The sequence below is a fragment of the Castor canadensis genome, chromosome 12 (assembly GCF_047511655.1).
Source record: "Castor canadensis chromosome 12, mCasCan1.hap1v2, whole genome shotgun sequence".
Classification (NCBI taxonomy): Eukaryota; Metazoa; Chordata; class Mammalia; order Rodentia; family Castoridae; genus Castor; species Castor canadensis.
The window spans coordinates 37083508-37660223 of NC_133397.1; the positions used below are offsets into that span (position 1 = coordinate 37083508).

The 576716-nt window shown below is 39.4% G+C and overlaps 6 protein-coding genes across 24 annotated transcripts in view; 2 read left to right on the forward strand and 4 right to left on the reverse strand.

Annotated features, from left to right (window-relative positions):
* Positions 1-43550: 43550 nt before the first annotated feature.
* Positions 43551-45768, reverse strand: Zfp36l2 (ZFP36 ring finger protein like 2). Its single transcript, XM_074049589.1, has 2 exons — positions 45584-45768; positions 43551-45107 (listed from the first exon to the last, which is right to left on the reverse strand). The coding sequence occupies exons 1-2, from the start codon at positions 45632-45634 to the stop codon at positions 43689-43691; spliced, it is 1470 nt and encodes a 489-aa protein (XP_073905690.1). The 5' UTR covers positions 45635-45768; the 3' UTR covers positions 43551-43688.
* A 2585-nt stretch (positions 45769-48353) lies between these two features.
* Positions 48354-369384, reverse strand: Thada (THADA armadillo repeat containing). 9 transcript variants are annotated; one of them, XR_012439673.1, is made up of 40 exons: positions 369245-369384; positions 366771-366838; positions 366248-366347; positions 365863-365957; positions 364899-365029; positions 362492-362640; positions 362346-362378; positions 361838-361886; positions 358464-358651; positions 354774-354868; positions 353141-353379; positions 350408-351099; positions 348796-348947; positions 347779-347934; positions 346927-347049; positions 342561-342684; positions 337044-337195; positions 334564-334774; positions 330707-330842; positions 330292-330428; positions 327244-327402; positions 325424-325581; positions 308236-308345; positions 291444-291576; positions 287437-287550; positions 278125-278247; positions 271290-271381; positions 228562-228651; positions 227107-227238; positions 196797-196965; positions 148128-148243; positions 124231-124325; positions 101050-101393; positions 100233-100351; positions 99845-99917; positions 96438-96591; positions 92743-92874; positions 51378-51547; positions 50577-50988; positions 50204-50341 (listed from the first exon to the last, which is right to left on the reverse strand). XR_012439673.1 is itself a non-coding variant. In XM_074049587.1 (39 exons), the coding sequence occupies exons 3-39, from the start codon at positions 366321-366323 to the stop codon at positions 49946-49948; spliced, it is 5796 nt and encodes a 1931-aa protein (XP_073905688.1). In that variant the 5' UTR covers positions 366324-366347; positions 366771-366838; positions 369245-369384; the 3' UTR covers positions 48354-49945. The 9 variants fall into 9 exon arrangements, 8 of the variants coding, with proteins under 8 accessions (XP_073905688.1, XP_073905683.1, XP_073905682.1 ...); XM_074049587.1 differs by lacking the exon at positions 50577-50988 and having other exon boundaries at positions 48354-50341; positions 330292-330425; positions 353141-353361; XM_074049582.1 differs by lacking the exon at positions 50577-50988 and having other exon boundaries at positions 48354-50341; positions 353141-353361.
* A 27784-nt stretch (positions 369385-397168) lies between these two features.
* Plekhh2 (pleckstrin homology, MyTH4 and FERM domain containing H2) lies at positions 397169-522630 on the forward strand. Of its 7 annotated transcripts, XM_020157403.2 has the most exons (30): positions 397169-397292; positions 411220-411349; positions 432470-432532; positions 450282-450431; positions 452237-452320; positions 452921-453002; positions 457893-458066; positions 460277-461226; positions 464601-464679; positions 465991-466085; positions 466666-466810; positions 469886-470022; positions 470110-470220; positions 470383-470469; positions 471772-471930; positions 478223-478303; positions 482809-482988; positions 486010-486118; positions 487198-487310; positions 491014-491193; positions 493345-493442; positions 495179-495356; positions 496248-496403; positions 497621-497718; positions 504689-504830; positions 510201-510346; positions 511486-511615; positions 515479-515565; positions 517841-517975; positions 520089-522629. In XM_020157403.2, exons 2-30 carry the CDS (start codon positions 411227-411229, stop codon positions 520272-520274), a joined length of 4458 nt encoding a protein of 1485 aa, XP_020012992.2. In that variant the 5' UTR covers positions 397169-397292; positions 411220-411226; the 3' UTR covers positions 520275-522629. The 7 variants fall into 7 exon arrangements, with proteins under 7 accessions (XP_020012992.2, XP_073905692.1, XP_073905694.1 ...); XM_074049591.1 differs by lacking the exon at positions 517841-517975; XM_074049590.1 differs by lacking the exon at positions 411220-411349 and having other exon boundaries at positions 397189-397292; positions 520089-522630.
* Positions 429875-431089, reverse strand: C1galt1c1l (C1GALT1 specific chaperone 1 like). Its single transcript, XM_020157391.2, has one exon. It carries the CDS (start codon positions 431021-431023, stop codon positions 430103-430105), a length of 921 nt encoding a protein of 306 aa, XP_020012980.1. The 5' UTR covers positions 431024-431089; the 3' UTR covers positions 429875-430102.
* A 5671-nt stretch (positions 522631-528301) lies between the features above and the next one.
* On the forward strand, positions 528302-567165 carry Dync2li1 (dynein cytoplasmic 2 light intermediate chain 1). 5 transcript variants are annotated; one of them, XM_074049600.1, is made up of 15 exons: positions 530280-530397; positions 536616-536925; positions 537019-537161; positions 544063-544097; positions 546313-546382; positions 548213-548301; positions 552552-552738; positions 553617-553685; positions 554267-554344; positions 557431-557507; positions 558027-558097; positions 561136-561233; positions 561713-561805; positions 564158-564189; positions 566891-567165. In XM_074049600.1, exons 3-15 carry the CDS (start codon positions 537093-537095, stop codon positions 566991-566993), a joined length of 1071 nt encoding a protein of 356 aa, XP_073905701.1. In that variant the 5' UTR covers positions 530280-530397; positions 536616-536925; positions 537019-537092; the 3' UTR covers positions 566994-567165. The 5 variants fall into 5 exon arrangements, with proteins under 5 accessions (XP_073905704.1, XP_073905700.1, XP_073905703.1 ...); XM_074049601.1 differs by having other exon boundaries at positions 536616-536841; XM_074049603.1 differs by lacking the exons at positions 536616-536925; positions 537019-537161 and adding an exon at positions 528302-528565.
* A 2296-nt stretch (positions 567166-569461) lies between these two features.
* Positions 569462-576716, reverse strand: part of Abcg5 (ATP binding cassette subfamily G member 5) — a 25222-nt gene continuing 17967 nt past the window's right edge. Inside the window, exons 11-13 of the mRNA XM_020185693.2 lie at positions 575334-575519; positions 570738-570850; positions 569462-569933 (exon numbers count right to left, since the gene is read on the reverse strand). Of these exons, the coding sequence (XP_020041282.1) occupies positions 569740-569933; positions 570738-570850; positions 575334-575519 (493 nt within the window). The 3' untranslated portion in view covers positions 569462-569739. The remainder of the gene's footprint in view (positions 569934-570737; positions 570851-575333; positions 575520-576716) is intronic.

The window sequence follows — 576716 nt, forward strand, 5'->3', positions numbered from 1 at the left end:
GAGGGCACTGGAGCATGAAGTCTGGAGAGGGCTAACTGGGGAGGAGCACAGGAGTACTGCAGGCAGGGGAACAGCTGGAAGAAAGGCCTGGAAGGGTAACTGGGGAGCATTTGGGTGAACAGGCAGGATCCCAGAGACAGGAGCAGTGGGCCAAGCTGTGAGCAGCAGGGACACCTGGCCTCAAGACTTACAGTAAGGATAAACAGAAAGGCTCTAGGGTTTTGTTTGGTCAACACTAGAAACTATAGTCAAAGCACCCAGGTAGGTGACTCTACCCCTGGGTGGGGGGCAGTGGAGAAGAGGAGGTGGAACAAGCCTTGGGGATTTTGGATGCTGAATTCTTATCCCTCCATCCCCCAAGAGGAAGACAACAAACAGCTACTGTCTCTGGATAGGGTCCTCTCTATCCCTATCCAATACGCCAGGGAGAGGACCTCACTTGACTGTCCCACAGCCAGGCCCCGACTGTGTTGACAATTGGGCCTTTCCTCCTGGCCCAGGAGCTGAGATGTGGCATTGTTAAGCTGGAAGTGAGTCACAGAGCTTTTCCTTCCTTCTCTTCCTCTCTGCTTTGCTTGCTGACACCCTGTGCATTCTCTCTCTCTCTCTCTCTCTCACACACACACACAGAGTCATCTCTTCCTCTCTGCTTTGCTTGCCAACACCCTGTGCATATTCTCTCTCTTTCTCTCAATCTCTCTCTCTCTCTTTCCCTCTGACACACACACACACACACACACACACACACACACACACAGTCTTTCACAATTCCATGAGTTATATATAAGTTGTCAGCAATATAAACACCACAATCCAGGCTGTGGTGGTGAGGGGCTCAGTGAACACTCTGGGCATTCGTGTGTGCGTGTGCGCGTGTGTGCGTGCATGTATGCGTGTGCATGTGTGTGTGTGTGTAGGTGTGCAGTCTGGCACATGGTGGGTGTCTGAGTCTGTGAACTTGCTGAAAGCAGAGGGGTATCTGTGAAGGGATCTGAGGCATTTGGGGCCTGGGAGGTGAGCCAGGAGACAAGATTCCAGGGTTTGTGGAGGCCAGCACAGGTGTGTGTGCTTGTTGCCTACTGTGCACTGAGGGGTGGGCCATGAGTGGTGAGTGTACTTGTGTTCCAGGTGAGTCTTGGGTCCCTGAGCAGTGAGTGTGGGAGGAGGTGGGCACTGGGCATGGAGGAAGTATCTCTGTACGTGGGGAGAGGGGTTTTCTGTACCTGAACCACCAGCCTTGGCCTCTGGCTCTGCAGGATGTGACGGGCCTGGGTTGGGACTGGGACCAGTGTCACACCCTCCAACCCATTTCCCTCCGCAAGGCCTGAGTGTCAAGTGCACCAGCAAGCATTGGTGGCTGTGGTTGGGGCCGTGTCACATTCCCAGTGGACTCTGGAGTACAGAAAAGCCAATCTAGCTTCCTGAGGGTCTACTAACCTCCCACCCCTCCCAGGTGGTCCACCTCCTACAACAGCCCAACTGGAGAAAAGGAGCACTAGGCGCACAGGACCCCGACCACCACCAGTCAGGGTCTCACTCCTTTTTCTCCTCCCAGTCTCAGTCTGCCCAGGTGGAAAAGGAGGATGATGACCTATTCTACATAGAGGGGCTACCTGCACCCCAATGAGCCTGGAGTAGTGACTGGGCAAGAAGCTGAGCTCTGCACATGTGCTTTCTCTTTGTCTCCCTTGCCCCCAAAAAGAGTTTAGTGGGGCCTCCCTGGGCTGGGAGTGCAGGTCTTTTTGGGCATCTCCAGGGGGCGCTGATAGGCAGGCAGCATGTGTCTGGACCTGTCAGATGAAATGGAGGAAACATAGCTTAAATACCCAGGGTAGGCCTAGGGGAGGAGGAAAGGGGCTTGAGATTAGGTGTCAATGGTGGACAGAAGTTCAGTGGGGACTGTCAGGGTCCATCTGTGGGATGTGTAACTTCGGTCAACCACTGGCCTTAGAAGGAACAACAGAGGTCCCTCTAAGAATAAAATCCCAGTCTCTTAGGGGCTGGACGCCATGGAAGGGAGGGTCAGGATGTTCAATGTAGGCCTCACTCCTGAGATCATGGAGGGAGCGTGATAAGGAAGAACTGGATCTGCCCTCTTTCCCTCTTCTCTGTGGGCTTCACCAAGGCATGCCTGCCTCTTAGGACCCCTCAAAATGACAATCTTCCATCTCAGCTCCAGAGCAATGAGACTTTCCCCAGCTTGGGTCTACAAAGAGCACTCACTGGGGGACTCTAGCCTTCCAAATATGGCTGCCTTCTCCTGGAATTACATTCATGATGGGGGGAGGGATCCCTGAGACAAACCCAGTTGTGACCAGGCTCCCTGGGTGCCTGCATTGCCAGTAGGGTAGCAGCTCCAGGGTCAGTCTGAATTCTGAATTCTGGGGGTGGTCCTGGCCCAGGAGGGGCTGCCTTCCCCAGCACTGCCCATCCATAAAGGACATTTGTGCCCAGGCAACACTCACCCACCTGGGGCTGCTGCAAACACAGTGCCACAGTGAGAGGGGGACAAACGCGCCTGTGTGCGCCTGGCTGAGGTGCCAGAGGAAGCCCGGCTGGGGCAGAAGTGTTAATGGGCCTCCTTCCTGCCCTGCCCGAGCCAGCTTCTCAGTGCTCATCCCTTATCCCCTGAAATGCTCGCTTCCGCTCGTCCCAGCACAGTCCCTCCACATCTCTGGCTGCAGATCTGTCCTGCTTTGACAAACATCCCGCTCAGCCCTTGGTTTATGGCTTTTCCGTGTGCTGTCCTTCATGTGGTTGGAACCAGTGCTCTGGTTCTAGACAGAGGCTGAGCCTGGAATGGAGGAGGCTGGACTGGGGATGGGGGCTGGGCGTGGCCAAGCAGCAGCCAGGAGAGCTTGGAATCCTGCTGCCAGGGAACAAGGCCCAGCCAGGAGACAACACATGAAGCCCAGGGAAGTAAAGTGGTATGCCCACATTGCAGAGCTGGTTCGTGCCCTGAAGCCCAGACACCCAGCACAGGCAGTGGACAAGTGCTGAAGAAAACTGCTATACTGCTTGCATTCTTGTCCATCACTGTAGGGCTTTGTACCTGGGCCTCTGACTAGTTCAGTGTCCCTGGGTCCCTGGGTCAGCCCCAGGAGGGCTGAGGAGGGACCGTCCTATTTCAGCATTCTCTGTGTCCTTAGAAACTCCAGGGTCCCTGGAAGCCTCAAACCCTTTTGATAGCATCTTCTATAAGCTGATGTCTCCCACATGGGACAAATTTTCTATGTACCTAGAGGTCATTGAATAAAATGCACACTCTCAAAGTGTTACTGAATCCATGTTTGCTTGTAGTCACTTGCTTTTTATTCTTAGTCACAGGATTTTACAACTACAATCACAAAGAACAGATCTGTAAAATGTTTTGACACTGTTAAAAGGATTTTATTTTAAAAGTTCAGGAACCACTTCACAAACTAAGACACCAAGACCCTGAGAGGTAGCACATCTTGGCTAAGTTTCAGAGCAAGTCAGAGACCAGGGAGTGTAACAAGGGACCCTGCTGCAAGAGAGGCAGGGCAGACCCTGGGGAGTGTGGGAGGGGAGGGGGTAATAACTTAGAGAGGCATGGAGCTTGAGGGACCAAGGGGGCAGGAGAAATTCTGGAGCAAGTCTCCCAGGAGGACAGAGACAATTCCAGGAACCAAAAGAGCCCAGAGTCCTACCTGCCATCTGTTTCTGAGAGCTTTCCCCAAGCCTAGCATGGTCAAAATTTGCTGTGATGTATGGAAGGAGACTGCTATGTACAAACAAGAAGACAGGAGGCTGTCCCCATCTTACAACTTAGCTAAAGGAAGGAGGCAAAGGAAACAACTTTCTAGGCCATCATCTATTGTATGTCTAGTACTGTGTTTTTATAACTTTGTATTTTTGTTTTGATTTTAACCTCAACACCTTATAAAGTAAATCTGATGACTCCCATTTTTATAGAAAGGTCAAAAGCAATTCAAAGGCAGAGCCAGCACCTAAACCTGACCCTAGACCTGCAGATCCCTGTTCTGGGGGCCTCCCCAGCCACAGAGGTGCTAGAAGGAAGACTAATGGAGGGGGAAAGGAGGAGGTGTGGGCCCAGCCCAACAAACAGCCTCTCAGGCCTGCCTTTATTGTTCACAGAACCGAAAAAGTGGTGAGGGCTTTCCTTCCTGTCTTTAAGAAAACAACAGAATCAAAACAAACAGAGAAGGGGACTCCCCTCCTGCAGCCTTTGCCAGAAATAAACGGAAGAAATAGTCCCAGTCTGACCTGCTTGCTGCTGGCACAGAGCTGCTGGGGAGAAGAGAGCACCTCACTAAATCCCAGCTTTTCAAAATCCCCCCACCCCCCAGCCCAGTCCTGAGACATCCTGATCCCACCTCACACCCATGATGGCTGCTCACACACAGCTGAGGCAGTTGAGACATCCCAAAGAGCTTCCATAAATCCTAGGGCAAGGAGGAAATGAAAACATGCAAGTCCAAGAAATAAAACCAGCCCCAAAAATGCACACCAGCAATTTTGACCTCACATGGCCAGTTCTCATTCGGGGTGCCCAGGTCCCACCCCATTTCTCACATTGAAGTCCCCAAAAGGCAAGAATAGCCTTTCTCCCTGTCCTGGATTTGGCCTTGCCCTACCTTGGCTGTCCCAGCTGACTAACTGTAGAGCAGCAACGAGCTCATGGTAATGCAGAGCGCTCCCCTCCCTCCCCAGCCCTCTCACTCATGCCTTGGCTCAGCTTTTAGTCCTAACTAGCTTGGGCTGATTGGCTCACCTGGGTTGACTGGCAGCTTGCAGAGATCGATCTCTGCTGCCTGTACACAGGGCTGTGGCCTTAAAGGCTCAGCAGCGTCATTATTAAGTTACACTACTACTACAGTACTTATACTGTAGACTCATGGTATGAGCCCATTAGGTCAATAGGGGACTCCAGGGCCATCTGCACTTTTTTCTGTTGTTTGTTTGTTTTGCAGTACAAACATTCAATGCAGGCAAACATTCAATCACTTCAGACCTTTTGTTTTCATTTTGTTTTTGAGAGAGGCTTTCACTGTACCTTTTCCCAGAACTAGTCACTAAATCTCCATCCTCTGCCTTCTGAGTAGCTGGGATTATAGACACACGCTACCATACCTGGCCTGGCCCATCTGCACCCTTTGAAAAATGCCTAGATAGGTTACAGAACTTGTCTGTGATTTAGGCTTAAGGTTGCATTGTAGCTGGAGAATAGGTTTGCTCCACAGAGACTAATTAATCTTAGCAAATACCAAGTAAATACTTAGTTATGTACCCAGTTCTGTGCCTGGTCCTGGGGAAAATGTAAGGAGACAGTAAGACTTAGGATCTCCCCGGGGCCTTAGAGAGATGAGGGTGGGGAGAGGATTGTGCCTGTGCAATTAGAACAGACTTCAAAGGAAGACTGCTCCTGGAGCTGTGGGAGGCTGGAGGGGAGGCATCCTGTGTGATCTTGCTAACTGTTGGAAGACTGCTGATCCCAAGACCCTGAGCTTGCTGAGACAGGGCCTGTCTGCCCCCATCCCCCTGCTGTTAGTAGTTGCTCAGTGGCATCCGTTGCATGAATGGCCAAATGGCTTCACGGGCAGCAGACAGCCTGAGGTCCAGCAGAGACTACTCTCCTAAAATGAGGCCAGGGCAGAGCCTCGGCCTCCGTTTGCCGCAGCACCCACAATGTCCCATTCAGCTATCATCCTTTCTCTTCTGAACTTTTAGGCAGTCATCCTCCTTTTTAATGCACCTTTAATACAACCTGCAAATAACCTCTGGAGTTACTGTTCCAGAACACAGGTTGGATTGTGCCATGCCCTCCCTCAAACGCCTTTGCTGGCTCCCCATTGACACTGAATAAAATCCTGGCTCCCTGGCCCAGGAATTAAGACTGTAACTGCTACACACCCAGATCCTGTTCCCTCCCCTCCAACTAGAGGGAGCACAGTGGTTAAGGGCTCAGTCTCCAAGGTCAAGTCCTGGATTTAGATTCAGGTCCCGCCCCTCATGGGGCATTGACCTAGGACAAGGTATTGATACTTTCTGAATTCCTGTTTCCTCTCCATGCCCACCTCATAGAGCCTGTTATGAGGATGAAGTGAAACGCATTCTGAATGAAGACACACAGAGGCGCTCCCAATGCTTGTCGGCTTTCCTCCACGCTTCAAGGACCATAGTTCTGTCTTACCCACTGGCCCAGAAGCCTTCTTGTGGGCAAGTGCCAGGAGAGGTTGTCCTTGCCCCCCCTACCCCCCGCCCCACCTCCTCCAGCCCAGCTCTGTTTTGCTGTCAGAGTCCCATAATGCTGAGCAAGTGGTTCTATAGCCCAGGGTGAGAGCCCACCTGGGGCCCAGGAACCATGGAGATGGTCGCTCCCTAGTGCCTAACACCTCCTGCCACCTCCTGGCCCTGTTGCATCCTCCTTGGACTGTTAGACCCAGCTCTCTCTGACTCCTCTAGAAAGCCTTCGTACCCCTCAGGTTGGGTCAGGACCCTCAAGTCCCCAGTGCACTTGTGGCAGATAAGTCTTGGGCAACGCACTATTGTAGAGTGGTTATCTGTTTGTGCAGCTGTCTCTCCAAGAGCCTGGGCCCTCCCTCCCTCTTCAGAGTCTGGCTTAGCAGCAGCTCAGCAAGGTTTTTGCTGTTGTTCTTATTAGCATATACTGTTGTATGGGGGAACACTGTGACATTTATGTAAGTGCTTATAATATATCTTAATCAGACTCACCTCTCCCTCTTTCTCCTTTATCCCCCCTCCTCCTCTCCAGCAAGGTTTTGATGAAAAATGAACGACCTTGAGCAAACTTCCTGTGTCCTGTTCTCAACTGGGGAAGGCATGCTCTTTCTTGGATAACTTGGGAGAAAGAGGTAGAGGGGACAGGGCCTGGAGAGGAACAGAGGCTTGTGATGCCCACTGTGGCTCTGTGGGATTCATCAGAAGCAGACACATTGGCTCATCAGTGAGCCTAGGCTAGAGAATTGTCCCATATACTGAGGCGTGGCCACATAAGAATGCAAGTACATGGTGCTTAGACAAGGCCATGTCTTGTCTAAGCACAAGTGCTTGCCTAACAAGGGTGAGGTCCTGGGTCCCAGAACCAATAATAATAATAATTTTAAAAGGAAGTCAGTGTATCCAGTCTCTTCTCCTTTAGAGCCCTTCCCACAGGATCTGCCCCAATCTCTGTCATACCAGCTATGTGACCTTGAGCTGCTCACAACTGAGCCCTGGACCTCCAAGTTCTCATCTCCACTGACCAGGCAGGCTAAGCTGCCATCCCAGCCAGTGCAAGGAAGGACTCCCAGCAGGCCTCTAGGTTGGCCGGCCACCTCCTGGCGGTGTTGGCTCAGGCGGAGGGTTTCAGGTTTCAGCTTGCAGAGTGTTTTCCTGTCTAGGGCACTTTCTATTTTTCAATACTTTTCCTAATACAGCCAAACAACAGAAAAAGGAAATTGGTTGAGCCTCCTGAAGACCCAGGGCCTGGCGAGCAGGGTGGAGGATGGAGAATCCAGGGGATGGGCAGAACCTAGCTTGGGAAAAGTCGAATGCAGAGCTGCAGGGGAGATGCTTCTGTACCCCGTCCTGACCACCACCCCCTCCTCCCAGGCTGACTCATTGTTTTGCAACAAACAACCGGCGGCCAGGCTGTACTTCTCCAAGTCCAGCCCCAGAGCTGGCTGGGCTCAATCCTGCCCTCCCAACGGCCTGGCCAGGCCCAGAACGATTGGGTTCTCTCCGCCCGCCCGCTTCCCCTTTCTGGGGGCGGCCACTTGCTCCCTTGAGGGAACCAAGTGTGAGAAAAAGAACTGGGCAGGGAGCGGGACTCTCTGAGCTACCTGTCTACAAAGAGGCTCCCTACTGGGGGAGAGGGGTCCTCCCTGCAGACCCCAGCTCTGGCCCTGACTGCCGGTGACTTTGTGCAAGTTCCCACTCTTCCTGAGTTTCAGCCTCCCCATAGTAAAGTGTACGAGTAACAGTCCCCGAGTCATCAAATTGTTCTGAACAGCAACAGGGGTGCTTGCTGCTGAGCGCTCTACCACCGAGTTACATCTCAGCCCTGCGGATATGCTAATTTTTAAAAGAGCATGCAGTTTAACCTGCTGTCAATGAGAAAGGGGGGGGACGGCTGTTATAATGTTAAATCAAATAGACCCAACACCCCAGGCCAGGCTGGGAGGGGATTTCCCAACTCCCTGCTCCTCCCCCATGCCCCAGCAGGCCAGGTTCCTTCCCTCTGCACCCCTGAGCGAGGGCATTGAGGATACTGATGGCCCCAGCAGGATCTGCACTGAGACCTTAAGCTCCTTTTCTAATGGAAGCTATGTCGGGCAGTTCTCCAGGGAGGCAGGCGCCAGCCCGGAGGATCTGCCTACCTGGGCGTTTCCTGTAAGTGCTTTTGGAATTTCAAAAGGAATGCCCCCACTGATGGGCCCAAGGGTAATGGGGGGGGGGGAGGGTGGCAGGGTTGCCACCAACAGGGGGACCTGTCTACCACCCTCTCTGAACTTATTTTTTTCCAAATAGCTGGTGTATTAGGCTCAAGCTGCAAATTCAAATCCTGCTTCTGACACTCACAAGCTCGGTGACTTCTGGCAAGTTACCTCTTTCTCTGAAGTTTCCTGGTGTGTAACAATCTCTTGCCTTGCATGGCAGCAGGGGTTAAATGAAGCAAACCAACAGCTGTGAGCTCAGAGCCAGGGCACCCTTAGTGGGCCTGCGCCTTCCCTTTATCCCCTACTCTTGCTCAACTCCAGCTCCACCCCTCAGCCACTTTCTGGCCTTGAACAGCTCTTGTTTCAGTGTTTGTGCCCAGGTACCTGAGACTCTCCACCCCTCATGCCTGACTCCATTCTTAATGGCTTGGTCTCCCTCCCCACCCACTTTCTTGTCCTTGCTAAGGAGACTCAGGCCTGAGGCCTGGCTTCTCAGAGTGCCAGTATTGCACTGAACAGAACCTACTTCAGAGCCTGAGAGCCTACTCTATTCACTGTTCGTGTGACCCTGTACAAGTCCTCAGTCTTCACCAATCCTCTGTAACTCACATTCATTCAGCAAATACTTCTGAGCAGCTGCTCCTTGCCTGACACTGTGCTGGGTTCCACAGGCACAAAGGTAAATAGAACAGAGCTGATCCCTGCTCTAAAAGAATCGTAGTCTAGAAGGGAGACACATACTAAATACCTACCAAACACATAATGACTGCATGCTGCAGAGGGAAGGGTACTTTGGGGCTCATACTTCCTGGAGGGCTCAAGATCAAGTACCCTTGAAGGGGAAGCCAGAACCTGAAAGATGTCTAGGGATGATAGAAACTGAGGAAGAAGGAACACAGTAGAGACAGCAGAAATAGCACATTCAAAGGCCCTGAGGTCAGCAGAGTTGGGTACTCCTCCTACTGAAAGGACGCTGTAAGGTAAAAGCAAAAGAGAGACCAAAGTTGAGGTTGGAGAATCAAAAGTCTGAAGCCAGTTAGACCCCCAGGTCTCAGCAAGGACTGGACGCATTGAACGGCTTTAAGTAGGGTAAGGTAGGGATACAGCTCTCAAAAGCACCCCCGGTAAGTGAATGGATAATGTCTTGGGGTAGATTTGGGGAGACCAGGGAGGAGGCTGCCTTCTAGAGGAGAGGATATGGTTGGATAAGAAAGGAGTAGCAGAGCTACAGAGATGGGAGCAGAGCCAACACTCGATTAGGGAGGGAGGGCAATAGGAACTGGTGACAGGGCAATGTAGGAGGTTGGAGGAGGTGGTGGCAAATATAACACTCAAGTTTTACCATGGGGAGCTGGGTGGACCGGAGGGCCAGTTACTGACAGACTGGGTAGGGGAGAACAGGAGTTTAGCTTCAGAGATCTATTTGGGATGTCTGTATCTCGGCTGGATGCATCAGCTAGATATATCAGTCTTGAATTTAAAAGAAAGGTCTAGATTGAAAGTTGGAAATTTTCAGGGATGGAATGAAAAACACAGAAATGGGAAGATTGGGAGCGAGTGAGCAACACTAATACAATAATCCAAGAGCACTCAGACCCCCGGCCTAAGGAGCCCTCCACTGAAGAGTCGGGCCAAGTCTGAGCCTCAGTCTGTCTGTAAAATGGAGATAATGGTTCCCATAGCTCACAGCATATGAGGGTTGGAGCACTTGAGGATATAACACCCTTCCCCAGAGGCCGCACAGTGGTTACGTGCGATGGTCGGAAGCCCACGAGGATGCATTTGGTCAACATTCTCTTCCTTTGCAAGTGATGGAAACTCAAACTGGTTTTAGAAAAGTTTATTCAAAGCATTTGAATAGCTCCCTCCATTACAGGAGCTCAGGCACTAACCCCACTCCATGGAAGGGCAGGAACGCAGTCCTTCCAGGCACTCACTAAATGTCACCTCTCTATTGGGGTCAACTTAATTCTCTCCTGGATTCTCTGACTTCCCCGTGTGACCGCGCACAGCTGCTGGCCAGGTCTGCTTTTCGCAGTGAGATGTCCCCTTTAGCAGAGGGACTTACTCGTATTCTCTCTGATCTCTAGCACACTGTCTTCAGGGAAGGGTTCTGATTGGCTCGGCTTTGTTCAGGCTCCTCCCCCTACAACAGCCAGTGTGGAGAAGCCAAGGGACTGGTGTCTACGATGACATGGGGGGGAGGGGACAACCAACCACTAGGTCAGCAAAACAATAGACCACGCTCTCAAATTAGTAACATGAAGACAAAGGTGCTTGTAAATTAAAATGTATGTGGGGGTGGGGGTGGGGAGCAGCTTAACTTAGTATCTGCTGGTGACAAAAATTAAACACTACAGCCGCTCTGTTTTCATCTTTTGATTCTGACACTCCCTTGGGAACCCCTCCATCCCAGCCCCCACTCACCTGGCCTCTCCAGTAGACTCCCAAAGTCTCCAGCCTATGAAGTCCTTCCCATCCCACCTCCCCTCAGCCCGGCTATGAAGGGGCCCATCTTTGGGGCCTTCAGTGGGCAGACCCCAGGACTGAGACCAGTGTCCTCAGCCCGATCTCTCCAAACTGTCTCCCTTCTTCTATCTTGGCAGGTCTCACATCAGCTCACCCAGACCTCCTCCAGGAAAGGACCCCTGATCTCTCCAGGATCACATCCTCTCCACTGACCTCTGAACAGCAGTGGTCATTGCTCCCATTTGGGGCGTGTCTGCTTTTACACATTTCATCTCGCATGACCCCTGAGCAATAGAGGACGCCACCATCCCCACGTGACAGAGGGAAGACAGAGGTTCAGAGAGTCTCACCAACATACTGCAGCCACAACCTTGGTTAATGAAATAACCAGCACTTGAATCCAAGACTGACAATTGACTTCTAAACCTTTGCTCCACAACAAGGCCTGCAAACTATGGCCAAACTCCTGCCCCTGTCTGTTTTTGTGCAGCCTAAGAACCATGTGGTTTTTACATGATGGTGTGTGGGGAGGGGTAAATGAAGCATAAAACTTTGGCATATACAAAAATTATACGAAATTAAAAGTTCAGTGTCCATAAGACAGTGTTACTGGACAGTGCTATTGTTACACTCTTCAATAGGCATGTCAAGGGTGGGTAGTTGTGACAGACCAAAGACCGTAAGTCTCCCTAGTCTAGAATTTTGAAGCTAGTTCTTTTTTTTTTTTTCAGTACTGGGATTTGAACTCGGAGCCTACACCTTGAGCCACTCCACCAGCCCTATTTTTGTGATGGGTTTCTCGAGATAGGGTCTCGTGACCTATTTGCCCAGGCTGGCTTCAAACCACGATCCTCCTGATCGCTGCCTCCTGAGTAGCTAGAATCACACGCAAGAGCCTCCGCGCCTGGCTGACTCTTTGGTTCTTTACAGAAGTTATTTGCTGTACTCTAACGAGTTCAACCACAAAGTCTCCTGGAGTCCTAAACATCCACCTGTCTGTAGGGCTGCAGGAAGGGCCAGGTGGGTTCCAGTGCTCTGGACACCAAGACTTGCCCACCATGGGATCACAGAATGTGTTTCTAAGTCATCCCTTACTGGTGTCCTCTGGCTGAGTCAGGCTGACCACCCCCAGGCTGCCACTGGAGACCTTTGTTCTGACAGGCCCTGAGGCAACTGCACTGCGCTCTGGGCCTTGTTTGGTTTTCAAGGAACCAGCTTTAAGGAAGCTGCAGAAGGCAGAGATCTTAGCTGGAAATGTGAGTCTGGGTTCTAAGTGGTTGGAGGAGAGAGCAGGAAGGCCACAACTAGTGGGTGACTGACAACCAGAGCTCTGGAAGGAGGAGAAGGTGGGCACGGGGGTTGTGCTTGATGTGGCCCTCACAAAAGAATCCCCCCTCCCCACCACACACATCTTGGTGAACACAGTGGGAGTTTCCCTCCTCACCCTGCGACTGACTCAGCCCAGTCCAACAAACCTTCAGTTTCTTGTGCCTCAGGTCATCCTGGGGATGAAATGAGGGAGCAGATATGGACACTGAAAGTAGAGGGTTTTGATGTTAACCAAATGACCGAATGGAAGCCTGCCATTTGGAACTGTCCACGAGTTCCAAAGTTTACAGAGTTCTCTGTTAGTGTCTTTTTAAATATATATATTTAAAATGTGGAAAGCAAAAGGGTCTGCCGTCCACACTCTACCCTGGTTAATATCATGCCTACACTTAATCAATCTTGTCTTGAGGGACACAGCAGCCCAGGGAAAGGAAGACACCAGAGCAGTATCCCACCGCCTAACTCTGGGAGTGTGTTAGAGAGTGAATTCTGGTTCTGAGGTTTGGGGCCAGCATCTCTAACGAATCCCAGAGGACACCCATCTGAGGACTATATCAGGGCCTCAAGACCCTAAAGCAGACTGGAGGGGAGACCAGGGCCTCCTGAGGGCAATGGAAGTTCATGCCACCATGCAGGCTGCTTCCTGAAGTAGGGGGCAGGGGCTACATCCCAAAGCCCAGGGATCACACTGGAAACACTGCGCATGCACAAGGCCCAAGCCCTTGAAAGGGGGCTGGAGCGGGGGAGGCAGGGAAGGACTGAGCTGCCTCAGATCAAAGCAGGTCTGTAGTCTTTGATTCCCAAAGGAGCAGCCTCTAAGGTTGGAGTTGGAGGCCACTGGCCTTGGGGCCTGGGGAAAGTGGTGAGAGGCCCTGGCCTCTCTTTTTGCATAACGGCTTGGCTGCCTAACAAAAGGGCGGGCCTTAAAAGGCCTGTGAGGCTGTTAAAGGCTTCCGGCAATGGCTTAATTGGGGGCATTAAAGTGTACTCCTCAGGAAGACCTGCCCTTCAAAGGCCAGGCAGGCCGGGGTGCCCTGGCCTCAGCACCTCTGCCCTTAGCCTCTCCCTCCCTGGACTCTGCTGCCCATTCCCCCACGGCTCCCTGCAGACCTAGGAAGTCCCTGGCCAGCCTGTCTGGGGGGATTCCGTCCTGGCCCCTGGCCCATCAGCACCATTTGTTCACACAGTTTGTCTTGCGGTTGAGTCTGGTGTAGGAGGGAGGGAGGATGGGAAGGAAGACTGAGCCAGACACACACTGGAGTTGGGGCCACTCACAGCCTCTGGCTGTCTCTCTTGCAGGACATCCAGACTGGCCCCTGGGTCCCTCCCTGAGCTCTGGTAACTAGTCCTTCTCCCTAGGGTCCCTGCCAGTCTGGAACTTCACGGTCACTCCGAGGGGTCCCATCTCCTACCGCACAGTAATCTGCCAGGCACACTACCTGGAAGGTGCTGGTTATTCAGAGGTGACTAGACAGGAATCAGGACTGTGGGGAAGAGGGAGATAATGGGTGAGTGAATGGGCAAAAGCAATAGGGTGTGATTCCAGGCAGGAGGAGATGAAGCAATGCCTGGAGAACCAAGGGGCAGGGGAGATTTTCTGGAAGCAGAAGAGGCCTGGTGTTAGAATGTGACCAGCTCAGCTTGGTCCATCTGCCAAGCCTGATGTCAACAGCAAGACCACAGCCAAATTAACTGACAGACTGTTCAGCTAACCCGCTGGGAGATTTTGGGGAGGGAAGTGGGGAAGACTTTCCATCCCAGTCTAGAAAAGGTCACTCTGTGGGCATGGAAGCCAGACGCTTCTCCAGAGCTCCCAGACCTCTCAAGTACGTCCTTGGTTGAATCTCCATGTGGGGAACTGGCTGAGGGGCTGCCTTGCCCCCAGCACTTCTCCCTTTAGCTCCATTTCCCCTGCAGATCCTTACTGCCCATTGGGTTTTGGCCCCACGGGAACTGGCCAATGCCCATCTGAGATGGGGGCACCAGGGCCAAGGGTCTCTGAGATTGCCATGTGCCCCGGTGGGCCATCCTGCTTAGTGCCCTGGTTTTGATTTTGAGCAATTTCCGGTCTCAGAACTGAGCTGCTCGTCACATCTGTGACATGTGGCTGTCTGTGCACAAGGAAGAACAGAAGAGCAGCCAAGGAGGAGTGGGGGCAGAACCCCAGCTGGAGGCCCCGCTCCCTCAGAAGGCACCTGGTGACAGATGAGCCCACCAAACTCACGTGCCTTCAACCCTCCACCCATCCCACCTCTACCCATCCCAGCCTGGTTGGGCACAGAGGCCCCCTACAGAAGGTGCTCAGGACCCCATACTAAATAGGAGCAGATCCCTCCCTTGCCCAGGCGGGGTGTGCACTGAAGACAGGTAGAAGAGAGAAGAATTAGAAAAAGGAGCTGTCTGCTCCCCCTTCCTATTCACTGCTCCCCAGTTGCTGTCTGCCTCCTTCACTCCTAAAGTGACCAACTCTCCCAGCTTGCCCAGGGTGCAGGGGGTTCCCTAGACAAGGGACTTTCAGTTTCAAACTGGACAGTCCCTGGCAAACCATCCTGATTTGCTTGGGACTACAGGGCGAGCTTCCTAGGATCGGCTTTCAGTGCTAAAACTGAGAAAGCCTCGGGCAAATCGGGTGAGGTGGTCTCCCTACTATTACCCCATAGACTGGCCTCTGTCCCCATTGGTCCCCTGAAACAGTGTCCAAAGGCCATAACCATAAATGCCTCTTTTCTCTCCTCCTACCCTACAGGGGTGGTTGTAGGGTGATGGGAACCTGGGGCTGCACCCAACTGGCCTGGAGGGGTGCAATGGGGGGTGGGGAGGCGACAGAGAAGTGACAGTGTTGGCAACCCCACCTCCAGCTGGTCTTGCTTGTCCCACCTCTCCAGTTGCTGGGCCTGCACCTTTATCGTGCTTTGTGCTATCTGTCCGCTCTCATCCCATCCCAGCTCTGCCAGGACTCAGATAAGCAAAGGGGCCCCCAGGGGAAGAAACAGGCAAACCTGTGGCCTGGCTCCTCCCCAGCCTCCCGGCCTGACCCTTGGCTAGACATTGTCGGGAAAAGCAGCAAGACATCCCGAACCACTTCCCCAGCCCCTATGAGGCAAGTATGGTAGGGAGGAAAGTGAGGGCCAGGAGATGACCTGCCCAAGGTCATGGGGCCGGTAGCTGGGGTCTGAGAGAGCAGGTCCAAAGACTCCAACATGGAGCCTCATGCAGGATATGTTTTGGGTGCACCTGGGGAGACCAGATCCAAAGATGGAGACTCAGTACTGCACTCCTACTGCTGGTCCCAGGCCAGGGCCCAGCCCCATCTGAGCTCAGAGCCTGCAGCCCCCTTTCCTGCCGGCTCCTGTCTGTCTGGCCCTCTGCCTGGGTTTCTCCCTCCAAGCCCTGCTGCCTGCTGCCTTGGTGAGACTGGAACCACATTCACCAGCCTCCACAGCTACCCTGCCCAAGGGCAGCTTGACCCCTCCTCACTTTGCACACCAACCCACCTCGGTCGGTCAGACAGCGGCTGTGGCCACACACAACTGCTCATAGTCCCCAGCCATGCTTTGGCCTTTCCTGCCTCTGCCCATTCTCAGGGTTTCCTTTCCCCCAGGACTGCGGGGACCCTGCTGGTCCTTCAAGGGCAAACTCACATGTCTCATCCTCCAGGTGGCCTCCCTGCACACACCATTCAGGAACTTGTTTCCTGTACACGGCCTAGGCCCTTACTATGTGCCAGGCACTGAGCTGTGCCTGGGATTCGCCGAGCCTCACAACCACCGCAAGCAGCTAATACTTTACTATCATCCTCTTCCTAGTCTTCATAGATAAGAAACCAAGGCACAGAGAGGTCAGGTAACGGCCCAAGATCACACAGCAGGATGGACAGAGAGGATTTAAGTTCTGGACTCAGGATTCAGAATCTGAACTCAGAAGCATCAATGGCCTGCCCTGGTGGTGTCTGTACCATTTTTGGGCCCCTCACACTGGTTGATACGCCAGTCTTTTATTCTCTGCCCTGGCTATTGGACTAGGGGATTCTCAGGACAGAGACCCCACTTCCACTCTGGCCTGCAGAACCCCCTCTGGGAGGGAACACAGTGAATGACAGAATTCTATTAACCCTCAGCCTGATTCAGGAGTCACTGCCTGGCTTCTTTTTTGGCTCTAGGGCCCAGCCTGAGCTTGGGATGTGGGATGTGGGTGTGTACCCAGAGGAGAGCTAGGAACTTGGATCCTGGGGACTCCAATAGCTGCCAAGGACCTCTCTGCCCCAAGTCCCTCCTTCCTCAGGGCCAGCTCTATGCCACCTCCTCAAGAAGCCCCACTGCTGCCACCAGTCCTACAGTGCCTTTGGGATGTGTCTAGATCACCATGCCTATGTGCTGCTCCCGCACACCCACACTGGGTCCCGCACACCTCAACTACTGTTGAGTGGACACCATGGCATTGTGACACCATGTGGGAGCTTCAAAACTCCACAAGCCTTTAGTCCTCTGTGTGTATCAGCTCAGCCCAGAAGTATACAGCCAGGGTGGCCCGGACAGGTGTGCCAAGTTACCCAGCCTCAGGGCTTGGCAGGCAGAGGAGGTGCACACACTTCTCAGTGCACACACCCATGGGGTGTTAGTGTGCACGGGGGTGGGGGCCACTTGGACTGTGTGACCCTGGCAACAGGCTGTGCTGGGATGGTCTTCAAGTGTACTGGACTCGTGCACACCAGTGGCCCAGGTACATGTGAGCTTGCATGGCGTCCCAGCCCTCTCTCCCCTCCACACCCAGCTCCCACTCATCTCTCAGGACCCTCTCCTTCCAGAATCCTGCTCAGGGCCTCTGACTCACATGTTTTCCCCATCCTTCCCACTGACCTGAGGCCCTGACTTGCCTCACAAACACTGCTGTCTTGCTCTGGTTCAGCCCTGGAGCCTGGTCACCCTTGCTCCCCGAGGGCAAGGTCGACTCCTTTTCACATTAGCCCTGCAGCCCAGTTTGGGATCTGAGCTAACACAGCCCTGTTAATAAACTCATACTTAACTAAAGCAAACTCCATTGAAAAGATTTGGAAAGAGCGGCTAGCTTTCTTCTCTCAGCTCCGCACCCTTTACAATGACTGTCACTTCTTGCTATCTCAGTCTTCAATGAGAAAGGACTTCCTTGTCCACCTACATCTCATTCAAATCTCATGACAGTCCTTCGAACTCTGAATAATTATCCTCATTGCACAGATGAGGAAACTGAGGCTCAGGGAGGCTATGCGACTTGTCCAAGGTCACATAGCCTGAAAGGCGGGAACAGCAACTGGAAGCCTTCTGATGGCCACCAGTCTGCACCTCTGGGTTTGAAGGTGCTCCAAGCTGGAGGGGATTTTATCTCCTCTTATATTTCCCATGTCCTGAGGTTGCCAGGGGAAAGAGCCACATCAGGGCCCCCAGGAAAGGGTGACCCCACCCACTCAGCACCCCCAGCCCAGAGAGGCAATGAGATCTGTGGACATTGTTCCCCTAACCTGTGGTTACTGATTTGACAACAGCCCTGTTCTTCAGCCAGCTGGAGAGTTAATGATTAAGGAGGGGATTAAATATTAACCACCTGTCGAGCTGAGGGTAATGTCTGAGTCTGCACCTGAGCCTACCTAAAAATACCTGCCCCCTGCTGTGGGGCCAGCCTCATACTGGGCCTCTAAGCCCCTAGCTACTGGCCACCTCCTCCCTTAGGGCCCAAGCCCTGGTCCTGGCTGCCTGGTCCATGCCTGCTCCATCACCCTTCCCCACAGGCCCAGGGACTTTTCCTGGAGCTTGGCAGCTGCAGCCACACCATTGGAGACACTCCTGGTGGGCTTTCAGGAGGAAGAGGCAGCAGCTGAGTTTTCCTGAGACTGGCAGGGTCAGTAGGTTACGTTTCTGTGTCTCCTCCCTGATCAGTCATCCCCCGCCTGAACTCCTTTCTGAACGTGGTAGTCCCAGCTCCAACACTCTGGACTTCAGCGCCTGGGAATTAATTTTACTGAAAAATCACAGAGGAGGCTCCTGTACAATGAGCCATTCTTTACTTTCTTCTGGCAGTTAGGACCTGGGAGCCGCCTCCAGGAAGCCCTTCGGGTCAGCCTGGCCCCAAGGACTCTGCTCCCAACTTCTCCCCGGCCTGTGACTTGGGGCACACAGCTGCAGGAAACATTCTTTGTTGGGTCGGTGCTTTGAAGTTCAACCGCGCAGCCCTGTGGCCCTCCCTAGGCTGGGGGCAGGGACACCTAAGCCTGAGGCCTGCCCATGGGTGCGCAAGCGGTGCCTGTGTGGTCAGCCGCCCCACGGCATGAGCCACGCAGCCTCTGTGACACAGGGGGCTCACCCAGTCTTTTTCTAGAAAAACTGAGTTCTTATGAAGGCAAAACTGTTGATGGGCTCTTGTTTCTGTGCACTGGGAAACCCCAAATGAGCTCAGAGTGAGCTCAGCGCGGACCAGCCCCCATCCCTGCCACCATACCGAATGCATTGCGGCTACAAGCCTAGGACAAATGGGGAAACTGAGGCTGGGAGTGGTTACAGGGCTTAGTCAGTTGGAAACAGCCAGGAAGTGGTGGAGAATGGCTTGGCTGACCCAAGAACCACACAAAGTTTAAAAGAATGGGAACACTGTCCTTCCCAAAGCTGCCTCAACCCCAGACTCAGCTTTACATTTATTTATTGATTTTTTTTTTTGTTTTGGTGGGACTGGGGTTTGAACTCAGGGCTTCATGCTTGTAAGGGAGGCACTCTACCACTTGAGCCACTCCTCCAGTCCATTTTGTTATGGTTATTTTGAAGATGGGGTCTCGTGAGCAATGCCCAGGCTGACCTGGAACTGTGATCCTCCTGATCGCAGCCTCCTAAGTAGCTAGGATTACAGGTGTGAGCCGCCAGTGCTAGGCTAGCTTTCCACTCTTGACTTTCTGTCACCTCTATTAATGCCTCTAAACCGAGCCCCTGCAGCCTCTCCTGAGTTGGGGAGATGACCTCCACTCCCCAGCAGAGATGGGCCTGGCCTGAGCAGTGCGCATGTGGCCTGAGATGCCTCGAGGAGACCAAGTGCTCCAGATGGGGGTTCTAGCTTCTTCACGAGGGAGGTTCATTGCTTTCAGGCATTTTGCTAGCTTCTTACAGAGACTTCTAGAAGGATTCGCTTCCTTTTCCCTGCCGGTTGTAAATCATCTTAGCAGAATAGGACAGCCCAGAACCAACACTGCTTGTGTTTCCAGATGAGGAAAGAGGCCTCTGGAGGTCATGTGCCTTGCAGGCCGGGTGGCGTCCTCATGAGTTCCTTGGGATAGTGGTGACACTGAGGAAGCCGATGGCCTCCAACTAGCACTGAGGAGGTGACCCCAGATCAATACCTGGGAGCTTGTCTCAGACTCAGAGCTGATTCCTTCAGCTCATTCTTTCACCTTCTCCCTGCCATCCTGACGCCCCTCCCTGAACCACTGCTGCCAGAGTCCAACCCCCTCATCCTTCGCAGTGACCCCAGGTTTCCCAGGAAACTTGTGTTTCTTAGCCATAAACAACGTTCCCATCTCCCACCCTAACCCCAGGGGAAGGACGGGCGTTCCCGTTGCCCCATCCCACACACTCACTCAAACTCACGAATTTCTGTGACGCATGCAGGCAGAGCAGAGCAGAGGCAAGCAACTCAAAACCCACATAGGTTGTAATGGTGAATGCCCTGTTTTATATTTGCATCTCTTTTGCACACATTTGCATGGGCTGCTTTGGAAGTTCTCTGTTTGCCAAAGAGCTCTGAGAAGTAACGGATTGGTGGGCCCCAGGGGACACTGAGGCAAGGTCTCAGGATCTAGGCCTGGAGTGGGGGTGGCTAAGAAAGAGCACTGAGCATCACATTGATGGGGGGAGGACAAGGCGGGGACAGGAGGTGCAGCACCTGGACTAGGGTTGGAAAGAAACTCGTGGGTCTTGGCTGCCCACTCTGGGCACCCCCCACTACCCTGACAGGCTCAGGGTAGGGGGCAGGAATTTTCCAACAACCTAGGTTGTGGAGGTGTCCATTGAGATGACAGAGGATGGACCCCAAGAGAAGGGGACAAAAGAGACACTGAAGCTGGACCAGAGGAAAAGGGAACCCCTGAGAGGAAGGTCCCAGGACCCAGGGTGCCAGTGTCCTGCTCTTTAGGTCAACTCAGACAATGGTAGACCAATACTCGCCACCCTTCCATCCTAGCACCGTCCCCACAGAGCCTGAGACAAGATGCCGGCAGCCAGGCTGGGTGACTTAGGCAGGTGTCTGGGGCTCATCCTTCTCTTCAGTGAATGATGAGCAGGTCTGACATTTGTGTGCCAATTGGCCCAGTCTCTCCTGCTTCTCTTGTAGCTCAGGAATGTTCAGTGTCTGCCTCGAAGGTCAAGTTCAAATTCAAATTCAAATGTTGAGGATCCTTTGTATCTGGGATCACCTAACCTAATCGGACTTTTTTTGAGCCAGAGTCTTGTTATGTAGCACCGGCCTCAACCTCGCAATTCTCCTGCTGCTTCAACCTCCCAAGTAACATCCCTGTTTTGTTGTTTTTTGGGTTTTTGGTTTTTTTTGGTAGTACTGAAGCTTGAACTCAGGGCCTTATGTTTGCTAGCAGGCACTCTACCACTTGTGCCACTCCACCAGCCCTTTTTTGTGTTGGGTATTTTCGAGATGGGGGTCTCTCGAACTTTTTGTCTGGGCTGGCCTCGTCCTGATCTCTACCTCTGGGGTAGCTTGGATTACAGGTGTGAACCACGATACCTGGCTGTCCCTGGCTTTGATAATCCAGCAGAATCCAGCCAGGTCTTCCCTGTCCCTTGACTCTTTGTTCCAGTCACCTTTCGTTTTCCCACCAAATGCCCCTTCTGAAACACTGGCCCTACTTGCTGGGCCAACTCCATAGACACTTGCAGGCTCACAGGGTCCCAAGCTTATATGGCCCAGTGGTTGGTTTAATGCTCTATTGAAGCCAGGTGCCAGTTGCTCATGCCTTTAATCCTAGCTGCTTGGGAGGCTGAGTAGCCTCCCAAGGAGGCTCCCAAGGAGGATTGCAGTTTGAGGCCAGCAAGGCAAATAGTAAGACCCCCATCTCCAAAAAAAAAAAAAATCAAAACACCAGAGCAAAATGCACTGGAGGAGTGGCTCAAGTGGTAGAATACCTGCTTTGCAAGCATGAAGCCCTGAGTTCAAACTCCAGCCCCACCAAAAAAAAAATTAAATAAATGAAAATAAATACAGGAGAAATGGTCCAAACAATGTGTGCACATATGAATAAATAAATTTAAAAAATAAAATAAATACATATGTTCTGTTGATGCCAGCCTGGAATATTTATGTATATATACATTTATTTATTATTGTGGTACTGGCGGTTGAACTGAGGGCTTTGCCCGTGCTAGGCAAGTGCTCTACTCCTGAGCTACATCCACAGCCCCCTTCTTCAAATTAAGGAATTTTGAGCAGTGCCCCTGACTTTGCATTTTGCACAGGGCTCCCTGCTCCCTCTTCTCCCAGGAGCCCCTCCTCAGCCCCTCCTCCTATGAAGAGAAGGTCTGGCCTGGGATGGCCAGTTCTACAGACCCACCGGGGAGAAACAGAGAACCTCTGCATGTGACAGGCTTTATGACAGCTGGGACAAGAGCTCAGGAGCTGCCAGGGGGTATGGAGAACAGAAAGTGGCTGTCTCAGAAGGAGACCTTGCTTCTGTCCCCAGTCTAACAGGAGAGGCCATTGCTAACCGAGGAAAGCCCTAATCTCCCAAGGGAGACAGGTCTACTCCAGGACTCAATGTGGGTGGAGAGGTAAGCCCACGCTTTGGGTCACTATTTTCCCCTCCCTGGGCCCCTTGTTAGGGACAATGGCAGGAGGAGCTGTGGCTGTTCTGGGACTGGAAAAGCAGAAGCTTGGTCCCCCTACTTTGTCACAGCCCTTACCTGCAAGTGTCCCTTTGTGCACTCCCCTCCACACTCACTGATGGGACTGAGGAATGACATTTCTTGTCTGTAAAGTCCGCTGGCTGAACTCCTTCAGTCCCCTTCTTGGCCTGCCCTCCCTGGCTCCAGGGTCTGTGAACTGGCCTTTGGCCTGCCCTTCTTTGCCCAGGTCCAGGGCTATGTCCCTGTGTTTCTGGATCTTGAGAATCTGCTCCTCCCTCCCCACCCTGACCCCACAGCCTCCAGGTAGCTCTCACCTGGGGAGCAGACTGTAGGCTAGGGGCAGGGACTGCGATCAGCTCATCCCACGAATCAGAAGCCTTGGTCCAGTCCTGGACCCAGGAAACGCCAAGGACTGGAGTAGGGGAGTTGAGACAGTAGGTTGGACTGTACTAACCAGCCTTCTGACTTCTCTTTCCAGCACCTTCTTTACAGCCCTGGCCACATCAGGTTCCCATCTGCCCCTAGGCCTTGGAACACCCTTCCTACTTTTTTTTCCCCCCCACCAGGCTTAAACATCTGACTCTAGAATGTCTTTTCTCAGGAATCCCTTCCCTGATGGCCTTCCCAGGACCCTGGCAGGTCTGGTTGGGTGGGGCAAGGACAGCCAGGCTGACACAGAGGGTGAGGGGCTGTGGAATTGAGGGGGTGTGATCCTTCCATAGAGCCAGTGCTGCCATTGTCGGCCTGTTCGACTATGAAGCTGGGGCTCAGCTAGACAGGTGGCCTGCTCATGTCACATAGGCAAATAGGAAGGTCTGCCTTTATGGGCTGAAGTGGCCAGGGGATGTCCCAGGCCTCCACCGCCTGGCCCTCACACACTCATGCATGGAGGCTGGGACTGAACTGATCTACCCCTCAAAGGCCCCGGGTCTGAGGATTTCCGCATCCTGGTGATTCAGTGATTAACTGGAACTGAGGCTCTCTGACTCCCTCCCAGGCAAGTGTTCCCCCTCCCACCAGGCCAGCCTGCTCCCACTTCAGCTGCATAAACGGCCAAACGTCTCTCTGGACCCAAACAGGAAGCCAGGGAGAAGGGGGCCAACGGCTGGGGATCTTTGAGCCTCCTCCAGGAAACTGTGGGGAATGGGAGGGGGCAAAGCCAGCTGCTCGAATGCAGCCCTGGGGCTGGGAGCCCACCAAAGCCTCTCACTTCCCCCTTCTCCGAAGGAAATGAACAGCCCCAACCCACCTCCCTGGTGGCAGGGACCAGAAAGGACCCCGAAAGAGAGTCTAGAATAGGACTCTTGGGACCCTTGCCCCTGGGTCATTGTTTGTTTATTTATTTTCACAGTCCTGGGGACTGAACCCAGGGCCTCAGGCATGCCTGGCAAGCAGTCTACCACGCGAGCCACACCAGCAGCCCTTTTTTTTAAAGATAGGGTCTCCCTAACTTTCTTGTCTGGGCTGGCCTTGAACTCAAGATCCTCCTCTGTCCCCCTTCCACGTGGCTGTGATCACAGGCATGAACCACCATGCCGTGCTCCCATGATTATTTTTTTTAAAAGATTAGTTTTTAGAGTTTTAGGTTCCCAGCAAAATTAAGCAAAAAGAACAGAATTCTTCCTCCGTGATGATCACAGGCCCTCACCAGAGTGGTTCATTTGTGACAATAAATGACCCTACACTGTCTCATTACCACCCAGTGTTCACGAGGTACATCAGGGGTCACTCTCAGTGTTCTATAAGTTTGTTTGTTTGTGGGTGGCACTGGGGTTTGAACTCAGGGCCTCACACTTCTAGGCAGGTGCTCTGCCACTTGAGCCACTTTGCCAGTCCTGTTCTATGAGTTTGGGTGAATATATCATGACATGTCTCCACCATAGTAACATCATGCAGACTAGTTTCGCTACCCTAAAATTTCTCTGGGCCCCACCTGTTCATCCTTCCCCACTGACCTCTGACAACCACTGATTTTTAACTGTCTCCTTGCTTCTGCCTTTTCCAGAATGTCAGAGTTGCTATCACACAGGACATAGTGTTTTCAGAATGACATCTTTTACTAATATGCATGGAAGCTTCCTTCATATCCTGTCATAGCTTGATAGCTCATTCTTTTTAGCACTGCATAATATTCCACTGCATGGACGTACCACAGTTTATACTGTTGACAGGCATCTTGGTTGCTTCCAAGTTTTGGCAATTATGAATAGAGCTGTTATAGACATTTGTGTACGAGTTTTGTATGGAGATGTTTTCAACTTATTTAGAGTAAATGTCAATGAGCAGGATTTCTGGATCTTGTGATAAGAATGTATTTTGTTGCTGGGCGCTGGTCACTCACCCTGTAAACCTAGCTACTCCAGGAAGCAAAGATCAGGAGAATCGCAGTTCAAAACCAGCCTGGGCAAATAGTTTGAGAGACCCTATCTCAAAAAAACCCTTCACAAAAATAGAGCTGGTGAAGTGGCTCAAGGTGAAGGCCCTGAGTTTGGAGTTGCTCCAATACCGCAAAAAATATATATTTTATATATTTTGTTTTATAAGAAACTGTCAGAGCGACTCAAGTAGTAGAGTACCTGCCTCGAAAGTGTGAGGCTCTGAGTTCAACCCCCAGTACCAAAAAAAAAAAAAAAAAAAAAAAAACAACCTGCCAAAGTCTCTTCTGAAGTAGCTGTACCACTTTGCATTCCTATTGGCAGTGAGTTTCCTGCTCTTTTATATCCTCACCAGCGTTTGGTGTGGTCAGGGCTCTGGATTTGGGTGGTTCTAATTGGTGGGCAGTGGAAGCTTACTCTTTACTTATTGATGTTTCTATGTTGTGATGCTGCGGGTGGAACCTAGGTCCCTGTGATGCTAACAAGCCCTCTACGAATTTCTTAATTACCTACGATATTAAGCTGGGTCACTTTGTTTCTTTGTTTGCCTATTGTCTTTTTGTGGATCCCCCCCCCCCATACAGGGTCTATGTAGCCTCGAACTTATGATCTGCCTGCCTCAGCCTCCCAAGTGCTGACATTGTAGGCACGTACCACCATGCCCAGCTGAGCTTGGTCACTTTTAAGGCAGGTGTTTCCTCAACTAATCCTGAAATCATATGAACTTAATTTCCTCTCAGCGCACTTTGGAGATTAAGACCCGGATGGAGAGGTACTTGGGCCTTAGCTCTGATCTGTCACCAAGTCACAACTGGCCTTGGCAGATCACTTTCTGAACCGGGATCTCAGTTTCTCAGCCTTGGAGTGGAGCTCCTAACCTTCTTCCCACCTGAGGGAGTGTGGGGTGTCTGTCTACTAGGGATGACAGTCGTGGCTCAGATTCATTGGCACCAGAGACCACAGTCCTCCTCACCAGGCTGGGCCAGCAGACACCACAAACCAGAGCATGCAGGTGACCAGAACTGACGGGAGTTGGACATCACCACCCCAGGCCCTCCACGACTGGCTCGGGGGCGGGGCCCCTGTCTACACATCATCCACAGGGACCAAGTGGGGTTCAGGAGGGCAGGACTTGGCAGAGGGGATCTGGCTACCACCTTTGGGCAAGTCTGGGCCCGGAGGCTCAGAAGACAGGACAGGCAGTGGTCGGACACACAAGCTGCAGGCAGACAGAAAGAGGGCCTGGCTCTGGGCCTCCAAGTGAGGGAGCCAGTGTTCTGGGAGACTCAGCTCACAACAGGAGAAAGGCATCAAAGCCTGAGGCTTGACCTGGGTCCCTCTGAGGCCGCCTCAGCAAGTGGAAAAGGAAACACAGCAAGGTAGACCTCCGTCCCCTGTGTGGTGGCTCCCCAACCCCCTTGTGGGGGTACTCCAACCTCTTGGCAGTCAGGCCCTCCCTGCCCTCAACAAGAAGACCCGACAAAGCTTTCATTACCTCTTTCCTTTCTGCTGCTACAGAAAAAAACTCGAATGGCTCATGAACCCAAGCATTCTGTAACACCTGTTGACATTTAAAAACCAGTAATAAATGCACACATGGTGAGACAGTCAAATGAAAGAGAAAGAGGCAAAGCAAAAGGAAGACTTCCCAGCCGATGTTTCCCTGACCTCTCTTTGAAGGTGGCCAGTGAAGTCAGGTGTAGCCTTCTGGAAAAACACGCATGTCCACACCAGCACATGTGTGTCTGCTAAAGAGAACACACCAAGAGCAGTCGAGCACGTGGTTCTGTTCTCACTCTTTCAACTCCATTTCAAGGCCCAGACACCCTCAGCACACCTCAGCACACCTCAGCACACGCAGCCCCTGCACTCCTCTGGCCACAAGGAATTCTCCATTTTACAGGCCTGCTGTGATAGCTGTGCCCCTTCCAGCAGGCCTCTGCGTGGTGGCCAGGCTCTGGGAGAGTATTTTCTTTTCTTTCCAGTGCTGGGGTTTGAACTCAGGGCTACACCTTGAGCCACTCCACCAGCCATTTTTTGTAATGGTTTTTTTTTGAGATAGGGTCTCGAGAGCTATTTGCCTGGGCTAGCTTCGAACAGCAATCCTCCTAATTTCTGCCTCCTGAGTAGCTAGGATTACAGGCATGAGCCACTGGCGCCTGCTTGAGAGAACATTTTAAATGTTTACTTTTTCTAATCACCCCTGGCCACGATCTCCTTAAACAACCTCAGGGCCCAGAAACAGGAGTGCAATTATGGCCAGGCCTGCAGAGAGGCCCCGAGGCAGAAAGGCCCTTGGACAAGGCTGTAGCTTTCTTGTAAGCTCATGTCCACCCCTGTAGCATGGAATAAGACTGCTTTCTCAGGGTGGAGGTAGAGATTGTAAATAGACGGGGAGGTTGAATAAGTGGGCTTCCTAGACCCTTCTGGAACTTGACGGCTATTTGATGAGCCAAAACTTCCCCACCTGGGCCTCCAGGGAACAGTACAGGTCAGATGACAAAGCAGAGGCACAGAAAGATTGAGGAACTTGCCCAAGGTCACACATCTGATAAGTGGACAACTCAGGATGGAAAGGAGTCAGTCAGTCAGGCTCCAAAGGCTGCATTCTGGAATGCTTCCAGTCACCTTCCACATGGGACAAGGCATGTGAGCTGACCCTCTGCCCCCAGCCCTGAAGGCAGGGCAAGGGGTCTCACGCTCTAACGCAACCCTCCTTTGTGTGGAGCCCGTGGACTCCACCTGTGCTAGAAGTGACCACAGGAAGGTTTGGAGCCTGATGGGAGGTTCAGGGAAGGACCGGACCTTGCACCAGGCAAGCCATGTTTACATATTTTGTGTCATTTACTCCTTGCACAACAGACTACTGCTAAGGGGACATGAGGTTTATGAGGCTGGGTGACAAGGGCCCAGAGAGACAAGAGAACAGAGAGAAAAGACTACAAGCCTGGGCTCCTGGAACCTTCCAGGCCAGAGCTGCACCATGCTCCAACAGCATACATCCTTCATCCATGGACTCAAGGCCATAAGACCAGCCTTGGTCCCCTCTGCCCTGGGCTCCCTCTTCCTGCTGTCCTGTGCCACTGCCAGGACCACAGCTGTCACCTGTGTCACTTTCTATCTTTCTGGTTTTTACTCACCTGCCTCCCTAGTTGGGGTTTCTATGTTGGTGAAGAGTTTTTTCTTAGCTTGGGCGTCAGTGTCTCACGCCTGTAATCCTAGCTACTCAGGAGGCGGAGATCAGAAGGATTGTGGTTCAAAGCCAGCCTGGACAAAATAGCTCTTGAGACCCTATCTTGAAAACACCCATCACACACACACACAATAAAGGGCTGGTGGAGTGGCTCAAGGTGTAGGCCCTGAGTTCAAGCCCCAGTATCACACACACACATGCACACACACACACACACACAAAAGTCTTTCTCCTTTCCTTTGTACACAGGAAACACAGCTGGCTTGGTGACAGCTCTCAGGGAAAGGACTCCAGGTCTTGGGGACCCTGAACTCCCAGCCCACTTAAGGCCCCAGGGTGAGGCCTTGCTGCAGGTTGTCCAGGTCAGAGCCTGGCCTTCCTGGATCTGAGAAGCCCTCCAGGGTTACAAGACGCTCCTACTTTACCCTTTACTCCCTGATAAGGGCCTGGCTGGAGTAAACTTGGAGTAGAGAACCCTGTGGTCAAAAGAGGAAAGGACAGGCCTCATCTCCTGCCCATGGGTAGAGCTAGTAGGTAGCAGGAGTCCTGATCCATCCATACCAGGTCCCTGTGACCCCTGGCAGTGGGCCCGTGGGGGCTTACCTTGTCTCAAGCCTTGAGAACGGGAGAACGATGGGACCAGGCATTGTCTGCAATGTGATAAGGTCAGAGAAGGGATATTGGGCTGTTGCAGGCACAATCCCAGAAGCATTTCTGTAAGAGGTGGTGTGATTCAGCCAAAGGTATCGGGGAGGGTACGGGTCTTGGGACAGAACGGGGCAGGAGTGAAGACACCGGGCATGAAGGTGCACTGGGCAGGAGGGTGGGGATAGCTCAGCCATTCCTTCAAGTATCTGATAAGCACCTAGCACAAGCCTGGCTCTGTTCGCAGCACTTAGAGAGCTGGGGTGAGACTCAGTGGTAGATTGCTTTCCCAGCATGTGCAAGGTCCTGGGTTCTAACCCCAGCACCTTTATACAAAATAAAACAAAAAAGCACTTGAGACACAGTAAAACAGATCTGACCTACCCACCCATAATAAAACTCCCGGGGCTGACATTTTAGTGGGAGACATACAATAAAGACAAATATGTAAAGCTGGCTGTAGTGGCACATACCTGTAATGTTAGCACTTGGGAGGCTGAAGTAGGAAGATTTGGAGTTCGAGGCCAGCCTGGGCTACACAGTGAGCCCTTGTCTAAAAAAAAAAAAAAAGACAAACATTAAACTGTGTTGCATTTTAGATGGTGACGTACTGATGGCACTGGGGGCACAGAAGAGTCAGAGAAGGAGGGAGGAGCAGTGGGAGACATGCAGCAATGTTACCTGGGTCCAGGGAAGGGGTGCAGGGAAGGGGTGCAGGGAAGGGGTGCAGAAGGGCCACATGTAGGGGCCTTGCTGTGGACATCAGCTGCAGAGTGAGGCCCTGACCATGGGCAATGTAGGTGAGACTACACACCTGGGGTTCAGGGTGAATCTTGTGCAGCCCATGCAGGAAAGAATGAGGTAAGTAGGTGGGATGGGGTGGGAAGCCAGGAACAGCCCACAGCCTCCGGTGCAGGCTGAAGGGGCTTCTCAGGGTGAGCTGATAAGCAGGTCACCACAGCCAGGTAGGTGGGAGCAAGGGCCCAGCCAGTGTCCCTGTCTCTGCCGCCAGGCAGGAATCCAGCCTGGAGGGTTTCCTACAGAGGCCCTAGCTACAACAGGTGTCCGGATGCCGTCTCTTCCTGGAAGCCCTCCCGATTGACCACTCCCCTCACCTGGGTGGGAAGACAAGAGGACACTGTCCTGGTAAGCTTTTTTTTCTTTAAGACAGAGTCTTACTATGTACCCCAGGCTGGCCTCCAACTCACAACCCTCCTGCTTCAGCCTCCTGAGTATTGGGATTACAGGCATGCATCACCACGCCCAATTCAGAAAGCTTTTAAAGTCTAGAAAGAGATTCTCCTGGCATTAACTCCACTGCATGCCCCACACTGGCCTGTGAAAAACGCTGGTCTGTTGGGTTAATGGCTGTGGGCTGAGAATCAGCAGTTTGCAGCAGCATTCCAGACCCTGCAGGATCTTGGGGGGAGCCATTTTTGTGGGCCTCAGTTTCCTCACCTGTGTGTGTGTGTGGTTTAGGGGAGTACGTGTCCTAACCAGACCCTGAACGGGGCGCAGCAGCATCAGCTGGTATTTGTTGATGACTAAATGAGCGCCCAGCACCCAGGCAAACCCATCACACATACAGTAGTGAGCAGGATCCTCTCGGTAATTTTGTGAGGAAGTTGTAGTGAGTTTTCGTGTTTGTTGCAGTGCTGGGGATCAAATCCAGGGCCCTACCTTGTGCGTGGCCTCTACCCCCAGCTACATTCCCATCACTGTTCTGCATAAACGATTCCAATCAATTCTCTTCAACCAGTTATTCAATCAACAACAGTTAAAAGCCACCAACTACCAGCTAGTGACTGAGTCAGTCCCAGCCTTTGAGTATCTAGTGGCTGTCCAGGGACTCTATGCTGAGGAAATGGAGCTGGGGCAGGAAAGGTTTCTGCGCCCGTGAGCCAGGAGGGGTGGGGAAACGGGGGGGGGGGAGACAGGGCTTAGCCGTGGGAGCGTGGCTGTGTGGCGGATGGCTGTGTGGCGGTGGGTAGCCCTTACCCTCTCTCCGCAGGGCTCTTGTCCATGCAGCACCAGTGAGCGCATTATGGAGGCAGGCCAGGCTGGCGGAGAATGAGCTCCATAAATTATGGGCACTGTTGTTAAAATGCACAGCTAGAGCAAGGGCCGATTGTGCATGCTGGATGTCCAGCTGTGCACCCGAAAGTGCCTCAGGAGTTCAGAGCAGGGAGCCAGCCAGGCCTGGAGGGACAGAGAGGATTCCTGGGAGAGGGCCTCAGGTGCAGGCTAAAGGGCTGAGAGACTGGAAGGTGGCTGGAGGGAAGGCGCCAGGCTGGGGACAGCTGGGGCAGGGAGGAGGTGCACCTTTGAATGTACCTGTGGGAGAGATAGCAAGAGCTGGCCCTGAGGCCACTACACAGGGGCAAGCAGGTGAGCTGTGAGGTCCGCACTGGTTCAGTGCAGGGTGATGGGTTCCAGTGCTGGGCAAAGGCCTCTGGGACATGGGAGCCCTGGAGGTTTAAAGAGAGGAGTGCTGTCAGGTGAGGAAGGTGGTATGCACCCTTGGTGGAGGACACAGGGCACACAGCAGAACAGAAGCCCAGGAGGACGCTGGCTGGGTCCTCCTCTTGGCCCTGGCTGGGATCAAGAGAGGCTGTTGCTCACTGTCTGTAGAGTTCCTGTGACCCTTGGCCTAGGCCTGAGAGCCCCAGCCCAGCTCCCAGGGCCTCGGGCAGTGGGATCGGAGGACCGGAAGAGCCTGGCTGTCCAGGGTTTCCCTCCTCTCCCTTCTGGTAACCTGGCCACCTGACGGGTCACACCACTACAGCTTGCTGGCCCCAGGGAGAGCCTGCATTACATAACACCTGACACAGCCGCCCCGAGACACACGCACAGTCTCTTACCATCAAATACATTCAGGCACACCAGGCTCACACCACGTGTGACCACACACACTCACACAGACACACTAACACAGCCTGGCACTCACAGACACTCTCACTGGGTCACATGGGTGGAACCCCCAGTGGATCGGGGGGAGGGGAGGAGTATTCCCATCCATTTGCCCCTGGGAGTCCCAGGAGCCCTGAGCCCAGTGGGACTGAGCCAGGCCTGGTCCTGAGACTCCCAGGTGACAGCCTCAGACTCTGTGCCAGCCTTGGTTGTGGACAACTATGGGAGGATCTGAGAATAAGGTGAGGAGGCAGAGACAGACCCCACCCAGGGTGGAGTCCCTGTTAAGTAGACACCAGAGTCAGGTCAGGCCTTCAAGGATCCAAGCAGGTGGCCATGGCTTCTGAGGCACAGTGGGAGGGTGCAACTTTTTTAAAGGAGTTACTATGATGGCAGATTTCAAGCCTCATCTTCTTTCTTTTTTTTTTTCTTTCAGTACTTGGGCTTGAACTCAGAGCCTCGTGCTCGCTGGGCAGGTGCTCTACCAATTGATTCACACACCCAGCCCTTTTTGTGTTGATTATTTTTGAGATAGGGTCTCACATTTTTGTGCTTGGGCCAGCCTGGACTGTGCTCCTCCGATTTGTGTCCTCCACATTGTAGACAGGATGAGAGGTGTGGACCACTGCACCCAGCCATTGGTTGAGATAGGGTCTCATGAACTTTTTGCTCCAGTTGGTCTCAAACTGCAATCCTGCTGATCTCCATCTCCTGATGAGCTGGGATTATAGGCTTGAGCCACAGCACCTAGCCTAGGTTCACACTTTGAAATGCACGTTACCCTACATAGATACATGTAAGCCGCAGCAATGCGACTGCTCCAGTTCCATTGCCTGTAAAAGCAAAACAGTGCAGGGCCTTCCTGCCCGTCACTAGAGCCTCACACCCGAATATGGTACAGCTGGCAGAAGAGGCCAACCCTGAAAGTGAAGAGAGCTGGTCTGAGCTCCCCGTGAGAGTGACACTGTCCATGAATCTACCCGGTTACATGCAAAGATAGCTGCATAGTCACACGCTGGAATGCGGCTATCGAATGGTGGTGGCCTTTGCAAGTGGATCTGAGGAGAGAAGACCTTTCGATTTACATCCAGGATTCTGCTGTGTGGTTATTCAGAATGAGCAGGTATGAGTTTGGAAAAAGAGTTAAAAATCACAGTGCATTCTCCCTGGCCGGGGCCTCTGCTCCACTCTCTCGGTGGGGCACTGGGGTAGCATTGTGACTCTACCATCCACGAGCCATGAGACCTTGGGCAAATGCCTTCCCCTCTTTGACACTTATAGCAGAGGGTGGGAGCTGCTTTTCATCTGTGATGTTACTGAGGCCTGGTAGGAGCCAGGCTCCAGGGTGCAAGGAGGCGCGCCATGTCTTGTGGGGAGAAACTTGTAGGCTGGTGAGAGGCAGAACCAGCCAAGGTAGGACGGTGTGTGACAGGGGCCCCGTGGGCCAGGGTGGGTGCATGGGCTAGGTGAGGTTGAGACCCAGCGGGGTCTGAACACTGAGGGAACAGGCAAGGAAGGAGGGGGCCCCCAGAGGTGCATCCCAGGCAAAGGCGTAGGACAGAGGTGGGGGAGGCAGAGGTAGAAAGCAGTCTTTAGGTTTGGGTAACTGGGAGGAAAGGGGAGTGAGGGAAAGAATGGAGGAGGGGCCCGGTATTGGTGTGGGTGGCAGGACGGATGTGGTATCATACCTTTGGAGACTGGGACTACTGGAGGGCTTGGTGTGAGGGGTCGCTAGAGGAAGAGGGTCCCAGGCTGAGGGACTGGTCACATGGCACCAGCTCAGTCCCTCCTTTTCTCCTCCACTGGCACCCCCGGCCTGCAGCAGGCTGAAGCAGTGACTGGAATATTTTGGCTGCTCTTGGCTCCTGGAAGGAGGGACAGTCACCTAGGTCAGAGCAGTGTGGCTGCACCCTGGGACTTGCTGCAGGAAAGGACACCCTTCCAGGGTGACATGATGGAGGATTCCGTCCTTGCAGTTGTTTGCATTTTCCTTTTGAGGTGCTGGGAATGGAACCCAGAGCCTTGGACACGCTAGGCAAGCTGTCTGCCACGGAGGTACACTCCCAGCTTCTGTGCCCATTGCGTTTTAAAGGAACATTCTAGACTAGAGATTCTCCTCCCCCGCCCTCCCTCTCTCTCGGCTTTCCTTTCTTTTTTGGAGACAGGATCTCATGAAGCAGCCCAGGCTGGCCCCAAAGTTTTGATCCTCCTGCCCCAGCCTCCCAAGTACTCACCTTACAGGCAGCACTATCACACCAGGCCCAACAGCACTTTCTGCGGTGACAGAAGTGTTCTGTGTTGCTCCGTTCAGTCGTCTCTAGTCACATATAGCAGGCACTCTGCCACTTGAGCCACAAACCCAGCCCTTTGTGCTTTAGTTATTTTTTGGATAGGGTCTCACATTTTTGCCAGGGCTGCCATGGACCCTGGTCTTCCTATTTATGCCTCCCAAGTAGCTAGATTCACAGGCGTGCACCACCACACCTTTTTTTTTTTTTTTCTGTTGAGATGGGGTCTCATTAACTTTTTGTCCGGGCTGGCCTGGAACCACAATCCTCAGAATCTCTGCCTCCAGAGTGTCTGGGATTACAGGAGTGAGTCAACCTGCCCAGCTGTACTTAGTGTCTTTATCAACAGTCCTATGGGCACAGCTGCTTTCTGGGAGGATGCTGGTGTCCTGAGTTGTTTCTTTTCCCAGGACCCATGGAAAAGTCAGAAACTGGGACATCTCCAGAGGGGGTCTCCCACCTTCCCTGAGCCCATTTTCTTACCTATGGAAGGAGAGGGCTACACTCTTTTCTAGAGGACTAGGTCATCAATCTTTATAATAGTCTTTTTTTTTTTTAATAAGGAATCATTTTTTCCCATCTACTTTGCACCACAAAGAAATCATTTTAAAAAATGAATGTGGCTGTCTTACTCCTGGCTTCACACCCTCCAGGGGCTCCCCCTGCTCAGGAAGTGCCAATTTGTACCGAAACAAAGCATTTGAGATATGAGGGTGACACGTGCTGGGGGAAAAATAAAGGAGGATGAGAAGGAACACCCGATGGGGCAGTTGGCCTGAGGGGCCCTGAGGGGCCCTGAGCGGCAGCAGTCAGCAAAAAGTTGAAGGAAATGAGAGAGGAGTGAGTGCAAAGGCCCTGAGGCAGGTAGCAAGTCTGGCATGATTAAAGAGCAATGAGTAAGTGAATAGCAGATTGCGGCTGAGGGCAGGGAAGCCAGCTCAGAAAAGCAGGGGCTGGGGACCTCGCAGGGCCTGCTGTGATTGTAGGTTGGATTCTGAGTGAGGATTTTTTGCAGAGTTGTGATTTGAACTAATTGTGTTGTAGACACACACAGTGTGCCCTGGACTGACATCCCTGGAGGCCTCTCAGTCCCTAGGCTTAACGGACAGCATGGAGTAAAGTCAGGAAAGGCAGAATCCTTTAGATTCTGGTGGTTTTGCCTAGTCGCATGGCCGCGGGCCCCGAACAGCTTCTCAGCTCTGTTTCCTCATCTTTCAACAGGAATGGCAGCAGTGTCCTGGTCCCGGGTGGTAGGAGGACTGTCTTAACATCGGTAAAGCTTTAGTGAATAACAGGAGCCCTAGAAATAGTAACTATCAGAATTTTTAAGGCATGAGGAGACGTGAGGGCCTGAGGCAGGGAGGGCTAGAGTACACAGTAATAATAGCAGCTACTCAGGAAGCGGGGATTGGGAGGATCGTGGGTCTAGGCCAGCTGGGATAGTCAGTAAGACCTCATCTCAACAAACAAGCCAAGAATAGTGGTGCACATCTGTAATCTTAGCTTCGGGGGAGGCCATAGGTAGGAGGATCTTTGTCTAAGATCCTATCTGAAAAATAACTAAAGCAAAAAAGGGTTGGGGGGGGTTGTGCTTAAGTGGCAGAGCACCTGCCTAGCTTGCTCCAGGCCCTGAGTTCAAAGGCCAGTACCGCCAATAACAGCAACAACAATAATTGCAGCTGGCTCATTCTGCTGAACACTGACCACCTGTGGGCACCTGCGCCATATCATCTTCCCTCATTTTTGTAATACCAGTGGGTCAGCCATTTTTCAAATGGAGAAATTGAGGCTCAAGGTTGCTCAAGGAGTAACTGACAACACCTGGGGACCCATCCCCACCTGACTCCAGAGTCCCCGCTCTTTCCACCTGCGAAGACTTTCTGCGCTCTGGGGTGAAAAGCCTAAAGGAGCCACCTCCAAGGGCATTTGTGTCTTGGGGGAGGGGCCTGAGGGCAAATTATTTATTTCTGACACAAGATCTCGCTCTGTTGCCCTGGCTGGCTTTGAACTCCTGGGCTCCAGAGCTCTTTGGGCCTCTGCTTCCCTAGCAGCTGAGACTAGAGGCATGTGTCACCACATCAACTTGAGGGCAATATTTTAAATCGAAAAAGTTAATATAGCTGGGTGCCAGTGGCTCACACATAATCCTTGCAACTCAGGAGGCAGAGATCAGGAGGACTGTGTTCGAAGCCAGCCTGGGCAAATAGTTCACGAGACCCTATCTCGAAAAATCCAACACAAAAAGAGGGCTGGTGGAGTGGCTCAAGTGGTAGAGAGCCTACCTAGCAAGCCTAGGTGAGTCCTGAGTTCAAACTCCTGTGCTGACAAAAAAATTAAAAAAAAAAAGGACAGGAAAAGTTAATTGCATTTAACTAGAAGGTATAGAAAAGTTAAAAGGTTAATATAAGAAGTCCACAGTGTAGAAATCGTTTCCCCAAATATTTGATAACCGGGATCTGGGTGGAGGTGAGAGGGTGCAGGCCAGAGATCTCTTGGGACTGAGTTCACACCTCTGAGGTCATCCTGAGCCACTGTGCTCCGCTCTCCACCCTGGGATCCCTGGCCCTTTTTCCTTCTCCTCTGGAACCATGCAGCCATCACTGCCATGGGGCCTTTGCACCAGCTGCTCTTTTCATCTAGAAAGCTCTCTCACTGGCCTTTGCCCTCCTTAAGTCCCCTTGGCTTCCTTGTCCTTTTCATTTACAGCCTGCATCTGAGTACAGTTTTTGAAAAAATGGAGACGGAATTCACGTGCCATCAAATTCATCAAATTAAAGTGCCATGTACAAATTTTAGTATTAGTCATAAAGAGACTATCACTACCATGTAAGACCAGAGCATTTTCAACCAAAAAGAAACCCTCTGCCTGTCAGCAGTCACCTCCCGGCCGGTGTCCCCGTCTTTTGGCCCCTGGCAGGTACCGTGTGGACTTGTCTATTTGGACACTTCACACAAATGGAGTTATAGGATATGTGCTCTTTCGGGGCTGGCTTCTTTCACACAGCATAATGTTTTCAAGAGTCATCATATCGTCGCATGGGTTGTGGCTCTCGATGACTGAACATTGCATTATATGGACATACCACAGACATTTGGGCTGTCTCCACTTTTTGGCCATTGTGAACAAGTGTACAAAGTTTTTATGCATCACCATGAATCAGGTGGGGTAGGGGAGACAGACATTAACAAAATAATTATAAGAACCCAGCCATCAGCTGGGGCTGTAGCTCAGTGGTACAGTATTTGCCTTGCAAACGCAAGGTCCTGGGTTCAATCCCTAGCATCGTTAAAAAAAAAAAAAAAGAAATGAAAGAAGAGGGAAAAAGTGTTCAAACTCCAGTACTGCCAAAAATTTTGTTTTTTGTTTTAAACTTGGGGCTGGGGCTGTGACTCAGTGGTAGAATACTTGCCTAGCCTGTGCGGGCCCTTGCTTTGATACAGCCCCACAAAACCAAACCCTTTGAAGGCAGCACGTGGGGTACCCTGGAGCGGTTGCACGGGAGATCGAGTGCAGGTGGGGTGCAGTGGAGTGCGGGCTGCCGGAAGGAGTGAAGTGCTGGTTCAGGCTTCAACACCCCAACTTTTCTTTTTTGGAATTTGGACTCAGGGCCTCACGTTGCTAGGCAGGCGTTCTTCCACTTGAGCCACTCCACCCGCCCAACGCCGACTCAACTTGAAAGCCCCCTCCTGCCCACTCCATGAAGACCGGGCGACAGCCCCACTGCACCCGTGACCCGTGACCGGCATTGACCGGCCTGCGGAGCCGCCTGTGGCGGGAAGGAAAGGCCCTGCCCCTCGTTGGTGGACTGGGGTCGGGGGATCTGCCAGCAAGTGTGAATCACGTCTCTGAGCCCCAGCAAAGCGTGTCTCCGCCCTGTGTCCCTGACGTCATCTGCATAAGGTGTGGCTGTGGCTGTCAAGTCGAACCCACCTCCGGGTCTGGGCACCGTGTTGGGGGCTCAATAAAGTCCTCACTGGCCTCACTGGGCCCCAGGCTTCAAGGGTAGCCAGCCAGGGAGAGACCCCAGGTAGCAGAGCTTTCTGGGGTTACTCGCCTGAGTCTAGCTCCTCTCCCCAGAGGCTCCACCCTCTGCCCAGGTTAGTGGCGGGGGTGGGGTGGGGTGGGGTGCGGGTGGGGTGGGAAAAGCAGCTTTCCACACACCCTGAGTCTTCTGCGCTGCGGATGCAGGTCGGTGGCAGTGTTTACCTAGCACGTCCAAGGCCCTGGGTGAATCCCCAGCTCCAGAAAGGCAATTACCCTGAGCCCATCTCAGGGGTGCCCACCCTGTGACCCCTCTGCGGGTGGTGGCAGTTAGTCAGATAGGGCCTGGGCCTGCACAGATCCCCCTCCCCATAAGACTGGCACCGAGCCCCTTGGAGGGGACACAAGCCACCCCACAGCCGGTCTGGCCTCCTGCAGAAGGGTCACTGGGAATTCTGTGTCTCATTTACTGCTAGGCCACAGAGTTTTATTTGAAAGTAATTTTAATTAGCCGGAAACTAGGAGTTTAATAAATGGAAAACAGAGAACTTTCCAAGGCCATAGCTGGGAAACACTCACTTTTTAAAAAAATTCCGACTGGCTTCCCAGACCAGCTAAGCACCCTGACATGAGGGCCCGATTGCCAGAGGAATCCACAAGGAAAACAAAGCTTATTTTTAGAGAAATATTTTAAACTTGGTTTCGGTGAGCTCAGGAGTTTTCTTGTCTGTCTCGAGTCCTTAATATCTTTCCTTCTATTTCAGAGCTGCCGCTCCTGGCACAAGAACTCCTATCTGACAAGAGCTATTTCTGCCTAGATGAAAATAAAAGTCCCCTCCCCTGCCGGAGAATGAGTTGTTTCTAAAAATGTCCCTGCAGACAGCAAGCTGCCCATGAGGCCTGCCCTTGGCAGGTGTGCCCAGCAATGAGGGTGGGTCTGGGGTCCCTGCAGGCCTGGTGACTAAGGGCCATCCTCCCACTTAGCCCCATCCTGCTGTCGCCCAGCCGCCCAGCAGGAAGCGGAGGGCAGCCTGGCAGTCATTTCCGGGTTTTGAAAGCAGTTTTTAAACTTGAAAGAGGCCTGCTAAGAAGGCTGCTTTTCCTCTGTCGGTGTTGGCAGTACCCTCCGCCAAGCGGTCACACCCCCAAATGCTACTCCCGACCCAGCCAGACCCCAACACACAGCTGTATGTCCATGCGTCATCCCACAGACCCATGCACCGATCCCCAACTCCCACAGCTACACACAGGCACACCCAAACCCAAGCCACTCACAAACAGCAACACATGGACACACCTACGCACAGCCACACTCACACACCTAAGCCCACACACATGCACCTGCAGACACACTCACACCCAAACGCACAGCACACCCACAGGCCCCCCCCGTCAATATCTATGTACAGGAAGAGCACAGGCCTGCCACCAAGCAATACGTCTCTTCATGCAGTACACACAACATGACACACACAGCCACAACCACAAACATTTGTACAGCACTCCCCACAGACCTCCCTCCAGAGACATGCTCCCCTCCCCCCGCCCCCCACAGCCTGACATGCTTCAGTGCATTTTCAGGGACAAGGACAAGAGGTGCAGTGGCTTTACTGCTCCTGCCTCCTTTTTGCAGGGCTTGGCCTGGGAAGGCCTCTTCAGTCACCAGGCTCTGGCCCCGCCCCACCCTTCCCCTGTCCCTTCTCTCCTTGGCCAGCAGCACAGAGCTTGGGCTGCCCTGGATACCTACAGCTCTGTACATCCCCTGGGAGAGTGGACAAAAAAGAAAAATAAGAAATATAATGAGATGACAGCCAGGCATGGTGGGGCACACTTATAATCCTAGCACTCAGGAGGCTGAGGCAGGAGGGTTGTGAGTTGAGGCCGAGCCTGGGCTACATAGCGAGACTCTGACTCAAAATCAAACAAAGCAATGAGGTGACAGCAATGGAGTGTTGCTATGGCCCTACTGGGAAGTAAGCCTGAGCAGCATTGGCCCAGCTGGTCAGCTTCTGAGGGCTATGCAGAGACCAGACTTCCCTTTTAGGAAAACTGGATGAGAGTCACTTCCGCCCTCACTTGTTACTACAAGCAGAGCTGGAGGGCAGGGGCTGTCTGGGGATTGTTTCCTCCCAGGGTTCAGTGCTCTCTGGCGGGCTTCCTCCCTGCACATGTCCACCTGGGTTTCCCTGAGACCCCCAGACAGGTTTCAATTGGGCACCCTAGTGCTGGGCAGCCAGACCTGGCAGTCCAGAGCTATGCCTGCTGGCTTTCCTGTGTCTGGGCTCAAAACTCTCCATCTATTCCCGCAGGCCAGTGTGGAGCTTTGCTCTTCCTTCTCAGTAGTTTCCTGTGCTTTTCTCTTACACACCCAGTCGTGGAGTCAGATGGTGAGGGGTGGATATGCACACGCACACATCGTTTCTCTGAAATAATTTAGAAGGTGCTGCACACAAACTGGACAGCTTTAAAAACACCTTCCTTTCCACACAGCCAGTGGAGACTGAACACCAGCCCATTCTGGGCTCATTGTCACAGCTGACCATGGACGAATGCTATCTTCACTCACCCTGGAGTTACCCATCAGGTTTAGTTCCACTCTGCAGCCTGTGATGGCAACCGTGCTTTGTCCTTACTTGTGAGTTTTGCTTCTATTTCCTGAACTGACAAGAAAACTGGCTGGAGGATGATCAAGCACTAGCTGTTTGCTGTTAATTCCAGCCGCTGCAGAAGGACAATGACCTGGTACCTTCATTGACGTGTGGCAAGAGGAAATTTCTGAATGATCCCCCTGGCTTTCTATGCTCTGCTGGTCCTAAAACACAAAACTTCAAATCCTAGCTATTGGGCTTTCAAATAGAGCAATTTTAAAAAATGATTGTGGCTTACCCCATGAAGTCAAACATTCCAGCCGATCAAAAGTACTTGTTTAGAGAAATAAGTTTGGGAATGAAATGGAAACAAGACCTTTGAAATGCAGCTTGGCGTAAATAGTAGCACATTTTAGACGTTTTCTCCCCACTGCACATTCTTTATGGGGTAGAGGCCAGGGAGCAGCAGGGGTCTTCACCCAGCCCAAGCCCTCCTTGGCCCCAGGATTCCCCTCCCCTCCCCCGCACTGCTGAGGTCTAACATCTGGGAGAATTTTGAAACTACTCCCCATCTCCTTTGGCGGTGTATGCCAAACACCAAAAAACGCTCCAGTGCACACCAGCACCATCATTCTTAACTCAAAACAGCTGCCTAAGCCTGGTGCAGCCACCATAGGCCCCCACCCCTCCCAGCTCAGCTGAGTCACAGGAGACCCAGGCGAATGCAGGGCCAGGGAGAGGGGATGCAAGGATTGGTTGATAGAGTCCAGCTGTGGTTGATAAGAAAGCAAGCAAACGATCGCTAAATCTCTTACCTACTTTGAAAAGTGTGTGAATTCTGCGTGTGTGTGCTGGGGCAGGGGGAATGGAGAAAAACACGAATTGATTTATGAACCTGATTTTGTTTTTAAAGTGAGTAGGAAGAAACTCCAGTCATTGTAGTAAGTTTGCTCAACTGTTTGAGAACCAGCAGGCAAATCAATGCAGTCTTTAAATTCCTTTTTCTAGAGGCCTGGATTGAATTTGCTTTCTGCCCTTTCAGAGTCCTCTAAAACCCAGACTCTAATTCCTTTTGCATAAATAACTTGTATGCGCTCATTCCCAGAGGAAGTTGTCTGCATAAACATCACCCAGATAGAAGTTTAACCTGCCTAATCTTCCTTCCCTCCCTCTTCGAACAAGGACGCAACCACTTTCCAAAGTCCATGCAAAACCTCAACCCCCCAACCCAGGCACAGCCTGGCCCAGACCTCCACCTCCAGCTCAGCACTCCCAGGCCCTGCAGGCCTCCGACGGGCAGCAGGCTGGAGAAAAATTGGACCTTCAGCTGCCACAGCAACCACGTGACCCACTGGGTGACTCACAGGCAGGGCCACACCCCTTGAGGTCTCCCGCCAGGCCCTGCCACCAGCCAGCCAGCCAACCCTGGGGATGCATCTTATTACCGAAGGGAACAGTTAACTAATGCCCTTGACAGTCCGAATAGTTTCAGCTAAAAGGGCTTGCTATAAAATAAACACAGGTACAAGTAGATGCAGGCTTTTCTGAACTCTGCCAGCTCCCCACATCCTTTTCCCCACCCTCCCAGCTACAGAGGGTGCCTGTGAGGCCACAGGAAGCGAGACATGCTTGTTTAAAAAAAAAAAAAAAAAAAAAGCTACTTTACACATTAATACCTTTTTTTTCCCAAAAATTTTATTGGGGGGAAAACTACAAAACATTTACAGTACAATGTTTACAGTCACAATTTGTAGTGAACTGATTCCCCAAAATATATTACAACTCAAGTTGACTTATCTTGTTACATTCAAAAACCTACTTCTGTCAAAGTAGTCCATAGAGTACATCATAGTGCTCCAGCTGTACCTACCTACAAGGCTACTGCTCATTCATCCGCTGTCCAGGAAAGCTCAGACATTCCTGCCTTTCTACACAGAAAAAAAAAAAAATAGTACAAGTTTTGGAGTTTTCTGTAATTAAACAAGGCATATTCACGGACTACCTACCATTTCAGCACTAAGAGGTGGTCTCTTTATAGCTATAGAAAAAAGTGGTAAAAAATCTCTTCCTTTTGTGCAGTTGAACCCATCCTACATTCAGATTCTCTCAAGCAAAATACTATACACAAAATACTTATTTGGTTGAGGAAGATTTAAGGCAAGTTCGGGCCCTTCTGAAGGCACTGTGAGACAACCCCCCCCATTATTGCTACATGTCCTTTTACTCCAGAGTATGTCACAGTCAAACTGGTGGAATCAGCAAATGTTTTTTGCTAGTTTATCAGCTGGAATTAGAAAAGTACGCCACACATGAAAGTCTGATTGCAAAGTATGTGCTCAGTCTCTTTCTTTTTAAAAGATGGATGGGCTACAACCATGATACATTCTAAGAAAACTCATAAGATATTCCTCAAACTACTTCCACAGCATCAAGATAGATTTCTGCAAAGAAATCATGCAATCTTTCAAAATTTACGTAAACAAGGAAAGAAATTAATGAAATAAATATTACATACAATCTCTTAAATTAAGATTTTTTACTCATTTACAATAAAATAACCAAGTGAAGTTACAAAAGGCATATATTACTGTGAAAAGAACATACACTCCACATTTTGCCGATTAATAATGGCAATCATAATTTAACATAATAAAAGAATATATATCTATTGCTTCTCATCATACTCGATAAATACAGTATGAACAAAATTTTCAATGTATACTTTTCACAAGATAATAAATAAGTTAAATAGTTTTTTTCATATTGAGTTGTGGTGCAGTGGTGCGAATCAACTCAAAACAGCTAAAAATTCAGCAGTTATCCCCAACAATTACAAAGTAAGCTCTGCCCAAGGCTTCCAGAAAGAGCAGACAAAATGGTTCTAAACTAAACACTGCCTAAGTGATGGCAATTAAACCAGTAACCAGTATCAAACTTTGGAATGCGAGGGTTTCTTCCCCCCTCCCCAGACATATATAACTTTAAAAAACAAAACAAAACAAAAAAACAAAACCCCCAAAATACCTACAAGGCTGAGAGCTACTATCAAGGCATATTCTTGGCAGAATACTAAAAGCTTATAGTTTAGCAAGGTGGTGACCGGCTGGTTTGTTTACACTGGTGAGAACAGTTGGGAACTTCTTTGGAGATGGGAGTTCCCACATCTGGACTGTAACTAATGCTTTTCAAGTGGAGAGATGGAATGGTGGTTGGTAGCTGCTGGTTGCTAGAGTCTCAAACTCATCGGAGACCTAAAACAGTTTAAGTGTTTGGTTTTTCTTTTTTGTTCTATTCGCATCACAACTGCCCTGTTGTGAATATTTTGTTCATCAATACAAAAAGTTCGTTGGCTGTTTTTGCTCAACAAGAAACTTTGTAATAATAATAATAATAATAAAAATAATAATAGACAAAAAACCGAGAAAACCGAAGGGGGAGGGGCAGGCCCCCTCCCAGCACAGAGTTCGAGTCCAAGTGCTCGGCGGGGGAGCGGCAAGTCTTTGCCTGTGGCTTGGTCACCCCCGGCGTGGGACAGGTGTGTGTGTGGTGGGGGGAGCTGGCGAGCACCCCGGCTCGGCCTCTCCCTTCCTCCTCCTCCTCCTCCTCACTGGCGCCCCCTTGCCTCAGTCGTCGGAGATGGAGAGGCGGCTGAAGATGGGCAGGCGGCGGCCGGGATCCAGGCTGGGGGACTCGGAGCCGCTGAGGCTGCCCGAGCTCAGGGAGCCGCTCAGGTAGCTGTCGCGGTCCGACAGCGAGTCCGGGGGGCTGGGGGGCGCGTCGAACACGGGCGACTCGGACAGGCGGCGCGGCAGCTGGAAGCTGAAGGGCGGCGAGGGCGGCGCGGCGCCGGCCGGGAGGGGCGCGCTGGGCGGCGCAGGGGGCTGCACGGGGGGCGCCAGGCCCTGCTGCTGGCTGCGGTAGTAGGCGGCGGCCGCGGCCGCGAAGCTGTGGGTCTGGATGGCCAGCGGCGTGATCAGGCTGCTCAGCTCCGGCCCGAAGGCGAAGGCGTTGTTGGCGCACGAGGCGGCGGAGCAGGCGGCGCACGGGGCTCCGGGCGCGAGCAGGTCCTCGGCGCCCCCGGTGCCCGCGCCGTAGAGCAGCGCGGCCGCCGCCGCCGCCGCCGCCGAGGCGCAGCACGTCGGGGCGCCCGAGGGCGTGGAGGCCGCCGAGGCCGAGGAGCAGGAGGAGGCGGACGAGGAGCAAGACGAGGCCGACGAGCAGGAGGGCGGCGGTGGCGTGCGCGACGTGGGGCTGTCGAGCAGCAGCGGCGACTCGAGGCCCCCCGGGGGCTGGTGGTGGCCCGACGGGAAGCCCGAGAAGCTGAGGCTGTGATGCAGCTTGGGCCGCGGCTCCCGAGGGAAGCCCAGGTGCAGCGCGTCGCGCGCGCCGAAGGCACGCAGGTCCCCGGACGCGCCCCCGGATGGCGCGGGCCGCCGCTCGTCCGCGTTGTGGATGAAGTGGCAGCGGGGTCCGTAGGGACAGAAGCCGATAGTGTGGAAGGTGCGGCACAGCTCCGTCTTGTACTTGGGGTGGCGCGTGAGGCTGCGCAGCTCGTGGAAGCCGTGCGCGAACTGGCACTTCTCGCCGTACTTGCACGTGCCACTCTCCTCGAAGGGCCGGCACAGCTCGGTCTTGTAGCGCGTGGAGTTGATCTGGGAGCCGCCGCCCCCCTTCTGCTGCTGCAGGTGCAGGAGGTGCTGGCTGCGCTCGCCGTTCTCGCTGAACGAGCGGTCTCGGAATTTGTTCTCCTTGTTGAGCAGCGCTGTGCCGCCGCCCCCCGACGGCTCCTTGAGGGGCCCGTAGGAGGCCGGGCCGCCCGCCGCCGAGTTGCCGCAGCTGCTGCCGTTAGCAGCGCCCGGGAACTTGGGCGAGCAGCTGCCGGGGCTGGGAGCAGGGTGGGCGAGCGCGTGCAGGTTGCTGGCCGAGTGCCGTCGGAGAAAGCCCGGCGCGAAGCTCGAGCTGGGGGCAGCGGCCACGGGCGTCCCCACCGCCTTCTTGTCCAGCATGTTGTTCAGATTGAGGTTGGCCAGGGATTTCTCCGTCTGCCGAAGGGAAGGCAGCGGGGAAGGGATGAAAATCGGAGGGGAGCGGAGAGTTGGGGCTAGCTTTCCGATGACCCCCCCCCTTTTTTTTTTTGGTCTTGTTGATTTCAACTCAGCCTCCACCCGTACACGCACAAAAGCGAGAACGGAGGGCACCCACCCGGACCGCTCCGGGTTTCGGCACGTGATCCTCAGCCCGTGGGCAGCGGGGGTAGGCGGCGCAAACACTATCCGGGAAGTCCCGGGCAGCGTGGCCGCGGTCAGTGCCCGAGAAACTAAACAGCTACAGCCGTTCCCTCCCCTTCCCTTCCGCCCAGCCTGCTCCTCTCCGCCCACAAGGCGCTAGCAAAAAGTACTGCAAACTCCAGGATTTCTTCGGACCCGCAAAGTCAAGCAAGGCCTAGGGCAGAAGGCAAAGTCTGGAAAGTCAAGGGCTTCGTTCTGCCCGCCGTCCTCCCTTCCTGCTCCCCGCCTACCTTGCACAAGAAGTCGATATCGTAGAAGGCCGACAGAAGTGTGGTCGACATGTTTCTGGGTCCTGTAATGGTCGGAGCCGCAAGCTGGAAGGTTGGGAGGAGCCCTTGGGGCGGCGCGGCCGAGCTCGAGCCACGACGAATAACGGGCGAGGGGCGGGGAGGGACCGAAAGTTTGCTGGAGCGGGGGGGGGGGCGGGGGGGGCGAGAAATGAGGGAGAGGGAAGCAGCGTGGACTGGGCAGAGTGTGCCCTGGAGTGCGGAGTGGGGGAAAAAAAAAGAAGCAAAGAGCGCACCTCGGCGCCCCGGGGTGCCCGGCCCGCCCCCCCGCGCGGAGCCGACGGCAGCTCGCGGACTGCTGGAACTCGGCAGCCCGCGAGCGCGCGCCCTATATAGAGCCCGGGAGCGCTGTCGCGGCGGGGCGGGCGCGCCGGGGGAGGGGATAGAACGCTGACCCCGCCGGGGTCTCCAGGCAACGCCGCCCGCCGGCTCGCGGACGTCAGGCTCCTTCCTGGCCTCCCATTGGCCGCCGCCAATTTTTTTCTCTGGGGGAGGAGGCTGGAGGACTCGGGGCGGGGCAGGCTGCGGGGGCGCTGGGGCAGCGTGGAGAGCTCGGCCCAGTTGGGTGCTGGTGGGTGGCGGCGGGAAGTTACCGCTGTTCGCCTATGGGGCTGTAGTGTTGGGAAGCCCCAGCACGTTCAACGTGGACTGAGTTCTGCAACCCTGGACGTGTCTTTCTCCGCCCGATCCTGCTAGGCGGACTTACGCAGCTTTTATCTCCCACCCTCGGTTTTGTACTGGGCGCGGGAATTGCAAAATGCAAGAATATTGCAACCGTCTGCGCGGCCCTGTTGGTTGGCAAAAGGTGCTCCGAACTGGGGGCTGGGGCTCCGGGCCTGAGTCCCGTAGGTGGCAGCTCTGGCCCGGCGGCACGTGGAGACGCGGTGGGGGTAGGGGCGGCCACGCGGGCTGCTGCCGCGGCAGTAATAACCCTTAGGAGCTTGGGTCTGGTTTCTCCTCCTCTCTCCCCGCCCAGACTCAGTAAACAGGGCCTGAGCGGCCGGCCCTGCCGGGCAGGGCTTGAGTGTCTGAGGACAAGGCGCTGGCTTTGCTAATCACATCACAAGACCTTGAGCCTGGGCCAAAGGCGCTGAGTGGCGGGGCGGGGGAGCCGACTGGAGGACGGGAGGAAAGCCGAGAGAGCCGAACAAGCATGGAGGCGACTTTCTCCATTCCTTCCGAGTGCCGGCCGGCTTGGCCTTCCCTAACCCTCCAGGGAGTTGGAGTGCTGTTTCCAACCAAAGCTCGCCCAGCGTCCTCCAAGCCCTTTACCTCCTCGGCCGGAGGTGAGGGGCACCCCACCCGCCTTAGCGCGGTGCGGACTGCAAGGATCAGGCTTAAGCAGAGCCGCAGCCCAGGTGGGGGCTGTCTTTCTGTTGTCTCCTGGCAGCGCACACCCATCTGCTAGCGCTGGGAAATGTGCGCTCCCTACGGGTGCCCCACTCCTGTACTGGGACGGGGCACATACTCCCACCTAGCGCCCAGTGAGGCTAAAGCCGCTGACAGCCCTACTCCGCCGACCTGGAGTTTGGTCTGGGACCCTTCTCGCTATACTGAGTATGCTGGCTGCCAAAGAGCTGGAATCGGGCCCATGATTTCACCCAGCTGGCAGCCAGACCGCCTAAGGTGGAAGGAAACTTGACCCATACCCCTTCCCACGTTGATCTACTTGTACTCAGTCCATCCGGTACTCATCTGCCTGTCAGCTAACCAGGAACGGAAGGGAGGCAAGCCTTTCTCTCCTAAGGAACAGATTTCCTTAGAAGCCGGTGTGCATTTCCCACTGCTGCAGTCCCCTACTGCCAGGGAGCTAGAGTCCAGGGCAGGGATGGGAGGACTTTAGGATCAGAAATGTAGTGCTGGAGTTGAGGTCCTGCCCCTGATAAAGTCATGTGGCTGGGGCAAATCACATTATCTGGTGCTTGGGTTTCCTTGCTTGTAAAACAAAAATAGAGAGAAAATTCTACTTTACTCATCCCTCACCTTTGTCAAGGCGCAAATGAGATATTCATAAAGGCGTTTAAAAGATAAACAGGTACATGGCTGGTGGTATGGCTCAAGTGATAGAGTGCCTGCCTAGCAAACACAAGGCCCTGAGTTCAAACTCCAGTACTACCAAAGAAGCAAAAACAACAAACAAGAAAAAAGGGTACAAATCATTTTACACATAAAAAAAAAAAACAAAAACAGGCAAAGGGTACTGATGGAGAAAGCCAGGCCTCTGTACTGTGGCCAGATGGATGTGGAGGACCACAGAATTTATAAGTACAGAGCCAGGGGCCACCCAAATCTTGGACCCAAGAGTAACTAGTGACCTCAGGAGAGATGACTGCTTCCTTCTTCCCACCTACCTGCACTGGCCTCCTCACAGGGCTGGGCAACTGTGGTTGACAATGTTTTATGCCTTGTTGAAATTACTTGAACATGAGGTAAGTCCCTGAGAGTAAGGTCTCTGAGGTTTCTCCTGGGATCCATTAGTGTGTGGCAACCATTTTCCAAGCCCATTGCTATTAGGTTAGTAACAAGACTTCAGATACAAACCGGTAGAAACATCCATCCTTCCTGCCCTCCCAGGCTGGCTAGAGCCAGCCAAGATCAAAATCGGGTAATTCCCAGGCAACAGTGGTGAGAACACCTACTTTGTAGAGTTGGTAGGATTCTGGAGATAACATGTAAACGTGTTCTAGAACATACTTTGGCACAGAGTACCTGCTAGTGTGAAGTATTTTTTATTATGTAACTGTTTTTATTTCATTTTAAATGGGGGAAAAAGGAATGCTGGCCTTTTCAACAAGCTGGGTTTTGTCAGGCCCCGTGCAGAATTCTCTTGTGGTTATCACCACACTGCACCATCAATCTCTTCTCACCAGCTAGGTCTTAGAACAAAAAAGTGTTAGGTTAGCAACTTTACATCAGGTGCGGGCTACACAGATGCCTAACTAGGTAATTAACTCAGGATCACAAAACCCACATTTGGGTCTGAATGGTTGCAAACTCACCCGGTGAATTCCCTGTTCTGTAGATGACACTTTGGACACTGAGTTAACCTCTCCTCCTCTTCCTCCAGAGTCCTTTCACTATATTTCTAGGATGGCCTCATTTTTAGTGTTAGTTAGCTTTCTCTCAGAGATCAGTTATGTGAGAAACTCAGCTTTTCTGCAGTAGGAAATGGTCCAACTCCTTTCAAACTTGTAACTTCATACCCTCAAACATAAAGTAATTCTGTGACTACTCACCTGAGAAGTATTTAAAAATATTTACAGGACATACATGTTTATATATTATGACTTAAATGGCATGAAAAATGAATATGAACAAGGCTACAAGCCATTTAAGCTATGAATCTCAAGGTAACTGTGGGTGATACTCTGAAAGTCAACATTAAAAATGGTAAACCAATGAAATACAAAACCAGCAGCAAAATGAGTGCAAGAGCGCCATCTGCTGGATATTTTAGGAAGAGGGCTGGGCTGGGCTTGGAGAAAAATCCCTTAAATTTTATAGATTAAATCACTGAAGGATAAATGTGCTTATTGGTAACATACATGAGAATCTTCTTGCTACTTCCACTAAACACAGGATGGTTTACAATGTGGGCATCACATTAATAAGCTATTTTTTCTGGCTCTCCTTTGCCCAGGTTCCTTCTCATAGCTAAGAGTGTATGCTGGGTGGCACAATCAGATGTCCTAGTGTGGGAGATAAGAGGTACTCTCAATGGCTTGTCTAACAGTTGATATGAATGTGTGGGCCACCGCAGGACTTGCACATGCAGACAATAAAACAAAATTATTCACATGAGATTGATTCTTTCTTAATTCTCCCAGGATCCAACATGTGGAACATATTTCTGCCTTGCTAAAATAGAACAAAATTTAGAAATCTGACCAAATGGGTTGTGTGCTAACTAATCCAGCCTTTACATATAGCCAAAAAAAGGAGGAGGTGTTAAAACCCATTTTATCTTTTGTGTTAAAACCTAATTCTGTGTAGTCCATTCACAGAAATGTGGGGTAGCTATGGCCGGACATTAGCAGTACTGGGGGATGGATGGAAAGGCCTGCAGGTGGCCTGCACCTGGGTACAGAGTAAATATTCAACATGGTAGCCTCACTTCCTACAGTAGCTTCAATAAACTAGGCTCCCTTGAATGAGTGAACTGAAGAAAAATCCCTATGTAGGAAGTGACACAAGTCCAGATTCCCAGAAGTGGGAGGAATACAGGGAAAAGTCTGAATATATGCTGGACATGTTTCTTGCCGATTTAGTGGAGGAATAACCCAGCTCTCTCCCCTCCGCCCCCCTTCAACATGCTGCTTTTGTCCTTGGGACAGTCAACTGACTTGCTTCTACAGGAGAGTCTTCGGCTCTGAGAACAAGGGGGCTTCCCTCTTCTTTTCCTTCCAGAAAGGCCAGCAGCCTCAGGCCAGCTAAAGTCCTTTCCTCCTGAATGCGCAATTTCGTGTACTCCACTGTCTTCAAAAACTCTGCGGTGGGTGGAAGTTCTCTAAAGAGCAGGGAGAGGAGATGGTACTGCTCTGATACCATCTTCTGCAGATGACAGAGCCTCTCAGAGCTAGGGGTATGCCAGCCAGACTTGCAGAAGAGTTGGAAGAGGTGCCTCCAGAGGTATTTCACGAAGGTTAGGGTCTCTGCCCAAAAGTTGACTTCTGCTTTTTCAAACAGGTAGTCTTCTTCCCCCTACATCAAGTGAAAATGCCCAAAGTGAAACTCACAGGCAATTCTGACAAGCCTCAGGCACACCAGGCAGGGGTTTGCAGATTCCAGAGGTGTATCCCCTTCCCCATCTGACAGAGGGCCCACTCCCACCTGTCAACACCTGTGCGCACACACTATTGGCAGTCTTGAAGGTCACCTTCTATTTTCACTCCTTGTACTTCTCTACCAGAGAGGAATTATTTTTCCTCAGACTTACCATGACTGTTGATAAAGATGCGTTTGTAGTTCAAAGCCAAGATATTCTGGAGGTCTGATGCTGAGAAGGTGACCTTGACAAGGCAGTGGGACTAGATCTTAAGGTGTATCCAGAAGTCAGAGAGGAGGGAGGAAGGGAAATCTCAGCAGCAGACCAAAGAGTAAAGAGTTACCAACTTCTGTATAAGCATGAGACCCAACTTCTGTAATGCTGTGGATTTTCAAGATCATTTTATGAAATACTTTATCATGTCTCCACATTTTCTGTAAACAGACTGCTTTTCGAACTCTTGGCCTGCTGGAGATGCCAAGACAGCAGAGCCAGATACAGGTGGCCCTGAATTTCTGTTCTTAGGATGCTTTTGCTGCTTGTCTTGGTCCTCAGGTTCCCTATCGATGACTGGTCCCCTGCCCTAGAGGAAGTGAATAGTTTTCAAGCAGCAAGTTCTCTAGAAGGACTCTCATTTTCTGGAAGTACTTAATTTTGAGACCTAACTGTGGGGAGTTCCACACTAACTCCAAGGCCAACTATTTGCCATAATTACACTCTAAACATCCAAGGTGCCTCTTTCAACGTTTCTCCCCAGCTGTCTGAAGACTTGCCATTGGAACCCCAAAAGTGAGCCTGAGTGTGCCCCTGGAGGGCCCCAGCAGGCCCTCTCCTGATTGATCCCTGCTCCATATTTAAGTACCTAGAAGTCAGCTTCTAGCCACCCATCAAGTCCCTCAGCCTGTAAGTACCACAGCCAGAGGGGTTAGGACATTTGAAATACCTCCCTGTGCCCTAAGTCCCTAGAATCACCTGATGTGGGCTCTCCACACGGCCCATGAGGTCATCGCCCTCTCCCAGCAGCCATCCTAGCAGGACAGGCAGTCCAGATGCCAGCTGGTCCCACTGCTGGAGCAGGTCACATAAGACAGCTAGGGCCAGGGCCAGAGCGATAGAGGCATCCACCTGGCAGAAGGCAAACTCTGCAGAGACAGACAGAGGTGAGCAATGAGTGTGCTGCTCAGGGCCAGCTGGGGAAGCGTGAAGGACTCTGGAAACTTGAAGCCACTAGTTGGGCAGTAAGCAGGTGGGAAGTACTCACTGAGGGCTTTTAATCCCCTCTTGGGTCCTGCTGTCTACACTGCTAGAGTGAGGCTGGGGCCTGAATGCCACCATCCCCATGCTCCTATCCCAGTGTCAGAGCATGGGGACAGAGCAGCTTCACCTGCACGAGTAGACATTTCTCTCCCCTCAGCCCCTAGGAAGTAGCTGGAAGGATGAGGAAGGTCCCCATACAGTGTCTCCTGCAGCCTGGATCCACTGGTAGCAGGCACCTCTGCGCAGGACAACAGCAGCATGCTTCTCAATGGGCAAAGAGTACAGGCTTTAAGGTCTCCGCCACACTTCTCAACTCTGCCAATGGTAAACATGGTGTTGTGTGTTCCAGTAAAACCGTATCTACGGATGCTGAAATGAGTTTCATGTGTCAAAATAATTACTCTTTTGATTGTTTCAACCATTTAAAAATGTAAAAGCCACTTGTAGCATCAGGGCTGTCCAAAGCAGGTAGTGAGTTAGATTTTACACACACCACACCCCATTTTTTTGTTTTTTTTTTTTGGGGTGGGACTGGTGTTTGAACTCAGGGCTTCACATTGCAAAGCAGGTGCTTTACTGCTTGAGTCACACTTCCAGTTCATTTTTGCTCTGGTTATTTTGGAGATAGGGCCTCACAAGCTATTTATTTACTCAAGCTGGCCTTGAACCATGATCCTCCAGGTCTCAACCTCCCAAGTAGCTAGGATTACAGATGTGAGCCACCGGTGCATATTAGGCAGTGCTCTCCCACTCAGCTACATTCCCAACCCAGGATTTTGCTTCCTCTGTCTTGGAATAAATTGTGTCTTTCAGACCCTTGCCTGTCTGAGGGTGAGGTGCTGAAAGAGTAGAAAGGAGTGTAAGAAGAGGAAGTAGGGTGTGTTGGTGAAGCCGTCGTTTATTTCATTGTTTGGCCTTAGTCTAAATATGGGGTTGGAGGGAGGTTCAGGATGTTGACACTTCTGTCAGTAACTGCCCTTCCCACTGCAACCAGCAGGAGGCCTGATACGGGAACTGCAATCCCCCACTCAGACAATGGGCTTCTGAGGATCCTTCCTGCAACAGCACCTGTGGAGCTGAAGCTCTCAGCTTCAGCCCAGAACCGCCCTGACTATGTTTGCTTAACACACAGGGAGAGCTTCTTAGGGTGTTGAACCAGGGCCTATGATGTGTCAGGTCCTGATCAAGGCTTGATCTCTAATCCTGCCTCTCCCATATGCCTTGGTGCTGGGGACGTAATCCAGGGCTTTGTGCAGGCAGGCAAGCACTCTACCACTCAACTACCTTCCAAGCCCCCAGCATCTTTGGACTGGGTATATATATATATTTTTTCCAGCACTGGGGCTTGAACTCAGGACCTACATCTTGAGCCACTCCACCAGTCCTTTGTTTTGAGAGGTCATTTTGAGATAGGGTCTTGCGAACTATTTGCCCAGGCTGGCTTCAAATTGTGATCCTCATGATCTCTGCTTCCTGAGTAGCTAGGGATTACAGGTGTGAAGAACCAATGCCTGGCTTGGACTGGGTACTACCACCTCTATTCACAGATAAGGCACCTGGGGTGCAGCCAGATAAACCCACTTGTGCACAATCACAGAATTCCACGTCTGTAAGGAAATCAGAATTGACAAGTTTCATCGTGCATGCAAAGCACACACCTGGGGAGTAAGTAGCAACATTTCAGAGATGCAGATTTATACAGTGTGGTAAGCAGGGCTGGGGACCATCCAGCAGGATCAGGATTACTTAGAGGCCACAGAGCAGAGCCTAGACTCATGTAAGCAGCCAAAGTTTTGAATGATCTCATCACCCTCAGAGTCCTTTAGTGTCCTGTTCTCCATGTTGCTTGGTCTAGCAAGGAACCAGGGAAAAGACCCAGAAAAAAGGAAGATGAGGGGGGTAGGGTGGAGGAGTGGGGTGGGGAGGAGGAGGATCCCAGGTGCAATTCAGCCGCAGATCTGAGCCATGTGTTGGTCAGGGCTTTATTATAATACAACCTCTGACTCGCCTATGTGGCTCTTAGCTGGTTGAAAATCTGTATGGGGAGGGAGTACAATTAAGTGGACTCTTTCAAATCCCTAAGGATTGAAAACAGGATTCAGTACAGACCAGATACTCAGAACATATCTGTTCATGCTCTGGAGATTGTGGAATCTTTTCCTTTATCACACTTGACTTAACTCATGTTCTTTTTTGGTTGTTGTTTGTTCTTTGAGACACGGTGTCCCTATGCGGTCCAGGCTGGTCTGGAACTTGTGATCCTCTTGCTTCTACCTCCCAAGTTCTGTGATTGCAGGTATGCCTGGATCACTTGACTTAATTTGAACACTAACATTGAGAATGGCACAAAAAACGCCTTGAATAAACAGTTACTAGTACTGTTATGAGCAGTATGAATGCTTTAAATACTTTATTCCTATTGAGTCTTTAGTTGCTCCCACTGCCCTGTAAGGGAGGCATCCCTACTAGCCAGTGAGGAGCTTTGCTCCTGGAGGTGGAGAGCAGCTATGAGTTTGCACAGTTGCTAAAATCCGTCTCGGTGCACAGGCTGCCCCTTTTCTGCAGGGCAACAACAGAGAAACCTGCCCAGAAGCCCAGGCAGATGAACAAGGCACATTTGCTTTCACTTTTCCTTATTAATAAAAGAGCTCCCAGCTGGGGACCACAGCTGAAAAAAAGCCACAGCTATAAGTCCTTCACACTGTGGAACTTGTTTTGGGGTAGTGGTGGTGGTGGTATTGGGTTTCAACTCAGGACCACTTGAGCCATGTCCCTAGCCTTTTTGTTTTTAGTTATTTTTCAGATAGGATCTTGTGATTTTTGCCCAGGCAGAGAGGTCCTCCTACTTATACCTTCCACATAGTTGGGATTACAGTTGTAAGCCACCACATACAGCTTTTTTGTTGAGATGGGATCTTTTGCTAATTTTTTGCCTTTGCTGCCTTCAAACCTCCATCCTCCTGATTTTTGCCTTCCAAGTAGCTGGGATTATAGGTATGAACCACTGTACCCAGCTGGTCAGCTGATCTTGAAATCTTCTAGAAAAGTCTCCTCTCTAGCTCACTCTTTCCCCCTCTTCCTTTTTTGTTTTTGGTCTTAAGGCAAAAACTGAGGCACTTCAGGGAAGAAAAGTTTCACCTACCAGCAAAATGAGTGCCTGCAGCTCAGGTGACACTCATGTTGTGTCCATAAAGAACACATAGAGGTGACCAGAGATGCCACCAGGAATGCCAGGCTGCCACACCAGTGTCACCTGAGAGGACAAATAGCTTCCCTCTGTATCATTTGCTACGAATCATGCTCAGGAAGGGGCAGAAGGGAGCCAGGATGACAGAGGCATGAGGAGAGCTGATGTGATGTGGCTGGAAGTGGATTCTGAGAGGATCACAGCTAGCCCAACACTGACCCTGCAGGATAAGGAGAGGGAGAGGGAAGGTGGGATAGGGATTAACCAGAGGTAGGTCCCCTACTTCAACAGCCAGGTGCATTTCATAGTCCCCTCATTTACTACCTGGTGCTGGACGAAGACAACTTAGCCAGAGCAGCCTGGATGTCAGCCTGCAAAGTGCCTCTTGAGGGGAGGCTGAAGAGGAGGGGAAGAGAGTTTCTACCTAACTTGCAGACCGGTGACTCCATCAAGGAAACAAGAAAGCAAGCAACCAAGCAACAGTGTGTTAGGATGTGCTGCGTATCAGAATACCCAAAACAATCTTTTTTTTTTTTGGCAGTACTGGGGCTTGAACTCAGGGCCTCATGCTTGCTAGACATGCACTCTATCACTTGAACAATTCTGCCAGCCCTAGCCAAAACAATCTTGGAAAAAAAAAAATCAGAGGACTCACATTTACTGATTTCAAAACTTACCACAAAGCTGTTTTTTTTTTTTTCTCATTTTATTTTTTGTGGTGCTGGGGATTGAACCCAGGGCTTCATGTATTCTAAGTACATGTTGTACCACTGAGCTACATCCCCAGCTTGACAGTGGTGTTAGCATGAGGACAGGCATACAGATCAATGGAACAGAGTCCAGAAACAAATTCCATCATTTATGGTGAGCCAATTTTTTGACAAAGGTGCCAAAACAATTAATTTGGGAGAAAGAAGAGTCTTTTCAACCAATCACACTGGGATAATAGAATACATACATGCAAAAGAATGAGGCTGGACTCCAACCTAACACCATACACAAAAATGAACTCAAATGTTTCAAATGTCTAAATGTAAGAGTTAAAACTCTCTTAAGTTTATCTTAACTCATAGAGAAAACAGAAGTAAATCTGAATAAACTTGGATTAGGCAAGAATTCTTAGATATGACACCAAAAGCACAAGCAACAAAAGAAAAGCTGGATCATTCCCAACACTGCAAAAAATTTTTTAAAAAGGGGAAAGATATAAAGAATTAGTGCAAGGACAACTTAAAGAATAGGAGAAAACATTTGCAAATCTTGTAGCTGGTAAGAGCTATATCTACAGTATACGAAGAACTCTAAGATGCAACAATTAAAAAAAAAAAACCAGCACAATTAAAAATATTCTGGGCTGGTGCAGCAGCTGCCTAGTAAGCATGAGGCTGTGTGTTCAAACCCCAGTATACCCCCAAAAAATAATCAAAGAGGGCTGGGGACAGGCCTTGAGTGGTAGAGTACCTGCCAGAAAAGTGCAAGGTTCTGAGTTCAAGTTCTAGAACCATCCCACACCTCCAAAAAGTACAAAGGATCTGAGAAGACATTTCTCCAGAGAAGGTGTATTAATGACCAATAAGCACAAGAAACAATGCTTAGCATTACTAACCATCAGAAAATGCAAATAAAACCACAGAAACACCATCTCACACTGGCTTGGATGACTAAAAATGATAGGTACATTTTGGTAAAGCTGTGGAGAAAATGGAATCTTCAGTTTGTTGGTAGGAATGATGAATGGTGCAGCCACTTTGGAAAAGTCTTGCAGTTTTGCAGAAGATTAAACCATGTGACTCAATAATTCTACATCTAGATATACCAAGAGAAAGAAAAACATGTCCACACAAAACTTGTATATGAACATTCATAGTGGCCTTGTTCATAATAGCCAAAAAATGGGAACAATCGAACTGTCCATCAACTGAATGGTTAAATAAAATGTGGCATGTCTACATAGGTGGAACAGCATTCATCCATAAAAAGGAATGAAGAGGCTGGTAGCTCAGGTGAGGCAGTAATACTATAACTGAGGGAACAGAGAGCAGGGATGACAGGTGCTTAATGGAGTTGTCCAGATCTTAGGAGTAGCAGTAGTTGAGAAGTGAAGAGGTCAGCGTGGGGAAGAAATCATCTTTTAAGGTAAGGAGAAACAAACCCTGAACTCTCCTGGAGTGCTCCACAGACCACTGGGTGAGGCTGGCTGGTCTGTTCCTGTCTATGGTAGATCAGGCACAGAGTGATTAATACATTCAAATTAATACATTAATACATTCACTGACTAGTGAATGGATAACTCACTTGGAGGCAGACGAGAGACATATGGCTGCTACAATGGACACTTCTTCTTGATACTGGCCCAGTCCCATCAGGGCTCTCCCGCCAAGGCAATGCCTAGCTATTAGGAACGGTTCCTTGCTAATATTTTTATAATGCTTCTTTCCACCTCCCAGGAAGTAATTGTTAATTTTGAGGCAGGTAGATGGGTGCATCACAGGCTTTAAAGTAATTTTCAACTGTACTAATTAAAATGAAAATGTCAATGTGGATTTCTTCCACATTGTCTACCAACTGATGATAATAAAGTAAGTTCACATTTTTTCATGTCTGAAAAGTATTTCTGAGAATCATGGAGAACATACTGTCCAGACTGATACTACTGGTCAATTCTCTTTCCTAAGAGGTCAAGTTAACACAATAAATGCTGAATGAGTGGTGATGGGTCGAGTTTTCCCTCTCTCTAGCTCTGCAGAGCCCCATTTTAGGCATCTGGAAAATCTCTCAGCTTTAGGGCATTCTCCAGGTGCTGGGTGGCTCTGATAGTCAATGAACTCTCCATTCATCAGTCACAGTCTTTCTCTACCCACAGTGTTTACTGAGCACCTGCTGTGTGAGGCACTGTGGGAAACCTGAGGAAAACCCCAGTCCTTTCTCCCATAGTGAATAGTTTAGTCAGAGGCAAGGTGACACAAAGTGTTAGGAAGCAGTCCAAGATGGTTTATGACAGAAGCTAATTATTACATTAGTACTGGCAATGAAAGGATAGGAATAGAGAAAAGAGAGCAGGAGAAGGGAGAGCTTCATTGAGGGCAGGGGATAAGAAACCCTGCACAGCTGGGACCAACGTGGGGCGCTCAGAGCTTGAGCAGAAAGGAGACTGGATCTTCCTGAAGGGCAGGCCCCGAGGGGCAAAGGGAGTATTTAATTGAATTTGAGTATTATTGTGCTTTCTCTTTTCTGAGCAAAGTATTTTCAGGTTTCAGTAGGCTGTTTCCAAACAACCTCATTATTTCTAGTCTACTCTACAGTCCTTACTTCCTCTCAGCAGGGAAAACCCCTGTGTTTTAGTCACGAGAAACAAATAAGCGACCTAATTATTGGTTCATCTGCTAAGTCTACCATTCAGCTCTTCCAAGGGCTGCTGGGAGACTCTGGCCCTTGTCCCCTTTTGCTCTCCACCCTGGGGCCCAGGATCCCAGATGCTGAGGGCCATCAGCACCAGGGCTCAGGAGGCATTCCTAGTGAATGCACTTCATGACTATACCACCAAATGCCATCATTCAATCTTGATCACCAAACAGAGTTTCCAGATGACCTTTACGGACACAAATGGTCCAGAGGAAGGTCTGTATCTTAGGAATGGGTTGGTTCTTCTGCTTCCACGGACCTAGCAGGAAGTGTAGGTATTAGTCTCTGTTCTTTGTCTGTATATAAAACAAACAAAAAAAAAAACCCAACTAATCAAAGAAGAACCAAATGTGCTTATTGGAGCTCTCAAGGGCAGCCTCAGTCACAGCATACACTGGGCAAGGGGCAAATGCTGCACTGGGACAACTGCCTACCTACTAACTGCCCTAAGCTGTGTACCTGACTACAACCTGCTGGTGGAAGTAAATCTGGAGGGAAATTCATCTACCACAGGTGGACCCTTCTTTTTCCTCTCCCCCTTTGTTTTTTAATCCCTACAACCCACTGTTTAAAAGAAGGAACACATGAAGGCAGAACCCAACTAAAACATACTCAGGGTCTCCAAGATACTGAGGCACCTATAAGAAACATCTGGACAGGGATGTAGTGGGATTATTTGGTCTTTACACAGGTTTGGTACAGCTCACATGTTTTTTTTTCAAAATTAGGAAATTTCTACCTGGAGCAGGGTAGTGGCCACTCCCCACAGAAGGCAGATGCATATCCTGTCAGGGATACTCTTTCTGCTTGCCATCTTGGTATATGTCTCTTGCCCTGCCCCTGTGGACACATGAGCATGTGACCTCTACACAAGGATACTAAAGAAGGCAGTTGGCACTGCACCAGCTCCAGACCTTTTGCATATGAGAACACTGATGTCCTCAACTAAAGTCCTTCTCTGGTCAGCCTCTTTCCCTGCACTCCAACTCTGGACTCTGACTTACTCACCATTCCCCCTGCCTGGTATACATTCTTCCTTTTCTTAACTTAGTCAGGCCCTCAGGACCCACTGTGGGGCCTGTAGTCTGGATTTCTCCAGTCCATTATGGTCTCTTTCTTGATCTCTGCACATCATTCTAGGTGGTCACAGATGGTAAAGGAGGTCATTTCAAGGTCAAATTCCATGGCTTTCCTTTTCCAGGATTGTCCATAGAAATAGCACTGGGCCTCCAATGGATACCAGTCACTCACTACTGGTTTGAGTCTTGCACTAAGTAGTTTACTTGTTACTTGTGGTTCCCTATGGGAAAATCAGATTGCAAGAATAAAGTCACAGAGGTAGATAGAACTGTTACTATTTTACATTCAGGGCTGTTGAGATTAGAGAAATAGTTCATTCAAGATCACACAGGTAAGCAGCAGAGCTCCTGCCTAGCAAATGTGCAGCCCTGAATTCAAACCCTAGTAACTCCCTCTTCCCCCCACCAAAAAAAAAGATCACATAGGCCATGACTGGTAGGGCCAGAGACAAACCCAGGCTTGTCTGACTCCAGAGCCTATGCCTCTAAGTACTAGATGAATGGGTGACTAGATTATTTTGTTTGCCATCCTGTTTGCTTACTCCCTAAGGATGCTAACATCTATGACTGCATTATCCAGGTTTCCTTGCCAATGGACTTCCAGTTGGATTTATCCATTCGAGGGGATACTGGTATACTGAAGGGAAGGAAAAGAGAAGTTGGGGTACTTCTTTCCTGCACATTCTTCTGTTCAAGTTGCCAAAGTTCCCCCATAGCATCCCCCACAGCAAGAGCACTGTTGGCCAGTCTTTTATCCCTGCACCAGCTTTTTCTGGACCCCTGCCCCTCTCCTTCCAGCTGTGGGGATTGTCACAGCTTCTATCATTGCTTGCCTCTAGGTGCCTTACTACTTCCCTTCACCAGAGATGATGCTGCTCCTCAGGGGACCCATGTCAATGGAGCTGTTTTAGCTGTTGCAATTAGGAGGAGGTGGTGTTACTGCATGCAGCAGGTAGAGGCTAGAGAGGCTACTATAAATGTGCTATAATACACATGCCAGCGCCCTCCACCCGCCCCAATATCGGTAGTACGTAGGGTAAGAAAGCCTGCCTTAACCCCACCCCCAACCTTACACAACCCTCCACAATCCCTTCACTAAAGTCTCTGAGTGACTAGTGCAGTAGATAGATGGATGAAAGTCTTCAGGGCGTCCCAGGAACGAAAGGCTGGGTATCCCCTTGGGGCAGACATGGAGATGCCCATCTCTTCATCTCCTCTTTTCATGGAAGGTGTCCCCTACTTCACCCCTCCTTATCAGCCCTCTGGACAGAGAGGGGCAACAGGTGAAAAGTAGCTACTTCTGCTAAAAGATGGGCTACAAAGCCCTTTCTGCCCCAAAGTGGAAACATGTTTCCAGGTTTGAAGGGAAACTAAAACAACATTAATTGAAATTTTAAAAATACTGGAAGAATACCTTGCAATACTAAAATTTTGCCTTTCTTCATTTTCAAATGGAACAAAGTTCCTGCAGGGCCTAGCTCCCACACAATGCCATGTGCACAGATGTGGTTCCATGATGTAACACCTAGGACTGCCTGATATAAACGTGCTTCCTGGTGACCTATGAAACCAGACATACCTTAGCAAATCCCTTGTTTTCATTTTAAAGAAAATACTATTTTTTAAAAAAAATTTATTCTTCAAGATAAAATAATTATGACTTAAAAAACATGGGCCCACCTTAAATTACGGGATAAATACATTTTTCCCTAATTTTTAAAAAATGGATACAGCCATTATGAATGAAAACAAGAATGTACTTTGTAAGAGTTAAAAGTGTGTACTTCTTACTCAGCAGGGCTATATTTCACTGAAAAGGGATTGATAAATTAAATTATGGTTGGCTAACAGTACACTCAGCTAAAAGCTTATGAAAACACTTGCATTTTTTTCACTTTCAACCACACTAATGAGTGAGGAATGAACTCAAACATCCTTCTCAAATGACACCACCTGTGAACAGCCCTGGTTCTCCAAGGGCCTTTCCCACCTGGGAGTTGGGAAGGTCAGTCCTCTAGTCTTCAAACCCTTCAGGGAACTTCCATCAGACTGGGTTTTGAGTACTACTCACTTTTCATTTCTTGAGGCAATCTCCCAAGCTACACAGGGAAGGCTAGGGACATGTGAGCTTCATCTATAGCTTTTCTAGTGCCTGATGAACAGCAGGCTCATCCTGCCATGTGGCCCTCGTGTGTCTAGCACAGGCTAGAACATTTTGTCCTGTGCTTGGCATTCCACATTCATCAGATTCCTTTGGCTTGAACTGGGTCAGGCCCTTCCTAGGCAAGGTGCAAAGGCAGGCCCCCGGAGCCACCCCCGCTAGGCCTGCAGGGCTACACTGTTGAGTCTCCTGAAGAGTTTCACACCTGCAGCTCTTGAGATGGTAGGTGTCTGTGCTTGCTCCTCTGCATGGCCATTCTCCCCAAAGCAGTCCTCCTAGGAGCAGCACTTGGACTTCCGCCCAGTGAACCAATGAGGGGAGGCTAATGCCACAGACTGAGAAATCCTCCTGGGGTATCAGGGCAACGTGGGATCCCTTTTCTGTCAGCCTCCTTTTCCTCAGTCCAGGCAGAGTTTAGTAGCTCAGATACATTCTATTTTCCTCACCGATAAGAGCCCTTGAAACGTCTCTTTTTCCTTTCCTTGAAGTCACTTCAGTTTTCCTTAGAATATTTCACAACTAGAACTTCTTTCTCTTACAATGAATTTTTCCTGAGCTCTTGAGACTGATTGGCTCTTGTAAATTATTTGTGAAGCTTCTCTGGCCTTTAGTGTCTTCTGCCTACTCTCAACCATTGAGTTTATTTAGGGTTCAAGGGTTCACTGCAACAAAGCTGTTGAGAGCACAGGTGCTGTGCTAGGACCACAGAGGTCAAGGTGGGGAGCTCAGCTCTCCCAGCACACTGGTGGTTTACAGAGGGTAGTGGGTACAAATGGCTAAAGCCTAATTAAAGACTAGAAAATTTAAATAGAAAAAATTCATGATAGCAATGATCTCTCCTGAGGACTTATACAGCCTTCTACAGAATCTAGAAAGTTCCCTTATAGTACCCCACTCCACGCTTTTACAGCTCTAAACAGGGTAAACACAGACAGTACAAATCAAGGTACAGTCATGTGTCACTTAACAATATGGATGCCTTTTGAGAAATGTGTCTTTACACAAAGTGAGATGGCCATGACATTACTAAGTGATATGATCTATACATCACTATGGCATATGTGCTCTACCACTAATTGAAACTTTGTTACATATTTTAAATACACAAAGTGATTTTATGACTTAAAAATTGTGTTCAAAATGTTAGGTGCTTATGATTTCAAAGTATCTGAAAATTTCTTTTACTTTTTTTTCTGGTGCTGAGGATACAATACAGAGCTTTATGCATACTAGGCAAGTGCTCTATACTGAACATTTGAAAGTGAATTTGCACCCAGGCTTCCTGAGGCTCTTCTTATCTGTCTGCTGTGATCCAATTCCTCAGTAGACACTCTGCAGTTACTGTACACTTCTCATGCCTCAGAACCACCCTATGGGATGGCTTTAGGCAGCTGGAAGTAGGGGGCTGAGCTTAGAGATGGTTGGGCTGAGGGAAAGGAAGAGTGAAACCTGCAGAAACCTCTCTTTCAAGAAGCCACAGAAGAGGCAGGCTCACATCTGTAATCCTAGCTACTCAGTAGGCAAAGATCAGAGGGATCATGGTTCGAAGCCAATTCAGGCAAATAGTTTGCAAGACTCTATCTCAAAAATATCCAACACTAAAACAAGGCTGGTGGAGTGGCTCAAGTGGTAGAATGCTTGTCTAGCAAGACTAGCAAGCATGAGGCCCTGAGTTAAACCCCAGTACCATAACCGAAAGCAAAACAGAAACAAAAACAAAAACAAAGAAGCCTCAGAAGAGATATTGATTCAGAGTGGGGCAGTTAGGCTCTGGGTTTTCAGTCAACTCAACAGGAGGAAAACTATTGCTTGCAGGACAGATTTAAGTCAGGGCTACACTGGAGCACCATGCAGGATGGTACCTCTGGGAAGAAGCAGGTTGTTTTTGACCTTGCAGTGAGTGAATGTTACTAGTAAAAGTAACCAGTATGAAACTAAACTGACACTGGCAATGTAAAATTCACAGTAACCAAAGAAGTAATTTTGTTAGTAACAATAAAAATGGTAAGTAATACCAACAATACCTGGGCAACCTGAGACTTGGTGAAAATAAGCACACAAAAATAAAACCAACAAATTCTAAAATCGAGCATGGTAAAACTTTTACTTTTTTAGTGGTATTGTGATTTGAACTCAGGGCCTTACCCTTGCTAGGCGGATGCTCTACTACTTGAACCACTCTGCCAGCCCTTCTTTGTGTTGGGTGTGAGATATGGTTTTGAGAACTATTTATCTGGGCTGGCTTTGAACCGAGATCTTCCTGATCACTGCCTCCCGAGTAGCTAGGATTATAGGTGTGAGCCACCAGTGCCTGGCCATGGAAAAACTCTTATAGAATAAAAATTTTGACCACATATAAAAATTTCCCCTTATTAAATTTATATATAAAAGAGCTGCTACTTAAGAAAATAAGGGAGAACATGAGAAATGTTTTAACTGTTCTACATAAAACTAATAGAGGAATGACACACCTGATGAAGTTCTACTGGAAAATAATCTCTTGAAATTACTTTAAAAGTAACTGATGTATAATTCAGATTAAAGATTTGTATTTACATAGTTGCAATGTCCTCCAGATCAATGATGAGGTCAAAAGTACTGACTTCATCTCAAAATGTCTGTAGGCCCAAAGAAAGAAAGGAGACAAGCCCATGAGTGTCTAGTCCTCACTCCCAGAGGACCCTGGCCTGCCCATTGCCCTCCTGTCCCTGACCCTGCACTCAGGGCTGCTTGGTCCTCATGACTCACATCTCTTGGCAGTGCGCCCAGAGTTTTGGAGCTCTCCGAAGCTCTTGTCTCTGCTGCTTCCTGGGTTGCCCTTCTTCTCAGTGGCATCTCAGCCTTTGCCCTCACCTCTGTAACCACAGCTCCCTGTTCTGACAGCAGTACGCCGAAACACCTTTCAGACTTGGTCCTGCTCCATCCCACTGCTGTAGCCTTGGTTCATCCTCACCATTCTTCCTCTAAGAACAATGGTGGCCTTTTCCCCAGCTTCCTGGCTTCCAAGTTTGACTTCTTTAACTCCAAGCTATCCTTCACTGTGGTCAGGGTGAACTGTGAAAAAACTGACCTGATTGTGCCTTGGCAAAAAGCCCTCCACAAAACCCAAATGTCCTATATCTCCTTAGTACCAAAGGCTCATTCTGCCTGCCGTTGTAGGAATAAGTTTGTCATTCTCTGGTATCACTCTCCCATTACTAGTAGACTGGCTGTACTAGCCATGGGTGTTTGGGGTTTACAACTTCCATCATTCTGGGCTGTGGAGTCCTATCTCACTAAGTTCTTCCTCTGCCTCAGTCTTCTTTAGAGGCCCTGAATCTTCTTGGCACCCCAGCACCTCTCCACTCTCATCCAAACTGTCTTACCTCTGATTACCAACTTCTCTTTGATGACCTTACTCATTTCCAGAGAAACTCCTATATCTCAGCCTTATGCTTTCAGGTTCTTTTCAGATCTAGCAGAGGAATGAGGGTAACAGGCTGACTCTTAGTGTCTTGGGTGGGAGGAGGTGAGAATGGAGCGATACATGCCTCTTATTCCTTGCCAAGATTAGACATAGGGACAATACCCATCAATAAAGGGCCTCTAGTTCCTCAAAAAAGTTAAAGATACAATTACCATATATCTGCAACTCCACTCCTGGGTACAGACCCAAAAGAATTGGTACTTAGAAACTTGTACACAAATAAATAGCAGCACTCATAGCCAAAAGGTGGAAGCAACCCATGTCCATCCACAAATGGATGAATGGACAAAATATGGCATATATGTACAATGGGATATTACTCAACCAAAAAAGAAAGTGCTGTAATTCCAGCTACTTGGGAGGCACAGACAGGAGGATTGAGGTCCAAGGCCAGCCTAGGAAGAAGTTAGTGAGACCCTATCTCAAAAACAAGCCAGGTGTGGTGGTACATACTTGTAATCCAGGGCCAGCCCAGGCAAAAACATGAGATCCTGTCTAAAAAACAAACTAAAAGCAAAAGAACTGGGGTACTTGGGACTGCACCAAACTAAACAGCTTCTGCACAGGAAAGGAAACAGTCATCAGACTCAAGAGACAGAACACAGAATGGGAGAAAATCTTTTCTGGCTACTCATCCGATAAAGGACTAATATCAAGAATCTACAGGGAACTCGGGGTTGGGAATTTAGCTCAGTGGAAGAGCTCTTGTCTGGCAAGTGTAAGGCCCTGAGTTCGGTCCCCAGCACCGAAAAAAAAAAAAAAAAAAAAAAAAAAAAGAATCTACAGGGAACTCACACTCAGCCCTCAACGAATCAACACCCCAATGAAGAAATGGACACATGAATTAAACAGGGAATTCTTGAAGGAAGAGCTACAAATGGCCAGTAAATACATGAAGAAGTATCCAACTTCCCTGATTATAAAAGAGATGCAAATCAAAACAACACTCAGATTTCATCTCACCCCAGTTAGAATGGCCACAATCAAGGGTAACAACAACAAATGTTGGCAAGGATGTGGCAAAACAGGGACCTTTACACACCACTGGTGGGAATGCAAATTAGTACAACCATCATGGAAACCAGTATGGAGATTCCTCAAAAAACTAGAGATAGGACTGCCATATAATCCAGTGATACCACTCCTGGGCATCTGCCCAAAAGAACATAAGACAGGATACAATACAGACATCTGTACACAGATGTTCACTGCAGCACTATTCACCATAGCCAAGCTCTGGAAACAACCCAGATGCCCTACAACTGATGAATGGATCATGAAATTGTGGTATATAAACACATGGAGTATTACTTGCCTCAAAGAATAATGACATGAGGTTTGAAGGTAAATGGATGCAGTTGGAGGACATCATGTTAAGTGAAGTTAGCCAGGATCAGAAACACAAAAGACACATGTTTTCTCTCATATGTGGAAGAGATCCAAAGATAAACATATAAATAAAACAAGCATTATCATATACAAACTCAGAAGTCGAACATGTTTGTAACAGTGGAACTACTCTGTGGAACTCAGGGAAAGAGGAAAAGGAAAAGAGAAGGATAGAGCATTGTGAAGGTAGAGGATATAAGGATGTGTATTGAAAGCTGTTGAAAAACAGGGTGGGAGGTAAAGAGATGAGGGAGAGTATTTGAAGGGACTGAACAGATCAAAGTAAAGCACACCCACGGTGGGCATACATTAAGACACCCCTCTGAAAGTCAACTTAAGTATTAATAATGAAAACCAGGACTGTAAAATAGGCACAGTGTGTTCAGGGGAGAGGGAGGGTGAAGGAAGGAGATTAAGGTGGTAGTATATGGTAGATGGACTTCAGATACCTATATAAAACAGAAGTAAAAAACCTGTTATAATTGCTTTAAGTGGGGTGGGGAGGGGGCTGAGGTGGAGAGACAATGGGGGCAATGTAAATAACGTACAATATAAGTCTAATCGGAGTTGTCACTACAAATCCCCACCCATATAATGAATATATCCTAATAAAACTTATAAGTAAAAAGAAAGAACTGGGATACAGCTCAAATGGCAGAGTACTTGCCTAGCAAATGCAAGGCCCTAAGCTCAATTGTCAGTACCTAAAAATAAACAAAAACAAAAAACCCCACAAAACCCACAAAGTGCTGTTTCATTCTACAATGTGGATGAACCCTTATAAACATTATGCCCAGTGACAAAAGTCAAGCACAAGGACATATATAATATGATATCATTTACATGAAATATCTACAGAAGGCAAATTCATGGTAACAGGAAAGCAGACTGGTAGTTGTCGGGGGCTGAGAGAACGGGGAATGATTGCTTAATGCCTATAGAGTTTTTGGGGGAGTGGTGAAGTATTCTGGAATTAGATAGTGGTGATGGTTGCACAATATTGTGAATGTATTAAATGCCATTGACCTGTATACTTTAGAATACTTAATTTTATGTTTTGTGAGCTTCATCTCAACCAAAAAAAGAAAAAAAAAGAAAGGACATGCAAGGGGATGGATCAGAGGAACGTGTCCAGAATAGGACAATGAATAATTCCACTCTGTGCCCCTGAGGGACTAAAGAAAAGGGGGAGGGTAAGAAGTACTTCTTTAATGAGTACTGCTCCCCAAGACTAACCCTGAGAGGGAGCATACATGAAGAAGTACAAAGGGGTTAAAAAGAAGTGAGGGCAGGGGTGTAGCTCAGTGACAGAGCATGTGCATAGCATGCATAAGGTTCTGGATTCCATTATTAGCACCACAACAAACAAACAAATGAACAAACAAAAAAAGCATGAAGAGGGGCTGGTCCTCTTCCCTATTTGCCAGGGCCTGTGCTTACATAAGGACAAGGGTTAGGACAGGAGGACTAGAGTAGCTGTATGTCTAGGAGGGTGGTCTGCATAGCCACCAAGGGGAAATCCACTGCTTCCCTGAACCACATCACATTCAGAAACAAAAGTAAAACATTTTACATTTGCAATTAGCTGCATGGTAAGATTCAGATGTAATTGGAGCTGGTGAAATAGAGTTGTATGGAGAGTGGAGATTGGATCACAAAGCTGCAGAGAGAAATCTCTTTCCCTGAATTACACAGGCCCACTTATCTGGTTTCCATTTCATTGCCCGAGTCTGTTTTATAGTTGTGCTTTTTCAGGAAAGCTTTTAAGGGACACTATTCTCTGACATCATGTGAAAAAAATGTCAGAATACAATTACGTTACAGAGCAGTGCTCTTGGAAAAGAAGGCAGCCACAAAGCTGGCTGGTGTCCTGTTTCTTCTCCTTTAAAGCCATTCGTTGCTTTCAGCTCTGTAGAAGAGAAGCCAGGATCCCAGTTCTCCAGGCCCCTCTCTGTCAGCTGCTTGAGTGGCACTGAACTGGGAAATACTGCAGAAAGAGCAGAGCTACTCCCCAGAGAGGGTGATGGGGTGCGGCCTCTGTGGAGCTGCATCCAGCTGGGGCATGTTCAACACCCGCCACAGTCGTGAGCCAGCTTGTCTGTTCATCTTACACTCCAGGTGAGGGAACAGCGTCCTCTGGAATCTACTCTAAAGTCCCTTTTTTGCTTCCTCCCTCACCCTCTGGCCTTATTCAGATTTGTGCCCAAGCTTAGGGAACAGTTTTCTTAAGAGCTATTTATGAGGGGGGGTGAGAGTGCAGCTCAGTGGTAGAGTGCTTACTTACCATGTTGAGGCCCTAGGTTCAATCTCAGGGGTTCGGCGGGGCAGAGAGGGAAGCTATTATGAAAAATAGTTCTCAGTGAAAACCTGTTCTGTTGTGCATATCCTTCATGTTTTTCATTCTTTTTGTGTTTTTCCTCCTCCTGGCAGAAGCTGCCATGCTCCTAATTTTCCAGTTGAGGAAAATTAGTCTGTCTTTGACTTAGACAGACTAGCATATTCCTCCTGTCACTTCCGGACCATCTCTCCCCCTCCCTCAGCATTCTGTCTTCCTTTCAAGTCCATCCTAAGCACCTCCATTGTTGTTACTGACCTGCAGATCTGGCCTTTTTGTGGCTGGTCTTCCCCATTCTATCAATGACTGCAGCATCTATAAAGATGTCCCTGCCAGCATTCATTTTCATCATCCTTCAATCTCAGTTTCAACACTCTCCATCTCCAATTTCACTTGACTCCCCAAAACCACTTACAGTATCTAAGAACTTGCCATGATTTAGAATTGTTTCAACCCAAGATCTCAAATTCTAAGTTTTATCATTACTTTGAAATGAACATATTCAGCATCACTACTAATGTTTATTGAGCACTTATGTGTGAGGCACTATCATAAGTGCTACAATGACCTTTTAAAAGTTTTATGAGTCTTGTTTCCTTAATGAGGTACAATAGACACAGGTAGGAATTGAAATTTAGACCACATAGTCTATACACATGGCTCCCATACCATATGGACTCTCCACTATTCCTAACACAACTGTTTAACCTTCTACCTCTTCCACTGAGCATCTGCTCACCCTAATCCTGACCACATCCTAGATCCTGACCCTTTTCCACTTGCCTCTTTCTACATGTCCAGGGCACCCATAACCTGTGATACTCTTCCAGGCAACCTGACTCGCTACCAGGTTCAACACTGTTCTATCACTGCCTCTCCCCAGTCCAATCCACTTTGAGCCACCATTTCCAGCTAAACAGAGGAAGTGTACTGATCAGGTTCTCCATCAGTTTACACCAGTCTCAGCTGGACTCTCACTGGTAATCCTTTCATTCATTTTTTTGGTGACTCCTCACAGAACCTCTATAGCCACTGTTCCAGCCTTTCCCTGTCCACTCATTCCCTACAGATCATCTTGTCTTCTTCAGAGGCGGTCCAACTTAAGCTCAAACTTTGCCTTCCCTGACTTCAGTATTTCTCTAATGATTCTTTTGAAACACTAGCATGAAGGCTGCAAAGGCTCCAGGACATTTATGGGAGAGGGAACCACTGGAGCAGGAGATGAAGAGTCTGAAGAAATGGGGAGAAAAGGGACTCATGATTGGACAAAAGCCATGCAGGAGGCCCAAGGTGCTGCATGAAGGATGTGTGGAGAAAAGGAGCACCTCTTCTGCTAAGTGTCAAGTGGGGAGGATGAGCGGATAGATGTGACAGGGTAGCCCACACTTGGGCCCTTTATTTGTCCACTTCTTACTTCTAAACTCCTGGAGGTTGGCTTCTAACCTGCTACTACTGAACCTTTTCTCTCAATTCTCCTCTTGACCTTTTCCCAATCCCCATCCTCCAATACCTGGCCTTCCAACAGTATTTGGCATGGTTGATCAACCCTGCTCTCCTAATAGTTTTTCCTTATGAGGGTTTTATGAATGGAACGTCTCAGTTTTCTTGATGGGTCTTTGTTACTTCTTTTGCTAGTTCCCCTCCCACACTATTCCAATGGTCTCTCAACTATATTCTCACCGATCTCTACCCTCCGCAATCCACCCATTTATTTTGTTTTTCACTCGCTCATTCAATATGTATTTATGAAGCTCCTATAATGCACCAAGCACATGCAAGTGATTAAACTGTAGTAGAATTAATATTAATACATAGCTCTGATCATGCTACTTATTTGTTCGAAATCGTTATGGGTTCTATAATGCAAATGATATTCAGATTCTTTGACTTGGCATTCCAGGTTTTAGTGGACATCTGTTGTTTTTGCTGTCCAGGTTCTATTCACTTTCCTTTGGACAGCTGAACCCCAATTACCCTGGAGAGGCAGTCCCTCCTCACCTTTCAGTACCTGTGTTTTGGAATACCTTCCACTCTGGGCATGGGTGCCTGCCCTAGGACTAAGTCAATGAAGGCATAGGCAATCCTTGACTCCAGAACTAGTTCAAGGGATGGCCTAGAACCCAATTAGAGCCAGAAAAATGCAGAAAATGCACTGGGATTTTTTTGACACAGGACTTAAATAAATGAAGATGTACAGGCTAGAGATGCTATCACCATCCCGAGCTCCTAAGTGTAAGTTCGTCTGAAAACAATCTAGAAGCAGAGAAGAGAAATGGAAGAAACCATGTCCTTGGGATACTGTCTGACCCTTGAATTATGCCATATCTGAAGCTAGCCCCTAGCCCTGGAATTGTTATATGACTCAATATGCCCTTCTGTCCAGCAGATTAGGCTAGACTTCAGCATCTGAAAGAATCCTATTTGATCCTAAGATCCCCATTTCTTTCTTTTCTTTCCCTCCCTTCTTCCTTCATCCCTGCTTCCTTGCTTCCTTTTTTTACACTGAGCTATCCCCAGTCCCCATTTTTTAAGTTTGTTTTTTGAGATTGGGTCTCACTTATATAATCCTTGAACTTGCAATCCTCCTGTCTCTGCCTCCTGATTCCTGGGATTACAGCTGTGCACCACCATGCCTGGCTTGGGTCCTCCATTTCATCCAACTTCATCTCATCCTCCCAAACTCATGTACTTAAGGCTTACACTACTCTAACTTATTCCGTTTCTGAACAGGCCTCAAACTTTGCCACCCCAGTCTTTCTGGAATGCTCTCCCCATCTTTCCCATCACTGCCCTCTAAAATTTTGCCCATCTTTTAAAGTTTAGCTCTAATGAACCGTCCCCCAGGCAGCCATTTTTCTCTAATTTTCCCCAACGGCAAGGGCTTGTAAGACAACTCTGACTAAACAAACACTGACACAGAAAACCAGGATCCCAGGTTCCTCACATCCACTGCAGAGACCTGGGCCTCCCCTACACACAGATGTTTTGTCCATCCTCCCACTGGTCTAAATCCTTGCTTCCAGCCCCGTTGGTATCATTTCCCAAAACATTCTCCTTGGAATGCTGGCTTTTCAGAATGTTGGCAGATATTTAAAACAAACCAAAAAACCCAAACTCCAAAATTAACCAAAGGACAAATTTGGCTACTAAGTTTGGGCAACTTTGGGTTAAATAAGATTTTTTTTTTTTAAAGCCCAAGGAGAGGAGAGAAATACAGGCCTTCTCCAACTCATTCGTAAGACAGGACTTACACAGAGGGAATACCACATTCCTTTCTGAAGACATGCTTAGGGTTAAGATAGGTGCAAGTTATTTTATACACACACATAAATATCCTACCTTTTGTTCAAGGTGCTTATTTGCTCTGCACAGGGACCATTATGAACACAGAAAACTGTGCATTGTTAAATACAGCATGCTAAGTGGTTTTGTTTCCTGGCAAATCTCCAAACCATAATTATTAAGGAACTAGAGCTGCTGAGGAATTCTTGGGTTACAGGAGGCTTTGATCACAGTCTGCCTTCTTCCCTACATGAATTTACATGGGTGTGGCTTCTTTTCATTGTTTGTACTGCTGTGGTGTTGTAAAGGACTGAACAGAACTGCAAGGTGAAGTGGGGCTCGGGGTCCCCCAGCCACTACTGACAGAAGCTGTGGCTAAACCTCTCTGATTTCTGAGCCCCAAATGGCTGTAACCAAGGGAATGTACAAGCTTTGCCAAGTATTGGAGTCAGAATGCTATGGCCTCTCATATTCGGTTTCCTACACACTCAGGAAAGCTCAGATTCTTAGGTCTCACTCATTATCAATTTTCTAGCCCCATTACTAAATGCCTGATGGGACTTTGCTCAGCAAAAAGAATGGGCTGTGTGTGGGTGAGGTGGTGTTATTTCATTCTCATCAAAGATGAGAGACCTGATTTGAAAATCTCTGGGCAACTATTGCCATTTGGCAAGTACAGCCCTCAAACTCACATCACGGCCTCCTTTACAGGGTCATAAACCATTAGGTCAAACTTGTGAAAGAATCAAGCCCCTTTCTACCAAAACATATGGAGAAATGTCAAGGAACAGTACATATGCCTTCTGTTTCTTTTAAATTCTCCTCTACCTGAAAAAAGAGAGGAAAGATAATACAGAAGTTCATGAACCCATGAGAGGAGGAATAAAAAGATGTCTCCAAAATAAACTGGTAAGGTTTCCTAGTTTGGAGAATGAAAAGGATTCTACAACAAACAGTAAGTTTCTTGTCTTCCAGCATTAAAAAAAAAAAAAAAAAAAAGCCATTTAGTTAGCCAGATGTGCATTACACCCATAATCCCAGCACTTGGGAGACTGAGGGAGGAGGATGGTGAGTTTGAGGCCGGTCTGGGCTACAGAGCAAGTAACAGGCCAGCCTGGGATACGTGGCCAGGCCTGTCCTCAAGACAAAACAAAGGACAACAACAAAATGCTATAATGTCATTTAGCATTTGGACTGAAGATGGCACCTTGTTCTGTTTAATTTTTTTGTGATACTGGGGGTTCAATTCAGGGCCCTGTACTTACTCTATAACTTGAGCCATACCACCAGCCCATTTTGTTCATTGTTTGACATTTGTTTTCATTTCATATTCTAATATTCTGTGAGATATGTGACCACCCCCCATTTTTTTAGATGATAAAACCAAGACTAAAAGAGTGGAACCAACTAGTTCATGATAGAGGTGACTCCTGATTTTAGATCAGTAGCCTCTAAGATGGCAGTACTCTGCCCAGGTCTCCTTCCCAGATGGGAAAATACCTCATAGCTTATGGGTAGAGGTCCCTTGTTAGTGGGTGAGAGTGGGGATGGATAAACAAAGGCAGAGAAACAATGAGAGAAGGCAGACATCAGAGTCCCTCAAGGCAGCCAGTAGAAACTGGAAGGTTCTAATACAGGGGAGGTCAAAGAATTTCCCAGACCCTACGAAGGGAGCCAAAATGGAGTGTCAGCTCCTACTAGGAGATGCAGAAGGCCACCAGGGCCCAGTCTTTGCACCCAAACCATGCTCTGTTAGAGATGCTTCTGGCTGTTGAGGAGTCAGGCGGCCAGTCTAAGGTGAAGGGCAGACTTTTTCCTTGTCAGCTGGGCTCTGATCTAAAAGGCTAGGTTTTGGGCAGCATAGGAAGCTCTGAGCCTCCTTCTCTGATTGGTCAACTTCGTGGGATCCTCCTCTACTCCCACTTCAATCCATCCTACTCCCTATCTTGCCAGTTGGCATCTGTTCTAGGAAGATGAGCATGAGCTTATTCCATATATGGGAGACCTTTCTTCCTGCTCAAGGTGAAGGTCAATGATTCACATGGCTAAAAATTAACTTAAGGCCACCTATCAAAAATAAGCAATACACACACAAAAAGTTAAATTTCCCTGCTATTTAAATTACAGGAAGGAACCTAAAACCTTATTTAGTAATTATAACCAACACCCAAATATATAAACTTTAATTACATGTTATGACCAGTGAGAGCAAAATGAGGAAAAAGAAAGAGAGGTAAGAGTGGGAGAAAATGACAGATCAACATATAGAAGCCCAGAGGCAGAAGCTCAGAAGCAGGGAAGCAAGTAAGAGGAGCCCAAAACAGCAGGACTGGGGACTGAGAGGGCTCTGGAGCTCAGGGATCTCATTGTGCAAGGACAATGATTGTCAGTATACTGACTATTACTTACAACTGCTATTTACCTTTATCCTTAGACTTTCAGATGCCCCTTGGAATGGGAGAGTCATGACAGTCCCTGGAAAAAGGGTGCTAGGTTAAACACAAGCACTGAGTTTTGTTTGAATTTTAGATAACTTAACCGTACACTGGAGACCAAACCATTTTGACCAGGCCAATATTGACACTATGGGTCAGGGGAAATCAAGTTAAAACCACTTTTAAAAGTGAGTGAGCTGCACAGAGATTTTGCTATGTGGGGTAGAAATCAACATCTGGGGACTGCAATCCTTACATGCTTTCCTCCATCAGTTATTCATCTCCATTGATTCTCCTTTTCAGCAGAGACTCTTCTGGATCCCTTTCCCTGTCAAGGTTACAGAGACTAGAGCATGTGATCTGCTCTTGGCCAGTCCCTACTCCTCACTATTGAACACCCAGCCCAGGTCCCTGTACACAGCAGAGACTGGAATGCACAGCAAAGCTTTCTAAACATACAAAAAGTATATATTTATATGTATTAATAATAACTATCATTATAGCTTAAAGAAGAATCATTCCAGATATTCTGTTTTACTTTTTTAGGTAATAATATATCATGAATACCTTAGCATGTTAGTTCACATAGATCTACTCCATTATTTTTAATTGCTGCATGGTATGTGGAGGTATAAATATTTATTTAGCTAATCCTTTGGTGGACATTTAGGTTGCTCCTTTTCTTATTCTAAACAACACTGAAAGGAATAACCTCATACATATATCTTTGCCTATGTGCGTAAATATTTCTACAGGCTAAATTCCTAGAAGTGGAATTACTGGTTCAGTTGGTATATACACTTAAAATTTCCATAGATACTATTAAACTCCCTCTAACAATGTACCAATCTACAGTTATACCTGGGTCTAATCATGACTGCTCCTTAGCAACTGTGGCAGTCCGGGTGAGCATGGTCTTTTAATTGAGCCAGGAAGATACCGGGAATGACAGGGCACTGCTGTTCCAGTTGGGATTTCTTTATTATTAGTGAGGACAGACCTTTTTTTTCCATGTGTGCTGTTCATTTCTACTTTTTCTTCTATAAAATGCTTGTTTTTCTAAATCATTTACCTCTTTTTCTACCATCTTCACTTACTGATTTTAGAAGACTTGCTTGTATATTATGTATAACAATTTCATTGTCTAATATATCACAGTATTTCCTCTGAGAGCTTCATCTACTTAAGTCTTTCTTTTTTGAGACAGGATCTCACTATGTTGCCCAGGCTGGCCTCAAACTCCTAGGCTCAAGTGATATTTCTGCTTCAGCCTCCCTAGAGTGGGGGCTACAGACCCATGCCATGGAGCCTGCCTTGTCTACTTAGATATTGATAATGTTTTCTTATCTTTGGGCATCAAATGAGTTTTTAATTTTTGTTTTGTTCACACTCTCAGCCATTATTTTTACTTTAAATTTCTACTATGCTTGTAATTTGGTTAGAACATGGCCTAGAAAGATTGCTATTTTATGGAATTGAAAGTATCTTGGTAGCCTAAAATACGATCAATTTTTGTAAATGTTATGTAGCTATTTGAAATAGATGCTTACTTTGTTTGTAGAGTAAAGGTTTATAGTTACCCAAGCTTTTAAATATGGTATTAAAATCCTTTATAACCCTATTTATGTTTGGTTTACCTGACCCTTTAAAATTTGAGGTTAGTTAAATTGTCCTGTTATGACAACTTTTTATCCCAAATATGTCTTTAGTATATATTTTTTCTGTATATTTTGTATATTTTTTCTGTATATTTTGATGCTATTTTGCCTGATATATGGAAGTTCATGCCTGTCATTTTTTTTCCCTTTCTTTTCTGAGAGACTTTCACTCTGTAGTCCAGGTTGGCCTAGAACTCATGATCTCCTGCCCTAGTCTCACACATTAACATGGTTTGCTATGTGATGTTTTGATTTTGGAGTGTCCTCCCCACTCCTTTTTTGGAGTTAACACAACTTTTTTTTTTTTTGGTGCTGGGATCCAACCCAGGGCCTCACGCATGCTCGGCAAGTGCTGTACCACCGAGCTACATTCCAGCCCAGTGTGACACATCTTATGAAATCTCATGTGAGAACCTGGAGTGAACTTCCCTTCCCCTGGGGAACGTGACATCAAATCTTCTCAGACTCCCTATGCGAGTTATTGACCTCAAATAATGGACTTCCAAACACCAGCCTCTAGCATGGATGACTTCATGTGCCATCATGATTTCTACTGTGGTGGTCAAGTCAGCCTTTCCAGAGAACTGCACATATAAAGGGGTGCTCAAACTTTAATTAAGCTTTACTTTCCACAGAGGCCTGCTTCTATATGAATTGAGCAACCAGATCTTAACAACTTGAGATTCATTATATGGTTAATATATCTTGTCTACCAATTGTATTCGTCATGAGGTTTGTTCATGCTACATTTATTTATTTATTTATTTATTTATTTATTTATTTATTTATTTATTTATTTATTTATTTATTTTTGTGATGCTGGAGATCGAACCCAGTGCCTCACATGTACAGGGCAAGCACTCTAGCTCTCAGCTACACCCCAGCCTACGTTCTCCCTCTTTTAAGTGTTGTGAACCTATGAAAAATTCTCTTTGGCAATAAACCATGTGATTTGTGAAGCCATACTTTTATCACCTCCTTATTTCAACCATATGTAACACAACTCCTTTTTGTTGCCATCTGCCTGTAACAGTTTCATACACCTTTTTATTTCCAATGACTATATGTTACTTAAAGTGTATGCGTATTCTTCTATCACAGTGACAGATAGCTGGGTGTGTTCCCTTCTTGCACAGTAAAAGAACTCTAGGTAATGTGCCTAGCATAAAAGACCACATTTCTTTGCACATCTTGCAGTTAAATATGACCATGTTATTAAGTGGTAGCCAACAAGAGATAAATGAAGTGTTTCATGGAACTTTAAGAGGGCTAGTTAAAAAAAGAAGGGTGTAAGCTTATTTTTGCTCTACTTTCTTCTCATCTGCAATAAGGATGGCATGGCTAATGCTTCTAGCAGCTATCTTGGACTAAGACATGATCCTGAGGACAGAAGCTACATGTGAAGTCAGTGAGGCAGACAGACAGAGGAAGCCTGGTGTCCTCATGGCGGAGAGCAGCCAATCAGCCTGGGCTCCTGTAGTGTGTTTGAACTGCTGTTTGGCTTTTCTGCTACATACAAACATCAGGATTCCCAAAAAATACATCAGATCTTATTTTTATTTTTTAACTCCATCTAAAACTTGACTTTTTTTCTCTTTACTTCCTGAAAAGTTTAAATTCCTACTTCAGGTATACTACTAGTTAGTTTTAAAAGGCTTCCCAACCCTATTTGAACATTTATTTCTCAAGAGCATTTTTTAGAGTTTTGCCACTCCAAGCATGGTCCCTCGACAAGCTGCACCCAGCATTACCTGGGAGTTTGAAGAGACAAAAATCTTATGTCCTCCTAGACCTAGGAAGTCAGCTCCCATTTTGACAAGATGCTTGGGTGATCTGTGTACACAATCAAGTGTGGAAGTCCCTGCTGTGGAGGGCACTGGGGCTCTTCCTCACCTTTGTGTGCTGTGTGATTACCTTTGCAGGGTTCTGTTCAGAGCATCAGAAGCCCCCACAGGTGGCCAAGTCACTTGTAGCACAGCCTTGGCCTCCAAAGACCTGGTCCTTAGTTGTCTCTAGTTTTAGCTTTTGTGTTTCTCCTACTTTCCCCCATTCTCCAGGTCTCGCCCTGGACTACTTCCCTAAATTTGTCATGGCAATTCCTGGGTACAAAATCAGTTCTCTCCCAGTAGCCAGCCCCCTTCTTCCTTGATAACAAAGTCCAGTTTTGTTCTAGGATGCAATAATTACAGCTCTTGGTGATGTGTCTGTCTCCATCTCATTCTCCACTGTACCATATTCTCTCCCTCAGTCCATTGTCGTAGGTCAGATGGCCATTCACTCAAACCTGTCCATGGAAGGACATAGAAGTACATGCTGAGGGGGCTGGGAACATATTTTTCCTTCCTGGATAAAAAGAACCTTGAGATAAAAGAAATCTAGGGGACTATGTAGCTCAATTGGTAGAGTACTTGCCTAGCAATTTTGAGGCCATGGGTTCAATCTCCAGTATTACAAAAAAAAAAATAAATCTTGTCCCCTTCCTACCTAGAATGTTGGGGTCATATCTGAGGCTCAACAGTTACCTTGTAACTATGAGAATAAGCATGAAGTCAAAAAGCTAACATGTAGAAGAGAGAAACAGAAAGACAGAATCAGCTCAAGTAAGGTGAGCCACGGGCTGCAAGTCTATTTCCATCGTCCCTACTTTCTCTTCCCAACTGCTCCAAACTCTCTCCAGCTCTCTTTTAGCTGGCACAACATGAAATTCATCTATGTGAGTCTATATGATCTAGCCCATTAGCTATATTAGATTATATTCTTTATTTTTAATTTATAATAACAGCTAAGTTAAGACTTTCATTATAAATATCTTTCTTGGTTCCCCAAGTCTCTCCACTCACACCAAATCTACACACTCTAAAATAAGAACAGTGGGTTTTTAGTTCTTTGAGACTCTGAAATGATTTTTCCCCATGGGTAAGAGCCAGCCCATCCCACTTCAGTCCTCCCTCTCCCCCATGTGGCTGGCCCTGGGTTTAGAAAGCTGTGTCACTGGGCGCTCTGCCTACTGGAGACTAATATTTTTTAAAAACAATTTCTGAAGTTTCTGGGGCATAGACATTGTGAAATGGAGTGAAAAGAACTTGAAGTCTGAAGTTTGGTGAACTTTTCCTTACCCCTTACATGTGAATAATGACTTGCTGATAGAAGCGGCTTTTTCAAAGATGAAAACAATCTAAGATTTATGGACAAGCCTGTTCAAAAAGACCCAGTGCTGCTTATAGCCAAGGTAGAAACATCAAGAGATTCCTAGATCTATTCTGGGTTGGAGGAAGGAGAAGCCTGGGGAAAAGAGAAGGCAAGAGGCCAGAGGGCGGGGCTGCAGGAGCTGAAGAGGAACACAGGCAGGTTCCCTTTGGGAAGATTTCCCATGGCGGTTGTTAGCTGTGTGCTAACTGTGTCCCCTCAGGACCACGCTGCACACACTTGCATAGGTGCTGAGGGAAGAGTGGGGCTGGGAACATTGGTATGTATGGAGATGAAGAACATCTTATCTGAAACTTTGCTCCTGAGGGTCTCCTGACTCTTTCATTGTGCACTTCGGAAGCAACCAGAAAAATATTCCTGTCAGTTTCTCAGAGTCAAACCTAAAACACTTGGCCAGGAGTCTGCTCATATTTGGACCAGTCTCTTACTTATAACAACCCTGAAGGATGGGGGTGAGGAAAGGGCACTGACCAAGGCTGCAGGGCTCAGTGAAGACACTATGCACATGACCACCTCCTGGGCCCTACAGAGCCATTTTTCAGTGTGGATTTTAAAACCACAGCTTCAAAGTATAAAAATAGAGTGTGAAAAATAAAACAGGCTTCACCATCACTCTGCTGGTTGGAGAGGTCAGAGGAATAATAAAATTAGAGTAGTCCAAGTGCAAACCTGAAACACGCTCTTTGCCTTGGCAGGCGGAAGCCTGGGGTCAGCCTGGAGCCCACAGCAGACTGGCTCCCACTTAAACATTTGTTATCACTCTTGTCTCCCCTGGGGGTTATTTATGAAGGAAGGTCTGCTGGCCAAAGCCAAGCAAGGCATCTTTAACAGTACAGTCCAGGCAGGAGGGGCTGAGAGAAGCCCACAGAGGCTGCAGCTAGAGGTGCCACTCAACTCCAACTTTTCCAAACATGCCCAAGCTGTAATTCAAAACCTGAAAACAACCCACGTACTTTTTCAAACACACACTGAATCTTCTATATCAGGTTCCATATTTTTTCCTAACTGCATTCTCCACCCTGACCCACACTCCTTAGTAGAACCCAATTTTCTCAACAGAGTAGGTTCTTGGAGGTTTTTCTTTTGAAAGTTCTTGTATTTGGCACAGATTCAGGGAGGTGAATCTGTGAGGTGAAGCAGATCTTTTTTTTTCACTTTAAAAAAAAAAAGAACATTCTTGAAACTCTGAAGCAGAACCACTACGTGTACCACGACTGGCTGTTAAAACAGGGGACTTTCACTCTGATCTGAGGGGAATGGAGTGCCTGGAGAGCCTGGCCACATGTCCCAACCTAACCTGACCTTGAGGCTCATCCAGGGCCCATGAGCTTGCTAAGTGGCCAGGCAGAAGACCCTGACATAAGGGGAGCTTCCCACCTCACCATGTTCATTTCCCGAATCAAACTGTGCTACAGATGTGAGGTGTCACCCCAATATGAACCACTCCAGAATCTCACAGCAGCTTGGCAGTGCTAGAGCCTCTGACCTGATAAGGCTTCTACTGTGGGTGGGAGGATGAGACTTCTGACCAAGCAACAACACAAGAGTCAAATGGGGTGGGCCTTACGACAGGAAAGAGAAAAGGACAGCCAGGGGCTGGGCCCTGAGAAATGGCGACACTTACTCAGCTGACCAGACAGGGAAGACACAAAGACCCAGAATGATATACACACATTATGGGAGGTGACTTGGGGGAAAATGACACAGGGACTGACATGGGCAGGGTGTATGTACAGAGGTGAACTTGAAAAAATAATTTAAAAAAGACGTGAACTTGGATTCTTTCTCCATGCCCTATTTTTGGGTCCCTCAGAAGTATGATTCTGCCATATGTCTGCCCCTTTATCTCCATTCTTCAGTCTCTACTGAGTGTCACCTTCATCCATTAGTTATCTTCCTAGTAAATTCTAGCTATGGGTAATGCAGTTGCAAGGCTTGTGGGTCATTTCCTAATGAAATTTTTTGTATTGAGATGGTGTGTGCGGTCTTGAGAAATGGAACATGATCAGCAATCAAACTCATTAGTTAGTGAAAACTTTTAAGTCAAAATTCTTATACTGATTAATAACTTTCATATAAGTGATTATGTGAATTGCTAAAGTAAAAAAAAACCATTTGGATTCAAGTGAAGTAGCCTGTTGACTTTCTGTGGCACATACCCAAGAGGGTGGACTTCCAACAGCTTAAGGCCAGAGTCTCTATCTCATTCATCTCCAAGTCCCCAGCTGCCCTGTGTGTGCAGCCAGTGGTTTTCAGTAAATAGGACCTGCATAAAAACAAGAGGATGGCATGCAAGAAGTGAATGTGAATGTCCTGTCTCCAAAATCCATGCTTCCCCCTTACATAGACTTTTTAACCAAGCATGTGGCTGCTTAGCTCAAACTGACAGTTGTGAACCTCTGTCTTACAGCACATGAGCAGGTCCTGGCTGCTGATGAACATAGTATATGTGACTCCCATAGTGGCCTTTCCTTTCCTCCTTGCTCACTGGTTTATGTACATGGCAATGGAAGCTGGGACTGCCATCTTGGACCACAAGAGGGACAGACAGTCCATATTGAAGATGGCAGACACCAGGAAAGAAGGTGTGGATTCCTGGTGACGGGGACCATCATATGGGTCTACTGGGTCTTCTGTGTGAGGGAGAAAGAAGTTACTGATTTGTTTAAGCCACTATGAACTTGGGTCTCTCTGTTATAGATGCCCCAAACATCAGCTGTTTCATGCTTGAAATGCCAGAAAATACTTCAGAAAGGCCATTTCAAGATATGCCCTAACTAAACTCCTTGGTTCTACTCTAATAATGCCAGTACTTTAGCTGGAGGTATGGGAATGCAGGTGATAGGGGAAAGGGAAGAAAGGAACAGAGAGGAAAGATAAGCTGCTGTCAAGGTAAGTTCTTTGATTTCCATCTGTTGTCCTCCACCTTTGCTCTTGAAGATCCTCACAAGAAATCCACTTTTGACAAGCTCCATTACAGCATGTCAAGAGGGAGGCTTTCCTGCTCTTGCAGGCATGTAAGACACTTTCTTGTTTTTGATTGTCAAGGTCCATCAATGTCCATCAATGAGCTGGCCATAGCGTATCTCCTAGGATCCCATTCTTCTTCATTCTTGCCATGATGCTCACATGTACATTCACATCCAAACTGGTGCTGTGTATTCTTTACACAGAGACACTCTGAGAGGTGTGCTTATGTACAACATAGCTTTCTGCTTAAATGTGTGTGCATGTACTCCCCTCCCCCATGGGCACAGGTAAAAGTCCTCCCTGTACCAATAGAGACATTTTTCATTCTGTTGTTCTGCCTAGAAAAACTTCTGCCATGTGAATTCTTAGTTAAAAAAAAAAAAAGAGCAGTTGGAACAAGGAAGCCCAGGCTATCCCACTCAAGTCAAATATCTTCTGATATTTGAGAACAGAAATTTGGAGGATTTTGTGGGTAGAATGAGGCTTTCCAGGCCTTTGACAGTACCCTTTACTAAACCTCTTTGGAAAACAGAAGGATGCTAGAGAATGAGGAGCTTCACATTGAACTAGTTCTTGGGCCCAGCTCTGCCTTGCAGAACCTCTTGGCAGTATCATGTGACAATATGGCTCTGATAATTGTGGTTTTAATAACTGGAGGAAGAAATCTGGGGGTGAATGAATTCAGGTGGTACAAGGACAGATGCCAGCACAGAATGGAATGCTTAGGAAGAATTTCCCCAAGTTGGGGTCTGGGGGAGGGCTTCTTGCCAGACGCTTCCTCAGTTATCTTAACCAACCTGTGGTGAACAAGAACAGACTCCATCTCCATCTGGTTGTATCTTATAGCACAGTGACTTTTAACTCCCTAAATCAGCTTTGGTTCAAAGAGGAAGTCTGCTTACAGTAGTAAACACACAAACCCTGTATGCTGATGTGGTCTTGCTAAGGTGAGTGAAGGTTCTCAAGTAAAAGGAAAGAACAGGAGAAGAGGGTTGAGGCCATGAGCAGGAGAGTGAAGATCATCAGGCACAGGCTCACCCTAAGGGACGAGACTCTCCAGACACATCAGCACCAGATGGCCTAAGTCCCACTCTGCAGGTTGATCGCCACTCACAGAGGTCAGTCACTTGGGGCCAGAGAGCTTGGCTTTCAAGAGCAGCAAGAGTGGAGACAAAATGATGCAAAATGACTCCCATTTCCTCGAAAGGAGCCTGTTGTCGTCTCTCTGGGGCTTAGTCACTGAGAGACCGTGGAAAACAATCCCATCACCCCAGCAACAAGGCCCAGCCAGGGTCCTCATTGGCACCTGCCACCTGCCCCAGATTGGAGAAGGGAGCATTAGTTTGCCTCTGCTTTTGGACATCATGGGAGCCAGCTGCCAGTGACGCACTTACTGAGCATGGGTGAACGTCAGAGGCCCAGGCTCCCTCGGAACAGTGACAGATGGGAAATGCAATGTAGTATGCAGCCACTAGAACTCCACTGTGGCAGTTCACTGCAGTGGCAGTAACAGGGAGGGGGTGGATGCTTGATCAAGCATCTCTGACTTGAAGAAATGGGTGAGAAGGCAGAGAACATTTCTGCACAGCTCTCCTCCCTCCACAGCCAGTCTCTCTCATCCTCACTCAACAGAGCAGAGGCTCTTGGGGAGGTGGGGACTGCAATTCCTAACTTTCTGTGCTCCTCCACTGAAGCCCCAACCAGCTATAGAGAAAGGCCCAGGGCTGGCCCCAGGGTGTGGTTAGGGCAGATTTCATAGAACACTCTGTTCTTCCAGCTCCTGTGCTGCTGGAGTTCCTCCAAGCCCTCTTCTCTCAGCATTCCGTCCCCTCTGCTCTTACCCGGCATCTGAGCTCATACTTCCTGGGAGAGTGGACCAGTCTGGGTTATCACCCCTGCCTTTCTGGCCCTTCCGTTGTGAATCAAGGCCTGGGACAGTAAGGTGAAGTGTTGGATTGGGTCTCATAGGATCTGGATTTCAGACCTCACTTTCTACTAATGATATGACACACAGTGAACAGAGATGGGTTCATTTACATGGTCCCATGGTCACAGATCAGAGGCTCTGATTTCTTGAGCCTCATGTGACGTTCCCTCTAGGAAGGGCTCTGGAGGAGTGCAGTTTTATCTTCCCTTTATCTCAGCTCTAGGTCCCCAATCCACTTTCAAACATGACAGTGGGTTTAGAAACTTTCAAAGACCCCTGTACTCTTTCTCAGCTTCTATTTCCAGACTTGGAGGCTGGTTTAGATGCTTTTCCCTGTCTTTAGAAGAGGGGCCCACAGGGACCTGGCTCCAACTCTGGCTCTGACAATTATCTTCTACAGGACTTTGGACCTATTACTTCAACTCTCTGAACTTTGGCTTATTCATCCTTAAAAAGAAAAGTGTAGTTTCTCATTGATTGTTATGAGGATCACATGAGGTTCAGTGATGCAGGAATGTCTAGGGGTGGCGGTGAAGTGTTCTGTCCCCTGCCTGGCTACTGGCCTGCTCAGAGAGGTTGAAGAGACTGCAAGACAGACCCTGAGGAGGAAGGGGCTGCCATTCACAGAGCTGCTGCCCCTCCCCAAGCCTCCAAGTTGATTTGTTTGTATTAGCCCCTGTCTCCCCTGCTAGACCTTCCCAGGACATCCCTGTGCTAGGCTCATTGGCTGGCATGGATGAAACTTTTGCTTAATAAATTCCATCCTGCATGAGTTGTGGGGTGGAGAGGTAGGAGATGAGGAAAAGATGTAGTTAGTCCAGAATCTGCCACAGTGTCCAGTCTTAGTAGATTAGCAGATGTTCAATCAGCTCCTTGAATAAATGTTTATAGGAAGAGATGGGGGTCTCGGTAGTTGATATAATCTGCCTTGATTAGGACCTACCACCAAGGTCAATTTCATAACAACTCACTTTCTGGATGCACCCCTTAGGAAGTGCCCTCTAATCATTACACATGTACAATGTGCAGGCAGAGGTGGAACTCAGGTTGGAGGTTCCTGCAGAAGTTCAAGGAAGAGGTGATGGAAGCTTGGATGCTAGCACACAAAACCAGCTTGACAGATAGGCATTTCATAAATATTTGTTGAATGAATGGATATGGTTAATCTAATCACTTCTTGCTATATATTTACATTTTAAGAAGAAAAAATTTATAGGGTCTGTAGGTAGGAGTGAAAGAAGGAGTCAGAAAGTAATTTAGAATTTAAAAATAGGCATGAAGAATTTATGGAGACAAATCAGTTTAAATTGTCTGAAGAGGAATTTAGGTCTGACTAGAAAACAGGCAAAAGGGTACCTTCTACTGGAATGGTTCTTAACTTGTTTTTGGTTCTTCTTCTTTAATAAAAGGTTCATGGAACATACATAGAACTGAGTCTGGGGCTTCCACCCTGTGAACTGGCAGCAACTGCATACAGCACAGGGCCTCCTGCCAGGTTTGAGGCTGGTGGGCAGGCTCCGAGATTCTGGGGTGGAATCATCCATGACTCAGTGCAAATCCCCACAGGCTTGAGGCTCTGCTGACTGCGCTGTCTCACTGTGGGGCCACTGTGAAATGTCACAGTGACCCAGGACTCCCTATCTCTCCTCTCAGGCCTCCCTTCCTGATTACGCAAGGGCTGGAGCATGTGAGAGGTATTCATACCTTCCCACTGGCTCATAGGCTCTGTGTGGGTGACAACGGTGCACACGTTTGTGTGCATGGGGCTGGGGGTGGGAGAAATATATTTGTAGGGAAGTTGAGCAAGTATGGATTTTTCTGTCCTTCATATTGCACTGTGCTATAGTATGGTTTGGACTTGTCTGACAATACCACCTGCCTACTGCTCCAGTCTCTAACTTCTGACTCTCCTATCTTCTACATCTTACTCATGTTTCCACTCACTCTTCTGCCTCTCTGCCAAGCTTCACCATTATTCCAGAGTCTCTATGGGTCATTATGCCAAGTCCTGGAAGTTTCTTTTGTGTCTGCCAGTTAACCCTGGCTGTGGCCCTTATAGCCTCAAGCTGGCTCCCTGGTCTTCTTGTCTGAGATCCAGGCCTGAGAGGTAAGAATGAAGAAAAGCCCAAAACACAGGGCTGCAAACTCTCAACCAGCGAGCCCCAGACAATGAAGGAGTCAGAAAGATGCCACTCCAACTTGTGTAAACTGATTCAAAATGCAGCCCTTTGAGCTGGTTTGAGTAGGGAGGGCCCCTCTACTGGTTTCAGAGCTTTCTTGTTTTAAAAGGGCACTCTCAGTCTCCTTAGCAACTAGAGACCAACTGGGTGATATCAAGGAATCAGTGCAAATTGAGCACCCACTAACAGAAAACAGTCTCTAATCTCTAACCTCATGGACTAGTTGGAAAGAGAAAAAACACAGGTTATGAAAGAAGAAATGGTAAAAGAGTAGGAAAGCAAGTGCTACTTTGGATGACACAACAACCAGACGTTTCCTGGTTCAGAGAAAGGGAATCTTGGAGAGCAGAGATGTTGTAAAGGTGGTGGGATTTAATGCATCACCACCAGGCATGTCTGTGTGGCAAGATGAGTAGAAGTTTTACACTTTTTATGGGTTAGGGGCTTAGAGGAGGGTGGATAAGCCAGAACTCTAAGGAAACCCTTCTCAGATTGGCATCTGTCTGTATCTCTCTGTTCCTTCTCTCCCCCTCTCCTTCCTTAAAGTCTTTTATACTTTTTTCTTAAAGTTTCTACTGCTGAACATGGTGGCTCAAGCCTGTAACCATAGTTACTTGGAGGCAGAGATTGGGAGGGACATTCGAAGCCAGCCCAGGCAAGTCTGTGAGACCCCCATCTCAACCAATGCCTGGACATGTGTCATCCCTATTACGCCAGGAAGCACAAATAAGGATTGCAGTCCAGGCCAGCCTGGGTATACAGCAAGATTCTATCTCAAAATTAACCAATGCAAAAAGGGCCAACAGAGTGCTCAAGTGGTAGAACACCTTGCCTAACAAGCATGAGGCTGAATTCAACCCCCAGTGCCACAAAAAAAAAAAAAGTTTCTAATGAGAAGTCAGCCTTCTTGATCCTAAACAGACACGGGGTGAAGTCTGGAGCCCCTTGGAATTTCTGGTGAAATGTCTTTTCTTTCTTCTCCTCAGTCTAGGAAAGTAGACTGCTGGTCATTAGAAACTTTAAAATCTCACAAATAGCAACAGGATGGAGGACGCCACCTGGATCATACGTCAAAGACTGGGTGAAACTGAGAGAAGAGCCAGTGCTGGAGAGGATGGGTTCAGGAAGCCAATCCCTGTCTGTCTTGTCACCCACAGCCTCTGCAGCTCCCAGTCCATGTTCTCACCCAGAGCTCTAACTTCTAACCAGAGAATCACATAAATTTAGTGATTTAAAACTGTCCAGTTTTGTGTTCCCTACATGGAAGCCCTTGATCCTGTAAACTCAATATAGCACATACAGGAGAGTGAGATGCTCAGAAGGGAAGGGTAAGAAACTGGAGAAATGGCTGTGAGCATTTCCTGTCCTTGAACTGGAGCCCTTTCCTGTGCATTTCAAGACTTGAAGTCAAGTCAGAGCTGGGAAAGGAGAAAGGTGGGGCCTCACCCGAGGTCCTGACATACAAGATCTTCTCAGCTGTAAATTTCATTCCCCAACTCTTTAGTCCTGGGCAGGCCATTTCTTATGTCCCCCCCCTTGCAGGCTCTATGACTGACATAGAGGAGAGAATGTTGGAGCAGGAGGGCCTGCTATGGGGACCTCCTTAAGTTCATACGCGCAAAGGTTGAGGGAGCTTCAGGCATTGCAGAGAGTTGTTTGCAGGCTATGAATTTCATGCTTCCCAGTGACTCAGGTAGGGTGAAACATGTGTAGGATAGCAGGAGAACCCAGTAGGCAAAAAAGGCAAACAACATCTGGGCACTGAATTATTTTTTCTAGGCCTTCTAGAATCATTAACCAAGCTATACTATAAATCTCTACCTAAGACAACTGTGCGCACATGATATACTAGGGTGATGTGGTATGAACAAGTGGTAATGCTTGCTCCTTCTATAGGTTCCAGCCAATGTCTAGCCATGTTAGGGAGCAATGGGGCTCTGGATAGCTAGGCTGTGTTCTGGAGAGGGCAGGACACTTCATTCTGTTCACACAGCAACTAAAGGTCCCCTTTGCCCTCTCAATTTCTACTGCCAATCTCTCCATGGCCTAAAGAATACTTTGTCCCAGATCACAATGTCTTGCGGCCTCTGAGTGCCTTCCCCATTTCCCAGAAGTTTCACTTCCTCGAAAGTCACAGCTCAACTCTACATCAGTGCCAGAGGCATTGCCAGGTATTTCCTCTGGATGCCTCCCAGGTTTGAAACCTTGAAGTCATCTCACATCTTTCTCCTCTAAGCAGCAGTCCTTAAGAACTGCTGAGATCCCCCCATCCTCTCACATATCCATTCTCTCCTCTGTACTGCATTGCCACTGATGGCAGTTCATGAGAACTGTTGCTACTAGCTCTCAGTTGGTCTTCCTGCCCCATGATTCCCCTTACTCATGCCCAATTCCGATCCATCTCACACATGACTGCTGCGGGGAACTCTTCCAATGCATGTCTGATAACATTACTCTCCTATTTAAAGCCTTCTGTAGCCTCCCCTTACTGCAGATGAGGTTGTTGGCCTGGGGTCAAAATTACAACCTTTCTAGGTTGATTTCCTGCTCCTCTCTCTCCCTGGCCCCAGCCTGGGTTCTGACCATACATGTCCACTTGCTGCTGCTCTACCCACTCCCAAGTTCCCCTTCAACTCCAGGTTTTGGCTCTGGTTTTTCCTTCAGTGTTGAATGTTCTGTTCTCATTTATGTTCCATTTATCCCTTCCTTTGAACAGCTGCACTCTCCAGACCCTCCCTAGACCACAGAGTGAGAATGTATCGCATACCTTCTATTATCCCCAGGCAGGCCACGAGTAGATGGTATGAGAGTAAAGCTCTTTCTGTCTATACCCAGCATGCATTTATGCACGAGAGGCATGGACAGCTCCTGATTTCTTTCTTTGGAGGCAAAGTAAGGGTTTTTTATTTTAATTTTTTTCATTATAATATTGACTTCTCAGAGAGGACATTAAAAATATTCGTGTCATTTAACCATTTACTGTGATGTTTATTAAGCCATTGGTTTGAGGATAAAATAAACACGTATTTTTATGCTACTCAAGAGAACACCGAAGAGAAAGACCATCAGTACCATCTTTTACAAAATCCTTGTATGCTGGAGGAATGGAGAAAGTTACTGTCAATTGCTTCATGTCCTTAAGAGAGGTTAAAACAAGACAATCTTAGCCAGGCACCAGTGCCTATAATCCTAGCTACTCAGGAAGCAGAGATCAGGAGGATCACAGTTTGAAGTCAGCCTGGGCAAATAGTTCCATGAAATCCTACCTCAAAAAAACTCTTCACAAAAAAGGGCTGGTGGAGTGGTTCAAGGTGAAGGTTCTGAGTTCAAGACCCAGTACCTCAAACAAACAAAAAAAACCCAAGACAATCTTGTTCTGGGGACTCAGTTGCCTAAATCACTAAACCAACTAAAGCTAAAAAGCAAAGGGTGATTCTCAGCCTTTAGCTACCTTTCAGTCTAAACCTGAAAGATCTGCATTCTATGCTTAATAAAATCAAGCTGTATTATGGGAGTTCTAAGCATGATCAATCAAGCAGAGCAGACAGCAGATGGGAAGTGCCACTTGGTCGGAATGAGGGCTACCATGCAGTAATTTTTGTTGAAATTTCTGAATTACAGGAATTTGGCTTAAATTTGATTTTTTTGGATGCAAATATTCATTCAAAATGAGTTTAAAAATGGGGGAGAGGTGGCAAGACATTTTAGTATAATTTAAGAGAACAAAGTCACCCTGGGGGTGAATTATGATCCTTTCTAGTTGTAAACTAGAGTTGCTAAAAACATTTTGGACTAATTTCAAGCATACAGAAAAGAAGGAAGCACAACAACTCTATGCCTATGTTTAACAACAGTTTTTTTCTTTCTTTTTTGCTGAACCATTTGGGAATAAGTTTGCAAGTGTTGTATCTCTTTTTTCCTTAATATTTCAGTATGCATTTCCAAAGAACAAAAACATGCTCTCACAAAACCACATGAGTTATCAAATTTAGGAAATCTAATATAAATTATAATCTACAGACAATATTCTGATGTGGTCAGTTGTTCTAATAATTTCCTGTAGGGCACTTCTCCCCTTCCAGTGTGGAATCTGGTCCATTTAAACTGCACTTAGTTGTCACAGAATTCTTGATTTTTTTTTCACACCTCAAATCCTGTTTTTAGACAAGGATGAGCAATATAAAACAAGATAGGTAAGCTTCCTGCAGCAGTCTCACATATGGAGTTTTACACATAAAAGGCATTCAATATAGAAGTATTGATTTCTACTTCTTGAGAAAAAATTCAAAGTAGAACATAGTAATATACTTTTACTGTAAATGAACTTAGAAAAAACTTTTCTAAGTATCATTTTAAGGAAAAGCTGCATTTGGTAAAAGGAATGGATCTGTAAGAGCAGAATTTTCGATATGGAGGAGGTCTGGTTAGGGGCTGGGGTGGATAGGGCACAGCTTATAGATCTCTTGCAGCACCATTTAAATGCTTTCCATTGAGAGGCAAGGCTGGTCCTGGCTAAACTGCCCTGGAGTAGCACCGCAAGAGATTACATAAAAACGAGTTTCTTCCTTATATGCTGAGAAGAGTACACAAGACCATTACAACCGAGGCTTCAGATTCCAGCAAGTTCATACATTCCAGCAGCACAGGCTGTGCCTGACTCAGTGAGCAGCCCTTGCCTTGAGCATGTAGGGCCCTGCATCAGTTACAGACACCGCATGCCTGCTTCCCCTCTTAACAGTTGTTCATTAAGGTGAACTTCTTTGCTCAGCTTGTGACCCCTGTCTCAGAAAGGCATTCTTGCTTCTCATTGCAATGACTGGTGCAGAGACCTTTCTGGATACCTATGTCTAAGCACAAAGAACCTAAGTCCACCACAGTAGTCACTCTCCCAGATGGCTGCCTGTCCAGAGGTGGACAACTGCACCTGCTTCCTGTCCCTTTCAGCCATGAGCTCATTTTCTACCCTCAAGCCAAATTCCCTTTTGCTTCCTTTGGCTACAGATATACCCAGGATCCAGGGTTGTAATAGCTCATATTTGTAGATGTGAGCTTAGCACTACCCATTTAGGCCACTCTTCTTTCTCTCCCACTCCTGCCTCTTAGGTTAATGTTGTCACCAAATGAAAGAATCAAAGCACAGGGAGGAGAAATTTAACTTACACATAGTTATCCTTCTGTCACATATAAAAACTGATATGTCTGTGGATCTGTGATTCCTGGTTTACATAAACAGATAACTAAGCCTTGGTCTTATTTAAAATAGATGATATAGTAATTAACAAAAGACCACATACCAAATTTAATAAAAATTAAATTTCTATTTTTGAAAAACATTTTTTGTAGGTGCCAGCAGACTATGGCTAGCAGATCAAATCTGGGAAGCTGCCTGCTTTTGTAAATAAAGTTTTATTGGAGCACAGTTATGTCCATTTATTTATCTATTGTTTCTAGCTGTTTTCCCACTAAAATGATAAGAGCTGAGAAAGACAGTGAGTGGAGAATAAAACCTAAATATTCACTATCTGGCTTCTTTCAGAAAAGTCTGCCAACCCCTATGTTACAGTAAAAAGTCAATGCAAGGATATACCCAAAAGACTGTGACACAGGTTACTCCAGAGACACCTGCACACCCATGTTTATTGCGGCACTATTCACAATAGCCAAGTTATGGAAACAGCCAAGATGCCCCACCACTGACGAATGGATTAAGAAAATGTGGTATGTATACACAATGGAATTTTATGCAGCCATGAAGAAGAACGAAATGTTATCATTCGCTGGTAAATGGATGGAATTGGAGAACATCATTCTGAGTGAGGTTAGCCTGGCCCAAAAGACCAAAACTCGTATGTTCTCCCTCATATGTGGACATTAGATCAAAGGCAAACACAACAAGGGGACTGGACTATGAGCACATGATAAAAGCGAGAGCACACAAGGAAGGGGTGAGGATAGGTAAGACACCTAAAAAACTAGCTAGCATTTGTTGCCCTTAAAGCAGAGAAACTAAAGCAGATACCTTAAAGCAACTGAGGCCAATAGGAAAAGGGGACCAGGAACTAGAGAAAAGGTTAGATCAAAAAGAATTAACCTAGAAGGTAACACCCACGCACAGGAAATCAATGTGAGTCAATGCCCTGTATAGCTCTCCTTATCTCAACCAGCAAAAACCCTTGTTCCTTCCTATTATTGCTTATACTCTCTCTACAACAAAATTAGAAATAAGGGCAAAATAGTTTCTGCTGGGTATTGAGGGGAGAGGGAGAGGGAGGGGGCGGAGTGGGTGGTAAGGGAGGGGGTGGGGGCAGGGGGGAGAAATGAACCAAGCCTGGTATGCACATATGAATAATAAAAGAAAAATGAAAAAAAAAAAGTCAATGCAAAAGGAAAAGAATGAGGTACCTGTTGACTGGCAGGTGTTTTCTTGTGACATAGCTGTTGTCACAGTTTCTGTGGCTGCATCTCTCACGGCTTGCTCTTCACTCTGCAGGAGGATAAGGACACACCTCCAGAGAGCAAGTGTATCCTCCAACTCTGAAAAGACCAAAAGGAATTCAAATCATCTAGGATGCAATCACCAAACAGGTACAAATACTGCTCCAACTCCATGGTGGAGGAGAGCAGCACTGAATGAGCAATGACTATTCCTTTTTTTTCCTGGGTACTGTAAGACAGTAAGTCCCGAGTGGCAGACCAACACTGGAATAGAGAGGGCTCTAAGGAGGAGATTTGGAAATGGCTTGTTTTGGGAAGGGGACAGGTTTTCTGGAGGCAATCAGCCACAGATAAGACCCTCAGAAGATGTTGCCTGGCTGACAAAGGCCTTAGGCTTAGCTCTTTGCAGTGCCATGATTCTTAAGAATAAAACTTTAGCTGGGCACCATGGCTCGTGCCATAATTCCAGCTACTAGGGAGACAGAGATTGGGAGGATCACAGTATGAGGCTAGCCAGGCAAAAAGTTAGTGAGACCACAACTCAACAATAAAAGCTGGGTGTGGTAGTACGTGCCTGTCATCCCAGCTATACAGGAAGTTTAAGGAGGAAGATTGTGATCTAGGCCAGTCCAGGCAAAAATGTGAGACCCTATCTCAAAAATAACCAAAGCAAAAAGGGTGTGGGGGTGTGGCTAAAATGGTTTTGTGCCTGACTAGTAAGTGAGAGGTCCTCAATTCAAAACCCAGTACCCCCTACACACACACACACACACACACACACACACACACACAGAAGAAATGTTATGCATGAAGAAAGCTTTGTAGGCCTGGGCACCAGTGACTTATGGCTGTAATCCTAGGTACCTGGGAGGGTGGGATTGAGAGAATTGTGGATCTAGGCCAACCTGGGCAAATAGTTCATGAGACCCCCATCTCTGAAATACCACAGCAAGATGGACTGCAGGTATGGCTCACACAACAGAGCCCCTGCTTTGCAACTGTGAAGCCCTGAGTTCAAACCCCAGTCCTACCAAAAAGAAAAAAAGAGTACTTTGCAGGAACTAATCCAGTGTTATCTTGAGTGATTGTGAGCTTATTAATTTTGAAAGCAACATATCAATCAAAATTATGCTTTCAGGGCAAGAATCAAAAAAGGGAAGGCTCAGAAAAAGGTACCAGCCCACTGTCACACATTTGTGGGTCTCACTATTGCTGCCATTACTTCCAGATCCAGACTCTCCTACTCAGCCTGTGCTAGGTGCTGTTGTGGATGAAAGACACAGAAGCACACCATCCACCCCTGAGGAAAAAAGTGTAAAGTCTAGAACATAGGCAATGTGTGGTCAAGTATGAAACTGGGCAGTCATAACTTACAAATGGGAGTATCATAACGGGTTGTTGGAACTGGGATAACTTCAGGAAGGCAGGTAGGGGTAGCAGGCCCCACAGACAGGATTACTTTTGTACAGGTGGGATGTGCTAGGCCTATGGAGGGTCTCAATGGAAGGCAATAGCAAACCACTACCAGCATTCCTGTCCTTTCGACAGGGAAGGAATCCTGTCTTAGGAACTCCACTTTTCCCACTCTTTCCCTCATCTGTCCACAGAGATCCTGCTATCAGAGTCACTGTCACTTCTGTCAAACTAAGAATAGCAATGGCTTCACTCTGTAGTTCTGTTCTCTTCTTTCTGTTCCAGATGGCTTTAAAATCTGTTCATTCAGAATCCATCCTTTTTAACTGTTTTCTCTAGGGTTTCATACTTTCCTTTCTTAAATCTCTCTAGTCCTCTTTAGTCAATTTCAATTTGTCCCCATGCACTTCTCTGTCTCGGTTTCTCAGATCAGCAGCTGTTTTTCATGTTTACATAGGCTAATAGCCAGCACTGATCTCCTTTGTCATTTCTATAATACTACAATTAGCACCAACAATATATTGTGAACCAATGGCTTTGACCAGCCTTCAGTTCCACACAGGAATTCCAGGTTGTTCCACACACATCTTTATCAATTATGAGCCAGGGTTAGTGTGGCCCAAATAACTCAGAAAATGTGCTGCAAAACTCTACTGGAGAAGCTTATCCAAAGCGGTCTTGCTATATTACCCAGGATGGTCTTGAACTTGTGGACTCAGAGATCTTTCTGCTTCAGCCTCCTAACTAGCTGGGACTACAGGTGTGTACCACCATACCTGGCTTGACCAAAGTTTATACACCTTTGCTCTTGTTTCTCTGGGCCCAATGATTAAATCAAAATCATAGGTGGCTCTCTCTCAATCCCACTTTGGGTATAAGAAAAATGTCTGGATGTCACTAAGAAGAAAGAAGTAAAAGGATATCAAAGAAGACCTTGTTTCCCAGAGTTAAAGCAATAAAAGACAGTTCATTGGTCTGAACTCCTATAACACTTAAAAATTTGGATCTCACTATTTAAAAACAATTATAAAGGAAATCCTTTATTCTGGAAATTGGCCTCCACAACTATATTGAAAACTCCTTAGGGACAAGGAATAATTCTTATTCTTGAGGACTCTGCTTGGAATTGATAAATAAAAGCAGAATTCCACTAATAGATGGGAAGAGAATCAGAGCACTGTAAGACAGGATTAAACATGGCAGGAAAGGCTGGGGCCAGTTCTGAAGCATGGTTTCAAATCCTTGGCTTTCCTTTATAAAGCTCTGTACTCAAAATCAAAACAAAACCCAAGACAACACAGATTTTGAAAACTAAATACAACAAGACCCCATATGCTTTTCAATTTCTGAGGATTTCTTTAAGCTTAGCTTTCCTCAGCATTGTTAGCACAAGGCCCTTTCCTAATTATTATTCTTGAGACACAGGGAGTGGCAGTGAGGAAAGAGACATGGAGGTGGAGAACATGGCTAAGATCTGTACAACCACTTGACTGCAAAACATCTCTTTCATGTTCCAAGGACACTGCACTTAAACTAAGTTCAGTGAAAGGAACCAGCAGCCACCTAGTGACTTTGGCTGAAAGCTTGGAAGCCATCCTCAAATCTTCCTTAACCTCAGCAACACTGAGTCTTGGGAGGATGACTCACTTAGTGTCTTTTGAGCCTGTCTTCTCTTTTCCTTCTGCCACAACTTCACACTTAGCCATTCATTTCTTACCTATATTAGTGAAATAGGCTTCCTGGAAGAGGCGACAGTTGGGCTGAGTCTTGAAAGACAAATAAGTCAGTCAAGCAGAGGTTTGTTTATAAAGAACTATTCCCTCCTGCTGACACACAGGGCCTGAGGTAAGGAGTGGTGGGTGATGAAGTAGGAGGAGTAGGCCAGGGATGGAACACTAAGGCCCTAACAGCCATATTAAAGGGCCTTTAGATTTTATTCTGAAGGCACTAGGAACCCACTCCAAAGGTTTTTGCAGTAGACTGAAATGATCAGATTTATATTTCAGAAAAACCACAGAGGCTTTCTGGAAACTACACAGAAAACTGGATGATAAGGTTGAAAGAAAAAAGCTTAAAAGGCTGTTAGTGAGAAACCATCACAGAATGAACTAAAGAGGGTGGAATATACTGAAAAGATTTAAAGGTATGGTACAGGCTGCCATTTGTCACCCTCTCTTCTCTTTTGGCTAGAGTATCCATTCATGCTTTTAATGAGTGTGGTACAACAGGCACCCTCTCAGCTCACTTACCCAGAATCGGACATGGGTTGGTGAGGAACAATGGTGTGGTGCTGGTGAGGACTTCAGCAGCAGCCAGCCTTGAGTTCATGGGAAGACTATCTCCACAGGACAAGACAATCAGCTGCACCCACTGCTTCAGCTCAGGAGTTATAGAGTCCCTTTTCTGAAAGAACAAAACATGCCTATCGGTAGTCTTGAAGGGATAACTGTGGACTGACATGGAAGTAGGGAAGAGCTATCCTAAACTGTGTCTGCAAGTCAGGTCTTACCTCAGCAGGAACTAAGTTTTACTTGCTTTTCTATCCTAATGAGGGAGAAATAAATAAGCCCAACGAAGACAATCTGACTTGTCTTTTGGAAACTAATCTTAGAGGGTAAGTTCCTTCAGCTTTGCCTGATGCATACCAGGTTATCACAACACTGGTGTATTTGATAGCTTCAGTAAAAACCAAGCTTGTGGAGAAGACAGTGGCAACAAATAACTTGTCTCCAAAAGCCAGATGCTTTTCCTATATTTACTAATAGAACCCCAGATATTTAGCTAGGCCTGTGGGTACACAAGTAAAGACTACACTTCCCAGCCTCTCTGGTATTTGAGAGCAACCCATGATTATGGTCTGACTAATGTACTACCACTGGAAGTGGCATCTGTGCCCTTGCAGGTCATGCCTTAGGAAATTCTCTTGATCTTTACTTCCTGTGTCTCCCTCTCCTGCTAGCTGAATAGGACAAGATGGTGGGAGTTGGAACAACTACTTGGAAGCCACATGTTGAGGACACCAGATCCACAAAGTGGAAGGGCCAGGGCCCAACACGGTCAAGCCACCGTATTTTCTTTGGACTGCTTTCTATCTGGTGTAAGCCACAGTATTCCTGAGTTTCTGCTACAAAATTTAAAAGCAGCATCCTAACCAATACTCTGTTTTAAAAGTGCCCTGTTGCTAAAAATAGTAATAGCTTTATTGAGATATAATTCACATACCACACAATTTACTCATTTAAAGTAGACAAGTCAATGGGTTTTAGTATATTCACAGATATGTGTAACCACTACCATAGTCAATTTTATTATTTTTTGGTATTTTGCTTTAAATTTTAAAAAGAAATTTTAACTGATACACAAAATTGTACTTACTTATGGCATACCAGGTGACATTTCAATACATGTGTACATTGTAAAATAGTCAAATCAGCAAACATATCTCCCCAGTCAATTTTAGAACATTTTCATCAACACAGAGAGAAACTCTATACCCTATAGCTATTGCTCCTTCATCTTCCTATTCCTTTAGCCCTAAACAACTACTAGTCTACTTTCCATTTCTATGGATTTACCTTATTCTGGACATTTCATATAAATTGAATCATACAATATGTGGTCTTTTGTGACTGGCTTCTTTCAATTGTAGTGTTTTTTTTTTTTTCAAGGTTCATCCATGCTGTAGAATGTATCATCATTCTGATTCTTTTTTAAGCCAAAATATTATTCCATTCTGAGCTGAATGACATTTGGATTGTCCTATTGTTTATAGTGCATAGTTTATTTTCAGTTTTCTTAGAAAGGAAATTGTCATTTCAGATGTACTTTACTTCCTGCTCTGGTTTGAATGTTTCTTCTATAAATCATGTTGAAATTTAATTGCTGCTGTGACAGTATTATAAGGGAGTATTATCTGAGAGGTGATGCGGTCATGACGATGGAGCCCTCACGACATGAATGGATAAATGCTTGTTATCTCTAGAGTGCTATAAAGGTGAGTTCATCTCGTTCTCCCTGCCCCCACCCCCCACTCTGTGATGCCCTCTCTTAAAAGCTGCATTACTAGGGTTATGCTCTTAGACTTTCCAAGCTTCCTGAACTATGACTATGAGAAATAATTTTTGTTTTGGCAGTACTGTCGTTTGAACTCAGGGCCTTGTGCTTGCTAGGCAGATGCTCTACTATTTGAGCCACTCTCCAACCCTTTATTGTTTTAGTTATTTTTCAGGTAGGGTCTTCCTTTTTTGTTCCAGGCTGCCCTCAGACCTTGATCCTCCTACTTTTGCCTCCTGAGTAGCTGGGACCAGAGGTGTGTGCCACTATGCTCAACTTATTTTATTGAGATGGAGTCTCTGCCTGAGCTGGCCTTGAATAGAGCAGACAGATGTAAGCTGCTGCTCCCAGCTTTTTTGAGACAGGTCTTTCTAAGCAGTCAAGGCTGCCCTAGAACTCACTATGTAGCCAGGTTGGTTTTTAAATGTACTATCCACCTGTTTCAGCCTCCCAATTGTAGGGGGTGTTCCTACAGTCCTCCTCCTACCTCTCATGATTTCCTTTTTCCTTCCTTTCCTTTTCCTTTTCCTTTCCTTTTCTCCTTTACCCTCCCTTCCCTTCCCTTGTTAATCCTCACCCTCTGGTTTTATCTTGACTCAGCCTCAGGCTCTCTGAACTTAACAATGTCCCCTACCAAGTCTTCTTCAGCTCCTAGGCATGCTTTCTTCCTCTGGGTTCCTGAGCCCTACCATTTAAAGTACTTATCCAAAGCTATCTTTCCCTCATTTGATTGTACCTCTAATCTGTTTATCTTTGTCTTTTCACCATCATCTCAGTGCCGGGTTTATTATAAGGACTCAGAATCTACAACCTATGTCACCACTATTACTGTGTAGAAAGGTATGATTATATTGCAGTATTGGTCTTTGTCTACTACTCCGTGATGATGGTATCATTCTTTTTTTATTTTTATTGTTTTGGGTGGACTGGGGTTTGAATTTGGCTTTGTGCTTGCAAAGCAGGCACTCTACCACTTGAGCCACATTGCCAGTCCATTTTGCTCTGGTTATTTTGGAGACAGGGCCTCATAAACTATTTGTCAGGTGTGAGTCACCAATGGCCAGCTCATGGTATCTTTCTTCTTTGCACCTAAGCATGTATATCTTGGTCTTAGAGCATCTTCCCAGAAAGTTGTTTTGCTTACTTTAGCTCTACTTCACCCTCAAAGGTCAGGTGAAACAGATGTGTACATCTGGATCCCTATCCAGAGACAGCTGACACATGTTCGGAGCAAATATTTGAGTCTGCATGATATATTTTCATATTTAGTTCACTAGTTTGTAATCTTAAACATTCTTAGAATTAACATGCTCATTCCTCTTCTACTAGAGTCTAGCTACAAAAATGGAAGAAAACAACAGGAATATGTGTGTCAGGGGGATATTGTGTTACATTCATGGACTCCAAGCAAAAATGCCCAAAACAAAAGAAAGGAAAGTTGATGCTCAAAATGAAAAATCAACATGAGCAATGTTTTTGTAGAGGCCATCCACACAAGTCACAGTGATTCTGCCTGCTGGGACAGTTAACTTTTACTAACATCTTCTCAGTAAATAAGAGCACAAAAACTCAGGCCCCAGGACAGGAATAGATTCAGCCTTACCTCCTCACATGTCTGCAGGTAGTAGGCAATCACTCTGGAGGTAAGTCTCAGAGACACACTCTGGATTTCAGATCTGGGAAAAGATAACACACACACACACACACACACACGCAAATCAAACACAGTTTATTCATAGATGGTTTTTGTGGATACCTTGTAACCAATGTGGACTTAAAACCTTTACCTCCTGGCTATACAAAGATTTCCCAAAGCAATTACATTTTGGTTATTAATGTGAAACTGACATCATTCCTTTGCTGGAACTCAGAATACAGCTCCTAGGCTGAGGCTGAGAGCCCATAGTCCAGGACTGTGAGCAGGTTCACTGCACAACAAACTAATGGGTTCCCACATGCCACCTAGGTTGCACAGGGGCACTGGGGCAAACCTGTCATTGGAAGCAATATCCATCATCCAGATCAAGAATTCCTTTGGTGTTAGATGGACACAGAGCTCTGTCTGGGGAAGCCACTCCCTGGGGTCCATTCGATAGAGAATCTTCAGTATCTGTGTGAGCCAAATCCATGAAAAAGAGAGAAAGAAATACTCAGGAAAAGTCTCCAGGTAGTAAGTAATTACCCCTGTGTTGAAGAGGAGGATCTGTTTTCCAAAAGGCTTCCAACTGACTTATTACCCCCATGTATCTGTGAGAATCTGAGACAGGGTGGAGCAATGATAAACTGAGGGCCCTTAGTGACCTGTGATGGGAGCTAGATGCCCAGATTCTTAGTGCTCTTTCATTTGATTATGCTCCTCAAATGAGCATCTGACCTCAAATAGGCATGTCAGCAAAGATGACCTCTGATGCATTCCAAAGTTAATTTTCAATGTTCTTCACTGGTGGTATGGCTCCAGTGGCAAAGCACTTGCCTAAGAAGTGTAAAGCCCTGTGTTCAAACCTCAGTACCACCAAAAAATTTTATTCAATATTCTATTTCCTAAACATCCCAGAGTGGCCCATTCTGCTTTTGGTTAATCTCTGCTATTAATGCCACTAACATCACCTGCTTTTCTTAGTGTCCTTCTACGCACAAAGCCATGCCAAGTACCATACAAAGGGTCCTTATCTTCTGGATGCCAAATCTACTTCCTGTTGCTGCCCAGAGACCTCACACCTGATCCTGCCTTCCTCATTCTACTTTCCTGATGGCTCACCAAAGAATGTGATAATGAGAGGGGACCTTCAGTCTGTCAGAGATATTTACCTTGCAGAAGCATTCTGGATGGGCTTCCTTCATTGCCAGCAGCAGGAGCTCCTCTCCTAATCCAGATGCTGCTGATGAGAATCCTTTCAATAGGGTGCCCAGTGTCAGCAAGCGTACTTCAGGAAAGGGAGACTGTAGCAACTGAGAGAAGGTGATGGGAACATCTCTTGTTTGCCCTCCAGTCTCAGCCAGCACTGTCTGCACTGCAGTGATGGTTAGTTTGGTGAGGCTCTCCAGGTACTGGGGAAGGCCTGGCACCCTGACGGTCCAGAGGAACCCTGTTACCAGCTCTGACCCAGAGATGATCCCTCTCACTTCCTCCCAGAAGCCAAGACTCTCCAGAACTAGAAGGCAAAAAAGCAGAGGAAAAGATGTTTATTTAACTCTGCAAAAAGAACATGGAAGAATGGAAGGCTCTGAATACACTGGGTAGGACCACCAGATATATTTCCTAGGTGGATTTCAAACAAACAATGTTGTAAGTACTAGCCCACAAAAGTTTGCTTTATGCTCAAAAGCAATTTATATTTAGGTAATTCACAATTCATCCCAAATGGAAAAAAGACACTACTATCAGAAAATGTACTCCTGGAACCCCTCCTGAACATTCAATAAATCTTAACTTAGTGAACTCCTGAATCACCAAGCCTCAAAGCTGACCAGAAGAAAAGTTCAAACTTCCTTAGGGGCTCAGATTCCTCTAAAAGGCCTTCTCTGGGAGCTCTAGGTTGGACTCAAGTCATTGAGATAGTTTATTTCACTGTTAGTAGATCTAATTGTCACAAAGTTCTTTTGGGGGTTTCCATTCACTGGACTAATTCTGCACTGAAGCTTCAATAACAGCTTTGTAAGCGTCTATCCGACTGTAGTCACTGTGCCCAATTTGTCTTCTCCAGATGAAACACCTCTACTTTCTGCCCCTATGACGCGGCTCACCTTTCACTATTCCAGCTGCACTGTTTGCGACATGCCCCATCCTCTCTCAAAAGCATGGCCCACAGGTTGGGCTCCAGCATGGTCCGTCCAGCAGGACTATTCACTTTCTCTGTTCTGGACATTAGGTGACAGGTCACACTGGTGACTCATGTGGCACATGAGGTCAGCTGGAACCACAGCCCTTCTTCTTTACATGGCCTGCTGAGGGGGATGAGTCATCTTTCCCTCACCTTGTTCTCAGTGAGGTCCAGACTTGGTTTCTTTGTTGGTTTTAACCCCAAGTTTATCCCTGTTAAATTTTATACCAGTTGAGTTTTATGGTCTGCCTTTTCATTGTTGAGGTTTGTTTGTTTATTTATTTGTATTCTTAGTTCTGATCTGAAAATATTTTGCCTGATTCTTAGGTGCTAAGTAAAGTAAGATCACTGCCTGTAAGGAGTTGGCAGTCTAGTAGGAGAAAGAGAAATGCATGAACAGAACCACTTGAGCTAAGGTTAAAGGATATGGAATGGAATGGACCATGGAGGAACTAAAGGCTGTCTGATTTACAGGAACACAAAATGTGAGGAGGGGAAGGGCAGAGATGAGGTTACAGAAGGAATATGGCCAGGATGCAAAAATCTTCCTGGGCCACGTGAACAAGCTTGGATATTTTTCTGTAAGCAAAGGAATGTCACTGAGGAGTTATTTTAATTTTTTGTTCTTGTAAGACAGGGTCTCCCTACATGGCCCAGGCTGACCTCAAGTTTTCTATGTAGCCCAGGATGCCCTCAAATTCTTTATTCTCCTGCCTCAGACTCCTGAGTCCTGGGATTACAGACATGTACCACCATACCTAGCCTTAGGGTTATTTTAAGCAACAAAGCAATGAGGGTATTTTTTACTGAAATGTTCTTAATACTGAGAAGACAGTATTAGAGCAGAGAAACTAGCTAGACTATTGAAGTTGGGCACAGTGCCTCATACCTTTAAACCCAATTATTTGGAAGGCAGAGATAGGAGAATCACAGTCTGGGTAAAAAGCTAGTGAGACCCTCAGCTCAAGCAGGAGACAAGTCATCTTTATAAAGCAGCAAGGAATGCCAGGGAATCAGAATTTTCAACTTTTGTGCCATCTTTATTTTCAATGCCTAAAGCCCAAATCCCAGTACATGGCAGTAATGAGAAGACTACTGTGCTCTCTAGGTACTATGTTCTATCTTTACCACCCACTGCTTCCCCAGGATAATAATACTACATTAAAAAGAACTTCATTTGCTTGGCAAAAAGTCAGAAACAAGGCTCAGAGATCTGCTCTTAAGAAAATAATCAAGAGCCAGGCATGGAGGTGCACACCTGTAATGCTAACAATAGAGAAACTAAGGCAGGAGGATGAGGCCAGCCTAGGCTACATAGTGAGACCCTATCTCAAAAAACAAAACAAAACCAAAGTAAACAAAGCCCAAACTGTAATCAGTGACAGGAAGAGCTGTCTAGGCCATCCTGGGCAATTTTCAGAGGAGGCTGTTATCTGAAGGATAACAGGCAGAGTTCTAGGCAGAGTGTATAGTCTCTGAACTTGAGAGATAGACACCCAGACCTAGAAGTTTCCTGTAGAAGAGGACCAGGGACTGAAGGCACCACTCCAAAGAAGAGGGAAACAGGAAATAGACTCAGCGAGGGTCCTTTGGGGACACCTTGACTGCACTGCTGGTGGACTCAGGAATAATTTCATACATATTAATTGAGTACTTCGGGGGATACAGAGATTAAGAACTGACAGAGAATGATCTGCTGTTAAACAGCTTTAAAACTAAGAGAAGGATAAAGGCCAAGTACAAAATAATACTGAAAAGAAAAGTATAAAAACTGCAAAATGAGGTGGCATGGTAGTGCACACCTGTAGCCATAGCGCTCAGGAGACTCAGGAGAATCCTCATGGTGAGGCCAGCCTGGGTTACATAGCAAGACCCTGTCTCCAAAAAAAAAAAAAAAAGCAAAATGCCTACTGCCCTAAAATTGTCAGTGATTATAAAGTTGACATTTGTTGAGAGTTTATGTTCCACACACTGTTCTAAAATATTGCATACCATTACTCAATGCTGTGAATAAAAGTTACTTTTAGAATTAACATTTGTTGAGTGTTACTCTAAGCATTTAACAAGTATTAATGCATTAATAAGGTAGGCTTTATTATTCTTATTATTCCCATTTTATAGGTGAGGCTATAAGAGAGGTTAAATTACTTGCAAGTTCATAAGTGAAATGGTAGGTAAAGAGAATACAAAAGCTTTAAGAAAAACCAAAATAATGCAATGGGCACTTTCTGTTCTACTGGAAGAAGTTAAAAAACTCCCTCTCAAGAAAGAATACAATTTTGGATGGTCCCTGATGGCTGCCTGGCTGAGAGAGGAAAGGACAAATGCTCCCAAGAGAGCTAGGAGAGAAGAGACTCAGTGAGTTTGTCCAAGGGTTCCATGGAATTTCTGTGGTAACAGAGGAGCAACAAAAGAGGTTGGGTCTGTGCAGAGAAGTACAAAAGTATCAAATGGTTGCTTGGAAAAAATATTCTGCTGTGTAGCATAGCATAGAGCAGAGCTTCTCAAATTACAATGTGAGAATCCCCAGAGGGCTTCCTAAACTACAGGGCACCTAGCCTCTCCCATAGCTATCACTCAGAAGGTCAGTAGCAGGGTAGGAATGAGCATCCAAAGGGCTTACAGGCTGTTGCCGAACCACTGGCCTCAAGCACATATGCCCAAATCCTCAGCTTGTATACTCTGATTCCATTGGTTTCAAGTTGGGTGCAGACAGCTGTCATCTTAAGCTAACAGGTGATTCTGCTTTGCACCCCAGATGAGAGCCACACTGCCAAGGGACATCTTTCACAGAGGTTTGTAGGGTTCATAGGTGGGTAGATAGGAGCTGCCGTCCCAAGCTGAGAGTAGGTGATGACAGCTCAGTACTTCACAGTTGAGAAGAATTAGAAAATCCACTGTGTTTACTTTCCCTTGCTAATGAAAACAGCAAAGAAGGAAAAGTCACCAAGAATTCAGAAGAATGAATAAGCACCAGAAAGCACTGCTGGCAGGCAGGCAGTCAGGCCTTCTGCAGTGCAAAGGTGGCTCACTAGGTACAGTCCTGTTCTAGGTCTCAGATGTAGCAGTGGACTGGAAAGATAGGCTCTGCTCTTGTACAGCTGTTATTTGAGTGAGAATTCCAGAAATTACCTCTATGGCACCCTAATACTGAGTTGAGGAGGTCTCTAATTGAACAGGAGGTTCGAGGTTGCAGTGCCCAATACTTTAATCACGTCTCTGAGGTGAGTCCTGGAAGGAAGTCTGGTTTAAAGTGGCTGAGGTCTGTCAGGATCGACAGCTACAGCAACTGCCTGGTGGCTCAACACTCACTGCAGGGAGACTCATCAAGTGGTTTCACAACCGGGACTTCTTCCTGCAACGTCTGTGTCCTGCCATATGAACTGCAGTTCAAAGTCTAGATCAGCAAGTGGTACTTAGTTTTGCTTCTGTGAGAACCTTTCGTCTGCAGGCCACTCACTCCTCACTCTGAAGTTTAGCGGACTTCTTCTAAAGCAGGTAGCAATTTTCAAAACTTAACTTTCCTACTTATAATCTCAATTTTGATTGATTTGGGTGGGTTTCTTCTTTCTTGGAAGCCAAGACTGACAAAAAGAATCAAGTCCCTGCTTTAAGATCCTCCTGCAGCTTTCATAAGTCCAGATAACTTTTGCAAACCCATCCTGCATGGAGTATTCCGAGCCCTCTTTTTCAGAAAAGTCTTTGTATGTTTCTACCAGTGCAATCATCTCAGTCACCCAAGTATGTATGACTGATTCTAAACATCCGATCTGATTGCATTTTTGGATTTCCTCCCTACTTCAGAGTACGCATATTTCTGGCCTTCAAGGGAATGGTTTAATGGCTGGATTCACAGGGAAGGACAATACCCCTTACTCTGCTACATACTGGCTCACTGGAGAAATAAAATGTCACAAATAATGTGGCAGAGAGGTGTAAGTTGCCAACTTTTTATTTTGCAAAGTGAGAACGTTAAAAACTTACTATTATTTCAGGACAGAGGAAATGGAAATGTAGTGGCACTGGGAAGGACAATTCCTTAAAGGAATTTGGCATGAAGAAAAATGTGCTCTAGTTTCATTTTGTGATTGTTTCACTGGGCCATGGGCTGGTGGCAACATCAACAGAGAGCAGCATCGGGAATGGCAATTTTGGAAAAGCTGACCAAATCTTCCTGTGGTCGGTCTGTTTGGACAGCTGGACTCTCAGGAATAGAGATTTCCTAGGAAGGAATAGGAGTTTCACCCAGTGAGCTGTGTCTGTGTTATGTTCGCACAGGAATGGTGGGGGCTAGTTAAACTTTGGACCTCAGGGCTGCCACTCCCTAACTAACCAAGGTGGGGCGCTAACATCCACCAGGTTGCTGCTGAGGACTTAGCCGCAGTATCTTAAGCAGGAATGGTGTCATATCCTGCAGTTTCTGGAAAAAAGAGCAAACTCTCAAGGATTTTTAAAAATAAAAACACAACCTACCAGAATCTGTGGGACACAGCAAAACCATGCTAAAGGGAAAGTTTATAGTTATGAGTGGCTACATTAAAAAAACAAAACAAAACACAGACATCTCAAATAAACAACTTTATGACGCACCTTAAGCTGCTAGAAAAACAAGAACAAACCAAACCCAAAACCAGCAGACAGAGAGAAATAATAAAGATAAGGGCTGATATTAATGGGATCAAGACTAAAAAAAACCTATACTAAGAATTAATGAAACAAGAAGTTGGCTCTTCAAAAAGATTAACAAGATAGATAAACCGTTAGGCAGCCTGACTAGACAGAGGAAGGAAAAGACCCAAATTAATAAAAGCAAAGATGAAGAAGGAGACATAACCAAAAATACTAGTGAAATCCAGATGATCATTAGGGAATAATTTGAAAACTTATATTAAAGTAAACTGGAAAATCTAAAAGAAACAGATAAATTTCTAGATGCTTTTAACCAACCAAAATTGAACAAAGAAGACATAACCAACCAAAATGGATCCATAACAAGCAATGAAAGTGAAGCAGTAATAAAGAGTATTCCAGCAAAGAACAGCCCAGAGCCTGATGAATTTATGGCTGCACTGTACCAGACCTTTAAAAAAGAACTAGTATCAATATTCCTCAACCTTTTCCAGGAAAAGGTTTATGAAGCCAGTATTACACTCATTCCAAAACCCGACAAAGATGTAATAATATCGTAAATGAATATAGACTCAAAAATTCTCAACAAAATACTGGCAAACCAAATTCAACAACACATCAAAAAGATCATACACCTAACTGAGTCAGTTTCATTCCAGGGGGATGGTTCAACATATGCAAATCTAAAATGTAATACAGCACATAAACAGAAGAAAAATCACATGATCTTCTCAATAGATACAGAAAAAGCCTTTGACAAAATTCAGCACCCTTTCATGATAAAAGCACTGAAGAAAACTAGGAATAGAAGAAATGTTCCTAAGCATAATAAAGGCTACATATGACAAACCTATAGTGAACATTATACTAAATGGAAAACAACTGAAACCATTCCCGCTAAAGTCAGCAATCAGACAAGGATGTCTACTTCCCTCACTCTTATTCAATATAGTCTTGGAATTCCTAGCCAGAGCAATAAGGCAAAAGCAAGAAATAAAAGGGATTCAAATAGGAAAGAAAGAAGTCAAACAATTCCTCTTTGCAGATGATATGCTCCTATACCTAAAAGACCCTAAAAACTCCACCAAAAAACTCTTAGAAATCATAAACACTTTTGGCAAAGTAGCAGTATACAAAATCAACATACAGAAATCAGTAATTTTTCTGTACACCAACAATGAATAGACTGAGAAAGAAATCAAGAAAAAAATCCCATTTACAATAGCTTCAAAAAACACCTAGGAATAAAATTTAATAAAGGAAACCAAAGACCTTTTTAATGAAAAGTATAAACCATTGATGAGAGAAATCAAAGACATCAGAAGATGGAAAGATCTCCCATTCTTGTGGATCAGCAGAATCAACATTGTGAAAATGGCTATATTACCAAAAACAACCTACATGTTTAATGCAATCCCTATTAAAATTCCTATGACATTCTTCACAGAGATAGAAAAACCAATCCTCAAATTTATATGGAAACAAAAAAGACCTAGAATAATCAAAGCAATTCTGAGCAAAAAAGTCCGATGCTGGAGGTATTACAATACCTGACTTCAAACTATACTATAGAGTCATAACAACAAAAACAGCATGGTATTGGCACAAAAAAAAGACATGAAGACCAATCGAACAGAAGAGAATACCCAGACATAAATCTATGCAGCTACAGCCAACTGATTTTTGACAAAGGAGATGGAGAAATGAGAGTCTCTTCAACAAATGTTGCTAGGAAAACTGGATATCCACATACAGAAGACTGAAACTAGACCCGTCTTTCATCCTGTACCAATATCAACTCAAAGTTGGATCAAGACCTTAATATAAATCCTGAAACTTTGAAACAACAACAGAAAGTAGTTGGAAATACACTGAAACATATAGGCATAGGCAAGGACTTCTTAAATAAAACTCCAATGGCTCACCAAATAAGAGAAAGAAAAATAAATGGGACTGCATCAAATTAAAAAGCTTCTGTACAGCAAAAGAAATAGTCACTATACTTAAAAGACTACACACAGAATGCGAGAAAATCTTTGCCAGCTACTCATCCCATAAGGGACTAATATCCAGAATCTACAGGGAACTCAAAAAACTCAGCCCCAAAGAATCAACACCCCAATGAAGAAATGGACACATGAATAAAACAGGGAATTCTCAAAGGAAGAGCTACAAATGTTCAGTAAATACAAGAAGAAGTATCCAACTTCCCTGGTTATAAGAGATGCAAATCAAAACAACACTTAGATTTCATCTCACTCCCAGTTAGAATGGCCATTTTCAAGAGCAAGCACAACAAAAATGCTATGGTGGGAATGCAAATTAGTATAACCATTATAGAAAGCAGTATGGCGATTCCTTAAAAAGCTAAAAATGGAACTGCCATATGATCCAGTGATACCATTCCTGGGCATATATCCAAAGGAATGTAAGGCAGGATACAAGAGAGACACTGCCACACCAATGTTTATGGCAACACTGTTCACAATAGCCAGATGTAACATTTTACAAACACACACACACACAATGGAGCTTTATTCAGCTATAAGGAAGAATGAAACCATGTGGTTTGAAGTAAATGAATGCCATTGGAGGATATCATCTTAAGTGAAGTAAGCCAGGTTCAGAAGACAAAAACGGTGTATTTTCTCTCATGTGTGAAAGATAGATCCAAAAAATAAACATACACAAAAACAAACATGATCATATACAAACTTATATAAAGAACATGTTTGTAATAGAGGAACTACTCTATGGAACTCAAGAAAGGAGGGAAAGGAAAAAAGAATGACAGAGTCAGTAATACAGAAATATATTACACCTGTGCAGGTAGAGGATATAATGATATGTACTGAAAGCTACTAAATAATGAGAGGGAAGGGGTAAGGAAAAGTAAAGGAAGGGGTTGAATTGACCAAAGTAAAGTGGGGATACATGGAAAAAATCCTTTGAACACCTGACTTTGGAATTAATAACAAGATACAGTACTGTAAAATAGGTGTGTGTGGGGGGTAGTTTATGGGAGGGGGAAGGTGAATGGAGGAGATGAAGGTGAGGGAATATGGTTGATGGGCTTCATATATACACATGAAATAGAACGATGAAACCTCTTGCAACTGCTTTAAGTAGGAGAGAGGGGTTGGCGGGAGGAGGGAGATGGTGGAAGGAATCTAACTGTGTACAATGTAAGTGTATTTGAAATTGTCACAATGAATCCGGCCTATACAACAAATATATCCTAATAAAAATGAAAAATATTCCCTTTTTTGTTGTTCGGTTTTTTGTTTTATTTTGAGATGAGGTCTCACTATGTTGTCCATGTTGGCCTTGAACTGACAATTCTCCTGCCTTAGCCTACCAAGTAGTAGGGATTACAGTTGTGCCCTACTATACCTGGTTCAAAGTTTTTTTTTTTAATCTATATAATTTTAAAAAGATGCATGTTGATCAAATAGCTTTAACAAAGGCATTATGAAAAAAAAAGTGGGTGATTTAATTCCTACAATGATAATTATGGATACAGTGAAGTTATAACATAAGAGCGGGGCGGGGGGAGAGATAAGGGGGAGAGGGCAGTCTCCTCTGGCATTCCAAACCCTGAGTAATATCCTGGATGGTGGTTGTCCTGTCACCTGAGAAGAGGGGTTCATAAACATTAGCTGCTCACCCCCAGAGTTCAGTAAGTCTGGGGCAGAACTACCCCCAAACCACATTTTAAAACTAATTCCCAGATGTTGCTGGTACAAGGACCACACACACTCTACCTCAGACCATCTGAGATCATCTGTGCTTCTCAGGGTAAATACCTTGCCATGTTGAATGTGTATAATTCTAGTGTCTAATGGTGTTTGTTTTTGTACACCATGGCCCCTAATCATAAATCAACCCCTTCATCTAGTGCTCAACCACAGAGATCCTGAACATTATATAATTCCTGGTCTTTGCTGTGATGTCACTCATCAAGAGAGCCCAACAGTCTTGTGTTGAACTCTCCAAAATGAAAAGGAAAGAAGGAAAAAGTGAACAGGCCCAGAATGGCAACATTTTCTTGGTCCCAGCAGAGTTGGGTACGTGGAAGGCAAAAGTCCTAGGAATCGCAGCAAACAGGCTACTCAGAAGCACCAATTCACATTCACACAGGGGAAAGGATATTCTTCAGAACTGAAAAGGCCAACAAAACAAAAACACAGTTTCACTGCCAAAAAAACAAGTCACTTATGGGGACACTGTGCAAGTGGCAATGACACTGGTTGTGCCACTCTGGATTCTCATCTGCCACTGAGACTCCGAAGGCTCTTGATTCTGTCTGACCTTGCAAATGCTATTCCCTTTGCCTACATGAATAAACAAGTGAATGAATGAATTTGTCTTTCATATTTTGTAAAGGCCCTGACTTCTCTGATGCCACTAGGTCAAGAAAAGTTTGCAGACATAATTGTTCTGAAGTTTCCTCTATCCTCCTTCTCTTTCCTGGTACCTCCACCCTCCTTCAAAAAGGAGCAGGTGAGAAAAATCCAAAGCAGAGTGGGATACCTGCATTTCCTATCTCAAAGAACTGTAGTTCTGGTCAGAGAGCTTGGTAATCAGATCCAACAAAAGTTCTTATCTGAAATGGTTGATAAAATGGTTCTAAAAATAATCAGAGTTCATAATTTATATTCTGTGAACGTCAATATCTTGTTATGCAATTTCTCAGTAAAAAATTATATTTGTACAAACAGGAAACCATAGGAATGACAACAAAAAATCAGCTGATTTAATAAATCTTGGCTTCTTCTTATCAAAGGGAAATTCCATTCTTCTATTTAAGCTTCTGCCCCTCCCAGTAAACTGCAATCTTGACCCAGGGCCTTCCAGTTACAAACATGCAGAATGACCTGGTAGAGGATCTGCAGGCTGCGGCTCCCATCCACTGGGCCTGGCTGTTTATTTCTTGCCTACTTTTGTTTCAAGTTCTTTGAACCTCTTCATGGCCGGCGTACACAGGTGTGGCTCCCACCACAAGCACCCTCAGAAAACATTCCCTCTTCCCCTTGCCTCCAGCATGTTCTTAGGAGTGTGTACTTTCAAGCAGAGGATTCCTTATCTGCTGCATAGGAGAACGTGTTTCTGAGAATACTATTTGAAGACTATGCTGTCAACCAATAAATAAGAGCACAGCCTCTCTGGCTTAGGAGAGAGTGAGGCAGAAGAGGCCTGAAGGACTTGGATAGGCTAAAGATGAACTCCCAGGCACTGGGAGGTATTAGCATTTTTCACATTTTGCCTCCACCCACCATCTAACCCAGGCCTCTGGCCAATACAGTGAGGAAGTCACTGTTGTGTGGATGGCAACACAAACACACAAACAGTTATTTCCCAGTAATGCTGCTGTTTCTTTGAAGGAATTGCTCTGAAAGTCAGGACCAGAAGTCAGAAACTGTCCCCACCATGACACCATAACCACAGCCCAACATCCATTTAATTTAATCCCTTACTCACAGAGGATCTCGGGTTTCTCTGACCCCCTTACTCTTTAGGCTATAGGATACAATATGAAACCAACCTGAGGGTAGCAGCTTGCTGGGGAGATTCCTTTAAATACCTGGGCAAACATCTGTTGCCTCACCTGTAACAAGACAGGCCAGGACTACCCATCTCAGGCTCTGTAGTCTGCACCTTAGGAAACAGAATCTAAGAATGGAGAGGTTCTGTCACCACTGTATTGCAGATCAACCCCAACATATGTGATGCTGTAAGGTGCAGTTCAGAGGTAGCAAAAAAAAGAACAGAATCTGTTTGGGCTGTGAAGTCAAGTTCCAACATGAAGGACAGTATTAGGCAAATTCTGCCAGGTGAGTAGTGGAGGTGACACTGGGAGTTAAGTGTACACATGCTCAGTTTGAATGTTCCCACCAAAATTCATGTTGAATTTTAATCCATATTGTGAGTTATTAAGAGGGTGGGAAGTTTATCTGACCATAGTATTTAGAGGTGGGACCTTTGGGAGGAAACTAAGGTTAAATGAGGCCAGAAGAATGGGGCCCTAATCCAATGGGATAGTGGCTTTGTACGAAGAAGAGACACCTGAGCCAGGAAGTTCTGTCTCGACATGTGATGTCCTTTGCCATGTAATGGTATCAGCAGATACCAGTGCCGGTGAGCTATAGAAACATCTTTTCTTTATAAATTACTTACTCTGTGATATTCAGGGATAGCAACAAAAAATGGACATCAACCCAGAAGCTTTGTCCCCTCTCTATGGTGTCATTTCTTCTTCTTCTTTTTTTTTTTTTTTTGCCATCAATTTAGCACCTTGATAGTTGTTTTTCCTCAATGTTAGATTCTTCCTTTCTTGTAATGTGCATCTTTTTTTTTTTTTTCTTTCTTTCTTTTTGGTGGTACTGGGGTTTGAACTCAGGGCCTCTTGCTTGCTAGGCACTCCACTGGCCCGTAGTGTGGCTTTTCAACGAGTTTTTACATGTGACTTTTGAGTTTTATCTTCATTTTACAGTGAAAGAAACAACAGGTCTAAAAACATGGTGGTGGAAGTGATTTCACTTCTGCTCTTGAAGGATTAATCAATGCAAGAACTACCCTTACAAACAAACATCTAAAAATGTATCAAATTATTATTTTTAAACACTGGATGAGGGTAGTGCAGAACTGAAGATGTTTGAGAGAAAAAACAAACAAGGTTAATCTTATACTTGTCCCAGCCTACTGTAGAGAGGCAATTTCTAAGAGCTAGCACAGAGAGACAGAACCCAACCAAAGCCCAGAGGTCTGGCTCAGTGAAAATGATGAAATGATGAGACCAGAGTTTGCAAAGGCCGTGGCAGTTGGAATTGGTGGGACACAATCACCACAACATTCCAGTGACTGCTTTCACCCATATGTGGGTGAAGGGAATTCTTGAAAACAACAAGAAAGAGGCCAAACAACCCCAACCTCACAAAGGCTCAAATACCTTATACTCTCCACCCAGAGTAGAGACCTTGCAGAATAGGGGCATGGTGTAGAGACCTCAAAAGAGTATTGCCATGTGAGTGGGGCTAAATTTGCCTTAAACTAAAGGCTCCTCTTTAGATTGAGCACACCAGGACAAAATTTAAAAACAAGTCTTGGAAGAATCCAACCAATATAAAGTAACTTAAACAAAACAAAGTCCAGCATTCTAAGGAAATAAAACAAAATCCAACATCTAACAACCTAAAGTTAACATTTTTAGGCATCTAATAAAAGGTTACCAGCATGTAAAGAAGTAGGAAAATATGAGTCAGAACTTGCTGAAAAGTTAATAAAAAGAAACAGACCCAGAAACAACAACAATAATGTAATTAAAAACAGGGACATGAAAATATCTATAATAAATATGTTATACATGGTCAAGAATCTACAGGAAAACTGAACATGGAAGATATAAAAAGGACACAAGTGAAATTTCTAGAGGTGACCAATGTGATATCTGAAATAAAAAATACACTGGATGGAATTAATAGATTAGACAACGCAAAAGAAAAGAGCAGTACATTTGGAGACAGAAATAGAAGCCATCAAAAATGAAACAGATTAGTATGACAGAACAAAAAGAAAGAAACCCAGTAAAAGAAATTATCAGTGATCTGTGGGACCATTCTGAGTGGCCTAGTTTATGTAAACTTCAACCTATCTTAGGACATACCTGGAAATTAAATAGAAGCAGACTGGAAAATTCAAATGTAAAACCTGAAACTGTAACACTTTAGAAGAAAACACAAAAGAACATTTTTGTGGTCTTTGAGACAGGCAAAGACTTCTTAACAAGGGCACAAAAAAGCATAAAACACAAAAGAAAAAACTGATCATCTGGTAAAAATGCTCTTCAAAAGACACTTATAAAAATGAAAATGTATACCAAAGACAGGTAAAAGCTATTTGCAAAATATTATCTGTACAAAGAACTTGTACATAGAATAAAAACTTTTTTGTGTGTGTGGTACTGGGAATGGAATTCAGAGTCCTGTACATGCTAAGCAAGGGCTGTACCACTGAGCTGCCCCAGGACAGCAACTCATAACTCAATGACAAGACACGCATCACAATTTAAAGAGGAACTGTGCGAAAAAATCTGAATAGACACTTTACTAAAAAAGGTGGCAACTATGGCACATGAAAAAATGCCCAATATCCTAAGTCATTAGGGAAATGCAACTTAAAAACATGAGACACCACTATACACCAGTGGAATGGATAAAGTCAACAAGAGTGGTAATTCCAAGTATAGGTGAGAATGTCAATGTCTCCCGCCTTGCTGGTGGGAATGCAAAGCAGAAAGCCACTTTGGAAAACATTCTGGCAGTTTCTTATACCCAAGAGAAATTAAAGTACCTGATCAAACACTTCTTTGTGTGAGCACTGAAAATCTGCGCAAAGTGGAAACAATTCATCAACTGGTGAGTTAGTATAAATAACTATGCATATAATGGAATACAACTCAGCAATTAAAGTTATGATTCACACTGTATTCAAAGAATAAAGGACAAAAATCACATAATCATCAACAGACACAGAAAAAGCACTTATCAAAATTTAACACCCTCTATGATAAAAAACATTCAACCAATTAGAAATAGAAGGGAACTTCTTCAACCTGACAAAGAGCCTCTATGAAAAATACAAGCTAATATCATACTCAATGGTGAAACACTGAAAGCCTTCCCCTTAAGATCAGGAAAAGACAAGGATGCCTGCTCCTGCTGCTTCTATTTAACATTGGACTGAAGATTTTAGCCAGAGCAATTAAGTCAGAAAAATAAATGAAAGACATTCAGATTGGAAAGAAAGAAGTAAAAGCTACCTTTAATTTCTAATGACATGATCTTGTATATAGAAAACTCTAAAGAGAACACAAAAAACCCATTGTAGCTAATAAGTGAGCTCAGTAAGGTTGCAAGATAAAATATCAGTATCTGAAAAACATGCATGAGGTGTATACTGAAAACAACACTGTAAGAAATTAGAGATTTTTAAATAAATGGAAAGACATACTACATTCATGGACCTGAAAGCATAATATTGTTATGGTAATACTCCTCAAATTCATCTACAAATTGAATGTAATCCATATCAAATCCAGCTGGCTTCCCCCCAACTTCCCACCTCCAGAAGCTGATAAACTGATCTAAATTCTAATGAAAATGCAAGGAACTCAGAGTAGCCAAAATAATCTTGAAAAGGAACAAAGTGGGAAGACTCACCCATCCTAATTTCAAAAGTTAGTACAAAGCAGTGGTAATCAAGACAGTGCGCTCCTGGCATAAGGACAGATATATAGATCAATGGGATAGAATTAAGAATCCAGAAATAAACTCACAATTTATGGTCAGCTGATTTTTTTGACAAGGGTGCCAAAGCAATTTCATGGGGAGAGGATAGGCTTTTGAACATGGAGAGGTAGAAAAAAATGAAAAGTTATATACAAAAGGATATGATTAGAGCTGGAGGTGTGACTCAGTGGTAGAGCACTTCCTTAGCAAGTGCGGGGCCCTGAGTTCAAACCTCATACTGCCACAACAAAAAACGAAAAACAAAGAAACAAAAAGGAGGATGTACCTCATACCAAATATAAAAATGAACCCAAAATGGATCATAGATTTAGGAGCTAAAAATGATAAAACTTTCAGAAGAAAATATGGGTGTAAATCTTTGTGACTTTGAATTAGGTGATAGGTTCTGAAATATGACATCAAACACAGAGCAACAAGTGAGAAAATAGATACACTGGACTTCATCAAAAACAAAAACTTTTGTCTATCAAAGGACATTATCAAGAGAATAAGAAGGAATAAGAGAAGGAATAAGACAGAAAAGGAGAAAAGATCTGCAAATTGTGTAGAATGCAAGGGATTAAAATCTAGAGCATATAAAGAATGTTAACAGCTCAAGAATAAAAAGTCAAAAATTAAAAATGAGCAATTAAAAAATGAGCAAGGAATCTGAACAGACATTTCTCTAAAGATATATAAGTGACCAGTAAGCACTAGAAAAGATGTTCAACATCCTTAGTGTTCAGGAAAACACAAACCGGAAGCACAACTTTACATGCACTATCATGGCTAAAATAAAACAGATGGACAAAACAAGTGTTGGCAAGGACAGAGAGAAATTGGAAACTTTATGCATTGCTGGTAGGAATGCAAGATGGTGTAGTCTCTTTAGAGACAGTTTAGCAATTTCTCAAAAAGTTAAACTTAGTATAGGCATATGACCCAAAAATCATACCCCAGGTATATATCCAGGAGAAAAACATAGGTCCCCACAAAAATTTGCTCATGAATACTCATAGCAGCAATATTCACAGCAGCTCAAATATTGAAGCAAATCAAGTGTTTATCAACTAACCAATGTATAAACAAAATTCGATATTTATGCAATGGAATATTATTTGGCTATAAAAAAGGATAAAGTGTTGATTCATGTTACAACATGAACTTTGAAAACATGTTAAAGTGAAAGAACCCTGACATGGAAGGCCACACAGGTATGACTATATATATGAGATGTCTGAAAAGACTTTTAAAATCTATGTGCATAACAATTTAATTGACATGGAGAACTAGTTTCAGATTATCTGTGATGAGGGGCTGGAGTGGGGAGAGGAAGGAATGAGCAGAAACCTGAAATCACAGATGCTCTGAAACTCTTCTTGCTCATTTAAACAGTGTTTTCCTCTTGGGGTGGAAATGTGGGCCAGAAGGTTTCAGGACATGGTTTTGTCACATACTAAGTCCAACTCTCACACTATTATAAGTTCTTTAATTAGGTCACTAAATGGCAGTTGGACCAGGAGCCAGAAAAGCTTGACTTTTCACTAGCCAGCTGTGTGACCTTGGACAAGTCTTTTAATTACTATAGTTTCCATTCCACTTACTGATTAAATGATGTTCAAACTCTGAAATTCTAAGAATCAGTTGCCTATGTACTTACTCAGCACCAGGCTTGGAATCAACACATTAACCTCACAGCCTAATAACCTCTGAGTAATCTGCTCATTTTAGACCTCACTGTTCCCTGGGAAAGACACCTTTGGCAAAAGTAACAGTTCAGATGACAGTTTCAGTGTTTTGGAGAAAATCAATTTATTGACAAAAGTCCTGTTTGTTTTTGTGCCCTTGAAATTTCATAGCTGTGGGCCCAGAAATATAAAGTTCCCAGAAGACTCTAAAAATATATTCTCAATTCTTTTATCTTCCACCCAGAGCTGAATACACCAAATGCGTCATATTAAACACACCTGCATCCAACACCGATAAAGTACATGATCGAGGAACGGATAAGAATTGTTTTCAATTTGTTCAGATGGAATTGGTTAAATTTAACCCAATTAGACCAAATATCCAAAGCAGGTGTCTGTAAATTGCCAATGTTTTCATTCTCTGTAACTGTTGGACTCTATTTCCTAAGAACTTAAGAAGTTAGTATGCCATAAAAACCACTGACCTTATATTTAATCATGTCACACCTATATTATTCATGTCCTAGGCAGTACAGATACAATGTATTGATGAATATTTCTCACAGACTTTTACCATTTAACCATAATCAACATCTAAGCTGACCCGGGAGGGTTTACATACCTAACTTCCATTATATAAATATAAGAAGTAATAAATGAGAACCTGTCTGCTAATCTTATACGGCTCTACAAGGCACATTGACTTGGCACTGAGACTATTCTGACTTCACTCTCACAAGCTGGTCACTTTTAAGGCATTAGAAGGAAAATAATAACAATAATAAAATAACATTCCAGTTAAAACAAAATGTTTATTGCACTTGGCAGAGTGATAAGATCTGAACTATAATTCCCATCTAACAGAAACCACAAAATGCAGTCCCCAGCAGCATGGTACTGGGAAGTGTTTGGTGTAGTGGTCATAGCTCCACTTTCTGAGGGAGAAAGGACAGGTGGCTGCCCAGGAGTGTCAAGTGTTCCTTCTAGGAACACGCTGCAGTCCCAGTTCTGCTCTGGGATTATTCCATATATCCATGGGATGGGAAACAGAAACACAAGTCAGGAAAGGCCCCATAAAAGCCCATCACATAGAAGTTCCTATTAAGGGGATCCCTCTCTGACGCCTGGGCGGTCTGCAATACAGGCAGAAGCCTGGACACTTGGATCCACAAAGGTTCTAGGCTCCCCAACTTCAAGAAGTGACTGGTCTTCCTGACTTGGCCCTGGCTGTGGTGCAGGAAACAGTATGGTAGTTGGAGACTTTAGGCTCTACCACACTGGTACACACATGATTTTGGCCAATTCTCTCTGACTCAGTTTCCTCATGTCTGAAATGAAGGAATGCTAGTACCTCCTTCATTAATGTACAAAAAAAAATGCTTGACAGTGCTTGGTATAGAGTTAAGTGCCCAATAAATGTTGGCCATTACTACTATTATTATTATTATTCCTTCCTCCTAAGAGGAAGATGATTTTGAAAATAATGCTTCCTAAAAATGCAAGTATAAATGAGAGGGCATCCTGTATCTCCGGTAGGGAACTAGCCTTCTGAAATCACTTACACAAAGGGGCATGTGATGGAAAATCCTTTTTCAGATAAAATGGTTCCATGAAATTGTTATGTTATTTATTTTTTACAGATTAACAAATTCTCTTCAAGATTCATATTTCAATATATTATATATATATAAGCATAAAAGAACCAGGTTGCATAAAATTAGCAAATGGGACCTAGGAAGGAAAAACCCACTCATAAACCCACCAAGGAAGCTTAAAATGAAAGTAGGTATATTTTGTTTATTTGTTTATATACTTGGTAGAAGAAAATTTTTAATTCAACAGCTGTGAAAAACTCATATTTAAGGTGGTGGGGGCACAGAGAAAGTTCATCTGTTACAATAAGAGAGGCAAATATTTAGTCAAGTCTCAGCAGGTATTTTAACAAATAGACATTTCAATGGAAAGTTTCTAATCTGAACACAAATACTTAAAATGGGTCTAAAATTAGAATTAAAGCTCTCTGTTTTCATGTCTCTGCCCAGGCCTAGAAATCAGCCCCTGTGTCCCTGTGGCAGTTAAGACTCTTTCTTCCTTGCTTCCTCCAGCTCCAAATGGAGACTATAATTTTCCTTCCTACAGGAAACTGATATCTACTAATGATGACAGCTGGATTCAGGAGAGGAAAAAGAATGCAAGGGACAGAGAGTCCTTGTGAGTTTAAATCTCTTTAAAACACCAAACAAAACCCCAGATTTGGACTTTTTAAAAACTTGTTAATGGCTGACAAAACCTCAAATGATTGGAAAGTACTAAGATAAAAGCATGAATTATGCAAACACATTATTATCTTAAGCTTTTCTAATTATCCTCTCTGCCTTTCTCCTTCACTGTTTTTCTCATTGTTTATGCCCCCAGCCCTTCAATTTGGTTCTAAGACATTTTAGAGGTAGGAACAGCCTTCCAAGGTTATTTACAGAATAGGGTTTCAAAGGGGATGGGCAGATCTTCTACCAAAAAACAAAAAACAAAAAACAAACCCCTAAAATAATTGCTTTTTTTTTTTGAGAGGGGGTGAACGTCAGTCCCTTTCAAGATTTATATTTAAATACTTTTGATGTATGTATATACACTTAAATGAAACAGAATTATGTTTTACGAAATTAGTAAAATGAAAATTAACAGGAACTCCCCTATAATTTCATCATTCTGAATTTTTTTTTTTTTTTTGTGGTACTGGGGTTTGAACTCAAGGGCCTCTCTCACCTTGCTAGGCAGGTGTTCTACTTCTTGAGCTGTGCTGCCTTTCATTGTGATCTGGTCCTCCATTCTCCACCTCTGACTTCCCAAGCTCCCAGTGTTGGTTATACAATGACCAGAAAAATCTGACAGTCAATGAATGAATTTTCAGTCACATTCTTTTTGAAAGACAATAGGAACTTGATTCCATAAGGGTCTGAAGAAAAAATGAGGCCAGAGAAATTCCATCTTGTCTCCAAAAACTACATGATCCCACTCTCTGTTTTCATCCTGCAAAATCTCCTTTGTCCACAAAGTCAAGTTAAGCACTTTAGATTTTGACATGATTGAGTTTCTGCCTTCCCATCCTCACCTCTAACCATACCTGCCTGGCCCCGACCCTGTAATAGTACTTTGAAAGCTATGCTGATTTGTGTCCCTTTAGCTTTGCCCAAGCTCCCCTTTCTATTGGTAATCCTCATCCCTTCCTTGTCCATCTGGTGAATCTCTGTCCCCCAAAGTACAAATGACCTTTTCCTCAAATGCACCTCACACATGCTTCTTGTATGGCATCTCTTACTGTACTTACTTCTAAGACCAAGACAAATTTATCTCTAACTCCAGATATAGGTGCTCAACATGTGTCCGATGTTAGCATGTGTCACAAATGAAAAAATAAATAAGAAAAAGAGATATTTTTCTGGATCAGTCAGGGGACAGAGTCATGCCTAATCAAGTGGATTCCTAACAACCTACGCCAGGTATGCAAACATTTCTTCTTTCCTGAAAAAATTTAAAAATATAAGGGAAACTGTCAATGTGAGGATTGAACACAATTCTCCCAAGCTGTAGGGGACTGGATGGGACACATGGATTGAACACAATTCTCCCAAGCTGTAGGGGACATGGATGGGACAGAGCACTTAACTCTGTCATGCAAAGCACATTCTTTACATAAGGCTTTACACATATAAGTTGGCAGCCACTGTAAGATACAGGTTATTTCATTATTCCCATTTACTATTGAGGAAAATGTCTCAAAGAAGTTAAATGACTTGTCCAAATCACAAAATAAATGGCAGGTCTGGGATTCAAAGTCAGGGATCTGACTTCAGAGTCAATGCAGTCTACTTCTCACTCTGAGGTTTATAAGATAATAATGGAGGCAGATATATGCATACTTATAAACAAACATGCATGATATAAACATCTTATTTGAATTCGGAAAATAAATTCACATCAGATTGATGTATGAGTTTAAAAAAGACTTGTCTCATGATAATAACTGAATTAGTTATAACTAAGGAAAACTGCATTTCAATCAGTCAATAATAAACCTATTTAATGAGGGTCTATTGTGTGCTTGGCTGGGTGACTAAGAACCTAAAATATAGCCCATTTTTTCAAGGAACTTACAAGGGAAAACTATAAAATCATGACAGTAATTTGAAAACATGTTGAAATCTATACATCCAAACAAGTTATCACCTTATGTGGTGGAAATAATTTATGAAACACACCAAGAGTAGATTTCACTACTTTAAGGTCACAGTTTATTTTTATCCCAAAAAGTGCCATTGTTGTTATTTCCCACTTTATTTGAAATTTAGTTAGTTCTAAAAATCTATCCCATCTTCAAAGGAGGAAAAATTACCACTACTGGATATATTATATGAATACACATTCATATAGATATATAGCCATACACATATACATGTATTCTGTGGTTTATGACAGCAGTTTCCAAAGGTCTGAGGAAAAAAAAAACTGCTGCCCAATAGGAATATAATATGACTCATATATAGAATTTGAAATTTCTAGTGGCCGCTTTTTTTTCTCCTTATGAATAATGTTACTTTAATGTACCATTTTGGTTTCTGTGACGTCATTAATGATTTTTTACATCTCTCCATTTGACAGTTAAGTTTATGTATTTCAATGATAGTGCTATTTTCTTATATTTTCTATTCTAAGTCATATTGTAAATAAAAAATAAAAGACACAGTTAAAATTGTAGAACATCTCAATTTGGATCATTCATCTCTCAAGTACTCCACACGGCTAGTACCCACCTTATTGGGCAGTGTGGAACAATACCTAGTATTCCTCTCACATCTTACTCTGCAAAGTAAATATGTGAAGAGGAGTAGTACACGCATGCAAAGTGAAATACTACAGCATTCTAACAAATGACAGCTTTACAATCACACTGAGTTGAGGTATAAACTAAACAATGTTAAGAGTTTGGAGGAAAGAATGATTCAAAAGAGCTGAGGTCATCTTCATGGAGTTTTAGCTCATCAGTAAGGTATTGTATAACACTCAAGGGTTAACACGTCAAGACCAGGAATAATGATACTGAGTCAAGAAAAACACAATTCCAATAAACTAATGACTACAGTTAACCACACAACTCTTGTCAGGATTCCAGTGAACGGATTTGTAAGCAAGCCCTTAAAGATCCATAAGCAGATAAGTATATGGAATTTGGAACTGATATACAGAGATGGTGGAAATCTAAAACAACTTATTTGGTAACATCAGATTTATAATCCTTTTTATAGCCTCCAGGCTCCAGTTAAAATATGGATGCAATACTAAGGTCCCTTGTAGCTAGGGCAATTTATATAAACCTAGACAGTCTCAAGAATAAAATGGGGGAGCTATTCATAATGATGCTGGGCAAGAGGCACACACTGGAACTTTATAGTTATAAAATGATGTGGTCCTGTACTACTGAATGGATACAATAGCTGCCCCTATGTAGGGATGTGGAGCAGAGAAAAGTCTACTGCATTCTGATTACCTATGCATGACCATGGGGGCTTTGTAGGCTAATACACATCAATTGGGGGGGTGGCTTCACACACCCAACCCCCACCCCCCTGCAAAGCATTTTAAATTGATTTGAATTTGAGAACATGGTTCCATATGGAAATAGCTGGACTTTGACAGCCTGAACATATTTACTTAAGACAACAAATCACTGGCAGACTAAATGTAACCAAGGAAAAAGCCTTGCCTGCTTGTACTCAGAATCTGACTTTGTAATCATAGCTTCCTTTAGATGGGCCTAATCAATTAGAAGACACTGATTTTAACCAGTTGCAGGCTCATTACCCTGCATTCCAGTTTGTGTTGATGAAAATCAGTTTTAATCTGTGGCCTGGAACTCATGTACAGCACTTCCCATGGCCTGCTACATAAACACATCAATAAAATTTTATTTGGGTTGTCCTTCTCCCTTAAAAAAACAAAAACAAAACAGTAACAAACTTGTGAATCAAGATTAAAACAGAACAATTTTATGTGGACCTGGGGCACATACCCAGAAACATACATGACCTAGACACATGTATGAAGTCAGAACCCAAGGAAGCAACTCCTACATGTGCTTTCATAGGGGTGGATTGGAGAACAGGGGCTCAAATGTCCCTGTGTTCCAGCACCAAATGAGCCAGCATGCTCAGGTATCTCCACAAGATGGAACAGAGCAAACAGTCAGTTCTTGAAAATGATGAGCTTTCAACAACAACAAAAAGAAAAAAAGAGAGAGAAAAAAGGCAAGATCTCCAAAACACAAAAGAGTGTCTGAGTAGAGTTCACACTCCTCTCTGAATGACCAAATAGAAAGTATTTAAAGGCAAACTTCCAAGCAAACAAGCACAAGTTTCCTTGAGAAGTTTCTAGGAGGAAGCAACAGACACTGCTGAATTCTGATGTGTGGTTAGCTCACAGTAGTGGATGGTATGTAGAGCTGCTCAAAAACTCATTTATATTTCAAAGACTTGCAGCCATTCCAAAGTAGGTTACAGCTAGGAAGCATACCTGGCTGGTTGCCCTTTGTGGGTTTTTCAAGGCAGTAAGTCAAAAGGAAGAGAATATCCATATATACAGCTCTGGTCACCAAACATGGATTTTGCCTAGAAAGGTAAAGAACAGAAAATAAATTATTTTCTCTCCCTCAGGTCCAGGATACAAGAAGGAGAAAATGGGTGTGTTCTACTAGGCAAGTCACAAGGCTTGGGCAATTAAGGCAAATGCTAGAAAAAAGATGCACAACCATATCTGGAAAGTAACTCAAGTGAGAAAATAAGTCCAAGAGCTTATGGTGGAGACTGGGGTTTCACCAGATAAAACTCTATGCTCTGGCTCCAAATAAAATAAATTGAAGCAAGCAAAACCTGAGATCCTATCCTAGTTATGTGAAAATGAGGTACATATCTGTTATTCTCTTAAGGGGAGAGAAGCTTTGGGAAAAAATTACTGGTCATGACAAAGATCTAACACTTTGAAGAAAGAGAATTGCACTCACATATGAAAAACGTATCTATAGATTCCAAATAGCCAACTGAACAATAAACATGCAAGATTAACAAACAATGGAGCTGATATACTATTTTTTTAATGAATGGAATTTCTCCTTTCAATAAGTGGCTTTACTTTTTGAACCACATGGTAGAAACAGTAAGTGACTTGGATTTGGAGGTTTACAAACAAAAGGAAGAACAGGACTTTCATTCGAGAACAGTGCTTGAAGGGCCCTGGCTCTGAGTCTAGTTTCACACTGACCACAGATGGGACCAGACTCTCTTTGGTGTGCTAATGATATGGCACGAATGGTGTGATCAGTAAGACACAACTGTGTCTAAGTCCTGGCTTTGCTTAGTATCTCTTTAACCTGACCAGACTCCTGCCCTATACCATGGGAATGACATACCCGTGTCACCATGATCAGGTGGTACACTGAACTAGAAAGGCCCACCTTTGGGCCTGGCTTGGGCAGAGGCTCCAGGAGGACTTATCTCTTCCCTTCTCCACTTCCCACATAAGATTAGCATTAGGGATGGCACTAAAACTGGTACCATTGTTCTGGCTGGTACATTTCCTAAACCTGACTCTCTCATTTCCTGTTCATTAACAGCTTAACCATTCCTCTAATCCTGAACTTCCCACATCCTGAAGCTAGCATATACTCTAACACTGCAAGCATACCATCACTGGGCATAGATGGTAGCACATGACAGTAATCCCAGCTCTCAGGAATCTGAGGGAGAAGGATCACCAGTTTGAGGCCTTAGCTACATAGGAAGACCCTGTCTCAAAAAATAAAAACAAAAAAACTCAACCACGTATCAGATACCTTTGATTTGAAACAAAACTGTTTTGTATCATGGTCTCTTTGTTTTTTGACCTGCCCCACCTCAGCCCCACCACCTGGCTTCTCTTACTGATTGACTGCTCTCTGATGTCTACCTACCAAAACCATTAGTTTATATAATTCCACAGGTCTGGCCTAATTTCATACCTATGCTGAGCTATTTTTAAAAACTTAGTTTTAAACAATAGGTAACACATGTGCATGGTATAAAAACAATTCAAGCAGTACAATAGGGCTTTCAGTGAAAATGAAGTCCCTTTTCCATGACCCCAACATCTGCTCAGTCTGCTCCCTGAGGAAACCACTATTACTACTTAGAGGCATATCCTTCTATTCATTTATAACCCATCTGTTTATCTTCACATAAGTGGTGGTCTGCTATACATGAAATTCTGAACTTTACTGTTTTCCATTAACATGTTTTATTTTTTAAAACATTTTTATTAGTATGTGATAGTTATACAGGGGGTTTTGTTATGGTATTTCCATATATACATATGTTGTACCCAGTTTGGTTCATCCCCTCCATTATTCTCCTCTTCCCCCACTCCCCTTCTTAAAATGGCTTTGACAGGTTTCCACGTTTCATCCCCCTTACCCTCTTCATTCCCCCTCCTCCTCCTGCTAGTGCCCTTTCCTTAATGTGACTTGTTTTACACTCCTGTCCTTCATTGTTTAAGTGTCTGCTCACTGTTCAGTGGGGCTTTGTCTTGGCATTTTACCTGTAAATAAATTGCACTTCAACCAGTTTAGCCCCCTCTATTACTCTTCCTTACCATTTTCCCGCATCCCATATTGTTCAACAGTTTTCACTGTGTTTTATCTTTTTCCTACACAAATATGATGTATTTCAATATTATTCACTCTATTTTTTTTCCTTCTTTTTCTCCTCCCTTAGTCTCTTCTAACCACCCCACTTTTTGAAACATGTTATATATGTGTGTGTATACACATATATATGTTGTACGTATATATGACAATGCTTTTTATTTGTATCTATCTTCCACATATAAGAGAAAATATGCAACCTTTGTCTTTCTGAACCTGGCAAACAAAACTTAACATATGATCTAGTTCCATCCGTTTACAAAGTTTCATTCTTCTTTATGGTCAAATAATATTCTACCATATATACCACATTTTCTTAATCCATTCATTAGTTGTAGGGCATCTGGGCTGTTTCCATAGTTTGGCTCTTGTGAATAATGTCCCATTAATATGTTTTAGATACCATTCTATTAGGTACATGGAGACTTGCATCTTTTTTTTTTTTTTTTTCCGGTGCTAGGGTATGAACTTAGGGCCTACACCTTGAGCTACTCCACCAGCCCTTTTCTGTGATGGGTTTTTTTGAGATAGGGTCTCCGAACCTACTTCCCCAAGCTGGCTCTGAACCATGATCCTTCTGATCTCTGCCTCCTGAGTAGCTAAGATTACAGGCATGAGCCACCAGCAATCTGGCTTGCCTCATTTTCTTAATGGCAGTAAACTGCTCCATTCCATGGATCTGTCTGTTCCCTTTTGACAGAATTGAGATTAACATAACTAACTTCCTACTAAAAACGATGCTGGCCAGGCATGGTGGTGCACACTTGTAATCCCAGCACTCAGGAAGCTGAGGCAGGAGGAAATAGAGTTTGAGGCCTGCCTTGCTCAATAAGACAAATCAAATAATGCTGTAATAAGTATTTTTATAACAGTTTTGTGCATATGGATGTTTATCCAGAGACAGAATTCCCAGAAGCTGAATTGCTGGATGAAGGTACTTGCACATTTAGAGTTTTCAGTGATTTTGACAAGATGCTCTCCAAAGAAGCTGTACCAATTTACATGGTCACCAACTGTGTCTAAGAATTCCACTTTTCCCACAACCTGGCCACCAAAGTCCACTATTAAATCTACTGGCCTCTGCCAAGATGACAAGTAAAAAATAGTATCTCACTGCTTTAAATTACAATTACATTAAGAGTGGCGTTGGCTGTTCCTTTATATGCTTTTTAAAAAAAGATATACCAATATCCTTTTCTGTGACCTATGTTCAAATCCTCTGTGGTTTGCTCTTTGCTGTAATGATTTGTAGTTTTCTGTATATGAATAAAATCTGCCCTTTGTGCCGTATGTTGCAAATACTTTTTACAATTTGTTATTTTTCCTTAACTTTATAATTTTTTTATAATTCAGATGTCTACTTTTATGCAAATCATTAATATTTTTATATCTCCTGGATTTTATGTTAGCTTACAAAGTCCAACTCTTCTCTAAGATTTCATACATGTGTATTTTTTAATTTCTTGTATTTTCTTCCAGTATTTTACAGTTTCCTTTTTTTCTTTTCTTTTTAGTGGTACTGGGGTTTGGCCACTTGAGCCACACTTCCAGCCTTTTTTGCTTTAGGTTATTTTTCAGATAAGGTCTCACTTTTTGTCTAAGGTTGGCCTCAGACCTTGATCCTCCTACCTATGGCCTCCTATGTAACTGAGATGACAGGTGTATGCTACCATGCCCAGCCTGTTCTGTTCTGTTTCTAGTTTTTTGCCTGGGCTGGCCTTAAACCTCGTTTCTCCTGATCTCTGCCTCCTAACTAGTTGGGATTGCAGGCATGAGTCACTGGGTCTGGCTACTCTGCCTCTCCCCTATCCCAAAATGTTATCTACTTGGATTTTGTTTTGCTTTTTGATTTTTTCTAATCCTGCCCCTTCTTTAATTCTTCAGATTTTTCAATTATAACTTCCTGTTGTTACCTTTCCATCTACTGTGGGAACCTCAGTCTATGAAAACTTCCTCAAAGATATCATTCCCACTTCTGAGACTTCTACTGTTGAACAGCTGGGGCCTCTTGCCAAAGAAAGGGACACTCAGGGGATATAACCAGAAAACTCAACATAGGGGGCTGATCTTGGGGACAGAGAAATCAATGAACCATCAAATGTCTAGCATGAGTTGAGTAAATGGCCCCAGACAGCAGGTAGAACACTTCCAGTGCATCCAGCTTTGAACTAGAGATGCATATGAGATATTTTCTGGCCTCTGAGAATTTTGCCTAATTATACAGAAAAACAAAGACAAACTCTGAGAGAAGATACAAGGAGTTAAGAGAAAGAAAGGCATACTAGGGTGTATTGGAGAAATGGTGAGATTTTATGAAGATGTAATTCTGATGGGCACCATAAATTGGGAAGAAGTTAGGATGACAAAATTGACAAAGAAGGGCATTTTGAAGAAAGGGGTATGGGGAATGATTCATTTGGCTTATCCATGTACATGTGGATATGTTGAGAAGGCAAGAATAAGAGCAAGGCCTATCAGGCTTTCAAGAGATGGGCTACTTGGGGTGTTCCTTAGTTTTATAATTTGCTGCCTGTTACCATGTGACCCAGAGTCAGCTTCTCATCTCGGATGGTTTTCTGTGCAGCTATAAAGAACAATAAAGGAAAGTTTTTGGGAAACTGGTATGCCTTTCAAGTCTGATGGGGAGTAGGGCTTCTATGAGATTTTTAGCGAAGGTAACATCTTTTTTAAGTGAATAGAGGAAAGGTCAATAATCTTTAGAGTCCCCTGCCAGGCTACAGTGTACTGCATCTTTCCTAGGCCTGGCATAGATGGATGACCTCACTGGCCTCCTGGGACACATCAGGGACCACTCTCGTTGCTCCATGACTGTAAGGCTCAGAACCAAGATGCAGCATTCAACAAAATCATGGAGGCACCTTCAAATGCTGCCACTTTAGATTCTAGGAACAGAGAATTTGGGCCACAGTGGAATCCATTTCTGGCTTCAAGTTAACTCAGAGCATTCTGGCCTAGAGCCTACCATTCATGGCTCCACTCTCCAGGATGGTCACATAACAGCCCTGTCTGGAGTCACAGAGTTGGGCTTTCTCTGAATTGGCTTCTAAGCAGGAAAATAATTTTTTTCTCTTGCTATCACTTGGTGTTTGTTCTGACTTGGAAAAGGTACACTGTGAGTTCAGGGTAAGCCAGAGGTTTGTTCTTGGTCTGTCACACCACTTTGATGATGGGAATAAAATCCCAAGGAACAGCTAGCCAGCTGGAAAGGAAACTGAGCCACAGGGTTTTGGTGGGCTTGTGGATTTTTTTCTAGAAAAAACCCTGACACGAGGCATGGTCTAATGAAGATTTATAGTGCTTGAAAAAACCCAGAAGTGACCAGGGTCTAACAGATGGGCTGAAAGACAGCATAATAGTGCCTTTAGAAGAAGTAGAAGGAATCGGGTATGAGGACTAAGTTTATGTATGTAAAAAGAAGTCTTCTTTTTAAGAACCTTGGCTTTCTTCCTTTTTTTAAAAATCATTCGTCCCTTGACGAATATCTACCCTAGAGCCTGATTAATACATTTCTGCCTTGAGAAATCTCTGAACTTCATTAACCCTCTTGCCCTCTCTCCTGAAGGTGGGGGATGCAGAAGGCGGGGAGAGAGAACAGGGCTTCCCAGACACATCCACAATGGCCCTAGTGTCTAGAGGACAGCAGGAGCTCTTGGGAAGTCTGTGATAAATTATTCACTTCTCCTGGCCCTTCCGGAATCCCAGTGCCTGCAGATCTTTTTAACTGAGGCCTATTCATTCAGAAAACATTTATTCAGAAGCTACTGAGAGCCAGGAAAAGCACCAGGGTTTGGAAATATAAGATGAAATGATTCAGTGACATAGTCACTGCCCTCAAGGAACTTAGACTCCTGAATAGTGTTTTTCAAAGTACAGGTTACGGTCCATTTCATTGGTTATGAAATCAACTAGTGAGTGGTGACCAGCATAAGAGAAAGGAAGGGAGAAAGGAAAAAAGGAAAGAAGGCACGGAGAGGAAAGAAGAAGGAAAAGATAATCAGAATGTATTACCCAAGGGGCTGGGGCCCTTAATCAAGTGGTAGGGTGCCTGCTTAGCAAGTGTGAGGACCTAAGTTCAAATCCCAGTACCACAAAAACCAGAGTGTATCACTAGTAAGAAGAAGCATTATTTCATTAACTTGTTTGCTACATACAAAGCTTCTATAGTCTTGCCCAGAATGAATTTTTAATAAATTATGCATCTTTAAATAAGATGTATACAATTAACGAACTGCAACAGTTGTAAGTAAAACTACTGATTGATTTGTTCTAATGAATCATTTTTCTTTTTCTTTTCCACCCTACATTACACTGAATGGTATTAACTGGTTTATGCTCACTATCCAAAATGATGGTAGATATGTTGAAAGCTAACATTTCTGAAATTAAATATGTTAAATCTTAAGTAAATTCCCTCTCTGTTGCATTTTTTGTAAACTGTTCATATTACATGGCTATTATTGAAATCTCAAACCATGCAAGATTTCATGGATCAATTAGTGTCTAGTGTGTCTCTGTGTATGTATACACACACACACACACACACACACACACACACACACACACACAATTAGGACATATATAAAAGGTATTTTTTTTCTTTTATTATTCATATGTGCATACAAGACTTGGGTTGTTTCTCCCCCCTGCCCCCACCCCCTCCCTTACCACCCACTCTGCCCCCTCCCTCTCCCCCCCACCCCCTCAATACCCAGCAGAAACTATTTTGCCCTTATTTCTAATTTTGTTGTAGAGAGAGTATAAGCAATAATAGGAAGGAACAAGGGTTTTTGCTGGTTGAGATAAGGATAGCTATACAGGGCATTGACTCACATTGATTTCCTGTGCATGTGTGTTACCTTCTAGGTTAATTCTTTTTGATCTAACTAAAAGGTATTTCTTGTTGTAAACAGCTGTCACAAAAACTAGAACACCACTACTTTAGTGAGAGAAACACATACTAGAGTATGGTGAGTGCCTTAAAGGAGAGGGTCAACAAACCAAAACTGGAGAATCTTGGGAGAGGAACCACTTTATCTGCTCAGTGAGTCAGGAGGGGATTTGTCAGAGTTGGAGGCTGGGGAGAAGCCCATGAGGCAGGCTATGGGCAGTGACCCCAGCAGAAGAAAGAGCAAGTCCAAAGAAGGGCAGGTTTAGAGATAACAAGAAGTGTTATAGGGATATGGAGGAGGGAGGGACAGCAGGAAATGATACAGCACAGGTGAAGAGGGGGTCCCAGACGGGATAGCCTACGAGTGACATTTAAGAGTTCCAAAAGCTCCAAAGGGTTAAAGATTCCCTAGTAGGATCCTACCAGCTCAAATCACACTGGAGGGCTTGGGTTCCTACTTAGTACTGTGAAGTCAGGTAGGCCCCCTTAGAAGAGACAATTCACTGTGAACATAGAAAACTCTTACAGAAGAATTCACTGCCATCTTCAGATGTCTGGAACAACTATTCTGGCTTTAGCAGCTGGTGTCTGTTAAAATCTCTAAGGCAAGACACCTGATCTGGAAGTCAACAGAGTCAGGGTCTAAGTCACTCCAGTCTCCAAGGCACTATTCCCCATAACCCCAATGAGACACACATCTAAACTTTCCTGAGCACTGCCGCAGTATCCTGACTGGGTGTAAAGGGGAAGGAGAGAACAAAGTTCTGGTTTGACAGAGCTTATGGTTTTGAGGGTGTGGAAAAAACCAAATACTCATAAAGCAATCAGAGGGAATGTCATGGAGGAGGGGGTCTAGAGATGCGGAAGGATCTGGGCTGGTGAAAGGCAAGAGGAGGAATCCCAGACATCAAACAGGTACAGCTGAAAGGCTGATACTTTGGAATGACTATGTCTTAGTCCCAGCAGGGGCTCATCACAAGCTCTTCATCACGCCATCTAGGCTCCCATTCAGGCCCCAAGGAGAAGCAGAGTGGCTTCTTGACTGGAGCCAGCACTGAGCCAGGAAGCGGCCTCCTGGGCAACCAGGAGGCCCACACAGGTAGGGAGAGGGGAAGTCAAGGATGAAGAGTAAGGGATATGAAGTCAGGGGAGAAAGCATGGATAGGCGGGATGGTATAGAAGAAAGAAGGGGAGGCTAGAGAATGGGAGAGAGGGGACACTTGTAAACATACTCCACATGTTCCCACATGCTGTTACGACACTCCCTCCACTTGATGCGATGCCCTTTATTCAAAACCTGTCCTCTAGGAAACCTTCTCTGACTAACCATTAAAAAAAGCCTCTGAAGACAATCTGAGCAGCTGATTTGACCCGAGATATTTTGTTCACCTTCCTGTGGTTTCCCAGAGGCCCCACTGCCTATCCTTGTAATCCTGGAAGTTCCAGTTGCTGCAATGGTGGCCTCCAGTGAACAGATGTCACCTCTCCTCATAGTTGGTTATAAAAGGAAGAGCTGCTGTGGTTAGAGTTAGGAGGGCCTTCTTTGATGCAGGCCACATTAAGCCACGTAAATGTGGAAGTTAAATGAAATAAAAAGAAGCCCCCTCTCCCTTTCTGATTTCCATTTTTACCCCAGCCCCCAGCCAAGTAAGCATTATATAGCATTCCTGGAGAAACAACAGGGGATTTGTTTAAACCAAGATGCCAAATGGTCATGAACTGCAGCGTATATATTTTTAAACAAGCTATTTCCCTCCACTGTAACCACGAGGATTCAGATCTTCAAGCAGGCCAGCTGGTAGCAGCATGTAGGGCCTGGCGGGCTCCCCAGGCTTGCACATTTACCTTACCCTCACCAGGGAAGGTGTGATGGTAAGGCTGCATTTTTACGCTATGCTCCAACATCCATCCACCCATTCTTGGTCCCCATATGTAAGTTGCCCCACTCCTTCCTACTTAGTCTTTCCTGTGCAATTGTCCTCCATCTCTGCTCTGATGTGACTAGTGTCCAGGGAATTCTCATAGGATCACCATGCATAAAGATAGACCATGAGCAGTGAGTCTGTCCAGTAAGGGAGCAAAGGTCATTTGCCATGCACCACAGAGCACAATGGGATTCTCTGGGGGAAGCAGCTTTTGCTCCTGGTGGATGGGATCCATGAGAGCAGAGGGCCTTTACCCCTTCATGAAGATCCTGGGGAGGCATTCCACAAGGCCTGAAATCTGCAGAGAAGACATCTTTCTCAGAGAAGGGCCAAAGCTCTAGCCCCCTCTGTTTTCCCTGGGAAGTGCTGCCATTCAAAGGGAAACCCACAACCAAGCCATAGCTTCACCTTTTCCCCCTATAAAGGCTCACCTGCTTTTCAATGAACCCCCAGGGAGCCTCCCAGAACCCCCAGAGGCCCTCATATGTTTCCATCTTTCTGTTAGGCATCTTTTTCTCATTAATGCACTAACACTCATGTTATGTGCCAAGAATGATGAAAAAGAGACCTTGTATGGGGCTTGGGATTTGTTCAAAGCCTGGGGAAACTGTTTTAGAGGGTGTATGTTTTTTATTCCTTTTATGAGAGATGCATGTTTCCCTCCCTCTGTGACTTGTTTAAAAGTAAAATTTAATATGCTTCCAAAGAAATTGCTGGTTAATAACTTAATAAGCTATGTGCTAGGAATTATGGGAGAAAAGTAGCATACAAGAAAAGTTTTATTGCACAGTTTGGGGCCTGGAGGATATATACTGTCAATTATTATACAGAATGTGAACAGAAGTCACTTTTCTTTTCCAATTTACTTTCTCTCTAGGAGCATAAAAAAGATAAATAAGTGAGGGGAGTGGGAAATTCTGGATGTTGCATGAGAAGTCTGGACATAGTAAGGTAGAAATTTCTTATAGCATGCTTAAAAAACTGGTATTGTGAACTTGGCAAGGTGTACATTTGGACTTCAGTCCCAGTAATAATAATGATAATAATAATAATAATAATAATAATAAAAAACTGCATTTTACTAAAGTTTTATGTTCAAAAATATTCCAATCTCATCTTATCTTTATAAAATTCTGAAGAGGGAAGAAAAATAGGCACTATTACTTTATTTTTCCCAATCAACAAAGGTGCCTGCTCATTCAGCTCAAGTGACCTACCCAAGATTAGATAAAAAGCCAAGAAGAGGGTGAAGGTTTTCTAGACAAACTAATTATATCTATGTGTCCCTAACACAATCAAATGAAAAGTGAGACACTGTGCCAAGTAATTAAAGCATGTCAGCGTGCACCCACAACCTCTGGTGTTGGGTCTGGTACAGAGTCCAGGAAAAGTAAGGCTCTAAGCACAGCTGCTTCCATGAGGATCAACATAAAGGTGAATTTCTAGCATGGCTGATAATGTTCATAAAGACTTGGTTGTTTGATGATAGGTATTTTCCTATTTGCTTAGCTCTTTTGTACTTTCATAACCATGACTCATCATGTCTTTTTCATCCTCATCATTACACCTTCATTTTAGAACTCTCTACTTTGTAGATAAAAATGGAGGTCAAAAGACCCTGGTGAACAGTCTAGTAGGGACCAGAACCAGACCTCTGACCTCACAGGACAGCAGGCACTCTCCCAACTCCAGCATAGCCTGCTTGTTTTTAGATTAGAGGCTTCTCATTTACCAAGTTGCTCTACAAGTGACCCCTCCCTGTTTGCCCTGTAACACAGAGCCCACATGCTAGTGAAGGTCCTTTTGGTTCAGGGAGCTTGGGAGTAAGACCCTAAACTTGCATGGGAAGGTGTCACCCCACATGCCTGCAGGCATCATAGGCAGATGAGGGAAAGGAAAGAACAGTGAAGCTGTGAAGGGTATCTTGCCATGCTGCTCCCTCAGCCTATTCATGTAGAATAGTCCATGTTCCCTACAAGCCCTCCTGGAAGCTGCCCAAAGGTTGGCCATGCAAGACAAATGTAGTAGGGCCAAGTCAGCTTCATACACAGACACAGAAGTACTCCCACCAGGTCTGTGCATCAGCAAGAAGCCTGTGGTCAATTATTGGTTGCAATTAAAGGTCTATCTCCAAAAAACTACTATGGCAAAATAGCTGTGTGACCTAGGAAATTTATGCATTAGAACTCAGAACTTTGTCAGATTAAGTGGCAGCCAGCCAGCTCTGAGGAAGCAGGATGGAGGACAGCCGTGTGTGTGTGTGTGTGTGTGTGTGTGCGTGTGCGTGTGCGTGTGTGTGCGTGTTCGTGTGCATGTGTGTTATGTAGGGAGGGTAGTTTCTGAGAGAGAGTCCAAGAACTTCTGAGGGAAGCCCTGGGGTATACGCTTACAGGATTTTCTACAAGGATGATCAGGCAGCAAGAGAAGAAGAAAGCAGGTTAAAAGGCAAGAGCAAAATGTGCTACTTACATCCTTTGACCCATCTCTGGGCCAGCCACATGTGTCAAATAAGAAGGTTGCCTGCCCTCCTTGTCTGTTACCTTTTCTGCAAATATGAGTCTGGATTAGATCACTGTTTTGAAATAGGGAGTCAAAGAGTGTTTCTGTTAACCCTTTCTGGGGTCTCCAATGAAAGGGAAGCCATGCAGGTGAATCTCCCTGTATGGCTGGATCATGGATCATTCCTGGAATGCCTCCATTCCAGCCTAAACCTTACTTATCATCTCTACTATCTTCAACATCTTTAATTTCTACATGAGCTTCTGTTTGAAGAATTCCATTGGATTAGACAATCTCTAAATTCCCTTTCCTACTATAAATTCTGTGGTTCTACGGTCCTTCTAGCTATGTTGCAAAGATAAAAGCCATGTGGTCTCAAGAGCACACAAGTATTTTTAGTCCCATTACTATAGCAGCCAGAGAAGGCAACAGGGACTTTCAGATGACAGGGACGGACAACTGGTAGGCTGCTGGTAGGGAGCTTTTGGTTAACTACTAAGAGAGAATGGAAATTTTGTTGACCAACGTGAGAGGCTGGAAAGCCTTAAACATCCCTCAGCACATCTCATGTGCATAGAGACAGTAGCCTTCCTAGGCTGTCAATCTGAGCTCACCAAAGTCTCAGATGAAGTCCACATTCCTCTGGCTGACATTTAAGGCTGCCAGTCTTGCATTGTTCTCCCAAACATAGCATCTCTTCTTTGGTTCTATCTCCCTACTACCCACAATAGGTCACATGTATTGCCTGCAGTATACCATTGGACATGCCACCCACCATCTTAACATGTTCTTTCTCCATCACTTCCCCTGTTTTCTAATCAATGCTCTAAAGCCCACCTTAAATGCTCATCTCTTCTAGAAAGTTTTCCCTGACTAGTTTGCATTCTTTCCTGAACTCTTATACTTATATATGTACTTCTATTTGTGCTCCATTGTTAATCAATTATTTCACATGGATAATTAACCTCTCTTGTATTAGACTAGACCATAATGTTTAAGACCTTAAACATTCCTAAGAAGTCTGAAGAAAGGGAAGAGTGTCAACAAGCTTGGATCTAAAGTACACTACCTCCACTTCTCTATCTCTCAACTCTTCACAAGGCTCAAGTTGACTTCAAATATGCTGATCTGGAGGATTAAAGAGGGGTCCTAATAAGCGCTTTCTCCCCCTCCCCATAAAATATAAGGGTTAGAAAAAAAAGCAGTGATCATCTCTCTCCTTTTTTTCCTCTAAAATTAAAAAAAAAAAGGATATTGGGGACATTTAGTTGAAAGAATGGAGAAAGAGGGAAAGAAGAGGAGGAGAGGGGAGGGGAACAGCAAACAAGTAACAATGAAACAAACCAAAGAGCAAAACAGTGCCACTAATGTCTGGAAACTTGCTATGTGACTAACCATCCTGTTAAGACTTGTATTCATTAAAGTTTTGGTAAGGACCACAAATGATAGCCTTAAAATGCCACATGATCATCTGAATATTTTAACAATCCTTCTAGACTGGATTAATTTCAGTGGCATGGAGGTAAAACGCAACCTGCAGCTTGGCAAAGAGCTGAGGCCTTTCTTTAATTCAAGTCATTGGGAAAGAAAGACCTCTTTCCTGGGGAGGAGAGCAGTCCAGGAGCCAGGAGGGATTTGGGGAGGAACTGGAGGACAGTGGGTAAGTGGAATAAGACCTAAGCCCTAGTCTTTCTGCCTGGGAAGTATAGTCTCTTGTGTGAATAAATCTGGTGATTAGAAAATAAATGCTGCCTTCAGTGGCAAAAAGCTGAAAAAAAGCAAAACAGAATCCTAAACTAGAACTTCTGTAGCTGGCCACAGATCCCTTAGGAAAGAACTGGGATTGCCACACAAAAGCAAACCTGAGGGGGACTAGTAAAGTAAGAGAAGAGGCAGAAGAGTTGGGAGTATGGATAAGGGGTTGGACAGGAGAAGAGACAGGGAAGCAGTTCCTAGGGAGATGGGAGGAAGAGATGAAGAACACACAGGAGTATAAGAAGCATGGATGGAACAAATAGAAGGAGAGAAATAATAAAAATAAGAGCTGAAATAAACGAAATAGAAACCAAAAAAACCATACAAAGAATTAATGAAACAAAAAATTGGTTCTTTGAAAAAATAAACGAGATTGATAGACCCCTGGCAAAACTGACTAAAATGAGGAGAGAAAAAAACCCAAATTAGTAGAATCAGGAATGCAAAAGGGGACATAACAACAAACACCATGGAAGTCCAGGAAATCATCAGAGACTACTTCGAGAACCTATATTCAAATAAATTTGAAACTCTTAAAGAAATGGACAGATTTCTAGATACATATGACCATCCAAAACTGAACCAAGAGGAAATTAATCACCTGAATAGATCTATAACACAAAATGAAATTGAAGCAGCAATCAAGAGTCTCCCCAAAAAGAAAAGTCCAGGACCTGATGGCTTCTCTGCTGAATTCTGTAAGACCTTTAAAGAACAACTGATACCAACCTTCCTTAAACTGTTCCACGAAATAGAAAGGGAAGGAAAACTGCCTAACACATTTTATGAAGCCAGTATTACACTTATCCCCAAACCAGGCAAAGACACCTCCAAAAAGGAGAACTATAGGCCAATTTCCTTAATGAATATTGACGCAAAAATCCTCAACAAAATAATGGCAAACCAAATTCAACAACACATCAAAAAGATTATTCACTACGACCAAGTAGGCTTCATCCCAGGGATGCAGGGGTGGTTCAACATACGAAAATCAATAAACGTAATAAACCACATTAACAGAAGCAAAGACAAAAACCACTTGATCATCTCAACAGATGGCAGAAAAAGCCTTTGATAAGATCCAACACCATTTCATGATAAAAGCTCTAAGAAAACTAGGAATAGAAGGAAAGTACCTCAACATTATAAAAGCTATATATGACAAACCTACAGCCAGCATTATACTTAACAGAGAAAAACTGAAACCATTCCCTCTAAAATTAGGAACCAGACAAGGATGCCCGCTATCTCCACTCCTATTCAACATAGTACTGGAATTCCTAGCCAGAGCAATTAGGCAAGAAGAAGGAATAAAAGGAATACAAATAGGTAAAGAAACTGTCAAAATATCCCTATTTGCATATGACATGATCCTATACCTTAAAGACCCAAAAAACTCTACTCAAAAGCTCCTAGACACCATCAATAGCTATAGCAAGGTAGCAGAATATAAAATCAACATAGAAAATCATTAGCATTTCTATACACTAACAATGAGCAAACTGAAAAAGAATGTATGAAAACAATTCCATTTACAATAGCCTCAAAAAAAAATCAAATACCTAGGTGTAAACTTAACAAAAGATGTGAATGACCTCTACAAGGAAAACTATAAACTTCTGAAGAAAGAGACTGAGGAAGACTATAGAAAGTGGAGAGATCTCCCATGCTCATGGATTGGTAGAATCAACATAGTAAAAATGTCGATACTCCCAAAAGTAATCTACATGTTTAATGCAATTCCAATCAAAATTCCAATAACATTCATTAAAGACATTGAAAAATCTACTGTGAAATTTATATGGAAACGCAAGAGGCCACGAATAGCCAAGGCAATACTCAGTCAAAAGAACAAGGCTAGAGGTATCACGATACCTGACTTCAAACTATATTACAAAGCAATAACAATAAAAACAGCATGGTACTGGCACAAAAACAGACATGAAGACCAGTGGAACAGAACAGAGGACCCAGATATGAAGCCACACAACTATAACCAACTTGTCTTTGACAAAGGAGCTAAAAATATACAATGGAGAAATAGCAGCCTCTTCAACAAAAACTGCTGGGAAAACTGGTTAGCAGTCTGCAAAAAACTGAAACTAGATCCATGTATATCACCCTATACCAAGATTAACTCAAAATGGATCAAGGATCTAAATATCAGACCACAAACTCTAAAGTTGATACAGGAAAGAGTAGGAAATACTCTGGAGTTAGTAGGTATAGGTAAAAACTTTCTCAATGGAACCCCAGCAGCACAGCAACTAAGAGATAGCATAGATAAATGGGACCTCATAAAACTAAAAAGCTTCTGTTCATCAAAAGAAATGGCCTCTAAACTGAAGAGAACACCCACAGAGTGGGAGAAAATATTTGCCAGCTACACATCAGACAAAGGACTGATAACCAGAATATATAGGGAACTTAAAAAACTAAATTCTCCCAAAACTAATGAACCAATAAAGAAATGGGCAAGTGAATTAAACAGAACTTTCTCAAAACAAGAAATTCAAATGGCCAAAAACACATGAAAAAATGCTCACCATCTCTAGCAATAAAGGAAATGCAAATTAAAACCACACTAAGATTCCACCTCATCCCTGTTAGAATAGCCATCATTAGCAACACCACCAACAACAGGTGTTGGCGAGGATGCAGGGGAAAAGGAACCCTCTTACACTGTTGGTGGGAATGTAAACTAGTACAACCACTCTGGAAAAAAAATTGGAGGCTACTTAAAAAGCTTAACATTGATCTACCATTTGATCCAGCAATACCACTCTTGGGGATATACCCAAAAGACTGTAACACAGGTTACTCGAGAGGCACCTGCACACCCATATTTATTGCGGCACTATTCACAATAGCCAAGTTATGGAAACAGCCAAGATGCCCCACCACTGACAAATGGATTAAGAAAATGTGGTATGTATACACAATGGAATTTTATGCAGCCATGAAGAAGAACGAAATGTTATCATTCGCTGGTAAATGTATGGAATTGGAGAACATCATTCTGAGTGAGGTTAGCCTGGACCAAAAGACCAAAAATCGTATGTTCTCCCTCATATGTGGACATTATATCAAGGGCAAACACAACAATGGGATTGCGAGAGCACACAAGGGAGGGATGAGGATAGGTAAGACACCTAAAAAAATTAGCTAGCATTTGTTGCCCTTAACACAGAGAAACTAAAGCAGATACCTTTTAAAAGTAACTGAGGCCAATAGGAAAAGGGGACCAGGAACTAGAGAAAAGGGTAGATCAAAAAGAACTAACCTAGAAGGTGACACACATGCACAGGAAATTAATGTGAGTCAACTTCCTGTATAGCTATCCTTATCTCAACCAGCAAAAACCCTTGTTCCTTTCTGTTATTGCTTATACTCTCTCTACAACAAAATTAGAAATAAGGGCAAAATAGTTTCTGCTGGGTATTGAGGGGGTAGGGGGGGAGAGGGAGGGGCAGAGTGGGTGGTAAGGGAGGGAGTGGGGGCAGGGGGGAGAAATGACCCAAGCCTTGTATGCACATATGAATAAAAAAATAAAATAAAAAACAAAAAACATTACGTTTACAGGAAAAAAAAAAAAGAAGCATGGATGGGGAAGCGATATAGGAAGTGGATAGATCAGACAGTTCATAGACCACCGATTCTTGTATTCTTGAGAGCCTGTTTTTCCCACCAGAGTATCAGACTGTTATTTTTTAAAATGATAAATATTCACTGCAGGCTAACAAAGCATTGGTCCTACCCAAGTACTGAGGCCACAAGGATGGTACTCAGACCAGGGAATGTGGACTTCTATGGGAAACTTGGTGCTATGCAGTCCCTCAGAGCAGGTCACCCTAGGTGAGTGGGGAGAGAATGCTGGGCTAAAGCCTTCAGTAGCTTCAGGTCCTCCCCTGACGTTCCAGGCCCCAGCCACAAGCCTTTGAGCGTAAGGGCAGGAAGGTGGGAGTATTTCTAATTGGGGTTTGGCTGATCAGAGTGCCTGGCTCTCTGGACCTTGCACCTTAAAGTATGTACTGTGTCCCAGGACCAGCAGCAATGGAACTGGGAGCTGGTTTAAAAAAAAAAAAATGCAGGATCTCAAGACCTACCTCAGACTTTGTGAGAAAGTCATCATTTTTAATCAGATCCATACATGATTCACATGCATATCTCTGAGAAGCAATGTTCGAGACAACACTTAAATTGCCATTCAAAACCCTGACACAGAAACAGTGTGTGGGCAGATGGAGGCAGTGTGGTCCAGGAGAAAGAGCCTGATAAAGAGATGGGGCTTGAGCCTCCTTCACAAATGTCAGCAGTTGTAAATAGGGTCTTATCTTGGTCAGCTGAGTAAAAATGGACAACCTGTGGGCTGCAGTTTTCCTTATGCATAAGGCCGTGAACTATATAATAAGCTTCATGGTTCTTTCTTGATCTAAAATTCCAGGCCTACAAGTCTACTAGAGAAGACTGTTTTGTTGCCCTCTTTACACTGAAGTAGTGGTTTTTAAATAAACAGTTGCAGTGTTTGATATAGTTTGGCATATGTCAGGGCTCAAAAAACAGTTATTGAATGAAGTGACCCAGGTACAGTCTATTCTATGTAAGTCTTGCCTCAAAAAAAAAAAAAAAAAAAGTGCTATGAGCTTCCAAAACAACCAACCATACCAGAGTTATCAGGGTTAAACTGTACTTTTGAGGGCAAAGGACATAACTTAAAATATCTAAATCAGATATTCTCGGCATGGAGCATGGCATTGGTAGGCTTAAAAATGTCTCCAGGTGATTCTACCTTGCAGCCTTGAGCATCAGGAACCACTGCCTGGAGTAAACACTTACTATCAGCCAACATGGTACTTTACAAATAAATGTCACCCAGAGTCACTTGTAAGTGGCAAGGCAGGGATATGGTGAAGTGCGGAGAACAGGCACCTTCAAGAGAGATGACCACTACTTAGCTCTGGCCCATTGTGGCCAGGTGGGAATATGGGCCTGGTATCGCCAGATGTTCTAGTTTTTTCTTTTTTTTTTTAAAGATAGAAATCTTGATATACTGTGAAATTTCCAGATCTTTAAATGCTAGAAAGTAATTAAAAACAACAACAATCCAACCCCCCCCCCAAAACACAAAACATGTCATTGACCAATATGATCTGAACATACTGTCAGTTTGCCCCCTCAGGCTGAGAGGCACAGTATGCCCAGGCCTGGGAAACACCCCATGGAAAGCTCAAAGGAAGTTACCTTATTAAGCAGATATAATAAAAGGCTAATGCACAACAGTTACTGTGGTACAGTGTAGGAAGTAAAAGTTGAAAACATATCTATACTTGTTTGACTTATCTATGAACTCAGGCCAAAATAAACTGGGTGTCTTATACATAGGGTTTTTGTCTCTAAGGAAAAGTTGACTTTCATATTACACTAAGAGGGCTCTGAGAAGAGATCATGAATAATATATATCAATCCCCTCATACAGAGCTTGGCACAAAACAGGCATTCAAAAAGCAACAGTTCCCTTACTCTAATTAAAAAAAAAAACTTAGTTAATCTCCCATGTACCATTGGTAGAAAGATGAAATGAAATTTCCCTTCTGGAAGACAATCTGGCAGTGATTATCAAGACCTTTAAGCATTTTCTCCCAATAAACTGATCTCCTAATTTATTCCACCTCTGGAAATCAAACCTAAGAGCCATATCCAAAATCCCCCTGCCCATACACACACACACATACACACACACGTACATATGCACAAAGACTTTCAATGGAATATTATTTATGACACTAAAAAATGGGAAACAAATTGGTGGCCAGCAATGGAGTAATGGTTAGGTAAACTTAATGACTGAGTATACAAGTGACAAAAAGTTTGCTGTCTTTAACAAATAATGTTTTTAAAGATTTTTTTTCTTAATTTGGAAACAGGCAAAATATTTTATTTTTTAGACATACACAGATGGCAAAGCTATCACAAACAGTCAAAACATTGATAACCTTGAAGGAATGACAGGGTATAGAAAGTTCTTTGTTTTAAATATTTGTCATTAAAACTTAATTTAATTGTAAAATTCACCATCTTAATGCCAGGACCCCTTTCATCTTGTAAAGCTAAAACTCCAGGCCCATTAAACAGCAGCTCCTATTCTCTCCAGCAACTACCATTCTATTTCGTGTCTCTAGAAATGTGACTACTTTAGGTACTTCTATAAGTGGAGCGAGACAGTATTTTCTTTTTGTGACTGGCTTATATCATTTAGCATAATGTTCTCAAAGCTGATCCATGTTGTAGCACATGTGAGACTACCCTTCCTGGCTGGAGATGTAGCTCAGTGAGGGAACACTTACCTAGCATGCACAATGTGACAGGGGAAAAGAATTTCCTTCCTTTTTACAGTCTGAATAATGTGTCATTACAAGTATATACCTTATTTTTCTTATTTACTCATTATTCATCAATGAACACTTGAGTAGTTTCTATGTTTCAACTACTGTGAATAACGCTGCTATGAGCATGGTTATACAAATATTCTTGAAGTCTCTGCTTTCATTTTTTGTCTTTTTGATGGGTATGTGCCCAGAAGTGGAATTGCAAGATTATATGGTAATTCTTTTCAATTTTTTTTTAGAAACTACCATACTATTTTCCATAGCACCTGTACCATGAAGTTTTTAATGACAGTAATTTTCTATGATTAGCACACCCTACACTGGCAATCAAGAAAAAAATGAAAAAGGTTTAGTAGGAAACATGTTTCTTTCTAGTCATCACATTATCTGTTGCAGTTTAGTCTGAATAGTACATTTAGTTCACTAAACTTACTAAAAGGAATGCACAATACACATGTACTCTTTTTTATTTTTTATAACTGAATGAAGACACTAGATAACCAAATTCATTTCTGAAAAACATTAAGCCCAAACATAATAATAATTCCAACTTTCAACCAAAGATTAACCAAACTAAGTTAATCTTTTTCTCTTGTTAGGCCTACTCAACAAGGCTTTTAAAAGCCATTCCTATTCAGGCAGGGCTTCTGATTGGTTTGGGTCAGCCGAGGTGGAATCGGCAAATGCCAAGGGCATAGACGGGGCTACTCTCAGGAACTTAGCTGGATCCTCTTTTCATGGTGCTTCCCGCCAGCCTTCATAGGTTAGTGGCTCACACCTATTCTCCTGTGATTCCTGGCCTGGGCCAGCTTAGTTTTCTTTTGGTAATTGATAAACTGCCATAGCATCATGACGAGAGTGACACTGAACTGAACTGAGGGAGGGAGGGATGAAGGAAAAAGGGGAAAGGAAGGAACTTGAAGGAGTAATGAGCTGATTTCCATAAAGGCTTTGACATCTTGGAATGAAAAGCAGCCTCTAAGATGAAGGCCAGTCCTTTACATGTTGCCAGCTGGCTATTCATCACCAAAAATTCCCCAACAAATCCATGGCTATTGCTCAACTACCTCATATAAATCCTTATTAATCTTGTAAAGATAAATCACAAATATATGACAAAAGTCTTTATGAGTCCCCAATTTCAGAGTCAAAATTTAAAAACTGAATTAGTTATCCTATGGCTCCAATGAATTTTTTAAAAAACCTTCTTTGGGAACCAAAAGACAAGTAAATGATACATCCACTAAAATTTTTGTCAACTGGATGAACTAAAATTTTTTAGTCAACTGGATGAACTTAGCCTAATGAACAAATAAATTATAGAAGGAAAAAGGTGTTGGCGCTAAAATTTAAACCATTTTATTTTTGCTATAACATTAACTTTTCATAGTTTATTACCAGGGACATAAAGAAGTTTCTTCAGCAGTCAAATCCGGAATACTCTGCACTGTAACATCTTCACTGGAAAAGCGGAAGAGAAAGTGAAGACAGGTCTGTTTTGAGAGGGGACCACTAGTACCCTGAGTAGGTTCATCTGAGCATAGAGTTAATTGCTATACAAACACCTCCCAGAGCAAAAAACCCTCAGGGACAAGGCAGGCATGGGGCAGGCTGAGACTTCCTCATTTATACCCAGTTTTATAACTTCCTATTCAGGATCTTCAGGGTTATGCTGTCAATGATGTGGAGAATACAGAAAGAGTGATACAAAGCTTTGGAATGCACTGTGCTTTGGCAGCATGTTTTCCTTCCAAACTCTTCTAGACTCTGGACACATCCTGATTTAATACTTGCAAAAGTATTCTGGGGAGCAAGAGGAAGCCTGGTTTAGGAACCATCCACAGACCACCTACCAAGTGGAAAGTTCACATGTAGATAATAGAGAAATGACTGTACTAGAAACAGAAAAGTGGCTTTCAGGACTCAGGGCAAGGAAAAATAGAAACCCAGTGAATTATGCCTGTATTTTCTAGGGCTGGAAATCAGGGAGAAAAATCAGAGAAAGGGGCAGGGATGATGATGATGATGATGAAATGTCTGATTATAGAATAATAGGGAGCACAGGCCAGGAGGGCTTCTCCAGTTGAAGAGGAGGCTGAGGCAGCTTTGCCAGCCATCTTCAGGGACTATACAACAGGAAGAGCCATCAATGGTTGGTGTGTCATTCCATCTTCTCCATTCCACCCAATAAGAAGGACGCATAAAGCAGTTGGGTAATGACTTTCTACCAACCCGCAAAGGAGCAGCAAGCTTAGGGGCAGAAACTCCTTCCTTCAGCACTTTAAGAACTGGAGTTAGGATTCTTAGGAAGTCTTGTATGGAAGCAGATTTTCAAAGGATGATTTCTGGACAGCCCTGACATCCTGATGCCCAGAAATAGCTGGAGGACCTGACCTGTTCATTGGTAAAAAGCTTGAAGTACTAAGTTCCTGTTCTCCCAGGAAATGTGTCTTGGAAAGGCTAAGTGCCTTTCCAAGGTGAATGGTACTAGGTTTAGGGAAAGAGTTTATGGTTAAGCAACAACTCCTACCTTCTAAATAAAATGGAAGAAAGAAAAATTAGATTATAAATGAGAGGCTAACCATAACTTTATTGGCATTTCTGCTTTATTGGCATTTCAGACATTATATTTCCTCCTCGATATCCCTGTCCAAAATTAAAAACACTGAAACAGCCATGGGAACACTGTCCCTACCCGCCTCCCCATGTGGCAGGCTGTTGGCCCTTGGCTCCCCTTCATCAAAAGGTTTCCTTAAGAGCTTTCACTGTGGCCTCTGCATATTTCCTCATTCTCCTGTGCCACATGGGGAGCTACCTTTATTATAGTTCTCCAAATTTACCATGCCTTTTATACTGCCATGTATTCTATTACCTAAGTCTGAGATTCTCTCTGCCTTGGTCATTTGGCAAAACTCTACTCCTCTCTCTCTCTCTCTCTCTCTTTGGTGGCACTAGAACTCAGGGCTTTGCACTTGCAAAGCAGGTGCTCATAAAGTAGGCACTCTACCACTTGACCCACACCTCCAGTCCTTTTTGCTCTGGTTATTTTGGAGATAGGGTCTTAAGAACTATTTGCCTGGGCTGGCCTGGAATGACAGTCCTTCTAATCCCAGTCTCCTAAGTCGCTAGAATTACAGGTGTGAGCCATGGTGCCCAGCTCTAATCATCTCGATGGCTGGTTCAGTGTCAGCCCTCCCTATCGCCTCCTCTGGGCTCCTCCTGAATCACATACACTTGTTATTATACTTAGCATAAGGAATGAAAATTTTCTGCTTATACATCTTTCTCAGCTCCTGGAAGCCAAGACTAGTTCTTGTCTATCTGTGCACTCCCACCTCTCTCAACATAAAAGCTGGTATGTAGCCTTTGCTCAACAATTAATTTTTGAATTAAACTCATTTGTGGGCCTCACACTGCCCATGACTTGACTTGCCATGTAAGATAGGAAGCATAACAAAAGCACATGTTTTACAAATTAAAGAGAGGCACTACATTAGACAACCAACTAATCACCAACTAATAATCAGATGCAGCATACTATGGCATGGGATGTGGTAAGATAGCAAAGGGGCCTCTTCTGGACCTTCTCTGCTGAAACATATAGAATACATGCAGTGGGTCCTTGCAGTGGCATTGTCCTATCAGCACTAGCGACTTCAACACAGATTTTTTAATACAATGTTACAGAGGATACTCTATGAATCATTAAATGGAAAATTCTTTTTATTCTATCAACTTTCATATTCTAAGTTCCAGAATGAACAATCAAAAGGATGAAAAAAACAAGTATTCACTCTTGTTTGCTGTCTTTATTCAAGCTACCCTAATACCCACCTAAAAAAGGGCAACTTCTAGCTCCTCTTTCTATTCACGCCCTATCTGTCCCTCAGTGCCTGCTCAAGCTGGACGCCAATCTCTAATCTCTGAGCTGTCATGGCACCTAAGAGTTTGTACCACAGAGTTAATTACTGTAATTGTTATAATATCTGACATGGAGCACAAAGCCAGTATTAATAAAAGCTCATTGAGTGGTGTGCAGATAAAAAGTCTTATTACATGCCCCCGTTACTCAGCAGTTTTAGAAAAATTGTCAAGAGAGTATTTTTTCTTTACCACAACCCAAAGTTCTAAAAGGATAAATACTCCAGTAAGTTTAGAACACTCATGCCAATGACTTTTAAAAACCCACAACTGGAAACAGTAATTCTTCAATGTATTGCTAACCCCTGATACCTCCTTGCTCACGTGGGGTTTTAACATACCTCTTGGCCAGCCATAGTTTGGCTTTGGTACAAACAGTGATGTCAGTCAGCTCCTGTTGAAAGTCTGAATTCGTTCTGTGTTTGTAGTCTGTGAAGGCTTGTAACAAATGAAAAACCTAAACCCAAAAGAAAAAGTAACATCCTGTTGTGAAAGTGTATTTAAGTGCTCAGATTCTCTCTTTTAGTTTTCCTCAAAATATTTCAAAGAAAACAGACACCTGTACAATATGGCTCTGGTCTCTGCAGAAAAACATGTAGGTTCTGGAGGATATAACAGTGGTGAGAAACCTTTGGCTTCCGTCTATATCTGTGCTCTGGGTCCCTCCCATAATTCTCAAAATTGGAGACTACTCTGTAACCACTCATTTGCTACAAGAGCTTATTAGTTAGAAACAATCTATAAATTGATTTCAGCAAAGAAATGCAAACACCTTTATGTTAGCAGTCTCACATGAAAGTAAAAATGTGCCTTTTAAAGTCAAAGTCTTTGTATAGGGAAAAATAGTCTGAGAGTCTACAATGGATTGCACACCTGGATTCATCAGAACAGTGTTGGTTAAAGGTGCAGACACATCAATGCTTGCCTTTGCAAACAGTGGGTAGTGATGTTTGTAGCTTAGATTTTTCAGCAGACCTTCTGTTAGAGGTCAAGGGTGGAGGCAGCATTACGTACCACCAGCACTAAACAGACCACAGCAGATTCTGTTGTTTCTCTAGCACCTGTGTTTAGGATGGCCACTGTTTAGCAGGCCAAGTTTGAATGTGTGTGCTGGATCCACACTCAGCATTGACATGTGCAATCCCTCTGTGAGGAGAATGAAGGAGAATGAGGGACAAATGAGACCCTTTGACTGTAACTCATGCCAGGAAGAAAAACATGTCACAGGAATCCTAAAGTCTTGAAGGATTCTTCTCTCATCTAAATCAGGGAAAGATGTGGGTAGAGGAAGGAAAATACAGCTCATCATAAAAGAACTTTTAAGTCTATTTTAACAATATTTGCTTGCTTTCCCTACTATCACCTTCACTTGAGCTGCATGATTCTTTCCATGTAACCAGATTCAACCTTTTCTTTTTTTTTTTTTCCAGCCTTCTCTTCTCTTTCTCACCTGTCAACAAGGGACCGGGCTCACAGTAGTGAAATAACTGAGTTGCGTATAGAAGGGTGTAATTAGAAGAAGTAAGAGGCCAAGATAAAATAGATTCAGTCATCAGACCTTAAATAGGTAAGCCAGCAGGTTTTCCTGGGACAGAAATCTGTAATTACCACTCACAAATACATGCCAAACACCTTCTGTTTAAATCAAGATAAATTTCCATTACTTTGATATGTGTTTGTACTTCTTTTTTCTAAACAGAAATAACTGTACAGGAGAATGTGCACAGTCCTGATGTGGACACGGGAAAAGCTTCCTCTAAAAGAGAATTTGTTATTTCAGAAGCAACAGATCAAATGTTGCTCCTTCACCACACCCCTGCAGAGACCCAAACTGCCTGGCATGGAGTCTGCAGAACTGGGTCTGGCTGGGGCTTCTGTTCCTATGTGGTGACTACCAGAGGGAAAAATATCTCCCTCGGCTCAATTCCACTGTCCTGAAAGAGCTGGCAAAATCACTAGGCCTTGCTTTCTTTTCTCCACAGCTGCACAAAACTAACCACCAGGGCTTTCATGGTGTCACAGGATCATAATTAATCAGCAGACACCAGAAAAATACATGATTTTGTAATTTACTTGTAAAGAAAACTGTGAGATTTTCAAATGCTTCTTATTTCAATCACTTCAAAAATAACTCTTGATGGATGTTTAAACTTAGTCCTGTATTTGCTCACCTTGCTTGGCAAAAACAAGACTGTTTTTGAAACGCTTGGTAGCTCTGGTTTATGAAAATCAGCCTACAGGTCCATCAATTCTGTCACCTGGGGCACAAACCAGACAATTGTGATCCTGGTTATTCACCAGGAACGGAGAATGATCTGTTTACATGGGACAAATGGAGAGAGAGGTGCACTTAGAACAGCCTGATGGAAAAAAGCAAATTCAAGACACAGAACACTATAAATGAAGCACGGAGTCAGAGAATTAGAAGAAAAATGAAGCAGAGAAGGAAAGGGTGGAGAGAAGACAGAGGAAAGAGGGAGGAGAGTAAGTTTGTACACAAATTTATGAAATAGATTAGTTCTTTGAGATATTTTTCTGTAAGAAAATTAATGAAACTATTTGAATACACAACCACCCTCACATGACATTTAGAGTGTTGAAAAGAAAAAAAAGAGATAATCCTTTGGTGTGAGGTCCAGGCATAAGGCCAGGCCTCTGGATCTATGATCCACGCTTAGGGTCAGGTGCTCCAGGCAGCTCACGGGAAGGGTCATTAGTCTATTAGCTGTTAATGTTGGCAGAGGCAAGGTGACTCCTCTCCTTTCCCCCTGCCTAAAGTTCTGATCCAGAAGAACTTGTGGGCTAAGAACATGGTTGGACCCAGGTCTAATATAATTTGCAAACAGCCTGAACCAAGCACAGATAGTTCAAAGGCCCCAGACTCCAGGAGGAGGAGAATTAACTGAATACACATAGAACTCTGAGAAGTTTAGTGTCACTTTAGATATCTCAAATGTATAACAGTATTCAAACATTCAGTCAACAAATATTTATGAAGCAGCTATTATTACCAGGCACAGTCCTAGGGGCTGCTGCAAGGACCAAACAGTCCCTATTCTCCTGCAGCTTAAACAACAGTCCCAGAAAAGTGGAAAATCCACAGCTTCCTTGGCATTGTGGTACAGGATGGATCACCTGTACCACTGCATTGCCATAACTGACCTTGCTGTGCCTGACCTCACCCTCACAAGTCTGGAACACAGTAGGAACTCAACGAGCATTTATAAGGAACTGACACTGGTATTTGGTGTCTCTTCCTATATCAACTACTTCAGGACGCATTCCTGTGGGTTGAGTTCAGTTACCAATTTCTATGTTCACAGTGAAGAGACAGTGCTGAAAAACACTGTGCTCCTCACTCCAGCAGACTCCTAATCTGATGGGGGCGGCAGGCGGCAAGGCTAGATTAGTTGTGAGAATTCAGCCACATGGTAAAGTGTGAAAGGACACTGTCTTTAGAGCCAGACAGATATGAATGTAAACCAATGACTAGCTGTGGGCTTTGGCAATTTATTTAATCTCTGTTTCCCCACGGTAATGGAGCAAATAGTAGTCCCTGCTTATCTATGGGACATATGTTTCAAGACCCCCCAGTGGCTGCCTGAAATGGCACATAGTATCAAGCCTTATATATACTATGTTTTCCCTATGATAAAGTGTAAGTTATAAATTAGTCACAATAAGAGATATAACTAATAGTAGAATATAACATAATTATATACTGTAATAAAAGTTATTAAAAACCTAGGAATTATTTATTTCTGAAATTTTCCATTTAATAGTTTAAGACTGCAGTTGATTGTAGACAAATGAAATTGTGGAAATAGAAATCATGAATGGGGGTGCTACTGAATAATAATGTTTATCTTTTGTGATTGTAGAGAGATTTACAAGAATATATATGCCATTGTCACACTCTAGACCCCTGCTAAAAATGTAGGTTCTCTTCCGTGTTGCTATTCCCTTCCTTCCAGCCCCATTCCAAAAATAAGCAGTCAGAGAAGGCTTTGCAGAAAGATTGATACTTACTTTTGGCCTTAAGAAGAATCTTGCCAGAATCAAGCAAAAGTAGAAAAGCAGGGGAAACTGAATTTAAAAAAGATCTTAAAGGGTATTAAAATATTGGTATTTGAACATTAGTATAAACTATGGGCTTTAGTTAATAATTATGGGTTAATATTGGTTCCTTACTATAACAAATGAACCACAGTGAAGATATTAATAGTAGAAGAAAAGTGTGCATATAGAGGAGGAATATAAGGGAACTCTCTGTACTACCAATTCAGTATTTCTATAAATCTAAAATTATTCTTAAAAATAGCCTGCTAGTTAAAAAATATAGGTACTACTCAGGGAACAGCAAAATCCCCTGACAAAAGCACAGCCAGAGTGAGCACAGGGTGATGGGGTTAGACTTAAAACGATCGTAAAGGCACACTGATGGAATGGGCCCTGTCCTGTGGTAGTAGAGACATCTTTAGAGAGAGAAATTCATGGATGGGAGCTGTCACTTGGAGAAAGAAGCCACAAGAGATGAGGTTGGAGGTGTAGGACCACAGGAGAAGTCTAGACATAAGGTAGAGAGTATTGAAATCAGAGCCTGTAGGTCAAGAGAGTCTACCCAGGCTTTACTTGGCCCATGCAGTACTTTTAAAACAACATTTATGAATTGTTTTAAAATTATCACCCTAAATCATCAACATTTCCAAATCCTTTTGAAAAGTCAGAAGATCCAGTCATATCTGGCCCTGAGATCAGAGGTGTACTCTCTGGTCCCCCACTGTTGCCTGGTACTTTGGTTGCAAAGATGGAGAATCAATGCCATTCATCACTGCTCATATGCTTTTTTCTTTTAACTTTTGGAAACCCAATAAGAAAATGAAATATTTACTAAGCCCAATCTCTATCAAAAGTTTGAATGCAAAGGATGGACAGAGAGGGTCATGAGTTTACACTCTTCGCCTCAGTTCACTTATCTTCCTGGCTAAGGCAGGACTCTGACTTTGTGACTCCTCCTACCCCACTCCATCTAAACACCATAGCAGTAGGATGAAGAGGAAAGGATACATTTAAGACACCTTGTGGAGCTGCAGACATAGGGCTTGGTAACTGCTGTAGACATGGAGTTGAGCATCAATAAAGAAATGCATAATTTGGGCCCCCGGTGAATGAGGGGCATCTTTCATGACCAAGATCATAAGAGAATCCCACAACAGCTCTGACAATGAGGGAGGGGGATTTAATGAATCTGGAGTTAAATGAAATGTGAGTTGGGAACATCTATGTGTTTACTTTAGTTGGATAATAATGGTGAAAAATAGGAATTCTTTTGAGATGAAAGAAAACTTTATTAATAATCACACAGGGACAGACAGAGGACAGATGGTTACCCCGAGCTATAGCAGGTTCCTTAGAGAAGGGTTAGAGGTAGTCTAAGGGCTTGGGGAGGGGGAAGAAAGCTTTGTTGCCTTAAGACAGTTATTCTCCAGTCACATGCACACAAGCCAACCAAGGGCAATCAACAGCATCACCCACGACTATCACAGGATGGGATGGTCAGCCCTGCCCTGGATAGGGCTGTGGAGAACAGCGACTGCCCTGCAAGAGGGGCATGAGACTGTGCTGGATTTCTTGTCCCTAAGATGCAAGCCTTACTGAAACTCCCCTTGAAAAACCTGGAAGCAGTTATCATGTGCCCCACCTCAGCCTACTCTGAACAGAGAGACTGGTGGTGGGGTGGGGGTGGGGTGTCAGGAATCTGTGCAAAGCATGGGGTCCATTTGGGTAGCTCAGAATCATAAAAGTGACTTCACAGAGCAAATGTAAGGCTCTTTGAATAAATGCCATGGGGCCTAAAAAGAGTCATAAGCAGCTCCCTGAAAAAACTCACAGTGCACTAGTAAAATATGTTTGGTTTATGCTGCTGGACTAAAATAGGGACTTGTGTTAGACAAAATCAAGATGATATATGATTGTTTGGGAATGCAATGCTGAGATGGGTTTTCCTCTTCACTAAACATGGCTTCCAGGCAAGTTTTTCCCATATAAAACCAACAGCAGTTGACTCCAGAAATCAGCAGTATCCAGCAATAACAGGACAGGGTTAGACAGTGCATGAAAAAGGCCATTTGCAGTAAGAAAAAGAGATGCTCATTTCAAAGGTCAGATAAAAATGGGGTGAATGTATCAAAATCATGAACAATCTCAAAATCTGAAGATCAACAAATCTACTCACATTTGCAACTGGATTTTCTTAAAAACAAATTAGATCTTTTTCCTTAGCAGCATGCAGTCAGTGGGTGAACACTTCTGACCCTATCATGTTGAGCCTGGTATAAAATTTCTGTATCTGCCATTCTGCTTCTTCTCCCCACATTGCTGCAAGTCCCCTGCTAAATCAGTGCTGCATTTTTCCAAGCTCAGTGTTTACCCAGGATTTTATTTCGGTTGGTAAAACATCTGTATTTTTTCAGGGCCTTAAATAAATGATCTATGCCGGGAATGTACAGTATAGGGTGATGTCAGGTCTTTTTTTTTTTTTTTTTTTTTTTCTCAACTCACTGAGCAGAACAGGCAAACATTGTTTCAGCCTGTAGCTGGGAATGTGAATATTTATCCTGTCGACTTAATTTATACAAACAGAAATAAAGGCAGACAAGGCAAGCAGGCAGGCAGAAGTATTTTATGGCTTTATGTCAGACTAGAAAGAGTGAGGACAAAGGCGGATGGCTGAGGGAGGAATCTAAACTGTGTAATTCACAGAAACATGCCTCATCACATAATTGCTAGGAAGTAGATACAGCAAAAATTATTTATAAGGGAGACTGTGTTTGTATGTATATGGGGGATGGAATGGGAATGCAAGGAAGAAAACATCTCTACCTTCTGTTATTTCTAAACATTACACTGAGAGTTGGGACTTGTTTTCTGCTTTAGGGTTATTTAACTGGAACCCCAAGTAGACTACAGTTTCTCAAGTGTACCCCTCTTGCGGCTGACTCCCAAAGCAGGGCATTGGGCTTACTGGGCACGTGTACTTTACTGTCATCTGAACAGAAAACTCAACGAACTTTTTTATTGACAGCCCACTTGTTACCAGCCATGGAGGTTAATATGGAGTAGAGACAGGACCTTAAAATGTCTGAGCTCCTCAGCCGTCAATCCCTAGGAGGGCTTAGTGGGCATGTGCCACCCATATGGGACCCTATGATAGAGGGCAGGACAGAAAGCATTTCAAGTGGTTGCACCCCCAAACCTCAATTTGTTTACCAGATGAAAACATGCCCTTAAAAAGCTCTTACTAAGTTCCCTAAAGGCGGCACTACTGTGCTGTCATTGCTTCCAGGAAGAGGACACTAATTACAGGTGTTAATTACTTGACTCTAACTTGGAGAAGAAAATCACAAGAAATAGGTCATGAATATCTTTAATAACTAAAGCATAGAAAAACATCAAGTTAGTGGGTGCTGGAAATTCAGTTTTGTGTCTCAAACCAATCCCCCCCCTTTTCTAGAACATTCTCACTATTGTATTCAGGAGCCAAAAGTTCTTACACCTAGATAATGAATGCAACAACTGGCTGATCTTTCCTTCTAAAACTTATTTATACATGATTGTCAGAAGTTCTCTTAAAGCCAAGCTCTGGGGGTATCATTTCCAAGACTTTCAACCTCTTCAAGAGTCTACTGGGCACTAAAAGCTCAGCCTACTGTTCTAACTGTACTTCCTACTTCCTCCACTTCATAAACCTATTCTGTGGCCATAAGGAATGATTTCCCATTCCTGACAACTTAAACACTTTTCTGCCCAGGATGTTCTCCCATTTCTCCTTCTACTCTCACCAACTGAGCCTACTGAAATCACATACTGTAAAGCCAACTTAAACAGCATCTCCCCCATAAAACTTTTCTTGGCTTGAATCCATTGTCCTCATCTCACAATAAGACTCTTTTCCTCCTCAGTGTCCCAATAGCTCATTTAATTGGATTTTTTAAAATGTTTTTTCTTTTTGGGCACTGCTAGGGATTATACCCAAAGTCTCACACATACTAAACAAGTGCTTTGCCACTGAGCCATATCATCAGTCCTTAAAACATTTTTAACCCTATGATCATGGTTATCAATCTACAATCTTTCCTAAAATAAGGAAAAGAAAGCTCTTTGAAGCAAAGGACTGTGCCATGTTCTTCTCCATAACCCTCTGAGGCCCCAAGGACAAGGTCTTTGTCTGGAGGAGAGGACTCAATAAATAGAGGGACTTACTGATTTGGAATTCTAGCACACTCCCTTACTAGGGGTGGCAAGAGTAGGATTTGCATTTGCTAAAGCAGTTGGGATACTAAATGCCATCTCCCTAAACACTCTCCACACAAAGAGCTTGGGGGAAAATAGACAGTGTTACCAAGAGAGTAAATGTACATTTGTCTTGGGTCATCTTGGGCTTGGCATTCTAAGTTTTATAATGTAATTAGGAGTCTGGCCCCAGAAGTATCAAGGGCCCTGGGAAAGGGCAAGGTTTAAAAAGAGATGTCAAAAGTAGTCAATCTTAGGGTCAGGTGTGGCGGCCATGTCTGTAATCCTAGGGTAGCAGAGATGGAAGGATTGAAGTCTGAGTCCAGCACCTGGGCAAAAAGCACTCTATCTGAAAAATAAGCTAAAAGCAAAAAAGGGCTGAGGCTCAAGTGGTAGAGCACTTGCCTACAAAGTACAAGAGTCTGAGTTCAATCTCCAAGTGCTGCTAAAAAAAAAAAAATAGTAGTCAATCTCTACCCCCCACCAAAAAAAAAAAAAAAACCCCAGAAAGGGAGTGGGGTATGGTGGTACATGCCTGTAATCCTAGCACCTGGGAGGCCAAGACAAGAGAATTGTGAATTCTAGGTCAGCCTGGCTACCTAGTGAGACCCTGTCTCACACCTTCCACTCCCAAACAAAACAAAACAAAACAAAACAGAGGCTTTCATGTAAAGAATTTAAAATTTGCTAAATACTGACAAGGTATGTTTTCTAGCTAAAGAGTTCATAACTTTCATTTTGGAGAAGCTGTGTATAAATTTCTTTAAATTACAAATAATTTATTTGCTAAATAAGTCTGTTTAAATTCCTTAGGAGAACCTTTATCTTTTCTGTGTAACTGGATTTTTAACTGCTGAGTTTCTTTAAAGACAGTACAGAGATCAGTAAGGAACTCTTTGATGTAGCAAAACTCATTAATGAAAAATACAAATAATTTTTTCTGTCAAGGTACAGTTAATTTTAAAGCAATACAGGAGGGAGGAAGCTGGTAGTGGCATAAATGAAACAAAATCAGTCAAGAATTGATCACTGTTGAAGTTGAGTGATGGAAACACAGGGATTATACAGCTTGTGTATATTTAAATTCTTCTATGAAGAAGAACGAAATGCTATCATTCGCTGGTAAATGGATGGAATTGGAGAACATCATTCTGAGTGAGGTTAGCCCGGCTCAAAAAACCAAAAATCGTATGTTCTTCCTCATATGTGGACATTAGATCAAGGGCAAACACAACAAGGGGATTGGACTATGAGCACATGATAAAAGCGAGAGCACACAAGGGAGGGGTGAGGATAGGTAAGACACCTAAAAAACTAGCTAGCATTTGTTGCCCTTAACGCAGAGAAACTAAAGCAGATACCTTAAAGCAACTGAGGCCAATAGGAAAAGGGGAACAGGTACTAGAGAAAAGGTTAGATCAAAAAGAATTAACCTAGAAGGTAACACCCATGCACAGGAAATCAATGTGAGTCAATGCCCTGTATAGCTCTCCTTATCTCAACCAGCAAAAACCCTTGTTCCTTCCTATTATTGCTTATACTCTCTCTACAACAAAATTAGAAATAAGGGCAAAATAGTTTCTGCTGGGTATTGAGGGGGGGAGAGGGAGGGGGCGGAGTGGGTGGTAAGGGAGGGGGTGGGGGCAGGGGGGAGAAATGAACCAAGCCTTGTATACACATATGAATAATAAAAGAAAAATGAAAAAAAAATTCTTCTATGATACAAAGTTTAAAATACTTAGAGGAAAACAGGAAAGAGAAAACAGCCAGATGTATAGGCTACACTGATGAAATAAACAGAAGATCTTATGATATAGTGCAAGAAATAAGATATGAACACAAGTGATTGAAGCTCAAGGTAAAAACACTAAATGCTATAAAAAAGAGAATGGAACGACCAGGAATAAACTTGTTGGAAATTTTGTATGCGGAAATTGAGCAGAGGATAAAAATGACATTTAAACAGTAGAGAAATGACTGATTTATTCTATGGATAGTATTAAAACAACCTACCAGTCCTTTGGGAAAAATATAGTTAGATTCCTACCTAACACCTTCCACTGAGATGAAGTCCAGACAGAGAAAAGAATCCAATTAAAAAAGAAATTAGAAAAAAATTGGAAAGTCTTTTACAATCTTTAGGTAAAAAAATTTTTTTGAAGAATGAAGAAGCCATGAATGGACAAAAAAAAAAAAAAAGGAAGAAGAAGAAAGAAAGAAAGGAGGAGGAGGAGGAGGAGGACGAGGACTTTTAGAACTTTTAGAACTTTTGTATAGCAAAAAGTATCAATAGTATTCAAAAGTAAAGACAAAGCTGGGGTAAAATATTTGCTCATCCCTCTCTCAATAACAGAAATAAAAGTAGCTGAATTAAATATGGCAGGAATTCCCAAACTTTCTCAATTCACAGCACTTTCAGTACTTCAGTAATGTTTTCATGGTGCCCGCTAAGCCAAAGGAAATAACTGATAGTTCCAAATTATTAAGTAGGTAGGTTCAAACAACCCATTAAGTATGTGTGCCCTAACAACTTAGTGGCTGTCTGAAAAAATAACACATAAGTTGAAAGAATGTCTGTGTATTACTTCATTCTTAAATAGCCACAACACACTACTGGCATGCATGTGCCTATTAGATACTTCATAACTTCTCAAGCCTTAGAATTACTGGATGCCACCACTCTCATTCCTATTCCATGTTAATTTCTTATGATACTTGATTTTGAGCACAGCAACTACCAGATACTCAATTTTGCAGAGACAATATTATCAAAAAGAATGTAGTATGTTGACAACAATAAGTTACTTTGAGCCAGTAGTTCACATAATGTCTGACAGATGGCAAGTGTCACTGTGTTTCTCCACAAAATTTAAAATATCCCATGCCTTGGCAGATACTTTGGAAACTGCAAACATTTAACAAAGAATATAAACAAACAATTCACAAATGAAATACAAATAACCAGTAAACATGAGAGAATGTTTGATTTCATTATCGTTTAAAGAAGTACAATATTTTTAAACATAAGAATTTGGCACAGAATTTTTTTGAAAAGGTAAGATTGAATTGATAACTGGGTAAGAAAATGAACTCTAATTCATCACTGATGGGAATAAAAATTGAAAATTGTCCTAACTGTTTTGGAGTACAGCGAGCAGAGCCATGTTGTTACAGATGTAACATAGGATTCTATACAACAATGCCACAAGGAACTGAGCAAAGCAGCTCCATGCACAGTCTAGTAGGTGCTATCAAAATGGAAAACACAGAACTGGGGGCATGGCTCAAGCGGTAGAGCACCCACCTATGCCCTGAGTTGAAACACCAGTACCAAAAAAAAAAAAAGTACTTTCTTCAACCATATGGTTAAGTGAAAAGGGAAGTTTCAGAGCTACTATAATTCCATTTTTATTGATGTCAAATTATTAACAATGAGGGTGGGGTTTTTACATTCAATGTTGCATATTTCTATAATTTAGAAAGTTTTATAGTTGTGGCTCAAATGATAGAGCTGCTGCCTGCAAAGTTTTATAGTAAGGCTGGGCATGGTGGCTCAAGTCTATAATCCTAGCTATTTGTGAGGTAGAGATCAGGAGGGCTGCAATTCAAGGCTAGCCCAGGCAAAACATTTGTGAGACTCCATCTTAACCAATTAATTATGTGTGGTGGTAGGAAGCTTAAGTAGGAGGATCATACTACAGACTGACCCTGGGCATAAAGTGAGATCCTATCTCAAAAATAACCAAAGCAAAAAGGGCTGAGAGTATGGCTCAAGTGGTAGAACACCTGCCTAGCATGTGTGAAGCCCTAAGTTCAAACCCCCAAAGCACTAAAATTACAGTAAGAATGTACTACTTTTTAAAAAAGCTCTTCTTTTGAACTAATTATAGAATCATTTTATTTGCAAAAATAGTAGTCAATGTACCTTTAACTCAGTTTCCCCCAATAGCAGCAATTTATGTAACTATAGTCCTATATTAAAACTAAAAAACTGACATAGGAACATTACTATTAAACTACATGCTTTATTCCGTTTTTACCACTTTTTTTACATGCATTGTGTGTGTCAGGGGCAATATTATTCCATGTATGGATTTGCACAATCAGCACAATCAAGATACAGTATGGTCTTACCATCTCAAAGGACGAGTGCATTACTGTTGGAATCAGAAACAATAAAAGCCTAAATATACTCTTTTTTAATCATGCATTTCCTAGTTCTACACTCAAATTCACATATGAATTATTGAGACAGGTGGATTTTTTTTTAACCAAGAAACAGAAATCAAGGAAAAGGAAATTTTCAAAGCATCTTTTTTTAAAGACAGCTTAAACTCACTATGTAGCCGAGGCTGGTCTTGAATTTGCAATTCTCCTGCCTCAGCTTCCTGAATGCTGAACTTATAGGCATGTGGCACTGTGCCTAGCTTCTGATCTCCTCCTCTGACTTTTTAGGTCCATGCCCAGTGGGACTGGAAGATCAGATCAGAGGAGAAGCCCACTGACAGAAAATATGGTTAACAGCATTCTCGAGCTGCATGGCATCTCCAACATTGTCTCTTCAGCAAATCAGCATAAGGAACTGTAAAGTTATTATCACTAATTTACACTTCCCAGATTTTAAAGCAGCTTTAAAATTTGCCTTGCAAAGAAGAGTTTGACTCTCAGAAAAGTTCAGTATTCGGCATCTGGTCTTCGGGCTGGTAAGAAGCATTGTTCAAGCTACCCAGTGAAGGGATATGGGTCAAATGGACTAAGAACCTCCCTAACAGATCTGCAAACCTGGGCCTGGGCCAGAGCCAATCTCAGAAGTATGCTGCCTTCCCGTGTACTGTGGCAACAGACAGACCTTTTTTTTTTTTTTTTTTGAAAAATGAAAATGGAATTTTTTCTTTCCCGCCCTCCCTTCTTTTCTTTTTACTATTTTAGGGTCATCAAAGTAAACAAAAGGAAAAAGACTGTGAATCTTTAAAAGTCAAAGAGTGCCAACTGTTTATAAAGTGACTGTTTATATTTTCACATGAAGGAAGGAAAAAGATGATTCCTCTAAGCCTCTAGGAATAAAGATTTGGGTGGTTTCCCCCTCCCCAATCCCCAGTTTGTTTGTTCATTTGCTACTCAACACCTCCAGCAATGAGGACCAGGAACATCTGTTGCATTCATGTTATGAAAAAGTATAAAATTCTACTAGATGGATGGGGCTTGTGGAATAAACCAGGCAGTGACTCACGTGAAGGTTGTGTAGCCCTTCTACTGATAACTGTGCCTCTCACACATAGTCTCATAGTTTTTGTGATATCCAAAGTCATACAGACAGGCCGCGGTAAGGTCTTTCCAAATTCTGAGCTCAGCTTCCTAAGAGGACACTGTTGTTCGGAGAATGGTGATTTTGCAAGATCTAACTGAAGTGAAGGGCCAAGTGGAATCAATCTTTGTGAGCCTCCTCTGATCTCTAAGAGTGATAAAAAAAAAAAACCCTTGATTCAGGAGTTTTTTGGCTGAGCTAATAATGAACTCTGATGATCATCATGCACAAGCTTCAAATTGGACTTGATTATCGATTACTAGGCATGTTCCATGATGATGAGAGATGATGTTAAATAATCACCTAAAAGGGACCTTTTACATGGTATGCTGTGAGAATTCATCAAAGTGCCATTCTCAGTCTATGACAAAGACTTCATACCATTTCTACTCATCCATTAAGGCTTGGCCCACCAACTTGCTCTGTGAAGTTCGGATAATTCCAGGTCATGGCAATCTCTCCATTCTTTCATCCCATAGCATTGACTGAGTCACTTACTTGGCACCTAAGAAATGTTGCCCTCACTGCTATTTATCTTTTGATGTAAACCATGTTGTTTTATCTCATACAGAGCCTGCTGAAGTGCAAACATTTGTAGATTTGATTTTAAATCTAAAGCAATGACCATGTGGCTAAGGTAAACAGTACCTGCAAGGCAATAGTTAACTCAACAGTGAAAGTAAACAGCAAGACTGCTTGCAAATGGGTGAGAGATAACCAATGAATGCAAGTCCTCAAGAATAAAATATGCTTGTGTGATGAGTTACTAATGGGCTTACTATTCCTGGCCTACTGACAGCTCAAATACATAAGGTGAATTCATCACCCTTGGAACCCATTTTGAGAAAATTCATATTCTTCACTCTAAATCTACTTCAGCTCAAACACTAATACCTCTGAAGCTATTCTCCCAGGAGCTAGGTTATTTGTTTAAGGAACAGCTGACTGAAATAATAACTCTCTAAGTCACTACCAGCATCTAGCAGGTGCTGCTAAATATCCTACCAGGCACAGTACAACCCTACACAACAAAGAATTACTCAGCTCCAAATGGCAGGAGTGCTGACTAAGAACTTGGACAACCAACAGATCACAGGCTTTGTAGTCAGGATTAGACTGGTAACCTTAGAAAATTAACCTTTCCAAGCCTTACTTTCCTTATCTGTAAAATGGAGCTCATAAGACAACTCATGTCATAGGGTACTGTGAAGTCTCAAATGTAATTGATATGAAAAATGCTCTGTAATTATCCTTTAACAAATTAGTCTTCCTTATTAACAGATGTGTGGTTTTAATTTTGCTGGGCAATTGGTGCATCTCTCAGTGTTGTGTGGAGAGGAGACTCACCTCATTTCTGCTCAATCTTTGTGAGCCTCCTCTGATCTCTTGGCTCTGCATTAGCATTAAGAAGCTCTCTTACTCCTCTGTGCTACCTGCTCAAGTCTGTCCCCTGCTATCCGGGAGGGTTTTTCAGCTGGTCACTGGACTTCTGCCCCTTACAGTATAGTTCCTTAGCAGTACTTTCTTTAGTGGTCTCTGATGATTTTCCCAGAAACCATGATTTTTGTCTCATCATCTTATATTACAGCTCCTAGCAATAACAAGTATGTGAAGAGGATAAATAATGCTTATCCCTAGGTGCTTTAAAAAGGGCAGTCTCTGTTAGCAACTTTGCCCTTTTTTGCCATAAGCTAAATGTCCTGCATTTGTGATTTACATCAAAGAGTAAGTCATGCCATCTGGTGTCTCAGAATAATTTGGTGACCTTTGAGGGTAGTAGCCTATTAGTTATGACCCTCAAGAGGTTTATCTTTGATACTCTTTCCAACTGAACACACTCCATAAATTCACATATTCTGATAGACAGTCTCAAGCTCCTTTGTACTTACTCAGAGAGGCAAACTTTAAAATAGGATAACTAAGTACATTCTTATTATCCTAAGTATTTCCTGAATGACCCAAACCAGATAATACTTTAACAAATACTTTAGGTATTTATTTGTTTACTTATTTATTTATCCTGGATAAATCTGGCCAGTTTGCTTTTATTTTATTCAAAGGAAATAAAGTGTCTTCCCTATGTATATTAGCCTCACAAAGTAGCTATATGGATATTTATGTAATGAAGGTTTGTGATCTGACATTATAGTCTTATTTTTAGATGTACAAATATGTGTGCATGTATCATGTCTCTGTAAAAGGAAGAATTCTAGACATGAAAAGATTATTCACTCAGAAACATCTGAAGGGTCAAAAGAGCAAATAGAGATTTGTAACCTGATCCAGAGAGATGCCTTAAACGCTACTGATCAGTGAGTCACTTCATCATTGGAAAAACTGAGTTCAGCTGAGCACTACACAAAAGTGAGTGAGATTACCTGTGGAATCTTGGTCCAAAGTCTGGACTAGGGCCCTTTGCCCTATGGAGATAACATACAGTCTCTGAGGATAGGTAGAGGTCTTCAGTAGGAAGATTCATTTTCCTAGTAGGTAAGTGAGCGTTTCATGTAATGTTGCAGACTTGAAGGCCCAGCAGCAGAATTATTAAAACCAACTTCCTCTAACTCAACTGTATTAGTCTACAACAGGTTTTTCAACCTCAGCACTACTGAATTTGGCACCAGGTAATTCTTTGCTGTGGCGGCTGTCCTGTATATATACAGGACATTTGCCAGCCTCTGGCTTCTACCTAGTATATGTTGATGTACAATACCAGCTGTGACAACTATCTCCAGACACTGCCAGTGTCCCCTATGGGGGAAAATGACCCCCAGTTGACAACCACTGCACTAGGCATTCCAGTTTATATACTGATACCATGTATTATACCTGTTTTTGGGAGATGGGACTTAGCGTAGATTATGTCCTCATGAAACTCCTAACACATTCATCACTCTGCAAATATCTGTTGACATTTGCTTATGTGCCTTCCAAGCAGAATGAACAGCAAGTTTCAAGGCCCTGAGGGCAGGAAAATACCTGGGTATTAGAGGAAGGTCCACAGGGTTAGGGTTAAATAAAAGGAAAGTACCATGAGATGAAGTTGGAGACACCGGGTCAGGTCCTTTTGAGGCTTACAAACTACTTTAAGAAAGATTAAGTGTGATAATTAATGGTTTTCAATAGGGAACTAAATTAATCTCATCTATTTTCAAAAGATCCTTGTGCCCTATATAGAAAAAAGAGTGAAAAGGCAAAAGAATAAGCAGAGGTCAAATATGCAAATGCAGTCATTCAAACAAAAGATGATGATGGCTTGGACGAGAATAGCAGTGTAGAGACTGAGTAGAGAAACAGATGACACTGGTAGATTAGAAGCCAAGCTAAAGAAAAGGCAGAGATCAAAATGTGACCTTCTTGAGAAACTGGGTGAATGGTAGTGCTTTCTACTGAAAATGGGAAGATCAATGAAGGGCCAGATTTGAGGCAAGGTCAGGGGCAGAATTAAATGGAAATAGTTCATATTTGCTCAGATGGAAAGACATTGTTTTCTGACCTATGGGGGTATAAGAAAGATAATGACTACGTCTATAAGTTTATGACTTGTTTAAGGACAATCACAGCCTACACAGGAGTAGGGTCTAAAGCTAGTGACTAGGGTGAATATTGTACACAGTAAAAACCGCCACTGAATCAGATTCTGTATAGCCAGAGACACAAAAGAGATAACACATTCCTAACTCCTGCCTCCCTCTTCACTTCAGGGCACATGTTTACTAAGACAGAAGGCAATAAATAAAGTGCTAATAGTTTTTCCTCTCCTTTATTTCTTAACTTGGCACAGATTGAGCAAGTTAAATGGGTTCTATGCAATCCCACTAAATATAAAATGAAATAATTTCACTTGAAAAGTAAAATACCAACAAATAAAAGTTTACTGTCTAGTAAACAGTATACAGATGCTTGGGGATTCAGTTAGTGAAAGTGCTAAGTAAGGTGAGTGAAGAAAGCAAGCTTCACTGCCTGAAGAACATGGGACAGTAAAAGTTCACATATAAACATACAGTGTGCAGCTAGGCATCATCAGTACACACCTATAATCCTAGCTATTTGGGAGGATCACAGCTTAACACCAACCCAGACAAAAAGTTCACAAGACTTCATCTCAACAAATAGCTGAGCACAGTGGTACATGCCTGTCACTCCAGCTACACAGGAGGCTGGGATTGGGAGGACTGAAGTCCCAGGCCACCCAGGGGAAAAAGTTTGTGAAACCCCATCTCAATGGAAAAAGCATAGTGTGGTGGCATGTGCATGTCATCCCAGCTATGGCAGGAAGTGTAAAATAGAAGGACTGCAGTTTAGGTTGTCCTGGGCAAAAAGTGAGACCCTATCTCTAAAATAAACAGAGCAAAAAGGCTGGAGGTCTGTCTCAAGCAGTAGAGTGCTTAGCTAGCAAGTGTGAAACCCTGACTTCAAACCCCACTACCACCATTAAAAAAAAAAAAAGATATCAGGGCACATCTAGAATTCTATAGGTATAATCACGTAATCAGTAATTACCTTCTATGACTACTTGGGTCTCCAATGTCCAAACACTTTCCTAGATCTTCAAGCAATTTCAGTAAAAAGTACAGGAGATTTAACTGTGTCAATAGAATTGAGATATGAAAGTCAAGTAGAGAAGTGGTAGTATCTACAACACAGTGGAAGAATATAAATAGAAAGCAAAAGTTTATATATAACATCTAATGTTGGCAGAAACTGAGGCCGAGCAGCATAACACCAAAGTCCCCAATAAAGTTACCATATGAATAAAACAAGAAACTAAGATTCTTCCTTGGAAACCAGTATGATGGATACTCAAAAATTAAAAATACAATTACCATACTACCCAGCAATACCATTTTCATAATATATCCAAATTGACTGAAAACAGGGTCTTGAAAAGACACCTGTACACCCATGTTTGCAGTAGCATCATTTACAATAGCCACATGGTAGAAGCAACCCAAATGTCCACTGACAGTCGAATAGATAATAAATGTTATGCAGCCTTTAAAAGGAAATTCTGACATAGGCTACAACATAGATGAACTTGCAGAACATTATACAAGATGAAATAAGCTAGTCACAAAGAGAGAACACTGCATAATTTTCATTCATGTTAGGTATACAAGGGTAGTTAAACTCACAGACACAGAAGATAGGATGGTGAGTGCCAGAGGCTAAGACGAAGGAGAAATAGGGAATTGTTGCTTCATGGATATAGAGTTTCAATATGCAAGATGAAAAAGTTCTGGAAACTAGCTGTACAACAATATGAACATACTTAACAGTACGGAACTATGCACTTAAGTTAATAAATGTTATGTTACATATATTTTATTACAATTTAGTTTTTTAAATTAAAAATATTCCCTACATTCAACTGAAAATTCAATATTATAATACCATATTCAATATTATTTCTGGAACATGTTTTGAATTCTCTGATTACAGAATTCTAGATCTATCAAAAAGCCTGTGGATGCATGTTTACTTTAGATGAGCAACTGGTACTCTGAGCCTACAATAATTAAACCCATTTAATTATTAGAACCCCGTTTCAGCTTCTTTTAATCCCTTACCAAAAAGAAATAGAAAAAAAAAAAAGAATAAAAAGACACTTAGCATTAGTTGCCAGTTTTAAAGAGCAAAGTCTACCATAAGAAAGAAGCAAGCTATAAGGCTACAGTAACTTCAGGGAGGAGTAATTCTCGAGTGATACTGAGACATGGAATGCCTGCAAGGCTGGCAAAGACCAGCTCTATTGCTTTTCTTAAGTTCTCTACCACTATCTAGAGGGGAGAAAACCCATAAACCAAAATCTTAGGAAAAGATTAATGTTTTTTTAAAGTTCTCCATTGCACACTTTAAAAAATTATTATTCTAGGCTGAGGGCATGGCTCAAGCGGTAGAATGGCTGTCTAACAAGTGGAAGGCCCTGAGTTCAAACCCCAGTACTGCCCCCCCCCAAAGTTATATGGTTGAGAGACTATTATAATAAATATGTCAGCTATAAGTCATCTTAAGGAGGTACAAATGTACCTTTTTATGTCATACACTGTGCTGAGCCACTGATTTTACTTGCCATACCGTATCTGCCTTCTCTTTGGTCACATCTAAAAGCACTTTCAATAATTTCAGCCCTTACCTTCATTATTTACTTTTTACAGAGGTTGATAACTTATTTATGCTGAAATCTGCTCAAAATTTTGTAACTAAACTTACCAGCTTAACCTCAAGGCAGTCTTTTTCTGCTCTTCTCCATCCTCCCAACACTCATTCAACACAACACTGTATGTCAGAAAACATATTGGTTTCAGTCCTCTTTCTTTCCTCTCTAGTTCTCTATCTAAAACGCTAGGTCTCCAGCTGCAAAACTGAGAGAATATAAAACTTCCTCTAGCTCTGAGGATGAGGATGTCATAGGACCAAGAGTTTAGGTGCAGCCAGGTACTGGTGGCTCACACCTACAATACTAGGTACTTGGGAGGCAGAGATCAGGAGGATCACGATTTGACACCAGTGCAGGCAAACAGTTTGCAATACACTATCTTGAAAATACCCAACACAAAACAGGGCTAGAATGTGGCTCAAGTGGTACAGTGCCTGCCTAGCGAGCATGAGGCCCCGAGTTCAAAGCCCAAGTACTGCAAAAAAGTTTATGTGCATCACTGATCCTTAGAAGATGTATCATGCACAGTTATAATTATTACTGTTATATCTGCCCTTGTTTCACACAACTCTTAATTCTTGCCCCTTGATCTTGATGACAAAACTCTGTGTTAACAAATTGCTCAGTCAGCCTCCTGTTCCTCCACTCCTGCTTTTGGGCACTCTTGCCAGCTGCCCTTTAAACTTGGAAGAGTCTCCCCTTGCATCTGCCAAGCTAATACCAGGAGCTATTTCAAAAGTTTCCTCCTTACTTCTGTCTCCCTGTCTGCTTTCCACATGAATGACTAGGAGCAGCCTCCCTAGACTTGACCAGGTTTGGGTAGAAAATAAGTGATGACATGAAATCCAGAAAACTTTTTGACCATTAAATTGTTTGAGGTTAGAATTTTAAATTGCTCTTTGTGGAACTTTAACTCCAAAAGCAAATTACCTACTGAGATGCAATATCCATCACTTGGGAGAAAATAGGCTGTTCCTTGGACTCAACACAAGAATCGCTTGTCTCTTACTGATGCAGTTTTATACACTGAGACCCTTCTTTTCCACCTAAACTTAATCCAGTGTTTTCCAAACTTGCCTGATCACAATAATCATATAGACTGCTCATTAAAAAGGCAGATTCTGGGGACTTACATTGACTGGCAATCAAAATCTCTAGGAGAGGGTCTTGGGAATCTGTACCTTAGACAGTGTCTCACAAAACTCTTGTGTCAGGGAAGTTTGAGAAACATTGACAGCCTATCAAATCTTCTGGTTTTTTTAGTGTCCTAATATGTAACACGAAAATATGTAGCCACATGGTCTCAATTGTTTAGGCCAAGAAGATTCTACCTACTCCAACCATGTTGAGTACAGGCTTATAGTATTTGGACTTAAAATTAATACTATGTGATGGTGTAATCTAATTTTGGTATTTCAGGTTGGTTGGATATATCTCCCCAGTCATGCTGTAAGAGTCCAGCAATGAATTTATGCTGCTTTACAACCAGTTAGTGCTTAATTAGCACAGTACTGAGCATATACTTGAACTCAATTAAAACCTTACTGATTGGTCAGTAAGGCATCATTCAACTAAACACCCTACCACAATTAAGCCACACCCAGCACTTCTTTTAAAGCCCACCTCAGTGGTACAAAAACCTTCCTTCAATATCAGTTAAGGAGAAGAATGAGAATAAAAACCTAGGGTTTGTGTGTTGGCCTGAAAGAGGAAGAAGGCAATTATTTAGCAACCTGGCCAGATTTCTAGAAGCTTATTATACCTGGTTTGACTGCCTAGATTTCTTATTATAAAGTCAACTTCCTTTCATCCCTCATGGATTGCTGCTTTGACCCTGTGCTTTTTCCACTATCATGCTACAAAGAGCTCAGAATTAATGATTTGCAGGGCTGGCAGAGAGGCTCAAGTGGCAGAGCGTCTGCCTAGTAAGCACGAGGCCAGAATTACCAATTTGCATCTGGCAGTGCAATAATAATGTAATCATAATATAAAAATTCAAGCAGCAAGCCTTCTTTCAGGCAAGGACACAGAGGAACACCTTTCTTAGAAACCAACAGAAGTTTCATGTTGAACAGTGCAAATGTTCAAGGATACTTATTTGAAGATATACTTTCATGAAAACCATTATAGATTACACAATAAATGAATTAAATTAAATAGAAAGGAACATGGGCCCTTATTAAAAAAAAAAGATTGCTCTTATATAATAGCCAAAAAGTTAAAAATAAAGTTTAATATTATTTTTTAAGAATACTGAAAACACAAGTGTTAATGGGGGTATATCATAGCTATGTTCAATATTACATTGTTTATGCTTTGCAAAATCAATGCACAGACAAGGCTATTTATAAACTCTACTTCCCATCAACTTCAGCCCAATGTCAACTAACAATCAGAAGTTAATGTTTTCCAGTAATCTTCACTGTGCCATTTAATTGCCAGCACTCAGGCCAAGGTAAACTCCACAGCAACAAAAGAGCTAACCATCAAAGAACAAGATTAATGAACACTGCACTTCTGCTCTGAAGTGAGTGCTGAAAAACATGCCCACTACATATTTTTTCTCAGCAGTTGGACTTTTAATTGTGCCACATGTCCTCTTTAGTGATTTGAAGGCAGGTTTAAGATATTCTCTTTGCTTTTATTTCACCATAAACTTCAATCCTTGAGATAACTTTTAAAATAAAGAACTTCCACTTAATAGTGTTAAAAGTATATTTCTTCCAATTATCAAACATAATTCTTAAGCCCTGACCACCATTCCTAAAGCTTTTTTAAAACTGAAGTACAACTTGAAGTTCCAAATTTGAAGTGCTTAGCTTGATGAGTTTTACATATGCCTACTTAACACTTACATTAACAGAACTCAACAAATTCCATTACAAAAGATTTTTTTAATGACTTTTTGGTTTTGTTTTTGGTGGCACTGAGGCTTCACACTTGCTTAGGCAGGCGCTCTATCACATGAGCCACTCCACCAGCCCTTTTTTGTTTTGGGTATTTTCAAAATAGGGTCTTGTGAACTATTTGCCTGGGCTGGTTTCAAACTGCCAACCTCCTGATCTCTGTCTCCTTGAATAGCTAGGATTATAGGCACGAACCACTTGCATCTGGCTTCATATTATAATCTTCTTTTGAATTGGTGGTTAAATAGAATGTTAACAGTAGGTCCTGATTGTTCAAAACATACGTAACAACAGTACCACTTTTTCTTGTAAAGAGTGAATGAATCTTCTCTTTATATTAAAAAATTTCAGGAAGAAATAATAAAGTACTATTATAAAAATGAAGAAGAAAGAATAAGAAAACAAAATGTGAATTTTCTACCACAAAGGGCAGAGATCACTGACTCTGATCTTCAAACTCTGATTTTTTGGTGACTCACCCTTGAATACGGCAAACAAAATAAATTAAACCTTTGCAGTTTCTCCAACTAAACTGTTTTACTGTCCATGAACTGAATTACTTCTGTATGTTTGCCAAACCTGTACATACAACTTGGACACTTAATTGTTAACCCCACCGGAAGGGTTGGGCTTTTGTCACTATTCATCCAAACATTTCTGCCATCTTTTGGCTGTCTGTTGTCATCTCTTCACAACATAAAACTTCCTTGGTAGGCTATAAGGACTATGTGCTCAGCTAAACAAATGTGTACTTATCAGTGGCAAATATCTAAGAAACAACAGCAGTTCCCAGATACAACAAAATAACAGTATAAGAAATAAATAATAGCATAAGAAATAAATGTATAAGAAATTTATTTAAATAAAAGTAAGTTTTAAAGAGCTGCCAGTTTATTTCTTAAATAAACTGTAACAGTAACAAACTAAAATAAACTGGGGGCTGGGGTATAGCTCACTGGTGTGTGCTTGAGGCTGTCACCAGCACCAAAATAAATAAAACAAAGAAAAACACCCCCAAATTGAAACAAACAAACAAAGAACCAAATGACTGTCAAGTAGTGTTTCTGTTTTGAACCTGAAGACATTAAAAAAAATTTTTTTAAGCAAATCAAGACAAAGCCAAAGATTCATATGTAATGAATACTGTGGACCATACAGTCCCAGTATAAGAATTATAAAAATAAAAAATTCCTCAAGTAGTAAAATTCACATTAATGAGACTTCTTCAATCTAGTAAAAATCTTACTCTTTTTAGTGAATAATGCAAGAGCTAAAAAGGCCATTAAACCTGGAGTTCTAGGTCAGGAGTTTCTATCACACAAAACTTTGGTGTCAGGGTGTGAAGGTCCCTGAATTTTCAGCAAGTCAACAGCAGAGGTAAGTTTTTACACTTGAGCTTTCTTGTCTCTTCTTCAGCATTCCTGCTGCAAGTCTCCAAAAAGGAAATCAGCCATCTAAATTGTATTTCAAAGTAGCAGAGAGATCAACTACTAATAGACAAAAGTAGAACATTAGTCTATTAAGTAATTTAAACTCTCCATCAGATCACACTAGAAACTTATTTCTCACATTACCAAGAGGAAAACACAGAGGAAAAGAAAACACTATCACACCCTTGAACTACTCAAAAATAGCATTAATTTAATTAATTCATTCAACAGACTGGTGTATCAAGAGTTTAAGGTTATATGGTATAGACTGTACAAAATAATCATGACAAGTTTACATTATTTAAAATATAATATACAACATATAGTTTAAATTATAAATAATGATTCAAGAATTAAAACAAAAAGCCCAACAATTTCACTATCCCTCTCAAACGGTGAACTTTGAAAAGATTAATGTGGGCTGGTAGTGTAGCTCAGTGGTAGAGTGCCTGCCTAGCATACAAAGTCCCTGGGTTACATCCTTAGCACTAAAAATTTTTCTTTTTCAAAATTATTTTTTCTAGACAACAAAAGCCTTTCATAAAACACCAGCAAATTAATTTGGTAATTAATAAAGAGGATAATGCATTGTGTTGAATCTATTGAGTAATTTGTCTGTTTTTTAAAGTGAAGTCTAATTTTTATAAAGGCAAAATCATCTCTTAGACAAACATAAAGTGAGAAGTGAAAAAGATTTTATCTAACTCATTAGTTAACAAGAGAACCAGTAAAAATGCAATGTAAGGTGGAAAATCAATATAATTCACATCATCACATCAAAATAAGACAAACATGGGGCTAGGAATGTAGTTTAGTGGTAGAACAACTGCATAGCATGTGCAAGGCCTTGGGTTTGATTTCTAGCACCACAGAAAGAAAGAAAAGAACAAAAAGAAAGGAAGACAGAAAGTAAAATATGATTAACTCGATGTAGAAAAAGCATTTGATAAGAGTTCAACATCTGTTCATGATAAAAATGCTCAACCAACTGTAAACATAAAGAAAATTCTTTAATAAAATACATCTAGGAAAAACATAGCTAATATCATGTACCTTGATAAAAGACTAAATGCTCTCCTCCTATGTTTAGGAATAATATTCTTGCTACTCCTATTTAATGTTATACTGGAGTTAATAAACAATGTAACAATAAAAAGAAATCAAAGGCATACTAACTGGGAAAAAACAAAACTTTTCATTCATTGGTGAAATGATTATGTAGTAAAACCTAGAAAATCTATTTTAGAAAGATACTTGAACTAGTAAGTTTAACAAGGTCACAGTATGAGGTCAGCATATGAACAATAATTATATACCTATTACATAAGCAATGAATACATGGAATTTAAAATTTTAGATATCAAAAAATCATGAACTATTATGGAATAAATCTAACAAAATATGTGTAAGATTCACTATCCATGGATTATCACAGCCAGTAGTCAACAAAATTCTATAAAGGGCCAAAGAGTAAATATAATAGGTATTCTGGGTAACATGGTCTCTCTTGCAAATATGCAACACGGCTAACACAGAGTAAAAGCATCCACAGAAAATATGTAAACAAATAGACATAACAGTGTTTCAATAAGAGTTTATTTACAAATAGGAGGCAGGCTGGGATTGATTTGTAGACCATAGTTTGCCAACCCCTGTTATACAGAGATGCACTGTTTACTATTGATTAAAGGTCTCAGATCTAGTGAAGTTACTTGCAAACTTGTAGGCTTTTATGAGGTAAAAATGTATATAATTTCTATCTAGTAGAACAGATAACTCCAGAGAGTCACAATCTGTTTAACATTAAACTGTTTTATATCTAACACAGCAATCCTCCAAACATTCCTCTTAAATTGCCTATAAGAGATTCTGGTTTTTCAAATGTTCTTTGAACTGGTCATAATCTTTCTGGTTCCCTTATTAATTAATACACAAACCTATATATAAAGCATAGAATATCTCCAATATTTTTCCTCTATAAGGTACCACAGCAGCATATGCACGGGAAAACAACTAGTTAGCTAACTAGTTAGCTAGGCATTAACATTCAAAGACCAGGTAAACATCAATTTAGTAAGAAAAGGAGTGCTGAAAGAGTTCCTCTGAAGCTGGGATTTACATACTTCATTCTGCATTCCTGGTCATTTCATCCATAGCCTGACTTTTCAATCATGGCTCTTTGCCTCTGGAATGGTTAAAAGGTACTTCCAATACTAAATTTTTGCCGTGAAATCTTGATAGAAATACAAAGCTTTAAAAAAATGCTGGATTTCAAAAGTATTTACTTAATAATTTTTAAGAAAATTTACCATAAATACTTCTAAAAAAATTATACTTTAACAATGTCAATTTCCTCCCAAATTGCTGCATATTCAACACAATTCCCAACAAAAAACATTTTGTCTATTCTTTGTTATTTCATGTGAGTTTTGCAAGTGTACTCTGAAATTATTTTTTGAATGAAAATATTTTTAAAAATTAAAAATTTTATTAGAAATACATTAAATTCTTATTTTAATTTGGAGAAAACTGACATCTCTATAATATTTAGTTCTACCAAAAATACGCAATAGCAAGGAATGGTAGCATGTGCCTGTAATCCAAGCATTTGGGAGGCTGAGGGCAGAAGGAGTCTGAGTTCGAAGCCAGACTGGGCAACACAGCAAGACCATGCCTCAAACAAACAAAAGTATGCACTAAGGCCACGTGTGAGAGTGCACACCTGTAATCCAAAGACTTGGGAAGCTGAGATAGGAGGGTCATTCTGAGCTCAAGGTTAGCCTGGGTTATACAATAAGACCCTGTCTTATTGCAAGCATGCAATATTCTTGGAAAATAAAGGAGAATCAATGGAAAACATATTACAAAGGATCTCTACAAATAACATTACTGCAAATAAGAGCTAAGGGATTAGGTACAGCCTACCTTAGAAGTTTAGGCTCTGAAACCCTGAAACAGCCACTTTTTTTTGAGTCTTTCTCATTGTAAAATAGTAGTATTCACTCTTTAAAACTGTTATGAAGATTCAGTGAGCAAATACATGTGAGAGCATATAATAATCTTTGACTTAGAATAAGTGTGATGTAAGTGATGGCTAATAGCATTATTACAAAGTGAATGTACAGAAATCAATCATCTTCAAAAGAAAAAATGGCACAAATCAGAAGATAAAAGTACCTACTGATAACAGCAATAAGAAATGTAAAACTTAGAGGAATATGCACTCTACATGAAAAAAAAACTTTAAAATGTAATGCTGTTGAGTAACATAAAAAGAGACAAATGGAAAGGCATAGCATGTTCCTAAATATGACAATAGCATATTTGTGTAGTTAATAAGTTAATGTATTCATGCCATTAAAATGTTAATAGTATGTTATGTACAGTTAATAAGTTTACATATTGTCATGTATGAATTTAATCACAATAAATAAAGAAAAATGACAACAGAATTGAGAATGGAGGCCCTAACAATTTGATTTAAAGTCTATAGTGTATTGGAAAAGAAAAATAATAAGGGGGCAGGAAAGAGTTTTTGCCAAATAATAAAACATAAAGTACTGTGAATAGTCAAACTTCGATGAAAGAAGTTAGTTCTAAAAATGCAGAAAATAAGAGCATTTTTTCTTATTTCACTATGTAGTTGAACATACTGAAAGTCAGTACATGACTAAGACAGCCTTTCAGTTAGGGAATAAGATTTATTTCCAATAAATGAGTGTGGAACGAAAACAAACTCATGTTAGAGCCATTCATGCATTTATTTTTTTATTCCTCTATGTATTAAGTAATTTTCATAATGGTATTTTTAACCATTATCAATATTATCTTTATCATAATTATAAATGACTGTTACTGGGAATTTGTACATATAGCATCTCCTCTCCTTATATCAACCTTACAAATTATGTACTATTTTCATTTTGCAGCTAGGTATGCTACACTTCACAGTTTGAGTGGCTACTCCTAGGTCAAACTTTGAGAAAATAGGGGAAGAGAACATAAGCCCAGTTCTGCTTGAGCCCCAAACCTTTTCCACCATACAATCCTCTATTTTCAAAATAATCCAGCTTATTGATGAAGCACTACAAATGGAGCATTAAAAGCAGTGCCAGATTTCAATCTGCATGCCAAGTAGGAATGCAGTAACTACTAAAAAAGCCACAGTACTTTCTATGAAGTGCTAAGTATTCAGGGTCCTTGTCTGATTTATCATTTTCATGGTAGATTTCTGGCAATTTTAACTATTAGAAGACATTCCATAAGAATCTACCTTATATGAAACTTCTTCCAAAAGAGGAGCATTCATGTAAAGCTAGCATAAGCTTCAAAAGAATTTTATATCAAGGAAAAATTTGTAACTATTTTATTTTGTTACTCTTTTTATTTTCTATATTTTTATTTTATTTCATGAAGTCCCATTATGGGAAACTAAAAAAAATCTGTATGCCAAAAGAATATAATGCTGGTTATTCTGATTTCCCTGTGCTGTGTAGTAAACCTCCTGAACTTCCTATTTTTGGAAACTGAGGTATCCCTTTAATCTTGTTCCAGAACTGCTAACAGTGGAAAGACACTAAAGGGCAATAGGCCCAGAGCCTGGAGCAGTCAGGTCTCCAAATCAAGGAATAAAACAAAGCATAAACAAGCAAAAGCATTTTGCAGAAAAATTTTGTAAAATCAGTGTCAGTGTTCACAATCCACACAAGAAACGCCGCTGAAGTGCAAGTCACCTCAGACTAAAAGGGGCCCTGAAGCCAGGTCAACATTGTAAAGCTCTCAGAGCTGATATTTACAGCCTTGCTAATGCTGTACCTGTAGAAAACAAAACAGTCCTTCTTTCCTGTCCTTCCCAATGTTCTATACATAAACTGGAAAACCCTCTCTTTATTTGGTATGTGAAATTACAGTTCAGAAAGCACACATTTAAACTGTCCAAGGATAGATTCTCTTTTGCATATACCCCTGAAATAAGGCCCTTAACCAAGCAGCTGAGACAACTGAGCTAACATTTAAAAAAAACTGCATAAAAACCAACTGCTTTTAAAAATGGTCTCCAATTAGGTTGTCACTTTTCAAAGTTCTCTTTGATTTTATGGCTGAAAAACATACAGAACTTATGTCCCTTTCCAAAACTACATTTGGTGTTAAGAGATTTAGTAGACTGCCCTCAGTCAATGCTAAAGATCCATATTCTAAATACTCAGCCTCACGCACTGAAGGCCACACGTTAAATAAATACAGCCTGATTCTGTTCCACTTAGAAGCAAAACAACTTAACACTTGTAGTCAACAGTGAGGACTCTGCTGGTACTTTTCTGACTGAAGCCCAAATACTACACTAGAATGAAATCATATGTCAGTAATCACTGACAATCAGAAAGCCCTGTGCACAGGCTTTGACAATCTGGATACACGCAGCATGCTTACCTTTACTCATCCCTGTTCTGAGAAAGAAAATCTGTTCCTCTAAGCATGAAGACTAGAAAGTAGGGTAGACTACAAAGAGCTTGTCCTGGGGATTAAGATTTATGGGTTCTGGTTGTTAAATGCCTATGTGACTTCACATTTAGCAAACACTGCAGGAGCCCCTACTATTATGACAGAGCCCATGTTGACAGTGGGAATTGAAATGATAAATAAAGGCAGGCTCTGTAGACTAAAGGATGCTAGGTCTCCTCCACAGGCCTGTTCTCTCATTTGTGGACTCCATAGCTGAAAGGCCACCTACAGATTTAATAATCTGTGATTAAACACCATCTTTTCTCAGGCAGAACATAGCTCTTTGAGTGGTACAATGTAGGGGGACAAAGAAGTTGACAGTGCTGAGTCAGCATAAATACAGCAACTTGATGGAGGAGTTTAAAGAACCTCTGGCAAAACGGTGAATTGTTTAGAACTAGTTTAGGGTTTGTGAATTGACCCTCTCCTACTTGAGACATTTAATATCCATTCATAATGTGGCACTACCACAGACCTGGAAGTGATGGAAACCTGATAACCTCATTCACAAGAAGGGATTTGGAAATTCAGTCAGTAATGCTTGACTAGGTAATATATGGAGTTTCCCACTCCTGCTTTAAGTATAAATTTTATTTTTTTTTAAAAGAAAAGAATGACTTAACCATATGCAACTCAAAGATAAGAAAGAAAATGTCGAAGTTCCAGGAATAAGGAAGGAACTGGGAGCCAGGGCAGTGAGTGAGAGATGAGGTAGAATGACTCATGGGGGCATTAGATACTGAGCTGAGAACGCTATACAAAGCTTGCAGCCACAAAAACTTCTCTATTCATTAAAATAAAGCCAACAACTAGCCACAAGCTAGTTCACTTACCCTTGGGGCCAAAGGTGGAAAAAATTAGTTAACAACCAGAATTCCAGTTTGAGACAGAAATAGGTAGTATGAGAACAAAAAATTAAAATAACAATAATGTCCACCATAGAGTTCACAAAGGGCTGCCAGGAAAAACAGTTGCTGGAGATGAACTAAAAAACAGCTAGAAACCTTGGGAAAGACAGCAGGCAGAATTCATGTTCTAACTGCAGGAAACCAATAACTGGTAAAGACTATGAGAAATGTGTTTGAAACAGTAAAAGAGATTATAGAAGGAATAAAAGCCATAGGTAAAAATTTTTATGAGGAAATAAGAGGTAGATTTTTTGGGGGAAAGTCTACCTAGGTCTGAAAAAAGGTAGAAAAGGTCTTCATTCATTTTACTGTGTCACTACACAGAAAAATGAAAGCAGAGTAAGCAAACTGGATTACATCTGAAGAAACAATGAAGAATAATGCCTAGAGTGATGAAGAAATGAGATGTATGAAAAAACACCTCAAAGGTATGGACAGATCCAATAAAACTAAAGAGCAGTGCAAAGAAGAGATAGGAAGAAGGATCATGAATCAAGAGAGGAGAAATTAGTTCTGTTTTTTCTATAGCACATTGGGTAACTATTGACTAAAACAATCTATGACACCTTTCAAAACAAATAGAAAAGAGCACAAAATCCCCAACTCAATAATGTTTGAAGAGAGAGAAGTGCTTATTATCCTGATTTGATTATTACATGTATCAAATTGTACATGCATCAAATTACCATAATGTACTCCATAAAGATGCACAAATATTATGTCCCAATAAAAAATAAACTAAAACTTTTTAAAAAGTCAATTTTATGAATTGAAAAAAGAAAACAAGTAGCCCCAGTCTCAGAAAGCAGACAGAACCGTGAGGCCATATTCAATACAGAGAGGTAAGAAATTTTCTTGAGCTGAATAAAGGTGTAAATTCAGATTAAAGAAGCCCGTCAGATTCTGAGTATAACAAAATTAATGGACACCTGGGACCATCACAATAACACTGCACACCAAGCCACCAAAATGCATTAATCCAAAAAGGAGTGACAAAATCATGACAGCTGTCTCACTGTAACAATAGATTGACAATGTAATACTCAAAATGCTGAGGGAAAATAAGTGTCAACCTAGAAGTCTGCACCATGAACTTATCATTCAAAACTGAGGGTAAAATATTTGCAGACCTACAAAGACTCAAACAGTATACTACACAAAGATGTTTACTGAAAATTTAATAGAGAATGTAGTTGAATAAGATAGAAATTAAAATCAAAAGGAAGGAGTGAAATGCAAGAAGAATGAACTAGCAAACTGGTTAAATATACTAGCAAACATATATTGAGTGTAAAATAATAAAAGTAATGCCTAGTTGCTTATAAAAACAAGATGGGCCCAGTAGAGAACAATAATGTGGAAGACAAGGAAAGGAAAGTCAGAGCTACAGAAAATATCCTTAAAATTTTCAGGAAAATCTCTTAAAAAGATGAATATAGAATATATAGCTTCCAAAAGATTAAGGAAATAATAGGAGACAGGTTTTTAAAAAGACAACAAAGGGAACATGTGGTAAATAAAAACCATGAAATAATATGACCTAAAAAGGTCACCAATATCAGGAATAATTAATGTAAATAGATTTATATCATCTAATAAAAGGCATTATCTAGAAAATAATGGGACTATCACTACACAACTCCAGAACAGCTAAAATCCCAAAGATTGATAGTATTAAGTGCTGAAGTGTCAGAGCAATAGAACTGTCATTCATTGCTGGTGGAATGGTGCAGCCATTTTGGAAGACAATTTGGCAGTTTCTTACAAAGCTAAAAGTAGATTTACCATTTGACCCAGAAATCTGCTAGGCATTTATTCAACTGACTTGAAAACTTAGGTCCACACAGAAACCTACACACACAAATATTTATATCACCTTTATTCAAAAATTGCCCAAAAGTGGAAGCAATCAAGATACCTTCCAGTAAGTGAACTGGGTAAACAAACTGTGGTACATCTATCCATGAAATAGTATTCAGCAATAAAAAGAAACAAGCTATGAATTCAATATGGATGAATATTAAACACATTTTTCTTTGTGAAAGAGGCCAAACTGAAAAGGCAACAAATAATACATGATTCTGTTAATATAACATTCTGTAGGAGGCAGAAACAGATCAGTGGTTGCCAGAGGTTTGGGGAGAGGGAAGTGTTTGACTAGGGAAAGCACAGGGAATTTTTTAAGGTGTAGATCTAGTCTATATGATATCGTAGTAGTGGACAGTTGATGCTATGCATTTTTCAAAATGCATGAATCTTTCATTTTCAGCACAGAGAATAAACTTTAATGAATACATAGTAAAAAAAAAAAAACCAAATAGGAGGTCAGGGAACAAAAGAATGCAACTGTAGCAAAAAAATGTAATTGTATAGCAAATAACTGGAAAACAGTGTTTTGACTAGATTAAAGGATTAAAAACAAGAATTGTGTTGGGTTCTTTTTGTAAATCTTCCACTAGTACTAGTTTTGTACAACTGGGATTAAAGGAATAAATAAAATGGGTAACATAATGATTTTTCACTTTTGGAATGAGAGATTACAGGTAAGCAAGGGAATAAACTAGAATGAACCATGTAGTACTAGACTAGAGTCAAAGACATCAGTGTGAACTCATGTCAAGTTTAATACAGATACAGAAAGATACAGAAGTAATTATACTTATGTGTGTATAAATGGGTAAGTAATGTACATTTATTTCCTAGCCTGGTCCACTGAGAAGACCTTGAAACAAGGTCCATACAGTGTCTTGATCTTGGTTTCCAAAAAAAGGAAACAGGGTTCCTTGGAGAAATGACTAATTCTAGATATGAGTGAGCCTAAAACAACTTATAATGCAAGAAAGGAAGAAAAATCAACCAACCAACCAAAACTAAAGGCTGATGGAATGTCAAAGGGACATGGGAGCCAACCTGAAAGAGCTCCCAAAACTAAACTCAGAACTAGGTGAACAAAAAAGTAAATGATGTAACATTGGATTATAGCCCAAATTATAAAATATCCTTGAGTCCACACTGATGTAGAAATGTTTGAAAATATAAGTAAGTTGTGGGCTGGCAAAGTGGCTGAGGTGGTAGAGTGCCTACCTAGAAAGCTTGAAGCCCTGAGTTTAAACCCCAGTACAATCAATCAATCAATCAATCAATCAATGCAGAAGAGACAGATATCTAACCTAGAAGAATTCCAAATTCATGTTGCCACTCTACCCTTTTGGAATATGGAAGGAGGGGGTGCAAGCGGAGAGAAGAGTTGACTGCACAGTGTGTAAACCTGGTACACACTATCTATAAGCTATATGATCAACACTAACATCAACAGAGATATGTCATGGTGAGAGCATGTTAGACTGTACACTACACAATGAAAATGGCACCATCACCTCTGTGGTCTTCTTTCCCAAACCTTCTAATCCTAACTTAAAAAAAAAAAAAAGACAAACCCAAATTAAGGAACTTTCTACAAAATATCTGGCTAGCAGTCCTTAGTTAACACTATTAAGGTTATTAAAAACAAGGAAAATGTATGAGAAGGTATCATAGACTGGAGGAGTATAAGGGGATTATTAAATGTAATGGATCCTGGAACAGAAAAAGGACATTAGATGACAAACTAATTAAAATCTGAATAAAAAGTGTGCAATTTAGTTACTGTACTAATTACTTCCTTAGTTGTAACAAATATACCACAGTAATACAGGATGCTAACAGTAGGGAATATTGGGTGAGGGGTATACAGAAACCTTCTATAGTATCTTCACAACTTCCTGTAAATCTGAAACTATTCCAAGTAAAAAGCTTATTTAAAAAGAGACAATGACAGATATATGCTGTTTATAAGAAACAACTTAATGAGACAAAAGGATTAAAAAAATGTACTAAGAAACAATCAACAAATTGTTGGTTTTACCAATATCAACCTTAGACAAAAATAGAATTGATGCTAAAAGGTTTACTATGGCTAAAGAGGGAAATTACTTAATGATAAAAGGAATAATTCTCAAAACAAACAAAAAACCCATAGCATTCATGAAGATTTTAGGCACTTTAAGAACACTGCTTTGCCACAAGCAATAGAGGACCTGCTAAGCAAATGTGAAGCCCACAGTTCAAACCTAGTACCACTTAAAAAAAAAAAAAAAAAAGCAAATCCACATCCATAAGATGTTGCCACATAGCTTATAAAATGATAGATTAAGGAGGTAAAATAATCAGTAAGAATATATAATATTTAAGACTAGGATGTGGCTCAGTGGTAGAGCACCTGACTAGCATTTCAAGGTCCTGAGTTTAATTCCCCACCACCTCCACAAAGAACAAACAAACAAACAAACAACAAATCCCACAATCAAGAATATATAGGATTTTAGTAAAAGCGAGAGCACACAAGGGAGGGGTGAGGATAGATAAGACACCTAAAAAACTAGCTAGCATTTGTTGCCCTTAACGCAGAGAAACTAAAGCAAATACCTTAAAAGCAACTGAGGCCAATAGGAAAAGGGGACCAGGTACTAGAGAAAAGGTTAGATCAAAAAGAATTAACCTAGAAGGTAACACACACTCACAGGAAATCAATGTGAGTCAATGCCCTGTATAGCTATCCTTATCTCAACCAGCAAAACCCCTTGTTCCTTCCTATTATTGCTTATACTCTCTCTACAACAAAATTAGAGATAAGGGCAAAATAGTTTCTGCTGGGTATTGAGGGGGGGGAGTGGGAGGGGGTGGAGTGGGTGGTAAGGGAGGGGGTGGGGGCAGGGGAGAGAAATGAACCAAGCCTTGTATGCACATATGAATAATAAAAGAGAAATGAAAAAAAAAAAAGAATATATAGGATTTTAGTAATACAACATAGTCTTTGAAACACACACTTCACAAATAATCATATTACCATACCATAAAAGTGGCTGCAACAAATCTTTAAAAAGGACTATCATCATGGATTACATTCTCTGATCACAAAGTTATTACTTTTAAAAAAATTAACAATAAAATAAGTTAAAGAATGAATCATAATGAAAATTTCCAAGTATTTAGAAGTGGACAAAAAGGAAAGTATCTCTGGGCATAGTTACACCATGCTGTATCCCCAGCATTCAGGACATAGAGGAAAGAGGATGGTAAGCTTTAGGGCAGCCTTGGCTACATAGTGAGACCTGTCTTAAAAAAAACAAAAACAACAACACAACAAAAGAATGAAAGTACCACATATCAACCCATGTGGGAGCAAGCTAAAATGTTATTAAAGAAACATTTATAGCCATAAATGTACATATCCAAAAGAATAAAACATTAATAAACATCTAATCCAAGATGACAATAAATATTAATGAAATTAAAAGTACCACATAGAGATGATCAATTGTATTAAAATTGGTTCCTAAAAAAGCTGATCAAACAAACAATGTAGGCTTACTACATGCTTAGTACTAGGTGTTCTAGATATAAAATTTAAGGGTGGCACAACTCCGGCCCTCCACGAATTCAGTATCTTCTTAGTGAAATGAAGAAGTTAGGTGATAACTAGAACATAAAGCAACATATGATTTATGGTATCAGCTATAAGGGTTACCATAAGCATTTTAAGCTAACATACAAGACAAACTGCAACACACCAAGCTCTCTGTTGGTCATGTGAAAAATGGCATAATCGATCAGTAAAGGTTTAATTAGTCAACCACCTACCTGCTTGCTTGGTCCCACTACAGTATCCTGAAAAGGGCTCATTTGAACCAACACTTCCTAAACTGTAACAAGCAGATGAGTGTATCTGGGAATCTTGTGAAAATGCAGGCTTTGATTCAAGAGGTTGGGGGCTTGCACTTTCTACTAGTTCCAGGAGGTGCCCAGCGCTGTGGCCCAGCATTTACCCTGAGAGGCAAGGCTCTCTGGACTATGTCTGGCCTCAGGAAATGCATGCCCAGTAGGAGCACACTACAGAAGCCTACTGCAATCAGAAAGATCAATGAGGAAAGCAAACATAAAGTGAAAAATGTTGTCAATCCTCAAATCTATACCAAAATACTGAACAAATACTTAAACAAATAGGCAGGCATTTAGATTTTTGATTTTGTTTTTTTAAGTTTACCTTGTAGCTTCAGTGTTTAGGCCTCTGCTACTTCTCCCACTAACATATACACAAGCCACCCTCATCTTCTCCGTATGAATTTAAAAATAACCAAATTCATGGTGACCAATGCAGTGATACCTAAGATTCTACTTCTGAAACAGAAACAGCTGGGAATTGTGCATCTCTACTCATTCTGTGCTCTCCTTCAGGAGGAAGAGTAATTGTAAAGAAACAACAAAGAGAAAAATTGAGGTCAAAGAAGACACACTTGTGGAACACTATGGTCCTCCTTTAATGAGGCTGTGGAAGTCCTGGGGAGGGGTGGTCTGCAGGAGCAAGAGCCCACTGCCACATAGGGACTAGGAAGAAAGGGCACCGACAGATTTTTTTTTCAGAAATCTACCACCTTGTACTCTTTAAATTGGTGGGAGTGGACTGTATTGCATCTCTAATTCACTCTCAGAGTTTTCTTTAAAGAACATGGTCTCAAATTTTAGCACCTTAATTTTTTTAACACAAAGTTTGTAAACTCAATCATGAATATTAACATAAATGACTGCCTATGTTTTTGTTCTCTAAATACACATCTGATGGCTATTTTAAATTTCCTCTCAAGCAAACTGATCAATGAAGATTGCTTTTTAGTATAAGCACAGTTTTGGTAACTGGACAATTATATGTCTCACATATTTGAAAAATGTAATTCCAAAAGAGGAAATTGACACTGCATTTCAGAAACATGTTAGATATAACCTATAATCTGAGAAGAAAGGAAAGGTATAACACCTACCTGCTATAAATCAACATAAACTTATATGTAAAACCTGTCTAACTCTCTGCAAGAAATAAAGACTTTTTAAAGGCTAGAGTAGTGAATAAGGAAAAAGAGTTAAACAGCACATGTAAGATGTTAATTATACAGATCTCTTTGAAGATTAACAAAGGTGATGGAATTTTCTGGCACTTGTAAACTCTTCAAAGTCACAATAAAAAAAACTTTTAAATCTATTCAACATAAAAAATAACTCCAAACAACTTTGGATTCCTTTTTAGAAATATGATTCTCAGGAAGTTAATGAAAAAAAGTTCCTCCTCACTAGAAATTTTACTTTACAGAGCTTAATAAAGCATTCAAAATAGGAACATGACCATTTTCTCTACTGAAAACAGAGGTTTACATATTCAGCATGAATGTGGTCTGGTAATAAAACATCTGATACCTGTACACATCTAACAGCTACTTCATAGTGTTACCAATGCAAGCAGGCAACAACCATCCTATTCAAGGAAAAAAAAAAGTGGAGAAAGAAACAAGAAGGCAATAGTCTACTATCATTTGGCAAAAAAAAAAGTGAATATTTGCAAATGCAAGTTCTTATCTCAATTATCAACTCCATTCACATGAAGTAACATTTCATTTGCTTGCTTTTCTCAACAAATATACTTATCCAAAGCAAAAAAACCAACCAAACAAACAAAAAAACCCAAACAATGTAATATGTACAGTTCTCCCTCTCCCTTCTCCAGTGCTTGGGATAGAACCAGGGCTCCACATAGTCTAGGCAAGTGCTCTACCACTGAGCTACATGCTCAGTCCTATCCCTCTCTTTGAAACACACAAAAAAACACGCATAAGAAACATTTGACAATTTCTTTAAAAAGTCTTATATATCATAATATTTTTGAGAATCAATCTCAAGTTTACTACTGGCTTTCTAGATACTTATATATCGGGCCATATAATATTTAAGAACCCCCTTTTAAATAAAGCTAAGTAACATAATTACTATTTCCACCATTTTTTTTTAGCACCCTTATCTAGACTTATCTACTAGCTTCCTTTTTGAGGTCTAAATCTGGCAATACGGGGAAGACTTTATATTTAACTTCAAGTTAAAACTTTGATTCCCTGGGCTAAGTTTGCAGCAGAAATTCTGTTCTTAGAGAAGATTTAGCCACATGGCCTCCTGCCCCCCCCCCAATGCAAGAGAGGCTCAATGAAATAGACAGCAATTATATTCAGCAGTGCATCAGTCTTTGAAGCACTAGAAGCAAGAAAATTCTAATTATGTGTTATTTTCCAAAGCTCCCTGAATCTGGGGAGGGCAGAATTAAGTTTCAACTATACATTGTGCAAGCGGATCAGAGGCAAGTTGAGGCAGGAAGCAAACTCTAAGCAGCTAGGATTTTAAAAGTGAGCCGGCTTGTATGTTCACAGCACTTTTCCAGAGGGGGAGGGAGTAAAGGAGACAAGGAGAGAGGAAACAAGGGAGAGAGGGAGCTTCCTTTGTAATTTCCAGTATGAGTTTTGTAAACCTCCTATTCAATGATTTCTCCTAGCCAAGTAATAACTTGGCCCAACTCTGTTTAGCTTTTGAGATCAGACAATATAGAGCACATTCAAGGTGGTACAGCTGTAGACTTATCCATTGATTTCTATGCATAGCTGATTGTAGCCTGTTGAGCTACAACTTATTCCTGGGTCAGAAATGAATCATGGGCATTTAAAAGAGTCGTTTCACACCTTATCCCATAGGAATGATGGAGAAAATCCATATGTACTATGGAAGAAAGGTTCAACAGGAAGCAATCCCCACCCCCACCCCACAAGAGACATGTGAAAATGTCTGGAGACATTTTTCATTATCATAAAATGGAGGGTAACAGGGGGTAGTTCTGGCATCTAGTAGGGAGATATTACCAAACACATTACAATGCCGAAGCAGACCACCCACAACAGAGAGTATCAACAATGCTGAGATGGAGGCCCTACCACAGGATGGGATAGAGGAGATAAAGATACACAGAGAAATATAAGAATGTCATTGCCATCACATGATTTAAAATAGGAAACAAGTTTTATTACTTATTTAAGCTTTTCTTTAGGCCCATGAGCTCCTTTTACTTTAGGCCTCTAGGGTGGCTGACAAATTGTCTGACTATCTTCAAACACAGTGCCAACCAATTCTTTAGTAACTGAAATACATCGTGTGCTCTAAATAAATCCAGGGGCTATGGAACAAGCATATATACTTTGCAATCTCAAAAATGTTATACTAACAAAAACGATGAGGTAGTACTTTTGCCTATTAAATGGGCATATGGTTAAAGAAAACAATACATAATACTACATTCACTGCATGAGGAAACACCAAACAAATTCCATCACATAACAGGACTACATCCCATCAGATGTTTCATAGGATTCTAGGAAATGACAGAAGCCTAACAGTATATATATACACGGTGTGATGCTTTGCTTTATTGTGTTTTTAAAGTTCTCTTAGAACTATCTTGAGTCATAAAAAGTCCCAAACAATAAAAATGAGATGCCTAGGAATACTTGGAAAGCATGTTTTCTGAAGATGAAAAATGAACTTGGAAAAGTGCTAGATTAATCTATCTCAGAGGATCCTATATCTCCTTTCACTTTATGAACTTCAGATTTCCCCTTTGGAATGGTGAAAGAGTTCTTTGTCTCAGACAGTGTGAACAGTGTTCTTTCCTAATTCATCAGGTTTCTGATGGGGTCGAAGGGAAAGGATGTAATTCAAAACAAAACAGGTGAAAAACCTGATAGGCAGGAACTCTACTTTTAAAAATCTGAGCTAATCTTTACTCTTATTATCTTTAATGTGACCTACATGAAGGTAGAGAACCCAGTAATTGGCTAAAGGAACTTCTTTGTAAAGGATGTTAACACATAAAGTAAAACCTGCTTAAAACTGACTTACTTCTTCTATGTACATACAACATATGAACAGAAATTCTCATACTTTGCAGTATTATTTCAATATACAACATTAGGGTTGGTGGAGTGGCTCAGGTGGTAGAGCGCCTGCCTAGCAAGCATGAAGCCCTGAGTTCAAACCCCAGTACTGCCAAAAAGAAAAAAAAAAAAAAAGGAAAAGTTAATATACAACATTAATTTTCATAAAACAGAGGTTTCTTTAGCTCAAAATCCCTTAGTAACCATCTACATCAGGGAGCTTCACATTGTTGGATCATGTACTCCTTCCTATAAGAAGTGAAGGTGATGGTGGTGATGGCAGTGGCTACAGTAACAAGCAATAATAATAGCAGCCAACATTTACTGAGCACTTACTATATACCTGAGAATTTGCTAAGCAGTTCCCAAGTACCAACTAATTTAATCCTCTCAACTACCCTGAGTATCACTGTGCAATTTACAAAGGAAGAAATGGAGGCAATGAAATTCAGTAACCCACCCAAAATACAACTAGCAAGAATAGAGTTGGGATCTATACAAGTTGGCTGCAGAATATGCTTGTGACCTTTAAGTACACGCTCCCATCTCTTATGTATTGTTTAGAAAATTATATGCTCCGCCAATAGGTACATTACATGTTTTATGTAAAATATCAAGTAACAGTATGAGACAAAAGGAATAACATGCTACAAGTCTTCCATACACATGATCATCTTATACACACCACTGTGAAGACCACAGACCTACAGAATCAATGTTGGGTAGCCTGGCATTTCTGATCTTTCACATGTTACACCTGCCCTCTAATCCCATCTCTCCCTGACACAACCCTTAACCTGACATGCTGGCTTGCACATGACCACTCACAAAAACTTTCTGATGCCTTCTTTGGTGTCTTGTCTCGATGACAGAAAATTAGGGTAAAGGTTTATCCCAAGACCCAATGCTCATTCCAGTCCATCTTGGCCTTGCCTTTTAGATAAGTAATTGTGGCCATATGCTTGGCATATATCACATGCTGCCACATATTTCTGTGTAACTGTTTGTAGGATTGATGGTTCATAAGCTTCTTGAGGGCAGAGAACATGTTATAAACTTCCCTTTGTGTCCTCTATGGTACCTGGCATAGTATTATGCATTTAATTACTATCCAGTAAAGATTTGCCAAACAATAGCATAAACATTCTCCACATTTACTCTACCATCTCTTAGGTACAGATATGGAGATGAGGTAAGGTTCATCTTGGAAAGCAGAGGAAGTGACATGATGGTTACTTTTCTCTGCCTAAGCTCATCAGAACCACAGTAGATGGACTTGATTCACTGTGATCCTAAAAGGAAAGCACTTTCAAGGTCCCATGAACCCTGGCCCCCAGAGCATGAGGACTTCACTTTACAGAGCTCTTGAGTTTCTAAAGCAATGGTGTCCTTCCTGGCCTCACTTATCCACTACTGTCCACTATTTACACTTCTCTTCAGGTAAAGATAATCTCAAATATACACTAAGCATACCTACTTACAGAAATCTGTAATCATTACAATTACAGGAGAAAAGATGTCTATTTTTTAGCTCCTCACCTCCAAAGTCTTCCCTGTCCCTTAGTGGAATTTGCTGAAATGTTACCTTTCCTTTTTTTTTTTTTTGTCTTTTTAGATGTGGGGGTGGGGTGGAGTGGGGTGGGTGTGTCTCACTATATAATCTAGCCTACTCTAGAAGTTATTATATAGCCCAGGCTGGCCTTGAAATCACAATCTTAGTGCCTCAGCTTCCTGAGTGGAATTACAGGTGTGGACCACATACTCGGTAAATGTTAATTTTTCAACAATGACTACTCTGATTCTTCTTACCCTATTCTACTTGTTCTTTTTATCCACAGCAATTATTACCTTCTAGCAAACTATATAATTTACTTATTACATTTACTACAATAAGTTCTAGTAAGTTTTATTATACTATAACTTATTACAGTCTGTCTCCCTGCTGCTAGAATGTCAGATCCGTAAGAGAATGGATCTTTAAAAGCAAGGATCTGTCTCTTTTATCTGATGTATTCCACATACACAGAACAGTGCTTGGCACATAGCTGGTGTCAATCAACAACTGTTGAACAACAAATAAACTGACAATGTGAATTTTCATTGCACTCCATATCTAGAAGGCCCCCAAAAGGGTCATTCTTCCCTGAGAATTTTCTTTTCTTTTTCCAGAGAAGCAGAATCATACAGTGGTTAAATGTACAAACTCAAAAGCTCTTCTTGCTGCCATTTATCCTTGGATAACTTTGATGACATCTCATAAGCCCTTTCACTCTCATTTTTTTCATCAGCAGGATGGGAATAAAACCTACATTCTAGAATTACCTCTGTAGGTAGTCAATAATTGGTACTGTGCCCAATATAAATATATATACATATATATATATATATACACATACATATACACACACATAATACTCAATAACTGGGGGGGAGAATGGATAGACAGATAAATATAGTCTCTTCACCACTTCTTCTATTCTAATCCTAAAAAGTAACAAACACCGGGGGACACGTCAACTGACCATCCTCTAAGGTCCACATACCCTTGACTGATACCCTGCATTTGGAGCACTACAAAACCACAGTAGGGCATTGCCTGGTGAAAAATGACTACGCCAATGCTCTTGAATCTGGTAGCTAAAAGCTGTCTCCAACACCCAAAGACTATGCCCTAAGTAACATACACATACACACACACACACACACACACACACCCCATGAGGGTTTATAAGGAAGAGATTAATTCACCTTCAAAAGTAGCAAGCATTTTAATTAAAAATTACTTTTCTGGGCTTATATCCAGAAAGGAAAATATTGCCAAAAGGTAAGATTTAAACAGGTTTAGTTCTTCCTTTTTTTATACAAAAGAGCCCAGTGCTTCCCAATCCTTTCAGATAAAGTCACACAGAAGATAATCTTTCTTTGGCACTCTGGGATAAAAAGGATGCCGCTATTCCCAGCTGCAGGTGACTACCAGCCACCTAGGCCATACTCAGGCTCTTTGAGCGCTAAAGGGATCAGTAAGTACCTTCACACATCTACAATCACACTTTTGGAGAAGCTCTGCTTTTGCCTTTCTTGGGCTAGGGACCTTCCTGGAAACTGAAGATGTTCCTCTTTTCATACTAACACAATCCTCAAAAAGGAAGGGTGAATTTGACCACTAGTGACAAGAGTGGGCATTTTCATTAAAGTATGACTCATTTCATAAAAAAAAGCATGCTGAAAAATAATCCACTTATAACTTACAACATCACAATTTCATGCTTTTATTTCTGATTTTCTATTCTGAAATGATATTTTCTGGGCATAAAATAAACAATGATGGACATAGATCAACATCTTATGTCACTAAATGAAACCCATCAAGTTATGTTCCATTTCTGGACAACTTGAACACTTAATTTTATGTTTCACAATTTTATATTGTTAAGAAATATGGAAAAGATTAAAATTCTTAAACCATAAGGTCTTGTCTACAGTTACCCTTTTCAAAAGATGGAAATAATTCTTTAATTATATTTAATCACAAGTATTAATACAACAATAATAACTAAATATCTGTTTCAGTAAACATGCATTTGGTTATAAAAACTCCAGTAGCATATACACTGAAGGCTGCCTCTTTCACTGCCTTTCTGTTTGCTTTGACCAATTGTGTCTGTAGCAGACGTGGGGGTTGGCGGTCCAATCCCTACTTCTGGAACAGTAATTGCTTCGCATCACCAGCTAGCCAACTTGGCCTACCATTAATTCTTTCCAGGTTTCTGCTTTTTTTCCCTACAAAGGGGAAGAATGTTGTACCTGTCAGCCCAGCTCTACTATTCCCATCTACATGGAGATCCTGACTAATCTTCACACAGAGCACATCAAGGTGCTCCAGACATGCGGAAATGGCCTTAGTTGCTCTGTATCGCTTTTATGACCAAAATGCTGCCTGGCTGCTTCATCTTTCGCCTCCTCTTCATTTGTTACTATACTCTGGTCACAGAGGGGTCATTTGGCTTAACCCAAGCTCCCCACACTGACAGGTAAAAAAGCCTTAAAGGAAAACTCCCTGTATTTCAATAGCACCTAGAACAGGGTAAGCATGGGATATTTGCAAGTTCAGTCTTGACCACTTTCCCATGGTCCCATTAGCTCTCAGACCCAGAATCCGTAATTCCTTGGCTGCCCAAGTTTGAGAGGGTTTTTTTTCCAAGACTTTAGGGATGACAGAACATATAGCTACTGTGGACATAGTTATAGCCTGGGTTCAAGGGAGGATTCTGTATTTCCAGGCCAGGAGTCTTAAATGGAAGACCAAAGAGAAAGATGAGAGAAACCAGTAGAGGGAGAATACAATGTATCTTTTTCTAGCTACAGCTTCTCTGGGTTTCAGCAATTCCCTTTGTCCATTTTTATAACACTGATGGACTGACTTTACTTTCAATGTTGAGGTATCGAATCACACTGGACTTAAGGAGACCAATCAAGTGATAAGGGATAAAACCAGAGCAGAGATAGATTCTTGGCTTAATTTCCCTGCCCATAAAAAGTTTCCATATACTCTAAAGACAAAAAGAACACAGGCTTAGAGTTTATTATCTTAACTCTATCACTGACTACCTCTGTAACTTTATGCAAGTTGCCCTCTCAGACTTACCTCAAATTTTTCATTACCGAGAGGCCAAGAGACACACAGAGAACATGACACCCATTTTACTACCTTGCAGAGCTGCTTAAAGTATGAATGAACTCACATATGGAACTCACATGGCATGCAGGAGGTACCCAAAATGTTCGTTTTAGTTCTCTTATGGTAAACTTTCCAAACGTATGGGCCTAGGCTATCTTAAGTTCATCACTGGCTGATATTTCATATCACCCAAGTAGGCGGCACTGCTGTTCAGCTCCACAGCCAGAAAAGTGGAATCTTTGTAACTCAAAAGTCCACCCCCGCGGCCTCCAAAATTGGGGTTTGGGCTTACGCTTGCTAGGCAAGTGCTCTTACCATTTGAGCCACTCCACCAGCCTATCAAAATTCTTAAAGTGCAGAAATCAAGGCTCCAAATTGGTTGGGGGCAGGGCAGGGAATAAAAGAATTAAAATGTTTGGCATGCTCTGCTGGTAAAAACTGAAAAAATGTAAAACCAGCACTAGGAGAAAAGTGTAGATTATATTCAGACCAGGAAAGGGATGTGTGACACTGAGGTAATTATTTAGATTAACTGAAGAAAAAAGAATACTCTTGCCTAGAATATTCAGATAAATGCAAAGTGGTATTTCTACTTTTCAACAGCCTAAAGCATCTCACTGTCTACTCTGCTTTTTTGGTATAAAAGAGCTTCATTACAGGAAAAGCAGGGATCAATTTTTATATGTTTACACCATCTGAAAAAATAACCAAGAGAGACAAGAAATAAACCAACTCCAAATTCAAATTCTTCTTCAAGTGATACACGTCTTTTTTTAAAACACTAAAGTGTTAGTTAAATACACAACAATCAGAATAAATCTTTCCTCAGGATTGTTGGCCAAATTCTTCCTCAATACAAGAGAACTTTATAAACTGCAATATAATTTCTTGGGAGTGATAAGCAACCCAGTAATAATGTTAAGCCCCCAACATGAAGAATTTCGGCAATAAAAACAGACAGTTAATTCTGCTTAAAAGACAGGGAGGGTAGCCTTGTCAGTGTTGCTCCCAAATGAGGTAATGTCCATGGCTCTTATCTGGCCTTTATTGAGATTAATGTCATTTACCCCTGGCTCTTAAGAACCTGCTGCATAATTTCACCTTTTCTAATGTGCACTATTTCCATCCATTTCAGCATGCAATTATGATCCTCTGGTTTTGAACATGATTAAGAAATGAAACCCACATGTTCTTTTTATGCATATCTTATAATTTGAGTCTTTTTTCCATAGTTCCCAAAAATTCAGATATCAGCACATTTCTTGTTTTTAAGGTATACTATAGCTGTATTCTGAGATTTGATATATTTGTGTAAACATTTTCAAAGAAATCAAAATGTATAATTCAAGGAAATGTTCTGTGAAAGAATTTGTTTTCTGATTACAAAATGATTTCCTGCTCTTGAAAAAAATAACAATTTTATATTTACTTAGCTGGCTCTGAAGGTCCCATAGAGATTATCATTCCTTTCAGTCCCTAGTATCTCTTTTCCAGGTGCAAGTTCTTGCTGGTTTCAAAGGTAGCTTTATGTAGAGAAGGAAGCTATAATCTATAGATTTCTCCTTAACTTAACCCTTTAAACTTTCCCCATAAAGAGCCATGGGATGAAACAGAGCTATTTATTACAACACAGATGTGACATATGAATGGACAAACACAAATACTTATTACTTCCTTTTTTTAATCAGGGTGAAACCACCTTGATAAAGACGAGTTTGTTTGACAAACATGAATACAATACCCAGCACCCACATTACTGGCTTTTTTTCTAACAAGTCCTTCATCTCACCAATACTTAGGAACAAAAGCAACAGCCACACAACCTAAGTTAAAAGGCTTTTAGCATTCCCAGAGATAGAGTAAAAGATCATATTTGGCTGCTGGGCAGACTGATGAAGCACAGCCAGACTACCAGTCGTGGGGGGAACATTAGGTGGAGAGGACCACTCATACAATTGGTTGAAAGAGTGCAGAAGCAACTTCAACCTTACTTCTTCCAAAGTTCAGCTAAGAATGGCTCTTCAAGACAGTCTGGCAGCTGATCCCCTTGACAACTGGGCATGCCTTCTAACTTAGCTACAGTTTCCACTTTGAAAAACCTGTTATGCTTTCCCCGTTGTCACTAGCCCTTTTCTTTCAAAGTAGCAGCAGAGTGACAGACCCAAGAAATCTAACTTGTTTGAGCAAATGATGATCTTTGGGCCTATGCAGCCCATCTCTACAACCAAGATAGTAACTCCTGCTCTGCGTCATCACAGATGTAGTGAAACTCAAGGTAGGTAAGTGGTTAAGAGTTTATAGTAAGAAACCACAAAAGGCCTATAATGTACATAACACAAAGCAGATGATCCCAAAGTGCAGTCTAGGGCATTTGGGAGCCCTTCACTTTCATTTTCTCATGATGTGCAGCAGAGTATGCAGAGGTTTCAAGGGATGTCTTTACTGACGATAAATGTAGTATGTGCTTATGGGTTTCTCTGTCTTAATATTTCCTCAGTTTCATTTTTGATTTAAATATTGAGAGGTAAAAGCTGTTTGGGAACCTCAGTAAGTATGCAAAGAAATCCTGAGACCAACTGAAAACTACCAACCTAGAACTTCAGTTTGACCCAAACTTGCAGTTCCCACATGGGCTGACTTCTTGCCTACCTGAAGAATTGTTCTAGGATTCCTATGATACTCTGCATGGGAAACTCTTTCCCTCCCTTCACTTGACTACTTTCTTTCAGTCTCTGCTTAGATGTCACCTTCTCTATGATGTTTTCCCTGATTTCCCCAAGACAGGTGAGGTGGCCCTGACATGTGCTTACCCAGCACTTAGCACACTGCATTGTGATTGCCTATTTTCTGGTGGTTTATTGCCCCTAGTCTCCTTCAGAAGAAGTTGGTCACCAAGGACTGACTTAGTCATTGTTCTAGCACAGCCACACATTATAGGCATTCAATAAATACTTGTTGAATATATAAAGCAACCAAAGAAGACAAGGTAGGTATTACATTCTTACCTATGGGAAATTAGTTACTAAAAATATTAGTTTTCACTATAGGACAGGCTCATTAAAAATTATGATGTAATAACTTTCTATCATATTATGTAATACTCTAAAAACATTATATATACCAATTAATTTAGACTTCACATATTCCTCATGAGGTATATGCAACTATTGCAATAGCTTCAGAAATGAAGACACAGAGGTGTGAGTAGTTCGGGGTGTATACTTGATTGAAACCAGGGCAATCTGCTCAGACTGTCATGCTATAAACCACTCTACACCCTGCCTCCTGTGTTAGCAGTGTAGACCTCAGGCTTATAACATGTACAGGGATCTTAAGGCCAACTCTCAACTCTGTTCCTACACCAGGAACATGAACTGACATTTAAATTCCACAGCAGCCCCACACCCATGTGAATGAACACAGTGGCCAGGTGAACAGAAGATTTTACCAACACTACCTGTCCTCAAGACAGGACTTAAATAGGTCAGTTTCATTAAGAAGCTTATATCTCACTCATTGTTCTTTCCTGTTGTTAGTAACAACAACAAACTTGAATATTTATTCAAAATAAATAAATAAATATTAAAAAGGTTTAATATTTCCATGTACTATTAATCTGTGCTACAGAGCAATTGTTTCTAATGTGTATAACTCTCCCTGGACCTCTTGAGCTAGTTTTTCTCTCAAGGAATGCTCACAGCTTCAGCCTGAACGGGGGTGGCCCAGAATGTTCCTTAGGCATCCTTGATGGAAAATAATGCAGAAAACAGAGGGTTTAATGCAGAGGATAATCTGACAGAATCAAAATGCAACACTGCATTCATGTTTGGGATGAAAAGAAAAGCATACCTGTGAGATTTGTGATCTCTCAGGAGTAAATTCTACAGACAAAAGTTAAAAGCCTGTGTATCAAATCTTTATCTGCTAACAGTACATGAGAAACCAAAGTTTATCTTATGGTGTTTGACAGAAATTACACAAAGTAACTTTACTTACCTGGAGAAGTGTTCCATGAATATGGTTTTGCCGGAAACACTGGTCAGTGCTATTAGGAAGGGTGGCCAGCAGAGCTCGGATAGTATTAGGAACTTGGTCTATCATAACAAATGGAACCAAGGCACGAGCTGCCATCTCACGAGAGCGGTAAATAGGCGAGTGACCACACCTGGAAATAAACAGAAACACAAGACCAACTCAGTATTCACTGATACATCTGTGCCTTTATATATGTGGACATTCTACTGAGCTTGGCTAGAACAGTCAAGGGAGAAGAGGGCAGGAGCTGCCCCTAATTCCAAATGATGTTTTATTTTGCATTTAAATTAGTTCTACAGGTGACCTTGCTCTTTCTAAAAACATCATTAGCATCCATAATTTTGTTATTAGTTTTTTGAGACAGAATCTCACTTGTAGCCTGAATTTGCCTCACATTCATAATCTTCCTGCCTCCTGAGTACTAGAATTACATGTGCCCACTACCACACTTGAAAGCATCTGTTTCAAGGGTTAAAAATAGATAGGCCTTGGGGGAAAGACAGTAATAAGTAGGCAGCAGCAAAAATGGCTTACTCTTCAACTCTAATGAAATAAATGTTGGAGAGTGCAGACGATGAGCAAAAAGCACTGTGCTAAGTACCATGACAAATGTCACCACTGTTGTCTCTGAGGTGCCACATTGTTGATGCAAGATGAGAACAACATCTGAGAAGACCAAAAGTACGAAACAGTATGAGAAAAATGGTAAGACCATGATCTTGGCATTATGGCTACAGGAAGTCAAAGGAGGAAGGATGGGAATCAGGAAAGTGTGATTCTAGTGGGCCAAAAGAAAACAAGAAGTTTTTTAACTAGAGACAGTAGCATAAAGCAAAGGTAGATATGCTCAAGATACAGGTGGATGTGTCTGGCTAAAATGGAGGCTGATGAAAAACAGCAGACATTAAGGCTGAGAAGTGTGTTAGACCACACTGGGGAATACCACAAATGGCAATTACTCTTAAGAGGACAAGAAATGTGCTTCAAGCCACCAAATCCTTATCTTGGGGGCTGATGCACACCCAAAGAGCTGGGATAAAAGCTGGTTCTTAAATAAGGGAAAGTCAAGGACAAGCGGTATTTTGGGATTCTACAAAGATCACTGGAAAGGCAGGGCATCTAGGGCTTCTTGACTTTGTAAACATCTAGTATCTGAGAGGTGACAACCATTTTGTTGAAACTGGGCAATTGAGAGCCTTCACAGATCTAGGGCTGATTGGGAGGAAAGTCAACATGGTAAGTCCTAGCTTAAATAAGTTCTTGACTAGAACTCTCTAGACTTGATAATCTTTGTCCACTTAAAAAAGCAACTCAACTTACGGAAATGTCTTAGATGCCAAGACAAGGGAAAAGAAGATCAGAAGATGGTATATTCTATGGGAGAACAAGATGGCCTCTCAACTTTTTTCAAAATAAATTAGTGTTTCAAGAGAAATTATTGGTAAGATCAGGTCTATTAGGGCCATGGCCCATGTAGGCTTAGCAGATAGAGAAGACCAGTCATATGACTGAAACTTTCCTAAAACACCAGAGGTTATCACCAACATTTACCTTAACATGACAATAACAACACAGAAATAATTTCTGCACAACAGAATGAACTCATGGGGATGGTGGAGATGAGGAGGAAGGCAGAAAGGAGGAAGAGGTAAGGAAAGTGCAAACACTGTCACCAGGTTACTCCATCAACACATAGTTTCAGGATGGAGAGGTGTTCATCACACTGTGGAGAAGGCACTAGAGCTAAGGGTACCCCACTGGTCCTTGTCTACATTCTGCCGACTCATCTATTTTCTCACTTATTTTTCTTTTAAAATGACTAAATGTGTAATCTGTAATTGACAAACACAGTAAAATGCTTGGCTTGGCCTATGGGTGGGGGGAGAAAACTTTAGTAGATGACAAAGAAAAGAAAATACTCTGAAAATACTTTGAGATTTAATTAGTAAATGAATACTCTGGTTTCTCTTCAGATCATATAAATCTTTTGCCTTTTAATTAGTAAATGATTTCACTCAGTACAGCAAAGCACAGTCATTTGTTGGAAGCTTGAGGCTGACCCCCACCTCCTCAAACACACACACACACACACACACACACACACACACACACACACACTCTTTGTGTTATTGAGGCTGACCCCCAACTCCTCAAACACATACTCTCTCTCTCTCTCTCTCTCTCTCTGTTCTCTCTCTGTGTTATAGTGTGCTTTATGTTACCAAAAGGGTTCTTGTATATAAATGTTTCTTTTCCACTACAAATAACTTACATGGTTACAGATGTCTAGCTTCCAATTAGCAATAACCCTACACTAAAGAATGCCTCTCCTTTTGCTCCTGACCTTTTGCAAATGATGATTTCTCAAAGGAAACTGGCTTCCACACAAGAAAAAGAATGGAAAGTGGGAAAAGTGCCCAAATTTTCTGCTTCTGATGCTATACAACCAGGTTAAAAAGCAAAATCAAACCTCTCCTTAAAAAGAAATGCAATTGCCAAGGAAGAGAGAATCAATCTGTAAAGTAATATTTAATTAAATAACATTCATTATAAAGCAATGATTAAGTGTAATTTCAAACTCCTTTCTAGTACAAATTGTTTAAATGGAAGGCTAGACTACAGTTGAATTTATATATGCATACACATACATGTATCTATATAGAGAGAGACATACTAAGCAAAAACACATTTCCAGGTTATTATTTGGACAGCTATTGGGAGCAGAGAGGTGGTGTCTTAAGAAAACTTAGAACCTAGTGGCTATCAGGATAGAAAAGTAAAACACCTGGATTTTCATTCTGCTTTACACATTGAGTTTTATGACTTGGACAAGTCACAGCAACCTCTCTGAGTCACAGTCCAGTTGAGATGGTGACCATAACCCACACCCATTGGTCTGATGTGCTCCCTATGAGAACATTACAAGCAGAAGGTGTTTTGGAAACGCAAAACTGTTATACTGTACTGTGCCTGTGTCTACCCTTGTACCATCATAATTCTACAATTAGGCCTGTAAGTGGCCATAATGAAAGAAATAAAACGATTAGGTAAATTCTGCACTGTTTTAAAGTGATAAGACAATAAATTGATAATAAACACAAGCTCTCATATAGAAGTACTTAGAAAATCTCTAAATGAGCTGGGGGAGTTGTTTTTATTAACATTCTTAGGATCATGAAAACATATCACAACCTATAATAAACTATGGACCTTCTCACAAGAGATTTATGAACATATACACACAATTTCCCATACAATTTCAAGAGGTTTATGACATACATCCAAACTACTGGGGATGCTTCCCAGATCCAGGTAAAAAAAGCTCCCTGTAATTCCTTATATACACTGGATGACCATGCAGTATGACAGTCAAGTGTGTGCTCTCTTCATGTGACACACTGATGAAGAATTAGCAAAGAAAACCATCAACTTAGAGTGACATATGCAGATCACAGATCAGTGGTACCTGTGGGGACTTACACAGCTGTGGGGAGGGACTGAAAAGGAAAGTGGGAAGGAGAGGTGGAATGGCTTTCTAGAGGAGATAAAAGACCTTCCAACAAAGACAACAGACACCTTTGGACCTAACTCTTCAGGAACCAGGAGAGGTTAAAATGCAGAATGCTGAGCAAGGAAAGACCATTCTGCTTTTCCCCCAACACAAAATAGTGGCTGAGTATTTTCCAGGTGTTTTCCTCATATATCCTCAGAATCTGTTTTCCTGAAAGGTTTCAAAGGTTTAGTAGATGGATATCACCAAAACCATCTCTGCCCCCCCCCCCCAAACACCAGTGTGTACAAGTAAGGTACAAGAGTATCAGAGAGAAAAGTTACTGCCTAGGCCACAGGGAACCAATAATCTATGGGGAAAAAACAGGAAAATCAGCCAATGATTCTCAGGTCCATTGGAGTCTACAGATTATACATGGATAAGAAGTGGGGTCAGGCAGAGAATGCTTGGATTTGACAAGACAGAGAGTGGTATTTCCTCAGTCCTGTACCTGTCCTATATGAATCCAACTGTCCTTCAATGTACTAGACAAAAAGAAGTGAGGCTGATTAAATGGCTACTTTGTGCCAGGACTGGCCATGGCTTTACATGTATGATTTCATTTACCTCACTAATCTTCAAGTCAGTGTCATTATCCTCATCTCAAGGTAAGGAAAAAGGCTTTGGTCATAGAACTAGCTAGAAGATCCTGCATTCTAATTAGGGTCTGTCCACCTGCAAAATTCAATCTGAGATTTTCAGTGCAGATGCCTCAAAATTTCCAGAGTTTTGGAAAAGCTAAATGTTTCCAAAGCAACCTGCTCAACCTAATCACATTGGGATATGAATGACTTATGGAACCAGTCTCTAGTTAGTAGACTGTGAAGCAAAGCATGATAAAAAACTGTTCAAAGGCTTTGTATGTGCTAAAACATCTCCAAACCAGCATGGTTCAGAGAAAACTTTTAGGCAATATGGGGGAGTTTTTTTTTTTAAGGCCCAAATTTGAGTGAATGCTCCTATTTCATAGGCATGTCAATCTCAAAAAGTCTTGGACTGGCCTCAGGATCCAGTCAGGATCCCCTCCTACTTGTTTCTCATACAGCCTGAATGTCAGCTTTTGGGAAATGGTCATTCACTGATAATCCAATGTTGAGACAATTCTACCTTACAAGGGTATCTTTGAAGGATGGGTGAGAAGCGGTAAGCTCCCATACCATTTTTTGAAAAAAGGCTTTCTTCTTCAGTATGTTTTGTCAAGTTAACTACTATTTCTTCTGTAATGTCTTTGTACTTTGCAATTCACTCTCACTGGAAAAAATGTGCTTTTCCCCTTATATCCTTGGGGAATTCCTCTTCATTTGAGTTCTTCTGAGGTATAAGTTCTTTTGTGAAATCTTACTTTATCTCCTCTGGTCAGAACCAACCATTCCTTCTTCATGCAGTTACTGTAATTACATAGTCAGCTCTGTCAGCTCACTTATATTTCCCATAGCAGCCCTTGGTCACCATCATGTCTACTGGACTGAAATGACCTTGAGGGCAGATGTAGGGTTTTCCTAGTTCTTTACAATAGAACATAGGACAAGAACTAAGAACATGCACAATGAATTCCCCTGTACAACAAATAAATCCTAATAAAATAGAAACAAACAAACAAAAAGAACTAAGAACATGATCTGGAATCTAGCTGACCCAAGTTTAAATTCAAGTATTACCACTTACTGGTATGTGACCTTGGACATGTTGGTAAACTTCCTAAGTTTTTACTTACTTAGTAGGGTTGCTGTGATACTTAACACAGTGCCTGAAAGGTAATAATCAGAAAGTTAGTAGCTACTGAATCTAGTAAGTAGGATAATTTGAAAAGTTAAAGCCCCTATGAACATGTTCATATGTACACTGTTTTTTTCTCTTGTTCTGTGTCTCAACACCCGGCCTGAAAAACAGAACCTTGTTTGTCTATACCAAACATGCTTCAAGCATTTGTAAAGGCCTACTGACTCATTGATGCCAAAATGCCTTTATTCTCCAGGTCCAGGGCCCAAGTCTATTTTCTGTTGACTAGTGCTAATACACCAAAGATTTTTTTTGTTGTTGTTGAAGGTGGTTTCAAATTTTGCCTTCAGAAAAACATGTATATGTGTGGGTATGGGTGTGTGTACGAGAGAACCTGTAGTAAGTTTGTACCTAGTTAATTTGAAAAAGGAGAAATTTATGTGTATTTCATGACCAGTAACCATGTTTTTGTTACAAACATGGTATTCCCAAACCCTACTTCCATATTCTCAGTGAGTCTAGAGAAGTCAAGGCTGCCAGATTCTCTACTTGTCCTTCCTACACCTATTTTCAGTTCATCAAAGGATCTACCAACACCTCAAGTACTTGCTCCTTTTCTTGCAACTCAAACCACTAAAAGTTGCATTTACTGTAATTATGCCCTCTGCACAGCTTATGAATTTCTTTATTTAAATGTATTTCTTGAAAGTATAATGAGTTCAAGACTTTTTTTTTTTTTTTTTGCGGTACTGGGATTTGAATTCAGTGCCTACACCTTGAGCCACTCCACCAGCCAATTTTTTGTGATAGGGTTTTTCGAGATAGGGTCTCACGAACTATTTACCCAGGCTGGCTTCAAACCACGATCCTCCTGATCTTTGCCTCCTGAGTAGCTAGGATTACAGACGTGAGCCACCAGTGCCTGGCGAAGTTTGATTTTTAAATATCCTTTGTTTGGGATAAGTGGAGGAAATAAGAGTAGGAGACAGTAGATAAACTAAAATGTTCACATTTCCAGAAATGATGGGCAAAACAATAGGAAGAATATTTAGTTTAAATGGCTGCATCTCTTGGGCAGCTCAAAGTAGTAATCACTTTGCAAATTAACTCTAACCAACATGTTAAAACCTTTAAAATATTTTTGTGAAGAAATGCTAATAATAAGCTACAACAGAATATCTGAAAACTGCAGCATATGACTACTTGGGACAGGTGCAACCACACAGTCTAGGGCTTTAAAGATGCATGCTTTTGAAGTCACCTCCACTCTACCTCCCAGCCACCAAAGCTTTGCCCAGGCTGTTAATTCTAAGTTAACATGGCAGCTACTGGGAGCCGGAAATCACCTCTCATTACCAAGCATCCCTTCACTTGCCCCACAAAAACTGGGAAAAACACTCAGCCACACCATGTGGCAAGGACATGGCTCACAGAGGTAAAAGAAATGGCAATGGCCACTTGCATTTATACTATTCCTTTTAGTGCTAGGAAATAAAATGAAGGAATTTCCCACAGGAGAGGTGAAGGTATGTAGTGTGGCAGTTATTTTTAAAAAGTTTTTGGAACAATATACTTTATTCAGAATTATAAATATTTCTTAAATAAGTGAGAGGATGCATGATTTCTGGATGCTAATCTCTGGTTCTTTGTGCTTATCAAAATAGAGACGAAGTATGAAAATTACAGTTCATCTGAAATTTCATTTAAATCTTTCCTCATTTTTACCTAGACAACAAGTACAATTTGAAACTAAATTTCTGAGAGTTCAACCAAATGCTGTAGACAGGTACAGAAGAGATTTTTCTCTAGAGCACTGAAATGTGCTCTTCCTTAATAATTCTTTCCTGACTCTGGGGAAAATGTGGAAAAGACTTATAGCATACAAAGTCACCATAAACTCCAGAGATTAAAGGATAATTATTAGCTTCAGTCTTTATTCAAAATAAAATGGACTGCTGTGTGTGTGTGTGTGTGTGTGTGTGTGTGTAAACATCTAACATAAACAAAATAAGACATTCCTAAGCAAATGAATGTAGTCATTAGCTTCCGTTTGAAATCTTGGCATCACCTTCTCCACCAGTCCATATGGGAGCTTCTCTCTGGCTCTGGAGCAAGACTCCACCTGTGGCAGCTGGAAAAGCATTTCCGGACCTACCCTGGGGGGTAGCAGTCTGGGGTGAGCTCTGCAGAGCAGGAGTTGAAGGCACAGCTTATGCAGACTCAATCAGAGAGATAAACTTTCCTCTTCGTGGCAAAATTCCCCACCAAGGTTCTGTTCCATTTCCATAAAAGACCAACAGATTAGCACCCAGAGGAAGTCGCTATTCTTTCAGGGGCTGAACATGACACCTGGTTTCAGCAAGTCTTCCTTGCAGGTAGTGGGCTGGTATACAAAACAGCTAAATAGAAGACTAGGTCTCCTTTTGGTGTGGTCACTGCCCAAAGTCCAAGTTCACAAACAGCCTTAATACACTTGAAACTCACCCCACCAATCTTTAGAGTGAGTGGTTCTGAATTTACAGTGACAGGTTTTTTTTCAGTTTACAAACACTGGACTGGGTGGTCAATTAAAGAAAATACACAAAGGTATAGAGAGAATTTATCCTCTTCTTTTTAACCCTACCACATGTCTGAAGGAGAAGGTTTAGAAAGGAATGTTTTTGTTCCTACTAAAGTTTTAAAAAGATTTCAATATTCTAGAACCTATGATAGCTCTTTAGTGCCACAGTAAAACAAAGTTCTCATTTTGATATCAAACCGAGTCCAACACTGGCTAGAGAAATCATAGGTACCAACTTTGTTGTTGTTTTTCCAGTATTGAGGATCAAACCCACAGTCTTGAGCATGCTAGGCAAGCACTCTACCACTGAGATACATTCCCATCCTTTCCAAGTGAACTTTTCTTTGGTCAATTTAACTTTAACTTTTTGGGTGACTATTTATCTCTGAAAGGATATTAAAATCAAAGCATTCTGTGAGTCAAGTGAGTATTTAACATTCACTGACAATTTAAAAATAAAGAATTGGAAATGTGAACAATTTCATTAACTTCCCTTTTGACAAGAATTTGTTACATTTATGAGAGATTCCCATGCCCATGCTAAAACCCAAGGGAAGGGAAAGTAGAAACATTTACTGAGTGTCTATTGGATGTCAAAGTGCTAGGTAATTTCAAATGTTTTATCTCATTTTTAGTACTCAGATAACCCCTTTAAAATAAGTATACAATATTATATAAATACATGTAGGCTTTCATTCTAGATGGCCTAGTGGGAACATGTACCAAATGATGAGTTACCACATAAAGTGTAATCATAACCAAACAGTCTTTTGTTTAGATCATAGATGTGGAATTCTTGAAGCAATTCGCCCCACTGATTTCAATGGTCAGATCTCAGATGAATGTGCGTTTCAGATGAACTGGCAACCTAAGTGTGTTTCCTACCTATGTTTCTAGCTAGTGTTTAACAAAACAAAGCTTAAAGCTTATAATATATTACTTTTAAAGAAGGCAAATTAGTCATAGGACTTTGACTCAAAGTCATCCACCAAATTGTAGACTTTGTAGCACAGATCGATCAACCAACAGTTTGTGAAGAACCCCTATCTGATTGGGACCAGACTACAGAGGATGTGGCTATGTCCTCTATCATTACTGATCATCTCAGGTCACATCACCTAGTCATCCAAAGTATTATATCTATTTAGAGCTAAGTTCAAAATGTTTAAGAATAAAAATCTTCATCATTTTTAATGACAACCAAAGATATAGACAATAAGCATATTGGTAAAATCTTCATGGGTTTAGGAAAAAAGTAATATACATAATCATCCACTTTAAGTGACTATTTTGGTGAAGTGAAACCTACTAGTGAATCAAAAACACATGGCTTCCTCTGTGTCTCTTTTTAGTGAGACTACTTTTAAAACATGCACAAATTGAAGTTAGTATCTAACAATGTGGCCACCGGCAAGTTACATAATGTCCTTTCACATGCTCATCTATAAAAGGATAATAGAAGAAGTAATCTCTGAAGTCCTCTTCAATCACAATAGCCTATAAATCAATGGACATTTAAACATTCCAGGCAGATTGCTATCTTTTTAAACATATCTTTATGATCTCTCTTGACTAGTTCCATTGCTTAATCTCACAACAATATTGATGCTGATAATAAAAGTTTTATGTCTAACATTAACCATACTCGATCTTCCTTCAGTTGGAGCCAATTTTCTCTAGTTTGAGCCTCTGTGGAGTTGGAGGACAATTGACCAGTGTATTCTACACACAGGAAAACCCTTCATTAATTCTTTTGGAATCCTGTCATTAAGGCATCCCTGACTTTTCCCTTCTAAGGGCCACAACAACCCCCATATCCTTTAATCATGGAGACCCTCCCTTCTAGAATCTAGTTAATTATTTTGCCTTTACAGAGAGCTAAATGAATCTGCCCAACATCATTAGTTAAAACAATGATTGGTGTGACTGCTGGATGAGAGAAAGGGAGCATTCCTTTTAATACGATTGCCCTGCGGAGACTGCAATTTGTTTTTGCTGGCTAATTAATGCCCCTGAATGACCTTCCTCTTATTCCACAGCAACACTCAAACTAAAATCAGAAAGAATGAATTTTTTAAAAACCATGAAGTACATGAAGTCTTTAAAAATTCCAAGAAATTGCACTTTTTTGGCTTGGAAAAATAACACAAATCATCAACGATATTGAAATGTTAACAAGTGATCCACACCAGAAAAGATGTCTTTTCTACAACTAGGTAAATTGAGTCATACTTCAGACTACCCAGAGCACCCCAAACAGATGAATGCCAGCCCTATTTTAAATAAGTCTTCCTTTGGTTGTCTCAATGCCCATGTTTAGACTGCCACAGTAAAAAAGTACTTCCTTCAGCATAATTAGATTTTTTCTTGCTGCAATATATTTTTTTGGTTTTCTGTTTCTTTTTCTTTCTTGCTTTTTTTTTTTTTGGTTTTCTGTTTCTAAATGCCAGGGAAATAAATGAATTTATGCCTAAAAGACTTGTGTCCAGAATATATTCAGAATAATAAGAAAATAAACAACCCAATAAAAAATTGAATCAAAGCTTTGAACAGACTTCAGCAAAGAAGATACATGGATAGCAATTAAACACATGTAAAGATGCTCAACATCTTCAGTCAACTGGGAAATTTAAAATAAAACACCAATAAGATACCACTATACACTCACTAGAAAGGCTAAAATGAAAAAGAGTGAGCACAATAAATGTTGGCAAGGATATGGAACAACTGGAGCTCCCACACTCGATTGGTGGGAATATAACATGGTACAATCACTTCAGAAAACATAAAAGTTGAACACACCCTACCATGTAACTCACCCATTCCACTCCTGTGTGATTATCTTAGAGAAATTCAAGTATATGTCCATACGAAGACTTCTACATGAATGTTCCTAGCAACTTAATTTTAATAGCCCAAACTGTATACAACATAAATGTTAATCAACAGTTAAGTATATGAACAAACTGTGGTAGATCACTACAGTGGAATACTATTTGATGATAAAAAGGAACAAACATATAATAACATGGTTGAATGTCAAAATAATTATGCTGAGTGAAAAAGCCAAAGTAGAATGTGTACTATATGGTTCCATTAATATACAATTCTAGGAAATGCAAATTAATCTATAGAAACAGGGCACAGGACAGTCAATAACAGGTGATGAGTAGGGGGAATGCTGATTAAGGACTACAAAGTGTGATGGATATGCTCACTATTTTCACAGTGGTGGTGGTTTTATGATTACATAAACATCAAATTGTATACTTAAAAAAATTTTGATAATACTGGATTTGGCCTTGGGTTCACTTGAATTATGTTTTTTGGCTTTACTTATTTTTCAGAGTGTTTCGGGTTTTTTTCACCCTTCACTGACGTCAGACTGATCCTTCTCTACCTCCTCTGTGCATGTACCACAGCACACAGTTTGTTTTTTTGAGATAGTCTCACTTTTTTGCCTGGGCTGGCCTCAAACCACAATTTTCCTACTTCAGCCTCCCGTGTAACTAAATTATAACTTTAAACATGTACAATTTATTTTATGTTAGACTTCAAGTTGTTTATAAACAGTAACCAATCATATATATTAGAAAATTTGCCATAATCCTGTTTTGCTGTCTCTTCCCAGCCTTTAGTCCCATTTCCAGAACATTCTAAGCCTTCTCTCCCTCAGAATGAACCCAGCTACTTCTTTCACACTTTTATGATCAGAATTAACTTTTCTGTGTGCTCTACTAAAAAAAAAAAATCAATGAATCATATAAGAACTAAAACCCAAACAATATTCGGAATCTTCTACATGTTCAAGATAAGCTCACGCTCACAAAGAAAGTAATGGGCAAGCTAGGATTCAAAGCATCTCACTCCATGGCTTGGCCTCATTGCCAAAACCAGTGTGTGTCAATTCTAAGGTTTTGGGGATTTTTGTTTTTTTGTTTGAGATAAGGTCTTGCTATGTAGCCGTGGCTGGCCTTGAACATTTGATCCTCCTGCCTCAGCCTTCTGAATTCTGGGGCTATAGACCTGTACCAATGTGCCTAGCTCCAAGGTATCTTTTATAACCACTGACTTAAACAGTAATGGACTATATTAAAAGACATTGAATTTTTACTTACAAGCATACATAACAACTCAAAACTATTCAACCAAGTGATGCCAGCTTTAATAAACCCATCTGTATTTCTCAGTAAATTTTTTATGTAATTATTTTAAAATTTACCCATATCCAGAGTAGATTAAACCTGCTTTCTAATATCGTATTTCAAAAATTTGCTTATACCATAGTGAAAAGGTAATTTTCAAGTCATACCAGTTTGAATCATTCCAAATTCTGAACAAAGCAGAAGATGATCAATCCCTATGATTTAATATAATCCAAATGAATGCATAATACAGACTGCTGTGCCAGTTTTAAGATGAAACAAAACTCATCTTACACACACATACACACACACCCTGCCACTAATTAAAATATACTAGTGTTACAAGTATATAATTTCAATGGTAGTGGTATCTTTGTTCAGAAACATGGTAATTCCTATATAACTAAAGCCCTCTACCATTTAATTAGGTCGCTAATTATGAGAAGAATCATATTACCTTTAAGCCCTTTCCTGGATTGTGACTATGGCTTAATATATTAATTTCATGGTAATTATTTTTTAAGATGGGGAACATGTCAAAAAAGAACCATGGTCATAATCCCCAAAGTGTCCATGTAAGTGAAGACTGTAGCTTCAACATAGTTTAAGACATTTACAAAAAAAAAAAAAAAAAAAAAAACCTCACTGCAATTCCCAATGCTAATTTTAACAGTTAGGAGACATTTTCCATTGCATTTTAAGTGGCATTCTTTAGTTCCATTTGAGCTCAATAAACAAATGAATTTAGCCTCAATTCAGTATCATCTTACTCACTAGCTTCCCTGTTTGCCTATCAAAAAAATAAAATAGAGTCAGTACAGAATGTATGAGTCACTCTTCAAACATGCCAAGGACATAACCTTCAACCTAAGATTAAAAATAAAGTACTATGTGTGAAATTCAATACTACTTAACTTTTGGGTGCTGAGGTCTAATAAATATAACATTTCAAAAGAAAATTAGACAATCTGGATCACTTGTGTTCATTTTCCTGGTTTCATTAGTAGATTTCTATGGCTTTGGCTATATTTACTCATCTGGATCCTGGGCAAACTGGTGGAATTTGGAAGCATTTAGTTTATATTCTGTATCACCAGTTTGTACAAGGCACAGAAATGTTCTCCACTCCCCTATACACTTCAAAGCACTTCATTCATTATCCAAATGGTTATTCTGACAAAACCATTAGTCAAGAAGACAGTGAAGAAATACTATTTTTTAAAAGAAGCACCTTTTCACAGCAGACTGTTTTAACCACCCATGTTGTTTCTGGTAAGGTCTTTGTTACCTAAAGAATACATTTTTTGAGCAGGATGTGGTAACCCACACCTGTAATCCCAGTATTGTGTAGGAAGAGGCAGGAGGATCATGAGTTTGAGACCAGCCTGAACTACATAAAAAGTCTGAAGCCAGCCTGGGATAATAGTAAGACTATCTCAAAACAAAACAAAAAAATTTTCTCTCCCAATTCCAATTTTTCTTACTTATGAGAAGGTCAGGACTTGTTTCTACTGGCTTTCATTCAAAGTGAACTTTTACTTATTTTAAATTTACCTTAACTCTTTCTTAAGTCCCTATGCCTTCCAGCCTTAAAGAAAACACTAAATACAAGACCGGTATTGCTGAAATCATGGTGAATGTCTCACAACTATCTTCAAATGATGAAAAGGATGAGTGCAGGACACACACACACACACACACACACACACACACACACACACACACGGTGGGGAAGTGGGGGAAGAGACATGAAACAAGTTTCATGATTTGGAATGAGTTCCCCCCTCTCCTCCCCTCCCTTTCCTCCTCTTTTTTTTCTATACTAAAATTCATTTGGTGTCACCACTCATGTTTGCAGAGTCTGAGAAACTTCATGTTTCAAGAAAAATATGACAGCCTGGTCCTCAGAAGCCCTTATCACCAGTGATGCTCAGGAGACTGGTTGAATCATATGTCAGTAATCTTATTAGCAAGGAAGGGTTGGGTTGCAGACAGAATTTAACAAGACAACATAAGGTCACATTCAAATTTTGTTTAGTCAAGAAACATGTGCTTGACTACTTAATGACTGCCAGATACCACAGATGAGGTTAAATACGTAATACTATTTCTAGTCATAGAGCATTTCACTGCCACCATTTAATAATCACAGCAATAGAAAAGTACTATTCAGCCACTAAGAGCACCTATTCAGGGCTGGGGGTATGGCACAGCACCTATCAAGTGAGGCCCTAAATTCAAAACCCTAGTATAACAGAGTATAATGGGGGGCAGGGAGAGCAGAGAAAGAACATACTTATTGCTTGGGAGGTTGACACAGGACAATTGCAAGTCTGAAGACCAACTTGGGCTATCCAGCAAGATGCTGTCTCAGAGAGAGAGAGAGAGAGAGACTGAGAAAAAGAGAGAAACTAGTCCTCTCTCTTCTAGTTCATTTGTGGCTATCATGCTTTAGAGTCAATCATTTTCAAAGCAGAAAAGACTCTTTCCCAATCTCACTTAGCACCATGTCTGTATGAGGATAGCAAAATAGTCTCTTCATCTTCTTAAAGTGTTCCATATCCGCAGTCCTATAGCTCTTAAAAGGATGGACGATGCCTCATAGGCAACAGCGATCCCATTCAAAATAATAAGGCAGACCATGTAGTTCAACCACATAGTATTTCACATTGTGACAAAGGTACTGGGATTCTCAGGAAGAATTTTTTTTAATTTATGTATGTATTTATGTACGTTTGTCATGGTGAAATATGCATGACATAAAATTTACCAGTTTAGCCATTTTTAATTATATGGTTCAGTGGCATCAAGTATATTTACCAAGACATTTTGTTTTTAGATTCAACTGAACTTTGCCCTCAATGTTTAGATATCCAGCCAATCATGGGTTGACAGTGATGGCTTCACAGAGATTAAATGTCATTCTATTTCGAGGTAACCTTCTGGCTAAGTATTCAAGACCAGAGTTCGCTCAACACAGTAGGGTTTGTTTGCTTCAGGTAAGGAATGAGTCACTCAAACCAAGCAGCTGTTCATTTCCTTCCAGATGGAAGATAGAAACTTTGATCTTCTTTTCCTTGCCATTAAACCTTTCAGAAAAGAAGGAACCCACTATTCCCCGACCTGTGGGAGTTTTACAAACTTCAGACTGCAGTTCAGAACACAGACAAGAAACTGTCCAAGAAAAACATGCCCCAAATGAACAGGATATAAACAAAGCAATAACAAGGTAATTAATGGTAGGGACTTGACTCCCCTCACTTGCTTCTCTGATAACAATCTGGCACTTTATCAGCAGGGTCTTTTATCTGGAAGGATTCACTGTGTTCTACTGCCTGGAACTATTTCAGGAGGGGACAAAGATAATCTTTCATCTTGAAAAGGAAATGGAACCACATCTAGAAGGGGTAAGGAGGAGTCAAAGCTATAAAAAGACCTCCAGTCTGTTCCTGCCAGGAGGGCAAGGTAAATGGAAATTAGGATGCCCTGCTTCACAGGAAGCACGGGTGGGAAAGAAGTCACTACAGTCCTTGGCCAGGCCACGAGGGTGATGATGACAACATGCTTTCTGCCTTTGTTCCCATTCTGCATCTTCTCTCCAATGCCTTGTAATTATCTTCCTATCAAAATCAAAGAAATTTAAACTAATTCATACTGTGGCATAAATGCCTAATAATAACTTAAAAGTTATTGACTTTCCACTGAAATACCTGTTTTAGAAGGGATTAAAACCCTATACTAAAAGAATAAAGTCTATCTGAGAATCAAGGCTCAGTTCAAGATGGAGGTGGTATCTGAGAACACTGTCTTTGGTAGAGGCACTGTTTAAGGCCTCTCAAGTAATTTCACATAGGTTTCCATCATCTAAAGGAAAAGCTTTAGTTATAGGCTTTCGTGGCTTCATTTCTAAGGAAAAAGGGACTGTTATGAGAGTATTAATTAGTAGTAGAGAATGTTCCCTTATTCCCCATTGGATCGTGGCCACTCCACTTGGACTTCATAACAACATGCCATGGATTGGTTGTGGAGGGACTCAGGAAAAACAGGGCTTTGAACTCCCTATCCTACTTAGAACTTAGGAATATTTATCCAAGTTAAGCCAGGGTAGCTGGCCAATTCCCAAACCCACGGTCTGGGGCTTCTAAAGCAGAGCATGGATTGCCCAGTGACACTAGTTCCCTTCTGTCAGCCTGTGTAGCAGTCCTGTGGAGCTCAGGGTTCATATCCAGGGCCCTTGTGACAATTCATAGTGCTTCAGCCAAAGAGGAAGAGTACAAGGAAGCCGCTCTCCTGGCTGGCTTTCAATGGGGAATTCCAACAGGACATCGCATTCTAAGGCTACCATTTTGGGGGCATGTCCAACCATGCAGCAGACTACAAATACCACTCTGTTCTTTCCAAGTTTCTCTGACAGTTCAGTTTTCATTCTAGCTACAAATTAAATTCTGATGTCTTAAATCATACAGAAAAAAGGGTAAATGATTAAATTATATTAATTATATGACATTGAAGCTCAGCTAGAAAACAAGAATTCCATTTCTTATGCAGGTTATAATTAGTATTAAAAGAAACTTTATTTTTAAATTTAGCTATATAAAATGAGGCTGCACCTCAAACTCTGGTTTTCCCCCAGAAAACATGAATAAACCAGCTAGAACTACTCACCCATCACCCACAAAGACAGCTCAAAAAACTCACTTGATTAGTGTTTGAAAGTATTTTCTGCCCACTCTTTATAAATTATTTTCTTGTTTGTGTGATACATCCTTCAATAACAATTCAGCTTCTCCTTGGCTACCTAGATACACTTCCATGGTTTGTACTAAAGCAGATGGCCTTTTCCTAACTGGCTGTAATAATCAAAAGAGCAGGTTTTCATACAGCAGTACCTTTCATACAAATAATAGGTTCTGTTAATGTTCTGGGGGTTGTACAGAGTGAACAGAGAACTCCCACTAATGTGGGCATACCTAATTCTAGTTTTGTAGTTATTCAGACTGAAGCTGAACTAAAGTTTACCTCTGGGATTAGAAGTTTTCATCTACAGTTGGGAAAAATGTGGCATTTCTTGGGGGCTGATGGCCAGGGCACAAATGTTCCAGCCTTCTAAGCAGGTCCCAGCCTTCCAGCAGGTTCCTTTGGCTGGTGAAGGATAGAAGTAGAACTGAGCACATGAAATCCACAAAACTGAGGAATAAAAGGGGGATTTTAATCCCCTTTACAGGCTTTGTGTTAACCAGATGCTACGGTTATTTGCCCATTAAAGCAGTTCTCTAAAGTTGCTAGATGCAATTTGAAACTTTCACTTCTAATATTTATTAATGTAAACACTTCACTGATTCAGACTTGCCTTTTTCTAAATCAGTTTAGGATTGCCACATTAAAAAAATACTAGAAGCTGGTTATGGTGGTGCACAGTTGTAAATCTCAGCACCTGGTAGGCTGAGGCAGGAGGATTTAGTGATTCTGAAGCCAACCTGAGCTACACAGCAAGAACTGTCTCAAAAAGCGAAAACAAAGAACAACAAAGCACACACACACACAAAAAAAAGAAACCAAAAAAAAGGTAATTAAAGAAGATCCAACATGCACTGATATCCTGTGATGCTGTTCTTTCTGAGGGCAAAAACAGATGATCATGTAAATTATTGTATGTGAAAGTACTTTGTAATCTTCAAATACTTACATAAATATTACTGCTTTTTCTTCTTTAAGCAACCCTGAATATTTTCAAAATTATGTAAACTTTTAACAGTGGAAATTTAAGATGACACACTAATGACACTAGGAAACATTTTCTAATAGTGTACAAAGTATGCATAAACAGCAACCCACAAATAATCTCATTGAGAATTTATTCTTCTTGGCCTCAAGACACATTTTCTCTTTACTAAGACAACTGTGCAATGACCCATGATTTGCTTTAATAAGGAAAAATTCTTTTGTAAAAAATTCTCCATATTTCTCAAGACTCTCAGAACTTCAGGTTGAGCCAGTTTTATTTAGCAAGCCGTCACAACCATGTGGGTTTAACCACAAGTTTTTCTTCCTTTACTGCTGATTTCAGATTAGACATAAAACCACAGCCAATGCAATGCCCAAGGGGGCAAAAACATCTCAAGAAAGCAAGGTAGTTCCAAATGTTTGTTACTTAAAACTAGCTTGCCATATTTCACAGAGAGAGAACATCATAAATAGGTAGGTGGAAGAGTGTATCGTGGGTGAGAAGCTAGGATGCCTAAGGCAGAGGTAATAGGATTCTGCAGCCAGTCACCTGGGTTCAAATCCAGACCTTATAACTTACTAGCACTATGACTTAGGGCACATTTTAAAATTTCTCTCTGCCCAACTTTCTCCCCATTTAGACAGTAATAATAGTAATGGTAACAAGCTCATAGTGTTGCCATGATGATTAAATGAGGCAATATGTGAAAGGTCCTAAAATAGAACCTGGCCCACAGTAAACATTCACTAGTTGTTATCATTAACCACTAATTAGGAAGGAGAAAAATCTGAGAAAAAAAGAGGGCCAAGCATCAGAGCAGAAGAATACCTCATGAGAGCCTTGTCTGTCTGATTCACTACTGTGTTTCCAGTGCCTGACAAATCTGATGTTCTCAATAAACATCTACTGAGTGAATGAATAAATGAACCAATCCCTGACTCTTTAAACAGTCACTTTTTGATGGCGGACACATTAAATTTACTTGTACTGGGCCTTGGCTGTTCCATTGCCAAAGAAAGTCACCAATCCTTGCTACTTGATACCTCAAACTGATGATAAATGATGTAAGAAAGGAAAAAAAGCCAATCATTTCAAACTTACTGGTCTGAAATAAACCAGTGATTTATTTCAGACCAATACTCCTTTGTTACTGAGCACACATGAACACAGTCAATGACAGTGGGAGGAGAGTCTGCCATCCCTAAGTCTTGATTCTGTTATGCTCCTCAGGAGAAGGAAACATAACCAGGTGGAGTATGATAGCAGACACTGTACTAGACGCTAAGAGAGAGCTTCTCAGCCTTCAGTGTGCAGAACTTCAGACTTTCCGGTGCCTATACTACAGACTAAAGAACTATCCTATAGAAAGCTCAGCTTTTGACTCTGTATGAGTCCCAGATGTAGCACTGACTCATCAGTGTAAGTATGTAGCAACCTCAGAGTTCAGAGAGTGTGAAAAAGAAGGCTGAGGACAGGACAAAAAGGCACACTAGTGTTTGAACGCAGCGGGGGGAAGGCAGAGGGAATAAGAGGAAAAAGAAATAATGGCCAAGTTGGGTACAGTGGCTCAAGCCTGCAATCCCAGCTTCTTGGAAAGTAGAGATCAAAAGGATCTCAGTTCAAAATGAGACCAAGTAAGTTAGTAAAAACTCCATTTGATCAAACAAGCAGGGCATGGTGGTGCATGTCTATAATCCCACCTACACAGGAGGCAGAGGTAGGAGGATTTTTCTCCAAGGATAGCCTGAGCCAAAGCCAAAGCCAAAAAAAACATGAGAGAGAGAGAAAGAGAAAAGGATCGGGGCATGGCTCAAGTGGTAGAGCACCTGCCTAGCAAGCACAAGGCCCTGAGTTCAAACCTTAGTGCCACCAGAAAGAAAAAAAGGAGACATAAATAACAGCTAGAGAGGGCACCGAGGACAAGGTCATGAAGAAGGGAGTCTGCAATAGTAGCAATTCAAAACAACAACAACAACAAAAAAAAAAACCCAAAAAGATGACTGCAAAGCATCCAATGGCTTTGGTAATGAGGTCACTCCTATTTCACCTTTGTATGCAGTTTCAGTAAAGCAATGGGAAAATGTAGTAAGAAAGGAGCTAGGTTTAAACCAATGAATGGAAGGCGAGGGAGTGGGAGAGTGTAAACACAGAACCTCTCTCAAGAATCAGGCCACAGAACAAAGGAGAGTGCATAGGTAGGAGAGTAATGTGTCCATGGAGAGAGCTCAGGCCTGATGGTCTCTATTTTCTCTTGCAAAGAAGAGGTGGTGAGAACAGGGGTGCTACCTTAGATAAGAGCACAAAGTAGGCCCTCAGTAAATATAGTCAATGAATGGACAGAGTGCTGATGAAGGGTGCTCAACAAGTCAAATGACGACAAAAGTACAATGTAACTTTTGGGGCAAATACTGTTTATTATTAAAGTTACCAAAGATTTACCACCAAGGAAATAAAATTTCAGCTCCTTATTAAAAAATATTACCAAAGTATTTTTCAAGATGAAATATTACTAAATTCAAAAATTTCCCCACTACTATTCATTATTTCCACAAGACTTAAATGCAAGTTTTGGGGCAAATATTGTTCATTATTAAAGTTACCAAAGATTCACCACCAATGGTTTCTTCTGCTAAACTGCAAACCATTTATTTTATGAATTTCCTGGGTCATCCTTGGTTCAAGTGGAAACAATGCTTTTATGATGATTTCCAAGTTATAAGTCATAATCTTGTTGGGTCCCACCATCTCCAGGGTAGATCATCTGATTCTACCGTTGCATTAAATCACCATGATGATATCTAAAAGTCCTTAAGATGGCAGACTGAATTCCCCTATATTTTTTCCTGCCTTGCTACTTGGGGAAGCCACCTGAGCTTTTCAAACCAACAAAGCCTCAGTCCTTAGGGTATATATCATATAATGAAGTAGTTAATATACATGATGTAAGGTTCACAAGCATGTATTTTATCTCACAAGTTACAATGATGAAAACCCATTCCTTCACTTTGCATCTTAACCCAAAACCTAACACTAACTAGGCACACAACAAATGTTTAGTAAATATTTGGTTAATCAATTAACTGGTTGGACTCTAACTTTTAGAGTAAATGGCAGCAACAGACCAGGGATTATTATTGTCAGAAATTTCCCCTAAGCATGGGGCTGTTTGCAGATGCAATCACTTGTTCTAACTTGATCTGAACGGGCCTGTTAAAGTGACAGATAACACTGAAGAAAAGCTCGTCCTTACAAGTTTTGTTTTTCTAGCTTGCTTTGTCAATGCATTCCATAAGAGGTGAACTCCTCATTCCTGTTATTCAAAAACACATTTAGAAAAGTCTTAAATAGATCTGGCACCAGAGATGAAGTTGGCCAGGCCCCTCTCTAGGAGCTAACAGAGAAAAATCAATGATAGTTTCTTTTTATGCAAGAACTCTTGGCAAAAAAAAGCCACACACTACAGAAAACATGGTTTCATTCCACATGCTGAACCTCAACTATCCCTGGGTATAATTAGGAAATTCCAAGTCCACAAGCACAGCTCTCCAAATAAAAAACTAGGCGGAAAGGCTGGGTCTAGAGCTTAAGTAGTAGAGCCCCAGAGTCCTGAGTTCAAACTCCAGACCACCAAAAAGAAGGATGCAGAGCAGGTAGGTAGCTTCTAGTGTGATTCCACCAGCATCAGGAAACAACCTTCCAATATCTGCTTCTAGGTCCTTCCTATGTAAGGCCTAAAATGCCATCATCAGTCTCTTGGGGCTTTATTTCAAATGTACCCCTCTCTAAACACAACAAGGAAGCTACCACTGGGGTCTCTGTGCAAGAATGGAGTGGCACCACTTTGGGAGATAACCGAAGAGGAAAACAAGGCTGCTGAAACCCCCTGAGGACATCTGAGTTTTGACATTTTGTCCAAAGCCTAACTTGGTATCATAGTTAGTTGTGCCGGTGAAACCAAAGGGCCAGGGTTTCCAGTCTGATAAGGTAACAAGTTGTTCTTTCTCCCAACAACTGTCAGCAGATTAAGATGATGGAGGAAGCTAGTTTTCTGTCTGCCCCTTCCCTAAACCCTGTGGAACTCAGTGGTAACCACAGGAGGGCTGGAGTTTTGGGTCTCTAAGCTGGTCAGGGAGGGAAAATCCTACATTAATGGCACCAGCAAAGCCCTATTCTCAGGAATTTCTTCACGAAATGGGCAAAACTTGGGGACTCTGGTACTCTCCCTCCAGGTATCTCTGTTCAAAGAGTCTTTGGAAAGTTTGTAAAACAGAGGATTATCTATTTCAGTTACTTCAGAAAAGAATCTCTGATTTCTCAAAGACTCAGATGTTCCTTATGCTTGTCAGAAAGCAAATGTGGCTTAAGCTAACATCTGGAATGGAGAAAAATACAGAAACTACAAAAAAGATAATTAAATTAATAAGGAATGCTTTTCAGACATAACATCACAAAGGACAAAAAAAAAAAATGCTTACAGAACTATCCAGAACAAAGTTGGAGAAGTAACTTAGAAGCTAAATTTAAGTGGATTAATTCCTGGGGGGGCACCATTTAAGAGTAGACCACAATCTTGTGGCCATGACAAGAGCAGCACTCCAATTCTTTTCTTTGGGAGACTGAGGAATGCATTTAAAGGGTGCAAATATGTATCATAGGCTTAGTGCAATGTTTATCATTTAATTCACTGCCCATTTAGAAGCTGCAGGTAAGTTGTTCAGGGTTTTGAAATGAGACAGCTCAAACAGATCATCTAGCTCAGAAGTCCCTCAGAAAACATGCCCAACATATGATCAATTTTCCTCAAACACGTTCACTGACAGGCAGCTCCGTGTAAGGGAAGTCTGTTCACTTCTGTGGAGAACACTGATTTGCACAAAAATCTTCTTTGTACTAAATGCTGAAATCTACTTTCCCACTGGGAGCAAAACAGACAAATTATGAGCCTGCTATTGTATAGCAGCCGCTCAAGTACATAAAGACAGTTTCCACATTGCCTCTAAGTCTTCTCCTGTCTTACTGTTTCCAGATGTTTTGCTTCTTCCACATCTTGGTCATCTTCTCTGGATAAATATTAGTTTATCAATGACCCTCCTAAAATGGGGAACCCAGAGCAGAATAATAAACAGAAGAATGAGGGTTTAGTCTAACCAGCAGAGTTCAGATGACTACAGTATCCACTATTTGGAGGCAGCAGTGGTATTACACTGCTTTCCCATAATTTCCCAGGAAATCCCATTCCCGAAGATTTTTTTTTTTTTCACAAAAACTGCTATGCAGCCAGAGAGCCTTCATTTTGCATGTATACATTTTTTACTTAAAAAAAATCAGGATATGATACATATCTCTATTAAATGATATCTTGATAGTCTTAGTCCATTAATCTAGTCTTCCATGACTGCCATGAGTCTTACTTTTCAATTATGGACTATATCATACATACAAAAAAAAGTTTAGAGAATAATATGACATTAAACCATTTTCCCAGCATCTAGCTTAATAATATATCACAAATAAAACTAAAGCTCCTAGTATGTGACTTCTCAATTTCATACCCTTGTCTCCAGCCACACAGAGGTAATGGCCACATGCCTGAATTTGTATTTGTCACTATCGTGCTTGAAGAACTGTTTTGAATTTTGATTCACTTGTCTACAATATTTGTATCATACACAAATTTGATAAGCATGCAATCTAGTCTATTTGTACTACTGAGTAATTCAAATGTTGCATAAGGCTGCACTATTTACACCCACTAGCCTAGGAATCCCTTCACAACAATGAGGTGACTCAGGCATGATTTATTCTTAGAGAATCCTCACTAGTTCTTAGCAAATAAAGTACAGAGCACTTGCAAGTAACACATTTAATGATACAGTCTAAAATAACTGGTATCAACAGAACTTTATCATTAATAAAACATGCATTTTCCCTGCAGTTATGAAAATACTTCTGCAAGCTTCTGGCATAACATTCCCATCCCATATTTTCCAAAAATTACTGACATGGTTCCAGGTTTACTGGCACCTGAGGTTGTCAATGATCTGGGTCTAGGGATGTACCCTCAACTCACAGCACGCAATACTCTTTTTCTAGAGCCTTACTTACATCTGGCTTCAGGGTCTTCCTTCCAGTTTATTGGCAGAGACATGCCAAAACAGGTGCTGGAAAAGTCTGCTCTCTTAGATTCTAAATGTTTCCAACACAAAGAAATGATAAATGTCACTTACCCTGAACTGACCATTACACAGTATATATACAGTATATAACATACGTTACCCCATAAAAACATACAATTAAATTTTAAAAATGCTTTTTAAAAGTGTCCTCACAAAAAAAAAAAAAAAAAAAAAAAGCAAAAAAAAAAAGTGTCCTCATTCTTCCACTCCCCCTTTTCCCACCATTATACCTTCCTCTTGCTACATTTTTTTTTTTCTTTGTTTTTGGCTGTACTGAAGTTTGAACTCAGGGTCTTATGCCTGCTCGGCAGGCACTCACCATTTGAGTCATTCCTTTTTTGTGTTGGGTATTTGATATAGGGTTTCTTGAACTATTTGCCTAGGCTGGCTTTGAACAGCAATCCTCCTGATCTTTGCCTCCTTAGTAGCTAAAATTTCATACATGAGTCACCAGCACCCAGCCTCTAGAAATTTTCTTACTAATCAAACCTAGAAGTGCTATTTTGTAAGCAGGATAATTTATCACCACTATAGAGATCTACAGCCTGAAGCACACACAGCCTCTCCTCCATTGGTCCTCTATTTGTACTACATTATCTGGGAGGCTTTCCCTCATGTGTTTTGGCTTTAAACAGAAAAACAGGCTCCTTTCATGTGGCTATAAAGCCTGAAACAGGGTACTGCAAGATGGGCCTGCACATGGTCTCCCTGGCAGGCTGTCACAGAGGAGTTCACAGGCCAGAGAGGATCTAGCTAACACCCAAATCAATACCTTAATGTGACAGAAAAGGAAAGAGACACTCAGAAAGGGGAAGTCATAATATAAGGCAATGTCAGAACTCTAATTAGAACATAAGATTCCTCAAGGTCAAGTAAAATATGAAACCCAGACAAGCCTCTTTTCTATATAACCAGCAGAGTGGAATGCAAAATGTGGCAGCAATATTGTAGGACTACAAGTCCCCTAGTATTTCCAAGATATACAGATCTGCTTATACACAATTTCAAATTAGTTTCATTTTTGCTACTCAATCTAACTCTGTGCCCAAACCTGGACTAAGTAGAGAAAGGCACCATAAAACCCACAGCTGCTTCTGTGTGGAAGGAGAGTAAGATTTATTTGGAGAGACCAAACACTGAGCATTACAATAATGGTATAGTAGTGATGAATGGCAAGAAAAAAGACTCAATGGCAAACGTACTTGGCAGTACTGGAACCACTCACAGCCTCTTTTTATCTTTTTGTAAAGCAAATCTTGACCTCTACTTATCTAGAAGGATTCTGGGGAGACACCGGGTGGAAATGTGATGTGCAGCCTTAAGTGAGAGTTCCTGGTGTTTAAATAATCTCAAATGAAAGTAGAAGTCAAATACTGTCCCCTGCAAAAACCACAACTCTCCACCATGAAAAACAAGCTGTTTCACTTCATAGCCTGGGCAGGGAGTAAAATGATAATCCCTAATTATGCAACTTTCAAGGAAAACAAAACAAGAATCAATATTGTTTCTCAATGTCACAGATTTAAAAGAACAAATCTCAATTTCTGCATTCCCTTGCATTCTGTTGTTGTTGTTGTTTTATTTTTATTTTTCTTGTTTCTTTTATTTTCTCACCCTCCTCTTTTGTAAGACTGGGAAAACCCAAGGGTTCCATGATTTGGGTGGGGGGAGGGGACCTGGGTTTGATCTGGTCTTGCACTTGCTAGGCAAGTACTCTGTCACTTAAGCCATGCCTCCAGCCCATGAAATATCTTTAAGAGGTATAAAACATATACTTTTGCATTCTTTGTGAATCAGATTTTCACATTTCAACTAAAAAAGTTTCTACTGCATAGGTCCTTATATGTGATTTCTGTCACCCCATGTTTAATTAACGTGTATTGCTATTTGTACTTGAGTATAAGGAAATAAAGGGCAGATTTCACTGAAACAATGAGAACAATGACTAAAATGAAGTGGGGAAAAGAAATACTGCAAGTCATTTACAACAAAAACAGGAATAGGTCAGGGGTGGGTAGGGAGAGGATCTTTTAAGGGACCCCCCCCCCCAAAAAAAAAAAAAAACCAAATGAAAGGCAGTGAAAGGATTTTTCCCACAGATATTAATGAGCTGCTGAGGTCTCCATCTCTGTTTTCAGCAGGAAGAGGTACTTTCTCAGCTGATCCCACATATACACAGAGCACTGCACTCCCCAGAGAAGTGGAAGAAGCTTTATCCAAGTGTCAGAACCTGCAAGTGGCACAGCCTGAACAGAACCAAGTCTCTTGAGTCCTGGGCCTTTGCTCTGTTCAGGACTCTGTGGTCCTTGGTTTGGGATCTATGTGGTTTCGTACAATTCTTCAGCTGAAGCTTGAAAAGCTCGCCTGTGAAAAGAATTCAAAGATGCACATGCAGACACTTAAAGTCTCTGAGAAGACTTCTAGTATCTAGAAAGCTCCCAGACAAGCAGGCATTGGTGAACTGTACCCAAAGAGCCATTTGGAATTCTGTTTAAGACAGGAATCACTCTGCTTTGTTATTTCAGCATAAGAGTAAACAGTCTTAAGCTGGAGGCACCACACTAATGGTAAAGGGTTATGTGTATCTGTAACCAGCACAGCATCAGGCACATAAAATACACTGGATTTAAAAAAATTGTAAGTTAGGTATAGTGGTACACACACCTATAATCCCAGCTCTAGAAAGAATGAGGCCAAAGGATCACAAGTTTGAGACCAGCTTGGGCTACATAGCAAGACCTTGCTTCAAAAACTAGACAACAAAAAATTGTAAACAAGATGTTGGGATTAATATTATCATTTCTGTTCCAAGATGATGCAACAATCCTAACTGTTCACACACACAAATAACTTTGGAAAATCCAGATCAGTAATTTCTAAGATTTAAGTCAATCAAGAAATTAACAGGAAAAATAAGCTAGGATAGAGTCTTAAATGTGCAATAAAGGACCAAAAAACATGAATAATGCGTACTAATACAGACAGGAAGGAAATAGCAGGTAAGTATACCTAAATCAAAGGAAATAGAAGGCTGTCGTTGGGGCTTTTCTTTGCACTGTACTATTCACTTTTAGTGCAGTCAGAGCAATCTTTGCATTTTCCCACTAGCTGGAAATTTTTTCTTTAGCTAAACTCACAGTATCTTTGAGCTTGGCTTTCCAAGTACTGTGTGTTACCATTAATAATGCTACAAAGATAAAACACCATCCATTTACTATGCACACACATCCATCTTTTTACCCGTTATCCCAAATCAAACAGGACAATCTTCACCATGACTGGAAGCACTAATACTGCTTGGAATAACAGGTTTTAGGACCAATTTTTCACTTTATTCATGACTAATGTTTGCAGAAGTCATTACACCAAATGTGTACACTTTCATCATATTTACTATTTTTAAAAAGAATTTTTTTTTCTAGTGATACTGGGGTTTGAACTCAAGGCCTTGCACTTGCTAGGCAGGCCCTCTACCACTATAGCCACACCCTTAGCTGCATTTACTGATTTTATTTGTTTTTAAACATTACTTTTATGTATTTATTTATTCATTCATTCATTTATTCATTCATTTTGGTGGTACCAAAATGGTATCTGGGTTTGAACCCAGGCCCTTGTGCTTGTGAGGGAGATGCTCTACCACTCAAGCCATACCTCCAACCCTCATTTTCTTAATTTTTAAAATTTGTTTATAGTCCATTTCTCCAGTGAACATTGTCGGATAGTGTAGGTTGTCTCTGTAGCAAACTGAGGAAACCCAAACTGACTTTTCTAAGTCTAATCTCCTTCCACTTTATTGCAGAAGATGGTCAAGAAAGAGCCAGCCTTCCTTTTATCAACTGTCCAGAGATTAAACCCCATTATCCTAGGAAACTGCCCCATAGATGTGTGTCTGACCACATATGGCTGAATAATCCAATCGCCAAAATATACTACTAGAAAACTAAATGAGGAGCCCTGGTGGGGACATTATTTCCACATCTAAAAACAGCCTATACTGGGATGTAGCAACTGTGGATACAGGCTCCTCATCTGCTAGCTGCATAAATTTCAGGCCTCATAGGCACATCCAAGGAGTCTGAAGTGCTTGGCAACATAAAAGGAAGCTATTTATTTTGGAGCAACAGAAAAAGAACATCTTGCTGGGCACGGTGGTATATGTCTGCAATCCCGCCACTAGGGAAGCAGATAGAGGAAGGCTGTGAGTCTGAGAACAGTGTGTGCTACACAGCAAGACCCTATTTCAAAAAAAAAAAGATAGCGTATATCTAACACTCTTAACAAAGTCCTGCACTCTTATGTTCAAATCTTAGCCCTGTAACTGGAGTATTCTCTGAACCTCAATTTCCTCAATGGGAAAACGGGGGTGAAATCACCTTCTCTCAGAGTCATGGTAAGTAAAATGTTCAGTATCTGGCAAAAAAAAAAAAAAAAAAAGCAAGGCTCAATAAACTTTCTACTGACCAATCTGCTCAAAACACTTCTTTGCACATTCTCTGCAACCCTGAATTAAAAGCTATTTTTATAAACCCCTTAAATAGTTTAACCAAGCATAATCTGAGTATGACCTTACTACTGTCCAATTTATTGTTTTTATGTGTATGGCTCTGATGGTGTTCAAGCTTAAAATCTCAAATTTAATCTTGCTACTCAAAATGTTGTTCACAGACCAGCAGCATCACATTACCTAGAAGTTTGTTTGAAAGGCAGATTCTTAGATTCAACCCAAATCTGGAGTAAGAATTTACAAAATTCCCCAGTAGTATGTCTACATCTTAAAGTTTAAGAAACATTATTCTATGCCACACATGGACACTCAATGAATCAGAGTTTACTGACTTCTGCTGCTGGTGATACTCTATAAATCTATATTTAGGCAGACGGCAACAAAACGACCAAGCATTTCACCAGAAGTACAGAATGAATGACTGCAAGCTTTGTGTCTTTTAAGTTTAAAAAGCGGTTTCAAAGTACTACTGAAGCCCTCTGTATTAATATAATCTTCTATACTAATGCACCTATGTAATAGGTGCTTTAGATAGAAATAACATGTACCTTCTGGTTACATATAAACAAGTTAGGTTGAGAAGAATACTTGCAAATGTAGTAATTCCTGGCTTCTAGGATACAACAGAAAATAGATTGATTAGTAAAAGGCTTCTGAAAATGAGATGCTTTTTAATGTATATTGTGATTCTCTGGAAGTGTTTTTCCTCCCCACTGGCATTAACTGCTGAGACCATTTCTTTGGGGGTTTTTCCCCCCATATGTTCATGAAAGAGAACACTTCTTAAAGCCCTTAAAAGTAAATTTGCCACTCAAATTCCTAAAATGAATCACCAAATGCTGGATGAGGGAGACTGGTAACTTTGTGTATCAGGAAACAAAAACCAGCCTGAGTGAGTCATTTCTATGATCAAAGATAACACAGCCACAGCTAGGGGTTGGCACAAACAAATGTCCACAGTAATCACATGTCAGAATCTCATGTTTAATGGTTTCTCACATTAAAATGCATAAGTCAGCTCTGTGAAACAGGAAGTAGAACCCAGAGTACCACATAAATAATAAACACACTCCTTGAGTTTGGTATTCTTATATTTCTGCTCCAACTTCATTTCAATTTTTGGTAGATACTCTAAAATGGAGGTGCTATTTTGTCAAGTGGTAAATGGAAAAGGATAAAAGCTAACTAGTATGATAGACTTAACAAATACTTAGTAAGACAATGTGTATACTTTTTGGAAGTCTACTGATTAAGTTGCTTATTCCAAAAGAAAAAAGTGAGCAGAAGGTGGCAGATGCCTCAAAAAATGTAACAGAGCCCATGATAATAGACTCCAGACACAGGAAAGCCCGTTACCATTGTATTCCATGCATAAGGTTCATTTTCAGGTACTCTATGCTTAAAAGAGAAGATTAGTTGGAATTCATGCCACATGGCATTGCCATCAACATTGTACCTCTGCATAGTCTAGCAGACTCCTCCAAAGAGAAGGGCTAGATGTTCTGATATCCTCTTAAACTGCTTGACAGGGAATATACACCAAGACCAATCCTTCTCCATACTGGCCAGGCCCAAAATAAGAGTAACACAAACACCCAAGCTACGTTATTCAAAAGTGAAGTACCGTTTCAATACCACACACTCATTAGCAGTCAGGTCTCCAAGGAAAACATTACGTACACAGTAGCGTATAATAAGCTCCTTCCTCTGAAACAGGGAAGACCAGTGAGGAGCAATGGCAGTAAGTCTCAAGTACTCCCTGCCTTCACATAATCTCTCCCAAAGTAAAAAATAAAAAAGAAAAGAAAAGATCACAATTTCTAAAATAAGATTAAGATAAAATACTCCCATAAAGTCCCCACTTCGTTCCTGATATAGCACGACACTACCTTATAATGAAGGGAACAAAAGATGCCAGGTTGAGAGCAGAAGATGTGCCATCCATTGGAGAAGGGTACAGTCTCTCCAACACCAAAAGTAAGAGGAACATGCTTGGGTGACGGTCTGGCTCTCCCATATCACTGAAAAACATTATTGTACATAAAAGATTTAAAATTTAAGAAGCAAGACACTATCTACAAACATTTTTTCTCATTAAATAATTATGTGTATGAAATGAGACTCTTGATCATCAAAGAGATAGTTTTCCTTTTGTCATTATTTTTCTCTATTCACTTCATACTTTTTTAATGTGCATCATAAGGAAAACCTGGTGAAACCAGGACTGCACTTTTGCACATGATCCTTTTCTCAAAGCTAATCATTTGCTTCAATGGATGTGCTGTTCCAAGTATGAAATACGAAACTTTCAACGTCCAAATGTATTTAAGAAAGTATGAACAGACTGTCACTTACTAGGGCTAGAAAAGTCTGTCAGTGCTAGACTACTAATATGAGGAAATGTATCATAAACAACAGAAAAATTCATTTTTCTTTCCAATTACAGACAATTCATATCATTCACACCAAATACAAAGCTGCTGGAATACAAGAACAGATGTTCTAAGATGTACATACTAAAAATTCCACTACCAGCTATAGAGTGTGATTGAAAGGGCAATGACAAACTTTCCTATCTGCTCTGGTGAGAGTAAAAGTCCTCTTAACAACTCTGCTTTGTGTTTCCAAGACCATTACTCATTTTTGCTCACACAGACCACCCTACCATTTCTATCATGGGGACCAGATCAGTCAGCTAACGGCTATAGTTTTATAAAGGTAAGGTTCACCAGGCTAGTAATAAAAAATGTACGGTATCCATTAAGTAAACTCTGTATGTAAACACACAGATTTTAAAAAATAAGTAACTAACTCTAACAAAAGAAATCACCATGTGTTTCTAAGATGATTCCTATGTAACTCTGAAAACTGTATTAAATTTGATAAAATTTAATATAAAATGAAATGTAAAAGTGTAGAATATAGCTGGGCGCTGGTGGCTCACACCTGTAATCCTAGCTACTCAGGAGGCAGAGATCAGGAGGACTGCAATTCGAAGCCAGCCCAGGCAAATAGTTTGCAAGACCCTATCTCGAAAATCCCTCCCCAAAAATAAGGCTGGTGGAATGGCTCAAGGTGAAGGCCCTGAGTTCAAGCCCCAGTACTGCAAAAAAAAAAAAGGTGTGTAATATAATATAAAAACAGGAATTTATACAACGCTTCAGGTTTGTATCTATTATATAAACACAATGTAATTGTAAAAAAAAAAAAACAGGTCCCCCCCAAAAAAAATCAAATTTATAAGGAAGAACTTCATCAAAAACTGTTGACTAGAAGAAAAAACTTGATTAATAAAGTGCTTCACAACCTTGACTTCACTTTGTTCCACCCTATTCTCTTCTTACCAGTCCACTGAATTGGCTACAGCTTCCAACCGTTGGAGAAGAAAAGGATAGAGTTCCGGGAAGCGAGAGAAAAACTCTCTGCCTGTCATTCTATAGAGGAAGAGGGAAAAGATAAATTACTATTACTTATTTCTTCTGATCTAATAACAAAGCTCCCCCACCCCCACCCAAGAAGATGGCTAAAGTCATCTATTTGGATATTTAATGAATAAAAGTTAAAAACAAAACCTACAGTGTCTTAAATTTAACAGAAATGATAACATATAATTTTGATTTTGGAAGGTTTGATGCATGGACTTTTACCTCTGTATGAAAGACTGTATATGTTTATAAATATTTGATTTTAAATTCTGTCGGGGAAGAGATACGCAACATGTGAAAATGCCAAGTTTGCATTATTGTTATCATGTATTCACATTAATATCTGTGTCTGGCTTTTTTCACTCAGCATAGAGTTTCTGAGATCCATATTATCCAATGTATCAATAGCTGATTCTTTTTCTGTTGACTAGTATCCCACTGTATGAGTATTTAAGTCTGGTTAATCATTCTCCTGTTGATTTTTTTTGGATTTGTGAATACAACTGCTATGAACATTCTTGCACAGGTTTTTTAAGCACTTATTTTTCATTTCTCTTGGATTAATATCTGAGAATAAAACTGTAGTATTTCTTTTGTGAAAGCAGGTATCAGCCTGCTTCCCCAAAACTTGAGACTTGAATCTCATCTTCCTGCTTGGAATCCTGTAGAGAGTAACCTAAATTAAACGCTGTGTGAGACAAATTGAAGGAAATGAAGCCCAAACTGTCAGCCAGATTAATCAAAGGGGCTGACAGTATAGAATACTCATGGGAAAAATTTCCAGAAGTCAAGATTATATACAAGCAAGGGGTGGACACGGATGAGAGACAATTCTCCACAAGTTTTTCATATTACTGCTCATCTTGCAAAGTGAGGCACTGACTGCCCCGTATTCTGGACTCTATTCAAGGGTGTTTACATAATGATACAATGTGAAGATACAGTGTCTCCCTCTAAGCAAAGGGGCATACATGGTCACTGCCCATGAAAAAAAGACTGGGGTTTTCTAACTCTGAGTTCCTCTCCTGTGAAGCAACCTACAGCATACACAGGAATCTTCTGTCCCTCTTTACACTGTCCTGTGGTCACGGTCAGAACACTGGTACTTTGGCTATGGGAGGTTGCAAGGACAGCAACTTAATACTGAGAAAAATTAATAATGAATGCATCCTATATTGTCTGAAAAAAAAACTGTTTTACACAAGTAACTGATAAGATAGTAGTTCCTTATAGAAGAATTACAGATAAATGGAGAAAAAAAATAGAATTATGAAATCATCACTTTATAAAACTCCTGATAAAAAATAATGACTTCAGGCAGAGATGACTGATGGAAACTAACACTATAGGGGAAAGGTGGGTAATGAAGTTTATAGTGGAAGGATCAAGATGATACAACCTGACAAGAATCCACTGGTTTACCTTATTTATCAGTACTAAAAGTGAGACCACCTTAAAGGCCTTGTTCATTAGGAAACACACATACTATCTAGAAAATATTTTTGCCTAAAGAAAACTCAATCTGAATGTATTTAAGTCTTTAATTCTAAATACCATTTTACCAGAAATATAAAGGATCAACTGAGCAAGATAAATAACACTACAAGAAAGCACTTAGTCATATCAAGAATTTGGGACATTCCACAGGAAAACTGCAAAGTTTCACTAATAAACGAATGGCAGGAAAGGAGTATAATATGTTACAAAACAAAAGAGACTTATGAGATTAACAAACTTCAAAGACTCATAAGCTAAAAAAAACAAATTACAAGGCATGGAAGTTGGTTCCTGATCCTAATAAATCAACTACAAAAAATAATTTGAAGGACACTAAGGAAATCTTGAATATTAAGGAATTATTAACTTTGTTAGATGTGATAACATGGTGGTATTTTTTTAAAACTCCTTTACCACTCAATATTGCATAAGATGGATTTAAAGGAAAAATGACATGATATCTGCAATCTCCTTTATAGAAAAGTCATAAATGGAAGAAATAAAATTGGTAAAATGTCAGTAATTGCTAAAGCTGAGGGATGGATGGACAGGGATCAATTATACTATTTTTTACATTTTAACCTATGTTGAAAATTCTAATAATAAAAATGTTTTTAATTAAAAATAAAAAGACAAGTTATAAATGGGGAGAAATCTGTAATAAATGTATCTAAGAATGACATAAACAGTATCCAGAGTATATGAAGAACTTCAGTGAATCAGTAAGTAGAAGATAAGTCAATATAAAGTTAGACAAGTCCACCAAAACACACTTTGTAGAATGATCTCTAAGGATAGTTTCTCATACAGAATTTCTCCATATACAGACAAGAGGCAGGTGGAGATGTCCTTTTGAGGAGACAGTGATTAACTGCCAAGGGAATAATTCATTCCTTAGCAGCCTGGTATCTCTTTACTGAGTTAGAAAGATAAGCAGTCTCACTCATGAAGACCATATGATTCTATCAATATGGTCTAGAAACTGCCCTGATAGATAACTGGCTCTGCTGTCTACAATACTGCCAGAAAAAAGGCTGTGGAACTACTATGCTATGATTAAAGTCACTATTTGAATTGAATTAAAGCTGATTGTGTCAAACAGCAAATTACCTCATTTGGTCACATTAGTAAACGCTTACCACACACCCTTAGAAGGTATATGAAGAAGGTGTATTATATCAAAGCTAAACATCTGGCAATCTTACTGTTTTGTTTTTAGAAGCTAAGTAAGTTTATTTACAAATAAATAAATAAATCCTTTTAAAATTACATAGTTGCCTCTCAGTATCCATTTGGGGAGGGGCGGAGTATCCAGGACCCCATGAATATCAAAAATATATAGATGCTCAAGTCCCTTGTATAAAGTATTTGCATATAACCTATTCATATCCTGCTGTATTCTCTAAACTATCCCTAAACTACTTATAATACCTATACAATATAAATGCTATGTAAATACTTGTTTTGCTGTATTGTTTCAGGAATAATGACAAGAATAAAAATCTTGTACATGTTGAGGATGGATGCAATTTTTCTTCCCAATATTTTCATTCCATGGTTGGTTGAATATATGATTGTCTATCTCACAAATACAGAAGGCCTACTGTTTGTTAAAATTATCATTGCCATGCTAGATGCTATAGGACCCAGAAGGATCAACTATGTATTCATCAGGATTTTAGGCAAACCAGAACTATTTTCTAAAGGGAATTTTAACTTTGCTCAAGTACTCTGAGCATACAGGTGTCCTAGTCTAACGTTCCTAAAGTCCTCAATTCTTTAAGAAAAGAATTTCTCATTTAGTTCATCTAAAGGGCCAGGGCTCCAATTTATAACAAACACAAGAGCTGAACTCTATCCACTTGCCAGGAAGCATCCACCAAAAGCTCTTAAAGACTTGGCAAATATTTATGTAGTGTGTTTAAAGGATACACAATATTAATAATTCTTGTATATTATAAAACAAAGCTTCAAGAGATAGAGGTAGGGGAACATGGTAATTATTTGAGGGGCTTAATTCAAACTTTATTCACTTCTGACTCTCAAGTATACCAAAAAATATAAAACACCTGAATCCATAACTTAGACTGATAATATACTGATATTAGACTTCAATGTTAGTTTTTATGGGCATATTGAGCACACTTGTAATAGTACCTCTTTGTGAAGGCAGTTCATAGGTTTTGGATTGCCTGCACAAGTCTATAATATAAAGACCAATACTGTAAAAGAACGAGATCACAGGACCATTTTAGATCATACCTGAATCTTCCTCTTCTGAATCCTGGAACATGTAAGTCTTATCTCTCATTGCTACTTATCAAAACTACAATGTGATTGTTTTTTCTGATGAAAGTAGCAAATATTTTAATAAGTACCTATATGAGATTAATTGTTGCTTACTGCTTTTTTTTGATAAAGTCTAAACTCCTTAACCTGATGACTCACTTATCCAGACACTTCTTGCCTCTCTATCTTTATAAACTAGCCATATAGAAATGTTACCGGATAGGTGTTCTCTGCAGTCTCTGGTCAGAAGACTCCTAGGTTCTTACATTCTGCGAGAGACAAATTCAGGCAAGGCACAAAAATGCAGTGAAAGAGATACTAAAATTTACTGAAAGTAAGGAAAAGGCACCTCAAGAGAAAGCAGTGGTGGGCTCTGGCAAGGTGGGATAGAAGAGCTGGTCTTTGCTTTAAAGGGCCTTTATAAATTTAAAGGACCAACACTGTGAAAAATCTGGGCAGTCTTTGTAGGATGGGCTAGGGTGACTGACAGGTTTGATTGACAAGGTCATCATACAACATGGGGGACTCAGTACATGTACTTAATGCTAACTCTCAGGTATTTTAATTGCATGCATGAGGTATGATCCACATTCATGTTTTAAGCAGACAGCTTTTACCTGAGAGGTAATCAAGGGCAGAATGCCCCAAAGGTTTCCTGTCTTCAGACTGCAAAGAATTTACAATTGAAGAAGACTGCTAAGATTTTACAATTGAAAAGAAAGGATGGCACTGGGCTGAGATAAGGAGTTTAGTATGAAATGCACTGGGAAAAGTCTCACTTGCCTTGGTGCCTTTCCCTATTTACTAACCTGCCTCAGGATGTCTTTTACCACCATCAACATTCCATGCTTTCTAGCCTTCAGATTGTGACAAATGTTGTACCTTCTGCTGGGACTACTTCTCCTCTCCCTATACCCCCAACTCCCTTGCCAGTCTAACTCCAAACAATCCTTCCATTTTTGGCCAAGGCAGACTTCTTTCAGGGTATCTTCCTTGATGTCTCAAGTCTAATGTATTAGTTTTCCAATGCTATAACAAAATACTTGAGGCTGGGTAACTATATAAAGAAAACAAGTTTATTTAGTTTATATTTCCAGAGGTTCACAGGCATGGAGCTGGTGAGGACTTCAAGGCAAATGGCATCATAACTATGGGAGTGTGTATGGAAGGAAGAGATCGTATCACTGATAGGAAGCCAGACAGCAATTCAGGGGTCACGCTCACTCTTCTAACAACTCACTCCTCAGGATTCCATGAGAACTACCTTAATCCTTCCAAGGACACCACCCCCAATGACCTCCCATTAGGCTCCACTCTTGAAAGTCCCCCACATCTCAATATAACACATGAATCCTTGGAGGACACACTCAAAGCATATCCAAACAATAGAACTTGGATTAGATGCTTGTCCTTGGTTCTATACTAAAACCTGTGCTTTCCCTATCATAACACAGAATGTCCTATTCGGAACTTCCTGTTCACTTGCTTATTTCTCTACCAACATATACACTCTGCCTAAGCAGAGACCACAGGTAATTTTTTTCCACAGTATCTCAGATACTATGATGATCAGTTCACAGCTAGTGCCCAATAAACAGTTACAGGCACTAGAGCTGTAGCTCAGTGATAGACCACTTGCCTAGCATGTGTTAGGCCCTAGGCTCTAACCATAGCACCAAAAAAAAAAGCAGACTTTCTCAAAACAAAGGAACAAAGAAGCAATTGCCATGAACAGTTGCTGAATGAATGAAGAAAGATGAGAAAGACAAGAAAAAAAGGAATGATGGCTAAGATAACAAAATAATAATTTCACAAAGTCCATCAATAGTTATACACAATGGCATTCAGAATCATCACATGAGTTCATAGACTAAGTATCCTGCTAGGGCTTGCCATTTTCTTAAACACAAATAGATAAGGCTTATCTCACTTGGTTTACAAACAGTTCAATTCTAGTTCACCCAAACAAGCAATACATTGTTAACCTCCACAGATATAAGAAGCCCTGGGGGTAAATTCTTCAGTGACAGTCATTTTAAACCTTTTCATCAATGTGGTCAAAACCACCCTGGCAACTTTATGAAAACAACAGAAGCACTAACCAAAAAGGAAAAACTGAACCTCTGTAATTTAAGCTCCTAGGAAGAAAACAGACAACCAAAAGTTGTGAATGGGATAAAACAGGCAGACATAGGTAAAAAACAAACAAGACAGGATAAAGGATGAGAACAAAGCAGCTTTAAACTCAGAGGTGTGTTAATAGTTGTCCTACCAGGTATGGATATGCAGGTCTGATCAAGCCTGTTTTAGCTCAGGTACACCACCCCAAAATATGACAACAGGAGACCACATATGTCACCCCAAAATATACATCACTGGCATATTTTGGCCTGGTTATGCTGAGAAACTGAAGTTGAGAGAGTAGATCTTAAAAGCTTTTATTTAAAAGTTCCATCTGTGTATTAGTGAGTCTGTCAGAGGGAACTATAGGAGGCAGGAGAGGGAAAGAAAATCTTACAGAATGAACAATATTGAAATAACCCATCTATAAATGAATATAATATAATGTACTACATTGTAAGCTATTAAACATTAGAGGACCATGGCAAAACCCCCTTGGACTATCCAATATACCACTTAAAAAAAAAAAAGGGGTAGTAGGGTAAAATAGGCCTTTTCCAAGGATGAGTACCAGTAGGAGGAAGGTGGGCATAAGGAAAGGGGGTATGAGAGTGAATACGGAGGATGTATTTTGTATTCATATATGAAAATAGAGGAAAGAAACCTGATGTAATTATTCTAAAGAAGGGGCAAAGGGGGATGAGGGAGAATGATGGAGGGGGTTAATAGAACTAAGATATATTGTAAGCACATATGTAAATATCACACTGTATCTACCTGTACAATTACATGATATGCCAATAAAATAATTTTTTTAAAAAATTCCTCCTATAAAGGAAACCTGCATTAGTGAAAGTATCATATCTTATCAGGAACAAGGATGCTCAGAAACAAGTTTTATTACCTGACAGACTATTTACCAAACAAAGCAATCTTTTAGGTTCTTTGGCTGGACTATGAATTAAATCGACAAAAACCATATTAACAGGAGAAAAGCCATTTTAATTATGTGCACACAAAGTGTTCCACCAAATATGAGACTCAAAGAAGGGTCAGATGATTGAAGGTTATTTGGTTTCCTAAGCTACAGACATGAATAGGGGCTTGGGAGTCTACAGAAAGATGAGTCAAGTTATGGGAGGTAAGAAGAGGAATTGTATGGTGAATAAAGAAAAAGAGTAAGATGTCTATTCATTTTTCTCCTCCCTAGGCCCTTGGGCTAACACAGAAGCTACATGCAGAACCTATTTGTCTAGCACCATGTGTAAATTGCAGGAAGGAAGAGTGGCTGTGAGGTCCAGAAAACACCCTCTGCCTTACCTTTGTGATGCTGATACCAGAGCCCAGTGAGGGCCTGGAACAAAGCAGAAAGGCAACAGAGGTTTACTGAATCATGAAAATACTTACCCAGCAACATTTCATTTTAATTTAAAGGCTTTATAAAATATTTAGCACTATTTGTTTACGGAGGGAAAATTAGACAATAAAACAATCTAAAAATCACCACAAACTTAGCCCCCAAATTTAGTCACCAGCATGTTTGTTATTTGTCCATCTATATCACTCTCTGCTTTATATATTACTCTATAATCTGCTCTTTGCACTTAAGAATATGTCAAGAGTAGGCAGAGTGGCTCAAGTGGTAGAGAGCCTGCCCCTAATTCCAGCACTTGAGAGGCAGAGGCAGGAGGATGTTGAGTTTGAGGCCAGCCTGGGCTGCATAGCAAGTTCAAGGCCAGTCTTCAAGGCAATACCTTGTCTCAAACAACAACAACAAAAATGTGTCCATGTTCATTTGAACATGTGTCCATGTTCATTTGATAGTAAAGTCTATGTGGTAGACAGGGTTTCTCTCAGTTTGATGATAGCTTCCTCTAGGACACTAACCCAGAGAGTAAACTTGAAGAACTTGTCCCATCTTGGCTAGGTCATGTAGGGAAGGCAGTCCTTACTCCAGCTTTATCTGTCTTTTTGTGTGCACATCTCCCATCAGTCTTGGTAATGCTGAGGGTCTAATTCTTGAGTTTTGTGAGAGCATCTAAACTTTGACCATTTGGCAGACTTTGAATCCAGCTTGCCATCTAACAGCCTAATTTTTTTTTTTTACTTGAATCAAGCTTTAATCTCAATTACAAACCTGTCCTGAAGATCTGCCATGCATAAGAAAAGTTAAAATGTGAGAAACACAAGCTTCGGAGCATAACAAAAGTATCCTGATAAAAACAATTATGTAAAGAAAAAAAGCAATTCAGAAAACTGTCAGATTCCCAGTTTCCATGCAAAATCACAGGAACTTGCAATCCACATGTCAGAAGTATATCAAAGTGTCTCACAACTAGGAGTCTTACAAAGTGTAAGTTTTAACAAAGATTTGGGTATAACAGGATAAGCAGGTTGAAATGGGGGAAGAAAAAGGGGAGGGGGTATATTTCCTGCTCCGAACGCAAGAAATGAGAGTAAAGACTCAAAATGGTGGTTCCTATCTGTAGTTTTTATACTTTCTAAGCTGGGGAGAAGAAACTGGTCATGTTGTTTACCAACCCCTATTCATGAGATGGTCTACCAGCCACAGACCTCCTAAACTGGAAGCACCATAACCCCTACTTTATGGAAAAGCCTCAGGCTGATTGATCTAATGCAGCCCATCATCCAAACTCACAAGCCCACCTGGACAGACTGCCGACAGCTTCTTCTGACTCTATTTAATACTGAGGAGTGACACTGAATAACCTTGGTGGCTCTAAAGTAGCTGGAAGATCACTCCCCCGCAGACACTCTAAATGCCCAAGCCTATGCTCAGGGCCAGTTACCCAAGGAGGACCCCTGTTCGGACCCCAATGATGACCCAGATTACCAGCAGCTTGAACGGTATCAGGAGCACTATTGGGAGGCGTGAAGGACAGAGAGGAAAAGTCATGAACATGAGTCAGACAACAGAAGTCCTCCGAGGGCCAGATGAGAGCCCCAGCCAGTTTTATGAGCGGCTATGTGAGTCCTTCCTCCTGTACACCCCTTTCGACCCAGAGGCAGCCAAAAACCAGAGGATGATTAATGCAGCATTTGTCAGCCAGGCCCAGGGGTACATAAGGTGAAAAGTACAAAAGCTTGAGGGGTTTGCTGGTATGAATGCCAGCCAGCTTCTGGAGGTGGCCACAAAGTCTTCATCAATTGAGATCAGGAGGCCAAATGGGAGGCCTCATTACCTTCCTCATGAGGAAGGTAAATGTCCTCATTTACCTTCTCATCCTCTGGAGACAGATGTGAGGTTCTTAGACTTGTTGAATGTTTTTCTAGCCCTACACTTTCAGGAGCTGCTCTCAGGATGAAGACTTCCCAAACAGTTAAACTGGTATCACAATACTATAGCCAGGAAGAGAAGCGCAAAAAGAGTCTTGGCTCTGGAAGTGCCCTACTATTCCCCCTGGGAAGCCACTATCCCAGGAACAGGCCTGTAAACACAGGCCTGTTTTTTACTCATTTTTTACTCATTTCACAGCCAACTGGTATATAAATATGCATCTCTTAAACTCATCCTGTGTGCAAGTTTCCATTTGGGCAAGCTTATATGGATTTTTTTTCTCATCAGAAATTATTTCTTAGAAAACATGTCCTGTTGAAGCCCATCATCTAAAGTCTCAGAATCAAGAATCAATTAATCTCCAACAGTAATCATTTTCTAAACAGTCTGTGCTAGACTGTTTCTAAAGACAATCAATAAATTCCTACCTTCCCCTATACATACATTCCTCTTTTCTTTCCCTTCTCCTTGACTCAGGATGTCTTATGACCTGCACTGATCAACAAAAGGCAATGGAAGTGACACTGTGCTGGTTTTGGCTTAGGCATTTAAGAGGCATGGCAGCTTCTGTACTAATCCTCTTAAATCCTTAACTACCCTGCTGGAGAATCCTCACTGATCCTCAGTCATTTAGACCTTCAATTCCAGTTCCAGGTAAGTGATAGGAAGCTATCGTGGCCTTTCTAGCCCCAACTAAGGTCTCAGATCAATGGAGCCATCCGAGCGATCCCAGACGACAGTACATGGTGAGAAGAAACATCCAGCTGAACTCAGCCACCCAAAGAATTATGAGAAATAATAAATCACTGTTACTTTAAGTCACTGTATTTTAGGATGGTTTGTTATGCAACAATACATACTTGAAACATGGTTATAATATTGAAAGCATTGAGTTAGGCTCTGTGGAAAACACCCTTTATTTTTCATTTTTTTCCAAATATTTTAAAAATCAAGCACATATACAAGGAAATTTAGACATTCACCACACGGGTCCAGTGAAAAGTGAGGGCTTAAAAAGACCTGAAAAGAACGCAGATTTATATCTTAGACTGATCCCCCTTGGCACAAGCATAACCTACAACACTCAAAACATAAAACCAAAATCAGCACCCCCTGAGGAAGAGGGAGAATCTGATTGCTAGTGTTACATTATTAGATTCAAAAGTCCAATTTTCAACAAAAAGAAAAATCACAAGGTACACAAAGAAGCAATACAGTATGACTCAAAAGAAAAAACAAAAACAAACAAACAAAACAACAGAAACTGTCCCTGGTGTAGACTTGCGAAACAAAGACTTTAAAACAACAACCACGAAGATGCTCAAAGTATTAAAGGAAGACAGGGAAAAAGTCAAGAAAATGATGTAATAACAAAGTGGATATATTAATAAAGAAAGAGAAACCTAAAATGAAAACATAAAGAAACTCCAGAGCTGAATGGTCTGCTGAGGCAGGAGGACTGAAGATTTTGAGGACTATATCATGAGATCCTTTCTCAAAAGAAAAAAAGGAAGGGAGAAAGAAATTAAGACATTCCTAGATGAACACACAGACCTGCTACTCTGCAAGAATTGTTAAAAAGGAGTCCTGCAGGTTGAAATGAAAGGACTCTAGACAGGACCCTGAAGTCCAAAGATGAAATAAAGAGGGCTGGAGGCATAGCTCATATGGTAGAGTGCCTCCCCTAAATTCAAACCCCAGTACCACAAAAAAAGGAAGGAAGGAAGGAAGGAAGGAAGGAAGGGTAAGGGAAGGAAGAATGGAAGGGAGGGGAAGGGAGGGATGGAGGGGGAAAGGGAGGGAGGGAAGGAATGAAGAAGGAAGGGAGGGAGGGAGGGAGGGAGGTGAAGGGAAGGAAGGGGAGGGAGGGAGAAAGGGAGGGAGGGAAGAAAGGAGGAAGGGAAGGAGGGAGGGAAGGAGGGAGGGAGGGAGGAAGGAAGGGGAAGGAAGGGAGGAAGGGGGAAGGAGGGAGGATGGAGGGAGGGGAAGAAATAAAGATATTAGTAGAGGTAAATATGTAAGCAATTACAAAAGCTAGTATTATTGTAAATTTGGTTTGTAACTTCACTTTGTATTCGACCTGATTTAAGAGAATCATTTAAAAAAACTATTATTAGCTTAAATTGCCGGCATCATTAAACATTGGTTTATAACCAAAACTTTGTTTTCTTTATAATTTGAGATTAATAAATAAAAAACAAGTATTACTTTATGGCTTTAACACATGGGTAAAAAGATATAAATATATGACACTGGTAAGTAAAAGGGGATAGAGGTGAGCTACATAGGAGCAGAATTTCTATATGTTGTTGAAGTTAAGATGGCATTGGTTCAAGTTAAAATATTAAATATAATCTGAGTGGTAATTACAAAGAAAATAATATAGAAACATAGAAAATATAGCATATACACAAAGGAAATGAGAAAAAATCAACTAAACACAAAAGATGGTAATGTAAGAAATGAGGAACAATAAAGCTAGAAGGCAGATAGGAAACAAACAGCTAAATGATATAAATTCCTCCATATGAGCACTACTTTAAATGTAAACAGATTAAACTCCTCAATTAAAAGAAAAGAGACCAACAGAATGGATTTTTAAAAATGTCACTATATGCTGTCTATAAGAGATTTGTTTTAGATCTACAGACACAAACAGGTTCAAAGTGAAATGATGGAAAAAGATATTCCAAGCAAATAGCAACTAGATGAGAGCAGAATGGCTATAAGTAAGCCAGCCATAAAAAGAAAAATACTGTATGATTCTTCTTACATGAGGTTCCTAGAGTAATCAAACTCATAGGGCCACAAGATAGAATAGTGGTTACTGGAAGTGGCTGGGGGTAGAGAGTGAGAATGGGAAGTTATACCATTAAACAATGAATATACACTGAAACTATTCCAGGAATGGGAGGAAGGCAGGGTGTCAAGGAGAATGATGGATATTATAAGAAGTTTTATAAATGTCACAATGTATCCACAGTACAAAAATAATAAATGAACAAACAAAACAAATGGACATAGAGTTTCATTTTCGAATATGCAAAGGGTTCTGAAGAAGGGTGACATTAATGATTGCCTAACAATATGAAAGTACTTAATACCACTGAACTGTACAGCTAAAACTGGTTGAGATTGTAGACTATGTCATATGCATTTTGTCACAATAAACATGTGTTATTAAAACAAATTAAGAAACCAAAGCTGTTCTGTTTGAAGCAGGTTGAGGTGGATCATCATTAGTTTGATCTCTCTTACTCTTAGCAAGAATACCATGGACTCTAAGGGCACAGTTTAGTGTCAGAAGGATTTGGAAAATCTCTTGTTAAAGAAGCAGACTCCACCATCACTTCCCACTTTATAATACAGATGCTTGCGTAATAGTTACTATTGTTTTATTCAATCATGTTTAAAGCTTACTTCTTCTCACTAGGATACTGACTTCTTGAGGCCCCAAATTTTGGTTTGTTAGTGTTCTAACCCAGCACCCAGAATGGTACCTAGCACATAGGAGACATTTAGTAAATACTTGCTGACTCCTTAGTGTTTTGTTAGACATCCATTCTAAAATCCTGCCCCAATTAAGTATGAGCTGTATTCTCAATCATTATGATCTTATCCTGATCATCCCAACTCTGGAGATAAATACAATGATTAAACAAACGTTCACTTGGTAATTCTAAAGACCACACTAGCATTTAGACCTTAGTCAAGAAAAGGTACTAAATATACAAAACAATTCCAACTGCTGCATCTGCTTCCTCTAACATACTATTAAGAAATCACCTAGCAATTTCTCTTTTATTCATTAAAAATTAATATAATATAGCATAAGGTCCAGGATTCCAAAATAAAATTTTTTGTTTCTATTCCTCTAGAATTTCATCAGTTATCTCTTTCAAGATCCTACTGTAAACCATCTAGACATTTTCACTAACACTAATATTAATTTACCAGTTTAAACAATTCAAGTGCAATGGAGATACCACTACAGTCCCAGACCTCAAGGAACTTACTATAACTAAGAGAACTCCATAATTATTAGTCATTAGGAATTAAGTGAGCCTTCTAAGATCAAAATACAAGTTGGAGACAAGTACAGGACTAGTACCGAACCTTCTTTGCTTCCCCATCTAGTCACTGAACCCTTCAAGGCTTCTGTTACATAGGTAATCTAACTATTCCCATGCCAGGCTAAGCAGAGGACACAATGTGACCCAGGCAGGCTAGTTTTCAAAGGAGGTCATGCTTCCACGGTTGCATCAAATAGCAATCGCTCCACTGCTGTCAGTAAGTGTGGTCGAATATGAAGGACCCACACCTGAGCTTCCACTTCATACACTGAGCCAGGACCACTCACTGAATTTAAAGGGGATAGATGAGCAGGCAAACTGCCAACCAAACTAATCTGTAAAAACCTACTCATCTGCTCTTACAAAGCATTTTCAGAGCTCACTGGACCACAGATGATTCCATTTGGTCCAATAAGTCTCCTGTCTCTCCTGTATTCAAATTAAGAGACTCTTACTAACACACTAAACTACTTCTAATCTGTCTCCCCAAAACCTCTAACTCCCATGGAAATCAAACCAGAAAAGAGGGCATATATTTGTTCTTACATGGGCTCAATGCTTCTTTTTTCCCCAGTGAACATGATTTTTTTTTAAGTCTGGGGATACTCAGGCCAAAACTTATTTAGGAGGAAAGAACAAAACAAACAAAACCAAGCAGGCAAATATTACATTCCAAATTAATACACAGTGTTGTCCATAATTCGGTATGGGCACACTGGATGTGATAGCCAGTGTACACACATTTTCCCAACAACTAAAAGAAATCAGACTCAGAATAAAAGTATGATTTTTCTGTGTTGCTGAAAAAAGTTCCTGATGAGTGAATATCTACCTCAGACTGTAGGGTTTAGTTTTTCCTCTGAACAACTGCCTAGAAGTACTCAAAATGTGGGATAATTTTCAGTAGATTAGCTGGATCACCAGACAATGAGGAAAAGCCAGTATTTGGCAGAGTTGTGAAAGGAACCTTTTGGACATGTTAGCTAGCCATTTGTTTTTTTGGAGAGTCAGAAAGCTAATCTAGAATAAGTATAACTCATTGTTGTTACTATTATTAAAAACTCTAACCCCTGGCTCCTGGGGCTGGCAGCAGAAAGCATGTTAGTTTTTGTTTAAATATAAGTAAAATTTATTAAATTAGACATTCCAATAGCAGGGTCTTGTATTTGGTGTTCTCAGGAACAGATTTTTTGTTTGTTTTTGTCTTTTTAGTACTCTGAAGTTAGTAGGCTGCTACCTCTTTGCAGACCCTGGAAAGTCATCTCCTTGGCCCCAAAAGCAACCTATACATTGAGAACACACACAGGCAGACTTTGAACATGACTGGGAGTCATTCCCTTCCATGCGTGTTTCCCCTGAACAAGCAGACCCGAAATCCTTCAGAGGCTTGAGGTTGTGTTTGCTACTTCAACTGTATCTCCTATAACACCCAGCACAGGAGACAGTCGTAGTATACCCTTCCTGTATTTTTTTTTTTAAATAAATGAAGGAATAAATGAGGTCACATTTCTCTCCCCTTTTACAATTAATATATGCTCACTTAAAAAAGCAAGCAATATACAAATGAATAGTAAAACATATCCCACCCTGTCCACTCTAAACCTTTTCTATGCATATGTAAAAATGTCAAATTGTATTATAATATATACTGTTGTTTTGGAGAGTGGCAAAAATAGGCTAGTTGAACAATATTATTTGGTAACTTGCCTTCCATATACTTAGTTGTGCACTCATTTATGTCTTGAAGTTGAAAGAGAAAGCTATCATTTTCCTTGTCCTCAATTGAAATCTTTTTGAATAAAAATACTTTCCTTTTTATTTTAATTACTTTCATTTTATCTTCAAGCTTGGTTAACAGTTTTAGTTGAATACAGAAAAACAGGAAGGAAATCATATACTCTCAGAGTTTTGAGGGCAGTGCTCCATTAATTTCTAAGTCTACTGCCATTTGATCCTTAATTCTGTGTACGTGAGCTGTTTTGGGTTCCCCATCCAACTGCAAAACTTTAGCCATTTCATGATGACATGTCTTGATGCAAATTGTTTTCATTCATTGCAATGGGACTCATGTTCTCTAGTTCTAGGAAATTTTCTTGTGCTATTTCTTTGACAATTTCTTGTCCCCTCTACTCTCCTTTCTGGATGCCTATAAATTGGATGTTGAATCTCCTGAAATAATCATCTTATTTTTTTCTCTCCAATGAGTGTTTTCTTTTTATCTCTCTTGCCTTCAACCTCTCAAAGAGTTCTGCTCTAACTTCCTTCAATGTAAGGAAATTTTTATTTGAAGTATCATGGCTTTAAAAAAACAAATCTCCTAGAACTCTTTACTCATCTCAGATTGCTCTTAAAAAAGAAAAAAAAAAAGAAATATATTCTGGGCTGGGTGTGGTGGCTCATTCTATAAATTTAGCAATCAGGTGGCTGAAGCAAGAGGATTGTGAGTTTAAGGCCAGCCTAGGCTACATAGCAAGACCCTGCCTCAAGAAAACAAAAATAAAACAAAAACTCCATCCTGTTCTTATTTCATTTGATTAACTTCATCTAACCTAAGAATGTTAATTTTTTTTTTTTTTTTAGTTTTTTTTCTGGTCCATATATCATATCTGCTTTTATTGAATTCCTTCTTTTTTTAATCTCTATTTTTCTTCTACTACTGATTATAAATTTTAGTTAACAGTTATTTTTTGGTATAATTATAGTATTTCATACCCCCCACCCCATACAATGCAAAGATACTTCTGTCAGTAAAAACGAAAACATTAAGTGCTAGAATGTGTCAAACAAAGGTTAGAAAATAGACTGTGTAGAGAAGGACCCAAATGAAGACCATCTGAATAAGCAATGTAGCATAAATTTATTCAAAGACTGAGTTCTGGTTTATACTCGTCCACAAGCTTTGCACTATGTGAATCTAATGAACACCAATTCTAAATATAAAATTTAAAGATTTTGCTCTTCTTTCCAATTCATCCACAACTCCAAAGAAATGGAGACACAATAGTTACAAGGGAGACAGGAAATCCTTCCAGCTAACCAACTTTTACATACTGTTCCTTATGGTCAAAATGCTGACCACACTGTGGTAACTCTTTTTGACTTTATGACCTTATTACTTAGACCAGCAATTATATTCCCTGTTATTTGAGCAGAGGAGCTTCTTGAATGCCAAAAAGACAGCTCTACAGTGTTATTTAACCTTTCTCAACAGAGACTCATTGAAACTAGGAGTTTGGTAAAATGTTTTAACTAACCTTGCAAAGATACTTCCCAGCAAATATTTGAAGTATATAAATACCTCCAAGTCGTCTTAAAAATATGTAAAACTCACAAATGTTAATTGAAGCCAAATACCCACCTTAATTATATATTCATATTTAAAGTAAAATAATACTATGGTTCAAAGATAATAATATGCCACATAATCTAAGGCAGTTTAAATACTATGTTCTGCCTGTATTAAGTCTGTTTCCAATGGCAATTTTTATAAATAATATGCATAGCATTTTATTTTAGAAAAGTCTGCTGCTATTCCATGGAATCAAATGTGCCCATGTTCCATCAATTGTTTCTTCTGTGGTGGGGCAAGAATGAGAAAATATGATGTGGAAAATGAGCTTGGAATCAGCCTGCCCAGAAGAGGACTACCTGCTGGCAGTGTGACCTCCGGTGATTTGCTCAACCCTACTGAGCACCTTTCCATTTTGTTTTCTATAAAACAGAAATAATTATGCCTATTTTATAGAACTACTATAAGAAGTGAGATAATGTTCCCACAATCTACACACATTGTTCTGTGGCCTTGGCTCCTGTCACCTAGTCCTCTTCCCTCCTTCCCCACTTTAAAGAAGGGAGATTACCATTAATTACCATTAAGGACAATACACTCTGAGATTTTAAGATCTAACAGTATCAGAGAATATAACTCACTTTTGTCCTTGCAATAAAGATAGCTTTTAAAAATACATGAAATGAAGGTATTAAAAATACAATTAAAATTCAAGCTTGGCATAAAAAATTTTTATATAACATTATGAATAAGTTAATACCTATAGTTTACAGGAATCAAACACTAAATTGTGTGTGTGTGTGTGTGTGTGTGTGTGTGTCTATATATGTGTGGTATATGAACCAAAGGCCAGGAAGAAAGCCACAAAATGGGACAGATGGATCTACACGGGTAGAAAAAAACATGGTTAGGGTGTCTAAGTGGACACACACACACACACACACACACTGCATTAGGTAGTTAAAGGAGATGAAAATGGAAATATGTACGCAATGCTGCTTTCATATTCTTCTATTCACATATTATAAGAAAACAGTATTTGCATTTGATGTGCCTACTAGTAAAAAAAAAAATAGATATTCCCATAACTGAACATACAAACAAATCAGTACAGATACCTCAATAACGAGTATATTTCATCCTTAGGCAAAAAAATTCTCATAATTATTTGTAATTACAATGGGCTTGCTAGTAGTTTGAGTCTGGACTGAAATAATTTAAAGTTACTCTTAATATTTTTCTAAAAAATGTCTTCAAATCTGACAGAAAATAAGCCTACAAAAATAATTGATATAAATAACTAATTGAAGGAAAAGGATTGATAGTTTTCATAAGCAAATGTTGCATCCATCTTATTTTAAATTAATTCCATTAAATTGGTGTTTCATAGGTCAGATTTTATGACTACACAGCAAAAATGTTGTTTATAAAGCCATTTACAGGGAATTACCCATAAATATTTTCTAACCATTTGTTTTCTTTTGTCCAATTCAAATTGTTATTGCTTCATTTTTTTCCTTTTTGTTCTTTTTATTCACTTCCTTTTTTTGCCCTTCTACAAGAGGTAGACCATATAAAGTCTATTCTACTCTTTCTGGAATTTATATAGTACCAAATTACCTTAATCTACAAATACACTAAGGAAGAGAATGAAAGAAAAAAGAAAGAAAGTGGTAATAGGAGATAAATATTCTTACATACACACAAAGCCTCACTGCCCTCTACTCTCCTTCTAACTGAACCCAGAAATATGACGGCCAGAGCTTATTTATAGAAAGGACAAGGGTAGTATAGGATAAAAATGGAAATATAGCTGAAGAACCTTCTTAGCATCTTCTGACCTATTAAAATAAGGTTACTTGAGTTCATGGATTGGTAATGGATGATGGCGGAAGATAAGGATGAATCAGAGTCATCATGAAAATGCTGCTTTAGTCTAAGGACAGACAATATCATATGTTTTGACCTAGAAGGCATGACTCACAGGACCCCGGATTCCTTTTCCTTTCTTCTCAAAAACGTGAAGAAAAAAGAAGAAGATGAGAATGCCAGTATCTAAAGACCAACATCACTTGGATGGTGATTTCAATTCGCTGGTTTACAAATATCCCACCACACACTAGTGCCCATTTATGGACAAAATGAGAAAATCCAGGGCAAAGTAGTAAGTTTTGCATAAAGCTAAAGTTATGTGAATACCTATCATTTATTTGAGATTCTTGGGCGGGGGGTGTATGTAATATTCTTCATTTTATGAAAAGACTCTTACAGGTAGTATGATTTTTAGTGTCCTTATTTAACAAAATGGAAAGGTTGACAATTCTATTATCTTGATACTCAATTAAAAAAATTTATTTGCTGGTTCATGAAATATGAAAGTCTGAGTACCAGTAGACTCTACTGCTCTAAGTGTAAAACCACTCAAATAAAAAAACTGATCTTCCACTCTTCAGCTTTTATTTTCAATCCAGCTTTCACTTCAAATCCACTCAGCAGACAAAATGATCATACTAAAACAAATCTAATCCTGTTATACCTGTGCTAAACAGAAGCAAAATACCTGGTGATTGCTCATTATTGTTTCCCATGAGCCTACTACAATGCTGGGCTCCTAGCCAGTGCTCAGAAAATACTTTGTGAATGAATGAATAAATATAGCAATGTCAAAAGGTGTTACGTGAATTTGGAGGATTGTCCACTGTGTACATATGTCCATACTGGCTTATTAAAATCCTTCTTGGAGTCTGACCTAAGCTTTCAGAAGCCTAAAGCATGCTGTGTCAGTCATACCAGGCCATTCACCATTTAGACTTGGTTTTGCAGTTGGCAAAAGTAGTAATTTTACCAGTAATTTTCAGATCAGACGAGTTAAGCACTAAAGTCTCAAAAGTCACAACTTGGCACAATATGCATCTTCCTCAAACTCAAAACACAAAATTAAAAGAAAGCCAGTTCATTATAAGGTTTAGATACCAGGTTGGTGGTTTCATGCTATATATGAAAGGTTAATACTGGAAAAGTCAGTAACTACCATGAACAAGGATCTTGTAAGATCACTGTCAAGGCATAATCTCACCTAAGTTATCACCTGCTGAAATAAACTAAAGTCAAGAAAGTAAACATTTAATGAATACTCACTTGCCTTTGGTCCAAGAGAGATCTTAGAAATAAGCTTTCCTTTAATTAAAATTAAAAATAACTCAGATAGCTGAAATGAGATCTGAGGAACACTCACTATGGTTCAGTCAATCAGCATGAGAAAGAGTTGGCAGTATCCAGCTGTAAGTGCTCCAAGATGTGACTATAATACCATCCTGTTCATGTAAAGATTTAGAAAATAGATTTTCTGGGCAGAAGTAGACCTAACATCTCCACTACTGAGCTGACAAGACAAAAAATAAACATGGTACAAAGGTACCCAGTGGTTCTGAAAATAGTTGTCTTTACAGACTATAAATACATCAAGCCCTAGGCCTGAGACACACACCAATCAATCAACCAACTGACAAATAAGTATTAAGCATTATGCTAAGTGCTCTCAGGGCATTCACAAAAATATAAGACAATTTTAGGCCCCATGGAATTTTAAATTGAGCTTACAAAATAAGACAGAAATGAATGGGAAAACAAAACCAAAAATGTAATCCTTCACTGAAAGGCTGGCATACAAAGAGCCAGAGCAGGAGCGTACTGTCGGAAACCAAAGCAGGAGAGGACAGTCCTTGGAAAGTGAGTTTCAAAGGCATGGGATGAACCAGCATGCTGAGATTTAGAAGAGGTCCTACACAGTTCTAAGTGAAGTTTGGCTCTGAAGGACAGCAAGGAATCACTTCTCCCATGGTCGGCCACGGGGAGGCTGAAGGAAAAGGAAGATAGTGTGATGCAAAGTGATGTAAGACCTACCTGGGAACAATGGAGAAAGTTAGAGCAAATAGCTTTAGTAGAGAACAAACTGGATGTGGGAGGCCTCAAATGCCAAGTCAATGAATTTGAACTCTCAAACTCTAGAAAGCTACCTCAAGTTTTGACACAGGAGTAACATGATAAACTGTGTTTGGGTCTGTATTAAAATGTTTCCTGACATTTTGCCTACACAAAACAAGACAGAATTTTTTTTAAACAATATGCTAAAAGTTTAAAAATCAATGTATTTTCCTAGGTATTTAAATAAAATCTCATCATTGTGATTAAGTTTCAGATAATACAGTAAATCACATATACTTGAATAGTGCTATAATTATTGAAAGAACAATTTTAAGCAGCATTGAAAAATGATTCCTGAAAGGCAAATCCAATCCTACTACACTACTCCCTCACTTCACCCTCCCCTAAACCTGACTAGGGTCTTTATTTTGTTTTAAGCACTACAAATTTCCTAATGTACCTTGAAGGAATAGCTGTTAGTCATCAATTTGGATGATGTGGGTTAATAAGATCTTCGTTCAGAAAATTTAATTACAGACTTGAGCCTTGGATGAAGCAAAATGAAAACATTGGAGGGGACTCTGCTAATCTACCAACTAAGCAGACCCATGGGTCTCCAAGACTGTCCCTGGGCACACCATCTGCTCAGGCTGTTTCTTCCCTGATGTCTGCAACATAGCCAACCCTACTTTATTCCTGCCTGCTTCTCTGGCGTGATCTCCAGCTGCCCTGCATCACCACTTCCAACAAAGGTTCTGTAATCAAAAGCCCAAAGACAGTCAAAGGTGATTTTGGTCCTGCTGTTCCCCCACAGGCTTCTACTTTAACATAAGCCACAAGGCTAGAACTGAGCTAGTTTGCACTGGCTCCAGGCAACCTCAGAGCTTTCCCACCTTTGATCACCCCTAAAGGTCCTGCAGAGGGAACACAGAGTTTAAAGTCAAGCTTTAATCGACCTTAACATTTACCAATTTTATTTTAGCAAGTGATTGTCTGAGGAAAGCAGCTGAAACCAAGGGTATTTGGGACTGCATTTTATACTTTGTTGATTATCACAGAGATGTCAGTTTTTAAAAACTATAAACAAAGAACCAAATACTACAATGATTACAGTTAGAGACACTAGATTTTGAAAGTTTTCTGAGCAACAAAGCAAACAGAAAACTCTAATTAGTAAAAAACCTGTTTTTTAAACCTTGGGTCACCTCAGGCACCCTTCCACAGAAAACCTAGATTTATGCCACTGTCACAAAAGGGAAAGGTGCTAATCAAAAAATTTCAGTGAAATCAACATGAAAGGTATAATAAATAAAACTTCCCAAAGTAGTAGACTAAACTACTCCAAGTGTCTGAAATCTCTTAATTGTTTCCTTCCAAAATACTGTTAAGTAATAATATTTCTAGTTTAAAAAAGGTAGGGGAAGTTTTTACTTTCAAACTAAAATAGAAGTTAAAGTCAGTAAGTAATATGTTCAAACACTCCGATTTCTAGAGAAAAGTAATACGTAAGTATATGGGAATTCGCTAGGACATTTAATTGAAAGAGAAAAAAAACTAAACAGACTAAGTTATTTTGGAAGTAAGAACTGTGGCTTCTCTTCATTTCTGTCATTCTTTCATTCACTGAGCACTATTTTTGGCATTCTGATGGGTACGAAGACGACTTTGGCATTCAGTTTCCCTCCTTATTGGGGGAAACCCCAAATCAAAGTCATAAAATGAATAACCAAAAGCCATCCTGTTTTGAAACCTGTTTTAAACATTAAAAAACATTTCCAGTTCAAAATGCAAAGGTAACTATTCCCACAGAGAGATGATTATTTGGACAGACATGTGGTAAACATTTCCTTGGGAAGAAGCAAATGAAAAAAAGTTAAAAGCAAAAGTCAGAGAAGAGCTGCAACATCTCAACAAGTTAAAAATTTAAGGAGAGCCACAGTTTGAGAGGTGGGAACACACGCCCCACCTCCATCCATTATAAACTAAGGTTTAGGAGAAAAGGTCTGGCTGCTCTTGGGTGAATACCATGACATCTGTTCTTTTGTCATAACAGCAACCAAATTGATTTAAGAAAAAATTCTCTCTTTTCTAGAGCTGTTGGTTCATAGTTACACAATTTCTCTTGAGCGTTAGTTTCCTTAAGATGTGTTTATTTTGCACATCTGCTCTCCCCATACCTGATTACACAAAGGTATCATAAAGAGCAAACCCAGGTATAAAAAGACCAGCCCTCAAAACAGATCAAAGCAAACAGCCTGTGGAGTCCTTTGGAAATCTTGGCTGGCAGCTCTTGTAAATAAAAGTGCTTCTAAAGCAGAAAGCATTCAACTACCGTATTTATATAGGGCGTGATTGACAGGTCAGTTATTAACTTCATGAAAACACAGGCAATGTTAACTAGGAAGAATGTTTGTTCTAGCTGTTCTATCTGAAGGAAAATGAAATCCAAGATAGAATGGCTTTCTCTCTGTTTCTTTTAAGTATTTATTTTAGAGCCATGCAGTATAAAAGAATGTTTTTTCAAGTCAGTGAACTTAAGCTATTTTGCTTACTATTCTGGAATTTAAGTATGTTGTTATAATTCTTTAGAAAACAAATGTTACATTTACTAAAGGCAAATTCCAATGGTGTACCATGATCTTTTCAAGCCTTCAATAAAATTTTATCCCTTTGAATTAATACAACTAAAAGATTTTATATTAATTAATCTTTCTCTTAGTAACTAAAATGTTTCAAATCAGGGAAATCAAAAAGCAGGAAGGCTTCCCCCAAGTGCCTTGGATGCAGGCAGGTGCTCTGTGAATTGCTTAAAGCAGCAAGTCTACAATTTGCCAAAAGTAGATAAGAATAAACTGGTCTGTATTTTATTTACATTATTTTGAGAGCTTTTCTTTATTACTAATACAGTCTATCATGTAAGATCATCTATTGCAACATTATAAGATAGTATATTTTATTTGAAAAATTCTCCAGAAAACATCAGCTGTATACATAGATATGTTAGGACTAAAATCCACTTTTACATGCAACAGTTTTTAACTTTGTTTTGGTTTTTTGAGACAGGGTTTCCCTATGTAGCTCAGGCTGGCCTCAAACTTGAGATCTTCCTGCTTCAGCCTGGGATAACTGGCATGCACTACACACCCAGCTAACAATTTTTATCTTGAAGGTTAATATGGTTAATGCCCATACCCATCCCAGGGGCTACTAACAAAAATATCAGCTTAGTAACAAAGATGCTTCTCCAACATAAACAGCGACTTTATAATAGTAGCTCTGAGCAACTACATAGTAAGGAAATCTAAAAAACTTGCATCGGTTCTCTTATTCATTTATAAAATGAATTTTTTAAGAATAAGGAAAAAAGTAGAAGAACAAGTTAGAGTGAAAAACAAGTTTTGGTTTTTAAAATCAATCACAAATATTTTTAAGGTTGTTGTTATATAAAGCTGGCATTTCCTAATCAAATAAACGTTTATGAAGTGGACTGGTGTTTATGTGACTGTTTGTTTATATGTGCTTAATATCCTCAGGCTTCAGTGTTTTTCCATGTAAACATAAGTTTTGTTAAATGTTCCTTGAATTAAATTTAAAAGGCTATTTGTTATCAAAATGTTTTGCTCTTAACCAAGGCTGTCATGATATAAGATACATACCAAATACAAGAGCAAACCCCAAATCCCCAGAAAAACCCATCCTTGCTCATCAGTACATTTAATGTACCACAGTCCTGCTTCCTCTAGCATTTACAAACAACAGTCTTTCAGAACACAGAATTCTTATGAAATACTCAGCCTCAGAACATGCCCCGGCCTCCTTCACTAATTACCCCTCCCCTTTCTCCCACAGGACTGCATTTTCAAACTAGAATATTTGTTTTGATAGACTTCTGTTGCTTAATTCTCTGGCAAAGGATTTCTGTATACTCCTAGCCAGTAATGAACAATTTGCCAGTAGTATGCAACTCTTGGCACAACAAAAATAGGGAGAAAAAAACTTGCCAATACAGACTTCCAGAACTGAATATAAAAGCAGGTATACTGGGTGAAGAGAATCCTTTCCCCCGACATATTAAAATTTCCTCATTTCCCCTGCTTCTCACTATCATGAGGAAAAGCTTCATTTTTCAGTTTCATATACCTTCTCTACACTACATAAAGCAATGGGAACCCATTACTCCAATCTTGCTTTCTAATTAAAGAACTACTTATCCAAATGAAAAATGTAAGTTGACTAATCCTATTCAGAGAGTAAATCTCCAAAGCAACTTCTTAATAATAGTTCATCAGGAAAATTAAAATCCATTGAACTTGTTTAATCCAGTGGAATCCTTCTCTTTCATTATTTCTCCAGTTACATTTAAGGACCTACCACTCAAAAACTTTAACAACACAAGATGGCTCCACCTTCCCCAATTAAGTTCCAAAGGACTGGGAAGAGAATAGCACAAACTTCTTTGAGCGCTGAGGGTGAATGCAAAGTGAAGTGCCTCTCAGATTCTAGGGAGTAACAGCCCACTGAGTAGCTTTCCTGCATGGGTGGACGCAGGTATTTTCCAGAAAAACAAACCAAGCAGAAAATACTCGTGGGTCTTGAAATGGACAAGCATGACACAAAGAACATCAAATTATTGAAACAGTCAAACTCTGCTGAGAGATCCTTTTTCTGCACACATGACCTAATTACTGATACTTCCTGGAGTCTCTCCTCAGCATTCTGGGCGGTCTGTTTCTCTGGAGGCATAAAATGCAATCCACACATGGAGGACTGCATCTAGACCTAGCCTCACTCCTAGGCTCCAGATCCCATGTATACAAATGCCCATTGGGTGTCCCTCAAGTATTTCAAAAGGCCAATCAAAACTGAACTTGGTATCTTCCCCCACCAATCTGTTCCTTCTCCTCACTCCTCGCATCTATAAATGACACCATTAGACCCAGAAATGTGCAAGCCAAAATTGTGTCACCTCCCCACTATCTTTCCTCTTCCCTGGTCCCCTCATTTCGAGTCCTGTCAAATCTGTCTTAATATTTCTAATCAATATCTTCCTCTCTATCCTTCTTGTCTGCTTTGTTTTTGTCCTGAACTCACATGTCTATTCTCATCATCAATTAGTCCATCCAGTCTCCCAAACTGTCCTCTTTAAAAAGAAGTCCTTCACAAGATATTCCATAAAAAGGATTCAATAACTCAGTATTTCAAATGAGCACTCAACACTATAACTGGAGTGTCACAGTGCATCAGAGCACATTAAAGTCTTCCAGAAATTCTCAGTTGAAGAAATATGTTCACACCAACCCTTCATCTCCATCACCTGTCCTCATGGCTCCCTTCTCCCCAGTTTTTCATCACTTGCCTAATTTCTACTCATCCTTCAAGTTTAGATCCTCACTCTTATAGGAAGGCTTCCCTGGCAGACCCCACTCTTTGATTCCAGAATACATTCCTCCCTATACATCCCTGTAAAAGAACATTCCTGCTATGGGCATGTAGTCTAGAGTGTGTCTACTTACTTGACACTGAAGATCCTTGACAGGATCTAAGGATTTTGACTTATTTATCTTCCCATACCCAGTACATTACCTAGCACATGGCAGCAGATCAATAAACCCCACTGAATAAATGAATGCTAACAACTGCTAAATGTGTTACGCATTTACTCTGTGCCAGAGACTCTTCTAGTCTCCTTTGCGTATAGTACTAACTCAATCACAAAAATTCCTATTAAGTATTTCCCCCATTTAATACATGAAGCATCTGAAGCAGAAAGAATGCATGTATTTCATTATTCCTCTAATATGGTCTAATTTTCTTATCTCCAGGAGGGTAGACATGAATAATTATAACTCTACTTCTTAGGAAAGAGGATTTGATTATACCACCAGAAACCTGATTGGAAAAACTTTGTTACTTTTAGAAATACTACATATTAATGAACAAAAAAAGCACTGTATTTAATGGGAAAAGAATTTGGTTAGGAGTCATATTTGAATTTAACAACCAGCTCTCTTTACTCTTGATATGATACAAGTAGCAAATTAATCATCTAACCTCCAGTATGTCATCTAGAACAGGACATTAATTCTTCTCTTATTGAGCATTCCTACCAGTACTGCATGAGATAAATGTTGAAAAATTCTTTGCAGGCTTTGTATAAAGTTGGGGATACTGCTACTTTTCCCCCCATGAACCATACAATGATGGAATGATGTTTATCTACCCACATGGCAGGTACTTGTGATCAATTACTGTATGTTTCTATTTTTATTTTCCGTTGGTAAACTGATCCAAGTAATTGCAAAAGTTTTCAAATTTGCATAGAGTTAAGAAAATATCTATTGAACCAATCAAACCACATCTGTTTTGCGGCTCATAGGATAAACTGGGAAATAAGAAAAATCACTGAGTATTAATAAAAGTTTGACAAAAGTTTCAAAAATTTCAGCAAAACAAGCCCAACACAACTTATTGAACTATCTACACTGTACAGACTGTCTACACTATTCTGTTACTAATGGAATCTTATATAATATAGTCAGTGCTCCCAGCCCTACAAACTATGAACAGCTCAGTAGATAAATCTCAATAAGCCTCCACATCAAACAGACTGGAAGAAATCAAAAGACTGCTGAGCTAAGCCAGACCAGGCTGATATTTTGGTTTATTGGTTAACTGTTATGCTTGGAGAGGCACAAAGCTTAATTGCCAGGCTTGAGGTATATGTAAAAAATGCCTGACTTAAGTAGAAATACTGATCGTAGCATATGTCACCAGTTAAAATATGTGGAGATCTTTATCCAGGGTATTTTTTGTTGTCTACATTTTAAATAAATGAAATAGCCAGTCACATGGTGACTAAACATAAGTCACTGTTCCAGCTTTTTGAGAATGCTTGGAAATCCCAGGTGAAAACAAGGGAGTAACACTCTCGTTAATCCAAGTCATGTGAAAGTTAAAAGGGAAAGAATCTGGTTTAGTTTATGGCTTCTTGTGGTATTAGCCATAGGTTTCTCACAAATATTAATGAATACAACACTCTGAAACACAATATGGAAAAGTGGAGTCCGGTGGTGCAATTTGGATCTTTTTACCATTTTCTAGTGAAAAACTAACTCCATTTGGCTGAATGAGCAACAAAATGAAACATTCTTAAAGGCCCTGGGAGAAAGGTCTTCTATTCAAGTGCAGTGAAGGTTTTATGAAAAGCTGAAAATTAATTCCGCATCACTGAAGTGCTCTCATTTTCACTGCTACCGAAGCTACTCAACTACACTCAGGCAGCAGCATCTACATAGTGCTTTAGGATGTGCAAAAGACTCAGTGCAATACCTCTCCTTATAAACTTGGTATTTGAGAGAACAAAACTAATTGACAAGAGTCAGTATACTAAGTCTAGGGTACACCAGGAAGAGTCCTACAGAAAGAACAACAAATGCTGACACGATAGGTTTATTCATTCAATTAATTTAAAGTAATCGATACTAAAACAAGAGCTTCCCATACACCAAGCACCACCATATTGGGCCCTATATAGGCACTGTCATATTTATTCCTCTCAACAACTCCAGAAGAAAATTCTAGTATCATCCTTATTTTTTGGGGATGCTGAAAAGAAAGAAACCAAGGCTTAAGAAACTAAGTAACTTGCAACCAAAGTTAAACCCAGAGATGCCTACCTCAACATGCCTGCTACCTACGGCAGATTCAGAGTAAGACACTGGAGTATAAAGGGAGCATCAGCTCAGACCCTTCTCTGAAGCAAACCACACACTTAGGTTTCAAGAAAGACTTTCCAGAAGAAAAATAATTTGAGTTGAACCTAAAGGATGGAAAAACAGCACAATTTAAGAAAAAAAGAAGGGACAGGCATTTTAGGAGTAGAAAAAGCATGAACAAAAGCACCCAAAGAAAAAGCATAATGTATTCCAAGGAACAATAGGAGATTAGCTTGATTACAGTATGTCTATTTGTTGGGTGGGAAAAGGTAGTTCACAGAAGTTTAATAAACATTTGTGGGTTTGAATAGTAGGAGATAAGATGAAAGGGGCAGTTCCAAATTATAGAAGGTTTGAAAACAAAACTAAAGAAAATACAATTAACCAAATAATAATGTGGGCAACCTCACTAGTAATAAAAGCAAGGTAAATTGAAACAACATGGCCATTTTTCCCTCACATTCCCTTACACTTGCATTTAAAAAATAATTATAGCCACTACTAGGAAAATTATACAGGCTGGTAAATTTTAAATTGATATAATCTTATTTAAAAGAAGCTTGGCTATCAGTTTCACAGAATGTGAAATTTACCCACTATCCCTGTTTTGGATCACTTTTTCCAAAGAAATATTCCAAAAAACATGGGCAAAGATAAAACACATGAGACTATTCACTGCACTATTTGTTATAATGTAGAAAAATTAGGGGGAATGTAAATGCTCAAAGATAGGGAGCTGGTTAAAACAAGAAAATAGTTTTTAAAAAGAGAAAAGACAACTTAGCAGGATATAGACCTTAAACTGAGGGCAACAGAGAGCTAATGAAATGAAAATTCCTGTAGGAAGGTCATATTGGAAACCGTTTTTAAAGAAGATGAATTTATTAAGAAATTGATAATACATACATAGAATCCAAAGACAAGTAGTATCCAGTGTCCTACAAATAAACACCAGAGAATCTATCTGCAGGAAAGAACTATACATATTAAAACTTTACAAATACCACACTGTTATTAATATTTTTAAAAACTGGGGGAGAGGAATAAAATGTTTAGTAATAACAGAATTATTAAGCAAACTATAATTTGTTCATTATAAGAATATTAAGTACTTTGAAAAGATAAATATATATGCTATAACTTTATGAAAAATGCTTCCTATAAGTGGAAAAAGGACGATGCAAAATTCCTTACAATAATTACAACTTATTTTATGAAAACTAAATACTCATGGATATAAAAATGTCAGGAAAACACACCAAAATGACAACCAGTATTGCTTTATTTTGGAGATGTCTTTGCTGTGTAGCCCAGGCTGGCCTTGAAGTTCTAATCCTCCTGCCTCAGCCTTCCAATTGCTGGGATAACAGGTGTGCACTACCACACCCGCGTCGATTATTTTTGAATGAAGAACAAAAGACTCTAACTTGTCCATATTATCTGTATTTTTCTTAATATTTTAACATAAAAAAATGAGAACAAGAGTGAAATAGAGAGTGGAAAGAGGAAGAGTCCTGGAGACCACTGCCATGATCCTCTTACTCACTTGGCTCTGTCTACAGCTCTAACCAGACTATAAACCCAGTACACCAGTGGTAAAGAGGAGAGAATTAAAGCAGGAAAGCAATTGTTTTAAATATAGGGAGACAGCTCATCTATGGGTAGTGATATAGGGGAGTTTCCAAGGGTCAAAAAGGCTGAATGTGGTTTGAAAGAATGGGTAAAAGGAAAACACCTGGCCTACACAAGCATAGTGAACATGTATGGATGTTTCTTTTCAATTCAAAACTGTGCTCTTGTCTCTAAAAGATCCAAGGTTCTCCTAAGGAAACAGATCAAAACTATAGACTTGAGGGAAACAAAGAATACTGACAATATCATAGAGTGTCTCTGAATATAAAAAAATATACATCAGGGCTGGGATGTGGCTCAGTGGTAGAGTAACTAGCATGCACCATCACTACATCCTGGATTCAAATCCCAGCACTGCAGGTATGTGTGTTGGGTGGTGGAGGGGAATACACATCAAACATCAGGTAGTGTGCAGTAGTAGAAAAACCTCTTGTAAAGAGTTGGCCAAGCACCAAGCACATAGCCTATATCATAAATATCATATCATAAATATCAGAAAGACACTATACAAAAATCATCAGATGATTACCCTTGGATTACCCTAGAATAATAGCATAAAACTTGATTCCCAATTAGTGATCATTCCTTCTTCTTTCTTATCACTACTGCTAATTAACAAGATTTCTCTGCTCCTTGATTATTCTGTGCCTGCTGGATTTTGTTTTGGTTTGCTTCACTATATTAAATATGTTCTAATAGGTTGATCTTTTATCCTCCTGCAGCCTAGCACTAAGTCAGACATACACTTGATGTCTTATTTATTGATAAATAAATATTGATAGATATCAGACTATGCTTACAAAGTCAGTCCAGACTAAGATAAATAAACCAAGAAACATGATTCATTCTGCTATTGTGATTTTTTAAAAGTCTACAAAGAGTGATATTAAACACAATGCCCTAAAAAAATCAATAAATTTCAGTGAGGAGGAGGGAGAGGTTTCTAGAGAAGAAACATCCACAAAAAAATGCCATGGATTCAAATGAATTCAATTTTCATAGGCAAGCCAACCAGTATAAGGGCAGTTTGAAGATAGCGAGGGCTGAAAACAGGAAAGAAAAAAGTAAGTATTTAAGAATGGTCTGTTCATCTGTAGAAAGGTCACAACTTATAAAAGTCATATAGCAAATGAAATACATTTTTTTCCAAAGATATAATATTATAAATGGTGGCACTACAGGTAGCCCACAGAAATTACTTATTTCACCACTGAAACATTATGCTTTTACAATGATAAAAAACTGAAACTCAGGCTATACTAATACTGGTGAGTAATCAAAACAAGAGGATACCACTGAAAGAGCTTCTTTTATTTTCCCCAAATCTTGAAGCTTAAGGTGAAGTTAGTTTAATTAAAGCATGAAGGAGATGGGGATAGTAAGTTCCGTTTGGTTTCTGGGAATAACTGGGCATCTGTCACCCTTAGAAGCCAGCAACCCTGTATTTTTAATACTTAAACATTTCATTTCAAAGTTCAGACAAGGAAGCATATTACCAACACTATTCTGTGTTTATCATTTCTTATAGCAGCAGGATAAGGAAATGATCAGAACGAAAGATATGGAAGAAGGAAGGGGTTTAAAGAGGATGTGAGTTTAAAGAGTGTGGAAGAGAATACCAGAGGACAGGAAGAGAGGAAGCATGAGGAAAGGGCTTGCAGGCTCTTCCTAGTAGGAAGAGCTAAGTTTACAGAGTGCTTACAGCTTCCCACGTGTTCTACAGTTAACTTCGCAATTGAGTCCAAATTTTATCTCTCTTCCTCCACTGTTCTTCAAAGATTCAGATCACATGTTATAAATGTTTGTATCCCCTCAGTACTGACAGCACTGAACCCAGTTAGTAAGTATATGTGCTGAATGAATGATGAAGGAAAAAAAAAAGTTGGATCATTGAACACCAATCCACAGAAATGGAACCAGAGACATAGGAAGGAGTTGATTATGGAGGATGATAGAGGGGATCAAGTGAATTGAGGGGCAGAAGTATGTAACTGATCATTATCAGTATCTAAATCAGTTGTTCAGAACTTAAGTGATCACAAAAATAATACAACAAAGATAAAAATGTCTAAGAGAGAGAGAAAGATGAAAATGTCAGAATTATACTGCTAAAGTAGAAAATTCTAGCCCTTCAAGATTTAACAACTACATCAGACTTACTGATCCTCATCAAATAAAGCTAATCTGGCCTCAACTCTGTCAAGCCCAGCTGGTTTGCCCTGACACAGACAGCCTCATGCTCCACTCTTAAAGAGGTACTTTGTGCAGGGGGGAAAAAAAGTAGTTTAGAGGTGAGAAAAGAAACAAACGTGGCAGACAAGAGAAAAAGAGATTCTCAGGACAATCAGCCTAATTGGAGTTCATCGGCCAAAAAAAAAAAACACACTGAAATACCACATTCAATTTAAATAGAACAAAGATTAGGAGCTCAATTAAGTACCTATATTAGTCATTTTATTATCTCTATGACCAAATATCTAACAGGATTATTTTCCTTAAGGAAGGAAAGATTTATTTTGCTCATGGTTTGAGAGATTTCAGTCCAAAGTATTTGGTTCCATTGATTCTGGGCCCATGGTAAGGGAGAATACCATGGCAATGTGTATTAGAGTGAGGAAGAGATTGGGGACCAGGTATAACCTTCAAAGACACACCTCCAGTGACCTACTTCTTCAATGAGGCCCTGCCTTCTAAAGTTTCCAGAATCTTCCAAAATAGTGCCACTAGCTGGAGACCAAGCATTCAACACAAGAGTTTGTAGGGGACGTTTTACATTCAAAGCTTAACAGTACCAATTCCAACAAATTTAGGAAGATTACTTGATTTCACACTTTTTGGCTATCCAATAAGAAAATCAATATTGCAAAATATGGGTCAAATTCCAAAATTAATCAGAGTTTTTAATAAAAAAGCAATGTTTCACATTCTGTTGGCTTCTAAGCGATTAGCTATAAACTTCAGAGAAATTTCATATTACAGAATAGCATTTTGAGGTTTAGAAAGCAATTATATTCAACATCTCTGTTTTAATGGTCTAGAAAACTCTGTACCTCTGAATACATACATTTTGCTCCTGGGTGCTATGGTCTGTACATGATTTTTCACCCAAAGATACATATGCTTGAAGCCTGTCTCGCCCTAAGTGTAACTGTGTTCAGGTGGTGGAAGCTTTAACAGGTGGGGCCTAATAAAAGTAATTAGGTTATGATGAGCAGGGGGTGTTTCCACAATCTAGAATGGATTATTAATGCTGTCTTGAAGAACGAGTCAGTCTTATGGTACTGGGTTAGTTTTTAACACAGTGAGTTATTAGAAAACAAGGTTGCCCCATGAGCTTGGCCCTTCTGAATGCAACTGATTCCCTTTCTACTTCTCTGCCATGTTATGTAGCCAAGAAGCCCTCTCTAGGACATGAGCGCCATGCTGTCTGAACCAACTTCTAGTCACCAGAATCATGAGCCAAATAATCCTCTTTTCTTTATACGTTATCTAGCATTAAACATTCTGTTATAACAAAACAAAATGGACTTAAGACATTAGGTAAAATTTTTTAAATGTAAGCTACTTCTAAGAATGAATTGCATGAAACCATACACTGGACACTTGCCTGTCATATCTTTATACAATTATAGGTAGTAAATATGTAAAGGAGAAAACATAATGTCCTACTATACTAAAATACAAATATATTATCTTCTAAAGTTGTCATTGTTCTTAATGAGAACATCTTCAAAGATTTTGAGGTGGCCTAGGAGAATGTACCAGCTGACATCATTAGTTACCTAATCAACATTCATTCCTTCATCCCATCCTTCATTTTAACAGAAATTGACTTTGGAAATTCACCTTTCAGAGTATTCATATGCTTCAGGGAGGGCGAGTACCAACCCAGATCCAACTAGAGAACCCTGATTAGTCTAAGCTAATTCTGGTGCATTTATTTCCCTTGCCAGAATTAACCTGGGGCATGCTAAGATACTAACATTGGTTGACAGGATGCACAGACCATGGGATGGTGTGCATAGCTTCTGTAGCACCTAGATGCAATAGCTATAGAACCTTTATGATTGCAGCCATCCTTCAACCATCAAGAAAACGTCTCTGTGTCCATGCAATCATACCTGGGCTGCTATAGTAGAAACATGGAACAAAACATGGGTCTTTGATGGTGTTATCAATCTAAAATTAGTCCATTCCCTCTCCTGGCTATATATGAGATAACTTTTCCTTGTTTAAATTTTAATCGGGTCTTCTATTACTGGCACCTAAAAGCAATCTAACTCAAGTGATGTGGCTCAAGTGGTAGAGCACCTGCCCAGTAAGCACAGGCCCTGAATTCAAACCCTTGTTATCACCAAAGGGGGAAAAAAAAGCCAAAGGTCAGAAACTTGTAAACAATTCCTAATGTCACGTAAAATTCAAACTAGTCTCCTTAACATTAGTCACTGATATAATAAGCCCCAGAATGTAGTTCAGCGCACATAGCAAGTAGGTCGTCAATGAATCCTTGCTTTAGGAAAGAACAATGAACACTTCTATCATACCCTCTCTGTCCTAGTCTGGTTTATCATCTAACTTTCTCAGACATGTACAATGTTCATTTCAACTCCCCATCTTTATTTATACCAAATAATCCCAAATGCAACATCCTATCCTCCCCTCTACCTATTCAAATCCTGCCCATTCTTTCAAGCCCAGGTTAAATCTAGGCCACTGTCTAGGGCCTGACTTCATCCTCCTCTGACCCTAACTCCCCAGACGGTCAGTACCACACAGCTTGATAATTATATTTCCTAAACTAGTTCACAAGTTGGTCTCATCTCTCAATCAACAATAAACTCCTTGAAATCCAAGACCATGTCATAAACTGCTTTTGTACATACTAGAGTACCAAAGTATATAGTAAGTCTTCAATGAAAATTTTTATAGATTGTATTTTATTTTTAAAAACATTCAATGTAAACAACAATAGTTGGAAATTCCTGGAATTTCAAGATGCTACATTGCTAAAATCAGTAGTTATAAGAACTAAATTCTGAATAAAAAAGAAGTATTATCCAAGTTCTAAAGAAACTGTTCCCTCTAGCTTTAACCTTTTTGACTCCATCTTCTCATTTGGAAAATAGCTCTGTGGTATTTGTATACACGTAGTGAGTGGGCAACAAATGCTGCTTATAAAGCCCCTGTTGGATGAAAACTTTATCTCATAGTCCTGGAAGCAAACCTGACATCTTAAATTATGTAATCCTAGTATTACATTATATTAGTCTGGCTCATATAAAATGTAAACTACAAAAATACCAAAGCTTATAAAAAATATTTACTCATGCTTTTACTAAGATGCAGAAAGAGGATGCATGCATTGCCAAAATTCCACAGAACATGCTCAAACGCAAGCAACAATGCCATAGTTATAAGAAGGCAATGGCCTGAAGCAGTACTTAAGAACAGAGATCACTTGGTTCATGCAAAAGTCAATATTTAAGAACGTAATGACTAATTCCCACTTCAAGTCCATGAACAAATTTCTTTTTAAGAAATTCTTTTTGGTTAAAATTCTTATTTGTGGTTTTCCTACCTATAATCCATGAACCTAAGAATAAATAAAAACTTGAAATATGAAACTCTCCAGTAGGCCAAAGTGTCAGTATAGACTTAATTCTGATGTAAGAACTTCTCAACAAGGATTATATAAAACTTGTACTTTATTTCCCAGTCTCCAAAAATTACCTACTATGGCTTAAGAACCAGATTGAATGTTCTACAAATACCTGTGGAAAATGGATGAATGACACCTCCAGACCATATCCAAACCCTGGGGCTCTACACTTGTTTTCAAATCATTAATATTTAAAATTCCAAGATAAGTATCTCTTTGAGAAAATCAATCTCATATTCTACATTAAGATCATTTGAATCTTAACTAATATTATTGCTGCTAAAAGAAACTTTATTTCTAAATAATCAATTAGTTGAGCTTACTGTGAGCTAAAAATTACCATTAAGTTATATTACCAGCACTAGTTTGTGATCTTGAGCAAATCACTTAGCTTTTGTACACTTCAGTTTTCACATCTGCAAAATGATAACAGGATTGGATGACTTCTTAAGTTCTCCTAAGGATAAAAGCTAATGATAATTGTTACTGCCATATTTTAAAGATCTGAATGAAAAATATAAGCACATACTCTGAAAAACATTAGGTTCAGTCTAAAAGAAATGAATTTTTATAACCCCCAAATCCTCTCCTAAGCACCAAACTATTACCAATACAAGAGCTTTACAAAGGTTATCGTGAAAATAGCAAATTTCTAACTAGCAATATTGGGACAATTTAATTCATTCCCTACTTCCAACCAGAAAACTAAGTTTTTTCTGTACTTGTTCTATTGCATGACATCAGAAACCTTAAGGTATGCTCTTCCTTCACCTCTATCTACACAAAAACTATGGGCAGCTCACTAAGGAAAACACATTCCAGGGCCAAAAAAATGCATAATCCCTATCTCTTCCACCTTCCACAAAAAGATCTTAAAGTAACCTCAAAGCAAACTTCTCCTCAGAGCCCCCTGTTAAAATCAACCAATCATGTGGAAGATGTGAGATTACTGGTTCACAATCAGACAGTGAAGTAGCTCCTTTCCTACAATCTGACACCATAAAAATCTAAAGCCTGACTCCAAAAACAGTGACTTAAGGCTTGTGACGAACAATGTGTGTTGATGGATAAATCAGCACTGCTCTGCAGACAGAATGCAGTTTGTATTCTAGTCATGCCACTTTCTGGCTGTATGTAACAGTCAAATAACAAAATTTTGCTAACCTTGGTTAGCCTCTCTGTGAGAAGTGACATCACCTGCCTCACAAGGCTGTCATTAAGGCTAACTCAAACACATAAAAATGGTCTGGCAGGTGCTGAGCACAGAATAGGCCACAGGCACCAGCAACATATTACCTCCGTTCAGAACCTCTTACTTTCTTCAATTCAGTTGAACAGAGTCCAGCACAACAGGTAATAGTCAAACTCTTTTTGTTTTTTTCATGTGTAGTAGCTTATATTCATTGCACTCTTCATCTGACTGTCCGTTCCCCTAGGACACAGAATAGTTCTCATTCTTCTCTACATCCCAATACCTAGCAGAGTCTGGTTCAGAGTGAAAAGATAAAAAACAAAAACCAAAACTGCTTGTTTGAGAAAACTGAGAATTCTTAGGTCTGAAGATGTTACTATTATCCAAGCCACAATTTGGCTAATCAGATGCTATTATGGTTCAAACAAACGAGCTACTCTGAATTCTAATAATTAAATTCTCTAAAATATAAAGGCTCAATTGACCTACAGCTCTCAATTTTAGTTTTGAGAACCCAATTCTGTCCTAAACAATGGAGTGGGTAACCACAGAAACTTGTGGAATCTCTTTTCCTAGAAAACATGATTAGGAGAAAAGCCAATAAATCTGGAAATTGCTTCAAAATCTTCCTATAAGCAGGATGCTGGACTAGATTAGATGCTCCTCAAAAGATCTGCCAGACCTATTACACTAAGATGTTAGGAAAAATAATTAAAATAATTCTGTTATTTATATCCAGGGAAATAAAATAATTTTTAACATCTCTAAATATAGTCACTGGAAATAATTTTGCTTGGATCTAGTAACACTTTTACAAATACATTTTCTTCTTAAATTGCAATAAACCAAGTACATAATTGAACTAGAACTCTCTTTAATAAGACAGAATAAAGATTACATATAACACAATAAATAAGATTATTCTTTTGTTTCCCTTTTAAAATCTGTGTTTCCATATTACCCCAAATCTATTCATACTCCAAGCCAGTCAGCCTTCCTTCCTTCCTTCCCTCCTTCTTTTTCCTTCCTTCCTTTCAGTTTTCTCAAGGATAAAAGCAAATGATAACTGTTATTCTTTCTGTCTCACTCTCTTTCTTTTTTGTGGCACACAAGTAAAATGTCCTTTTTCATTCTTCATAAGCTAAAGAACATATCACACAGGACCAGTGGGCTCAAAAGTTCAAACACTGCAAGTGTACTCCACATACTTATTTTTTAATGTTTTTATTAGGATAAATTAACTGTGCAAGGACTTGCACTGTGATATCTACATACATGCATACAGTACACTTTGATCAAATTCATCCCCTTTAATTGCTTTCTCGCCCCACACCTTTTTAAGTTTTTAGTGGGGTTCAATATAATAAACTTTGATCATATTTACTCCCCATCACCCACTGCTTTCACCCTCCCTTCCCTCCGGCTTCCCACTCAACAGTCCTCCTTTTACAATTGTCATACTATTAATTTTTGGTCTAGATTCTGCATATGAGCGAAAACGTGTTATTTGTCTTTCTGAGCTTGGTTTATTTTGCATGAAATAATCATGGTCACCATAAACACGATGATCTCCAGTTCCATGCATTTTGTGCAAATGACATAATTTCATTCTGTGTATCTACTACCTTTTCTTTAACCCTTCATTGGTTATTGGGCACCTAAGCTGATTCCATAGCTTGGTTATTATGAATAGTGTTACAAAAAACATGGGTGTACAGGTGTCTTTATTGTATATTGATTTACATTCCTTTAATAGATGCCCAAGAGTGGGATAGCAGGATCATATGACAGTTTTTTTTTTACTTAGCTTCAATACTTCATATTTTACAAACTTTTAAAAGTTTGTTGTTGTTATTGTGCTAGGGTTATATTTGACATTTACAAAAGTTTTACAATATATCATAGCTGAATTCACCCCTCCATCATTCTCCTTTATCCCCCTCCTCCCATATGGTAGTTTTATTTTAGATTTTTTAGGTACCGCCATACTGACTGTACAAGTTTACATTCCCACCAATGGTGTATAAGTGTCCCCCGCATCCTCACCAGCATTTGTTGTTTGTTTTCTAGATGACAGCCATTCTGACTGGGGTGAGATGGACACTCAGTGTCATTTTGATCTGCATTTCCTTTATGGCTAAGAACACTGAACATTTTGTATGTATTTACTTTACTTGCCACTTGTAATTGAGAACTGTTTCATTTGCCCATTTATTAATTGGCTTATTTGTTCTTTTAGTGTTTAATTTTTTGAAATCTTTATATAGCCTGGATATTAATCTTTTGCCCAATGAATAATTTGCAAATATTTTCTCCCATTTTGTGGATTGTCTCTTCATTCTGGTAACTGTTTTCTTTCATGTGCAGAAGCCTTTTAATTAGACGCAATCCCATTTGTCAATTCTTGCTCGTATTTCCTGAGCAACTGGAGTCCTATTCAGAAAGTCATTGTCTATGCCTATTTCTTCAAGTATTTTACCTATGTTTTCCTCTAGTAGTTTCAAAGTTTCAGGTCTTACACTGAGATCTTTAATCTATTTTGAATTGATTTTTTTTACAGGGGCACTCCACATACTTATAAGGAAGAAGACAAGCCCCTGCTCCTTTCTATTTATGTGAAACAGAAACTCCTTACCCCTATATGGTAGCTACTGTTGTAGGCACTGGGAATACAGCACTCTACCAAACTTGCAATTCTAGTAACATGAGGTAAAACCTGAGCTTAGTATTTTAGAAGGGAGAGACCACTTGTTTTACAGAGGAAAAACATAAAGGCACTGAGAAGTTAGCTAACTTGTCTCAGATGGTTATCATGACTAGACAGGAACAAAGGCAAGAGTAAAAATCAGATTTCTTATTTCTTCTCTATTATCAAAATTTGCATATTCATTCAGCAATTATGTCTGTATGCTTTCTATATGCCACACACTATGCAAGGGACCACACTATATGCATATAGACCAGGTACACAAAAAATAGTAAGACACTAACTCTGATGCTGTCACAAAAAACACAGTCTAACAACAAGACAGTGAGAGGAGTACAACAGTAGAAGCAGTAGCAGAGAGGAATAGCACTCTGTGTCTCTAATTGCTTAGGTCTTTGAATACTGTCAAAGAAAACGAACAAGTCGTCTCTTTTATGTTTATAATAACCCAATGAGAACAGAGCCTAGACCTTATTGTTCCTGACATGTAGAGGAGAAACTAAAGTGCAGGGCAGATAAAGGAGTCTATTAAGGTCATCTCCAGTGGCAGCAAGATGCCTGGAAACCAAGTTTGTTTACTTCAAGATAGCCATTTCTTCCCCACTAGATGGAAAAGACAGATGTTCTTTTTACATTCAGTTTCGTTCTGACTAAGAGTACACGTTTGCAAGATTGTGTGCTGGACAATCTGTGGTTGTGAAAGCAAACTTAACTGTCCTGTGAGGTGTCATCAGCTGAAGTTAGTTATTACATTGCTAAGTAACAACCTACAAGCCATCATTTCTAGCATTCTTAAAGTGTCCATTATGTATACAAGAAATACATGAAAAAGTTTCTACCCTTGGAGAATTAATGTTGTAGGGAACAAGCACATAAACATTTCAACAAAAATGACATGATTAAATAAACTACAAAAGCAGAAGAACCATCACAAACAATTGCAAATGTGTAACAGTAAAGGCTTTACACAGCAAATCTAATGGTAGCTGACAAGAAATACTCTCTTCTAGAATTAAAAAGAAAACAAAATCGTATAGGTGATGATATATACCAATCTTCGGGTTACTGAAATAAAGACTCTTACCAGAAATGTTCATCACATTTAAACAAAATATTAATATTTTAACTCCCTCATTTTTCACCTTTAATTACACAAAACAATTATACAAATATTGCATATCCCTCTTTCTAAGAAAGTTGTAATTTTGTATTCTCTCCTATCCAAAAGGAATAAATTTATAATGGAGGTTTCTACCAGCGTGACTTTGGCAAAAAGACTAAAACTGTGTGGCATCATCGCTCTATTCCTCTATTCTCTTTCAGATGCAACCTAAATGAAATAAATCTGATAATTTTCTCCTGTACATAGTAGACACATCCAAGAATCACTTCAAAAAAACTAAAAGGGAAGCCAAGTGTGTTAGCACACACCTGTAATGCCAACACAAGGGAGGCTAAGGCAGAAAGATCACAAGTTCCAGGCCACCCTGGGCTACAGAGAGAGACCCTGCCTCAAAAAACAAGCAAGCAATAATAACAAAACACAAAAAACTAAAAGAGAAAACCACATCTTCATTTTCAAGTCAGTTTTAAACAAAAACTTTACTTGTTGATAATCTTAATATATTTGATTTACGTAACAATTTATCATGACTTTATAATACGGTCCAACTATTTTAAACTTTAGCATATCATAAAATTATTTTAAAAGTGGACAAAAGAGAAACATTAGTAATTTTAAGTTAATGACAGGAAGAATTACTTTAAGAATAGGCAAAAAAATAAGGTTATAATCATCCTTCCAAAGGGGAAATGTTATTTATTTTAAAAAATGACTCAGTTTAAAAAAAAAAAAAGCAACTCTATATTTCCTGCATATATTAAGGGGATTTGTACTTATAGCCAGTTACCTTCTTTTAACTATTTGGGCAGTGTTATTCATAGGGTGATAAGTAGCTATTTAAGTAACAATTCAGGACTACTACAGTAGGTTTCACTAAAATTACTGCCAGCTTATGGATTACTTCAGGTTGCTTATTAAAAACAAGTTAGTACTAAGTCCTAAGACTTAGTTCCATCATTTAAAAAAAAAATGTTATGTAACAACAGCCTAAACCCCAATTTGAAACATGGTAACTTTTTAAGTAGGAGAGAACCTGCACTCACAGCTAGGTCTTCAGAAGAAAGGCCACCAGGCCAAAGTGGATCCCAAGTTAAGGACATAACTGGACATGTAGCGACAGTGACATCTAGTGCTAACAACTGTAAGCCCAGTGGAGTGCCATTAAATCCTGTCAAGTGCTCAAGAACAGTCAAAGCTGCTCTTCTTTTAAACCAAACAGCCACGGGCAGTGGCTCATAACTGTAATCCTAGGTACTCAGGAAGGTACAGACTGGGAAGATCATGGTTCCAGGCCAACCAGAGCAAAAAAGTTTGCAAAACCCCATCACAAGCTGGGCACAGTGGCGCATGCCTGTCATCCCAATAATAGTGGGAAGCGTAAAATAGGATCACAGTCCACAGTCCAGGCCAGCCAAGGCAAAAAAGTGAGACCCTATTTCCAAAATAACCAAAATATAAGTGGCTGAAAGTGTGACTTGAGCAGTAGAGTATCTGCCTAACAAGTGTAAAGCCCTGAGTTTAAACCCCAGTATTGCCAAAAAGAAAAAAAGTATATACTATATCAAAAAATTACCTACAATCAAAATGGCCATAGGCTTCTTTCCAGAGCTTTAAAAAAAAAAAACATCTTAGAGAATAAACTGAAGACCAAAAAGTAAAAAGAACTGTTCATTCCATAAAGCCAAAATCTCCTAACTCCTCCCAAAGACTTTACTGAAAAGGTAATCTGGGTCCCATCTAAATTTCCACTGTACAACTAAACATACAAAACCAGTAGTTAATAATGCATCAATAAAAAGTAATTTAAAACATTTCAAGAATAACTGAAGAAAAGATACAAAAAAAAAAGAAAAAACTTTAGTTACTGCACTGAGAAACAAGTCTAAAACAAGTCTACACTTCAACCCTTGCTATTATACTGTATTTTTGTGGTTTTGAAAGGTTAACTTTTTAAAGAGTTGATATTCTTGCCCAAAGGCTTAGAATTTGATAGCACAGATTAGTTTATTATAGAACTTTTATAGTTTTATGCTGTAGCTGCATCTGTTAAAAAAAGCAGAACTTTGACAATTATTTTCAACCAGGACAGTATTGCTTAAAAAGTAAAGTTAGCATTAGGTGAGCTTACCTATTTGTTTTGGAAAGTTCATCCCTTCCCCTTTTAACTCCAAAAATTCTTGTGATCAAAGAACTAAACAGAAGTGTGGATGAATTTCTCACCTAATGTAAAAATAGATACACAATAAGAGTTAAGAAATATTCGTGGCATGAAATCAACATTTATAACATTCAAACTAGATATTCAAAATCATCACCCAACTGGTTAGTGTGAGGCTAAAGAAAATATGGTTTGTGTTCATAAAATAAGACAACTTTCAAAAAACTTTATAATAATTCATTCAATGACTTTCTCTTAAGTTGACCTGTACAGTCTAACCACATGTATAATAACAGATTTTTCCTATATTTCTAATATTATCAGCTGTACTCATTATGTCTCTAACTTCTATCACTGAATAACACTTCTTTAAAAAAACACAATTTCTCTATATCCTTCTTGACAATGAATAATCCAAAATTGACCTCAATTATTTCCATTTATTTTCTGTACTCATTTACTTATGAGAAAATACTTTTAAGATTTAACTTTGAAGACTCCATATAATATAATAACACAGACAAGAAAATAGTTAATATTTAAGATGATGTTTATTAACTTCACAAGGGCTGTAACCTAGTCAAGCAATCTTAACACTAAAATTATTTTAAATAACTGATTAATAAAAATAAGGCAAGAGAGACAAGCATGATAGGGCATGCCTATAATCCCAGCACTATCAGGGCTGAGGAATCACAAGTTTGAGGCCAGCCTGGGCTGTATAGTGAGATCTTGTCACACACACACACACACACACACACACACACACACACACACGCACACACGCACAAGAGAAATTATCATTAATAAACTGGAATTATTCCTCAAGATATTAATAGAGCATATCTCTTCTAAACCAATATGTTTAGAAGAGGTATGAATACCTTAGAATTTCATTAAAAAATCTTCAATGTCCTACCATTGTCAGGCTTCCTCAATTACCTTGCAAAATCAGAGTAGAAGTATGTATGCACTGACTCCCCTATAGTGTGCAAAGCATTACACCTGCACCATGGAGAACATAAGAGGTATAGAAGATACACACTTACTACTACCATAGAACTAATATTCTAGTTAGTTGGTATAATTATCATATGGTATGTTAACTAGCAATGTAAGCTGAAAGGTCGTAAAAAGTAATAATGCAAGGTTTATAAATCAGTCTGATATGGTGACTCATACCTATAATCCCAGCTACTCAGGAGGTAGAGATGGGTAGGATCAAGGTTCAAAACAAGCCAGGGAGAAAAGTTAGTGAGACCCCATGTCAACCATTAGGTCAGGTGTGGTAGTGTGTATCTGTCGCCCCAGTTACATAGGAGAAATAAATAGAAGGATTAGGGTCCAGGCCAACCAAAACAAAAAAAATAAAAATAAAAAAATCACATGAGACCCCATTAAAAAAATAACTACAGCAAAAAGTGATTGAAGTAGTAGAGCACCTGCCTAGCAACTGCAAGGCCCTGAGTTCAAACTCCAGCATAAATAAACAAACAAACAAACAAACCACAGTAAGGGTCACAAACTTAAATGTCCAGAAGGATCAGTGAGCAACAGAGGTAGCAGTGGACTTTATCTAATGCAGTTACTATTCAACTTCTGTCTACTGTGTCATGAGGGAACATAAACCCAGTATTGCCAGATCTTCTGCTTTTTAAGAGAAGCCAGAAACCCTGACTTTTATGTGAAATCTCACTATTTTGAAATGCTGGCAACAAATTAAAGAGGAAAAAACCAGTGGAGGCCAAACAAAACAGTGTAAACTGCATTTGTCATACTGGCCAGCAGTTTGCAATCTCTCCTCAAGAAGCCCAGAACTGACTCAATTCATCCACAGCAACCCTGGAAGTAGACTTTATAGATATACCAACACAATTCACAGAAAAATTGCAAAGAAATCCTAAAATTGGACAGATATAATTATGTTCATTCTACAATCAGGAAACAGTATAGTCCCTATTCTGTGGACCGTCAAATATCCCAAAATAACACATCAATCCATCCTGCTATCTGACCAGCTCAGGTCTTGTATCTCCTACTCAATCTACTTATATAGTTCCTAGACTCTTAGGTCTAAGATGACTTGAGAAATACATCTGTCTCCTCCCAAAATCAATAACAAAACAACATAAAAAGGGAATGTGGGAGTATGGCTCAGTGGTAGAATAAGTTGCCTTGCACAAACAACAATGCAATGCAAACAAACAAATCATATATACACACACACGAAACTGAAATGCAAACACCATCTTTTCCTAAACCAAACTTTCTGACAAAGGAATGCTTGGAGATGTTGAGTTTGCACCCTTTAAGCAAAACTGTAGAGGACTGTTTTACAAAGTGAATAAGCAGCCCCAGAAACAAAGCTCTTTTGTTTGAGTCAATAGGCAGGAGATACATGATGGATCAGTGGGTTACAGTACTACCAGCCTGATCCATCCCGCTACTGACTGAATATTTGTGACTCTCCATGCTCCCCAATTTATCAATTGAAATCTTAACCCCCAGGGTAATGATATTAGGAGAGAGAGCATTTAGGATGTGAGTAGATCATAAAAGCTCTACTCTCATGAATGGGATATTCATGAGACCCAAATAAAAGAGGCCAGAGAGAGATCCACTGCCCCTTTTACTATGTGAGGATAAGAAGACACCCTCTATGATCCAGAAAGCAGTAGTCTCCTGAACTGTGAGAAAAAAAAATTCTGTTGCTTATAAGTAAGTCACCCAGTTTATAGTATTTCATTATAACAACATGAACACACTAAGACATGTGTAGACAATGATGATCATTATCTATTCAAATGATGGTATTCTAACAGGCCTCTGCATTAATTATTTATATTCACAGAAAAACTCCTTCATTAGCTCTTTGGTCACCCTGTTAACTCAGTTAGTATACAATCATTTCCAAATATTTACCAACTTGAACTACAGGCACCCCAAAAGATTATAAAATGATACTTTTCTTAGTATCATTCTAAAAATTACTTTTCCTTTTATTGATATGTCGTATGTCATAAAATTCACCATTTTAAAGTATATTAGTCAGTGGTTTTTACTGTATTCCCAAAGTAGGAAAGTATCACCACTATTGCAACAATATTTTCATTATCCACAAAGAAACCCTGTATACGTTAGTCATCATTCCCCATCATCTCACAGTAGGAAAGTAATAATCTACTTTTTGCCTCTATAAATTTCTCTATTCCAGACAGCTCATGTACATGGTATTATGACATAGGTACCCCTTTTATAACAGGTTTCTTTCACTTGCCATAATGTCCTCAAGGTTCAGTCATGTTACAACATGTAACAGTTATGTTATTCCTTTTTATGGCTGCATGATATCCATTTGTGTTCCCACCTCCACTGGGAAGGCTGAGAATTACAAGGAAAGATGATCAGATATCCTGCCCAGAAATGTCTCAGATTCCATATATTTGTCCTTAGACAAAGTTATTTTGCTTCTCTGAGACTTGTTTTCCTTATTTATAAAATCTGGACCATAAGAGAACTGAGATTAATTAATGTAAGGTAAATGATGCAACATATGTGAAAATACTCAGAGAGAGCCACTCTGATTATGTCTATTATGTCCGTATATTCCTAGAGCTTAATATATCATCTACAGCAGAGTAGGTAGCCTAATGCCTACCATGCTTTTACAATAAAGCATTTTCTTTGTATTTTAAAAATGCCTACTAGGTGGTAAAGACTGAGAAATCTATATGGTCTCAATACAAAAGATCAAGAGTCTATAAAAAACAAATATATATATGAATGCTTTCTGAAAATGTTCCCTTACTGCAAATTAAAATTAAATTCATTTTACTTGTGCTTTTTTTCCCTCTATTATCAGGAAAAACATTAAGTCAAAAGTCCACATGAAGCCAGCTTTAGGCAGATACATTCCTGAGAGGATATGTACAAATCAAATTTCAGTTAATCAAACCATATTTTACAGGCACCAAGGAAAAATTACCCTTTAAACAAGTTCAAAAAACATGCTACAGTAAATTGTTTTTGTAAAATGAAGACTTCTTCACAGTCACTGATAATATTGATTTATAATTTCATCCTATCTCAGATGAGATTTTTATAAGAAAGGAATCATAACTATACATTGCAATGAAAATATGGCTCATTATAACTATAATTTTTTTTTTTGTCTAGTAAAGCAAACACAAAACAGAAACAAAAGATTACTTCACAACCGGAGTTAAAAAGGAAGAGTCCAAGAAATAAACTTATACTTAAGCATCTATATGTATTTATGCAGCCTTTTGTGGAGGTATGCAAGCACATGCATAATGTTCCCATATAAAACTCATGTAGGAAAAAAGAGGAAGAAAATGTACCAGAATAATGATGTCTGTATGATAGTTTAACAGGTGACTTTTATAGTTCTTATTATGTTTTCTTTCATGTTCAAAATTTCTGAAGGCACATGTATTACTACTTACAGAGTCTCAAAAATTACTCTTTCCAAAAAAAGGAATCACTCATTTCTAACACTTTCAATTTTGCCAAAAAAGTAGGAAAAATCACCAGGTTTCACTCTGGCAGAACCCTTTCACAGGAAACATTTCTTGTAAGATCAGGAATTAGGCTTTTAGAAAACAATATAATATTGCAGCAGTCAATTTTAAGATCTTTAATTTCCTAATGAATGAGCCACATCCCCACCTCTCTGAATGCACTGGCAGTATACAGGTATTGCTTTGCTTCCTGTAAAGGCAAAAGGTAAAAACTGTGCCCTCAAGAGTCATTATGCAACGCTCCTAGACAGAATTGCAGGAGTCTGTATCTCTTACAGAAAGATGCACAGTTTTCCAGGCAAGAGCTGGCAGCCTTGAGGATTTCTCCTCACACAGGGAGTCCGCGCCTTTGGCTGCAACTGCAATAGACTGACCCTTGATTAGAGGCTTACCATACAGACCTGAAATGGCTTGTGTGGCTCACTCATTGGAAAGACTGTCTTTCTAGGAAATACTCCACTTACTGTGGGCTTGAAATCTTGCTTGTCTCCTCTCCTTTTGCCAGAGTTTTTAAAAAGTCACCTTTTAAGCACCTATAAATCACAGGTTATTCTCCTTTATTCTAAAACACACAACGACACAGGAAAGCAAACCAAAGAAAGAAAACAAAACAACAACAACAACAAAAAAACACATGGTGTTTCTCCCAGTATTCAAGGAAAAAAATCTACATTAACTTTTTCTTTTTTTAGAGGTACTAGAGTTTGAACTCAGTGCCTCACACTTATGAGGCAGGCACTTTATCACTTTAGCCAGTCTACCAGTCCTGTTTTGTGTTGAGTATTTTCGAGATAGGGTCTCCCAAAACTATTTGCCGGGGCTGGCCTCAAACCATGATCCTCCTGATATCTGCCTCCAAAGTAGCTAGATTACAGGCATAAGTCAACGGTGCCTAGCTCACATTTACTTTCTTAAGTCCAACAGTAGGTACTAGGTACTGAATCAAAAGGCTTCTGGTCAGCACTCATATTGCAAAGGAAACTGACTCAGTACTTAAGCTGTTCCAGTTTAATGTTTTATGTTTGTTTTTTGAACTTTTGATGAATACTTTTATAATACTCACTCAACATATGGATATAAAGAATCCACAGCATCCAAAAAAAATTACATTAAGATACACAAAGAGTTATTTTGCTTCCAGATCAATATTACTAATTATTTGGGAAATACGTATCAAAACGAGAATAGCATATCACTTCACATCCATTAGGGTAGGTCATCATTTTAAAAAAATGGAAAATAGTAAGTACTGGTGAAGACATAAAGAAATTACAACTCTTGTGCATTGCCACTGTGAGTGTAAAACAGTGCTGCTGCTGTGAAAAACAGTTTGGCAATCCTCAAAAAGTTAAACCAAATTCACACAATAATACCTAAATAAACTGAAAACAGGGACTCAACTTGTATGCCAACAGTCACTGCTGCATTATTCATAATTACCAAAAGTGGAAACAATCTAAAGGTCTACCAATAGATAAATAAAGAAAATATGACAAACACGTATAACAGAACATTATTCAGACTTAAAAAGGAATGAAATTCTAAAACATGCTACAATATAAATGAACCTTAAAAACACAGTAGCAAGCAAAATAAGCTAAACACAAAGGGACAAATACTGTATGACTCCACACATATGAGACAAATGACCAGGCAAATCAGAACTGAGGTTACAGGGGATGAGGGGAAGAAGATGGGGAGTTAGTCTGAACAGGTACAGATCTACTGCTTCAGGTGATGAGAGAGTTCTAAAAATGCATAATGGTGATGAGTCTTGTGAGTGTACTTAATGCCACTGAACTGTATGGTAAATTAAATAAAAGATAATCAACTCTGTAAAGTATTAACAATCTAGTATGGGTTTACAATATATATAAATGCAAAAAGGATATACAAAATGTATAGCCATAAAAGTACAAAGACTGGAAAGAAAATATATAAGTACACTATTATTAAGTTCTTACATTTGAAGTGGAGTGGTATAATATCACTTAAGGGTAAACTGTGACAAGGTAAAGATATATACTATAAACCCTATTCAGCAATCACAAAAATAGTTAAAGCCAATAAATCAACAAATAAGATAAAATGGAAACATAAAATATCAAGAATCAAAATATAGCTTGATCCAAGGATTTATCCCCTACAGAAACTTCTTGATAAAATGCAGTATATAATTTTTATCATCCAGTGAAAGGTGAGTTTATTAAAACCTACTCAGAAGCCTAACTAAGGCAATGAAAATAAATGGCAAAAGCACTCACTGCCCAGACTGGTGATGTAAAGCCCAGAATTGCCGCCTTAGCTCCATCAGCAACGTAAGGAATGATATTTTCTCCCAGACGTGTATCTCTGAACAAGGCTCTAAGGATATTTAAGGCATGAACCTACAACAAGAAGTTCAAAATTAGTGGTGGGTTGAAAACTGTGGTAATTCTAAATCTATACACAAAATTGTCAGAAATGGACAATTCACAAATGAAATAGCAGACTTATTACAACTCAATAATAATAAAATAAAAAATTTGAAGTTAATAAGATTTGAATAATGCAATAAAAAAAAACCAACTTGATCCAATGACCCTATGTAAAATCCTGAACCTAGCAAATAAAACCAACACGTTCTTTTCAAGGATACATGGAGCATTTGCTTTTTTGAAATGACTTCACAACTAGTCACAAATAAAGTCTCAATAAACACCAAATAATTACAATCTTATAGACACTCTGATCATAGTTGAATTAGGCTAGAATTCATTTTTTAAAATTCACACATGTTAAAACACTGATTAAAGAAAGATGTTTTTAATACTTAAAGTTAAACAACAGTGAAACTGCTATATTGTGACACTTGTATGATGCACTTTAACTGGGTATTTAAAAAGAAATATTCACTTTTTTTATTATTTATTTTTGGTGGTACTGAGATTTGAACTCAGTGAATTGCACTTGTTAGTCAGGCACTCTACTGCTTCAGCCAAAAATTGTCCATGTTTTAGTTAGAAGGCTTTTTTTTTTTTTGGCAGTACTAGGGCCTTGTGCTTGTTAGGCAGACACTCTTACTGCTTGTGTCACTCTGCCAATCTGTCCACTTTTTAAATGTACACATTTATCTTTAAAAAATGACTAAAAATGAATATGCTAAGGTGTCCACTTAAGATGACACGAAAAGAATGAACTTAAAATACAAACAGAAAATAAAGACCAGAATTTTTAATAGCAAAGAAACAACTAAGAGCACTGACAAAACCAAAAATGGATCCCTTCACTCCCCTCCCCTTCCCTCCTCTTCCCTTCCTCTCTCCTTCCTTCCTTTCTTTCTTTTGCAGTACTAAGGATCAGACCCAAGCCTTGTTCATGCTAGTCAAAGTACTCCACCACTGAACTACCTACATCCCCAGCCTAAAAGCTGGTTGTATGAGACAAACCAACCTATGATAAGACTAACCAAGAAGAGAGAGAAAGCCTAAGCAAACAATATTATCAATACCAAAAAGGACATAATTACAGATACAAGAGAATAAAGCAAAAAATACTATGACTAAACGTATACTAATTAATTTGAAAAGATAAAATAACCTCAGAAAATAGAATTTATCAATACCAATCAAGAAAAATTGGATACCTCAATAGGTATTACCATTAAATAAAGGAAATCAATAGTAAAAAATCCCCTCAAACATAAAAAAAAAACCCACAAATTAACTATGACAATAAAAAAGCCCACATGATTTTCCAAATAAAATCTATAGACATTTAAGTAGATAACCCCCATTATATACAAGTTGTTAAGCAATTTCCAGGTTTATTTTATGAGTCTGGATATCAAAACAAGATACAGACAACTGCTTTGGGAAAATTAAAGCTGAATATAAACATACTTAATAACTACTCCAAACTGTATACTCATCAGAAACATACATATACGCTCACCATTAAGCATGTACAAGAGTACTCTCTAAAGTACTACTTTTTTTTTTCTTTTTTTGCAGAACTGGGGTTTGAACTCAGGACTCTGTGCTTGAGAGGCAGGTGCTCTACTACCTGAGTCAAGTCTCCAGCCCATCAAAAGTAATATTCTTAATAAACCAAAATTTTCATATGTCAAAATGTTCACCAAAAGTAGAATGGAGAGCCACGAATCAGTGCACACACCTGTAATCATAGCACTCAGGAAGCTGAGGCAGGAGGGTCATAAGTTTGAGGTCAACCTGCCTACATCATGAGACACTGTCACAAAAAAAACTTCATCAACACAAAAATTGTATGCTATTATACAGCAATGAGAATGAGTAAATTATAATATGGGTGGTATATAAACATGATATTGACCAAAATAAGCCATCATCAAAAGTATAGTTTATAATACATTTTTATAAAATTCAAAAAACAGGTCAAACTAAAACTGAGGTGTTAGAAGTTACACTGTTAATTATACTTCAAGAAAGGGTGCTGAACAGAAAAAGCTAATGAGAAGGCAGGGTACAAAAAAACCATTAAACTAAAGTTGGGTTCATTCTCCATAAGCAAATAGTATTACCCTTAAAAGTTGGGAGTATCATTCATAATGCTTGCAAGTTGTAGAAAATATTTGTTTCAAAAGTTTCAGGAAAACATTCAATAAAATCCACCAAGCTCCCTAATAAGATGAAAGACAGCCTAAATATTAAAAATATGAAGATGCCTGCTCTCATGTTTCTATGAAAAACTGTACTAAAGGTTCTAGCATCAGAGAAAGCCAATTAAATTTTTAAGCAAAAGTCAGTATTAGAAAGAAAAAGCAAGCTTAGCATTACCATCTGAGGATATAATTATCTATAAAGAAAATCCAAAGGATTCCAACATGGTGACTAGAAGGAGGAAACAGAAAGCCGGCCTCCTATAGTGAAATCCTGGAGAGACGCTGGAGAAACATATCGCAGGCAAGGCCACCGAGAAGAGGCAAAACTTTGACCCCTCCACACCTCCAGCCTACGCAGAGAATCTCCACTTCACGTTAAACGTCGAAACCAGGAGGGTTCCCAGGCCACCGCCAGACGCCCGCGCCCAGACCGCTTGGGAAGACGCGGACAAGGTGAGCTAAGTGGTTCGCAGTACTTCCACAGACAACCCTGGGCAAGACCCCCACCCCCTGGACAGACCGACCCCCACCAGGGAAAAAAGAGAAACTGAGTAATAAGCAATAAAACAATAAAGACACGTTGCAACGAGAGTGGGGAGCCCTGAGCGCCGAAGAGGGGGAGGGGAATCTCTCCCGGAACTGTAAATAAACAAGCCAGGCCTGGCCAGAGAGGGCGGGAGCGGCAGGGCGCGCCCAGCAACCAGGAGCAGGAAAGCTTGTGAGAGTGGCAGAGGGAGGAAAACCCCACAGGAGAGGGGGGAAGACCCACCTCCCACATGAGCTGTAAACAAACAGGCCGGCTGGCAGGAGAGCAGCACATGCCCAGCAAGCACAAGCAGGAAAGCTTGTAAAAGCTGTGGTGGGAGGAAAACTCCACAGGAGAAGGAGGAAGACCCACTTCCCAGGTGAACTGTAAATAAACACGCAGGCCTGAGAAAGCAGGTGCAGTGTCACCTCCCCCAGTGTGCATGGAAAGGGGAAAGCTTGTAGCAGTGGCATCACACACAGGAGAACTCTGAGTAAACAAAGCCTGCAGGGCCAGGTGAGTGCTAAGCTCACTCCTGAGATCTGCATAAATAATGCCTTCAGCAACAGCAGCCACAGCTGCTGGTAGCCATTCACAGAACTGTCTCCAGACTCTTTTTTTCAAATCTCTCCCTACCTTTGATGAGAAAACAACCGAACAACACCTGCATGCTGAAAAACTTACTGAAACTGTATTGCATTTGAACTTGGGACACTTTGAGTTTTTGTTTTGTTTTGTTTTGTTCTATTTTATGTTTCCCCTTTGATGAGACAACTACAGAACAACAACTGAGGCACCATCTCCAGGATTGGATGCTGAGGATGAACACCTAAATTATAAAAATTGAAACTTCACTGCATTTTAACTTGGAGGGTTTTTTTTTAATTTTATATATATATATATATATATACATATATTTTCTTTCATTTACTTATTTTTTATTTATATTCTTATCTTTATTCTTTTTATTTTTTATTTTCAATCCTCTGTCTCTCTAATGCCTTCTCAGCTTACAGTTGATTCGTACACTGTCTCTCCCTGTTCATATCTTTGAAACTTTTTTTGTTTGTTCCTTTATGGTTTTTTTTTCTACTTAATTATTTGTTTTTCCCTTTTCCTTTAACTTCTTTGCTTTCCATCCCCTCTCACCCTTCCTTTCTAAATATCACTAGTGCTATTATTACAAGCCAGGAAATACTTAATTGCACACAGTACAGGGACAAAAACAACACCAACGGCAATGACGGGAGGACAGAAAAAAACGGGAAAACCAGTTTCCCCACAGCAAAACGTTACTACAGGAACCAGAGGGAAATGAAGAAAACAGATACTCAGATGCAGACTCAAACAAAATGAAGATAAACTATGCCAAAGAACCCAATGAAGCCCACAAGAATAATTTAAAAGAAGACATACTACAAGTACTCAATGAGAATTTTATAGAGATGATACTGGATAGGGTCAACCAAAATGTACAGGAGACACTCAAGAAATTCCAAGATGACAAAAATAGAGAATTTGAAAAAGAAAAAGAAGAAATAAAGGAAACCATACAAGCACTGAATAAACACCAAAGTGAAACAGAGAACATGATTAATAAAGAGATAAATGAACTCAGGACAAAAACACACAACATTAAAGAGGAAACGACCCAGGATATGGAAAACCTCAGCAAAAAGAATGAAACAGAATTACAAAATAAAATGGAAGGCCAATCCAGCAGAATAGAACAAACAGAAGACAGAATCTCAGAACTCGAAGATGAAATGATAATTAAAGGAAAAACCGAAGAACTATTAATTAAACAACTCAAGACCTGTGAAAAGAAAATGCAAGAACTCACTGACTCCATCAAAAGACCAAACTTGAGAATCATGGGCATTGAAGAAGGAGAAGAGGTGCAAGCAAAGGGAATGCATAATATATTCAACAAAAGAATAACGGAAAATTTCCAAACTTGAGAATCATGGGCATCGAAGAAGGAGAAGAGGTGCAAGCGAAGGGAATGTGTAATATATTCAACAAAATAATAACAGAAAATTTCCCAAATCTAGAGAAAGATATTCCCATACAAATGCAAGAGGCCTCCAGAACACCAAACAGACCAGATCGAAATAGAACTAACCCACGGCATATCATCATTAAAACAACAAGCTCAAAAACTAGGGAAAAAATATTGAAGGCTGTAAGAGAGAAAAAACAAATAACATACAAAGGTAAACCCATCAAAATCACAGCAGACTTCTCAACAGAAACATTAAAAGCAAGAAGAGTGTGGGGTGAGATCTTCCGGGCACTGAATAAAAATAACTTCAACCCCAGGATACTCTACCCAGCAAAACTATCATTCAAAATAGATGGAGCAATAAAAGTCTTCCATGACAAGCAGAAACTAAAACAATATGTGACCTCAAAGCCACCACTACAAAAGATTCTTCAAGGGATTCTGCGCACAGAAAGTGAAAACCAACATAACCATGAAAGGACAGGCAGCACCAAACTACAGGAAAAGAAAAAGCAAGAAAGTAGAGAGTAACCTCAACTTAGGTACACACAATCAAACCTTCAAACAACTAAGACAACTAAATGACAGGAATCACCACGTACCTAATCAGTACTAACGCTTAATGTTAACGGACATAATTCACCCATCAAAAGGCACCGTTTGATGAAAGGGATTGAAAAGGAGGATCCAACAATTTGTTGCTTACAGGAGACCCGTCTCACCGACAGAAATAAGCATATGCTTAGGATGAAAGGGCAAAATAGTTTCTGCCGGGTATTGAGAGGGTGGGGGGGAGAAGGAAGGGGTGGAGTGGGTGGTAAGGGAGGGGGTGGGGGTAGGGGGGAGAAATGACCCAAGCATTCTATGCACATAAGAATTATGAAAAAATAAAAATTAAAAAAAAAGAAAATCCAAAAGGATCTACAGATAAGTCATTACTTGTATCATAGTTCAAATAGGTTAGTAAATATTACCACAATAATCAAAAAAATCAACTGCATTCATACACAACAGCGACAGATAATATAAGATTTTAAAATAGCATTTATGATTGCAATTTAAAAAAGATATATAGAAATAAATGTCACAAAAAAAACCTGTAAGACTTTTATGGAAATTCTTTTATTTTTTAAGAAACAGGGTCTTACTATGTTGCCCATGCCCAGCAATAGGGCATGAGGATCACAAGTTTGAGACTTGGGGTCTACATTGCAAGTTCCAGGCCAGCCTTGGCTACATAGTAAGACCCTGTCTCCAAACAAAACACAAAAAAAGTAGTAACTGAAGACATTAAGAAAGATCTGAATAAATGGAGAAATGAGCCCTGCCATGGGACAATTCATTCCATTGTGAGTGTGTGTGTGAAAGTGTGTGTGCGTGTGTTTGTGTGTATCCTGGTGGGGATAGAACCCAGGGTCTCATGCGTGCGAAGTAAGTACTCTGCCTCTAAGCTTTACCCTTAGACCTCATAGAAGATTCAGTACCAAAAAAATAAGTCATTTTGGGGTTGGTGGCATGACTTAAGTGGTACAGCACATGCATAGCAAGCAAAACGTCCTGAGTTCCAACCTCAGTACCATAAAAAAGGTCATTTTTCCCAAAACAATCAACACACTTTAATTTCAAAAAGGTGTTTCACTGAACTTAGCTAGGTGATTCTAAAATGTATGTGGAAGATTCTAAAATGGATGGATGGATGGTTGAATGGATGGAAGGATAGTAAAGGTAGTTCTGGGGAAAAAAGAAAATGAAATTCACCTTACTTGATACTACAAGTTATTATAAAGATAGAGTAATTAAAATCATCATTTTGGACAAGGGATTGACCAATAGATCAATGGGACAGAGAACAGAAACAGAGTTTCTTACCTATGAAAACAGTATATAAGGTAGTCTTATAAATCAAGGCAAAAAGATATATAAAAAACACCTACATATTAGTTATCTAAATGGAAAATAATAAAATTATTTTCTTATTTTATACATAAAATAAATTCACATAAAGAAATACAAGTAAAACTTAAAACATCTAAAGGAAAATATAAAATGCCTTTCTGACCTTGGAGTATCGGAAGATTTCTTAAACAAGATACAAATGTATAAACCATAAAGAAAAAAGCTGACATATTCCATTCAATTAAAATTTAACAGTTCTGTACAATAGTAGAAATCATAAGCAAAATAGAAAGAGAAACCCCAGATTCGGAAAAGATATATATAATGCAAACAAGCAAAATATTTGTACTTTTTTTCCGTGGTGGTTCTAGGATTTTATCTGTGGACTTCATTGCTTGCTAGGCAGGCATTCTAGAGCCTGAATTAGTATCTAGCCCAAAAATATTTTTTTAATAACAAAAATTCAACTCTTTCAAAACAAAAAGACAAAAAATTAAAAGTAGGTAATTTGCCTACTTCTATGAATTTTCTTTGAACAGTTAACTCACAGATGTAACTCAAAAGACTACTAAATGTATCAAAAGATGTGAATGCTAACTCATGGCCAAGTATGGTGGGGCACACCTGTGGTCCCAGCACTAAAGAGGCAGAGGCAAGAGGATCACAAGTTAGAGGCCAGCATGGGCTACATAGGGAATTCCAAGCCAGTATGGGTGCAAAAAAAGCTAACTAGTCATCAGAGAAATGCAAAATAAAATTGGGAAACACCATTCACACCAAGCAAAATGGAAACCATAAAGATGTGATAATACCAGGGTATTAGTAAACAATGGAAATTCCTATACCTTGTGGGTAAGAATACAACAGCCAACATCAAAATTGAGTATGTGCCTACCCTACAACGTGCAATTCCACTGCTACCTGGAAAAACACATGTGTAAGGAGAAACAAAAATGTTTGTTTTAGTACTGTTTGTAATAGAAGAATCTGGAAAAAAACCAAATGTCTATTCAAAGAATGAGTTCGGAACCGAATACACTGAAATACCATTCAGAAATAACAATAAACTGAAGTTCAGTAATCTTAAAAAATAATGTGGATTAAAAAACAAAAAAACTAAGCCCAGATAAAAGATGTGTAGATGATATTATCTGTGTAAAAGACCATAAATGTACAGCAAAAATGCATGGGAATGATAAATACTAATTTGGGTTAGTGATCACAGCTGAGAAGGAAAATAAGGAAATGAGATGGAAAAGAATCTACAGTATATGTAATTCTATCTGCAATGTCTATTAAACGGAATTGTTTTTAAACATATTTGTTATTCACTGTACATTCTGCACATTGACATATTTCAAAGATACACAGTAAAAATAAATGAGCCATGGGATGAGTTCATTGATTAAAGCCTAGAACACTGGTCAGAGGCTGAACATTTAAATTTCACATAAAAACAGCATAGCAACAACTACCTAGCACCCTTATAAGGAAAATCCCATATTTTTATTTTTATTTGTTTTGGGTGGTACTGAGGTTTGAAGTCAGGACTTTGTGCTTGCTAGGGAGGAACTTTACCGCCACACCTCAAAACACAAAACCCCATTATTTTTAGATGTTCTTATAAAACTAGGACATTTTTCAAAAGTGATAAGTCTAAGAAAATATAAGCAAATATATTGTTCACATTTCATTGGAAAGTGTCTTGAGATGATCATTTTTAAAGATGAGTCATAACATTAATTTTTTTAAAGAAATCTCATATTCATTGGTCACTATGTATGTTAATAAATGCCATCTTTTTCCACTAGTTTGACTATAGTCTGATTCATGGTTCACCTTTTAACACCTCCCAGAGGCTCTGAAATAAAATTATTGAAACTTATTGCACTTGATTGTAAACTTCCGCTCTCAGTCTATTCCCTGACTAAGCACAGGCCCTCCACAGTTGGGCAGGAACATCCCACCATGAGGTATTTACTGAGGAAGTCTAGACTACCAGGTACATCTAGCACTGGAGTAGAACTACGAAGAGTGTTTAACCTAATTTCCTAAGTACGGCTAATAACTAAAGGGGGTTAAACATTAGTGAAAATTAAAATGGATATGCCAAAAGTTAGGTATTACACACCTAATATTTAGGTTTTGTGACTGCCAAGTTACAAAAATGTACATCAATGCAGAGAAGCACACATGAAATTCAAAAGTTACTGCATATTCATTTTCAAATATTTAGATGCAATATTAATATTATAAAAATATCTTAATTCAGTTGCATGTTTTCACCAGAGTTTTAAAATAATTCATCTTGATCAGTATCTGTCAACCAAAGGAATAGTTAATTTTGTGGATAGGAAAGACCAAAAAAGAAATTAAAATCATTTCCTTAAAAAGCATTCATGTAAACTTCAAATGTCTGCCTAACTTCAAGAGTTCTATATCTTTAGCAGATACTGCCTTTTAATAAATACACAGCAGAGATTTAAAAACACTGCTGTCCTAGCTGGGTTTGTGTGCTTCCATTTTACCTGGGGGACTGTGCTCTGTGAGTCATTTATAGGGCCAGCCAGAGATAGTAACTCTTTCATTGTTATTTTCAACAAATCCATTTTGCCTTTCTTTGGTTCAGATGCTAACAATGCCTATGGAAAAACAACACAAAAAATTAATGGCTCTTATTTTACATATACCTATTTGTTGCTTCCCAAATTAATTCCAAAATTCAAAATCCTGTAATTCACAATTCCCATTATAAAAATCATAGAATGTGGAAAACAGTATGGAGGCTCCTCAAAAAACTTACAACATAACTGTCATATGATTCAGCAATACCACTCGTAGGGATACACCTGAAGAAATGTAAGTCAGGTTACAATAAAGACATCTACACACCAATATTTATTGCAGCATTCACAATAGCTAAGCTATGGAAACAAACAAGATGCCCCACAACTGATGAATGGATTAAGAAAATGTGGTATTTATATACAATGGAATTTTATTCAGCCATAAAGAAGAATGAAATTTTATTATCTGCAGGTAAATGGATGGAACTGGAGAACATCACCTTAAGTGAAGTTAGCCAGATTCAGAAAGCCAAAGGCTTTTCTCATATGTGGAATACAGACCCAACATAAATACAGCCATAATTATGAAAAACAGGTCATGCTAAGGGGAGGTCACTAACGGGAGAGGGAGGGTAAAAAAAAAGTTAGAATGTGACTATGGTTGATGTACTTTCTATACAAGAATGAATATAGAATTTTTAAACCTGTTGAAATCACCATAAGAAGGGGACTAAGGTAGAAAAGGAGAAAAATAGGAGATAAACCAATTTAGGCTAATACTTACATGGAATGTAAGTATTATATTTCTAATACATGGAAATGTCAGAATGAAATACCCTTATAGCTATCTTAAACAAAAAAAAATGTTTTTCAAAAAAGAACAGGAAGGCAAAACAAGTCCTGTCTAGGGGTTGGCACCAGTGGGAGGGGGGAAGATATAAGGAAAAAGTGTAAGAGGGTGAATGTATACTCATGTATACTATGTACTCATGTACAAAAATGGAAAAATGAGACCCTGTTGAAACTAATCCAGGAATAGGGGGAGGAGGATAAAGAAGAATGACGGACGGAGGGGGTGAATTCAACAATGATATATTGTAAGAACTTTTGTAAATGTCACAATGTACCCTTAGTGAAGCAGTAATATGATTATATTTTTTAAAAAAACAAGTATTTGTACTATCAAAAAAAGAATAAATAATGAAGCTTAAAGGTATTTCAAAACAAAATAAATAAATACATGGTTAGCAAGCCAAGTTAATTAAGCCATGTTGCTTTGGGCAAGTGGCTTAACCTTTCCATCCCTCAGATCTGTAAAAATTAGATGAAGGTGAAATCATGTCATCTTTAACATCACTTCCTGGTTGCTTGTTAATAATACAATTTTAAGAGACAGTATATGGCTCTAACTGACCACTCCTTAAGGACCATGATTAGGCAGCACGTCTCAGATACAGAAAGCAAGGTACAATTTTAGTAACACATTTATCCAACAAAAAAATTATCTTTTCTTAAACAACAACAAAAACCCTCTGGATTAAGTTTCTTGTATGGATTTTGAAGCTCCCTAGAAATTGATGAGCTATCTAATTCACAAAGTCTATTCCTAAAAACCAATCACATTGTAGCATTTGAAACTCCATGGGGCAAGAAGAAACACTGAAAACTCCAAACATATCCTGTACTTGAATTTTCAAAGAGCTGTTTATTTACTTTGTGACTAGTATTTTGCCAATATCCAATAAACATAAAAATGGGATCTCAACCCGCTTGAGGCAATAAAAAGAACTGGAGTACTGATACCTGTGACAATACTAAATGAAAGAAGCCAGGCACAAAAGATCACATATTGTATGATTTCATTTATATGAAATGTCCAGAGCAGAAAAACCTATGGAGACAGAAGATAAACTAGTGGTTGCCTAGGGCTGGGAGCAGATTGGAGCAGGACAGAGAGTGACAAATAATGGGTTTGGGAGGTGGGGGGTTTCCCACATAATGCTCTAAAATTAATTTATGCTAATGGTTGTACAGCTCTGCAAATATACTAAAATTCATGGACTTTTACACTTTAACTGCATGAATTGTACTGTAAGTAAATTGTGTCTCAACAAAGCTATTTAAGAGAAGATCACTTAAGTTATATTCTCAGAGTCTTTTCCTCTATATCTACTTTTTATAAATATGCAACTACTGGCTCCCCAGAGCAAAAGTTTTAGGCTATTCAGCATGTTCTGAAGCATTTATAAGCTATAAAAGAGGAAACTATAAGACACATACAAAAAAACAAGTCTAAAAGAAATTTCTCATAGTATATTTTATGTTCAGAAAATAAGCTATTTTTAGACTACTCAAAAAATTTACATCTTCTACACAAAGGATAAGCTCATAAACTAAGCAGGTAGTTTTCCTCCTAGCTAACACTAAGCAGAAGTTTCCTCCAAAATGAAGAATATAACTTTATTGTTAATTCATGCTATGAGAAATGGGACTCTCTAAGATGTTTTTTCTATAATTTAGAAATTATTCAACTACTGTATACTCAACTATATACTTTTGCTGTACTCAACTAGCAAAAGGTCTTCTGGGAGCACAGCTTTTTTCTTCTAAGGAACTGGGCAAAGTTATGGCCTTTCTGCCCAGTGATGCTAGGCTAAAAAAGTGTACCTATCACTCTAACCAATAATTATTACTAGTTGAAAACCACAAGTAGAATAAGCATACAGCACAAACATGCAGCAGGACCTTGCATTTACCTTAACATTTGTCCTCAGACAGAAGAATGACACAAAGCAGAAAAAATTAAAAGCAGGAGATTGAACCACACTGATCCAGAATGAGTCAGGAAGAAGAGATGATTTCTGAAAGTCACTTAAATTCAACCAGCAGAACTATCCCAAAGAGCTCTGTTAACAACCTCTGCAATTGGTGTTCCAGTGTTATCAAAAAGTCATGAAGGGACTTTGGAAATTAGAGACAGAAATGAAAGAGAGAAGGAAAAAAAATATGGGGCCATACAAAAAATACGTCATTTCTTTATCTTCATTGATTTTATTACACTATCCAGTTCCTGGATTTTATATCAATGAATATTAAACAACAATGAGATCTGATTTAGTATTGTGAGGATATTGGTTTGTATTCTTTGGGATCATGAAAAGGAAAGAAAATATTTACCAATCAACACTATCTGGCTGGGCTAAAAAGGAATAATCTTTAAGGTGTAATTATAGAAAAAGCAAGGACAAACAGTAGATCTAGCATGTCTGCATCTGTGTTCAGGAACTGCACTCACAGACACATTCTCAAAGGCAGGGGGGAAAGGAGTCAGGTGGTCTGAGCCCAAGTCTTCACCCAGCTCTTACTATCTCTGAGGGCTTTGGCAAATCACTTAACTTGTATAAGCCCAGTTTCCTCATCTAGAATGTATGTAGAGGATAACAGTATCTATCCACAGAGTTTGGGCAAGGTTTAATGAGGTAACATATGTGAAATAGCCACTAAAAAATGTTGGCCACTATTAAGGTTTCATTATTTTATGGATGGACATTTTGTAGATGGAGTCAGAAGAAACACGTGAACATTAGGTGCCTAGAAAGTCTTGAGAGTCTTCGAATGAAAGGAAGACTATTTTTTATAATTGGGGGAAGGGAAGGCAACACATATACTTCCTACAAGTGAACAATGAATGTGCCACAGTGATGTCTACCTACTTAATACACAGGCAGAAATCTATACCACTCACTGTTTATATAACAAGACTGACCTCTTAGAGAATTTGTTCCAAGAGCAGAGCTGTCGCAGCACACATTGCCCACACATCAAAACAAAGTCACAAATGCAATGGTACCCAAAAGACAAAAATTTCCCTTATGCAATGTGTACATTCACATGTTAAAGAGGTCAGAATATAGAATATACAATTTAAAGACAAATAAACAAACAGCCACAGTCCTACAGATAAGTACCTGTATGTAGAAAGGAATTCCAGCACTGCGCCTTGTAGCACAGAGTTTGGATGAAGGATCACTGCATTTAATTTCCTCCAACACACTCCATAACCACTGTTCTGGCAGCTTTTGCAGACTCACATGAGGGCACCTAAAAGGTGCAAATAAGCAAACATTTGGAATCGTCAGTACCAAAGGGTAAAAGTATAAACAATTGACATCTATTAATACTGCTAGAAAATATACCTTTACATTGGAGGTGGGAGGGGGAGAACTAGAAAATGTCTCACTTGTACTTTAAGATTTCCAACAAAAAGAATATAATTGCAACTTATGCTCTATTTATAGGTGACACATATTCAATTTTAAATCGTATTTTAGCAAATTATTTTCCTCTCTATCAAAATATAGCCTACCACAAATAAAATTTTCAACCAGAACCTAAGAGTATTAAGAATGCAAGCTATCCGAGAAGAGGCAAAAACGTTTTGTGTTTGAGGGGAGAGGAGATAAAGGAGAATGATGGAGGGAGCGAATTTAACTACAATATATTGTAAGAACTTTTATAAATGTCAAATGTACCCCAGTACAACAATAATATAACAAAAAATGTTTTGAGGTTAGCTAAACACTATGATCTTTTGCTCTGCAACATTATGTTACCCTACAATGCTTAAGAACATTTAATTTATTTTTAAACAGGCTGGTGGAGTGGCTCAATGGTAGAGCGCCTGCCCAGCAAGCAAGAGGCCATGAGTTCAAACCCAATACTGCAAAAAAAGAACATTTAATTCTTAAAATTTGTTTAAATTATTACCATATTATGTAACGTTATCTGAAGAAATAGCATCTTCAGTAGTAGACAAACAAAAATTCCTTAAAAGAACAGTACCTAGATTTGAATGAAATTAATATATGAAAATAAACAGATAAAAGTTCAAAGGAAAAGATAAAGGAAGGCAGTCTAGAGAAAGATAACTGACTTCTAATTTGTAATGAGAATTAGATCTCTTAAAAACACATTGGGTTTTTTTTTCCCCCTTTATTCTAGTTTGTTGTAAAATAGTTAACTTCAGTTTCTGGCTAAACATTCCAAATAACAACTCAAATTTAGGTGTTTGTTTCACATAGGACAAAATTACATAAATAATACTGCTTTAAAGGAGGCATTTAAAAAAGTTTGACAAGGACTTTAAAAATATTTCAACCATAAATGTTACAATCAAATCTCCCTACTCCCAGCAGGCTCTGTAATTTTAAAGTTTTCTTTTTAGGATGGATGAAAATCTATCACCTCAGCCTTGCTTTTTTTCCATCCACTCCACTAAGAAACCAAAACCAACGCTTGTGAACCACTGAGATTTAAAGACACACACACACAAAAACAAATTCCAACATGCGAACCTTGTTTAGATCTTGATTTGAACAAATCAAATGTAAAACAAACAAACAAACAAAAAGACATTGCCAGTGGGTGCCAATGGCTCACCCTTGGAATCCTAGCTATTTGGGGCTAAAGTCTGGAGGACAGTGGTTCAAGGCCAGTCCAGGCATAAAGTTCGCAAGATCCCCATCTCCAAAATAACCAGAGCATAATGGACTGGAGGTGTGGCTCAAGCCAAAGAGACGTACTTTGCAAGCAAGAAGTCCTAAGTTCAAACCCCAATCCCATCAAAAAAAAAAAAGGAAATACTGCCAAGTAACCAAGGAAATTTATATCTGCTCTGGATGATAGATGACACCAAGTATTTATCTATAGGCTGTGCCAATGGCATTGAAGTCATGAGAGAAAAGTGTCCATATTTTTAGAGATGCATACTGTGTAGGAGTCATAATCCCAAATCGAGATATACTTTATAATGCTGCAGTGAGCAACATTCCAAAAGGATAGATGAAGAAAAGGTTGCAAAACTGATAACTGTTGAATCTGGGTGATGAATAAAAGCAATTCATTCTACTATCCTCCATACTTTTAAACATATGTGCATACATATACACATTTGTATATTGGAACTTTTTCATAATTAAAATAATCTTCCTGCCTTTTATATTTTTTAAGGATTGAAGTTATTGGATTTTAACCACTGGATTTTATGTCTTTTTTAAATTAAGATAAATGCCTATGTTTCAAGGTAAATTACTTTAGCTTATTACTAACATTGCCAGCTTGGTATAACCCTCAAAGTTTCCCAATAAACAAAACTGAAATCCAAATTTCTTTTCTTTTTTTTTTTAATTTTATTATTCATATGTGCATATAAAGCTTGGGTCATTTCTCCCCCCTGCCCCCACTCCCTCCCTTACCATCCACTCCGCCCCCTCCCTCTCCCCCCCCACCCCCTCAATACCCAGCAGAAACTATTTTGCCCTTATTTCTAATTTTGTTGTAGAGAGAGTATAAGCAATAATAGAAAGGAACAAGGGTTTTTGCTGGTTGACATAAGGATAGCTATACAGGGCATTGACTCACATTGATTTCCTGTGCGTGTGTGTTACCTTCTAGGTTAATTCTTTTTGATCTAACCTTTTCTCTAGTTCCTGGTCCCCTTTTCCTATTGGCCTCAGTTGCTTTTATGGTATCTGCTTTAGTTTCTCTGCATTAAGGGCAGCAAATGTTAGCTAGTTTTTTAGGTGTCTTACCTATCCTCACCCCTCCCTTGTGTGCTCTCACTTTTATCATGTGCTCAAAGTCCAATCCCATTGTTGTGTTTGCCCTTGACCAAATTTCTTAAAGCAATTATTTAAGTGCTAAATACACAATTATAGATTAGATTACTGTCTTCTTTTATTCCCTCTACACTATCCAAAAAAAAAAAGAAAATTATATTTGGGTTAATTTATTCTACAATGAGTAGATAAGGAAAAGAAAAACAGAAAGAAAAGTTAGATTTTGTTCTTTGGTTTTGTTTGCTTTTTTGTTGTTTTGTTTTTGTTTGTTTTTTGTTTTTCTGGTGATCTAACCATCCACGAAAAAGTTCAAGTTACAGAGATGGGGAAAAAAAAAAAAAAACCACTGGAACTAATACTAAATTTGAATTATACAGTATCCTCTTCCACACCACAGGGGCAATTGGAAATCTAAGGTCATCTCCTGTAGGGATTCAGTTTTTAGGAAACACTAAGGCAAAAAAGGAACTATAAAAGACTATAAAAGAGGAGAGGTATTTGTACTTTTCTACTTCCTTTGTTCCTATCAAGTGCACTGAAACACTAGTACACCAGTGATGCTCTTCAATATGACTAGTGAGCCTCTATTGGGCCTGCTTGGGCTGGCACACAGAGCTTCTAGAAGGCAGGTAGGTCTAGGACCAGTTGGCTACCTCACCATGCACTACCCTTTTATACATGAACTGGCAATGGCTCAAGATTACTAACCAAATTTGATCTAACTCCTCCTCCACCTTGATCAAACTCCTCTAGCTTGAAAGGTCACCTATGACCTGGGCCCAACCCTCCTACTTAAATCTACCCTTAGCTTTTCCAAATTTTTATAGAGACCTGTTCTGGTAAGGTTGTTTCTTTGCTAGATTCCATACTATCATATAATACACACACACACACACACACACACATCTGCAACACTTACACCCCAAATTTTCAACTGAGCATTTGTCTATGGTATTTATATATAATCCTATTTATCCAAATTGATAAAACTTTCTCCAAGCTTCTAACCACGTAGATCAACTACTAGGCATAAGGAGGGATGGGTCATTATAGTGTCACAAAAGGGGTAGAATTTGAGCTGGAATTTGACAATGGTGGAAGGCCCACAAATGTGAGATGAGATGACTAGGGAGGTATTTAAGTCCAAGTCCCAGAGGCAATTCCTTGATATAGATTCTTGGCCATTTTAGCTAAACACTTAACCAGGTCTACTTATCCCTTGAGTATCGCACACTAAGGCCAAAATGCTCCTTGTTAATTTGGGGAATTTCCAAACAAGGCCAAAAGAGTGTTCTACAAGATCAAGGCTGACAAAGTTCCCTCAAAAGAACTCTCTCTGCTTACTGTTGAAGACTCAGAAACCTTAGGAACGAGCTCTAGGAAATGCTCAAGGCACTCCTAGCATCTAGTCCAGACCTTGTTCTGCTCTGGAATTCCCCAGGATCAAACCAGCTTTCCTGAAGAATCATTTAATTGTCTGGTTTCCAATTTGGACTTTGCCAATTGGATCCTATTTCTCTGATTTCCTTACTTCCTAGCTTTCCATCTCTCCCTGGGAAGTTCCCCCAGCCCACAGTCACATAAGAGAATTTGATTTAATATCAGAATTCCCACCCATTTTATTAATATGAAACATACTATATTTAAAACAAAATCTAGTTACAAGTTTTGTTTCAATTATCATACTAGAAATATATTTGCTGCTACAAAGGGAAGAAAAACATTTATTGAATGCTTATTATATATCAGGTCAACAGCAGGCTTTTCCTATCTGATCTTGCAGCATCCTCACAGCAAATCTGTGAGGAAACATTATTTCTCCAGCTGACAGATGAGAATGCATCACAGTGGTGAGGAAAACTGAACTATGGGGCCAAGTTATCAGGTTTAGATCCTTTCTCGGCATCTAACAGCTAGGTGATCCGAAGCAAGTTACAAAACCTCTCTACTTCTCGATTTCTTGTTCTATCAAGTGAAAGTTTTTGGGAGGATTAAATGAGTATGCTTGTAACATATTTAGTAAGTTCTTACTAGTCATTTTCTAAAAATATTGTCTGCTTATAATAGAGAGTTTTAAAAGAGTTTCAATCGAACTTCTGATAGAACAGATAGAGATGGTTTACATTTTGACAAGAAAACTACCTCACACACAACACATAGAAACTCTAAAATTAGTTGAGCTGAAAAACAAAAAGGTAATCATCTGGGTAAATCTGAACAAAATTGCAAAGCAACGAGTGTGGTGATACCAGAGATTGTAGGGTGAGATTTGGAAGCAGCAGTAGTGGCTACAAAGTCAGCTTCTGAACTCATCTTTCTCCCAGGGAACAGGGAATTTCAGGCTTCTTCTCCCATGAAAAGAGACTAAAAAATGGCCACTTCCAGAGCTGCCTGGGGCTGCAGCTAAGGAAAAGTCATGGGCATAAGGAGATTTTGTACCAGACTGAGCACTAACTCAATGACCATATCTGTGATACCCTCATATCACTGGCAGTAGGGGAGAGATGCACCAAAATGCCACTATCAGGGCTAGTTCCTCAGATAAGAAGAATGAGTCCAAAGAGAGAGATAAGTAAATAAACCAAAAGGCTCCCTATCATAGCCAGCAAACCAAAAGTCACAATACAGAAATAAATTTTATATTAACATGATCTAAAAATCAATAATTAGAACATAAAATCACTCCATATGAACTAATCTTTATGGAGCAGCCTAAGACAACCTTAAAATAATTATGTTCAATATACTCCAGAAATAAATGAAAAAATAATTCTACTTAAGAAGTGCAACAAATTATGAAAAACCTACTAAAATAAGAACAGGCATATATAAAAATAAAGATATTAGAAATATTATAAACTTGGAAAATTTTTTTAAAAGGTAAGATTAATTCTAGAGAACTGGTGACTGTTTTCTACTAGTTTTCCCAAAGTAGTAAACAGAATGACAAAAGTGTGTGTGTGTGTGTGTCTGTGAATGTGAGAGAAAGAGAGAGAGAGAGACATATGACAGTTTGAGAGAATCCAATATAAATCTTATTAGAGTTATAGAAAATAGGAAGAGGATGACTACCAGGAGAAAAATCCTCAAAAAAGTGGTATTTTCAAATTTTTCACTGCTGAAGAAAGTCACAGGCTTCAGACAAAATACATTCCAGTTACCTAGTCCAAGTAAATACATTCACACATGACATACTGAAACTGTTACTAAGGAAAAAAACGCTTAAAAGTCACAGGAGATTTAAAGGGAAAAAATAGGATTATCTACAAAGAAACAAAGCAAAGTTAAGTAAACCCAGAACAGTCTCATGGGGTGTCCACCAGATATCTCAAACTTGACATGTTTCAAATTAAACTCCTGGTCTTCCCCCAGAAGCCTACTCTACCCACAATCTTCCAATCTAATAAGTGAGTAACAAATTTCCATCTTCAGAGGCTCAGGCCAAAAACTTTGGAGTCCTCCTTTTCAGCAGATACCAAATCTAATCTGCTCATATACCTTGTTTTGCTTTCACATGGCACCCAGATTCTGATCACCTTTCACTAACTCCACCATTCTCTAAGCCATCACCATATCATGTTATAACCTCCCAACTGGTCTTTCTGCTTTTACTGTTATATAGTTTATTCTTAACACAGCACTTAGAATAATTTTTTTAAAAGGCCAGATCAAAACAGGTTTTGTGACACATATCTGTATTCCCAGTGATGGGAGGCTGAAGCAGGATCTCTAGTCCAAGGCCTGGGTTACATGAAAGAACCCAATATCAAAAAAAAAAAAAACAAAGAACATCATGTCACAAACCCTCTGCCACTTCCCCATTTTACTGCAAGCAATAGTCATACTGACATAATGTCTCGCCTCCATACCTCTCTGAGCTCATCTTCTGCAATTCTTTCCTTTGCTCACACCATTCTAGTCACGTATGATTTACCTTATGTTCCTTAAATACCCTAAATTCATGTCTCTCAGGCTTTGGCACCTGACATATACTCTCTGTCTTAATACTCCTCCAGGTATTGCCAGTGTGGCTATACAAACCCTGATTCTTATATTCACTATACCTTCTGGTATGTTCAAATTATATAAAAAGGTTGGAGTATAAATGTGTGCCCAAAGTTATATAGTAAGTAGATGGCAGAGAGAATTGAAATGCAGACTGACACCAAAGTCCTTGCTTAATAAAGAGGCATTTCTTCAAGGTGCCTACCCTAAATGCTCCAGTACATATTTGCCTTGATCTGGCTAGTGACACAGATACTAGCAACTGTTTATTATTTGTAACTGTGGATTTCATTCCTTCATTTAAAAAAATGAGCTATGAAGCAGCTAGCAGTTGTTTTGCACTATGGTATGCCCTAGAAACACAGCAAGAGAAGAAAAATTTCACACAGCATTTAATTCAGAAAGCATTTTCATATGGCTTTGGAAAATATTATTTTTAAGACATTATCTTCCTAATATAACTGAAAATGTCTTCTTGATCATATTTTATTCAGATCATTTTTCAAGCTATTTTCAACCCCTGAACATCTACCGTCAGAGTGGAGTTACAGCAGTTCTAAATGAACCAGGTAAGATGGATGAAAGCTACTGTGAAGAATCAAAACCAACTTGGTAGATAACCTACTTGAGACTGGCAGGAAGTTAATAGTGTCTCATTCATTTTGGAGGTACTCCAACTCCACTGGGAAATTTATTCATGTTTTAAACTGTTTTATACATAACTGAATGATTCATGGTAGTCTGAAGAAATTATTTCACCTGCAAACAAAGCAACTTATTTCACATCTAAATGTGAAATACATTTAAAGGTAACATATGACGCAAAATTCGAAGAAATATAAGACACAATTGCCCAGAAATTAATCATATGTGACCTCACCTGAGGTAGGACAAGGCTTCTGCCTAAACCTTTGTTTACGAACTAATTTACTTAACAAGTTGTTATCACTAAAGAGCTTTCAGTACAAGAAGGAAGGAAAATTCTTTCCCATCCTCATAAATGCAGGTAAAAGTGAAAACTTGGTCAGGTTTAAGAACAACTCCAAATGAAAGTTCATTCAAATAGTTTGTATCAAGAAAACCAAATACCAATAAAAACAAAGCTATATATTTGCTGACTGTTAATAAACTTTTGCTGTACCATGGTCCCTTATCACTCCTTATTTTTTATCTGCCAACTATTTAAACAATTCTAAATAATACCAAGAAAAGTTTTAAGAACAAAACCAAAATTTATTCCTAACCTTGACTGATTTCAAGTAAGTGATAGGTGTTTGCTCAAGCTCAACCATTCTTGTCATCACAAGCTGAATGAAAACAGCAGTAAACAGTGATGTTATCAGTAACAAACTCTCAGACTAGCTATTCATATTAACATACTTTTAGATTCCTAAAACACTACAACACATTCAGAGAACATAATACACAGGCAGGCTGAGCCTGTGTACTGCCCATGCCTGTAATCTCAAATACTTGTGAGGCAGAGATAGGAAGATTATGGTTCAAGGCCAGCCCAGACAAAAGAAGCAAGCGAGATCCAATCTCAAAGAACGAGCTGGATACTGTGGTACACACCAGTAATTCCAGCTACTCCAGAAGGTATAGGTAGGAGGATCACAGTCCAAGGCCAGCCAAGGCAAAAGCACAAGACCATATCTGAAAATAACTAAAAGCAAAAAGGATTAGAGGCAGGGCTCAAATGGTAGAATGCTTGTCTAGCAAGCAAAAAGCCCTCAGTTCAAAACCCATTTACTGCCAAAATGATAATAATGATGATAATACTAATACACAGGCAACCAAGAGGAGTAGAATTGGTACTATCCAGAAACACAATGCCAAAATATAGGAGTGGTATTCTTCCTTATAACCAACTCTACTGGATGTGCCATTCTAGCAAACCACGGTGACAAAGAAAGAAGGTGTAATAACTAGAAAAGAAAGGCTAAGCAAGTATTTTTCAGTGACAAGAGGTGCCACCACAAGAGCCAGCAGGTGACTCAGCCCTTTAGCCTCCTGAGTGATATAAACACATTCAGCACATCTCTACATTTCAAGGTAATAACATTTACACAAAGACATTTTCTACTGAAACCTCCACGCAGTCAAGTCCATTAGCCTAACTGCTGTCCCAAGAGACCATTTTCCTCCAGGATTCAAGAACAAAACTAAGCACAGTGTCACAAACAAATGCAGGGCAGACTCAGAGAAAGCCTTGTTTACCTGATGCTCACACGTGTGAACATGAGGTAGAAACTATGTTTCAAATGCCCAATGTTTCTGAATTTTGCAATAGATAAAAAAAAATTTAACCCAAGATTATAACCTTTTTCTTTCTCTTTTAAGGCTCTTAAGAGGCCCCTTGGCCGTCAACTATTTCCTCTGGTTAACTTTCAAATACATGCCTCCAGCCTGAGTAACCAACTGTCCCTGTTTGTCTGAGACTGAGGGGTTTCCCAGAATGATGGACTTTCAATACTAAAAAGTAGGGGGAGTCCCCAGGTCTCCCTATCTCCAACTCTGACCCCTTTACCAACTTCTTTTTTTTTTTTTTTTTTTTTTTTTCATTTTTCTTTTATTATTCATATGTGCATACAAGGCTTGGTTCATTTCTCCCCCCTGCCCCCACCCCCTCCCTTACCACCCACTCCACCCCCTCCCGCCCCCCCCCTCAATACCCAGCAGAAACTATTTTGCCCTTATCTCTAATTTTGTTGTAGAGAGAGTATAAGCAATAATAGGAAGGAACAAGGGGTTTTGCTGGTTGAGATAAGGATAGCTATACAGGGCATTGACTCTTCCAACTGTCTGCAGCATCCAAACACCACTTCCAACAACATGTCTAAACATGTCTTGCATTTTTTTTTCTACTTTGCCTTTTTCTTTCTTTCTTTCTTTTAATGCTAGGCTGGAAGTTCTCCTAATAACAAGGTCCATGTTTTATCTTATACAGTGCCTACTTATCACAATTTCTTCCATAAAGCAGATGACCAATAAACTACTGTTGGTATTTCACTAATTTCTAAGAAATTTCAGAAAAACATTTGCATTTTGGTCTTGGTTCTATCACCTACTTGTGTGGCTTGTGTTTAGAAATGAAAATAAAATCAGAAATGCTTAGAAAAATCCAATGAGATACCATTCCCTGAGCTACTGTTACAAATACAGAAGGCGATGACCCTAAAATATATAAATACCCAAAGATCTTGATAAGAATGTCCCCCAAACACTTCATTATAACTTCGCTTAAGACTTTATCCCTGGATTTAGGCCTCATCAATGGTCTCCAGGTTCACAATAATTCTGCCCTATCTATCACATCATACTCCTAGTGGTCAAAGACAGCTCATCCATCCAGCACACAGGTGCTCAAGAAATCATTTGTTGACTGATTAAGTAAGGACCAATCAGTGTTGATGCCAGTTGCTGTACATTAGCAGGTAGGCACTAACTTGAAAAGCCAGGTGTAGAAATGAGGGACTGAAACCTTAAGATTTCTTCAATGACGGAGTCACTGAGCCTATACAAACACAGTACCTTAATCTAGAGTTCTGGCTTTTTGCTGGCAGATAGGCTCAAGCATGAGGCTCAGAGTTCAAGTCCCAGTATTGGCAAAAAAACACAACAAAAACCAAAACTACAGTGGTGTTCTGGCTCTTCAATGAACCTTCTGTCTACTGCCCAGTAAGTAAAGATTACTTTATAAGGAAGTGATTTCAAAACTCCAGAGTTATTGGTGTTTATGATAATGAAGGAATTGAGAGGTAAAAATGAAACCATGCAAGGCTCCCAAGCACAATGCAGCAAACCCTAGCTGTTTGTTTTGGTTCCTCATCACACAATCCAGGGTTAAGTAAAAGGAAAAGGTTCCGAAACAAAGAAGTCTTTGGTTCTTTGTGCCAACTCTATTGCAGTCACCAACCACAGACATGGGGAATTCCAAAATCCTGCTTGAGTTAGCAAATGACTCTCCACTCTGTCTGAAGTTTCTTCTGTTTTATTTGACTATCCTGTCAAATTGACACAAAATACACAGTATCTTTTGCCTCTGAGTACATCATAAAATTGTTTCTTACTAAGAGTTCAAGGTTTATCATAAACAACTCACTAATACTAAATATTATTTATCCACAAAATATTCCTATGGGATCAATTTACCAGTTCTAAAGCTTACTAAAATGTATCCAACTTCCCACAATTTTTTACACCAAAATCCCCAGGCTTTCCCAATCAAAAATTAGAAAGCAGCACTGTACAATAAATAGTAAGCTCAGACCTGAAATAAGCTTAGAACTGAATTCTCTTATCGAAAGAACACAGCACCCCACAAAAGTTAAGTAGCTTTATATTTGTTAGCACCAGAAGTCATAACTTAATATTCTCTTCTCTATACTCTGAGAGGAGGGGATGCTAAAAATCAAAACACTCTGATTTTCCTCTTGATCATAATCAAGAGGGGCCAGAAATTAAAAAAAAAAAAATGTCCCCATGAAGGAGGTAGGTAGTTTTTTTTTTGTTTTCTTATACTTAATTGGTATGGCCTGAGCCCCTACTAAAAGTAAAAATGAACAAGGCAGGCTATCACTAATACTGGTGTTCAGGCCTTTGTGTTGTCATGAGCATCACTAGAGCAAATTATTGTTCTATAAGTAGATTAGTTCAACTTCTATCCACAGAGCTATCTCAGTCATAGTGGGTAAGTATCCTAAGATAAGCATAAAACCCACAGAATGAAATCAAATTACAAACGCTGTATACCCCACTAATTGGTCATTAGAAAATTTTGTGCCAATAAATCTGATTCCCTGACTACAAAGTAGCTTTCCAATGGCTTTACCTATGTGGTAGCACAGTTATTCTGTTGTTGTTGTATTTCCATTAGTTACACTACTTGTTAATTGTTGTTAATTGAGAAATGTTACTTCATTTCCTAAACTCTTTCAGTATGATATTTTTCCTAACAAATTTTTCCTCATCTTCCAGATTTCATAAGCTAAATTCTCCAATCTATTCATTCTTTGATCAAGTATCATGTTTATTATTCCAAGGGTCATGTTTACTATTTCAATTAAACTAAACATGGACAGATGTGTGCAGGAAGGCTGTGCGCATGTGTAGCACATTTGAAAAAGGGAACGTAACCCTAAAGCATATTGAAGCTTCAAGCCTGAAAAATTATTTGCCCAAATGAAACCTAGTGAGAAAGCTTCATTATCAACAGAAGCCATCTTAACCTCCTCACCGCCATCACATATAGTGGAGGTTTACTGCAGGCTAAAACATCAGGGACTACTCTGAAGCCTTAGCTGCAGGCACAGGCATTAATAACAATGACTAAATCTAAATTGAATTACCAATCAGAGGGCCATAGGGAGAAGAACAAGATATGATGGATTAAAAGTGGTTGGAAGGATGTACCAGATAGTTGGTTCTCTTAATATTTAATATAATTTTCTTGAGAGCAAACAGAAAAAAGTTAATATTAAAATCTGTAAGACTTTATTTAAAAGCTAGGCTAGGGTTGCTAACTGAGAACAAGGTTCCTCTGCTTTTGTGTCTAAATGACAATGTATGATTATGAGGACTTTGAAACCAGTGTTCAAATTTCCAGAAAAAAGGTATTATCTGGCTTAAATGTAGGTATAGACTTAAAAATAAAACTTCAAGGGTCACTAGTAAATCACAAACTTAAGACAAAATAACTTAGGAACAAATATTAACAAATTCTAATTTTCCTGAAATCCTTTTAATCCACCATAGAAATAGGAAATTAAAAAGATTCTTCTATATATAAAGAATTTATATGGCTCCCCAGAATGGCTCAGAACTGATTCTTTATTCATTAATATTTCATATAAATAAAATTCCCAGAACATTCAGTGAGAAATAAGTGTCTTCTTTAGAGACACATCTGCCAGATGAAATGTGAATAAAAGCCGACAGTATTATGTGTCTTTTCATTCACAGCTAGATGACTTGTCCTCCAAATCCCATACGCTACATTCAACATTTATTTCTTGCTTTGCATTTTCTTCAGAAATATGTTCTTTCATTCTCTAGAAATGTAAAAGAAATTTTTCACTATTATATTTTAATTTTTAAGATTTTCTGTTGAATTTGAATCATGGTACCAATAATTAACTGATGGGAGTTCAAATATATATGCAAATCAACTCTGCCCACCATAATTGTTGTGCCTGTGAGACAAGTATTTTATGACAAAAACTGCTAAACATCAACAGTTCATTTTTTATAGCCAGTAATACAAAAATGATTGCAATTATTGCAACATTTGTAGGATAAGCACCGAGCAATTCAAATATATGAAGAGTAAGATATGACCAAGTACTTGCAAGCATCCCTTCTAGATTTACAATTATAGTCAACAATTTTGTCCCTTATAATTAAGTTCCTAATTAATGGTTGGATAAATCACAATTAAAAGTCCCCAACTTAACACCTTAGTTTCAGATTCTGTTCCTTTTAATTGACAGGACAACTTTAAATACTCAGGTCAAAGACAGTAAACAAGCAATTATGAAATTTATCAGAAACTTTAGGGTTATGACTTTAATGTACTTAATCATTCCAATCAAATGCTCAGACAGGTAATTATGCACAGGCAGATTATAATGGGTTGGGTTGGGTGTTTTATTTTGGTTGTTGTTGTTGGGGGGAGGGGGTTGATGCACCCTGTGTAGCCCAGGGTGGCCTCAAACTCACAATTCTGCCTCTTACCTTGAGAGTGCTAGGATTATAGGTGGATGCCACCATGCCTGGCAGCAGTAAATTTGTTTTTAAAACAAAGTATGAATATTTCATCAAATTCCAGGTAGAAATCACTACATAAGAAAATCACATTATAAAAACCCAACTCAACATATTGTGTTTTGTATATACAAATGACGCTTTCAAAAAATTTCCCAGAAAAAAAAGTGTCTCTCCCATTCTCATTTAGTCTTAGATGACTGTCTAATAATGAAGTCAGTTTACATGTGAAAACATTTTGAATAATCCTATTAAAAACCAATTTAAACGATGTGGCTCATGTTTAACTCTTCAGTTATTTATTCATTAATTGCTCTAAATGCTTCTTTCCTCAATATAGCTGTAGTTCAAGAGGCAGCCAGCAGTTGGTCTCAATTTCTGTGGATTTGTTGTGATCACCCAGATTCTTTTATTGCACACTAAACAAGTTTTTCATAACTTATGAGCTTATAAAACACTTTCAGAAAAGACTCCAAAAGAAACAAATTTTCTTTAAAAAAAAAAAAATCCAAACAAAAGAAAGCCACACACTCTGTAAAGATGTTCTGTTCAGCAGATATGAAATGTCTCCAACAGAATCAAGAACCACGTAGTTTGGAAGCAATACCCAAGAACTCATAACAGATTGGTCAAAGCCAATAGTGACAGCCATAAGTGCTTTAAAGTAGATTAGGGATGGCTGAAATACCAGGTACTGGGCCTTCCCCCAGTCTCCCTATTCTATTTACCAGGAATGCCTTCCACTGCACCATTACACAGTGGCTCAAAAGCCTTTGTCCTAGATCCTCTGTTATTTTCTCCTTTTCTGCTCTCCCCTAAAAACTTCAATCATACTAATATTGATGCTTATGGAGATAACACACAAATCTACATCTTTGTTTCTGATATATCACCTAAACTAATCTCCTACTTCAACTGCTGTTTAAATATTTCCACCAGAATATGCCATCACTATCTTACACTCAATATATACATAACAAGCTTACGCATCTTAATCAAACCAATGACCTCTTTTCATGGAAACAAAGCCAAAGTTTCCCTGGCATTGGTAACATGAATCACACTTTTCTGCTCATTAGAACTTAAAACCAGAGGAGCAATCACTCTGGTAACCTCCATAATTCACACACAATAGGATCATGTGGCAGATTCATTTTTCAAAGATAGCCACCACAATATCAAATATGCACATATATTTCTAAAATATGATCTTGCCACTTTGCCAACAAAAGTTGGACTGAATTCAGTCTCACACAAAGACTCACTTATAACCAAAAGAATGTGACTTGAAGCAATTCTCTGAGACTTCCTAGGCTAAGTCCTAAAAGATCATCTAGGTTCTGCCTACTTCTCTTGGATTACTCCCTCTGGGGGAAGCCCACTGCCGTATTAAGAACTTAGCTACCTCAAGACTCACATGCTGAGGAGAGGCCACAAGAAGTCCCAACCAGGTCCAGTTTTCTTGCTATCCCCACCAAGGTGCCAGAAATGAGACCACAGCTAAATAGCTCCCTCCTAACCAGTTCATCTGCCAACCAAACTAATTAAACATTTGGAGAGTAGAATCGCCCAGCTGAGCCCTGCCCTAGCACATAAAATCATGAAATGTAATAAATGTATCCAAAGCCTTACTTCTAATTAGTTAATACATCTTATGTGGATTTGTTACTACATGAAAGCTAATGTTAACTGAAACATCACATTTTTGTGTCTATCCCCTGAGCCATCCTCATAAAGGAAACTTTTATCACCTTAGATTTATAGATTGTTACAACTAACTGAATTCTGGCTCCTCCCATTATAGTCCATGATTACAATTATTCTAACCTAATACTTCCAAATCTATTTTTAAGGTACTCCATAATTTGGTTTCAATGTATCCAGTTGTATGTTATTTCCTACTAACCCTATAGACACACCAGTAGCACAACAGGAAGACTGTTTACTAACGTGACAGTCTAGGAGCATTTACTCACAATACTTTCCTCTTTCTTCTCCCCTTTACTCATGTGTGGACACAGATTTTACCTCCTCCATTAAATATCTACCAGCCTACCCCTGCTGCTTTCCTCTCTCTGCTGTTCCTACAAAAGTTTTCAATTTCACCCAAAATTTGGTAATTTCATCTTGTTCAAGTATGTTGATCTTACTTTCCAGGCTCGTATTCCACCAACACACATTCACATGTACAGTGATGATGGGTGCTTACAATCAGTGTATGTTCTGACCAGTCAAGGCCCATGACATGCCTTTTGTTAATTATTTTGGATTTCATCTCTATTTCCCAAACTAAACCATAAGCTCTTTAGTAACAGAAATCATGTCTCATAAAGAACTATTATATTCTCCAATCCATGCAAAGTACACAACTAATATTCAACATATATTGGTTAATTGATTGAAAGGAATAGAGTAGGTAGCACTGTGGAAAAATATAAGTTATGTCGACACTGAAAACAGAGTTGAAAAGATAACAAAATATTTTCAAGATCAGCAGTTTAATGTCCATGACATTTTTAAAGGATCATTTAAAGGTATTCTGTGCAGCCCATAACTACCAAGATGTTTTATAAATGTTCTGCACAGAACTGGGGGAAAAAAGTTTCAAAAATAGTAAAGGAGTAGATGTCTTAACAGCCCAAAATAAAATGTTTGCTGAAGCTACAAGGCTGGCAGAATGCTGCTTAATTTCAAAAAGTTTCCAGGCAAAAGAAATGTTTTCCTGGAAAATACTACCTTTTATTTAGAGAACACTTGCCATGAACACTTAGTCATTAAGTAATTTAAGGTTTCCTCACAATTCCTTTAAAAGAAATCTGAATGAAATTATCAGCACCTACAATGTCAAAAAATATACATTTGACTAAATATTTGAAGTTTTTTTTTTTTCCCCAGGTAAGGGCAAAAAAAAATTTTACACTTCTTTGGTCTACTAGATAGTATTTTAAGATTTTTCTATGAAGTAAAATTATGGGGGAAAAAACAGAATACTTAAGTGTTTTTCTCTTGTCTGTCATACATACATATCCAAAAAACTCTAGGCTTATTTCATTCCAAATGCCAAGTTATTTTCAAACAGAAAAAACATTCACTTCATTCAATGAAAAGAACAGTAATTTCAAAGCTATTTTTAGAAAAATCTTTGAGTTCACTTCAAATTACCTTTCAATGAGAGAGCAACTTGGACATTTCACTCAATCATCTGTAGTAAATCATATAATGAAACCTAAGAAAACCATTCCTTCCAAGAGTTTTATAGCCAACCAAGTCTTTATTCTTTTCAACATCAAAAGAAACAACTAAATTCTAATCCAAGCACGTGATTTATATACTTACTCTCTTAAAAATCTACACAAAAGGATATTTGTTTTACCTGTTTAGTATTTCAGTGAGTTTCACAAAACCAGTATAAGCCAGTTCAAATGCTCCTCTGTGCCTGGACTGTAAAAGGTGTTGTTTAAAGTATTCTCCTATTTCTTTTACCTTTAATAAAAAATACGAAACAAATGTTCAATTTATGCTTACATTTACAGATACATTTAAATCATTAATGTCATTTAGAAATTCTGTCTAGGTGTCCATCCGATTAGCATTATGTGACAGGTAGTATTTTAAGCATTTTTATATTGCATTTAAGCTTCATAACAAGTTGCATGAAGTCACTAGTACTATTGTCTCCACTCCCAGAAAGGCTAAGTAACATTCCTTCCAAGGTTCCCTAGCAAGTAAGCAGAGGGGCCGGACAAGAAACCAGGCAGTCTGTCTCTAGAATCAGCCATCCGAACCTACACTAAACTGCCTCCCTACACCAGATTCACAAACCTTACTGTGTGCCATTAATTCATGTCATTCAACACCAACATAAAATCACAAGAAGCAACAATACTCACATACATAGGGCTCAAAGAAAGAATTATATTTTCTCCTTAAATTTTTTTCTATTTTTATTGTGGTAAAATATCCATGGCAAAATTTAATTTTTATCATTTTAAAATGTATAGTTTGGTGGCATAAAATACATACACAGTCTTATATAATTATCAATATCATCCAACTACAGAACTTTTTCAGCTTCCCAAAGTGAAAGTCTATGCCCATGAATAACTCCCAATAATTACCTTTTAACAAACGTGTATCTCTAAAAAACCTCTTGCAAATGCTTTAAGTGGGGTGGGGTGGGGGCTGAGGGGAGAGATGATGGGGGCAATGTAAATAATGTACAATATAAGTGTAATCAGAATTGTCACTATGAATCCCCCCCCCCATAATGAATGTATCCTAATAAAAGTTTACAACTAAAACAATAGACATCTACAAATGTTAATTACAACTTAAGGTTCAGTACAAAGACTACCACTTCAAGCCAAACCATGAAACCCACCATAACGCCACTGAATCACTCTCTAACATAATGTCTTTCTCCATGCAAGACTAGACAAATAAAAAATATGAAAGGACCGGGGATATAGGTGAGTTATAGAGTGTTTGCCAAAGATGTACAAGTAATGTGTGTGTATATGTGCATATATGTATGTATACGTATACATGTAAGTATACGGCAATTTTAAAGAAAACGTAACTGACAACTATCTTGTGGTTCTATATAAAATTGAACACAAATTGGTTAGTCTAATTGGGCTTTATACTATTAGATATAGTGGCTACTGGCTTTAGAAAACCCAGGTTTTGTATAAAATGAGACCAAAGTGATTAAAAACACTCTTTTTTTATCTGTTGAAATATGTCACCACAGATTCCAGTATGGTGAAAAGACAGGCTATCTCAAGATAGCTCAAATCTGCTTACCTAGAAACATCTTCTACCTCAAGATAGTGACTAGATCAGTGGTCTGCAGACATCAGAGATGATAAACACAATAAGAAGTAAAAAAAAATGTCTCATGTTCCTCATCTATAAACCTGGGATAATAATAATACTTAACCTCATAGGTTGTTGTATTAAAATAAGTTAATAAACTGAAAAGCTCAGAACAGATCCACAGCATATAGTCTAACTCAGTTTAATCTGAGCTCTTCTAAATAGAGGAAAGTATCTACATTCAAAGTGTATCTCAGAAAAATGGCGACTGGGACATAGACACAGACTACGGAAGCTCCATGAATTAGAAATCTTGCTGAGATGCTGAGACATACTTGGCTGAGGTAAAGCAAGAGGGAGAGCTAAAACTTTGCCACCCTGAACCCCTAGCCCATGGAAGGCTTTGCCAAACCACAATAAATTGAAAGAACAAGCAGGCTCCCATGCCGCTGCTGTCCGCTGGGCATCTGCCATGCAGGCACGCCAGGCCTCCACCCGGCAGAACAACTGTGCCGCCACTCACTGACCCACCAGGCCTCCACCCCTGAGTCCCGCAAGGCCTCCGGCCCACCAGCCTGCCAGGCCGCCACCCCGCCAGCCCACCAGCCACCGGCCACCACAAGAGGACTCCAACACCACCACACGCCGGCTCCAAACCTGCCTAGGAGACGCAGACAAACAGAACTGGATGCTAAAGAAGTAACACCCCGAACTACTAAGACTGAAATTCTATGGTTCCTGAACCAGGATTTTTTTTTTTCTTTTTTCTTTTCTCTCTTTTCTTTAAGTGTTTGTTTGTCTTGTTTGCTGTTGGATTGTCCACCATATCTCCCTGTTGATTTCTTTGGTTCTCCATTTTTTTTCTTTTCCTTCTTTTTCTTTTTCTTTTTTCTCCTTCTTTCTTGGCTTTGTTAGTTCTACCACTGTAAGTTAGCTATAATAAATTACATATAGACTAGGGACAGTAACAGCACCAAGCAGAATGATGGGAACACAAAAAAAGGATGGAAACCATTCTCCCCGCCAAAATAAATTAGTACAGGAGTCAGAAGGAAATGAAGAAAACGGATACCCAGATCCAGACCACAACAAAACAAGGAGAAACGATACCAAGGCACCCAACGAAGCCCACAAGAACATACTGAAAGAAGAAATCCTGCAAGTACTCAATGAGAATTTCATAGAGATGATACTAGACATGGTCAACCAAAATGTAAAAGAGGCACTTAAGAAATTCTAAGACAACAAAAATAAACAATATGAGAAAACACAAAAACAAATAAATGAAATCATATAAGCCCTAAACAAACACCAAGTTGAAACAGAGAACACCACAAACAGAAAGATAAATTAATTAAGGATGAAAATTGACAATATTAAAGAAAAGTAACCCATGATATGGAAAACCTCAGAAAAAAGAATGAAACAGAAATGCAAAAAAAAAAAAAAAAAAAAATGGAAGGCCACTCTAGCAGACTAGAACAAGCAGAAGACAGAATCTCAGAACTCGAAGATGAAATGGTAATTAAAGGAAAAACTGAAGAACTATTAGTCAGACAACTTAAGACTTGTGAAAGGAATATGCAACAACTCACTGACTCCATCAAAAGACCAAACCTGAGAATCATGGGCATTGAAGAAGGAGAAGAGGTGCAAGCAAAGGGATTCATAATATATTCAACAAAATAATAACAGAAAATTTCCCAAATCTAGAGAAAACTATGCCCATTCAGGTACAGGAAGCCTCCAGGACACCAAACAGACTTGACCAAGATAGAACTACCCAACGACATAGTATCATTAAAACAGCAAACACAGAGAATAGAGAAAGAATATTGAAGGCTGTAAGAGAGAAAAAACAAATAACATACAAAGTAAACCCATCAAAATCACAGCAGATTTCTCAACAGAAACCTTAAAAGCAAGAAGAGCATGGAGTGAGGTCTTCCGGGCATTGAATTAAAATAACTTCAACCCAAGGATACTCTACCCAGCAAAACTATCATTCAAAATAGATAGAGCAATAAAAGTCTTCCATGATAAGCAGAAACTAAAACAATATATGACCACCAAACCACCACTACAAAAGATTCTTCAAGGAATTCTGCACACAGAAAGTGAAAGCAAACAAAACCATGAAGGGGCAGGTAGTACCAAACAACAGGAGAAGAAAAGGCAAGAAAAAGTAGAGAGAAACATTGATTCAGCTGCACGCAATCAAACCCTTAAACAAGAAAGACAACTAAATGACAGGAATCACCACATACCTATCAATACTAACACTGAATGTTAACGGACTTAATTCCCCCATCAAAAGACACTGTTTGGCAAATTGGATTAAAAAAAGAAAGATCCAACAATCTGTTGTTTATGTGAGACCTATCTCATTGACAGAAACAAGCACTGGCTGAGGGTGAAAGGCTGGAAGAAGATCTACCAAACTAATGGCCCCTGAAAATAGACAAGGGTAGCAATACTTATCTTGGACAAAGTAGACTTCAAACTTACAATAATCAAATAAGATAAAGAAGGACACTCCATACTAATAAAAAACGGAAATACACCAAAAGGAACTAACAATTATCAACTTATATACACCCGATATCAGTGTACCCAATTTCATCAAACATACTCTGAAGGACCTAAAAACATATATAGACTCCAACACAAGGGTAGTGGGAGACTTTAATACCTCCCTATCACAAATACATAGGTCATCCAAACAAAAAACAATAAAAAAAATTCTAGAACTAAATCATACCATAGATCAAATAGACCTAGCTGGTATCTACAGAATATTTCATCCAACTTCTTACAATAACAAACATTCTTAGCAGCTCATGGAACCTTCTCCAAAACTGATATCTTAGGGCACAAAGTAAGTCTCGGCAAATATAAGAAAATAGAAATAATCCCCATGCATTCTACCTGATCACAAGGCAATAAAACTAGAAATCAACAACAAAAACAACAGTGGAAAACATGCAAACCATTGGAAGCTGAACAACACATTGCTCAATGATTAAAGTGTCATTGATGAAAGAAAACAGGATATTAAAAGGTTCCTGGAAGTTAATGAAAATGAAAACACAACCTACCAGAACCTATGGGACACAGCAAAGGCAGTCCGAAGAGGAAAATTTATAGCCATGAGTGCATACACTAAAAGGTCAGAAAGATCACCAATCAATGACCTAATGCTGTATCTCAAACTCCTAGAAAAACAAGAACAAGCAAATCCCAAAACAAGCAGAAAGAGAGAAATAACAAAAATAAGGGCTGAAATCAATGAAATAGAAACAACAAAAACCATACAAAGAATCAATGAAACAAAAACCTGGTTCTTTGAAAAAAATAAGTAAGACTGACAGACCCCTGGCAAACCTGACTAAAATGAGGACAGAAAAAACCCAAATCAGTAAAATCAGAAACACAAAAGGGGAAACTAACAACAAACACCAAAGAAATCCAGAGAATCATCAGAGACTACTTTGAGAACCTACATTCTAATAAATTTGAAAATCTTGAAAAAATGGACAAATTTCCAGATACTTATGAACCATCCAAAACTGAACCGAGACTATTAATCATCTAAATAGATCTATAACACAAAATGAAATTGAAGCAGCAATAAAGAGTCTCCCAAAAAAGAAAAGTCCAGGACCTGATGGATTCTCTGCTGAATTCTATTAGATGTTTAACAAAGAACTAATACCAATCCTCCTTAAACTGTTTCACGAAATAGAAAGGGAAGGAACACTGCCTAACTTATTTTATGAAGCCAATATTACTCTCATCCCAAAACCAGACAAAGACACCTCCAAAAAGGAGAACTATAGGCAAAGTTCCTTAATGAACATCGATGCAAAAATCCTCAATAAAATAATGGCAAACCAAATCCAACAACATATCAGAATGATCATCCACCATGACCAAGTTGGCTTCATTCCAGGGATGCAGGGGTGGTTCAACATATGCAAATCTATAAATGTAATATAGCACATTAATAGAAGCAAAGACAAAAACCACTTGATCATCTCAATAGATGCAGAAAAAACCTTCGAGACCAGTGGAACAGAATAGAGGGCCCAGATATGAAGCCACACAACTATAACCAACTTGTCTTTGACAAAGGCGCTAAAAATATACGATGGAGAAATAGCAGCCTCTTCAACAAAAACTGCTGGGAAAACTGGTTAGCAGTCTGCAAAAAACTGAAACTAGATCCATGTTTATCACCATATACCAATATTAACTCAAAATAAATCAAGGCTCTTAGTATCAGACCCCAAACTCTAAAGTTGGTACAGGAAAGAGTAGGAAATACTCTGGAACTAATAGGTATAGGCAAGAACTTTCTCAATGGAACCCCAGCAGCTCAGCAACTAAGAGATAGCATGGATAAATGGGACCTCATAAAACTAAAAAGCTTCTGCTCAACAAAAGAAATGGTCTCTAAACTGAAGAGAACACCCACAGAGTGGGAGAAAATATTTGCCAGCTACACATCAGACAAAGGACTGATAACCAGAATATATAGGGAACTTAAAAAACTAAATTCTCCCAAAATTAATGAGCCAATAAAGAAATGGGCAAGTGAACTAAACAGAACTTTCTCAAAAGAAGAAATTCAAATGGCCAAAAATTACATGAAAAAATGCTCACCATCTCTAGCCATAAAGGAAATGCAAATTAAAACCACACTAAGATTCCACCTCACTCCTATTAGAATAGCCATCATTACCAACACCACTAACAACAGGTGTTGGCGAGGATGTGGGGAAAAGGAACCCTTTTACACTGTTGGTGGGAATGCAAACTAGTACAACCACTCTGGAAAAAAATTTGGAGGCTTCTTAAAAATCTAAACATTAATCTACCATATGATCCAGCAATATCACTCTTGGGGATATACCCAAAAGAATCTGACTCAGGTTACTCCAGAGGCACCTGCACACCCATGTTTATTGCAGCGCTATTCACAATAGCGAAGTTATGGAAACAGCCAAGATGCCCCATTATTGACGAATGGATTAAGAAAATGTGGTATTTATACACAATGGAATTATGCAGCCATGAAGAAGAATGAAATCCTATCATTCGCAAGTAAATAGACAGAACTGAAAAACATCATTCTGAGTGAGGTTAGCCTGGCCCAAAAGACCAAAAATCGTAGGTTCTCCCTCGTATGCGGACATTAGATCAAGGGTAAACACAACAAGGGGATTGGACTTTGATCACATGATAAAGCAAGAGCACACAAGGGAAGTATGAGGATATGTAGGACATCCAAAAAACTAGACAGAATTTGTTGCCCTCAATGCAGAGAAACTAATCCACTTACTTTAAAGTTACAGAAGCCAATAGGAGAAGGGGACCAGCAACTAGAGAAAAGGTTAGCTTCAGAAGAATTAATTTAGAAGGTAACACACATGTACAGGAAATCAATGCATGTCAGCTCCCTATATAGCTATCCTTATCTCAACTAGCAAAAACCCTTGGTCCTTCCTAATATAGCTTATACTCTCTCTTCAACAAAATTAAAGATAAGGGCAAAATAGTTTCTGCCTGGCAGTGAGGGGGTAGGAGGGGAGAGGGAGGGGAGGTAAGAGAGGGAATAGTGGAAGGGAGGAGAAATGACCCAAACATTGTATGCACATATGGATAAAATAGAAAATTAATTAATTAATTAAAAATAAATAAATAAAAGAAAAAGCCTTCAACAAGAACCAACACCACTTCATGATAAAAGCTCTAAGAAAACTAGGAATAGAAGGAAAGGACCTCAACATTATAAAAGCTATATATGACAAACCTACAGCCAGCATTATATTTAATGGAGAAAAACTGAAACCATTCCCTCTAAAATCAGGAACTAGACAAGGATGCCCTATCTCCACTCCTATTCAACATAGTACTGGAATTCCTAGCCAGAGCAATTAGGCAAGAAGAAGAAATAAAAGGAATATAAATAGGTAAAGAAACTGTCAAAATATCCCTATTTTCAGATGATATGATCCTATACCTTAAAGACCCAAAAAACTCTACCCAAAAACTCCTAGACACCATAAACAGCTATAGCAAGGTGGCAGGATACAAAATCAACTTACAAAAATCATTAGCTTTTCTATATACCAACAACGAACAAAATAAGAAGGAATATATGGAAACAATTCCATTTACAATAGCCTCAAAAAAAAATCAAATACCTATGAGTAAACTTAACAAAGGATGTGAATGACCTCTACAAGGAGAACTATAAACCCTTGAAGAAAGAGATCGAGGAAGACTACAAAAGATGGAAAGGTCTTCTGTGCTCTGGACTGGTAAAATCAACATAGTAAAAATGGCTATACTACCAAAAGCAATCTACATGTTTAATGCAATTCCCATCAAAATCCCAATGATTTTCATCACAGAGATTGGAAAATCTACCCTAAAGTTCATTTGGAAACAGAAGAGACTGTGAATAGCCAAGACAATATGCAGCAAAAAGAACAACGTTGGAGGTATCACAATACCCAACTTCAAACTATATTACAAAGCAATAGCAATAAAAACAGCATGGTACTGGCATAAAAACAGAAATGAAGACCAGTGGAACAGAACAGAGTACCTGGATATGAATCCACACAACTATACCCACCTCATTTTTGACAAAGGTGCCAAAAATATATGATGGAGAAAAGACAGCCTCTTCAACAAATGTTGCTGGAAAAAAAAGTGGTTATCCATCTGCAAGAAACTGAAACTCAATTCTTATTTATCACTCTGTACTAGCATCAACTCAAAATGGATCAAGGACCTTAATATCAGACCTGAAATTCTGAAGTTAGTACAGGAAGGAGCAGGAAACAACTCTGGAAGTAATAGGTATAGGCAAGGACTTCCTCAATAGAACCCCAGCAGCCCAGCAACTAAGAGAAAGAATGGACAAATGGGACTTCATAAAATTAAAAAGCTTCTGTACAAGAAAAGAAATGGTCTCTAAACTGAAGAGATCACCCACAGAGTGGGAGCAAATATTTGCAGCTATACATCAGACAAAGGACTGATAATCAGAATATATAGGGAACTCAAAAAACTAAATTCTCCCAAAAGTAATGAACCAATAAAGAAATGGGCAGGTGAACTAAACGGAACTTTCTCAAAAGAAAAAACTGAAATGGCCAACAACACATGGAAAAATGCTCACCATCTCTAGCCATAAAGGAAATGCAAATCAAAACCACACTAAGATTCCACCTCACCCCTGTTAGAATACCCATCATCAAAAATACCACCAATAGGTGTTGGCAAGGATGTGGGGAAAAGGAACCCTTGTACACTGCTGGTAGGAATGCAAGCTAGTGCAACCACTCTGGAAAAACATTTGGAGGCTTTCTTAAAAATCTAAACATAGATCTACCATATGGTCCAGAAATCCCACTCCTGGGGATGTACTCAAAGGAATGCAGCCCAGGCTATTCCAAAAGCACCTGCACACCCATGTTGCAGCGCTATTCACAATACCCAAGTTATGGAAACAACCAAGATGCCCCACTACTGACGAATGGATCAAGAAAATGTGGTATTTATACACAATGGAATTTTACTCATCCATGAAGAAGAATGAAATCCTATCATTCAAAGTAAATGGATGGAACTAGAGAACATCATTCTGAGCAAGGTTAGCCAGGCTCAGAAGACCAAAAATCGTATGTTCTCCCTCATATGCGGACTTTAGATCTAGGGCAAATACAGCAATGTTGTTGAACTTGGGTCACATGCTAAGGGGAGAGCACGTACAGGAGGCATGGAGTAAGTAGAAAACCCAAAACATGAAAGTGTCTGATGTCCCCATTCCTGAGGAACTAACACAGAAACCTTAAAGCAATAGAGGTCAACACGAGAAGGAGATCAGAAACCAGTGTAAGGATCAGTTAGAGATGAATCAACTTGGGTTGTAACACATTTGTACATGGAAGCAATGCTAGGAATCTCTCTGTGTAGCAACCCTTAACTCAACTAGCAAAAACACTTTGTCTTTCTTATTATGCTTATGTCTTCCCTTCAACAAAATTAGAGATAAGGGCAGAACAGGTTCTGCCTGGAAGTGAGAGGGGGAGTGGGAAGAGGGTGGGGAGCAGGGAACAGGGGGGAGAAATGACCCAAACAATGTATGCACATGTGAATAAATGAATTTAAAAAAAGTCTATCTCATTATAGAAACATAGCAAGTGTCTATACGTAGACAAAGAATCTGATGAGACTAAACAAAGAACCAGAAATGTAGTCATTTGATGGATTTTTAAAAATTATAGCACTGTAATATTCCAGAGGGATATGTTATGTCCTTCATCTAAAAGTTTTTTTGTAAAGATATGACAATACACCTATCTCGAGGTTATTCTTTTAATATTTTCAAAGGTCACATACTACTAATCGTCAAAAGTCACAGTCACACACATGTACACCTGTGACACACACCTGCAATCCCAGCATTCTGGAGGATGCAACAGAAAGATCATGAGTTCAAAGCCAGCATGGGCTACATGGTGATACCCTGTCTTTAAAAAAAGAAGCCACAATAATAAAGTCTTATTTCAGCCTCACATGGTAATTTCAGTGTATATTTTGAAAATTACCAAGACCTAAATCTAAACTCAACCCCCCAAGTAGATCAGAACCTCAATAATTCCACCAGAAGAAATACCAGCTAGCAATTTGTCATGAACATCACTTCTATAATTAGAAAAATAAAAGATCTTTTATTAAAAGGTGTTTCAAGTCAGAGAAAATATAAAGAGGCTAAAGAGACAGTCTCTCTTCCTTAGTTAGGTCTTTTGCCCAAAAATGTTACAGATACTAGAATATTTCAGGAAGTTGTGTTATTGGCAAAATGCTTCTCTATGAACGTAAAATAGTTCACAACCCCCTCATCAAGCCAAGATCATTTTCATTGGTTCCTTTATTCTAACTCTCTACAAAGTATCCTAAACCAAAAGGCATATAGTAAAATGAAGAATCTCGAAAGTATGACCCAATAATGGGTGGTTTTCTCAAAGGTGGATCTTAGTCCTAGGTAATTCTGGCCTCAGAAAGTAGAGTGACATTCTAAGAATAATAGTGAGTAGACAGCTTTTCTTTTTCATTTCACATTTAACTTCCTAACAAAACCACATAGATAATAACCAGCCTTGTGAATTTTTGCCTTTGTAGAATATATAAAATTACCATTAATCAAACAACAAGTACTTCTTTGGTACCTGCCAAAGCCCACCCCAGATTTACTGCTGAGGTAGATAAAAAAGATGAAAACAAGATGTCTTGTCCTGGGTAGGCTTTCAGTTCAGATTGGCAGAGAAAATCATATGTTGGTGACAGTATTAGCAGGATGCTCTGCACTAGAATTAGAAAAGGCTTCATGTCCAGACATTCAACCAGATACGTATACCTAGGCTGACCAAAATAGAGGAGGAAATGAAAATGAGAAGAGACTAGGAGGTTGTTGTAACTGAACATTTATTAAGTACCTGCCACCTGCCAGATACTCTGCTAGGTCTACAGACATGAATGGACACGGCATGCACAGGTTTGGGTTACCAGAGCTGGATGAATGATCTAGAAACTTCATGCTTGAAAACAGCGAAAGACAGGGAAGGATGCACCCAAATTCCCAAGGGAGGAAGAGGGGGCAGGGCAATGTGGTCTGTGAGCAGCGAGATAGAAAAGCACCCTGATAACACCCTCCAAGTGGATAATCAGACTAAAGAGAACAGATTTGACTCAAACTACTTACAATGAAAACAAGTCAGAATCAGAAACAGAATTTTTAAACTTAATTTTTAAAATGAAAAAGTCCTCTAAAAACTCAACTCAAGTGCCCCTCGTTAAATGCCACTGAGTCACTAAAATTCACAAAAACTTTCTTTTTGGATAACATCTTTACAATTTTTTTAATATAAATAACATATATCTCAGGATTTTTGAAAGAGAAGGTAAAAATGCAATTTTAAAAAGACTGATTTCTGGATTTAAAATTAATGTCAATATCTTTTTCAATTTAGTATATCCTGCTTTTAATATCTCATAAAACTTACTTGTATAGGTGTATCAACATGCTTTTTGGAGTTACAGGGTATAAATTCCACAGGGAAAGACACCTACCTGCCATGTCTTCAGGCATCTACAATTCACCAACACACAAATTAGAAGAGCTAAGTGCTCATCTAGAACATAAAACTAAAGGACAAATAGAAATGTATTTTTCTAAAATTTACTTTTATGAATGTAGTAAATAGAGTAGATAAAGCTAATTCTACTCATGAACTACGTAAGCCCACGAGGATTTAAGTAAAGATGAGACAGTTCTACAAAGGACATGTGCAGTGGTTCTGATATAGGACTTTGGAGCCAAGAAGGCTGCATTCAGGAGCCAACCTCCACCACCTTACTTTATTCAACCTAATTAATCAGTGCAGTTCCCTCACCTAGGAAAAGGGAATAAAACTAGAACCTACCTCACAGGATTATTGTGAGAAACAGGTGAAATTATGCATGTAAGCATTTAGCAGAGTACCTGGCAAAGAGCAGTAATCAATAAATGTCTACTTTTGGTTTTAATTAATATTAAAAATAGTAAGACTTAATCCCCTTCCTTCAATTTCTCACTTTAACACAGGAACACTTCTTATAACCTTAATGTCAACAATTAGCAGTTTCTAATTCAACTTCAGTTAAATGGGATATTCTGCAAAAGTTTATACTCCAGCAAAATAATGTGTTTTTTTCTCATTATTCATTTATTCATACGTGCATACATTGTTTGGGCCATTTCTGCCCCTTTGCCCCCCGCCCCCGTCCCCTCCCTCTCCTCCGCACCCTCCTCGCTTCCAAGCAGAACCTGTTCTGTCCTTTTCTCCAATTTTGTTGAAGAAAAGACATGAGCAATAGTAAGACATAGTGGTTTTGCTAGTTGAGGTAAGGATAACTATACAGAGAGATTCCTAGCATTGCTTCCACGCACAAGTGTATTAAACCCGAACTGATTCATCTCTACCTGATCTCTTCACTACTTCCCAGTCACCTTCCCATACTGAACTCTGTCGTTTGAAGGTTACTGAATTAGCTCCTCTGCAGTGGGGACATCAAACACTTTCAAGTTTTGGGTTTCCTACCTATCCCCGTTCCTCCTGTATGTGCTCTCCCCTTAGCATGTGATCCAACTCCAACAACATTACTGCCTTTGCCCTAGATCTAAAGTCCGCATATGATGGAGAACATGATTTTTGGTCTTCCAAGCCTGGCTACCTCGCTAAAGATGATGTTCTCTAGTTCCATTTATTTACTTGGGATTGATAAGATTTCATTCTTCTTCATGACTGAGCAAAATTCCATTGTGTATAGATACCACATTTTCTTGATCCATTTGTCAGTAGTGGGGCATCTTGGCTGTTTCCATAACTTGGCTATTGTGAATAACGCTGTAATAAACAGGGTTGCGCAGATGCCTATAGAGTAACCTGAGTTGCATTCCTTTGGGTATATCCCCAGGAATGGGATTGCTGGATCATATGGCAGCTCTACGCTTAGTTTTTTAAGAAGCCTCTATGTTGTTTTCCAGAGTGGTGCACTAGCTTGCATTCCCACCAGCAGTGTATGAGGGTTCCTTTTTCCCCACATCCGCGCCAACACCTGTTGGTGGTGGTGTTTTTGATGATAGCTATTATAACAGGGGTGAGGTGGAATCTTAGTGTGGTTTTGATTTGCATTTCCTTTATGGCCAGAGATGGTGAGCATTTTTTCATGTGTTTTTGGCCATTTGAGTTTCTGCTTTTGAAAAAGTTCTGTTTAGTTCAATTGCTCATTTCTTTATTGGCTCATTAGCAAAAGTTTATACTCCAGAAAAATAATGTTTTAAAACTGTACATTCTCTATTATAGCAATTTCCTAATAACAGTTGGGATTTCTTCAAAATGCAAGCATTGTTCTCTTGGGGAATAACAAAAGTAAGAGTCTCCTGGTGTTCAGACATCATATTACCAGAATGTTTACTCTTTGCTTTCTAACAAATTCTTAACCATGAGCCATTTTAACTATTTCCCTTTGGTGGTTTTTTAACATGAATTTCCATCTCATGTCTCTTCTAAGCAACTTGAGGTCAGAAAACTAAGTATTATTTATTCTTCTTTATGTTCTCATAATACCTGTATAGTAAGGCAATCAACAGATGACTAAATGATGTGCCTTTATGAGCAATATCACTTTAAAGCTTAAAAATGGTAATTTCCATTCAATACAACTCAATGTACTTATAATTTCTACAACCTATAATTTGGTGAAATAAAATATTTTAAGACTGATAAATGCTAATAAATATATATCTTACATTGGTAGCCTATTACCAAATCTAATCAATAAAGACAAGGAGGGAAATTTTCCATATGAACCCAGTTACAACAAAATCTAAAGTACGAGTTTTTCTAATACTTGGCAATTATTTTTACTCATGTGATTTCTATGGCAATAATTGCCTAGAAGGGGGAATGCAAGTATGAAATATTTTCCCAGAAGCTTCTTTTTAGAAATATTAGAGGACACAGATAAACATAAGTTGAAACTCTACATAGAGGAAGTTTTTTCTAAAAAGTAGTAGGCACTAGGTTTCAGATATCCCATGGAAAGAGGATGAACAAAATGTATCAAGCAAAAGTCTATCAGCAAAACATCGAGCCACACACACCAACTAGTCAGGAAGCTATATGATAAGGCTGTATGCACTGCTCACTGTTGAAAGATCTCAACTTACATTCCTCAAAGCTGGTTTTATCTCTGCCTCTTGTAAGGGACATTATGAAAGAACCTTTCATTCCATGATTACAGTGCAGGAGGAAAGTCAGACGTGCTACTGAATGAACACATTTTTCACTTGGAGAAGCCAGTGAGAGCATACTGCTTCACAAGAAGTGATCTAAGGAAAAGATCATTTGCTAAAAAGTTCAGTAGTGAGTTATCTTACTGTACTGTTGCTTGCAAAAAGTTGCATAGGTATTGGAAAAATGGAAAATTCAACTTAAAAGAAAAATTAAATGAGCTACTTAGAACAAAGGCAGCACTGTGACAAGTGAACACAGGCTAGGAAGGAAAGAATTGGGTTCTTGGCCCAGAACTGCCATGAACCAGCTTTTTGATCTTGGGCGAACCAGGAAATACACAGGGGCTTCAGTTTCCTCTTGTCGGAGGTAGCTGGAGAACATCATGTGTATGATCCTCCCAGCTCTAACAGTTTGAGAATATAGCACTGAAAACTCAGAACTACAAACAAGCACCAGTTCTTCTCTCCATACAGCAAGAAAAATCCCCAAACTGTAACCTCACTTTCTGTAACTGGACTACGAAAGAAACTTTCCCTATCTCTACACCCAAGCCATTTCGAATTATAATAATACTGTATTACTTTGACAAAAGTAAAGATGAGTGAAGAGAAGAATCAGGCTACATGTCAACATTTCAGAGTGTATGGACCAGCTCCCTCCATCCACTGAAAGTTAGTATTATTGAGAATGCAAAACCCAAGTTTCACATTCTCCACATAAACAGGATGGAATTCTATAAGCAAGTCACTTGGTTGCCTCCTTGTCTCTAGGTCTGATGTTGTCACATTCACCTAAGGGGCTGACTTAAATTATTAGTTTTGCCACCAGACAAAAGATCTACCTTTGCCAGGGCAAAGATGCCCTGGGAAGGGAGGGAGTAGCTTAGGTGTGGCCCAGCCATTCCAATATAAGTTACATTGTTCTATCATTTAAATTTTAATTCTTCAAAGTATTAAGTACATGGGAATATTTTTAATTTAAGCAAGGAGAATTCTGAGCTGGGCGTATTGGCATACTCAGGAGCCGGGGCACTTGGATCCAGAGTTCAAGGCCAGCCTGTGCTACAAAGTGAGATCCTGTCTCAAAAACAAATGAATTTTATTTTTACAAAGGAGTTAAGTTTTATGTTTTAAATTTTATGTTCAAAAGCAGAAATCTTGTAGTAATACAATTTCTGAGTGACTCTGGATTTTCATTGGCTAAATGCTCCTAAACCAGGGGCATATTTTTTTTAAAGTCAGAAAATCAAGAATAATGTTTTCCATAGCAAACAGTATTTCAATGTTATAACAGAGCCATCACACATACTTCCGATTCTTCATTCAGCAGCCATGTCTTCCCACACCTACAAATGTCAGGTTACCACATGAATAGTACATTGAAAGAATGATTGTACCTCATGAGAATGGACATTAATGTTTCTTTGAATTTTTTTTAATGGTCAGAATTCTACTTTTATTTAAGCAAAAAGCCACTAGAAGAATTCTTTGGTTTTATAAGAGGCTGTCCATTTGTTATTACAGCTTCTGTTTTTTAACAGACATCGCTTCTATCTTACATTAATTCCCATTTTATCATGGTTATTCCATATAAACTAAATTCATTAAACCATAAACTTTCAGTAAAATGTGTCAAGATAAAATAATTTTCACAGGAAGCTTTCAAGTCTTTCTCAGTTACAGTAAAAGCAAAAATAGTGCCCCTCAGTTTGTTTCTAAACACTATCAAACAACTCAAAAAAAAAAAAAAAAACCTACAGGCTTTAAGTTGTCCTTGAAAAGAGAAACTGAGAAGTCAAGGGATTTTAGCAGATGTTTACTTCATAGCAAGATGGTGAAAATCAGTGAGGTAATCATTAATCATAACTGGATTCCCAAGCAAAGATGTTGGCATTGGCACTACAGCTAGTCATCAGCAATGACTGCAAGTAACTCAAGGACACTAACGCCTGTTTGATTTGGAAGAGCATAAGGAACATAATGATGCCCAGAGTGCTGCTATTAGCCTTTGCCTGTCTCGTTTCTTAGGCCTTGCAACATCACAGGCCCAGCTGTTAACCAGATGTGAGCATGGGCCACAGAGTGTGAGAATAAAAATATTAGCATTATTTCCATGGAAACAGTCACGTGGTTATTATCGAAATAATCAGCATTAGCATACTACAATATTTGTTTTGTTCTTCAATGTTGTAATACCCTATGGAAAAAATTGGCTTTATTTGAAAAAAGGTTAAAAATGAAAGTACATGTTATATATCTTTGCTGGAAAACTGTGGGAAATGGATTTGTTGAAACCATATGGAGAGGAAGAGGGAATCAATTAAAAACAGAAATCTAATAAATCTAAAATATTTACAAATGAAATGGTTGTGGTAAGCTAATTTCTTGTAAACACTACACTCAAGACCCTTGAACAGTCCCAGATGGTAAACTAACTTTGTGGTCTTAAAATAAAAGTCAGCCAAAAACACAAAAGTGACTACAACTTTATTATCAAAGTACTGGGAAACATGAGATCTATAATCTACAAATATGTTACTTTATTATTCCTTTGAAAAATTTAAGAGATTTGTGGAGTTATACTAAATAGACAATTTCAGCAAAAATTTAAGTTTATGTATATTAGAGAAATAAAAATTTAAATAATATTGCAGTTAAAATGAGGTGAAATCTATAGTCACTTAAATAAAATATTCATTAAAATGCCATAGTTTTGAAATGTATTGCAAGGTCTAATATCTTAAAATATATCTTTTTTTTTTCAGTTGAGATATGTGAAATTTTATTCAAGAAAACCTCAAAACTTTTTAAGTTGAGCTACAAATAAAAGCTTATGATTTATGCCTTAATCAACACTTATGCCTGGTGGAATAAACTTCTACCTTACCTGCTCCACTGTTAATAATCCATCAGAAGATTCTGGCACAGACCGCACAGGTAGAAGCTGGCACAGAGTGCCTAAAAGTAAAGCCACTTCCTTCATACTTCTCCAACAACATACTAGCACCATCTGAGCAGTTACATCACATGTTTTTCCCTCTTTACCTTAAAAAAAAAAAAAAAAAGAAAGAAAACTATTGCAACATAAGACACTCGATTACTCACATCCCAGGGTTCTTACAACAAGCTTATTCATAATTTTCCTGCAAATAATCTGCTTGAACAAACCAATTTGTCATGTGTTCTATTTAGTCAAGAGAAAACATTTGTAAAGCATGTGCTATAAGGGGGAAATCATGCTACTTTTTTAATTTGCTATTTTCAAAATAAATTTTAAAATATAACACTGCTTCAAAACTAAGTTTAACCTTTGGAAATTAATGAAATGAACTCTCTCTGCCTCTCTGTCATCCATAAAGTACTACAAGGTTGACGACAGTAAATGTACTTAATTATTTCAGCAAGGAGGACTTTATATTAATTAAGGAGAAGAACAGAGCTTTTTCTTTTTTTGTTTTGGGGGGTTTGTTTTGTTTTGTTTTGTTTCTGAGACAGGGTCTCACATGTAACCCAGGCTGGACTCAAATTCACAACCCTCCTCCCCAGTCTCCTGAGTGCTGGGATTATAGAATGTGCCACCACACCCAGCTAGAACAGAATGTTTTAAATCAAAAGAAAATACAAATTTTCTCTCAAAATATATTTAAATCACATGGCCATTAAGCTACAATTACCCTTATTTATTTCCCTATTCTAGTTTTAGGAATATTTTAGTAGCAGCAAAAAAAATCCAAAGCAAACTATTAAATTAAAAAGGAAAGTTAACAAAATAATAGTTATACTGTAATCCCATTTTTTTTAAATGCCACTAAAAGGATAAATTACATACACAAAAATACACACCATCGGTATAAAAGGTATACACTAAAGAGGAAAGTGAGACTGGTGAAGAAATGGAAAACAACTTTAATCTACAATTTTTTGCCCATCCCTCTTTGCTTTTTCTTGAATATTTATCATTATGTTCTTCAAAACTGTTACAATAAGTATTAATGTTATTTTTGTAATGTTAAAAGTATAATTGCAAAGGGAATTTTTTACAAGCCGTTATCTCCATCTAGTGGAGAATGCAAAACATGTACTAAACCACTAAGAAATTACTACTTCTGATATTTTTTATAGCATTACAGAAAATTCAATTATAACAATTAATGGTAAAACAAGTTGAAAAGAATAATTCTGAAGGCTTGGTGCAACAAAGCAGATCACATTTTGCTGAATAATTCAGGTTTTCTTTAAAAGGTTGCTTGACTTTCAGAACACCCCCAGCAGAAGACAAAGAACCAAACTGCGGGGAGAGGGAATTGCTGCCCATCCAGACCAGATTCATCTCGCATCATTGCTCTTGTATCACCTGGGCTGTCAAAGCAGGTTTTAGTGCTCAAAAGCTTTTGGTTGTAGCACTGAGGCACATTAATTTCTGGTAAAAGTCTTATAAATTCATCCTTAAAACCAAATTATTAAAAAAAAAAAAAAAATTAAAAAAACCCTTCAGTTTCTAGAAATGGTCTGTACAGATCTCCACCCTCTCATTTATTATATAAAAGGGACATTCTGCATATTTTACTGTTACTTAAACACAGTTTGGGGTGTAACTCAATGGAAAGGCAGTAGTGTAGCATGCTCAAGGCTCTGGGTTTGATCCCTAGCACCACACACACACACTAAAAAGAACACTGATTACAGTATCAGTTCTACATGTATTACCTTTGATTTCTGCAGAAGTATCAATATTTGACACACTAGCATTCAAGTCCTCCAAATCAAAGCTGTCACATTCTTTTAATATTTTGGCTTGGTTGAAGAAATCATTAGTATCTCGTGGCTGAATCTCATTGAGAATCACCTGTAAGCGGCTTGCTGACTCTGAGGGAGGGAGATGAGAGTACATGAACCCCAATTCCACATCACATGCAGATTTCCCTCAAAATCATTTCCAACATTTGATAATCAGCTATATTAGAAGGGACTCTCAGGGTGGATAACGTGAAAATTGTTTATATAGGGTCTTCATTACATTTAAGTATACTTTTAACATATGAAACTGAAAATATGACAAAAAAACACAACTAGAACTGTCCATAAGACTGAGGCTACCATCTCATTTACATTGTTTTTCTTAGTATTATCTCTAAGAATTGCAAATATGATGCTTAATCATGTAAAAGAAATACTATAAACTTCTTGTTTTAAAAGGTTGTTTTCCTATCTATAAGTTGCCAAGGTTAAAAGATAACAAAAGATTTTTTTAAAAAGCCAGCAACCAAACAACCTTTGTAACACAAGAATATCAAAAAGAGTCCATATTTGTTTTTGAAATATAATATGCTGCTTTCTCAGTATGAACTACAGTCCCAGTATTATATTAAACTTCATTTTTATTCTCCTGGCACTGACTAGATTACAAAGTGTAAGCTTGTGAAGGCAGCACTTTATTCACTGTTGAGTCACCAGTGCCTAGAACAGAAACTGGCTCATGGCAGAGGTTCAGAAATATGGGCTAAAGGAATGTAAGGATGGCTTGATAATAGCCAGGTTCTGATTTTTGTTTTTTAAATATCAACAGATAATCATGTGAAATCAATTAAAATTCAAAGAACAGGTATTGTTTGCACACCTATTTTTATAGTTACATTTTAGGCACTACTGAAAATGCAAAGAGTCAATGTGCTATCATGATGACTCCACCAAAATCTTGGACTAGGGATGTAACTCAGTGTTAGAGCACTTGCCTAGGAAGCATGAAATGCTGGGTTCTATTCCCAATGGAAGGAAGAGAGGGAGGGAAGAAACCAGTATCTTATGCTCGTCTGTTGCCTCCCTGAAATTTTGCCACAAACAAACAAATTTCAATAGCCACAAAAAAAGTAACTCTGGCACAAAAAAGAAACCATGCAAAGACCAGGAAAATAAAAGATTAGAATAAAATTTCTATCCATTTATCTCACTGCTTTTAGGTGAGGCTTTTTTCTTCCCCCCAGGGAATTCAAAATGCACCACCAATAATAATGGGAAAAGTAGGAAAAATGAAGATGGAAAAAAGAAAAGGCAAAATTAAAGAAAACCTGTGAGACAGTTTCTGAGACCAAGTGATATTTTAAAGCTCTTCAATAACAAATAGCATAATCTAAAGGTACTACCTACAAGAGAGGTGAATAAAATATTCAAGATCTCTTATCCAGAACATACCAGTACTTGCCTGATTCAAGTATTAGCTATAAGATTGCATGTTCCTTATTCCCACGCACTATGTATGGAAACTAAAACATCAAAATTTGACATTTAGGCTAATATTAATCTGAATGAATAACTCTCTTAGTATCAAGAACTATCACTAACCTTACAACTTATCTTTTAGTAAAGAACAAAACCTAACATTTTCTGAGTAAAACACTGCTCCAAGTTACTTTAATTATCAGCACAAGGTATTTCAGTGTATGTTCATGATACACTCAAAAGTGTTCTTAATACAGAACTCTCATTTGCACTTTGAAATGCATTCAAAAACTGTATTTCAACACTAAATGTAAATTTACTTCCATGTGCTCAAAGGTGTACTCCATGTTTGTGCACACCTTTAACGGCTAAAATCTTCGAGCCTATATAGTTCAGGTATGTGCCACCCGGGACATCCCATACACTGAGCTTGGTTCCTGTCCTTCTGATAACTGTTGGTCCATTGATTTGTTAACAACAAATATTTATTGTGTATCTATTTCTACCCGCACTGAGCTAAGAAGTATACAGGGGTGTGTAAGGAGGGGAGGGAGAAACAGACAACATCCCTGTTAAATTACAGTTCAACGAAGGAAAAGTCCCTTAGGAGAAGGACAGCAGTAAGAAGCAGGCTGGAGAGGAAGCAGAAGTCAAACCATTACAGGACTTAGTCCAAGGTCACTAAAGTACTCTAAGCAAGGGGGGTTAGACTGGAATGAGGCACAAAGGTTAAGCAAAGATTATGTGTAACATGATAAATTGTATGATTAAAAAAATTATTTTGGACTTAGCAAGAAGGAATTGGAAAGAGATAGGAATAGATGCAGGGAAATCAGCTGAGAGGGCTCTGGATTGGTTTAGGCAAAAGTGGAAAACTGTCTGGAGAAAGTGAGAAGCTACAGATAAAAAGGAAAAAGATTTATGAGATGTTTATGGGTAACATTGAAAGAATGTGGAGATGAGCTGGATACAAGGAGCCAGGGAAAGAATGTCAAGCAGTCATAGGTTCCTGACTTGCAAAAAGAGATCTGTATGGTAGGAACATGCACATAGAGGAAGAGACTGAAAGAAGAAAAGCAAATGAAAATTCATGAATTCAACTTTGAGCATGTGAACTATCTCTTCCCATTTCTTTCCATCAAATGTTCTTTGTGTTTCAAAAATTTGGAATTTGTTCCAAATTCCTAGCAACTTATTCTCTCTGACCATTCCATCAGCTGCCCATCTCTGCCCACCCTGCCTACTCTCCCAAAAACAAGCTTGCAGTCTGTGATTTGAAATAACAATACTATAAAATCCAATTTTCCCTGGAGAAGAAAAACACCTTGCTCACCACCTGGTTTGCGGGGTATAAAGGGGGCAGCTATTTTTTTAATAGTTAAAAACATTACTAATAAAAGGGCAGAATAATCACAAAAAAATAATAATTTCTTCCATTTCAATTTAGCTTTTATAACTGTCCAAAGAAAAGATTAGGAGAGAAAGAAAGAGTGAATGAATAATCAAATGATAGCATGGTAGCCTTCCTTGTCTGCTGACCTGAATCAGTGTCCATGGGGATGAGGCCCTCGGGGGAGGAGCTCTGAATGACTGGAGACACCACTGTCGAAAGCCTGTAAGAAAGCAGCAAGAGCTTCTCTACCACAGGTCTCCACTCGCTCACCAACTGCAGGCTGCTGCAACAGGACATTAGGAACATTTATACTAAAACCAAAACCACATTTTGAAAACAGAAATTAACAAATAAGAAAAGTTGAAAGAATTTCATTTTAAAGCTGCAATACATGAAATATTGAGGCATTAAAAATGTATATATACAGGCAGATTTTTAAATCAAATTTTCAATTCTCTTTAAGGCAACAACCAACATTCCTTCCCCAACACATTCCAATAGTGGGTAAAGTTCAGACATGAGTGTATTTCTGAGACAAGAGATAGCTGTGGATGTTCTTACTTCAGAGGTAACTTCTGCAACATTCCTGTTATACAGTGGACTCTCCCATACATTGGGAATGCTGCTGCTGCCTGAAGCAGAGAATTCTCAGCCTGAGATACTTCTTCCTCAAGATGTTCCATCAAGCATTTGATAACTAGAAAAAAACAAAGAGAAAACAGAAATAATGCCAGTTTTAAAACACATTTATAAATTTGAGAACAGCAAAACAGTTCACATGAAAACACTCAAGTGAACTTTATTTTCAGGTTTTGAATCAGAAAGATTTTTCGAGGTTCTCCAGCCCTTTACCCATTTCTAGTCATAGACACTAACTAAAGAATGGAGAAGTAATTTTCCCTGACTGCCTGGCATTCACTCTACACCATTCCTCCTTGACATCCTCTAGCTGGGTATCAAACCCCAGGCCTGTGTGATGTGGGCTATATGGCTAGCTTTATTGAGATATAATGAGCATACCTTCCAATTCATACATTTAAAGTATACAAGTTAATGGTCCTTAGGAAAGTCAGAGCTAAGTTGCAAACATCACTACAATTGTAGAACATTTTCACTGTCTCTCAAAAAACCTTTACCTATTAGCAGTCACTTCCCTTCCTGCACTTCTGCCCTTCTTCTGCCCTAGGCAATCACTAACCTATATTTTTTGTTTGTATATTCTGGATACGTCATATAAAAGGAATTATACAACCAAAGTTCTTTTGTGACTGGCTACTTTCACTTGGCCTGATACTTATCCATGCTACAGCACATTATCAATTACTTCACTCTTTCTTATGGCTGAACAATTGTCCATTGCATAGACGTACCACATTTTTACTTATCCATTCATTAACTGATGAACATATAGATTGTTTCCACTCTTTGGCTAGTATCAATACTGCTGTAAAGATTCTTGTACAGTTTAAAATTTTATAGTTGTAAAGTTTTTGCTGAGGCATGTGTTTTCATACTTCTGGGAGTATACCTGTTGTGGACTGAATGTCAGTATCACCACCCCTTACACCTGCATTGTATGACGGTTCCATTTTCTTCATACCCTCAGCAACATCTGAAATTCTGAGTTTTTTTATTATCATGGCCAAGCTGCTGAGTATGAAGTACCTCCTCATTGCGTCTTTGATCTGTATGTCCCTAAAGGCTAATGATGCTAAGCATCTTTTCAAGTCTTTATTATTCATTTACGCATCTTCTTTGGAAAAATTTCTATTCAGATTCTTTGTCCATTTTTAAATTTAGCTATGCCCTTTTGTTAGTGAGCTGTAAAAATCCTTTATATATACTATTTAGACACAAATCTTTTGTCAGATTTAAGATTTATAAATGTCCCATTTTGCAGGTTGTCATTTTATTTACTTTTCTTTAGCAGTGCTGGAGTTTGAACTCAGGGCTTCACATTTGCTAGGCAGGCACGCTACCATTTGAGTCACCCTCCTGTCCCTCTTTTTACTTTCTTGATGATATACTTTGATGCATGAAAGTTTTAAATTTTGATGAAATCTAATTAATCTAATTTTTGTTTTGTTGCTTGTGCTTTGGGAGTTATATCTACGAAACCGAGGCTTAATTCAAGATTACAAAGATTGACACTCATGTTTTCTTCTGAAAGTTTTATAGCTAAGGTTCATACATTTAGGTTGTCAGTTCATATTGAGTTAATTTTTTGTATATGGTTTGAAGTAGTGAATCCATTTTCATTCTTTCATATACAGACATGAGATAGCCCAATACAGCAGATGTTTCTCCTCATGCCTCAGAAAAAGAGGGTTATATTTTAAATTTTAAAATTAAGCATAACCAGTAAATTACTAATATGCAAAATATATAAAACTCCTAAAAATTAATAGGAAAAAGACAAATAATTCCACAGAAAACTGAACAAAGGATATCACAAGCATTTCACCAAAGGGTGTAAACATGTAAAAAGATGTATCACAAAAAGATACATCACAGTAACCACAAAAATGCAAAATGAAAATACAATGATATATTACTTTATACTCTACAAATTTTTCAAATCTGACTAGAGCAAATTATGATTATGACATGATGTAACACAACACCTAATTTGTTGGTGGCAGTGTAGTGGGAAAACTTATTCACAGTCTGAAGATGCAGAAGCTTTATGACCAGATAGTCCAATTTTGGGGGAGAGGGGGGAAGGTTTGCAGTACAGAGGTTTGAACTCAGGGTCTACACCTTGAGCCACTCCATCAGCCCTTTTTTCGTGAAGGGTTTTTCCGAGCTAAGGTCTCATGAACTCTTTGCCCAGGCTGGGGTTGAATCGTGATCCTCCTGATCTCTGCCTCCTGGGTAACTAGGATTACAGACGTGAGCCATAGCACCCGACGTCCACTTTTTTGTTTACCATGAACTCCTAGAAATCTGCATTAGACAATCTATCTGAGAATACTAACACTGGCATTATTTATTTAGAAAAAACAAGTCTATCGACAAAAGACGAGATTACCAGTTTACATAATGCCCACAGTACTACTGAGATAAAATTCAAAGTCATATAAAACAATATGTTATTTCATGCATATATACATGGCAAAACTATAAAGTAAAGCAAGATGAAAGATTAATAAAGATTAATATAAAACACAGGATAGAATATGCTTCGAAGATATGGGTGCTATTCTACTTTTTTTTTTTTTAATGAGACTGGGTATCAGTGTGTTACCAACACTGCCACTAATTCCTGAAAGGATCTTCCTATTTCATCCTCCTGAATGGCTGGGACTGCAGGCATGTATCACTGCACCCAGATAAGAAAACTGAGTCTGGGTTTTTTTTTTTTTTTTTTTTTGGCTTTTTGGCTTTTTGCAGTGTTGGGGATTAAACCCAAAGACTTGTACATACCAAGCACAGGCTCTACCACCAAGCTATACCCTGGCCCTTGTTCTACTTCTTAAACTGAGTGTTATCACCTAGCTTGTATACAAAGTTTGTGAAGTTTTTATAGGCATATATTCTGTATTGACATATTTTATTGTTAACAATATTTCATAATTAAAGTGTCTTGAATTGAAATGCTTTCTGTGAATCATGCACTCTGCTCCACTCCCCAACTCACCCCAATTGCAGCTCTCCTCCTGGTCATCTTCTCAGAGTCCCCTTAAGTGGGCAGGTATCATCCTCTACCAGTACTGTCATCTTTGCATCCCAAGACCCATAACCACATTCCCATCAGAGCTAATCATGGTCTCCTGCTTTTTCCCTACCATCTAAAGAAGGATAGTTTTCAAAATTCTTTCTATATCTGACCTCTCTTTTGCTTGTTTTTAAATTCATATTTGTCTGTATTTTCAGTACAATTCCAAAATGAAGAGTCATTAGCATAAAATTATGTACATAAATCCTCAATAAAATTTATAGAAAAATTGCTAAATCTAAACCATCTTGGACCATAGGCTTTAGAATTAGCTATAAGGAAAAAGTAAAAGGGGGTGGGGGTTCGGGTGTGGTTGGGTAATAGCAGTCAATTATAACATAAGCCCCAACACATAAAAGAATTCGTATACAAATAATGAAGATGACCTGTCTATAATCACAGTAAAATTCCTGCAGGAAGAAAGTACAGTTTTTGTGGAGAAAGAGGTTGTCCTTTATTAATGTACATTTGTACATCTACGTATTTAACATAAATCATCTGTTTAGAAACAAGTGTGACAGTTGAGTAAACTGTTTATTTGCATAAAGGAACTCACCGTGCTGTTACATGTTTGTAAACTCTTAAATAAGAAACCACAAAATAAATACTGAACCATTAGACAGTTTAACCAAATGGATAGTGAGAGAATAAGATATTGGTTTTGATGATAAAAGCAGAAGGCTATTTCCTTAATACAAACCCATTAATGTGTTCCTTTCCACCACAGCAGCTGACTTATCTCCATCTCTGCATTCGACCTGCTGGGCTAAGGAGGCAGACAGGGATGCTGGCAGAGCATCCTGCCAGATTAAGAGGTTCAGCAGGTAGGAAGCTGTTACACAATCATATGGTTTCGTACTTGTGCTGAGCTCCAGTGCTGCCTGGAAGAAGTCTTGCAGTTTCTCAGAATCCTAAAACAAAGCAGTCTCAGTTACTGCCATAAAGAGGTTTTTATAATTTGAAGGAATCGTACATAATTTAAATTCACAATCTGTCATAGAGCTGTAACTCAATATGAACATTAATTTATTTTCTCCCTGAATATAAGCTAGTTTTTATTATAGTAACTGATGACTACTATTAATCAGTTCAGAGATGAAGGCCTTGAAAATAATTTCAATTGGAAAATTCAACACTGGTATTTTTTAAATGTCTTCCTTCAGCAAAAGTGTACTTTTTCCTATAGAAATTCCCTACATCTATAACCAGACTACCTTTGAAACTACCTTTGTAGCAGTGTTTTCCTCTCCCAGTCATATCTTAGAAAGATATGCCATCACAGTATGTACTATACAAAGGCTGTTTCGAAAATTGTTTTGGTGTTAGGTACATTTTAAAAAAAAATATTATATAGGTAATCGCTAAAGAAAGACTTTGGAAATATATCGTTTAATTAATATTTTAAAATCCTGAATGTCTATTCCATTCCAATGCCATTTTATTAGTATGCAAGCAGGATCAGAAAATAAGAATAAAATCCTATAGAAAGCCATGTTACTAAATTTCCTGAATTCCACAGTGTCTCTACTAAGCACATGTCTGTCAAACTAGAGGGGCACAGGTCCCCAAAGAACACTTTGCAGTTTAAGAATCAAGTCTTTTACTTATTTATTTATTTATTTATTTATTTATTTTTGGTGGCACTGTGGTTTAAACTCAGGGCCTCACGCTTGCCAAGCAAGCATTCTTACTGCTTGAGCCACTCCACAAACCCTGTTTTGTGTTGGGCATTTTTGAAATAGGGTCTCAGGAACTATTTTCCACGGAACCGGCTTCAAACCACGATCCTCCTGAGTAGCTAGGATTTACAGCATCAGGCTAAGAACCAGGTTTTTCATATATATGCTGTAATATGCCTTTTCCTCTCCAGATACTCTCAAAAACTTTGCCAGGAATGAGGCATAGCTACACAAATAAAAAACTACATGTGATGAATAGTAAGGGAGGAGAAGAAAAATCTCTTATTTTAAAACTGTGTAGGAGCATGTGGCCCTGAGTTCAGACTCCAATACTGCCCCCCCTCCCAAAAAAAGAAAAAGATTCCAATTTAAAATTCTGTAGGAAACAAGAGTTAGCAGACTGAGAACCAAAGAACCTTCTGCTTGCTGGAGAGCAACTCTCAACCTGAACCCAAATCTGAAAAGATATCCTGAGATCTTGCAATGCCATTAAAAGACACGGTGTTCTCTAGCATGTGTTTCTACAGAACCCCACTGCACCTACAAGTTGTCGTGTCAAGCCACATATCATGCACTAAATACAGCTGGAGCCCAGACCATGGCTCAGCCATAGCCCCTGCAAGTGACCTTGGCCTCTACAAAACTCTAACAAAAAGCTATAGCAAGGGCATTTAAAAAGCTCTGGAGCCTACTCTGCTGGTGGCCCCATAGCCCACAATAAGTCTCGAGGCCAGAGATGAGACTTGGTAAGGGAACCCCTTGCAGACTCACCCCATGCTGTGCCTTCACACCCACACCCCCCAGCCCATCTTTGGTTCCTACCCCAAGGTGGCAAGAGCAGGGTGTCAGGAAGAAAGCTAGGGCTGAGACTGGGGCCACAGCCAGGGTAGACCTCCTGGGGAGAAAACTGTTGCTAACCTCAAATGCTCTAGAGTTTCAGTCTCAGTTTAGCTACTGCTTATTGGAAGACCAGAAACATGTTCTCCATCTCATTTGCCACCATCTTCCAGTCTACAAAGTGGGAAGATTATCTTTAAAAACTGAAATTACTGTAAGTGATGTGTTTTGATCAAATATTATAAGCCCAAGGGAACTGGGGAGACCATAGTTAACAGACACCTACCAACAATCTTGTAAACAACAAAATCTACTGCCTTCTGCACCCCAACATTCCTTTCATCAAAGCAGTAAAAAAAGCAAGCCTGGGAGCTAAGAGGCATGGCTCAACTGTGGGGGCCCTGAGTTCAAACTCCAGTATCACAAAAAAAAAAAAAAAAAAAAAAACAGGGGAAGTAGGACTGAATGATGTAGACTTTCACCATATTTCCTCTTTTCTCACCATCCCACAATAGTAGAAAGATATGAGTAGCTGAAAGAAATAGCCAAAAGACATAAGAAGGCTGATGCAAAGAACCTGGACAATCCTGGTTGCTTCACCTATGCAAAGTAAAGTTTTATGCATGTAATCAGATTTACACTGATACAGGGAAAGTCCCAATACCTGAAATTGTGTAGCTCTTATTGATAACTTCATCAGAAGATCAAACGCTAAAGTTTTTACTTCTTCAAAAGTACTGGTAAAACATTCCATTAGTGTTTGGAAACGACCATCATCAATATCTTGACTTAGCTGATAAACCGTTTGGACACTACCTAAAAAAAACAAAATATCAGAAAAGATCTAAAAGTAAGTTAAAGTCAATCTTCTGAAGTTATCTGGCCATACTTACACAAAAAATTCATACTTCATACTTTACCCATCATAAGACTTAACTTTATACTCTACCACAACTCTTACTTTTTTTTTATTGTTTTATTATTCATATGTGCATACAAGGCTTGGGTCATTTCATTTTTTTTTTTTTTAATCCTGGTATTGGGATCAAACCCACGCTCTTGTATATGATAGGCAAGGGCTCTTCCACTTAAGAGCCCTCACACTTCATATTTTACCCACAGGCTTAAAATAGCTTTTCTATTAATGCATTTCTTCAAATGACAAAATAATTACTACAGTTTTCCAAATAGGAAATAGACATTCCTTAAAATTTAAAACCATTTTATTCTCTTTCAAAAGGTATTATTAAAAGATTCCTAACTTTTTTTTTTTTTTTGCAGTACTGGGGCTTGAACTCAGGGCCTACACCTTGGGCCACTCCACCAGCCCTTTTCTGTGTTAGGTGTTTTCAAGATAGAATCTCAAGAACTATTTGCCCGGGCTGGCTTCGAACCACTATCCTTCATCTCTGCCTCCTGAGTAGCTGGGATTACAGGACTGAGCCACCTACACCCGGATCCTAAGTGATTTTTAAATATAAACAAAAGCAGCCTGGAGGTGTGGCTCAAGCCACAGAGTGCCTGCCAAGCAAACACAAAGCCCTAAATTCAAACCTCAGTACACCAAAAAAATTTTTAATAGGCAAAAGCAAACAAATTTAGGAATACATATTTTTTTAATCATCATAAAACTTCCTGACCTAGAATTCGAAGCCCTACCATGTCTTAGAATGAACTGACACAGAACGATGACCATGATCACATATCCTACTCTTTTTATGTTGACCCACCCCTGCGTTCCTGGGATAAATTCCACGAGGCCACAGTGTACAACATTTTTAATATGCCACTGGACTTGATTTGCTAGTATTTTGCCAAAGATTTTTACATCTGTATTCATAAGAAATACTGGTCTGTAGTTTTCTTTTTCTATTATGTCTTTATTTGGCTTTTGGAACAGGGTATGAAGAATCTCACAGAACAAATTAGAAGCTGCTCTCTCCTCTCCACTTTCATGAAAGACTTTGAGAAGGAGTAGGATCAATTCTTTAAATGTTCGGTACACTTCACCAGTGAAGGCATGTGTACTGGACTTTTTTTTTTTTTTCTGGCAGCACTGGGAATTGAACTCAGGGCTTCAAGCTTGCTGGGTAGACACTCTACCACTTGAGCCACCTCACAGCCCTGCTGGGAGGTTTTTGATTACTTATTCAATCTTGTTCATGTTTGTTCAATTTTTTTAATTTCTTCTTTAGCCAGAAATTTTCATGTTTCTAGCAACCTGTCCATTTCAAGTAGATTATCCAATTTGTTGGCATACAATTGTTCATTTTATTATCTTATAATCCTTCTTATTTTTATGTAAGTGTAGAAATGTCCCTGCTTTATTGCTAATCTTATTATTTGTACTTTCTTTTTTTGCTCTTAGTCTAGCTAAAACGTGGTCAATTTTGTTAATCTTTACCAAAAAAAACTTGTCTTGATGATTCTGTATTTTTTAAATTTCTGTTTGTTTACCTCTGTTTTAACCTTTATTATTTCTTTCTTTTTGCTAGCTTTGCTTTAAGTTTGCTATTGTTTTCTAATTTCTTGAAGTACAAAGTTGGATTATTTATTTAAGATCTTTCTTCTTTTTTTTCTCTTTGGTTTTTAAGACAAGGTCTTGCTACGCAGTGCAGGCTGACCTTGAACTCACAATCTATTGCCTCAGCCTTCAGAGTGCTAGAATTACAAGAGTGTACTCACCATTCTCAGCTTTTTTTTTTTTTTTTTCCAGTACTGGGGCTTGAACTCAGGGCTTACACCTTCAGCCACTCCATCAGCCCTTTTGTGTTAGGTGTTTTCTAGATAGGGTCTCACAAACTATTTGCCCAGGCTGGCTTTGAACCATGATTCTCCTGATCTCTGCCTCCTGAGTAGCTAGGATTACAGGCGTAAGCCACCAGTGCCTGGTTCAGATTTTTATTTTTTAATATAGGCATTTACATCTGTAAATTTCCCTAAGAGCACTGCTTTTGTAATTGTATGTTGTAATTTGCTTTTATTTATCTCAAAGTATTGCATTACTAGGACTCAAACCCAGAGCCTGCTAGGCAAGGGCTCTACCACTTTTAACTTCCTTCATGATTACTTTTTGACCTACTGGTTAACAGCTTTGTTCAAATCTGAACAAATCACTGATACCACTCTATAAAACAGCTACCACTACCCATACTTCCAAAAGCATTCTATATCTCCCTCTTGTCTTCTTGAAATATTTTTTCATAAAACTTTTCATCTGATATTCTATGTAGTAACTTGTTAATTACTGTCTATAACCCTTCACTAAAATGTAAGCTCTAAAAGAGGAAACCCCCTGTTTAGTACATTGCAAACAAACTTTTTTAACCTAATTGTGGAATCCAATTTTTCACCTTGAATACTATGACATCTAATTCTACGTGGTTTATTCTTCTTGGTCTAGGATATACTTGAGGAAATGCAGAAACCATTTTGACTATTACCAAACTGCAATCCTTCTGCAAAGTAATATAAAATCTCCACAAGTTCTTGCAATAAAGATGAAGGATAAATTTACAATTTCCACCTCGTACTTCATAGTCATGGCTCTTTACCCTCCTTTAAAAGTAATGGGTCAGTTGGGTGTGGTGGCTCAAGTCTGTAATCCTAGCCACTCAAAAGACAGATGGGAAGAATTGTGGTTCAAGGCCAGCCCAGGTAAAAAGTTCACAAAAGCCCAATCGCAACCAATGGCTGGGTGTCGTGCTGTGTGCCTGTCATCTCAGCTACTCCAGGAAGCACAAATAGGAGGATTGCGGCAGGCCAGCCTGGGCATAAAGCAAGACCCTATCTCAAAAACAACCAAAGATAAAAGGATCAGTGGAGTGGCTCAAGTGGGAAAGCACCTGCCTAGCAAGTAAGTATGAGGCCCTGAGTTCAAACCCCAATCCCAAGAAAAAAGAAAAAAATAATGAGTATAGTATAACTTGCTATATTTGCATTACCTCTCTATTGTTTAATTACTATGACATCAGTAACAGCCCAATTATATGTGTCTCACCTCATTAAGATGACTCAGATTTTCACTTTCAAAGTATATTTAAATATATTATTTTTCTGACTGAAAAATATCAGTTTAATTTAGCTTACTGTCTTCTCCCATGCCTAAATACATTTAATGTGCATTTTGCATTAGATAAGCAAAAACTTTTTGTTAATCAATCAACCACAGGTAAAAACTTCACTAAACTGATGAATCCCTACATTCATTACCAGTAGATAATAACAAATTACAAGTTCAGTGGTTTTAAACCAAAAAGATCTATTCCCTCACATTTCTGGAAGGCAGAAGTTCAAAACCAATTTTATCAGTCAGGCCACACTCGCTCCAAAGGAGCCTCTTCCATCTGCTCGTGGCTGCTGGCATTACAAGACATGTGGCTGTATCCTCCAATATCTACCTTCACTGTACCATTGTCTCCTCTCCCTGGTGTCAAACCTCTCTCTACCTGTTTCTTATGAGGATATTTCTGATAAAATTTGTGGCCCATCCAGATAATGAGGATTATCTTATCTCAATGTCCTCAACTTACATCTACAAGGGCATTTTTCCCATGTAAGGTTCATATTCTCAAGGTCTGAGGATTTGACATGGTTGTCTTCTGAAGGCATTTTCTGGCCTATCACCCCATTGAAATGAGGTAATTAAATTAAACTGATCATCATGAACAAAGGAACAAGCCAACATCATGTACCACCTTGTATAATGCCCAGAGATGAACAAAATACCTGGCAAAGAAACAAATCCTAACCTAGATGCATTGCTCTAAAATGTTAATATAATGAAATAAGAAACCTTCCAGATTAAAGGAGGCCAAGAAGAGGCATAACATCAAAATGCAACCTGTGTGCACTGAATTGACTCCCAGACTATGAGAAATTTTTTTTCTGTAATAAATTGTTGCAATTTGTTGGGACAACTGGCAAAATTTGAATGTGAACTGTACATTAGATAATAGTATGATACCAACATTAAATTTCCTAAATTAGGTTATGGTGCAACAGTTATAAAATCAGTGAGACAGATAAAGCAAATATGGAAAAATATTAGCTGATGGACTGAAATAAAGAGTACATGGCTAGTCACTGAACTATTCTTGAAATTTTGCTGTTGATTTGAATTTTTTCAAAATAAAAACTTGACAGCAATGATTTTCCTTAAATGAAGCAAGCACATATTACCAACATCTAATTCTTTCCCTCCTGTCAAAAAATTATACTTTGCCTGGTAATTGAGAATAAGAAACAATACAACTGGTGTGCAGCTAATGCACACTTGTACTCCCAGCTACTTGGGAGGTGGAGGTAGAGCACTGTTGTTCAGGCCCAGCCCTGGTGAAGCTAATATGAGCATTACCTTCAAAACAAACTGAAAGAAAGACTGTGGGAGTACTCAAGTAATAAAGCACTTACTTAACAAGTATGGATCCTGAATTCAAGCCCAGTACAAAAAAAAGAAGGAAAGAATACAACTAGAGTGTAAAACTCCTTGGTCCCTTGGCTACTGCATGCTAACAAGCAGTTGAGCAGGGAATTTTCCTGACTGACCACAGCTAAGGAAGACTGAACACAAGAAGCAAGAAATCCAAATTACAGACATATGCAAGAAGAATCATTTCTTGTCAAGAACCAAAAATAAAAATTAAAGGGGGAAGTTTAAATGTTTATCCTTTTGAGTGCCCCACAGAAGGAAAAACAAAAAATATCATTAAACCATAATGCCTGGAAATGACATTCTTATAATGTCTTTCCGAAACCAGACTGAAGCTTATGAAACAGATAGCATTTAAGGGAAACCACACTTTAACCACAAAGACTCACTGAGGAGTATTAAATTTAAGAGAGGTAATTATGACTTTAATTTTAAAACTTAAAGAACAGATTAGGCCATTTCTTAAAACAGTAATAAACAAATTAGGGAGGTAAAAGCAGGAACTCTTCCCATAATAAGCATAATCTATGAAACTTGTAGTTGTGACTGATCAATGAAAAGGGGACACAGCTTCTCTTTCTCCTATCCTTTACTGGCAAATTTAACTAGGTAAAAATAACAACTACATAGTACAATGGAATCTAAAGAAAAGACAAAAACCTGAAACTTCAAGTAAAGCAAAATGTTGAAAAAAATATGTGTTCTGAAAGGGAAAAAAAATACTCTTGCCAAACGTTACTTAAAACTTACCTTCTAAGACAGGAAAAACTTCAGCTATTGAGCCTAAGATGGTTAAGGCTGAAAACCTAGTGGAGTAGGAGGATCCAGGGAACAATGCTTCAAAAAGACTGCTGCAGATGGATGACATGAAATTCTAAAAAGTACAAGTGTAGCTGAGTTAGCCCACAATAAGGTAGCTTCCGCCCCTTGAAGAGTAGCTGTTTTATTCATTTTTAATTACAACAGTGAAGACTTTTACAACACTAGCTGTTTACTTCACTTGATCATTCAGCTTGGCGCCCGCTATGGTGTAGATAGTTTGCCCCCAAAGGTACATGTGCTTCAAGCTTAGTCCCCAGAGTGGTTGTGTTGAGGTAGTAGCACCTTTAAGAGGCAGACCCTAGTGGAAGGTGACTGGTTCATGGGGGCTCCATCCTCATGAATGGATCAATGCTTTCTCTCAGGATTAAGTCCGGTATCATTAGTTCCTATGAGAATGGGGCCAGGTTCAACTTTCTTGGCTTGATCTCTTGCTTCCACTGTCTCACACATGTGTTCCTCTGCACTGTTTGTTTTTGGTTTTTTTGCTTTTTCTCCCATGTTGTGACACAGCCAGAAAGGACCATCACTAGATATGAGTACCATGCTGTTTGTACTTTCCAACCACCAACCCCTTTTTTTTTTTTTTTAAATAAACCTCTTTTCTTTGTGAAGTATCCAAGTACTGTGTTATAGCAACACAAAATGCACTAACACAATACCGATGACTACAAACTATATTGTGACTTCAATTAACCCTACCTACCTTTATAGAAACAAAAAGCAATACAATTGTAACTGTAGACAAAAAATAAAAAGACAGGGCTGGTAGAGTGGCTCAAGTGGCAAGAGCACATTCTTAGCAAGCATGAGTCCCTGAGTTCAAACCCCAGTGCCACCAAAAAAAAAAAAAAAGAAAAGAAAGGAAAAAACATGTTTCTGGTTTGGTGAAAATAGGATGTTTAACCCTTGCTTTGTGTCAGAACTGTATGAATACTGATTTTCCTAGTCAGAAGCATTCAGATGCCAAATGTATGAATTCTTTTTAATGTTTGAAAATGAACAAAGAAGGTTGGAGGTGTGGCTCAAGTAGTAGAGCACTTGCTTACTACTTACAATGCCCTGAGTTTAAACCCCAGTACCACAAAAAAGAAAAAAAGAAATATCCAATATGGACTACTTGACAAGTTTGGCTATGGCATAATTCATATAAGGATCCAATTATTCCACTGACTTTCTCCTCCCCTGAGACTCCTGCTCTGTTTATACAAATGATAGAAAATGAAACTTTTAATAAAATGCAATTTTTTTTAAAAAGCAAAGTGAGAAATATTTTGACCAGGATAAAATCTTTTTCCTCTAATTCAAAAAAAATAATTTCAGTGTAAGATAAAGAAGAAAATTATAAAGAGCAGCTGTGCCTCTCAAGTACCCCGTGGCTGTTCTGTTGTGAACAGTGTATGAGAAGCCCTAGTCCCAACTGACTAGAGCCAGGAATGTGAGGTCCCTGGATTCATTTTGTTTGTAGATATGCAACCTTGGGGATTTATACTTTAGGCCCTCACAAGCCCTAAGAGTTTACTAGTTTATTAATCCTACTGGGTTTCAAAGGAATAGGGCATTCACAAAAATTGTCCTTGTCAAATTAGTTTTAATTGTAAGTAAAACAGCATTCACGTTAAAGCACCACAAAGTTACTCTCAAGGAATTATCTTATCCTAATTGTAGTCATTTATATTTCTAATATAGTTCATTTTTCCCTCAATCAGACTAACTATAATGGAGACAATGATCATATCTATGCATCAGGATCCCTAATCCAAAGCAGTTTCCCATACATTCAGTAAGAGCTCAATATGTGCATATTTAGTTATTTTCAATAGTTCCAGTGAGCCGGGTACCAGTGGCTCATGACTGCAATCTTAGCTACTCAGGAGGCAGAGATTAGGAGGACCGTGGTTCAAAGCCAGCCTGGGCAAATAGTTTGTGAGACTCTATCTCAAAAAACCCTTCACAAAAATAGGGCTGGTGGAGTGGCTGCAGGTGAAGGCCCTGAGTTCAAGCCCAAGTACCACAAAAAAAAAAAAAAAAAAACCAGTCCCAGTGAATTTCCAAATATCCTGGCTTACCATGGAAAACCCTAACTACCCATTCTGAACTTGATTTTCTATACTCAGTTCCTATTACTCAACTCCTCAATTTCCCCAAGTTATCTTATAAGTCATTCACACCAGTGAATTCACCACCAAGTTCTCCCTGTACTGTCTTACTTAAGCTAGTCTCATCCAAAAAACTTGAGATTTTAAAGTCAACAGCAGATCTGAATTTGGGTCCTTGCTGAACCATTTACTGGTCGAGGGATGCTGTGCAGGTCACAGAACTTTACTAAGCTTCACCACTTTTTCTCACCTGCTAAGTGAGGATAAGAATGCTTACTCTACAACCTTCTACAGAGATTAAATGAGAACATGGATATGCAACATTTTATAAATTCAGAAGTACTCTAGTTATTAATATTAGTTATTTAGGTATGAAATCACATCCAGTAACCATCTTCTTCAACTAATAGTCTCTTCTTCCCCAGTACTTGGTGTGGTGATTATCACTGAATCAACTATATATTCACTTTTATGAGGATAATGATAAAATAGGGCCACGTTCACAATCTCCAAACACCATGTGTTACTATCAGTTAGAAGACAAAACCATAACTGCAAAGTTAACTCAGATTAAGTCGCTAAAGACTAATGTTCAAAAAACGCATATCGAGCCATATTTGGTGGTAAATGCTTGTAAACCCAGCACTCAGGAAGCTAAGGCAGGAACATAGTAAGTTTGAAGTCAGCCTCACATAGTGAGACCCTGTTTCAAGGAAAAAAAAAAAAAATGCATATCCCTAACCATGATCCAAGAAACCACATATTCATGAAAATTCAGACTCTAAATCTACCAAATAGGTTTTGTGTTTCTAAGTACTTAATTGAGATTTCACAAGTGTCATTTTACCCCTTGCAAAAAGCAGCAAGAGATGTTTCCTTAAAACTAATAATGAATGAAAAGAGGCTAACAAAGACAGCAGGGGCTCCATATATACTCTAAATAAATTACTTTTAATGACTCCCAAAGAGGCTTTTTAGAGTGATTTACAACTTACAAAGATATTTCTCACTTAGTCTCAAAACCAACCTTTTTGAGAGGGTTTCCTAATCCCACTTACAGTGGAGGAGACTCAAGCCAGCCAACTGATAAATGTCAGAATTGGAACTAATCTTTTATCCCTAGAAAGTTTAGGCTGTGACTTTCTAATATTCATTGTCAGGATTCTTAAGATGATAAAGCTAACTTCAGCTTTTGTATAGAAAATATTTGTTAAATTGAAAACCAAGTCCATCCATACTAACATTTAGAGTAGGTTGTGAATATGTCATAATTCAAATGCATCATTAATTTATTATACCTATTTCCCAAAGCAAACCAAAACAGATGAGCTCTATTTCTTATTTAGGTCTTACGGTAAAAAAAAAAAGGGTCTGCTGGAGAGGCTAGCTTTGGGTTAGAAACCAGGGAAAAGCTCATTCTGTTCTGCTGAAAAGAAACTGAAGGTTGTTGGGCTAGCAGAGTAGCTCAAGCAGTAGAATGCCTGCCTAGCAAGTGTGAGGCCCTGAGTTCAAACCCCAGGATTGCCAAAAAAAAAAAAAAAAAAAGAAAGAAATTGAAGGTTGTTGAACTGAATCCTGGTCCAGACTGGAGCTGCTATGCCTGGAGTTCCATACATTGCATTAACACAGTGCCCTGGAACACAGCCCTACTCTTAAAGCTCACCCAATATGATGGACACGAACTTCCTCACACTGAACGATGATGGGCCAGACCACCAACAACGTCAAGCCACTTCAAGTCATGTCAGCGTAAAGAGAAAACAGGCACAGCCAGAGCAGAGTCTTCCACCCTCTGAAGAGGTGTTCAAAGCCCAAAAATACCTATCTGTTAAAGCACTAAGTTCATCTGGCCCATATGAGTTACAAAGGGGAGCCCATTAATGTCATTCCATAACAGTCCTCAAATGCAGCACTGATTTCACAACTCAGGCTACCTCAAGTTGGGTACCAAAGCACCAGAACGATTATGTGACAGCCACCTTGAATGAAAAAAAAAGCAAAGAAACACAATTCACCAAGAGACTTTCAATTGTTTCCTTGTAATGTTTATTCACAATTGTTTTAGGTTTCTTAAAACTCTGTATCTTGGCTGGGTGTCTGGCTCAATTAACAGAGCACACGTCTAGCAAGTGTGAAGCCCTGAGTTCAAGTCCCATTACCATTAAAAACTAATTTATGTCTAGTAACGTATCACCTACCTTATATTGTTGTAAAGTAATAGAAGGTTGGTCTTTGGTTAACTCACTTTCTGCGGTAAGTTTGGATTTACTTTGCTCCAATTTATAAAGTACCTGAGAACTTTCCTGTATCCTGCAAAACAACTATGCAGACCAAAAAAAAAAAAAGAAAAGAAAAGAATATCTGAGCCACACATTATACTTAAAGATCAGTCTGAAAGGGAAATTTAAGTCAAGAAAAGCACTAATTTTAAACTCTCAAAATCTGAAGTATTTTCTTTTTTGAAAGAAAAATTAACATTTATAATTTTTAAAACCAAAAACGAAGTATTATTGCAACCAGAATATGACCATTAAACCAGTTCTCTGATTTTTTTTAAGTCAGCAGAAACCTAAAGATAATATACTCATTTCTATGCTACACCAATTCTGCATCCCACACGTTGAATGATTAATTTGAGTTGAATTATTCAAAAATGACTATTTTATGGTGCTTAAAAAAATATAAAAATGCAAGAGTACCCTTCCTCCTATTACCCACATTTCCTAAAACCACAAATCCCCAAAGCCCCAAAGCTAGCTTTTTTCTTTCAAAACAAATAGCTCATGACCCAAGCACTGTATGCACATATGAACATTAAAAAAAGACAAATAGCTCCAGGTTGATTTGCTGCACCAAAATGAAAGGACTTTTCCCCAGACTCTGAGCCCACAGGTAAGCTTTGTGAAACTACAGAGCAGATCACAGAAGAGCCATAAAGAAAGCTGTTAGCCCAATGCCATGATCATTCCTACAAAATCTAGGCTCCTTTTCAAAATGACTTCCAGAGAGAAGTTCACCACTTTCGGAAGATTTGAGATGCAAAATTCTACCTTCTTAAGAAGAGAACAAATCTGCTGTCGTACTCCAGGAGACTGGCTGTTGAGATTATATGTGATAAAGAACTGAATCCACTGCATTTCTTCTGTGGTAACAATTTCTGTGCTTCGATTACTTTCACAAAGCAAGCCTAAAGTATCTATCCGTACCTAAAATACACCAAGAAATAAAATTTTAATTTCCCAATGAAACAAGCAAAACCTAAACCACCTGAAATGTTTAGTTGTTTACACAGGGTACCAAAGGGAAAAATTACACTTCGGTTTACCCATATGTCCCTTAGAAAGGTTTCCTAATCCAAAAGATCACACAGTTACTTCCTATAAAATGATCTTATCAAATGTATAAGCTTGGGAGGAGTATAAAAACCAACTAGCTAATCTTATTTCATGATAATTCTTCCATCCTTACTTTCTTTTATTTCAGTGACCACTTTACACCAGGACCTCCTCACCTCACTCTCAGATGACTGCCTGACTTCTGTTTGCTTCCACTCTGTTAACTCATCTGTTTCCATTACTTCCTTGCTGAAGACAAAGTGGTTCTGGTTGAATGGTTTCATGCAATAAGTGACTGGGCACCAATGAAGTCATCAGCCTAGCACTGATGCTTTGCAAAAAATGGACAACATCCTTACTCGTCCTCCAGAACTTGTACACCTGTCCTTCCATCCTCTGTACTGCTCCAATGCTCCATTTCCCAGTCAGCCACTACCTACTCTGACCAGGCTCTTCTGAGCCTCACAGACAAGTTCTCTTGCATAAGAGCATATTGGTATCTGTATTGTTTTCTCAGAGTTCCGAGGTACTTTATATAAGTTTTCTTATCACAACAACACTTTATGTAGACTGAGTACAAGCATGACACTTTTAACTTTCTATTCATTCTCTATATGGACTCCCTAAAACAGTGCTGGACACAACTTAGGGGCCTGCACATTAGACTGCTAAAGGAAACAAATAATTCAGGACCGTCTATCTATACAAATCCCCAGTTATTTTGTTCCTCACTTGGCAGTGCTGATGAATTAGGCCTTGCTTTATTCTTGCACTGGACACAAGGTTCTCCCAAGCATCAGTTGCAGACTGCAGATGTCCATGAGCTCTGGCTGCTCGTAAACATGCCATCAAAGCTCCCAGAGCCCCTCTGCTATTACAAGACCCTGAGGATGGAAAAGAATGCTGTGGTCCCACAAGCACAATAACAAAGACTACTACTATGCTATGCAAAGACTGAAATTTTCATGTTTACAATTAACATTGTATTCTCAGAAGTAAAAATCACATTTTAAACTAAATTCTAACACAAATTAAAGCTCCTATTCTAAAACAATCATTAAAAATTATTTAATTGTTCTTGTGTCAATAATTATAAGTAACCATAATTATCTTAATATAAAGAAAACAACTTATCTGCTAGAATTTTTACTTTTTCCTTGACAATTAGAAAATGAAATAGAGAAGTGAATCAGAAAAAAAAAAAGCAAGTGGAGAAATACTACAAAAAATTATGCAAAAACTAAAATAACTTTCTGCTAAGAACAGGAAAAACACTTCAGTAATCAAAGACCATTATTTATCTAAAAATAAACACAGAACTCCTCTGCATATTTTGGAGTTACTATACTCATTAATAAGGAAGACAAAAGGAGGATCATAAAGACCTGTTGCTTTCAGAGACTAGAACACCAGCTATTTAATAAGGAGATAGGGAACTCTGGTTCACAGGACAAACCACATATAAACTATGATATAAAAATAAAGACAAACTTCCTTTAGAACAGATTCATGAAACCTAAATTTTACATGGCCTCTCAAAAAGGCAAGAAAAATTGATTACAATTACTTAAATGATGTAGTATTTTTATGTACAGAAATCAAATTTTCCTGTTACCTTATACTCTTTGAAATACTTTAAGTTTTTAACCATTTTAGTTGAAAGTATTTCTTAAATGGTACAGTAAGATATCATATTCTTGCTTTGTCAAACAGAGTATTTTAAGATTTACTTAATGAGTATAGGTCATCATTTTATACCTTCATTACTGAATTATGCTTTAATTCAACAATTCCTTGGTACTTTCCAAAAACTGGACAAAACACTCCAGACAATGTTCTTATGCATTCTCTCAGCCTTGTGTGTCTGCCCTTACACTCTGACTTACCAAGCTACACTGGATTTCTTAGCCCTATTCTAAATGACTATACACAGCTGCTCCTTTACGTTGTGCCTCCAATTTTGTCTTTTCCAATACAAAATGTTACCTGTCTTTTAACTTACCTGAAACATTTTTAATTACTGTCTCAATCACCTGGATAAGCAAATTATATAAAAATACATGTTTACTCTAGGTTAAGAAAACAACTAATTAAAACTTTGTAATAAAGAAAACTCATCTGGTTTCCTTAACTGGAATCATTCCTTGGCTTGGAGAAATGACTTTAGTCAAAGACTCCATTGTACAGGAACAGTTGTTTCAATATGAAATAGTTATCACTAATATCCTCTTTTACTATTTATAGAAGTGGAAAAGTTTAAACTTAAATATGGCTAACATGTAGTTAAGCATATTAAAGCATCATAAATAGAAATTACAAAAACAAAAATTAATCTTTTTCTTACCAGTTTTAGCATCAATAGAAGTCTGAAGAATCTTTACCATGTACCTTAAGCTTTCAGGGCTGTAATTCAGTAATTTTGGCAAATAATAATCAATCACATAAGACTTTTGATCCAGGTTTCCTTCACACAGTATGTGAAGGAGAGGAGAAACCCAAGTCTCATGCCACTGGTCAATCCAAGTACTGTCGACAGTCTGAGATTTCAAATGACTCTTATGACTTTTAAACATGGTTTCCAAGAGGTCACTAGCATAAGGCACCAATGATTGGTCCCCCATCACTTCTAAGATTTGAGATGGAATACTTTTATCTATTGCCAAAATATGCTCAATTCCTATGTATTCTACCAAACAGCCAAGGCACGTGTATTTTCCTTTAATGTGCCATTCCAATTGTAGAAGACTCTTAGTCAATTCCAAAAAGTAAGGATCAGTGACCAAATCTGCTCCTTTCACTGTGAGCTCATGTATTTGGAGAAGATTTCTGAATATCATTTTGGTTTGGTGTCTCAGAGCATCCAGTGGATGCTCCCAATGAGTATAGACATATTCCAAAAGTCTCCCAACTGTGGATGAATTCCCATTCAGACTATCCTTTAGAGCTGGGGAACTAAATTCAAGAGTATGAATGGCTGCATTAGTCCAAGATGCCAAGATTCTAGACAGGAACATTTCCAGCGTGGACTCCTTAATCCTAAAGAAAAATGAAGCATGAGCCATATTACTATTACCTGAGTGGTAAAAGAAATAGCACTTGGTATTCAACTAGACATTAGAAACGTTAAATACTATATATAAGTATATACACACACATATATATATATATATATATATATATGCACATACATATGTGTATATATATATATGTGCATTATATATGAATTTTTTTAAAATTTTGTGTGTGTGTGTAGTAGTACTGGGGTTTGAATTCAGGGCCTTAGACTTGCTAGGCAGGCACTCTACCACTTAAGCCATGCCCCCAGCCCTTTTCTGCTTTAGTTGCTTTTTGGATAGGGTCTTGTGTTTTGCCCAGGGCTGGCTTCAGACCACAATCCTCCTTCTTATAATTTAAGAGGAACTGGAATTACAGGTATATACCACCACACCCAGCTTTTTTGCTGAGATAGGTCTTGCTAATTTTTTACCCAGCCTGGTCTTGAACCACCATGATCCTCCCAATCTTCACCTCCCAAATAGCTGGGATTAAAGGCATGAGCCACGGTGCCCAGTCCTAGAAATATTAAATTTCTTAATTTTAAAAATATTTCACAACAAAAAATTAAGGGTCAGGCGTGGTGGTACACACCTGTAATCTCAGCTATCCTGGAGGGAGGATCACTGTCTGAGGCTGGCCCAGGCTAAAGTACAAGCTCCTACCTGAAAAATAAAACTAAAAAAGGGCTGTAGGCATGGCTCAAGTGGTAGAGCACTTACCTAGCAAGCATGAGGCATTAAGTTCAAAACTCAGAACGGAAAATTTTAACTAAAAAAAATTTTAAATGCAAACAAGGCCAAAACAGATCTCTATTTGTATATGACTCTTTACATGTAGTAAAAAAATAATACATAAAGGAACATGAGGAATGTTCTGAGGGTGAATGAAATGTTTACTATGTTCATTTTGATGATGGTTTCACATGTGTTTTAAAACATACTGAGAGCCCAGGATTGGGAAAGGTTGGGAATGAGTCTCTCTCACTCTCTCTCTCTCTCTCTCTCTCTTTCTTTCTCTCTCTCTCTCTCTCTCTCCTTTCTCAAAAGGAGAGAGAGAATTTATGTAACTAAATACTGGGATTAAAGGTGTATACCACCATCCCTAATGAGAATAATGGAAATACTCTAAAGTTGATTGTAGCAATGCTTGTTCAACCCTGTGAATATAATAAAAGAAATTGAATTATAGTATGTAAATTATAGATCCAAATGCAAAGAAATGCTTTAGAACACTGTAGTTTTCTTCTTATTCACATGTTGATTACTAAGGATCTGTATTTATGGTCTGACATTTTAAATAGATAATCACTTTCAGCCACTATGGAAAAAACACCAAAGAAACACAAAACACAGCCTGGAAGACCTTGTTACAGTTGATGGCTCAGGTCCTTATTATAGTAATATGTTCATAAATAAGCATTTACTTTTATAAGCTTAACTTTACCCATCCAACAAATCAGATTTTTTATTCTATCCATCAGACATGTGACAGTCACATTAGATTCTCTACATTGAAATTCATAAATTTCACAGCACTATATATACAGAAATTTTCTAGGGTTTTTTTTTGTTGTTGTTCTCTCCTTTATCTTTTTTTTTTTTTCCCCAATGCTATGGTTTGAACTAAGGGTCTCACCCTTGCGAGGGCAAGCACTCTAACATTTGAGTCACTACCTCAAGCCCTTGTTTTGTTTGTTTTGGTGCTAGGGATTGAGCCTAAGGTCACATGTTCTAATACTGAGCTATATTCCCAACCCCAAATTTTTAGTCTTAAAAAGTGCTAGCCTAGAGATTGAAATTAATTTTAGAAGTGTTCATTACAGGTTAACCTGCACCAATAATTTCTATAATTCTCTTTCCCTTCATCCTGTCTTCTCTTTGATGTCCTTCATTCCTACACATGTCACTTTAAATTAGGATTTATCCTAACCACTTTTTATGAGTAAGTATGCTGGTTCATTTACATCTTTTAAATGACTCACAAGCAAAAATAAAACATGAACAGCAAAATCAAAACTCACTGTGAACTCAAGGTGAACAAAACATGCACAGTGTCCAAGAGCAAAGTCTCTCCACTTGGGCCCATGCTCCTATCCTGCCAGTCCAACATGGCAAGTGTCCCTTGACACAGGAATAAGAGAGTTGACACAGAGACGTTGGCACAACAAAGGCTCCTGCAGCTGCATATGAACCACTCAGGGATGCTGGTGCAGTCCACTGAACGGAGAAGCAAACTGCTAATCTGGAAAATATGACAGAGCTAACATATAAAGTCTTTAAAACTTTACAAGAGATATTTCAAAATGCAAATTCAAAACTCTCTTCCTTCTGAAGCATTCTAGGAAAACTACTGCTAAAACAGCAAGAAGTATTAAAATTATTACAACAATATTAAAAATAAAGCAAATCTATGAATCCTTTTGCAGTTTGAAAAGTTCTGATGGCGCACAACATGTTGCCACCTGCAGGTGGGCGAGCTCAATGCTTTCAGAGGTATTTTAAGAAAAATGTTCAGTTTTATCCAATGACAACTACTTTACATATTCTCATAGAATAGTTCACATATATTTTGTATAAGGTTAGACAAAAGGACAAAATAAATCTCTAGACAATACAGAAAGGGAAAAAGATAACTAATAATAAATATAAAGACCTTAGCTTAAATTATCAAGTTATATTTTCCACATGGGCCAAAATCCACTAAAAAGTTAACTCAAATATGCTTCCTGTCTAAAATAATGATTTGGCATCTGGCAGAGTGGCTCAAGTGGCAGAACACCAGCCTAGCAAGCATGAGGGCCTGAGTTCAAACCCCGATACTGCCAAAAAAAAAAAAAAAGATATGAGGTAATGATATGGATTTGGGATTCAATACATATATACATGGAAATGTCATAATGAAACTCTCTGCACAGAAACATTTAAACAAAAATGTCTTTTTTCAAAAATGGAAGACAGGAAGATAAAATATATCCTGTCTGGAGGAGGTTGATACCAGTGGGAAGGGGGAGGATACAAGGAAAGGGTGTAGAAGGGTGAATATGGTGGAAATATTAGGTACTCATGTATGAAAATGGAAAAATAACACCTGTTGAAACTACTCTAAGAATGGGGGCAAGGAAGATAAAGGAGATGATGCAGGTGAATTTAACTAAGCTATACTGTAAACACTTTTGTAAATGTCACAACGAACCCCCCCAGTACAACAGTAATATGACAAGAAAAAAAAACTTTTTAAGTAATGATTTGGGTTATTCTTAATAAAAAGAGCATATTTAACAGAAAGTTATTAGTATATGTACATATATATTAATCTCTGCATAATTTTAATGCTACAAACATCTTTTATGATACTGAAAGAACTAAGCAAACTAGAAGGATATAACCCAAAACTGATGATAGTAATTATCTTTGTGACATGGATTTATAGGTGGTTGTTACTTTTTGTTTCATTTTCCTGACTTCATCTAAACTTTTGAAATTGTCTTTCTCAGAGAAAAGAGTCATCAGAAAAATCCAGACTATGCAAAAAAAAAATTTTTTTTTAATTTTACTTTAAAAATATTTTTAAACCTTAGTACCACCAAAAAATAAAATACAGAGATTTTCAAACATATGTCTAATTCTCAATGAAGTACAGTTATAAAAACTTACCAACTCAGGAATTTTTTCAGATGGATGAAACATAGTCTTAATAAAAAGAATAACAGCTAATCCGGATGTACTCTGAATAGCCTGTAATAGGTCATCTATTTGGCAAAAAGCAGAGAACATGTGTTAAAGGACAGATACTCTGGGGCACTGGAAAGAGCAGATGCTCTGGGGTCACATAGTTCTGGGTACAGTTTCTAGCTTTACTATTTTCCTAGGTGAACAAGTCGTACACCAGTTACTTAACCTCCCAGGAATTTAGTTTTCTCTTCTATAAAATACAAAATATAACTTCTGACAAATTGTTACAAGGTTTAAAAGAACAAAGAAAATGAAGTCTTTTAGGCCCATAAATGCTCAATAAACGTGAATCATTTTCTCCTCCAACATCCACCTTCCTTTCTGACTACTGTCTCCCAATGCATCTAATAGCAACACCCCCTGTCCCCTCCCTCCACCAATACCTTGGTATCCCAACCTACATACATAATACTTTTTCTTAAAGAGGTTCCAAGGCCTATATAAAGAATCTACATCAATGTTAATTGCAAACTTGGTTATCACTGATACTGTGCTCAAAGCAACCAATTCTGACTATCTTCTTTTTGTTTATCTCTATTAGCCTCTAATAATATGGTGATCTATTCAATCTAGACTAAGAAATAGAATATTACCTACTAAATATCTATTCTGCCCTTCATCCCTGATAATGAAACTGTGACTCTGGAGGCTGCCATGTTTCCAGCCAAAGGCAGGATACTTACTTCCTCAATCTTCTTTGCAACTAAACGCAGCCATGTGAAAGGGTTCAGACCAATGGGATATAAGCAGAAAATCCCTGGGTACCTTTATTTTCCCTGATTAAAGGTAAAGATGCAATTGGTCCTCTTCCTTCCTGCCCTGAACACAGACATGATGTCTGGAGCTACAGTAGACACCTGGCAAACATGAATTAACAACCTCCTGGGTAAAAGGCAACAGCCTAAAGATGCCAGAGCAGAAAGGCAGAAACTGTCTGGGTCCTACACTGCTTACAGCAGTCCTGGATCACCTGCTGCTGATCTTAAGTGGGAAGGGAAGAGAGGCATATTTGCCTAAGACCCTAAAGTTCAGTTTCTGTTGCTTAATACTTTACTGATAAATTAAGCTTTAAAATCCATAAAGAATAACATTGGCTAGGTGACATTAACTTTTCAGAAAAGAATCTGCCTCATATTAAAATGTCTTCACTGTATTTCACAAAAGCCCCTTTTATAGATTAACAAATTCCTCTTTTAAAAGACAAACCTAAGCTAAGCACCATTGGCTCACACCTGCAATCCTAGCTACACAGGAGGCAGAGATTAGGAGAATCGTGGTTCAAAGCCAGCCCTAGTCAAATAGTTGATGAGACCCTATCTCAAAAATACCCAACTCAAAAAGGGGATAGCAGAGCAGCTCAAGTGGCCCTGCCTAGCAAGTGCAGGGCCCTGACTGAGGTCAAGCCCAAGTACCACAAAAAAAAAAAAAAAGATAAGCTTAAATAGCCTCTGAAAAGTTGTCTATAAATTTTGTTTTAATAAAAGGAATTTTTAATTAATTTAATTTTCTTTTAATATTTATCTACAATCCAGGGCAAAAAAAAAATGAAAATACCAATGACATAGCTATGACTTTTACTAGTTACCAGGATTAAAAAACATATAAGATACTACTTTTTCACAATCCACCTAGCAAAAGCAGCCAATCACTGTTTTTACAAATGCGCTCTAAACAGATCCCATTAACAGTTGTTTAAAATTAATGTATACATTAACATATCCAATGGGAGGTGAAAATAGAAAGGATAATTTAACTTTTTATTTAAACATTTATGTGTTAGATATCACTTTTTGCCACTCCTCCAGCATTTTGTGCTGTATATTTTGAGACAGGGTCTTCAGAACTATTTGCCTGAGGCTGGCTTCCAACCTTCATCCACCTGATCTCTTCTTCCTAACTAGCTAGGATTAGGTATCATTTTTGTTAATTTTATTGTAATATAAAAGACAGTTTTCAAAAAACTCAAATACACAGCTTAATAAATTTCCAAACTTGATCATCCTTGTACTCATCATCCAGAAAGAAAACTTTGCCACCCAGCCCAGAAAGCTCATTCATGTGCCTTATCCCATCCAATCCTTTTCTCACTCTGAAGTAAGCATTGTCCTGACTTTCACAGAATGATTGCCTTCTATTTTCACCAATCAAATGTGGGTCCCAAGACACTATAGTTATCCTCATCATTTTTTAAAATTTAATGTCTTTTAATTGCATAGGGGTCTTCTTTTTTTTTTAATTTTTTTTTTTTCTTTTTTGCAGTACTGGGGTTTGAACTTAGGGCCTATACTTTGTACACTGTACCAGCCCTTTTTTCCTGAAGGGTTTTTTCAAAATAAGTCTCAAGAACTTTTTGTCCAGACTGGCTTCAAACCTCAATCCTCCTGATCTCTGCCTCCTGGGTAGCCAGGATTACAGATGTGAGCCACCAGTGCCTGGCCAGGGTCTCCTTTGCCCCTCACTTTTTGTTACAATCTTTGTTGGAGATCTCTGCCATTTGATCAATACAGCATCCCTCAATCTGGATGTTGTGTTTGCTTATTGCTGATGCAATTCAACCTATTCATCTATCTATCCTCTGTTATTCCTGCAAATCAGAAGTCAATCTAGACCGAGAATTATTCTTGAGTTCAATACCTTTGGGAAGATGACAGGTAGTAGTAACAAGACTCTAAGAAGCATGTGTCAGGTTTTCTGTTTCTGTAATGTTAGCAACTGTCAGTGTATTAATGCTGCCTGAGAATTACAAAATGATAGTCTATCATTTTATTTCATTTTAATTTAGTAATTGAAATAGTTTTAGGGGGAGAAATTTATTGCCAGGCATGGTGCCTCATGCCTGGAATCCCAGAGCTCGGGAGGATCAAAGTTCAAGATCAACCAGAGCAAAAAGTTATAGAGATTCCCAAGACAACAAACAACAATAAAAACAAGCTGGGCATCGTGGCATGCACTTGTCATCCCAGCTACACAGGAGGCAAGCAGAACAATCAAGATTCAGACCAACCCAGGTAAAAAAATACAAGCCCCTACCTGAAAAAATAACCAAAATCAAAAAGGGCTAGAAGCATGGCTCAAGTAGCAGAGCGCCTACCCACAAGCACAAGACCCTGAGTTCAAACCCTACTACTGAAAAAATCTTAAAATGGTGGGGAAGATTTCGCCTCATCTATTTGGTTTCCTGGTGGTACAGTTCAACATGTGAGCGATAAGGAGGAATAATATGAGGCCCATAATCAACAACTACCATCACTGCTTAAACAAAACACTTCTTACTTAGAAGTAATGTATAGGTTACAGGTCATGCTAATCTTTCAAGATCTTCCTCTAAATGTGGAGATTCCTTCTAAAGAATTTTCTTTTGATACTTAACTTTTCAACAAAAATTATTAGGTTTTATTCTTTGTACAACACATACACGCACTAAGAAAAGTCTTTCAACATCTACCCTTACTGATGGGTACATTTGAAAGAAACAGAAAACATTAAACATGTAATCCATTTTGAGAGGCTGGGAGAGAAGTTCTACATCTTGGTTAAATGTACTTCAAACATTATTAAGAAAATCTGACTAGTATTCAATTGTAACCATCATTTGTATGCTGTTACACTTACCATCGCTTAAAAACTTGATGAAAATACTCAGCAAGCCACACATACTTTGCCACATTGGAGAAGTGGAGGTCTTCCAAAGGTTTCCTTGGAAACCTTGTACCTTCTGTACTAACATCATTGAAACTCTAATGCCTACCAGCAAGTCATTCATCAACTGTGTTTGAACAATATGATTTCCAGCAAATTTTCTACAAAGAAAAGACATTATTACAAAACGAAATTCAAATACAAGTGTCACCATTTCTACCCCTCTCTAAAATCAACACGTTCTCCGAAAAGCCAAAATCAATTTTAGGTTACAGTAGACATTTATGGCACTCTCTTTTATTTGCATAAACAATCAAAATTATGTAGACACTTAACGTAAACTTCGAATACTCTTACTTCAAAAGGTCTTTCTCACCCAATGACTTATCTTACTTTCTACTTTAGGGCAAAAATAAGGAATCAAGGAAAGAAAGAAAAGAGAGTGAGGGGAGAAAAGGAGGGAGGAAGGAAAGGGGAGAAAGGGAGGGAGGAGGAGGAAGGGAGGGAGGCAGAGAAAAGGAGGGAGGGAGGAGAAGGAAAAGGGACAGGAGGAAGAGAAGAGAAATCTAGAATGAATGAGGCAATTTACAAACACTCCCTCAACTTTTATGTACTTTTTTCACCTGGCTTCCAATATGCCAGGCTCTACTACCTCACCATTGTTCCTTCTCAAACACTGTGACTAGTTTGTTCACTTCTCCCTGGTCTTCTTTTTTACTTTTGCAGTGCTGGGGATGGAACCCAAGGCCTCACACATGCTATGCAGATGCTCTACATTTAGCTACGCCCCCAAGCCTTCCCTAATTTCTTTATGTTGTAGCTCTCTAGGAATCAGCCCTTAGTTCTTTTTTCCATCTAATTCTGTCCCTTGATGTTGATCCCATCCAGCCTCATAATCTTTAAACTATAATTTATGTGCTAACTATTCCCAGACTTTTATCTCTAATCCAAATACAATTCCAAACTTACATATCTAACATCCTAATCAATATGTTCACTTGAATGCCTAACAGATAGCTCAAAATATATGATCTTAAACTCCAAATCTGCTCCCCCTACTGAATTTCTATCTATAAAAACTTTGTAATCATCTTTGCCTCCTGTCCTGTTCATCCCATCTGTAAGAAAATTCCGTTCTACCTTCACAATATATCTAGAATCAAACCATCTCCATGGCTACCACCTTTGCCTGCAATAGCCAATTGGTTTCCCAGCTTCTACCTTGGCCCTTCTCAATCTATTTTCAACATAGGAGAACACAGAGGGATTCTATTAAAACATAAGTACAGGAAAAGCAGTTTGGGATCTCTTCAAAACATTAAACACAGAATTACCATATGATCCAACTATTCTACTCTTAGATATATACCCAAAAGAACTGAAAACAAGGACTCAAACACATACTTGCACACCAATGTTTGTAGCAGTATTATACCCAATCACCAAAAGATTAAAAAAAAAAGCAAATGTCCATCAACAGTTAATGAATAAACAAAATGTGACATATACATACAATGGAATATCCAACCATAAAAAGGGATTAAAATTCACTAGAATTTTATTTTATTTTAGCATTTATTAAGATGCTAGCACACAGATGGATCTCGAAAACATTGTAAGTGAAATAAGCATGACACAAAAGGACAAAAACACATTATATGATTCCATTTATATGACGTACCTAGAACAGACAAATTCAAACAGACAAAAAGTAGAAAGAATTTATCAAGAGCCATGGAGAGAGATAAAAAGACAGCAAATTTTCTTTTGGACATACTGAATTTGAGGCACCTGTAAAATCTCCAAATTGATATGTAGGAATCAACAGTAGCTATAAGTCTACCAAGGGAGAAGAGCTCTAACCTGGAGTGATAATTCTGGGAATCCTAAATAAATATATAGGTCATGTCTGACACTAAAAGTGGATGATTCCAGAACAAATGGAATAGAAAGGACTGGACCCTAATTTATGAATAAACTGAGGAAGAAGAGTCTAAAAGGAGACAGAGAAACAGCTCCTGGAAAGGCAGAAGGAGACCTCAAGTTAAAGATGACATACAAGTATTACTTCTACTCCCTCCCAGAACCTGCCTAAACTAACAGCCAGGGAATTTAAAACAAACAGACATAAATTCATAAGGGCAGAAAGAAAGCAACAAGATAACAATAATATTTTAGAAGCAGCAAAGCAGATGTATGACTGATGACTGACATAACAGAATAAGGAAAGATGAATACTAAGCCAGAGAACAGATCAGAAGCAACCTAATTTGTAAACCCAAAAGGTTCAGAAACTGTTAACACCAAGTACTCCCTGATGGATAGGTAAATGCAGGGCTAAAAACAGAAAGACTGGCTACAAATCTACTTAAGAAGAGTAAGAACTCTAAATCACACCCCTATGCCAGCAGATAACTGGTTTACCTTTAGAGAATGTAAAGCACAAATGTCACCCAGTCATGGTGGTACACACCTGTAATCCCAGCACTTGGGAGGGGAAGGCAGGAGAATCATGAGTTCGAGGCCAGCCTATGTAGAGTTAAGGCTCTTGTCTCAAAAAAAAAAGCTAAAAACAAACAAGCAAATAGCAAATGTCTAGCAGGAAAACAACAAACACACACACACACACACACACACACACACACACACACACACACAGCAACAATGTCACATTGCAAACAGGAGAATTAGGTGAATATATGTACAATGAACACCAAAAACCAAACCTCAGCTTTCTGTCCTCACTTAGCAACAAGAATATTAAGAATGATTTAGATGATTCTTCCATGCTAAATCCAAGCAAAAAGAACTAGGAATATTATATTTAATAGATTCTCCCCAAGAAATAGCACAGCTAAACTAGCCTGGGATCAAACCTGTGATAAACCCCATTCACATGCATAGAGATTCAAATCAATTCTCAGTACCTATTTTTAAATATAAAGGACCAATGACCACTAGTCATCCAAGGAAAGTTTCTAGCAGGAAATATGGTGAACAAATCCAGCAAACAGCAAAAAAGCAACTTAGAAAAAAGAGACCATGTAAAGCTAAGAAAACTTAATAAAAAACAAACAAAAAAACTACCATTAATATCCTCAAAGAGACAACAAAGAAAATGTTACCCATGAAATAAAAATAGGATGCTATAAAAAAGAAAAGTGAGAGAAAAAGTTCTTCTCATTTATTCTCCTAATAGCATTTAACCTTTAAAAATTTTAAATATCAAACTTCTAAAAAAAAATTTAAACAGTCAATTCTGTTATTAGTGGGTGGAGACTTTTCTGGAAATGAACAACTGCAAGTGTGCACACATACACACAAGTATGCACACATACGGCACTTGCCTGTTTTCTTCCAGGATTTCAATAAAACTCTTCTGCAGAAAATGAAGCACTAAAGCAAAAAAAAAAAAAAATGACAAACCAGACTTAAAACTGTGAGCTTTAACTTCAGTATAATATTTTAAACCAGTTACCTAAAATGATATCATAATAGAAAAACAAAAGTTTTTCCGTTTATTTTTATGGAACTGGGGATTGAACCCAGGGCCTCGGACAAGCTAGGCAAGCACTCTAGCACTTGAACCACACCCCTAGAACTTTTATTTTTATTGTATTGGGGATAGGGACTCCCTAAGTTTTTGCTTGGGCTGGACTTGAATGTGTGATCCTCCTGCCTCCACCTCCCAGGTGTACACCACTATGCCAGGCTGAGAGGCAGAAATTTAAAAACAAGTATGATATACTTTAGTTATCTGTAGTACTCTACCTATTTCCAAGAAACTGAAAGGAGTCAATTCCAAAATGACATAACCTGTCACCCCTCAGAACATAATAAAATATTAGGACTTACCATTTTGAAGCAGATTATTAACACTCACTCTACCTATAGGGGAAAATATTAACACTAGTAAAGAGTTTCACCAAAATTAACACTTAAAAACAAAAATGCAATGGCAACTATTAGTCAGAAAAAGTATTAATAAAGTGCTAGCTTACCCAAGTTAAAATTCTCTGTACAGGAAGATATATTGTCAATTACTTTCCTATAAGAGTACAGATCAGTAGTATTCAATTCTTTGTGAAGACGAGAAGTAAAACTGTGTATAGCTTCAGTTAGAAAAAATTCAGGTAGGCCATTTAGTGAGCTAAAAAAAGAACCAAGTATTAAAAATCTGACATTTGTGTACCACCATGATACGTAGGGAAGGAGGAATATCATACAAATGTTGGGATGTAAACTTAACCTTCAAAATATAGCCATCTTCCTTCTGGTGTACCATTTCCATCTTGCTTCCTTTTCATAACTAAGCTATTCTCAACAGAGCAGCCAGAGTGATACCACTGAAATACCATGTCACTCCTCACTGTCCACGGGTATTGGTTCCAATCACACTAGTAATCCGGGAAGTGCAAATTGTAACAAAATAAAATAGCATTTCTCACCTTTACATTTTAGAAAGTATATAAGATTGCTGCCCATGGTGGTACACACCTGTACCCCTAGCACCTGGGAGGCTAGGCGGGATGATCATGAGTTTGAGGCCAGCCTGGGCTATTTGGTAACAACCATTCTCAAAAACAAAAAAGAAAAAAGAAAGGGAGATGACAAAAATAAATAATATTAGAAATCAAAGGAAAAAAGTTTTAAAGATTGATACTATCCAGTGCTGAAAGGATGTGAAAAAACAGCACTCTCATTCACTGTTGGTAGAAAGTACAATTTAATAATACCTATAAAAATTTCATTAGGCATTACTTTTGGCCCAGAAATTCCACTTCTGGGAATTCTCTCAGGTAAATACACAAATATAACTATACACAATTAAGAACATAACTGCAGCATCACTGTAATAAGGAAAACTTGAAAACGATATCCATCAATGGGGATAAACCACCTACTATGTATCATGATACACATTTGGATATATTCATAATATGGAATATTTATTGTTCTTAGAATAAAGACTGTTGGTAGGATGTAAAACACTGTCTTACGGACAACACAACAGTTCCTTCAAAAATTAAAAACAGAATTACCATATAACCCAGCAATCCTGCTTCTGAGTATATACCCGTAAGAACTGAAAGCAGGGTCTCTAAGAGATATTTACGCATGCATTTCAAACCATTAATCAGAATAGCCAAGAGATACAAGCAACCAAATGTCCATCAATGGCTAAAGGACAGAATTTAGTATAAGCATACAAGAGAGTATCATCTGCCTTATAAATTTAGGGAGGACACTCTGCCATATGCTACAACCTTGATGACACTGAGGACATTATGTTTAGTCAAATTAAGTCACAAAAAGACAAGCATACATATTCTACTTAGATAAAGTATCTAAAATAACCAAATTCTTAGAAACAGAAAGTAGAATGGTGGTTGCAAGGCACTGGGGAAGGAAGAAACAGGGAGTTCTTTAATGAGTATAAAGTTTCAGTTTCACAAGATGGAAAAATTCTGTAGATCTACTGCACAACAATATGAATATACTTAATTTTTTAGTGGTAGTAGGTTTGAACTTAGAGCCTCTTGCTTGCTAGGCAGGCGCTCCACCATTTGAGCCATGCCCCTGGTCCTGTTTTGCTTTATAGTTATTTTTCAAATGAGGTTCTGCACTTTTTGCCCAGGGCTAGCCTCAGACTGTGATTCTCCTACAATGCCTCCTGCATAGGTGGGATTTACAGACATGCACCACCACATCCAGCTTGTTTGTTGAGATGGGGTCTTGCTAACTATTTGTGCAGGTTAGCCTTGAACTGCAATCCTCTCAATCTCCACCTCCCAAGTAACTGGGATTACAGTTGTGCACCACCATGCCTGTTCTCTAAGACATTCTTTACTGAACAAACAATCTACACAGCATTATGTAGAATATCATCCCACCTATTTAAAAAGAAAAAAACTAAAATACAATATATATATTCTCAACCTAAAGGGTCTAGAAAGACACACATCAAAATATGAAGTAACAAAACTTTACACTAAAGAAAATGAGGTAAGACAGAAATGGTGAAATATAAGCCTCACTTTTTACTTTCTATACTTCTACATGTTTGAAACTTTTACATCAAGCATATATTCCTATACTGTCTGTGTCAGGACAGACAGATGGGACAAACAGAGAAAGAAGTAACAAGCTGACAGATTTAGCATAAATGTAAATGGCCTGACTAGTGTCAGCAAACTATGGTCCACAGACCAAAGCCTGCTAGTTTCAAGGTCTGTCACCTAAGAAGGCTTTTACATATCTAAAGAGTGGAGGGGGGGGGGAAGAAAAGGAAGAGGGAGGGAGAAAAGGAGTGAAATTTTTAGTGATTTACTTCAATTCAGTTTTATTAACAGGGTATGCACTTTGATTACTTTTTGTAACACCCAATCTCCTTTTTCTTTTCCTTACCTTGCTAATACTTTCTTCAAGGGATTCTTCAGACTCAAAGAAAAATAAATGCCTGCTAAAATATCCAAACAACTTTGAACACTGGGATCACGAATTCCATTTTTATCTACTTTCTCCAGTAGAGGTACAATCTATAATCAAAAAAAAATTTTTTTTAAGTAATATTTTCTAATACCAAGTAAAGCAAAGTAACATGGTTACAAATATCTTTTGTTTGTTTGTTTGTTTATTTATTCACATGTGCATACATTGTTTGGGTCATTTCTCCACCCTGCCCCCCCACACACTTTCCCCCTTCCCCTCCTCAGCTTCAGGCAGGTCCCATTCTGCCCTTATCACTGATTTTGTTGAAGAAAGGACATATGCATAATAAGAAAGACAAAGTGTTTTTGCTAGGTGAGTTAAGGATAGCTATAGAAAAAGATTCCTACTATTGCTTTTATGTACCCATGCGTTACAACCCAAGTTGATTCAACTCTAACTGATCTTTACCTTGGTTCCTGATCCCCTGCTCATGATAACCTGTCGTTTTAAGGTTTCTGTATTTGTTCCTTTGGAGTGGGGACATCAAACGCTTTCATGTTTTGGGTTTTCTTAAGTCTCAATTATACTATGAAATGCTTTCTACTCTGCACAATTAAAGGTACTGATTTCAAAATTCCTATTTCAGTATATTTATTAACTTTTTTAGCCCATAACTCTAATTCCTTTACCCTCCTGCCTAACTCCACTGAGACAGACTAATGATTAAGGTATAGAAAACCTGTGTCACTTCTAAAACTCCAGTGGTTTCCAAAGATACATTTTTATATAAAATATATATGTCTAGCTAAAATGGTACAACCAGGGCTGGGGACACGGCTCAAATGGTAGAGCACCTGCCTAGCAAGCGCAACACCAAGTTCAAATCCCACTACTACCAAAACAAAAAAAGATAAATCCATCAATAATAGTTCAGCTTTACCTGTTTAACATAATGGATTTGTGACACTCCATCCGTGAGTTGTACACAACGTAACAGCAAAGAAGCTAGATTTTTCCCTTCTACATCAGCAAAAGCTATGGAATATACACACACAAAAAAACAATGATTTAACAAAATACAAATATGAGTTTACCTTTGCTATTCATTCTATAAAATTTTCTTAAGTTGTAAGCCAAAAAAACAAGTAGAACTTAGCCTAAAGACAGAAATTTAAGAAATCCATTTTAAATACAAAACTGAATGCAAAAAACATGGAAAAAAATTGAAAGAATATGAACCATATGTGCTATGAGGTCCCAAAGATTACACAGCTTGCAAACTAGAGAAGAAATACATTAAATAAGTGAATTCAGAAATCACCTACATCTCAAAGTTTCAAGGTCCTGATGACAAACGGTCAATGCAGCAACTTGCATTTCCCTCTTCTTCTTTACACCCATTTTAAACAGAACTAACAGTAGTCACTGCAAGAAAAGAGAGTTTAAGACATTGTCTACTGAAGGGTTTCTCAACCTTAACACTACTGATATTTTGGACCAGGTTAATTCTTTGTTAAGGGTATTGTCCTTCAACTTGTAGGATGTTTGGAGCCTCTCTGGCCTCTACTCACTAAACACCAGGAGTACCCTCCCCGAAGTGTGACAACCAGAAAATGTCTCCCAACACTGTCAATTGTCCACTGAGGTGCAAAATTGCCCCAGGCTAAGAATCACTGATCTAAGGATTTCAGCTCTGAATAGGCTTTTTGAACCCAAAAAGAGTTTACTATTGTCTAAGGGTACTTTTACCTATTATGATCTTGTCTTTGCATTTTAAAACACAACAAGCCTTCATATTAATAAAAACAAAAAAGCAGTTTTTCCATAAATAAATTGAAACAAACTAACCTTAGCCACTTGACTTGTTAGACTGACAGATCAGAAGGTGCCACTGTTTCTTGATTTCTGCAAAGTATCTGATAAAGGAAACATACTATCATTATGAGTTTGCTTTTAGTTATAGCACACCACTGGGTTCATAATGGACTAAAGAACTCTATTCAAAGTCTAAAGATCCCATGCTATCTAAAAAGAAGTTGCTTAGGGAAATATGTTACTCTTTTCATGACACAGCTGGCATTTTTAACAGTGTTTATGATGCAAACATTACATTTAAAAAAAGACATAAAACTGAGAGGACTTGGTAGATGATACAATCAGAAATAAACTGAACTAATGAACAAAATGAAATTTCCCACAATGAAATAGAAAATAAATGTAAAATGCCACATTAAATTACAACACACACAATGAGGTACAGAATGAGGAGCCAAAGGGAGGTGAAATATAACTTGAAACAGCTCAGTACATGAGCCAACAGTATAACAAAACTCTAAGAGCCACATCAGAAGTCAGGCCGTTCAAGGGAGCATGGTTTTGGGATCATCCACTCAAATGAAGTGGTGTGGGGCATTATGTACAGGAATGGAGCATACTTAAAGGAGCTACAACAAACAAGGAAAAAACAGATTTCTGAAGGGCCTGGAAAGTACCTCCAGAAAACAACAAAGTGTCAACCACAGGTGTCTGGCCTGGAGAAAAGTCAGCATCTGCGCCTTAAAACAGCCATGGGACTGTTTTGGAGAAAAAGAGAATACATTTCCTTTGTCTCACTAAAGGATTAGTAAACTAATGCACTTTGGAGGAGACAGATTCCAGAAAATGTCAAAGGAAGAACTCTGCAGTTCAACTAGGGAATGAGCTACCTTTAAACGCAGTTTCTCAGCATGGAACTATCCAAACAGAAGCTGACTGAACACTGACACAACCTAACTGGTTTGCCTTGCCTCTGAAGAGTTCATTCTCTTCAGTCATCAAAGCAATCTTTTAAAAATACTATTCAAACCTAATTATGCATTGCTTAAAATTTTTCCAAGGGCTTCCAGTTGCACTTAAAATAAAATCCAAACTTGATACTTTGGCATTCAAGACCCTAAACAATCTAGCTCTGGCTTCCTCTGCTTTTCATGTCAATCTGTTCTTTACCTCCATAAGAGCCTTGGCATTTCCTGATGCTCTTATTTCCACCTAAGGAGCTTCCCACTTCCTGATATATCTATTGTCCACTCCTTATTCAGGTTTCTGCTCAAATACCACCACCTAAGAGAAGCTTTCTGTGACCACTTTACTTAAACGTGGTCATTAAATGCCTGCAACGACAGACATTTCCATTACTTTATTTTCTTCACAGCCCTTATTACTAAGATTACATTAACTCATACACCTGTATATTGTCTCTCCCTGCCACCAGCAGTAAACTCCAGGAAAAGCAGCAACTTTAATGATTTTGTTCAGTGTTTTAATTCTCAATTCCTTAAACGGTGGCTGGCATATGTCACAGGTGCTTAATAACTATTTTGAAGATAAATAACAAATATTTGCCTGCGATGTTCTAGAAGGGATATTAACCTTCAATGGCAGAAAGGTGAACTACCTGCTAGCTCAAGTGAATTCTATAGTTAAGTGACAAGCTGGTCCTGCTGACACTAAAGAACTTATGGTCCATTTGAGAAGTATGAAATCAAGACAGTAAAGGAAGATGAGCAAACACTTAATCAAAATTGGTAACAAAATGGGGCACTGCTAAGGCTGGAGGTGTGGTTCAAGTAACAGAGCACCTGCCTAGCAAGTAGGCACTGAGTTCAAATCCTAGTCCCACCAAAAAGAATTTTTTTTAAAGATGGACACTGCTTGAAAGTCATTGACAAGAGAGAATTTGAAGTGGTATGATTAGATTCAGAGAACTGAGGCTCCCTTCATAGGGAAGCGGCCAGCTGTCCAAAGTGAGAAATGACAGAAGGTAACAGAGGAATCACTTCTCTGGTGAATGTTCATCAGGACTTGACCGTGGAACCCCTTGAACTACACAAAAATAGACTTGGGATTATGCGTGCTCAGTGGATGCCTACACATATGTCCTGAGGAACTGGGCCTTCCAATAGGGAAAATCCCCTGTCCACTACACCACCCTGCTTTAAGAGGCAGGAAGGTGCTCAGCAAATTCTACTTGTGGGTCCCCCTTACTGCTTCCCTCCCATCCACCCCTTTTCGGGTGACTGCCTCCCACAGACATTCTCTGGGCTACTTCGAGGCACGTGGAATCCGAGGAATGACAGGTGAAAAAAGTAGTGCAAGGGCTTAGTGCAAGGGCTGTCTCCATGGAGACCTACGCGACCGGAAATGAGCTTCACAGCCGCCCTATACAGGCGATACTCAAAGACTGGAACTTGTCTCCAGGCGGCCCTTAGCAAACTGGCTCAGCCGAACGCTGGAGAGTCCCGCGCTACCGCGAGTCTGGCAGGCCAAATGCCTGGGAGCCAAACCTCGAGCCCGTGGGCGTCTGAGCCAAGTGGCAGCTTCTCGACGAGTCCCGGAACCTGTTCTAATCTACGGCGCCTCAGCGGGTCGCAACGTGGTCGGCGGTCGCGGTGCAGAAAGGCAGAGCCCGAGACCTGGAAGAGGAATCATCGCGAGAATTGCCCGAATGTAGCTCCTCCAATCAGAATTGAGAGAGGCTGTGACGTCTCACGGGAAGTTGTAGCCAGAGAAATTGGTTCGGCCTCCGCTTTGCGGTCTTCGCGGTTCGCGAGTTACCCGGTTCCTTCGAGCCATCTGCTGGGAACCGCGCCGCCTCTCACCCTCTTCTGGGCGGCCTAGGCTGCGGCCTCCACACCCCCGAAGCCTCGGAAGCCCCTCTGTCCCAATGCGTGCTTTCTACCCTTTTCCCACTCCTTTTATCCACGCGGAGACGGGCTGAAAACTACCTTCGGGCCGCTGGAATGAGGAGTCTAGCGACCTAAGAGGTTGCGAGATGGAGGGGTTGGGGCAGGGAGTGAACCGAACCCACGAGAAGAATTTGGGCTCAAATAAAAAGTGCCGAATGAACTAATGTATGCGTATATTCACTCAGCTACGAATTAAGGAGCCGTAGGATCAAAGTCATGGCAGTGATACAAATTGTCATGTGATTCAGTTCTCTAAAAATGAACAAAATAACCGAGTGAATAACGCTACTTTAGGAGCTGGGTCAGGGAGCAAGATCAGAAAATAGACACCATGCTATTTTGAGGAGCGTTAACTGGGAGAATGGAGAATAACTTTTGTAGGCGCCTACACCTTTAATGAGGTTGATGACTTTAAGACTTTAATCATTACTTGTCTGAGTTTTATGTCACCTTACTTTATTTTTCTTTGTAGTTCACATATGTGTGTATTATTAAACAATATCTTGATCGGTATTTGAGTTTTATTTGTGGAATTGCGTATGGATTCTCAAGCGATTTGCATTTTTCAGCGTTGTATTTGGAATTTGCCCACATAAAATCAAATGGCTATGGTTTTTTCATTCACCGTTGCATTGTAACATGGTATTCCATTGCATTTATGTATCCATTCTAGTTCCTCTGGACATTAGGATTATTTCCGGTTTTTGCTCCAACAATGCTGCCATGAACTATTTCATGCTTGTCAACAGTGTGTGAATTTTTCTCTCCCATAATTTTTTTCTGATATTTTTGTGACTGAGACTGATAGTAAGTATCTTTCTTGACTTTGGAACCAAGTACATTTAAGTACTCACAAACATAACTGAAACAAAAATTTCTTGAACTATTTATTATTCTGCAGAAGCGCTTAATTATGGTAAGATACATAGAGCAAAATATATCATTTTAAGTGTGTATGTGTTTAATATATATTGTTTCCAACCACTGAAATAATGACATAATTCTCAATGAATCCCAACCACTTGATCAAACCATTTGAAAGTAAGAAGCAGACATTGTGACTCCTCAGCCCATACACAATGAGAGGTAAACTAGGAGGCAAATATAGTAAAAGATAATAATTGTGCTGGCCTGTTGGCTCACTGCCAGGAGATGGGTGCAGACATAGGGAGGATGGCAATTTGAGATCAGCCAATGAGAGGGGGCAGAGGAGTTCCAAGACCCCATCTAAACCAATAGCTGGGTGTGGTAGTGCGCTTGTCATCCCAGCCACAAGGGAAGCATAGGAGGAGGATCACGGTCCAGGCCAAAAACACAAGACCCTTTCCCCAAAATAACTATAGCAAAAAAGGCCAGGGGTTGAGGCTCAAGTGACAGAGCACCTGCCTAGCAAGCACCAGGCCCTGAATTCAACCTCCAGAACCACCAAAAAAAGGTAGAAAAAAAAATGGAACAGAAGATGAGGGTATTTTTAATAAAGTAGTCAAGTATACATCATTGAATAAAGATTTGCAAGACATGTAGACATGCAGGGAAGAGGAAAGTTTTTCCATACACAGGGAACAGCCAGAGTGCTAGGACAGGAACGTGCCTGTTGGGAGACCAGCAAGGAGGCCAGGATGGCCGATACCAAGTGAACAAGGCAGCAAGTAATAAGAAAGGAACCAAAAGGGTTCAGATTAAATTAGGCCCTCAGATTATTGAAAGGACTTTGATTTTCACTGTTTAGTGAAATAGGGAGTCACTTAGAGCAGAAAAGTAATAGGATCTCAAATGTAATAGACTTTCAAATGAATCGCTGGAAGTACTTTGGTGGGAAGAGAGCATAGCAGGTGCAGGAAAACTTATGAGGAGGCTATTCCTATAAATTAGGCAAAGTACTGATGGCTCAGAACAGGGCATTAGCAGCGGAGCACGTGAGAGATGGACAGACTGTGGATATAATTTGGAAGTAGAGCTAACAGAATTTTCTGAGGTTGAGAAAAGAGGAGTCAAAGATGATTCCAAGACTTCTGGCCTGAGCAACTAGAAGGATGAAGTTGCCATTCATGGGGTAGTAGGGGCAGAAGTCTACTTACAGTAGGTTTGAATGGGTTTGAAAAAGACATAGGAGAGGAACTGGCAAGATTGAGTACAGCTGGCCCGCTGTAGGCAGATTCTGCATCCATGGATTAACCAGCTACAGATTGAGAACATTCAGGGGGAAAAATCGAGTTTCTACTAACCATGTACAGACTTTTTTTTTTTCTAGTCATTGTTCTCTATATACAGTATAACAACTATTTACATATTATTAGGCATTATAGGTAATCTAGAGATGAATCAAACTGCACAGGAGGATGTGCACAGGTGTCTGCAAACAGTATGCCATTTTTATATAAGGGACTTGAGGATCCTCACTCAGATCTCAGTATCCTCTTGAGAGGGAAGTGTCCTAAAACCAATGTCCCATGGATACCAAGGGACGACTGTAGCAGGAACTCCCTGTACTTATACACAAAGGGGCAGATAAGAGGAGAGGTAACTCCTGGGGAAGTAGGGACAAGAGAAGGCTTGGTTTTAAAGGTTGAAATAGTAACACATTTGGAGAAATTTTCCTTTTGTTTTTGCTAGGCACCTGGTAGCACTTCCACCTTGAAACTGCTTTAAATTCTCTGCTTGAGATTTTTTCAGAACACAGTAGCATGAATTTGAACCACAAACTTTTTGTTTCTTTCTTTCTTTCTTGGTAACACCAGGATTTGAACTCAAGGCCTTGTACTTACTAAGCAGGCACTTGACAACCAAGTAATTATTTCTATTCCAAGGGAATTCTAAAGATTTTAATCCTTAGTATATTAAAGTATAAATAAAAACACACTTAAAGAGACATAGTAAAAGTGGAGTAAATAAAAATCATGAAAAATATTCTATATATCCACATTTTTTAGCTTTGCAAATAGGCATTGTTAATAATTTCCCTTCAGTTAGAGAAGGGAATTTTATAATTACTTAATGACATGTCTTCACATATAATTTAATACTTTTTTACATTTATGAGGACATTTGTATAATGAATATTCAGCCTTTTAAGACCACATTCATTGATCACACATAAAAGTTTCTATATCAACCAAAACTTTAGAAGAAGTAAAACTGACCAGTAAAAGGTAAGGTTCTCTTACAAATATTGTTTCCCATACAGAAAGAATAATAAAGTCTTCCAGTTTCATAGTTACCATTCCATTCCCCAAAATTATAATTTACAGTAATCTGTCAGTAATGCATGGTGATTTATATAATTAAATACTCCCCATAAAGTCCTTTTAATAGTTTTATGTCTAAAATGAAGTCCAAAGGCATATACTATAGCTATGAATATTTTATAATTTGTTAATAGAAGATGGTATTTTGTTTTATTTATTAATATAAATTTGTCCTGAAGTCAGTGAAAGCAAAGAACTTCTATTATTTGTTGATTCATCTCTCTGGCTTAAAACACAGCATTCAATTATCTCTCAGTTTTTGTGAGTCAGAAATTCAGGAGCAACATGGCTAGGTGCTTTTGGCTAAGGGTCTCTCAGTGAAGATGTTGGCTTCAGTCACCTGAGGCTTGGATGGGGCAGAAGGATCTGCTTTAAAGATGACTTACTCATTAGTGCTAGTTCCAGGCAGGAGGTCTAGTTCTTCCCTACATGGGCCTCTCCCTAGGTTACTTAAGCAACCTTACTTAAGATTACTTACTTAAGAGGGTGGCGGGCCTTCCCCTGAATTAGCAAGAGACAGGTTGAAGCTTCAATGACTTTTACACACATCGTTTTGACCATTGGGTATAAATGCCTACACGGAGGCATCAATACCAGGAGGCCAGTATCAGTGAAGGCCTATTTTGGAGGCTGGCCATTACTTTTTGCCCAGGCTGGCTTTGAACCTCGATCCTCCTGATCTCTACCTCCTGAGTGGTTAGGATTACAGGCGTGAGCCACCGGCATCCAGCCCATTATACTTATATTTTTGTCTTAGAGCGTTGTCACTTTTTTTAAGTACATAATATTTATGAATGTTCATCTGGCCTCCTGCTAATTTATAAACTTTTCCAAGACATATATCATCTTTAGATACCTAGTGACTTGTGCACTGCCCAGCATAAGTAGTTTGGCAAATGACTATAGAGTTAGGATGAAAGGGCCAGCAAGTTCCTTCCGGTGTTAGTGTGCAATGGTGCTTTTTTTTACCACTATGTGGCAGCAAACTACAGAATTATTGCTACCTTTTAGTAAGGAGTTAAGCCAGCATGAGTATTCACCGACTGCAGACAATGTTTTTACTTGCATTGAAGTTACAAAGGACCCTCACTGTCTAGGCATTGTTTGAATAATAGCATATTTTATGTGAAGTATAACATACATAAAAAATACTTATAAAAATTTTCTCTTAACTTCCTGCCCAAAAATATGTTATAATAACTTATCAACTCAATTTAAATAATATATGTATTATGAAATATATCAAGTAGAAATTTATGAAAATTGCTCAGTATTATGTTTTTTATTCACTCATATTACTGCTTATGCTTTTTTGTTTTGTTTTTGGTGGGACTGGGGTTTGAATTCAGAGCTTTGTGCTTGCAAAGCAGGTGCTCTACCTCTTTAGCCACACCTCCTGTCCATTTTGCTCTGGTTATTTTTGGAGATGGGGAGTCTCATGAACTATTTGCCCAGGCTGGCCTTGAACTGTGACCCTCCTGATCTCAGCCTCCCAAGTAGCTAGGATTACAGACATGAGCCACCAGTGCCTAGCTTATAATTTTTACATAAAAACAAATATTTAAACTTTAAAGGAATATTTGGTAATAAGGAAAAATAGTTGTAAGACGATAAGACCTAAAAATATTAGAACAGAAAATTATATATACATTATATTTACAACTCTATAAACTATACCTATTACAAACAAGATTTGGAAAAAAATGTGTTTGGAACAACAGACTGATAAGATTATAAGTGATTTTTTTTCTTCTTTAATGTTGCAACACTTGTTTAATAACCTTATCTTTTAGAGTCTGTTTTTAGAGAATATAAAGTTGCTAATTAAAATACCCTTAAATTATCAAAAAGTTGCCCTTTTTTACCATTTGGATTATATTACAGTCATCTTAAAGAAAAGCAACAGTTGTGTCGGGCACAGACAGAAAAACCATAAAAATGTAAAGTGCAGTGAGAGCACCAACTGAGAAAGACAAACAAGGGAATTTGCATTGCTCTGTCCATATGCAATCCCAAATCTCAGTCCTCTCTATGGGAGGAGCAAGTTCATACTACTCTACTTGTAGGATATAGTCATGCAAGGTTCCTAAATGGATTTAAACCCAGATCAATAGCTCAGTGGCAAATTGAGTTTAGGCAGTAAGTGAAAGGCACAGTGGCCCTCATCCTTTGGTAAGACTGGGTGGAAAGCCTGCAGATTAGCTGTTTAGAGGTGTTTTAGGTATCAGTTAACATAGTTAGTACCCTTGTCCATTTCCACTTTATATTAAGATACCTTGTGAAAATTAACTTCTTTGTGCAACTGGAAGCTCTACCCTAGTGTCTCATGGTACCAGCCCTGTGGCAGGCAGTACACTAATTTCAGAACTCACAGCTGACACCTGTCTAATTGGGTTAGAATTGGCTCAAGCCCCTGCTGTCTTTGGCAGACATAGTCTCACTTGAGCCAGGAGGGCTCTGGGAAGGTTGGGGCTGGCAGACTAGCAATAACAGCTGTCACTAATGAGCCCTAACCATGAGCCACACCCTCTTCCCAGTCCCTTACAGATATCCTGTTACAAATCCATGAACTAGTTACTGTCTCCATGTTGTAAATGAGAAAAACCTATTTCTCTAGACCATTTGCTGAACATGTATTAGGTTTCAGAAACTGTGATAGGCAATTTCCATTTATTTCATTTAATTCTCACATCAATGTAGCAAAGTAGGTATTATTAGATTTTTCTTTTTTTTAGGATGAGAAACCAAGGCTTAGAAGGATTAAACAGTTTACTAGTCAGCAGTAGAGGTTTACTTTGGGGGTATTTTTTACTTAGTCCTTTCAAAAAAAAAAAAAAAAAAACCCAGGCAGGGATTTGTGTGAGGGAGGGTGACTGGGGAATACTCTTGAGGACAACTTTGTGTACTTTGTGAGCAGCTATGCTGGCTTTCCTGATGCTAGCCTCTGTCCTCATTCAGAAACTGGTGTGGGAATAGGGGAATTCAAGCAGTGAGGTGAGGACTTTCATACAGCAGTGTGAAAAACTCCCCCAAACTCAGTTGTCTTGTCATGATCTCATAGCTTGATACAAGCAAAAAGGGCCCAAGCTGAGGATTCTTGGGAGAAATAAACTGCACTGTCTGCCCCAGTATACAGGAAACCTTTGTGCTACCACGCCCAGCTTTATTGGTTGACATGAAGTCTTTCAAACAATCAGGTTTCCAGATGCAATCCAACTGATCTTTGCCTTCCAAGTAGCTGATTACAGGCATGAGATTCTGGCCCTGGCTCATCCCAATAGTTTTCATTTATTCCTCACAGCAGGCCTGTGAAGCATGCAGACTTGAAATTTGCATAGTTTTTACTGAAGAAGAAACTTGTTCAAAAGGAGACAGTGGCACTGTGCAGTGATTCTTAGGCTCAACCCAGGGCTCTTTCCATGATACTCCAAACTCTCCTTTTTTACATGCAAACGAGGCCAATTGCTACAGTGACACTTTCCTACAAAATGAACCAATGCCATAATTACAAGGGCTTGGGAATTAATGGTACTAAAGAGGTAATTGGGGTTTAATGTTAAATCCTGGAGTAGGTGACCTAGGGCCAGAAAGAGAGGCTTTCCAAGTGTCACCTCTGCCACCTGGTGGTCAAATGACAATATAACTACAAGCACTGGGTATTGAGACTGTCATCATCTAAGTCATGCATCACCCTGGAACCCAGTGAATGATGTGAATCTGGGGCCTGACTTCTCGGGCCCGAGATGACAAAATAAAATGTTAAACATACAAGTAAAGGTCAAAGGTTTTCCAGATTATCTGCTCAGGATGAAGAATAGCATAGTTTATAACGGAAGATCTTCTTCATCCATTTATTCAACAAATATTTATTAAACACTGTCTTAGATGGTTTCCCAGGAAACAGATTCCAGGCAGGGGTTTGTATGAGGGAGGGTGACTGCGGAGTACTCTTGAGGGAAAGAAAACTGATCAGAAAGAGTTGAACTGGAATGAACTTGCAATAGAGGTCTCAGTCAATCCTACTGGGAGCTCTAGAGTGGGTGAAGCAAGAAGACTAGGCCTCTGTACTTCTCCATCCACCAGTCACTGGACTGACCATGAGCTGCAGCAGCCAACATGAGCTGTGTGCAGGGAATAAGTTCTTTGGTCCTAAGAGGTTAGGGGAACTGGGTAGCATCCCACAGCATCCACTTTGGACACCTACTGTGTTCCGAGTTCTGTGCTAAGATCTAGAGATACAGTGTTGAATGAGATAACATCTCTGCCTTCAAAAGCATCTAAGAGTGCACAGAAAATAAATATACAGTGTTTTTTAAAACAATCAAGAAATGTAAAGTCTTTCCCTTTCATTATGGCAATAAAGAAGGCTGAAAATATTTGGGGTGAAAACTGAGTTCACTCTCTGCTAATAGAAAAATGAAAGTTGAAAAGACCACCCAGAAACAGTCCTAGAGGAACATAGACAAAGCAGTGGGAGATGACCTTGGCATTTATCTGCAATGGAGCGTGGCTCCCTTCAGCTCTACCCAAAAGAGGTGATGTGGCTTTCCCTATATCCTGGGGCTACCTGTATTCTGGGCTATTGGAAAGGAGGACTGCCTGTAGGCAGGCATCATTCCTGGGGAGTAGGCTGGTTCTGATTTTGTGTTGTTCTCTCTGCATGTGGTACCTTGGTGCCACCAAGAAAGGCAGTTCTTGATCCTGCTTAGGTACAGCCAGGGAGGTTTTCATACTGATGCTGCTCCATTCATTCTGATGGTGTCCCCTGGTCCAACTCTATTATCCTCTGTATCCTTTTGTTTTACTTCTTCCCCCACCTATGGAATCTTGATTTCCTCTCATGGAAATGTACTTGGATCCTTGCCTGTTATCTGCAGATTCCCGGGCCCCACTCCCAGTTTCTGACTTAGGGGCTGTGGGTGGTGCCGGAAACCTGCATTTCTGACCGGTGCTTGGGTGATGTCTGGTCCCAGTGTTATGTTGAGAATCACAGCTTTAGAACCACCCTTCAAGTCATGCAGTGTGAATGCTTTTTTCCAAAATCCAAGGCCTTTTGCTTGAAACTCTTCAACGGGCCTCCACGGCCTGCAGAATACAGTACATGTTCCTTGGGATGACATACATCACCTTCAATGGCTACCTTTGATTTTAAATGGCTACCTTTCTAACCTCTCAGTGGCCCATATGTAATACTCCAGCAGTTTGGTACTGGGTAATTTTTATGCACTTTTTAAGACTCAAGTCAGCTGACACCGCCTCTAGAAACCTCTCTTAAAGCCCTTGATTGAGCTGAGTGCCTATTATTTGTCCTCCCCTAGCATATTAGGCATAATGGTCTTTTAGCATTTATAAATGGTAGGATACAATGATCTAAGATAACATAGGCAAGGGGAAAATTCTTAGATTCAGAGGAAAGATAAGTTTATAAGTAAAAAAAATTATTTTTGAAATGAGGTTTTGCTATTTTGACCAGGCTGGCCTTAAACTGCTAGGCTCAAGCCATCCTCCTATCTCAGCCTCCCAAGGCACTGGAACTACAGACATGTACTACCAGTGACTCAACTCCCTAACCCTAGTAAAACTCTTCAATGATTTCTATTATATTGAAAAAGTTTTAATAAGTCAGTTGGCTTTGTTCCTTTAAAATAGATTTGAAGAATCATCTAATATTATAAAAGAATAACACTAAACTTCTTCTAAGTACAGGGCTAACATATGAATCAGTTTAAATAAAATTTGTCTGGATTGTTGCCTTCTGGATCATTGCCTTCTGATGTCATGGAAAAGCGATGGAAAAAGTGAAATTTAGAGGACAGAGTAGTCTACAAACTGCCGTGGAAAGTGTTAGATCTCTTATGGGATGAAATAAACCCAAATTCTGGCATAAAAATATTGTTCGTGAAACATAAAGGAAGTTATGTGGCAGTAGCTTTAAATTCCAATATCTCTGAGAAAAATGTATTTGTGATATATTTCCAAAGCAGATTGATTTCCACCATACATCTTTGATCATTTTCTGTAGCTTTAAAAACATATGCCTTCTTATTAGAGAAATCTGAACATAATCTACATCATTGAAATTATGACTGTATGTTTACGGAAAAAGATGGTAGAAGATACAGAGATCTTGCTTCACGGAAGGATCTCTTGTCTTGACTTCAGGGAATGCAGTGACCAACTGCTTCTATCTGTCATTCCCACCAGAGTGAACCATTGTCACTCCCTTCCCAGGAGGCCCTCATCCAACTGATGCACCTATGGAATTCTGGATAAAGGTCTGGCTACTGAGGTCACTGTGGACAACTCTGACTGGAGCCCTGTGTGCTTTCAAACTCCTTGAATCATTGGGAGAGGATTTGAGAATACATGTTGGTTTTCCTGTCAATCCTACTGCTTTCCTCTACTGGAGGAATATCCTGCACTCTGAGTCCCATCTCAGCTTCTGATTCTACAGAACCAACAGGAGACAAAAATCAACTAACTAGTGGAAGAAAGTTTGTGTTTTTTTTTTTTTTTCTTCTGTACCAGGGTTTGAACCATTCAGGGCCTTGTGCTTGCTAGGCAAGTGCTCTACCACTTGAATCACTACTGAAGCCCTTTGTTTGTGGTTTTTACCTGCTTTGCTAATCAGGCAAGAGCTAGAATACAGATAGATATGCTGACATCTAGAGCTTACTCATACCTACATTAGTTTTGATCCTACCAATGTATAACACTGCCATTCTTTTCTTGATACAGGAAAGTTCTGGAAATGTCCAGTCTTCATCAGGTAATAGAATCACAAAGTTACATTCAGATGCAGCATTCATAATTCATTTGTATATTCAACAAACATTTAGTGAGTGTTTACTCTATGCCAGGCCCTTTGGACTTTTAGCATCTAAGGATACAAAGTATACAAGACTATTTTCTGTTCTCTAAGATATTCCATCTAATGTTGAAGAAAGACACTGCTAAGAGAGGAAACATTTAAGAAGAATGTATATTTCCAAGATGTATGATGGAAATCATTTATCATACGTTCATGGGGGAAACACTGATTACAATGAGGACACAGAAGGAATAGTTCCTTTTACTGTTGCAAGTCAAGAGAAGTCAGCTATCAAAGGGTTTTCAGGACAGAGAAGTGATTAAGTGGTAAGGTGGCACCCCAGCCCTTCCAGCAGAGGGAAAAACAACTGCAAAGACTGTACACTGGAGACAAATTTGGGGGGTGGTGGAGAATAAACGTTTAGGCATGGCAACAGTTTCTTGCTGGTCAGATTTTCCATGGATCATTTTCTTTGCTTGAAACACTCTCTTTTAAAAATATTATTAGCATATATTAGTTGTATGAGTAAGGTTTGCTGTGACATTTACATATGTGTTTACATTGTACCTTGGTTAGACTCACTCCTACCATCATTCTTCCTCATCCTCCTTGTCCCCTTAAAACAATTTCAACAGGTTTCATTGTTTTATTTTCATACAAATATATGCAGTACATTGACCATATCCACACTCTTTCGCCCTTTCCGTTCATCTTTCCCCTCCTACCACAACAGGACCTGTTTTGCATTCCTGCCCTTCATGGGTTTTTTTGTTTGTTTGTTTGTTTTTTTGGTGGTGCTGGGGTTTAAACTCAGGGTCTTATGCTTGCTAGGAAGGTGCTCTACCACTTGAGCCAGCCCTTTTTTGTATGGGGTATTTTCAAGATGGGGTCTCAAACTGTTTGCCTGGGCAGGCCTCGAACCAAGATTCTCCTGATCTCTGCCTCCCAAGTAGCTAGGATTACAGGCATGAGTCACCTGCACCCAGCTGTCCTTCATTTTAAATGCATATTCATCTTTCACAAGTTTTTTTGTCATGGGAGTTCACTCATAAATACATTGTAGTTTAATCAGATAAGCACCCTTTATTACTCTCCATTACCCTTACCCCCTACTCTCTATTATTCAACAGTTTGGGGTGTGTTGAAACACTCTTGACCTTCTCTTTGTTTTTCACCTGTATTAACTCCTTGTCCCTCATGTCTTTGTTAGGGCACTGACTCCTCCAGGAATTCTGATTCCCTCCAGTCTGAGCTACTTGAGTCTGGCATAGGGCTCCACAGTATCTAGTATTCTCTACCTACTACAGCATTTATCACACCACACTTTAATTGCCAATTTATTTGTCCATGTTTCCCTCTGACTTAAAGGCAGGGGTTAGTCATCATACATCACCAGCTGTCAATGCAGTGTTTAAAGATAACAGGTACTGATTGTTAAATGAATAAATGAATGCTTCCAAGTGCAGTGCCTGAGAAAGACATATCTATCTATTTAATAAGTATTTATTCAGTACTATTATGGGATAGACCATATCTAGGCATTGAGGGTAGCAGGAATGAATGAAAAAACACACCTCAGGATGCTTACATTCTGGTGGAGGAAAAGACAGGCAAGAAACAAAGTGCTCATAAAGGAAATGCAAATTAAAAACCACACTAAGATTCCATCTCACCCCTGTTAGAATAGCCATCATTAGCAACACCACTAACAACAGGTGTTGGCGAGGATGCGGGGAAAAAAGGAACCCTTTTACACTGCTGGTGGGAATGTAAACTAGTACAACCACTCTGGAAAAAAATTTGAAAGCTACTTAAAAAGCTAAACATTGATCTACTATATGATCCAGCAATACCACTCTTGGGGACATACCCAAAAGACTGTGACACAGGTTACTCCAGAGGCACCTGCACACCCATGTTTATTGCAGCACTATTCACAATAGCCAAGTTATGGAAACAGCCAAGATGACCCACTACTGACGAATGGATCAAGAAAATGTGGTATTTATACACAATGGAATTTTATACAGCCATAAAGAACGAAATGTTATCATTCACTTGTAAATGGATGGAATTGGAGAACATCATTCTGAGTGAGGTTAGCCTGGCCCAAAAGACCAAAAATCATATGTTCTCCCTCATATGCAGATATTAGATCAAGGGCAAACACAAGGGGATTGGACTTTGATGACATGATAAAAGCGAGAGCACACAAGGGAGATAGGAGGATAGGTAAGACACCTAAAAAACTAGATAGCATTTGTTGCCCTCAATGCAGAGAAACTAAAGCAGATACTTTAAAGCAACTGAGGCCAATAGGAGAAGGGGACCAGGAACTAGAGAAAAGGTTAGTTCAAGAAGAATTAACTTAGAAGGTAACACACATGCACAAGAAATCAATGCGAGTCAACTCCCTGTATAGCTATCCTTATCTCAACCAGCAAAAACCCTTGGCCCTTCCTATTATTGCTTATACTCTCTCTTCAACAAAATTAGAGATAAGGGCAAAATAGTTTCTGCCAGGTAGTGAGGGGGTAGGGGGGAAGAGGGAGGGGGCGGCGGGGAGTAAGGGAAGGGGGAAGAGAAGGGGGAAGAAATGACTCAAGCATTGTATGCACATATGAATAAAATAAAAATTAAAAAAAAAAGAAACAGTGTTCTAAAGAAACATGAAGTAGGATGGGTGAGGAGAAATTTCTTATTTTATGCAGGGCACTCAGGGAAGCACTTATTCATAAGATTATATCTAATAATGACCCAAAAGAAATGAGAGAATCAGTTATAAATATTTGGCAAATAAGACATTGGTAACAGAATCAACAATACTTCTTAATATTGCCCCACCAGTGTTGATTCCACATCGTGGTTAATCTCCCTCCTCCCCCACTATTGTAGATAATGTCATGGTGAGATTGGTTTTTTTTACTGTTATTTTGTTAAATTCCCACTTTTATTTTGGCTAACTCTTTTAGATACTAGCAAAACATCTCAAGGTTCTTTAATCCACTATCCATTTTACGAGGGTTCCTGTAGTGATCAGGAAATCTCCTTGTTTCTAAAGCATTTTGAAATCATGAAATAACACAAATAATACCTACTCTCAGTACAAATATTTCTACTGTTACCTAACAGGTCTGAGGAAGAGCAGTCAATATGGCCATCTGAAAACATTCCATTTCTGTGAGAAGCTTAAATTTCAAGTGTAAATTCAAATCTATGATAACTTAGCTTGCTTGGCAATTTTTAGTTTTTCTTTTTAAGTATGAACCCTGGCAAAATTAAATCAAGTATCTTCAGGGTGGTGCCTAGAAGGGCTGTAAAGGAATGGAAAGTTCCCTAATGGGGTTAAGCAATCACGAGTAGAGGAAGGAGAGTAGAGGGTCAGTGTTACAGCGTGGAGGATAAACAACAGTATTTTATAAAGGTTAGGTTAAATTGACAAGCGACAAGTGCTTTCTACCAATTGAAGAGTCTATGTGGCTTGGGCACTATTACGTTTAATAATCTTGAAACAAAATCAGTTGAAGTTTTATACATTTTATTATTGCTGTCACACTTTTAGATAAGGTGACTATCTCTTAGCTACTCAATGAAACTCTTGAATAAGAAATAGGCCTCTAAGGATTACTGTGGGCTATGGTTTGGATATGGTTCATATGTGTCTCTCAAGGGTTCATGAACTAGAGACTTTGTCCCCAGTGTGGTGATGTGAGCAGTGGTGGGACCTTTACAAGATAGGACTTAGTGCAAGGTCACTGGAGATACTGCCCTAAGAAGAAATTAATGGAATGTTAGGAGTGAGTTAATTCTTGTGAAGGTAGGTTGTTATAAAAAGAGCAAGACTAGCCTGAACCTCCACATTTTTTAGCTTTCTGTCTCATCAAGTGATCTCCTCTACACAAACTCCCACCATTGTAATACCATCCATCATAAGGTCCTTTTCAGAGCTGAGCAGAAGCTGGCACCATACCCTGAAACCTCCAGAACACTGAGCTAAGTAAACCTCTTTACAAAATACCTAGCCTCAGGTATTCTGTTATAGCAATGGAAAATGGACTACTATGCATGTATTTTCACAACTTCCACTAGTGTTTGTTCAGAATTCTTATAAACAAAAAGGGAAATACTGATTGCAAGACTAGGATTCTGGAAAAACATTTTGGTAGATAGTTAATGTGCCAGTTTTCATGTAAGCATGCCCATTTTTAACTTGAAATAAATGCATTTATGTGAGGATGTTTGTATTAACATATTTTACCTAAAGAAGATAAGCCCCTTAAGCCAGGTACCAGTGGCTCACACCTGTAATCCTAGCTACTTAGGAGGCAGAAATCAGGAAGATCGTGGTTTTGAAGCCAGCCAGGGCAAATAGTTCATGAGACCTTATCTCGAAAAAAAACCAACACAAAACAGGGCTGATGGAGTGGCTCAAAGTGTAGGCTCTGAGTTCAAACCCAAATCCCAGTACTGGAAAAAAAAAAAAAAAAGAAAGAAAGGAAAAAGAAGATAAGCCTATTTTTATTGCTAGATTTTTTATCCTGAATTTGAGTAACAAAAGAATGATCATAAAAGTTTTAAATTGAACTTTTGAGAATTATAGACAAATTTAATTATTTATTTGTTTCTGTTCTTTTATAGGACAATGGAACAGTTATGGCCTTATAGCCATTTTAAGAAACTGAAAGATAATTTAGGCATATAAGACATCTTGACTGTTTTATTATTTTGAGTTTGAGGCCTCAACTTTGAAAAGGTGAGACAAGGTATAAGTCATAAATATGGCAAAACAACTTGCTGCAAAATTGTAAAAGAGACCAGGCATGGTGGCACATGTCTATAATCCCAGCTATGAGGGAGGTAGAGATGTAAGAATCATGGGTCAAGGCCAGCTGGGCAATAAAGTTAGCAAGACTCTATCTCAAAAAAAAAAAAAAAAAAAAGCCCAACAACAACAAGGTGAGTGTGGTGGTGCACACCTGTAATCCTAGTTATGTGGGAGATAGAGGTAGGAGGATTGAGGCCTAAACTTGGCCTTGAGCAAAAGCTTAGATCCTACCAGAAAATGAAAGTAAAAAGCATAAAGGTCTGGGGTAGGATTTAAGTGGTAGAGTGCTTGCCAAGCAAGTAACCCCTCTGGAAAACAAAACAACAAAACTCTGTAAAACAAAGCAATAAACAACAATGGTTACTAGAAATTCAGCTTTCATTTCATACATAAGAATTTCTTAAAAAACAAAGCCAGCATGGCAGTACTCACATGTAATCCCAGCACTTGAGTGGCTGAGACAGATCTCAGTTTTGAGGATAGCCTGAAAATACATAGAGAGTTCAAGGCCAACCTGGATTATTGAGACCTTGTCTCAAAAAAAGAACAAAAAAAATTAAAAACATTTGAAACTGTCAAGAAGTACCAAGAATGAACACCAAAGAACAATTTGGTGACCTTTACTGATCTGTGCATAAGATGAGTTATTCATTTTACAGAAAAAAAATTCAAATTCAAATTTTATTCCTATTATATATCATTCATGTAAAAATTTGTGGTAAAGGATTTACTGATGTACATTTATGTGTATACATTTCAGCATACATCACAATGTACGGATATACAAAGAGGATTAATTTAAAGTTTTTATAATTTTAAAGTATAATTAATAGCGACATAGTAAATAAAATGGTGGGTATATCACATTAAATTTACCATCTTAGTAAACAGAAAGTCATATTCATTATCTTGCATATATATATATTTCTATTTTAAATATTATTGTATCTAGTATAATTAACATTCATATTATTTGTCTTATTTTTTTTCTTTTTGATGCTGGGGATTGAGCCCAGGTCCATATACGTGCTAAGGCTGTGCTCTACCACTGAGCTACACCCCCAGTCCTTAGTTACCATATTTAATCAAGGTAACCAACTTTTCTCCAGATACAATCAAAATCTGCTCAGCTATTTTTTCCTTTGGCAATTTTTCATATAATTCTAACAAATTCAACGAGGCAAAAAGAACTAAAAATAGAGACAGAGGAACTCTTCCAAATGTATTAACACATTTTGTTAATCTATTGTCAACTCAAGCAAGAAGGATAATTTAAGATTATGTCAAATGACAAGTGCTTTGTATTTGTTTCTTTGTTAGAAACTGCTTATGAATCAAGCATTATTATTTGACTTGATAGTTTGTTAAGTTTACTTTTTAATTTAGGTAGGTACCTGGAAATTATGATTTAGCCAACACATAAACACGATTTGTAACATTATAAGGAATTCACAAAATTAAACCCTATAAGCAGACATTCATTAGCATTTCAATTAGTTGAATAGTTTTATAATATAATTATTGACTTAAAGCTAGCTATGGAAAGAGTGGCAATTTATTACTTCATAAAACCAGTGTAGGAAATTTAAGAAGTTTGCATCACAAGAAAATTGACCCTGACTTAGGTTAGTTTTGAACAACCTAAACTATTGTACTAACATAATTTTTACATGGCAAATTAATTTTTACAGATGTGCAATCAATCACATAAAACCTCTTCTTTTATCTTAGAATTAAAGCCTTTTATCTTATCTCCTAGCTATGTAGGCTATTATGCAAATAATAGCCAGCATTAACAAGAAGAAACGAAGTTTAATAAGTTTTTTTTCTTTTAGATAGTTTTGATTGCTTATCTGACGATATTCCTACAGGGAACATGCAACTAAATACTTTTTTAAAATTAATTACTCTTAAGCGTTACTCAAGAGAAGGAAAATGAGAGGAAAAAGAACAGAAAAAAATATGAGGGAGCCAGGTTCAGACAAATAGAAAATTGTTTTTGTAAAAATCTAATTATATTCCCTCTGCAAGAAGAGGACAGAGATTCAGAAATAAAAAGCTAAGTTCTACATATACACACAAAAGAGAGCAACAGGCACTTGGTTGCAACATAACTTGAATCTTGACAATCTTATGAAGTCATACAATTAAAATGTCAGGTTTTATTAATCCCCAAAGTACAAAAACGAAGGAGGGGTTGTTTCCTAGGTTAAACAAATTTTTTTCTCTTTTAGACAAGTAAGACAAATAATCTCTACACAAGGATCTCTTCATTCTTTTGTCCTGATATATTTCTCAAATGAACAATCTTGTTCATGTCAAAATTTTACCAAATTGACTATGGCGTTCCAAACTCTCCCTGGTAAAATTATGCCATTTAGAAAATTAAGGGTATAAGTTATCATGTAAAGAAAAAACATAAAAGAGGTAGGTGTTGGCCTGGAAGGGTCACAGTTTTATTTGTGAAAATGCCAGGAGAACTGAGTGACCTATAAGGAAGGTGCTTGGTTTTTTGTGTCTCTGGAGGTTGGCCAAAGGCCAATTGTTGCTAATCCAGAGCTGGATGAAATCTTCCAATTCGGTGCAGATGAAATTAAACAGAGCAGTTCTCAGGGAAACAAAGATAAATTCTGAGGAAGAAGTTATTCTAAGGTTTAGAAAGGTGACCAAATGAGAAGTTCATTCAAACTTTACAAGTTGTTCTTACGGAGATCTTGGAACTCTGTAGCACTTAAGGCTGACTCAAGGATGAATTTACTAGACTGACACCATTCTCTTCACACAGAGTTTATTGATGAGCACTTAAAATGCTAGCTGGGTAGAAGCAGGTGTTAGAGGGCTAGAAAATCATTTTATCAAAGAACAATACAAATCTGGTTTAAAAAAATTTTAGTAGTGGAGTGCCTGCTTTGCAAGCTTGAAACCCTGAGTTCAAATTCCAGTCCCTCTCAAAAAAAAAAAAAATCCAAAGGACATTATCCCTGTGGAAACAAAATAAACCCAACCTTGAAGGACTTCAGTGAAATACTGGAGCTCAATTTGGCATGTCATGCGGAGATACAAGGATCTCAGATGTGCACACCGTTACTGAGTTTGTGGTCCTGCTCTAAGGCCACAAAGGCTCAACTGAATCTTGTTGAACATCTATTTCTGTCAGCTCCCTGAAGACAAAGACTGTTAGGAACACAACTTGTAGTTGAACAGGTTGAATGTTTGTTCATGGCAGCTAAGACAAACACATTATGAGGAGACAGTGTAAAAAGGACCTTTTATGGACTGTGGGCTTTAATCAAGCACATATGGCAAAATGTAATAATAAGAGAATGTAGGCAAAGTTTATATAGGTTTATATGGTGCTTGTTCATGCCACTTTCCTTTAAATCTAGAATTATTTGCAAAATGAAAATGTGAAAAATAATGAAACTAGTACACCTAACTCATGTATACATTGAAGATGAACTTGAATCAAATTTTGTGGTGGTGCAGTGGCAGTCAAGGAAGTGGGGTTTTCAAAAGACCAAAAATCGTATGTTCTCCCTCATATGTGGACCTTAGATCAAGGGCAAACACAACAATGGGATTGGACTTTGAGCACATGATAAAAGCTTTAGCACACAAGGGAGGGGTGAGGATAGGTAAGACACCTAAAAAATTAGTTAGCATTTATTCCCCTTAATGCAGAGAAACTAAAGCAGATACCTTAAAAGCAACTGAGGCCAATAGGAAAAGGGGAACAGGAACTAGAGAAAAGGTTAGATCAAAAAGAATTAACCTAGAAGGTAACACACACACACAGGAAATCAATGTGAGTCAATGCCCTGTATAGCTATCCTTATCTCAACCAGCAATAACCCTTGTTTCTTCCTATTATTGCTTATACTCTCTCTGCAACAAAATTAGAAATAAGGGCAAAATAGTATCTGCTGGGTATTGAAGGGGTGGGGGGGGGAGGGAGGAGGCAGAGTGGGTGGTAAGGGAGGGGGTGGGGGCAGGGGGGAGAAATGACCCAAGCCTTGTATGCACATATGAATAATAAAAGGAAAAAAAATAAAAAAAAAGGAAGTGGGGTTTTGCCCTGGATCAGTGTCTATTAAGAAGTGAAGGTAGCCAGGGATGGGGTGTGTGCTCCCAGCTACCTGGGAGGCTGAGGCAGAAGGATTGCTTGAGCCAGGATTTTAACGCCAACTTGGGCAACATAGAATAACACACAACCCCTCCCATGTCAAAGAAAAAAAAGAAGATAATTCTGTGATTAGGGTATTCTAGGAACTCTTGTCTGAAAGAAGGGAAGATCAGAATGAGGCAAAAGTTGTAATTGGTAGAGGCAGCAGTCACTCCGAATAGCCAGGAGAGGGGTATGGTTTGGGTACTTTTTTGCTGTTTGCATTGCGATCTCAATTTATCTATGCTTAGCTGAAATTGTGAACAGCATTGTTTGTTTTGTTGTGGTATTGGTTTGGCCTTATTTCATCAAGGTAATAAATGAAGTGATCTTGTCTAGTAATGGTGTTCTGTGAAATTGTTAATTTCCAACAGAACACCATGGCCTACCTGTGGCATCATACAGAGGTTTCGTTGTAGGTCAGACTAGTGCTCATATTTTGAGGGCTGCTCTTTTCTTTCTCATTTGGGAGTCAGCCATGTCAAATGCAGCTGTTCCCTCGACTAAGGGGAAAACTGAGAATTGACCATTGGACTCTAACAATGTGGAGGTCAGATAAGGAAGGATTCTTCTCTACAAAAGTTTTAACCCAGTTAGAACAAACACGAAGGACATTCTATAAAAGGGTGGAGGGTTTTTTTTTAATGATACTGACATAAAAGACAAAGAAAAGGCTTCCCAACATAATAATCTAACTGTACAAAAAGACAAGAAAATGGTTAACAAGTTAGGGTAGAACCCTATGGTAGAATATTAATAAATCATTAAAAAATGTTTCCTGCTGAGTATGGTTGTACATACCTGTAATCCCTGCACCTGGGAGGGTGGAGGCTGGGCTATATAGAAAGACCCCATCTCTAAAAAAAAAAGAGTTTACAAATAATACTCAAAGACAAGGAAAATACTTGCAATAACATGTAAAAGCAAGATAAAAAATGTGAATTCAGCATAATCCATATATTAAGGGACTGTATAAGAAGATTAAAAAATGATGAAATGTTTATGTTTATTTTAATTTTTGTATGGTACTGAGATTTGAACTCAGGGCCTATACCTTGAGTCACTTGACCAGCCCTTTTTTTATGAAGGCATTTTTTTGAGATAGGGGTCTAGAACTATTTGCAGAAGCTGGCTTTGAACCATAATCTTCCTGATCTCTGCCTCTTGAAATGTTAGTGTTTATAAGTGAAGTATTGTGAATAATTTAAGTTTTCTTTGTTGTTTTCTATATCTTTATATTTTCCCATGAAGATGAATTTATATTGCTTTTGTAGTCAGGAAACAAAATAGTATAAAGCAAAATAGCAATAAGGCATTTTTAAAGAAATTTTGATGTTGATTTTAGCATATAAAAGAGAATTGCAGCACTAAAGTTCAAAGTGTAAGGCCTCCAGATGAATTTGATTAAGTAAAGGAAAAGACATTAAAAACAAGGATACAAATAAGTAATTTCTCATTTCAATCATTAGTTCAAAATGTTGTTGCCAGGTCATCTCAAGTTACTATGGGTAAGCTTAGAGACAGCCCAACCTCTTGAGTTCAACGAGACATTGACTTAATTCTGTTCCTATACATAGATAGCCCTCTCTCATTTTCACATTTCTCTTGCTTCATCTTCCCACTTCTCATAACCTTACCTCTTGGGATTTTCTTGCAGTGTATCTGCTAATTTTCACATAAATGTTTAAAAACATGCAAACTTCTGTTAAACACACTAGGATTATATTTTATTCAGTTCAGTGGAATCAAATACCTTTTTAGCCATCCTGCCAAGTTTCCTGAAACTTCCACACTTAATTCCACATGCAATGACAATAGAAGAAACCAGACAGATATTTTCCAATTATGTTGTAGTGGATCTTGTTCCTCAACACCTCAATGTTAGCTGTTAGGTTTGCAGACTCTCAACTGATGCCAAACCTCTTAGCTTATGGCTGGCCAGGATAGCTCAATCTTCCTTATGGACACCACCACAGTCATTTATTCACTCATTCACTCACTCATGCTCACAGGCTAGTGCCTCCTGTGGGCTTGGCTCAGACTGTCTGCCTTACCCCCACCCAACAATGCTGTAACCATATCCTTCTGATTAACCTTAGTTCAAATCCTGCCTCCTCACTGAGTGCTCCCTGCTTGTTACCATTTAGGGGACCTCAGCATTCTCCAACACTTTTGGAAGACTCAATTTCATTGTACAGTTATTATATACTGCACAAAATAAAGTTCTTATAATGTGTTTATCTCTAATTGATAATGTTAGGAGATGATGGGTTCAGTTTTACTATAGTGTTTTTCTTCTTTTACTTTTGGCTTAAGCTGCCTTGCTATGCAATATAAAAAGAGAGAAGACCTTTAGTTGTCAGCTATAAGAAAGCTATAATAAAGAATGGTTGTCTCTATCTTCTAGGTACTGACCCTAAACAGAATTAACCATCTGTTCACATTTAACACATGAGTCCTGACCAAACGATTGCTGACTATCCTTCTATTTGATTGAACAGCTCTTCTCTGTTCAACTGCCTGGAAATAAGTAATGCTTCAAGTTCTACTCCCACACTTTTCCCTCTGTACATACTTATTCTCTCTCTGTGGTCTTACCAATGCCCATTAAACTGCCATGAGCTTCAACAGTCCTAACCCTTGCCTGGCACCACCTATGGCTGCTGTCCACAACCAACCTGTGATAGTGGTGTTATGGTGGTCTGGTCTCAGGTGTGCTGTTCTTGACTGGACCTTTGTCTCATGCCTTTGAAGAATGAAAGTCATGGACAACAGGGTGAGCAAAAGAGCAGAGTTTTATTAAAGCAGAGAGGAAAAGCTAAGTTTTATTTAGGGAGAGAGAAAAGGAGTAAAGCTCCCATGTACATGGGAGGGGTCTCAGAGTCCTCGAGACTCTTTGTCTAGTTGTTTTTATAAGGATTTTATTTCCTGGTTGAAGGGAAGTTGGTTGTGTCTCTGTGCTATTGGTTTACATGGGATGATGGGATGTACATCAGCAGCAGCCAATGTATTCCATGGGGACACTGTGCATGTCCCCTCTCCCCTTCCCTTCCCAATGGCCCTGAGGTCTGGTGTACCAGCCCAGCATCCTATCAGGGCATGGCTCACATACTGCTCATATACTTCAGTAGTTTCAAGGCCTGGGCGAGCATTTCAAGACTCCCCAGACTCTCCACACCTGTTTAGCTAGTCTCTGTGTCCTTGGTAAATTTCCATTAAGTTCCCCCTATTCCTGTTCTGCTTGACCATTTTCTATTTCCTAACTTTCAGTCTCAGTGGGGGTCCAGCTAAGGTGGTGAGGTGAGGTTGAAGAGAGTCTTGCTTTCATCACAAACCTAAAGGATTGGGCAAACCATTGTGCCCAGGGCATTAGTATGGTATTAGTGGTATTAGTATGGTAGAACCTTGAAGAGGTGGGGCTTAGTGGAAGGTAATTAGGTCATAGGGCTCCACCTTCATGAATAGATTCCTGCTGTCTCATGAGAGGGGATTAGATTAGTTCTTTCAAGATTGTGATGTTATCAGGAAGTCAATGTGAGTCAATGCCCTGTATAGCTATCCTTATCTCAACCAGCAAAAACCCTTGTTCCTTCCTATTATTGCTTATACTCTCTCTACAACAAAATTAGAAATAAGGGCAAAATAGTTTCTGCTGGGTATTGAGGGGGTGGGAGAGGGAGGGGGCGGAGTGGGTGGTAAGGGAGGGGGTGGGGGCGGGGGGAGAAATGAACCAAGCCTTGTATGCACATATGAATAATAAAAGAAAAAAAAAAAGATTGTGATGTTATAAAAAGAGAGCCTGGCTTCTCTCCAGTCTCATGCTCCTCTTATCAAATTTGACTTCTTTCTTCCATTTATTCACACTTGCACCATGATGTCATCTGCTATGTTTTGACATAGCCAGAAGACCTACACCAGAGGCTGAACCAATGGGGCCACCCACTTTTGGACTTTCAACCTCTAAAACCTTGAACTGAAGTGTCATCTTTTCTTTACTATCTTCAAGTATTTTTTACGCTATGAAGAATCAGGTATTTTGATGCAGCAACACAAACTAACCTGGTCCATTCCACTGGAAAGACCAGGTTGCTTGTCTGTCTTCTTGCTTCCAGAAAATTTTTGGTGCCCAGGTTCTGCTGATTTCCTGGGGCACCCAAGCCTGTATCCCAGTCTTGTACTCCAGCCAGCTCTATTTTTTCTTCTCAATCTTCTTCTCCTTGTCTTTGATCTTTCCCCAGATGCTGGGGTTTCCACCTTCTCTGCTCCGGAAGTCACATGCTCATTCTAGTGGAACCAGTGTCTCCTCCCTCCTTGTTCCTTGTTTTGGATTTTATGTGTTGTTACATTAAAGAGGCAGCCCCTTCTTCCTTGATATGTACCCAAGTTCTTTATTTAGGCTCCCTCCAACCCCTCTGTCCTTGCTCTAAGTATGCCCAACGTTCAACAAATTACAAACTCTCCCTCTTTGCAGATTACCTTGAAACGGACACCCAAACCCAGAACTTTCTCCCTAACTCATCCTGACTAATTTCCTGCTCCTTTTCCTAGAAGTAGTTTACTCACACCCCATGTTGTGCTCAGCACCTCCAAGCCAGATCTCCTTCTTCCCCGTAACTAGTTCTTTATTCTCCTTGCTTTCCTATGCTCATCAGTTGCACCATCAATTCCCAGAACACCAACACAAAGCCTCCTGACTCTGGTGTTATTCCCTTCCAATCAGTTGTCAGTCCTTACAGATTCCATTTCTTGAAAGGAGGTTGTTTTAGTTTTTTTTAACAGTACTGGGGCCTGAACTCAGAACCTACACCTCAAGCCACTCCACCAGCCCTTTTTTTTTGTGATGGGCTGGCTTGGAGTCGAGATCCTCCCAATCTCTGCCTCCTGAGTGGGTAGGATTACAGGCGTGAGTCACCAGCACCTGGCTTTGAAAGGAGTTGAGATATATAGTAGTATTACTGTGAAATTTCTGTGGAGTCAGGAATTCTAGTTCCACTATTTAATGTCTGCATAACCTTCAGCCAGTTATTTAACCTTGCTGGAACACAGTGGAATTATCTGTCAGATGGGAATAATAATAATTGCACCTGTTACAGGGTTGTCATGTAATTATAGATGCTAAAGCATTTGGATCAGTGCCTGATGTAAGGGCCACCTGCTTATGATTTCTACTTTAGCCCCAAACCTTTTAGCCTCCATATCATTTTGACCAGGAGCACCCACCCTAGTCCTATCTGCATCGAACTCCTTCTGTCTCCTCCTGATTGTTCCTCCTTCTCCTAGTTGTCCTTTCTACCATGCTAGACAGAGCTTCCTGAAACCCAGCTTTGGTCAGTGATTGCTTCTCTACACCACCACCTCTACAAAGCTGCTCCCACCTCTCACTGGTATAACTAAATTAGCTCCCTAACTGGTCTCTTTGAATCTACTCTCGCTCTTTTCTAATCCTCTCTCTATATTCTTGCCACATCTGATTTTGTCAGGTCTCTGAGAAAAATGCTTCAAACGCTTCTGTGGATTTTCAGTGCTCTTGGAATAACATAGTCACAACCTAGCTACTCAAGGCACAACCTAGGGCTTATTAGAAATGCACAACCTTAGATCTGGGGCCAGATTTATTGATCCTGCATTAACCTGATTCCTATTAAAATGTGAAAAGCCCTTTCTTGAATGCCTCATGTGGTCTGGGCCTTTTTCCTTCGAGCCTCCTCATGCTATGTTCATCTCCTTATTGTTCATTGTGCCTCTGCCTCCATGACCTCCATTCAGTGTCCCAGATTTCTGAGGTCCTCCTCACCACAGGGCTTGGTACCTGCAGTTCCCACTCCCTGAAAAGCTCTTCCTATCATCTCTTTGCTTGCTCCATTCAAAGAAGGCCTCCTTGACTCCTGAGCTTGGGTCAGGCCCTCTTATTATTTAGTTCTATAGTAGATTGTACTTTTCCTTCAGAGCACCTGATGGAAATTGCAATTATATATTTATTTTGTGGGTATTTAGTGAATGCATCCTTTCTAGATAGCAATTCCATGAAGACAAAATAGCTGAATAAACTATGTCTTGCTCATTTTTGTATTCATCATGACTTACAACAGTGCCTAGAATATCCTAAGTGCTCAATAAAATGCATCCCTTGCAACATTTGTTCATTAATTCATCAAATACTTAGTGTGTTTCTATTATGTGCCAGGCACTGTGCTAGATGCTGGACATAAGTTAAAGAGAAAACCAGAAAGTGTTTCTAGCCTTGTGGCACTTACAATGTAGTGGGAGCAATGGACAACCAAAGAATCACAAATACAGAGAATATTATGACAGAGGCAAAACAAAAGTACATATTGCTATGAATATCATGAGGGCTGGTCAGAGATATTTTCTATCTGCTGTTACCTAATATAAAATCATAAAATTCCACAGGCATTTTTCTTTGTTAAAAAGCCTCTTTATTGTGATATAATTCACACTACATATACTTCACCCATTTAAACTGTGCACATTCATGGCTTATAGTATATTCACAGAGTTGTGCAATCCTTACCACATTTTTCAGAATGTTTTCATTGCCCCCAAAAATAACCTTACTCTCCTTGGCCATCACCTGCATCCTCTGCAGCCCAGGACAACCACCAATCCGCTCCCTGACTCTATGGATTTTCCCGTTCCAAATATTTCATGTAAATGAATCATATGATATGTGCTCTTTTGTGACTGGCTCCTTTCATTTAGCATAGTGTTTTCAAGACTTATCCAATATAGAATGCATAAGAACTTCATTTATTTTTTTTTTTAGAACTTCATTTATTTTTATTGCTGAATAATATTCCATTATTATTTCATTCTGACCAGGAGCACCCACCCTAGTCCTAAAAAATACACGGTTGTACCTTGTATTTTTTTAGCCCAGCCAGAAACAGGATGTTGGTCCACTTTTTTCTCCACAGCCAAACAAATTCAATTTGTCATGTTTCTACAAAAAGGTGACAGTAAGTAAATGTTGACTGAATCTTACAAGGGTAGCAGCCGTGTTTAGAAAGCTGCTTTTCATGACTGATTTTATTCACTAAGTTCTCTTAGTCTATTTAGTATTTCTGACTCACAAACGGAAGTGATTCTATTTTGGCATTCTTTCTCTTTCTCTTGCTTGGTCTCTACTGACTTGCTGCGTTAAATTATGCAAGTTACTTAAACTCTGTTTATTTAACTCCTGCCTGCTCTTAAAATTAGCCCAGTTGAGCCCTGCTTGTTTGCCAAGGCTGTTTGGAGACAATTTTTCATATGATACGCATCATCAGCTCCCACAGAAGGCAAAAGGAATTTGATGTGTGGGGGTAGTCTGGGATCTAGTCCAAAACTAGTGCTCATCTGGAAGAAATATGGAAGCCTGATACTGGCTTGCTAGTCTTTTAGTTGTTTTCACTTATTGCCTACCCTTTGTGGAACTTTGTAAATTTCTCTGTTTTTTAATATAGAATGAGATAATGAAGAAAAAAAGATTGGAGTGGAAAAAGCCTTCTGATACCTTTTATTGGCCAACTGTGAATCAAAGAGCGTAATTTGTTTGACCTAGTTTTATAATTTACCTAACATCCAGAATTTCTTCTCTCTCTCTGTTTCCTCCCCACCAAATTGGTCTCTCTATACCCAGCTTGGGTCGTGAAATCCAACTAGATTTAAATGATCACTCATCTACTTATGCATTATATTCTGTGCTGCGTGCAGAGGAGGATACAAAAAGAACGCAAATCCTTGCTTTGAAATGCTGGCAGTATAATAAAAAGACATGGTTGGAACATAGGCAGAATGAGAAAGTGCCAAGAGGGGCAAAAACCTAGGAGTTTGGGGAGCAGACACAAGAGATTTCTGCTAGGTGGAGCCACAGACTTGATCCCATGGAGACTGTTTTGAGCTGTGTGGGGAGGATTGTTGTGACTTTAAGGTGGGGATAGGAAACAGCATGTAAACGTCCCCAGTGGGCTTCCTGGGGAGGTAGGGAGATAAGCACCAGTGGTTTGAGGTGTGTGAAAGGTTGCTGTGAAAACTAAACCCGAACAATTAGGATGGAGGCCCTGACAATCAGATAAGAAAATCTGTTCTTGATAACTTAAGTGAAAGAAAGCCAGTGAAGGTCTTTGGCAAAGTGTACATCAAAACAGTTCTTAAGGACAACTAACCCGGCGGAGGATGAAGGATGGATTGGCTGGAGGACAGAATTCAGGCTGGGAGACTAAGCAAGAGGGTGGTACAGTGTCCAATCAAGGTACAGGGAATGGAATGGAAACGAGGTGACCAACTGCCACAACAGGCTCTTGATGTCTAGGTGTTGGAAAAGCTAAAGACAGACCTTTCGAGACAGAACTCCCTCTTGGGGTGGGGGAACTGGGAGGAGCCAAAATTATAATCACACCCTCCAGTGTCGTCAAGTGGCCGATAGCGACCTTTGATTGGCTAGTTGGACCGCCAATCCTGGGGAGAGGCGGTGCCTTGCCCCCGCCCGCCCCACTCGGGGCTCCGAGTGGGACGGGCGCGGGTTGAGAGCTGAGAGAGCCTGGGGAGCGCGGGACCAGGCGCCGCCAGGAATTGGGTTGCTGCCGCTGGGGCCCGCAGCAGAGGTAGGCAGGTGGGAAGGGCCTGGAGCCGAGGGGCGACCCCAGCGCCTGCGCCCTCCTGGGGTCTCCGACCACCCTGAGAGCGCGCGGTCCCTGGGGGCTGCAGAGCCGTGGATGGGGGCGACGGATGGAGCGGCGGGCAGGGACATAGATGCGCGGGTGGCGCGGGACGCGCTGCCTTCGCGTCCTCAGGGGTAGGCTGGGGAGGCGGCCGGCAGCCTTACGTCCCCGGGGCTCCTGTGACGTTTTGTTTGAAAACTGGGGCTCGGGCTGTGGCACCGCGCGGGTGGTTGTCGGGGGCGCAGCGGCGCAACCCGCGTCCCCGCGCGATAAGGATGCTGCGGCTCGGCCCCGGCTTCTGGGGAGCCCCGCGGTGACCTCCGGGACCACACTGCTCATTTCTTACGCCTCAAGTTGCCGGAATGTCACAGCGCCCTAGGATGACCTGCCCTGGGACGCCGCAGCGGCCCCCGAAGTTAGTAGAGCGGACTTTTAACCGAGGTTTTCCGTGAACCACATGCTGTGGGAAGGAAGAGAGGTACAACCATTTGCGTTGTAAAAAAAAAAAAAAAAAGAAGAAGAAGAAGAAGGAAAGAAAAATAATGCTCCAGGGCTGGGCTACCTGCGGGTCACTGCTTTCTTTGTGAAAATTCCAGTCTTTGTAAGCCTGGACCGTGTGTCCTCCAGGAGTGTGAGGCCAGATCAGGCTGTCCAACAGCCAGTGCCACCTAAGGGCAGGCGTGGCCCAAGTGGGACGAGGTGGTGGAGGTCAGGTTCTCCAAACAAGGCATGCTTCAGTTTAGTCAAGAAAGACATCTTTTCTACTCTAGAAAGAAAGAAAAAATAAATGCAGTTACATGGCTTAGTTAAGCTGTCCCTTAAGAGAAGAAAACTAAATAATACCAGAGGTTGATCTTCAACTTCATCAGCATAAGCCTAAGTAGATGAATTCTTTCATTTCTTTTTCTTTCCTTTTTGGGATTTAGAAGAGAAACAGGAAGTCAGAGATTCAGAGAAAAGAGCATTCACTCCACAATTGTAAACAGTTTATTTTATCCAGTAAATATTTCCAAAAGTCATTGGGGGTATTTGGAAAATCGTAACTTTTTTTCCTGTCCCCTACAGAGAAGGTAGATCACTTTCAAATTCAAAATTTAGATATATTTAAGAATTAGTTTTAGCTCCCAAAGCTGTATAGTTCTATAACATCAGTGGTAATGAAAGAGGATGGTGTACATAGTTCAAAATTAGAATTCTTAGCTACTCAAGATGGTGTGTTCACACAACATTTGCTTTATACTTGTTAACTAACTGAAATGACAGAATGAAACAAGGAAATCAGGTGTCTAGACAAAAGTGTGGGCCATCATGAATCCAATCTGCAGTTCCGAACGTTTTCTTAGGAGCCAATTAATAGGGGATGCAGATGTTAAATGCCAATTTAATAATACTCTCCAGGCTTTACTACTTCACTATAAAATATATAATTACTGTAACTAAAGAAATAAGTTGATGTATTTAACTTTGAATTCATTTTTATGGCAAAGAATTCTAGGTAAGACTTATGTTCCATACTTTTCATATTTGAGGTTAACAGTTACCTTCAATTATTTTATTTAATGGTGAAATTCTTGGCAGGGATAACCACACGTAATGGATCATTAAATTTGTATATGTGGTCCTAGTCTATGACCATTTAAATTGCTTTTCTTATTTGTAAATATATGCTCTTTTTTATTAAGATATAATTCACAAATCATAAAATTCACCCTTTTAAAATGCGTAACAGTTCAGGAGTTTTTAGTATATTTGCAAGGTTGTGCAAGCATCATGACTATTTAATTCTAAAATACTTTCATTACACCTAAAAGAAACTCCATAGTAGTACTTAGTCCCCTTTGCCTTCGAAGCACTGACCTGCTTTCTCTCTCTTTGGGTTTGCTTATTTTTGACCTTTTACATAAATGAAATCATACAGTATGTAGCCTTTTGTGTCTGGCATCTTTTACTTAGAATACTGTTTTCAAGGTTCATGCATTGTTGTAGTAGTGCTCTATTTCTTTTGTATGAATGAATGATGTTCCACTATGTGGATATGTCACATTTTGTTTATCCATTCATCTGATGGTGGTCATGTAAGTTGTTTCTACTTCGAGGCTATTGTGAATAATGGTGCTGTGAACATTTGTGTACAAGAGGTGCTGTGGACCATGTATTCACTTCCCTTGGATACATACTTAGCATTGGATTTGCTGGGTCCTACAACTTTTCTTTTTATTGTTTCTTTTTTTTCATTTTTATTAGGATATATTTGTTGTATAAGGGGGATTCATTGTGACAATTCTGAATAGGCTTACATTGTATATTGGTTAGACTGCCCCCACCATTCCCCACCGCCACCCTCCCCACCCCTGCAACCTCCTCCCCACCTCACTTTAAGCAATTGCAGGTTTCATTGTTCTGTTTTTTGTATATGCATATAAATTTCCATCAACCATATTCCCTCACCTTCATCTTCTTCATTCACCCTCTCTACCTCAAGAACCCCCCCCCACATAAATACACTGTATCTATTCTACAGTCCTGTCTTTCATTATTAATTCCAAAGTCAGTGTTCAAAGAGGTTTCTCGAAGTATCCCCTCTGTGAGTATACTTTACTTTGGTCAATTCAACCCCTTTCATTTCTCTCTCTTATCCTTTGCCTTCTTCACCCCCCTCCTCTTCATTATTCAACAGCTTTCAATATATATCCTTACAGCCTCTGCCTGCACAGATGTGATATATTTTGATATTATTGACTACCATGCTCTTTTCCTTTCCCTTCTTCCTCAAGTTCCATAGAGTAGTTCCACTATTACAAACATATTCTATATATAAGTTTGTATATGATCATGTTTGTCTTTGTGTATATGTTTATCTTTTGTATCTGTCTTCCATATATGAGAGATAATATGCGGCCTTTGTCTTCTGAACCTGGCTTACTTCACTTAACATGATGTCCTATGATTGTATCCTTTTACCCTCAAACCATATAGTTTCATTCTTCCTTTTGGCTGAATCAAATTCCATTTCTTAATGCATTCATCAGTTGTAGGGTGTCTGGGTTGTTTCCATAGCTTGGCTATTGTGAGCAGTGTTGTAAAAACATTGGTGTGCAAGTGTGTCTTTTGTATACTACTTATGTTCCTTCTGGTATATGCCCAGGAGTGGTATCACTAGGTCATATGGCTGTTCTACTTTTAGTTTTTTAAAGAATTTCCATACTGCTTTCCATAATGGTTTTACTAATTTCCATTTCCACCATTAGCATATAAAGGTTCCTGTGTCCTCACATCCTTGCCAGGGTTTGTTGTTTGTGTTCTTTTTTTAAAATTTATTTACTTATTTTTTATTCATATGTGCATACAATGTTTGGGTCATTTCTCCCCCCTCCTCTCACCCCCTCCCTTGCCACCCCCCCTGCCCCTTCCCTCTCCCTCCCACCCCCTCGATACCCGGCAGAAACTATTTTGCCCTTATTTCTAATTTTGTTGTAGAGAGAGTATAAGCAATAATAGGAAGGAACAAGGGTTTTTGCTGGTTGAGATAAGGATAGCTATACAGGGAGTTGACTCACATTGATTTCCTGTGCGTGTGTGTTACCTTCTAGGTTAATTCTTTTTGATCTCACCTTTTCTCTAGTTCCTGGTCCCCTTTTCCTATTGGCCTCAGTTGCTTTTAAGGTATCTGCTTTAGTTTCTCTGCGTTAAGGGCAACAAATGTTATCTAGTTTTTTAGGTGTCTTACCTATCCTCACCCCTCCCTTGTGTGTAAAGCTTTTATCATGTGCTCAAAGTCCAATCCCCTTGTTGTGTTTGCCCTTGATCTAATGTCCACATATGAGGGAGAACATACGATTTTTGGTCTTTTGGGCCAGGCTAACCTCACTCAGAATGATGTTCTCCAATTCCATCCATTTACAAGCGAATGATAACATTTCGTTCTTCTTCATGGCTGCATAAAATTCCATTGTGTATAGATACCATATTTTCTTAATCCATTCGTCAGTGGTGGGGCATCTTGGCTGTTTCCATAACTTGACTATTGTGAATAGTGCTGCAATAAACATGGGTATGCAGGTGCCTCTGGAGTAACCTGTGTCACAGTCTTTTGTGTATATCCCCAAGAGTGATATTGCTGGATCAAATGGTAGATCAATGTCTAGCTTTTTAAGTAGCCTCCAAATTTTTTTCCAGAGTGGTTGTACTAGTTTACATTCCCACCAACAGTGTAAGAGGGTTCCTTTTTCCCCGCATCCTCGCCAACACCTGTTGTTCGTGGTGTTGCTAATGATGGCTATTCTAACAGGGATGAGGTGGAATCTTAGTGTGGTTTTAATTTGCATTTCCTTTATGGCTAGAGATAGTGAGCATTCTTTCATGTGTTTTTTGGCCATTTGAATTTCTTGTTTTGAGAAAGTTCTGTTTAGTTCACTTGCCCATTTCTTTATTGGTTCATTAGTTTTGGGAGAATTTAGTTTTTTAAGTTCTCTATATATTCTGGTTATCAGTCCTTTGTCTGATGTGTAGCTGGCAAATATTTTCTCCCACTCCGTGGGTGATCTCTTCAGTTTAGAGACCATTTCTTTTGTTGAGCAGAAGCTTTTTAGCTTTATGAGGTCCCATTTATCTATGCTATCTCTTAGTTGCTGAGCTGCTGGGGTTTCATTGAGAAAGTTCTTGCCTATACCTACTTCCTCCAGAGTATTTCCTACTCTTTCCTGTATCAACTTTAGAGTTTGTGGTCTGATATTAAGATCCTTGATCCATTTTGAGTTAATATTGGTATAGGGTGATATACATGGATCTAGTTTCATTTTTTTGCAGACTGCTAACCAGTTTTCCCAGCAGTTTTTGTTGAAGAGGCTGCTATTTCTCCATCGTATATTTTTAGCGCCTTTGTCAAAGACAAGTTGGTTATAGTTGTGTGGCTTCATATCTGGGTCCTCTAATCTGTTCCACTGGTCTTCATGTCTGTTTTTTTGCCAGTACCATGCTGTTTTTGTTGTTATTGCTTTGTAATATAGTTTGAAGTCAGGTATCGTGATACCTCCTGCATTGTTCTTTTGACTGAGTATTGCCTTGGCTATTTGTGGCTTCCTGTGTTTCCATATAAATTTCACGGTAGATTTTTCGATCTCTTTAATGAATGTCATTGGAATTTTGATGGGAATTGCATTAAACATGTAGATTACTTTTGGGAGTATCGACATTTTTACTATGTTGATTCTACCAATCCATGAGCATGGGAGATCTCTCCACTTTCTATAGTCTTCCTCAATCTCTTTCTTCAGAAGTGTATAGTTTTCCTTGTAGAGGTTGTTGACATCTTTTGTTAGGTTTACACCTAGGTATTTGATTTTTTTTGAGGCTATTGTAAATGGAATTGTTTTCATACCTTCTTTTTCAGTTTGCTCATTGTTAGTGTATAGAAATGCCAATGATTTTTCTATGTTGATTTTATATCCTGCTACCTTTCTATAGCTATTGATGGTGTCTAGAAGCTTTTGATGAGAGTTTTTTGGGTCTTTAAGATATAGGATCATGTCATCTGCAAATAGGGATATTTTGACAGTTTCTTTCCCTGTTTGTATTCCTTTTATTCCTTCTTCCTGCCTAATTGCTCTGGCTAGGAATTCCAGTACTATGTTGAATAGGAGTGGAGATAGTGGGCATCCTTGTCTAGTTCCTGATTTTAGAGGGAATGGTTTCATTTTTTCTCCATTAAGTATAATGCTGGTTGTAAGTTTGTCATATATATCTTTTATAATGTTGAGGTACTTTCCTTCTATTCCTAGTTTTCTTAGAGCTTTTATCATGAAATGGTGTTGGATCTTATCATAGGCTTTTTCTGCATCTATTGAGATGATCAAGTGGTTTTTGTCTTTGCTTCTGTTAATGTGGTTTATTACGTTTATTGATTTTCGTATGTTGAACCACCCCTGCATCCCTGGGATGAAGCCTACTTGGTCGTGGTGAATAATCTTTTTGATGTGTTGCTGAATTTGGTTTGCCATTATTTTGTTGAGGATTTTTGCATCAATGTTCATTAAGGAGATTGGCCTTTAGTTCTCCTTTTTGGAGGTGTCTTTGCCTGGTTTTGGGATAAGTGTAATACTGGCTTCATAAAATGTGTTAGGCAGTTTTCCTTCCCTTTCTATTTCATGGAACAGTTTAAGGAAGGTTGGTATCAGTTCTTCTTTAAAGGTCTGATAGAATTCAGCAGAGAATCCATCAGGTCCTGGACTTTTCTTTTTGGGGAGACTCTTGATTGCTGCTTCAATTTCATTTTGTGTTATAGATCTATTCAGGTGATTAATTTCCTCTTGGTTCAGTTTTGGATGGTCATATGTATCTAGAAATCTGTCCATTTCTTTAAGAGTTTCAAATTTATTTGAATATAGGTTCTCGAAGTAGTCTCTGATGATTTCCTGGACTTCCATGGTGTTTGTTGTTATGTCCCCTTTTGCATTCCTGATTCTACTAATTTGGGTTTTTTCTCTCCTCATTTTAGTCAGTTTTGCCAGGGGTCTGTCGATCTTGTTTATTTTTTCAAAGAACCAACTTTTTTTTTTCTTTAATTCTTTGTATGGTTTTTTTTGCTTTCTATTTTGTTTATTTCAGCTCTTATTTTTATTATTTCTCTCCTATTTATTTTGGGATTTGCTTGTTCTTGTTTTTCTAGGAGTTTGAGATGTATCATTAGGTCATTGATTTGGGATCTTTCAGTCTTTTTAATATATGCACTGATAGCTATAAACTTTCCTCTCAGGACTGCCTTAGCTGTGTCCCATAGGTTCCAGTAGGTTGTGTTTTCATTTTCATTGACTTCCAGGAACTTTTTAATTTCCTCTTTTATTTCATCGATGACCCATTGTTCATTAAGTAATGAGTTATTCAATTTCCAGCTGTTTGCATGTTTTTTGTCTTTACTTTTGTTGTTGAGTTCTAGTTTTTTTGCAGTGTGATCAGATAGTATGCATGGTATAATTTCTATTTTCTTATATTTGCTGAGGCTTGCTTTGTGCCCTAGGATATGATCTATTTTAGAGAAGGTTCCATGGTGTGCTGAGAAGAATGTATATTGTGTAGAAGTTGGATGAAATGTTCTGTATACCTCAAGTAGGTCCATTTGATCTATTGTATATTTTAGATCTTGGATTTCTTTATTGATTTTTTTGTTTGGATGACCTACGTATTGATGATAATGGGGTGTTAAAGTCTCCCACAACCACTGTGTTGGAGTTAATATATACTTTTAGGTCTTTCAGGGTATGTTTGATGAAATTGGGTCCATTGACATTGGGTGCATATAGGTTGAAAATTGTTATTTCCTTTTGGTCTATTTCCCTTTTTATTAGTGTGGAATGTCCTTCTTTATCTCATTTGATCAATGTAGGTTTGAAGTCTACTTTGTCAGAGATAAGTATTGCTACTCCTGCCTGTTTTCGGGGTCCATTGGTTTGGTAAATCTTCTTCCAACCTTTCAACCTAAGCCTATGCTTATTTCTGTCAGTGAGACGGGTCTCCTGTAAGCAACAAATTGTTGGATCTTCCTTTTTAATCCATTTTGTCAAATGGTGCCTTTTGATGGGTGAATTAAGTCCATTAACATTAAGTGTTAGTACTGATAGGTATGTGGTGATTCCTGTCATTTAGTTGTATGTGGTGATTCCTGTCATTTAGTTGTCTTAGTTGTTTGAGGTTACTCTCTACTTTCTTGCTGTTTCTTTTCCTGTAGTTTGGTGCTGCCTGTCCTTTCATGGCTATGTTGGGTTTCACTTCTTTCTGTGTGCAGAATCCCTTGAAGAATCTTTTGTAGTGGTGGCTTTGTGGTCACATATTGTTTTAGTTTCTGCTTATCATGGAAGACTTTTATTGCTCCATCTGTTTTGAATGATAGTTTTGCTGGGTAGAGTATCCTGGGGTTGAAGTTATTTTCATTCAGTGCCTGGAAGATCTCTCCCCAAGCTCTTCTTGCTTTTAATGTTTCTGTTGAGAAGTATGCTGTGATTTTGATGGGTTTACCTTTGTATGTTATTTGTTTTTTCTCTCTTACAGCCTTCAATATTCTTTCCTTAGTTTCTGAACTTGTTGTTTTAATGATGATATGTCGTGGGGTAGTTCTATTTTGATCTGGTCTGTTTGGTGTTCTGGAGGCCTCTTGCATCTGTATGGGAATAGCTTTCTCTAGATTTGGGAAATTTTCTGTTATTATTTTGTTGAATATATTTCACATTTCCTTTTCTTGCACCTCTTCTTCTTCTTCAATGCCCATGAGTCTCAAGTTTGGTCTTTTGATGGAGTCAGTGAGTTCTTGCATTTTCTTTTCACAGGTCTTGAGTTGTTTAATTAATAGTTCTTCAGTTTTTTCTTTAATTACCATTTCGTCTTCAAGTTCTGAGATTCTGTCTTTTGTTTGTTCTATTCTGCTGGATTGGCCTTCTGTTTTGTTTTGCAATTCTATTTCGTTCTTTTTTCTGAGGTTTTCCATATCCTGGGTCGTTTCCTCTTTAATGTTGTCTATTTTTGTCCTGAGTTCATTTATCTGTTTATTAATTGTGTTCTATGTTTCACTTTGGTGTTTATACAGTGCTTCTATGGTTTCCTTTATTTCTTCTTTTGCTTTTTCAAATTCTCTATTTTTGTTGTCTTGGAATTTCTTGAGTGTCTCCTGTACATTTTGGTTGACCATATCCAGTATCATCTCTATAAAATTCTCATTGTTTACCTGTATTATTTCTTCTTTTAGTTTATTCTTGTGGGCTTCATTGGGTTCTTTGGCATAGTTTATCTTCATTTTGTTGGAGTCTGGATCTGAGTATCTTTTTTCTTCATTTCCCTCTGGTTCTTGTACTAACTTTTTGCTGTGGGGAAACTGGTTTCTCTGTTTTTTCTGTCTTCTGTTTGTGTTCTTGATGATAGCCTTTCTAACTGGGTGAGATGAAATCTTAGTTTAGTTTTGATTTGCATTTCTTTAATGGCCAACGAAGTTGAACATTTACTTCTTCATATATTTATTGGACATTTGTTGGGTCTTATAACTTTTGTTTAAACTTTTTTTTTTCTTTTGAGTGACTAGGGTTTGATCCAAGGGCCTCACATTTGCTAGGCAAGCAAGCTACCACTTGAGCTACATCACCAGCCCTTTTTGTTTTAGTTTATTTTTAGATAGTGGGCCAAGTGGGCCAGCCTTGGTCTTCAATCTTTCCATCTCTTCCTCCTGTGTACCTGGGATTACAGTGTATCCTACCCCACACAGCTTGTTTGTTGAGATGGAGTCTCACTAACTTTTTGCCCAGGCTGGCCTTGAACTACAAACCTCCCTATGTCCAAGTAGCTAGGATTATAGACATGTACTACCATGACCAGCTATGTTGAAACTTTTGAAGAACTGTTCAACTGTCTAAAAAGCAGATGTAACATTTGTGCAATAACACCAGCAATGTCTGATGATTACAGTTTCTTCACATTCTCACCAATACTTATTAGTGTATGTTCTTTTTCATTTCATTTAGTCCATCCTTTTTTTTTTTTTTTTTTTTTTTTGGCTATATTGGGGATTGAACTCAGGGCCCTTGAGCTACTCCACCAGCCCTTTTTTTTGTGTTGGGTTTTCTTGAGATAGGGTCTCACAGAACTATTTGCCCAGGCTGGCTTTGAACCGCAATCCTCCTTCTCTCTGCCTCCTGAGTAGCTAGGATTACAGGTGTGAGCCACCGGCGCCTGGCTGTCCATCCTTTTTGGTGTGAAGTGGAGTGTCATTATGACTTTGATTTTTCACTCCCCTCTAGCTATGGTGTTGAATATATTTTCATGTGCTTATTGGCCATTTGCCAATTTCCTTAGGAGAAATACCTATTCATATACGGCATCCATTTTTAATTGGGTTGTCTTTTTTTTATTGATTGAGTTATATGAATCTCTTACAAATTCTAGAGACAAGTGCCTTATCAGATGTATTATTTGCAGATTTTTTTCCCCCATTTCTATAGGTTAGTTTTTCACTTTTTTCCTGTTGGTACTGGTTATTTTTGAACTCAGTCTTGTGCTTGCTAGGTGGGTATTCGACCCCTTGAGCCATGCCTGTTTTGCTTTAGTTATTTTTGAATTTGTGTGTGTGTGTAACCTCTGCAGTCTCCCACATAGCTGGAATGACAGGTGTGCCACTAGGCCTACCTGGCTATTGACTGAGATGGAATCTTGCCCAAGCTGACCTTGTACTGTGATCCTTCCAAATTCCACCTCCCAAGTAGGTGGGATTACCATCGTGAGTCACTGCACCCATCGTATTTTTGCGTTGTTTTGATAGTGACCTTTGAAGTTCAAAATTCTGTTTTTCGCCTTTTATTTTTATTTATTGTTGTGCTGGGTGGGGTTACATTGTTGCATTTACAAACATTCTTACAGTATATCAAATATATCATACTTTAATTCATCCCCTCTACCGTTCTCCTTTATGGAGTTCAAAATTCTTAAGTTTTGATTAGATCTAATTTAACCATCCCTTTTTGATTACCTGTTCTTCAGGTTATATCTGAGAAATGGTTCCTAAATTCAAAATCATGAAGACTTACACCTGTTTTAGAGCTTTGGCTCTTACATTTAGGCCTTTGATTCATTTTGTGTTAATTTGTGTATGCAGCATGAGGTAGGGCTTCAAATTCATTCTTTTGCATGTGGAAAACCAGTTGCCCCAATATCATTTGTTGAAAATGCTATTCTTTCCCTATTGAGTGATTTTGGTACTCTTGCCAAAAATCTGTTGACTGTAAATGTGAGGTTTTATTTCTGGATTTAACTTTATTTCAGTGATCTATATGTCTGTCGTTACGTAAGTAGCATAGTCTTGAGTAGTACAGCTTTGTAGTAAGTTTACAAATTTGAACATGAGAGTCCTCAAACTTTTCGAGATGTTTTGGCTATTCTGAGTCTCCAAATTTCCAGGTCAATTTCTGCAAAAAAAAAAAAAATCTGTTGGAATATTTGTAGGATTTGGGTATTTATTTATATCTTTAATGTCTTTCAATGATGCTTTGAAATTTTTCAGAGTACAAGTCTTGCTCTTGTTTTGTTACATTTATAAGTGAAATATTTTCTTCATTTAGTTTTTTGATTTTTCCTTGTTAGTGTATAGAAGAATAGTTGATTTTTGTATAGTGATAGAAGGAAGTCCTTCCTTCCTTCCTTCCTTCTATAATCATGTCATCTGCTGATAGTGATAGTTTTACTTCCTTTCTAAATCTGGAAGGTTTTTATTTTGTTTCCTTGGCCCTGGCTAAAATCTCTACAACAATGTTATATAAAAGTAGTGAGAACAGATAGCCTGTCTTTTCCTGATTTTAGTGGGAAGACTTTCAGTCATTTCAAAAAGTGTGCTATCAGTAGTGGGCTTTTGTATCTTTTATCAGAGTGAGGAAATTCCCTTCTATTGCTAGTGTGTTTAATGTTTTTATTATGAAGGCATGTTGGACTTTGTGAAATGTTTTTGTTTTCTGTGTTATTGAAATGATAATGCATTTTTTGTCCTTTATTCTATTTATATGGTACATTACCTTGGTTGATTTTCATTTGTTGAAAAATGTGTACTCTCTGTTATTTTTAGACCTGTAGGCTGGGGGTGTAGCTCAGTGGTGGAGCACTTGCCTAGCATGCATAGGTTCTGAGTTCAATCTCAGCACTACAAACAAAACAAATCAAAATAACAAAATCACCTGTAGGCATTTTACACTGGAATATACACAAGTTATTCTAAATGTAGAGGAAAAATTGACCAACATAAAATAGTCTCCTTGTTGCTTAAAATAGAAGAGTGTCCCTACATTTTTGGACAATTGTGTGAATGGTTCAAGAATTAAAGACATTTATTTCATGATTTTTTTTTGTGGGGTGGGGTTAGGTGCTCTAGTACTTGAGCCATACCTCCAGTCTGTTTTGCTGGGGGTTATTTTGGATATAGGATCTTACAAACTATTTTCCTGAACTGGCCTCCAAATTTGATTCCCCCAGTCTCAGCCTCTCAAGTAGCAAGGGTTATAGGTATGAGTCACCAGCACCTGGCTCATGACTACTTTTTTTTTGTGGTACTGGGGTTTGAACTTAGGGCCTCATGCTTGCTAGGTAGGTGCCCTACCACTTGAGCCACTCTGCCAGTTCACTATTTTTTATCTTAATATTTCATTGAATTTCTTCCTCTGTCCTGTAAATTTTACTGCTAATGAAGTAACAAATGGAGAAAAAGATTGTGACTGAAAAACTGCATTATCTCCCCAGTAACCACACAAAAAAGAAAGAAAAAGAAAAAATACATTATTCACTCCCAAATCATTGATAGAAAATATGAAACATTAATAGTAAATTTCAATATGGATAGTGTAAAATATTAAATTTCAGTACAGAAATTTAAAATGGCTAATATCCTAAAAAACAAAACAAAAAAACCCCCAAACCCTCGGAAAACAGTAAGGTTTGGTTTCTAAAACAGCAAAGAAACAAAACAGAATAATTTCCAACTTTATAGTAAGTTCCCTTAAACCATGGCTAGGACTTAAAGGCTTCCTGAAGTTTTGAGATGGTTGGGGTGATCTTAATAAGAGGTGTAGCCTTTGTAGAACAATTCTGCTTATATTTATTTATTTCTAAATTTTTGAGTGAAAACTGGCTTAAGCACCAGTAACATGCCAGGAAAACCATCTAGTGGGTCTTTAATAGCATGCTGTTTTTAAAAATTGGTATAGGCTAAGTGAGGGGGATATATTGCACTAAATGCTAGGGAAAGAAACTTAGTTATATTTTTATAAAACATACACTCTTTTTTTAAAAAAGGAGTAGAATACTATTTCAACTCCAGTGCCCTTCTGATTGTGAGAGTTTTACTGTCACAAGTTCTTCAGGATTGGGGATTGGCTCCTGCAGGAGATCTATTCCTCATGCATATTTCATCAGTTCATAGCAAAAGCAATGTAGAAATGCATTATTTGGCTATTTGTTAAAAAGCCTGATAAAACCTTTGTTAGCAAACATTTAAAACTACTTTCATGAATCCTAAAGCCAGGAGTAATCAAGTAACACTTCAGGATTTCAGAACCACTTCCCTGGCCGCTTGTCTTCCTCCCTACAGTGCTTCTCCCTGGGGTTAGTGTCCAAAAGGAACATGAGTATCATGGAAAATGCTGAGTCCAGATTTACTTAGCGTAGATGATTCCACAGTTCATATTTATAGTTTTTTTCTTACACCAAGTAAAAATGATGCAAACTTGTCCAGATCACAATAATTTAGCTAGTTAAATATGTCAAGGGACTTCTGGTTTTAAAGACAGTCTGGACCTGGACAAATTTAAGAGTGGCTGTAAGTAATACTTTTAATACAAACCTGAGTCTTAGTTGCAACAGTGATATGGTGTTTTTTTAGGTTATATAACCCTAGTAGCAATTGAATCAAACTAATACTTCTATCAATTTCAGAGTGTGGTAAACTTATGAGCTGGTTGATTTAAAAAGTCTTACCTGTTGGGCAGAGTAAAATAATAATAATAGGCTATGTTTGTTCTGTGCTATTGCACTGTTGACAGTTCTGTTAGTAGAGGCAGTATTTCAGTTCCTCACAACCTGCCCATGAAGAAGAATGGTTTGTGATTTTTCAGCACCTCTCTTTTTCTACATTGGGTAAACTGAAACTTACAAAGGTTAAGTAGAACAGTTGGACTTCCCCTCTGTCTTCTTGTTTCTCACTAAGTTCTTTCCATAAGCCATAACAAGTTCTGGAATTTATCTCACAATGTAAATCTTGTATCTGGTTAGATAGCATTAGATGGTGGCTACAGAGGGTGCATTGGTGGTTTAATGGATTATCTTCAATGCTAATGTGCTGTTTGAATGCTTTCTTTTTTAGAGTAAATATGGCAGAGCTTTCTGAGCAAGAAGGACCAGTAGATTGGAAAGAACGATGCGTAGCTCTGGAGTCTCAGCTCATGAAATTTAGAGTCCAAGCAAGCAAGATTCGAGAGCTCTTAGCAGAGAAAGTAAGCTTTTCTCCCTAAACTTTGCTGTTGAGTATCAGCTACTTGGAGCCTATTTCATGTTTCAAATAATCTCGTTACTTTTGGGACTAAGCATTTTGGAAATGATGAATATGATATAACTTTTTGCCAATTATTTGAAGCTATATTTGGCTGGTGGAGTGGCTCAAGTGGTAGAGTACCTGCCTGACTAGCAAGTGCGAAGCCCTGAGTTCAAACTCCAGTACCACTAAAAAAAAATGAGTGCTGTGGAAGCTATATTTAGCACATATTCTTTTGCTAGCATTAGGATGGATTGGGCAGTAGGACAAAAAAAAGCTTATTTTCAAATACTAGTGGAATATGTGAAAGTTACATGTGATTGACAAATTTGGGTTTCATTTATTCCAGAGAGAAAGACTATGATTTATTTGATTTTAATATAAGAATTTAATAGCATTTTGATCTTCTAAATGTTTAAGAATATTTTTATGTGATTATAGGAGAAAATATCCTTTTGATAGTAAAATGTGTTTATGGTGTATTTGAAACTATGTACCTGCTTAGGAATTTCTGTTGACTAATTGTATATATCTAAACCATCATTGAGGCTAGAATTGAGTTCAGTATAATTATATGCTTTTCTTAATAGTTCTAATAATATAATTAGAATTTTATGTGACAGGGATTTTGTTTTTGCAAATATGCATATAAAACCAATAGATTTGTTCATTCATTTCTTTGATAAATGTTTATTGAAGGATACTACAATAATACCATAGTTGCATTTGTAGATAAGACAGCCCATGTTTCTGATTCCAGGGAACTTGGATTATAGATCCATGCTGTCTGATATGATAGGCACTTAGCCACCGGTGGCTATTGAACATTTCAAATGAGGCTAGTTCAAAGTGAGATGTTCTGCAAATGTAACACACACATGGGATTTCAAAGAGTTAGTATGAAAAAAATGCAAAGTGTTGCAGTAATAATTTTTATATTTCAGATATTGGGTTAAATGGACAATATTAAATTAATTTTCTTTTTACTTTTTAAATGTATGTTCTGGAAAATTTTAAATTACACATGTGGCTTACATGTTTCTAAACAGCACCATCTAGATAGATGGATGAATGATATTTATGGTAATTCAGAATTGATCAGAAGAATTTACAGGTGGTTATTTAAACTCGAATCCATATAATTTGCTTAGGATGGAGACTGGTATATGTATCATATCTCAAAAAAGGTCTTAAATCTTCCTTCCATTGTTAGCCAACAGCGTCTTAGAAGTATTCTAATAAAATTCAGTGAAGCATCATTTTTTTAAGTCTTCGTATAGATCTCCTTAAATTTAGCATCTTTTAGGTGGAAAGACTAAGGTTATCCTACTTACTTTGGGTCAAAGATGATCCAGTAATAGGCTTTGTGCAATAAATCCTCAATATCAGTATGTTCTATTTATTGATATTAGACTATATTGATATTAGCTTGAAAAAGAATTAGAGTTTGAATATCTGTAAGTATGGGAGGCTTATCTTACCTCAGAGTTTAATGGCCAGCCTTTTTTTTTGCTCCTTTCTTTTTAAAAATCATTTCCCATGTTGTGCTGTGCTTTGTTTAGTATGTTCCACAATTTCCAGCCACCCCATCCATACAATGATTTTGTCTAGACCACCGTGTCCTTCTGTTGAACCTCACAGATACCTCGCCGTGTTGTCCTAGCTTCTTAGTAGTTGCCACTGTTAACTGCATCTTCCTTTTCAGAGTTTTCTTGGTTTTCTTGACTTCTATACTGTCTTGGTTTCCTTATGGTTTAAATAGAAATTCTGTTTATTTGGGTTCTAATTGGTTAACCTTTAAATTTTAAAATTTTATGGCAACATCTGTTCTGTTCTTTAAAAAGCAAGTTATAGTAAGTTTCTTTGAGTGTACATTTTTTAAATTATAAAAGTGTTATTTTTCTCTGAAGTAAAATTGTAAGTAGCTTTTCGGTCATCAATCTGCATGCTATTAGATATATTCTTTATCAGTAAATCAGTATTATGAGAAATACTATTTCAAAATTGCTGGTTTAGTCATGGTTTCTTTCTCTTCATCAGTCTATTTTGTATCTGTGACTTCACTCCTATGGCAAATCTAAGAGATGGAATTATTCAGATGTGTTTTGCACATTGGAAAATGGATACGTGTGCCAAGTTACTCATGGTTTCCTGGTAAATACATTTAAGTACCAAAATGGAAGTAAAGATTTTCATAATATTTTCTGTTATATTCTAGTATGAAATATTTTTCTCCAGTTTAAAAATTCTTTGGTGTCCTCCCATCTTTTAATGAAATTACTTGATATTTATTATAGGTATAACTTTTTAGTTCATGTAACAACTTGTGAAGTTATAAATTTTATTGTCCCCACTTTATAGATTAGGATAGTGATGCTTTCTTTGTACTAGGAAATCTTCTAAGTGCTTTATACAAATTTGTTCCTCCTTATGAGGTAGGTACTAATATTACCCATGTTTACCCAGGAGGAAAATTAGGCACAGAAAAGTTATTTAACTGGCCTGAGTTCACACCAAAAAGTAAGTGATGGCTGGGTGCTGGTGGCTCACACCTGTAACTAACAATACTTAGGAGGCAGAGATCAGGAGGATTGCAGTTCAAAGCCAGCCCAGACAAATAGTTTGGCAGACCCTGTCTCAAAAATACCCATTACAAAAAAAGGGCTGATGGAGTGACTCAAAGTGAAGGCCCTGAGTTCAAACCCAGTACTGGAAAAAAAAAAAAAAGTAAATGCTTAAGGTTTGAACCAAGGCATTCTGTATTTAGTCTAAATAATTAGTGTCACCCCAAATGGCCTCTCTAATCTAGTTTTATTACCACCCACCTTGCTTTCTCTGATATATCTACCCACTAATCTGTTCTATCTCCTACTCAGCCATGCAAAATATAAACATCTCTGCCTAAGGGAAGATATCTGTATGTATTTGTATATAATAATAACAACTTATATAATGTTACATATTTTTCAAAGCAAACCCTATTGCATTATTTCTGAGCCAATTCAAGTCGAATGTTGAATTCCTGAGACTAGTCTGGTCCCATCCACAATTTTTGGTTTTGTGTTAGGACCAGTCTGATCTAAGACTTTTCCCTGATAGTTCTCTACATCTTCCTTCCACATGGATGCAGCCTCAAGGGTGAAGATTCTTGAACGAATACTAATTGGATTCCTTAGCTCTTTGCCAGGAATTGAGGTCATCCTCTCTTTTCTACAACAGTTCTGGTCTTAGTTTGTTTTATTGATGTTGGCTATAGGCAGCTAACTCTAGGTACCAACTGTGGTTCCCAAGCCTTTTCTGTAGCCATTAGCTAGTCTAAACCCCAAAGTAACTCTAGGAGCTAGTTATTATTAACCCCAGTCTATGGTTATTAACATCAAGGTTGAGAGGAGCAGAGCTGCCATTGCCTCCTAGAACTTTTAGATTTGCTGTGATGTAGCTAATAGAGTACCTGACACATAGAAGTGACTCATTATTATTTTCTCATATCTTTCTTTTTCCTTTTGCGGTGCTGAGGACTGAAACCAGGAAATTGTGCGTGCTAGGCAGGTGTTCTTCTACCACTGAGCTGGCTCTACTCCCAAACTCTCTTATATCTTTCTGATTGGATACACTGGTTAGGTACACAAGAAGTCGACTTAAATGTAATTACAGATTGACAGGAGACATGGTTCTGAATTTTTAAAGGAAAATGTGTGAGATAATCCCAGAGTATTTTTATAATTAAAGATGGATTTCAATTATATATATAAAACATGGAGTAGAAAACATGAGCTTTTTTTAGAAAAACTACTTTTGTAACTGTTTTTTTCCATTGCAATTTTCAAGCAACATAGAATGTTGAAGCTTGTGGAGAAAAAGGCCTTATTGACGTTTTGGGCAAGTAAGTGCTGCTGTAAGTGGGAGAGGTCTTTAGAGGAGCTTAAGGAACCGTGTTGGAAATATTCTTAGTACGCCAAGTATACACTCTTCAGAGAAGCTGAGACGCAAGTAGTTTTCTACTTTATAGTGTTACTAGTTAGTTTTCTGAGTCAGGGAGGGAAAAAGGAAAGTTTCTTTTTAAGTTGAAGTGAAATGTTATTTCCTTTGAGTGAGAGTTTCAGTGAAAAGGAAAGGGAGAAAAACATGAAGAATTTCCATTTTGGGGCATCTGCATGACCAATGCAACCTAATGATGCCTTTACCTGGTGCTGCATTGCCATCTGGGATTTCCTGCCACTTAGCCTTCCTTTCGCGAATATTTTCCCTTGACAGTTTCAGGATGATTCCTAGGATGGCAGAGCATATGCTTTCACATAACAGTGCAATGCCTATTAACATATTTAAATTAGAAATCCCCTCAGTGACTCTTGGCTCACCTAATAGCGCACAATGCCTAATGCGGAGTCTAACATACAATGCACATACTAACAAGGAGGCTTTAGGGGCTAATTTAAATGTCACTTTGGGGGTTATTGGTTGAAGGTATTATTTCTTATCACAAAAATGGCGATAAGATTCATGGAGTCTATAGGGAAAATCAGGAAAAGAAATACATGGTGGGGAAATGCTGTCCAGTTCTAAAGTATCCTACCTAAACGAACCAATCTGTTGAACAGGTTTATTTGTACATAATGCCTATAAAAGGAGAGGACCGCTGAGTGTGGTATGTGATGGTTTTATAATCCAAGCTCGGAGGCAGATTCTTCTTTGCCATGTGTTGCTAAATTCACTCTGGCTACAGGAGGATACTTTTGTAGTAATAAATCAAGCATGAGGTTTAGAATTTGCTGCTTTACTTTGTTATCATGTAAGTAGTCTGTTCATAAAACGGTGTATTTCTTGTTAAATCCTGATAGATGTAGTCAGTTATTTCAGGTCTTTTACTGACTTAGCATTCATTGGTTGTTGTCTTAACCCCAGGTTTACATTAGTTTACATTGTGAAAATAAAAACTCACATAAATATGTTTTGCATTACTTTTTTGAGTATTTTGCAGAGTTTTTTTTCCCAGCTCAGATGATTATGAAAAGAAATAATCACTCAAAAATCAAAGTATTGCCTTCCATATTGCCTGTATATTTGAATTGGTCTTGAGGCTGGACGTATGACTCAAGTGGTAGGACACCTGCCTTTCAAGAGCAAGGCCCTGAATTCAAACCCTAGTATTGCCAAAAAAAAAAAAAAAGAAAGAAAGAACTGGTTTTAAAGTGTTATAAGCTTTATCAGATAGAAATAATGTATGCTTGCATTAATGCAATGTTAAGGATTCAGTATTTATGATCTATAATGTAGATTGTGAATATAATGATTTCCTTTTATCAAAGTTTATCCTCACTTTAAATAATTTTTAAAAACCCTCAAAACTTTTATTAGTTAATTTTGTTCTTTTCATTTCATTTGTACATAAACTCATTTATTGAGTTTCTGTTAGGTTGCATTCATCATCTCTGTCTCAACCATTGTTGTGTAAATAAATAATACACTGGCATCTTGAGAGAGAGTACTATGTTCTGTCCAGTGGTAAGACTCTGTTAGAGTCTTAGATTTCAAAATTAGTCTTTTTTTGGTTATCTCTATTCCTGTTTCTTTCTGTGATAGGTTCTCCGAAAACACATAACTTAAAATTCTTCCTAATGTGAATAGTAATTTAATTCTTAGACTGAAAGAATAACAAAGGACAAAAATAAAGACCAGGGCTTTCCAACTAAGAATTTGTGGTTTTATGTGTTTGGGGCTGGTTTTCATTTGATTCTATATTGCTATACACCATGTGTTGTTTATAAATTCTAGTGAGCAGCTGTGGTTCGAGAAAAAGAGCTCTGAGAATCAGCATATGAAGACTAAAATCTTAGCCATGTTGCTGGCTGGGAACATAAGTTTGTATAAACCATACTCATTCTGAACTCAATTTCATATCTTCATAAAGAGAATAACAATTCCCATTTCATGATATGGGTGTGAAATGATGTAGTTAAAAGCTCTGGTTTCTAAACACTAATTAGTATTTCTAAAAAAAACTGTTCTGTTCCCTGAATTATTATTTTCTCCCCCTGAGATTATTTTCCTGGTTTTATGTTTGCTGTTTTTTTTTTCAGGGGTGGTATTGCAAGCTTTTCTCAAATGTCTGATGATTTTTGGTGGTCTATTTATGTTTTAAGAATGGGACTTTGCAAAGATGACTGACAGTTCTGTTCCAAGGTGAATCGTGAATTTTGTTTAAAGATAGAATAAAGATATTTTTAAAACATTCAAGGTTTCATGTGCTTTCTGAGGAATCTCCATTAAAAGGAGAAAATAAACCAAGCCCAAGGAAGTCATCGGATATAGGAAATAGGAGATCAATGTAGAAGAAAGTTGAAAGGTCTTCCTAAGGAGACAGCTGTGTCCAGGCAGAGAGAGAAATGGTCCATATTGGCACAGATGAGAGGCTGTAGGAGTGGCTTCAAGAAGATGAAAGTGGTAGAAAGCCACGTGAATGAGTATCTTGAGAGATAATTTAAACACAGTAGAAATTTGAAGTTGAATTATTGGTAAGTTCATAGAAAACTAAATAAATAAACAAAACACTTAACTCTAGGGAAAAAAGTCATGTATGAAAGGAAAAAGTAGCATAGTTTACTATATGGTTTAGCTGTGTGTGTACCAGTCGCACACATGTTGTAACTATCATACATAGTCACAATAATAGTGATTTAAACAGTGATTTAACCAAAGATAAGATATAAAGACATTGAGAGAATGGGTGACATGAAGTGTATCTGTGTTGATGGCAAGGAGACCAAAGAGCTAAATTCTCATTTTCCATTAAGGAATTAAGTAGGAAATCACAAAACAAAAAATCTTTTGGAGTTAGTTGACACTTTATGTGCATTTATAGCTTTGATAAATATAAAAATACACAGAAAAAATCAAGTTGTGAACTAAATGGACTTGTTCAGTTTTTTGAAGGGAAATATAATAGGATGCTTCCATGAAAATCATTACACAAAATAATTTCTGAATTTTCATATGCCAACAAAAAATCAAGCCTTTTGCTTTATATATATATAGACATATAGATAGATAGATAGATATAGATATATGTTACATCATTTCATATATACATATAGCAAGTGGACCTTTGGGAGAATTCTTAAGATTCAAACTGTGGCACCACTTAAAACTCTTTAACTCCTTCATTAAAGCCCTTAACTCTTTAACTCTTAAAAAATTCCTGAATCAGTATTGTATAATGTAATAATCAGTCATAAAGCTGGAATGTGGCAAGGGAACCTTAGGGAGTTGGTGATAATCAACACAATGAAAACTGTGGGTAGGAGAGCTTTATGGTAGGAGGTCTGGTGAGGGAAAGGATAGGAAATTAATAGCAGTAGACAGCATCAAAAACAGGAACTGCTGGAACCATTACAATGCCAGCATTGATTTTTCTTAGAGACTACTCTTTGGAAATTAAGTATATTTCTAGAACAAAAATGAGCACTTTCAACTTAAATTTTCAATCAAGCTTTTGAAATTTAAGTAATTATGTAGATTTGATGAATACTAGGAGTTGCTAAATATTGCATAAATATGTTAGAAGCCATAGAACGGAAAATTGTCAGGCAACAAGAAAGATTTCAATTGTCCCATCCTGTCCTAGACAGAGAACTGGTGCTTTTTCCAACATTACCACAAAACTACCTACTTTGAAAGCCTGCGGTGGTATGAGGATGGGTTGGAATAGGGTTTGGTAGAATCGCATTTTGGGTAGAATGAGTAGTACAACTGAAAATCTTTCTTGTTGGAGAATTATTTCAGCCCTCAGTAACTCCTTGGGCTGTGATGGCTTTGTAACAGCAAAAGCCATTTAATCAGAAATATTAGATGCATTTTCACAAAGAGGAAAAATATAGATTCTGTCACAGGAAGTCTTCTAAGTTTAACCTTCTAAGTATTATTGTGTCATTAATAATACTTCATCATGTATTTAATCTGAGGTATATTCTAGTGACTGAAATTGATGTTTTTAAACCTCCGAACAGAGCAACTACATTTAGTTGAGTGTAGCACATTTATTTCAGGTATATCTTTCTTTATTATTATTATTTTTTTACTATTGTGCTGGGGGTATACTATGACATTTACAGAAGTTCTTACAATATATCAAATACATCATAGTTGAATTCATCCCCTCCGTATCTCCCCCTCCAACTTTGGTTTTCTTTTTTTTCTCTCTCTTCCATATCTTTGTTTATACAGTTTGTGGAGTGGAAAGTTGGGAAAAATCTCTGTACTTTTTATAATTACAATTCTTGAAGCTGAGACACAAGAATGAACACTATCACATGCATTCCTAGATGTTGCATGTCGAATGAGAGTGGCTTTCATTGTAATGATGACCAGAGATATCAGCAGTACCATAGGAATAGATAGAATATTATTTTTACAGAGCTATACAGGGTATTCTTGGGTTTTAATTATTTATTGCTACATTTTTTTTACATTTGTATTACCATGTATTAATTGTGCAGGGGGGGTTCATTGTGACATTTACATATGTGCTTACCATGTATCTTAATTAGATTCACCACCTTATCATTCTCCCTCATCCCCCTCCTCCTTCTCAGAACAATTCCAGCAGGTTTCGTTGTTCTATTTTCATGCGCACATACGAAGTACATTCACCATATTTGCCCTCCTTCACCTTCTCTATTTACTCTCCCCCTTCAACTTATACCTAACCCAGACAGGACCTGTTTTACCTTCCTGACCTTCATTTAAAAAAGTGTGTATTGATTGCCAAAATGGGGTTTTACCATGGTATTTCAGATTAACCTTCTTCTATTACTTACTCTTTCTCTATCACCCTGCTCTTCCCTATTATTCAGTAGCTTTCAATGCATTTTGTTATAGTTATTATTCACTTTATCATTCTCTTTTCCTCTCCCTCTTCCCCCTAGTCTCCTCAGATGGACCCACTGTTACAACCATATTCTCTCTTTCACTCTTATATGTGTGTGTATATATATGTGATCATATATATATGTATATATTTATCTTTTAGACCCAGCTTCCACATATAAGGGAAAACGTGACCTTTGTTCCTCTGAGCCTGGCTTACTTTGCTTAACATGATAATCTCCAATTCCATTCATTTATCTGCAAACAACATAATTTCATTCTTCATTATGTCTGAATAATACTCCATTGTATATATATATATATATATATATATATATATATATATATATATATATACCATATTTTCTTTTATTTTTTTTTCTTTTATTCATATGTGCATACAATGTTTGGGTCACTTCTCCCCACTTCCCCCCGCCCCCTCCTTCCCCCCCCACCCCCTCTCTCTCCCCCGATACCAGGCAGAAACTATTTTGCCCTTATCTCTAATTTTGTTGAAGAGAGAGTATAAGCAATAATAGGAAGGACCAAGGGTTTTTGCTAGTTAAGATAAGGATAGCTATACAGAGAATTGACTCGCATTGCTTTCCTGTACATGTGTGTTACCTTCTACATTAATTCTTCTCAAACTAACCTTTTGTCTAGTTCCTGGTCCCCTTCTCCTATTGGCCTCTGTCACTTTAAAGTACCTGCATTGGTTTCTCTGCATTGAGGGCAACAAATGCTATCTAGTTTTTTGGGTGTCTTACCTATCCTCACACCTCCTTATGTGCTCTCGCTTTATCATGTGATCAAAGTCCAATCCCCTTGTGTTTACCCTTGATCTAATGTACGCATATGAGGGAGAACATATGATTTTTGGTCTTTTGGGCCAGGCTAACCTCACTCAGAATGATGTTCTCCAGTTGCATCCATTTACTTGCGAATGATAAGATTTCATTCTTCTTCATGGCTCCATAAAATTCCATTGTGTATAGATACCACATTTTCTTAATCCATTCGTCAGTAGTGGGGCATCTTGGATGTTTCCATAACTTGGCTATTGTGAATAGTGCTGCAATAAACATGGGTGTGTACTCTGGAGTAACCTCTGTCACATTCTTTTAGGTATATCTCCAAGAGTGGTATTGCTGGGTCATATGGCAAATCTATGTTTAGATTTTTAAGTAGTCTCCAAATTTTTTTCCAGAGTGGTTGTACTAGTTTACATTCCCACCAGCAGTGTAAAAGGGTTCCTTTTTCCCCACATCCTCGCCAACACCTGTTGTTAGTGGTGTTGCTAATGATGGCTATTCTAACAGGGGTGAGGTAGAATCTTAGTGTGGTTTTAATTTGCATTTCCTTTATGGCTAGAGATGGTGAGCATTTTTTCATTTGTTTTTTGGCCATTTGAATTTCTTGTTTTGAGAAAGTTCTGTTTAGTTCACTTGCCCATTTCTTTATTGGTTCATTAATTTTGGGAGAATTTAGTTTTTTGGTTCCCTATATATTCTGGTTATCAGTCCTTTGTCTGATGTGTAGCTGGCAAATATTTTCTCCCACTCTGTGGATGTTCTCTTCAGTTTAAAGACCACTTCTTTTGTTGAGCAGAAGCTTTTTAGTTTTATGAAGTCCCACTTATCTATGCTATCTCTTAGTTGCTGAGCTGCTGGGGTTCCATTGAGTAAGTCCTTGTCTATGCCTATTAGTTCCAAAGTATTTCCTACTCTTTCCTGTACCAACTTTAGAGTTTGTGGTCTGATATTAAGATCCTTGATCCATTTTGAGTTAATATTGGTATAGGGTGATAAACATGGGTCTAGTTTCAGTTTTTTGCAGACTGCTAACCAGTTTTCCCAGCAGTTTCCCAGAGGCTGTCTTTTCTCCATCATATATTTTAGTGCCTTTGTCAAAAAAAAGTTGGTTATAGTTGTATGGCTTCATATCTGGGTCCTCTATTCTGTTCCACTGGTCTTCATGTCTGTTTTTGTGCCAGTACCATGCTGTTTTTATTGCTATTGCTTTGAAATATAGTGAAGTCAGGTATTGTGATACCTCCAGTGTTGTTCTTTTTACTGATATACCATATTTTCTTAATCCATTCATCAGTTGTAGGGCATCTGGGGTGTTTCCAAAGTTTGGCTATTGTGAATAGTGCTGTAATCAATATGGTGTAGAAGAGTTTCTATTGTATCCTGGCTTCATCCTTCAGGTACATGCCTAGGAGTGGTATTGCTGGACCTTATTTATCTCTTCTGACTGATTTTTGCTTAAAATCTGCTTTGTCTGATATGAGGATAGCTACTCCTGCTTGCTTTTGATTTTAATATGCCTGGTATGGCTTTTTCCATCCTTTCACATTTAGTTTGTGTGTGTGTGTGTTTGGTTGTGAAGTATGTTTCTTATAGACAACAGATTATTGGATGTTGCTTTTTGATCTCAGACAACCTGTATCTTTTGAATGCAGAGTTAAGTTCATTTACATTTAGTGTTATAATTGAGGGGTACGTACTGATTCCTGTGTTTCTATTGCTTTTTTTCTAGGCCAGTTGTTCTTTACTTTTGGCATTGTTCATCTTCAGGTAGTGCTGATTTACTGAGTTGACCATGACAGATATTTTTCTAGTTCTCATGGGTTCACATCCTCTTTTGAGTTTTATTTTTTCCTGATCTCTTATATTTGTGATTGTTTTTCTTCCTCTTCTGTGTGAAATATTCCTGTGACTATCTTCTGTAATGCAGGCTTGGTGAAACTGAACTGCTTTAGCTTATCCTTGTCCTGGAATGTCCTTAGTTCTTGACTGAGATCGAAGGATAGCTTTGCTGGATATAGTATTCTCGGTTGGCAGTTAATTCTCTCTTAAGGCTTGAATTATATTGCTCCATGATTTTCTGGCTTTTAGGGTTTGTGCTGAGAAGTTTGAGGTGATTCTTATGTGTTCACCTTTGTATGCAAGCTGGAGTTTTTCTCTTGCAGATTTCAGTATCCTTTCTTTGTTCTCTAGCTTTGGCATTTTAATTGTGATATTATGTGGAGTTGTTCTTTTCTGATCATGTCTATTTGAAGTTGTACATAGGTGTCTATGTCATTACATAGACTTGGGAAATTATCTGCTATGATTTCATTGAATAAGTTTCTTATGCCCATAGTTTATATTTTAGCTCCTTTTTCCACCCTGTGAATTTTTATGTTTGGTCTTTTGATTGTGTCCCATAGTTCTTGTTTATTTTAATCATAGGCATTCATTTTTTTTCTTTGCAATTGTCTGCCTACAATATCTCTTCAGTCTTGGCCTCTGTTTCTGATAGTTTTTCTTTTTTTTGATTCATTGAGGTTTTCATTCTAACACTTCTACTTTTTTTTCCCCATAATTTGTTTCCTTCCTGAATTTCTCTTCCATGCTGACTTTCTTGTCTAGGTCTTAAATTGATTTCCTAACTGCATTTATTTATTTGAATCATCTTTGAGGTCATTGATCTTTTTTTTTTTTTTTTTTTTTGATGGGACTGAAATTTGAGCTCAGCACTTCACCTTGCAAAGCAGGCACTCTACCACTTAAGCAGTACCTCCAGTCCATTTTGCTCTGGTTATTTTGCAGATGGGGGTTACTTGAACTATTTGCCTGGGCTAGCCTTGAACCATGATCCTCCTGATCTCAGCTTCCCAAGGAGCTAGGATTTCAGGCATGAGTCACTAGTGCCCAGATTCATTGATTATTTTTAATAGTAGGCTTTTGAAATTTCATTGTTTTTGGATTCAGTTGTTATGTTGTCATGGGTTTTGTAGGGGAGATGCTGCCTTGATTTTTCATATTTAAATTTCTATGCAGTGATTTGCACATCTGTTGAGCTAGGTTTCTTTTTCACTTCCTCATATATGTGGAAAATATACTGCAGTGACAAGGTGAACAATTCAGCAATAAACAAAATATTTGAATGAGTAAGAAACAATCAGCACCCTTAACTGTCTTCCCACTAAGGTTGTATAGGAACAAATATCTGGTTCCTAGAGTATGATCTGGGAACTTAATACTGGTTGAAAGGTATAAGGATTAAAAATTGAGTAATATAGGGATGGGCATTGGGAAAGGAGGGGTGTAGGAAGAAGAGGACATAGGTATAGGAGATTATAGTGTGAGAGAGCACTACATAGTTGTAACAAAGAAATAGAGAATGGTTTGAGAAGTAAGGAAAAAAATAAGAAATAAAGAAATCAAAAATTTCTTATTTGACAATAGGAATCAAAAATTAAAAGAAAAAATACAAGAACCAACCAAATGAAACAAATTTAATAATATTAATATTAATAATAATAATAATAAAAGAAACCAGTTTGTTTCCTGCTGGAAAGTTTGTTTCCCTGTTTTGTCCAAGTTAGTCTACCTTGCCATGGTTGTTATGGGAATAGCTTTAGGATGGTGATGCTGGTGGGGTGGAGTCTGTGATCTGAAGACTTCCAAATTATTTGTGTCCCACAGGGAGAATTCATCGCAGGACATGTGGGTGTAAATGGAGTTTATTAAAAGTTAGGGAAGGGAATTACAAAAGGGAGCATGGTGCTTGCAGGTGGAATCTGGAGGCAGAGAGCACGCGTCTCTTTTCCAGGTGCTTTTAAAATTTTCACTAATCTATGGGAAGGGAGGAACCAGGTGATTTCCATCCAAAAATCAGTGAGTGGGGAGGGGCATGGGTGGTTCCCCGGCCAGATGAGGGTGGTCCCTGAGCCAGGGCATGATTAATCTGAAACGTAATATTTTTCTGAGTTCCAAACTTTCCCTAATTTTGGTCTGCCTCAGTGGAGCTGCATCACAGGATGTTGGCCTGCCAGGCTGGGTTTTTCAGTAAGGAGATTTTTGCAAAGGGGAAATTTCTAGCTTGATGTGCGGTGGGGGCCTTGGGGCCCTTGGTGGTTAACACACTCTAGGGCAATTCTCTTAACAGAGTGCTTTGGCTATAGATTGAGAGTGTGTGTGTGTCAGAGAGAGAGAGAGAGAGAGAAAGAGAGAAAGAGATTGAGAGAGAGATATGAATGCGTGTGGCCATTTCTTCCATTATTGGGGACTTAGTTAATGGAGTTGCTGTCACTGCATAGGGTGGGGCTGCTGACATCAGGGCCTTTGGCTGCTAGTCAGGCTTTTCTGCCAGGAGCCTTCAGATTGTCCCTGTCAAAATTTTTCCCTCTCTAAGTCTGCCTCTAATAGCAGTCTCCCCTGCTGAGACTGGAACTTGCCTAGCTGGGAGCTGCAACCAGTCTCACCTGCTGCAGGCAGTTTGCAGGCAGCTTCTGCAACCTGAGTTCCCTGCCATTGGAGGCTGGGTATTTTATTTTATTTTATCATTTTACATTTAATTATATGTGTATACATTATTTGGGCCACCTCCCCCCCACACACTGGTGCTTTGTTTTTGAAACTGACCTTAGTCAATGGAGTTGCTGTTACTGGATTAGGTGGGGCTGCCAACCTCTGAGCCTTTTTTTGCTTTTCATATTGCCCCTATCAAAACCTCTCCTCTGTGTCCACCTTTGGTGGCAGTCGCCATGTGGAAACTGTGCCTGGGAGTCTCAGAGCTTCCTGGGCTGTGATTTTTCAAATCCTCCAGGTTGCTCAGTCTTAAAGGTTGCCTGCCTGCAGGCTGCCTGCGAGCAGCTTCTGTAATCTGAAGCTTTTTGCCCACGAAGGCTAGGTGCTTTGTTTTTTGACATTTTCTCTGGGCAGATAGGGCAGGGCCACCAACACTGCACCTTTCCCTTCCCAAATTCCGTTTTACATCTCAGCTCACCCCAAGTCAAAGCCTCTCCTCTCCATGAGCCTCTCATGACTGTCCCCTTTGACACACTGCGGCCAGGCTGGTCCAGGCATAAGCAGGAGACCCTTTTCAAAAAATAGCTAAACAAAAAGGGGGCAGGGGCACGTCTCAAGTGGTAGAGCGCCTGCCTAGCAAGCTTGATCCCCTGAGTTCAAACCCCAGTACTGCCAAGAAAAGAAACAAAAAAAACCACTAAAATTTAGTGACTTTATCAATTTTAGCCATGCCAAAATATATTGATAGTATATATGTATAGATATTTCAAAACCTGTTCTACATGATATATATGTAATATATATGATATATGATACATAAAATATATTATTTTTGAAAACTAAGAAAAACCTTAGGGTCCTAATTCACCATGGAAAAAAGATCTAGCTACCTTCATGAAAAAACCAAGGGGAGGGTAGCTGGGCCTTGGACAGCCCAGAGCTGTTCCATCACTCCCAGCAGATATGTATCTAAGAGAATTGAGTGTATATATCCCCACAAAAATTTATTCATGACTGTTCATAGCATCATCATTCATTATAGTCAAAAGGTAGAAACAATCCAAAAGCCTATCAGCTGATAAATGGGTAAACAAAATTTTATATGTCCATAAAGTAGAATATCATTCAAGCATAAAAAATGAAATACAGATGAACCTTGAAAACAGTATGCTAAGAAGCCAGACATATTGTATGATTCCATTCATGTGAGATACCCAGAATACACAAATCCATAGAAGTTAATGGTGCATCATGTACCTGAGAACATTAGCCTAGAGTGATTTTCTTCAAGTCATGTTTTACTATAAATACAGTGTTAAGGAAAACATCCTCTGGGTACAGAAGTAAGCAGAAGCTGGCACTGGTGGCTCACACCTGTGATCTGAGCTACTTGGGAGACTGAGATATGGAGGATCACAGTTCGAGGCCAGCCTGGGCAAATAGTTCACAAGACGTTCCCCCCATCTCCAAAATAACCAGAGCAAAATGTATTGGAGGTGTTGCTTAACTGGTAGAGTGCCTGCTTTGCAAGCAGGAAGCCCTGAGTTCAAACCTCAGTCTCAACAACAACAAAAAAAAAATGTAGGCAGAATATTATAGTGGACCGTCACACTGTTTGTGCATGTGCATACGTGTATAATTTTTTTTATAATGAAAATAATTTTGGTAAAGTTACTGCTTGCTGCTAAGTGTAGATAATTTCATTAGTGACTGGAATGTCAAAGCAGTCATGTCAGAGGATTTAAAGGCTATCATACAGCATGATCGTAGACAAACTCAGATGTACAACATGTTTGTAACAGTGGAACTCCTCTATGGTACTCGGGGAAACAGGGAAAGGAAGGGAATGATAGAGCATCAGTAATATTGTATAAGATGTAAAGGTAGAGGATATAAGGATGCATATTGAAAGATGTTGAAAAATGAAGGAGGGAGGTAAGGGGATAAGGGAAAGTAATGGAAGGGGTTGAACGGGAGTAAAGTAAAGCCCACCCACAGTGGGCATACGTTGAGACATCCCTTTGAACATCAACTTAACTATATAACAAAAAACGGGACTGTAAAATAGGTACGGTGTGTGGGGGTGGCCTAGAGGGGTAAGGGAGCCTGAATGAAGGAGATTAAGATGATATTATATGGTAGATGGACTTCATATACCTACATGAAACAGAACTAAGAAACCTCTTGCAATTGCCTTAAATGGGCCAGGGAGAGAGTTAAGGAGGAGAGACGATGGAGGCAGTGTAACTAACGTACAGTTAAGTCTAAGTCTAATCAGAATTGTTACTGTGAGTCCCCTCCCCCATATAATGAATATATCCTAATAAAAAATTTATTAAAAAATAGGATTTAACTTATAAAAAAATTAAATAAATAAAATAAACGATATCACATATGAATTCTTCCAGAAACTTATAATGTAGTTGGGAAAACAGTACAAAATAGGAAGTTAGTGCCACAGGAGCAGAAATAAAGTTATTTGGCAGTGGTAAAAATAATGGTGGTGTCCTTCATGTACGTACTATGTTTTACAGATGACAGAGAGCTTTTGTTATTTCATTAATAATATTTACTTATTTGGCGGTACTTAGGTTTAACTTAGGGCTTCACATTTCAAAGCAGGTATCTATCTCTTGAGCTATGCCTCCATTTCTTTTTTCTCTAGTTTGCAGATAGAGTCTTGGTTTTTGTCCAGGTCAGATTGTGCCATGATCCTCCTATTTTAAGCTTCCTGCTCTGGCTGGGATGACAGCTGTGCCCCACTGTGCCCAGATATTGGTTGAGATGGGATCTTGAAAACTCTTTGTCAGGGCTGGCGTCAAACTGTGATCCTCTAGATCTCAGCTTCCCAAGTAGCTAGGATTACAGGTGTGAACCACCAGCGCCTGGCTAATTTACAATATATCAAATACCTACGTACCATGTATAAAGACCTGGATTAGGTATGAAATAGTGAAGCAAACAGACTTCAGCCCTCTCTGGGCAGAAGCAAACACAGAAGGAGAAATCGACAAGATATTTACACAGTTCTCTTAAGAAAATACTCCTTTTTTTTGTTTTTAGTATTTTGAGATAGGTTCTCACTATGTAGCCCTACACTGTCCTGGAAATCTCTGTGTGGCCCACATTGGTCTCAAACTCCTGATCCTCCTGCCTTCTCCTTCCATGCTGGTATTATAGGCCTGTACCACTACACCCACCAAAAATAAACTATTCATTTTTTTCACTAGCAAAATCTGACAAAATTTCATTAGCAAGATTTTGTGGCAAGATTCCTGGCAACCTCAACAATAGCCAAAGGTCAGTAAGAGCTCCAGAAGTACAAAAATTCCTCTGAGAATAAAATGTAGTTATAGTAGAGGTGACAATTGTCAGCATATTGCCGGTAGGGAAAAAAATGTGGTCTTGGCATGAGTCTGCTTGTAGCTTTCTGGTTTAAGACATCCAAGAGATACAATGCTTGTCTAATTGCTTCTATATCTATGGCGCCTGGTCTACACGATAACTCAATAAAATGCTTTTAAACCACAATACTTACTCATTAGGTGTTTTAAATATTTTCACAAAAATTAAAGATTATGTAAGGCTGGAAAGTGTACCTGGGAAATATCTAGTGACATATCAAAATATTTTAAACTTCTTCCAGAATCTAGATCCCTGCAATAAACTGCCTTAAAAAAAGTGCTGCCTTTTAGCTGGTTAGATTGCCACATGTGGTGACAACAGATGCTCTATGTGTTACATCTTTGTTATCCACTAGAAATATAATGTGAGCTAAAAATGTAATTTAAATTTTTCTAATTGAGCCAGGTATTGATGGCTCACACCTGTAATCCTAGCTACTCAGAAGGCAGAGATCAGGAGGATCACATTTCGAAGCCAGCCTGGGTGAATAGTTCATGAGACCCTATCTGGAAAAAAAATCCATCACAAGAAAGGGCTGGTAGAGTGGCTCAAGGTGAAGGCCCTGAGTTCAAGCCCCTACACCTCAAAAAAAAAAAAAAGTGTGGAGATTAGACCAATGATTGGCTGAGATGAGCAGGGCCAGGAATTCAAGGTTTTTGTTTGAAAGCCATACTGGAGTTTGAACTCAGGGCAATGTCGTTATGTGTGTTTTTCTGCCTGTTAAAAAATTGTCATGACAAAAGCAATCACTTGCCAGATGCTGGTGACTCACTTCTGTAATCCCAGCTACTTGGGAGGCAGAGATCAGGAGGATTGCGGTTCCAAGCAAGCCCTGGCAAATAGTTGGAGAGACTCTATCTTGAAAAAAATGCATCACATGAATGGACATACCCATCACATAATGGACACATGAATAAAATGTAAAAGAAAGAGATGAAATTAATTTTAATAGCATGTTTTATTAATACAACATAACCAAAACAATTTCTTCACTGTGAAGTCAATATAAAAAAATTACTCATGAAATATTTTACGTTTTTTGTACTATTTTTTCTAGTAATATATGTATTACTGAATTAGGTGTGCATTTATACTTAAGCCACATCTTAATTTGGACTAGACACTTTTCAAGTGCGCCTGGCCAGTACTCAGTCATTTTCTGAACCGTCTGGAGGCAAGAAAACCAGGGTGTCATTGAAATGATGTCCGAAGGCCCTGAGACGGTACGCGCCATACATCATGACTTCCATCTTCTTGGGGTTCAGGCCATTGAAAGTAATAGCCATATCTGAACAGCAGCCTTTTACTACTTGCTGAGGGGTTTTAGGCATTGCCTCTTGAATCAGGTGTACGATCGATTTTGTATTGAACACACCTCTCCCTTCGTAATCCTCTGCATTTTCTGCGAGAACGCCCGCGTATTTCAGGCAGACGGCCAGCTGCCTATCGAAAGGAAGGTTCCACACGGCTCTTGGACTCGCACAGGGTTGAGAGCCACTGAGAAGTGTGTGGAGCCTCTGCAGGGACTCGATGCTCAAGGCAATTCCTCCTTCCACGCGCACGTACTCCAGGTCCCCGGATGAAACGGTATGGCCCACATAGAAGGGTTGCGATGCGTCCCTGGTCAACAGAAGGAACTTCAGGTTTTCAATGACAGCAAACGTGGTGGGGAGAGTAAGAAGGTACCAGTTGTAGCTGGCGCCATACTTTTCAAAGACGGACTTGTAGGTTTTCCTCATCTGGATCCACTTGTCATTTCTTTCTACATTGCACCGAAACTCCGCGTTGTCACAGTGTTTGGGCCAAGTCTCCTTTAGGGCGGCCCAATAACTCTCATCTTCGGGTTCCCCGAGGATGATACAGAAAACACGGATGCTCTGATTGAGCTCCACGCGTGTCACTTCTGGAACGATGAGGAAATCTTTGTTGCTCGCTGGGCGAAGGTGACGGTGCTCGTGAGTGTGACGTCCGCGTCGCGTGTGAATTTGGCCAAACAGAGTTATCAAAACCCAGGAAATGCTCCCAATCAGCATACCCTTCAAGAATAATGCCCCGCCAGCAGCAACCATCTTCCACACCGCGGCCTCCGGGTCAGGCCGCTCTAGCCGAGGGAGGCTAGGCCGCTTCTCGGTGGTGCCGCGCGGGCGGGGCCGGCCGGGGGCGGGGCCGGCCGGGGGCGGGGCCTGGGTGGCGGAAACCCGGGGCACAGCGGGAGTGCGGGGCATCGGCCCGGCCCGCGGGCAAAGGGGCGCGAGCACAGAGGCCATCGCCGCGCCTCTCGAGTTGGCCAGATTGCAGCACTGAGAAAAAAGAATTTGAAATTGAGCTTTACTTCGTGGCTTGTGCACGCAACAGACATCGGTGTTAATCAGCACTGGGTCCTTTATGATGCTTTAAAATGCTTACTTTATGGTGTTCGTTTGCATTTGTGCGTCTCTGTGTGTGTTTATTCGAAGATCAGCCTTTAAGAATGTAAAACTTCTCAGTCTTGACTTAAACTCATCATCTACGCAGTTTATGAGAACATACTACTTCCCTCGTGTCATTGTGACTTTTTTTATCAAAACAGCGAATGTGACAATTGAAGTATTACTTTTCTCTTAAAATTAATTTAGTGTTCTTAGTATGTGTTGGCCTGCCGTTTCTAGACATCAGTAGATGAATACTCCTGTGGTATATGATAGGTAGCACTTAGACTTAAGTGGTGGCCACAAGAGGAGGAAAGGAAGAATTCATTGTAATTCAGTTTCCCAACTTCATTAATTTCTATTTAAGATCAGGTAGCCAGAGCCCAGGGGTTATCATAAGATGCTTTGAAGTTAGCCACTACCTTAAAACTGAATCCACTCTTTATCCAAGAGTAATCTACATCCTAAACATCCACTGGATCTGGATGCTGGGAGGTTTTCACAAGTAAATGTAACAAAACAAAACCCCAAACCTAAGAGCCAGGTAGAGCAAAGGTTAGGAATTTCAGTCAAAATTCTCTATCAGAGCAGGAACTAGAAGATTATTCAGTGTTCTCTTAACAAGATAACTATCCAAACCCAGGAAATCACCCCAAAGGTAATTTGACCAAAAGGACCCAAAGATAAGAGTATATCAATATATATTCCAACTTTAAAACCTGACCCCATGTTCTCACGCCTGAGACAACCCCTTTTCAGTTTGTTGGAAGTATATTCCTTTCCTAATAAATGTTACCATTACTTTTACTATAATCTTTGCATCTTGCTTGAATTCTTCTCCTGCCAGTCCAAGAACCAAGGTAATTATCAATGCCATTTTCCGGGTAACAGCATATATTACATTGTATTAAAAATATTGAAACTTTGGAATTTCACTTGATCAATTTTTAAATATGCAAAGAACCTTTAATGTGTTAATTGTGCATTACTAATATCCAGTGAACCACTTTATTCTTTAAAAAATTGGTGACATTGTGAGATTTTAAAGTCTCTTTCCAAAAAGAAATATGAATTTTTATATACTTTATACTTTTCCTTACCTTACAGATGCAACAGCTTGAGAGGCAAGTTATTGATGCAGAACGTCAAGCAGAAAAAGCTTTTCAACAGGTAGAGTATAATTTTAGTTATTTTTTTTTGCCTTTCCCCGTGTAAAGATGGAATAGGAAGGTAGTTGTCAGCTCTTCTCTGCATTTTATTATTTTGACTATTCTTGAGCTACATAGAAGAGTAGATAAAATAGAATAATGAACTCCCATCTCAAACATCAACAATTAGTTAATCCCCGCCTTGTCTATACCTCTACCCACTTTTTTCCTCCATCAGCTCTTACACTGGATTTTCATTGGCATATATTAAATTATACATAGTAAGGAGTTTCATCATGACATTTCCATACATTCATATAATATAGTTGGATCATATTTACCCTTCTATTACTCTTTCTTATACTCCATCCTTCCCTTTTCCTTTTCCCTTCCCTCCCTATTAGTCCCCCTTTTACTTTCACGACCTTGATTGTTTTGTTTTGTTTTCCCCTAGCTTTCACGAACAAGACAAAACATACAACTGGGCTATTTCACTTAATATGTTGATCTACAGTTTCATCTGTTTTTTAGCAGACAACATAATTTCATTCTTCTTAATGGCTGAATAAAACTCCATTGTGTCGTATACCACATTTTCTTTATCTATTCATCTAAGCTGATTCACAGTAGTTCTATTGTGAATAGTGCTGAGATAAACATGAGTACACAGGTATCTCTATAATAAGCTGACCTTGACCCCTGACTGGATCATATGGGAGTTCTATTTTCAGTTTTTTGAGGAATCTACATACTGATTTTTCATAGTGGCTGGACTATGAATAAGTGTCCCCAGCTGTGAATAATTGTACCCCCCACCCCACTCCTAATGGTGGCCAGCATTGTTGTTTTCTTGGTGAAAGCCATTCTGATTGTGGTGAGATGGAATCTCAGTTTTAATTTGCATTTCCCTGATAGCTAAGAATGTTAAACATTTTTCCATGCATTTATTGGCTGCTGGGAAGGCAGCTATGCTCCCAGCTATACCACGAATGTGGCTATTTGTACTTCGTCATTTGAAAAGTATCTGTTCTGTTCATTTGCCAGTTTATTGATTGGATTATTTATTATTTTGGTGTTTAATTTTTTGAGTTCTTTATACTTGATATTAATTCCTTTTTGTATGAAAATCTGGCAGATTTTCTCCCATTCTGTGGGCTGTCTCTTTACTCTGTTGATTGCTTCTTTTGCTGTGCAGAAGCTTTTTAATTTGATACAATTCCATCAATTCTTGCCCTAATTTCCTGAGCTATTGGAGTTCTACTCAGAAAGTCCTTGCTTAATCCTCTATCTTGAAGGTTTCCCATATGTTTTCTAGTAGTTTCAAAGTATAAGATCTTATTTTAAGATGTTTGATTCATTTTGAGTTGATTTTTATACAAGGTAAAGGATAGGTATCTAGTATCAGTCTTCTACATGTGGATTTCATTTACCTAGCACAACTTGTTAAAGAGACTTTCTTCCCCAATGTATGTTTTTGGTGCCTTTGTCAAAAATCAGATAGCAATACCTGGTGGGCTAATTTTTGGATCTTTTGTTCTATCCCATTGGTTGCTGTGTCCGTTTTGTGCCAGCACCATGATGGTCTTGCTATTGTGGTTCTGTAGTATAGCTTGAAGTCAGATATGGTCAGACCTTTCCTTTCCCCTCCCTGCCTTCCTGCCATATTCTCCCCTTTGATGCTTAGACCCACTTCTGGATCAAAGAGCATCATCTTGATCTAGGGGTTTATATTCCACAGCATCCTTACATGAGCAGCTGTCTTCCTTTCTATAGTGGCTTCCATAATGGTCCTGAAGGGCTGCAGTACCAGGAGGATTAGGCAGGGTAACATCAGGCATGCTCCTAAGACAAGGAACGTTGCCTCATTAAGGTGTTGAACCCACCTAGGGTTGAGAACCAGCCCCCGAACAGGTCACTGAGACTCCATCCCTTCCAGGTCTGTACAGGGACATGGGCAAGCTTTTTCATCTTGTTGGTAATCTCTTCAATTATCTTTTTCTCAACATTAATCTGTAAACAGCAGTTACACAAATTGAACTTTCCACATACCCCGCCCTCAGAGACTAGCAAATATTTTGATAGATGGTGTTGCATATTTTAGTTTGTTTTTTGGCTAATATGTTAAGGGCTTTTGCTGTTTCATTAGTTATACTCTCAACCACTGCCTGAAGCCAAGTGATGCAGTTGAGCATGTAGTCTGGGGTGCAATAGTCCCAAGAGCCGTCCTCTGCCCATGTAGCAGGACCATAATATTGAATGATCTGCCCTGGAGGCCATTCATTGTCCTTCCAGTCTCCTGTTCGTAGGGCATCTTGCTTTTTTCTGTTTACCTTTTCCTCATATATGGAAAATCCTAATTTTTCACCTTGTCTGAGGGGGAGCAAGAAGAAAGAAGGCCGAATGGTGCCCAGCACATAGAATCCGAATCAGTCATTGGGAAGGATTGTGTAAGCTTGTTCCTACAAACCCAATATAGCCCCTTAGACACCCACCACTCCTTGCTCATGGTCAGATTATTCTAGGCTGTTGCAAGTTTAGGGAAGTTAGCTATCAGGCTCCGTGTGATTGGGACCCCTCACCACTGTGTCTCCTGAGCAGTATTATTGTAAAACTTTTGTCCCAAGCAGATCACATCCCCTACTGGGGTGGAGAATCGGCCTTTTGGATGGGAGGTACATAATTCCCAATAATGGAGCTTTTAGGAGCCAGATGCTCTCCCTGTGGCTTGGGAGAGTGGTCTCATTAAAGGGCTCCTGGGGGTTTCGTTCTCTTGCTTCCCATAGCCAATTGTCTCCCATTTTTGTTCCTCCACAAACGTAACATGAAGTTACATTTAGAGTTTGGGTTATGGATTCAGCTAGTGAGAAGAACAGGTTTTTGGTTTTAACTGGGAAACTTACTTTGCATTTCCTTGTAGAAGGAGTGTATGAGGAACTCTCATGGGTAATAGTTATTAATTTGAGGTGCAGTAGAGTTCCAGGATCAAGCCTCTTTCCATTTATCATTATACCAATCTTATGTCCCTGTTCTCAATCCAAGGGCTTAAGTATAGTAAAATTTACGGGGTTACAGGTGCCAAGGGAGCAGTTAGAGGTTGCTACTCCTTTTTGAAGGAGGGTGGAGAGTTCTGCCTTTTGCCAGGTAGCCTATGAAACACAACTACAATATGGGCAGTAATTCCAGCTTGTATCATTACATGGCCAAGAGTTGTCTCCCTGGCACATATACTTAATCATTTGACATATAAGCTTTCTCCCAGGCCAGGCCTGTGCAGGTGTTTCCAATACCCTGAGGTTGATAGATGGTGTTTTTAGCTATTATGGTGCACACATCAAAGCATATAGATATTGGCCTTTTGGGGTTGTAAACCTGTGTCCGGCTAATAAGCTCCCCAGTGCTGGTGAAACTTTGGATCTCTACCATTGCTCCCGAGGATGGTAGATGGGGTTAAACAGATGTACTGATCATGACGAGAGCACACTGAGTAGGTGGTATGGTTGTGGGTGCATGACCCAGCAATTGTGCCTGCACAAGAATAATAGTGTGGAAACTTGCTCGGATAGTGCACATACATGAGTCACAGTCCATGGCCTGGGGGTCCTCAGGTAGAGAGCTGACCAAGATCAGTAAGAAAAAAACACAGGTTTTCTTCCTTTCACTCAAAGATGAGATGGACAACTCCTAAAGAGCTTCCACTGTGCGCCTACTAGTCAGCTTCCGGAGTGACTAGAGCAGGGTTAAAGTCTCATTGTGGTCTCCTATTGTCTCCTGGGAGCAGGGTCCTGCCAGGGAAGGGCGCAGGCATTCCAGAGAGTGATCTTGCATGGTGAGGATGGGTCAGGGATGCACTTCCACTCAAGGGAAGCTGGCTTCTCTCAGTTGTGGTGGATCCAGAGAACGATCTCTGCTACCTTAACTGTGGTGAGAGTGGACAAAATAACAACAAAAGGGCCTCTCCAGTGGGGCTTCAGCAGTTAACATTCCATTCCTTTACCCAAACAGCATCCCCTGGTTTATAAGGGTGTGTGGGAGTTGTCAGGCTAACAGGGAGTCTCTCTCTTACCCAGTCATTGATTTTTGAGAGAGTCAACCCAGCGGCCTGCATCTGCTGTCTCAGGGTGAGGTCACCTATTTCTTTAGGGTCCCCTTGCAAGCCCTTGACTAAAGGGGGTGGGCATCTAAAAAGAATTTCAAAAGGGGACAGACCTGTCTGCTTGGTGGGGCTTGACCTAATCCTGAGCAAGGCTATGGGCAGTGACTGATCCCATTGAGGGGGGTCTCCTGGCATAGTTTTCCCAATTGCAATTTTAGAGTCCTGTTCATACATTCTACTTTCCCTGAACTCTGGGCATGGTAGGCTGTGGTGCAGATTCCAACTTACTCCTAAGCCCTTAGCCACCAACTGTATCACCTCAGCCATGAAAGCTGGCCCATTGTCTGACCCAATAGACACAGGTATTCCAAACTGAGGGATGATTTCCTTTAACAGGTGCCTGGCTATTTCCCAGGCTTTCTCAGTCCAGGTAGGGAAGGCTTCCACCCATCCTGAGAAGGTGCGCACGAACACCAGTAAATATTTACATCCTCTGGCCCATGACATCTCAGTAAAGTCCACAGTCAGGGTTTCAAAAGGAGTTCCTCCAACACTTTGCACTTGGGGTTGTGCTCTTGGCCCTTGTTGGGGATTGTTTTGGCACACAGACTGCACCTTTCACATATTGTCTTACTTATGCTGGAGAGCTTGGGGACATAAAAATTCTGGGTCAAGGTGGTCTTGAGAGCTGTTCGCTCTGAGTGAGTTCCTTCTTGGAACTGCTTGACAAATGTAGGAGCCAGTGACTCTGGGATTGCAATACGGCCATTGGCAAATTTCCACCATCCCCCAAGTAGAAAATTTTCCTCCTCAGTCTTAAACCGAGCCTGTTCTTGTGGTGTATACCATGGGTCCCATTCAGATAACTTGTTCACGGGAACAAGGCAGCTGTCGGTGAGGCTGAGGTTTGTCCTCCTGTGAGGGCTGCTTGCGTGGCTTCCCTTTCAGCTTTTTAGTTTCCCTGAACAGCAGTTGTCTCCCCTTTCTAGTGCCCTTGGCAGTGCATGACTGCTACTCGCTTAGGGGTCCATACAGCTTCTAGCAATTCCAGAATTCCTTGTCCATACTTAACATTTTTTCTTGTCAAGTTAATGAGCCCCCTTTCTTTATCTAGGGTTCCATGGACATGACTGGTAATAAAGGTATATTTAGAGTCTGTGTAGATGTTTGCCCACATTCCTGCAGCGAGCTGGAGCACCTGCATGAGCACAATGAGCTCAGCTTTTTGTGCAGAGGTCCTGACCAGAAGCAGATGTGCTTCAGTGACAGCGTTCAGAATCACTTCTGCATATCCGGCAAAACGTGTGCTATCCTGGACAAAGCTGCTGCCATCTGTGAAATACTCAACATCTGGATGACTGATAAGCTGATCAGTCAAGTCCGGCTGGCTGGAGAACACCTCATCCATAACCTCTAAATAGTTATGCTCCAGGGGACCTGAATCAACTGGCAATAGGGTGGCCAGGTTTAGAGTCTTAACAACCTCTAGTTGGATATGTGGGTTTTCACATTACGTGCTTTGATATCTGACCATTTGGGAGTTTGTCAGCCAATAACTTCCTTTATGTTCCATAAGAGTCAAAATAGAGTGGGGAACTCGGACTATGAGTTTTTGTCCCAAAGTAAGTTTGTCTGCTTCAGCCATCAAGATGGCAGTGGCTGCCAGGGCATGCAGGGAGGGCAGCCAGCCTCAGGAAACTGCATCAAGTTGCTTTGATAAATAGGTCACAGTCTCTCATGTACATTTAGGAAGAAGGGCTTCATCACATCTGGCAAGCCCAGGGCAGGGATGTTTGTGAGTGCCCTCTTAATCTTTTTAAAGGCCTTTTCTTGTTTCTCTCCCCATACCATGGGTTCCCATTCTCTCCTCTTTGTGGCTTCATGAAAGGGTTTTGCCCAGAGAGAGTAATTGGGCATCCAGATTTGGCAGAAACCTGCAGCCCCTAGAAATTCTCTAATCTGTCAGTGGGTCTTGGGGGCTGGAATGGAACAGATGACCTGTTTCCTCTCAGGGCCCAGTCCATGTTGTCATTGTGACAGGTGAAACCCAAGGTATTTGACTGTATTCTGGAAAATCTGAGCTTTCTTTTGGGAAACCTTATATCTTGCCTTCCACAAAAGGGAGAGAAGGAGGCAAGTTCCTTTCATACAATCCTCCTGAATTGGTCCAGTCAACAGAATGTCATCTGTGTACTGGAGGAGTGTGCAGCCATGCTGGTTGGCTGAGAAAGCCTTTAGGTCTGATGCCAAGGCAGTTCCAAAGATAGTGGGAGAGTTTTTGAAGTCCTATGGCAACCGAGTCCAAGTCAATTGTCCCTTCTTTCCAGTACTAGGACTTTCCCATTGGAAGGCAAAGATGGGTTGGCTCTGTGGGGCCAGGTGGAGACAAGAAAATGTGTCCTTAAGGTCCTGGCACGTAAGAACTTTGCTTCATCTGGGATAAGGCCCAAAAGCATGTACAGGTTTGGGACCACAGGGTGTAAAGTAATAGTTACTGAGTTGACTGCATGGAGGTCCTGAACTGGCCTAAAGTCTTCAGTCCCTGGTTTTTGGACAGGCAGTGTTCCAGGGAGACTGACAAGGCCAAAGGATCCCATACTTTAGGAGTCTGTCAAGATGCATTTGGATTCCAATTTGGGCTTTGAGAGGAATGTTGTATTACCCCTGCTAACTGGAATGGCTCCTGGCTTTAATTCTACCACCACCAGAAGTATGTTCTGAGCCAGTCTGGGGGTTGTCGTCAGCCCATACTCCTGGAATCTTAAAGGGAAGGTCAGGCATCTCAGGAATCTCTTTCTTAGAGGCACAGAGTCACCATTCCTCCTCGTATACAATGGTGAGAGTTAGAATCTTGGCTGCATGCCCTCTGTTTTAAGGCTGCCGTGCCATCAGAGTCAAAAGTGATCTGTACCCTTAATTTGCACAACAAGTCTTTGCTCATCAAGGCCACAGGGCAATCAGGAAGGTAGAGGAACTCATGCCTTACTTCATGCTTTCCAAGATTGCATTTTCTGCGTACGAGGAAGGGGCAGTGAGTCTGATCTTCCCTGACCCCAACAGTGGTTGCATGTCTCTGTGAGGGAGGGCCCACGGGTTAGTTACAAACAAATGGGTCACACCAGTAGGTCAGCAGGATGGCCCATTATCTTCATTTGGACCATAGGCTCCTGGGGGCCCAGTAGAATGGAGCCCTGTCTGTCCTAGTCCTCCTCATAATCCTCAAAAGAGGCCAGCCTGACGATGTCTTCCTCCCAGGGGTTGCTTCTCTTCTAAGCAAGCCGATACTTTCCTTCAGGAACTCAGCCTCTGCCTCTGGTCTGGGGGGCTTTCTGGGGGTCCCTGGGCCATTGGGGACATTCATTTTTCCAGTATCCTTCCTGATGACAATAGGCACACTCACTGGTCCCGCCTTAGTTCCTCTCTAGGGTGAGCTGACTGCCATCCGGGGGTGCTGACTGTCATCCACAGGGATTGCTTCTTCCTTTGCCATGGCCTGTACACTGGGGCCTGCCCAATTGTTCAGCTAGAGCTGCAACAAGAACATCCACCTTTCTTTCTATCAGCCTCCCATTTGGCCTCCTGATCTCAATTGACAAAGACTTTTGTGGCCACCTCCAGAAGCTGGCTGGCATTCATACCAGCAAACCCCTCAAGCTTTTGTACTTTTCACCTTATGTACCCCTGGGCCTGGCTGACAAATGCTGCATTAATCATCCTCTGGTTTTTGGCTGCCTCTGGGTCGAAAGGGGTGTACAGGAGGAAGGACTCACATAGCCTCTCATAAAACTGGCTGGGGCTCTCATCTGGCCTTCGGAGGACTTCTGTTGTTTTACTCAGTGTTCATGGCTTTTCCTCTCTGTCCTTCATGCCTCCTAATAATGCCTCCTGATACTGTTCAAGCCGCTGGTAATCTAGGTCATCATTGCAGTCCCATCAGGGGTCCTTCTTGGGGAACTGGCCCTGAACATAGGCTTGGGCATTTACTTTTTTTTCCCTGGGTGGGGGTTGGTCTGTCCAGGGGGGTATGCTGATCTGGCCCAGGGTTGTCTGTGGGAGTACCGTGTGCCACTTAGCTCACCTTGTGGTCTGAGTCTTCCCAAGTGGTCTGGGTGCTGGCATCTGGCGACATGGGAACCCTCCTGGTTTCTCCGTTTAACGTGGAGTGGGGATGCTATGCATGGGCTGGAGGTGTGGAGGAGTCAAAGTTTTGCCTCTTCTCAGTGGTTTTTCCTGTAAGGTGTATCTCCAGTGTCTCTCCAAGATTTTACTTTAGGAAGCACACTTTCTCCTTCCTCCCTCTAGCTGCCATCTTCTGTCCAGGCCTGGGCATTTAAAGTGCCCACAGGGGCATGGTTTTCCAGCCACTTTAGAGCTGCCGAGGTTATATGGCATCAGTATTAAATAGGGTCAGAAGAAGCTGTTGGCAGTCTGTCCAGGTGGGCTTGTGAGTTTGGGTGATGGGCTGCAGTGGATCAATCAGCCTGAGGCTTTTCTGTGAAGAAGGTGGTATGGTGTTTCCAATTTAGGAGGTCTGTGGTGGTAAAGGGCTGGTAGACAAATGTCCACCTTCCTCCTTGTATCTGACCATGCTGGTCATAATATATTGGGCCCTGGATCTCTCTCAGGGGCATCTGCAGGATGGTGGGTCCCAGGGGGAGGGAGACTAGGCCTGTATTGGGACTGTTTAAATGTTCCTGGTTGAACCTAGGGGCCAGTCTCACAGGTTGCTGCGGAGTGAGGACTGGTGAGCTCAGAGTGAGCATGAGGTTCGTAGGGCCTGAGGAAGGTGGGGTTGTTGCAGTTTCAAGGACTCCTGGGCCCAGCCTTGTAGGCGTATTTATTGCTGGGGCTTCCCTGTCTGATGCTGCTTTCCCTTTCAAGGATGGAGGTGAAGGGACAGAAGGGGGTGGCAAAGGGGCACATAAGGGGGCAGGGTCACCTCAGAGTCCCCTGCTAATATGGGTTTCTCTGGCTTTTTACATTTTTCCCTGGCTACATGACCCTATATGCTTCCTCTAGGTGGGGCTTTAGACACATGGGCCAACTGAGGACTGCATCCTGCCAGCAGTCAACATAAGGAAACTGACCTGGGTGTCCAGGCTCCCCTAGAACCACTTCAAAAACTCTATTGACTATGATCTTATCTAATGACCCCTCTGAGGGCTATCCTACAACCAATGCAGGCCATTCTATTTCACAGAAGTTCCTAAGCTGGCCAGGAGTCAGCTTGGCTCTCTAATATCCATTAAATCCCTTTTTAAAGTTCTTAAGCCTGCACCCCGTGGGGGGTGTTCTTACTCTGACCTCCCATTCTTCCTGTTACCAGACATCAAGACAGAGAGTAACAGAAGGGTTGTGGAGAGGAGGTAAGGGGTCCTCCTTTCCAGCACACAGGGGAATACAAATAACAACACTCGCTTCATCTGTCTCCAGATGCATCCCTCACAGGGCTTTATGCATCTCTTAGCTGTAGTGAGTACGCATAAACCCTGGACCAGAGGCCCTGTTAGGGCTCACCCTAGTCAATGAGTTCGCCATGGACCTACAGATCAGGACTCCACACTTGCTTTGTAGCCAAACTATGTCTCATTCACATGTGTTTACATCCAGTATTTCTGCCCTGTACCCTGAACCTGAGAGACACAGTTTCACCCCAAAAGGCTCCCTTGGTGTCCCTGGGACTTGATCAGGCTCCCCTTCTGCCTCCTAAAGGCAGGCTTATTATTTGAACCCAGGTGCTTACCAATCTGATGAGCAGGGCTCCCAAGTTGGTTCCTGAACCTTTCTGGGTTCCTTTGTGTGACCAGAACTCGCCTCCTCGGTTTGCCGGGAGAGAGGCGCCCTCTGCTTGGATCAACACATCTGGTGGTATCTGGTGGGGCGGCCCTCTCAGCAGGCTGGGGACGCTGAGCTGGCAAAAACGTTGCCTCCAAATCTCAGGCGAGGCCCCAGAAATGTTGTAGAACCACTCAGACACAGAGACGGGCACCAAAGCTTTCAGAAAGGAAGTTATTTAAGCAGGCCAGCAGCCACTCAGAGGATTCTCATCCAAAGGCTGAGCCCCAAGAACAAAGGGGGCTTTCCTTATATACCATTTAGAGTGGGTTACAGAAATGGAGGTACAGCTTGTCCCATACATGGTCACATACCTCTGGGGCAAGGTGACCCTTCTCTGTTCTTGCCCCAGGTGACATTCCTCAAGTCTGTTTTTTTGTTTTTTCTGTTTTACCATTGCACTCATTTTCTCCCTTCCCCCTCCCTGCCTTCCTCCCACACCTCTAGCATTATATTTCCATATAAAGAGCACTAAACTTGAGTACCTATATGTCTACCACTAGATTAAGATGTAGAGCATTTTATTGCCCCAGAAGATTCTTTTGTATTCTCTCTCAGTCAGCAATCCTATTCCTCCAAAATTAACTGCATTCTCACACTCATCCTCATGGGTGTGATTAGTTTGGCTGTTCTTGATGTATGTACTTTTTGGTGTCCTGGCTTGAAATTCATCCATGTTGATGCATGAGTATCACCTTCCTTCCTTCCTTCCTTCCTTCTTTTCTTCTTTCCTTCCTTCCTTCCTCTTTTCTTTCTCTCTCTCTCCCTCCTTTCCTTCCTTCCTGCTAAGTAGTATTTCACTGTGACTAAACCTCAGTTTTTATTCATTCACCTGGTGATAGACATGTGATTTGTTTTCAGTTTGGAGCTCTGTGAATAAAGCTCTGCTGTGAACATCTGTATATGTACATTTTGGGGGTGGATATGTGTTCTGATTTCTCTTGGATATGCACCTAGTAGTAGGATTGTTGGGTGACAGGTGGCAAATGTTTACTTAGGTAGATGCCAAACCATTTTGGCAAATGGTTTTCCAAAGTGAATGTACCAGGTTGCATTCCTCACACCAGTGTATGAGAATTCCAATTGTTCACTTCGTCAACAAATGGCATTGTTGTTCTTTTTAATTTTAGCCCTTCTGGCCATGTTAATACTGAAGAGAATGCTCATCCAAATTCTTCTCATTGACTTAACAGATATGTATGGTACATAGAACATATCATTTCCATAATTTGAATCTACCTTGAGCAGAATTTATCTTTTGACATCTAATAATGATTCCTGTCTTACTACAAAATGCCCCACTGAGTTACTGAGATATGAGGTGAATGTAGGATATAACATAAGAGAAAACCAAGTGAAGACAATTGTAAAAGCGCCCCATAAAATTGTGACAGGCAATTTCAAGGTTAATTCTAATTCAGCTCTTCTCCAGAGTTCCTAGAGTACAATTATTCCAATTTGCATATCATGGTTTTCTAAACACAAAGAATTAAAGCTCCATGTTTCAGGTGAGCAATGTACTTTTTCTTTCTCCTCTTCTCTTCCTTGTGATCCATCTCTTCCTTCCTCACTCCTTCTCTCCCTCCCTCCTTCCTTCTCTCCCTTCCCTCTGTTTCATCCTTACTTCCCCTTTTCCTTCTTTCCTTTTTTGAGGGAAGGGAATGATGAAGAGAGGGATAGAGGGGTATAGGACCAAAGATACACTTGACTATATAGACTTAACTAGGTAAAGTCGATACAGTGAAAGAGAAATAAAGATGAATTCATGTTCCTGCCTGGGAACAGACCTAAATTTTTAATTGGGTTTAAATCCAAAGTCTACCACTTACTTGACTTGAAAACCTTCCTGAGTCTCAGTCTTGTTACTTATAAAAAGCAGCTAATATTGGCAGAACTGATAGCCTCCATACTGTGTAGAGGTTTGTACCACAGTAATTAAGAATACAGACTCTGGAGCCAAACTGCCAGGCTCAGTCTGACTCCTTATAGGACCTGGGCCTCAGCTTCCTATCTGTGCAATGTGGTACAATCTAATGCCTATGTCAGGATTCTGTGGAAGATAACTAGTTCGCTATGAGTAAAGTTCTTGGAATTTTTCCTGGCTCATAGAAGTGCTATGTAAGTATTAGCTATGTAAGTATTAGAAGTGCCCCACATGCAGTCAACCCTCAGTAGATGGTCGTGGAGGTAGAAGTACTATTAGTAATGGTGAGAATCTATGCTGCGCCTGCTTTTTTAAATACTCTTCAGCAGTTTAACAGTAAAATCATAAAAGGTTACTCCAGTTCTTTGAAAGACATATCATTCTTTGTCATTATCTATAAAAAACCTTTGTCTTTTTTGGTAATAGCGGAGTGAGTCATGTGCATGAATTCCTGTCTAGTTGCACACTCAGGAACACAACATTTGTCAGTTTGTCTGCCTCACTGACTCTCATGACTCCCTTCATCTTTCCTTTCTGATTTTGGCCTTTCCTAGTGGCATCTCTCTTTACCTGAATACCTATGATTGTCTCTATATATGCTCCTCTGCTTTATCCTATATTTCCCTTCCTTTGATTGTTTATATACAGAGGGAAAGAAGAAACAAATTAAGGATGGCTTTTTTGCCTTTTTAAATTTAAAACTAAATTTTAAATTTAAATTTAAAAAATTTACATATATGGCAAATTTGTTGTGAAAAATTAAGCTAAATTAAGTGATTTTTATTTATGATTTTTAAATAATTTCTTCCCCCTTGGATTTGCTGGATCTTAAGAGAGCCAGTGGGAATTCTAAAGAAAAAGAATCCCCATTCTCAGTGCAAGAGAATCAGGCCATGGCAGTTTGAGCCATCAGGGCTTAACCACTGATCTTCTCAGGCATAGAGTCATTTAATTCCAGGCAAAAAACATGCCACAATTGGTATTTTAGATGTAAGGCCTTTAAGCAAAACTCAAAAAAAAAAAAAAAAAAGTGGAGAGAGAGGGGAGAATTGCAGATTTCTTGGAGTTTCTATAAGCTAGCAAAATTTGTAGGTATTTCCTTTGTCACAGCAGTTTAAATTATTCAATGCCTATTTTGTTATGCTTCAGAAGTAACCTTTTTCTGTAAAGACCTCATCATGAATCTAAAAACTGACAGGAAATATAAACACAGAGCAGATGAACTCATGTAGTGATCATGTCACCATTTTTGGCCTTTGTGTAACTGTATTCTTTGCTATGTTTAAGAATTTCCATGGGACTGTGGCGCCCAGCTGGGTTTTTTTTTTTTTTTTTTGCTACTCCTGGGATCTGAACTCAGTGCTTCTTGCTTGCTAGGCAGGTGCTCTACCGCTTGAGCCTTGTCTCCATCGCTCATCTGATTTATGTTGCTTAAATTCAGCTTGTCTTTTCTCATTGAGCCATATCCTAAGACTTAGGCAATTGTATTTATATTAGCCAAAGTGAAAAGTTCTACCATCAAAAGCTCAACTCTGCTTTATGCATTTTTCTCTTTGTTAGTGAGTAGCATCCCCTTCATAGTTATCCATTAAGTTGTCTGCAGAAAAACAAATTACACATTTTGTCAGATAAGTGTTGGTGATTTTATATTTAATTATATATTTTTATTGGTGGTGTTTTCAAATTTTAAAACAGTATATGGAAGTCAACCCAGTACTATTTACGAGTACACATTATCTTATGTACAGGTATCTCGGTATTCCAAGATAGAATACTAATTTATGCTAACCAGAGAGGATAGACAATTTCCCCTGTAAGAATTTGTGTGTGTGTGTGCGTGTATGTGACTAGGGATTGAACTCAGGGCCTCTTGCTTGCTTAGACAAATGTTCTACCTTCAGCTACACCCAAGTCCTTTTGCTTTTAATTTGTTTTTCAGATAGGGTCTCATGCTAATTTTGCCCAGGTGGGCCTTAGACCTCAATCCTCCTACCTCTGCCTCCTGTGTAGCTGGAATTACAGGCATGAACTACCATATCCAGCCTGGAGTTTGTATTTTCATTCTGTCGTTTGAGGCTTCATTCCCTTGCCTATGTTTGATTCAGACTTGGTCGGAAGTGGATTTAAAGTTCTCTCGGACCATTCTACTACTAGCATTCTACTGCTTTTCAGTAGTGTAATCTCAGTATTGAACTAAATTTTGGTTCTTAATAAATTATCAGGGCCCTGTCATCCTCATATACAGGACCTTGTAGTGCTTTGCTATTTTTTATTATGTAGAAAGCAATTTTATTTACTGCTTTTAATTTTCGCCTTCAGAAGAAAGATCCTACTTCATAAATTTTGAAGTACTACATCAAAATAATTGTGTTTAAAATGTGATTAGGGTGATTAATTAATTTGCAGGACATTTTAAGTAACTGGAAAATAATCTGGGATTCAAAATAGTCTTAGCAATTCCTTCTTCATTCCAGTTGGTAATAATTGAGGGTCTTTGTCATTGCCATTGCAGCTTACCTGGAAATAGAAACTGACAATCCCCACTCAAAAATACAGCTACAAGGGCTGGGGTTTAGCTCAGTGGGAGAGCACTTGCCTAGCATGTATGAGGCCCTAGATTTGATCCCCAGCAACACACACACACACAGAGTCACATCTTGACTACCTATAATGGGGGTGGGTGGGATGGGAGCTGGAAGGAATGAGGTGAGATGGAAATAGTGATTTGGGTAGTTAGAATGAGAGTAATATTTGTAGCTTCTCCTTTTCCACTTTGGGTAGGATAATGAAAAATAGCAAAATAACACTGGAAGCTATATTGAGGTCCAAAAAACTATCCTTTGATTCAAAGATTTTCTGACAAGACTTACAGGACCCCCACAAACTAGTGGTTGTGGTTTATGACAATGAAAGGGTACAGATTAAAATCAACAAAACAAAAAGGCACATTAGGCAATGTGCCCCAGGTAGAATTTCTATTTGCTGTCTTGCAGTGGAGTTACATAGGGTGCATTTAATCCTTCCATCAGTGATGTGTAGATAGCATGAATGAAGCATTGCCAACTGGAAGTTTACCTGAGCCTTGGTGTTCAGGGTTTTACTGGGCATCAGTCATGTAGGCCTGGAGTACCAGTGTATCTGGTTGCTCAGTCTCCTTACCCATCAGCCCCTGTCAAACTGGTACAGTGTGACCCGGGCCCCCACGTGAACAAAACTAGGCATTCACCATCAAGCACATTGTTAGCATTAACTTTCTGTGTCACCCAAGATCTTAGGTATGTGAAAGACAGTCTTATCCATCAAAATATTCCAAGGGTTCATAGATTGTCTTTCGAAAACCAGTCAGGGTCCAGTCCTTTCTTTGGAATATTGCAGGATCTGGGCATCCCAAGTCTGCTGATTAAACCTTCCCTGAACAGGAACTTAAGGATCTCAGGATAAGAAGGTTTGGGGATGGGGAATGGCTGAGGAGTGTGCTGAGTGGAAGCAACCAGAGGTTTGCCTAGAAGTAAAAGTGAAAAGTAGCCTAAAAACATGAATCATTCCACACCGGAGGGTATCCACATGTAGATAGTTGCAAGAGTTTATTTAAGCCAACTTGAATTCATAGGTGTTATTGGTCAGTTTGCAAATTGTTAAAATTTTTTTATGGCTCAGGTTAAATGAATGGAAAAAGAACTGGGCTATATTCCATGTGCTTGTGGTAGAATATTTTAAAGGCTGGTTGTTTTTTTGTAAACCTCTTAGCTTTTCTGTGACATCTTATTCATATTAATTATAAAGAAACGCTGGTGAATCCTGTGGAACTTGGTCATAACAGGACCAGTTGGTAAGAAGGATGCCCAGAATTACTTTATGATCTCTTTTCATAAGAGATTTTGTACATTTACTAATATTTTTCTTGCCTCTGAAAGTCATTTACCTAAAAATAATAGTTAAAGTAAAATGTTTCAGATGGCAAAGATGCATCCAAGGAGCATTAATTCATAAAATGAAACAACTTTCAAGTCAAACATGTTTTTCAGGGTAGAAGAGTAGTTCCAAGTCATAGTTGTCCAGGACTACAGACCTTTCCTATGTAATAATAGGGCAATTTTATGTGGCAACCCAATGTTTGTAGGATGGCCTGCTCTGACTTGGTAATAGTTATCTTTATTTTTATTCAGTTACTTGAGTTTTTCTTGAGGCTTATCTTCTATTACTCTGTACTTAGAGCTGCCATTTTGGACTTGGGCTTTGCTTTTCTATCCCTGCTTCCACAGCTACAGAATACCCTGTGTGCAGCTGGAAATAGCATCTTAAAATTGATCCTAGCTGTACAGCTCTCTCCTACTTGGGCTGCTTTTCATGACATAGCTCTAATACAGATCTGTGTCTTTGGTACAGATCGTTGTCCTTCAGCTTATGCAGAAGTCCACAATATTGTGTGAAAGAATCTAAATTGAAGGTAACTTAAATTATCATTGAAATTGTGGAATACTTGTTTTCTCTTTTTTTAAATTTGTTTTTATTTTCATGGTTTCCAACCATGTGGGTAATATTAAGTAGGATAGTTTTGGCATCTGAATTGAATTTACATTTATACAGTGAACCCACAGATGAAACCTGGTATTCATAGTTAAAAAAATAAAACCAAACCAACCTTTACACCTCCTTCTGAAAACTCTAGTCAAATAATTTTGAACTTTGAGGATTCATTTTGATCTTTCAGATGTTTTCTCAATAGTTTGAGATTTTTTCATTTTAACTATCATTTTTAATTTCCTCAAATGCTTTTTTTCTTCTTTATGCTTTTGCATAAAATATTTACCTATTTGGAATATATAGAGAATAAAACTATTAATATTCTATATAGTCCCCAATACTTTATTTTTTAACTATCATTAACACCTCCCATGTTAGACCTCTTTGTGAAGTCTCTGGTGAGGCTTCCATTTTGCTGGACTATCTCCAAGGATTTAATTTGTGACTCATGGAAAGATAGAGAAAGAGGACAACTAAAAGGTGGTGACAGTAAAATCTAGACTTCACTATGAGTTGAATAGACTTATAGGATCAATGTAGGTCAGAAACACAATTTTCAGATATGCCCTGCTAAGACTTCACATGCCTGAAGGTGTTTTGCAGAAGATCCAAGCAGAACAGATCTATCTTATGTATTAAATTGAAGCACCACTCATCTCTAGCCACACACCTGTTACTTTTATCAACTGTATAATGTATTGCTTGATTTTTATATGATTATTATATTTTTTGTCTTTCCTACTGGAATGTAATTTCTGTGTGGGCAGAGATTTTCTGTCGTATTCACGGATGCCGTCCAAGGCCTGAGACAGGCTTGGCACTTGGTGGGTATTCATAGAACATTTTGAATGAATCAGTGAGTCCTTGCCAAACACATTCTCTTACCTATATCTAGATTCTCGTTCTTTTTAATTTTTTCATAAGTCTTATCATTTGGGACTTTTTAAGTCTCTTTGTTTTCTTTTTCTTTCCTCCCTCTGTGTGTTTCTTTTTCATCTAAGTTCGGTTCCCTTTGCCCATAATGTATTATTATATCGGCCATCTGGTTTGATTCTTATCTCACTACTCACCTTTTCTTTATATTCCTACCTGGTTTAAAATAAAAGTGTCTGCTTCTATACAGACACTGCATATGACCTTTGATCTAGTAAACATGACCATCACCTAATATCATGGCGATATTGTGATCTCTTATGTACTTCAGAGAAACAACACTTGGTAGAGAGGTCTTCAGATTTTATAATTATTAAATACATTAAACCTTGCTGTTTAATATTTTTCTTTTTATGATGGTATTTTCTGGGAATCTATATAATGTTGAAGTTAAATTCTAAGTTTAATACTATGAGAAATTAAATATGGGCATAATTTTAATATTTTATCCTCTAAATTTAGGTACAAGTTATGGAAGAGAAATTAAAAGCAGCTAATATTCAAACCAGTGAATCAGAGACAAGGTTGTATAAAAAGTGTCAAGATCTGCAGTCTCTTATACAGGAAAAAGATGACATCATTCAAAACTTGGAACTGCAACTTGAAGAGCAGGTTAGGAAAAATCTGATCATTAGAGACTTCTAAATGTGTGTACTCATTTGTGCATAATCACAAAGATTAAAAAGAGAGAGCTTAGATTTTGTAGATCTGGAGGAGAAATTTGACTTCTTTAGTCAGACTGTAGGCTTGTGTCACATGTATTGGTAAAATAGCAGTCAGTCTAGGGTAACTCCAGGCAAGATCTCATGCTTTTTAGATGTGGCAGTGCTCCTTAATGTCCATACTTTAGAGTTTAGGTGTAGTGTTCACATTGGAAATACTTAGTAATTAGCAGGCATTTACATCTGTAAAGTGTTTACAGCCAAGTTGGGAATGGTCGCATATGCCTGTGATCCCAGCACTAAGGAGGCTGAGGCAAGAGGATCATGAGTTTGAGAACAGCCTGGGCTACAGAGCAAATTGGAGGCCATCTGAAAACAAAACAAAAAAATGTTTGCAACTAATCTTTGCTTTAGATTGTTAAGGTATTGGAAATGTTTATACAATATTATCAGCATTTACGTTTGGCACTAATCCTTCTGCTTAGAAATGTCTAGTTTAAAGCACTTTATTGAGACCACTTGGAACATTTAGTTTATTTGTAAGCTTTATTGCAAAAAATTGCATTAAGATTATTTAGTTAAATAGTCATTTAACATTCAGATATGATCACTATGAAATTATTTGGCTAACTACATTAAATTATTTTTCATCTTCAGCATTAAAAAAATCTCTCTGGGATCAGTGTTTGTTTAGGTCAGTGGTTTTCAGTTTTCTACCACTGCAATTTACATGTAAGTCACATTCTCAATAGTTCTGTGACCATGACCAGATTTTAAGGTTAGTAAAGGTAACCTAGAGTTTGTCAGTGTTTATTTTTTTCTGGATCTTTTAAAAATAAAGTTTGAGAAAGAAAATAGCCATGTTCCTGAGAAGTTCTTTTCTCCTTTCCCTATTCTGGGTAGTTTAATTATACTGTTCCAAAAACGATTTTGTTGATATATTCGGTGGATTGATTTCAGTGTATGATCTTTCAGAGCAACAGAAGAGCAATTGTTTTTTTATCTTTATTCATTTATTTATATGTGCATACATTGTTTGGGTCATTTCTCCCCACCCCCAATTTCCAATTTTGTTGAAGAGAAGACATAAACAATGGTAAGAAAGACAAAGCGTTTTTGCTAGTCAAGATAAGGATAGCTGTACAGAGAGATTCCTAGCATTGCTTCCATGCATAAGTGTATTACAACCTGAATTGATTCATCTCTACCTGATCTTTTCCCAGTGAAAAGACTACTTCCCAGTCACCTTCCCATATTGACCGCTGTCCTTTTAAGGTTACTGTAGTAGCTCCTCTGCAGTGGGCACATCAGACACTTTCAAGTTTTGGGTTTCCTACCTATCCCCATTCCTCCTGTATGTGCTCTCCCCTTAGCATGTGACCCAAGTCCAACAATATTACTGCGTTTGAGAAGAGCAATTATTAAAAATGCTTGCATATACCTTTTATACGAAAATTTCTCTCTCTCTCTCTTTCTCTCTCTCTGTCTCCCTCTTCTTCCCTCCTTCCCTCCCTCCCTCCCTTTGAGAAAGGGTCTTACTATGTAGCCTGAGTTGGCTTCAAACTCATTATCCTCCTGCCTAAGTCACCTAAATGCTGGAAAGTCACCTGGCAATTTTTCTCTTTTTAAGATCTGTTTGATAATTTGGAGGTGATACATTAGCTTGGAAACAGGTTTTAAGTGGGTATTTATGATGTGACATTTCTAGATCACTGAGTTTATGTTTGAACTAAACAAACTTCTAATTTATTTCAGAAACAAATACGAATACAAGAAGCTAAAATAATAGAAGAGAAAGCAGCTAAGATCAAAGAGTGGGTAACAGTTAAGTTAAATGAGGTATTTATTGCTGTGTTTTTCCTTTTCTTTACTGTTTACTTCTTTGGAATAAAGTCATCAGAATATATGATCATGCTGATTCAATCAAAAATTCTGATCATTTGGCTGTGATGCTGTCTTTTGGTACACTTTGGACAGGTAGCTTTCATTTTAATATCATTGTATTTCTAAAATTAAAAATCATTGATAAGCTCATGATAATCGGCGTAACTAGTCTCATTCTAAATAGTTGGTTTTAGTTCAAATTAGTTATGTTTAAATAACTACAGCGCTTACATGTATTTATCATAAAATTAAATGTTCCGTGTCTGAGAAGAACTGATTAAATGCTTAGTAGTTTGGTTCAACATAATTTTACAGTGGAAACAGCATAGGGGAATGAAAAAATTTAAGACTCCTAGTTCTGCAAAATAAACATTGATGCAGTAGTTATCTAGGTTGTTAGCCTATGCTGATAAACTCATGTATTTCTTGTTCTTTCCTTTTTATTTTACTTGCATGTACAGTACTTATATATTAACATTTTCTAAATATTATAATTTACTCATTCATTTTGGAAATGTTATTCCTATATCAAAGGATATCATTATGTTCTTTCAGCTAGAATTAGACAATCAGAATCTCCGTATGATCAACCAAAACCAAACTGAAGAGATAAGAACAATACAGTCAAAACTACAAGGTACAGACATTTCACTAAGATAGCTTAATTAGATTTATTTGGCTGTATAGGATTTTACTATTATTTTGATGGTGTTTTAGAGACTGAATTATGAATGTTATAAAAGAAGCCATGGTCTTAAATGAAAGAGAATCTCTAAACAAACTAGAAATTCTGCATCCAAATAAATATTGGGCTTGGGAATAGAAGGAAAAAAGAGAGATGACTGAGGATGTCCAGGTTTGTCAAAGTGATCATTTGCATAGGTCAGAAGAACAAAAGGCATTCCTCTGTCCCCTTTTTAGAGTACAACTTGCTAAAAGTACTACATATTGATGTTAGCCCAGGTGGTCAGGGGTCATGGGCAATGAGTACCATTTTTAATGGTGATGGTATTTTGGTCTTTCCAAGCAGTGTAGTACTGCATCTCTCTGTTTTCTTGAAGGAATTTAGAGGGCCCTATGATGCCAGGTAGCACTAATGTTTGTATTTTAGAGGTGTGTATTTCAAAAGTCCAAGAAGACTTAAATGTTGGTCTCAGAAAGAGAATAGACCATAGATCAAGGAGTCACAGATAGGGTTCAGTTGTAGCCACCTTAAGGACTTTTGGGAAGGCTCCTTTTCACACCTTCTGAATGTGTCACTGAACTTGGCATTATTTGAAGCTATGGGGTACTGAAATGATAGTTAGATACAACTTAGTTCACTCATGGATTGGATCACCATTGTGCTAATCCTTTCCCCATTTAGGTCCTCTGGATGAGGATTTGAATTCTGAAAAATGGGAATATCTGTGGATAACTCCAAAAAATCAGTAGTGAGATTGACCTATTTAAAATGACATTTAGCTGTGCACATGGCTCACTCCAGCAGAGACCAGGAGGATCAAGGTTCAAGGCCAGCCTGGGAAAAAAGTTAGTGGGACTCCATCCCAACCAGTAAGCTGGGCATAGTGACATATGCCTGTCATTCCAACTAGGCATAGGTAGGAGAATTATGGTCTGAGGCTAGCTTTGTGCAAAAACGTGGTACCCTACCTGAAAAATAACTAAAGCATAAAAAGTGGGGAGTGGGGATGTGGCTCAAGTGGTAGAACACTGGTCTAGCAAGTGCATGGCCCTTAGTTCAGACCCAGTGTCATCAAAAAAATAAGTGCATAAAATAAAAAGACATTTAGGGCTATGGTTGTAGCTCAATGGTAGAGTACTTGCCTAGTATGCACAAAGATTAAATCTGAAGAACTATTTGCCACTTTTGAGATTATTCACAAAAATATTTCACAGACTCTGAGGTTACTTTTCATGATGTACAAATTGCTAATATTGTTAGATTGAACATTTAATCTTTAAATTACGGTTTGTTTGTTTTTTTTTTTTTGCACTACTGGGGCTTGAACTCAGGTCCTACACCTTGAGCCACTCTACCAGCCCTTTTTTTTGTGATGGGTGTTTTCGAGATAGGGTCTCACAAACTATTTGCCCGAGCTGGCTTTGAACCACGATCCTCCTGATCTCTGCCTCCTGAGGCGGTACAGTGATAGGCGTGTGCCATCAGGGCTGGTCTCTCTCAGCAGTCTCTAACAGCACCTTCTGCGATGGAGGGACTGTTCTCCATCTGTGCTAAGATGACGGTCACTAGCCGTATGTGACCACTGAACACTTGAAATATGACTACTGTGACTGAAGAACTGAACATTGAAGTTTTTTCAGCTTGAATTTTAGTAGCCCCATGTTGCTAGTGGCTACCATATTAAACAGCACTCCTAGGCATAGCAAATAACGTTGTTTAGTGAGACTTTTTGTCACTGTGACAAAATGTCTTACATAAATGACTTAAGGAAGGAGAGATTTATTTAGCTCACAGTGTCATAGGTTTCAGTTCATAGTTCTTGACTTCATTGAATCTGGGCCCCTGGTGAGGCGGAACATTATGGCAGTGGGAACAAATGGTAGAGCCCACTCACCTCATCAGAGATTAGAAGAAAAGAGAGGGGGAGGGAGAGACAGAGAGACAGAGAGACAGAGAGAGAGAGAGAGAGAGAGAATGAATATGTAAGAGAATGCCTGCATTGAGAGCTTTTTCCTTTTCCTATGGGATGGTGTTACCCACATTCAGGGTGTGTCTCCTCATCCCTTCTTAGTTTATCTCTGGAAACAACCTCACAGACACACACGGGTGTGCCTTACTAATCTCTTGGGTTTTTCTCAGTCCAACCATTCTGACAATCATAAACCTGAAGAGGATAATCCTAATTTGAATGTTTAATTTCAGGCATATTTGCTTAACAGAGTAAATCAGTTATGTTATTTTCTTTTTTCAGTACTGGAGTTTAGAACTCAGGGCTTTGTGGATACTAAGCAGGTTTTCTACCACTTGACCCATGCCCCCAGCCCTTTTTTGCTTTTAGTTATTTTTCAAATAAGGTTTTGCCATTTATGCCTGGGCCTGCCTTGACTGTGATCCTCCTATCTATACTTCTGCTGTAGCTGGGATGATAGATGCACGCCACCACACTCAGCTTTGTTGAAATGGGGTCTTGCAAACTGTTCACTCAGGCTGTCTTGGAACCTCATTCCTCCTGATCTCTGCCTCCCAAGTAACTATAAGTTTAGTCGTGATACACTGTATCTGGATCAGTTATGTTATTTTCAATTTTTGCTTGTGTCATGGATTTCAACAGTGATTAAAATTCTTACAGCCTGAATTTTATTATATGAATAAATTCTTTACATTTTCTAATGCATAGGCTTACTTTCTTCTTAACTTTAAAGGCATAAGGGTGGATGTATAACTATCATTTGATAGGGAGCTTCTTAGTACACTGTTCTGGCATTAGCCACTCAGGTGCTCATCAGGGTGAAGAAGAGGTGAATCCAGCAGGGTGTGTGTATAATTCATGGTTTATGAACTACATGAACTAGAATAGAAGTTTTCAAACTTTCGTTTAGCAAAGAACCCCTTTTAAAAGATTTTCTGCAGAATGAACAGGTAAGACAGGCAAAAGCAATGTTGGGTGATAGGTCCAGAGTTCTGTAGACTTACCCTTACTTATGCCTCTTCTTGACCCTTGGAGGCATTTTCCACAAATTCCTGTAGTCTCACAAAATGCATCAGAAAACTATTGATATCATAGGAAGAACATGGGTTGAGAAGTCAACTTCAATGCCTTACTACTTAATAACTGTATCATATCTTCCGAACATTTTTTTACATTAGTAAAACTGTGATTGCAATAGTGTCTTCTAGTTTCCTAGGGGAGTATATAGGAGAGTTGATTGTAGGGCATATGTTGGTTATAGGGCATTTTGTCTACTGTATGCAAATACTTACTGCTATCATTTTCTCCACATATATGATGAAAAATAAATACTCCCATCGTTGATCAGGAATTCCATATTTTTAAAACTTTTTTTTTTTTTGGTGGTATGGGGTTTGAACTCAGGGCCTAGTGCTTGCTAGGCAGGAACTCTTACTGCTTGAGTCACAGGAATTCCATATTTAGAATGAAAGTTTTAGGTTTTTGTGACATTCACCCTCATTGAAATAGGTTGAACAAACTAAGCTACTCTCAAAAGATTGTTATTTTCTCTGATATTCTTGGCTTTGCAATTCCAGTCTTCATTGGCAGCCTCTTAGGTTTTATAGACTAAGAAATGTTGATCCTTGGAAACTAGACTTGGACTGGAAAATAGATATCATACATACATTTTAGATACAATTGTAGTACTTTAAAGTACATACACATATACAGTTATCCCTTTGTATCCTGGACCCTGTGGATACTAAAATCTGAGGCTGGTCAAGTCCCTTATATAAAATGGCACCGTATCTGTATATAACATATGCACATCCTTCTGTTACTTTAAGTCATCTCTAGATTGTGCATAATACCTAATCAAATGTAAATGTTACATAAATATTTGTTATACCATATTGTTTAGGAAATAATGATAAGAAAGCATCTTTTATGTGTTCAGTATATAGACAGTCTTTTTTCTAAATATTTTTGATCCATCGTTGGTTGGATCTCTGGATGCAGAAACCACAGAGTACTGACTGTGTATCATTATTATAATATTACTGTGAATTAGTTCTGAGAGACACAAAAAATACGTCTAAGGAAATTTTCTATATAAAGATGTATTTTTTTATACTCTAACTCAATGATCAGTTGCTATTTAACTTAACCCTTTGGTGCTTTCCCAGTGTTAAGAATTGCATTTCCTTGAAAACTTTTCTTACTGGGACCTCCAGTGCTTTTGATCTTACATGCAGCAATGTTACGAGTCTTAGAGATGAATTAAACCTATGGTTAGGTGCTGATCTAATCACTCCACTAGCTTTCTAAATTCTGCATCTCCCTCTCCTCTAAATAAGTGATTAAGATTCTCTGTATTATGTTTACCATAGACCAAGCCCCTCCATCTGCCTTTTTCTGATTACTAAACATTAGGATAAATAAAAGTCATTACAATGATCTTGTAACATGTGCCTCTGGTTGTTTTGGCAACTCATACCTCGGTTAGTGATTACCACATAATTTTTACCAGTACTTAACTTGTGTTTTCCAGCACTTGACTTTTTAAGAAGCTCTAACTCTTTAGTTATTTATAATCTGGTTTTAGTTTGTTTGTGTTTTTTGTTTGAAGAACTAACTTCTAAATGGATTACATTTTTTTTCTCTGCAGTTAAAATACATTGAACCTTCAAAATATATAAAACAGGTTTAAATATAGACCTGTGGTACTCAACATTGAAGCTTCCTTGTTACTATACATAAGTAAAGACGAACTTCAGGCTTTTTTCCTGGAATACGGAATGATTTATCCATGATTTTTATATGCTTTGGTTCTGTGTTTAATGAATTACTATAAAAAATTCACATCTTACCTTTGATTAATGACCTTGCAGAAGTTCAGGGGAAGAAATCATCCACGGTCTGTACACCAAAGCTTTCGGAAGGGCAGCGCCTAAGCAGTCTGACGTTTGGGTGCTTTTCATCCCGAGCAAAGAGCCCTCCTCAAGTGGGAATGAGCAAGGTATCATCCAAAGAACCTGAGTTCATTGAAGGAAAAGACATAGAAGGTATTTATGGACCAGGGCAATTTACTTTGGCATTTTTTTAAAACAGAAGAGTTATTCACTAAGATTAACCTGAATATGGCTTAATTTCCTCTGTTTTTTTCCTGACAACTTGATACTTCATGAGAGTATTTCTAAAGAGCACCAAGCAGTGAGCTATGCATATCTAGTTACTTTGTGTCTTCTCAGAGTTTTGCCAGTGCTACACAGGAGAGACCAATGTTCCTGTCTTAGTGTTTCCTACCAACATGGGGAAGTGATACTTAAAATTAAAATATTTAAAATTTTACCTATCAGGTACTTATTTTAACCCAGTTTCAGACTAGAACTGTGCATTTTTATTCATTTATTGAAAATGAAAAAAATATATTAAATGTGAAATTAGTTCTGGCCTAGAAAACTTACAGAGAGAACAGTAAGATATAATTTACTAACTGCTTTGATTTTCCCTTTGTTGCTTCAAAGAGGAAAATATTTGCCTAGATGTTTAGACCCCGGTCGTGTGCAGATTTCTGCTCTTCTTTCTGTTTTACAGCCTGTCTACATTTTGCTTTGTTGGGCACCTGCTGGCTTTGACACCTCTAGTGCACATCTCTTTTGTTCACTTTTCCCAAATATTTTAGAGAGATTTGAGTTTGCAACTTACTCTTCCATTTCTCTTCTTTCACAGGGAAAATATTATGGCCCTAAAAGCTGTCTCTGTGCTTAGTTTTGACATTCTGAAAACTATGCTGTCTTTCCAATCAGAAGGCTGCTTTGTTACTCTCTGGCTATTACTTGCATTTTATTTGCTTATTCATGAAACCTTTTTTACCTTCTCTCTCTCCACAGTCTTTAACAGTCAGTTGAGCACTGCTGAGGTTGCCCGTGCTGAAGCTCTGGCTTACTCAACAATTTAATAAACTGCCTGATATGAAACTTACGGGTCTGTTTGTTCAGCCCTCTGGTTTCTTAATTATGAAGTAGTATTTGTGTTTTCGTGTGTGTGTGTGTGTGTGTGTGTGTGTGTGTTTTTAAACAGATTTATTAAGATTTAACTGACATAAAATAAACTGTACATACTACAGCTGGGAAATCTGATAATCAAAATAGAGGAAGTGTCACAAAACTCCCAAAGTTACTAAATTCCACTTTGTAATCTGTTCCTTCATTATGTCCACCAGTTGTGACGTTTTTTCTAGCTTATTTGTGTATGTATTTAAGCATGCACACACACATATATGTATATACATATATCATATTTATGTTTTCAAAGTTTCTTTTCTACTCTTCGATATTTTGGTTTGTTTGTTTTTTGAGACAGTGTCCAGCTATGTAGCCTAGGCTGGCCTCAGATTTGCAAACCTCCTGCCTCAGCCTCTGGAGTGCTAGAATTACAGGTGTGTACCACCACACCCAACTTCAATCTAATGTTTTAATTCACTATTTATTAAGATAATTTTGCATTCTATAACATATTATTAATAGAAGAGTGCTATTCCTATTACAAAAACACATTTTTATAGTTATGATTAAAAAAAAAGTAGAGCAAAGAGAGTTTCTTTCTATTAATGTTTTCTTCATGATTTTGCATATTTTGTATATTGAATTTAGACACAGAGTTTGTTTCTTAACATATAGCTTTGTATGTATTATGCTTAGATTTACTTTGTAATGATTTTGGAATTTGATGGAAAGAGAGTTGTCATTTCTTTTGCTCTAAAATGGAATTGGGGTCTAGGAGTGGTGATTCATGCCTATAATCTGGAGGCAGAGGTAGAAGGATTCTGGTTTGAGGCCAGCCCAATTAAAGTTAGCATGAGACCTTTTCTGAAAAACAAATCAAGAGCAAGAAACTGGGCATACACCTCAAGTGACAGAGCCTTGCCAGGCAAGGTCCTAAGTTCAGTCCCCAGTCCCTCAGAAAGCAATGGCTTCTTTCTTTGATGGTCAAAGTTGCTGTATTTCACATTTTACTTCTTTAATTATCTTTTTTTAGACTCTTGTCAGTTTTGTTCCTCAGCGTATTTGTTGGTAAAAAGTTTAATTTTGATACAATTATATTGAAGTATTAGGCCTCTGTGTTTCAAACTTGTGTTTTAAAAAAGCAATCAAACAAAGGGTAAAGTAAATTAACCTTATTTGAGCTTGCTAGCTCCTACAGTGTAGTTACATAAAACTAAACGTGCAGCAAGGTTTTATTAAGGGCAACCTGCTGATATTTTCTTCTCTAGAAATGGAAGTTCCAGAGAAGCCTGCTGATAACCAAGTTCAAGAAAACAACAGAAGCCAGAGAACACCACGCAGCTCAGAACAGAATCGGAAGACGAGAATAAGCTTTGCAATGGATGGTGACAAATCCCAGAATTCTGGGGCTCCAGTGGGTGACTGGAGTTCTGATGAGGAAGATGGAAGCAAAGGAAGATCCAAGTCCAGGTGCATATCCACCCTTTCCAGTCACACGTCGGAGGAAGGTGCCCAGTGTGGCAGGTTGGGGAGCGAAGCATATCTGACAGCATCTGATGACAGTAGTTCTATATTTGAAGAAGAGACTTTTGGCATAAAGAGACCAGAACATAAGAAGCTGTATTCTTGGCAACAAGAGGCACAGTGGAAAGCTCAGAATAGACTTCTTGAAAAGGGAAATTCTGAAAAAAGTAAAAAGGATCAAGATAGTTCCTCAGATGAACTGAATAAAAAGTTTCAGTCCCAAAGACTGAATTATTCATCATCATCGAGTGAGGCCAACACCCCAAGCCCTATTTTGACCCCGGCTTTAACTCCAAAGCATCCTAACTTACTCCCTGGAAAAGGAGCACAATTAATGTCTTCCTTACACCTGCCACCCCCGAAGTTAAGGATTCCCAATGTTTTCAGTTTAAGTGTAGCGCTTACCAAAAAGCATTTAAGCCAACCACAGTTAAATTCCGACAGGATGTTTGGTACAAACAGAAATGCTATAAGCATGATAAGACCACTGAGACCTCAGGAAACAGATCTTGATCTACTTGATGGCATCAGTACAGAAATTGTAGAGAACATGGACATGAGCTGTGAGGATGGACTGTTTTCCTATGATTCCCTGGAAGCTCCATACTCAGATGACCAGGAAACCAGTGACTCGGCAAAGAAGGCAGCGTGTAGCAAACCTCCCACTCCTCCCCTGCACCGGTTTCCCTCTTGGGTAATTATATTCCTGTGTGTGACACACACACAGTGGTCATTTTTCTACATTCACTTTCAGGTTTTGCTTCTTTTCCTGTTTTCTTTTCAGATCCAACTTTGTTCTGACAATTTCCAATTTTCAGAATACAATTTTCCCATCTCTTCTCTCATTGAGTTCTGAATCAATTGAAAAACAAGACAGAGGGAAGATCAAAATATGACATTATTTTTTAATCTGAGAATTGATGAGCAAATGAGCTTTCCAATACTGTACTTTAGAATTAGCTAGAATTATTTACCTAGGCCCAAGCTATGCTGGTTATTCCAGGCTTCATCCAGTGAGATGTAAAACGTACAAGCTGGAGAAACCACATAGCTTCTCTCCTGTGGGAGCTACTTCTCAAGAGAAAGGAGAAAGGAAGGTGCTAGCCTGTGCATGCCCAGAGGAGAAAGTGAATGGGTAGAGAGAGTTCAGGACTGTCCAGTTACTGGACATAGAAGGAAACAGCATGGAATGGGGAAGAAGGGTTCCCTCTAACTGATATTTTTGGGTGGATTCTTTTTTTTTATTGTTTTATTCATATGTGCACAAGGCTTGGGTCATTTCTCCCCCCTGCCCCCACCCCCTCCCTTACCACCCACTCCGCCCCCTCCCTCTCCCCACCACCCCCTCAATATTTGGGTGGATTCTGAACCAGGATGCTGGTCATCAATTTTGAACTAATTTACTTGATTGATTTAAGAGAAGTTTCATTTTACTCTTCATGAGCTTATAAATCCATTACTTTAATCAAAGCTGCTTCCTACAGATCTAGAATAGATTGAATCTTCTATGGAAACACGGGTCACTACTATGTTAATTAATCCATCAGTTGAGTGATACTTCTTAGGAATATCTATATTGTTAGATTAAGAAATTTGTCCTACATTTGAAACAAAATGAACTGATGTTTTGTAGCTATAAGTTTTCCTCAGGCATTAGCATTTGGACTTCACAGAAACATCTGAGTTGCATTGCTTTTTGATTTTTGTAGTTACGTTCTTTTACCATTATATTTTTTACTTAGCAACTGCCATAATTTTAAGCAAACTAGGGCAGCCATGTTTTCCTAGTATAAATTCAGACCTTGAGATGTATCTGCTTTTATTTGCTTTCAAGAGAACATTTCATTTCATAAACCTCCTGTAGTTTTATTAAGTTCTTGATGGCACCAAAAAAAGTAGAAGTTAATGGCATGTGAATCTCTGGAATGCCAACTATGTTACCCTTTAGGCAGTGAGAACTTTGAATTTTGCCTCTTTCATTATGTTGAGATTTTCAGAGATTTAGGACAGGCTTTCAAGTTTGTTTCATTTGGCAAACCATTGCACTACTTTTTTTGCCTTTCTCACTTCTCTTTTTCTGAAGCTATTCAGTCCTGAAAAAGTAGTGTTGTTTTCAAAAGACTTCCAGCTGACTGGCCAAGTTTGAAGTGTCTCTTAGGTATTTGCAGGTTTCAAGGAAAGGATGTGTCCTAGTTACCTCGATTAATAAGAGGTTATTTGAAGGCATAATAGCCTATCCATATCAAATTGGGATGTCATTCAAAATACAGTAGTCAATCTAGTGGGAAGACCTGTGATTCAGCCGTACCTCTGACAGTCAGCTCCTGAGAAGTAACTGTTGCCTATGGCCCTTCCTCCAGTAGGTCAGCTTGTCCTTGCATCCACACTGATTTTTCTGCCACTTCTTTTTTCATTTTCATTTGGATATATTCCTTGTACACGGGGGATTCATTGTGACAATTTCACACAGGCTTACATTGTACATTGGTTAAATTGCCTCCACAATCTCCCCCCTTTGACTCCCTCCCCACCCCACTTAAAGCAGTTGCAAGAGGTTTCATCATTCTATTTTGTATATGTATGTGAAGCCCATCAACCATATTCCCTCAACTTCATCTCTTCCATTCATCATCTCCCTCCCACAGGTACCCTCCCACACATACACACACTGAAATTTACAGTCCTGTCTTTGGTTAATCCCTAAGTCAATGTTCAAATGGGTTTCTTGATGTGTCCCTGTTGTGAATATACTTTACTTTGGTCAGTTCAACCTCTTCCATTACTCTCCCTTACTGCTTCCCTCCCACCCCCTTATTCAACAGCTTTTCATGCCACAATACAGAATACATTGAATTATGTAAACATTCAGGAGTTATGTTAATTGTCTTTCTGAGCTGAGCTTACTTCACTTAACAAAATGTTGTCCAGTTGTATTCATTTACCTTCATACATGGTGTCATTCACATGCTGAATTAACTACATTGTATATGCCTATACCACATTTTCTTGATCTGTTCATCAGTAGTAGGGCATCTGTGTTGTTTCCATAGTTTGTCTGCCTCTTCTCTGATGCTCTCTCCCCATGCTCTGATGACCTGTAATTGCCTCACATCTCCTTGCTGCCTTACTTTTATATGGTCTTTCTGACTCACATACTTTGCTATAAGTCCCTGTGTATATCATAATCACGTGCTCAGAGAAGCTGCATCTAACTCCGTCAGTCAGCTGCTCCTTGCTCTGAAGTGCCTCTGATCATAACAGTCTTAGGCCAGTTATTTCTTTGGCTTCTGGTCAGCCTGAAAGATGATAGCATTGGGTGCCTACTGTGCCCCAGTTCAGCTAACTGTGACCAGGTTAGACCCATTAAAAAAGGATGGACATGGTAATCTGTGCATTGAGAACCACCTGGACTCCCTTTTCTCATGGGCAGAGCTAATAGCCTTTATAGCACCCATTTCCAATACTCTTTCTAGAAGAGAAAGCAAAATCACCTATTTTTGGAACAAAATAATGTTATAAATTCCACTTTAAGTTTCAAATTCATTATTGACGTCAGGCTTCTTTCTACTTGATTGAAATAAGAAGGTTGTAGCATTTAATGTTAGAGTACTCTCTCTGACTTCTGACTTCAAGTTTTTTCTTTCTTTTTTTTCTTTAACCATGTTCCAGAATGGTAGAATATTAAAAAAGCAATTTATGTATAATCAGTGGTTGTGAACAGTTTCTGGCTTCCTGTTAAAGGTTTATCCTTTTTTTTTAAACTGTATTTTATAATGGTAGAATATTAAAGATGATGTTTATCTTTAGTCATTGTGAATAAACTTTCTCTTCCTTGTGCTACATCTTCAAAAGATTTTAAAATACCAAGCAAAGATAAATAATGAAATGACTAATGAATGGAAAAAATCTCTACAGTACTATTCACAAAGGCGTGCTTATTGGTACTGGTGAGTTTTATAATAATACTGTACTGTAATGAGTATTAAGTGAAGAACAAATGAAAAACATGTATTAAAACTGATCTTTTTTTTGCTTTAAATACACTGTTTAATCTCTCTTTTACCTTAGGAAAGCAGAATTTATGCTGTAGCAAAATCAGGCATTCGAATGTCTGAGGCCATGAATATGGAGAATGCTAGTAATAAAAGTAAGTGTTTTTTCATGCCACAACACAGAATACATTGAATTATGTAAACATTCAGAAGTTATGTTAATTGATAGTATGATATAGTCACTAAAAGCAGATAATGTATTATTCCACTTAAATAGATTCATAGAAACAGAATCTACAACGCTAATTACGGGGCTGGAAGAGGGGGAGAAGGGGGTTTGTTGTTTGATGTGTTTAGAATTTCAGATTTGCAAGATGAAAAATTCCTAGAGGACTGTCTTACAATGTAAATATATTTAATACTACTGAATTATATTCTTAAAAGTGGTTAAGATGGCAAATTTTATGTTTTTTAAACCACAATAAAATTTTTAAAAAAAAATATGTGATTTTGTATTGTGTTTCACTAGCTAAGAACTTCCTACATGTCTAAAAGTATTGGAATAAATTGAATTATGTAAACATTCAGAAAATGATTTCTGAGTTTGCTGATTTATGTTTTAAAATTGAATTCATCTTACTCAGCATAAGGGTTGAAATATGTCCAAGTGTGATGTAAAAATGACCTCACTGTGGTGCTTTTACCTGAAAGAAGCAAAAATAGAGAAACTGTGGCATTTCACCTATTAAAAGTTGTAAAACTTGTAAAAAAAAATTGATTTCTATGTCTTTTTTACCTTTTCTTTTTTTCTTCCTTTCTTCCTTCCAAAAATTATTATAGAGATAATCTGTGCCCATTATAAAAAAGCAAAACCAAACATCACAGAACTGTCTGGAATAAAAAGAAAATTCCTGTGGTTCCTTCTTCCAGCCTCCTTCCTATCCTACCACTAATCCACATCTTAGAGGTAGCTGTTGATGTTTTACTCCTTTTCAGCTATCTTCTTTTCTTACAGTTCAGGAAAATATATTCTAACCTTTTAACACCAGAGTCACCTGATAAGGATTAAGAATGATAGTGTTTTAATACCACATCAGTAGCAGGACTGTGAATAGTCAGAGAACATCCTCATGGGTACTACTGACAGAGCCAGTCAGTAGTTATTTATACTCACTTTTGCACAGCCAAGCTAAACGTGCATGAAGATGCTAAAGAAATAAAAGCCATGCTTCTTGCTCCCTAAGAGCTTACAGATAACAGGAAATAACATGAGTGAATCACAAACCATATAAAAGAGTGTATTTATCAACCTATAAATGCCATAATTCGTAAAGCAGACTATAACTTATAATCATGTGTTTGTGCAAGTTCTCTTTCATTGGAAATGATGCTAATTCATATTCATAAGAAATAGGCCAATGTGCTAGTTAGAAGGGTTTTGTTTTTAATGTTCTTTTCTGTTTTAGGTTCTACTACCATGCTTTCCTATACCACATCCGGACCTTATACCTCTTTGATATACAAGAATATGACCACCCCCGTCTACACAACATTGAAGGGGGTAACTCGTCACTGTTACAGTGGAACTTGTGGTTCTCTTCATGATGCATCAGGGAACCTGTTTGTTCAAGCTCCAGATTCCATTTTTAGCATTTTACACAGACTCCCCTTTACAGAGTTTTAGAAGTTCACATTAATATATCATAAAAAAGAAGAAATAGGAAGGTCTGGAGAAGATATTTATTCTTATCAGAGCATTAGAGACATGTATCCATTTTCATGTGGTTCCTCCTTAACTCCCTGCCCCAGGATCTTAATTGTTTAAAGGAAACATATTAATGATGTAATGGAAACTCCTAATTTAGAAAGATTTTTATATTAAAGGCAGGATCCCCTTCCTTGCCAGAAGCTAATTAAATTGAAGACCATCAAATATTGACAACCTTACATTTTCAGGAATCTTTTCTAATTGACAAGTTCCTAGCTAATTATAATTTGAAGTTTGACAACATGACTTTCATAATGGCAAAATATGTTCTTCTATTTCTTTTTTAAAAACTGTATTCCATGACTTCTTTCTATAAGACATTTTATGCAACTTTAGAGATGGGTAGAGGGAGTCTGTTTCTGTTTTTCTTTAGAAGGCAACCCAAATAAGTAGCAGCCCTTTTCTGGACGAGTCCTCAGGCTCTGAGGAAGAGGGCAGCTCCATGTCCGGCTCACGGACCTCCGAGTCAGATCCACGCAGCCGCAGTGTGCCAGGCAGCCCCAGAGTCATGAAACGAGGTGAGGGAAAAACTCAGGCCCGCCAGACAACCTGGGCCATCCAGAATATTCATTCTGAACTTTATCCCCAAAATAGGACTTTTAAAAAGAATCAAGGTACTTACTTCAAACCATTGTGAAAGAAGTATTGGCCTAGGACTGAGATGTTTGTGTTTTAGTCATAATTTTCTACTTAATTCCCTGTGATTCCAAACCACAGTCTTTATAATATTAATACTAATAACAGTAACTATTATTATTACTATTATTATTATGTTGGTGGGACTGGCATTTGAACTCAGGGCTTCATGCTTTCACAGCAGGCATTATTTGCTCTGGTTATTTTGGAGATGGGGTCTTGAGAACCATTTGCACAAACTGGCCTGGAACTGTGATCCAATCTCAGCCTTCCAAAGAGATAGGAGCCACCAGAACCTGGTTATTATTATTTGCCTTATTTTGTCTTAAGACAAAAGGGATCACCCTTATTGTGGAAATAAAGGGAGATAATTGGCCAAAATGAAGTTACTTTTTTATAGTTACCTTGTGGCATTTTGGATAATTTGTGCGACAGATGTTTTTCACCTAAATTTGTTATACTACTAAATGTAGCAAAATATACCTAAAACTTGTGTTGGCTAATCTGATATTGAAATGGAAAACAACAACTTTACTTTGGGCATTGTATGATTACTAATAATTTTTGAAGAAATTCTGAGAAAGAATTTCTGAGAGGTCATTTCTACTAAATGACCTCTGTATTTTATAAAAGTCTTAATGTGGCAGTGTGTGTCTGCTCGTTTTCAAATTGTGTTCCATGGAACCCCTGGGTATTTTCAAACTCTTCATCTTCAAATGGAGCTGTTAAGCATTGGTTTAATATTTTGGGCTTCCACATGTTTTCCTGCTTTCACCTTGTCCCCGAGAGCCAGAATCAGGATAGGTCACATTTTTGCTCAGAATACTTCAGTGGTTCTTTATAATGGCTACAATACATTTTATTACTCTTTTATGTCTTCAATTTCATTATCTCCTCTTTCCTCTTATTCAGTCTCTGACCTCATGGGCCTTTTTTTTTTTTTTTGGTGGTACTGGGATTTGAATTCAGGGCCTCACACTTGCTAGGCAGGCACTCCACCACTTGAGCCATTACACTGGCTCTCTCAAGGACCTTTTTGTTCCTGAAAAAAATCACTGGGTGTGATTTTATTTCAGGATCTTTGCACTGGCATTTCCTCCACCTGGCATTCTTCCCCCAGAAGTCTCCGTAGCTGACTTCTTCACCTTCTTCAGCACTGTGCTCAAAGAAATCCACCTCAGTGATATCTACCCTGAGGACATCTTTCAAATTGTAGTCTTTCCTTTCGTCTGCTGACTTCTGGTTACTTTAATCTGCTCTGTGCTTATCATTCATAGCACTTGCTGCCTATTTGTCATCTGTCTCCCTCCTCTAAACTCTGTGTTCCTTGAGGGCTGAAATATTTCTGTTTTGTTGTTGTTCTATCCCTAGCACCTCTCAAAATGCCTGGCACATTGGCCCCAGAGCTGGGAGTCTGAGGTTTGCCCTACAATATTGCCCCGATTGGCTTTTTGATATTGGACAAATCTGTCATGTCTAGGTCTTAAGACTCCTTAGAGAATAAAGGCATTAGCCTAAATCATCTCTCAGGTCCCTAGTTTCTGTTATTCCATGAAAAATAAAGATATTACCACAGCTGTGACTTGTCTGAGTCAGGTATGTAGCGTTATAAGAGTAGTCATATTCTAATAGACCCTTAGATGTTAGCAAACATTCTTAAAAATTGCTAGATATTATAACGAATAAAACCTGAGTCCTTGCTTTTATTTAATGTTTCAAAAGCTCTAAATGTAGTGATTCTGCAAAAGTGACTTGCAAATCACAAATAATTTTCTATAAAGCGACTGAAATATTGTGGAAAATGTTCCATTCAATTTTACTTTATAGCTGCTGGCAAATGAAATAGTTTATGTGTTTAAGTCTTATTGCTTCTCTCTTATGAAACATTTTTTAAAATCTGTAAGCTAGTAGTTTATTGGAATGTTATGAAAAATGCTATTGAAATCATGTTTCTTAATGTGAAGTTACCTTAAAAGTGATTACAGAAATTAAGTAGTTTAAAAATGTAATTCTTTTTTTTTTGAGGTACTGGGACTTGAGCTCAGGGACTTCACCTTGAGCCACTCCACCAGTCTATTTTCGTGAAGGGTTTTTCAAGATAAGGTCTCGCAGAACTATTTGCCCAGGCTGGCTTCGAACTGCGATCTCTGATCTCTGCCTCCTGAGTAGCCAGGATTATAGGCATGAGCCATCAGCACCCCGCTGAAAATCTTGATAATATTTTTTGCCTATATATCAATATATAAATACAATATATATATTTTTTGGTGGCACTGGAGTTTGAACTCAGGGCTTCACACTTGTTAGGCAGGTGCTTTACTACTTGAGCCATGTCTTCAGCTCTTTTTTCTCTGGTTATTTTTAAGATAGAGCCTCACGTTTTGTCCAGTCTAGCCTGGATCATGATACTACACTTCCCACTGTAGCTGGGATGACAGGCACATGCCACCATACCCAGCTATTGGTTGAGATGGGGGTCTCACAAACTTTTTGCCTATGCTGGTCTCAAACCACAATCCTCCTGATCTCAACCTCCCAAAGTAGCTAGGATTATAGGGGTGAGCCACTGATACCTGGTCAATGTTTTTAATTCTTAATAAAAGATACATTATGGCTGGAGGCATGGCTCAAGTGGTTTGAGGCCCTGAGTTTAATCCCCAGTACCAAAAAAAAAAAGAGATATTAGTAGACTATTTCATATACTTTATATATGTAAACAGAGCTGTGGGTATAATCATACCAAAATATTACTTATGTTTCTTTAACTTCCTTGGAGATCTGTATGACTGTCCTAACCTCTTTAGTTCTATTTTCTGCTTTCAAAGTTAGAATGAGATTATATCTAGTCTGGGATGCTTTATGATTTAGGAACATTTTTATTCCACAGAAAAACTCACAGCTGATGTTTGGACTGCCCATATTAAACATTGACTTGGTTTATTTTTTTGTTCTTGTAGGCGTGTCTGTCTCCTCTGTGACTTCTGAAAGTGATTATGCTATTCCTCCTGATGCTTACTCTACAGACACAGAGTGCTCACAACCTGAGCAGAAGCTGCCCAAAACCTGCTCGTCTTCCAGTGACAGTGGGAAAAATGTAAACACTGAATCAGATTTTTAAAAATTAATCAATCAGCTAGTTTGAGCCACTGAAAGGAAACTTGAATTTTTTTTTTTTAATTAGGAACCACTGGAAAAATCTGGCTACTTATTGAAAATGAGTGGCAAAGTCAAGACTTGGAAGCGGAGGTGGTTTGTTCTTAAAGGTGGCGAATTACTTTACTACAAATCCCCAGTGAGTGGAAGTGCTTGCTATTTAGGCCTCAGTTCTTCATATCATAAAGCAAACTCCTTACTGATTTTGTTCTCTGTAATGCAAAATTAATTTGTAAAAGCATTTGGTATTATTACTATTACAATTAATCTACTTACATTTGGTTGTCTTCCTTTCAAACAGAGTGATGTAATTAGAAAACCCCAGGGCCATATCGAACTTAGTGCATCCTGCAGTATTTTAAGAGGAGATAATAAACAAACAGTCCAGGTATATGTTCCTTAACTTTTTCATCTTATTATCATTTTGGTATACAAATCTTAATTCTCAGTTATCCAGAATAGTAAAAAGGAGATTGGATGATTCAATGTTTCTTTATTCACTTTAGAATCAGTTTGGCTTTCAAAGTGTATGTAACATTCCAAGACTTTTTAGTTAAAACTGTAAGTGAAGTTTATGTTGGTTACTTCCCATTATACTTTCTTTGCCTTTTCTTTCTTTATAGTCTTTTTTCCCTATATTTAACCTCCCAGGTATTTTCAGCTGTCAAAATGACAAGCTATTTTAGCAACGGATTATCTGATAAATGAGTTTCCAATAAAATGTTAGTCATCTAGTGTATGATTCAATTCAAGAGTGTTTGTATTTTAATACAGAACCTGACAAATGACAGTTCTTCTGTGAACCTCAGGTGTTATAACACCTAAGTAGGAAAGCTATTGTGACCAGAGGGGCTGTCCTGCCAAATCACACTAGAGAAGTAGCAGCTGCATATTGTACTCCATGCATAAGATCAGTCTTGCCTGAAACCATTAAAACAGCTATTGAGAGATAGTCTGATATATGTAATGTAAATACAGACATTTTATTTCTGAAATGTTTTCAATGACCATTATTTTCTTATCTTGCTCCTTTGGATGGTGAACAACAGTTGCCAGAAAGGTACATGATCAATGTTTTCAGTGGCCTGAGACCTCAAAGTTTTAGAAGGGGGACTCAGTTTTGTCTTGAAGCCTGGCTGTTAAGAATTATTCTTCTGAAATACTTGGGAAATTTGCAGTGTGGTTAATTTGAGACTGGAAAATTTTGAGTTCACAGTTTCTGATTACATGTTAGTTCCAAGAATTTCTCTTCTTGTGTGCAAGATTTTCTTATTTTGTTTATAGTTCATTTCCTCTGTTAAAAAAAAACTCTCCTCTTTAATGGTTAAAGTTATGTTATTTTATTGTATCTTCCAGTCATTCTGCTCCTCATCTCAACAGCCAGGAGCTTGTAGCACATTGAAGGGAGAAAAGGAAAATGTGATGAGTAAAGATAAAATTAGGACCTCAAAATTTTAATAGTATGAAAAATGTTGAAGTAAGCTAAAGTAAAAAATTTAATTATTGTAATTCTCACAAGGTGGTTTTAGTATTTAAATTCTTCTGGAGTAATTTATTTAGAATTTAGGATTCAGGGTTTAGTATGTTTGCTTCCATGTCAAATAATGATGTTTGAAGAATGGACAAGAAAACGTTAATAATCTGAAAATTTCAAAACTGCCTTTCCTCTGGCTTTCTCATCCCATTCTAGTTGACCACTGAAAAACACACACACTATCTGACTGCAGATTCTCCCAATATATTGGAAGAATGGATTAAAGTGTTACAGAATGTTCTTCGAGTGCAAGCTGCTAACCCGCTTTGCCTGCAGCCCGAGGGCAAGCCAACCATGAAGGGCTTGCTGACAAAGGTAGGAGCCACTAGTCAGCTAGGTGAATCTGAGAAGTGGGCGACAGAGAATATACGCAGTGAATATTTATCTTGTTTTGGAGTGAGGAAGGATGTTTTAAGTATGATGCACAAGACAAAAGCAATAAAGATAAAAAAATTTGAAAGGTATGAAAACCAATTAATATGCTTAATATTAAATAAGTTTTTTTCTAATGAGTAAGTAAAGGATGAAAAACAAAACAGGGGAAAAGCCCAAAGGGCACAATGGGAGAGAAATATATACAGTAGAGATAAGAAAGAATACAAAAGATCAGTAAACATTGGGGAAAAGATTTTACTATTACTAATAATTTTTTAAAGCACAAATTAAATAATGTATTTTTTTAAATCTGGTGAAAGGAAGGATTGGGGTTGTGCCTTAAGTGCAAGCACAAGGCCCTGAGTACTACCAAAATCATAAAAATAAAAAATAAAGAAGTCTTTACTCCCATTTTCTGTGTGGGGAACAGGAGATGTTTCTCTTTTCCCAAGCAAGACTCTATCAGGAAAATAACTAAATTATTATAATTAATGGGATTGTTTAATATTATTTTAAAAATTTTAAATCCTATTGGACTTCTTTTAAAGAAAATACAATTAAATATTTACACATTCATAATCGCTCATCACTTGTGTTCTGATTATATAAGAGGTGAAAATTTTAGAGGCAAAAGACATGCTATCATGCAATTTATACATAATAGTGTAGGAGGGTAAATGGGTACTATTCAGTAATATTTACAAATATTGACTAACTCTAGTAAGTCTGACCAACAAAAGTAAGAAAGACTTCTTCAATGCATTCATCAAAGAAGTGTGCTATGTGTTTTCCAAAATATTATGCTACTATGAAAATGTTTTCTTAGTTATTTACATGTCAGGGAACTCTCTGGTATTGTGCAAATATATTTTTCCAATGAACGTAGTACTACTTTAAACCACATTCTTACTATAATTCATAACGAGTTTCCTCTTCAAATACTTTATATACTAAACCCTGAGTTTAATATCATCCCCTTAACTAAAGGTTTGTTACTTTTACCATAATTAGTGTTTTGTTTGTTTTCTTCTTTTCACTTTATCAGCATAGCATTGTCAGTTTCTGCTTCTGTTACACTTCTGTGATTATCTGCTTCTCACTCCACAGCTGCTTTTTTTTTTTTTTTAATTGATATTGGGGATAGAACCCAGGGTCTCACACATGCTAGGTGAGTACTCTACCATTTGAGCCACATCACCAGTCTCTCACAATAGCATCTTAAATGAGTTTAAGTTGATGTGATTATCAGATGACTAAATCATTAGAGTTTATAGACAAGATGCTTATTAATTTCCTTCCTACCATTTGTGAACACTTGTCCACCTGCCTATTTTCACCCTCATAGTCTTATAAGAGAAAAATATTCCCTAGTTATTGAGTGATTTGCTCTGAGCCTACATTCAGGATACATTTTGAAATACTCTAGAATAGCTTTTGAAAACTTTGGAGGGGAAGGTTTTTTTTAAAATTGTCACATTGTTATTGTTATAGTAGAAATATACATATGTTAAGAACCTGACTGATTTGATTCTGGATATTCTGTCTTGTAATTTTCTTTTTAATGATTAGGAAGAACATTTTTTTTTTTGAGGAACTGGTTCTTGAACTCAGGACCTGCCCCTTGAACCACTCTGCCAGCCCTATTTTTGTGAAGGGTTTTTCAAGATAGGGTCTCTCGGAACTATTTGCCTAGACTGGCTTCAAACCACTACCCTCCTGATCTCTGCTTCCTGAGTCACTAGGATTAAAAGTGTGAGCCACTGGTACCCAGATCTTTCTTTCTTTCTTTTTTTTTTTCTTTTTGCATTACTGGAGTTTGAACTCAGGGCCTCATGCTTGTGAGGCAAGTGCTCTACCACTAAGCCACAGTCCCAGAAATAGGAAATGAAAATTCATTTTCTTTTAAAACAATATTATTAAGCAGTTATCACATGCAGCACAATGGGCTGGAGAATATTAAAAATGCTACTGTCCCATTCTTCAGATAGTTTCATTATCTGTGGGGAAAGAGAGAGGCATAAGCTTATTCAGGGGTAAGAAGAAACTTGGAAATGAGTAAATTTATGACATTGATAATGATGACTGATGCTTTCCCGGTATATACTTATCTCCAAACCCATTAAGTTGTACACATTAAATATGTACAGCTTTTTGTAAGTTGATTATACCTCAAATAAAGTGGTTAAAAAGAAAAAAAAATAAGCTATTCATAGTAACATCTGAAAGTGAGATGTATCATCAGATCACGGAGAAACAATTTAGGCTGTTGGGTCACCAGTGATTCCTTTAGAGATTTGCCTTTGTTGAGTCTTTAAGGAGAACTAGGAGTTAAGTTATACCAAATGACAGTGGACAAGGAGGGTAATCCAGGCTAGGAGGCAGCATGACTGAGGCATATAATCCTAAATCATCTACACTAGGAACAAGACCTTTGAAGAAAAAGCTTAGAGGAGCCCCATGGCGGAGAACTATTTTTGTCACATTAGGTACTTTAGTCTTCATCCTGAAGGATATGTGGAACCCTTCAGGGTTTTAAATAAGGACAGTAGGCATATTCACCTTGTTAGCAGATTACTTTGCTGAGAGGAAGATGTGTATGTGGGAAGCAAGGTGGAGATTCTAAGAACAGTTGGTGGAGTGGCTCACATGAAGATAAGGCTCTGAACTGGTTGGGGAAAGAAAGGAGAGGATGAACTTAAATAATGGAGATAAAATCAGTCTGGTTGAATTTAGGGTTAGGGAGTAGAATAAAGTGCTTGAGTGAGAGATGCTGCCTGATAAGAGAGAGCTCAAGAAAAAGGAGCAGTTTTAGGACATGAAAGAGTTAGTTTGGAATGTGTCAATGTTTAGACCTTGTAAGGACATCTTAGTTAAGAAGCCTCGCGGGCAGCAACACCAGTCTACGTCAGGGGAGAGGGCTGGGTTGGAAAGGAACATTTATGTGGTAGGTGAAACCATGAACGTGAAAGAAATCACCAGAAAAATGTGGCGTAGAAAGAAGATATATGACAGTATCATCATGCAGGCTTTGTGACTTAGTGTCCTCATCTTAGAAATGGGGATACTGACAGTGCCAATTGGACTCACAGGGTGTTGGGAGGATTTAGATGAATTTTATTTAAACATGTGAAGTATGTTCAAACATACCTGGCACATCAAAAACACTAAAAACCGCAAGCTATTATCACAAGAGTTTCACCTAGATATTGGAGTCAGCAAGGCTTATGTGGCAGGATTTGTGGTGAAGAGGCTACAAGAATGAGAGTACAGGGAAAGAGAGGAGAACTTGGGAGCTTGTGTTTCATGTGCTGCCATAGGGTCACTGAGATACACTGTTTGTGTTCAAAGTTTAACAGTACTGACAGTGAAGTACCTGTGTATGGACGTAAGGTAATAAAATTACTCTTTTAATAATTAATTTTGCCAAAACCTTGAGGTTGTCTTCAACTCTTTATAAGGATTTTTCTAGTATAATGTGTTTTATTATGTTTTCAGATTAGAATTTTAAGAAATCCTAAAGACTAAGTTTGTATAAGACAGCTTTTGTAGTGAATTGGCAAAGGGAGCCATTGTTCATTTTAAAGATAAATCATTTCAAAAGTACACATGTCTTTAACCAGATGCATTATACTACAGTTTTGAGGAGACTTCTTTCTGTAGTTGCTTAAAGAAGAAGAGATGGATGCTCTGGAATAGAAGATTAAACACCAATTTTAATAAATTTCTCTAAGCCAAAGAAAAGAAAAAATAAAAAAACAAACAAAAACCCTGCAATAACACTGTTGAAAAGTGCAGGATATTTATCTGTAAATATGTGGTTCTAAATTTAATTAAACTGAAACAAGTCTTGCCAAATGAAACAGTTTTTATTTTTTCTCAAAGAGTGTTCTAAATCCACCAATCCAGTTAGTGGTAGAGTTATTTATTTGTTGAACTCTACTTTGAAAACCCAAAGACTGGCTGGGTTTGTGGATTTACAAGAAAACATGTGTTTTACTTCTTATCCATGGTGAGGAAGGAATCATTTGTCATGTAATTGCTATTATCCAATATTTACTGTATCTCATTTGGTCATCACAACAGCCCAGTGAGGTGAGATGTTATGACAACGAAATTGAGAGATTAAGTCAGTTGCCTGAGGATCTCTATCCAGTATGTAGTAGGATTTGTTCTGAAGCCATGGTCCAGGCCTTTTCTACTGTAGTGACTTGCCTGCTATAAAAATCTGCTGTGGCAATATTTTATATTCTTCTCAATATATTACTGTCAGAATAGTTCATTTAAATGAGAGCCTGCAAGGTCCTAAAAAATCTGCATCCCTCCCCAACTCCCCTTTTATAATAGCCTCTCCCCTCTCTTCCTTGGCCTTAGACACTGGAGCCTCCTTCTTGTCCCATCTCTCCCAGACATTTCTGCTCTTCTCTTTGATGACTGTAGGTTTCTCTTCCTCCTTCAAGAATGTATGTTAGTTAGGCCCTGGCAACTGCCATATTTTAAATCATAACGTCCTCTCCACTTGCCCTGGCACCTCCTCTCCTTTCCTGTTTCATTTTTCTCCTTAGTTCTTATCATTTTGGGCAAGTGTGACAACAGAATTCAAGACTTTGTTGTACTGGCCAGTGTCTTGGTTTCCAGGCCTGACCAGATATTGCAGGAGAGGGTCTAACCTGGAAGCAGGGCTAGGTTGCAGGGCCACTGCCAGGGGAGTGGGATTTCAGGGCAAGCTCAACCAGGCATGCCACCCTATAAGGGCTTGGGTGACAGGTTTTTTTAAATCTCTGTCCTACCCTTTGGTGGGAGTGGGTTTTTCCATATTCTTCTGGGATAAAGAATATAGCAGGAAGTATGTGGTAAAGATCTCTAATGTGTTTAACTGGGCAAGACTAGGTCAGGGTGGAATTCATAGTAAGGATCTTCATGAAGCCACCAAGTGATAAGCATTTAATACTCAATTAAAATTTGGGTAAAATGTCTTTCAGCAAAAAATATAAGGAAACTCTTTGTGTTCTTGAGGAAATTGTATATCATATTGCTAACCAAGACAAAGTCTAACCATGTAACTCAGGCCAGCTTTGAACTTATTCTGTAGCTCAGGCTGACCTCAAATGCCCGATCCTCTTGCCTGTGCCTCTAGAGTGCTAGGATTACAGATGTATACCACAACAGCCAGCTAGGAGGCTGTGTCTTCTCATATCTATTTCCCCAGGACCTAGACCAATCTCTGAACATTTAAAATGAAGAGCTAGATCTAAATTCTATCTCATTCACTTAGCAGAGTGCCTGACATAGAGGAGAGGCACTCAGTATATAAGTTTTAATAGTAGTGTATTATTTTGTATGATTCCTTCTGAAGAAGTCATAAAATATTTTGAGTTAATGAAACTTTTACATTTGGGAAATCACTAGAATTCTTTAGGTACTAATTGTCTCAATTCTAAAATTAGGGAGCTAGGGCTGGCGGAGTAGCTCAAGTGGTAGAGCGCCTGCCTAGCAAGTGTGAGGCCCTGAGTTCAAACCCCAGTACTGTCAAAATAAATTTAAAAAAATTAATAGATAAATAAATTAACATAAAAAAATTAGGGTGCTAACCGAGAGAGTCACTGTTATTGGAAATCTATGAAATGTTCTTAATTGAGAAATTTGCACTGCTTTTTGGGTGGTACTGGAATTTGAACTCAGGTCTTTGCATTGACTAATCAGGTCACTTACCTGCTTACGTAAAGACCACTCTGCCACTTGAGCCTTTTTTGCCTTGGTTATTTTTGAGAGTCTCGTGTTTATGCCCATGCAGGCTTGGACTATGATCCTTCTATTTAAGCTTTCCACATAGATAGGATGACAGGTGCATGATACCATGCCCAGCTGTTTGTTGAGATGGGGTTCTTCAGAAATTTTTGCCTGGGATGGCCTTGAACCCAATTCTTTCAATCTCTGTCTCCCAAGTAGCTAGGATTACAGGTGTAAGTCACCTAAGTTTTCACTGTTTCCTAAATCCATTATTGAATCCCAGTCCCAGGCATACTTCTCGACACATAGTAAACCTACATTGAATGTTGAATGGTGAGCTCCAAGGTGAATATTACTCAGGTAAAGCTTATGTAGCCTTTGTACAGGGCAGTTGGAATATCTTGGCAAACTGGATACCTGTAGAGCTTCAAATGGAATGTATACCTTACAATGTAAGTTTTCAGAGTTCTGAGCTACATTGTAACTCATTGAAATATGCTTTCAGGTAAAACATGGCTACTCCAAGAGAGTCTGGTGTACACTTGTTGGAAAGACAGTATATTATTTTCGTAGTCAAGAAGATAAGGTATGTATGTATTTTCAATATGCTAATTGGAGGACATTTTTGCTTATTATGGCTTAAAGTTTTCCCTCTCTCTCATTTGATGGTAGATAAAACTTAAGAATTTTTAATGTGGATGAAATTTAGTATTAAATTTATTACTAAGATAATCACATACCTATCACCTACAAGGGTCTCAATTCTTAATTATAAGCTTTAGTAATTTTTAATTAATGCATCCTTTAAGACCTAGAAGAGAAAAACTTTTGACTTTGACCTCATCCCCAAACATTACTTTCTCATGTGTTCCCATGTTCTGATGGATGAGATAAGGTTGAAAGATGTGACTAACAAGCTAGCAAAGACGTGGAGAGGAAAAAGAATCTAGTCTTGTCCTATCCACCCATTTGCCCATTTATACCTTGTTCTTTTTCTTTCTTTCTTTCTTTCTTTTTTTTTTTTTGAGGCAAGGTCTGGCTATGTTGCTCAGGTTGGGGCCTTGAACTCATTATGTAACTCAGGCTGACCTTGAATTTATGAATTTATGATCCTTTTGTATTATCCTCCTGAGTGTTGGGATTACAGACATGTACCACTATTCCCAGCTGTCTCTTGGTTCATTTTTAAATTAATATCCTCCCCCAAAGAATTTGAGTATGTTCACTTTCAGGATGGAAAGATGGGCTATCTATCAAAAGTGGAATGCATGCCAAGTCATCATTGTGGGTACTTTGCAATTCCTTGCACTAGGATACCTTGCAATTCCTAAAACTATAAAAATGGGCCAAAATGAGCCATGAGTATTTGAATGAAATAATCATGTCAGCTCCACAGAATAGTAGCCTGTGACTGATTAGTGTATTAATGAGACTAAACATCTTGGTCCAGTGACTATGCAGGTCAATTAGCATTTCTCTGATTCATTTTCACACACTGCATTCTTAGGTCTGACCAACTGTATTTAAAGTACATACCATTATTCTCAGTATTGCTAATGGGATGGATGTTAGCACGGTATAGCCATTACAAAGGATACTTCTGAAGTAATGTGGGAAAATGCTTGTTTACTGCCTGAATAAGCACAGTATAAAACTGTATATTCAACATCATCCTGACTTGTTTGTCAGGATAACAGAAGCTACTACACATATTCCAGGTATAAAAGTTTTAATATATAATTAGGTACATACATGACTTTTAGAAAAGTTGTATGCATCAGATTATTTTTAGAAAAGTTTCAAGGGACTCTCAAAGGTCAGGGGACCATAGAAGAGCAGAGAATATTCTAGCCCGAAGGCCTCAGTCAAGTGAGGCACAGGAGTTCCTGGGGGGTAGGAATAGAGCTTCTGGATTTCACATCTGGCTATAGCTGTCTCAGGAGAATAACCTTTTCTTCCACCTGAACTTGAACTTCTAATTTCATGCTGACTGTCCCATGGGCAAACTCTAACTTAGAACCATACAAAGGGAACAGTTCCCTACTTCTCTTCTGCAATTGCAGGAAGACCTTCCAACATAGTGGTTGGGGTACAGAATTCACAGTTCTCACTCCAGCACCTCTATGTAAAAATGTGTATGTGCTGCTATGTATCAAAAAGAACTGTACCAAAATGCTGAGTGATTTCTGTGTGAGAGTGTTATGGGAGATTTTTCCTTTCTGTACTTAAGTTTCTATAATAAGCATGTGTTGTGATTTTTGAGTGGAAAACAACTTAATAAAAATGAATAGCATTGGTCACTTCAGAGAGCAGAGGGCCTAGAATACTGACAAAAAACCTTCATAATTACTGGAAATGTTTTGAGAATGCATGTTAATCAGTTCAGGCCTAATTTGTGTCATATGTGTGTGAAAAAATATACATATATATACTTTTGCTGTAGACATTTCCAAAGCAATTTTGGAACCTGGATCAGTGCCTTTAAAAAAATCATAACACTTAAAAGCACAGGTTTTATTGGCTGTTCATGGACTCATGGCAAATCCATTGGTACAATGAATAACTATTAAATACTAAGGTGGGAGAGACCTAGACTTTCATAGGATTAGTGTGCCTAAAACATATACTTAGGACAGTATTGTCTTGTTTTATGATGGTAGAATTAGTTTTCTTTATCCCATTTCTTAAAACCTGTTTTTTATTATCAATGTGACTTTTTTTTGCCCTATTATTTTTTGCCTTTGCTTTACTACCTTTCCTTTTTCCAAAGTGTAGATATTTTTGCATTTTTCCTTTAGAAGTAAATTTTTTTCATTCAGTGCCCAACAGTATTTTGTACATAATAACTACTCAACATATAAATGTTATAAATTTAATAGGTAAAAAAATCATGTTTCTCATGAAAGACAGTATATTTCATTGAATTAATTAATTTTCATTATTAATCAGCTATTAGATAGCATTGCATTTTATATATCATATCCGGCTAAGACCTCCCTGAGACACTGATATTTTAACTAAATTCTAAAGGAAGTGAAAGAGCAGCCATGTGACTCTTTGGGGCAAAAGCATTCCAGGCAAAGGGCACAGCAACTGCAAAGGCCCTAAGGCAGGAACATTCCTGGTGTGTTTGGGAAATAGCGAGATCAGTGTGACATTACGAAGAGAATAAGAAATGAAGTCAGAGATATAACGGGGGGGCCAAGTCATGTGGTACCTGTAGGTCAAAGTGAAAAAAATTGGATTTTTAGGGGAGGCAAAATTTTATCTCTGCCTTTGTAGGGTTTTCAGTAGGCCTGAGGATTAAATCAACATAAAACAGATTGTAGGAGAAAATTGTGCAAATTTATTTTATATAGTTTTTACATGGCATGGGAACTTTCATGAGGAAATGAAGACTCAAAAATATAGAGTTGAACATATCCATATTGAACTGGACAAAGATTAATAAGTTGGAAAAACATGGCAAGGCAAAGGGACTTGGGCCAGGATAGCCAACAGGATGAAGTGACTAGAGGACAGGGCTGATTTACAAGGGTTGTTCAAGCTTCCCTGGCGTCAGTTCCATACTTGATGATAACAATGTTATTTTTCTTCTGTTATATAGGGAGGATATTTTCCATATGGGAGTTTTATCTCCTGCCTTAGAAAAGAAAAGATGAAGGGTCAAAGTGCCCTTCTTGCATCTGTTTTTTCTTTTAAAATGCTTTTAGTTCAAAGTAGTCCTATGCCTGAGGTGTCTTCAGCATGCCATCCTCCAGCTTTTACTGAATGGGATGACAAGCCGTTGGAGGGTTTTGAGCAGAACAGGCACAACATCTTGCCCAAGTCTAACAGAAGTACTCCAGGTTCTATTTAGTAATAGACTGAAGGGAAAAAGGGAGAGAGTAATTAGTGGGCTATGACAAAAATCCAAGTAAGAGGTGATTAATGGTGGCAATGGAGCTATAAGAAGTGACAAGACTCTGGACATACTGAAAAGTCTTGTTGACAGGATTTATTGAGAAGAAAGTTCTGGGATGTGAGAGAAAGAAAAGCATCAGTGATGATGACAAAGTTTTTGGCAGTAACAACTAGAAAGATAAAGTCACTTCAACTGCAATGGAGAAGACTGGGCAGGGCAGGTTGTCCAGTGGACTTGTCAAAGTAAGCTTGTGATGCTGTTAGACATGTCAGTGTGGATCACAAGACTAGGGTGAGACATTTGGGAGTAGCTAGCACATGTTGAGATGAAAGCCATAGACTTGGCTGAGATCACCCAGAGTGAGTGTAGGTGGAAAAGGCATCTCAGCACTGATCCCTGGAAGTTAGTATGAAAATGAATCATGGTAGATGTCACCGTGTTTGGGATGGACTTTTTCAAAGAACTGCAATTGCAAACCTAGCCATATGTCTTGAAAAGTTATAAATCTGAAGCACACTATGTATTTTTCTGGAATAAATGTGCTTAATTAAAGCAAAAGTCTTGAAACAGATATGCTAAATACCTAACATGGCAGATATATATTTGTTTTGGTCAGTAAATGGGTAGATAAAATTTAATGTAAATCAGCTTTAGAAAGGTTTTCGTACCCTTAAATTAAGATGGAGGAAATCATTGCAATGTTTGGGATGTGTTGCATACTTTAATAAATAGCCTTAGAACATTATTCATTTACTGGGGCCTAGGGTGATAGTTAATCTCTGTACCAGCTATCTAATCTTATTATTTTTTCTATGAACAGTATGGAGACTATGTATATACTTTTCATTTTTGATACATATCACTGATTTTAATCAAATCACTGATAATTCTATGGGGAAAACAAGTTAAATGAGTATTTTGAATTTTTACTAGTTATTTGACTAAACAATGGGTCCTTTTAATCCAACTGAATAATCTGAACCACTGTGTCTTTTTTTTTCCTCAAAAGTTAAATGTCCAGGATTCATATTGTTCTTTTATATTATAGTCGAGGCTTACATTTGTAACAATGTAAACAGATTGCCTCTAGGCTTAAAAAAGATGTGTTTTAAAGGTAAAATTAAAAAGGACCTTTTAGTAGGAGACTTAGGAAGTGCCTTCTTTACAATTACTAACCTTTACTTTAGTTTCCTTTAGGTCAGATCAAACTCTGGGAGGCTAAAGTTGAAGAGGTGGACAGGTCCTGTGATTCAGATGAAGATTATGAAGCCAGTGGACGTAGTCTGTTATCCACCCATTACACCATTGTTATCCACCCTAAAGACCAAGGTCCCACTTACCTCCTAATTGGATCCAAGCACGAAAAGGTATTTAAATACTTGTTGATTGATGTTTCAATGGTTCACAATATTATTCAGGTAATAATTGTAAAATCATTTTTATGGAAATAGGAAGAGAATTTTGCTAAAGACTCAGCTCTGTTTTCAGAGATTCTTAACCTCCCTGGAAATGAGACTTATTTGAATGGCTTTTTCAATTCTATTGATAAAAGTCATATCAATGTTGAAATTAAGGGCTGGGGGGGTGTGGCTCAGGCAAGTGCAAACCCAGTACCGCCCCTCCCCAAGAAAAGATTGAAATTAGTGAATGAGTATAGAGAACAAAATAACCTTAGATTAAAAAAAAGTCAATCTCTCAGAATGAATTTTTTGGTGAATTTAAGGCCTCTACCTTGTATTTTTGAGTCATTTTCAACAAAATTTTGGTGAAGATACAATTAAATATGAATTATTGTATTTATTATGTATATATAATTATATGTGATAAAGAAAGCATCAAAAATTAATAGGGGAAGGTAATGGAGAATATGTTTATTATTTGTTGACAAAATTGCTATTAAGGAAAATACTAGTTTAATTTTTTTATCTTACACATACAGCAAAATAAATTCTAGATGAATTTAAATAGTTCATTGAAAAAAAATTTTTTTGTGGCTGTACTGGGTTTGAACGCAGGGCCTTTCTCCTGCTCTACTACTTGAGCCACACCTCCAGTCTTTTTTGCTTTATGTTATTTTTCAGATAGGTTCTCACTTTTTGCCCTGAGCCACCCTCAGATCATGGTCCTTCCAATTATACCTCCCATATAGCTAGTATTACAGATGTATCCCCACCACACACAGCTTGTTTCATTGAAATGGGGTCCTTCTAAGTTTTTGTTCAGGTGGCCTGAAACTGCAATCTGCCCAATCTCTGTCTCCCCAAGTGGCTGGAATTACAGGTGTGAGCCACCACATCTGACTTGAAATTTTTTTTTAAAGCTTTTATCTGATCTCTGATTAGAATGTACTTTTTTTAAGGAAAAAAAAGGCAATAGAAGAAATCACATTGACAGTGATTAAGACATTTGACTTCAAAAATTTAGATACTTCAGCAGGACGCCAGTGGCTCACACCTATAATCCTATATACTTGGGAGTCTGAGATCAAGAGGATCGAGGTTCAAGGTCAGCCCAAGCAATCTGTTTACGAGACCCCCATCTCAAAAATAACAAGAGCAAAATGGACTGGAGGTGTTCAAGCCGTAGAGCATCTGCTTTGCAAGCATGAAGCCTGAGTTTAAAGCCCAAGTCCTACCCCCAAAAAATAAAAGAGAGAGAAATTTCTTTATAGCAAATAAAATAACAAGATATATTATTTAAAAAACCCAAAATTTTTCAGCATATAAACAACTTATAAATTATTACTGTTAATATTGATATTGTTTCCAAGTGCAAGTATCAGGCAAAGTGTATGTCTTCTTCATCTTTACAATTACTTCCCATGGGAGAAGATCTTGTTCCCATTTACAGATGGAAAAACTGAAGCACTTTCCTGCAAAGCAGGTTTTAGACTCATATCTCTGTCCCCAGAACTGTTTCCAAACACTTGCTTCTACTGCCTCCCATTTGATTTGAAAAGTATGGTATTTCCAATAGACAAATGGGAAGAGGACCCACTGAACAACTTACTTAGGAGCTCAATTGTAACTTCATGTTTAGATTCATCTGTCACCAAAGAAATGGGAAGTTGTCTCAAATTATCAAAGATTTTAAAAATTATGCTAGTGAAGCTGTGATGAGAGAAGCACTCTCACACATCACTGGAGGGAGTCTAAATTCTTATGAATATCCTGGGAAGGACTTTAAAAGGTGTTCTAAGAGTTCCTACAGCTGGGCGCTGGTGGCTTACGCCTGTAATCCTAGCTACTCAGGAGGCAGAGATAGGGAGGATTGTGGTTAAAGGCCAGCCTGGGCAAATAGTTCTCAAGATCCAGTCTCAAAAAAAAACCTTCACAAAAAGGGGCTGGTGGAGTGGCTCAAGTGGTAGAGCACCCACCTAGCAAGTGTGAGGCCTTGAGCTCAAACCTCAGTATCATTGAAAAAAGAGTTCTATAAATGTTCACACTCTAGTAATGACCCATAATTCTTTTTCGAGAATATATACTAAGGGCCTGGGGATGTAGCTTTGTGGTGGAGTGCTTGCCAGGTGTGCGCAAGGCCCTGGGTTTAATTCCCAGCACTGCAAAAAAAGGAAAGATGTGTACTAAGGAAATTATCATAAATGTAGCCAAAAACTTATATATAAAGACATTGGGCATAATATTCTTTCAAAAATAATTGCATCTCTGAAATATTTGAAGCAGAAAATATAGCATTTGCCCCTCTTAATTAACAGAGGTTAGATCTCAGTATTTTTTTATCAGTGAGAAATTATAACCATCTAAATCTTCAACGATAGGAAATTGATTAAGCAAATATCTTGTTCCTATACAGTCTAGCCATTATAACTTGTTTTTGAAGAATTTGTAGCAACAAGGGAGTGCTCATATTAGTAAAATTCAGAAATTATAATCATTTATTTTAGCATAACATCAACTGTATAAAAATTTAATCTACATGTATATTTTCACAGAGGAAATAAAAGACCAGTAGTTATCTTTGGGGAGTAGAAAAATATGGATATTACTTTCTTTAAATATTCTGGAGTTCCTAAATATTTTGTATGTGTTACTTTGGAATTTGGTATAATTTATTGTGCTCCTTACAAGAATTTTAACTGGTTATATTCATTTTAATTTATTAATATCCTTAATTTTATTATGCTTTTCTAAGAAACATGAACAGAAAATAATAAAAATACAATGAGCAAGGGTAATATAAGGACAATTCAAGAGAACAACCAGCCCTCCTCAGATGTTTGACTAAATGACTTTTAGTTATTTAAAAATTAAACAAAGTGATTTCTTTTCTATCTCAAAGTTTTCTACTGTGTTTGCAAGTTATTCTCTTCTTTAAGTAATTAAACTATATCTTGGCTAACATTTCTATTAATATGTTCTGATTTTAAGGACACTTGGCTTTATCATCTGACTGTTGCAGCTGGAAGTAACAATGTAAACATTGGATCTGAATTTGAACAGCTTGTTTGCAAATTGCTAAACATAGAAGGGGATCCTTGTAAGTTCATAAGCATCGAAGGCTTTATAGTTAATGAAGTGAACCCTAACCTCCTTAGCCTAATGAAGTTTTCACTCTGTGGGTTCTCATTCCCTGAAGTGTACCCACCTGTCATGGGCTTTGCTTACAGTGATCAGGATTCTCACTGGGGTTCTTAGGCTGTGGGAGTACAGTGGTCCTCTAATATACTATGTCCTGGCACACTCCTTTGTCCTTGCTCATATTGCTTCTCTGTGGGGAATGCCCCCTTCCTTGGCAGTCCTTGCCAATGTGATAAAATCCTAACTAGGCTTAGCGGTCCACTCCAGCTCAACTTCTGGGTCACAAAGGGACTTAGTGTCAAAATGAGTGCACTTTGCCTTTGAATTCTTTGATAGCATTTGTAGCTTTGCTTTGAAATTAAGTTCTTTCAGCTGAGGTTTTCCCATTGAGAGTCTAGATTCTATCCTATGTTTTACATACTTACAAAGAACACATTTTATTTGCAGTGTCCAATATAGGCTTTTTTTAAGTGGTACTGGGGAATGGCACCCAGGGCCTCATACATACTATACAAGTGTTCTCCCTCTCAGTTACATTCCCAGCTTCAGTATAAAAATTTAATAAATGTTGATTTTAGGAATCACTTGATGTTCCTCTTTATCTTCATATCTTCTCATATTTGACTTCTCTAGATCTTTTCCCAGCTCCTTGTCATGTAAAGTCATCTCCCTACCTACATCACCACACATTGGCACATTTAATCAACATGACAAGCAGATTTGTTGCAGCCTAGTAAACTGGGACTTAAGTCTTTGCATTTACTTTATCCAAAACAGAGACATGACTGGAGGAGTGGCTCAAGTGGTAGAGTACCTGTTAGCAAGCACAAGGCCCTGAGTTCAAACCCCAGTCCCACCAATACAAAGACACGAGTATTGCATGGCCTGAAAACTGAAGTCAAATAATGTTTCTGAGGGTTTTTCCTTGCCTTTGTGGTAACAGTTGTGAGCCAGAACTGAATGAGCTCATTTCTAAAAGGTCAATCTAATGAGAGGCCAAAATAAGGGAACCATTCCGTTCTGTTCTTCTGTGTTTAGCCTCTCAGATATGGAGACACCCCACTTTGTGTCACAGCAAAGAAGGAATCCTGTCTCCTTTGACAACACTGCCTTCTGAAGCTCTGCAAACAGAAGCTATTAAGTTATTTAAGGTAAAATTTGTATATGTTGATAATCTCACTGAATTAAAAAAATAATAATTTGAGTTGTAAAGTTTCATTCTCTCCAGAAAATTCAAACTGTGGTGATTAGTATTTTTAAAATCTATGAAAATAAAATTTGGTGAATTTAATATGCTTTCTGAGTGAGGATTTGGGATTTACTAGCAAAATAAACTGTACGTAGTTTGGGCAATGTGAAATGCTAGCTATCAGAAAAACGATTTCCCCTTAACTTCTTAAATTCAGTTCTGTCATTCTTTATCTCATCTGTCAACAGTCATCTGCTGGTAATTTCTAAAATTTCATTAAGGATTTTGGCTTCCAACTCAACATTCTTCCTCTCTGCCTCAACTCTTGCAAATGACTTTATTATCGTATCACTCTCCAGTGCCACAGGAAGGCTCCTGGCTGTCTTACTGTCAGCAAGCTTAATCTCTGGTCTGCTTGATCTTCCCATTCTCCACATCCACACTTTGACCTGATCTTTCCTTCCAAGTATACTACCTCTAAAAACTTAAATTCCAGTATCTTTTTCTTTAGCCATAATCCTAGCCTACATGCTCTATTCCTCTTCCTCTTCCTTTTTCCTAGTCTACTTTTTGTCTTCTGTGAGACCTTTGTTTTGAACATTTGAGATCATGATAACTGCTTCTTGACTTTTCTTCCTTCCTTATGTCTCTTAGTAAGCATGAAGCCCTGAATGCATTCCCCAGTACTGCCAAACAAACAAACAGCAGCAACAACAACAAAACACGCCAGAAAAAAAGAAGGGGTGTGGAGGTGATAGACAAAACAAATTTAGCAAAATGCTGATAATTATTGTAATTATAATTACAAATATAATTATAATATGAGTAATAGGTACATGGGCTATTATTATCCTACCCTCTATACTTTTCATTTCAATAATTTCCATAGTGGAATGTTTTTAAAAATTCACCTACAGAATATACAAATCTACAAAGCAAGAAAGCTTATACAAATGTATTTGAAAATCTGGATGAGGTGATCACTGTTTTTTTTAGAAAATAAAAGTAAGCAAAGTTTTCCAACAGGAAAATGAAAATCTAATCAGGGGAATTTACCAAACTTTATGTGTAGGTAATTTCAAAAGTGTTTAAATTGCTCCAAAGCATAGAAAAAGAGGAAAAAGTTCTGAAATCTTTTTTTTTCCATTTACTTTTCATTTCAAAAGCAATGTATATAAGCATATAGAGAATATTACCATGAGGTCCAAAGTCCTATCACCCAGATCCACAGCCATCAACATGTGGCAGTTTTGTTTTATTCTTCCATCCCGACTTTCTCTGACATGTGATTACTTTGAAGCAATCCTAACTCAAAACAGACAGCATTTTGTCCAAAACAATAAAATATTAGCAACTAGAATCCAGCATCATAGTAAAAGAATATTAAATCATAGCTAAGAGGGATTTATTTGAGGAAATCAAGGATGACTAAATATTAGAATGTCTAATATTATTAGGTAGATAATCATCTCTATAGATGCCAAAAATCATTTGATAAATTCAACTTTCATAAAATAGCAATAGGTAGATACTTCCTTGACATAGTAAAATATTTTAGCCTTAGCTAAAAGCAGACATTGGGCTTCATAAAGAAATGTAATAGCAATATTTCCACCAAAGTGAGGAGCAAGACAAGTAGATTTCCCATTATTATTTTTTAAACTTTTTAGTTAGAGTAACATTTGTCATTCTCATTATTTAGCATTCTACTTGGAGATTAACCTATGTAATCAGGTAATTAAAAAGAAATTAAAGGCATATAAATTGGAAATGAAAATATTTTCAGATGGTATAATTATATACCTAGAAAATTCAAAAGAACAAGCTAAAAAGTTTCTACAGACAAGGGAATTCCACAAGATATTGAGGCACAAAATTAATAAACTGAAAAACCTTTTATAAATACAACTAACAGCCAACTAGAAGTTAAAAGGAAGAAATTCTACTTTGGGCTATGACAGAGCAAGAGGGCTAGATTTACCCTACCAGTGGTTCTCAGACATTGAAGAATAGGCAGAACAATGGCTGTCAGGAAACCAAAGGAATTAAATCCTATGGTTGCTGTGCCTTACTGTCTGGAGGGAACACCCAAATAGAGCTTGGCAGTCTGAGTTGTAGAGACAAAGTTCAGAATTTGAGGAGGCCATGCAGCCTAGAGTTCATGGTGCTGGGAGAAGAGAAAGAAGAAGAAATGAGAGAGACAGAGAAAGACAGAGACAGAGAGAAAGCTCCAGATATCTACAGTGTTCTTTTCAAATTTCTTCTGAGAATTGATAAGTATATGTGTATAATGAAGCTACCTAAGGCTAGAGCAAGAACTACCAGGAAGGAATAGGCAGAAAAGTTCATGGAGCTCAAATAGAGCTGGAAATAGTTTACTTTCCCATCATCTAAAAGAAACAGGTCTAACATATTGGAGATCAAGTAGAGTACCCAGAAGGTTATTGCCTCAGTAATGGGCCCAAAGCAGTCCTAAACTAAAGGCTATTCTGGTTCCTTTTAAGAAAACTTTAAAAATCAAACTATGTCCTAGTATTTTAACTGTATTTCAAACCAAAGCTCAGAAATATTTAAATAACACAAAAAATCCGATGCCCAGCAACATAAAATCCATGATGTCTACACCCAGTGAGGAGTCACCAGACATACAGAGAATTGGTTTATATATGACCTATACTAATAAGAAAAGGCAATCACAGAAATGTCCCTGGAAATGATTCAGATGACAGTAGATAAGGACATTTCCCTGTGCTAGTTGTCTATTACTACATTAATTCTTTTTTTCCCAACACTGTGTGACTTAAAACAGCAAACGTTTAGTATTTCATAGTTTCCGAGGGCCAGGGATCTGGAAGCCTTTAGTTGGGTCTCATGAAGTTACTGTCAAGCTGTCAGCTAGGCTAGCAGTCATCTGAAGACTTGACTGGTGCTGGAGGCATCCAACCTCTCATGTGGCCGTTGGTAAGAAGCCTCATACCTCACTACAAGTCTCTCTTCATGTTACTACTCCAGACATGCCAGCTGCCATCCTCCTGCCAGTGAGCTAAGAAGAAAAGAAAGAGTAGCCAAGATGGGAGCCACAATGTTTTTTTATAACTTAAGCCCAGAAATGGCATGCCACTTTCTGTTGGCCACAGCGGCACAACATGGGAAGGTATTATGTGAGGGTATAAATATCAGAAGATGAAGGCCTTAGCAGGCCATCTTGGAGAATGGCCACCACACTTCATATGTTCAAGAAGGTATAGAAAAACGTGAACATTTTGAGGAGGAAGTGGAAGGAATTTAAAATACCCAAATTGAACTTTAAGAGTTGAATGTACTGTGGCCAAAATGAATAATATACTAGATGCAGTTAACATGTATTTTGAAGCTCTGTCATTAAGTACATAACTACTTAGAATTGTCATGTCCTATAGATGAGTTGAGCCCTTTGTCATTATAAAATGAACCTTTTTATCTCTGACAAAATTCTTTGCTCTGAAATCTACTTTGTCTGCTATTATTGTAGGCACTCCAGATTTCTTTTGATTATTGTTATCATAATGTATCTTTTTCTATCATCTTAAACAAAAACTACTGCTAAAAAGAGAATCAATATAACTCCTGCAGAATGAATCTAATCATTTCTCACCTTGAGTTTATCTTTTTCTTGTTGACTTCAGACCTGCCAGCTTTTTATAAATGCAGCAGTTGACTCCCCTGCCATTGATTACCATATATCTCTAGCCCAGAGCGCTCTGCAGGTCTGTCTGACACATCCTGAGTTACAGAATGAAATTTGTTGTCAGCTCATTAAACAGACAAGACGAAGACAACCACAGAATCAACCAGGACCATTACAGGTATATATTCATAACATACATGCAGTTTAAAAGGATGTTTTCCTGATTTTAAGAATAATACACATTCATTATAGACATTTGAAAAATACAAAAATTGTGAAAGGAAAACTAGCTATTAATATTTTGATGTATATCCTTTTGATTAATGTGTATATCTATACATTTATGCATAAACCTATATGTATGTATATGTTTATGAACACTCACAGTTTTTCATATTAGCAGAGTTACATTGCATTACTTTTTTTAAACTATAGAACATAATCACTTCCCTTATATCCTTAAAAATTCTTCCAAGCATTTTTTTTTTTTGGTACCAGAGTTTGAACTCAGGGCCTCACACTTGCTAGGCAGATACTCTACTACTTGAGTCACTCCACCAGCCCCACTTCCAAACATTAATGTTCACATTAATATCAGTTAGTATACATTTAGATTTTTCCAGTTATTCCTCCTGTAATACCTTTTGGTAGGCATCTTTGAAAGTAAATTTTGTGTACATGTCCCATTGAATTCCTTTCATCCCATTTCTAGAATTTTCCCTATATCATCAACAATATTCAATGTAATTCTTCTTTTTCTAGGTAAAAAGTAGTATTTCACTATTAATTTGGGATGCATTTCTTTAATTGTTATCACAGCTAAATATATATATGTATTTTTTTTGCTCCAAATATGCATATTAGTTTATCTATTTATTTTTTAATTGTTTTATTATTCATATGTGCATACAAGGCTTGGGTCATTTTTCCCCCCTGCCCCCACCCCCATATATGTATTTTTTGTAGTCATTTGTGTTTACTCTTTAATGAACGCTTGTTTTTATCTTTGCCTATTGATAATTAACCTGTTAATGACAGAATTAAAGAGAAATTTCTTATCCTAGTGTACAGATTCTCAGGGTTGGATACAAGTTTTGTGGGCTTGAAGTTTACCCAATTTGAGAGAATCTTTCTTTTAAAAAAATAGTACAAAATGCATTTCTTTTGCATATGTTAAAAAATATAAGTCAATGTAAATACAGTTGATAGGGTCCTTTGCAGGGCCTTCCAGGGGGTTGACCAAGAGAGGTTCTGAAGCTGAAGCTAATGATCCCACTCCACTGGCTCCTCTTTTTCCACCTCCTGCCTCCAGCACACAATGAATGAATGCACTCTCCCTGTTCAACAGTGAATTTGCAGACCCTCCCTGTTCTTCACACACCTGCCTTTGCAATACTCTCTACCTTGCACCTGGCCTTATTCCTGTTATTTGAATTCCCCTTTCTTCCTTCTTACTTATAGACTTTATATTCTGGCAACAATTCCCTGACTACTCCAGCAGTTAGTTCTTCCCTCCATTGGTTATTCTTTAAAAAGTTAGTATATGGGTTGGAGTTGTAGCTCAAGCTGTAGAGCACCTATCTAGCAAGCACAAAGTCCTGAGTTCAAACCCCAATACTGACAATTAGTATGTAGTATTATCATTATGTCTTATTATTACTGTTCAGATATACAAGTATTTCCTACTAGGCTATATGCTTCTCAAGGGCAAGGACAAGGGTCTATCTCCCTCTCCGTTCCTATATAACATCTAAAAAAATTAACGAAGTGATACTTACTTAATGAGAAAAAATACAAAAAGAATATAAAACATTGCAAAGGAAAAATTAAAAGTCACAAGTAATTCTGTCACCTAAAGATAACCTCTGTTAATACTTTTATACTTGACCCCTATGTATGTATGTGTGGATAAGTGGGTTTTAGTTTTAAGTACATGTTTTTTTACTATTTTATAATCTGCCTTTCTCAAAGTTGTACATATTTCAATAATGAGTAAATACATAAAGGAACAAAAAAGAGAAATGTCCCTAATCTTTAAATGTGATATCAAAAAGGAAAACCAGATCTACTAACACTTTAGTATCTTGGTTATTGATAACAATATACACAACTAAATTGATTATGGATCTGACCCAATATAGAATTTTTATGCTTCTAATGTAGTAAAGGTGCTCTAAAGACATAATTTGTGTGTGGAGGAAGCAAAACATTTTTGGGTTAAGAATGACAGTCATCAGCCTATTGCTCTCCCAGCCTCTGTCAGGCTCCCTCCTCCCATGTGACTGTCCAACAACATGGTGTCTAACCCACGATGCTTCTCTTTGCCCAGGGCTGGCAGCTCTTAGCGCTGTGTGTTGGGCTCTTCCTTCCCCATCATCCTTTCCTGTGGCTCCTCAGGCTCCATCTAAAGAAGAATGCAGATTCCAGGTGTGCAGAAAACTAGCCAGCTGAACCGTTACGTAGCCTCCGAAAGTCTACCACAAATCATAAGTATTTAATAACCTGCCAGGTGCATTTTCAGAAGAATGTGTGAACCAAATATTGGGACAGGAAGCCTTTTGTTATCATTTATGTGAAGCTTGGAAAGTACTTTCTTTGTTATGTTAAATCTCAACTTCAGTAAAAGCTTGAAAATCTCACAAAGAACATTTTTAAGTGAAAAGTCAGTGTGCATTTCAAGTAAGATGACAACATTAGCTGGTACTCACTTAATAAAAGCAATTGTTTTGTTTCCTTAGTTTTCCCTTTTACTGTTTTTCTCTACAGTGAATTCTTTTATGTAAAAGACTCCCACCCTGTCTTCTGTCCTTTTACTATTGTATGTATTTGAATTACTTCAGATTTTTTACTCCAATGAAAAAGATATTTCAAGTCTAACCATCAGAATGGTTTTCTTAAAATGGGACCCAGGCACTCAGCCAAAGCCTATCCAGGTTCATTTTGTCCACCAAGAGGTTCCTGTTTGTTTGTTTGGTTGGTTAGTTTTGTGTTGCTAGGGTTCAAACCCAGGGCCTTGTACAAGCTAAGCAAGAATTCTGCCTACTGAGTTACATCCCCAGCACAAGAGGTTCTTGTTAGGTCCCTAAAATAGACCTTAGAACTAACACAAACAAACAAACACATAGTAAAACAAAGACCAACTTGGAACGATAAGAAAATACCCTGAAACTCATAATACACTCTGGGAAACCTATGCTCAAGGTTAGTGACTGTAGTTGCAGTCACTGAGGAACTCTCTGACATAGGGTGACACTACTGGATCTGTCTGGAAGGCACTTGAATATAAATATATTTAGAAGTGTTATCAATCTGCTTTTATAAACAAAATTAAAATTTTTCACAATTATTTACAAAGAGGGCAAATAAAATCTCAATCCCACTTTTACATTTATTTACTGTAGTGGTTTGCTTAATGCATAAGATTTTTAACAAGTGTATATTTTTATAGGATAAAGAAGGAAAATAGAGCTGGGTGTGGTGGTACAGGCTATAATCCCAGTATTTGGGAGTCTGAGGCAGAAGAATCATGAGTTTGCGCCCAGGCTGGGCTATATAGCAAGGCCTTGTCTCAAAAAAAAAGAAGACGAAAAATATATTTTTTATTTTTGTGAAGACATTTGCTTACCTTGTTTAGCAGTGAAACATTAGCTTACGTGTTCTTCAAAAAAGAACTCTGCTGCATCATATGTTTAAGTTACCCTATATTATTCCTTGTACATTATTTGCTTTACATTGACTAATACAATTACTGTATATTGACTATAAAATGCCTGGTAATTTTAAATTCAATTTGTGATTATAACAATATGTAAAAGATAAATGCTTTGTAGAGGAGTTGCAAATATTAAAAAATTGGAATTTAAGAAAAGATATAGTGGTTTAATATAATTCAAAAATAAGCATTACTATAGTAATTAGCACGATAATTAGTAGTAATAAGCAGCAAGGAAAGCTTTCTTTGTTGGGGGAGATTTGAAGCAGAGTCCCCCTATGTAGTACAGGCTGGCCTCCAACTTACAATCCTTGTGCCTCAGCCTCCTGAGTGCTGGGATACAGGCATGAGCCACCCAGCCTAGCTGAAGGAGGCCTTCTTAATGGTTGCATTGGTTAGATTGTCTTAATTAAATTCATCCTTAGATTTTATCTTAAGTTTTGTATTACAGGACAGAATTTGGAAAATATGCCATTTATTGCCAGCGATGTGTAGAAAGAACTCAACAAAATGGTGATCGAGAAGCCAGACCCTCAAGAATGGAAATTCTTTCAACCCTTCTTCGAAACCCTTACCATCATTCTTTGCCTTTCAGTATACCAGTGCACTTCATGAATGGTATATATCAGGTGGGTTAGCCTTTTTTACCCTAATTGGAAAATATAGTTAGCCAAGAATCCTATGTCTAACCTCTGTGGAACAGGGAAGAGAGACTACCTACCTTGGTCAGCAGCTGGCAGTGATAAATCTGAAAGTAGATCAGATCTTCCATCAAAACCACTGGAGTTTTTAAATAGTTTTGCTAATAAGGATTCACACTAAAAACAAACCCAAATAAGAGATGGGTTTTGCTGCCATTATAACATTATAATTTTGATGGAGAAAACCAAAAACACTTTGGTCAAACTTTTTCCCAATCAGTGCACTTACTTGGTAAGGAAATAATCACTAACTTTGGGTATGCACAATTTTATTCTTTTTTAAAATCTCCAAACTCAAAACTCAGGAATTATCTGGGGATACTTTCCAGACCCTCCCAACTCCTGCTTATTAACTGAAGGACACATGTTCCAAGGCTAACAATTAGTTTTTCATTAGAGAATTCAGATATTTAACTGCCTATTAAAGAAAAAGACTTTAAATACGGAAAGGTGTTCATTTATTTAAATACATTTCTTACTTATTTTCTTTCATTTGCTTAAAGATTGCAATTTGTGCTGTAGTTCTTGATTGACTTGTAATGTAAGTATAATTAGTATGCAAGATATTCGTAGTGGTCAAATGGTCTTTCTCCTGTCTGTTGGGTGAAGCAGAGATTTCTGAAGTCTTAACAGCAAGCTGACTACTGAAGTAACTGTGCTAATTTTCTCCAGTGGAACTTTGGAACAAAAAGTTAAAATTCCCAGAAAAATATATGCTATCATTAATCATGTGTCAAGTATGTCCTATTTTCCCCTGGAATCTCTGTTTGAAATTTATGTGCTTTTTATTAAGAGAACAGCTTTGCTATTTCTGTCTAGGTAGTTGGGTTTGATGCATCCACCACAGTGGAAGAATTTTTGAATACTTTGAACCAGGACACAGGAATGAGGAAGCCAGTGCTTTCTGGATTCGCGCTATTCACCGATGATCCTTCTGGCAGAGACCTGGAGCATTGTCTCCAAGGAAACATCAAGGTGAAACCAAACCCAGCAAATAGCAAAGAGACTAGCTACTCTTAGTCTTTGCAAGTTTAATTCAGGAGTTTTCTAAAAATTTAAGCAACCTAATTTCACAGTAAAAAAATAAAAACCTGCCAGATTTTGTGAATTCTTAATATGCAGTCTGCATACATATACACTCCATGTTAATGAAAGGGAAAAGACTAATAATGGTAATAGCACTCTGAATATTAGGGTAATGAGAAGAGAGGAGTGAAAGTGCCAGTAAAATAACTTTTTGAAAAGTTTATTCAGCAATATTACTGAACTTTTTTCAGTGTCCCAAGGGCTGGACTGGAACTGTGGGGAACATAAAAAGGAGCAGAAATAGCTTCTGCCCACAATTAACTTGTAATTTACTTAGGGGAGAGCAGACTTACACACTGGTAACCTTAAACTAGCAATGAATTTGATACATGTTTTAAGAGGGCTCCGAACCTTGCACAGAGGATGAACTAGAGAAGACCTGAACTGCAATTTGGTAGTACTGGGGTTTGAACTCAGGGCCTCACACTTGCTATGCAGGTGCTCTACAGCCTGATCCATGCCCTCAACACTCTGAACTGCAATTTGAAGGGTAGGTCTGTATGGAAATAAAAATTTTTAAAAATCTTTTATACGTCGTAATAAAATAACTTCAATGAAGTTTCCATTGAGTGGTGGCAACAATGAGAAAGACAGAATTATAAGGGAGTATGAAGAAGCAATCCACTTATTTTGCAAATAGGAAATAGACCTACAAAGGGAAAAGATTTTTCCATAAATCGAATGGCTAGAACTGAGTCTAGACTATTCTTTGTACTATGGTTCAGATCTTCCTTGGTATAACTTCATCATTCCAATCTTTTTAAACTCAGCAAGTGGAAAAATTGCTTCCTCAGTGACTGAATCATGAAAAAAATCCCTATAATCTTCTTGTGTCCAGTGCCATGTAGTCCTGAATTAAGATTGCTTGTTGAGTAAAAAATTCATGGCCATAGTCCAAAGTTAATGTGTGTCCAAAAGGATAAGTGGGCCAAAGAACAATTTATAATTAAATCCTAAGCTCAGAGCTACACAGACATTGAAAACAAAAAAGCTTAAGTGCATTTTGTTTGATCATAGAAACTGAAAAATTTCAGTCTAGACATACTTGTCTTCACAAAATATTAATTTTAAGCCTTGTGAATTTCAGTTTTCTACTTCTCTTCTAGATTTGTGACATTATTTCTAAATGGGAACAGGCATCCAAAGAACAGCAGCCTGGGAAATGTGAAGGTACAAGAACTGTTCGTCTAACTTATAAGAACAGGTGTGTAATAAGACATCCAAATGCCAGAGTAGGAGCCACAGCTGTGTTCAAATCATGCTCCCACAACTCAGTTTCCTGTTGAGTAGACGTGAAATATCATATTTATTTGTATGTTTATTTTCCTTTAAATGATAACTGTAAGAAGAAGCTATCACACAAAGTTCTGTTCCTAATTCTCATTCTTTTATATTCTGTCTCTGTTTCTCTCTCTTTTTCCCTATTTATCGAGCTTCAACCATAAGCCAGTCACTTTGTTATAGAAGCTCTGGATAAAGTGGTAATAAAAACAGACATAGGCTTAGTCCCTGATCTTTCAGAATTTACAGGCTATTGGGGAAAATCTGGTAATCATGTATTCACACTGGAAAATATATAATCACATGTTAAGTTCTCTAAAGGAAGAGGATAGTACTGTGAGAGCAGATAATGAGGAGCCTGGCCTAGATGGGAGACACTGGGAGGCCTCTTTCAGAAAATGATGCTTATGCCAAAGTCAGAGAGGGGCTTGGAGGTTCTGGGAACCTCAGACTGGGTTGGAAAGGACGTTCAGGGGCCTGTAGAGGGAGGTTCCACAGCCTGTTTCAGGAACTGAAAAAATCCCAGTGCAGCTGGAGCACTCAGCTTCTCAATAGATGAAATTATAATGCACTTTGACCTATAGTCAGACACCAGATTTCCTTCCTTTTTCAAATATTTCCTTTTCTTCCATGTACTAGCAGAAGTTTGTACTTAATAAATACTGTTAACTGACCAGCTTACATTAACTGTACCAAAATAAAGATATTTTGCTGGTTTTATTTGAATCTTATAACTCACAAATTAATCTATAAAATGTCAGGCCAAGAGTTTGGTGGAATTATTGATGTAGTGTTGAATTCTTTTAGAGGACTACTTTTGGAAGATGTTCATAGACTTAAAATTGGAATGCAAGAATTATATGACATAAAGCAAGAGATTTGACCTAGTTCAGTATTTCTCTTTCTAATAACCTATCCCACAGAAATACTCAAGTAGGCAGAGTATTCTGATATGATCCAGTATCTTCTTTGCCATATTTTTATAATAGTGAAAAATCAGGGAAGGGCGTTAACATACTCATCAGTAGGAGAATGGTTTAATTAAAATGGTATGTTCATATTTTGGTCCCCACTTCTCACACTCTCAGGCACTTAAAGGCCACCTTTTGTTTCAACAAACTCCTTTGATCTGAATCAGTGCTGATTGTAAACCACTGGAGTCTCATGAGCTGTGCTGACTTGCCAGCATTCTGAATAGTAGAAGCTGGCTATGAAGCTGTGGTATCTAAGGTTTTAAGTCATGCATTCCTAGAGATTCCCAGAGATGGGCATCATTGTTTAGATAATGGAAATGGAATAGGCTCTACTTCTGGATCAACCTGTTTCCACTGATGAATTCTTCACCTGTGGCCTTTAGTGACTGGTAAGAGCAGCAGCTGGAAGATGTGGACCTTCCAGTTGGTTGTTTTGGTTCTGTTCAGTGCTGGAACAGTAGTTTTGGAAGTGTGGGCCCTGGACCAACAGCCTCAGAAGCAAATGGAAAAGTTAGAAATGCAAATTATGCAATTATTCTGCCCCACTTCAGACTTACTGAGTTAGAATTTCTGGAGTTGAAGCCCAGGAGTTTCTGTTTTAGCAGCTCTCCAGATAATTCTTACACACACTAAGATCTGAGAAGTACTGATCTGAAGGTCCTTATTGCTGCCCCCATCTGTTGATCTTACTCTGTGGAAGGAGCCAGATCCTTGAGCTGGACATGTATCATTGTGTACAAGTTCAGGAATTCTCATCTGGCTTTGTGAGAACCAAATGGAATGACTTCCATGTCTAGGATTATAAATGTTCAATACATACTAGTTCTGGTTGTGATGGCTATGATTGGAGCCCAAATTAAATCTGGATGAAATAAATAAAGGTAGTCTGAAAGTCACACGGAAGAGTAATGCTCTAAGTCTATACCACTAGAAAGGATAGAGAGGAGAATAACACATATGAAGATTGTCTTGTTTTGTTTTTTTTTTAAACTTCATGACAATATCTTTAGCACCCAAATAAGAAAGAAGGAAGGAAGGGAAAGGAGGAAGGGAGGGAGAAAATGAGGGAAGATGGAAGAAAGTAAGGTGAAAGAAAGAAAAGTAAAGAAAAGCCCCAACTCAACTGAGACATTAAACTCTTTTTTGAGGGGGGCTTGTTACTGAGGGTTGAACTGGGGCTCGTATTTGGTGCGTAGGCACTCAACTACTTAAGTCACACCCTAACCCAAGGGGCTTAATTTTTAACAGAAGTCTGAACTGGCTGGAGAGGCACAGCTACGACAAAATAGGTTTCTAAATATGGCATGCTTTGCATATGTGTGTAAATAACCTAGATAACAAGCCCTAATTTCCAGACACACGGTCATGAGGAGAACTGGCTGTGACCTGTCACAAAGCCAAGGACTTGATTCTTCATCTGCCAAATAGCACTGTAATAAACACAACCAAAATACCAATTCTCTTTATCATGGAATTTTTAATTTATTTTTAGCAGGTTATGGAATTTTAATTATTTAGACTTATGGGTTAAAGATCTAATTAATAGGCTTTGAACTTGCTCTCATAGAAGAGGATTTGGAAACTAGTGCTTAAATTCTATTCACATTAAAGCTTCTTATTTCATGTGATTTCTTACTGTGTGTATGAAATTGCAAAAGCCAAGGCATATTTTCAACAAAGCAAAACTGGCAAGGGTTCTTTCCTACAGATACAACTCTTCCTTCCCCCTTCTTGAAAATCAAAGACTGTTTTCAGTAATGCTTTGTGGTTGTTATTTTCTGGGACATAGTTTAACATTCCTGTCTCTGCTACCTTTAGCTGACTGGAAAAGCACCTGCATCCATTGGCTCCTAAATCAAAAAGGATCTTGACAGGTCACTGAGATTATCCCATTTCTTCCAGCTATGTTCAATTTGAAAGATTCCAAAATAGGCCTTTCCTCTCCTCTCTCTTCAGACAGGGTCATGCTATATATCCTAGGCTAGCCTTGAACTTGCTATGTGACCCAGGCTGGCTTTACACTTGAGATTTTCCTGAGTGCTGGGATTACAAGTGTGCCCTGCCACACTGGGCACCGGAATAGACTGTGGTGAGTCTAAACACTTCTAGAGAAGAATTGCACTGCTAGGAAGAGTTACCTTTGTGTTTTGGCCATTTATCCCACATCAGGCCTGTGCTGAGCACTTTGTACTTTTCATTGCTTACAGTCCTAACATGAGGATCCATTATTACCTCCCTCTTGGAAATGAAGCAACTGGGGTTGAGAGTTCAGTCACTTATCCAAAGCAAAGGAAAAGGGAGTCTTCAGGCTTTTTTTTTTTTTTTTTGGCAAATAATTCCCATATTTAGCATTTCTCGTGTACTATTCATTTATCTAATCACACAGTTTACCACTGCCAGGCCTTACTGGAAGCCCAAGGAGTTCAAAAGCAATTAGAATTCCCCTGCCCTTTTGGACCTTGCAGAGGCTAGAGAGAGGCAGGCATGAAGCCTTAGCAGTACTGCAGGAGCAGTGTAACAGAGTGGTGAAAGATAGCAACTCTGGAGGCCGACTGCCTGGACTAGGATCCTGACTCTACCCCTCGCTGTGTGGCCCTGAGCAGGTCACTTAACATCTCTGTGCCTCAACTGCCCTCTGCATGAAATAGAGGTTCAGGTAGTGTCTGTGTTCTGGGTTGTCTGAAGTACTAAATATTGGCAATGATGAAGCACTGGATTCAAAACCTGCCACATAGGTATTTGCTGTGACCATGAATTAACGTGTATATGTGCAAGGTGAGGAAGGCGTCACAGACAGGTGGCTTCTGAGCAGATGACTGAAGTTGTAGCTGCAGCGATAGGAAGAGGGAGGGTCACTGCAGGGATTTTGTTTGCTTGGCCTTTTCTTTATGGTAGTGGAGGTTAAACCCACAGCCTTGTACATGCTAGGCAACTCTACCACTTGAGCCACGCCACCAGCCCTTTTGTTTTACTTTGTTTTTGAAATAGGATTTTGCTAACTTTGCCTGGTCTGGCCTCAACTCACAGTCCTCCCGCCTCTGTATCCTGAGTAGCTGGGATTATGGGCATGTACCACCACACCCAGCTCACACTGCAGTTTTAGTGAGGGTAATGAGTAGACTGTGGTGGTAGAGGAGCAGAGGGAGGGTTGATGGAGAGGGATCACAGGCTGCTTCCTTAGCATATTCACAAGAGGATGTGAAAGACAACAGTAGGAAATGAGTATGAAGAATGAATATGGGCCCAATGGAGGGAAAGCAAAAAGATGGCCCTGCTGTGCTGAGCCCTGCTAAGCTTGGGAGCAGTGTCTGTGTAGAGATACGGCTTCTACCCTGCAGCCTGCAACCTCTTGGGTGTGGCGTGAGGAGGCAGGTACTTGGGATACTCTTGCTGTCTAGTCCAAGCCCTCCTGCTGTAGTCCAAGTTCACCTTCTCTGCCTCTGGCCTCTTTAAGATTCTGGAGCAGCCAGGAGCCTGCTATATTGTGGGAGACGGAGATCCCATTCCTCTGGGGCATGTCCCAGTCAGGCTGCACACCTCGAGTTGCTTGTTGGTCACTTTGTGATGCTTTTACTCCAATCCAAATGTCCTCCAAAGCCCTGTCTAGCTGTTGGAACCCAAGCTCTAGGGGTTTGAGCTAGTGACTCCTACATACTATATTCCTGAACTACACATGTCTGGGTTTGTTTTCCTTTCTTTGCTAAGCCTCCTCAGGTTTTATCTAGTTGGCATGCTGGAAATGAGAGAAGACACCCCTTAGCTTTTTATTCTTTCCCATAGCCATTCGTGTGTTTGGTTCTTTTTCTCTTTTATTTGTATTAAGAACCTTCCAATGATAACATTGGCTACACTGTAGTGGATTACAGGAATGAGGCATGGTTCCTCATTTCAAGTGCAGAAAATAAGCTTGCTATAAAAACAAGTGTGCCAAAAAGAGAAGACTTTCATCTTTTTTTTTTTTTTTTTTTTTTTTTTTGCAATATCAGGGCCCTCCCCATGCTTGTAGGCAGGTGCTGTACCACTTAAGCCACTCCTCTAGCCCGAGAAGGCTTTCTTCTTAAACTTTATTTGCTTTGTTTTTATCACTTGGCTGATATCATTTTGAGTTTATTATCTATTTCTGTTCATTTAAATTCTTCTACCAGTTTAACAACCCTGCATTATTTATCTTCATGGAGCCATAGGTAAAAATGGAGCTTAAGACTGATTTTTTTCAGGAAACTGCTCAGATTTGTAAGTGGGGTTGGCAGGAAGAATGGTCAGAATTGTGGAGTAGGAGGAGCTTCTCCGAGTATAACCACCATGTTTCCCCAGACTCAGACCTACTGCCTTCTCCTTCCAAAGATATTTGGGATAATTTCTTGGAGAGACACTGTAATTAACGGGGTGTGTCCTCTCAAGTGTGTGGGGAAAAGGCCTGAATCAGTAATAGCCACTTGGACACATATTTTAACAACTACTGGATCCAAATCTTTCTTTTCCAGCCACTGCGTTGTCATGACAGTAATCAGGTGTGTCAAAGTGTTGCTTACCTGCCCCACTATCACACTTCGAACATTCACACAATTTGTGTCTGGCCTTAGCCAGAGCCCTGCAAGGCTCACATATAAATAAACAGCACAGAGAATAAATAAAGAGGGCCACTGATTGAATGAACCAGTACAGTGATATGCGCCTATAGGCCCAGCTACTTGGGAGGCTGAGGTGGGATGATGGCTTGAGCCCTTAGACCACCTTGGGCAACAGCAACACTCCATCTGAAAACCAACAAACAAAGCCATGCATGTTTCCATGAGTAAAAATGAGAACATGTAAATTATTTTTGAGCTCCTAGAGCTGCTTATCAGTATATGGCCAAATAGGCAAAGCATATTTCAAAGTATAGGTACTATTTTTTAGATGTTCAGAGAAAACCTCACTCCTCTCTCCCCTCCGTTTGATGTTGATCACAGGGCCTCTCACTTGCTGGGCAGGTACTCTACTGCTTGAGCCACACCTGCAGCCCTTTTTTGCCCTGGTCATTCTGGAAATAGGGTCTCGCTTTTTGCTTTAGGCAGTCTGGACCACAATCCTTCTATTTTACCCTTCTCAGTGTCACTAGGATGACAGGCATGCATGGCCATGTCTGGCTTTTTTCTGTTTCATGGGGCCCTAATGAACTTTTTTTGCCTGGGCTAGCCTAGAATTGACATCTTCCCAATCTCAGCCACCCTCATAGCTGGGATAGCAGGTATGTACCACCATTCCCAGCTATTGGTTGATAGGAGGTCTTGTGAACTTTTTGCCTACACTGGCATTGAACTTCAATTCTCCTAATCTCAGCTTCTCAAGTAACTAGGATTCCAGATGTGAGCCACCAACATCCTATTGATTTGGAGTTGATTTTGAATGGAAACCTTTATTTCCTATTCTTTGGCATATAAGAGGTGTTTAAAAAAGACCGTAACTGTTTAGAAAATTGGGTTCACACAGTCCATTGAAATGAAGAGATACATCTTGCATTCTTTACATGAAAGGGCAAATTTAATTTCATTTGGTGTCTTAGGTCCTTCCTCAGCAATACTTGAGGATTTAATACCTCAGAACATTAAAAAAATAGCATAGCAGGATTCCTTCCACCTAGAAGCAATATTTTCCCATTTTGCTACAAATGTTATATGGACTAGAACAGAGGTCACTGACAGAAGTGATAGTGTAAGTTCATACCACACAAAGGACAATGTTAAGACAACACCATCTCAGTCCTCTGAATTTATCTTTACTTTCTTTCTTTGTAAGAACCTCATTGCGGGGAGGGGAGTTATAGCACTTGCCTAGCATACACAAGGCCCTGGGTTCAATCCCCACCAGGACAAAAAAAAGAAGAAATGAATATCATTTAATGAGAAATTTTCTCTCTCCCCCCCTTTTTTTTTACAGACTGTATTTCTCAATGCAAGCTCGTGGAGAGACTGATAGAGAAAAGTTGCTGTTAATGTATCAAACAAATGACCAAATAATAAATGGCCTTTTTCCCCTAAGTAAGGATCTGGCTTTAGAAATGGCAGCTCTTTTAGCTCAGGTAACTTCCATGTTGTGCAGAATAATATATGGAAATAATAAGATACTAATTTCTTCACTCAATTAAGTGCAGTGAAACGATATGCCTTGAGTAATTCTTTAAATTCATTTTACTGTGATTACACCTTAAAAGTTGCAGGCTTTATAATTACAGTTTGACTCTGAACTGCTGATAATTGTGATGACATAGAGTGAGACTACGTTCCACAAAGGGAGCCTCGTTTTTTAATCCTCTTGAAAGTATGGCTCTAGGCTTTGCATTTAATAAAGGAATTTGAGCGTTGAGCCTGTGGGCTGAGGATACCATGCTGAAATCATTCAGCAAGCTAGTAGGAACAAGTCCTTGAGCAAGCTAGAGCACTTTCTTTTATTTATCTAGCATATCAATTAGGGTTAAGTTCTGCCTTCTATCAATGCGCACATACAAATTAATAGTGACTTAATCAAATAGAAGTACGTTTGTCTTTCCCAGTGTGTGTGTGTGGGGGGGACATTCTGGCACCTCTACACAGTCATCAGGGGTGTGAGTCTTGTCCTACTCTCCCGTATACCTCTCCTTGGGTGTCCCCCTCATGGTCCTGGCAGTATGCCAGAGCTCCAGTTGTACATCAGTGTCCCGGGCATTGGGATGGAGGGAGTGCTGAAGAAGAGCATGCTCTCCTGCCTTTGGGAAGACTTCTTAGAGGTTACACAAGAGCACTTTCATCTATGCCTGTCTGGTCAGAATGTAGACATACAGCCTTGCTTAGCTGTGTAGGAGGCCAGGGAATGTGGTCTTAGCCAGGCAGCAGTGTGCCCAGCGAAATTTAAGATCCTTATTACTCACAAATAAGGGAATGATCACGAGAGGCAGCCCACAGCCTCCACCACACCTGCATCTTTCCACAGGATAAATAAGAAAAAATGGTAAAGCAACTCTGTGGTGTGCTATACACAGACACACTTAGGTCCCCTAGGTCTTAAGCCCGTGGCCTTTCGTTCTCCTCTCATGCTGTGCACCAACCCAGAGCAGCTCATTCATTCTCTTGCTTTTTTGGAGTGGGGAGCGGGTGGAGGGAGCATTGAGACTGGGTTTCACTATGTAGCCAGGCTGGCCTTGAATTCAAGATCTTCCTGCCTTAAACTCCCAAGTGGTGGGCTTGCAGGCATGCATCACTACGCCCAGCTCCTCATTCTTTATTCTGTCCACCGCACCCATGCCAACAATTCCTAAATCTTTTCTCTCTAGTTCATATCTCTTTAATGGGCCCCTTTAATTCAGCCTGTTGAAACCTATACTTCCTCTTCCCTCCTCTTTGGTTGTATTCTCCATCTTCACTGTGATGTCTCCTCTCAGCTCCCCAGAGAACTTCAAATCCAGGAATCCCCACTGACTGTTCTCTGCTTTTTCCCTTTCCATCTGGTCACCATGTCTCACCAATTTTAACTCTTGCTTTTTCTCTATTCACTGCTCTCTATGCTGGCTAGCATTGCTGTGGTTAACACCCACATAACATCCTGCCTGCTGTCTTGCCAGGCTTGTAACCATGCACCTTGCTCTGGTCTGATTCCCCGAAAGTGTATCCTTCACACAGATGCTAGAGATTGTTTTTCAGTTAGCCATTGCTGCAAATGAGTCCAAAATTCACTACCTTAAAACAATAATTTGGGCAGAGAGATGAGAGGGCTTCTTATGTCTGCTTCAGCTGGCATAGCTTGAGGGCCAGTTGTGACTTCACAGCAGAGGGGTAGCATCATTTGAAAGCTTGTTCACTCACATGTCTGGTGGTTGATGCTGAGTATCAGTTGGGACTTCTGCTGGGACTGTCAGCTGGAACAGCTACGTGTGTTCTCCTCATGTGACTACTTGTGCTTCCTCCCAAAATGGTGGCTGAGCAGCAAAAGCAATGTCTCAAAAGAGAGACAAGAAATGTAATCTGCTGGTGTGCTAAGGACTGGGCCTGGAAATTGGCCCAGTGTCACTTGTTCATGGAAATTTGTTTATATGGCATTAGTAATTGAAATAGACATACAACAAAAATGTGATGCCATTACCTCAGTTACATACAGGGTCGTTCATGATCAGAGCTCTAGCTGCCTCTCTGGCCTCAACACTCCCTCAACACTTTATGCTCCAGTAAAGTATTAATTGCAGGTCCATGCACCATTCCCTGACCTGCATATGGTGCCCTTTTCCTTACTTCTTATTCTTTACTAGTTTGTCTCCTGTGTCTGGGACATCTCTGCCCCTGCCATTTCACTTATTAGTTTTATCTAATCCTGTAATTTTCCTTGTAGGTATTACTTATTCCAGGAAACCTTCCTGAATCCTGTCTGGTGGGTTAAATGGCCCTCTAGGTATTTCTGTAATGTTCTGTATATAGGAATTGCTGCCCTGGCCTCTGTGGTTTATATTAGTTTATGTTTCTGCTTTGTGTCACTGACTGTGGTCTCTTGAGAGCCACGGCTCTGCCTGTTCCTCTTTGTGTCTAGCACAGCCTCACACATAAGCCATTCTCCCTAGTGCTCTTAGAGGATGAATACTTGATAAAGTAGTTTAGTTTTAGAATTATTTTAAGATTATCCGGACTTTAAAGGATTAGGGCTACATGAGTCCCTCCCTCTCTCCCTCTTTCTTTCCTTCCTTCCTTCCTTCCATTTGTTTTATGACAGTCTTGCTGTGTAGCCCAGGCTGGCCTCAAACTTGCAATCTTCCTGCCTCAGCCTCCCAAGTACCGGGATTATAAGTGTGTGCCACCAGGTGTAACTGATGTTCTGTTTCTATGGTGATAAAAATTTGAGAAAAAAAACAGGAATCTTATTTTCTTGGTAATAGGATTAGGAATGATTCCCTGCCACTTGCCATTCTAGGGTTTAGTTCTCTAAAAGCACAGATTCTCAGTGCAAATTAATCACTTTTAGAAAGAATTGAGTTTGTCTTCTTACTTTAACTTTTAATTTTGTCAAGAAAGCTCCCCTAAGAAAAATTATAACCTACTGTGGAAACATATGCTTCTAACATTTTTTTAGGTGAATTTTAGGATGGGGCAGAGAGGTATGACCACACATCAAGAAAATTGTGAGCATATGACTAACATAAAAAGTCTATTTTTTATCTATGTAAGGAAAATTAAATAATACTTGTGGTCTCCTTTCCTCAGAGTAGTTTTTATGAAGATAAATTAAATATACTAAAGAAACCAAACTGCACAAAGAATTTCTATGGGCTAGTGGAGTGGTTCAAGTGGTAAATCGCCTGCCTAGCAAGTGTGAGGCCCTGAGTTCAAACTCTAGTACCCAAAAAAAAAAATTGCTTCTATTGTAGACTTAACTATCTATAGGTCCTTGTTGATGTTATCTGTCCTGAGAAAATTCTCAGAGCTAATCCATAATTGTTGTAGATAGTGTATGGTAAGGTATCATGTTTGTGTTAGGCTTCGAGGGAATTATCTGAGTTAATTTTCAGATATTCTCCAAATATTCATTGTGTTTTCTGTATGCCATACTGTATGTCAGGTACCAAGGAAGGTTGACATTGAGCTTGGTCATGCCACTAAAAGCTTCCCTAAGAGACAGGGTTGCCTTGAATGGTCTGCTCTTTTGTAACTATTGTCTGTCACCTACAATAGCACTGGAGGTTAGGACCTGGTGTAGGTTTCACAAGTAGCTGTGGTGAATGCTGTCTGGTGGGGACGATGCATAGCTCTGCAGGGAGGACTTGGGTGGACAGCTTTTTATATATATATTATTAGCAAATATTACTTGTACAGGGGAGTTTCATTGTGACATTTACATATGTGCTTACAATGTCTCTTAATTAGATTCACCCCCTCCATCACGCTCCCTCACCACCCCTCCCTCTTCTTAGAACAATTTCAGGTTTTGTTGTTGTTTTCATACACATGTACAAAGTACATTCAGATTTTTACCTTCTCAGTTTACCCTCCCCCTGATACTCACTCCCAGACAGGACTTTTTTTAACCTTATTGAGGTGGACAACTTTTACTCAGTCTGAGGATATCAGACTGAGGATATCAGTCTGATATCAGACTCAGTCTGAGGATATCAGATGGGTATCCATAGAAACCAGGAAAATGAGGATTGGGAACTGAATAGGAAAGGCCAGCCAAATAACAAGTAAGAAACAAGGTCATACAACCTAGACAATTGGAAGCATAAGTTGTAAGGGCCAAGGTCAGTTGAGGGATTTAGATAATAACTGATGAGCTTTCAGAAGTAGGCAAGCCCTTTGAGATGGATTCCTGGGGCTTCCTACAAGACCATGCAGGCTTGTCCTTGTCCTTTGTTGGTAAATGTTATAGGTTATAATGTGAATGTATGGTAGGACATTCACCTGAATGTCCCCCATCCCATCTTCCTCCGTGAACACTCTTTTGTACCCTCTACAAGGCACTTAATGGTTTATTACAAGTGTCTGTCTATGCCCTGTTCTCCTCTACTAGATAGTAAACTCATTGAGGAGAGGGAACTATGTTTGAATTTTTCCTCTCACATCATTTAGCATGAATTTATAATGAGGACTGAGTATAGATTTGGATAAAAGGATGGGTAGGTAAGTTGGAAGAGAGATGGACCACTGGGTAGATGGATGAGCATGTAAAGGATGACCTCTGCGTGACCCGTAAGTAGAGATAAGGGTTGGATGTTCTTTTGTCAAGGGAGACAGGAGAATGGAGAACTCTATTCCTAGGATGTAAATAACTCACTAGAGAATGAGGGTCTGAATACAGTAACATTTATAGAGAAAATCTAGGCAGAAAGTAAGGAAAGTAAAGTTCTTGCTCCCATTGACATGCAATAGAGACCCTTAAAAAGTTCATCTAATCCTGTTTCAAGATTCTTTACAGTTCTGTAACTTTTTCACCTTTTATTTTTAACTTCCATTCGAACCTTAGTGTTAACAATTAAAATAGTACGTTCAGGTGAAAATTTATTTGTTCTAGGCAATAATAGACTAGTTTCTTTTAGCAAATATTATCAGATGGTGGTAGTAACCTTAGGAGGTTAATGTAGAAGTAGAACTCAAATGTTTTAAGTTATAAATTTCAAAGTTAAAATTCAAATGAAATTTAGACTAAATAACAGTTCTTTCATATGAGTATAAATTCCATAACAGCACAATCATGACAAATAAACTTGTGTATTATGTTTTTAAAAAATGAGTGTTTAGGGACTGGGGCTGTGGCTCAAGTGGTAGAGCACACGCCTAGCAAGCGTGAGGCCCTGAGTTCAAATCCCAGTACCACAATAAAAAATTTTTTTTTAAAGCGAGCACTTGAAATGAGAATGTTTAGAAAAAATAAAGCTGATTTTCTTTTTAAAATATTCTTTTTAATATCTTATGTTTTCTCTTTTTTGATTTCCAATCAGGTGGAGATTGGAGATTTCGAAAGACCTTTCTCAACTCCAGCAGGGCATGTTACCAATCAGTGCAAAGCAAATCAAACACTCAAGCAAGTCATTGAGAAATTTTATCCTAAAAGGTATAGAGATGGCTATTCTGAAGAACAGTTAAGGTAAGGAAATGTTTTGAATTCTTTAGAGGCAAAAATCAAGCTAGCCTCTATTCAAATTATATATTATAATTTTTCAATTATATTTATTACATACAAATTATATACATATATATATATTTTTTTGGTGATGCTGGGGTTTGAATTTGAGGCTTCACACTTGCCAGGCAGGTTTCTCTACCACTTGAGCCACTCTGCAAGCCCTGTTCAAATTTTAAAGGTGAAAAATAGTGATAGTTTTCTCAAGATTTTTTAATACTGACCCCCCAAAAGTTATAGATATTTTTATTTAAGATGCATTAAGAAACTTTTGAATCTATTTATTATGTATAACACAATATTTTGAAGTAGATAAACATTGTAGAATGACTTTTAAAAAGTTTTTTTAGTAAAAAAAAATTACCTTGATTTAGATCTGCTTTTCATTTGGTCTTATTTCTCAGGCAAATTAATTCTGATAATAAAAAAGAAAAAGATGTCATATAAACATGTTTAATTTTATGAAGTATTTACCCCCAAAATTCATCTTACAGGAAATCCCATTATAAACAAATTGAAATAAAGATAATAAAAATATCTTTTTACACAAGACATTTTAATGTGAAATTTTCAATTAAACTCAACTAATTTGGAGTTTCAGTTTTAGGAAATGCTTAGTTAAATTTTTTAAATGGAAGCAAATCCAATTTATCATGAATTTTCCAAAAGAAGATCACTTAAGATCAGGCTTTCATCAGGGTTGTGTAAGTGGTTGCCTCTGTGATCTGGTTTAAGAAGTTTATTGCTACATTGAACCTTTCTCCAAGTCAGAGGTGGTCGTACCTAACATTCTACCAGTCAGGCTCTACTTCTGCTTTTCTTTAAAAAATGAAAATATTCCCTAATTTACACTAAGGTTTGATGTGAACTATTCAGCTGTGTAAATGTTACCTGCCAGGAGTTCCTAGATCAGGTTGAGAACATGAACAGCATGAGAGTTTGGTGAAAGGAGTGCTCCAGAGAGGACAAAGGGCAGGCAGGTGTGAGATGGAGTGGCACAATTGGCAGCAGATTGGCTCAAGCAGAGCTTTATCTTGGGAGGGTGATAGCTGGTTATGCTGCTGCTTTTGAGGCTTTGTTTTTACTCTTCTTTTTTTTTTTAGACAGCTTTACCAGCGACTATCAACCAGATGGATGGCCCTCCGCGGACACAACACTGCTGACTGTGTGCGCATTTATTTAACAGTAGCCAGAAAGTGGCCATTCTTTGGTGCCAAGTTGTTTTTTGCAAAAGTAAGAAAGAATGGGAGGGAGAAGCAATAAAAACCTTTGTGTGCCTAGCCAACCACATTCACTTTTGAGGTAGTATATTGGCTTTATAAAAAATGAGGAATTTCCTAACCATTTAAAGAAAAGCAGTGAAGGGACATTAAGGAAAGGGGAGAAACTCTTCCTTCCCCTTCCCTAATTCATTTCCCATACTCATTAAGATAATCAGGATATTGTAAACAACAACTGAACTCAGCTTTATTCTCTTCTTTCATTTATTTACTCATTTGCTCTCTCACTCATTGGCTAATTTACTTAGTGAGTATTTGCAAGCCTGGAGCTAAAATTTAGGGACACATAAAACCCATAGTTTCCAATGAGTTGTACCAGACCTCCAGGTCTCTTTTACGTAAACACTCCAGTGTTGCAGCAGGCTATAAACAAGGCACCGTATGGTAAATATGCTTTGGAGTAACAAGGACAGAGAGCTGCAGAAACACCTAGCAAGGCACCTGGGAGGCAGCCAGCCTTTCCTCCAAGAGAAAAACTGTACCTTTTTGTTTTTGGTGCTGGACATTGAACCTAGGCCCCTAGCATCCCAAGCAACTACCACTGAGCCAGACATTCAGTCCCAAACTATGCCCTTTCATTCTGCTTCTTGCACTACTGAACCAGATACATCCCATCTTGTATTATATCTTTCTATGAATTTCTTTTCCTTTTTTTTTTTTTTTTTGTGGGACTGGGGTTTAAACTCAGGGCTTTGCACACTTGCAGTCACATCTCCAGTCCATTTTGCTGTGGTTATTTTTGAAGATGTGTCTCATGAACTATTTACCCCAGCTGGCCTGAACCTCCATCCTCCCAATCTCAGCCTCCCAAGTAGCTAGGATTACAAGCATGAGCCACTAGTGCTCAGCTTCTGTGTATTTCTTTTATCCTCACCAATAAATTGAACATTCCTTGAGAGTGAGAGTGGTCCTACCTTCTTCCTCTGGTGCCCACCATAATTCCTTGCATAAGATTAGCATTTTAGAAATATTTGCTGAATAGCTGTGTAACTTTGGGCAAGTCAATTAACCTCTCTGGATCTCAGTTTTTTCATCTAAACAACTCAGACTAGAAAAGTCAAACATAAGGTGTCTTCTAACTCTTCCTCTGTGAATGACTATGTTATTCTTAGATAAGAAATTTACTGTTATTATTCTTATTATTATCATCATTATTATTATTGGAGGTACTGGGGTTTGAACGCAGGGCTTTTGGCTTGCAAGGCAGGCACTGTATCACTTGAGCCTTACCACAGAGCCCCTTTTGCTCTGGCTACTCTGGAGATAGGGTCTCCCATTTTGCCCAGACCAGCTGGATCTCTTCCTCCTATTTTATGCTTCCTGCTGCAGTAACTGGGATGACAGGAGCCACTGCACCCAGCTTTTTTTCCTATGGAGATGGGGGTCTCTCAAGCACTTTTTTTTTTCTTTAACAGTACTGTGGTTTGAATTCAGGGCCTCCTATTTGTGGTTTGAATTCAGGGCTTCTTGTTTGCAGTTCGAATTCAGGGCCTCCTGTTTGCGGTTTGAATTCAGAGCCTCCTGTTTGCTAGTCAGGAGCTCTACCACTTGAGCCATCCCACCAGCCTTCACAAGCTCTTTTGCCCAGGCTGGCCTAGAACCATGATCCTCCTGATCTCAGCTTCTCATGTAGCTTGGGATCACAAGCACATGCCACTGGACTCAATTAAGAAATTATTTTGCTACTTTAACTGGAAGCTCTATACTAAGTTAACAAAAAGTTAATACCATTAATATTCTTACACATCTAGAAAAATAATATATTTTCAGAGAATGAATGTATGTATTACATATAGGGAATAAGCCAAGCCGGGTGGTGCTCGCCTATAGTCCCAGCTATTCAGTGGCTTGAGACAGGAGGATCATTTGAGCTCAGGAGTTCAAGACCAAGCTGGGTAACATAGTGACACATTTTATCTTTTGGAAAAGATGAAATGGATCATTTTAATGCTAACCTCAGCATTGGGAGGCTATTAAATATCCACCTATGCTCTGATAAGATGTTCTGTGCTTGCTGACAGAAAATATTAAGTAATGATGCTGGACTTCAAGTTGCATGACTGACATTTTTCTTTCTTTTTAATAGAGGCACTTCCTTTGCTTGCTTAATAGTTCCCCTTTTTGGTGTGTGTAGTAAAATAAACATAACATAAAGTTTACCACTTAAACCAATTCTCAGCAGAGAGTTTAGTGGCACTAAGTACACTCACATTGTAGTACAGCCTTCACCACCATTCATCACCAGAGCTTTTTCAGTCTTCCCAACCTGAAATGTTAGACTTATTAAACATTCTCCATTCTTCCATTCACTCTCTTCCTCCACTCTAGGACCCACGTGTATGAGGAAGTACATGATACTTGTCCTTTTATTATTTGTTTCACTTAGGATAATCTCTTCAAGGTTCATCCATGATGTAGCATGCATCAAAATATCCTTTATTTTAAAGACTGAATAATATTACATACACACACAATTTTGTTTACCCATTCATCTGTTGGTGGACACGAGTTGAATGGCAACCTTTTTAATGCTTTCCTGTCTTTTGCAAACCAGCCCTCAGTACACAGAGGGTAAGCCAGGGTTTGTTCTATATGAGATTCTGATAACTTTAGCTGTGTATGAATAACACACGATGCATCCCAGTTTCTCATCTGTAGTCTTGACATTCTTTTATAAGACTTGAGAGAAGTCAAATTTTTGGTTTTATTTTGTTTATTGAACAAAATAATCAATGTGGAATGCTCAAAAACATTCCTGGGTTTTAATTGAGATTTTGTGGTGGAAGATTCTTTTTCTTTATAAAATTTTATTGCTTGTGCAATAAAAAATGGTAGAAAATTTAGTACTTCTCATTACTGTTGATCACAAAGTTTCATATTTTTGTTCCATTTTTTAGACATAGAATATCAGATTTAGTAAACGCACAGATAAAATGTATACCTATTACACCTTTACATTGTAATAGCACTACATACCTTATAAAGCACATATCTCACACACACACACACACACACACACAACACACACGTAAGGGTTTTCTTTGGTTTTGGGTTTTTTTTTTATGGTACTGGAGGTTTGAACTCAGGGCCTCATGCTTGCTAAGCAGACACTGTCACTTGAGCCACACAGCTCTTTCTGCTTTAGTTATTTTTAGGATAGGGTCTCCCGCTTGTGCTCAGGCCACCCTGGACTTTGATCCTCCTACTTACACTTCCCAAGGAACGGGATGACAAGCAAGTGCCACCATACCCAGCAACTGGTTGACATGGTGATCTCACTTTTTGCCTGGGCTGGCCTCAGGCAAACCTGACATTTGCAAACCAGCTGTCAGTAGATTGGGTGGTAACTCAGTGTTTTTTATACACAAACTTCTGGTAATCCTCCCAATCTGCCTGAGTGCTGGGATTACAGGCATCAGCTGCCTGGCAACACATCAATATATTTTGTTTCATTAAGATTTGGGTCATCATAAAAACCCTAAAAACTTTATCAACTGTTAACCTCATGAAATAAAAATAAGATATAAAAATTATTGTTCCTATGTTAGAGACAAGTAAATTGAGCCTCAAAGGGATTGAGTAGTTTGTCCAAACACACACATTAATAAACAGCAGATCTGGGTCTCAAAGTCAGGCTCATCTAATATCAAATCTACTACTCTTTCCAGAACACCACACTACCTTCTCACCAAGAGAAGTATTTAATAATGTGCTTTTGCTGTTGTATAATGCAGATATTACATGGCATTTAGACCGGAAAATGTTCTGTAATCTTGTGTAGTACTTATAATACAGTGTACTTCTGCTTCTTCATAGCCCATAACTCCACCATCACTTGGAAATACTTTCATGTGGCTGGCTATACATGAGAACGGTTTAAGCATCTTAGAATACAACTCCATGGTAAGACTGAACTCTGAAGTTTTTCATTAAATCCACTATTTTCATTGCTAAGTACACCATAAACAGAAGGTAATGATACCTTAATCTGATTTTCTCATACTCAGAACATGTTTCTTTCTTTCTTTCATCTTTTCCTTTCTTTTCTCTTTCTCTCGCTCTCTTTTTCTTTTTGCAGTATGGGGTTTGAACGCAGGGCCTTGTGCTTGCTAGGCAGATATTCTACTACTTGAGCCATGCCCCTAGCCCAGAAAACATTCTTTCTGATAGTATCTAGTGAATAGTCATTTTACAAATACAACTATGATTTAATTTAATCTTTTAAAATAAGATTAAATAGATATCTGCTGTATCTGATAAAAATACTGAGATCCTATGATTAAGTTGCAATCATGAATTAATTGATGAAATGAATATTTTTTTAAAAGTGTTAGGACAATTACTTCCTGTGTAAAAGAAAACATTTAAGATATCATTAAAGTAGAAACTTTAATTATCAAAGTTTAAATTGAGTTTCACTAAGGTCCTATTAACATAATTTCTTTATTTTCCCAAACAAAAACAGAGCTTTTCATATAATTAAAAGTAAAGTCAGACTATTCCTTTTATATATTCATTTATTTATCTGAAATTAACATGGTTTTCGATCATATTTTTATATGTCAGACATTTGATAAAAACTTTCTTCTTTTTAAATCTGGTGGGTAGGAATTGCTGATTTTAGAAGTATAGTGAACTCTTCTTACCTGTAGCAGTAATCAGAGATTACTGAAAATTTTTTGGAAACCAATCTATCATTTAGTGTTTAGTTACTGTTTGCCTTTGTAGTACTTATATACATATATTTTTTGAAGGAGTTATGTTTTCTGAATGCTATCTGGTTCTGGGATGAATAACTTGAAGATGTAATAAAATCAGTGACTTTAAATCAACAAACAACTACATACCAGTATCAAGTTACCTCAGTTAGGTAAACTAGTTTCCTAGATCCCAAGGTGGACCTGCAAGACAGGAAGCTGACTCGGTGGGCTGCAGCCCTAAGGCATTCTGTGCTGCTATGGTCTTCTCAGTCTTGCAAGTGAAACATTCATCTGCTTTTAGGCCATGTATCTTTGAATTATATATTTCCAATTGTTCTACAAACACATGGGAAAAATATTTGTGTTACATATATGACAAAGGATTGATATTTTCAATATACACATCTTATAAAACAAGAAATTGTGGGGCTGAGGGTATAGCTCAGTGGTGGAGCACATGCTTAGCACATGCAATGCCCTGGGTTGTCTCTGCAGCCCCTCCCAAAGGAAAAGAAAAAGAAAATTATGAACTCACCAATAGATAAATGGGCCAAGGCAATCCTCAAAAGGAGAATATTTAATGAATATATTTTGAAATGTTAATTTCACTAGCAATTAAGTAATTTAAAGCAAGGGGATTCTACTTTTCACCAGTCAAGGTGCAGAGACTGAAAAGAATGACTGTATCTGATGTTAATAAGACTGTAGTGCTGAGAACATAAATGGGTAGAACTTCTCTGGAGGAAAGTTGGGAAAAATTCCCTGAAGTTGTCCTCACTTTGTAAGCAAGCAATTCTTCTTGTTTGGTTTACCAAAGAAATAATTAGGTATATGCATTATGAAATATGTCCAAAATATTACTTTAGGATAGTAACAAAAATGACTTAAATACCCTGTAATAGAGACCGATTAAATAAAGGAGTGCCCATAGTCATTGTAATTATGTTTACACAAGTACAGTTGTCACCAGAAAATGTTGACAATAGATTGTTAACTTAAAAAAGCACAATATATGATACTGTTTCTGTTTATTATATCAGAATCTGCCTATCAGGGTGAATCATATAGTTTTGCCAATATAATTTTTGACTATAAAAATATCAGTTTCATATGACTTCACCTAATACATACATAGAGAGATATCTGAAAGAACAGTGATTTTTTTCCACTGGTTGCTGGAATGTAGGGTTTTTTTTTTCTTATAGTTTCTAATTTTTCTGCAGCAAGTGTTTTCATAATCAAAATGTATTTTAATTGTAAAGGTAGATTGATGCCTGAATAAAACTAGTACCACTACTATCAACTTGAGATCATAATAGATTTGATTTTAGAAAATGTTTTTTGCATTTTGCCATAATCAATTAAAAATCACCATTTTAATGGAGATTTTTGCTGTTTTCTTATGGTATGGGGGATTAATAATTTCTTTCTTTCTTTGAATGTCAATAACATATGACAGTTTTTTCTTTTCTTTGAAGAGATTAATAGTCAGCTATGTATACAAAAGTCTGATGACCTTTGGAGGTTACCAAGATGATTTTATGGTAGTCATTAATACTCATTCAAAAGACAAACCAACAGAGAAATTACTGTTTGCCATGGCAAAACCCAAGGTGAGTGGAACCCTTTTGCCAACTTTTTTCACTACACTGGGTTTTGTTTTGTTTTTAGTACTAAGACATTCATTGAGCAAAGAGTGTTCCAGATGGGAAAGCATATGTTACTTAAACAACCATGGGTCCAAATCTTGGCTTGCTTTAATCTCTCCTAAGTCTTGGTTTATTTGTTTAAAAAATAGTGTGATATACTTACTTCTTTTAGCTTAAGAATTAAGCAAAGGAAGTTTGTTTACTTTACCCCATGACTGCTATATAGAAGTTCAAAAGAAATTGTCATTCCCAGCACTCTGGAGGATGGGGAAAGAGGACCATGAGCTCAAGGCCAGCCTGTGCTACATAGAGAGACTCTGTCTCACCAAAAAAAAAAAGAAAGAAAGAAAAAGAGAAAGGAAGGAAGAAAGGAGGGAAGGAGAGAGGAAGGGAGGAAGGAAGGAAGAACGAAATGATCGTGGAACAAGTTGTTGTCAGTTGTCAGGTACTTTATATATTCATCATTTTACTTGAGGTTGATGGTCTCATTAGACGGGGTTGTTTGGACTCATTAAAGAGCAGGATTTTATAATTAAGACATACTTAAACTATATAGTTTTTATGTCCCTAAATAAAAGCAACCAAAGGACTACATTTTGACATGTAATTACAATTTTTGTAAAAAGGATGACAAATGGATTTTCCTAAAGCTGTTTTTTTTTTTGTTTGTTTTGTTTTGTTTGTTTGGTGGTGGTGGTGATACTAGATTTTGAACTCAGGGCTTTGCACTTGCATGGCAAGCATTCTACCGCTTAAGCCACACCTCCAGCTCAATTCTCCTAAAACTTTATCTTAAAATTGTCAACTAAAACAATTTCCTTAAGGGCAAAATAGTTTCTGCTGGGTATTGAGGGGGGGGGAGAGGGAGGGGGCGGAGTGGGTGGTAAGGGAGGGGGTGGGGGCAGGGGGGAGAAATGAACCAAGCCTTGTATGCACATATGAATAATAAAAGAAAAAGGAAAAAAAAAAAACAACTTTCTTCAGAATCTGGAGCTTTCAAAAAAAATGGCAGTTATCTTTCCTAAGTCTATACTTAAGTGAAAGCAGTTAGCCATGAAGTGTAAAGTCTAAGACATACTTAATATTTTAGTTTTGTTACCAGAGTTTTAGGCCCAAGGCCTAAACTCCTGAGATTCCATATGCTAGGTCCGGCCACCTGCCCTTAAATGCCAAATAAAGAGTCATGATGAAGACAGAGCAGGAGTTTATTACACAGCTCGGGATATGCCTTGGGAAGAGGCAGAGTAAGCACTCATCTCATCTTCAGCCGTCTTCATGGTATAGACATGCGGTATAGGTTTAAATAGACAAAAGAACTGAGGGCAGGGAACAAAAGAAATGCATAGCTAAACAGTCCCAGTTACAGGTGTGTTCTGGTTGACCATTATCTCAGTCCAAAGGTTCTGAGAGGGGTTCGCTGTCATCACTTATGGGGAGCGATCGGGTTTCCAAGACATTTTTACTCCTGCTCCTGCTCCAAGGTGCAACCTCATCATTATAGATAATTGTCCTCATTTGGAGGAGGGGTCTGTCCTACAAGTCTCCTCTGTTCCTTATGGAAAGCTTCAGTTCCTTGTCATAAAGATGTCATCAGTTCTGTCCTTTCTGAAATCTAAGGTGATCGCAAAGTGACTGCAAAGAGAATGACTTAGAGCAAGGACAGACACAAAATGAAAGCAGGAATGCCAAGCTTCTCTTGTTTTTAGTTAATTCATGGGCCCAAGTAAGGAGTTAGTGCTTTTCAGCAAAAGTATTTTAAACACCTTTTAATTAATTTATTCATGAAAGTTGCTTTAAGGTAATTGACAGATTAGTTTGCTGACCATCACATTTCCTTATATTACCACTAAATTTGGTTGGTTTTTAAGATTCACCCTTCCTGCTGATTGAAGCAGTGGAAAAAGTAATGATGCTTTGATAGTGCTGGTTGACTAGGAACTTCATTGTCTGATGTAAAGAGAAGGAAATTCTGGTAGGCTGGGCACTTCCAAATGAGGTCTCCAAGACCAACCCTGTACTCTCTTGCAATTGGTGAGTACTTCTTAGGAGCATAACAATTCTGTTTTTCTTGTTTCAGATTCTTGAAATTACTCTTTTGATTACCAGTTATATCAACAATGTCTATCAGCAAAAGGCAGCATTTCACCACCTCTCAGCTCCAGCACTGCTCTCAGTCAGGCCCCAGGGACCCCAAGCCAGGGCGACGGGAAGCCAGCACCTTCTGTCAAGCATCAGACCCACCAAAGGCCCCACCTTACTCTGAAAGCTCGGGAGCCCAACTGTTCATTCCTTGTCCTCTCTGCAGAAGCTACGTGATCTACAAACATTTGTTCACATTCCGCCATCATGGCACCCACACACCAGCCTTCCAGATTTTAGCAATAATGAAGTTACCCTGTCTTTTCTGACTCTTAAATATTCAAATAACAATAAAACATAGGACAAATTTTGCCAACACACTCGTTTTCTCTTAGATTAGATGAGTTAGAATTCATCCTTTTTTTTTCCTTCTACCTTCTTCCTGGTCCATCAGAGACATCATGCAAGATGACTTTTCTTTTCTTTTTGCTTTTAAACATTTTGGCAGTCTTTAGAAAGGGAAATTCCAAACTCTCATTTGGTAAACCAGTTGATTATTTGGAAAAGCTCACTGCCAAAAAATGTAAGTACTGTAACTAAATGTACCTTTAATGAATGAGATGGTGTTTGAAAAGGAGTGAAGTACACGGTGTAAGAAACACCTGTGGGGTGATGTGGGGGGTAAATTCTTAGACCCAGTGCAATAAAGCTGGTTCTGTGAATCATTACATGAGAAAACAGGAGTTAGGTAGCCAGAGCTTCTTCTGTAGTATTAGAAAGTATACCATCACTTTTACAAATCGCTGAAGTGTGAAGTTTAAAAAGAGACAGTGATTCTTGGCATTCCTTGGCTGTCAACATACCACAAGTTCACTGGAATATTGCTTCCTAGTTCATTGCACTTGGTGCTAGGTCAATTTGACCTTGCTTTGTTAAATAATACTATCTTTGGAAATAAAGACAATCCTTAAAGCATTGCCCCCATACAGTCTTTTCTAATTATAGTTTGAAAATAAATATCCACATATTCCGCGCCCCCCCAAAGCTTTGTTGTTTTTGTTGTTGTTGTTGAGACAGGGTCTCATACCCCACTCTGGCCTTGAACTTCCTTTGCAGGGTAGGCTGACCTTGAACTTATGATCCTTCTGCCTCTGGCATGTGCTACTATGCCTAGCTAAATACCTAGGGCCTAGTACATGCTAGACAAGTTCTGTACCACTGAGCTATATCCCCAGGAAAAATAATATTTAAAAAAAAATTTAACTCTTCTCTCAAAGGAAGTAAAATTTTAGTTGAGTCTTGAAATATGTTACTTTGCTAGGTTAACATAAATGATCAATACATTCCAGTATGTGTCAAAACAATGTAATTAGTATTCATGATAAAAAGGAAACTGTGATAAGACATGAAAATTATATTATAGAAATGTTAAACTGTAATAGTAATCATGAGTATCCTTAATTTTATTTATGTGTAGAATATTTGTATTTATTTTTGAACATATATTTATCATTTTGTGTGCCATAGTTTTTTTTAACCAATTTGAGAAAAATATTAGCTGCTGAATTAATTTGTTGGCACAGCCTTCATATTTTCTTCTTTGCTATTTTCCCCCTGTGGCAATGTACAATTCTCATACTAGGCCTTTTAAAAATGATCCAGCCTTGGGAGGAGAAATGCCAAGAAGCACACTGCTCAGGTAATACTGTGCTTACTGGCAATGACAAAAGGATTTTTAAAGCCCCATGGAAATAGATTTCCATTGACTATATCCCCTACATCTTTTGAGCCATAACCACTCACTGAGCAAACAAATTAGTTTTTGAGAATCAACTAATTACCAATTTGGGGGGACTCTCATGACTGTTCTGACAGGGATCAAGTAGCATTCCTGAGCTCTAATAGTCATTAGTTGGTAAGCCAGAGCTTTGGCAGAGCTGTTACTTATGCAAGAACTTTATTCTCAGGCAATAGTTCATTCACCATCTGACAAGCCTTCCCACCCTCCCAAATCTTCTACTTTAAAAATAAGTAGTGAGGGCTTAACTTAAACTGTAGTACCTTAGACTTGGCATTTATTTTTGACAGAGCAGAGATAAAATATTTTGATGGAAAGAAATCAATTTTCTGTAAGTGATGATGTGAAAATTTTATTTTCTGAGAAATTTCTTATATAGCCATTTAAAAAATTCAAAGTATATTATTATGATTGGTTATAAGAGAATGTTTCATGTTTAATTGTAATATTTGTCTCCTATCATTTTCTTTCCTTTCAATCATAATAAATGATTTACAAAACCCACTTTAAGCATTATCTTTTGAATACTCTTCAAGAAATACCTAATACTTTCATTGTCAAAGCTGAAGTGTGTGATCGTGACAATGGTAGTTATTCCTCCTGTTCTTGCTTTCTTGCTTTGTCTTCGGTGCTTCTTTGTTTTGCCCCAATGAAAGGAAGCTGTTTAGACAAATTGAAATTTTGATACATATGTTCAAATAAATACTACATAAATAGATAATTAGATATAAATTTTGATTTTCCATACTTTCATAATAAACTCTGAGTTTAATAGATTTTATTCTAGAACTTTATTTTAAATGTCTGGAGATTGTGTGTCCTTTAAAGTCAAATACTGCCATCACTTGGAAATGAATTGAGCTCTCGATTTACAAGAGAAGTTAGTCACAACTTACAAAGAGACTATTCTAAAAATGTGTTTATGGGTTAGTTGTTTGGAAATTTTTGCCATAGGAAAAAAATACATAGTGAGCAGGTGCCTAGAATGATACACTTTTTTTTTTCATTTTTCTTTTATTATTCATATGTGCATACAAGGCTTGGGTCATTTCTCCCCCCTGCCCCCACCCCCTCCCTTACCACCCACTCCACCCCCTCCCGCTCCCCCCCCTCAATACCCAGCAGAAACTATTTTGCCCTTATTTCTAATTTTGTTGTAGAGAGAGTATAAGCAATAATAAGAAGGAACAAGAGTTTTTGCTGGTTGAGATAAGGATAGCTATACAGGGCATTGACTCACATTGATTTCCTGTGCGTGTGTGTTACCTTCTAGGTTAATTCTTTTTGATCTAACCTTTTCTCTAGTACCTGTTCCCCTTTTCCTATTGGCCTCAGTTGCTTTAAGGTATCTGCTTTAGTTTCTCTGCGTTAAGGGCAACAAATGCTAGCTAGTTTTTTAGGTGTCTTACCTATCCTCACCCCTCCCTTGTGTGCTCTCGCTTTTATCATGTGCTCATAGTCCAATCCCCTTGTTGTGTTTGCCCTTGATCTAATGTCCACATATGAGGGAGAACATACGATTTTTGGTTTTTTGAGCCAGGCTAACCTCACTCAGAATGATGTTCTCCAATTCCATCCATTTACCAGCGAATGATAACATTTCGTTCTTCTTCATGGCTGCATAAAATTCCATTGTGTATAGATACCACATTTTCTTAATCCATTCGTCAATAATGGGGCATCTTGGCTGTTTCCATAACTTGGCTATTGTGAATAGTGCTGCAATAAACATGGATGTACAGGTGCCTCTGGAGTAACAGTCTTTTGGGTATATCCCCAAGAGTGGTATTGCTGGATCAAATGGTAGATCGATGTCCAGCTTTTTAAGTAGCCTCCAAATTTTTTTCCAGAGTGGTTGTACTAGTCTACATTCCCACCAACAGTGTAAGAGGGTTCCTTTTTCCCCGCATCCTCGCCAACACCTGTTGTTGGTGGTGTTGCTGATGATGGCTATTCTAACAGGGGTGAGGTGGAATCTTAGCGTGGTTTTAATTTGCATTTCCTTTATTGCTAGAGATGGTGAGCATTTTTTCATGTGTTTTCTGGCCATTTGAATTTCTTCTTTTGAGAAAGTTCTATTTAGTTCACGTGCCCATTTCTTTATTGGTTCATTAGTTTTGGGAGAATTTAGTTTTTTAAGTTCCCTGTATATTCTGGTTATCAGTCCTTTGTCTGATGTGTAGCTGGCAAATATTTTCTCCTACTCTGTGGGTGTTCTCTTCAGTTTAGAGACCATTTCTTTTGATGAACAGAAGCTTTTTAGTTTTATGAGGTCCCATTTATCTATGCTATCTCTTAGTTGCTGTGCTGCTGGGGTTTCATTGAGAAAGTTCTTGCCTATACCTACTAACTCCAGAGTATTTCCTACTCTTTCTTGTATAGAATGATACACTTAATCCATAATTGAAATGAAGTATAATCCTGAAGAAGTTACCACCATGGATAACCAACTGTATTTCTCTAGGAAAAGTTTTAAGTATTCTGGGGATGCCAAGAACACATTTCCCCATGTGCCCACTTCTCAGCTGGTGGGCCCTAGGCTGATTTCTTTTTCTTTTTTTTCCTTCCATTCTCCTCCCCCATCCTCCAATTTGATTTCTGTGGGAGGAGGTTCCAGCAATGTGTGGATATTTAGGCAAAGTGAGGAGCAAGAAGAAGAGGCAGGGAGGTTTCTCTGCTAATGGTTGGTGTGGAAATCCCGTTTTCTCACATTTCCCTCACTCTCTTTTCCCTAGAAGAAAGAAATTTTACTGATTCTTCATATTTTTTTTCCTTTAAACTCCAAATTAAGGTAAGCCCACACATAGATAATTAGGGTAAAGTAATATTTCGCAATTTTCAGTGGGACCAACATAAAGACTCCCTTTGAGCATTTAAGTGGGAAAGTCAGTCCTACAATGAAGAGGGTGAGTGGCTGAGATCTACACTTGCTTAAGTTATTAATCTGAATTCTGGAAAATTCTGTCAAACTCTGGTGGGGGTTGCCTTTTATGAGAGAAAGGTTTATAGAAAATGTGTAACCCTAGAAAAGCTTGAAGAATATTCCTGTTAGCTTTTGGATAATGCACAGATTATAAGGTTGCCCCACCCAAGGGATGGGGTGAGTGTGATCAACACTGATGCCATATTCCCACTGTTCTATGAAAACAACTTTTTAAGGTTACCATTGACCTAACTGCCCAGTCCAGTGGACCATAGATGGTCCAGTTGCCTGCTGGATGATGTCTCAAGTTCACCACATCCTCTCAACCTGCTTCTCATCTTCAGTGCCCCCAACAGTTGGCAAATAGGATCACTAATTAATTCATTAATTCACCCAAGAAAGGAATGTTCCCTCCCTTTTCCCAAGGTCTCACTTTCTACTGACTCAGAACTAGATTAGAGAGACTCTTTTTGCTGCTAATTTCCAAAATTGGACTTGAGCTAACTCAGACGAAAATGAGAAATAATCATTTTTCTCACAGGGTGTTAGGATGTTTCATATAACCTAAGGGAGAGCTGGATAATGAAGTTATAAATGAAGGTAAGGACACAGACAAACCCTGGGGACAACTGAAACCATGAGATATGTGCCAGGACTTCCTCTTCATATCGATGTGTATCTGCTTCATGTTCTCTAACTACAAAATGACATCTTCGTTTAGTAGAACATATGATATTTTTCTCCAAAGGGAGAATCACTTGCTTTTTCCAAATCTAATTTGAACAATTCCAGGGAAGGACTCTAATGAACCCAATTCATGTTATGGGTTTACTCTGAACCACTTCAAACTTAACATTAGAAGAATGCCAAAGAAAATTATGAAAAAAAAATCTACATAGTGGAATAGTATGCAGCCCTAGAAGTTATGTTTATGATGTGTTTTAGAAAAATGATATGGGAAAATACATGTTAAACTCAACATATGTTTACCTTTGCAGTACAATCTCTAAGAAAAACGATTAGATAAAGCACATCAAAATCTTTTAATGATTATTACATCTGAGGTAGACATTTCATTCTCTTCCTTTTTCCATATGCCAGTTTTCCCCTATAAGAAGTTTATGTAACTTTGAAAACAAAGGAAAAAATATAAAAGCTCTGTCACTTTCCTGGCTATTGTTAATAGCCTCCATATGGCTTTCAAGACTCAAAAAAAAATCCTCACACAGCTGCAAAAAATTACCATACTGAAACTCAGGTCTAGTCATGACACCTGCCTATTTTAAAATTTTTATTTGGTTTCTCATAACCAACATGATAAAAATCCAGACTGCAAGCTCCTTCCCAGTAGCCCAATCTACCTACTCAATTTGATCTCCTGCCTAAGCTATACCATACACTTTATACGACAACTCTCCAAATGCATCCTGCACTTGGCCATTGTACACTCTTGCTCATTTCCAGCCAGCAGGCAGCATAAGATTGTTTCCTCCGTCATCACCAGTTTTGAAATTTTTGTGCCTCTTGGAATGATGCAGAAGTCTCTGTGAACTCCTGCCTGAACAATGGTTATCATCTGTCCAGGAAGGTTACTTTTTTGTCCAAGTATGGAACCTCAGGAAGAATATGGGAAGGAAGGAGAACTCACCTGCCCAATAGGTCAAGCGAATTAAGCTTGAGTAGATGTTGGTGACCAGAGCCCAGCCAAATAAACTTTACCTTCCTTGTTACCACCTATCCCAATTGTCCAAGCAACAACACTCTTAAAGTGCTAGGACATAAAATGTTGGTTGTCATCAATACCAACAGGACTTCCTCGCAAAGAGATTCTGAAGCTCCACAACTCAAATCATCACCATTCATTACAATTGCACCGCTTTAGTTTATGAGGTATAGGCTGACTGGCACCAGAATGCAGATGCTGATTCAGTGAATGCTGTGTCAGCCTCCCTTGTAATCATCCTTACTCCACTGAACTCCATTCTCATTACATTCCTTTCTGTGTGCAGCTGTAACCTTGCGTGTCTCCAAAATGTACTAGGGTATTGGGAGGATTTTGTTCTCAAAGGCTTTATCTGAAGTGAATCCTCTTTTATCAACCATCTGCCTCATTTTCAGGAATGTGTTCCTTAAGGTTTTTTTGTTCAAGGTTGCCAACCAGGTTGGGGGTATAGCTCAGTGTGGAGACTTGCCTAGCTTGCAGGAGGTCCTATGTTTGATCCCCAGCATGGAAAAAAAGAAGTTGCTGACTTGCTGCTTCAAGAGTAAAGCACCTATAATCTGTCACACATATGTAATGTTTTACATGTATTTGTCTCATTTAAAAGTTCTCATTCCCTGCTTAATAGGATCAGAAACTAAGGCTCAGAAGGATTAATTTACTCAATGTGGTAACATGGCAACATAGCTGGTGCAACTGAGTTGGAAATTGAATATATTCCTTCTGTCCTTCTTTCCTTCCTTCCTTCCTCCCCTCTCTCCCTAACTTCCTTTCTTCCTCCTCCTCCTCCTCCTTCTTCTTCTTTATCTCTCTCTCTCTCTCTCTCTCTCTCTTCCCTCCCCCTCTAATTTTTTGAGACAGGATCTCACTATATACTCCAGCCTGTCCTTCAACTCTCAATCTTCCTGCCTCAGACTCCCATGTATGGTGATTATAGATGTGAACCACCACACTGACTGAATCTAGGTCCATCTTACTTCAAATTCCATGTTCTTGAACATCACACCATAGAAATGAAGCCAAAAATCAAAGGGCTAGAGAAAATCTTGAACTCTTCAGGGCATCTTGGCAAGAGAGTCTGGCTCTATTCAGCATTTAAAATAGATCAGATATCACTATTTGAAGTTGATATGAATGATTCAGCAACTTCTTGAGGCAAAATTAGTCATATAATTTTTTAAACAACTTCTGCAATAGCTTATGTTGTTTCCTTGGGTTGTAATTATACTTAGCTGTGACTATCCTTCTCAAAGGTCAGGGGACCTTATCTCTTTATTCTCTATTCTGTGTAGCACAGGGCCTTGCATATAGCAATAGCCTAATTTTTTTTTATTGATTTGAAGTCTCCTGGATATCTATAAAGACACCACAAAGGTCAAACGAAGACGATCTGTATGCATAAAGTAAACGCAGTGTGTAGGACATGCACATGCTTCACTGATTTATTAAATAATGTGCTATTGTATAAAGCATGATACAAGTAAACTTTCAGAGTGTTGGAAAATATGACTTATTTTCAGTTTTAATGTTTAAATATTCGTCGCTTCTAGTAAATTACTACAAAACAACTCAAGAGATTGTTTCACCTTCTATTCATCATGGCAACTGGGAGAGAAAAGAGAGCAGAGGTCCGTAACGTATAATTGGCACTCAGTAAGATTCTTTTAAATAAGATAATACTTCAAGCTCAGAAAGAGTTGCCTTTAGGTCCCCCATTTGTAACCACTATCACCTCGTTCTCTTGCATCCTAGGGGTTAATGCTACACTTGAACCGAAAAAGTAATGCTGAGAACTACATTTCCCATGATGCCGTTCTTTTCACGCAATCGCGGCTGCGACGTCGCTGCCATGGCAATCTAGGAGCCTGCATTCTCTAGCTGATTTCAGAGCCTGCGGCCCGCGAAGATCTAAGCTGTCCCTACGCCGAGCCCAGGACATCTGGGGCATCCAGTCGCCATGCCCAGGTAGTCCTACGACCCACCTGCGCCCGGCTTGCGTTCCTCCTTCCCACCCCATCCTGCAGGGAACAGGGGGTAAGGTGAGGGCGGAGGGGGGGGGGCGGGGCGGCCACGCCGTACTTGCTGGGGGAAGACTGTGGGTCTGTCCTGACTGCCCCCGAGTCTGCAGGGTCAGGAGCTCGTAGGAACTACCCTACAGCCTGAAAGTAAGAGGTTCTGAAAGACCATCAACTCCATTCATTCGCTGATTCAGTAAGTTTCTTGAGGGCCAGGGATACCCCAAAGTCTCCTCCCCAGGGCCTCCCCTCCAGGTGCGGAGGTTCACCACGAAGAAGGAGAGGAAAGTAAGAAAGCACTGTGCAAAGTTCAACATCACGTTTAAGGCGGGAAGGGGGAAGGAGGGTTTGATGGCCTCATTTCTGGGAGGTCCATGGAAATTAGCTGCACTCAGGATAATACCTAACGCTCTGAACCATCGACCAGCACTCGTGGGGTGCACAAGGAACCCATGACAGAGCAGGGCAATCGTTTTCTCACCAGAGGTGTGATGTCTGATGAATTTAGGAACTTTGGGTGAAAAAAATGTCAAGCTTCCATCACGTTATCATCGGTTACAGTTATGAAGCTATGAACACAATTACAAATTTCCACTGGTGGCATGCTGGTTACAGCACCTTTTCCTTCTCTGCTTGGAACGCAGATAATCACATTTTCAAGGACTGATGTGTAAATAAAGAGCAAACAGGCCCGGACTGAATTCCTGGAGGCTCACCTGCAAGATAAATGCATGGATTTTAGTGCATACATTTCAAGACTTCTGTTTCGACTTTTTGTATTCGTGTTTTGGTCCTTTCTTTATTCCTGGTTCTTGACTAGTCATAACTGTACGCTCTCCCTAATTTATAGGTCACGCAATAAAACTAACTGAATGACAGATAACATTGTTGCAATCACAACAGCTCTAAAAACTAGTATTCTTTTTTATTGTCCTTTTAGAAATGAATAAACAAACTACAACTGAGGACTAGCACAGAGGCTTGCATATATTAGGCTCTCAATAAATATTTGTATAATTACTAAAGAAATGAATGGTCTACATAGGTAATTTGACCAGATTACATTCGTAGAAAGTAGCAGATTTAGACTGGGATGCATCAGGTTTTATTCAGGTACTGTTCAATACTCTGTTTTCACTTAGACTTCAGAAAAGATATAATCAATTTGAGTAAAACTATGTATAACTGCTTAAAATTATGTACAGCTATAAGGAAAAGAATGAAAGGGTAATTTTCAAAATGTTTGCAATCTAACTTTTTTCCATTTTTGCCTTTATACTTTCATTATTTTTTTAATTGGACAAAACTATAATGTTAATAACACAAAAAATGTTTCAGGGAGCAAAGATGACTTGGTACACTGTTTTGCACCCATCTTCCTGGATGATTTAAGTGTTAGTGCTTTTCAAGTTGCACATCTCCAGAAGTCCTCAAACCTTCATGTGTGCCTGAGAAACTAACTCGCTGGGTCTTGAACCTTGCTTTGAGGCTCCAAGATAAGACAGCCACATTCCTGGTGATAAAGGATCTGCTTATCATTTTCAGTATTCTCTATGAACTAGCTCAAAGCAAAAAAAAAAAATCACAAAATGACATCCTTAGATGTTTTACAAGGTTATTGTCCCCAGAAAATGTTTTGTTTTATAAATTACTGAAATAAATTTTGTTTTACTCAAAATAAATGCTTAACTGAATTCTTTACTTTGAATTTTGTTCTTCTACCTCTCATATAGTGAAACTCTCTGGGAAATTGCAAAAGCTGAAGTGGAAAAAAGAGGAAGTAATGGAAGTGAAGGTGAAGGTGTTGAAATGGGAGAAAAATCTGTTTTCTTCATTGGCAGTAAAAATGGGGTAATTCTTTAATTTTTTTTTGTTATTGAGATGACCTAACACCAGATGGCAAATTTTATTTTAATACTTTGGTAAAAATTTATATACTTTCAGCTGTTTAACTAAATGACAAATCTGGTTTAGCATGAATTAGAAAATACATCAACCTAGAAAAAATTATCACAGTAAACAAAATTATAGAAAAAGATTTTAGCTATTGTTTTTATTTCATCCTTTGAAAATATTTAGGTCTTCCACCTCATTTGAATATAAAAGCCGGAGCCATTTAAGTATCTAAGTCAACATCTAAATCAATAACGGAATATATTAACAATATTCATATTTCATACTCAGTTACTTCACTTTTAGGCATACCATTAAAGGAATAATTGAATTAATCAATGATTTTATCAAAGGGTTATTAGTTATGATGAAAAATGGAGGCAGGCGATAAGGCAGCAGTTCTGTTGTGTCACTGATTGGAGGAAAGGCCCTTCCTATTCCTGGTAAGTTTCTGTTTGACTTAGCCAAGGGCACAAAAAAATTTTGGAGGTGACAGTACCAAGTAGCAACAGATGCATCAGATCTTGGTTCAGCTTTGCTTAACACACAAAATTCCTGTCTGGGAGGCAAAACTGCTGGTGATACTGTCTGGAAAAGGTGAAGGCTTGCCAGATCCAAGATGCTAAAATTCATGTAACATGGTGCTTGTTTCTATGTGAAGTTCACATTACTGTTCAGCTTCTGTGCTTCCTGCTTCCACATAAAGGCATCCGCAAATGGGAAGCTTTAGAAAGTAACTCCGTACCAGCAAGGCCATGTGCGCAGTGGGCAGCACTGGTGCCTGAAGCCTAAAATCACTCATCTCCACTGTGTCCCAAAAGGCTCTCCCGCACAACAGGAGACCCATCATACATTATGAAGATTGTATTCATTGAGGGAAGTAATTATGTAACCATAAAAGAATGATGAAAGAAAATAATGCGAAGTTTAAAAAAAAGCAGATGTGTTTTTGTATATCAATTTCAACTACATAAATAGGCAAATATAAGAATTAGAAATATGAATAGTAAGATTTTAATTATTTTGCTTTTAATTTCTGTACTTGCCAAGGTTTTCATATTGGTTTACTTTACTTTGTTACCTAAACTTTAATTCTTTTTAATTTTTGAATTAGCATATATTATAATAGGGGATTTCATTGTAATAATTCCATACGTGCATACAGTGTACCCTCAACAAGCTCTCCGTTGTATTTCCATTCCCCTTCACCCCCTCCCCCTTTCAACCAGTATTTGGTGGGTTCATTATACTGTCTTCATATGTAAATATGTAGCACACTTTCTTCCCACTGTTCCCCACCCCAGACAACATTCCATATGCATCCATGTTCCATTATCATCATTTTAGGTCTAGGTTCCACATATGAGCAAGAACATCCAACATTTGCATGCAAGAACGAACATACACGAATAAACATGCAATATTTGGCCTTTTGAACTTGGCGTTTCTCACACATCATGATCTCTAGTTCCATCCACTTTCCTGCAAATGACATAATTTCATTTTTCTTTATGGCTGACTAATATTTCATGGTGTGTGTGTGTGTGTGTGTGTGTGTGTGTGTAATATTTTCTTTATCCATTCATTAATTTTTGGGCCATCAGCTGATTCCACAGTTTGGCTGTTGTGAAGAGAGCTACAATAAACATGGCTATGCAAGTATGTCTCTTGTATATTGATTTAACTCTTTCACATATTTAGCCAAGAGTGGCATAAGGTAAGCCTATTTTTTTGAGGAATCTTCATAGTGGTCGCACTGGTTTACATTCCCACCAACAGTGTATGGGTGTTCCTTCCACCCACCCCCATCCTCGCCAGCATTTGCTGTTGCTTGAGTTCTTGATGATTGCCAGCCTGACTGGGGTGAGATGGAATCTTAGTGTTTTGATTTGCATTTCCTTTATGACTAAGGATATCAAACATTTCTTCATGTATTTATTAGCCATTGGTATTTCTTCTTCTGAGAACTGCCTATTCATTTGCCTGTTTATTAATTGGATTATTCTTTTACTGTTCAGTTTTTTTAGTTCTTTGTGTATTCTAGATATTAATGTCTGACCTGATGAATAGCTGGTGAAGATTTTCTCCCATTCTATTGATTGTCTCTTGATTCTGGTAACTGTTTCTTTTGAAGTTCAGAAACCTTTTAATTTGATGCCGTTCCATGTGCCAATTCTTGCTCTTATTTTCTGGGCAGTTGGCATCCTATTTAGAAAATAATTACCTATGCCTATATCTTCCAGAGTTTTCCACATTTTTTTCAGGTAGTTTCAACATTTCAAGTCTTACATTCAGATCTTTGATCCATTTGGAGTTGATATTTAATTTTTTATTATATTCTAGCTGGTTTTTGTACAGGGTGAGAGACAGGAATCTAGTTTCAGTCTTCAGCATGTAGATAGCCAGTTTTCCCAGCACTATTTTTTGAAGGGGCTGTCTTTTTTCCAGTGTATGTTTTTGGCTCCTCTGTCAAAGATCAGAGGGCTATAGTTGTGTGGTTTCATTTTCTGGGTCTTTTATTCTGTTCCATTGGTCTTTGTGTCAGTTTTTCTGTCAGTATCATGCTGTTTTTGTTAGTATGGTTCTCTAGTATATTTGAAGTCTGGTATTGTGATATCTGCAGCAATGCTGTTTTTGCTCAGAATTACTTTTGTTATCCAGGGGTCTTTTATGTTTCCATATGGATTTTAGGATTAATTTTCTTCTTGGGATTTTGATTGAATCTGTAGATTGCTTTCAGTAGTATAACCATTTTCATGATATTAACTCTGTCAATCTGTGAATTAATGGCGGGGGGGTCTTTCTATCTTCTGGTTCTTCAGTTTCTTTCCTCAAAGTCTCTTACCTCCTTAGTTAAGTACATACCTAGCTATTTTTTTAAGGCTCTTGCAAATGGGATTGTTTTCCTTGAATTTAATTCTTTAACATAAAATTGTCATAGGAGTAATTTAATTTTTACATTTTCATCCAATATAGAACGTAAGCATTTCATTTCATAAGTTTACTATCGTAAGAAGAGTGATTTCTGTATTGAGTGTAATATTGTAACAATTTCCTATATTTTATCCTACTGCTATGTACGTATAGACATAGATTTACATAAATGAAGACATAGTCAGTACTAGTCTTATGGTACATTTTTTTTTGCAGTGCTAGGAATTGAACCTAGGACCTTGCACTTGGTAGGCAGGCACTCCTAGCCCTTTTGTTTTGCATTTTGTTTTTGAGATAGGGTCTTGCTAACTTTTCTGGGAATCACCTTGAGCCTCATGTCTTATGCCTCTGCTTCCCAAGTAACTGGTATTGCAGGTGTGCACCACCATGTCCAGCTAGTACAAGTAAATGTTTATTATAAAAGTATTCTGTATAATGAAGCTACTTCTCTATTTTTGACGAAGGCTGCTAATAAGGCTCCTAACTCTAGCATACAAGCACTCACTCACAAAATAAGTGCCTCTCTTACCAGAGCAAATGATGCTCCAGGAAGGCGGTCTCCAAAAAGGAAGAGGACTCCACCTCGTCCTTGGATCCTGAGTTCATGATGTTATCACAAAAAAGAGTTTTAGGACACATCAGGGTGGAGACCAAGAAAGTTTATTAGTAAAGCAAAGCAAAGCAAAGATAGAAAGATAGTATAGACATGGGTTGCAGGGACATCTGATACCAGGTGCAATGAGTGCTCTAACATTAAGGATATTTATAGTGAAAAATAAATTGGGGATTGGCTCAAATTCACCTTAGGATAAGTGTCCCCCTTTGTTCCTACACCTGTTATATTAGTCGTTCTTGCTGATACACTGGTTTATCAATTGGGCCCAAAGATTTCAAAGTTGATCTGCTTATTAAATTTGGGTCATTATGACATCGATTTTTAAGCATCCCTTTAAATAAAAGATAGGTTCTGCCAGATGCTCCCTTCAAGATAGGTGTCTATCCTCAATATAAATAGTTTCCTTTGCTAACACTTTTTGTGCCCAGGGAAGTCATTTTTTACTAAGTGTTTTTTCCCAGGATAAGTGTCTTTCTTTAAGATATCCTTGTTCAGTTCCAAGAGCACAGTAATTATTTGGACAAGTGGGCAAGGTCAGAGGGAAAGAGCTTCTCTTTTCCCTTTTTTTTTTTCTTTTTGCTAAATGTTGTAGCTTATTGAGAGAGTATAAGTCTTAAAGCAAAGAAAATAAAGCTCATGTGCTTTTAATAAAGTTGTTGCTTGATACTGTGTTTATCTCTGAATTCCTGGCTCCTGTTTTTCATACTTCATTTTCCTGATCTATCCTGCCTCATTTTCCCGCTAAATTACTTTGTCCCTTAATCTTAATGAAAGTTAATGGGTGCAGATCAGTTTTCTGTGATTGCTTCAAGCAAGACTTGGATGTTGACCCTAACAAGGGACCAGAAGTCATGTCCTCTATGATCTAGAGGGGACATGGGCGTCAGTTGTTGGACTGCCAGAATCAGATGACACCAGGAGCCTCACATGGCTCTTAACTGGAAAAGAAAAAAAAGAAAAGTCATATGAGAAATTAGGATATTTTATAAAAACAATATAATGAATACTACAAGGACAAGCAACATCTTTTTTATTAAGTTTTAAAGAACCGTTAAGTTAATAAACCAAGAAGACTTAAGGCAGGATTTGACATTGTTTTGGTTTGTGAATGGAAGTCCTGGAACACGATACATTTAGCACATTGGTCTGAAATAACTCTATGAATATGGACTATTAAAATATTTTTAAAATCAGATGAAAAAATTTTTTTAAATAGAAGCCTTTTGTCAAAAGCATAAGTTTACCTTAGTTAAGTGTAAAAGTAGCTGGTGAAACAGCTTAGAGTCAGTAACCATGTATTTAAACTCTTTCTTAAACCTCTTGGCTTTAGTTACTTTTGGAAGGGTTAGTATAAGTGACTCCATTTTTATTGTGACAACTTTCCCCTTGTCTCTCATCAGTTTTCTCCAAACAGAATAGTTTTCTTTGAGGGTATCCATTTATTAACCACTCTGGTTAACCAGTCCCTTGTTGCTGGAATGAGGTTTTTCCCAGTTGGTCTTATATAATCTCATGTCAGGGGAGAAGTGACAGATAACTGAGAGTCAGTTCCAATAAAACCCTTTTTGACCAAATTTAAGTAAGTAAGAGGTTTAGAAGGAATGGCTTTTAGGCTGGGCTTACCTGTTGTCCATTTTTAATTTTGTTTGTCCTGTAAGTGATGTCTGAGTAATTCAACATTGTTTTATTAGAGGTTTTTTTTTTATAGAATGTCAACAGGAAACAGTTACAAAGTTTTATAAGGAAAAAAACATAAAAAACCATTCAGAACAAATATCTGAAGAAAAATTAATCAATTTGAAAAATAAGTACTTGCTGGAGTCATTTTTCATGAGCTTGATTGTAAGTGTTTCAGAGAAAAATATGGTGGATGAGAAAAGACTTAGAACAGTCGTGGTTGTAATTTTGAAGGATGTTTTCAATTAATAAACAGCCTGTTTGACTCTTTTGTCTCCCTACTCTTGTCCTCTACTAATCACTCTCTAACATTTGTCCTTGACTTCTTTACAGTTGCGAAAGCCTTTTCATTTCTTTAGTTCATGTTTATTTGTTGTTTGTGAAACCACTCCATTTTCTTGATAGCCATATGTGGCATTTGTAAGTTGTTTTTATTTTCACTAATGTAAATTAAAGCTAATTTTGTTTTTGAAGATTTGGGTATTCCCTTGAGATGTCTAGGACTTTTGTGGATCTTGTTCCTTTAAAAGTATCTGATTCTAGACACGAACTGGTGGCTCACAACTGTAATTCTGGCTACTTGGGAGGCTAAGGTCAAGAAGATCAAAGTTCAAGGCCAGCCCCAGCAAACAGTTCACAAGACTCCATCTCCAAAAAATAACCAGAGCAAAATGGACTGGAGGTGTGGCTCAAGGGGTAGTGCACCTGCTTTGCCAGTGTGAAACCCTGAGTTCAAATCCCAGTCCCACCAAAAAAAGGACCTGAATCTGTGCTTTTTGCAGAGTATTAACTTGTTTTGAAAGTTCAAGAGTAAGTCACTAATGCCTTTATTGTTCAGCTAATAATAATAACCCTCTACCAAAGGAGCCAACTGCCTTGCCTCCTTTTTGTCCTTCATCCTTGTACTCATCAATTCAGTAGACTTCATTGCACATCTCTTCTATGCCAGGTATCCTGCTGAGTGCTGTGGAAACAGGAATGAAAGGCACATTCTCTAATGTGAAGGAACTTGACCACTAGTACTTTTTCACCAGCAATGAGGCGAATGCAAGTGAAAAGCAGGAAAGACATTTAACCCAGCCCAAGAGATTGAGACTGGGAGAGCCTCTAGAAGAGTGGTCTAAAGTTTGAAGATCAAGAAGGAAGGAAAGAGCAGCGATTCAAATGAGGGTCAAGTGAGTAACCTAAGGAGAGGATTGAGAATGTATGGAAGAGCTAACACAATGAATGGGAGAAAGAACACACTACACAGCTTGCCAGTGAGTGCTGACTGCTATTTTGATGATGGGGATTAGGTAATGCTAACCTGCTGAGTGTATATAATTTTTCTCTACCATTACTCACTTGCACAGGTGCAGGCATGGAGAAGGAAGGAGATTGAATTTCCTTGAGACTGGTATTTGCTAGTGAGAAAGCCTAATATCAGATGATATTTGTAAGAGATGGTTATAATGGTAGACGATGGACTCTAAGATGGAAAAGGAAAGCAGTAAAGGTAGGAGGGAGTTGATGAAGGAGAAATTGTTAAGGAAATGGATTTTTGAGACCTTTCACTGAGGTCAAAGAGTGACCACGGTGGAGATTCCTGAAGAAGTAGTTGGAGAATGTATTGTTTGCATGTGTGATTTTGGAAGTGGTACAGTTCCCAGTGGTGAAATGATTCAAGGTGTAACATGGGGCAGCAATAGAGCAAGAGAAACAGCTTCTGTGAGGAGGCCAATGCACTGCAAAGTCAAACTGTTAGGTGAGTCACCCATGCCCACAGGGTAAGACCTTAACAAGACTAATGATCACAGCCCAAAGGGAAATTGTGGGCCAACAGAGATGACAATGTCAGTGGTAAACTGGTAAGGCCTTTGAAGTTTTCACAAGAGTTGGGAGGCAAACGAGTTGTATAAGGACGGCGCTTGCTAGCAAAGAGGCCCTGAAATACATCGGGGCATGAGAATAAATAACCTTCAACAAAGTAGCAGAAGATGTGGTCCAGGTTCAGCCATGTTTTAGCGACAGTCATTGGGAAAGAGCGTTCTGAAGAAGAGGTTTTGGGTAGTTTGCCAGTCATGGAGCTGGAGTTGTAGGAAGAAGGATTTTAGAAGAAGGGAGAACAGGAGGGGATTATCTGGTCAGATTAATGAAGGTATAGGGGATTGTGGAATTCAGAGGAGTCAGAGGAGAGGACTGGACTGCTGGTATAACTGAGGTAATGAAAGACCATTTTGATGGTCGTTAAGTGAATTTGTACGAGTTGCTGTTCCCTGAATTGTGAAGCCCAGGAGATTGTGAGCACATTCTTAAGGAGTCACAGTTTAGTGAATTTTTAAAATTTGGATTGTCTTTTTTAGGTGGGGTGGGCAATGTTGGGGTTTGACTCAGGACCTTACGCTTGCTAGGCAAGTGCTTTACCACTTGAGCCACTCCCCCAGTCCTTTTTGCTTTGGTTACTTTTCAGATAAGGTCTCACACTTTTTGTCTGGCCAACCTTGGATTGCCATGCTCCTACCTACACATCTTGTGTAGCTGGGATTACAGGCACTTGTCACAACACCTAGCTTATTCTTCGATTGTTTTTGTGGTACTGGGAATTGAACTCAGGTATTTCTAGGCAAGCACTCTACCACTTGATTTTTTTTTTTTTTCAGCACTGGGGTTTGAACTTAGGGTCTCACTTGCAACACAGGTACTCTTACTTGCTGGGCAGGCTGGGTGTTACTGCCAGCTGCACTCTATCTCTCGAGCCATGACCTCAGTCCCCAGCTTACTCTTTAAGATAGAGTCTAGCATTTTTTTTTGGCCTGGACCTTTTTGGAAATGCTGTCCTCCTATCTCTGCCTCCCAAGAGCTGGGGTTATAGGAATGAGGCAACATGCCCAGCTTCGACTGTAATTTTAATAATAATTAAAACTTAACTTTCATTCCTGAGGTGAGTGTGCATTTATTTAGAATTGTCAACCATGTAATACTATACATTTGTATGAAGCTATAATAAAAATGATTTAAAACAATACTAGAGTGCTATGAGAATTTTAGGAAATTGACTAGACGTAATACAAAATTCCTTCCCTTTCTAAGATACACTAATTCTGATTCTATATTTGGTTGCGCATAGAGTAGATTGGGTTTTTTTAGGTAATATAGTCTTTGCTTATTTAAAACTTTTTTTTCGATGGGTGCTGGTGGCTCTCGCCTATAATCCTGTCAGGAGGCAGAGATCAGGAGGATCATGGTTTGAAGCCAGCCTGGACAAATAGTTTTTGAGACCCTATCTTGAAAATACCTAACACAAAATGGGCTGGTGGAGTGGCTAAAGGTGTAGGCCCTGAATTCAAGCCCCAGTACCACAAAAAACAAAAACAAAAAAACACCTTTTTTTCATTTTTATTAGCATATATTCATTGTATGGGAGGATTTGTTGTGCCAATTCTCAATAACCTTACATTGTACATTGGTTTGGTTAGATTGCCACCTACCCCCCAAACCCTTCCCTGCCCCACTTAAGGCAATTGCAAGAGGCTTCATCTTTCTATTTCATATATGTATATGAAGCCCATCAACCATATTCCCTCACCTTCATCTTCTCCATTTCCCCCCTCCCACAAGTACCCCCCCACACACATGTACCAGTTTACAGTCCTGTCTTTCATTTTTACTTCCAAAAATATACTACTTATAATACATGTTCAGTGCAGGAAAATCAAGAAGTCCTAATTTCTGTCCTTTCTTCTTTCCTTCCTCCCTTCCTTCCTCCCTTCCTTCCTCCCTCCTTCCTGTCTTCCTTCCTTCCTTCCTTCTTTCCTTCCTTCCTTTCCTTTTCTTCTTAAAGTGCTAAGGATTGAACATAGGGCCTCACCCAGGCTAGGCTAGCACTGAATTTCTTTAACAAAACCCCAAAACCTACAAATCCTTTATCTAGAAATAATCACTTATGTTTTTTTTTTAATTTTTTTTATTATTCATATGTGCATACAATGCATGGGTCATTTCTCCCCCCCTGCCCCCACCCCCTCCCTTACCACCCACCCCTCTCTCCCTGCCACCCCCTCGATACCCAGCAGAAACTATTTTGCCCTTATTTCTAATTTTGTTGTAGAGAGAGTATAAGCAATAATAGGAAGGACCAAGGGTTTTTGCTGGTTGAGATAAGGATAGCTATACAGGACATTGACTCACATTGATTTCCTGTGCGTGGGTGTTACCTTCTAGGTTAATTCTTCTTTTTTTTTTTTTTTTTTTTTCATTTTTCTTTTATTATTCATATGTGCATACAAGGCTTGGTTTATTTCTCCCCCCTGCCCCCACCCCCTCCCTTACCACCCACTCCACCTCCTCCCGCTCCCCCCCTCAATACCCAGCAGAAACTATTTTGCCCTTATCTCTAATTTTGTTGTAGAGAGAGTATAAGCAATAATAGGAAGGAACAAGGGGTTTTGCTGGTTGAGATAAGGATAGCTATACAGGGCATTGACTCACATTGATTTCCTGTGCGTGGGTGTTACCTTCTAGGTTAATTCTTCTTGATCTAACCTTTTCTCTAGTTCCTGGTCCCCTTCTCCTATTGGCCTCAGTTGCTTTTAAGGTATCTGCTTTAGTTTCTCTGCATTGAGGGCAACAAATGCTAGCTAACTTTTTAGGTGTCTTACCTATCCTCACCCCTCCCTTGTGTGCTCTTGTTTTTATCTTGTGATCAAAGTTCAATCCCCTTGTTGTGTTTGCCCTTGATCTAATGTCCGCATATGAGGGAGAACATACGATTTTTGGTCTTTTGGGCCAGGCTAACCTCACTCAGAATGATGTTCTCCAATTCCATCCATTTACCAGAGAATGATAACATTTCATTCTTCTTCATGGCCGCATAAAATTCCATTGTGTATACATACCACATTTTCTTGATCCATTCATCACTAGTGGGGCATCTTGGCTGTTTCCATAACTTGGCTATTGTGAATAGTGCCGCAATAAACATGGGTGTGCAGGTGCCTCTGGAGTAACCTGTGTCACAGTCTTTTGGGTATATCCCCAAGAGTGGTATTGCTGGATCAAATGGTAGATCAATATTTAGCTTTTTAAGTAGCCTCCAAATTTTTTTCCAGAGTGGTTGTACTAGTTTACATTCCCACCAACAGTGTAAGAGGGTTCCTTTTTCCCCGCATCCTCGCCAACACCTGTTGTTGGTGGTGTTGCTGATGATGGCTATTCTAACAGGGGTGAGGTAGAATCTTAGCGTGGTTTTAATTTGCATTTCCTTTATTGCTAGAGATGGTGAGCATTTTTTCATGTGTTTTTTGGCCATTTGAATTTCTTCTTTTGAGAAAATTCTATTTAGTTCACTTGCCCATTTCTTTATTGGTTCATTAGTTTTGGGAGAATTTAGTTTTTAAGTTCCCTATATATTCTGGTTATCAGTCCTTTGTCTGATGTGTAGCTGGCAAATATTTTCTCCCACTCCGTGGGTGATCTCTTCAGTTTAGAGACCATTTCTTTTGTTGAGCAGAAGCTTTTTAGCTTTATGAGGTCCCATTTATCTATGCTATCGCTTAGTTGCTGTGCTGCTGGAGTTCCATTGAGAAAGTTCTTACCTATACCTACTAACTCCAGAGTAGTTCCTACTCTTTCCTGTATCAACTTTAGAGTTTGGGGTCTGATATTAAGATCCTTGATCCATTGAGAGTTAATCTTGGTATAGGGTGATATACATGGATCTAGTTTCAGTTTTTTGCAGACTGCTAACCAGTTTTCCCAGCAGTTTTTGTTGAAGAGGCTGCTATTTCTCCATCGTATATTTTTAGCTCCTTTGTCAAAGACAAGTTGGTTATAGTTGTGTAGCTTCATATCTGGGTCCTCTATTCTGTTCCACTGGTCTTCATGTCTGTTTTGTGCCAGTACCATGCTGTTTTTATTGTTACTGCTTTGTAATATAGTTTGAAGTCCAGTATTGTGATAACTCCAGCATTGTTCTTTTGACTGAGTATTGCCTTGGCTATTCATGGCCTCTTGTGTTTCCATATAAATTTCACGGTAGATTTTTCGATCTCTTTAATGAATGTCATTGGAATTTTGATGGGAATTGCATTAAACATGTAGATTACTTTGGGGAGTATAGACATTTTTACTATGTTGATTCTACCAATCCATGAGCATGGGAGATCTCTCCACTTTCTATAGTCTTCCTCAATCTCTTTCTTCAGAAGTATATAGTTTTCCTTGTAGAGGTCTTTCACATCTTTTGTTAGGTTTACACCTAGGTATTTGATTTTTTTTGAGGCTATTGTAAATGGAATTGTTTTCATACATTCTTTTTCAGTTTGCTCATTGTTAGTGTATAGAAATGCTGATGATTTTTCTGTGTTGATTTTATATCCTGCTACCTTGCTGTAGCTATTGATGGTGTCTAGGAGCTTCTGAGTAGAGTTTTTTGGGTCTTTAAGGTATAGGATCATGTTGTCTGCAAATAGGGATATTTTGACAGTTTCTTTACCTATTTGTATTCCTCTTATTCCTTCTTCTTGCCTAATTGCTCTGCTAGGAATTCCATTACTATGTTGAACAGGAGTGGAGATAGTGGGCATCCTTGTCTGGTTCCTGATTTTAGAGGGAATGGTTTCAGTTTTTCTCCGTTAAGTATAATGCTGGCTGTAGGTTTGTCATATATAGCTTTTATAACGTTGAGGTACTTTCCTTCTATTCCTAGTTTTCTTAGAGCTTTTATCATGAAATGGTGTTGGATCTTATCAAAGGTTTTTTCTGCATCTATTGAGATGATCAAGTGGTTTTTGTCTTTGCTTCTGTTAATATTGTTTATTATGTTTATTGTAGAAATAATCACTTATGTTTATTCTCTCTGGATTTGTTTGTGTGTTTGTCTGTATATGGATGTTTATGTGTATATGTAAAGAAAACTGGAAAAGCTTTTTAAATAGGGTATTGCTAATTTGTTATAAATACTTTACCATATAAGTATATTTCTACATTGTCATTTCTAATAACTGCATATTCCATTGTGTATGTTATCATAATCAATTTAGCTAGTCCCCTATTTTGGAATATTGAGCTTGTTTCTAGTTTTTCAGTTTGGTAAAATGCCAGCCAATATAGACATTGTTGATACTATTCCAATGGCTTCTTTATCTTTTTACAAAAAATTTATTTAAATTGATCATATCCACATAAAATCTGGAGTAATTAACATATTTTTGGTTAAAAAAAAAAACTATAGACTTAAAAAAGTTAGTAATCTATCAGTGTAGCTCAAGTAGTAGAGTACCTGCCTAGCAAGCACAAGGCCCTGAGTTCAAGCCCCAGTACTGCCCAAAAAAAAAAATACTGTTTTTGGCAATCTAGGGTTTTCCAAACCATTTTCCTTGGAGCCCAAAGATTTCCTTTAGCATTGCTTTCTCTCTTGCTCCTTTTATGTCTGTTTTCTTGTAAGGAATCATTTGTTAGAGAGAGGAGAGGAGGGAGAGGGAGAAATAGAGGGGGGGAGAGAGAGAGATAAAGAGAGTTTTACCATTTTAAAAAAGCAAAACAAAATAACAAAAAAACACAATGATTCAAAGCACTGGGCTAGTCTATGGATAAGATGTGAGGTTAGGTGGCAGAGATGGGGCCATAGCCTGTATTTCCTGCCTCCTGAAAAGAAACTTAGAATAAGTACATCTCCTAGGATTAAAGCAAAGTACTCTAGCCCAGTGTCTGAATTGCCTACTTTGAACATATTTTCAACTTGTCCTTTATTTATCTGTTATCTTTTTTCTTTATTTCCACTTCAACAATTGGAATGAAAACATTTTAGAAGACACTAATCATCAGCTTAACCAGTAATTAGCATTGTTGAATAAAGACAAATTTTAAGACAGCTGCCAAATTGACCACTAAAATGGGCTATGATTTGCTAATATTTGTCATCTGTGGGACTTTATAATTATAATAATAGCAGTGTAGTTACACTGTGATGGAAAGTTGACAGTTAACTTTTTCCACTTATCAAACTTTAGAACAATTCTGAAAGTTTCTAGTTTTTAATTTCTAGGTAATTTATCATTCAAATGATTTTTTTTTCCTTTTTCTTTTACTATTCATATGTGCATACAAGGCTTGGTTCATTTCTCCCCCCTGCCCCCACCCCCTCCCTTACCACCCACTCCGCCCCCTCCCTCTCCCCACCCCCTCAATACCCAGCAGAAACTATTTTGCCCTTATTTCTAATTTTGTTGTAGAGAGAGTATAAGCAATAATAGGAAGGAACAAGGGTTTTTGCTGGTTGAGATAAGGATAGCTATACAGAGCATTGACTCACATTGTCAAATGATTTAAAAAGCTATTTTGGGCCACAATTGTGAACAATAGTAAAATTTTACATATGAATGACATTAACACAGTATTCTTTCTTTGTTAATTTCCAGGGAAAGACTACTATTATTTTAAGGTGCCTTGACAGGTGAGTGTTATGCTAACCTTAGCCTATATTCATGCCTATTCTACTTAGACAGTGAAAGTTAGATTCTAAAAGACATATGGAAGGAGAATGATTTTGAAACTCAAAATATTTAATTCTAAACAAATCCTTAATATAACCTTTAAGAGCTCCATTAAAGATAAGACTAGTGAAAAGCCAGAAAATTATGGGATTAATACTGGATTTTCCCTGTTTGTAGGAGAAATGTTATCACAATTACCCTTTTTGGCTATGCTACTTTGGTATTTAAGTTATATATGTTCTATGTAATATATGATTATTCAAACAATAATTATAATGTCTAACTTACTCAGAAACATTTTTGAAACACAGTGTTGGTCCTCCAACTGTACATTTTACCATTTGTTTTAAATACTTCTTAGTTTTTTATATGACTGTAGAATCATTCCATGAGATTTCACATTTAGGATTATGATTGGTAGATGTTGCCAGAAGTTGATAAGGAAAGTCTTCAGTTTTAGAAGATACTTCTCTGTTCTCTTCATTCTAATGCATATTTCTTATAACTTCTCCAAAAACATTAAAAGAGATAGAATTTTGTCTCAAGGTTACATTAAAGAAACATCATTCAAGGTATGGGTATGTAGCTCAGTGTAGAGTACTTGCCTAGCATGTGCAAGACCCTGGGTTCAATCCCCAGTACTGAAAACAAAAACAAAACATTTATTTGAAAGTTATTATTTAAGAATATGCATAATAGAATCCTAGTTTCCTGTAATTCTTTCCATCCACAATGTTATTTCTTAGAAGAACTCTTTGTAGTGATACATGTATCACCTTTTATCTCCAGGAATCATGGTTCTCCTGAGGCAACATGTAGATGGTTCCTATAATAAACAACTCATCTAATAAAACAGCTGCAGTTTAGGATGAAATACACTGCTCTATGAACTAAAAGTTACTAATTTTAGTTCTTTGATAGTGTACTCACAAATCAGGCAGTTTTCTAAATTATAGGTTAAATATCAGATTGATAAAGTTTTGTCTTAAGAGCAACATTTTGCTTCATAAAAGGTTTCTGTCCTTCAGGAAATACAACGAAACATTATTTGGTGAGTATATTAAAAGGAAGAAATGGTGACATTTAAAATATTTAACAAATATTAATATACAAATAACAGATTGTAAAAATTGTCTTTTGTTCTGTAAATTGAAAACAAATATTTACAATATTAAATATATACAATATTATGCAGCCTTTAAAATGGAAAGAAATCCTGTCTCATGCTTCAACATGGGTGAGCCTTGAGGACACTGTGCTAAGTGAAATAAAGCAGCCACAAAAAGACAAAAATTGATTCCACTTGTAGGAGGTATCTAGAGTTGTCAAACACAGAAACGAAGTAGAATGGCAGTTACGAGGACCAAGGGGGAAGGAAAATGGGGAATTGTTTAATGAGCATAGAGTTTCAGTTTTAAAGCTTTTTTTTTACGGTAGTGGGGTTTGAACTCAAGGCTTCACACTTGCTAGGTAGGCTGTCTACCACTTGAGCCACTCTGCCAGCCTTGGGAGTTTCAGTTTTGCCAAAAGAACGTGGTTGCACAGCAATGTGAACATACTGAATATTACTGAGCTGTACCCTTAAAATGTTTAAGATGGTAAATCTTATTCTGTGTGTCTTACCACAGTTTTAAAAATAAGAATAAATATATACATTAAAACTGTTTAACCAAGCAATGTAGTGTAGATAATTCATCAAATCATTTTAGTATTTTCCAAATTGTTTGCTGACTTTTAGAACTTGCTTATATAATTTGTTTACAGCTCTCACTTGTTAAATGCTGCCTCTATCTGAGCTGCAATTTGAAATAGAAAACTTCATAAAAGTCTTCTATTGATGTCCTTATTAAATTGACAGTCATTAGGTTTCCAGTTCCCACATCAAGGCTGAGCACAAACCTGAGTGGGTGCCATTTTTTGTACATGACCTGGATGCAGGGAGCTTGTGACTCCACTTGGCAGAGACACTGCCAGCCCTATCACCTTCATTTGGCTTTACCAGGGGCTACCTGGTAAATATAATGGCCATAAAGGGGCCATTATAATTTTTACCTCAGTGTTACTGCTTAAAGTAACTTCTTTATTAATGAAGTTTTAAGGAGGAATCAGGCAAAATTACAGCATAAAAAACTAATACCACCCACCATGGTAATACTTTGTGCCTTTATTGTATAGGGATGAGCCAGCAAAACCAACCCTGGCTTTGGAATATACATACGGAAGAAGAGCAAAAGGGCACAACACGGTGAGTGTCTTTAAGTGATAACACTATGCCATCGATGGGGACGTCTTGATGCTGACTTTTTTATACTTTCCATCTCATCTGTAGTCAGTAGACATACCCAGCTGTATATTCATAGCTGTTGCTATGAAACTTCAAATGCAATTCAGCTGATAGGAAGCCCGTCCAAACTGAACCTTCTCATTTGTTATATCTTTAAATGTTCAAATAAGATTTCTTTCTTCATTTTTTTTTTTTTTTTGTTTTTGGTGCTGTGTTGGCAGTATTGGGACTTGAACACAGGCACTTAACCACTGGAGCCAAATCCCCATCCCCTGTTTTTTTCTTTGTTGTTGTTTTTTGAGACAGCATTTCACTGTGCAAAACCCAAGCTGGCCCGAAAATCACTATGCAGCCTAGGCTGTCCTCAAACTTATGATCCTCATGCTTTAGTCTCACATGTTCTGGAATTACAGGCATGCACCACCATGCCTGGCCTGAAATAAGAGTTCTTTGAAACTTCATTGTACAGTTAGTTCTTTTACCTACTTATATTATATTCATGTGACTTTTTCTACTTTTTAAATGAGAACAATATTCTGATTTACTGTGTTGCTCTAAAAATTTGCTTAAAAATGGATTTGACCTATGGAATATTTGTGAAAGTATACTGTTCAAAATATAAATTATTAACATTTCACAGTAGTTCAGCACTTGCCCACCATGTGCAAGCCTCTGGGTTCACTCCAGCACTGCAGGGATGGGGCCGGATAGGGGCATCTTAAAGTTGGTAGAACTATTAAAGACCACAGGCCCTAATTGACCTTAATCCTGTTTTCACTTGTTTTAGTGCCTCTTCAGAAGAATGCTAGAAACTATTCAGGATAGAGGAAGAGCTTATGATAATGTATGATGGAAGGAGGTTCCTAAATAGAATCTCTTGGAGTTCTCATATGAAAAGGGGTCATTTCTTAAGCAAAGTTTCATCCATGGAAGAATAGTCTAGAACAGAGTCCCACACTATTCCCATAAAAAAGGCAAACCAAATTTTTTTGGCAGTACTAGGTTTTGAACTAAGGGCCTTGGGTTTGCTATGCAAGTGCTCTACCACTAGAGCCATACCCTCAGGCTTTCATAGACAAACTTTTATAGATCAAGTCTAAATGTGTACTCATCAGACAATGTATAGAGAATTTGAATTGTCTGTTACTGTGTCCTGGCCCACCAACAAAAGTTGGTTATTAAACTGTGAAATTAAGTAATATATTGAGGCAGAACTTTGTGACTAACATAAATTTTGACATGAGTGACAAGCCTACAAGTGTAATTATCTTCAGTGGAAGATAGATTGTCTGCTTATACTTCTGCTCAGGTGATCTCCATCTGCAGCCAAGACTGCCATCTGTTTGTCCCTTTTCCTCGAGTTTATATGTATGTATAATTCGTTTTGTGAGATCTGTCTTCCTAAATGTTTTCCTATTCATGTTTTATTTCTATCTAAAATACCAAATGTGTTCAACTGATTAATTGTATTTAAAATTTATGTGTATGTTACATGTCATATTCACAAAACTGGGGGCACTATTTTTCTACTAAGGTTCTGCTAGAATTGGTATTGATATGCTCATACAGCAATATATTCTTCATGGTTCATCTTTGTTCTTTGGAAGAGATGCTTTGGTGCATTTCAAGGATAGAGAAAGGAGTTCTGACTGCCAAGAAAGGGTTGATTGAGGACTTCAGTATTTTGCATCTATAATTATTACTGGCAGGTGCTAATGAAGTATAAGAAGCACTTAAAAATTTAAAAATACTTTAAGTATTTTTTTTTAAAAAACAACAATAATTTTTCAGCCAAAAGACATTGCTCACTTTTGGGAACTGGGTGGAGGAACCTCCTTGTTGGACTTAATCAGCATACCAATCACGAGTGACACTTTACGGTAAGTGAGCCAGCTCCAGGAAGATTGTAAGTACACAGCAGTTTTCATCCAAAGGGTCAATGTGAGTAGGCTTTGTCATTTTAGGGAACAGTTTTATGTTGAAGAAGGTTTATGCTCTCTTCCTTTCTGTGTGCTTAAACTGTATGCTTCCAAAGAGGTTTTGAAAGAACCATGGTTCTAGCTGGCACTCCCACCAGTAACATATTTTGCAAGACTTCTATCAACAACAACAACAACAAAGATATGTTAAATAATACTCGGGTGATGAAAACCTATTCTTTCCATTATCCATTTCAGTGTGAGTTAATTGGGCTCTGAGATTTGTCTTCAGCTGAATAGTGTGCGTCTACCTTAGGGTTCAATGTGGAAAATACTGTTGAGCTTCATCCAAAGAAGACTGTGTTGGAGGAGGGAGATAGTTTCTGTTTGCTGACTTGAAAGGAATAGAATGTAGGGGAAAACCTCAAAACCCTTCGGTGGTGTTTTCCTGACAATGACTCCCACATGTTGGCCAAATCAGATGTGGAAAATTGTGACATTTCTCAGAATGTTCCCGGGAACTGATCTTAGCCAAGAAAAACAAAACAAAAAATTAAAATCTGAAGTATCTGATTCCTAAACCAAATACAAAGGGTTTGGCAATGATTTGTTAAATTTCAGGCATGAAGACCCTTAGAGGTTAGAATTATTTCTTGTTCACTGTCGTTTTTCCAGAGTTAGCTGAATATAATGTTTGCATCATTTTTTCAGTGGTTTCTTTCTTTTAGTGAAATATAATTTACTTTCTTTTACTTATTGCAAAAGTAATATATGCCCATATAGAAAACTTGGAGGAATACTGAAAGACACAAAGATAGCTAAAGCACCCTGCATCACATAAAAATAGCTACTGTTAACACACTGAGCTATCTCCAGTCTTTTTAGCATTTGTAAATGCACTTTGTACAGATTTGGGCTGTTTTGATTTTTTGATGGGACAGGTTTGAGCTCAGGGCTTCGCATTTGCAAAGCAGGTTCTCTACCTCTTGAGCCACACCTCCAGTCCATTTTGCTCTGGTTAGTTTGGACATGGGGTCTCGTGAACTATTTGCCCAGGCAGGCCTTGAATGGTAATCCTCCCAATCTCGGCCTCTCAGGTAACTAGGATTATAGGCGTGAGCCACCTGGCGCCTGGCTTTGGGGATATTTTATATTCATGTTTAGATCTTACTTTTTTGCCTACCTTTTCCCTGTGGCATTTGTTTTCAGAAACATGGAATTTTAAAGTTCCATAGTTTTTCATTTGACTCTTTTTAATAGAGACAAGCAAAGCTTCATTGGAATTGAGGTGGTTCGTTGTGGTGCAGTTGGAAAGATAGATGAGGGCAGGGAGAAGCTAAAGGACCCAGCTGCTACTTTGTGTGGCCAGAGGCTGAAAGGTTAAAGCCCAGAGGCCTGCTCTTTCCTGAGTTACGGGTTGGCTCTGGTCTGACCCTGACTTGTTAAGTTACCTCACTCCCCTTCTCTTGACCCAACCAAGAGACAGTCTTGTGGAAATGCTGGGTTCTGCAGAACAATTTCCTTAACACCTCAATTTGTGAGGTCCTGGCCTTCCTTTCCCTGAAACTCTAAGACAGCTGGAGCCGACTTTAGGAGAGAGAACTTGTCAGTGTTATGATGAACAGAGGGAAAGGGAGTCAAAGGCCAAAGTAGGTTGCTAAGTGGTCAAAGAATTTCAGGAAAACTTACCACTCTTAGCGTGGTTGCTAATACCAGAGCATTTTTTGGACTGCACTTTGTTCGACACATAACTTCTTTGTGTTGAACAAAGCCCAGCAAATTCAGAAAATAATACATTGTCAAATGCTATTAGATACTATTTGCCTTTGAAATAACCATTCTTAGAAATGCATTGAACATTTCCACAGACTTTAGATAATTTGTAATAGAACATTTTCTGTGGTCTGACTCCCTGTTTTAAAAGTTGTTGTTGGTTCTTTTAAAAATTTTTTTAAAATATTCTCAGCTGTTATTTGCTATGAAATAAGTAAAAAATAACACAAAAACTGGAAGCAAACATTTTAAATGGGAAAAAAATGAGTAATCCATTGCTCTTTTGCTTATTTTTCATTAAAAAAAGAAAATTTTATGTTTTATATATTTTGCCCCAATAAAAAAGTTAAGCCATAATCATTTTTCAAATATTACCATACTAAGACCCTGAAAATAAAATTAGTTTCTTTACTACTAAAATATATTTATTATATTATTTTATAGCTAAGAAAAATTGCTGATGAGCTTATTAAAATGACATAGAATTTCTATAAAATTTTATAGAAATTTTTGATAGTGACCATTTTCTTAATTTAGACCAACAGTACATAATTTAGTCATTGTTTTGCATTAATTACCCAAAGTAGCTAATTTGCTTGACCTAAGCAAAATAAATCACGTATAATTTCTTGCTGTGTCTCTGAGCAGAACACCCTTGCCCTGTTGAGCAACGGTGTGTTGACCCATGACCATGCTTCTACATATGTATTATGACCATTTTCCAAAATGCTTCTAGATTTATGCATTTTTTAATTTGATAAAATATGCATAGCATAAAATGCCTCATTTTACTCCTCGGTGCTGTTAAATACATTCATGTTGTTGTCTAGTCATCCTTCTCCAGAACTGTGCAAGTTAAAATTTTTTATCTATCAAAAGTAAGTCCTGGGGCTGGTGGAGTGGCTCAAGTGGTAGAATGCCTGCCTAGCAAGCATCAGGTCCAGAGTTCAAGTCCTTATTTCTCTCTCTCCCAATTCCTATAACCATCATTCTACTCTCTGTCTCTGAACTTGCCTGTGTTAGTACCACATATAAATGGGATCACGTAATATTCATCTTATTCTTATTAGTTTATTTATCTTAGCATAATGTCTTCAAGAGTCATACTTTTTTTTTTTTTTGGTTCTAGGGTTTGAACCCAGGACCTCACGCTTTGAAGCAGGTGCTTTACCATTTGAGCTACTCCAACCAACTCAAGATTCATAAATTCATATTATAGCATGTGTCAGAATGTCCTTCCTTTATAAAGCTGATTAATAGTTCATATATACATATATGGAACATATACATACATATCACATTTTGTTTATCCATTCATCTAGCCATGAACATGTGAATTGCTCTACATCTTGACTATTGTGAATAAGGTTGCTATGAACATTGGTGTGCAAATATTTATTCAAACCCTAGCTTCCAGTGTTTGGTGTATAGACGCAGAAGTGGAATGCTGAATCATATGGTAATTCTGAGTTTAATTGTTTTGAGGAACTGCCACACTGTTTTCCATGGTAACTGTACCATTTTATATTCCCACCAGCAATGCACAAGGCTTCCAGTATTTCTATATCTTCAGCGACACTTGTTACCTTGTAGGTTTTTTTGCCTTCTGACAATAGCATCCTAATGACTGTGCACTGACATTCTCATTGTGGTTGCAGTTTGCATTTCCCTAATAATTTGTAATGTCATGTATCTTTTCATATGCTTATTGGCCATCTGTCTACCTTCTTTGGAGAAATAGCTGAGTCTTTTGCCCGTGTTTTAAGTGGGTGGATTTTGTGTTGCTGAGTAGTTGTGTGTTTTGGTGTGCATGAGCAGAGTACAATTTCGTGTGGTGATGGTGGAGTATATATGATGGTGAGAGGTATGCTTTCAGAGAGACAGAATTGTATAGCAGGACGACATGTAACTCTGATATAAATGCCAGTTCTACAGTTTACTAGTTATATAAGTCTGCGCCTCAGAATTCGACTTCATAAAATGGATCATAACATCTTCGAGGAATTGTTGTAAAGCTTAAATAAACTCGGTGGTTCCCTGGCGAGGCTCATCAGCAAATCCCTTCCCTTCTACTTCACCTGAGTGTGCAGTGTTGATGCTGCTGTTCTTGTTAATAGTTTTACTTCCCTTCTTGGGAATCTAAGAAGTAAAATTGAATTTAAGCATGGCATTGTTGGATCCAAGTGCTTGCATCTTCTCTATTTGAACTGGATTATTTTTAGTTCAAACAAAAACTTCACCTCCACTGTTGGTTGTAACACTGAAATACCACTGGAGAAAAGCATTCCAATACATAGCTCTGCTCTCGCTTTGTCTTAAAATAATGCTATGCTCTTTTTCTTAAAAAGTTGTTATTCTGAGATAAATTTCAGCACTCTAGAGTTTTCAAATGGTCACTGTTTTGAGTCTCTTTTTGAAAGATGTTTTTCTTTCTTTAGGACATTTTCTATTGTTCTTGTTTTGGATCTTTCAAAACCAAATGACCTCTGGCCCACCATGGAAAGTCTGCTGCAAGCCACAAAAGACCATGTAGATAAAGTGATAGTGAAACTGGGAAAGACAAATTCCAAAGCAATGTCTGAAATGAGGCAGAAGATGTGGAGTAATATGCAGAAGGACCACCCAGTGAGTTGCTGTTGGGTTTATTCCTGGAATCCTTAGCTCCATGCAGAGCTGAAATAACATCACAAACAAATTCTTTAGACTTTTTATGCATGACTTGAAATTCATTTGATGTAGATAAACCTGTTCACTGGAAAATTACAGCAATTTAATAAAACCTCATAAGAGCAAAACAAGGAAAAAGATTTCTTATGCCTTCTTGTTAGACATCTACTGTGATTATTAGGGCACGTTACACCAATCAAAAGAAGATGAGTTTTAAAGTAGTTTGATATTGATTTTATCATCCTGTAAAATGAAGATAAGAATCCAGATTGTACAATAGTCACCTGACAGACTAGAGGAAGTTACAAATTTAAGCAGGGGGTAGAGCCTCAGCGGCTTTCACTAGTGCACTGTATTTTACATTCATTTAGTGTCTAGCATACTCAGTATCTTTTGATCATCTGACAAATAATTAAATTATAAAGCTGTGTGATGGTAACACTTTCAAGACAATCATGAATATCATCGCCTAGAAAGCCAAGAGCAGTGTTTCATTTTGCCCAGAGTTTATAGACCTGATATCAGAGCAAAACAAATCCATGTGGCATAAATGCTGATGCAAGAGAAGTAGAAAAAAATCTCCAGGAAGATGATGTGTTGTGTAAGAAAATAAAATAGTGGAATAAGGAAAAGAATAAAGATTATGATTGCTCTTTTTAGTTTTATGCTTAAGAAGTACAGCTTAGTAAGTAAAAGTTAACATTGGGACTAATTCTATGACAAGTAAACAAGGTTAACACAGATGCAGAGACGGACAATGGCATAGTTTTGGAAGTAAGTAGAAATTACTATGCATATAGCAATGAAAAATTGTAATTAAATATATTTATTAACAGGATCGTGAATTAATTGACCCATTTCCAATACCTCTGGTCATAATTGGAAGTAAATATGACATTTTTCAGGTAAGCTCCAAATACGGCTATGCTTTATATAGGGGATGTACCAAAATAGCGATGAATTAAGAAAAATAGCTCTGGAAGAGATAGGTTAAGGAGTCACTCACCTTAACGATTTTTGAAAAGAAGGTATAGTTGGGACAGAGAAAACAGGTAAAGAAAATAAATACAGTGCTTAGAATGGGGATAAGGCAGAAGACTTAGAAAATGAATCTTTGGCCACTGAGGAATAGGACTTATTTCGCAACTTTTAAATGGAAGAAAAGAGAAAATTAGTTTTTTCTTATCTTTGCTTGTCAGAGAATCCTTAGAGTATTTTCCACACTACAAAATACTTGCCTATATCTGAATTCTCTTGAGCTAAGCATTTAAACAAAGAAAAGATCCGATAGCTGTCACTGAAGCAGGCTGCAGATCTTGTTCGAGCTCTGTAGAAGCGAATAGCACAGTTATGGAGTCGTACCCGTCAGGGTGGGTTTTTAAAATAAGAAATAATCTACTTCTACACTTAATCATTTGCTTTCTCCTGCCACAGATATTTCATTCTCATCACTGTGTGTTTTCTCTTTAAAAACATAATTCTACAGGATTTTGACTCTGAGAAGAGAAAGGTAATATGCAAGACGCTTCGATTCGTTGCTCATTATTATGGAGCCTCACTAATGGTTTGTACATTTCTGTCCTTTGGGCTTGAGTGGAGAGTAGAAAAAAATTGGAAAATTAGCAACTTGATCCATAGCTATGAATAATAAATGCTTTTACTGTACACGTTGTCCCCTTCTTTCCTTTCCCACTGCCAAAGGTCTCTTCCTACAGACTGTTAATGTCCCTATGGAACACACCACTTATATCCATAACCCAGTCAAGCTTACAGAGGTATATTCATGTTCATTTTCTGCTTAAGAATTAGAATCTAGGGACTGGAGGTGTGGCTCAAGTGGTAGAGTGCCTTCTTTGTAAGTGTGAATTCCTGAGTTCAAACCTCTGCCCCACCAAAAGAAAACAAAAGAATTAGAATCTACGGTCCCTTAAAAGAAAAAAAGTTTAACAATAGATTCCTTTTTTCTTATTTAAAAGAAGTGCTGTTTGTTATAGAGGCTAAAAACATGAAGCTGTGCCACCTGGGTTCAAATCTCAGGGTGACCACTTACTAGACAGATGATTTTAGATAAGTCACTTAGTCTCACTTAAGCCTCACTCTCCTCTCAGGTAAAATGAATAAAAGTCATAAGTTCTTCATAGGATTCTTGTGAGAATTAACAGGTAGTACATGTGAACTGCTTAGCATAAGACCTGGACCAAAGCATTACTGAATAAATGTTAGTTATTATAATTACTGTTAACATTATCTTTCATATTTTGCTGGTCAACCTTTAAATAAAGGATAAAACATGAAAGCATTTTTATTATAAATATTTCCTTTTCACTTGAATAATTATTTAATGGTCTCTTTTTCCTCCAAATCAAAGCACTCAGAAGAACCTAGAGACAACATGGTCTAGCTCCTTGCCTTCATGACTAGAATATTTGTGTGTGTGTGTGTGTGTGTGTGTATGTTTTTGGGGGGCGGTAATGGGGTTTGAACTTACGGCCTTGTACTTGGTAGGCAGGCACTCTACTACTTGAGCCACTCTGCTAGCCCTTTTTTGTATTGGGCATTTTTTAAGAGAAGGTCATGCTTTTTGCCCACAGTGATTGATCTTCCTGATCTATGTCTCTTGAGTAGCTAGGATTACAGGCATGAGCCATGGGCGCCTGGCTGGCTAGAATATTGTAAGTGAAAGTACTATGAGAAAATATACTTTCAGGTTTAATGCTTTTTAGGACATTCCAAATGCATTTCATTATATATTTTCTTAAAATTATTCCTTTTTATGATTGAAGTCTATTTGCTTATATTTAGGTAGACAGAATGCTTTAGAAAATATTCTGTATTTCTTTGAAAGAATCAATGGACAGAATTTACTTAAAATGAGAAAGAACTTTCTAATACTCCCATTATCTGAAAATGGAATGAATAACTTGTGGAAACAGAATTCCCAGGTGCTGAGTCTGTTGAATCAGGAGATCAGCAGCTCTACGTGGAGGATGTTTTATAGGTGATTGATACAGCAGATGGAGGAGCTGCATTCAAAAACTTCTAGTGTTCTCCCAGCCTGACACTCTGTGAAATACATTTCTGATGAGGTTTTTTTCTCTGCCATATAATAAATGTATTATAATAATTATATAACTTAAATTAAGAATATGTTGATGTTATATTAATTATAATAAGTATATAATAAAAATTAAACTGAGCAGTTGTATTTTTTTAAATTCAAATAAAGTTTTCGGTTTATGTTATTATATATTTTACTAAAGTCTTAGAGTTTTTTCCAGTGCTTTCCTTTTATTTCTTTTTGTTCAGTGCTTTCTTTTAAATAGATGTGTTAGATCTTATATATTCACAGTGCTTTCCTTTGAATATTTTCCCTGGAACCCTATTCTTATTCCACAAAGAAGGTGGTTGTATGGAATTGCCATTGGGACCAGAAAATTGATGTCTTTGCTTCATAATTGCTTTTCACTTCAGTTTAAGGGTTTTTTTCCCTTTATTATCATATATTAATCATTCTGATTTGGCCCTAAGTGACTTGGTATCTTTGGAAATCAAACCTTGACTTAAAAGTTTTGTTAGATAACCCTATGTTCTGATTTTCACCTAATGTTGAATTTAATTATTAATATTATTCATCTCCTGTTGCTCTCCAAAAAATGTTCTAGTTGTGGTGGAGAACCAGTTAAATTCCACCAATGAGAATGTGCAGTTACTTATTTTTCAGGCTCTGAAGGTAACTCAAAACAGAAAAAGCCATTTGGCTGGCAGAGTGGCTTAAGTGGTAAGAGCGCCTGCCTAACAAGCATGAAGCCCTGAGTCTAAACCCCAGTGCTGCCAAAAGAGAGAGAGAGAGAGAGAGGAAGCCAGGTGTAGTGGCTCATATCTATAGTCCTAGCTACTTGGGAGGCAGAGATCAGGAGAATTGAGCCAGCTCAGGCAAAAAGTTTACGAGACCCCATCTCAACCAATAAAAGCTAGATGTGGTGGTATGCCTTGTCATCTCAGCTATGTAGGAAGCATAAGTAGGACCGAGGTCTGGGCTAGGCCAGGCATAAAGAACTTGAGACCTTAGTCAGAAAATGCATAGCAAAAAGGGCTATGGGTGGTTCAAGTGGAGAGTGGCCTAGCAAGCCTAAGGCCATGAGCTCAAACCCTGTAACTGCTGAGAGAAAGAGAGAGAGAGAGAAAGAGAGAGAGAGAGCCTCAGTAGCATTGTTCCAGACTGCAATTCCCACATTGAAGAGTTTAATGGCAACAATCCTAGCCAACCCAATTGCACTTTGGGAATCTTTCTTTTTTTCTTTTAGACCATAATAAGAGTGTGTGTTTACTCACACACACACACACACACACACAGCATAAACACACAGATACGTAGTTTAAGTAAGTTTTCTTTGGCAGTGATTATGATCCATCTGAGTAGCTGAAATGATTAGTGTGTAAATGCAAATCCTTTCCACACTATGCACTCATAAAGTTTGAAGAATGAGTTAAGTTTATCCATATTTCCTTAAGCAAGTTTTGTTTTATCTACTGAAATGTAAGTAAATGTAATTGTCTCTCCCATCTCCTCCAAGTCGTATTTATTTTACCTCTTTCTCTGATTGGATAGCAGAGTATGTAATTTTCTCTCACGTTTGTTTTTTTCTAAAGTTCACCAGTAAATCAGAAGCTCTATTACTAAAAATACGTGGAGTTATCAACCAGTTGGCATTTGGTATTGATAAAAGGTACTGTTAAGTATTTCTATATCATTTTATTTTATTTCCAGTGTTCTCTCAGCTTATTACTGTTCTCATGAGTCTTGTTTCTTGATCAGAAAAGTGTTCTAGGTGGCTGTTGTGAAAGGGTAATTTCAGATAATCTCCTGTTTCTTTTATTGTTTAAATGTTACTCAGACTTTACACATAAAATGTCATATTAGTTTTGAATTAGAATAAAATGATATTATTAAACTTGATCTGCAGTTTCTCATTTCTTTCCTTCCATTTAAGAACTTTTCCTCCCATTATTATCTTATATTAGTTTGAAATGGAATTGAGAATTTTAGTATGTATCTTTCTTAGCTTTGCTAGTTTAGTTTGGATTTAAGGTAATATGGGTCTGCCACTTTTTTTCTCTGTAAAACCTTTAAATAGATATTCACTGGTTCATTTGGGTCAATGTTCTCATCAATGCCTTAGATATAAAACTTGGCCCTCATCTTCTATTGCTAAGCTAAATTAGAATCTTTTTTCTTCTCCATGTAGCAAATCAATATGTGTGGATCAGAATAAACCACTGTTTATCACAGCAGGATTGGATTCTTTATGTCAAATAGGTTGGTGAACTTCTTAAGATTGTTCAATCTTTTTTTAATTGCTTATTGATTTTATCCTTCTCTGCGTTCATTTCGTTCCAGCATACCACCAATTCTGTTCTTATTATCATTGTGGTTATTTCATTTGTATTTATTTCTATATCCAGTATTCTTTGTGGTAAAAGGTATGTTGCCACATGAGAAACTGGTTTCTGATCTCTAGCCTACTAAAAAAGTTGCATGCATTTTCTTTCCCTCATTGATTTCCAGCTACTCTCAAATTTTAGCTCCATGAGTTTAGAAGAAATGTTGGTAATAGGTTGGTCAAATTTAAAGCTGTGTGTTACAAGTGATGATCAGATATATGAGATTGAAGTGATAGAATATACCAATAAAAACACAGTTGTATCAATTAGGTAAGCCTTAGTTTTTCATTATAAGGATAGCTTGCCTTATCTAATGGGGTGTATTTCGAAACTCACAGATTCCATAATCTTTGCATGAAAAGGAACTTATCATGCCTTTTATCTTTCCATGGAAGCTGTTTTCTTTGTGAAGATCTTTGGACCTGCCAATTCTTTGTACTCTGGGGTGACATGCTTTGATTTTTAGCAGGCTGTTTCTCATCTTTTGTTACTCTTATGAGGTGACAGTGACTTGACTTTAAATGTAGAGATATTTGTAATGAGATTATAGGTGAATTAGAATTAAAGAAATAGGGGTGGTTTTACCCAATGAACAGTCATGGAGTGTGATTTTTTTTATAATTTTCATTAGTGCCAACTTAAATTTCACTGGCACTGAGAATCACCATGTGTACTGATAGATAATAGTAATGGAATTGTTTTGCTGGTGTAAATAGTTGGAGTTAGGAAAGGACTGGTAATTACTGAATTTAAAAATCACAGAGCTTAGACCTCAGCAAAATTGAAAAGTTTTAGTTTGTGAAGGCCCATATGAAGAGAACGAACAGATATGCTATAGTTTGGGAGAAAATAGTTTTGAACCATGTATCTTTCAAACGACTAATATTTAGAATATTAGTCCTCAACAATTAGAACTCAACAATTTTTTAAAAGCCCAAACAATCCAATTATAAAATGGGCAAAAGTCATTTCATTGAAGCTGACTGAAGAAAACATAAAAATGGCAAGTTAGCACATGAAAAGGTTTAATATCATTACCCATTAGGAAAATGCAAAGAAATGAAACCACAATAAGATATCACTACATACTTTTCAGAATAGCTAAAATACTATGATGCAGAGAAACTGAATCGCTCATGCTTTGCTGGTGGAAGTATAAAATGGTACAGCGATTCTAGAAAATGTTTGACAGTTGTGTTTTGCTTTGTTTTGGTGGGTTTTTTTGGGGGGGGACAGTTACTGGGGTTTAAACTCAGTATTTCATACTTACTAGGTAGGCACACTAACACTTGAACTATGCCTCCAGCCCTGCTTTGTTTTTTGAGACAAAGTCTCACTCTATAACCCAGCCTGGCATCGAACTTGAGTTTCTCCTGCCTTAGCCTCCTGAGGCTGAGATTATAGGAGTACACCACAATGCCTGGCATTTGACAGTTTCTTATGAAACCCAATGTGCAATTACCATATGACCCAGAAGTTGAACCAGTGGACATTTATCCCAGAGTTATGTTCATGCAAAAATTTGTATTTAAATTTTTTTGTATACAACTTGGATGAATCTCCAGCGAATGATATTAAGTGTGGAAAAGCCAATCAAGGAAGGTTATACACAGTATGATTCTGTTTATCGAGAATTTTTGAGATAAGAAGTTTAGAAATGAAGGACAAAATAGCTGTTGTCGTTGGGTAGGAACAGGACTCTGGGCAGGGAAGTCAAGGGAGAGGAAGGGAGGAGGCAAGTGTGTCTATAAAAAAGCAACACAAGGAACGTTGTGGTAAAGGAGCTGTGTTCAGTATCTGGGCTGTGGTGGTGAACCTAAGCAGGTGATAAAATTGTATAGAACTTAATCACACGCTTTAGTCCAAGTAAAACTTGGTGAGGCTGACGCTCAGTGAGATGTACCAAGACTTCTACCAGCATGGTAAGAGGCCCTGGACAGTGAGCAGTCTAGATAGATACTGGAAATAGAAAGAATGAAGACTCTCAGGTTATAGATTGAAAATTGCTAGGAAGTGATAGCAATTTTTCAGAGCAATTTAAATTATACAAACAATACGTAAGCATAGTCTCCTCATAAAATGTTAAAATAGGGCTGATAGATTTTCAAGTGGTAGAGTGCCTGCCTAGCAAGTACAAGGCCCTGAGTTTAAAAGTCAAAGTAGTACACATAAGGAAAAAGTTTTAATGTACTTTCCATTCAGTTTTCTGTACATTTGTATATGTGTCTGATGTAGAAAACCTATTTGTTTTAACATAATTCTGTCATATAATTTTGAAATTTGTGTTTTTTATTCATTATGCACTAGTGGGTTTCCATATATATGCTACATATAGGTCTGTCTTTCAACTTGGATAGTGTTATAAAGCATGGCTATGCATAGTGATTTAGTCCATTATCCACTATTGATGGCCATTTTAACTGCAGTCAAATGATTCTTCAGTGTGAAGCCCTTCATACATACACACATGTTCCCAGGGAAAACACCTGGAATTACTATCAATAGCATATAGATTTACATATACATACAGATATAGGCAGGGGGTGTGGAAAACGAGAAGTACATTTGTTCTGGTTGTTTTGGAGTTGGGGCCTTGAGAACTACTTGCCTGAGATGGCCTTGAACCATTATCCTTCAGATCTCAGCCTCCCAAGCAGCTAGGATTACAGGTGTGAGCCTCTGGCACCCAACTGAGAAGTACATTTGACATAGTACTCCTTACCTCCCTTCTCCCAACGCTAGAATCTGTCCCAGTGCCTTGCTAAGCTGGGTAGGGTTATATTTTAATGGTGACTGTTATAGGGAGATGGAAAATAAGTGTTCTCAGATTTATGCTTTCATAAATGCCATCTGTTTTATTGATAGTAATATTTTCATTGATGTAGTGATTTGGAATAAAACTTCCAATTTTAGGATCTCCTCCTGTTCCTGAAAATGACATTGGAAAGCTTCATGCTCATTCTCCAATGGAGCTGTGGAAAAAGGTGTATGAAAAGCTCTTTCCACCAAAGGTATGTATTTCTAATTCTTTTTCTTCCCCCTGTACTGGGGTTTGAATTCAGGGCTTTGTGCTTGCTAAGGTTTCTACCACTTGAGCCATGCCTTCACCCCTCTACTTTTTTTAAAGCAAGAATTTGTAGCACTATTCAATAGTTACAAGAACTGTTCCAAAGAGCCTATTATGGTAACTTTGTTTTGATTCTCATGCTCCAAAATCAAACAGTTGCTAGAACTCTACTGCAAATAAAGCACTGAGGAGGTTAAAAGGTGGGTAAGCCATGGCTCCTGCTCCACTTTCAAGCAGAGCTTTCTTGAGCTCCTCCCAGAGGACCTGGGAACTTGAAATGGGCCTCAGCAGGGATGATAAAGAGTGATCTTGGAGAACCCTCAGTGTCAGGCTGAGGATGAGAGCGTGGCTTATTAGACAGATAGTGGCCATTGAAAGTTTTGGGTCATGGCTACAAAATGATTTGGTGAATTATAATTTCAGAGTATCAACACACTGAAAGCTGTCAAGGACCCTGCCCGAGATCCTCAGTATGCTGAAAGTGAAGTTGACGAGATGAGAATTCAGAAGGATCAGGTATTACCCAAAACATTCACTAATTTCATCTTGAAATTTATTACAAATTCTGGGATGCCTTGGGAACTCCATACATCTTTCTCAGTGTATTTGCCTCATTTTTATTTTGAACTCAGGGCTTTGCACTTGCTAAGAAGGCACTCTACCACTTGAACCATGCCCCAGCCCAAATGTGGTTTTTCTAACTTTTAAAATTATTTAAATACATCTTCTCTATAGGAAAAATATTTTGATGCATAAACAAGAAATTTAAAACTCACCTGTCATTCCACCACTAAGAGACAACTTACTGTTCACAAATACTTTTTCAGTTTTCCAATTCACTAAATGTTGAAGATGAGGAGTGGGTCTTACTGTGCTACTAGAGAGACACTTTCATAATACAATTTTGTTTGTGACATTGCCCGAAAGGTTTTGTTTTTCATTAGGTCTCTCAAATATACTCATACGTTTCTTGTGCCAGAAAAATTATCTTGTCCAGTTAAGACTGCCCAGTCTGAAAGCACGCAAGCACACAAGACAGAACCCAGGATCTCTTGGGAAAGTGCTTAAAAATGGAGACTGCCATTCCATTTAGTGCTTAGATAGCCAGCTGCATTTCAATATACAAGTCAGATACAGGAATACAGGAGTGGTCACTTCACCATGACTCTAACACTCTATGTAGATCTTTTCCTCAGATCTCCTCTTAGCGTGGTAAAATGTCATGTTGCACATTCTGTCCTTGTATGAGGAAGCTTATGTATGATAAGCACTATAAATCGAGAGCACTGGCAGCCTGTGGGGCGGGGTACGTAGATCTCTGTAACTAGGGCAGTCACATGGTTGCAAGGGTTACCTGAAGACAACTATCTGCTAGCAACAGTGGTGAGGGCATTTTTCTTAGCACTCCCCTTTCACCTTAAGGGGTCCTAGAATAAGCAGAAACTTTTATTAAGACATAGTCTAGAAGACTTTTGAAAAATATGCCATGAATATTTAGAAGGTTTTGTAGTTATAACAAAGTAAGAAATCATATTATAGGGTTACATTAATGTAACCCTTATAGAATGACCTAATGTAACCCTTATTACATATGAACCTTGGATGTAGAGATGAGCTGGAAGTCATCCCTGGATTAATATTGAAGAGTCAATGATTAATGGTCATTGTTGATAAGAATATCTGTTTACATGCATAGTGATCACATGTGTAAGTATAATTAAGTATTATTAAGGACTAGGGTATTTCTGAACATTGTTAATTTCACTTTGAATTTATCTTCCCTAACTGTCTTAGTTTTTGTGTGTGTGTGGCATTGGAGGTTGAACTCAGGGCCTCACACTTGCTAGGCAGACACTACAACTCGAGCCAGGGCCCCGCCCTTTTTGCTTTACTTGTTTTTTAGATAGGTTATATGATTTTTGTCCAACTTGGACTAAGAACCTCCTATTAATGCCTCTAGCATAGCTAGGACAACAGACACTACTACATCCAGCTTATTGTTGGTTGAGATGGTATCTCGCTTTTTTTTTTTTTGACCCAGGCTGGCCTTGTACTGATATCCTTCCAATCTCTGCCTCCCAAGTAGCTGTGGCCACAGGCATGAGCCACTCCACCCAGCCTTTAACTGACTTAATTTTGAGTGAAACTGGAAGGCAATACCATTCAACTCTTGTACTTCACTGCTAGCAGGTTGCTAATGGCAATCTCTCTTGAATGAGAGATTTTTTTTAACCTATCTGAAAGGTTATAATATCCCAATTTTGCCTCTAAGCTAGTTTCATTCATGTTGTTTTGATAGATGAATTACATTGATTTCAGACTGTACACATGAAATACTAACATAAATTCATGTGTCTGCTTTAAAGATACCATTAGATTGCCACTTGAGCCACTCTGTCAGCCTTTTTTTTTCGCATTGGTTATTTTTGAGACAGGGTCTCTCTTATGCCTGGGCCAGCCTGGACCATGAGCTTCCTATTTGTGCTTCTCCTATTTGTAGCTGGGATGACTGGTGTGGTGTGTACCACCATGCCCAGTCATTGGTTGAGATGGAATCTCCTGAACTTTTCACCTAGGCTGGCCTTGAACCACTATCCTCCCCATCTCTGCCTCCCAGGTGGCTAGGATTACAGATGTAAGCCATCACGTCCGGCCTAAAATTTTTTATTTGAGTATTATTTTATGCTCTCCCGAAGGAGTTTCAGAATGTTAAGTTGTTTCCAATTGTATGCTGATATTTTCTCATATATAGGTATGAGAAAATTCTCTATAGATTAATTTTGGAAGATTTTTAACAATTTCTCTGTAAATAATTCAGTACTCACTTTCACTTTTATATGGGCAAGACAGTCACTGCCTGTTTTTCAGATGCAGTCCATAAGAGAAGTCATCTGCATTAGGTGAGAGTCCAGCTAGTCATCTACAGATCTTTCTTCATTTTGCCCACCTTTTTGGTTTTGTAATATTTTTCAGTGAAAGTAGCATTTTATTAGATTTGATTTGGCATTTGGAGCAACAATGTTATTCATTTAAAAGAAAAGAATGACTTAGCTACTTCTGAATCTTAAATCCTCACTCAGGATTTTCCATAATTATACTAGAGTATGTCCTGGCTTAAAAGCAATCTTTCATTGCATAAAGAAGTCTGACATCTTGTGCTTTTGGCCTGCATACCTTTAACATCCTGTTTCATTAACATAACACAATTGCATGTAAGTTGAGTGCTGGCCCTGAGCTCATAGGAGTCCACTCTTGATCCTCCTGATCATTTCCCCACCTCCAAGCCCCATTATTATTAGCCTAAATATTTATTGGGAATAGAACAGAAAATGAGGTTCAGTGCCTTTCAACTTTTGCAGTGAAATTAGAGCACACCGCTTCTAGTACAGAGGAACACACTCATGACTTCCATTCAGTTTCTCTAACACCCAGTGCTTCAAAAAAGGTCCAAGTTCCATTGAATCAGTAGGGTAGAAGGAAGTGTCTATCCCATACCCCAGGAGCTTCGCTCTTCTGTGAAACCATCCTGCCATTGTGAGGAGTGCCCCACCACGAGGACGCTCCATATGTCTGTGTAAGTCTCTTAGTAAAGTATTTCTTTTATGATAGCTTCAGAACCCATCTGATCTTAGTCCTTACAGACACATCGAGATCCTCATGACCTATGAAACTAATCCTCACAGGCCAAACTCTTGGCAGGAAGGCCCCATCCACCTTCCTGCAGATTACATGGGCACCAGAAAATAGTACATTAGCATATTCTGGTTTTTTAAAGCCCTCCAGTCTTAAGCCGTCCCTGACTTTAGGGAAGGTGAGTATGGAAAGCACTTGCCGACCTCTTCTATTTCTTTTCAATATTTTAAAAGAAAGCAAGAAAAAAGGGGGTCAGAGGTTTGGGTAAACAATTACTTTTAAGGCCTTCTTGGCAAACCGCAGGTATCCTTTTTGGATCTCCAATTTAAAAAACCTACTTGTTGATGATACCTAAGACTATTTATTAAACACACAAACACACTGTCTCACACGCTTAGAGAAAGACGTTCTTATTTCCTTTATTGCAGGTGCTGTTTTAAGCATTATAAGACTGTAGCCCATTATAAGACCAGGGACCATTTATCTTTGAAACGTCAAAGGTTTTTAAGAGTCGGTGGAAAGCTTCTTGGTTTTGCTTTCACTTTTTAATAGCTCTGTAAAGCAGCCATGAAGAATCACAGTGTAATGAAAACCTGACTTGCTGTTCCTTACAAATATCATACACTATTCTGAGTCCGCAAGATAGCAGTAGGGAAGATCTGATAGCCTTGGTGAGCTAATCACATCAGTTACGCCTTCTCCCTCGGGTGTGGCCAGTGGGACCAGCCCCATTCTTCTCTCAGTTTGTCATCTGCAGAGGGAGATATTACTAGCAAAGAATCGCAAAGCAATGCCTCACCTTTATCCTGGTAAAAATAATGGAGCATTTCCAGTTAAAGACAAAGTTTACAATACCAATTTATATTTATATATTAACAATCTTTGAAACCACAGGTGGAAGATAGACTACTCTGAAGTTATTACCATAAAAATTATTTTAAAGTATTACATAGTTGGAGAGGCTGGCCACTTAAATTTTAATAGCATAGTGCATAGGTGGGGAAGACTAGTCTGTGTTTTTTCTGAGAATGAAGTGTATTTTCATAACAACTATGAACTTCAGTCACCTTGACCAAATGCACTGATCACCTTATCTTGCCAGAGTAACCACTTTTTGCTTATCCAAAATAGAACATGCTTTGTGCAATTACTTAGACATTGATCAACATGGTGGGGGGCAGGAGGCCCTCCCTTTAGATAATCTCTTCTGAAGGTCCGTCTCATGCAGGACTTCTGCCACTACTAAGCTTTGTTTTATGAATTGTAAAATTAACATACACGTTGTGAAAACTCCAAAAGGCGTAGAAGGATATAAGGATATAAGACGACAGAACGATCCTGCCTTCTCCCTTGCTCTTTGCCATTTTCAGGTGGCACATCAGGCCACCATTATTTTTGCTGGCTGCACAGGAGGCCGAGGGTGAATGAGCATTGATGTATTTCATCAGCCCTTTCTGGGGACATGCAACATCTAAGTTTGTTTCTAGTTGTGTTCTGAGAGTCACACACAGTTCAAGCAGTATCTTTCCATTTACATCCTTGTGTACTTCTCGTTTCTGTATGATTTTCTTTTTTTTTTTTTTTTTGCAGTTCTGGGAATCAAACCCAGGAACTTGCACATGCTGGCAAATGAGCTACACCTCTGGCCCTTGGGTTTCTTGGGACAGGGTCTCACTGGGTTACTCAGACTGGCCTTGAATTTGGTGTGTAGCTCAGACTGGTCTCAAACTTGTAATCCTCCTGCCTCCACCACCCCACTGCCAGTATTATGGGCGTGTGCCACCACGCCTGACACTCTGTACGATAAATTTCTAGAAGTAGAATCACTGTATTGAAGAGTATATATATATATATATATATATATATATATATATATATATATAAAATATTGGTATTTTGCTGACAACCAAATTTTTGGTAAGAATGTGTTGTTTTTTTTCTTAAAAGTCATGTATTTTTTCATTTTAGGAGCTGGAGCAGTATAAGAAAAGTTCTTCCAAGACTTGGAAACAAATTGAGCTTGATTCTTGAATCTAATTCAACTACTGTACATTTATTTCTCCTTTTCTAAATCCAAGTAAGATAATTTTGTAACTATTGTGGGAATAAGAGGAGAAAGTTAGGATGCATAATTTGTTAATTTCTTGTAATGCAGCTCCCTAAATATTCTGAAGTCTTTTAAAGGGAAAAAAAGTTGATTACATGTAATATTTTTTTTAAATAAAAGAATGTTTTACCATTTACCTCTGGCATGTAAGTAGTATAAACTCAGTTCAGCATGTGTAAGTTTCTACTTATATGTTTTTAGGACTATGAAAGTAAGAGTACTTGGTAGTAGAATTAAATTAAAGTTAAGTGCCTATGTTGGACACATTCCTTCTAAAAGGTATACTCAGATGTTGCTGGTAGGAATCCAGAACTGAGTTCACAGGGGTGGGATTCTCACTTTACCAGTGGAGGCCCAAGAAGCACCTGAAAGTACTTCTTTAAAATGTCCATTCTTGGATCCTCACACTCAGAGATTCTGAATCAGTTTTCTGCAATGAGGCATTTTAATCAGCACCCCCTCCCCTACTGAGACTGACACACTTATTTTAACTATCACTTTTAAAGAACAGGCAAAGCCGGAGTGCTGGTGACTCATGCCTGTAATCCTAGGTACTTGGAAGGCAGAGATGAGGATTTTGGTTCAAAGCCAGCAAGGGGGTGGAGGGGAGGGAAGAGGCACACAACAACAATAAAAGACAAACAAAAAGGAGACCCTATCTCAAAAATACCCAACACAAGAAAGGGCTAGTAGAATAGCTCAAGCAATAGCGCACCTGCCTAGCAAGTGTGAGGCCCTGAGTCCAGAGTTCAAATCCCAGTACCACGAAAAAACAAACACAAAAACCCATGCAGGGCTGAGGGGCTAAGGGAGATATCTTGTCAATAAGCTAGCAGAACTTCATGAGTTGGAAATAACCATGATTATTTACAAGATGATAGAAACTTTAAGAAGCCTTCCCAATCCTCTAAGATTTGTGTACCTGCCAGCCAAGTTCAGTTTTGACTAAAGAAGATTACTGTCATTGATCAAGAAAGTTATTTATTCTTGTTCTTCCATTTCCACATATATAATACATTGACCCTAATGTGCTGCGCACCCAGCTTCAAAAAGGACATTTATAAATTCCAAGAACACCCACCCGTCTTATCTGGGTGGACAGCAAGCTATCTGATCATTGAGATTAAACAGGACTGTACGCGCTATTTGCCTCACTTACAGTCCTAACACTCTCGAGAACAGAATTTTCAGCATGTGAAACAGCTCTCTTCAAATCAGAGAGAACTGATGATCTCAGAAACATCACTGACTTGGTGGGAAGAAACAGCCTGTTCCACAACAATAATGGGAATGTTTATTATATAATTTTATTTTCTTACACATCACTGTCCATTTTTTACTTGAGACACAAACTGTCACATGTTGAAAGCCTTTGTGTTTTTCTAGGATACTATCACTAACACTTAATAGGTTGAAGTCACGTGCAATGTCAATTTCCCAAATGTTTCTGAGCTGGAATGAAATTCATCTGCATATGAATAGTAGAAAACGTTTTCACTTACCTTGTACACCCATATCTTTAGTAAGTTGAAATCTGTGATTTCAAAAGAGATTCCTGTGGGACTCTCTTTGAACTACTTTAATAGATTATCATCTCAAGAACTGTCTATAATGTATGTGACATATATAATCTGTAAAGCATTATATAACTATTATACCATAATCAGCAGTGTCATAGACCTTTTATAAAAATTGACAATACTATTCTGGTAATTTACCACCGTCTTCAGATCCTTAAATACTGTTCTAAGTAATAGAATTTTACTGTGATTTCCTTAATGAAATGATCTTTCTACTATAGTGTGAGACATTTCAAGAGCTGTAATTTATCATTCTTTACAAGTTAGGTCACAGTAACTGAACAAGTTCATGGAGTCTCTCTGATATTCTCACCCCAAGTTACCATGGTAACATTGAGACAGTTTTATTTCAGACTTATTCATGAATTATTTGAAGATCAATCAGAAAGATAATCAGTCATTTAGTAGAGAATCCATTTATAATAACCTATACCCATCATTTCATCCCTGGAAATACATAATACCTGTATCTGTGTTTGTTTTGATGGATGTTCCTTTCTCTGTACAATCCAAGAGCATGAGTTTCCACAGTGTAATGCTGTTTTTGGTGGAAATGTGTCAGCTGAGCATTTTTTCTGTGTGAAGTTTAAATAACAGCTATTCTGCACGTTTACCCAGACTTCTCACTTGGACAAGTGCACATAAACATGAGTTTTAAATGATAGCTGAAGCTTTCTTACCCAATTCTGACTAATGCTTTGCTTCAATTACACCCATAGCTCTTTTTTTTCTGTTACTTCTAGTCAGTAATTATTCAAACATTTTCTTTTTTACCAAATTCTTTATCAAATTTAAACATTTTTAATTGACTTATTTTTCTATGTCAAAAATAAAGAAAACAAACAGTCACACTAGTCTCCCATAGGTTTATGAATTGTTATTTACATTCTTAGACCAGCTAGGGCACAATTTCCAAATACCCCATTCTCCACAAGCTACAATAGCAAGGTACTGAGAACCATTTCCAATGCATTCAAGCCCTGTGTAGATCCAAGTTTCACAAATGGAGTCTTAGGGTTTAAAAGACTTGACATTTCCCATCAAAAAAGAAATTCTTATTTCAGACATTCAAAGCAGTCATTCGTGTGTATCTAATAGCTTAAGTTCCATTTTCCCAGCAATGTTCTTTACTATCTGCTAATGAGATAATCCCTTACTTTAAAAACCACTATTCCTAAGATGACAAGAAGTGGGATAAATGCATATAAAATGAGAAAGTTTGTTGCAAATCTGGATGTTGCACCTGGGCAGGTTTCCTCAATGTATTGAATCCCTTGAGTGATAGCACACAGTGGATGATTTGTCACAGAATCATTCGAGCTGCCTGCCAAGGAAAAGATTAGCAATGTCAGCTATGGTACATTTCAGCTTATTTAATCAACAAATATTTACCTAATGCTCACCAAGCGCTTAGCCCTCTGCCTAAATATCCTTCTTCATGAAGGACACATGACATTTCAGACAGCCTGGAATCCGTAATTAGAGGAAATGAGTGAGAATTTTGGGACTTAGCTTCATTTGAAGATGGAAAGAGTTTGCTTCTATTTTGAATATAGATTCATTACCCTATTCCTGATAAAAATGATGATTACTTATATCCTAAAAATATAAATATTCTAAAGTTACTGATATATCACCTAATATCCTAAAGTTATTGATATATCACCTAAAAATATTTAAAACAACCACTAAATGTTACCATGTTCTTTAGTTGTCTTCAAAGTGAGCCTGGAATTTCCAGTAACCATGGGGACTTTATCATGTTCCATAAAAAATAGCTTTACTTAGATATATTCTATGTTTATTTCAGGGAACAAGAAGCTACTTTAGCCTGCTTCAGTGTTTTCTATCTAGAACATACTAGAATTTACCTCAGTGTACATAAGGCCTGCCACTTTCTATTAACATTGAAGTGACCTTAAGCTCTTGACCTTTGACAGGGGACTAACCTGACCACTGCTTATCTTCCTTTATTTTAAAAATCAGAAAAAGTGTTGGACTTTATTTAAAAACAAAGTTTTAAATCAATTTATTATAAAAATACATTTATTTCACAAATGTATTTCCCTCAAGAAGTTGCTTACTCAGAGTAATATGTAAAAATAATATTTCAAAATAGAATACTTACCACAAGTAAAATTCAGTCCGTAGAATTCATTGACTATAAGAATCTCACAGCAATATTTTTGGAATGTAAAATAACTGAAGATTTTAAAAGGTAAGGGCATTTCTTTTATGTTTCTTAAAAAAAAGAAAAAAGATAAAATTCAATAGACTATAGTAAATATAGAAAGGCCATCCTTATTTTATGTTTTCTGACATAAATATAATTTTCTATCTCTATTAATAAAAACTCTATTCACTATAAAAATCTTCAATTAATACTGGAAAAATATAAAGAAATCCCATTGCCCAGAAATAGCTTATTAACAGTTTGATGATATACATAACATAGTTGTGTGTATAAAAGTTTTACATAAATGGAATTTGACTCTTCATCCCCTTTCCTAACTGCTCTTTTGCTCCCAAGCATCTGTCTCAGACTTTCTTCCAACTTGGTAAATGTAGCACTTTGTAATTTTTAATCACAGCTTGGCAGTCCACTGTTGTAGAGACTTAAGTAGTCCACTCATGATCGTTTGGTGTCTAGGTTTTTTTGGTAAGCATATTTATATAAACATACAAGAAAATATACACCCAGTACATGTTATAGAGGAAGATAGTTGTGACTAAACAGAAATTTGAAGGTGTTTGTGTGTGAAGTGAGAACTAAACTAGAATACAGGGGGAGAAGGTGGAAGGAGCAAGCAGACACCCATTGTGAAAATGGAGCATGGCTCCTCTCCAGTCTGTTTCAGGAGAAACTGTTCTGACCTTGTGCCTTCTTGGTCCTTCTTGGTTTCTCTTGGTCACAAAATATAGGTTAAATGCCTTCTATTTGCAAGACTCTAGTTCTAAGTGCTTTAGGAATTTTTTTTTTAAGAATCCTATCCCTAAAGAACTCACAATGTAGTTGTGGGCATAGAATATATATCCTTAGGACTATAAAAACACACAGTAGTGACCTATTTGTGCTAAGAGAGTATTAAAAACCAGACCCACATGATCAGTACATTTTATATTTGTATTTATGGTCTTTCTTATCTTCAAATAACCCCCAAGCCCAAGACTTTGAGTTACTGCAGTTTTTGAAGGCACAAATGAATGAATCACATTGAGAGGCTGTTAACTGAAAAAGACTAGTAGGAATATGGGACGGACTTGACAAAGAGAAAGGACATTTGAGGAAGGCAGAGATGGTCTGAGCACAGGCATATGGGGTTGAATGGACCTGAAAGGCTACAGTGGAGTTGAAGTGGGAGCAAGGGAGGTGAGTTCACAAAGACAGCTGGAAACAACTGTTTCAGGACCTTGAAGTGAGTTGACATTGAATGACCCTGAGAAAGTCATGTTAAAATCATTAAGAAAATTAGTCCAGCATCAGCAAGTAGACTGAATCAAAATAAGGAGAGATTAATAACAGTTTTTCAGAAAGCAGGGATGGGGGGTGGGGACCAGGCTAAGGCAAAGTATAAGGTGGCAAAGGCATGGAATAGGATGATGGCACAAGAGGTGGGCTGCCCAGCTGGCTAGCATACTGCTTGGTTGAGGTAGGAACCATGTGCATCCTTCTCTCCCTGCACCACACCAGGCTAAGCACAAAATAAATGTTTTACATGCATTTGTGCCTTGATGTAGAAAAAGGAAACCAACACAATTTGGTGCCTGATTCAGTGTGCAGGCAATCCAAGGAGAGTCATTAATTTATTCACTCCATTTGACAAATAATTTTTGCAAACCTAATCAGATCAAGGCCACAGGCTGGCCATCCAGAGATAATTACTGTTAAATTACTGTTAAAATTGGTATATGTCCTTTAAGTCCTTATACTTTCTTTTTTTGTTTGTTTGTTTGTTTTTCTTTTTTTTTTTTTCTTTTTCTTTTATTATTCATATGTACATACAAGGCTTGGTTCATTTCTCCCCCCTGCCCCCACCCCCTCCCTTACCACCCACTCCGCCCCCTTCCTCTCCCCCCCCCAATACCCAGCAGAAACTATTTTGCCCTTATCTCTAATTTTGTTGTAGAGAGAGTATAAGCAATAATAGGAAGGAACAAGGGTTTTTGCTGGTTGAGATAAGGAGAGCTATACAGTGAGTTGACTCACATTGATTTCCTGTGCGTGGGTGTTACCTTCTAGGTTAATTCTTTTTGAGCAGTCTTTTATTCTGCAGGGTTTTAATTCCCCATGGAGAAAGACTAACAATAAATGCAACAGAGCTCCTACCCTCAAGTGGTTGGTCATCTGTTCACTGTTGAAGGCTGTGACATGAGGTGGCACATGATGGGCAATTAAAAAAGGGTGGGGGGCTTACAGAGAGCACTCCTCTACTGGAGCCCAATGGGTACACTTTGCGCTGGTGGCAGTGGGAGACTAGAAGTGAAAGCCACAGAAGAGCCAGACTGTCACAGAACTCCTTGGAGTGCGTTTAAGAGTAAGGAACCATAACTCTAAATTTATTGACATGGACTGTCAAAGTGATGTTATCAAATGGGAAGAAAGTATGCATACTTCTTATCTTATATGATAGTATCTCATTTTTATTAAAATCTACAAGATATGCAACATAATTTAATTCTGAGTTCTGATACTTCGCATAACTTTTACTTTCTTCCTCACACATTTCTATATTGTGTGCGTTGCATTTTTATCCCAAAGAACTTGCATTATTAAAGTAGAAGGAACAGCAAAGTTATTTCCATTTGTTTTTAAGAGTAGACAGAGCCAGGAGTACGAATGCTGCAGATTGTTCAGTGTGGCCTGATTGTCAGACTGACAATCTGTGATTGGAGTGATTGGAGGTTGAGGTGACCTTTAAGAGTGGAGTGGAGCTGGGCACGGTGGCTCACACCTGTAATCTTAACGGCCTGGGAGGCAGTGGTTGGGAGGATCAGGGTTCAAGGCCACCCTGGGTAAAATTTCTCAAAATCTCATCTCAACAAATAAAAGTTGGGCACAGTGGCATGTGCCTGTCACCCCAGTTACACAGGAAGCATGAATAGGATCACAGCCCAGCCTGACCTGGGCATAAATGTGAGACCCTAGTTCAAAAATTCCTAAAAGCAAGAAGGGCTAGGGCATGGCTCAAGTGGTAGAGCACCTGCTTTGCAAGCATGAGGCCCTGAGTTCAAACCCCAGTACTGCCAATAAAAAAAAACAAAGTGGAGTGAAGCCTTGGGATGTGGATGTGGAGATTTTGCGAAGGACCCAAGAACATTTAGTTTTGTTAGTGAGGCCTTCCCTTTTAAGAACAAATGATTGTCTTTTCCTAAAAATCAAATAATATAAAAAAGAATATGATGCCCAAGTTTGGGTTTACCTTGCTCGTTTGATTCTGTATTCTGGGGATGATTTGATTTGTGCATTTTTCAGAGGTGCTAACAATCCACTTAAGCAGCAGAGACAAATACAATATAATGTAACAAATATCCCTGATCAAAACCTAGCTCCCTTTGCTTGACAACATCTCACCTTTATATAGTTCATTATTCTTCAAGTGCTGTGATGATGTTAATTATCTCTTGAGGTAGGTGCAGCCAATATAAGAACCTCCATTTTATAAACGAGGAAACTAATTTAGATAGAAAGTGACTTGCTCATGGTCATGTGCCACAGGAAGTTCTGACTCAGGGGTCAGCCCTCCAGGAAGCCACACAGGACAAGGGCGACTTCATGGTAGTGGTCTTAAGCAAATTCAAGTCTGGGCTTACTTTTCTTACTTGCAAATGGATTTCTCTGAGAGTTAAACACTACACATAAATATACGTACATATGCTCACTCATTTTTTGTTTGATTCTTGTGTCAGAGAAACAAAGCTTTCTTCAAGGTTCCTAAGGAACCGATAATTTACTTACTAGGTCCCACGTGTATCACCTGCCTGGAATCATCTTTACCTGTTTAAACTTTTATACCCCTTCTGATGCTGCTTTAAAAAAAAAAAAAAAAGTGTGTGTGTGTGTGTGTGTGTGTGTGTGTGTGTGTGTGTGTGTTTTCTTGGTTCTAAAATGATGCCATTATAGAAAATGTATAAAATATAGAAAAATTGAAGAAAAATTAAAATAGCACCCAGAGATAATTACTGTTAACATTTGGGATATGACCTATGTCCTGATACTTTCTTGAGCAGTCTTTTATCTTGCAGGATCTTTTCTTATCTGACCAGTTTTAATTCTCAAAAATAACTGAGAATTGAGAACTGGAACCGAGACTCAATAGTGCCAGGTCAGAAATGAACTGATATGCACACTGGTTAGCCTGTAATTTGGCTGTAATTTTTTCTGGAGCATCCCGATTGATTTTCTCTCTCTTGTTTTAGTGGCTTATTACATGTGAGTCATATCAATAATACACTCACCTTGCATTTTCTAATACCTAATAAAAAGACATCTTATTGAACAGATGGTGAGCAGTTCAAAGTCTACAGCAATAATGATTAGCAAGCAGTGTAAGTACTCCAGACAAGGTCATAACTAAGCAACATCACGTAGCTCTCCTCTGGAATTCCTTTATAGCAAGTGCTATCAGATGATCATTAATAATCAAAGCAACAATCCATATATATATATATATATATATATATATATATATATATATATATATATATATATATATATATATCTTACCTGACTAATCCAGATCCAACAAGCAGTCCAGCAGAGATCAGCAGAGCCATTACACTGTTGGCTACATTTGGGTTTTGAACCATACCAAGTATCACAAGAGTTACAAATTCACCAATTAAGTGGGGGGCCAAAAGAGCAGCAGAGAAATATCCAAATCTGGCAATCTCAGGGTATAAGCCCAGTGTCCTAGACAAACAGAAGGGCTTTAGTTTCCTCTCCCAGTGCTACTCGTTAAAAAAAAAATACCATACTTGCTTTCTGTGAATAAACCCTTGGTGGGTGGTGGGAGGAATTAGCTGGGCAAGCCATACTCCCTTTGTAAGATCTTTTGGGAACACAGCCTGCATTTGAGACCTTTTATTGCCATAGTTTCTTCCACTGGCTTCACCTCAGTGTGACTTGCTTGTGACAGCTCCCTCAGCTCTCATAGCAAAATATCACATTACTTAGACAACAGTCACAACTAGCTGCACCAAATAGGGCTACTTAGGCCTCTTCCTAAACAATCATGCTTTTCCTCTGACCTCTCCTATCCTAAAACCAATATGCCTCTCAGCCCTCTTTCCCTGAACCACATTCATGTTCTGCAGGGTTATTTCCAGCTTGAACACCCCTTCCCAACTTCATCCTCTATCAGATTACTGCCCCCAATTCCATTCCATCCTTGATTCAACAACCCCTCCCTTGATTTGACCTTCATTTCCTTATATATATATATATATATATATAAAGCTACCCTATATCTATGCATCTTTCCTTTCACCAAATTATGTCTCACAGGTGAATAGCATGATTTAAATGACCATTATACATTGTTCTTATTTATTCCATTTGTAGAGTAAGGAACTACCTTGGTGTGTCTCATAGTCACTCTTTCCTGCCACTCTCCAAAGCCACCCTCCTTTCCTTTTGTTCCAATTATGACTATTAATTCCCTTCTATTTTTAAAATCTTGCAACTTTGACAGGATCACACTTCCTCTCCACCATTTTTCTTAATCTTTAACTTTCATAATAGCCATCCATATAAATGTCTCCTAGTTAGCTGATCTCTGTTCAGTGGCTCCATCTACCTAATCTCAACCACTCAGCAAGCCTTAGACTTCAAAAGTACTCAAAACTTCAACTTCCAAGAGTTCAGATTATGAAAATACCCTTTTTAATCATGGCCTCCTGTTCCCTCTTTTCCCAACCCTCCCTGCCTCAGATCCTTGCTGGCTTCAGCCATTCTTTACCTTAGCAGTCGTCCCCTCTGGGAACCCTGCTCTCTCACTGCAACGTGTGTTGAATGGAGCATATGCTGTACTAATTGGATCCAGTCTGCCACTTTGCCTCAGCTGGCCCCAGGAGCCCATAAGATTTCCTCTTCACGTCGTAAGTTCCA

Bases quoted from the DNA above. Each gene is read 5' to 3' on its own strand.
- Zfp36l2 (XM_074049589.1), bottom strand. From the start codon at position 45,634: ATGTCGACCACACTTCTGTCGGCCTTCTACGATATCGACTTCTTGTGC. The intron at 45,108-45,583 runs GTAGGCGGGGAG...TCCCTTCGGCAG, and splicing joins ATATCGACTTCTTGTGCAAG to ACGGAGAAATCCCTGGCCAA.
- Thada (XM_074049580.1), bottom strand. From the start codon at position 366,323: ATGGGTGTAAAGAAGAAGAGGGAAATGCAAGTTGCTGCATTGACCGTT. The intron at 330,429-330,706 runs GTAAGAACATCC...GTCCTGTTGCAG, and splicing joins TTGCAGAAGTTACCTCTGAA to CAGCCTGCAGTTGGTGAGCG. The intron at 101,394-124,230 runs GTATGCTTCCTA...TTTGCCTTCTAG, and splicing joins CACAAAGGGCAACCAGCCAG to TTCTGGAGAGTCTTGGCTTC.
- Plekhh2 (XM_020157403.2), top strand. From the start codon at position 411,227: ATGGCAGAGCTTTCTGAGCAAGAAGGACCAGTAGATTGGAAAGAACGA. The intron at 466,086-466,665 runs GTAACTCGTCAC...GTTTTTCTTTAG, and splicing joins TCTACACAACATTGAAGGGG to AAGGCAACCCAAATAAGTAG. The intron at 495,357-496,247 runs GTGGGTTAGCCT...ATTTCTGTCTAG, and splicing joins TCATGAATGGTATATATCAG to GTAGTTGGGTTTGATGCATC.
- C1galt1c1l (XM_020157391.2), bottom strand. From the start codon at position 431,023: ATGGTTGCTGCTGGCGGGGCATTATTCTTGAAGGGTATGCTGATTGGG.
- Dync2li1 (XM_074049599.1), top strand. The intron at 548,302-552,551 runs GTAAGTGAGCCA...TTCTTTCTTTAG, and splicing joins ATCACGAGTGACACTTTACG to GACATTTTCTATTGTTCTTG. The intron at 557,508-558,026 runs GTACTGTTAAGT...TTCTCCATGTAG, and splicing joins GCATTTGGTATTGATAAAAG to CAAATCAATATGTGTGGATC.